The sequence below is a fragment of the Solea solea genome, chromosome 1 (assembly GCF_958295425.1).
Source record: "Solea solea chromosome 1, fSolSol10.1, whole genome shotgun sequence".
Classification (NCBI taxonomy): Eukaryota; Metazoa; Chordata; class Actinopteri; order Pleuronectiformes; family Soleidae; genus Solea; species Solea solea.
Genome location: NC_081134.1, coordinates 27,711,313 through 28,196,000, shown reverse-complemented (window position 1 = coordinate 28,196,000; position 484,688 = coordinate 27,711,313). Strand labels below are relative to the sequence as shown.

Sequence of the window (484,688 nt, the reverse complement as noted above, 5' to 3'; positions counted from 1 at the left end):
ATGTTTTTAATCTTAAGGTTTATAAAGTAATAATATTATGAAAATAAAGTTATTATTAATATTATTATTATTAGTAGTAGTATTATTAGTAGTATTATTCAAACAACATCTCAGACGATCAGCTGCTCCAAACTGCGTCAAGGCGAGGAACGCGGAGCATTTGTGAAGTTACATTTTGATTCACAAATAAAGAAATACTTTTTTTTTGTCACATCAGCTCCACATTATTTTTAACTTTAATTATCTTTAACACCAGGACTTTGAAAAGATTGTTTGGAAAAATGGCTGGTAGTGGTTCAAATAATTAAATAAATAAAAAATGAATAATGAAATAATGAAAATAATAATAATAATATTACGACTTTATTCTTATAATAATATTAAGACTTTATTCTCATGATTTTACGACATTATTCCCATAATTTTATGACTTTATTCTCAAAAGATTAATAATTTTTTCTCTTCAGTTTGAACCTAAATACTCTGTGTATTTAGGGTCAAACTGAAGACTATTTATTTCTATTTATTTCTCAAACTGAAGACTATTTAAACTATTTATTTCTCCCCACACTCCTTCATCTTCCGATGTAAATGGAACCATCTGTATTGCAACGGGCATCACAGAAATGGCTCGACAGCGCCCCCTAAAGTCAGGAACCAGTTATAAATCCAGCATTTGGATTTCTTTGGGGTAAATTTTGTTGTGTTTTATACACAACAAAATGTTTTATATTATAATTTGAGATGATTCATTGTCATAAAGATGACGCCTCTTCTCTTGCAGTACTGCTAATCTCCAGCAGGAGGCGCTGTCACTCCACAGAAACACCGGCCTCTCAGTTAAGTAACCTCCGTTCTTCTCCTGTCGTCATCATCCCTTTATTCTGTGTTATACAGTACAAACCCCCTTTTCCTTCACTCCTGTCTCCTATTCCCTTGTTTCATCTGTCCTCTGATTATTCCTTATTCCTTCATTTTTTTCTCCCTCCTTTTATTTGATTATAATGGTTTTTTTCTTTGATGTTGTGATCAATAAATGACAGCGATGATGAAGAGGAGGCAGATTAATAAAAACAACCAGTTCATCACATAATGTGTGAATGTTATCAGTGTGTGTGTGTGTGTGTGTGTGTGTGTGTGTGTTATCAGCGAGCGTCAGGCGGCCTCTCTGCTTTGTTTTTAGGTCACTTTTACATCGACTCTCCTTAAATCAGTCTGAAAGCAGCTCGGCTCTAAAATAGAAACAATTAGTGTGGGCTTGACATTCAACTCTTCCTCTCTCTTTCATTCCTTCCTCTCTTTCTCTTACTTTCTTTCTTTCTTTTTTAGTGTTTTGTCTCTTTCGGCGAAGTAGGACGTGTGTGCGCGTGAGCAGAGCGACGCCTCATCAGCACTTTAGCTCCATTCAAGGACGTCAACACAGAGCTTTTTTACGATGAGATTATCCTTCGTTAGTCCCACAGAGGGGAAAACTGCACGTGTTACAGGGAAAGTTAGAGATTAAATATATGTAACTTGGTTCTTTGTGTGGAAAGAAGTCCCTCTACGATATCTTAACAACACGTTGTCTTATGACATGTGTCTTTCTGAAATGACACTTTTGTCATTTGTATTATTTTGTCATTTCCGCATTTAAAATCCTTCATTCAGATTAACTTCAGTGACACAAAGTGACCACACGAGGCAGCAGTAGACCAGGAGCTCCTGTGATGTTCTGTATGGGGTTTGGTGTGGGAGAGTGAGTGGTTTACAAACTTCAGTTTCCTGTTGGAAAAGTCTGTCTCACAGTGAGATAAAGACGTGAACGTGTTCTTAAAATGTCGTAGACTTAATCTGACGTAGATTTTATTAGGTTTTCCAACAGGAAACTGAAATTTGTAAAACCACTCTCTCCCACATCAAACCCCATAGAGAAAATCAGTGATTTTAGCTCACAGGGACACTGCTGCCTCGTGTGGTCAGTTTGTGTCAGTTTCCTGTTTTATCTCACTGTCTCAGACACACACACGCAGGCACGCACACACACACACAGCTCCTCAGGGAGTGTAACACCCATAATCCCACAGGAGAGACTGACCCTGTTTAAGGTGAAGGAACTGTGTGTGTGTGTGTGTGTGTTCTCTGTCATAAACACTGACCTTGTCAGGACCAGTTGTCCTCATGGACACCAAAACCTGGTCCTAATGAGGCAAAATGAAGGAATGAGATTTTAATTTATGGTTAGGTTAGGGTAAGTAATTAACTGGTTATGGTTAAGATTAATGATAACACTTTGTTAAGTCTGTATCAGGTGTGTGTGTGCGTGTCCCTCGTCTAAATTGCCATAAATATTGATCAGTTAATCTGGTTTGACCAATGAATAAAAACCACATCATCAATTCTGCAGGTGAGTGTTAACGTCATAAAAGACAGAACTATTAGTCAAGTCATCAATACGTCCAATGACAGGAAGTTATTCATTCATGGAAAAAAACAGTTATACTTTAAAGCCATGGGGGCCTTAGGGGGGCGCCAGAGATCACATGGGGGGGCGCAGAGCTTTGACTGCTCTGAGTTTGTGAGGTTAATGTATTTATATTTGTGCATCCCAAACAGACACTCTACTGGATAATTAGAAGTCAGTATCACCCAAATAAAAACTAATTTTCTTTGGTCCACCTTTCAATTTATTAAGCTATTTATCACCAACAGTTGATCATGTTCCTGTTGTGTGAGAAACGTCAAAGTACCAAAGACTCACCGGGATAAAAGAAACGAAAACAAGGCAATACCTTAGTTTTCATTTAATGGAAGCACAGGACAGTTTATACATACTGTGAGAATAGGAAGAAAAACCTACAACTGCTGTTTATTTTTGCATGTGAACTTTTTACTTTATTCTTTTTTGTGTGCGTGCCCTGGACAAGGGTTCGGGTCGGGGGGGCCTGGTTTGTCCTGGACACAAGTAAGGGGGGCTTCAAGGAAAAAAGGTTGGGAACCACTCGTTTAAAGGATCCAGTGAGTAGGATTTGGTGACACCTTGTGGAAAAGTTGTATATCACATCCAGCTGAGTGTTCTTCGCATTCATGAGAAACTACAAATGTGTCCTTTCTGGGCTACTGTACAAACTACGTGGAAAAGACCGATATGGTACGTTCCAGTAGTAGTCGGAAATCGGATTTTCCGAGTTCTACCTCTTACAGTTGCACTTATATCGTATTTTGTTTCGTAAACATAATTTTAAACAAAAAAAAAAATAAATAAATAAATTTTACATCCGCGAATCAACTTTTCAAAAAGTAACGTCACTCTTTTTTAACGACTTTTCCGATGTACAAAGATTCCATCACAAAATCCGATCTTTACCAGACACACAATTAGTTTCTGCAAATTTTGACACTTAACATTTTCAAGGATTTTAAATATATTAAGTTTTTTTTTAAATTATTTACTCTTTTGAAATAAAATAATAAAACTGACAATAACTTACACATCACCACTTCCTTTCACCGTGGCCTTCAAAATAAAAGCCACTTACTTCAGTTATAACTACTTGTTTAAGAAGTTTAACAAGTTTAACAATTGAAGTACTGACTGTGCTGTGAGTGCCCCCTACTGCCGAGTGCAGCCGTCCGCCATCACAGAGCAGGGCGGGGCTTATGAGCACCAGCACTTACCGGCCACCAGAGGGCGATCCAGACACTTCAAAATAAAAGCAACACAACAGACTCGGTGATAGTTTTTTTTTCTCGTTTATTACAGGAGGCTTTTTTTCTTTTATATACAGAGACAAATATTTGCAAAATACTAAAAAGTATTTGAACTCAAAGTACTAAAAAGTATATATATATTTATATATATATGTTCATATTTTTCATAATTGTAATAATAATAATTACTGTCTCTAAAACACGAGGGGGGGGGGGGGGGGGGGGTCACTGAGGCACGGCGTTCACCTCCTTTACACCGAGGTGTCACCGCAGACTGTTTACGCCAACGGTCGTAGCTGCGAGCAGAAAAACTTTGTAACTTTACGCGTGTCATTTACAGACAGGGATGTATTTTACGTCAGTGAAAAGCGAAGTTTTGACAAAGTTGACACAGAGCCAAATCACGAGCGTCAAATGTTTTGTCGCGTTGGAGACATCACTCTCTGACACTTCAGAACTTTCAGCCGTGTTTGGCGACTTCCTATTTGGTAATCAGGACTTTTTATTACGAGTTCCACTTAAACGCAGCAAGTAACAGGGCCGCGTGGTTTTGTCAGGGAATAGTTCTGCGCGGCGCCTGAAGGTGTCTCTCTCTAGACTCACTTTGTTAAGAATTAAGAATAAGAATAATTTTTAACTCCTAGTCTGTAGGAGTTAGTGTTCTGTTTGAGTCCAGAATGTCCGACGTGTACGACTTCCTACCTCGTTCCACTTAAATGAAGTAAGTAAGTCGGGGTGTAGCTCTATGCGTCACCTGACGCATAGAACCAAACTCTTAACGTCCACCAAACACTTAACGTCCTAGTCTTGTAACGTTTTTTTGACACTCAATTTCGCATTTTGCACCTTTAGAATAGTTTCTTAAAAATCGTTGTCATCGTAAAGTTCTCCAACTCGGATCGACCTGTTTGTCGTCCCGCAAAAGTGCGATAGAGTTGCTCGTACTGTGAAATCTCGTACCTCCAACGCAGGTGAGTTTTATCGTCCTCCACCTCATAGCGTCTGCGATAAACTCTCCTGAGAGCAACTCTCTCAACTTTGACAGAAACGTACGAGAGTGGAAGTCAAACGTACGACCCATTCTTTCTGCCAGAGGCGACTTTTCGGGAGGTTTCTTCATAAACAATTGTCGCAAAAACCGTCCCGACAACCGTTGGCGAAAGTAGTGTCGGTGTAAATGGAGCAATCGGTGGTTTGAGCGATGAGAGGATGCCAGTGGGAAAAAACAATATCTGTGACTGTGGGGGAAATCGTTGTTATTATTATTTGCCTCATACTGTAAATAAGATACAGCGCCACCCGCTGTCTGGTTTGCGTAACTGTTGTATTGCATTTTCACACAGTTTATAATAACAATAGTAACGATAATGAAGAATGAAACCACTCGCTGTCTGTGCATCTCCTCTGTGTCAGTTGCGTCCATGTTTGTGGTGAAGGTGACGATGCAGCTTTTGGTTTTGATTCGGGGGGAAAACGGCGCAGAGTTTGTGTCAAACCCCGTCCCCTTCCCCCCGCCGCCGACTTTGACTTGGACTCTTCCAAACTCCTCGGTCGCCTCGTGGTTTAACTCCAAAATTAGAGTTTCATTAAAAGTCAAAAGGCGACGTCGATTTTTATTCTCCATCACAAAGTTTCTCTTTTTCCGCTGAGTCATGTTGGAGCTTCATCCTGATGTTTCCAGGTTCAGATCCTCGATGTCGACGTCTGTTTTTGTTTGTTTGTGCTCAGTAAAAAAAAAGAAAGAAAAGGGGCCAGTGTGTGAGATCCAGTGACATCTAGTGGTGAGCATACGATGTGAATCGTATCATAAAAATAACAAAAAGACGACAATTCTTCATTTTCAGGTGAGAAATAAAAATAACCAATGACAGATTTAATATTTCCGTAGACAAGGGCTGGACGATAAAAACAAATTTTCTTCGCAGTTTATTTTCCTACAGTTGCGATAATTTCATCCGTCTTTCTTTGATGTTTTTCATCAGACTTTTGCCCCAGAACAAATTTAGTTAAAAATAAACTTATTGTGAGAAATTCTTATTCAGAGAATTTTTATCCATATCGTTCAGCCCTCGTCCGAACACGAGCACAGATTTAATCTGGATTTTTTTAAAACAGGAAAAGTTATGAAAAACAAAAAAACATAATAATTATAAAATTTCAGTTTTTGTTGTTAAACTTGTGTTCTCTGGCTTCCGCATTTTCATTTTAAAAGTAAAAATTATTAAAAAAAAGTCCCTTTTTGTGTGCAGTGGGTCACAGGGGATTTTATTTGCGTCCCCCAAACAAATTAGCAGAATTTTTTGTTCAAATTTATGTTAATGACGTGCATAAAATCAAGAATGTTTTTAGCTGGAAATATTACTTTATCAGGATTTGGGTTCCCAAACACTGGGTTGGGGCCCACATATGGGGATTTGTTTGGGTCACCAAAACAAACGTTAGTCAATTTATTTTTTTTTGAATCAGAATAGTTGGCCATCTTTATAAAATGGGTCTCCAAACACTGGCTCGGGACCCACTGATGGGTCACAGGGCATTCGTTTGGGTCCTCCAAAACAAATGTTTGCAAAACAAAATCAAAATTTTTTGATCAAGATTTGGATCACAACAGTTTGCCATCTTCATAAAAAGCCCACAAACACAAACGCTGTCTTTAATGAACCTGAACCTTTCTGTCACCATGATCGCATCATCAGACGATCAGCTGATCAGCTCTCTGCGCCGCTTGTTCGTCAGCTGACGAGGAAGAAGAGTCACCGTGGTGACGGGGGCGGGGTTTATTAGACACTGTGAAGCTTGTTCGTTATCAAAAAGCAAAGAGCAATCAATTCATCCAATCAATCAACCAACCAATCAATCAAACAATGGAAAAAGCATGGCTTGGAGTGTCGGGGTTGGTCTGTAGCAGGCACACTCTGGGTCTATTGCTACTGAAATCAGCCCTTCAGCACAACGGCAACCTGAAAAACTCGCAGCAGAGTCCGCAGTGTCTTAAGTTAGTATCCTAGTTTACGTGTTTTTTCTATTCTCAATAGAATCTAGTAGAAATAGAGTCCAGACGGTGCCAGTAAAATCTCTTTTTATTTCTTTCTGTCTTTTTTTTCTCGTCTCTTTTTAAATTAATCTAGTAAAGCGTTTTTTTTTAGTAAAGATCTCTCTGGTTACCATGACAACGGAGAGAGAGAGAGAGAGAGAGAGAGAGGTTTGAAAAATCCGTATCCAAACAAACGCTGTACACAAACTTTGACACTTCTTCGTAATAAAAACAGGTGGCGCCACCGTCGCCGCCGCCTTGTGGCAGCTTCATGCTATAGTATATTTAACTCGCGTATCAGTGAACGCACCACAGCACTGTCAGTGAATGCACCACAGCACTGTGTTAGTGATTCAAACAGTGAAGAAGAATCCGTCCATGTCCCACAACATTTTCTTTCTTTTTTTACGTAAAAGGTCTCGTCAAACCGTTTATTGCTAGACGCGGTTTGTTTTTTGAGTTTTTTTTATTTTATTGTTTCTCTGTGCAAAATAGATAAAGAGCCGCCCGCCCTCGCTCGGCCTCCGTTTCTCCTGAACGACGCAGATAAAACGTGCAAATTTTTAAAAAAAAGAAAATCGTATGTAAAGTAATACAATCAAACAAAAATAAAACAGATGAATAAATAAATAAATAAACAATTAATAAATAAAGCTGTGATTTGATTTGGAGAGTTTCCATTTTTTCTGCTCTTGTGCTGAAAATTACACAATGTCATCCATCCATCATGAAGACTTGTGTCATAAAATCTACATCAGTTTAAGTCTACGATATCTTAACAAGATGTTGACATCTTTATCTCACTGTGAGACAGACTTTACCAACAACCACTCACTCTCCCACACCAAACCCCATCGAGAAAATCAGTGATTTTAGTTTACTGGGTCACAGGAGTTACTGATCCACTGCTGCCTCCATCACGAAGTTCAAATGTCTTATTTTGAAATTTGGCATTGACAATCTTTTCGTTTAAGTGACACAAAGTGACCAAACAAGGCAGCAGTAGACCAGCAACTCCTGAGTCCCAGCGAGCTACAATCACCAATTTTCTCTATGGGGTTTGGTGTGGGAGAGTGAGTGGTTTACAGACTTCAGTTTCCTGTTGGAAAAGTCTGTCTTACAGTGAGATAAAAACGTGAACGTGTTCTTAAAGATATCCTAGACTTTAGATTTTATAACACCAGTATTTTTGTTAATTTTGTTTTCACTGTATAAAAACCCTGAACTTTCCCAGAAAAGTAACTTCGGTGAAATTGTTTAAAACTTCAGATTAATCAATAAGAAATCAATCAATATTTATAATTTAATCCATTAGTCACTTATCTTCACGTATTTAAAAACAACAAAAACTCTTCAAATCACTTTTTTGTGGAAACAAGAAGCAACAAAAGCTTTTAGCATTTTTTTTACATCAGTGTCCTGGAAAAAACGCAGAGTCAGTGTTTCACTATTGTTGTCATGAGCCACAATTTCACACTGTAAATATGACTCAGAAGCTGCAGTCGCACCAAACGTGAAGCAAATGTAACTTTAATTTTAAAGTTTCATTCATATTCTTTATTTTCCTGATTGACCATAAAGGCTTTGTCTCCTAAAGTCTTTATTTGGCGACCTTTTAAAGGTTTTAAATGACGATAAATATGAACAATAACCAATTAGTCGAAGAAATCGTCGGTGGTCTGATGAACTGTTCGCAGGTTTTTTCCCAGGACACCGACGTTAACTCAAACGCTAAATCGCGACACATCACCATTAATTCTTTTAAATAAAACTAAACATCCCGACGTTTTTGTTCTGAGTCGATTGTCGCACCTATCGTCTAACGACACAAAAGTCCTTTTTTTTTGCCCGTTTAGCTTTGAGAATTTTGGGGTTTTTCACGATCCAGTGAGAAGTCGGGAAACAAACAAATGCGAACCAGACAGAGCGTCGACACTAGGTGATTCATCAGAAAAGTTGTCCATGTTTGGTTTATTTAGTATCGTTTATACAGCCACGTTAGCCTCCTGGTGGAGAAAAAGAGAATTACATGAAGGGAAAAGTTAGCGATGCCTAAAGAGAATATTAATAATCCACTTGTGTTTCCATCTCATTGAAATTTCTCTTTGAATATTGATGTCAAATTTTGTATTTGTGATATAAATTTCTAACGCTTGGATGTTGGGATGAACGTGAAGAAGCCTTTGCAGTTTGCTAATAACTGTGTGGTTTTAAAATCGCGGATTTTATCTGAAAACAAGGAAACTGAAGTTTGTAAACCGCTCACTCTCCCACACCAAACCCCATAGAGAAAATCAGTGATTTAAGCTTGCGGGGGCACAGGAGCTGCTGGTCTACTGCTGCCTCCTGTGGTCACTTTGTGTCACTGAGATGAATCTGAACAAAGGATTTTAAATGCTGAACTGACAAAATAAAGACATTGTAACTTAGTGATGGAGGCAGCAGTGGATCAACAACTCCTGTGTGCTGTGATGTTAAAATCACTGATTTTCTCTATGGGGTTTGGTGCAGGAGAGTGAGTGGTTTACAAACTTCAGTTTCCCGTTGGAAAAGTCTGTCTCACATAAAGACATGAACACATTTTTAAGATATTGTAGACTTAAATTGACACAGATTTTAAACAAATCTTTTTGTTAAGTGGCCAAAATCTGTTTCCTAGAAAAGTAACTTTGGTCAAATTGTTCACGGAATCAATCAATATGTCTAATTTAATCCATTAATCACTTTTCTTCAACTGAGGTTTTACGCATGTAAAGCTACGTGTTCAGGATGTGTTTGACGATATTGTGAGTTCTGCTTTAAGGCAACGGTAACCACGGTAACTACAGATATTTGTTGACCCCCAAAGCTTCGTAGTTGAGTCATGGTTGCGAAATTGTCCATTTACTAAAGAAAATTTGTACTTTGAAGGAAAACTCTTCCGGTGACCTTTATAGCTACCTGGCATTATCTATCTATGCTCAAGTGCGACCATTAGTGGCACTCAAGTGTTGCATATTGGTCCTTTTTTAAAGTCTGTTCACAAAGCAGACAAAGTTTGAATTTTCCTGACAAATCACCCAGAAGTCAAAGAACTGACGGACGCGAGGATTTTTCACCACCAGGACAAGAACGTGCAGGAAGTCAGGGATCGTGTAGAAAATCTTGTTGTGCACATGATTTTTGTTTTTGGTGTTTTTGAGGAAAACAAACAAACTGAAAAATAAGAAAAATATCCACACCTTCGTTAGCATAACTCTGCCCCCGGTGGTGAAGTGAGTGAATGCACGAGTAAACTAAAAAAGTGCAACAAAAAAAAAACAATAAAGTTGCTCTTTCAGGTATTTAATTTTTTTTGGACTGCACTCTCTCCTCTTGTCTATTTTTCGTAGACCGCTTATTTTTTTTTCTTCAACTTACTCTAAAAATATAAAAAATTGTAATAATCGTACCGCTATTAAAAGACTGGTAACATCAACAAAGTTATACTTTTTTTACTACGAAAACTTTTTTTTCCCCCTTAAATCCGTGTTCATCATGGTTTCCCCTCCTGTCCCGGTCAGTAACACGTCAACCGCTAACACCGCGAGAAACATTGTGACTCTGACAACCAGGCATAATCTGAGCGGATTGATCGTCTGTGGGAAGGCACAAACTCCCTCGGGTCCAATAATCGATGGATACATCTGTGATAAACTTGTTTTTCCGGAGGTCAAAGGTCCAAACACGACCGCGGTGGTCAAACGGATCCCGAGGCGCGTCCTCTTCTACACTCTTGTCTTTAAACCAGAATAAAAGGCAGATTTGACCGGACAGACGGGCGTCCCCGGTCTGTCCAGCTTCCCTTTTTAAGAAACTCGCTGTTGAGTTGAGTCCAGGAATCTCCAGCGGAAACAGGAAATAAACGTTAAAGGTGCTAAATATTCCTCTCTGCTTGCCCTTTCACTCGCTCATAGCTTCCGCGCGGCTCCAGCATTAGTACATTCAGTAAACAAAAGAACAAATAGGCTTAAACCAAAACGAGAAAATCCTCGTTTGTTAATTTTTTTTTTTTTGCTTCTTCGGCGGTTCCCGTTACGGTACCGCCTCCTGCCGTCCGTCAGGTTTGAGCACCGACGGTGATTGTTCGCTGCCCGCCGCGTCAACGTTGACCGTTTCTGTGTTGCCGGTGAGCGATTGAAATATGTCAGACGTGGCTCGCGTCACGCTGTCATACGAAGGTGGCGATGAGGTGGACGAAATTGTCTCAGTGTTTCCAATCGTTAAAAAATTGGTGCCGTAGTTTTCCCTCATCATGGTGGCAATCAGCCCTTCTTTCTCGGGGGGTTCCTCCCCGAATAATCCCTCACCACCTTCCTCACCCTCTTCTCCCGTGTGCCGAGGTGTCGCGATCTGGCGATACATGTAGGAGGCGGCCTTCAGCTGCCGCCTGATCAAGTGTCTGCGGTAACACCTCTGGATCACCATGGCTGACACGTCTTCCTGTTTGCGCCGCAGAGTCGTCGTGATCGGCTCATAGGAGATCTTGGACGGGTTGGCCATCATGAACTTCTCCTCCATCTGCTGCTTGAGGGCGTCCATCTCACCCGATTCGCCCAGAACCCGCTTGGTGAAGGCAAAGAGGATGTCCAGGCAGTGGATCTTGTCCCCGCTGACCATGGGAAGGTCCATGGTGATCAGCTTGATCTTGTTCGGCTTGGCAATGCGTAGCGGCTCCGACAGCGTGTCGGCAAAGTCGGACAGTTTGGAGTACTCGATGAACTGCGTCGCCTCGGGATCAAATTTCTCCCAAACCTCGTAGAACATCTCAAAGTCGTCCTCGGTCAGTGGCTCCGTGCTCTCCTCCGTGGCCACACTGAAGTTCTCCAGGATAATGGCGATGTACATGTTGACCACGATGAGGAAGGAGATGATAATGTAAGTGACGAAGAAAGTGATGCCCACCGACGGGTTCCCGCAGTTCCCTTTGACAGTGGTGCCGGTGTGGGGCATGTTGGCGTCGCACTCCTCAGGAGAATTGTTGAGGATGGGGCTTAGCAGGCTGTCCCATCCGGCGGACGTGGTGATCTGGAACAAACAGATCATACTGTTCCCGAACGTCTCAAAGTTAAACATGTCATCGATCCCCGCCTGCCGCTTCACGTAGGCGAAGTTGGCCATGCCGAAGATGGCGTAGATGAACATGACGAGGAACAGGAGCAGCCCGATGTTGAATAGAGCGGGGAGCGACATCATGAGGGCAAACAGCAAGGTCCGGATGCCTTTGGCACCTCTGATGAGACGAAGGACACGTCCGATACGGGCCAGTCGGATCACACGGAACAGAGTTGGTGACACAAAGTACTTCTCAATGATGTCAGCGAGGACGATACCTGAAAAACAGACAAACAGAAAGAGATTGTTTTTTTTATAGATTGTGGACGTACGCTGGGTTCCATCTACATCGGAACTCGTGGTCTGAACCGGGTTCACCAGGTTCCAGTTGAGAAGTCGGAAACGCAAACATATTTCGAGCTAGCTACTGTTAGCAGTACTAGTTGATAACAACTCGGGGTGTTCCAGGAATGCTCGGTGACCTTGGAAATTCTGGGTTCTGACTACAAATTTTAACGCTGCAGTCGTGTCAGTCACTCAAAAGCATCTGCTCATTCAACGTTGACACCTACTGGTGGCATTTGTTTTATCAGGCGCTTCATAAGATGGGTTTTCTGTGGGCGAGGAGGACTTTGATCTTATCGTGTGGTGGACCCAACGCGTGACTCTTTTGAAACTAAATGGAATGGAACCATCGTTCATGTCACTGGTGACGCCTGGGAGCTTGTTTACATTCAAAAATGCAGTTAGAAAAGACGAAGTTTTGCATCAGCGAGACAAACGTCAGAGCCAGCAACGCCTCAGACGTGACATGCATCAACTGAAATGGATTTTTGATTGTATCTGCGGACGTATTTTCAGTCTCCGTGTTGTAGGTTTGCATCCGCGGCGACTTATGAGTGAGTGTTTGTGAAGGACTGGACCATTTCCCCCCGCCTCTGTTACACTGAGACAAACACCATTTTCCTTGTTAGTGGAGAATGATAAACAGAACGAGGAGATGGCCACTCGTCACCACCCTTCCTCTCCGCTGCCCCCCCATGCCTCGCCTCGGCTCCGCCCCTACCCCCCATCTGTCTTCCTGGGGTGAGTTATGGGTGATTGAAGGGATGTACAGGGGGGAGTCGAGAAGGAGTCACTAACACGTCATACATCAACTCCACCAGCACCACCCGCTCACTCACACACACACACACACACACACACGCTATAACACACACTCAGCAACTCCGCCGTCAACATCGCTAACATCAGCTAAACTTTAAAAACGAGGCACCACAGAGCAGCGGCGTCCTGTCACTGGAAATCTGAAATTTTCCATGTCGCCATGGGGAGACGTGAACACACACACACACACACACACGCACACAGACACACACACACACACCAGCTGATGTAACAGGTCAATCATGTTTGATTTGTCTCGAGGGACCGCCCTCTGGCAGCTCTGATTGCTGCTGTTACCTTCACCTCCCCCAGGAAGGCTTGTTTGAGTGTGCACACGCACACGCACACACATACACACACACACTTAATCACACACACATGCTCCTGTCAAGCTAAAAGCAGCAGCAGCAGCTCACAAAATATGAGCACTGATCGCTAAATTACCTGCTTATGTTGCTGCCTTTGCAGTGTGTGTGTGTATGTGTGTGTGTGCTTGTGTGTTGTCACTGGACCTTGGTGCAGTATAAACATCAAGGCCACACTGATGGTCACTTTGTTGACAGATAACCGTCACGTCAGACATGACAGCGTATGTGGTGTCCTCACACACACACACACACACACACACCCCCTCGGACAGTGTTTACATTCACTCATCACATATTTATATCATCTATATCAACGATGTAGAATTGTGATTATTTTTGATAATATTTTGATATTATAAACATATTTAAAATCGTCCCTCAGATCCATTTATTTAACAGTAAAAGTTACAAACAAATTTTCTCATTTTCATTCCAAATTATCATTTTTAAAATGCCAATGCAAGCAAATCTAAGTCACACAGTAGTGAAAAATTTAAAATATCACAAATTTTACACTTGGACAGCCCTGATCGGCCCTCGTGTCCCTGGGCAGCAGTTATGACGTGAGAATTTCACGTTGTTCTGTTTCAGTTAAAGCTTTCAAAAAGTGGTATTATAAAGTAGTTTTCTTGCCATTTTAACGTCAAATTTTTCAGAGCACTGAGGCCACACCTTTTTTACGCAGAGAAAATCCTCTGACAACTTTTAATCATTAACTTGTCTAGAACACATGGACCGAGTTTGATGCGGCTAGCTCAAACGTGCTAGGAAGAGTTCGCTCATGTGTAGACTAGCCATTTTGTTTTTCCAAAATGGCCGACCTCTGGGTGGGCGGAGCTCATGGAAGTACATTAGACATTTGTTTGGAATCATGAGAGCAATGAGTTTACCAAGTTTGGTTAAAATCGGAACAACTATGTACGAACTCTATGCAATTATCACATTTTCGCCTGACAGGAGTTTTTATGCATGTTAACCCCTTCAAAAATGACCGGAAAGCCACGGATAATAATCTGGAGGATAACAATAGGTTCCTCGCAGGTTCCTTGTGCCAGGATCTGTTGCTCAGGCCTGATGAGTCACCGTGACATAAAACCAATGATCCCAGACTAAACTAGACGAGTCTGAAAAAAGCCTTAAATAGAATCACCCAAGCTGTCAAAACTCTAATCTTCACTCTCGCTCACCGACGATGGAGAGGATGACGACCACGAAGTCGAAGATGTTCCAGCCGACAGTGAAGAAGTAGCAGCGCAGCGCCACGATCTTCAGGAGGCACTCGCAGGTGAAGACGATGATGAAGACCAGGTTGACATTGTTGAGGATGTACTCCATCTGCCGCGGCTGCTCGTCCGTCTCCACCATCATGGTGATCATGTTGAGGAGGATCAGGACCATGATGATGATGTCGAACGCCTGCTTCCCCACCAGGTCGAAGAAGAAGCCCTGCACCGCGTTCTACATGGAAACAAAGAAGGTTCCATTGTTATCGTCTTCAGCGCCGTTTGACGTCATTAACAACAAACACGGCGTCTCGTTTCCATACCAGAGGTCGAGGAATTGGCTTCTGAGGTTTCTTGGAGCCCAGTTTCTTCATGGCGTTGTAATATTTCTTCTGTTCCTCAGTCATGAAGATGTCCTGTCCTCCTAAGTAAACACACAAACACCGTTCTGTTATTTTCATTGGTTTGCCAGCTCTGCTATCAGTCACGTCCTTTTCCATGACTTCATATTCCTCAATCCACATGGGCACAGTCGTCATAGCAACAGCTGCATGAACTGCCGGAATTTGGAATTTTCGATTTTGGAAATGTTTTACTTTTAAGTACATTTTGGAATTTTAAGTACATTTTGGAACATTTGGAATTTGAAGTGGATTTAAGAATTTGAAGTGGATTTTAGAATTTTAAGTAGATTTTGGAATTATAGGTGGATTTTAAAATTATAAGTAGATTTTGGAATTATACATGAGGATTTTAGAATATTAAGTAGATTTTGGAATTATAAGAGGATTTCAGAATTTTAAATACATTTTTAGTAAATGTGGAATTATAAGTAGAATTTGGAACTCTAAATAGGACTTTTAAGTGTTTTTAACTGATCTACAGTTGGACATCGTTGGCTTTGATTCTTGTGTCGGACGTCGCACTCATGACTCTTCAGTGACGACACTCTGACCAATCAGTGACCTTCAGTCTGTTGACGTCAGTTTGGGCTCAGCTGAAGCTCGTCAGAGCAGGAACTAAAACAAGCAGCAGGTTCTATCACTGATGGAGAAGAGAAAACAAAATAGTCGAGTGGAAAAATGCCATTCATTCCCAACGCGCTCAAGTGTCACTTATCTTTCGTTTCTGCTGGTTGAAGTTGTCGATGATGACGCCGATGAAGAGGTTGAGTGTAAAGAAGGAGCCGAAGATTATGAAGATGACAAAGTACAAGTACATGTACAGGTTGATCTCCTTAATCGGCTGCTCCTCCACCTGCGACCAAACCAAACAAGATCATTAATTACCACCACAACTTCATCATTCCATTTTTAGCTTTGTGAGTTTTGTGATTCTAAAGTCAATTCATGCTCAACTTTCCAAAAACCAACAGTCAAACAAGAGCAGCTTTGATTTAAAAACAAACTTACAGCTCTGGAGTCCACGGCCGCGTACATGATCTCCATCCATCCTTTGAACGTTGCCTTAAAAAGAGACAGAAGATTGATGTGTGAAGGTCACAGAATGAAATTAGCTTAATATCTCACTGTGAGACAGACTTTTGCAACAGTAAACTGAAGTTTGTAAACCGCTCACTCTCCCACACCAAACCTCAGAGAGAAAATCAGTGATTTTAACATCACAGCACACAGGAGTTGTTGATCCACTGCTGCCTCCATCACTAAGTTCAAATATCTTATTTTGTCACTTCGGCATTTAAACATCCTTCATTCAGATTTAAATCAGTGACACAAAGTGACCACGCGAGGCAGCAGTAGACCAGCAGCTGCTGTGTTCCGGCGAGCTAAAATCACTGATTTTCTCTATGGGGTTTGGTGTGGGAGAGGGAGTGGTTTACAACTTCCTGTTGGAAAAGTCTGTCTCACAGTGAGATAAAGACGTGAACGTGTTCTTAAGACATCGTAGACTTAAACTGACGTAGATTATGAAGCTGATAAATAACTGTACTGTTTGTGTGTGTGCGTGTTTGTGTAGTTATCAATAATCCCTCAGCTTCATCTCTGTTCACTTCCTGTTTCCTGTTTGTATGAGTCCAGTGTTTCCCCGAGTTTTCACCCTCGTCACTGAGAACTAAAAAAAGACCCTGAAGCTGCATGAGCAGAGAGTCACGACGCCATGGAAACGCCACCACTGTGGATTTCCTCAATTAAAGTTTAATGCGTCCTTTTATGGACTTCCTGTCTGTGACCCCCCCCCCCCCACACACACACACACACACACTCAGAGAGAGTGGGTGACTGGTGTCCATCAATCAGACCTGAAATCAGCTCATCGCCACGGGTTACCACCTGTTGTTGTTATTATGGTCTGTAAAAGATGTGAGTGTTTGAGAGTCATTGTGTGTGTGTGTGCGTGTGTGAAAACTTTATTTACAAAAACACTTTGAAAGTGTTTTTCAGCTGAGTGACATAAAGAAAGAAACATTCAGCTTTATAATATGACAAAATATAATATGTCAATGTTTTGTCGCATTTATGTCACAAATACTAGAACCAGTAAATAAAAATGTTGTTTACATGTTTAATTTGAACACTTCTCGTCATATTCACAACCTTTTTTACTCTCTTGTCTGCTAACACCAATAACAAGTGCTAACACTGACAAACACCTGCTAGTAGATGCTAATAGTTAGTGGCTCGTTAACACCTGCTAAAGTCTAAGATGATTAAAAACAGAATTCAGTTTTATTGTTATTCTCAAATAAAAATCTAAAAAAATAAATAAATGATAAATGATAAGATATTTATTTATTATTTCAGGGAAATAATAATCAAAAGTTTAAGTCAAACATTGATGTATAAAAATATAAACATGTTCAGTCTGTTGTTGTTGTTGACACTTTTGTAGAAGCTTTTCTGTGAGTGAACGCGTTAAATACGATGAATGAATGGATCTTTCCATGTTGAGCCACAAACAAACAAACAGGAAGTGTGCAGCTCCACAAACTCCGCTTCACTTTTTGCAGCATGCAGTTATTTCCAGATGCTAATGGAAGGGGTTGCCCCTGTCAACCATCGCCACGCCGACCAGCCAAACACAGAGAGGCGCTGAGTGACTTGTTGCCACGGCAACGCCACTCAGCCAACTCTTGAGTTGGAGAACTTCTTTATCTCGTGTTGTTTTTCTCTCTGTATTACTGGAAAAGTGAGGTGTTCTCCTCCTCCTCTTTTTATCTTTCTTTCATCCCTCTTTCCCTTCACCTTCATTCTCTTTCTCCACTTGTTGTCCTCCCTCCCTCCCTCCCTCCCTCCATCCGTCCGTCTCTCTACATCTTTCCATTTCCCTCCCACTTTGCTGGAGTCGCTCTAAAAATAAAAGCCTCTCAGACGCTGATTGATTGGAGGCTCTCAGGACTCCTGCGGTGGGCGACAGAGAGCGAGGAAGAAAAGAGGGAGCGAATTTGAGACGGAGAGAGAAAAGAAAAGAGAGAAAAGAGGGAGGGAGTGGAAACGAAGGCTTGTAACGGAAGAAAGCGGCGAGGTGATGGAGACAGAGGAGGGGAGGAAAAGTTGCAGCGGCTGTAATTGGTTTTCTTCATGTTGTGTTTAATAACGGACGTCAGAGAGAGAGAGAGAGAGAGGGAGGAAAATTAAACCACAGAACAAACAAAAAACAAATGGAAAGAAAGGAAACATCGTCATGTCTCAGAATCACCAGTTTTTTTTTTAAAGAATCCACCGATTTCAATTTTTTTGAATTTACTAATAAAACTGTGTGAAAGTGTGTCTTACCGTCTGCGGTCATAACCGTGTGGTCCAGCAGAGGGCGCTGTGAGCACAGCGTGGTCTTAAATCCACTCTGTGATGTTTTCTTTGTTTTATTAACATAGCTTTATCCAAAATTATTTTGATTTGTTTCTGTCTTTTTACTCTTTAGGTACAAAATTTTAAGTTTCTCCTTCAGTTAGCAACTTCCTGTCTGCAGTTTTTTTTTTGACAGATCAATCTGATTTTTTTGTGATGGGTAGCTGATCACTCAAGTATGTCACCATTTAATTTAGGTAAGAATCCGCCAACTGATGATGTCACATAACATGATCAAATGTTCAAGAAATCCCCATTTGTTATAAATGGGTAAAACTGTAACATAAATAGTCATGTCTCTGTGAAAACACATTGGATTTTAACTAAATTTAATATGTGTATGCAGGACCTGACACTCTACTACCAGACTAAATTTAATCCAGATCGGATCCAAATTACGGATTACATAATTACATAGGTAGATTACAGATTAGGTGGCAATTTAAATGGAACAGGTAACAAAGAGTTTTAATCTTGTATTTCATGTCCTTTATCTATTATACACATATTACTTCTATAAAGAGTGAGACATTTAAAATAAGACATTTGAGTATTTTCTTTCAATACAGAAAAAGAAAAGCATATTCCTGTTTTATTTTGCACTAATTATGTGAAACAGTTTGACAAAAGCAGCACTTTTCTTTTAAATAGATCCACACTTTGTATGAAACAGTTTCATAAGAACATTAGTGTGTAATTGTCGGTGGAGGCGGACGACAACTTGAGAGCAGAGGACAGACACGGAGAGACATTAAAGAGCAGACGAGTGGAAAAAGTCAAAAGTAAGAGCGACGTGGTGGAAGAACAGGTGTGGGAGGAAAATTAAAGTGAAGACGGTAAATGGACAAGACGAGGGAGGGAAAAGTGAGCCCTCCCACGGTTTGTGGAGGTTTTTTAATTTGACTTTAGTCACCCGGTGCTCTTTGATTCTGACTGTGACCACGTTTCCCTGGAAACTGTTTAGACTGTTTGTCCCAACAGGACAAAGACAATAAGAAAGTTTACTTCAAGTGAGAGTTTACACTGTAAATATTAAGCCCAGTCTGTAGATGTTTCTGCTTATTTTCACTTATTTTATCTACGGACGTACAATATACAAGATAATGACTTTTTAGATTATAAAAAAATAAATATACATAAAGTAACCAGAACATTTACAGATTGGGCTTAAAGGGGACATATTATGCAAAATCAACTTTTTAACCATTTCAATACTCATATTTGGGACTCTGGAGGCCCTACCAGTCGCCAAAGTGTGGAAAAAGGATACTCAGTCCTTTTTTCGTGGTCCCCCTTAGTGTAAGTATAGGCGATAAAACACGCAATGTTGAATTCCCTGCGCATTATGACGGCAGCATGCGCATTTCACTGTGAATGTTACCGCCCCACCAGTAAGTTTACTTCGAGAGCTCCACCTTAGCTCCACCTTGTCCCTATAAAATGCGAGAGTGCAGGCGAGGGAGGAAGAGCGGTATTATGTCAACGCAGAGGGACAAGTGTGCTGTTGGTGGCTGCACAGTGGAGCACAGTGTTTTACACAAACTTCCAGCCTCAGAGGATTTTATATATGAAGCTAATGTGCCGGATAAAGTCAGCAAACGTGTGTTTGTGTGTTCGCACCACTTCACATCAGACTGCGGCCAGCGGTCGCCGTATTTAGTCAGCGACCATATTTCACCGACGTACAAACACACACATTTTTAAGAAATGGTCAAATAGAGCTTATAACTGGCCATTCTGACACGTCCTAATTAAAAATATTTGTTCAGTACGTCCTCCATGACCGGAGCACAGACTCAGTCTGATACAGTCACATACAGCGGCAGTTTATGCAGCTCGCCGCTGGCGATCAGCGGTGCTGTCCGTAAGTGTTTTTAACTGATTTACAGTTCGGCACTGTTCGGCTTGCAAGAACAGTGGCACTCTCGCTGTTTTCCGCGCACGCTGCCATGTTGATATTGTCAGAGAACTAGTGGAGGGAGGGGGAGAGGAATGGAGCGGAGAGAACAGGAGCTGAGCGAGTGAACGCAGTAAAAAGGACAAATCAGAAACCCCCTGGAAGAAGTGGGTGTGTGTTTGCCTGTGTCTTATTTGAATTTAAAGGGACCAGGCACAAAACCGAGCGTTCTGAAAGGGGCGGGTTTAGCAGGGTTATTGAACTGCTATGGTGCTTCATCCTTATGGTATTTTGACCAAAGCATGTCACAGACATGTTCATTAGGACACCAGGGAACTTGGAGAATTGGGGTATAATATGTCTCTTTTAATATTTACAGTGTAAACCTCCTGAAATATCATTTATCGCGTTGTAAACAATGATAAATTCATCCAGTGTGGGACTTATCAAGGATTATTTTTATTCTATCTTAAACCAGTACAGTCTGGTTCTGTGCGACACTAAAAAATTCAGTGATGGTTCAAAGAATCCGAAATAGTCAGAAAACAACATTATGTCACCTGAAAAAGACTTTCTAACTCACAGTGATTCAAAAAATCATTGTGAATTAAAGGTAATTTATAATTCATGTAAAAGGTAAACAAAGAGCTACAACCTAATTTTATTCTTAAAAAACATATTAAATTGGTATTCACAGACTCATGTCTCAAGAGAGGTCCAACGCTGAGAAATTAAAATAAACAAAAAAACAAAAACAAATTTTTATCAGCCAATGAAATGTACACTAGCTTAAGTCTACGACAGCGTAAGTATATGTTTACATTAAAAGATTAATCACTAATCCAACAAAACAGAGCTTCATATGTTGCCATCGCTTTAGCAATATTATCTTAATTCACTTTGACAAAATTGCTAATAGCGAAAACGCAGCGTCTTATGTCTCATGTAAAAAGGGGAGTATTTGCAAGTAAACTTGATGAACACCAAGTTCAGCATGTTTCTTTGGCAAAGGTAACATTTCTGCTGCTGCTGCTAACGGCATTAGCGTCCTTCGTGCCGCTTCTGCTGTCTCTGACGCTGCTAAATAGCCAGTTGGCTAGCTACTGTATGTAGCCGAAGTAGTTTAATCTACAAAATAAGACTTTCAGGACTCTAATAGAAACAGAAGTCGTCAATCCAAAGGTGCAAACATGACTCAGCAAAAAAGAGATGCACACATTTCAGTAAAGATCTGCTACGTCCTGACTGGCTGTTTGATCACTATTTATATTTATTTATTTTAAAGAAAATAGAGACTCTTTACTCAGAGAAACAGAAGAACAAACGTGGTGACACTCACCACCTGCAGCAGAGCCAGGTATCCGGCGCCCACGTTGTCAAAGTTGACCTTGACCTTGGTCCAGTAGAAGCGTGACGCGTTGTTGAACGCCTCGCACTCACTCTTGTTGTTGATGAAGGACGACTCGAGCATGTGACCCGTGCGGTTCACGCAGCGGCCGAACTTCCCTGCGAACAGGTTCACGCCCATGATGCTGAAGATGAGCCAGAAGATGAGGCAGACGAGCAGCACGTTCATGATGGACGGGATCGCTCCGATCAGAGCGTTCACCACCACCTGCAACGGACGCAGAGACATAGACACAAGGTGACGCACACACCTGTCCAATGAGGACATGGTGACTAATGAGGACACAGTGTCTTTTTAGACCCAGGTCACGTTTAGACAAACTAGAACCTTGTAGCTTTTTTATATTTAACTTACGGGGATAGTGAAGTGTGTTTTTTAAAAGATACTTATACATAATCAGTGTTACATAGCAGTGCGTGTGCTCTGTGGCCCCCCCGTGCTGAGAAGAGACACTACTACTACAAAGAATGTATCTACGTCGGTTTAAGTCTATGATGTTTTAAGAACACGTTCACATCTTTATCTCACTGTTAGACTTACGTTTCTGACAGGAAACTGAAGTTTGTAAACCACTCACTCTCCCACACCAAACCCCATAGAGAAAATCAGTGATTTTAGCTCGCAGGGACACAGGAGCTGCTGGTCTACTGCTGCCTCACTTTGTGTCACTGAGGTAAATCTGAACAAAGGAATTTTGTGATTTTTTAAATGCCAAAATCACTCAATGAGACATTTGAACTTAGTGATGGAGGCAGCAGTGGATCAACAACTCTTGTGTGCTGTGATGTTAAAATGACTGATTTTCTATATGGGGTTTGGTGTGGGAGAGTGAGTGGTTTACAGTTTCCTGTTGGAAAAGTCCGTCTAACAGTGAGATAAAGACGTGAACATGTTCTCAAAGATATCGTAGACTTAAACTGACACATGTCTTTTATTACATGTCTAAAATCAGAACACAGAGCGTATGCAACGCATTAAAAAAAACATTTACGTTAAGTGATATTATGTACGTTTATTTTTTGTGTGTGATGAGGATTCATTTACTTTTAATGTCACTGTAAACATCTGTTAACGACTCTCCTCGCAGTCGGACGTTAATTCTCTGCGAGCTCACATTTAAATTCATGTTCCATAAATGTTGAGTTAAATTAAATTTATGGTATTTTGGGTGATTCAGCTGATGTGAGTGTGAGCAATACAGTCAGTGAACGCAGCATGGCTCACACACACACACACACACACACACACACACAGAGCGAGGGCTGAGTCAGCTCGTTCCCCACTGTACCCACAGTGCACTTCTTCTACCCAGAATCCCCTGCTGGGCGAGCAGCGTGGTGCAGAGTGTAGAACATTTGTAAAGTGACACTAAAGTTAATCTTATTATTCAGGATATTCAGGGGAAAAAGAAAAAGCTCAGGTGTTTGTGTTTGTCCTGAACTCTCCGTGACCCCGAGCTCCGTTTTTACAGAATTAGCTGTTGTTTGTTTTATCGAGTAAACATTAACATTTAAATACTAACAGGAAACAATAATAATTCTATTTAATTTGAGAAAATATTTTCCTATGTAAAGTTAATGTCTGTGTATACAAACACAGACATTAACTTTATAAGTGGTTTACACTGAGGGTTAAATGAATAAAAATAAAACAAATGATACAAAAATAACTCTGTATCACTGTTTTCAGTCCGGTTTAAACCCTTGGATTATGATGGTTAGGTGTTTTATCACCCAGTGAATACAGAATAAATGATAAAATAAAAAGAGAGAGAAGAGACAATCTCAAATTAACTAATTATAAATAACATTAAATAAAGTAAAATCTCAAATTAATTGTATATTAAATTAAAAAGAATATTTCAGTATTTTCATTTTACACCGTTTTAAACCAAAATATTTATTTAATATTTGCCTCCTACAGGTTGAAATTATCTCATAATCAAAATAATTCTCTGTGAACTGTGGAACAAAATATTCTGCTCGCAACATTCACAGGATAGAATTTTGCATTTTTACTCCATGTATCTAAATATTAATACTTTATTGGCTCAACACATCATCATTATTATTTTTAATTTATTATTACTTTAATGACATATACGATGATAAATCAACTGAGTTTCTGGATGAGTTTTAACCTGAAAAACAGGATAAAAATTTGAGATAAAAGTTTGTGCTTTTTGAAGTGAGAAAGCAGAAGAATGAGAGTTAGAGTTCAGAGTGAAAATGTTAACACTGATGATGACAAAAATCAAAGAGATCTGAGGAGGCGGAGCCAAGCCTGGAAGAAAAACCCAAAAAACACTGAGAGGAACCAATGAGAGAGCCTGAAATTTAAGATGCACTGTAAAAAAAGAAATATACTGTATATAAGAAAAAAAGTGATTTTAAAACAAACCTGGGCACAAAAATGTTTGAAATTTGATTTAGAGATAAAATATTTAATATTATCTTAACATTAATATAGCATTTAACATTTTTCTGCATTAAATTATTATTATGATGAGGCTGATGTTACACATTTTTTATAAGTTAAAGAATAAATACGTTTTTAAAAAATGTGTTGTTTTATTTTCTCTTTAATGTAATTTAAAATGAATTTTATTTGAGATTTTATTTTTAACTAAATATAAAATTTAATTAATGTGAGATTTTCTCTTTAATCAGATTAAATTTTAAATATATTTAATTATCGACTCTTGGTGAATTTTGGATAAAAACAAACACTTGTGTTATAAAACTTAAACCATAAATACTGTGGCTAATTGACTGGGTGACATTAGTATTATATGTTATATACGATGTCTTTATTGTGTTGTATTTACTGGGTGATAATAAAAGACCTCATCTCTGAAAACATTGTTATTGTGCAACAAGAGGTTTTAAATAAATAATATGATGCAATAAATGACCTTAAATAGAGAATTAAATCAGTTTCCTTATCAAATAGGAATATTTTTATACATTTTTCGGGTTTCAATCGTGTTATTGATGGTATAAAAAAAGTCCCAGGTGTGTTTGTGAGTTTTGTGTGTGTTATTTTTGTCGTTTTTGTTTAATAATACTGACTCTTACCCTCATGCCTTCAAATCTGGAGAGGGCTCTGAGGGGCCGCAGCGCTCGCAGCGTCCGCAGGGATTTGATGGCTGCAAAGTCGGAATAACCGAGCGTGTTAGCGACCAGACTGACCAGGGACACCTGGACAAGGACAGAGACAGAGGGACAGAGACAGAGAGACAGACAGACAGAGGACGGAAAAGACAAACAGAGACAGAAGGAGGAGAAGAGAAGAAAGAAGCAGGAGAGTTAACTTCTAACCCTGAAAAAAACTGCAACACCACGGAAAAAGAACAGAAAATGAAAGAGGAAAAGGGGGAGGAGCCTGGTCCTGGAGTGTCCAATCAGAGCTGAGGACAGAGAGTGAGTTTAATAATGATCAGCTGATTCCTGAAAGGAAATAAAACAACTTGTTAGTGAGAGAAAAGGAGAAAAAAAATATTCATCACTGTGGAGGAAATCAGGTGACAAGAGGTAATACTGTTAATCAGATTATTTAAGCCTTTCATAATTTTAGCCTTCCTAATCTTTAATCTCATTAAGGACGTGATAGGGTTTTTATCAAAGTGTGATTTGAGTGCCCCCTGCTGCTGAGAACCAGCCTGACAGATGTCTTTATCTCACTGTGACACAGACTCTGTGAACCACTCACTCTCCCACACCAAACCCCACAGAGAAAATAAGTGATTTTACATCACAGCACACAGGAGTTGTTGATCCACTGCTGCCTCCATCACTAAGTTCAAATGTCTCATTTTAACACTTCGGCATTTAAAATTCTTCGTCCAGATTTACCTCAGTGACACAAAGTGACCACACGGGGCAGCAGTAGACCAGCAGCTCTTGGGCTCAAATCACTGATTTTCTCTATGGGGTTTGGTGTGGGAGAGTGAGTGGTTTTTAAAGACATTGTAGATGTAAACTGATGTCACGTTTCATGCAACCACACCAAAAAACCATAAACTATCTCTTTAATACATTTTAAAATGATGTACGTATTGGTTGTTCTATGTTATATATATACACATATATATATATACACACACAGTTGAAACCAGAAGTTTACATATACTATATAAAAAGACACATATGCTTTTTTTCTCACTGTCTGACATGAAATCAGACAATCACTTTTCCTGTTTTAGGTCCGTTAGGATTACCCAAATTATTTCTATTTGCTAAATGCCAGAATAATGAGAGAAGGATTTTTTTAGACAATTTTTTATTACTTTAAAGTCAGAAGTTTACATCCACTAATATTATTATGCCTTTAAACAATTTGGGAAAGCCCAAATGAAGCTGTCATGTCTTCGGAAGCGGCTGATAGGTTTATTGACAACATTTGAGTTAATTAGAGACACACCTGTGGATGTATTTTAAGGCACACCTGAAACACACTGCTTCTTTGTGTAACATCATGGGAAAGTCAAAAGAAATCAGCCAAGATATCAGGAAGAGAAGTGTGGACTTGCACAAGTCTGGTTCATCCTTGGCTGCAATTTCCAGATTGATTCAGAAGCAGTATGCTTCTCTTATTCTGGCATTTAGCAAATAGAAATAATTTTGGTAATCTTTACGGACCTAAAACAGGAAAATTGATTGTCTGATTTCATGTCAAACAGTGAGAAAAATGTGGTTCTTTTTATATAGTGTATGTAAACTTCAGATTTCAACTGTATGTATACATATGTATATATATATATATATATACACACATATATACATATATATGTATATATATATATATATATACATATATATATATATAATTTTATAATTTACTCAAATAAAAAATAAATAAATAAATATTAACACAGTCACACAGCTGAGCTCTGTGTGGGCAGAGTCTGGTTTCCCTGCTCATTGGGGAGAATCTGCTCGAAGGCCCAGTCCAGGTTGAGTCCAGTCAGGGTCTTACCCTGATACCGGCGAGGCGGGACACGGCCCGGAGCGGCCGCAGCGCCCGGAACGTCCTCAGCACTCGCATGGTGGAGATCTGGTCCACGGAGATGAGGTGAGCGAGCTGAGCCAACACTGAGATCTACAGGAGATCCACATACATGGATACATGACCCCAACATGACCCCAACATGACCCCAAACATGACCTCAACATGACCACAACATGACCACAACATGACCCCAAACATGACCTCAACATGACCCCAACATGACCGCAAACATGACCTCAACCTGACCCCAAACATGACCCCAACATGTCCCCATACACAAACAAGTGTGTTTCACTTCAAAATAAAAGCCTGTCAGGGAGATGGAGCCACATGAAAAAAACTTTTTCATTTTTAAAAACATTGTTTCAGGAAAAATGTGAAACTGTTTTCACCCACACAAAACAGCAGCTAACAGCTCCTAATTTTCACTTCATTCGCTAAATTAAAAGTAAAAGACAGAGGAAAAAAGGAGGCGGGGCCATTTATCGCGTCGTATTAATCAAAAAAAAATTGGAGAAATGACAGGAAAGTTCATTATGTAAATTATGGTAAAATGGGTTATTAATGCAAAGTTATGTAAAACTGAGTTAACCACAAAAAAGTGAATTATATAAAATCAAATTAAGAAAATAAACTTTAACGGCAAATTTTATACAGAAACAGTTAAATAATAATTTGTAATTGAATTTTTAATCTAAAAAATGTAAATGCCTTCACAGTCCAAGAAACCTTAAAAAAACTCGACTACGTTTAAAAGTCTAATTTTAATGTCGACAAAATCTTCAAATTAAAGGTGAATTCACATAAAATGCAAAGCTAATTTTCCTTGCCATTCGCAAAATGTTTCGCGGTAAAAACTTGAAAAAAACCAAACGTTATTTTTGTGGAATAAATAAATAAAAGAATCCCTTTAAATCCGAACAATCAACAAATCATGGAAATAAATCGGGAAATCTGCGACTCACGTCTACGATGAGGAAGTCCAGCCAGCACCAGTAGTTCGTAAAGTATTTCTTGAATCCGTACGCGAGCCACTTGAGAATCATCTCCAGAATGAAGATGTACGTGAAGATCTTGTCTGCGAATTCCAGCACGATTTTGACCACGCGACGCTGCTCGATGTAGATGTCCTCAAAGGCCTGCGGGGGCGACAGAGAGGTCTGAGATTTTATAAGAGTTTACGCTGATTTTTATTCTTTAATATCATAGAAAAAAAGCCGGGTTCGTAAAAATCGTTGAAATGCAAATGTAGAATAAGTCGAGCCTTAAATTTTATTTAAATTTAAACTGAATAAAACAACAATAAATGAGGGATAATGAAGTAAACTTTATAAAAACAAATAAAATGTCGTAAATTAAAGTTGAATAGACGACAGTAATACATGAAAATAATGTATTTAAGTCGGTTAAAGTGAGTTATCCTCCAAGTTAACGACATTTTTATTCAGTTAAGTTACAAACATTATTAAATAAATGACTAAAAAGTTCATTTAAACATCAACAAATTAAGAGAGAACAACAGCAAAATGTGGTGAAATTATGGATAAAACAAAAAACTACAGAACTGTGAATTCACTTAAGTATTAAGTATTAATTTAATTACAATTAAATTAACTACAGAAGAATAGAGTTCATTAATTACAGCAAAATTCCCTACATTTAGTAAAGAAATTTCAGTCAATTATGGTCAAATACGTTTTAATGTAAAACTATTATTTAAAAGGGGAATTAAATAAGATTAAATTAAGAAGATAAACGTTAACGTAAATCACGAAATTCATTCGATCAAATGGTTGAGTTAATCATAAAAACTACAACAAAATAAAAACTAAATGAAAAGTTAAAGTAAAATAATTTTGCAAATTCTTTAAAAGTTGACAGAAAATAATTTTTAAGTAAATATATACACATACATACTTACATATGTAGTATGTTTGTGTATAATGTTTGTTTACCAGAGCTCCAGAGCTGAGGAGAATCATGAAGATGATGAAAGATTCAAACCAGCTGTGTTCAACGATCTGATAACACGTTTTTCTCAATCGCCACCAAATCTGACCGAGTCCTGACGTCGTATCGATGTTGCAACAACGAAACCTGGATGTGCAAACTGTGGGCGAGAGACACACACACACACACACACAGATTAAATCCTGTGACATGATCACGTCTCTAACACTTTCATTTGAACCTCACGCAGCAGCAAAGCATGATGGGAGCTCTTCAGGAAGTGAAGAAAAATTTGACAAACTGCAGCAGATAAACCCCACCAACTATTTGGTCCTCTGGTCAAAGCTCCGCCCCCAAAAACACAGCAGTTGTGTTGTTTTTGTAACATTACAACAAACAAAGCAACAAAGCTGTTGGTTAGGTTTTTGCTAACATCCGTGAAGTTGTTTTTTTGTAAAATTTCCCAAGATTTTTCTCTAACTTTCTAATCATTTTTTCTGGACATTAATATTTTGTAACATCAAGATATTTCTTAAGATTATTTTGTAACATAAGTCCTTTTTGGGGGTAATATTTAATTTTTTGGCTAAAGTTGCCCAATTTTTTATTTTTTTTTTACATATTTTTTTTGCAAATTTAAGCTATGTTTTTATACAACATGACATTTTCTTTACTAATCTACGTAATGTGTGGGCGGGTCAGTTAGTGAGTGACATGTGGGCGGGTCAGTTAATTAATAACAGGTGTGTGGGTCAGTCAATCAGTGTCAGGTGGGCGGGTCAGTTAGTGAGTGACAGGTGAGCAGGTCAATCAGTGAGTGACAGGTGGGCGGGTCAGTCAGTGAGTGACAGCTGTTGCTCAGTCTCTGTGTTTTTCTCAGTGGTCTCCGCTCGTCTCGTCTGTGCTGATTACAGCCTCCGCCCACTTGTGTAATTAAAGCTCTGATTACCTCCACTCTCCGTTACCTTGGAGACTAATAGGCCATTCTCCGATACACTGGTTGTGTAATCCAATGAAAAGCCGGTGGTAATCCGACACTCAATCAGCCTACATGGCAGAGTTATTATCAGTGTGTATGTTTGTGTGTGTGTGTGTCACTGTGTGTGTGTGTGTGGTCTTCATAAACACTTCAGCTGTGTCAAACTGTTAAACTTCATTGAGCGCGGCTCTAAACGCATCATTACATCACCTGTCGACGGCGACATTGATCCGATTATTGAACGTTACCGAGAAAACGCTGCTGATTGTTCTGCTGTCTCACACACACACACACACACACAGTCTCAGTGAGGACACTCAGACATAATTCATTCTCTGGTCTCTAACCTCTAACCTTAAATGTCTAATCCTAGTCTTTAAAGTTGTTTACATGAAGTTTCTGGTCCTCACAAAAACATACAAAGACTTTTTATTTTTGGACCTAAAATGAGCTCAATCTCTCGTCCGTTTAAGATGAAAAAATATCCTTGACATTTCTCATGTTTATTTTCCAGTGAACTTACTTCACCTGTCGTCATGGTGATGTGAGCAGCAAAGGTTTTTTTTTGTTTTTTTACCCGTTTTCGGAGAAGCAGAACGTGAAGGTCTCAACTGATCAGAACACAGACACACAAAGACACACACAGACACACACACCCACACAGAGACACAATCACACACACACACAGTGACACACACACAGTAAAATACTGGTGCAGCATCACAACATTAACCAATGAGTTGACATTTAGACGACTAATGAGGCAACAACTAATCTAATGACTGTCAGCACATCACTGTGTGTGTGTGTGTGTGTGTGTGTGTGTGTGTGTGTGTGTGTGTGTGTGTGAGAGATTTGGACTGAAAAGTGACACATCTGCTCACACTGTCAGCTCTGCTGTCAGTTCAGGTACACACACACACACACCCATCTAGATACAGTTCATCATTAACTGACAAACATTAGAAAAATCCAATTATTTAAGCTCACACTTAAAAATACTAACCAGAGAAACACACACACACAGCTGGCCGTCCTGTAATGTGATTATCAGTATATAACTCCAACTACATATATATAACTACAACATCTGTGGATTATCTCGTTAATCTCGGGTCAATTCAGTATGAAAAGACAAAATGTAACTGATCCCATAAAAGCTCCGCCCACAAAACACAGGAAGTCATGTTGTTGTTTTTGTTGTTTCCGTGGTAACAGGATCAAATACGATGTGTGCGTGGGTTCTCTCCGGGTTCTCCGGCTTCCTCCCACAGTCCAAACATGCAATGTGGGGATTAGGTAAATTGGACACTCTAAATTGACCATAGGAGTGAGTGTGAGAGTGAATGGTTGTTTGTCTCTATGTGTGTGTGGCCCTGCGATGGACTGGTGAACTGTACCCCGCCTAGCATCACTGATAGCGGCTGATTGTAACATGACTCGTAATTTCACGCTCGTTTGTACAGAATCATGACTCATCACAGGAACGTTTCCTGGAGTTTTTGACAAGTCATTGGTGAGTTTTTGACGAGTCATTGGTGAGTCTTTGATGAGTCTCCAGGTTTCCTCTGAACCGTAAATGCAGCAGGAAAATAATGCAATTCTGAGAAACTCTAAACAAACGAATCACATGTCTGCGGCTTTAACTTTGATAAACAACAACAACAACAACAACAACAACAACAACGTGATCCTGGGGTTTGTCCTCAGTGTCCAGATGGCATCTTTGTCTCAGCACAAACTCCATCTGCCGACGCTGAACATTGTCACACAGCTGCTGTGAGGAATCTTTGTGGCCTGAATCTGCAGCAGCTGAGTCGCAGGAAAACCCTGACACACAAAAACACACACACACACACAGCTGTGTCAGCGTACTGCTGGTCCTGGTCCTGGTCCAGTGTGCTGGGACTGTGAAAGCGGGTCAGGAGGGAGTTCAGAATCCTGCAGCTGAAAATGTGTTGATTTGAACCTAAAATGTGTTTGTTTCAGCAAAGTCATGACTCTTTCCTCTGTTTATTCTTTTACTCCAACATTTTATTTAATCTGTCAAAGTCTCTCTTTAATCTGTCTCTTCACACACTGATGTCCTCACTGGTGTCCTCACAAAGTCTCCTGATGAGTGTCAAGTCTGTCACGTCAACATAAATAGATAATTAAGTTATTTTACTAAAAAAATCAAACATTTTGTACTAACGTCTTCTGGTATTATCATATAAAAATGTCACAGTGTCAAAATGTCAAACCTTATATCACGCCAGCATCATAACAAAAAAAATCTCAACGTCTTTTTAAGCTGGTAAAAATGCCATAACATGGCAGATGAAGAAGAAAGAAAGAAGATTCTATTATGAAAAGTTATATTTTTAAATATAAAGCTATTAAAAATGTCACAGTAAGTTATTTTATAAAATGTCAGGAAGTTTTTTCTGTAAAATGTAAGAAAGACAAAAATATAATGATGTCATGTTTCTTCTTCTTTTTCCTGCAGTCGTCATTTGTCTTCTCTGTTTTTACTTTGTTTTCTTTGTCGTTAGTGAAAAATGTTGATGTTTCTTCTTTTTCATGTCGTTTTTATGAAATAAATCATTTTCTGTGTTTAAGCAGAAGCAGAAACATCAGAAACATCTGCAGCCGGAGACAAACATCCTCTGCTGAGACAAACTCTGCTGAATCAGCCACAAGAAGAAGGTCGTGATATAACCACAAAAACTATATATATACACACGCAATACTACGAATAAAAAGGCTTAAGATTATGAGGATCGCAAGTCGCAATACTGAGTAAAAAGTCACAAAATTATGAGAAAAGAAGTTGTGATGTTACGAGAATAAAGTTGTACTATGTGTACGACTACGTAAGTGTTTTTCTCGTAATATCGTAACTTTATCCTCGTAGTTTTACTTTTTTTGTACTTTGGACAACAAACTGTTGTGTTTTGCTTGACTGTGCCCACTAGTGGCAGTCAAGTATTACATACTAGAGCAAAATCACATGATTTTACATCATTACTGTACGTATTTATTAATAAATTACCTGGGTTACATGTTTCGTACATGTGTGATTATTTAAGTACATTTCATTCTAACTTTGTTATGGGATTTTTTTTTTATTCAAATGTATTTAAGCACATAAATACATCTGCTGTGATTGATCCACTCAGAGTCGTTTCCATGACGCACCATCACTTATATTAACTTCCTGTTTCCTGTGTTTCGTCTCCAGGAGGACAGAAGGAAACGAGCGCTTTCTTCAGCGCACGATCATAAATCTGGCTGTGAAAGTACTGGGGCAGGAAGGTGTTGGACAAATGGTTTGTGGAAACATCACATGACTGCAGTGCCCTCCGAAGGATTTGACGCTGGCGGAAAATTACAAATGAACCTTCATTTAATGAAAGAGTAAAGTCCAGATCAACAGAACCAGAGACATTGTCTTTTTGTCCGTAAGGGACATCATCTCATGTGACTGAAATTTACAAAAATTCACAGAGAGAGAGAAAAATATGGAAACAGCATGAAACACTGAAACTCCAGGAAACAGCATAAAACAGCAGGGAACACCCGGGGAACACCTGGGAACATAGGAGACACCCCTAAAGACCAAAACACATGGAAACACCAAAAGAGAACGCAAAACCAGGCCCCCTCTGAAAATACCAAGGAACACCACAAAACACCAGGAAAGACCTGGGAACAGCAGGAAAGATCAGGGAACTTGAGGAGACACCACTACAGGCCACTCGGAAACACTTGGAAACACCAAAGGAAAATACCAAGGAAGGCCTAGGTGTCTGGGAAACACCAGTAGCCCCCTGAAAATACCAGGGAGGTCTAGGAAACACCACAGGCACCCTGAACATACCAGGGAAATCTAGGGAATACCAAGAAATACCAGGGGCTACCAGGAAACACCACTAAAGACCAGGAAACACCAGGATACACCAGGAAACCAAATAAATGAACATATTGTACCAAGGATCACCACAAAACACCAGGCCAGACCTGGAAACAGCAGACAGCTCCTAAAAAAAAAGGAAAATACCAAAACATGTACTAAGGAACACAACAAGACCAGGGAACACCACTGAAGACCAGTAGCCCCCAGAAAATATCATGGAAGCAGCCTGGAAATACCAGGAAACACCACTAAAGATCTGGAAACACCAGGACACACCACCAAATAAATGTACCAAGGAACACCACAAATCACCAGGGAACACAAGGCCAGACCTGGAAACAGCATACAACTCCTGGAAACATCGGGTTATCCCAAAATATATACCAAGGAACACGAGAAACCAGCTGGAAAAATCAGGGAAATTCTTTAAACACCAGGGAACTCTAGGGAATAACAGGAGCACCCTGAAAACACCAGGGAACACCACCACCCCCAAATAAACACCACAGAAGTGCAGGCCAGACCTGGAAACACTAGACAACTCCTGAAAACATCAGGAAATACCAAAACATGTACTAAGCAACACAAGGAAAGACCAGGGAAGACCAGGGAAGACCATTTCTATAAACAGCAGGATAGACCTGGATACAGCAGAAAATAATTCTTAACAGATGTTTCCCGTCTATTTTAAAAAATAATGTACGTCCACACAATTTATCTCCATTCACACGAGAAAACAAGAACTACTACGAACACCAGAGTAAACATCGCAGGCCACCAGGTGGAAAGAAAGTCTACATCAGATACCAGAGGAGATCTGAGCTCAATCATCCATCAAGTATCCACAAAGCATGACACATGATCTTTGTCCTCAGAAGTTCTCGTGGCATCAACAGACCATAATATGTCATAATACGCCCCCCCCCGGTCTGTGTGCTGTGAACATGCTAGCGGAGACAAATCTGAGCCCCAGGAGGAAACGGGAGCTGAGTCAGGAGGGAAACAAGGTGTTTGCTGTTCACCTGAGTTTGTCGCAGCACCGCCATAAATCTCCCGATGAGAGTTCTGGGTCAGGTGAGGCGGGTGGTGGTGGTGGAGGGAGTGTTCACAGTGAAGAGGGGACCGACTTCACGGGGTCAGCAAAACAACGCGACAATGATCGAACCTCTGGCATCTTCACTTTCTGCAAAAACTGCGATAATCACGGACGACGGAACGTTTGCACTTTCAGTCGGAAGCAAAGTTTGAATATCAAGGACAAAGAGGACGGAGGATAAAATGAAACATGTCTCTGCACGTCTTCATCAAACAAAACAACATGTATTTATATTTAAAAGTGTTTCAATATAAGCACTTTGTTGGCTTAATACTATTTTCTTTACAAGATTTTTCTTTTTTAAAAATAACCTAAAAACTGGTTTGTCTTTGTTGTGAAACATAAACATTAGTTTAACATGAAATAAATCAAGTCAGACCGGGGGACACCCCCTCAAAAAATATCAAAGAATGCCATCAAACTCTTATAAAACCCCTGAAAATACCAGGAAACACCACTAAATCTAGGAAAAGACCAGGAGCACCCTTTAAATATCAGGAAAGTCTGGGAGAAACCACTAAAGACCTGGAAAAAGCAGGAAGTTGCAGAAAATACCAGGAAAATCTTGGAAAACCCCTGAAACTACAAGAAAACCCCACCTATGACACCCGGAAACTTTTTAAAACATTAGGAAAAGCCAAAAAAACCAGGATCGGCCCTTTAAATACCAGGGAACTACGAGACACCACTAAAGACCTGGAAACAGCAGTAAAAACACCTGAAAACACCCAAAAAAGCAGGAATAGCTAGCCATTGTTCGCAATACCATGTTATTAGCCTTATCTGTCCTTAACAAATCTGAAAAATTCATCTTAGCAAGCCCCGCCCACCCCGAAGATCCATGCAGTTTAGGTAATATTTGAGTTCTTACAGTCGGGGAAACAGTTATCCGGGTCCATGGCCTCTTCTGCCATCTCAGAGTACTCGTCCTCTTCTTCTCCCGGTTTCCTGAGGTCCACCGTACTGCCCTCCGATAGGCTGATGTCGTCTTTCTGCTGAGAACAACGATAACCAATCAAACTCCGGAAAACAACTGATCAAACACGCGAAACTCTGCCTCACGTACGAATCGCACACACAAAAAAAAATCATTTTTCTGTGAATCCTGAGAGATGTGCGTTAATGTCGCAATCACACGAGAAGTCGCACGACATCGTGAATTTTTATTACACGTTTGAGAAAGAATGTTTTCTCAGACATTCCACACAAACACTTCAATAAAATACTGAGTCAGACTGTCTGATGTACGACAGTGGTGGCGTCCCCTAGTGGTGATTGGGTGCATAGGTTTTTTTTTTTTTTGCGACTTATCTTTTTTCTACTGCGATTTATCGTATTTAGTAGCATTTACGAGTTGTCGCAGTGAAAACACTGACGTACGGTGACTTTAACTGTCACTGATCTGCAGGAAACACCCCCCTCCCCCACCCCCGAAGCTGACTTCAAAGGTTCCTGTTTGCTAAGCATCATGGGAGTTTAACCTCACAAAGGGATGAGTGACGCAGAGAGAGAGAGAGAGAGAGAGAGAGAGAGAGGAGATTTTCTGTTCAACGCTGACGAGGAAAAATATGGCAACGTTTGCTAAACGCCTGGACAATGACACAGCAGGAGTGTGTGTGTGGGGACAGGTGAGCTAACGACTTGAGTCAACACTGCTAACTCATGAATACATTCAGACTGGGAGCAGAGAGCGAACGCTGTGACAAATGCCAACATTGGACTCACACACTCACACACACACACACACGAAGCCCAATGGACATGAATACTCACCTAATCTCTGACACACATTTAAGCCTCTAAAGAAATCCACACAAAAAGTGGACAAAGTACCACACACACACACACACACACACAGCTGACATCTATAATGAGTGGTTTATATGTATTTCCATTCTTCTATTGTGCTGCAGAGAAAAGCTGAAAGCAGTGAAACACACACACACACACACACACACACGTGTAATCTGATTACATGAAATTTTAATCAATTAATCATCTGTTTTACTCAATCTAAATCTATGTCACATTATCTTTAAGAGCGTGTTCATGTCTTTATCTCACTGTTAGACAGACTTTTTCAACAGGAAACTGAAGTCTGTAAACCACTCACTCTCCCACACCAAAGCCCATAAAGAAAATCAGGGATTTTAACAACACAGCACACAGGAGTTGTTGATCCACTGCTGCCTCCATCACTAAGTTCAAATGTGTAATTTTGTCAATTCGGCAATTGAAATCCTTTGTTCAGATTTACCTCAGTGACACAAAGTGGCCACACAAGGCAGCAGTAGACCAGCAGCTCCTGTGTCCCCACGAGCTAAAATCACTGATTTTCTCTATGGGGTTTGGTGTGGGAGAGTGAGTGGTTTACAAAGTTTGGATTTTATTAAAACACTGTCTGTGTGGACTTTGTTGTTGATTTGTGATGTAACTGTAAATGTGGATGTTTTTTATGTTTTTAAATCAAAGAAGAGTCACTGCACCTACACACAACACCTGTACATGTGTCAGCACAGTCACACACACACACACAGACCATCCTATCATAATCTGATTGCAAATCAGATTTTTTCCAGTTAATCCACAGATGAGCTCATTACTATTAGTATATTAAAGCTCAGCTCCGTAACTGTGGGACAACTGCTCTGTGACTGGTCAAATTCTCAAAAGGAGGAGCAGAAATCTAGTTTGTAAACCACTCACTCTCCCACACCAAACCCCATACAGAAAATCAGTGATTTTAACATCACACACACACACACACACACACAGGAGTTGTTGATCCACTGCTGCCTCCATCACTAAGTTCAAATGTCTTATTTTGTCACTTCGGCTTTTAAAATCCTTCGTTCAGATTTTACGTCAGTGACACAAAGTGACCACACGAGGCTTTTTCTCTATGGAGTTTGGTGTGGGAGAGTGAGTGAGATGGGGTTTCGTGAAAGGCGCTTTATAAATCTAAGTTATTATTATTATTATCATGGACTTAAACTTACATAGATTTGTATTAAAATGTGTTTTTCTCTGTTCGTAACTCTGAACTGTTCCTTTAATGCAAGGAGGCACATTCATCCAGACTTTGACTAGACACACACACACACACACACACACACACACACAGATAATCAACTTGTACCTGAACAAATGTGCTGACTCAGCATATTCAGGAATCAGCAGCAGTGTCGTGTCAGTACATTATTTAAGTGTCTATGTAGGTCACACACTGGCTCACACACACACACACACACACACACACGGACACACGCAGGCTCACACACACACATGCTGGCTCGCTCTCTCTCACACACACACAGTTTGTTGCTGAGTCTGCGAGGACAAGAAGAAGGAACACGTGAATAACGACCACGTCAGATTATAACGTATGTACAAAAACAACAAATCCACGTCGATTATTCATGAACACACACACACACACACACTGTACTGTATATACTGTATACTGTGTGTGTGTGTGTCACAGCTCTAACAAACAAACATAAAAATAACAGTTTGTAATTTATAATTTTTTTACAGAGTAAAAAAAACATAATCTTAATATTGTCTAATCTAATCTAGTCTAATCTAATATAATGTTGTCTAATCTAATTGTGCCTAATCTAATATAATGTTGAGTAATCGAATCTAATTTTGTCTAATCTAATATAATGTTGTCTAATATAATATAACCTTGTCTAATATAATCTAATCCAACATAATATAATATTGTCTAATCTAATCTAATATTGTCTCATCTAATATAATCTTGTCTAATCTAATATAATATTGTCTAATCTAATATAATCGTGTCTAATCTAATATAATGTTGTTTAATCTAATGTTGTCTAATTTAATGTTGTTTAATCTAATCTAATGTTGTCTAATCTAATATAATATAATCGTGTTTCATCTAATATAATCTAATATAATATAATCTGATTTAATAATACAATATAAAATTTATTTTGTATACATTGTATTAATAATAATTATCATAGGAAATGTTTTAAATGTAAATCATGACTCAGCCTTTTTTCTTCTTCTGTTTGTTCATCACTAAGATTTATTTTCCATTTGTGTGTGTGAGAGAGAGAGAGAGAGAGAGAGAGAGCGAGCACAGGTGCACAACATGATTAAAGAGACATGATGATTATGAAGTGAGTCACACACACACACACTCTCTCTCTCTCTCTCTCTCTCGCTCACACACACACACAGTGACATTAATCTGTCATATTTGACACAGAGAAGAAGAGACGTTTACATTTATTCTTATTATATTATAATTTAATGAGAGTGACACACACACACAGGATAAATGATGGCCTCAACAACAGCTGACACACACACCTGTTAGTTTATGTCACACAGGTGTGTGTGTGTGTGTGTGTGTGATCTACCTCCTCCCTCTCCTCCTCTTCCTCCTCCCCCCCGCTCTGCTCCTCTTCTTCTTCTTCCTCCTCCTCCTCCCCCTCCTCTTCCTCCTCTTCCTCTTCTTCCTCTGGAAACTCCACGTCTGACTCTCCAGGAGCGATGGGGACACTGATGGTGAGGTTAGGGTTCGTCATGTAGCTGTCGTCCTCTGGGACCACGTACTTCTCAACATGACGTCCTGACAGACACACACACAGACAGTCAGACAGACAGACAGACAGAGAGAGAGACACACACACACAGACAGTGAGACAGACAGAGTGAGACAGAGAGACACAGTAAAATGATGCGTTCACTGACAATGATACGATGCATTCACTGACAGTAAAATGATGCGTTCACTGACAGTGATACGATGAGTTCACTGACAGTAAAATGATTTGTTCACTGACAATGATACAATGTGTTCACTGACAGTGATACAATGTGTTCACTGACAGTAAAATGATGCGTTCACTGACAGTAAAATGATGTGTTCACTGACAGTGATACGATGCGTTCACTGACAGTAAAATGATGCGTTCACTGACAGTGATACGATATGTTCACTGACAGTAAAATGATGCGTTCACTGACAGTCAGGAGAGTTTAGTGTTCACCTATCACAGCTCCGTTAACCTCCGTGTGGATTGAACTCAGACGTTTCAGCTTCATCATGGCTTTGGCCTCTTTCCTCTTCTGACGCCGACGCTTCAGGTTCCCGTTGAAGAAATCCACCACCTACATCACAGGTGGAAACACAAGCTGTGAGACGACCTTTGACCCCGTCAAACAGACGGACAGACGGAGGGAGGGACGTGTACCTGTTGCCGGCACCAGCCCAGGCCTCTGGTGATCCTGTGGATTGCGATATGAAGGTTGTTCATCTCGCCATCGTCGTCTGGAGCGGAAAGATTGTCGGAGCTGAAGCTGCTGAGGAGCAGAGCGAGGAAGAGGTTCAACAGCTGCAGAGAGATAGATAGAGAGAGAACCGTGACCGTCACATCTGCACCTGAAGGCCACACCACCTCATGATGCATTCAAGTACCATCATCAGAAGTGGAAAAAACAGGAAACCAGTTATTTCTATTTATGATGAAGTCACTTTACAACAGAATTTATGTTTAAAAAACATCAAATATTGTCTATGTTACCATAAATGCAAAATGTAGCAATACAAAAATACGTGACCAGAAATAAAGCCAAATATATCTTTTTATAAAAATGACTGACTTCCATTTCCAAAAAAACGCATTTAAGTCAAAAATACAAAAATGACTGATGTTACCAAAAATATTATCAAATTTTGTTATGCTTTTAAAAAATGACATAACCATAAAAAATGTAACGTTATAAACAAATTTGTGATTTGGTTATTAAGTTACACAATGTATTGTTACAAAAACATAACTCGTTGATTGTTTGTTCTGTTACAAAAAACAGTGTTTACCTTTTCACAAAGTGTAATATTTACAAAAAGCGGTTATATTTTTAACTTTACAATATTTTGTAAAATGTTGTGATTTGTTTGAAAAAAATGCAAAAAACAAAACAAAAGTATTTTTAAAAATGTTGCAACGTTTACAAAAGAACATGACTTCAAACATCAAAAATGTTATAAAATGTAACATTAGGATATTTTACTGCCGTTCCTAAAGTGTTTTGGGGTGGGGCTAGGGCTGATAGGCAGGGCTGTTGGTGTAGCCTGCTAATGCTAGCGTCATCACAAACTTACTGACCCGAGCTTTAATAAATAACAGTATTTTATTTATTTGTTTATTTAATGGTGTTGGGTCTGTTTCTTCTGAACCGACCCCAGTGGACAGTGAAGGTACTGCAGGACATTTCATTATCACATCAACACACACACACACACACACTAGGTTTCCAGGAGAGGTCGATTGCTCGGTGAGCGTTGAATAATGCCTGAGATTTTGTGGTAACTGATCGTCTGCTCTTAGTCAGATTAGTTTAACACAGCACTGTGTGTGTGTGTGTGTGTGTGTGTGTGTGTGTGTGAACAGGAAGTAGGGCAGGTGGATCAGGTAGCAGCTTTCTGTGTCTGATGACAGTCTGTTGTGGGGTCTTTTGCTCAAAGGCACATCAGGAGGTCTCTTATTAACGTGGCAGTAGGTGACACATGTTTGTGATTATTGACCAATCACAGGAGAGTTTAGAGACAGAGGGCGCCTCCTACTGGCTGCTCTGAGCAGCTGCAAGTTTCTGTTCAAACATTAATAACAACCGACTTCTCTGCAGAGAAAACACGCTGATGTGGGCGGAGCCTTTAAGAGATGAGGTCGACTCCAGTCATCTGATGCTTTGTCCGACTTTTTTTTTCTCTTGTTAATGTACACACACGCGCGCGCACACACACAGCGGTTGGTTATGTAAAGAGTTTCCAGTTTCTTGTGTAAAAGAAAAAACAGGCCAGTGGGTCAAAAACTGGAACCACAAAATGACCTCTGATCTCTCTGTGTGTGTGTGTGTGTGTGTGTGAATGTACATGTAAAGTAATGTTTGGACATCTGGACTAAACTTTATGTTTTATATTATTTTAACATGTTGATTTGCGTCAGTAAATTCAAAATAATCCAGTGTCCCACAGAACGACGGAAAATCTTTATTTACTACAAAGTAAAAAATTGATAGTTTCTATATATTTACAATTTATCTCCATTTAATTGACACATTAAATAATTGAAGACATCTCACATGGACCTTAACAAACTTATTAATTTTCCCAAGACAAATTTTAAAAACTTCCAAATGTATTTGATCTGAAGAATTTAAATTTGAGAATTTAGAACTTCAATAGCGTTTGTCACGAGAAAAATGCAGCAAAAAACGGGCGATAAAAATCTGCACAGTGACCAAATTATATACAAAAACATGTCTGTTCGACGTGAGAGAAGCCGCGCCATGTCAAACACGCACGTGAAATTTTCCAAACAACTTACAGATACCATCATTTTCCAGATGATCGCACATCTAAATGTTTCAGAAATGTAAACAAAATTCCAGCTGTGTTACTCAAACTCGTGTCTTGTTTTTTGTTGCTCGTGTGAACACAAACCTCTGGGATCACTCTATATGCCGACGATGTGACGGTTTATATCAGTGACCCCAAAATCTCAACAATCACTCAAGTTAGACAAAAAAAACATTGAATTCAATAAATTATTCAATAAATTTCAATAGATTATTGTGACTTTTTCCAAAAATATATTTTTTATGTACAATTTACAATTATACACAATAAAAAAAAGAAACTATGCTAGTTTGTTTCATTGTTTTATTAACGTGACACTGTTGACTGAGATATACATTAACTGAAGGGTAATCAATACACACGTTACACGTGTGTGTGTGTGTTTCCTGGTCATCTGATTGGCTGAGCTCACGACTCAAACACCAATAAATCAATGCCATTGATTGAGTTGACATGGCAACGAGCCCCCGACCGCTCGACCAATGACCTTGCAGCGTTTTCCGCCTGCCGATAACGAAACCGCAACAGAAGTGACAACGGGGAACGATATTCATGTGTTCACTCGCTGAAGTTGTATGAACAACAAACCGGTTTGATAATCTGGCCACAAGGGGGCGATAGAAGCAAACTGTATGCACAGGTTCAGTGTGTGTTTGTGTCGTTACGTTTGTCTATTCATTTTTTAAATAATTCATTCTTTTTGTTTTATGTATAAATATAAAATTAGAAAAATCACGGAGGTAAAATTATATTATATTGTATCATATTACATAATTTATATGTAACTTTTCATTCATAACCTGCTTCATTGCAGTGTGCATGTGTGTGTGTGTGTGTGTGTGGAGCAGTGAACCACCTGATCCTCTCTCTTCACCTCGTTTAACTCGTTAACTGAATCGTACCAATTAAACGGGAAGCGGCCACACACACACACACAAACTGTGAAACACGAAGACCAAAACACAGCTGAGCCTCTGGCTTCTATTTTACTTTCCTTTTCCATTTTCTATAGATGTTTTCTACCTCCAATTTTTCATGTAATCATCATTTATCAACTTTGTTTTCATTCTTATAAACATAACACAAACCAACAAGTATTTAAATAATATAACAAAACATGTAACTGACCAGAAAATGTCCACAAATATGCTTTTTGTTTCATCCCATCTGTTTTGTCTGACAATTAAGTGCCTACTAAAACCCACACCAAACCCCATTGAGAAAATCAGTGATTTTAGCTGGCAGGGACACAGGAGCTGCTGGTCTACTGCTGCCTCGTGTGGTCACTTTGTGTCATTGAGGTAAATCTGAACCAAGGATTTCAAATGCCGAAAATTATATAATAACACACTTGAAGTTAGTGATGGAGGCAGCAGTGGATCAACAACTCTTGTGTGCTGTGACATTGAAATTTCTGATTTTCTCTAGGGGGTTGGGTGTGGGAGAATGAATGGTTTACAAACTTCAGTTTCCTGTTGGAAAAGTCTGTCTAACAGTGAGATAAGCATAATCCTGCCTGTCTCATGTTGGTTCTCAGCAGCAGGGGGCGCTCACAGCTCTGATTATGAGTCAGTACCTCACACAAAAACCTAAACTAACCCTGTAAGCTTCGTTTTTTTTCTTTGGGAAAGCTTCAGTGAAAGAATCAGGCTAAGGTTCAGCTCAGGCACACGAGGAAACACCTGGAAGGAGCTTCATCATCACAACACACACACACACACACAAGACTACAGCAGACACAGCAGCTGCTGATGAATGAGCAGTAACACAACCCATGTTTGGAGCCACTTCTCGTCACAGCAAACCCCGTGAGCAAAGCCCCCTGGGTGAAAAAAAAGGACTCGCAACGTGAGACGGAGGGGACGAGGACAGGAAACCACAGAGGGGGGAGGGGGGAGGAGGAGAGGAGGAGGGGGAGGGGGGGGGAGAGGGGTAGAGGGGTGAGACAAGGATACAGGTGAAAAGATGAGAAGCACAAAAAATATCAGTTTAGTCACTCATGTGTTTAAAATCCTCTTTTTGATCTTTAAAGATGGAACTAAAACACAGGAATACAAATCTAGATCAGAAGTATATGAACACAGCGATTTCACACAATGCAGTGAATTTAAGGTAGAAGATGAAATTATATCTATATCATTTTTTTGTATGCATATTTGTTTTAAACATCAACAAGATTTAAAGCTTTTGCCGTGAACAGGATCGTTTTAAGAACACTTACACATCTTTACAGGAAACTGAAGTTTGTAAGCCACTCACTTTACCACACCAAACCCCATACAGAAAAACAGTGATTTTTAAATCACAGCACACAGGAGTTTTTGATCCACTGATGCCTCCATCAATAAATTCAAATGTCTTATTTTGTCACTTCGGGATTTGGGTTTGGTGTGGGGTTTAGTGAGTGTTTTACAAACTTGTTGGAAACAGGAAACTGTGAGTATCTCACTGTGAGATATCTCACAGTGAGATAAAGACGTGAACATGTTCTTAAGATGTTGTAGACTTAAACTGACGTAGATTTTATTACATGAGTCAATAATCTGTGAGATTATGTGTTATTGCCTCAGTCAAAGTCACTTAAATACACCTAAACAAGATTACTGGTACAGATAACATCATCTGCTCCCGAAGTGGAATTTAATTCTTGATCCAGATGTTTCTCCTCATTAAGAACAGTCCCACTGCTCACACACACACACACACAGTGGATTCATCCAATAAATCACGTCTGGCCATTGAATCTGCTGAGTCGTGAGTTTTGTGATCAGCTAATAAAACATCATGGTGATTAAATTTAGTGAGTGTGTTTGAAGAGAAGGATGAGAGGAAAGGTAGAAGAGGAGGAGGAGGAGGAGATGGAGGAGGGGGAGGAGTCTCATGGCAGGTGTGCTGCAGCTGAAGTGCTGGCTCAGGGAAACACAGTCAGCCGCTCGTTTGTCACGACGAGAATCGGCAAAACTAAACATCTGCTGCTGCCACACACACACACACACACACACATATATACACACACACACACACACACCTGTCGACACAGGAAACACTGCTAAAATAAAAGCCAACATGACGTTTTTTCTCTCACTCACACAAAAGCAGTCAGAGCCACCTGCAGTTAAAGCTGCAGTAGGCGACATTTTATTGATCAATAATGTAACCTTTCAAAAAAAATGTATTTGTTATCTTAGTAGTTATTGCTACAAAATAAAATACAGGGTTTTATGTTACCTTTCATTTTGGTAGTTATTCCTACAAAATAAAATACATGTTTTATGTTATCTTTTATTTTAGTAGTTATTCCTACAAAATAAAATATACGTTTTTATGATATATTTTATTTTAGTAGTTGTTCTTTCAAAATAAAATAGACCTTTTTATGTTATCTTTCATTTTAGTAGTTATTCTTTCAAAATAATATCCACATTTTTATGTTATCTTTCATTTTTAGTAGTTATTCATACAAAATAAAATACATGTTTTTATGTAATCTTTCATTTTAGTAGTTATTCTTTCAAAATAAAATACACAACCATCTGTACTGTGAGTTTTAGAGAAGTCGGCAGTGACTGTCTTCTGTCTCACACACACACACACACACACAAGTGCGCACGCGCACACAGACACACACAGATAAATGGATGTCTTGATTGATGTGTTTAGAGGTGCAGACATGATGTGTTCCCACTGTGGGAGAACATTTTATAGTGAAGCGGGTAAGATGAGCTTTTGTTTGTGTGAGTGTGAGTGTGTGTGTGTGTGTGTCAGTGTAACATGAGATGATGGATACTTATCAGAAGAAAGGAAACATTTCCTCTCCTCCTTTACCTGGCAAGACGAGCTCTCTGCTTTGGTGTGTGTGTGTGTTTGTGTGTAGGTGATTATTATACTTGTTCTACATAAAGGAAACACAACAAGGCTTCCAGTTATCAGAGCCACAGTGAGCCTCAAAAACAAAATGGTTGAAAATATGAAGGGAACACAAGGAAAAACTGATTTTAGCGTCTTTAATAAAAGACTTGTGTCATAAAGTCTACGTCAGTTTATGTCTGACAGTTTAAGAATATGTTCACGTCTTTATCTCACTGTGAAACAGACTTCTCCAACAGGAAATGGACGTTTGTAAACCCCTCACTCTCCCACATCAAACCCCATAGAGAAAATCAGTGATTTTAGCAGGGGGCGCTCACAGCACAGTCAACTGTGAGAATACCTCATACAACCCACACAGCTGAAAGGGTCAAAGGTGACTCACCACCAGGTTCCCAATGACCATGACGAGCATGAAGACGAGGATGCAGAGCGGCTGACCGGCCACCTCCATGCAGTCCCACATGGTCTCGATCCACTCACCGCACAGAACCCTGAAGACGATGAGGAACGAGTGGAAGAAGTCCTTCATGTGCCAGCGAGGCATCGTGCAGTCCTTGGAGATCTTACACACGCAGTCCTGAGGGGGTGGGGCAAGTAGGCAGGGAGGGAGGGGGTGGGGTTAATGTCACACCCCTTGCATTTTAAGTCACATGATTATGCTGCTTTCCATCCAGTTAAGAGGTCAGAAACTATTAATGGTAAAATTAGCCAAATTTCCTGAGTTGGAAGTTCCCAGTTCCGACTACAAATGGAATGCACCATTAAGTCTGAAATTGGAATACGCAATTACCTGGTAGTTTTTCCCGAACAGCTGCATCCCGACCACGGCGAAGATGAAGACAATGATGGCGAGGACGAGCGTCAGGTTTCCCAGAGCGCCCATGGAGTTCCCGATGATCTTGATGAGGGTGTTGAGGGTCGGCCATGAGCGAGCTAGCTTAAAAACACGCAGCTACAGGAAACACAGAGAGAGGCCGTTTCTCAATATCCGTACTTATGCGTACTTGCGTACTCCCTTACTTGTGAAAACGTCATCAGCCTCAGACCATGTTCTGTTCCAATTCTCAAGTAAGCGAACAGCGAGGACTGTTCTCAAACCCGGAAGTGTTCTTGCTCCACCCATTTTTACCAAGTAGGCATCGGAGGTGACTTAAGTGTACTTCGGATGGCCATGTTTCCCAGAATACATTTCGGCAGAACATAGCAGCAGATAACAGAAATATAAATCTGAAATAAATATTTTTCTGTGTCCCGGAACAAAGTTTTAACATCATTTGAGGCGAGAAATGAGTCATTTAGAATTCAAACATGTGGTTTGTGTATTAAGATATGACGTATTTATAGTTTGGCAGCGACGTTTGTCGGAGGTGATCAGCTCCGCCTCTGTGGACACTCGGCGCTCACTGTGCCCGGCACAGAGCAGCGTTACCTCGGCCTGTCCTGATGAAATGATCCGCTGGCTCAGGCGTCGCTGTCATTTTTGTGTACTCCTGTACTTGGCTAGTATATACTCCCAGCATATTTTGTCAAGTATATACTTCCCAAGTAAGCAAGTACGTACTTGTTAGATGGTGTTGAAAAACACGCTTTTCATGTGTGGGGGGCAGCATTGCATGTCTCAGTGTACAGCCTATTGAAATTACTCAGTGGTGTCTGAACGTGTCTGAATTCAATTACTTTTTCAGAATGTTATGATTATATTTCCAGAAAGAATATGGTTATTTTTTGTGAAGCTGAGCTGGATTTTCCATAATGTCATTAAACGCATCATAGCTCTGTGGACCTGCTCTAGTAGTATTGCTGGCCTTTCGTTGAAGCTGCCATTTCCTATTTGGTTATAACTTTGACTGACGTGTGTCGTCAGCCAATCAAAATGTGACGCATAGTGACAGAATGCCCCAGGCCCAGCGATGTGTCTGGCGCTAGCCCCCGCTGTTGTCATCAACGACGTTTGAACCTTTGGCAGGTTTTGAAGTAAGCTATGGCCACTGCATAAACACCACCGATCTATCATGTTTTGATCTCCTTCATGTGCATTTTTCACGGCGATCGTTTGGAGAAAATAAGGAAATTATTTCAAGTGTGCACTATGGTTGTTGCAGATCAACTGTCTCGTGAATATAGTGCATAATAGTGTGTTTTGTATGTGGTTGTGTGTGTTTTTTTTTTTTTACTCTACTGAAATTACTAGTAGCAAAATATTTCAAGAGTATTACAATTGTCCCGTCCTCTTCTTCTTCTTCTCCTTCAGTTTAAGTTGAGAAGAAGCTGCAACATTTTCAAATTTCCCGAAATGGCATCATGCAAATGACAACTCAAAGGACAAGAAGTTTACGACCTAAATCGCTTCGTCGCGTTTCCCCAAGTCTTTGCGTTGACTCGCTCGTGACGTGAAAAAGTTGCGTTAACGTTCATAGGGAACGCATCGCAATGCTGCCTTCAATTGGGAATTGCAAACTTGTATATTTACGACGTGGTATTATATTCAAATTGTAAAATTGTGAGAACATTGCTGCTGGGCAACGGCCATTCATGGAATAAAGTTTAGCATTGAATGTTTAGCAAATCCTTTATGAGGACATCAAATAAAACGTCCAAGAGCTCCACCATTTTACGAATTTTGTGAATTCACGTCTTTCAGAAACTTCCGCTGGGGACATGGGGAGGACGTTGACATTAGCGTATCTCGTAAACAACACAACGCAAAATTACCAAACGTGGTTCCTGTATCTTTTTTTTTGTGTTTTTCAGAACATGTGACTCACCAGTCTGAAGGAGCGCAGCACACTGAGACCCTCCACGTCAGACAGTCCGAGCTCCATGAGACTGAGGCAGACGATGATGCTGTCAAAGATGTTCCATCCCGTTTGGAAGTAATAGTACGGATCCAGAGCAATGACCTTCAGCACCATCTCTGCTGTGAAGATCCCTGAGAAGACCTGGAGGACAGAGACGGAGACAGACATGAGACACGTCCACATGTCCTCAAACATATTTTACATACAGAGTCACCTTTTTAAGAAGTTGCCACCTGCTGGTCACTTGGTTTTTGTGGTAATGATGCTAAACTGTTCTTATAAAGGTCTAGATTGGCTTTGTAATTAGCAAACCTAGCTAAAACGCTCACATTAAATGTTATGTCTTTATTAAAGTGACTAGATTAGTGAGAACAGTCGCCACTTTTTTACAGTATTTTATTTTTACATGAAATACCATGTTTTGTTTTCATCAAATCGACCATATTAGCTCGCTAGTTCTTGAACATAATTAAAATTACAATAACCAAATGTTAGTGTTTTTCTTTATGAAATACTATGATTTGTTTTATTCAATGAGATTAAATTAGCTCACGAGTTTGCAAATTTACATAAACGTCAACTTTAAGCACGTTAGTTTTATCTTTATCGCAATGAAATACAATTTTGTGTTCATTAAATGGTCTAGATTATCTTAACGTGTTAGCAAACCTACCTATGTTAGTAGTAGTTTTTCCTATGTTTTTCTGTATGGAATAAAGTTATCAAATTGACTAGATTAGCTAAATTGCTAACAGTAGCAATGTTATTACAGTACCTTTTTAATGATTTCATCAAATGCAATCATCAATTCACTCGTTAGCTGATCTAGCTAACACTGTAACAATAACCACATGCTACAAGTGGTTTTCTTTGTTTTGTTTTCATCAAATGGACTGGATTAGCTGTTTAGTTTGCAAACTTAGCTATACAGTAAATATATACATATAATCTGTAGATGTTGTTTAGCGGACACAGACACACACATACACTGTAAACACACAGAGGTAAAAAAGCTAAGTGAAGGGCAGTGTTAGCCTTGAGGTAAGACATTTCAGACTGGGTTAATTACACACACAAACACGCACACACACACACACACACACACACAAAAAGATCATGTCACTTCCAATCAGTGCGACCGACAAACACGTCGGAGCCAAAATGAAAGTTCAGCTGTTTAAAAACAAAAGAAATTCTCCACGACTATATGACTTCACGCTAACGTTAGCACAATCTGTTAGCATGAAAACAAAGACATACTGGGGAGACACTGTTTGGCACAAATCTCGGTACAGCTATTCAACTGCTGTTTAACGCAAACATCTAATCATGTGACACGATGAAGACGAGCGGTTTAAGTTCAAACCCAGGATCATAAACGGGACGAAGAGTGATTTAAGTGACACCATATAAAACCACAGACACAAGGTTAAACCGCGGATCAAACTGTTTGAGTCATAGAAATTAATATTTCAGATTAAAAGGAGGTATATTATGGGCTGTGGGCCAGTTTAGGTAATAATTCCTCAATTATTGATGAGGAAATTATTGATCCGTGCAGCAATAGAAGTGAAGTGAAAACATTAGCATATAAATAATTACAATAAATAATATATGAATATGCATCGGCACACCACTATCCCTGACGACGCTTTAAATTGTGATGAAATTAATCGAATATCTGTTTGTTGTTGGACAGATTCCAGAAATCTAGAAAACAAAATGGCTAAAAATAAGACGGGGAAATGAGGAAAAACAGATTTTAGACACTGAACAAAAGACGTGACTAATAAAAACCTGTGTCAGTTTAAGTTTAAAACATCTTAAGAATATGTTCACGTCTTTATCTCACTGTGAGACAGATTTTCCAACAGGAAACTGACGTTTGTAAACCACTCACTCTCCCACACCATAGAGTCCATAGAGAAAATCCGTGATTTTAGCTCACAGGGACACAGGAGCTGCTGGTCTACTGCTGCCTCGTGTGGTCACTTTGTGTCACTCAGGTAAACCTGTACGCGGGACTTTTAATGCTGAAGTATTAAAATAAGACATTTGAACTTAGTGATGGAGGCAGCAGTGGATCAACAACTCCTGTGTGCTGTGATGTTAAAATCACTGATTTTCTCTATGGGGTTTGGTGTGGGAGAGTGAGTGGTTTACAAACTTTTCATATGTATTTGATTGGTATTGTTTTTCTCTTGATGTCACTGGAACCAAAGCTTCTGTGTCGATACAGCACTTCCCTCACTCGTCATTGATTAGCTCACTCACTCACTGGTTGATCGATTGATTGATTGGCAAAACAAAACAACTCTGCCTCATAAACATGAGTCAGCTGATGTGACCAGTGTGAGTCGATGACAGTTTTTGTTGTCATCAGTGACAGTAAACACACACTCAGGTCAGGAGACAGAGAGAGAGCAGCACTTAGAGCACACAGCGTCTGTATGTTTGCATAAAAGCCTCCACTAAATGGTATGCAGCCTTTAGATCTTTACAGCCATGGAAATATTGATAAGTGAAACCTAAAGAGCAAATAAAGCAGAGAGCAAACAACAACAAACAGTGGAAGCATTAGCTGACATTGATTCAGTCAGTGCAGTAATGACCTGACATGACACCCACACACACAACCACAAAGCCTAACTTAATACTAAATGCTATGTAAACATCTGCGAGGATTAGAGGTTTTATTGTATAGATACACACACACACACACACACACACACACGCTGCAGTCTGATCCTGTGACTTGACTCAGCATTTTTTTTTGTCCTAATCGTCTCTAAACTTAAATGAAGACATTTGGACTTGGTTTGTGTTGAGTTAAAGGGACATTACACAGTTTAACTGCTCTGACTGTGTGTGTAGGTGTAGATGTTGTTTATATACAGTCATGAACATATAGAATCAAATCATGATCAAAATCAATCCTCTGTTAGTCACACTAATGTTTACGTGGTTATATATGTAGTTATAAACATTATGTATATGCTGTTATACATGTATCTTTATACATATATATAGTATATGCAGTATATATGTTACATGTCCATATGTAGATCTGTACATGTGATCGTGATGTCAAATGTCAAACATGAGGCTCCTGTTTCTACTTTTAAACTTTATTAACATTCTCTACTGTGTGTGTGCGTGCGTGCGTGCGCACAGGTGTGCCTGTGTCCTCAGGTGAACTCATTAACATACAGCATCGGCCTCTCAGCTGCTGTCACCTGCAGTTCATGTGTTCACCTGCAGGTGAAAATTCACTCTGGTTTACATTAATCTGACCTGTTTGTGTCAAATCTGATCTTGAAACACAGACTCACTCTCCCACACCAAACCCCATAGAGAAAACCAGTGATGTTAACATCACAGCACACAGGAGTTGCTCATCCATTGCTGCCTCCATCACTAAGTTCAAATGTATTATTATTATTTTGTGAACTCGGCTTTCGAAATCCTTCTTTTAGATTTACCTCAGTGACACAAAGTGACCACACGAGGCAGCAGTAGACCAGCAGCTCCTGTGTCCCCGAGAGCTAAAATCACTGATTTTCTCTATGGGCTTTGGTGTGAGAGAGTGAGTGACGTAAAAGACGATCTGCTTTTCTACTGTTACACAAACATCATCCATCCAACTAAACATCATCCATCAATTCATATATCTATCATCCACTCACTCATTCACTCACTCACCGAGTCACTCACTCACTCACTCAGTCACTGACTCAGTCGCTGACTCAGTCACTGACTCAGTCACTCACTCACTCAGTCACTGATTTAGTCACTCACTCAGTCATTCACTCAGACTCACTCACAGATTCAGTCACTGACTCACTCACTCACTCAGTCATTCACTCACAGACTCACTCACTGATTCAGTCACTGACTCACTCACTCAATCATTCATTCACTCACTGACTCAGTCACTGATTTAGTCACTCACTCACTCACTCAATCATTCAATCACAGACTCACTCACAGATTCAGTCACTGACTCACTCACTTATTCAGTCACTGACTCACTCACTGACTCAGTCACTCACTCACTGACTCAGTCACTCACTCAGTCATTGACTCAGTCACTCACTCACTCAGTCACTCAGTCACTCACTCACTCACTGATTCAGTCACTGACTCACTCACTGATTCAGTCACTGACTCACTCACTGATTCAGTCACTGACTCACTCACTTATTCAGTCACTGACTCACTCACTGACTCAGTCACTCACTCACTGACTCAGTCACTTACTCAGTCATTGACTCAGTCACTCACTCACTCACTCACTCATTCACTCACTGACTCACTCACTGATTCAGTCACTGACTCACTCACTGATTCAGTCACTGACTCACTCACTGATTCAGTCACTGACTCACTCACTGATTCAGTCACTGACTCACTCACTGATTCAGTCACTGACTCACTCACTTATTCAGTCACTGACTCACTCACTGACTCAGTCACTCACTCACTGACTCAGTCACTTACTCAGTCATTGACTCAGTCACTCACTCACTCACTCACTCATTCACTCACTGACTCACTCACTGATTCAGTCACTGACTCACTCACTGATTCAGTCACTGACTCACTCACTGATTCAGTCACTGACTCATTCACTGACCAGGTTGCCGATGCCCAGCATGCTGTTGAACTCCTCGGTCATAGGATAGTGTTCCATGGCCATGAAGAGCGTGTTGAGGACGATGCAGATGGTGATGGCCAGGTCCAGGAACGGGTCCATCACCATGATGTTCACCAGCTGTTTCAGCCTCAGCCACCGGGGGCAGCACTCCCACACCAGGTAACGCTGGGCGAAGGCGTACCAGCACGGGTGGCACCGCTTATGAGCCTCCTCCAGCTCTGCAAAGCAACAAAGCAGAGAAGGGTTAGGGTTCTGCCTCATCAGGACCAGGTTTTGGTCTCCATGAGGACTACTGGTCCTGACAAGGTCAGTGTTTATGACAAGAAAAAAGGTCCTCGAGAGGTAACAAATACAAGCACACACACAAACTAACCCCTTACCTTAACCATCACAACTTACTGTCTAACCCTTACCCTTAACTTAGTCCTGGCCTGAAACTCTTAACCATGGAAAGTCCTTTAAAGTGCCGAGGACCAGAGAACATGTCCACACAGGTCAAAATGTCCTCACTTCCTATGGTTTTTTATAGTGTCTCTCTCTCACGCAGACACACACACACCTTCCATAGCGTCAGTGAGGTAGCTGGCGGCGCTGAGCGCTCTCCCTCTGCGCTCCGAGCCCTGAGTGGACAAAGGCCGTGGTAACAACATGGTGCTGAGCTCTGTGGTCGACGTGGGAACCTGAGACACAGAGAGAGGACACAGAGAGGACACACAGAGGAGACACAGGACACACAGAAGAGACACACAGGACACATAGAGGACACACCAGTTCATTTTATTTAGTTTGACAGAAAGAGACATCTCTATAACACACACATTCACACACAAACTAATTTTTCAGGTTCATTCATAAGTGTGAGCTGTTGCCATGACAACAACATCACACTCACACACAGATTCATGTCAGGTCAAATGGGTCAAACATGATGCAGTGATTTTCTTTGTCTGTGCGTTTCCTGTCACCAGGGCAACAGATAAGCATGTGATGACTGGTGTCCAATGAAGCAGAGGGATCAGTGTGTGTGTGTGTGTGCGCGCGTGTGTCATCTTAAATTAAAGCCCTAAAGGGAAAGTTCAGGGAGTTTGAAGAACCAGCCTGAGACACAAGGAAAAACAAAGACTTTAGCCTCACTCTCCCACACCAAACCCCATAGAGAAAATCTGTGATTTTAGCACGTGGGGACACAGGAGCTGCTGGTCTACTGCTGCCTTGTGTGGTCACTTTGTATCACTGAGATAAATCTGAACAAAGAATTTTCAATGCTGAATTAACAAAATATGACATTTGAACTAAGTGATTGGGGCAGCAGTGGATCAACAACTCCTGTGTGCTGTGATGTTAAAATCACTGATTTTCTCTGTGGGGTTTGGTGTGGGAGAGTGAGTGGTTTACAAACTTAAGTTTCCTGTTGGGAAAGTCCGTCTCACAGTGAGATAAAGACGTGAACATGTTGTTAAGATGTCGAAAACTTGAACTGACGTAGATTTTATTACACAAGTCACAACCACTCTTATAAATAAACCCTGAAATAACCCTTTAAACTCCACTGTGATGATGATGATGTCACACGTGTCCCTCAGTGACGTCGTATCTGGTCTCACGAACCCCCCACAGGGATTATTTGGATATATTTTCCCATCATGCCTAGCAGGTTTCTCAGGTTCCCCCCCGCTGGGAGCTTGTGCATGTGTGATGTTTTAAATAAAGTTGTGCAGGTTTGAACAGAGCTGGGCTCTGGTCTCAGGAGAGTTCACACACACGCACACACGCACGACTCTGATTACATAACACTTCCTGTTCCTCCAATGAGACATGACATGTGGGCCTGAAGGTCGCCGCCCGCGATGACGCCCACATCCTGTCTGTGTGCCAGGCAGGGAAGCACCAGGGAAACACACACACAGAGCCGTGCTCTAATTCAGCTCCAGTGAGCTGCTGTCGGTTGCCATGGTAACCCCCATTATCCATCCCCATGTCTCCATCAGACATGAGGACGGAGCCGTCAGTCAGGTGAGTGACCTCCCACACGCCCCCTACAGGTCACACACAGCTGTACAACGCTGTGCTGTGATTTTGTTTTTCATTAAATTTTTATTTTGTTATAAAAAAAACATAATAAATGTTTATAAAATTCAACGATCAAAGCTACAGCTTGACAAAAGAGCTAAGCTCCGCCCCTAAAGACAAGGAAATCCTCGCAAAAAATGTTTAATTATTCGTGTGAGATTTCGTGCTTTTATAAAAAATGTGTCCTTATTATTAAACAATTTTTGTTTTTGATGTTAATGTAAAACAATTTTTGTAAATATGTTTTATTGTTTTTTTTACAATTATTATCCCACAGAGATGAAAAATACAGAACATATGCATATCACTTCAATTTACACATTCATCTCCAAAATGTAGAAGTGCATTCAGCAGATACGTTGACACAGTGACTTCTGCCTTCCCAACCCCTCCTACCCGCCCACCCACCCATCCATAGGTTTATAGGATATAAAGCACAATTGGGGAGTAAGAAAACAAAAATAGAGAGAAAAGAGAATAACAAAACAGAAGCAAGCACAACAACAACAAAAACAAAAGCAAAAACAGCCTTACTAATAAAGATATATTTATTAGGGCTGGACGATATGGCCTAAAAATAAAATCCCCGATTTTTTTTTTTTAAATCCAATTTTCGATTTTAATCAATTTTCTTTTTTTCAAACAAACTACTTAAGACAAAAATAACTATTTCAAATGTTTTTATTTAAATGGCAGAACAAACTAAATGAATTTCCCTACAAGGAATAAAGTAAATATAAATAAATAAATAAATAAAGGGTTGCTCTATTCTCTTAAACAAAGAGAAATTAATAAAGTACAAATTAAATTAGCTTCATACGGGGTATTGTGTGCAAATGAAGCGGCTAACACTACCTGCCTCTGTGTTGTTTGGGGGCTATCGTTATGCTTCTTAGCAGATTGCAGGGCAACACACTGCTCCCACTCGGCTGCATGCTTATTTTTAAGGTGCTGGAACAGGTTAGTTCTGGCGCTGCCTTTTGTTGCCACTGTCTTAAAACAGACTTTACAGTGCACACTCATCGTGTATGAGTTCCACCCTATTCATTGTCAAGGGGTTCCTGCAAGGAGTCATAGAAGTCGAGAAAGGGCCTCCATATTTTGAAAAAAGATTGAGAGGATCCTTTGAGTGTGTATTTGATTTTTTCTAGCTTTAAAAAATACATAACATCATTGACCCAATGAGAAAAGGATGGAGGAGCTTGTTGTTTCCATCTGAAAAGGATCAAACGTCTTGCAAGGAGCGTGGTAAAGGCTATAACTACATAGGCTTAAGCTGGTAAAACAGCCCGAGATTCCTCTGGTGTTAGACCAAAGAGGGCACAGATCGGGTCAGGACCTAACTGGGTTCCAAACATCTCAGTAAAAGCTTTAAAAAGACTTAACCAAAAGGTGGAGAGGTTTGGACACAGCCAGAACATGTGCATTAGGTCTGCTGGCTGACCTCTACATCGGGGGGCATAATGGATTAGCATTCGGATAGATCTTTGCCAGCCTGGCGTTAGTAAAGTGAGCGCTATGTACCACCCTCAGTCGGATTAAACCGTGCTTAGCAGACGTAGATTACATTAAATTACATGTCATTTAGCAGACGCTTTTATCCAAAGCGACTTACGCATTTAACGTAGATGATGTGTGTATCAGATTTAAGATGGAATCCCATTGATCGTCTCTAAAAACTACTCCCAGGCCTTTCTTAAGTTTTCAGTGGAGTGTGGGTTAATGCTCTGGATGAGATCGTAGATCTGGGCTAATGAATTAAATGTCTTTTGTACGAAGCTCCTAACCTGTAAGTAACGGTTCTTAGGTAAGTCGTAAATTTGGGATAATTGAGAAAAAGACATAATTATGTAGTCTATATATAAGTTACACATTGACTTGATCCATTTGTTAAACCACAGACTGAATGCAGGATCAGTACAAGAGGGAATGAACATGTAATTTGACTGAACAGGTCAGAGGATAGAGGGCCTCTGTAGCCCAAAATGTTTTCTAAATTGAGCTCAAATTCTTACGGATTGATTAACTATTGTATTTGAGCTCATGTTTTTGCTAATAAACTCCAGTTGCACGCAGTCTGCTTTATCTGCGATTGGATTATCTTCAATCCAGTGAATTCATTTCTGGATGTTGCATGCCCAATAATAAAAAAGTCCTCCAGAGCGCTTCGATCCCTGGAGGCGAGTCTTGCTGATACGACTAGGTTTGTTCACCCATATGAAAGAGACAATAGTTTTATCAAGTGCTTTAAAGAAAGATTTTTTAATTAAAATTGGGATGTTTTTGGAAAAGATATAAACATTTTGGCAATACTATCATTTTAATAAGGTTAACACGCCCTAATACTGACAATGGCATCGGTTCATATCCTGCTTACATTTATTAAGGACAGCCATGAAATCTTTCTTAAAGGTAGCAGGGAAAGAGCGAGTGACCTCAATTCCCAGATATTTAAGGCCATTTTGGACCTTTTTAAAGGGGAAAAGATAAGAGGGAATTTCATCTGCTTAGAGTTTAGGGGGAGAAGTTCGCCCTTTTGCAAATTCAACTTATATCCAGAGATCTTTCCAAACTGATTCAGAATATCTAGAATGCAGGGGAGTGATGAAGTTGGGTTGGAAACATATAAAAGCAGATAAAGAGACGTTTTAAAGCCCACATAGACCGGAAGCTCCAATTAACGCTGCGTTTGTGTGTGTGTGTATCTGCGTCATTACCTCGTTTATGAAACCCTAAAGTTTCAGAACAAACAGTTCAGCCACTGCTGAGAAAATAGTGTTGTATTGTTTTCCTGGGCTCTGCGAAGCGGATCGGCACTTCCGTAGTTTGATGTCGTCATCAGAAATCCTCACCACTCCTCTCACCACCGTAGCGCCTCCCGGTGCGGGCACTAGTCCGGGCACATCCGGTTGCGTACATTCAACCGCAGAAGAAGAAGAACTACTCTCGTTGTAGCTGCTGAGATGCAGAGCATCCACCGTGCCAGAGGGGGAGCTGTGTATCTGAGAGCTGGCCTATCTATTACGTCACTTCCAGGAACCTGGCCAATTACAGGACAGTGGGAAAGCTCTCTTTGGCTGGCCAATCACAACACAGTCCACATTCTGGGGGTGTGGTTTTGGTCTGAAACAGCGCGACGAGAGCGTCAGTGAGGAGATATTTTGATCGGCTCGTTTGCAGCGATTAGGAGGATTTTAACCATGAAAACAAGTTAATATATGTAAGTAGACCTCCATAACTAACATATATGTGTGATACAAGCATTCTGTCGCCTTTAAACTCTAGGCCCTCCCGCTGTATACTCTTAAAGTCCTTACAGAGTCACAGTGCAATTGCTAAGGGCTCAATGGCCAATGCAAACAAGAGAGGGGACAGAGGACACCCCTGTCTTGTCCCCCGTCTGAGAGGGAAGTAATCAGACTAAGTACTATTAGAGACCACAGATGCCAGGGGGGAAGAGTAAAGCAACTTGATCCAGGCTATGAACCCCTCTTTAAAGGCAAACTTTTGAAGAGTGAAAAATAAATGTTCCCACTCGACCCGGTCAAAGGCCTTTTCAGTGTCGAGTGAATTACTACCTGGGGGCATGTTGACCGGGCTGAGTGGACAACATTGAATAGCTTTCTCAAATTTGAGTAAGAGTGTCGGCCCTGAATAAATCCTGTTTGATCAGGTGAAATAATATCGGGGATCACACTCTCTAGGCGCTGAGCCAACACTTTGGATAATATCCACATTTAACAGAGAAACGGGACGATGTGATGTACAAAAGAGTGGATCTTTATCTTTCTTCGCCAATAGAGATTGAGGCCTGTCTCAGTGTCATAGGAAGAATACCTCATTAAAGTTAACGTTACTTTTAACATTCAAACCTTCAGTTTTAAGATTTTGTAATTCTGAAAAAAATGCAGAAATTTCAACCTGAAAAAAAATCTCGTAAATTCTGTAAAATTGTCTGAAATTTCGACCTGAAAACATTTTTTTTTTAATTCAGACCCGACAAAAAATAAACAAACATAAAACAGACATAAATAATGTCTGTTTTAGTTTTCACCTCTTTGTAAAATTACAATATTTGGTGTAAATGATGTTTTTTATTGAGCAACATATTTGTGGTGTTAAAAGCGATGTTTTTGTTGCGTGAACAGACGTCTTGTCTAATTGTGTTTTGTGTTAGTCTGTCTGAGTATAAACAGATGTCTCATGTTTGTCCTCAGCTCACATCACAACTGGACTGTGGCTAAAGCGCTGAGTCATGTTAACCTGCAGCCACTCAGATAAGTGTGTTTGTGTCTGGCGTTAAAACCACGTTAACAATCGCAGTGAACAGACAAAAGCATCATCGTAAACATGAATAATCACAGAAAACCACTTATACAGCCGGCTGTCAATCAAAGACTCCGCCCCCTAGTGTTCAACACATGTCAATCATTTTGTCTAACAGGGATTTTTCTGATACTCTGATTAAATTGGCGGTTAAAACTTTCTGTGACGTCCAGTCAGATTTAATCTTACTTTTTTGCTCATCTATTTATTCATGATGAAAATAAAGAAAAACAGATTTTAGCCACTGAACAAAAGACGTGTGGACTAAAATCTACGTCAGATTAAGTCTACGACGTCTTTGAGAATGTTCGCGTCTTTATCTCACTGTGAGACAGATTTAAACTGAAGTTTGTAAACCACTCACTCTCCCACACCAAAGCCCATAGAGAAAATCAGGGATTTTAACATCACAGCACACAGGAGTTGTTGATCCACTGCTGCCTCCATCACTAAGTTATTTTGTTAATTCGGCATTTAAAATCCTTCATTCATATTTAAATCAGTGACACAAAGTGACCACACGAGGCAGCAGTAGACCAGCAGCTCCTGTGTCCCCACGAGCTAAAATCACTGATTTTCTCTATGGGGTTTGGTGAGTGAGTGGTTTACAAACTTCAGTTTCAGTCACATTAACAAGTTCTACAACTGTCTGTCAATCACAGACTCCGCCCCCGAGTGTTCGAGGTCTCTGATTCCATCTTAGTGTTTATTTCTTCATACATGTATTTATGTATTGATGAATCTGAACATGCCTGATTAAAATAATCAGGTTAGAAAGGTGGAGCCACTGAAAATAGATGTGAGTGTTAATGTGGAGATGTGTGTGTTTCTTTTTATAACCTATGTGTTTGCATGCATGCATGAGTGTAGATGGGGGAATACCACAGCCTCGTTATCTGAGCTGGTAGATATCAGTGTGTGTGTGTGTGTGTGTGTGTGTGTGTGTGTGTGTGTGGTGATATCAGAGTGGAGTTATGCGAGGAGCAGATTCATAATTCACATGTCTGAGTGTTGGATGGCTGCAGCTTTCACCATTGTTTCCACTGTCACACACACACACACACACACACAGTACTCACACTTTCCTCCTTGACCTTCTCCATGGTGCAGGCAGGCAGCTGCCCCTGCAGTGGTGGGGAAGAGACCCCGTTCTGGTCCATGGTGACAAACAGTTTCCCGTTGATGTTCAGAGTCGGATAAAACACCTGAAAACACGCGCACGCATGCGCACACACACACGTGTCATTAAGTGTAATCACAACAGGAAACTGAAGTTTGTAAACCACTCACTCTCCCACACCAAAAAGACACCATAAAGACGTGAACATTCTCAAAGACGTTGTAGACTTAATCTGACGTAGATTTTAGTCCACACGTCTTTTGTTCGGTGGCTAAAATCAGCTTTTCTTTATTTTCATCATGAATAAATAGATGAACCAATGAATAAGATTAAAGATAAAGACGTGAACATGTTCTATAGATATCGTAGACTTAAACTGACATAGATTTCATGAGTTGAGTCTTTTATTAAGTGGCTAAAATGTGTTTTCAGCAGCAGGGCCGCTCACAGTCAGTGTCAGTTAAGTCTCGTATGTCTTGACCTTTCAGAAACAAATGAAGTTGCTTTAAATTGCAGTGCCTCATACAACCACACGTCTAGAACACCTGAACTATGGCTTCAGTGTGGCTGCGTCTCACCTGTGAGCCCCTGCTCGCCGTGCTGTAGGAGCTCGACCTGCGTTTGGGCCATGGATACGGCAGGATGCCGCTGAACGTGCCGCCGCTGTAGGTCCGTCCTCCTCCGCCCTCCAACACATCGCCCGGGATGCTGTACTCATCGTCAGCCATCTCTCCATCTGAACCCCGGCTCCTGAGGCGGAAGTTAAAGATGGAGGACACCTGACTGCTGCGCCGCGTCCTGGTGGAGAAGGAGCGGGCGAGGAGGGGGTGGAGGGACTGGAGGAGGGGGAGGAGTTATTCACTGCAGACATTAAAAGACACTTGTTTGACTTGTCCTCCGCTCACCTTTCCTCCATCCATCATGTCCACCTGCAGCAGCTTCTCCTCAGATAGGTTCACTTCCACGTCGGCCACGCCCACCAAAGCTTGACTCCGCCTCCGCTCCTCCGAGCTGTCCAATGGCGGGCCGAAGGGCGAGAGGTCTGGTGACATCAACGAGTCTGAGTCCAGGGTTTTGTTTGCGGCAACCTGTCCAATAAGAAACCAACAGAAAGGTTAATTTACAATTGTCCTTGAATGCAGCATGTGTCACATTCACTTCCTTCAAGAAAAGTAGTTCTAAGCTTAAAGGGGTAGTTGAGTTTTATTGATGATTTGATGAAGAGTAGTTCTCTACCCCGTCTGAGTGAAAACAAAATGGCTGCCACTAAACTAATAAAATCTACGTCTGTTCAAGTCTACAAAATCTTAAAAACTTGTTCACGTCTTTATCTCACTGTGAGACAGACTTTTCCAACAGGAAAACCACTCACTCTCCCACACCAAACCCCATAAAGAAAATCAGTGATTTTAACATCACAGCACACAGGAGTTGTTGATCCACTGCTGCCTCATGTGGTCACTTTGTGTCACTGAAATAAATGTGAATGAAAGATTATTAATGCCAAATTAACAAAATGAGACATTTGAACTCAGTGATGGAGGCAGCAGTGGATCAACAACTCCTGTGTGCTGTGATGTTAAAATCCCTGATTTTCTCTATGGGGTTTGGTGTGGGAGAGTGAGTGGTTTACAAACTTCAGTTTCCTGTTGGAAAAGTCTGTCTAACAGTGACTATTAGACAAGATGGCACAGATTTTATTAGCTGGGTCTTTTTGTTAAGTGACTAAACTCAGTTTTCAGCAGCAGGGGGCGCTCACAGCCTTAACTATCAGAGTAAATGTGTCATTTGTGTGGTGTTTATGGACCTGCTGCTCTTTCTTCAGAAGCTCCATGGCCTGCTGGAACTCGCGCTCCTTCTGACACGCCTCCGCGATGGTGGCCTGGTTCTGCTCCTCGTACGCCATGGCGACCACGGCCAGGATCAGGTTGACCAGGTAGAAGGAGCCCAGGAAGATCACAACCACGAAGAAGACCATGTAGGTTTTACCGGCAGAACGCAGCGTCTGCAGGGGCAGCAACACACACACAGTCAGAGAGACGTGGTGAAGAAGGAGAGGACACACTGAGTCTGTCTGTCTGTCTGTCTGTCTGTCCTGCTATAGACAAATCACACTTCAGTCTTGACCTCATTAAAATAATGTAGGAGACGTTTCTCTGTCTCCATGAGGGCTGAGTGGGAGCTTCCTGTTTCCACAGCCAGAGGCAGAGACACACGCACGCATGCACGCATGCACACACACGCACACACACACACACACACGTAAATGTTCAGGTGAAATATTCTCGTTGTTCGTGTGAAAACAGGGAACAAAAACTTAAGTCTTTAGATTCTAATTTTACATATTGTCCCTTTACATAATTTTCTGACGTCCTGATTATTCAAATTGGCCAATTTGCATATTTCATAATTAAGACGAAAAATAAATAAAGTACAAACATCTTCCTTAATCATAATCTATTATAAACCAGTGGTCAGAAACTGGCGGGCCATGGACCAAAACTGGCCCGCCAGAATCCGTATGTGGCTGAGGAGATGATTTCAAACATGTGACAATTTCATACACAAGAGCTTTTATTCTAAATATATATGATTCAAAGAGATTCTGTATCAAAATGTAAATAAATGGACAGTAAAATGTTTGGAGAGTAAAAAGCCCATAAATGAAGAACGTGTTTTTATTTTGTTGCACACTTTCCCCGATGCGTTTATCCAGAGTTTGGAGCGTTATCTTAGAGAAGTCTTGTGCACCCCCCAGTGGCTGAATATATGAGGTGAATTAAGGGTCAAGTGAAAACTTTATTATGCATTAATATACATAATAATTAGAAGTGGTGTTCCTCAAGGCTCTGTACTCGGTCCTCTACACTTTATCATGGTTTTCACTCAGATTCAGTGTCTTGGTGTGTTGAGTGTGAGTGAGCACCACCTGGTGGTAAAGGTTCTCCCAGTAGTCTTGCGTCATCAGGCGGAACAGGGACAGGAAGGCCCAGCCGAACGTGTCGAAGCTAGTGTAGCCGTAGTTAGGGTTCCTTCCTGCTTTTAGACACTCAAAGCCGTCTGGACACTTCCTGCAACAACAACAACAAAACATTCAAACTCGCGCTGTACACAGGAAGTTATATGTTGTTTGTCAGGGACAGACGAGGCGACAGCGACACCGAGCTGGTGAAGGAAAGATGACAACGAGTCCACGCAAACCTTCAGGAAGTGACAACAACAACAGTCACGTACTGCAGCTTTAAACACAAAACTATCATCATTTCATGAAGTCACTTTGTAAATATTAATAATTCCAACACTAAAAAACATCTCAAGACAACACATTTTAAATTGTTCTTAAGAAAAAAAAAAAAAATAAACTCACCTGGAGAATAATTCATGAAATATTGATCAAATCAATCAAACAGCTGTTTTATTTAGTTTCAGTTCAAAGGTTAATAAAGTTTTTCAGTCCGTCTTTAAATATCCTGCTGACACACACACACACACACACACACACACACAGACTGTCTCTAATTATGACACTCAGGTAAACTCGAGTCCAGGAGGAAGAGAGTACTTAGCATCGCTATAGCAACAGTATTCCAGAGCTGGTTGCCGGGGGAGACTGTTTTGTGCTGCCTCTGCTAGGAAACTGATGGACTGTATGTGTGCGTGCGTGGGTGTGCTTCACCTCTGTCTCTGTGTTTCTCCACATTTTCCTTCACGTCACTGAAACTCGAGACAAACATCTAATCTCTTGTGTTATAATCTCATTTAATCTAATCCAGTCCAGTTCATGACAGCCATGTCTAATCTCGCTTTATCCAATTTCACAGAATTTTTCCTAAAAAATTATTTTTGTGACATAAAATTTTAATTTTGCCAATTAATTTTTTCTGTCCCAGAGATTGTCTGACTGACTATTGTCTGGATTATGATAGTCTAATCTAATCTAATCTGAACTATTCAAATCTAAAACAAACCAATCTAATTCAAACCAAATTATTCTAACTGAACCAAATCTAATGCAATCCAAACTAATCTAATTTAATTGAATTGAATCAAAATTTCAGCCTGGTCTAATCTCATCTCGGCCAAAGTAATTTAATTCAGCAGTTAATTCAGTTTTTCCTAATCTGATTTTTATCCAAATAATCCAGATTAAAAGTAATAATACATATTCTAATTTAGTGCTAATCTAAATTTACCAAACCTAATTAATCCCACCTTCTTCGTTTATATGAAAATCTAACTCCAGTCTCATCAGAATTAATCCAATTCCCCCCATCTCATTTAATCTAATGTAGATTATGGTCTCATGATCCAATCACCGAAAATGGGATTATTTTTAGTGACTTGAATTCTGTGAAGTCATTACATTTCTAAAATTCACATTTAATAATCCCACAATACGGACATTTACAAAGTTTCAACAGCACATTAAGTTAAATTAAGTTAAGTTAGTTTGATGTTTAGAGAGAAAATTCCTCCAGTTTTGATTCTGTTCAAACGTCTCATCATGTCACACACACACACACCCCTGAAATAGCCACTGAAGTGTGTGTGTTTGTGTCACTTTGATCACCACATTCAGTCACATTAATAACAGTCGTCCTCTGATGTGTTATCATTAGAGCATCTCAACCATCCTGATTACCATGCTCTTATAAGGACACACACACACACACACACACACGTGTCCACAGTGACCACAGTATTCATCAACATTCCTGTTGATGGTCGACGTGTTCAGAGTGAGAAAGAGTTTCCACTTCTACTTTAAAGGGAAAGTGTCTTTGTACGACAACGGACGGACACACGAGGCAGCAGTAGACCAGCAGCTCCTGTGTCCCCATGAGCTAAAATCACTGATTTTCTCTATGGACTTTGGTGTGGGAGAGTAAAAGGTTCCAAAATGCATAAAAAACCTTTGTTAAATGTCTGAAATTGCATTACAGAATTCAATAATGTTTAAAAAACGTCTTAAAACATGAAATAAGGAAGCAAACAGCTGCACTCACTGAGTGACTGGTAAATGAAAGAGCTGAATTTCTCTCCCTCGGTGAGGAAGCAGTAGCTCTCAGACGACGGGACATTAGAGCTGCTTCACAACAACTAAAGCTCCATATGGAATTCTCTGAAGAGGCATTTAGACTGCAGACAAACACTGATGAGAGTCCTGGAGCCCAGGAAACTGCCCCAGTGTCTGATGCATGACTTTAAAACTCACCCACAGCTCATTCTACAAAAGGTTAAGTGGCTTTTGTTCCTTTTAGAAATGTTAAGACAAAAAGTGAAACGGACGCTGACACTTTTTAAAAAAATACTCCAGACTAAAGAGACTCTTTAAAAAAATCTAATTAAAATAAACATTTCTGAAACTTCATAAATTTTGAACTTTAGTCTGCTATTGGTCATTAAAGCGTAAAATAAGCTGTAACATCTTAAGACAAAATCTTTTTTACAACTGGCAAACTACAAGTTTAAATCTAATTCGCTAAAAACATCTTAAAACGAATCCTTTCCTTCACAAAGGTGAACTTAAAACAGTACATTTGTCTTCAAATTAAATTTAAGCTGAAGTACATTTTATAAACTTAAATTCATTCATTCATTCATTCAAATATTGCAGTATTTAGGTAGTAAATGTAATATTATTATTACAATGAATCATTTTCAAATCAAAAACGGTGTAAATATTGAACTAGACTTCAAATCGTTGAGTCAAATCGGACGCGTGCAACGCTGTCTCCTGATGATGTCATTGCAGCGTCGGCTCTGAAGGACATATTTCACTGACACTGATCCAGATGCACTTTTCTATTCTTAGCTCGGCCACACGAGCTCATGTGCTGTTGACTATTGTGTGAATGTTGACTATGAAGCTGCAGGGTCGATGTTTGGCCCCGGCCCAGCACTGGAGCTGCTGACTGAGCTGTGAGAACAGCGCCCCCTGCTTTGAGATCCCCGCCAAAACAAAGAGTTTTTAACAAAAGACTCAGCCAATATAATCTGCTTTAGTCATACAAGCACTGAACTATCCCTTTAATAAGTGGTGTAACCAGTGTTGTCTTACATATAGATTAAAAAATGCAAAAAGTCCCTAATTTAAGACAAATGTACTGGTTTTAAGTTCACTTTTTCGAAGAAAGGGACTTCTTTTAAGATGTTTTAATAAATTAGACTTAAGTGCAAGTGGACTAAAAACTGCTGGTTCTAAGACGTACACTGCAAAAATCTGTTAAAACAATAACATTTCCCTCATTTAAGAATCTTCATGTTATTCCTCGTACTAAAACAGATTTTCAAGAAAGTAAAATAATCTTTGTTTCTGGGAATGTGCTTTATATTTATATTATAAGTAAAATTTCTAACTTTGTCTTAAGATAAGAATTACCAATAACAGGCTCAAATTCTGATATCACTGGTATAAAACATCACATCATCTGCATACAGATTGATCCCAAAAGCGAACGACAAGCCACAGGATCATTTTGACAATTTTTATACAATAATCCGTAAGCGACAGTAAAAAATTATTCTTCTAGTGTCTAATTTAAGACAAATTTGTTGATTTTAATTTCAACTTTTTGAAGAAAAGGATTTATTTTAAGCTGTTTTCAGTGAATTAGTCTTAAATTTGTAGTTGGCAAGTGGACTAAAAACTGCTGGTTCAATTCCTCTAAAATCACATTTATCATGAGTGAGTGACGCAGTTATTATCATGGTCTTCATTTCAGCTGAACATTTTCAGATCAATCTATCACCATGAGTTTATTGTGTCCTTGTTGTCTAATGCAGATGAGGGACATCATGTGTTTTTGCATTTGTTCTGTTTCCGTGTGAACGCACATTAAACTGGACAAATACACAAAAAATGTGTTTGCTCACCAACATCCCTCGACTACTGCGTCATTACCAAACATCGAGACCAAACATTAATGAACTCATAAAAAACAACGATTAAAAGTCGAATTTTAAGTTATTCAAATGTGATTTGTAAAAGTAAAATGACAATAAAACACAACTCAAACTAAACATCATCATCACCATCACGACATCAGACAACTCAACGAGCAAAAATCAACAACAATCATGAGTAGAAGAATATTAAGATTATTCCTTGTACGGCTGTTGTTGTTTTTTTAACAGTGTTGGTCTTGATACTGGACTCCAGGTCATAGGTGAACTAAGTGGCTGCATGGAGCTCCTTGATCACCAGGGGGCGCCCCAATAGTTAAAGTATGGGGATTTTTTTTCTCCACATATTAAAGAAATCTAGATATTTATCTCAAGTTATTTGGATTTTTTTTGTAGTGAAATTTTTTGCACATTTAGCACACATGTGCTCCTAGTTTTCAAAATAAAAGCTTGTTTTACAGCTAAATACAATGTTGGCTGTTGCTTTTCGTTCATTTTCAAAATATGAAAAGTGCAAAATCCAATTCTGCTTCAGGCCCCATGAAGGCTTGTTCCGGCCCTAGTGGCACACTTGAATCAGTAATAGTCAAGCACAGGTGACTGCACGGTGGTGGTGGGAGGTGAGCTTCTTTGGGCCCCACAAGGCTTGTTGCGGCCCTGGTCCAGGACTCATTATGGTGTGTCTGAGCTGCTTTAGGACGGTGAACTGGTTGTTGGCTTGGATTCAGACACTTGTCTACGAACAGTGCAAAGTGCTAACTCATGTTCTTTTCACCAGCTGCGTCCAAATGATTTATAGCGGGGGAGGATAATGTGGTGCTACAGAAATAGAGCCGGGGGGGGCGGGGGGGACAACGGCGTCGTGGACGGTGTCTCAGTGGGACGATGAGCTGGCTGTGGACTAAGGACGACTTCTTCTTCTTCTGTCTTAAAAATCTCACATTTGTTTTTCTCTCCTCATCTGATTCATCTTTATTTTCACTCCCCATTTATTTACATTATTAAACAAAAACATCGCAGTGGAAGCGGCCGTCGCTAAGCAACCGTGTTTACACTGGTAATAAAAGTGATTATGCCCTGGGGAGGTGAAAAATTATGTAAATAGAAGTGAAATGTGTAAAAGACAATATGATAAAAACACACGACTGAACACAGCAACTGTGACATTATTTATCTACGTTTGAATTATTGTTGTTTTCAATGGGGAAAACAACTGATTTTAGCAAATTAAAGGTCCAGTGTGTGAAATTTCGGTGATATTATTTTCATTTGGACGAAATTACAGATAATATAACTTATACTTAATTTAGATCTGGTGATGTTCAGCTCTGCTGGAACTTTTCTGGTCCCTTTTTTTGGAGTAGCACACATCGTTTGTGTTTTGATGCTAACTGAAGCTACATAAGTTCAATAATGTAATAAAACCTAAGTCAGTTTAAGTCTACGGCATCTTAGGAACATGTTCACGTCTTTATCTCACTGTGAGACAGACTTTTCCGACAGGAAACTGAAGTTTGTAAACCACTCACTCTCCCACACCAAACCCCTACAGAGAAAATCAGTGATTTTAGCACGCAGGGATACAGGAGCTGCTGGTCTACTACTGCCTCGTGTGGTCACCTTGTGTCACTGAGGTATATCTGAATGAAGGATTTTAAACGCTGAATTGAGAAAATAAGACATTTGAACTTAGTGATGGAGGCAGCAGTGGATCAACAACTCCTGTGTGCTGTGATATTAAAATCACTGATTTTCTCTATGGGGTTTGGTGTGGGAGGGCGAGTGGTTCACAAATTTCAGTTTCCTGAAGATGTTTCACTTTTGTGTAGCTGTCTACCAACAAGATAACTATTCCTAACTATTCCTGTCCCGACTATTCAGTAACTGTCCTCCTAATTGTCCAATTTCGTGTCTTTTTCTCAGACAGAATCCAGGTTTGATGACACCAGGTTTTAGGTTTCTGTGTCTGAATAATAATGTGATTTCTTGGTCGTGACAACGCAGAGCTGCTCTCTCCGTCTTTTTCTAGATTTGTCCTGCAGTTGCTGATGATTCACTGTGTGTGTGTGTGTGTGTGTGTGAGATCAAGACGCAGGACATTATCCTGTCCAGCAGATTTGGACGTAGGCAGGAAGACAAAGGTCAGAGTGTCGTCTCGCGCCCACGTTTGTTTGTGCACAGTTCAGGTGTCAACGTTTGGAGCAAAAGTCTCTGGCTGTTGTTTTTCTCTTCTTCTCTGCTTTTAATTGACGTTTCCTCGACACCCTGACGGCCTCTCCTTGTTTTTCAGCCTCTTTACTTCCCACTGCTGCTGCTGTGACCTGATTACACCACCAGGGATCAATAAAGCTCATTTCATCCTTCAAGTGCAGGTTCCGTCTCATGAAGCTTCATCAGCGAGGGGCCGACTTTTAATCTGACGCCGTTTATTCACGTGTCTGTCAACAGATGACTGTGGAAACGCTTCAGTGGGAAGACACTGAATCACAGATTTACAAGGACATGAGAAGGTGTGCCTAATAAAAAGACCAGAATAATAAGTGACTGAAACCATGACAAATTATTTAATATAATGTTTTATACAGTTGTCAGAAGTCAGAATTTCCAACTATTTCCAACTTTACTTCAATGGGAAACCAACTTTACTTCAACGGGAAACCAACTCAGCTTCAATGAGAAACCAACTTTACTTCAACGGGAAACCAACTTTACTTCAATGAGAAACCAACTTTACTTCAATGGGAAACCAACTTTACTTCAATGGGAAACCAACTTCCAATGAGAAACCAACTTTACTTCAATGGGAAACCAACTTTACTTCAACGAGAAACCAACTTTACTTCAATGAGAAACCAACTTTACTTCAACGAGAAACCAACTTTACTTCAACGGGAAACCAACTTTACTTCAATGGGAAACCAATTTTATTTCAATGAGAAACCAACTTTAGTTCAATGAGAAACCCACTTTACTTCAATGGGAAACACACATTTTACTTTCATAACCACAGTTTTAAATCTGAGTGCTAAATTTTACCAGTTCCTCAGAAGTGAGGTTCTGGCTCACTAGGACCAGATTTTGGTCTCCATGAGTACAATATATATATATATATATATATATATATATATATAAACATATAAATATATATATTTATATACATATATACGAAACTGTTTTTTTTCCAGTTGTCGGAAGAGTTGGAGCAACATCACCAAACCCAAAATTGTCATTACAATAATAATAATAATAATAATAATAATAAATAATCTTTTGCATTTTAAATAGGGTTCTACGCACTGCTCGAACCCTAATAATAGTCTATCTGCCTTTAAAACCAAATACAGATAGCGCCCACGCCCTGGTAAATTGCCTCCAGGAAGTAAAGCAGTGGTTGGCTCTAAACTTTTTAAAGTTTAACAAATCTAAAACAGAGGTTGTAACGTTTGGAAATCCTTTTGATTTTTCTATTTTAGGCCCTCACCAAGCAGTCAGAAATCTGGGTGGGATTATTGACAGGTCCTTCAAGTTGTCGTTATACTACGGATTAGACCAAGCCTCCATCCATCGCCTGCAGCTGGTCCAAAATGCTGCAGCACACTTGCTCACTGGCTCATGGAAATATGAGCATATAACTCTTGTTATGGCCTCCTTGCACTGGCTCCCAGTGAGCTACAGGATTCATTTTAAGGTCCTACTGATGGTTTTTTAATGTCTAAATGGGATGGCTCCATCTTAAATGTCAGAGCTTCTGTCTGTTCATGTCCCAAAGAGGACAACAAGGTCAGCAAATGAAATGTTGTTAGTTGTACCAAGATCACGGATGAAAACGAGGGGTGACCGTGCTTTTGCTGTTGCGGCGCCCACAGTCTTCCCTTGAGCGTTCAGTCTTTGCTCAGCTCAGTCTTTGAATGTTTTTAAATCTCTTATGAAGACCCATTTGTTTACAAGGGCCTTCAGCACAAGCTGAGCAGGATTTTCTTTGGTGGGTATTGTTATTGCTATTGTTTGTAATTTAACTATTTATTTTAACTTTGTTGAAATTTTGTATTGCCAGTGTACAGCACTTTTGGCAGCGATGGTTGTTGTAAATGTGCTTTATAAATCAATTTGACCTTGACCTTGACCTTGATAGATGACTATTATTATGCTATATGATGTAATAATGATCATCATTTCTATTTAACACAGCTCAAACTGTGGAGAAACAGAGTGGATTTTACTTTAGTCTTTCAGTACTGAGGAAAAACAAAAGCACCAGAGAAGCTTTAGACCTGCCAGTTATCACACACACACACACACACACACACACACACTTATCTCCCCGTGGACCAGTGTTGAGGTGGTGGAAGCCGCTTTTGTGTCTTTGGCTGAACCTTAGACAGACGTCACATTCACAGGCTCCCAGAGAGCTCATCACACACACACACACACTTGTTTTTATATCTTAGTGAGGGCCCTCAAAGACCTTCCTACCTTAACCATCACAGTTAAGTGCCTTACCATAAAACCAGGTCCCTTAACCCTGAAAAAGCCCTTAAACATTGGAACAAGACAAAGTGTACCCACAAAGACATAAAAACCTGCACACACACACACGCACTTAGACAAAATAAAAAGTCCCATTTTGAAAAATGTTTTCGATACAGTTGTCGAGTTATTGATCAGTGCAGCTTTTAACATAATGTTTTAACCATTCATAAAGAGGAGGAGGGGGTGCTGAGAGGTTTATGGCACACACACACACACACACACACAGTCACAGACACTAATAGACCTAATGCTTAACCTAACATTAACCTTAACCTCATTCTAACCTTAAAACCAAGACAGGTGACAGAAATATCCTCACTTTCTCTGAATGTCCTCAGTCATTTCCCTGCAGCACAGACAGAGTTGGAAATGTAGCAGAAAAGCAGCTAAACTAATTAAATGGAAAACACACACACACACACACACACGCACAGAGTAGTGCATCAACATAGCTACCACCAGTGGAGCATGCTAGGCTAATGGAATGATGAATATCAGCGACATGACGCATCTGCCCCCACAGCAGCAGCAGTGACAGTAACAGCAGCAGCAGTAACAGCAGCAGTAACAGTAACAGCAGCAGCAGTAACAAAAACTGCAGCAGTAACAGAAACAGCAGAAGTAACAGCAGCAGTAACAGCAGCAGCAGTAACAGAAACTGCAGCAGTAACAGCAGCAGTAACAGAAACAGCAGCAGTAACAGCAGCAGTAACAGTAACAGCAGCAGCAGTAACAGAAACAGCAGCAGTAACAGTAACAGCAGCAGTAATATAGACTTCAATTTGATCGACCACCATTTTGCTTGAGCTACATTAGCTTGTAAAGCTAATATTAACTCACTAATGTTATTAAACATTGCTCATGATTAGCAGCTCTGATTTAGCCTCCTTAGCGAACGTATCTTGTAAAACTAACATAGTGTTTATTTAACAGCTGATTGACAGAGTTTTCAGTTGAAAACAAAGTAGGTCACGTTTTTAAAGGTCCTCTGTGTCGGGTTTGTAAACGTCAGTGAGTCACCTGACAGCAGGTTTGAAGCTTCTGTGTTTCCTGAACTTTGGGCGACGACCAAACACAAAGACGTTTCCTGTCCAGGACGGCGATGGGTGTCTTCCCTGTGGAGAAGCTTCTCTACAGGCTTTTTAAATCCCATCTGGCCTGAGGACGACCTGGAACACCAGGAGGAAGACCAAGGACACGGAGAAGGACATTTGGACTACTTCACTTTGCTGCTTCACAAAAAGTCTGGAATCATAATAAAAGATTTGAGTCCGACTGTGGTTTCTGTTTTATTCACATTTAAACTAAACTTCCCTGAAACTCTGTGTAAATCCAGTGTCCAGTTAAATCCATTTATATTTGATCTGTTTTTATGAAGTGTCCCTCGACGTCCTCGTCAGTTTTGGCTCACAGATGACAGAGTGAATGTCCCCTTGACTGCAGACAGCAGAGAATATTCATGTTTGAGGATTTTTGGACGAAGCTTCAAGCTTCATTTTGCCTTTTTCTACACAAAAAAACTGAGTTCTGTGAGTGAAACAGTCATGATAACAGGTGTGGACCAGGACGATGATGCTAACATTAAATCACACTCTCGCAAATTACTAGCCCTGACTGAGGTAGTAATTTGTGATCAATATATGCTTATGATAGAAAAACATTGGTCATGATAAACATTCTTCATTTTAGCTGAACAAGCTGCTAAAGGTGATAATATGTCACTAATATTGAGTTAAAAGTTGATCTTGCATTTTGACCTTGTTACATTAGCTTAAACGGCTAATAATGTGCCAACAAATGTAGTCCTGGTGACCGTTATGACTTGGCTACTCTAACAAACCTAGTTTGTAAAGCTAATAATAATGTGGATAAACATTGATCCTGGGAACCATTTTGACTCAGTTATTTTAGCTAACCTAGCTTCTAAAAGTTATAATACGTCACTCATGTTGATACTTAAAGTTGATTCTGCATTTTAGCTGAATTACATTAGCTATTGAGGCTAATAATGTGTCGGAAACATGAGATAAACATTGGTTACTTGGTTATTAGCCAAGCTTGTAAAGCTAACAATAACATTAGATATACACTGGTCTTGTTAAACATTCTGACTCGATTATCTTAGCTAACCCAGCTTCTATACAAGATAATATGTTGCTAACGTTGAGTTAAAAGTTGATCCTGATTATTTTGACTCAGCTAACGTGGCTAATTAGCTTATGAAGGCTCCTTCAGCATGTGACCTGTGAGATCAGAAGCTGCAGGAGCCTTCATTAATAACAGACACTGATTAGCATCACTAACGAGGCTGCCTGTCGGCGCTGATGTGTGATTAGCGTGTGCTTGCCGTGTTGCAGGCATGTCCCGGGTCATATGGTTCACCCTCATGCTGATATTTTAAATAGGTCACATGTTTTCTTCTCTTCATTCCTCTCAATAACAGGATTATTATTGTTGCCGTGTTTCTGTCGTTCGGGCTGATTGAGGGCGTTGCATCTGGACGCCGTCGGCTCCGCCCACTGACAAATGACCAAAGTCCATCCAATCAGTGAGTTCTCCTGAATCCATCACTCTGTTCATTCCAGGTCTCAGCAGAGAGAGATTTATCTTCATGTTTCTGAAGGTGAAAACTGAAGCGACACTTCCAGTAAATCCACTAAAACACAGCTTTCATTTAACCTTCTGAGATTACATTTGAAATAATCCGGGAACGTTTGAAATAATCCACAAATATAACAAAATAATTCAATAAAAAATGTGACAAAACATATAAACAGAGGGAGGTGTAAGAAAATTGTCACCCTTTTATTTTTTGTTTCTGTCCTGATTCAGATTTTCTTTGAAGGTGACATAGACCGGAAGCTCCAATTAACGCTGCGTTTGTGTGTGTGTATCTGCGTCATTACCTCGTTTATGAAACCCTTAAGCTTCAGAACAAACAGTTCAGCCACTGCTGAGAAAATAGTGTTGTATTGTTTTCCGGGGCTCTGCGAAGCGGATCGGCACTTCCTTAGTTTGATGTCGTCATCAGAAATCCTCACCACTCCTCTCACCACCATAGCGCCTCCCGGTGCAGGCACTAGTCCGGGCACATCCGGTTGCGTACATTCAACCGCAGAAGAAGAAGAACTACTCTCATTGTAGCTGCTGAGAGGCAGAGCATCCACTGTGCCAGAGGGGGAGCTGTGTATCTGAGAGCTGGCCTATCTATTACGTCACTTCCAGGTACCTGGCCAATCACAGGACAGTGGGAAAGCTCTCGTTGGCTGGCCAATCACAACACAGTCCACGTTCTGGGGGTGTGGTTTTGGTCTGAAACAGCGCGGCTGACGAGAGTGTCAGTGAGGAGATATTTTGATCGGCTTGTTTGCAGCGATTAGGAGGTTTTTAACCATGAAAACAAGTTAATATATGCAAGAAGACCTCCATAACTAACATATATGTGTGATACAAGCATTCTATGTCGCCTTTAAAAAATGAAAGAACCACTGATTTAAAGCTGTAGTACGTAACTGTTTAGTGTCTGTTTGATTCAAACTAAATTAGTTCACACACACGTTAACTGTCTATTGCAGTTTGCCTGCTCTGCTGCTGTATACACACAAACGCTCTATCAGTCAAAGTCTGCTTTTTACACACACACACACACACACACACACACACACACACACTGTTTATAACAGAAAAAGTCCTAAAAAGGTAACAAATACAAGAACACACTCTCTCTCTCTACTTCAATGGGAAACCAGCTTTACTTCACACTTTACCATAACAACAGTTTTAAACCTTAGTTCTAAATTGAACCATTTCCTCAGAAATGAGGTTCTGGTTCTCATTAGGACCAGGTCTTGGTCTCCATGAGAACCATGTGGACTCACCCTGCGTCGCTGCTGTTGCCGCAGATTAAAGCGTCCTTGGCTCCCTCCACTTTGAAGAAGTTTTCTACAAAACAAAAAAAATGAATGAATGAATAAAAGTTGTTTTTATTGTTTCTGTCTCAGTTAACACTTGTTAACGTTAATGTGTTCATTTTAATTCATAAAACTGTTTTTTACATCGATGAATAACGACACACTTTTGTTCTTTATAAAAATGGGGTTTTACAGCTGCACTCCACTCTATTCATTTTTGTGTGTTTTTATTCCTGTGTTTACATTAAAAACTAAACAGTAATATTCATGTGGATTATTGATCGTGGTCTAGTCCTGGTCTGTGTCCTGGGTGTGAAACCTCAAAACGTCACCGCACAATCGATGTGGAAGTGTGTTTGTAAAAAACCACAAGTGCATTAATCACACTGATATCACAACATGAGCGAATGATTCATGTTGTCACTCTGAGGAGCAGATGCAGCTCTTCAGAACAAAACTCATGCTGCTTCATTTTCACTTAAAGATTTTTGTGCTTTTTTAAAAAAATATGATATGAAGTGGTGGGCTACATGTGGGCCGCGGGCCATGAGTTTAACGCCTCTACTTTAGACTGAGTGTTTTAAAAATCTCACTGTTTCATCATCAGCTTTAAAATGGACAGTTCAGGATTTATGAAGTTTGTAAACCACTCACTCTCTCACACCAAACCCCATAGAGAAAATCAGTGATTTTAACATCATGAGGGTTTGGTGTGAGAGAGTGAGTGGTTTACAAACTTCAGTTTCCTGTTGGAAAAGTGAGATAAAGATAATAACGTGTTCTTAAGACGTCGTAGACTTAAAGTGACGCAGATTTTATCAGCTCACTCTTTATTAAATGGTTAAAATCCGTTTTTTCCTGCGTCAACCATGTTGGGGTTGTTGGTTCAAATCTTTGACAGATACTGTGGTGTTTGTTGGTTATCCACTGCTCGTCAAACACGTGACGCTCATTTCTCGTTGCCTCTGATAAAAAAGTGTTGACGATCACAGCGGCGACGACGGTGACGCCTCAGAGCAGACGGAACAAACACGGCATGATGGGAAATGTTTAGCGTGGAAGAACATCCACCATTGATCTCCTCACTGAAGGCAGCGGCTCGAACTCTCAGGTTTCACAGCAGCTTTTAGGGGTCGATACGGAAGCCTACAGGGGACATTTGTTTGATGTGATGGATGGCAAAGCAAACTGGAAATGAATAAATAGATGTACATTAGCAACGAGCAGCAAACTGCATTACTGTAAACTCCACACTGACGCTTTCTGCCTTTAGAAGGAGGAGGAGGAGGCGGAGTCTGCACTGGTACAATGTTTCTGATTCTGTAAAATTACAGTATTTTATTAAAAGATTCAACAACATAAGCAATATTTTGTAATATTCACATTTGAAAAAAAATATTTTTTTGTGTAAAATTTTTGGAACAGTTGTAATTTTTTGAATATATACAAGATATTTTGGAACGTGACGTCACCCTCACGTGGAGGATAAAGCCGTAGAAAATGGACGGATGGATTTATGCAATACTACAGATGTGTAAAATTTTTAGAAATAAGTCATAAACATAAGATTTTTTTTAACCTTTTTACTGTCATACATAATCTGTTATAAATGTTACATTAGAGTTCATAACTTTCAGTATGCAATTTCTTTAATGCAGTTTTGGTCACATTTTTTAAATTTTTTTGGTAATGAAAGTTATGTTTTTGTTAAATGCAAATATCACAATAAAAATAAAGGATAACAGTCGCAGTGAAGCGCTGACTAAGCGTTCAAACAAAGAAATAGTAAGATTATGGTCTGGTTTTATGGAGAGAAAAAATGAAGAGCAGCTCAGCTTTTATTTATTAAGTGTTTCCTTAACCCTGACCTCCACCTGTGTGTGTGTGTGTGTGTGTGTGTGTGTGTGTGTGTGTGTGTGTGTGTCCTGGTCAACATGCCTGACATGTCAAATAATGTATACCAGGTGACCTCACATGACCTCAGTGTGTGTGTGTATTGACGTCAATTGTAACCAAAGTGCCAACATGACATTGTCGTCCATTTAGGAAACACCAGTCATCACTGAGCATGACACACACACGCACACAAGCACACACACAAGCACGCACACATTTCCCTAACCTCTTACCTTAACCTTAACCATCATAACTAAGTGTCTCACCCTAACCCTATGACCAGGTCTTAACCCTGAAAAGTGACCTTTACAGTTGTGAGGACCACTGAGGACATTACATTCATTTCCTTGAGACATCGTCTAACCTTAACCATAACTAGTCCTGGCGTAGCGCTAACCTTAACCTTCACCTCGTCGTAACCGTATGTCACGTCTTCACCATCAAATTACGTGGACTTTGATTTCCACCTGCTGCGACATCGTTATAAAAATGTTATGTTCATTTTTATATCATATTGGTATCGGCCAAAGCATTCTGATAAATTGGCAATTATTGTACTTTTGTTTGTTAATGGGTCATTTTTTAACAATTTGGGTCAAATTTAGTCAATTTTGAACAGTAAAAAAAAGTCATGTTTTGGTGATGTGTCCCATTTTTTTTGATCATGCAAGAAAAAGTACAACATCTTTGGGAGAAATGATAGTGATGTTTTTTTTTTTTGTTAATGGGTCATTATTCTAACAGTAACAAATGTTTTGGTAATGTATCTTACTACAAATATTCTCAGAAAAAAAAATCCTTCATCATCATACAGACATTTCTGGTCCTCACCCTCATCGTTGACAAAGTCCTTCATGGACGCCCACGTCTTGTTGTTGCAGTAGAAGGAGACGTTCGCCGGCAGACTGTCGTTGACACAGTGCGACGTGCTGCGCACACACTTCTGCCGCAGGTTTCCCATGAAGAGCTGGAGGCCGATGAGGGCGAAGACGCTGAGACAGAAGACGGTGAGGATCATCACGTCTGCCAACTTCTTCACGGACTGGATCAGAGCGCCCACGATGGTCTTCAGGCCTGAGCGTCCACCGAGGACGAGGACACGAAAACACGGAGACAGAATTAACATTTTTAACTCAACACCAGCTCCTGACAGTGAAAGATAGTTTTAGCCAAGAGTTAATTTAATCGACAGTTGCAGATTTATAGCGTTCCAGTTGTTTTGGTAAGCGGAGAAACTTAAAGTAAGTTGTCCAGTGGAAAATGCTAGCAATTTACAGTTGCTACATTCTTAGATGAACATACATTAATAACATGTGACTAGTGTTAGCAATACCGCTAAGGTTGCTGACCAGCTAGCTTATCTAGTACATTTGAAAAACAATGACATTGTTTTTTTGTTTCTTATGTTAAAACTGTTACAGTGGTAACATAATTAATGTTAGCATCAAGGCTAAAGTCACTGATGAGAAAGTACACTGTTAACATGTGATTCATATTAGCATTAAAACTAAGGTCATTATTTAGCAAGTTAATCTAGTACCTTTGAAAGACAATAACATTGCTTTTAAGTGTTAACTAACACTTCCTGTAATGTAATTAATGTTAGCATAACAGCTAAAATCACTGATAAGAAAGTACATTAGATAAACACCGTCTAATACAATATATCATAGTAAAATGTCCACAGACACCTGTAGGACAGTATAACACGAGTATAACTTTTAAATTCAACCCCTAAAAAACAATAAAGTTCCTCACTTCCTGTTGAGTTACGACATCAGGAGGCATCGGCTGCGATTTAATTTAAAATTCCAAGAACAACTGGATCGCATGGAGTGAATCAATAGATGTCAATGTGACATAATCTCCTGGGTTGACTTATTTGAGGAAGATCATTTAAAATATTTGAGTTCAAACCCAAACATTTTCTCAATTTAATTAAAGAGAATTTGGATAATTTAAAGCTGGAATTAAAATTAAAATTAAATATTAAAGTAAACGTTAATTCCGTTAAAATACATAAAGACAGACGACAACAAGCAGCCCCTCCCCGTCAACATTCACAGAACAACAACAAACACGTAGTAAAAACAGCAGGAGGAACACAGAGGCTGCAGACACTTTGACTGTCGTCGCTCACAGTTTGAACCAAAACAAAGATTATTTGATTATTATTATTTGTAGTTGATTCATTAGAAACAGATAAAACTTGCCAAATGTTACTGTTTCCTCTGAACTCTCTCTGTAAACTAATGAATCACATGCTAATGGCGACAGGTCGCTAACATTAACACTGTGTGTGTGTTAGTGACGCGCCGTTAGCTCTGCATGCTAACTGCTAACATGCAAAGTGATGACATACAGAGGACAGCTAACAGCTAACAGCAGATTCTTAACACTCATTTATTTAAGAATCTACAACGTAAAAGTGTTTGTTTACATTTTGAACCACGGCTCCTAACATTTAAGCTAACCTTAGTGTCTCATGTTTTCGTCCACATTGTCTCAACAGATCACTCACTTCCTGTTGCTGCTACTTAGCCACAATGCTAGGCGAGCTCTTAGGTTAGCATTGCCTCAAATTTAGCTGTAATCTGTGTGTTTTCATTCGTTCAAGCTCATTTTAGCCGCACTTTCACAGTAAATACAAAGTTCTGATGGTGGTTATCGACTTACGTTGATTAAATGTGAGTAAAAACATTGTGTTTGACTTTAAAGACATTCTGTTAAAGCTAATGCATCATAGCAACAAAAGTGATTTTAGAGAACGTAAAATAAGACTAAATTCTGGGAATTTGTTATTTTTTTGCGTTAAAAATAATCATGGCAGGCAAGTTTTGAAATGTTACAGCTTAGTTTAACGCTTTAATTCACAGTAACGAGCTAAAACAGCTGTTCACTCCCGGTGAACGTACTAAATACAGAAGTAAAATTCACTATCATGTTCACATATGAGAAGATTCTTAAATTCAGCTTCATAAAGTAAAGGAAGAGTCATTTTAAGTAAAGACAAATGTTCATTTTGGTCTGTTTCTCCTCGTTTTAAGGAACATTACGTAGATGCTCTATATTATCTATCAATCGATTATCAGATATCGGCAAACACCGAGATCTGCAGATGTGACTCATGTAGGGCTACTTGATTAATTGATTACTAAATTAATAGTCAACTGTCTTGATAATTGATTATTTGGTTGGATCGTTTTCTAAAGAATTAAAACCAGTTTCTGTGATTGTTTCAGCGTCTTAAATGCGAATATTTTCTTTGTTTCTTTGCTCCATAAAACAAAGACATTTGAGAGCATTGACACTGATGGATATTTTTCAGCATTTTCTCGATGACTCGATTAATCAAGAAAATAATCAGATTATTAATTAATTAATTAATTAATGGTTAGTTGCAGCCCTAGACTCATGACTACAAAAGTACACTAAATAGGCTTTTTTTTACGTCTATTTATTTTGTCTTATTTATTCTTATTCTGAAATATCTCTGTATTTATCGGATATCGGCAAAAGTCTGATATCGTGCATCCCTGAGAAACATTTATGAATATTTTGCTTCTTATCTTGAATCCTTATAATCCTAACTCAGAATTAGTAAGGTAGCGCTGAGTTCCCCGTGTTGATGAAATCCTTTAAGCTGCTGTTAGTTCACCCTCTGATGTCTCACAACAGTCACCAGTGCTCCATTCGTCCTCTGCATACTCTCTAAATGATCATGTTATAAAAAGCGCAGTATTGAGTGAAGTATGCAGGGTGAGATTCCAAACACTGCAGGCCGAGGGCAGACGGGTGCGCTTGATGTCCGCTCCCCCGCACTCGCTTCCTCACCTGGGATGACAGAGATGGTTTTGAGCGCTCGCAGCACCCTGAACGTCCTTAAGGCTGACACATTACCCAGGTCCACAAACTCAGTCACATATCTGCAACAAGCCGGGAGACAAGCACAAAAAGAAACAGACACACACAGAAGGGCATGACCACACTGAACGACAAAGAGCCGACACAGAGGGACAGAGAGACAGAAGGACAGACAGACAGAGAGATACAGTCCAGGACAGGCCAAGAGTGGGTGTTCAAAAACCGACAGAGACTGTGGCTGTACGTGACGCGGAGAAGTCAGCTTTTCAAAGCCAGTCACAGAAACTGGAGATAAACTCAGCTTAGTCACCAGAGAATCGACAGAAAACTTCATCGTCTGTGCGAAAGTTTACTTTACTTACAGCGAAGCTCAGAGGTTAGTGGACTCACAAAGAGGGCGACTGCCACTGGGGACACAAGGAAAACCTGATTTTAGCCACTTAAGGAAAGACTGAGCTCATGAAATACGCATCTACGATGTCTTAAGATCATGTTTGTGTCTTTATCTCCTGGTTAGACATACTTTACCAACTGGAATCCGACGTTTTACTCTCCCACACTAAAGTAAGAAAATCAGTGATGTGAACTGCTGTGTCCCCGTGAGCTAAAATCACTGATTTTCTCTTTGGACTTTGGTGTGGGAGAGTGAGTGGTTTACAAATGTCTGTGTCCTGTTGGAAAAGTCTGTCTGTCAGACACATGTTTGTGTCTTTATCTCACTGTTACACAGACTTTTCCAACAGGAAACTGAAGTTTGTAAACCACTCACTCTCCCACACCAAACCCCATAGAGAAAATCAGGGATTTTAACATCACACACAAAGGAGTTGTTGATCCACTGCTGCCTCCATCACTAAGTGATGGTCTAAGTGATAAGTCTTATTTTGTAAATTTCGGCTTTCAAAATTCTTCAAACAGATTTATCTCAGTGACACAAAGTGACCACATGAGGCAGCAGTAGACCAGCAGCTCCTGTGTCCCCGCGAGCTAAAATTGATTTTCTCTAAGGGGTTTGGTGTGGGAGAGTGAGTGGTTTACAAACTTCAGTTTCCTGTTGGAAAAGTCTGTGTAACAGTGAGATACAGACGTCACATGTTCTTAAAGATATCGTAGACTTAAGCTGACGTAGATTTTATCAGCCGAGTCTTTTGTTCAGTGGCTAAAATCACTTTTTCAGTGTCAGAACCTCACACATGAATCATCACACTGATAAATCTAATTTTCATGTTATTCCAGTTTGGAGTCAAGTGTTTGACTTTGACAAATCTGACTTGACCGTCTCGTTGTTCGTGTCAGGTAATTACACCTGTGACTGGGCAGAGAGTGGAAGGTGGGCGGGGTTTAATGCTGCAAGACACGGCAGACGAACAGGAGAGAACAATCACCACAATGACGTTACGATGACACCATTTCTTTTTTTTTCTGTGCCGTGTCGCCCCCTAGTGGTGGTGGTTAGGCCTTACCTGGGATGACTGAGATAGTTTTCAGGGCTCTCAGCACTCTAAAGGTTCTCAGCGCCTGCAGGTTCCCTACTTTGATAAACTCTGTTAACAACCTGTAGGGGGCAGTGTGGTGGTCGTCAACACACAACAACAACAACGACAAAAGGAGACAAATATAAAAGAGTCTGAAAATACTGTCATGGTTTAAAAATTACACTCCTCTGATTCTTTGCAGCATCAACAAAATTACAAAATATATGTCGTGAGCAGAGATCGAGGAAATGTCGAAATTTTCAAGATTTTTGCTGCTGTAAGAAAATCACGGAGTGTAACTTTACTAAACTGGAGAAAAGATTCAGAGGATAATTTTATCACGATTACAACAGATAAGCCCCGCCCCCTCATGTTAGCTAAACTATGAATTAAAATGCAAGTCATGCTAACAAAACATCGAAAAACGTGATTCATATTTGTCAGTTTGTGTCGACGTTTTTCTTTCAGACACTACATCATAGTTAGCATAGTCTTTGTTGTTAGCATGAGGCTACAAGGGTGTTTTTACAACATGCTATGCTAACTGTGTTTCCGTGAAAACAATTTTTATATTAGCGAAGCTTCATGTGCTAACTCAGTATAGCACAACCACAGTTTATCCAGGTGATCCAGGTGTGTTACGATATTTTAAACAGAAATTAGCAGACTTTAGTTAGCTCGCTAGCTAGCTTTTTAGCTTCATGAAACAAAGTTCCAGGATTCTCCAGACCAGCTGTACGTGTAAACGCAAACGTCTGCAGAAGTCACTCCAGAGATTTTGTATAGGTGACATTAGCGGATGAAAGCTAGCATTAGCTAACTAGCTTCTTTTTTTTAGCTTTATGAAACATAGTTCCAGGACGTTTCTGTAAACACAAACATCTGCAGGGAATCACGCCAACAATTCTGTATCAATAACATGAGTAGACCTTGGCTTGCATTAGCTTGCTAGCATTTTAGCTATACAAAAAAGTTCCAGGATGTCTCAGAGTGTCTGTCTGTGTTAACACAAACATCTGCAGAGGACGCTTCAGAGATTTTGCTTAGATAACATTAGCAGACTTTAGCAAGCTAATAGCCCACCTGTCCTCCAGGGCGGGGCTTAGTCACAGGTAAAACCCTGTTTCTATAAGCAGACGTGTTACAGATGTGAGGACTGGGATCAGCTCACACTCAGATCCAATAAGGACGCAGCATTAGAGCCGGGAAGGCGCCACGGCGACGGTGGCCATTTTGGGTCTCCGTTTAGATTGCGTAATCTGATCCTGAGCGACTAACGGCTGCCATTACGGCTCATATTTCACTGGCGTTGAGCGGCAGGCTGATTGAATTACAATGGAGGCGTTGGGGCCGAGCGGAGAGGACGAGCAGCAGAGACACAGAGACCTGAGGACCAGTTCATCTCTGCTACTAATGTCATTACACTTAAATATCAAGTAATGACTGCATTTCACCATTTACACTGCAGTTTGTCCACCAGTTAGTCTTTTAATTCAATTTCTGACCGTTTGTTTTAAGTGTGAGAGTGAAATTTTAGCATCATTAAAGGGACAGTTTTGAAATGGCTGAAAAAAAAACAAAGAAACCTCTTCACAAAAGTCTCACCAAATAAAATCCATGTCAGTTTAAGTCTAGAAATGTCTTAAGAACATGTTCATGTCTTTATTTCACTGTGAGACAGACTTTTCCAACAGGAAACTGAAGTTTGTAAACCACTCACTCTCCCACACCAAACCCCACAGAGAAAATCAGTGATTTTAGCTCGCAGGGACACAGGAGCTGCTGGTCTACTGCTGCCTCGTGTGGTCACTTTGTGTCATTGAAGTCAATCTAAATGAAGAATCTTAAAAGCCAAAGTGACGACATAAGACATTTCATGGTGATGGAGGCAGCAGTGGATCAACAGCTCATGTGTGCTGTGATGTTAAAATCACTGATTTTCTCTATGGGGTTTGGTGTGAGAGAGTGAGTGGTTTATAAACCTTCCTGCTGATATTTTTGGTCTTGTTAAAATATATGAAATGCCCCTTTAATATGTGAACAGTGATGGCAGCCATTAACATGCCATTACTGCTGTGATATCAGTAGCACAGGGGCGGACCATGTGTGTGTGTATGTTTGGGGAATGAGGGGAGGGGCAATGGACTCTGTTACCGTGGAAATGTTGACTGGATGGGAGGGGAGAGGAGCATCAATCAGACATTTAACGTGTGTTTGGGTGTGTGTGTGTGTATGTGTGTTCTGTCATGAACACTGACCTGCTCAGGACCATTAGTCCTAATGGAGACCAAAACCTGATCCTCATGAGGCAGAACCTCATTTCAGAGGAACTGGTTAGGTTTAGCAGTGTGGTTATGGTTAAAGGTTAGTGATAAGACTTTGTCTAGTCTGTTTAAATGAATGGAAGTCAATGCAGAGTCCTGAGAGGAATAGCTGGACAAACCTGTGTGTGTGTGTGTGTGTGTGTGTGTGTGTGTGTGTGTGTGTGTGTGTGTGTGTGTGTGTGTGTGTGTGTGTGAAGACGTGACTTATGTGTCCCTGTCCTGCTAAAGATCCATCTGACCGCAGGACGGCCTTTGGTTCAAGGACACACACCTACTGACACTGTGTGTTTGTGTGTGTGTGTGTGTGTGTGTGTGCGCGTGCGTGTGTGTGTGTGTGTGTCTGAAAGCACAGCAGATGGATGCGAGACTGAGCTTGAAGATAATCTAAAGTATTTTAAACTCGACATGTTCGTCGATAACTTTTTTTAACTGCCAAAAGGTCACACTCCATTTCCCAGAATGCCTTGCACATTCATCAGACGACGGCGATTCTTTTAGTGCGGATGTCATAAAAGTTATGGAGCCAGGACGTTGAGTCTGCGTCATTTTTTTATAAATCAGATTCAGAGCTGTGACTTTTGCTGTGAAGCTGTGAAGTTTAATTGCTCTCCCCACACCAAACCCCATAGAGAAAATCAGTGATTTTAGATCACAGGGATATATATAATTTATATTCAGAATTATGTGTTTTCTTTATGGATAAAACACGATTCCATTGTTGGAAATGTGCAGTTGAATCAAAGTGGACAGACTGAACGTGTTAATGTCCAGTTCGTCCTTCACGTGTCGTCATCTCTCTCTCAGTGAGAGGTCACAGAGGTCACGGTGTGTGAGTCTGCAGACGCGCCGTCGCTCCATCTCAGGACACCTTCATCACCACGCTTCAATTTAGCACGCGGCGCCGGCGGAGGTGACAGCGCTTCATTACAGCGCGCGCTCACCTCAGAGCCGAGCCTCAGGGTCAAGTATTGATCCGATCGGTTCATTGCGATCGTTTGTCTTAACAGCGGCGTCCCTCACCGCTCGCCCCGCAGCTCCTCGGCCCCGCTGATGGATCGCCGCCTGATTGCTAACCAAACCAAACGGCAGTGATTTCCCATCAGTCAGTCAATTAACGGAGTGGACGGGTCATGCTCGCTGAGTGGGCGTGGCCTTCAGAGGAGAGAGGACACGCACGGAGGTCACAGAGCGCTGAGATATTTTTATAATCTGATTAAAATCATCGCCGCATCAGTCCAACCTGAAGACTTTCGTTTTTAAGCATTTTTGATTATTTTAGACGTTTAAAACTTCATTTTCCTGTCGGAAAACTTAATAAAATCTACGTCAGTTTACATAGTTCCACAACATATGATAACATGTTCATGTCTTAATCTCACTGTGAGACAGACGTTTCCAACAGGAAACCGAAGTCCGTAAACCACTCACTCTCCCACACCAAACCCCACAGAGAAAATCAGTGATTTTAACATCACAGCACACAGGAGTTGTTGATCCACTGCTGCCTCCATCACTAAGTTACAATGTCTTATTTTGACAATTTGGCATTAAAAATCCTTTGTTCAGATTTACTTCAATAACACAAAGTGACCACACGAGGCAGCAGTAGACCAGCAGCTCCTGTGTCCCCGTGAGCTAAAATCACTGATTTTTTGGTTTGGTGTGGGAGAGTGAGTGGTTTACAGACTTCAGTTTCCTGTTGGAAAAGTCTGTCTCACAGTGAGATAAAGACGTAAACGTGTTCGTAAGACATCCTTGAGTTAAACTGACGTAGATTTAATGAGTGGAGTCTTTTGTTAAGTGGCTAAAATCTGTTTTTTCCCGATGGGATGTTTTCATACAAAGAACCTGAACATGACCCCACGTGTGTGTGTATGTGTGTGTGTGTGCGTGTGTGCGTGTGTGCGTGTCACACTCACCCATGACGATGACACTGAAGTCCAGCCAGTTCCACGGGTCCCTCAGGAAAGTGAAGGGTCCTACACAGAAACCTCTCGCCAGGATCTTAATGAGCGACTCAAACGTGTAGATGCCTGTGAAGGTGTACCTGAGGGGGGCAGGGCATGAAAGGGGAGGGGCGGGGTTAAGATGAGGCAAGTGGGCAATGGAAGAGAAAAGAGAAGGGTTTCTGAGTGTCCACGCTAAACACAACCTCAGCTTTCAAAGTAAAAGTCTCAGCTTCTGTTTGTCCACTCTAAAATGTGACCTTGCAGCCTTCAAAATAAAAGTCCTAGCTTCTGTTTGTCCTTACTAAAATGTGACCTTTCAGCTTTCAAAATAAAAGCCTCTTGTTTCTGTTCTTCCACACTAAAATGTGACCTTGTAGCTTTCAAAACAAAAGTCTCAGTTACTGTTTGTCCACATTAAAATGTGATCTTGCAGCTTTCAAAATAAAAGTCCTAGATTCTGTTTGTCCTTACTAAAATGTGACCTTGCAGCTTTCAAAGGAAAGGTCCCACTTTCTGTTGATATGAAAGCATAAACCTGTAGTTTTCAAAATAACACTCAGTTTATGTTCTTCCTCACTAAACCATAACCTCAGTTTTCAAAATAAAAGTCTCAGCTCCTATTTACCAACAGTAAAACGAAAACCCCACAGATTTCAAAATAAAAGCAGATGAGCAGTGTTTTTGAAACCTTTAAACTGTAAAAGTGAAACGTCGTGGTGTGTTTGACACTTACTCCAGGTATTTGGCCCAGTACGCCGGCTCGGACATGGCCATGAAGCAGCAGTTGGTCAGGATTGTGCACATGATGAACAAACTGAATAACGTGAGCACGTTAAGGACAAATATTCACATTTATCTCATGTCATGTTAAAAAAGAATCTTTGGTTTTCTGTTATTTTCAGCTCTGAGTGACTCAGAAGGAGGCGACTGAGCAAACGCAGCTTTTCTCACTGAAGCGTGAATGTAAAATTATATATATATATATATATATATATATATATAAAAAGACAGTTAGCATGTGTGTGTGTGTGCGTTCTAGCGGTTCACCTAAGCTAATTAATATTCCATTAACAGCAGTGGTGAAGAGAGAGCCCACTCCTGTCTAATCATCACATAACAAGGAGCAGTAACTTTTTCCCCGACTGTCACACGGCGGCTAAATATCACCTTCACCTGCCGCGTGGAGCACGCGATGAGGTGGGAGGGGGAAGCCGCGCTCTGCTGTCAATCACAGCTATAAATGAATCATAATTATTGTAATTTGACAGAAGGGAACATCCCCCCCCCCCCCCCCCCCCAGCGTGTCAGCGACGACCAACTCTGGCTCAAAGTTGTTTGAGCGGCGGCATAATTGTTGATTGAGTGCCGGCTCTAATTATGTTGCCGGAGCGCGGCAGTAGGCGGCGAGGTAACGCGGTTACCGATCGACAAACAACGCAAAAAATGTTCTCCCGCCGCCGCCACAGAGCCACGAGCTAATTATACCGTAATGATAGCTCTGCTGTTTTGGACCTCCCAGGCCACCACACCAGTAATGTCATTACACCTCCCACATGCACTGCGGGGGCCAGCGTTGCTCCTCCTCTCCATTCTCTCGTTCTTATCTCTCACTCCATCACTGAGTTCATGAGTTAAAGGGATATTTCAGGGTTTTTTATATATAGTAAGAGCTGACTGTGCTGAAAAATAAACCAAAAAACTGATTTTTATCATTAAACCTACGTCAGTTTAAGTCTACGATGTCTTAAGAACACGTTCGTGTCTTTATCTCACTGTGAACCACTCACTCTCCCACACCAAACCCCATAGAGAAAATCAGTGATTTTAGCTCGCTGGGACACAGGAGCTGCTGGTCTACTGCTGCCTCGTGTGGTCACTTTGTGTCACTGAGGTTGATCCAAGGACGGATTTTCAATGCCGAATTGAGAAAATAAGACATGTGGACTTAGTGATGGAGGCAGCAGTGGATCAACAACTCCTGTGTGCTGTGATGTTAAAATCACGGATTTTCTCTATGGGGTTTGGTGTGGGAGAGTGAGTGGTTTACAGTTTCAGTTTCCTGTTGGAAAAGTCTGTCTCACACTGAGATAAAGTTGTGAACATGGTCTTAAGACTTCGTAGACTTAAACTGACTTAGATTTTATTTGCTGAGTCTTTGGTTAAAGTGGCTTGAATCTTGTTTTCAGTGCCGAGCAGATAATGTGTCAGATTATGTCTCATACGACGACACTTGACTCAGGTGTGATGTCATTCCTTGCTCCAACTGAAACTACGCAATACACAAAACTTGCACTGTATATGCTAATAGCAGAGCAGTGTGTGTGTGTGTGTGCGTCCACCTCACATCACAGCTTGTCACTGTGGCGCCAGTGTGGTCGGGCAGAAATCCAGAACACACTCGATCACACACAAACACTTATAAAAGACTCGCACACAAACGCACACACCGTACTAAAAACCCACTTCACCACCGCGTCTCCTCTTAAAGCATCTAACACACACTTGTTTTCATTTTTGTTTCTTCTATCTCACACACACACACACACACACACACACACACACACACACACACATACATACTGGGCCCATCAGCAGCACCACACCTCTGTTGCCGACCTCTTCACCCACTCATCTCCTGACAACAGCGGCGTGTCCACCGGCTCGACGTCGCTCAACACCAGCAGCCGCCGCCAGAGGCAAAAATAGATAAGTGTGACGTGACGGGGGGATTGGTGTGCGTGTGTGTGTGTGTGTGTGTGTGTTGGGAAAAAGCTGTTGAGTTTTGGGTGTGAAGTAATATCTGTCATGTTGACGTCTGGAGCCGGCGGCGGACGCCGGCGTGGAGTGGACTGGAGGCAGCGAGGCCTTTTAAAGCACATGCAGATGTAATGTCACTCTGACACCTCACTGCATCACCATATTCACACTAAACATCCTGTTTGACTTGGAGACGAAGGAAAGAAGAGTCAATTACAGCATGTGCTCGAGCTCGGAACATTACAATTAGAGATTGTAAAAAGGAAAAAGTGATTTTAACCACTTAACTTAAGACTGAGCTCATTAAATCTACGTCAGTCTATCTTCAGAACATGTTTGTGTCTTTATCTCACTGTGAGGCAGACTTTTATAAACCACTCACTCTCCCACACCAAACCCCAGAGAGAAAGTCAGTGATTTTAGCTCGCAAGGACACAGGAGCTGCTGGTCTTCTGCTGCCCCTTGTGGTGACTTTGTGTCACTGAGGTAAATCTGAATTGACAAAATAAGACATTGGAACTTGACATTGGAAGTGATGGGGGCAGCAGTGAATCAACAACTCCTGTGTGCTGTGATGTTAAAATCACTGGTTTTCTCTATGGGGTTTGGTGTGGGAGAGTGAGTGGTTTATAAAAGTCTGTCATGAACATGTTCTTAAAGACGTCGTAGACTCAAACTGATGTAGATTTTATCAGCAGAGTCTTTTATGAAGTGTCTAAAATCAGAGATAATTTTACTGCAGTTCTAACCCTAACCTTAAAACCAGGTCTTAACCTTGAAAAAGCCCTTTAAAGAAGCGAGGACTTCACACACACACACAGAGTGGAGGATATGAGTGGACCAGGATCTTGATGGCGATTCTGCGGACAGGATGGAAGGGACTGAAGAAGTAAAGAGCAGACGTGGCACTGAAACGGAAGATGGCCTTCCCTTTGTTCAGGACTATGAAGGTCTGGAAGAACGAGAGACAGAGAGAGAGAGAGAGATGTTACACACACACACGCTCTGGTTTTCCATGAATCAAAAAAAAAACAAAGATTTGATTAATCTTCCAGGGATTCTCCACCAGAACACAGACATACACACGCACGCACGCACGCACGCACACGCACACGCACACACACACACACACACACACACACACACACACACTCACGTACCCTGTGGTCTTTGAAGTAGTACGGGTCGATGTCTTCCAGAGGAACGCCCACCAGGTGAGATGGGATGTCGGCAAAGATGCGTGGCAGCTGTTTTCCTGCCTCCAGGTCGGGCCGAGGCCGAAGGATCTGCACGTCACCCAGGTCCTACAACACACACACACACACTGAGCATCACGGCCTCTGAAGCTGCTCCACATTTTCTTTGAGTCACTTTTTTTTTTTAATTCTGTTTCGACTCCTGACAACAATCACGTCTCCTGGTGTTTGAGTGTATTCGTGTGTGTGTGTACGTGTGTGTGTGCGCGCGTGCGTGTGTGTGCGTACCTCCTGGTAGTGTTTGCTGCGTCTCGTCTTCTCCTGGACGATTCGCTGCTCGATGGCCTCCAGGGAGTCCGGCGTGAAGCGCTGAAAGCTCTCTGGTCCCATTGGAAACACAAAGCCAGCCATCTTCTCATCCTGATCCTGCTGCTGACTGGACCGGTACACCAGCTGAGAGTAAACAACAGGTAAACAACAAGTAAAACAACAAGTAAACAACAAGTACACAACAGGTAAACAACAGGTAAACAACAAGTACACAACAGGTAAATAACAGGTAAACAACAAGTAAAACAACAGGTAAACAACAGGTAAAATAACAAGTAAATCAACAAGTAAAACAACAGGTAAACAACATCTCATCCTGATCCTGCTGTGGTACACCAGCTGAGAGTAAACAACAGGTAAACAACAGGTAAACAACAAGTAAAACAACAAGTTAATAACAAGTAAACAACAGGTAAACAACATCTCATCCTGATCCTACTGTGGTACATCAGCTGAGAGTAAACAACAGGTAAACAACAAGTAAAACAACAAGTAAACAACAGGTAAACAAGTAAACAACAAGTAAATCAACAAGTAAAACATCTCATCCTGATCCTGGAGTACTCATTGGACCAGTACACCAGCTGACAGAGTAAACAACAGGTAAACAAACTCTCTCTTGATCCTGATTCTCCTGCAGTAGATAAAAAATATCTTTTCATGTCTTTTATCTCGTCTCATCTTTTAACTCATCTCTTATGTCTCATCTCTAAACTAATCTAATCTCTTGTCATTTCATTCGTCCTCTCCTGTCAATTTCTGCTCTTCAAATGTACGCGTTATTTGAGACGCAAAACTAATCCTCACTTTGTTTTATCATCTCTAATCTCATCCTGTCGTCTCTAATCTCATCCTCTCATCTCTAATCTCGTCCTCTCATCTCTAATCTCATCCTGTCGTCTCTAATCTCATCCTCTCGTCTCTTAACTCGTCCTCTCGTCTCTAATCTTGTCCTGTCGTCTCTAATCTAATCCTCTCATCTCTAATCTCATCCTGTCGTCTCTAATCTCATCCTCTCGTCTCTTAACTCGTCCTCTCGTCTCTAATCTTGTCCTGTCGTCTCTAATCTAATCCTCTCATCTCTAATCTCATCCTTTTGTCTCTAATCTCATCCTCCCTTCTCTAATCTTATCCTCTCGTCTCTTTCTTTTCCTTTGTCTCTAATCTCATCTCTAATCTCATCCTGTCGTCTCTGATCTCGTCCTCATCTCTAATCTCATCCTGTCGTCTCTTATCTCGTCCTCTCATCTCTAATCTCGTCCTGTCGCCTCTAATCTCATCCTGTCGTCTCTAATCTCGTCCTCTCGTCTCTTAACTCGTCCTCTAGTCTCTAATCTTGTCCTGTCGTCTCTAATCTCGTCCTCTCATCTCTAATCTCGTCCTGTCCTCTCTAATCTCATCCTGTCGTCTCTAATCTCGTCCTCTCGTCTCTTAACTCGTCCTCTCGTCTCTAATCTTGTCCTGTCATCTCTAATCTAATCCTCTCATCTCTAATCTCATCCTTTTGTCTCTAATCTCATCCTCTCTTCTCTAATCTCATCCTGTCGTCTCTTATCTCGTCCTCTCATCTCTAATCTCGTCCTGTCGTCTCTAATCTCATCCTGTCATCTCTAATCTCATCCTCTCGTCTCTTAACTCGTCATCTCGTCTCTAATCTCGTCCTCTCGTCTCTAATCTCATCCTCTCGTCTCTTAACTCGTCCTCTCGTCTCTAATCTCGTCCTCTCGTCTCTAATCTAATCCTCTCATCTCTAATCTCATCCTTTTGTCTCTAATCTCGTCCTCTCATCTCTTTCTTTTCCTTTTTAATGACAAACAAACAAGTGAGTATGTGACAAAGTGTCGGAAACCAGAGCAGATCATCAGGATTTACTGTACTGTACACACATCAGTGTGTGTGTGCGTGTGTGTGCGTGTGTGTGTGTGTGTGTATGCGCGTGTGTCCACATCAAAGGGAAATCTAGCTCTGTTTTCCGTTCTTATCAAAAGCCGTCATCCACTCACACACACACACACGCACACAGACAGACAGACAGACACTTCAGAAATCCGATTTGGGAGCTGTGAAGAATAACTGCATGAAAGGCTGAAAAACGAGGCCTGTCCAATCTTTCAATTAGGACACAAGGCAGATGGTCTGGAGACACACACACACACACACAGACACACACACACACACACAGAGACATACACGCAGACACACGCAGATACTCGCAGATACACACACACACACACACACAGACATACATGCAGATACACACACACGCAGATACACTCACACACACACACACACACAGACATACACGCAGATACACACGTAGATACATACATGCACACACACACAGACATACACGCAGATACACACACACACACACACAGAGACACACAAGCAGAGACACACACAGACACACATATATATAGGTATATACACACACACACGCAGACACACACACACACACACACAGATACACACAGGGACACACACACACACACACACAAGCAGACACACACATATAGAGTATGATGACTTCCTGTAAATTAACCTCTCTCACTATGTGATCAAATATGTTAGTTGGTTAGTTAGTTCTGACGCCACTAAAGGCTCAAGTGAAAGCTGTAGTACGTAACCTTTAAATAAAAACATGGTCACATGAGTTCACACAGTTTCGCCCAGTTGTTAACGCGCTGCACACAGGAAGTGGTTTGTTTTAGAGTAACGCACAAAAAAAGTCCACAAAAAAGTGAAGTGAATTCTACTGCAAAAAAACTGCACCAAGCTCCCTCAGTCTGTTTTCAGATGAAGCTGCGCCCCTTAAACCTCTGCACATATAGAAGGCTTATTTTCCAAAGTACAGGCTGCCTCCTGCTGCCTTGCTCAAGGGTAAAATGGAACTCTGCAAGCCTGACAACAGGCTGACGGATGAAGAGAAGATGTTACGAAACAGAAGAAGAAGATGAGTCTGAGGTTTCTGGGTCAAAGCACCAACACAAACGAAGCAGAGGCTGAACCAGCAACGCCCTCAGGAAACACACACACACACACACACACACACAGATACAGAGAGAAAACACCAGACACACTGATGCACCATGTTTACATCAACCTACAGTCATGTGACACCTCAGTCAGTTCATGTTCACGTCTTGTGAGACAGACTTTTCCAACAGGAAACTGAAGTTTGTAAACCGCTCACTCTCCCACACCAAACCCCGTAGAAAAAAATCTGTGATTTTAATATCACACACACACACACACACACACACACAGGAGTTGTTGATCCACTGCTGCCTCCATCATTAAGTTCAAATGTCTTATTTTGTCAATTCAGCATTTAAAGTATTTTGTTTAGGTTTACCTCAGTGACACAAAGTTACCACACGAGGCAGCAGTAGACCAGCAGCTCGTGTCCCTGTGAGCTTAAATCACTGATTTTCTCTATGGGGTTTGGTGTGGGAGAGTGAGTGGTTTACAAAGTCTGTCTAACAGTGAGGATAAAGATGTGAACATGATTTTAAGATATCATAGAATTAAACTGATGTTGATTTTATTAGGTTTTTCCACTCACTCTCCCACACCAAACCCCAGAGAGAAAATCAGTGATTTAAGCTCACGTGGATACAGCAGCTGCTGGTCTTCTGCTGCCTCGTGTGGTCACTTTGTGTCACTGAGGTAAATCTGAATTAAGAATTTTAAATGCCGAATTCTCAAAATAAGACATTTTAACTTAGTGATGGAGGCAGCAGTGGATCAACAGCTCCTGTGTGCTGTGATGTTAAAATCACAGATTTTCTCTATGGGGTTTGGTGTGGGAGAGTGGTTGACAAAGCAACACAAATGTGTAAATGTGTTGGTAATGTGGAGCCGTGGTGATGATGTCACCTATATATATAGTATACTGTACACATACTGTATGTGTGTATATACACACACATACAGTATAATAGTCCTTTCTTCACATACATTTTCAGCCATTCATTAGATACAGTATGTGCCTCACTGTTCCTCCTGCTGTGTGTGTGTGAAAGAGAGAGCTCCAACAGAATGAGCATACGCTTCATTTGCTCTTTTCTTCTCTCTCCCTCTCTATCTCCCTCCCTCCCTCTCCCTCGTGTTTCAAACTGAACCTTTAAAAAGGTCCAAATATTCGACATCCAGCTTCTCAAGATGTCATTATTAACATTAATAATAATATTAACTACCTTAATATACATTATATTACTGATTAGTTTTAATACTTCTGTTAGAAAGCAGACAATTGGCTCCGGGAACGAAGGGGAGGGGCCTGTGTCATCCTCTCTGTTCTGTTTCTGTTCAAACTGATTCCTCAGTTCCTCCACCTTCATGTCACTGTGTGAGAGGATGAGGGTGATACAGGGTGGAGGGTGGACACACGTGTGACATCAGTCAGAAAAACACAGATCTAAAACCCCTGTGCTGTTACTGAGCAGAGACTTTTCTCCTCTGAGAAAATCTGCTGCTGCTTTAAGATCAACACCATCAAAACCAACTACACCAACTACATCAGCTACATCAGCTACACCATCAACACCAACTACATCAACTACACCATCAACACCAACACCATCAACATCAGCTACACCATCAACAACAACTACATCAACTACACCATCAACACCAACTACATCAGCTACACCATCAACACCAACTACATCATCAACACCAACACCATCAACACCAACTACATCAGCTACACCATCAACACCAACTACATCAACTACACCATCAACACCAACTACATCAACTACATCATCAACACCAATTACACCAGCAACACCAACTACACCAACTACATCAGCTACACCATCAACACCAACTACATCAGCTACACCATCAAGACCAACTACATCAACTACACCATCAACACCAACTACATCAACTACATCATCAACACCAACTACACCATCAACACCAACTACACCAACTACATCAGCTACACCATCAACACCAACTACATCAACTACACCATCAACACCAACACCATCAACATCAGCTACACCATCAACAACAACTACATCAACTACACCATCAACACCAACTACATCAGCTACACCATCAACACCAACTACATCAACTACACCATCAACACCAACAACATCAACACCAACTACATCAGCTACACCATCAACACCAACTACATCAACTACACCATCAACACCAACTACATCAACTACATCATCAACACCAATTACACCAGCAACACCAACTACATCAGCTACATCATCAACACCAACTACATCAGCTACATCAGCTACACCATCAACACCAACTACACCATCAACACCAACAACATCAACACCAACTACATCAGCTACACCATCAACACCAACTACACCAACACCATCAACACCAACTACACCATCAACACCAACTACATCAACTACACCATCAACTAAATCAACTACTACACTATCTACACCATCAACACCAACTACACCTGCAACACTAACTACACCATCAACACCAACTACAGTACATCAACTACACCAACTACACCATCAACACTGTTGTTGTTTCAGACCAACACAGGAAATGATTCACAGATTTTGGGCAAAGAGGCAGACGACAGAGCTGGCAGACAAACATGAGAGAGAAAGTGTGTGTGTGTGTGTGTGTGTGTGTGTGTGTGCGTCATCTCAAAGCGTTGTGTTGATGACAAACTCCTCACACTCTCACAAACACGTACAATCACACTTTTACTAAACTGGAGATGTTTTTATGATTTGCTTTTTTTATGCTGAATTGAAAACAGAAGAACACACACACCAGAGAATATAATAAACCTGTTACATTTTTAAGCTATCGTGAAAACAGATTTTTTTATTTTCTTTTTGTTCAAATATTAAGTTTTATTTCTAAGAAATAAAAAAATGTTTTTTTTTTCCTTTTGTGATTATTAGTCGACTCTGACGACGTCTGTAAAACACGTGATCGTCAACACAACCTTCACCAGAATATGAACTGACAGCAGCTCCGGTCTCTGTGTGTGTGTGTCTGTGTGTGACACAGATTAGATGGAAATTATGATACAGAACTATTTGTGTTTCTGAGTGAAAAAAAAAAGATTAATCTCGTTATTCTGTTCACTACATGTTCACCACTTGTCCTCACTTGACAAAATGTCCACACTTAAACAAGATGTCCACACTTTGAACAAATGTCCTCTCCTTAGCCGTGTTTTCCACCGAGTGAAACAATTTTTGTAATTCAAAATAATCTGCTGTGAAAATAACAGATTAAAGATTAAAATGAGGACAGACACAGTCAGCAGCAGCTCATGAGCAGCAGCATGTGGACATGATGTTAACATGGACAGACGTTCAGGTAAAGTCAGTGGACGTTCTGCAACATCATCATCATCATCATCATCATCATCAACAACAGCATGAAGAACAAACCAGAGACGATCAGTCAGAGACGATCAGTCAGAGACGATCAGTCAACAGAAACAGAAAAAGCACCTTCAGCAGTAAAATGATTCAACTCTCTGTGACGGGTCACCACGCAGGACGCCCAGTTAGGAAACAAGCAAAGGAAACAAGGGAGGAGGGTGACAGAAACCCCGAGCTGTTTTAGCCTTCACATTTATGTAACTGTCACTGTGAAAGAAGAAACCAGAAAATATTCACATTTAAGAAGCTGAAAAATCAAGAAAAAAAACACTTAAACCTATTAATCCATGTTCAAAATAGCTGCCAATCAACTTAGTTATGGATTCACTGGTGCAGTTACTGGATGATTTGTTTACCTGCGACAACTTTGTCCAAAAATAACACAAAAATGTTTATTATTTCATGTACAAGTTCTTTGAAGACATTCACATAAGCCCCTCCCCTCGGGTCATGTCAGCTCAATCGCTCTTAGCATGCGCTAACAGCTAAGCTAACAGGCGAGTCAGCAGATTTAAAGTGTAAAAACCTGAAAAAGTGTGCACATGTCACTTTTCAGACACTGACCGTTTAGTTTGTGTCTTTCATTTTAACAAAATGTCCTCACTTTGACAAAATGTCCCCACCTCTGAGTTAATCTGCAGTTAGTCATTGTTAGCTAATGTTAGCAATGCCAGTGGACAACAGCAGTGATATTTCGCTCATATATAACATTATATATTATATCTTCATTATTATTATTGTTATAAAAACAACTACGAAGAACGTAACATAAGATTATTTTATTTAAATTCCATGAACCTGCTGTAACTTGTTTTGACAGGAAGTAAAGACAAACTATTTCTACTACAACTAGCCTAACACTAACACACAGAGAACGAGAGCTTCATATTATATACTATATTTTTTTAAACGTAAAGTTTTGTTTTCGTGCTCTGTAAGGATGATTATGCACACACACACAGATGCTCACGCACGCACGCACACACACACACACACAAGGACACATAGCTTTCTATTCCTGTGTCTATCTCTTATTTCACCCTGTTGTTGTCTTTGTTTATCACTTCACGACCACTGAATTCAAACCTTTATTTACAAGCCTGGCGTGGAACAGAGTCAGGAAACGTTCACTCGCTGACTCGTCACTTCACCACTACAGCGTGTGAGACTAAACGACCAGTAAATGTCCTCGTCTGGACAGCTGGCTGCAGCGGATACTGACGCACGTTTTCCTTTAATTTCACTTTAATGCGACTAACGACTCAAAAAAAATACCGATAATGAACACAGCGTCAAAATGTGATGGCGCTCAGTTTATACACAAGACATGAGGCTAATGAGTCATGTGATTCAATGAAGATGAGCAGCGGATGATGGAGGAGAAGGAAATAAAGAAGGAATGAGAGCAAGAGAAGGAGGAGAAAAATGAAAGAATTAAAATAATAAAAGGAAGCAAGGACAGAGGGAAGGAAACAAAGTGTGCTGATATGACTCACACTTACTCTCAGAGAAAACAAAATGGCCGCCAGCAGGAAAATAAGGAAAAACACCATTTTAGCCACTTAACAAAAGACTCAGCGGATAAAATCAACGTCAGTTAAAGTCGACGACATCTGAAGAACACGTCCACGTCTTTATCTCACTGTGAGACAGACTTTTCCAACAGGAAACTAAAGTTTGTAAACCACTCACTCTCCCACACCAAACCCCATAGAGAAAATCAGTGATTTTAACATCACAACACACAGGAGTTGTTGATCCACTGCTGCCTCTATCACTAAGTTCAAAAAATTTCGGCATTTAAAATCCTTGGTTCAGATTAACCACACGAGGCAGCAGTAGAGCAGCAGCTCCTGTGTCCCTGTGAGCTAAAATCACTGATTTTCTCTATGGGCTTTGGTGTGGGAGAGTGAGTGGTTTACAAACTTCAGTTTCCTGTTGGAAAAGTCCATCTCACAGTGAGATAAAGATGTGGACGTGTTCTTCAGATGTCGTCAACTTTAACTGACGTAGATTTTATTACACAAGTCTTGTTCTCAGCAGTAGGGGGCGCTCACAGTTAAATCGTACAACCACACACCAGAACAAGCAGAGACAAAGAACCTGCAGACGTTTCCTCAGTGCTGACATTCATTAATGACCTGACCACATTTGGAACAGCGATTCTGAAACTAAATAACAGTAAACAAAATGTTTGTGTCATGTAAACAAGAAAAAAAGAGAGAGGAGGAACTGAGTCAGGCTTTAATTAAACACACACACACACGCTCTCAGGGGAAATCAGACATGGACGGCGAGGACTCACACACCTGTGGCTCTGTGCTCTCAGCCAATCAGAACTCAGACAGAAGGTTCAGGAAACATCAGGACGAGTGTCGGGATGAATGGACGGATGAATGTTTCAGAGAGAAGACGAGAGAGAGGGAGGAGGAGAGGAGAAGAAGGAAGGAGGGAACACACACACACAGATGACACTCGTGTGTGTGTGTGTGTGTGTGTGTGTGAAAAGAAATGACCCTGACATAGAAAAAGGGGATAAACAGAAGCCTGGCAACCCAACATGCTGCAGCTGTTTGTTCACAAACTGATACTGTCAGTGTGTGTGTGTGTGTGTGTGTTCTGTCAAACACTGACCTCGTCAGGACCACTAGTCCTCATGGAGACCAAAACCTGGTCCTAATGAGGCAGAACCTCATTTCTGAGGAACTGGTTAAAGTTTAGGACTAAGATTGGAACTGTTAAGGTTAGTGAAGGTTTAGTCCTGAGGGTTTTTGTTTTTTCAAGCCAATAACGTGCATAAAATTAGATCATTGATTTTATTTAAAATACATACATAAAACTAGTGGCTAGTTCAGTATGAGGTTCAGCTGACTGTGATCCCTAAACATGGCAACTAAGGGGATTTAAGCCAATTAACAAAACACTCAACTGATAAAATTCTACATCACTTTAAGTCTACAATGTACTTAAGAACATGTTCATGTCTTTATCTCACTGTGAGACAGACTTTTTCAACAGGAAACTGAAGTTTGTAAACCACTCACTCTCCCACACCAAACCCCATAGAGAAAATCAGTGATTTTAGCTGGCGAGGACACAGGAGCTGCTGGTCTACTATTGCCTCGTGTGGTCACTTTGTGTCACTGAAGTCAATCTGAATAAAGGACTTTTAATGCAGAAATTTCAAAATAACACATTTGAACTTAGTGATGGAGGCAGCAGTGGATCAACAACTCCTGTGTGCTGTGATGTTAAAATCACTGATTTTCTCTATGGGGTTTGGTGTGGGAGAGTGAGTGGTTTACAGACTTCGCTTTCCTGTTGGAAAAGTCTGTCTCACAGTGAGATAAAGTCTGACTGTGGACTTAAACTGAACTGTAGTGTACTGTGTAGTTTAGGTCGAGGTCAGAGGTCAGGTCGGTGTCAGTTTCAGGTTTCAGCTGTGGTTACACTGACATCACGCTGCTGTCGATGGAGGTCGTGGAAGATGAAGCTGATCTTTGGTGTAGACGCTACAGTGTTTACACACACACACACACAGTGAGTGACACACATTCACACATTCATTATTCACACGCTCACTCGCATGTTCACTTTTTCCCTGTGAACTCAGTGATCTGTTTGTCCTTCAAACGATCACTGATGTTTTCATCCCTTCAGACACAAATAAACAAACATCATGGGTCAGGAGGTCAAAGGTCAGGTTCATGTCCATCAAAGTAAAGACAAACACCTTTTTTCCGTCTATTCTCGTTTATTCTGTTCCTTTTTGCTCCACTTTTTCCTTTCCTCAGGACTCAAGTCCTCTCATCTCTCGTTTCTTCTCCGCCTCCATCTCTTCTCTCCCTCTTTTTCCCTGCTTCTCCTCCTCTTCATCCATCACTTGCTCTCCTTTCCTCCTCCTCTCCTACAACTGTTTCTCTCCCTCTCCCACTTCTCTTGATCCCTCCCTCCCTCCTCCTCCCTGGCATATCTGTCGTTCCACCTCTCCTGTGTCACTGCTCCGTTGCTCAGCTGTCACTTTCAAACTGGGACACGCACACACACGCACGCACGCACACACCTCTGACCGTCATGTTGTTTCAGCCACTGTCACACCACACTGACCAGGACACACACACACACACACACACACTGTGAACTAATCTATGAGATATTATTAGAGCACTGTTTAGAACTGAACACACACACACACACACACACACACACCTAAGTGACATGTGACTGTTCAAAGCAACTGCAGTGAGAGAAAACAGAAGGAAAAGGAAAGAGAAAAGAAACAGAAAAAAGACGAGAAAAAGTCAAAAGAAAAGTACGTACAGTCAGAGTTTGAACGAGACATTACGGTGGTCACTTTATTAGGTACACGGTCACCGTAGAAACAGCAGGTGTACCTAATAAAGTGGCCTGTGAGTGTGTGAGTGTCAGACCTGATCAATCAAACCACTCGACCATCTGTGAGGTCACACACATGTAAGATCAGGATCAGGATCAGGGAACAAAAAAAAGGAATGAGTGGAACATGACTCAGCGAATGAACATCTGTGTGTGTGTGTGTTCTTCCTCCAGACTCATATTGAGGTAATCTCCCAGAGTGTCTGCTTTTTAAGCCTCATCATCTCTGTGTGACACACACACACACACACACACACCCACACACACCTTCCTTCATTAGGCATCAATATTCAGGTTCATTTTAATTTAGCACTAAAGGAGGTCAGATGAGCGAGCTCATCACCCTCTTATAGCTTTGTCACGCGTGCTCACACACGCGCACACGCACGTGCGCACGCACACACACACACACGCTCCACTTCTGCGATACAACATGTAAACTTTTTCCGTCCCTCGATGAAATGTTTATTTTTTTGATTCTTCAAAAGCCAGTGAAATATGATCCGAGAACAAACGACCACCTGTGGTCACATCACTTAAATTCACTGTGTCATAGAGAAATAACAAAGTGAACACCTGTGGAAGACGGAGACGTGTGTGAAAACATAAAACATTTTCTGGTGTGTGTGTGTGTGTGTGTTCTCTTGACACAGAGCTGACATGATACTGATCAATTTAATAGGCTTTCTATTGATTCTGCCTTTCTCTCTCATTCACACACACACACTCTGTGACCCAGTTAGATTTATCCTACTTGAGTCTCTCCTCCCCACCTTGTCTCCTCAATTCTGTTATTCTTTGCATGTGTGTGTGTGTGTGTGTGTGTGTGTGTGTGTGTGTGTGTGTGTGTGTGTGTGTGTGTGTGTTCCCTCATGGCTGATTAAATCAGTTTCTGTTTGGACTTCCTCTCTCTGTCTGTGATTTTTGCATCTTCACCACTCACTCTCTCAAACCAAGCCCCATAGAGAAAATCAGTGATTTTAACATCACAGCACACAGGAGTTGTTGATCCACTGCTGCCTCCATCACTTAGATCAAATGTCTTATTGTTGTCATTTCAGCACAAAAAATAATTTGTTCAGATTTAACTCAGTGACACAAAGTGACCACACGAGGCAGAAGTAGACCAGCAGCTCCTGTGTCCTTGTAAGCTAAAATCACTGATTTTCTCTATGGGGTTTGGTGTGGGAGAGTGTTTTACAAACTTCAGTTTCCTGTTGGGAAACCTAATAAAACCTACGTCAGTTCAAGACTATGATGTCTTAAGAACACGTTCACGTCTTTATCTCACTGTGAGACAGACTTTTCCAACAGGAAACTGAAGTTTGTAAAACGCTAAAGCTCCCAAACCAAACCCCATAGAGAAAATCAGTGATTTTAGCTTACAAGGACACAGGAGCTGCTGGTCTACTGCTGCCTCGTGTGGTCACTTTGTGTCACTGAGGTAAATTCGACAGAAGGATTTTAAATGCCAAAGTGATGAAATAAGACATTTAAACTTAGTGATGGAGGCAGCAGTGGATCAACAACTCCAGTGTGTGTGATGTTAAAATCACTGATTTTCTCTATGGGGTTTGGTGTGGGAGAGTGAGTGGTTTACAAAGTGAAATCTGATTAAATATAACAACGAAAACGGGGGAAAAAAACCAGGAGAGACTCTGTCCAGTCTATTTCCTGTGTACACACTCACACACACACACATACACACAAGGTCGTGTTGTCAGTGTGTGAGCTGATGGATTATCAGACGGACGGTTTCCTGTCTGTTCAATGAGTGAACAGATGAAGCAGCACATGAGCAGCAAGGACACACACACACACACACAGAAGTGGCCTTGTCATCCTCATGCTGATGAACATGGCTGCCTGTCATCAGGCTCCGCCTCTCTCTCTCTCCACATTGTCTGCCTTCTTAAACACTGAGATTCAGTCCAACATGAGAGTGGCTTCGCATCCTCATGACCTCTGACCTCACTACCTTCACATCCTCAAACTGATGAAAAAAACATTGAGTTCGTAACATGATTCCGCTGCAAAAAAGGGGGCGGAGTTTGACTGAAAATGCAAACAAGCGTTTGCAAGCGTCCAGTTTCAGGAGTGAATTTGACAACAGTTCGTCTCCGCCCGCCCCTGCTCTGCTGCTGCATACACACAAACGCTCCCTCGTTTCTGTTCACAGGGAACAAACAAAAGTTACGTACTGCAGCTTTAAGCAGCAGCAACAAGAGAAAAACCTAGAAACGCACAATTTTCTTATTTTTCTTATTAACCTGCAGCAGATTATTCTGGTGGACGAGTTTAACCCCGACGACACCCGCAGTGACCGTGACCCCACACACACACACACACACACACACACAGAGCAGCTGAAGCTTGTTCATCACTGCCAACGAGAGCAAAGAAAGACGAGCTACAACGAGCCGGAAACATTTAACACGTTTATATTTAGACTTTCAGATTCTTTTCGGATGTTATTTTAATCTTTTGTCATTATTACATCACTGAAGCTCTAACTGATTTTCTTTAAAGCTCAACAGTCGACTCTGAATGTCGGGAGGTAATTGATTTATGACGTTTAAGTGTTGCAGAAAGTCTTAGGATATCGTTATGAAATGTGCATTATTAACACAACAAGTTAGAGTTAGCCACTAAACAAAAGGCTCTGCAAATAAAATCTGCGTCAGTTTAAGTCTACAATTTTACGTCACATGTTCACTGTTTGACAGACTTTGTAAACCTTTAAATGCAGAAAAAACAAAAAAAACATTTGAACTTCATGATAGAGGCAGCAGCAGACCAGCAGCTCCTGTGTCCCTGTGAGCCGTGAACATGTTTTTAAGATATCGTAGACTTAAACTGGTGTTGATTTTATTAGGTTTTTCCACTCACTCTCCCACACCAAACCCCATGGAGAAAATCAGTGATTTTAGTTGGCGGGGACACAGGAGCTGCTGGTCTACTGCTGCCTCGTGTGGTCACTTTGTGTCACTGAGGCAAATTTAAACAAAGGACTGCAAAAGCTGAAGTGACAAAATAAGACATTTGAAGCTAGTGATGGAGGCAGCAGTGGATCAACCACTCCTGTGTGCTGTGATGTTAAAATCACTGGTTTTCTCTATGGGCTTTGGTGTGGGAGAGTGAGTGTTTTTTTCTGTAGCGATTTTGAAAACAGAAACACTCAGTCTGGGTGTTTCCCTGTCACACTCCCAGTGCATGCTGGGATTCCGTCCAGCCGCGTCTCAACCCTGAGCTGGAACATTTGTCTGCCAGAACAAAGACAGCCGTCGGCGGCTCTGAACGCTTCCGTCACGGCTGCCACTTAAATCACCTGCAAGTCACCGTTTCACACAAAGACACAACAAAACAAAAAAAGAGCAGCTGATTTAAACCTGGACCAGCTTTTTTGGTCCAGTCCTGGTCTGAAACAGATCCAGCAGAGACACTGACTGTCCTCGAGAGACACAGAGACAAAGAGCTGCAGCACAGAGATACCTGAAAATAAAACCCATCTGAGACACACAGGGAAATCGTTTGATGACTTTTAATGACCACTTTTCTCTCCAACTGTTACGGTTACTACTCCTCACTTCCTGTTCATCCTCACAGATGAATTGTAAACACTGACCATTACAACGTCATTACTGTTATTAATCAAGTTCTTATCGGCTATTTTTATTTTCTGACAACAGAAATCAATGGAGAATCAAAACAAATTATATATATATTAAATGTATACTTAAAAAAATATTTTTTGTTGTTTTTTCCCTGTGTTGTGTGAGGTAATGATATGGCGTAGTTAGTGCTAACCGCACTGTGAGCGCCCCCTGCACTGAGAACCATGAGGTTCAGCTGACTGTGATCCCTAAACATGGCAACAAAGGGGATTTTAGCCAATTAACAAAACACTCAACTGATAAAATCTACATCACTTTAAGTCTACGATGTCTTTAAGAACGTGTTCACGTCTTTATCTCACTGTGAGACAGACTTTTCAAACATTAAACTGAAGTTTGTGAAACGCTAAAGCTCCCACACCAAACCCCATAGAGAAAATCAGTGATTTTAGCTCACAGGGACACAGGAGCTGCTGGTCTACTGCTGCCTCGTGTGGTCACTTTGTGTCACTGAGGCAAATTTAAACAAAGGACTGCAAAAGCTGAAGTGACAAAATAAGACATTTGAAGCTAGTGATGGAGGCAGCAGTGGATCAACAACTCCTGTGTGCTGTGATGTTAAAATGACTGATTTTCTCTATGGGGTTTGGTGTGGGAGAGTGAGTGGTTAACAAACCTCAGTTTCCTGTTGGAACAGTCTGTGTAATATGAGTCAACTCAAGTCTATGATATGTTAAGAAAAAATTAAGAATTAAAATAATAAAAGGAAGCAAGGACAGAGGAAAGGACACAAAAAAGAGAAAGAGAGACTTGAAGTGTGGTGACATGAGTCACGCACGGAGAAAACAAAATGGCCACCAGTGGGTAAAAGATTTTAGACACTTCACAAACAGTTAGCTGATAAAATCAATGTCAGTTTAATTCTACGTCTTAAGAACATGTTCACGTCTTTATCTCACTGCAAGACAGACTTTTCCAACAGGAAACTGAAGTTTGTAAACCACTCATTCTCCCACACCAAACCCCATAGAGAACATCAGTGATTTTTACATCACACACACACACACACACACACACACACACACACACAGGAGTTGTTGATCCACTGCTGCCTCCATCACTAAGTTCACATATGTTATTTTGTCAATTTAGAATTTATAATGCTTTGTTCAGATTGACCTCAATGACACAAAGTGACCACACGAGGCAGCAGTAGACCAGCAGCTCCTGTGTCCCCGTGAGCTAAAACCACTGATATTCTCTATGGGGTTCTTCATGCATTCTTAAATCCACAGACACACGTACGCATGTACGGTGAGAGTTAATGACCAAATCAGTGACGTCCTGAAATTCAAACCACACGTTTCACTCGTTCACTTTCACTCGTTCAATGTTTGAGTTCATGCATTCATTCATTTCATGTCCTTTCATTCCTCATAAGTGAACATGAACACAGATTTCTCTGAGGAAACAAGAAAGATGAGACGAGTGAGAGACCACAGGACAGACAGACAGAGACGGACGTGTTTGACACAGTTGTCGTCAAAAACAACAAATCATTAGCTGTGACACCACCTGCAGCTGATTTAATCATGGGCTCATCTGAGTCACGTTTAACCAAGACACAGACACGCTAACACACGCTACAGAAACAAAGATTTAAACATCACACACACAGTGACACACACTGAAGGAAACAAAGTTGTGTGTAAAGAGAAAAATCAAAACACGTCAAAACTCGGATCTTAAATGATCATAAAGAGTCTCAGACAGGAAGTGACACACACACACACACACACTCCACTGGGCCTGCTGTTAGTGGCGACACTGGTCGCTACGGTTCTGCTGTTGCTATGGTTACAGGTGTGGATTCTGGTCCCAAAGCGCAGGGTGGTGATCCTGATGAACAGGTGAAATCACAGTGAGTGTGTGTGTGTTCTACATTTTGAATGATTCTGTGATGATTGAGAAGCGAACACATCCACAGGGTGTGATTGATAACTGTGACCTGCACCTCTGAAGCTATAAACCACACACACACACACACACAGTGACTGACACACACACAGACTGACACACAAGGACCGTTAATGAAAAGATGGAGGAATATTCTGTCACCAGCTTCTCCTTCACACACACACACACACACACACACACACACACAGACACGTCAGCCAATCGTCTCGCGGCAGCACGCAGACGTGGAGGCATGCGAGCGGCCCGAGGTGCGTTTGATTTACGCTCAGAGACAGCGGCAGAGCCGTGGACGTGTCACTGAGCGGGTGGAGATAAATCACAGACTGATTTTAGGCCACGGAGAAAAAGACATCCACAATCCACCTGATCACAGCGCAGCCTCTGACCTCTGACCTCCACACTCTTCAGACTGATGAAGGAGATGAAGGTTTTGTGTTTCATCATCATCATCATCATCATACCAAAAAAAAGTGTGTGTGCATTTGTTAAACCTTAGGTAACAAAATTACAACTTTTTTTATGATCGCCATGTGTGAAGTTCGTAAACCACTCACTCTCCCACACCAAACCCCACAGAGAAAATCAGTGATTTCAACATCACAGCACACAGGAGTTGTTGATCCACTGCTGCCTCCATCACTAAGTTCTAATGTCTTATTATGTCACTTCAGCATTTAAAGTCCTTTGTTCAGATTGACCTCAGTGACACAAAGTGACCACACGAGGCAGCAGTAGACCAGCAGCTCCTGTGTCCCTGTGAGCTAAAATCACTGATTCTCTCTATGGGGTTTGGTGTGGGAGAGTGAAACGTCAGTTTCCTGCTGGAAAAGTCTGTCTTAACAGTAGGAACTATCCCTTCAACCGCCGCTGACAGTGACCCTGCAGCTTAGGCCGTGACCTCTGACCTCCTCCTCTAAAGTTTGCAGTAACAGCTGTTTGACAGCAGGTGTAAACTGTGGTTTATAGATGCTGATGTCACAGGCTTTTTAATGTTCAACTGTTTTTCAAGCAGAGACCTGTGTGTGTGTGTGTGTGTCAGGAAGTTAATGACCATGACGACACACAACAGACACAACAGACGCACAAACACGGCCGTTCATGTAAAGCAAACTGTGTTTGGTGAAAGGTTTTTAAAGCTGCGCTCAGGTTTCATACAGCAGCGACACAAAGGCTGAAGATAACAAACAGGAAGCTGCTTCAGACTGCGGGAGTGATGTCAGCGCCGCCGCCAGAGCCGCCAGAGCCGTCCCCGTCCCCATCCTCGTCCCCATTACCATCCTCGCCTCGTCCCCGTCCGTCAAACAGCAGCAGCTCGTGTTGTCTCAGCACAGGAAAGGTCAGGTGTGCTGAGCAAACACACACATTATCACACACACACACACACACACACACACACACACACACACAGGTTCAGACATATCCCTGACTCTGTGTGTCTCTCACACACACACACACACACACGCTCTCTCTCACACACACAAACACACACGCTCTTTCTCTCTCACACGAACACAGACACTTGCTCTCACACACACAAACACACAAACACAGGCACGCAGGTTCAGACACATCCCTGACTCTGTCTCACACACAGACACACACACACACACACACACACACACACACTTTCTCTCTCTCTCTCTCTCTCTCTCGCTCTCTCTCTCACACACACACACACACACACACACACACACACGTTCTCTCTCTTACACACACACACACACGCGGTCTCGCTCTCACACACACACGCTCTCTCTCACACACACAAACACACACACACGCACGCAGGTTCAGACATATCCCTGACTCTGTCTCTCACACACACACACACACACACACACACACACACATTCTCTCTCTTACACACAAACACGCACACACACACACACACACACAGACGCTCTCCCCCCACACGCTGCGATGTAACGCTATGACACTTGTTACTGAGCATAGACAAAGTGTTTGTAACAAAGTTTGACGGATCATCACCTGCTTCATCGTGTACCTTGCACATGTGGCCACGCCCACCTGTGACATTAGCACACAGCTGCATACAGAAACCACTTCTGTGCAGCGCAGACTGAAAACATTGTGGTCACAAGTTGATGTTAGCCGTTAACTAGCGTCCCTAACTAGCAAGTTAATGTAGCTTATTTGACTTAATTTATTAGCCTTATAGCTAACTCTCCTACCTAGCATGCTAATCTTGTTTGTCTGATAAACACATTACATTAGCATTTCTTAAATCAAAACAATGTTTGTCACATTGCTACAGCTAACAATGCTAACTAGCAAGCTAATTTAGCTAATTTGACAAATGTAGCAACATGTTAGCATTATTGTACATCCTCCTACCTAGCATCCTAATTTAGTACATTAACATTAACAACATGTGTTTTATGCTAATGTTACAGCTATCATTGCTAATTAACAAGCTAATCTAGTCCAATTGATTTGTGTAATTAATAAAAGTCACGTAGCATCTTTGTGGGTGTTAGCTTTATGTAGGTTAGCTAACCAACTCATCTTGTCTGTTGGATTATAATTCATCTACATGTGATTAATGTTAGCTTTACAACTAGCTTTGCTTATATAAATATTTATTCATACTGTTAGCATAAAGCTAAGTTGGACACCTAGCAAGATTGCAAGCTAATGTAGTCCAGCTGATAAACATTTCATTAAGAAAATGTACAAAATATCTTTGTGGGTGCTTGATAACTAGCTTAGCTAAAACCTGTGACATCAGTGTTTACAAGCCACAGTTTACAGGAAGTGACCGGAACGCAGCGTCGCACACCTGCTGTGAAACAGCTGTTACTGCAACTTTAGAGGAGGAGGTCAAAGGTCACAGCCTAAGCTGCAGGGTCACTCTCTGTGATTTTAGCTGGCGGGGACACAGGAGCTGCTGGTCTACTGCTGCCTCGTGTGGTCAATTTGTCTCACTGAAGTAAATCTAAATGAAGGATTTTTAATGCCTGTGTGTGTGATGTTAAAATCACTGATTTTCTCTATGGGGTTTGGTGTGGGAGAGTGAGTGGTTTACAAACTTCAGTTTCCTGTTAAAGAATGTCAAAATAAAGTGTCAGACACATTTTTAAGATATGACACAGCGGGCGTGTCACTTTAGCTCTTGATGGTGGGCGTGTCTAATGCCTCGTCAGTGTACAACCTCTCACACACACACACACACACGAGCACACACACACTGTTTGTGCTGGAGTCATACCAGAGCTGGTAGGTCAAAGGTCAGAGGGCAACTCTGATGAACTGACAGACAAACACAGCGCACGCACACACACACGCGCGCACACACACACACTCTCTGACCTTGTCAACGTCTAATTCAGTTGATTTAAGCGACAAAATGTGTAGAAAAAACAAAACTACAAACATTTATTGACTGTAAAACAACATTATTATTATATTATTATTATTTTGTTCAGCTAGTTTGAAATATTTAAATTCTGTTTTTGCGTCAGCTGCTTAAATGTTTATCGTTTAAATTCTGTCCTTTTATTCTTTTTTTTTGCCTCTGACATCGAGCACAAAGACTTTCAAGGAGGTCATAAATGTTCTGTGGTTATTTAGTAAATTATATATATTATTAAAGACGAGAAAACCTGAATCAACAACAACGTCAACAAAACTGCTGCACTTTAATATTAAAGATGTTTATGTGAGATTAAAACCTGTTTCTTTGTTGATTTTTTTCATTTTTAATCGTCTCGTCCTCACATTAAAAACATTTTCTCATGGTTATTTAACAATAGTGATGAATTTTATATTTCCTGTATTTCACGCCTCACACACCGAAGAGAAAATGGATTTTTTATTCACATTTACACGTTTGTTTTTTTCCTCGTCTAATGTTGAAAACTGGTCACTTATATTTATATCATGTAAATAAGAAAAAACACATGATGATGATAAAGAGGCTGACATAGACGATGAATGCACTTATTTGACTCAAAAAAAAATTCACAGTGTTTTTCTACACTGTGAAAAAGATTCTGATCAAATGTAACTCTTTTAGGAATTTCAGTGTAAAATTCCCATTAAAACTGTTCAATTTCAACATTATTGCAGTGTTTTTGAAATGAAGAGCAGCAGAAATGAAGCTTCTCACACAAACACAGGATTCATAGATGGAAAGAGACTCAGCTGAGCTCTGCGTGAGAGGCAGACAGAGAGACAGACCGAGAGAGAGAGACAGACAGAGAGACTCTGGAGGAAAAGAAAGAATTAAGTAAAAACAGGAGGTGAAGAAGAGTCAACTTAATAAATGAATAAATAAAGAGATAAAAGTCAATTAAAATCATCATCTGTCACGTGATGAAGTATATCTACAAAGAAAAGTCTGTGTGTGTGTGTGTGTATGTGGAGGTTCAGCTGGTTTTCTTTGTCAGGATCAAGTAAAAGGTCAAAGTTCAACCGCTGCTGTGTTTTCTGACCTTTAAACAACAACAACAACAGAAGAAAAAAAAACATTTGTTTACTCACATATGAAACTCTCTCTCTCTTCTCTCTCTTCTCTCTGTCCGTCTTCACACCATCCTCGCGCCGTCGCTGCTGCCGCGTGTCCGCGCGCTCTCTCTGCCGCTAAATTCCATCCGGAGAAGAAGCGCGCAGCGGCGGATCCATGAGCGGAGAAACTCCCGGTAAACTGACGGAAAATCCCCCACAGAGACCACGAGAGGAGGAAGAGGAGGAAGAAGATGAAGTCAGTTTTTAATCCAAACACTGAAGATGAAGATGATGAAGAAGCAGCGGAGTGGCAGCCGGACAGAGAGCGCGCGCAGCGGCGTCTTCACTGCGCTTCCTCGCGCATCTGCTCCAAACTTCAGCCGTTGCTCAGAGCGTGACACGCGGCGTCCGCGCCACTCACGAGCCGCTGTTAATCCCGGGAAACACGGAGCTCGCGCTGCTCCACCTCCTCCTCCTTCAGTTCACTGAGCTTCACTGAGCTTCAGTCTTCATCATCATCATCATCATCACCACCACCACCACCACCGTGTTCAGGTGTGAACACAGACACGCGCGCGCCTCCACAAATTAAACTAATTAAATCAGATTTTTAAATCAATAGTCCTCGCGGCTGCGGCTGCTTTGATATTGTTGTTGTTTACTTTTCTTTGTTTGTTTTGTTTCGGTTAAAAAACGGAAAAACGCGGAGGCGAAAAAAAAGTGTGAAGTTTGTTGTTTTCTGCTGCTGCAACTGAAGATCTGAAGAAGAGCCGACAAACCCGCGACAGCCCCTGCGCGCACACACATACACACGGGAGAGAGCGAGGGAGAGAGGGGAGGGTATCGCGAGGTTACGCCCCAAGTCCCATTTGTTTTGGACACGCGCTCACACGCATGAGGAAAAAAAACACAGGTGCTGATGATCAAGCACCTGCTCTCTCTCACACACACACACTTTATTTTAAAATAATAAATAAATGTAAATTTCTCAGGTTACACAAAGTCTAACTGACCTCATTTTGGACGACCCTCGACCCCGAAGGTCACATGATCCCAGCAGAGGTGAAATCAGACAGACAACCACGTTCCTGCCTCCGTGGTCTGCTCCGACCTCGACCTCTGACCCCAGAAAATCATGCAATGTCCCTTTAAAAACCTGAGGCCACATTCAAACTCAACATGAATCGACATGTGATAAAGTGTAAAAAAAACTCACAGTAGAAATGAACGACATGTGATAAAGTGTTAGAAACTGACAGTAGAAATAAACATGTGATAAAGTGTAAAAAACTCACAGTAGAAATAAACGACATGTGATAAAGTGTAAAAAATTCACAGTAGAAATAAACAACATGTCATAAAGTGTTAGAAACTGACAGTAGGAATAAACATGTGATAAAGTGTAAAAAAACTCACAGTAGAAATAAACAACATGGGGTAAAGTGTAAAAAACTCACAGTAAAATAAACGACATGTGATAAAGTGTAAAAAACTCACAGTAGAAATAAACGACATGTGATAAAGTGTAAAAAAACTCACAGTAGAAATAAACATGTGATAAAGTGTAAAAAAACTCACAGTAGAAATAAACGACATGTGATAAAGTGTAAAAAATTCACAGTAGAAATAAACATGTGATAAAGTGTTAGAAACTGACAGTAGAAATAAACATGTGATAAAGTGTAAAAAAGTCACAGTAGAAATAAATGACGCGATAAAATGTAAAAAAACTCACAGTAGAAATAAACGACATGTGATCAAGTGTAAAAAACTCACAGTAGAAGTAAACGACATGTGATAAAGTGTAAAAAAAAAAGTCATAGTAGAAAAAAATGAGATGTGATAAATTGTAAATAAAAAAGTCATAGTAGAAAAAAACGACATGTGATAAAGTGTTAAAAGATGTAATAACGTGATAAAGTCACAATCCAAATAAATTATATGTAAAAGTTTAAAAAAGTCACAGGAGAAATCAATCATGTGATAAAGTCATAAAGACAATGATCGTCACTTTCATGTTTTGTTCTCTGTCTCCCTCTGCTGGTTAAAACTGTGTTTTAGTTTCCTCATCTGTTCCTAATAAAGTGAGCAGTGAATGAATTCACTGTGAGAAACAGCGCTGTTCTCCATGTTTAACATTTACTGAGGTTAGTCTGACCTCTAGCGGACAGAAGAGAAACCTACCACATGATGACAGAGGCATTAGTTAGTATGTGGAAGCAAAGGAAGTTCTAACAAAATAAAAATCTTAATTTTATTCAATTTTAATTTACACAAAAAATGTTTTTATAACATTAATGTTCTGAACTTTTTTGACTATCAAGTCTAAAAGTATGGACAGACGCCCTCAAGTGGCTCATGTCTGTACTCGAGGTGGGTGGTATCAGAAATTAATTACATTTTAATTCAAATATATATATATATTAAAATATCAAAATAAAAATAATTTGAAAGTTTAAAACTATATTTAACAGAATTTTGACTTTAAGGCTCAAATAAATGTAAAATATTTAAGATCAATTTTAAAGATTTTACATTTTACAGTGTAGATAAACCTTTTAAACATTTATGAAATAAACACAATTTCATTATTTATTCATATTACGGAAACTATATCATTAATAACTTCTTTATATGACTGTATAATCTATACATGTATATGTACATTCAAACATATATAAAAGCAGTGCTTTGTTCTTGTTGTGATTGAGCGCCCTCTAGTGTTAAATAACAAATGAACAAACGAAGAAAAAGCCGACACTGTGTTGATAAATGTGTTTTTATTGGTTTCCACATTGAAATTATCTTCATCATCATCTTCATCATGTCAATAAAAACATATTAAAGTGAGATTGAGTGAAATTTATAAGTAAAATAAACTGTGACGACAGAAATGACTTTAACTTTACATTTGTGACATTTTAAAAGCAAAAACTATGTTGTTTTTTTAAACCGCAAAAATGAATCCTCGTTAATCTGCCAAATTATAATCTACTCAATCTAAAAATTATAAAAATCAATACGATTTTATTCGCCCACACACACACACACTGTGTTCTATTTACGTTGGTACTCGGATGTCGCAATCGGAGTTCATCGCGTTCCAGTTGAGAAGTCAGGGGGTTAGTGTAGCGTAGTGTAGCAACAATTGTACAAAGCAAAATTAAATCATACGGTGTCTGAATTATTTACGACAAAAGTGATATGGACAGAAAATGTAGCCAATTCTAACTCCGGTAACGTGAGGTTGCTACTAGTTTCCAAGCGGGAAGTTTGGGGGGGTGCCCCTTTAAGCCGCACCCCCCGATGTTGGAAATTCCATGTTCTGACGACAAATGGAACGCGCAAACAAACGTACAACATGAAAGAGGAAAGTGGAACTTTCTAAAAAAACATAAAAACAAATCCTGCAAGTTAGGGGTGGGGGGAAAACATCAATAGTGAAATATTGCGATATTTTATAAAATCAGTTGACATTTGTCCACTTAAAGGCGGCAACTGCGAAAACTTTTATCTATTGACAAAAACGTTTATATCGTGAAAACTAACCGACACAAAAACTCAGAATAAATAAAAGACAAAAAAAGAATATTAAATTTGCCCGAGAAAAATCACGTAATTTGTTCTTTAACAATTTTTAATCCCAACGGTGAATCGGACGATAAATTAGCCTCTAGCCTTCTTTTCACTTGTGTGATTAAAAAAAGTGACAGACTTTTCGTGTTTGTCGTAAAAATTAATCTTTCGCACCTTTTTCATGCGTCCGTCTTTTTCTTGAGAGCTAAGTCAGCGACAGCATGCTAAGCAGTTTGCCGTGTTTTTCCAGCAGCAACTTTTAGCCCACATTGCATTTCACTTGCACTCAAAAGTCGGAAGTTTGGACTGCGGCGACCCCCCTTGGTCGTTACTCAGTATTTGTTAGCGATTCTTTGTCAGTGTCAAAGTTGGCATTCTGTGTTGCTACAATGTTGTAGAAATAGCATGTAATATGTTCCTCAAATAGACTAGAATAGCATGCTAGGTAACTAAACTAGCAATAATGCTAACATTTGTCACACCAAATTGACTAGTTAACTAGGTAAATACTGCAACATGAATCCCCCATGTTGGTCTGGTGATTCTATGTACAAAATTGTTTCTAGCTTTCTACTTAATAAAGCTAGCTGTAAAAGCTGACATGAATCAGTGTTAATTGTGTATGCTAATATGTATTTAGCCTGCTGGTTAGCAAAGCTCGTAGTAACAGTGAGCAAATATAGCTATGAAGCTTTCCAAATATACCAGCTTAGTTTGCTAATTCAGCCATTACATTTAGCAAATGTGGCTAAAATGCTAACATGAATGAAATGTTATGATGCTGGTTTTTATGTGTGAAATATCATGTGACGAGTTTAACATATGGACTAGCTTAGCATGCTATTTAGCTAACTTAACTTAACTTAAACGCCATGTGACGTGGTTCCTGGTTCCGACTTCCGAGCTAAATGAAACACTCTGTGAAGCTCCTATCGGGATTACCTACATTTCTCAAGAATACTCTAGAGAACACATTTGGGACGTCGTCTTACGTTGAAATTCAAAGATCGTTAACGTCTAACTTTATTTTTTTTTTTCTTTTCTCTTTTTTTTTCTCCTTTAGTTGCAACATTCCACGTAGTTAGCAGGCAACATTCCCGACTTCCCGGTTCTCTGCACGGTGCCGTACATCCAGCCCTCGTCGATGGGCTGAGCGTTGATGATGACATCGCCGTCCCTGAAGGAAACCTCGTCGAGGTCCTGAGCCGCATAATCGTACAGTGCCCGATAAACGCGCTGCAAAAAAAACACACGACACACAAGTTAGCGTAATTTTTTTCTCTATGGACATTACATTACATGTCATTTAGCAGACGCTTTTATCCAAGGCGACTTACAAGGGAATTGAGTACAACCTGCCAGGGGTGGAGTTAAACTTGCGACCATGAAGTCTTTGTACACAGGGACAAATTTCGCTATTAAATTAACAAATGTAGCTAAAATGCTAACACAAATCAAATATTACAATGCTGGTTTTTAGTTAGCAAACCTAGCAACAAAGCTAACATGAAAGACATGTTGCTGCAGTGTTTATGTATGAATCATGACGAAATGTGAAGATCAAATAGAGCATACTAGTTAGCAAGCTTTTCAAGCACCAGCCAATCAAATCGCATGTTCCGAGTAAATGTAAATTCTGCCCGTTATTTTTTTCCGTGTTTTTGTTGGATAGTTAGCAACTCTTGCTACAGAGTTAGCTTTAGCAGAAAATGTACATGCAAGTGTGCGATTCCTACTGATTTGGGGGGCGGAGCTTCTGTGAAAGTACCGACAGGACAGTTTTGGACATATATGTAGCATTTTTTTTTTAAAGTGTAGTTTGCTATTGTTAGCATTTTTTCAACACTTCAGGACCCAGCTTTTTAAAAAAGTACTCCACCTTTATTTGGTGTCTAAAGTTTGGGGGAGGAGCTTTGACCAAAGGGCTGACAGGAAGGGGGTGGGATTAATCAGTTGAGATCGGTGTAAATGTGAGACGCTACTGCTAACCAATCTGCACTTACTGAGCCTAGCTTTAACATGTGGTGTAAATGTGTGAAAGTGAAAATCCCCAGAATGCACCAGGTCATGTGTGTGGGCGGAGCATACCATTGTGGCCGAGTGTGGCGGGGAGGTGACGGATCTGACCGATGACATGCTGGTCTGGTGCATGTAGCCGTGATGATACTGCTGCTGCTGCTGCTGCTGCTGCATCTGAACGCCCTGATGGTACGCTCCAGGAAGGACTGGAGCTGAGAGAGAGAGGTATAGAGAGAGGGAGAGAGAGAGGGAGGGAGGGAGAGAGAGAGAGGAAGGGAGAGAAAGAGAGAGGGAGGGAGAAATAGAGAAAGAAAGAGGGAGAGAGTCAGTCAAACTTCAGGAAACACCACTCACTCTCCCACACCAAAGCCCATAGAGAAAATCAGTGATTTTAATCACAAACACACGAGTTGTTGATCCACTGCTGCCTCCATCACTAATTTCAAATGTCTTATTTTGACACTTTGGCATTAAAATCCTTTTTTCAGATGAACCTCAGTGACACAAAGTGACCACACGAGGCAGCAGTAGACCAGCAGCTCCTGTGTCCCTGTGAGCTAAAATCACTGATTTTGTCTATGGGGTCTGGTTTTGGGAGAGTGAGTGATTTACAAACTTATGTTTCCTGTTGGAAAAGTCTGTCTCACAGTGAGATAAAGATGTGAACATGTTCTTAAAGATATCGTGGACATCCATGACGTAGATTTTTTATGACACAAGTTTTGTTGAGCGGCTAAAACATGAGTCACACACGTGTTGGTAGAAAAATAAAGGTTCAGAAACACACTGAACTTTCTCTTTAATTTAAATAAATACACACACACGCACGCACACACACACACACACACACACACACACGGAGTGTCAGTGGCTCATCCTTATCACTGCTGCTGTTACCAGGAGTGTCAGCGCTGCTACGATCCCACAGGTCAGAGGTCAGGGAGCTGACGGACTGAGTCTGGCTGTGGGTGAGAGACTGCTGCGAGTGAGGCCTGCTCAGCCTGCGCTCAACCCGCTCTGATACACAGCAGCAGCAGCAGCAGCAGCAGCCACCAGGGGGCAGCAAAGGACAGATAATAACAACAGGGACACAGGAACAGGAGGAAAAGATGGAGAGACAGAAATTATAAGACAATTTTAAATAAAAAAAAGAAACTGGAGGATGAAAGTGGTGTTTTCATTTATTAATCCACATTATATGAGCAGTCTTTCGAGGGAGGAAGTGTGTTCAGTGAATGTGTTAACAGGAGAAAACTCACACACACACACACACAAAGAAGCAACAACAAAAGACTAGAAGAATATTTCCATGTGTAAATATCACAGTGAGAGCTTTAATCATAACATTAATCACATGATGTCATGCATTTTTCAAAATTAACTAAATTAGCTTGCTAGCTAGCATCCTTAGCTATAGTGTTAACAGTATCATATTATTGCTATGGTGTATTTCAAATATGAAATTAGATTATGAGTTAGCGATCTTATCTATGGTGCTAACAATATTCACATGTTGCCATGGTGTTTTTTTTTGATATTCCACGTAATCTGTGGATCTAAATCTAAATCAATTTACTAGATTAGATTAGTTTAAGAGTTAGCAAAACAATAGCTATGATTTGTTATTTAGTGAACTTGTCTGTAATGCTAATATCAAAAGTAATGTGTATCAAACACTCAACACTAGCATTAACCAGTGAGCGACAACTTTGGAAACAACTGGAACAAAGAGCTTTTGTGAAAACGGTGAGTGGACCCTCAGGGATTAATGAGATCAAAGGGAGATAGTGGATTAAAAGTGAGTTCCACACGTATTTGTTATTATTTTTCCAGGGGAAGTACCGGACATCCTGCGGAGACTCTTGGACTGGACTTCGTCCTCCAGAGGGTCAAAGTCAAATATGGAGCCTGGGTCTGTTCTCCACACCTTCAGGTCTTCACAGAGGGAGGAGGAAGACGTTATGACCGCGTGTGTGCATGTGTGTGGACGCGCTGCAGTAATCCAGCACATTTACTGTCCTCATGTCAACAAAGTGACTGGATTTTTGATCTGTCAAAAGTCCAGTCCAGTGTAGATTTTTGTCAAAGGCTTTTATTTTGAAGGAAACGACTGTGAACCGGGAGTGCACCTGTTGTGTTTAGTAGAAAAGTTAATTCTAATAAAATCATGAATGAATGAATGAATGTAGTAAATGATGTTTTACTGACAAAAACATGTTTTTTTGTCAAGACCTGCAGGAAGTGATGGGTTCATATGTGGTGAGGAATTAAACACGTTTCATTTTAAGAACACAACATGAACTCAGATTCCCGACTCAGAAACTCGAAGCAACGTCACTGACCTCGACGTGAGACTCCAAGATGGCTGCCACTCACGCCAACACTGAGACTTTTACGGCTAATGGCACGTTTGTCACATTTGTTTCTCAGTTAATCGTAGTCATACACGCGGTACTTTTTATCTTAAATTTTTATTCGTAGATGTGTTGCTACGCCAAAGACACCGCAATACAATATTATCATGATATTTGAAGTCAAGAACCGGTATTATCGTGATATTTAAGTCATAATACGATATTATCACTGACCTACGATGATGCCTCCCGGTCGTCTGTCCATCTCCATCGCCTGCGGGTGGATCCCTTTGCTATAGGCCGCCTCCCCCATCATCTGATTGGCCCGCTGGTAGCGCTCCATGCTAGGATCGTCCAATCCCGGTGTGTAGCCGCGGCCGCGCGCTCGCTCAAAGTCCTCATGATACTTGGCCTGTGAGGGGGAGGGGAAACACACTGTGTCAATATCACACACACACGAGGAGACACACACATGCACACACAAACACGAGTAGACAAACACGAGTAGACAAACACTCACATTAGGGTGCATTTGGTCAGTGAGCAAGTAAAAACACACACGCAAGTGTTTTAAAATATTTTATTATTATCTCACACACACACACACACACACAGGGTCAGGTGTGTGTTAGTCTTCAAACCAGCATGCCACGTCACTCCTGTTAGCTCCTCCCATGGCAACAGCAGGCGTGAGCCACGGCAACCCGGGCGGCTACCATGGAAACCGTGTCCTGTGACTTCCTGACACGCCTGTACTCGGGCGTGTCCAGCTCAGTGCAGCTCCGCCCCCTCACTTCCTGCAGCCCGCGCTGATACTTGACCTGTTTATACACACACACACACACACACAAATACAGAAAATAAGTATAACACACTGTGTGTGTATATACTGTGTGTGTGTGTGTGTGTGTGTCTTGCCGAGCTGATGTTGTCCTGGTTCTGTCGGACTCGCTCCAGCTCCGGCGTCACTCCGACACTCGTGGCCTTCACCGCGCTCTGCTTGTACTTCACCTGGTGGACGATGGACAGAAGACGTCATGTGACACACGTGATCAGTACCTGTCAATCATTTCAACTTAAAGTTGGATCTTATTGGCTGCAAAAAAAAAAAACTCCCGACTCCTTCATAGTGCTTTATAGAATCCTTCACAATGACATCATTTCCTGCCATAAATTAGTGTGTTCCAGTTGTAATGAGAAGTCGGAAATTCCCGAGTTCAGAAGTTTCAATATGAGTGGCCCCCTCAGGTCGGATTTTTGTGTGTGTGCGTGCGAGTGTGCATGTGCCCTCACAGAGCTGATGTTTTCCTGGTTGCGTCTCACTCGCTCCATCTCGGGCGTCTCCATGACAGCGGTCCCGTGTCCCACCTCCTCTCTGTACTGCACCTGCAGCAGATTAAAGGATCAGTACGCATGTCGTATCTTCTGTTCTTGTACGCATAATAAACTCACGTCACTGATCTTCTTGGTGTTCTCTCTGGCAAGGACGATCTCCGGCGTCTCTGTGACGGACAACTTTAACCCTCTCATGAGCTTGGAGTCCCAGCTGTAGCGCAGCTAGAGGGCAACAGAGAGCTGCATTAACCTAACACACAGAGGAGGCGGAGACATAAGTCGGCACACACAGTCGGAGATAAGTGTGTTTTGTGTGTCCTCACAGAGCTGATGTGTCTCTGGTTCTCTCTGACTCGCTCCATCTCTGGAGTTTCAGACACGAGACTGTAACGACCCTTCAGACGCTCCGCCTCATCTTTATACTTCTTCTGCACGAACAGAGAGACACAGACAGTCTTTAAGAACATGTTCACGTCTTTATCTCACTGTGAGACAGACGTTTCCAACAGGAAACTGAAGTTTGTAAACCACTCACTCTCCCACACCAAACCCCATAGAGAAAATCAGTGATTTTAGCTGGCGGGGACATAGAAGCTGCTGGTCTACTGCTGCCTCATGGGGTCACTTTGTGTCACTGAGATAAATCTGAATGAAGGACTTTTAATGCCGAATTAACAAAATAAGATATTTGAACTGGGTGAGAGAGGCAGCAGTGGATCAACACCAACAACACAATAACTGTGTGCTGTGATGTTAAAATCACTGATGTTTGGTGTGGGAGAGTGAGTGGTTTACAAACTTCAGTTTCCTGTTGGAAAAGTCTGTCTCACAGTGAGATAAAGACGTGAACGTGTTCTTAAGGAGATCATAGACTTAAACTGACGTAGATTTCACTGGCTGCAGGGGGCGCTCACACCTCCCCCACACTGACCTGACTGTAGACGTCTTTGAGGTAGGAGGCGTGCAACAGCTGTGGAGTGTCTGTGAGCGTTCCGTATGAGTTCTCTCTGAGCTGCTCCGTCTGTTTGTAAAATCTCTGCGACACAAACCACGTCACAAACCTTCAGCTGAGCAAAGCGACTCTGATGACAAGTTTGACAGGTGTCTGATTTAACGTCACCTGGCTCTGGATCTGTGACGCTCTCTTGGCTCGTTGTATCTCCAGGACGTCGGCGCTCAGCTCCATGCCTTTACCCACAATCTCCTGCTCCAGATCGCGGCGGTATTCTCTCTGACAGGAATGCACACACACACACTGTTAACTTGACTCTCAGGATGGGTCTCAAAGAACTACACTTTATCACAGACTGGTGAACAGAGTTCACCAGCAGCAGCAAACTGACTACCTGTCACCTGATCAGTCATTGTCACTGATTTGGAGCACCTGTGAAGACACTGAGGGACTCAACGGCCGTTTCTCAATATCCATACTTGTGCGTACTTGTGCGTACTTGCGTACTCCCGTACTTGTGAAAACGTCATCAGCCTCAGTCCAAGTTGTGTTCCAATTCTCAAGTAAGCGAACAGCGAGGACGGTTCTCAAATCCCGGAAGTGTTCTCGCTCCGCCCATTTTTACCAAGTATGCATCGGAGGTGACTTAAGCGTACTTGCGATGGCCATGTATCCCAGAATACATTTCTGGGGAGCATAGCAGCAGATAATAGAAATATAAATCTGAAATAAATATTTTTCTGTGTCCCGAAACAAAGTTTTAACATCATTTGAGGCGAGAAATGAGTCATTTAGAATTCAAACATGTGGTTTGTGTATGAAGATATGACTTATTTATAGTTTGACAGCGACGTTTGTCGGAGGTGATCAGCTCCGCCTCTGCGGACGCTCGGCGCTCACTGTGCCCGGCACATAGAGCAGCGTTACCTCGGCCTGTCCTGATGAAATGATCCGCTGGCTCAGACATCGCTGTCATTAGATGCTCGGTGTGATCCATAGATCACATATTTTACATACATATTTTGTTTTTAATGGAAACGTTTTGACCTGACAGTTTGAAGGTTTGTATTTTATTAATGTTTCATTTATTTTAACTTTGAATGTTAGATTTATATTAAAGTCGCACGGTCATTGTATCTGTATTTAAATATAATATGTAAATATTAGATATGTATAGTATAGTATGTAGAGTAGTATATATTTGTACACGTCATACATTTATATATGTATATATATCTACAATGCTGTAACATATCTATTTTCCACATTGTAATATTTGTATTGTATATTTTAATAGAAATAAATTAATAAATGAAGTTAAATATTTAAAATGTAAAAATAATAACAACATATATATGCATTTATTAAAAGTATTTCATATGTTCATTTATCAACACCGTAGGTGGCAGTAATGAGGCTGCAGCACTTGGCGCCAGCCACCATTCAAACAGCAGAACAATACATACATACTTGCATACTTGAGTATTGAGAAACAACCACATACTTGTGTACTCCCGTACTTCTCAAGTATATACTTCCCAAGTAAGCAAGTACATACTTGCTTACTTGAGTATTGAGAAACGGCCAGTCATTCAGTCAAACAAACTTCAGAGAGAAGACCTCCAAGTTCACTCATGTTTAACTACTGTGTAGATTGCCTGAAGAACACATTGCAGCATTGACTGCATTGATTTATGTTAAATGGGTTTGTGCTGAAACAATATTTCATTTTGAGTTAGGAAAATTAAAGGTATAAAGATACAAAGGGATAGTAAAAACTTAAATGTTAAAACTTTACTAAAAAATTTGTAACTTTTGTAATTTACTGACCAGACCAATCAACTGACAAAGCCAAAAGGAAAATAAAAAATGATTGAGTCGGAAATTGGAGTTGTCCTTTTGTCCTTTGGATGTTAAACAAGAGGAGGACTTGACACACACACACACACACACACACACACACACACACACAACAACATGAGAGTTAAACTCACAATTTATGAGCGTTTTTATGATAGTTTAAACAGGGGTGATAGTTTTACCTGGCTCAGGATCTGACTGGCGTTTTTAATCCTCAGCAGCTCAGGTGTTTCCTCCAGACCCACGCCTGACAAGCCCCGCCCCTTCACTTCCTGTTCCAGGTCTTTCCTGTACTCCTTCTACAGAGAGAGAGAGAGAGAGAGTGAGAGAGAGAGCTGTGAATGTGAGGACGAGTTAATGCTGTGCATGTGTGTGTGTGTGTGTGTGTGACCTCGCTCAGCAGAGAGGTGGCGTGACGCGCCGTCAGGTAACCAGGCGTCTGATCCACGTCCACCAACGCTCTTCCCTTCACCTGCTCCTCATAATCTCTGTGATATTCTCTCTGAGAGAGAGAGAGAGAGGGGGGGGGGGGGGGAGAGAAGTCAATGTTCGAGGGGTTTAATCTGAAATTAAAAAAGGAAAATCCATGTTATCAGGCCTGATCATGGTTTAATCCCTGATTTCCAGGGTTTAATACTGAAGTAAAAAAAAAAATTCCAGGGTTAATCTGTATTTAAAAAATCAAAATTCCCAGGTTTAGTCCCACAGGTATATTAAAAAAAAATCTGCATTCCTGGGTTTATTCCTAAAATTTATAAATTCAGGTTCCCGGGTTTTAATCCTTGAGCTGTTCAGGTTTAGTCCAGATTTAGAAAAAAACATGTTCCCAGATTGAATCTTGAGTTAATAATCCATGTTCTCAGGTTTAATCTGGGATTCAAACATCCACATTCCCAGGTTCAATCCTGGCACTAAAAATCCATGTTCCCAGATTAAATCAAATTTTTACCTCACTCTGCATCTTCTGAGATTCTTTGGACACTTTGTACGTCTGAGTGTCAGAAAACTCCATCTGACATCGACCTTTGTTCTTCTCATACTCCTCTCTGTACTTCACCTGAAACACACACACACACACACATGCACGCACAGCAATGTGGTTGTTGTTGTTGTGGTTGTTGTTGTGGTGGTGGTGGTGATTGTTGTTGTCGTGGTGGTTGTTGTTGTTGTTGTGGTGGTGATTGTTGTTGTTGTGGTGGTTGTTGTTGCTGTTGCTGTGGTTGCTGTTGTGGTGGTTGTTGTTGCTGTTGTGGTGGTTGTTGTATATGTTGTTATTATTGCTGTGGTTGTTGTTGTTGCTGTGGTTGTTGTTGTGGTTGTTGTTGTGGTGGTGGTTGTTGATGTTGTTGTTGATGATGTTGTGTCACCTGACTGTGCAGTGCTGCGTTCTCTCTGTGGTGAAGCTGTTCAGCAGTATCCACGGGGACGTGGTAGTGCGCCTTCGATTGCTCGTACTTCTTTTTATACTCCACCTGATCTCACACACAAACACACACACACACACACAGATTATCTGATGGATTATGTTGTGTTAAATGAAGGAGGCGGAGCTCCATACGTTGCTCTGCAGTTTGCTGGCGTGCAGCACGTGCTCCAGCTGCAGCAGGTTCGGCAGGTCTGCAGATCCTTCAGGTTTCTGGTTCTGGTTGTTCTTGTACTTCACCTGAAAAACACAAGACCACAAGATGTCAGATTAAGTCCACGATGTCTTCAAGAACATGTTCACATCTTTATCTCACTGTGAGACAGACTTTAACAACAGGAAACTGAAGTTTGTAAACCACTCACTCCCCCACACCAAACCCCATAGAGAAAATCAGTGATTTTAGCTCACAGGGACACAGGAGTTGTTGATCTACTGCTGCCTCGTGTGGTCACTTTGTGTCACTGAGGTAAATCTTAAGAAAGATTTTCAAATGCCGCACTCACAAAATAAGACATTTGAACTTAGTGATTGAGGCAGCAGTGGATCAACAACTCCTGTGTGCTGTGATGTTAAAATCACTGATTTTCTCTCTGGGGTTTGGTGTGGGAGAGTGAGTGGTTTGGAAAAGTCAGTGAGTTAAAGATGTAAACGTGTTCTTAAAGACACAGTTTTACACATTTTCATGAATTCCTTGGGAATGGATGCAGTTTTATTGATTCACACTTGATGTTGTTACAGCGTTAAGATCTGTGTGTGAGTACAGTTTGGCTCAGATCCAGATTTTAATCCAGTTCAGTGTTTGTTCGTTTCAAATGTCTTATATTTCTGGATTCTGACATGTTAACAACGTTCTTTTGAAAGTTCCCGTCTCGGGTGTCGGAGCCCAGACTGGGTCCGGGCGTTAAAGAGGTCTCACTCCTCTTGTTTAAAGAGACGCAGCAGTGAGTGAGCGAGCGCCAAACACCAACAACACAGCTAACAGCAAGGAGCTGTTATGTAACGAGGAGAGGAGACGCTCTTTTTCTGGCAATGAGTGGGCGGACACACACACACACACCACATTTACAGTGTGTGTGTGTGTGTGTGTGTGTGTGTGTGTGTGTGTGTGTGTGTGTGTGAAACCTCTTCAAGTTCTCCTGCTTTCATCCCACAAACTCCATTTGCTTTTGAGAGGTTGCCATGGTTACCCCCACAACTGACTGAACAGCATACGAGTCAAAGGGACACACACACGGACACACTTCATCTCAGCAAAAATCTAAATGTCTGAATCTCTTATTTCGGCCGTTTAATAAAACTCTCTTCACATGCTGATGAACATTAATAACATTATCTGATTTAAAGAAAAAGTGGAAATAATCCTTTAATTTGTCTCAACAAGGACAACTGAAGTATTAATGAGATAGAACAAGCCAGCGTTTCCTAAACGTGGTTTAATCCATGTTCTCAGACCCTGTGGTCATGTGACAGTGTGTGACTGGGGTCATGTGACTCACTCACCTGACTGGCCAGAGCAGCAGCAGCTTGTGTGTGTTTGAAGGAAACACAGTCGAGTGGGTTGTAACAAGGTTTCTGGCCCTTTAAATGTCTGTCAAACTTCTCCTTGTACTTCACCTGCAGGGGGCGACAACACACGTCTGTGTGTGTGCATGTGTGCGTGTGTGTGTGTGTGTGTGTGTGTTACCTGGCTGGTCAGTTTAGAAACCTCTTTAGCGTGTTGGATGTCAGTTCTGGATAAAACTGAGCCGTCACTGTAGACTGGCTTTGTGTTGTTCTTATAGGCAACCTGTGACACACACACACACACATACACAACTTAAACACAACAGTATTTCATGTATATAAACACTATAATAAACTGGGATATTTATGTTAATATATCCATGAAAAAAGAAAACTACACAGTTGTTTGGTGAGAGGACAGAGGAGACAGAGTCACACGCTGCCCACTAGTGGTCGGAGGGTGAACTACAACACAGAACCACAGCTGTTCAGAATGTTTCCATGACAACACAGTGCTGTATCCACTCGGTCTCACGGCAGGAAATGACACAGTCTGAGGAAGACGAGTCTGAGTGAGTCTTTATCTTTGTCGTCATCTTCTTCTCTGTCTCTCTCGTGTTTCTGTCTCTCATGTCTGTCTCGTCTCTCTCTCTCTCATGTATCTGTCATGCCTGTCTCTCTGGTGTCCCTCTGTCATGTCTCTCTCTTGTGTCTGTCTGTCAGTCATGTCTCTCCGTCATGTCTCTCTCTCGTGTCTGTCTGTCAGTCATGTCTGTCTGTCATGTCTCATGTTCAGAACAGTAGAACAGCTTCTATAATTGATCGTCCTCAGCTCACACTGAACAGCTGCTGAAGACGACTGTTGTCATGGAAATTCATGTTGTGGTTTTGTCACACACACGCGCACACACATGCACACACACGCACACGCACTCACGTCACTGGCCAGTTTAGCAGCGTTGCTGGCGTTGATGATGTCAGGTCTGTTAGGAAGTGCGTTGTAATGATGAAGCTCCTCTTTATCTTTAGTGTAGCCGACCTGAGACCAGCAGGGGGAGCTCTTGTCAACATCCCACACACACACAGAGTAACATATATGTGTGTGTGTGTGTGTGTGTGTGTGTTTACATGGCTCTGGTTCTTGTTGACCTCCATGGCGTGCTCCACCTCAGGCAGTGTCTTCATGTTGGTGTAGTTGGACAGTCCTTTCTCACGGTTAAACTTGTCCTTATAAAACTTCTACACAGACAGAAAAATAATAATATAAAGATAAATAAACTGAGGTGAACGACAATGAAGAGGGCAAATGATGAAGGAAAACACACAAACACACACACAGAGGAAACTGTACGTTTTATTCTATTAAAGCTAAAATATCTTTATATTTGGGATGGGAATCACCAGAGACATCACGACATGATATTATCACGATATTTAAGTCACGATATTATCACGATATTTAAGTCACAATATTATCACGATATTTAAGTCACAATATTATCACAATATTCAAGTCACGATATTATCACGATATTCAAGTCACGATATTTAAGTCACAATATTATCACGATATTTAAGTCACGATATTTAAGTCACAATATTATCACGATATTTAAGACACAATATTATCACGATATTTAAGTCACGATATTATCACGATATTTGAGTCACGATATTTATCTATCATGTTAAGTGTCAGATCAGTTGTGTTAAGCAGCTGTGTGTGTGTGTGTGTGTGTCATTCGCTCCAGTTAGCATCACATTGCTCGGTCACACAGACGCGTCGAGTTTCAGTTCACTTTCAGATTTTCATCATCATCTGACTCCCTGAGGCTGCTGCTGCTGCTGCTGGGGTGTGTGTGTGTGTGCGTGCGTGTGTGTGCGGGTGTGGACAGTAGGTCAATGTCTCTGTCCTCAGGCTGTAGAGAAAAACACATCTGTTCTGTGTGTTCACACCTCAACAAACAAATACACAAACACAATCCTACTTTATGTGTGTGTGCGTGTGTACAGCTTTATCTCCTTACTCACGTCGTACTTCATTTTGTCCCTGCACGTCTTCTGACTGAAGACTAAACTGATCAGTGTCCACCGTTCCCACACCTTCATATTTTAGTATACATAACCAGATTATTTCAGTGGTTTTAATCAGATTATTTCAGTGGTTTTAATCAGATTATTTCAGTGTATCTAACTCAGCTACTTTAGTATATATAATCAGATTATTTGAGCATAGCTAATTCAGCTACTTTAGTATATATAATTAGATAATTTGAGCATATCTAACTCAGCTACTTTAGTATATATAATCAGATTATTTTAGCATATCTAACTCAGCTACTTTAGTATATATAATCAGATTATTTGAGCATATCTAACTCAGATACTTTCATATACATATTAATAATCATTATTTCAGCGTGTGCAATCGGATTATTCTGGGGAGTGCATTCAGATTATTTCAGTGGGTGTCACTGAAGTGTTTTTTGGTGGGGGCAACCATAAATGTGGTCAAAAGATAGCGCTAACAGGAAGTAGCCATGTTTTCAGTACAAATGACGAGTAGAAAACAGAAAGTCTTGACTCTGTGCTGCCCCCCGGTGGACGTGTACATAAACCAGACTCACGTCGCTCTGCGTCTTGGTCAGCTCTTTGGCGAACACGGTCTCAATGGTCTGAGGCATGTGTGCGTACAGACTGCAGCTCGCCTCCTTCTTACTCTCCTCTCTGTACGCTTTCTGCAACACAAACACAACAGCTCACCCTACAGGAGGACACAGGAACTGCTCTGGTTTCCTGTCTTTTTCTTTGTTTGTTTACCTCGCTGTGCAGCCGAGTTTGCTCCTTGGCGTGTTGAGTTTCTTTGGTTTGCGGCAGCAGAGAATACAAACTGTTTACCAGCTCCTTCTTACCGGACTCTTTATATTTACTCTGGGAGAAGAAAACAAACAAACAAACAATTAATGTCATGGAGCTACTGATTACTGACAAACAGAGATTTTAACTGAGATTATAATCCTGTTTGTTGATGACACACAACTGTACCTCTGACATATATCAGTTATTATTTTGTAATTCATTTAAACGATGATGTAAACAGGCCGGTATTGTTTTTTTTAAACCTGTAAAATAACCTCTGCTGAACTTGTTTTTCGGCTCATTTACAGACATATTTTTAAAAGATTAAGACATATTTGTAAGATTAATAAAAACTTCTTGTTTGGGGACCCAAAAAACATCTCCTCTGAGCCATCTGAGAGCCCCAGACCCAGTCTTTGGGAACCGTAGGACACATATCGTGATATGACTGTTTGACAGGATGAGATATTTATCATGTATTGTGTTGAGATTATCACTGTTTAATCTTATTCTATAATTTCATACTATAATTAATAAGTAGAAAGAGATTAGTAGAGATTAGAGATTGTTTTCTTCTCCTCTCACCTCGCTGTGCGTCTCAGCCATGTCTTTGATAAACTGCGTGTGCAGAGTCTCCGGCAGCAGCGAGTACAGACTGACAGACAGATCGTCTTTGTCCTTCCTGTATGAGGCCTGAGAGACAAAAACAAAACATCGCATTAACATTTCAGTAATCTGATCATTCATGGATTGTTATGGTTCAGAAAATGTTGCAGAATGTTGATCAATCAGACATTATCAGATTATTTCAGTGGTTTTAATCAGACGTATCTTATTCTACATACCTAATTCAGTGGTATAAATACTCACATTATTTCACTGGCTGCAATCAGATTATTCTGGGGAATGTAATCAGATTACTTAAAGCGGTGTAATCAGATTATTTTGTTGATTACCTTGCAGGATGAAATCAGATAACTTCTGTGATCAGAATATTTTTGTATTCAGATTATTTAAAGAGGACATAGCCCGGAAGTGCCAATTAATGCTACATTTTTGTGTTTATCTGCGTCATTACCTCGTTTATGAAGCCCTAAAAGTCCATAACAATCAGTTCAGCCACTGCTGAGAGCGCAGGGTTTGATTGTTTTCCTGAGCTCTACGAAGAGGAACGGCAATTCTGTTGACTAGTTACGTCACTGGCGAATTTCACCACTCCTCTAAACAGCAGCGCCTCCTAGTCCGTGCACTAGAGTCCGGGCACATCCGGTGACGTGATTTCAACCGTAGAAGAAGAACTACTCTCGTTGTAGCTGCTGAGCTCCGTACAACCAATACGCTTAGCATTAGCGATAGCCGGCTACAGGCTAAGCTACACGCTACGCTCGTGTTTCATTTGCATGGGTGTTTATCATCTCGGTAACCACAACGTTATCCAAGCTACAGGCGTCCTGCAGCGTCTTCTGACTCTGGGTCAGACTCCAGATCAAATGCGTAAGGGATTATGGCATTACTCAATGTTTTGATAATTGCTAGCGGTGAATCTGCCTTTCCAGAGGGGGAGCTGGTGGTCTGAGAGCTGACGTACCAATGACGTCACTTCCAGGTAACTGGCCAATCACAAGACAGTCCGTGTTCTGTGGGTGTGGTTTTGGTCTGAAACAGCGCAGCTGACGAGAGCATCAGTGATGAGACATTTACATCGGCTCGTTTGTAGCGACTAGGACGTTTTTTTTTACCATAAAAACGATTTCATGTTTGTAAGTACACCTCCATTTCTCACATATAAGTGAGCCATGCTATGGCCTCTTTAAGTGGTTTTAATCACATTATTTGAGCGTATCTAATTCAGCTATTTTATCATACCTAACCAGATTATTTCAGTGGGCACGATCAGATTTATCTGGGGAATGTATTCAGATTATTTCAGATGATATAAACAGCAAGACTGCTTTTGCAAACACAACAGATTCATTTAGTGGTTTTAAACAGATTATTTTAGTATACATAATCAGATTACTTCAGTGGGCACAATCAGACTATTCTGGGGAATGTGTTCAGATTACTGAAGCAGTAAATATCAGATTACTTCAGACAAATTTTGTCAACATAAATCAGATTATTCTGGGGAACATATTCATTTTACTTCAATTGGTGTAATCAGATTATTTTGGTGATTACCTTGCAGGATTAAAAACAGATTACTGATGTAGTGGAAATCTGATTACTTCTCCAATTAGACATTTTTTGCATTCAGATTATTTAAATTTTAATCAGATTATCCCAGCATATCTAATTCAGCTATTTTAGTATACATAAGCGTATTACTTCAGTGGGCACGATCAGATTAATCTGGGGAATGTGTTCAGATTACTGAGGCAGTTAAAATCAGATTACTTCAGACACACACACACACACCTGACTCTGAAGTTCCGACATCTGTTTAGCGAACTCCGTCTCGTTGGTTTGTGACATGTGGCGAAAAACGCTGCTGCTGATCTCGTCTCTGCCTTTCTGTTTGTATTTACTCTGAGGAAACACACACATCAGATGTATATAACATATATACACAGTGTGTATATAAAGAGTGGGCGTGGCGTCTGACCTGACTCTGCAGCTCCATGGCAGCTTTAGCTGCCTTCATGTCCTCAGTATGCGGCAGCAGAGAGTAGAGACTGGAGCTCAGCTCCTTCTTACCTTCTCTGTACTTCACCTGCACATCAAACACACACACACATTACACACTCTTACACACTCACAAACTTTATTAACAACCTTTATTGTCTTCACACACGACGACGATGATAGTGGACCTGACTGTGCAGCTCTGCCGTCTCTCTCGCGTGCTGAGTCTCCAGAGTCTCAGGGAGTCGATGATACAAACAGCTGCTCGCCTCCTTCTTACTCGCCTCCCTGTACTTCACCTGCAGGACACATGGAGTCATGAAGCCTGATCTCACACACACAGAAACACAAAGGTGCACAGGTGGGTCCTCTCACCTCGCTCTGAAGCTCAGACACAGTCCTGGCGAGCTGCGTCTCTGTGGTTTGTGGCAGCTGAGAGTAAAGACTGTGAGAGAGGCTCCTGATCCCGTCTTCTCTGTATTTACTCTGGACACACAAACACGGCGTCACATCACACACACATCAGTAATACCTCAGATGTGTGCATGTGTGTGTGTGTGTGTGTTTACGTCACTGTGCAGGTCGGACATCTTGGCAGCGAGCTGCGTCTCGGCCGTCTGCGGCAGCTGAGCGAACAAACTGCACGACATCAGCTTCCTCCCGCTCTCCTTGTACTTGTTCTGGATTAAATGTCACACTTTTATTACTACAGTCTACAGAAGTATATATATGTATGTATGTGTATATGTATGTGTATACATATATAAATATATATATATATATATATATATATACATATACATATATACATATATATATATACACATATATATATATATACACATATGTATATGTATATATATATATATACATATCTGCCTGGCCAAAAAAAAAGTCGCCACCTGGATTTAACTAAGCAAATAGGTAAGGGGTTGCTGCATCTGCAGTTGGTCAGGTCTAGGTTCAACATTAACAGCAACATTATGTGCCCAACGAATGAGGTCAGCTGACTACCTGAATATAATGAATGACCAGCATTTTTTTCTTCCCTGATGACATGGGCATATTCCAAGATGACAATGCCAGGATTCATCATGCTCAGATTGTGAAAGAGTGGTTCAGGGAGCATGAGACATCATTTTCACACATGGATTGGTCACCACAGAGTCCAGACCTTAACCCCATTGAGAATCTTTTGGATGTGCTGGAGAAGGCTTTGCTCAGTGGCCCGACTCTCACATCATCAATACAAGATCTTGGTGAAAAATCAATGCAACACTGGACGGAAATAAATCTTGTGACATTGCAGTAGCTTATGTAAACAATGCCAAAGGCGTTCCAATGATGTGACCCTTTTTTTTAGGTGGCGACTTTTTTTTTGACCAGGCAGTGTATATATATGTGTGTGTAAGTATATGTAAAAAAAAAAAAAAAGAAAAGAGAATAACGTTTACAAGAGATTAGCTGTAAAAAGAAATAGCAACAAACTAATAAATATGAATGTAAGATAGAGTAAACTACACAATAAAACAGCATAACTTCATATTTACTTCGTTTGAGGTTAAACCCTTTAACACCTCAACCTCAGTTTTTGCTTATTTTAACCATAAAAAGCACAAGAAAATGTCCCGTAACTAAGTGTTTTTGACCACTTTTCAAGTTCTTTACAATGTACTACATGTTAAAATGGTGCATTGACGTTTTAATGTTTTATTGAGGAAAAAAAACACGAACACCAGATATTGTGTGTTATATTTGAATTGTGAACAGTATAAAACACATTTAAAATAACATTTGTTGGGACAAAAAATGGAAAGACGTTGATTCTCCGTCGTCCTGCGACAGTGTGAGTGAAACTTTAATAACCATGGGTCGACTTTGACGTGCAACTTCTCAACTTTCAGAAACCGTGACACTGTATTAACTCCACTGTATTTCTCTTTCTGCCTCTGGAATCTGTTTCTAAATCACCTCGTCTTCCTTTAGTATTTGCTCTTATTTCGGTTCACGACCTCTTATTTCTAATATCTAATCTTAGCTGTTGCTGTGTGTGTGTGTGTGTGTACCTCACTCTGCAGCTCAGTGACCTCTCTGACTCGCTGCGTCTCCAGAGTCTCGGGCAGCTGATGGTACAGAGAAGTGCTCACCTCTTTCTTTCCCGCCTCCTTGTACTTGACCTGCAGGAGAAAAAAGAAATCAACCAAATCCAAGAGAAACAAAGTGCAAAACAAGAGAGAATAAAAAGAGACAGAGAGTGCAGTTTGTAAACCGCTCACTCTCCCACACCAAAGCCCATAGAGAAAATCATTGATTTTAGCTCGCAGGGACACAGGAGCTACTGGTCTACTGCTGTCTTGTGTTATTTATGTCACTGAGGTCAATTGGAACAAAGGATTTTAAATGCAGAAGTGACAAAATAATACATTTGAACTGAGTGATGGAGGCAGCAGTGGATCAACAACTCCTGTGTGCTGTGATGTTAAAATCACTGATTTTCTCTATGGGGTTTGGTGTGTGAGAGTGAGTGGTTTACTAACTTCAGTTTCCTGTTGGAAAAGTCTGTGTAACAGTGAGATAAAGAAGTGAACATGTTGTTAAGACGTCGTAGACTTAAAATTATGCAGATTTTATGAAGTTCACCTCTTTTTAATTGGATCAAATCTGTCTAGTTTCTCCTGTCACCTGTCCAGAGCACATTCACGGGTTTAAACACCTCATACATGCTTAAAAATACTTAAACTACCCCTTTAAGGAGATGGAGGAGAGTGAAGGAATTATCAGCAGCTCTGAGTGTGTTTCTGATAACAAGACAAGAATAGTCCATGTGACGTTTCTGCTCGTCCACACAAACATGGCGTGGTTTCAGGACATGTAGTACACATGCCAGGCCTGTATGTGGTGCAGGAGAATCGAGCTGTAGTTGTTCTTACCAAATAACTACATTTTCTATGATATCTTTCATACTGTGAATGAACTCTATATAAAACTATAAAATAAAACACACACATTAACATAATACAGGAAGTAGTCCTGTGTCCTCTCACCTCGCTGTGCGTCTCAGCCATGTCTTTGACAAACTGCGTCTGCAGAGTCTCCGGCAGCAGCGAGTACAGACTGACGGACAGATCGTCTTTGTCCTTCCTGTACAAGGCCTGGAGAAGAAAATCAAGTCACATTTGAACTTTATTATCATTTAAATCAATTATGGCGCTGAATGCTGGGTTAAAGCGTTAAAAATGAAGGGAAAATAAATATTAAGAGTGTAAATTAAATCAGATGTTTGACAGATCCTGTGTGTGTGTGTGTGTTCCTCACCTCACTCTGTATCTCTGACACGTGCTTGGCAAACTGCGTCTCAGCTGTTTCAGGCAGAAGTGAGTACAGGTTGTTAGCCACGCCTTTCTTCGCCTCCTCTTTGTACTTCAACTGAAAACAGAAAACAATATGGCAGACGTTCACCACGCTGCACGTCGCCTGCGACACTTGGCTGCCGCGATATGCGTCGCGACCACTCGCATTCCTCACCTCACTGTAGACGTCTCTGAGCTCCTTGGCCAGCTGCGTCTCCTTGGTTTCAGGCAGATGATGATACAGAGAGTCACTCGCCTCAGTCTTACTGTCCTGTTTGTACTTTGCCTTCACGGAGAGAGACAAGAAAAGACAAGAACTTCAACAAATGTCCAACAGTGTGACAAAAATGAGAAATTAAAACAGATTTGAGCCACTAAACAAAGACTTGCGTAATAAAATCGACTACATTTTAAGTCTAAGATGTCTTAACAACATGTTTGCGTCTTTATTTCAATGTTAGACAGACTCTTCCAACAGGAACCTGAAGTTTTTAGCTCGCAGTGACACAGGAGCTGCTGGTCCTCTGCTGCCTCGTGTGGTCATTTTGTGTCACTGAGGTAAATCTGAACAAAGGATTTTATAGGCCGAAGTCATTAAAAAAAGACATTTGAACTGAGTGATGGAGGTAGCAGTGGATCAACAACTCCTATGTCTCCATGAGCTAAAAACACAGATTTTCAAAGTCTGTCTAACAGTGAGATAAAGCTGTGGAACATGTTTATTTCCTTCATATTCAAAGTGTGAGAGTTTGTGAGGGTGAACATGTGGGTTGACGGTTCAATACCTGACTCTGCAGCTGTGAAGCCACTTTGGCGTGAGCCGTGTCCAGAGTCTCCGGCAGCTTTGAGTACAGAGAGCTGGACAAGTTCTTCTTCACTGCTTCTTTATATTTGTTCTAAAACAAACAAGTAAACATATTTACATTTAAGAAGCAGAAAAATCACAGATAATCATTTATAAGCGACCGTACCTCACTCTGAAGTTCAGAAACAGCTTTGACAAACTGAGTTTCGTTGGTTTCTGGCAGCAGCGAGTAAACGCTGACACTCTGACTCTTCCTCCCACTTTCTTTATATTTGTTCTAAAGACCAAAATAAAACAAAATCCACAGGAAAAAAACACAGCTTGACTTCAGGTGTTTTACATTCTGTACACTTACAAATTAAACTTATACACTTTTACACTATTATTAAAAGTTATTGTTAATGAATAAACCTGACTCTGCAGCTCCGTCAGCTCACGAGCAAACTGTGTCTCTGCCGTTTCAGAGAGCTGAGAGTAAAGAGACGACGACGTCTCCTTCATCCCTCCATCTTTGTACTTGTTCTGTCAGAGACACGGGGACAGAGGATGAGGAAGAGAGGACAGGGGACGAGGAAGAGAGGACAGGGGAAGAGGAAGACGAGGAAGTGAGGATGGGGGACGAGGAAGAGTGGACGGGGGACGAGGAAGAGAGGACAGGGGACGAGGAAGAACGGAATATGAGAGAGAGAGAGGACGAAGGAGAAACGACAGATGGTGGATTAGGAGAAAAATGGAGGATTAAGGAGGAAAAATACAAAATAGAGGATTAAAAAATGACGGAGGATGTAGAAGAAAAGTTGGAGGAGAAAGAATTAAGAAAAATAAAAAAATATATACATAACAGGTGGAAAGATGGAGGACAAAAAACTGAAAGAGAGGATGAAATATGAAAGATTGATAAAAATCTAAGACAGAGGATAAAAGTTAAAAAAAGATAGAATAAAATATAAGAGGATGGAGAATGAAAGGAGGATGAAGAAGGTGGAGAAAGACTGACTTGGCTCTGCAGCTCCGTCACTTCTTTGACACGTTTAGTTTCCAGAGTCTCAGGAAGTTTAGAGTAAAGAGACGACGACGTCTGCTGTTTCCCCTCCTGTTTGTACTTCACCTGACAACAGACAGAGAGACATACAGACAGAGAGACAGAGACAGAGCATGAAACAAACTACAAAAGTTCCTCCTCTCTCACTGACCACTGCTATCACTCAGTCTTTATCAGCTGTTTAACCAATGAGAATCCAGTTTCAGGTCCACACTGTGGTGGACACATTTAGATTCATGATAGCATGAAGACTTCCTCCACAAAGCTCCTCCCACTGTCACTTATCGCTCCCACACCAAAGTCCACAGAGAAAACCAGTGATTTTAACATGGAGGCAGCAGTGGGTTGTCCTCACCTCACTGTGAGTCTCAGCCATGTCTTTAACAAACTGTGTGTTCAGAGTCTCAGGCAGCAGAGCGTACAGCGTGTCACACAGGTCCTCTTTGTCCTTCCTGTACTTCACCTGAAGACAAACAAAGAAAAACAACAACGTAAACACAGGAAAGAGACGAGGGAAATAAAGAGAAGAGTTCTCAGTGAGTGAGGAGAGGAACACACACCTCGCTCTGAATCTCTGACATGTGTTTGGCAAAATGCATCTCTGTCGTGTCGGGGAGGAGACGATAGAGAGACGAGGACATGTCCTTCTTACTGTCTTCTTTATATTTCACCTGCAGCACGACAACAAACAAACAAACAGAATCAGTGCATGTGTACAGATGGAAACAAACACTTTCTAACATTCACGTTATAACCTGTCTAAGTAGTAGCATCGAGCAGAGGGCGCACATGAGGTTTTTCTACATAATAAAGTTAGTATCCTGTTAGAGCTTGCTAACTTAACTAACAAGTAAGAGTTAGCATTCTAACTATCCCAAGTGAAGTTAACTTCCTGTTAAAGCATGCTAACCTCACTAACAAGCAAAAGTTAGCATTCTAACTATCCCAAAGGAAGTTAGCATCCTGTTAGAGCTTGCTAACTTAACTAACAAGTAAGAGTTAGCATTCTAACTATCCCAAGTGAAGTTAACCTCCTGTTAAAGCATGCTAACCTCACTAACAAGCAAAAGTTAGCATTCTAACTATCCCAAAGGAAGTTAGCATCCTGTTAGAGCTTGCTAACTTAACTAACAAGTTAGAGTTAGCATTCTAACTATCCCAAGTGAAGTTAACCTCCTGTTAAAGCATGCTAACCTCACTAACAAGCAAAAGTTAGCATTCTAACTATCCCAAAGGAAGTTAGCATCCTGTTAGAGCTTGCTAACTTCACTCACGAGTAAAGGTTAGCATCCTAACTATTTTGAATGAAGTTAGCGTCCTGGAATGCACTTTTATATCAGAGAAAATCAGGGATTTTAACATCACAGCACACATCACTGCTGCCTCCATCACAAAGTTCAAATGTCTTTTTGTTAAGCGGCTAAAATGTTTAACAATAATATTATAATAAATAGGAAAATGACGTCACCTGACTCTGAAGCTCCGTCACTTCCTTGGCTAACTCAGTCTGGATGGTTTGAGGCAGAGTAGAAAACAGAGCGGACGACAAATCCTTCTGTACGTCCTCTTTATATTTGACCTGAGGACAGAAAAGCCCAGAGGTTTTAAAACGATAGTTTAAAACATGGAAATTTGAGTTTATTAAAAAATGTAGGTCGACTCTGTTTCATAAATAAGACAAACGACGAGTCATGCTTTAAACGGACGGACAGACAGACGGTGAGGTCGGCATGGCTGTGGTCACCTGACTCTGGATCTGTGAGGCCTGTCTGGCGTGTTGAGTGTCCAGAGTCTCAGACATGGTGGAGTATAAACAGCTCGCCGCCTCCTGACGTCCACACTTCCTGTACTTTGTCTGAAAAACAACAGGAAACAGTGTTTATTAAAGGTTTATTCATTTTTACGAGGAAATAAATATACACTTAGGACAGAGATTAAGGATGTTCATAAAAATAACCTTTAAATTTCAATTATATAAATGTAAAACATATTGAAACATCAGTAAATGAATAAAGGTAGGGATAAATAGATAATAAGAAATAAAAGTACAAAGTAAAAAAATCTGACCTCACTCTGTAGTTCAGAAACACTTTTATTAAACGTTGTGTCGTTGGTCTCGGTCATGTGACTGTAGAGACTCTGACTCTTCATCACATCCTCTTTGTACTTTTTCTACAAACAAACAAACAATCAGGTTTAAATTCAAACATATTTACGTTCACTGGACTGTAAACATTCCATTTCTTCCATGCGATGGCGCTGTTTCTTCCCTTCCTTTCACGTAACGTTGTAAGTTGACGCTCGTCTTTGTTTTTTAAAGATCTTTCTCAACATTTTAATGGCCATTTTTTCCAAGTTAAATATGTCAATCCGTTAAAAAAACGTACTTGACTCTGCATGTTTGCGACTTCTCGAGCGAACTGCGTCTCCAGCGTGTCAGGCAGCTGGTGATAAACCGGACACGACATTGTCTTCTTCACTGCGTCTTTGTACAAAATCTACAGGAAACGAGACACAGAAACAACACTGAGTGTGTGTCTGCGTGTATGTACGTGTGTGTTGGTGTGTGTGTGTGTACCTGGCTCTGCAGCTGCGACGCCTCTTTAGCGTGCTGCGTCTCCATGGTTTCAGGCAGTCGATGGTACAGAGACGTGGACGCCTGTTTCTTACTGGCTTCTTTGTATTTAGCCTGAATACACACAATATTATTAATTTAAACCAAATCTGTAATCTGGATTAGATCTGATCCTGCACACTCACACCAAATTTGATTCAAATCCGATGACTTCTGAAAGATATTTCACATCATTTTTTACAGTTTTGCCCATTTATTACAAGTGGGGATTGATTGAAAATGTGATCATTTTTGTGATGTCATCAGTGGGCGGATTCATACCAAAATTGAATGGGAACATACTTGAGTGATCACCTACACATCACGAAGAAAAGATCCTGATCTGTTCAGATGTGGCAGAGATATACACTGGTCAATTTGTTAAATGGGACTAAACTATGTTATGTTTAAATTGCGTCCAAATTAGTAATCTGGATTAGTTTCAGATGAAATTTAGTCTGGTGGTAGGGTGTCAGATCCTGCACACACATATTACATTTTGAAAAAAAGTCAGATGAGTTTTGAGAGAGATATTTGGATATTTTATATTTTATTTTTCTGCCCATTTATAAGAGATGGGGATTTTAGAACATTTGATAGTGTTTTGTGACGTCATCAGTGGGCATTTCTTACCAAAATTCAATGGGAACATACATGAGTGATCAGCTACCCATCACCAAAGATTCAGACTGATCTGTTAAAAACACTTTCAAGGTTATGTTTCCATGCTTTTTTAGTATTTTTTATTCCTCCACCTAAAGAGCAAACTTAAGCTTTTTGTTTTTGAAAGAAATCCAGTCAAAAAGCACTTTTCAAACCCTGGAAACACAACATTAAAATTCAAGCATTTTTTAAGGATGTCAAGCACCTTCTATACACATACTGTATGTTACGTGTATATAAAAAGGGATGTTTTAAATAATCGTGTACAGTTATATATATATATATGTGATCACCTGACTGTGCAGCTCTGTCAGCTCTTTAACTCTCTGTGTGTCGACAGCGTCGGGCAGAGCAGAACCAAACAGGTTGACGCTCATCTCTTTCTTTCCGTCCTCTTTGTATTTGACCTTGTGACCGAAAAACAAACAACAACAATATTAAGAACATACTATAGGGAGGAGGATTAATGAATGAATGAATGAATGTTTGGTTCATTTATTCATCCAGACATGAAGTTTTTTTCATACCTCGCTGATCATGTCCGTCTTCTCTCTGACAAACTGTGTCTCCATTGTTTCAGGCATCATGTGATAAAGACTCGACGACGACGTGTCCTTTACATTCTGTCTGTACGTCAGCTGCACACACGCACGCACACACACAAACGCAAAAGTGGGGACATTTTTTGAAAACATCTACGCAAATTTTCAAAAAGTGAAAAAGTCTATAGCTGTAGTTCGGGGCTTTGAGTTTTGTCCATGTGTTGCCTAAATCAGCAGTCGCCGTGGTTACTTTTAGACGGCAGCAGGTTCAAGTTAGGGAGGAGCTAACTGGTTGTGCTACAACCACAACACCGTGTTTTTGTCCTCTGGGGGCGTGGTCAAATCCTTGATTCCATCTTTATTTATGAAGGTTGAGATTGTGACTTGGTTTTGATAAATGTTAGATTTGTTATCGAGATCATGACACCCCGAGTATACATACAGGTTTTACATTTTTGGGATGTTCATCTCATGTTTGTGCCGAATCATGGTCTCATGTTTGTGCCGAATCATGGTCTCATGTTTGTGCTGAGTCATGGTCTCGTCACGGTCTCGTGTTTGTGCTGAGTTACAGTCTCGTGTTTGTGCTGAGTCACGGTCTCGTGTTTGTGCTGAGTCACCTGACTGTGCAGCAGTGAAGCGTCTTTAGCGTGCTGTGTGTCCAGAGTCTCAGGTAAAGTGGAGTACAGAGAGTTTGTGGCGTCTTTCTTTGCGGCTTCTTTGTATCTCAACTGAAACAAAAACAAACAAAAACATTTATGACTTCTATAATCTAAAAAAAGACAAGGACATGTATTAAATGTCCACATTAAATTTGACACTGTCGTTTGCTGTGCTTTTTTAAAGCTGTGGCATTTTCTGACCAAATATTTTGTGGACTAAAGACACCAAATATCATTATATAATGATAACAATAATAATAATAATAACAACAATATAATAATAATAACAATAATAAATGATGAATAAAGGTATGTCCTCACCTCGCTCTGCAGCTCAGAGACACCTTTAGCGAACTGAATCTCTGCTGTCTCTGTGAGCTGAGAGTAAAAACTCTGAGAGAGGCTTCTCTTCCCGGCCTCTTTGTACTTGTTCTAAAAGACAAACATCAGCACTCACACATGAATGACTTTAATCACACAGCATTATATATATATATATATATATGTATATATGATTATAACGCTGTTTGATTACAACAGTTCTTTAGCTCATGTTCCTCACACTATGACTTCATTTGCTCAAGTTTGTGTCACTTTATAAAACCACTCACTCTCCCACACCAAAGCCCATAGAGAAAATCAGTGATTTTAACATCACAGCACACAGGAGTTGTTGATCCACTGCTGCCTCCATCACTAAGTTACAATGTGTTATTTTGTCACTTCAAAGTTTGAAATCCTTTGTTTAGATTGACCTCAGTGACACAAAGTGACCACACGAGGCAGCAGAGGACCAGCAGCTCCTGTGTCCCCGCCAACTAAAATCACTGATTTTCACTGGTTTGGTGTGGGAAAGTGAGTGTTTTACAAACTTCAGTTTCCTGTTGGAAAAGTCTGTCTCACAGTGAAATAAAGACGTGAACATGTTCTTAAGATGTCGCAGACTTAAACTGACATAGATTTCCTCAGCTGAGTCTTTCCGTTACCACTAGTCGTCATGTTTTTAGTGTCTCAGTCCTCAAGTTTACTACAAGTAACATTTTTTTCTGACCTCACTCAGCATGTCCGTCATCTCTCGGGCAAAGCTGGTTTCCGATGTGTCGGGCAGCGAGGAGTACAGCGAGCTGCACATGTCCTTCTTCCCACTCTCCTTGTATTTGACCTGTGAAGCAGAAGCAGCAGCAGCAGCAGCAGCAGCAGCAGCAGCAGCAGAGCATCAGCGTCACAGAGCTGACGACTGTGGATGGAAGAAATGAAGAAAGTGGAGTGTTTACCTGACTGAGCAGCTCTGCGGCTTCTTTGGCGTGCTGCGTCTCCATGGTGTGAGGCAGCAGTGAGTACAGGTTGGTGGTCGCCTCCTCCTTACCCGACTCCTTGTACTTGATCTGCCGTTTGGAACCAACAAGAAAACTTCATGTAACTTTTCCATGTGGATTTAAGGGTGAAGTTCAGTTTTGATGCGGGGTGGTCTAAGGAACTGGTTCATACTTCAGAGCTGATTGTGTCTTTATCTCACTGTGAGATAGACTTTTCCAACAGGAAACTGAAGTTTGTAAACCACTCACTCTCCCACACCAAGAGTGCTCCTGTGTCTCTGTGGTGTAAAATCACTGATTTTCTCTATGGGCTTTAGTGTGGGAGAGTGAGCGATATAAAAATGTCATAAGGATGAGTCTGGCAGCCATGTTTTCACTGAACATGGCTCTCAGCAGCAGCAGGAGGATGGATGACAGTCACGTACCTCGCTCTGCAGCTCTGACAGCTGTTTAGCCAGCTGAGTCTCTGTGGTCTCTGGAAGTCGATGGTACAAACTGCTCTCTGTCTTCTGCTTCAAGCCTTCTTTATACTTCACCTGCAGGAAAATGACAGTTTAAGCTCTGGACTTTATTTCAGTGGAATCGAAGAGACAAAGGTGAGTTAGATGACCTGACTGTGCAGCTGCGACGCCTCTCTGGCGTGTTGTGTGTCGATGGTGTCGGGCAGCAGAGAGTAAAGGTTCATGCTCATCTCCTTCTTACCGTCCTCTTTGTACTTCAGCTGCGTTTAAACAAAAAACAAAAAACAAACAGACAGAGTAGAAACGCTGACGTGGAGCAGGTTTTCTCCCGGGGAGTTTTTTCTGTTGCTGCGTCGTCGTGACGTTACCTCGCTCTGAAGTTCGGAGACTTGTTTGGCATGGAGCGTGTCTGTGGTCTCAGGCAGCAGGTGGAACAGACTGGAGGACAGGTCTTTCTTCAGAGCCTCCCTGTACTTCAGCTGAACAGTGAAAACAACAGATGTTTATTATTAATAACAATAATAATAAGGATCACCGCGCAGCTTCAAAGATGATGATGCTGGTGGAGGTCACCTCGCTCTGAAGGTCAGAAGCTTCTCTGGCGTGAAGCGTCTCCAGGGTCTCGGGCAGAGTTGAATATAGTGAGCTGGACACGTCTTTGTTCCCCTGTTTGTATTTCAGCTACAGACACGAAATAAAATAAAAATAATAAATGAAATAATAACTCCTAAAACAAAAGATAACATAAAAACGTCTCCATACCAAACCCCATAAAGAAAATCAGTGATTTTAACATCACAGCACACAGGAGTTGTTGATCCACCACTGCCTCCATCACTAAGTTCAAATGTCTTATTTTGTCCCTTCGGCTTTTAAAATCCTTCATTCTGATTTAACTCAGTGACAAAGTGACCACACGAGGCAGCAGTAGACCAGCAGTTCCTGTGTCCCTGTGAGCTAAAATCACTGATTCTCTCTATGGGGTTTGGTGTGGGAGAGTGAGTGGTTTACAAACTTCAGTTTCCTGTTGGAAAAGTCTGTCTAACAGAGAGATAAAGACCCAAACATGTACTTAAAGATGTCGTAGACTTAAACCGACATTATTTTGTTAAGTGGCTTGAAATCCTCACCTCGCTCTGCAGCTCAGAGACACTTCTGACAAACTGCGTCTCCTGCGTCTGTGGCAGCTGACTGTACAGACTCTGAGTCAGACTCTTCACGCCAGCCTCTCTGTATTTACTCTGTTAGAAGACAGAAACTAAATTATTACTTACTACTAAATAATTACTGTGAAACATGACACGGCTTCATTTATATTTTAATGAAAATACCATAAAAAAAAAAAGAGAGAGAATGTGTTGGGTTACACCGCAGTATGAGAGCGTTCACCCAGTACTTCTGACATCATATCACAAGTCACTGGAGGTAATAACAGGTCACTACAGGTTTATTTGTTCTAACAGTTTTCAGCAGCAGATCTCAGAGAAAAGCTCAATCGGTCCCTGGTGTGAATTTACTGAACTATTTCTCTAAGTTCTGTTGTTGTGGGTTTTTCCTGCTCAATAATAATCATATATGCCATAATTATCTCTCCTGTTTTCCTCGTTCTGATGGCAGATTTCCTAAATACAAAATTAAAGTCAATATATGGGCCAGTTATTGACCTGATTTTGCTTCCTACTTCTGTCCAAAAATGGAATTATAGCAGAAAATTCCCACAAAAACTTCTTCTCCATTACAAGAATCTTACATTGTTTTGTGCACAAATTAAAATGGTTTCATATTCACTGGTGTGTATTTTTAACAGCGTCCCTGCTTAATAAACACACACACACACACACAGTGAACTATAACTGCAACCCCCTCTGATCCTGGTTTGATGATAATCCTACGTGTGGTGAGCGGTTCATCAGAGAACAATGAGCCGCTAAAACCCAGACCACATGATTCCCACGTGATACGACGTGAAAGGTCCACGTCACCTCGCTCAGCATGTCCGTCATCTCTCTGGCCAAGCTGGTCTGAGGCGTGTTGGGCAGCGTGGAGTACAGCGAGCTGCTCATCTGCTTCCTGCTGCTCTCCTGGTATTTAACCTGAGGAGGAGAACAGCTGATCAGCATTAGTTCAATCAACTCTGAGTATGTTCACTCTGAGTTAAGCGTGTGCGTTGGGAATGAAAAAAGCCGTCATCAATGGAGCTCTGATACTATGATTCACCATGGCAACGGGTAAACAAAGAGCACAGCCTCCATTTTAACCCAGTTGAGCAGAAATATTAACACATGTCAATGACCATGACATTTATGTGAAGAGAGGAGTCAATAAATGAACACTATCACATTTTATACAGTGTAATCCACTCATTCATCATTTAACAGACTTTAATTTCATTAATGGATGCTGAAATGCTGCAGTCCTAACATTATGTTACATTTGATTTGATATTTATTCAGCTGTAACCTGACGAGACACAAACTGAAGATGAGAATATGGATCAAACTGATAAAACATAGTTTACTAAAGGACCTATAAATATAAAGTCCAACTGAAGAGTCAATGTTCAAACTGACTCACTTTTTTGACTCTATTTTACATTAAAACATTTTGCTCAACGCTATTTCATGACTATATTTCCACGTGTAAATATAACACAGTGTAACACAGTCACTGAAATGCTGTCAAACATTAAGATTTCGCGCTTTATAAATCCAAGTCATTAGTATTATTATTATTTATTAATGTGCACAGTGTTGGTGTGAACTACGGGCGAGCCAGGGGGGTCTCAGCCCCCCTTAATGAGACATGAGCTCCCCTGGGAACATGATTTGTGAGATTTTGGGGGCGTCTCTAAAATATCGGCAAAATATTGTTTTTTGATTGATTTGATTAAGATTTGATGCGTGTGTGGAGGTTGGATTTGATATGTGGTGATATGAGCTGACTTAAGGTAAGTAGACGTACAGGCTTGTAATAATGGATGTGTTGAGTTGAGTATGTACCTAAACCATGTTGAGTTGTGCCATCCCAAGGTGAGTAGAGCCGGTGGAAATACCACCACAAGTCCTTGCTCTGAGGCACGGGCAAGTGTCCGTCCTGCAACCCCCCCCCCTCGAAACCCGGGGTATCTGATTGGGATTTTGATGTTTTGAAAGACATAAATGTCATTAATTTGGCAGGTGAATGCGCTCTGATACTTGTTTTGATATCGACTGTATGAATGAGGAAATGAGACGGAGTGTCAGACAGCTGCTTCAGGCTCAGCAGCAGGAGGAGGAGACACAGAGAAACTCAGGGTTGGTTGAAGAAAACCTGCCAGCGAGCAGGTTAGGTTCACGGAGTATGTTGCCAGGGTAACTGACTCGGCGTTAAGCTGAACTGGCTTTGTGAAACCGAAAAACCAGAGTTTCCCTCATCTCAAGGTTAACTAACTCAGAGTTTTCACTGAACCTGCTTTCTGAAACGAGCCCGTCGTCTTCACTTGGAAACAAAGACGTTGTAAACACAGAAACCAAAAAGAGTCGGGAGAGTAATCGGTCAAACTAGTTTGTGACTGAGGACATGAACATGCACCTCACTGAGCAGCTCTGTCGTCTCTTTGGCGTGCAGCGTTTCCATGGTTTCCGGCAGCAGAGAGTAGAGAGAGGAACTCGCTTCCTTCTTCCCAGCGTCTTTGTACTTTGTCTGCACAAACAACACAGGACATTTCTACAATTACATCATACTTTAAACTAAGTTTCTGTGATTTTTCAGCTTCTTAAATGTGAATATTTACTAGTTTCTGTCATTTTCCAGCTCCTTAAATGTGAATATTTTCTACTTTCTGTCATTTTCAGCTTCTTAAATGTAAAAATGTACTAGTTTCTGTCATTTTCCAGCTTCTTAAATGTGAATATTTTCTAGTTTCTGTCATTTTTCAGCTTCTTAAATGTGAATATTTACTAGTTTCTGTCATTTTCCAGCTTCTTAAATGTGAATATTTTCTACTTTCTGTCATTTTCAGCTTCTTAAATGTAAAAATTTACTAGTTTCTGTCATTTTCCAGCTTCTTAAATGTGAATATTTTCTACTTTCTGTCATTTTCAGCTTCTTAAATGTAAAAATGTACTAGTTTCTGTCATTTTCCAGCTTCTTAAATGTGAATATTTTCTAGTTTCTGTCATTTTCCAGCTTCTTAAATGTGAATATTTTCTACTTTCTGTCATTTTCAGCTTCTTAAATGTAAAAATGTACTAGTTTCTGTCATTTTCCAGCTTCTTAAATGTGAATATTTTCTAGTTTCTGTCATTTTTCAGCTTCTTAAATGTGAATATTTACTAGTTTCTGTCATTTTCCAGCTTCTTAAATGTGAATATTTTCTACTTTCTGTCATTTTCAGCTTCTTAAATGTAAAAATTTACTAGTTTCTGTCATTTTCCAGCTTCTTAAATGTGAATATTTTCTACTTTCTGTCATTTTCAGCTTCTTAAATGTAAAAATGTACTAGTTTCTGTCATTTTCCAGCTTCTTAAATGTGAATATTTTCTAGTTTCTGTCATTTTCCAGCTTCTTAAATGTGAATATTTTCTACTTTCTGTCATTTTCCAGCTTCTTAAATGTGAATATTTTCTAGTTTCTGTCATTTTCCAGCTTCTTAAATGTGAATATTTTCTACTTTCTGTCATTTTTCAGCTTCTTAAATGTGAATATTTTCTACTTTCTGTCATTTTCCAGCTTCTTAAATGTGAATACTTTCTACTTTCTGTGATTTACCTCACTCTGCAGCTCTGACAGCTGTTTGGCAAGCTGTGTCTCCGTCGTCTCTGGAAGACAATGATACAAACTGCTCTGACTCTTCTCTTTATATTTCACCTGTGAGAGCAGAACACACCAGAGTTTACACAAAAACAAACACCAGGTTCTATCAGTGATGGAGAAGAAAGTCATCCTGTGATCACCTGACTCTGCAGCTGTGACGCCTCTCTGGCGTGTCGTGTGTCGATGGTGTCGGGCAGCAGAGAGTAAAGGCTGACGTTCATCTCCTTCTTACCGTCCTCTTTATACTTTAGCTGCAGAAATGAGGTGATAAATAAATAATAAACGTTTCCCTTTTACGATCATAAAACTCGTTTAAGTGTTAGGTCACGACACTGAGGTAAGTACGCGGTGAGAGAATTGTAATAACGCGGGCGTCTGTACCTCACTGACGAGCTCCGACACTTCTTTGGCGCGCGCCGTCTCCAGCGTCTCAGGGAGAAAGGAGTACAGACACGAGTTTGTGACTTTCTTTCCTGCTTCTTTGTAGCGCATCTGCACAGAGAAGCACAACAACGTCTTTTAATCATGAACAGGAGATGATATCATCATCATCATCATCATCATCATCACGTCTGACCTTGCTCTGCAGCTCAGCCACAGATTTGGCAAACTGAGTCTCGGTCGTCTCTGGAAGCTGCGAGTAGAAACTCTGCGAGAGGCTCCGCCTCCCGACTTCTTTATATTTACTCTGAGAAGAAGAACAACAACAACCACAACAATGATGAGTTCTCTGTTGGATTCAATGACAAACAAAAACAGAAGAAGAAGGAGATTTGTGTCATACCTCGCTGTGCATCTCCGTCATCTCTCTGGCGAACTGGATCTCCGAAGTGTCGGGGAGTTGGGAGTAAAGAGAGGGCGGAGCTCCTTTGAAAAGCTTCTTCGGACGATAATTCACCTGAGATGTGAAACAGTACAGAATAATAAATAATAACTCACCCACCACGAATGCAAGCAAACCTTTCATCGCAATAATATAACATTTAAAGTCGATGGGGAAAGGAGAGCTCACATAGATTTTATTGCAAATCATGTCGTTAGCGGTGAAAAACATTTATCACAAATGTATTGAACAAATATTCACATGGTCCTGTTTTGATGTCGGTTGTCAGGATATTTCAGTGGTTCGATACGATGTGCTAAACTGCACTGGTAGCTTCTGTAACGTTGACTGTCACGGTCAAGTCTCGCATGATTTTGTTAGTCTCGCGAGATTTGCCCACAGGAAACAGCAAATGAGATTGGTTTAGGGATTTTTTTAGTGCAATAACAACATATAAAGTCAATGGAGAATCAGATTTTCTCACGAATTGCGTCGTTAAAAATATGTGCGAAATATTTAATTCAAGCTCAAATTTCAGTTTGTAAATTAAGTTAATCCAGATTCAATTTTGTTTTCTATTTTGATACAGATTATCGAGATATTTTGGTTTTTGAAGCAATTTTGCTTGGTTAAGAAAAAGATTTCATCAAACTAATTGTGCGATTTCGTACTCCGTCATGTGACTGTCTTACCTCGCTCTGCAGCTGCGACACCTCCAGTGCGTGCTGAATCTCTGGCGTGTCAGGGAGATGGGAGTAGAGGGAGATGGACGCCTTTCTCTTCCCATCTTCTTTGTACTTTTTCTAACAGTTAAAAAACAACAGCAACAACAATCAGATTAAATGAAAAGAGCCGGTCTAACGGTTCCCGTTGTGGCGTCTTTGTGGCGTCGTACCTCGCTCTGGAACTCGTGGACGCTCTTCGCCAGCTGCATCTCGGCTGTTTCAGGAAGCTGAGAGTACAAACTGCTGCTCCTCTCCTTCTTTCCTTCTTCTTTGTATTTGTTCTGAGGAGCAGAGTTCACGTCTTTGTTTGTGGGGTTTCTACGACAATTTTTAGAAGCATTTCACTGCTTAATAGTGCATTAGCTCGTTAGCTGAACTAGCTGTGAAGCTCTCATTAATCACATGTTTGCAACTGTGTTTTCTTTGAATGAAATACAATGTAAGGATCAATTGGATTATTATGTTAGCTTACTAGTTAGCAAATCTGGCTGTATGCTAGTTAGCAAACTAATGGAATCCATTTGCAAAAAAAAACACAGGTGAAACTGTATGCTAGTTACGCTACCTAGCAGTTATGCAAACACCATGTAACATGTGTATTCAGCTTGCTAGTTAGCAAACCTAGCTGTATGCTAACATTGATCACATGTCATTATGGTGTGTATGTAAATTCATCAAATAGACTCCATTAGCTTGCTGGTTAGCGGGAATAGCATTCATGCTAACACTCATCACATGTTGCTATACGGTATTTCTTTCATTAATAAAATACTGTATAATATGATTATCAAATGCACTCATTTAACATGCTACTTAGCAAAGATAACTGTATTACTAACATCAATGATGTTGCTATGGTGGTTTTGTGTATAAAATATGATGTCACGCGTTTGTCAAAAGGTTTGGTGGGGAGTGGAGTGGCTCAGTGGTTTAGACCAGTATCCCTGTGTGCAGAGACATCATGGTCACCGGTTCAACCCCACCCCTGGCAGGTTGTTACTCAATTCCCTTGTAAGTCACTTTGGATAAAAGCGTCTGCTAAATGACATGTAATGTAATGTTTACATTAGCCTGGTAGTTAGCAATACAAAATGTGATGCTAAAGTTAGCAAAGCTGTTAGCTAACAATGCTAGAATTTACGACTGAATAACCCGAGTTGTGAAGTTTTGTGTAAAACTGATGAAAATAGAACTCGCTGTAAAGTTTAAATTGAATTAAATTTGCTCTTCATGTCACTGTGAGAAGATGAACATGTGAGTCATTCATTCATTCATTGGTTCGTGCACTCTGACCTCACTCATCATCTCCGTCAGCTCTCTGACAAACTGAGTCTCTGTGGTTTCAGGCAGCAGAGAATAAAGAGAGGAGGAAATCTCTGTCTTCAAGTTCCCTTTGTATTTAATCTGACAAACAAATAAAAACAAACTTAAAGTCACCACTTTCAACAATAATGTGAGTGTTAAAGTTAAATAATCAGATTCTAACCTCACTCTGCAGCTCTGAAGCTTCTCTGGCGTGTTGCGTCTGTGGCGTCTCCGGCAGAACAGAGAACAGAGACAGAGACGACTCCTTCTTACTGTCCTCTTTATACTTGGACTGAAACACAATGACCAGATTAAAGCATTGAGATTATCCCTGGAATATGTGGCCACGCATTAATAACTTCCAAAGTAGGGAAGAGAACCTCAATTTCATCTAAACCAGCCTTCCTGTAGACATTACACTGTATTACAGAGATTATTTGAGCAAATATTCTAAATAGAAAAAGTATGTTTATCTTTCTAAAAGATGTGGTAGAACAATCTACAGCAGAGGTGTATTATAGTGATAATACTAGTTAATATTATAAATATAAAATGTTGTTATAGCATGTTGTTTACATATAGGTGTTGTAGTGTAATCTAGAGGAGACTAATAACGGGTCCAGCCATTTTTGGGACACTAACTGAAGTTTGTAAACCACTCACTCTCCCACACCAAACCCCAAAGAGAAAATCAGTGATTTTAAAATCACAGCACACAGGAGTTGTTGATCCACTGCTGCCTCCATCACTAAGATCAAATGTCTTATTTTTACTGTTCGGCATTAAAATACTTTGTTCTGATTTACCTCAGTGACACAAAGTGACCACACGAGGCAGCAGTAGACCAACTGTGTCCTCGCGAGCTATAATCACTGATTTTCTCTATGGGGTTTGGTGTGGGAGAGTGAGTGGTTCCTGTTGGAAAAGTCTGTCTAAAAGTGAGATAAAGATGTGAACGTGTTCTTAAAGATATCGTAGACTTAAACTGACGTAGATTTTATCAGCTGAGTCTTTTGTTAAGTGGCTAAAATCTGTTTTTCCTTGTGTCTCTACTGGCAGCCATTTTGTTTTCACTGGGAGTGAGGTTGAGCATTTCAGACTGCAAAGTAGGTGATTTAAATGCTAACATGGCATTTGAAAATAATGCAGAATGATAGTAAAGGTTATTCGGCATGGATACTAACATTAGCAGCTAGCACCAGAGGTGACACAGCAGCTCCTGTGTCCACGCGAACTAAAATCACTGATTGCGGGGTTTGGAGTGGGAGAGTGAGTGGTTCTTAGGACATCGTAGAGTTCAGCTGATTTTATTAAGCAAGTCTTTTGTTTAAGTCACTAAAATAAGTTTTAAAAGGTCTGTCAGTACCTATAGAACCACACATTGACTGTAAAACATGGGTTAAGTTCAGGTTCATCTCTCTGTTACCTCAGATATCACAGCGCTGATGTTCTTGGAGTGGATGAGTTCGGCTCCAGGAACAAACATACTCTGACCTTTCATCTTCTCAAAGTCTTCCTTATACTTCACCTGCATGGTGAAAGGTGAAAGTTTTCAAATGAACACAGTAAGCCAGTAAAAGGTTCTCAAAGACTGGGTCAGGGGAACCAAAGATGGGTCGTGGGAGATATTTTCAGGTCCCTAACTAAACAAATTCTGTTTTAAATAACATGCATAAAAGGGAGTTTTAATGAATTTACCAAACATCTCTTAGAAATGATTTGTTTACAAATTCAAAAATGATTGATGACGTAAATTAGTCGCTACATTACGCACAAAATTCCTCTCGTCATGATTCATGTTGTGATTTAGCGTATTTCTAAATCAGTCATCACACATTTTATTAATAATAATAGAGTTTTTCTGTAATTAAAACCAGTTTGTGTGATTTTTCAGCTTTCAGATTTGAGAACATCATCATTTCAAAATTTTCTGACATTTTCTGGACCAAACAATTCATCGATAAATGGAGAAATTAGTCGACGGAAAATTATGAAGACAAAAGTCAGCTAATGAAACGATGAGGATATCTTTTAGGGCGTACTGTTTCTAAGCTTTTATTAAAGAAAATCAACATGTTATTTATTATTTCCTTATTAAAACCAGTTTGTGTGATTTTTCAGCTTCTTCAATGTGAATATTGTTTTGGTTTCTTTGCATCATAAAACAAAGAAATCATTAAAACGGAATTATTTTGTGTTTGTGGACAAAAACAAGACCTTTGAGAACATCATCATTTCCACGTTTGATCAACATTTTCTTCCAAGAAACAAACTGAAGCTCCTCCTCCTTCTTTTCTGCATCCTTCAGTATGAACTGGAGGTAGCGTTGCCGTTGGTAACCATCTCTGCCCAACATCCAGAGACGGGCCTTTATTGGACTCGGAGGAAAAGTGCATTTAGACTGATGGAGCAGCGGCGGCGGCTGTGAGTGAGAATCAGGCGGTTAAAACGCTGAATGAGGGTGAAAGCGCTGTGGGCGGGTGAGACATCGACTCCCTGGTGTGAGTCAAATCTGGTAGCTCAGCTGTGACTCATCAGCCCCAGTAGAAGGGAGTAAAAAAAACCAAAAAAAAACACCTTCTTCACGTCACTCCTCTGTTAACCTTCACGCCATCAAACATCACGTACGGGACAACGAGGAAGATTTTCTGCTTCTGATGAAACACAACTGTTTGAGTTTGGTCCAGAAAACGTCTTGTTTTTGTCCAGAAACACAACGTGATTCAGTTTTAACGATTTCTTTGTTTATATGGAGCAAAGAAACCAGAAAATATTCACATTTAAGAAGCTCAAAAATGCCAGAAACTAATTGATAATCAAAATAATCAGTTTGTCGTTTGTAGTTTGCAGCTCATGAGTACAAGGAGTAAACTTCATTAGTGAATGAACTCACATCACTGGCGAGTAAACTGCACCTCCTGTTGAACGCTGGGTCAGGCAGAGGAGGCTTCACATCAGCAGTAGCCTGAAAATACACATGTTCAAACCATGTTAACATCACTATTCAGGAAGACCCGTTTATTCACACAGTTTCTAACTAAAACACAAGTAGTTTGACACAAAATACTGATGGAAAAATGCATCAGATCGCTCACTTTCCCACACCAAAGTCCATAGAGAAAATCAGTGATTTTAGCTGCTGGTCTACTGCTGCCTCGTGTGGTCACTTTGTGGCACTGAGGTAAATCGAAACAAAGGATTTTAAAAGCCGAAGTGACAAAATCAAACATTGTAACTTAGTGATGGAGGCAGCAGTGGATCAACAACTCCTGTGTGCTGTGATGTTAAAATCACTGATTTTCTCTATGGGGTTTGGTGTGGGAGAGTGAGTGGTTTACAAACTTCAGTTTCCTGTTGGAAAAGTCTGTCTAACAGTGAGATAAAGACGTGATCATGTTCTTAAGACATCGTAGACTTAAACTTAGACTTGGAGTATTTTGTGAAATATTCATTCCAGTTTTTTACCTCTGATTCCCAACGTCCCAGAATCGTTTTCCCTTCGCTCTCCTCTTTTTCTTCTCCTTCCTCCTTTTCCTCCTCAACATCTTCCCCCTGTGATACTTTCTCAGTTTCACACTCCTCTTCCTCCTCCACTTCATCCGTCCTTTCCATCGTCGTGACGACAGTCGTGGACAGTATCATCTCCTCTGCCTGAGCCTCCTCTTTCTCCTCTACTCGGTCCGTCGCGGTCGTGGTCGCGGTGACGACAGACGTGGACGATGTCACGACCGTCGTTTCCACCGACGCTTTTCTCTCTCCCTTCACGTCTTCAGTAAATCCATCCGTCAGCGGAGCAGCAGACGCTGCCTCTTCCTCCATGTCGCGCTCTTCTGAGGACAAAGACAACAACATATTTAAGTTAAAACGTTTATAAAAACATTAGATGAGATGAGATTTTTAACATAAAGGATGAAGAGAGAAGAAAAATACAATCAAAACCTTCACTATGACTGGACACGTCATAAAATCGCACCTTCCTACGATAAGTCGCTACAGTTTTTAAGACAAAAAGACAATTCACCTCTGCCCGACCCAAATTTAATTTCACAACTTTTAGCGTTGCAGGTTCCCAAACTCAAACTACAATAGACAATAATCAAGCTAGCCGATCAAGCTTTAATATTTGATATAATATTTAATACACCGGTCCAAAACGAGATCGCAGAAAAAGAACATTCACGCTAATGCCTGCGTTTTTGTCGGCCACAGTTCGTCCGACGATGGCAGACATTGTGTCGCAGTGACTTCGGCAACAATAGCTAAATAGCTCCCTCTACAGGCAACTTTAAAAAGACGTAATCTCATCTGAATGCTGCATGATACACTGACTTTTTTCGGCTTCCTTAAAGTCTTCGTCAACGTGGGATCGTCTACAGGTCAAGGTCACGGTAACATTCCGACATTTCCTTCCAGATTCTTCAAGGTCATGGACGCACCTTCGTTAGCCGTCAACGGTGAATGTCGCAGACTCTAACAAACTTTGTACGTCACATTCTCAAATGTCACAGACTCTACCAAACTTTGTACGTCACATTCTCAAAGTCTCCCGCACTCACCTTATTCTATCTAAGTTTTATCCTGACGTCTTTGTCTCTTTTCCAGCTTGTCAAATGTCGCAGTCTTCGTTCTTCTAATCTTCTTCAACTTCCTGTTTTAGCTTTAATTTAAAAACAAAAAAACAGTAACTCTACGAGCAACTAAGCGACTCAATCTCGTCCTTGAGTGTCTGCTGCAATGGTCGACTGTCTTCTCGACGTCAGATCACCGGGAACGTCTTATCACAATTTCCGTCCACATTTAGCTTCTACTCAAGACCTTATCATAACCACTGTGTGTGTGTGTGGCGTGGGTGAAGGTGACTACAGTGGAAGGAATGTAATGTACACACACACACACACACACACACACAGGTTTGTGCAGCTATTCTTCTCAGGACTTCATTTAAACAGACTAAACAAAAGTCTTATCACTAACTCAGAATGAGGACATTTTTGAAAAGTGGAGACATTTTAGAATCATCAAGACGTTTTAGAAAAGTCCAAACATTCTAGACTAGTCGAGACATTCTAGAAAAGACAAGAGATTTTAGAAAAGTCGAGACTTTTGAGAATATTTGAGACTTTTGAGAATAGTCGAGACTTTTGAGAATAGTCGAGACTTTTGAGAATAGTCGAGACTTCTGAGAATAGTCGAGACCTCTGAAAATATTTGAGACTTTTGAGAATAGTTGAGACTTTTGAGAATATTTGAGACTTTTGAGAATAGTCGAGACATTCTACAAAAGTCGAGACGTTTTAGAAACGTGGGGACAGCTGATGGTGGATAATTGATAGATCTGATAAAATTAAACTGTTCTGTACAACACTTTCAATAAAAATCATTTTACATTTAAAAATGATTTATTCCACGTTTCAGTGCCGAGATAAAAAGACTGACAAGGTGAATTGTTGACACTTTTCCTTCTTTATAAACCTTTATCTTTTTTAAATCCAGTGATGACTGCACTATATTTAGTCCACAGTGAGCGGTCACTTCAGTGTCCACTCACCCGCAGGTCGTCTGGCAGTGAAATCACAGCGTCAGATGGTCCATGAAGTAAACAAGAGCCCAGGCAAATGTTAACGCGCCGCGACATCACACACACACACACACACACACACACAAACACGACTCAAAGGTCGTCAACAACAACAACATGAAGTGGCTTCCTGTTTTAAATTAAAAACATTTCAACTTTGTCATTTTGATTCAGTCCGGGTCAAATATTAGTCACACTCGTGCCGTTAAGTTTAAAAAATGCCAAAAATTTTAAATTGAATTATTTTCAACATACTACATGCAAAGTACATTTATTCATAATGAATTATCACCGCTTGAGGACATGTCAATGATTATGACAGTGCCGTCTAGTGGAAATAGCATTATAGTATAGTATTTTAGATAAAAAAAAATGTAGAATTGAATATTGTAAATGATGAAAAGGTCATCAATTACTAAAAATAATAAACGTTTGGATTAAATAATAAACTCTTATAACTGCAGTGCAATTCTGTACAGTATTTAAATCCAAACTATGTAGAATCAAATTTTAAATACATGGAAAAGGTCATCAAATACTAAAAAAAATTAAACTTTTGGACACATTTTTTACATTACATTTATCAAGTTATGTGAGAACAAAAATGCCAGTTTCTTGTTAGAAATCAGAACAACTGATAGTCGACTGTTGTTTTTGTCCATATAATTCAGTTTCCTTGTCCTTTTCTCTCTCGTTAACCTAGTTTTTGTCATTTTTCTCCCGAGAGAAAAGTCTGTGTGTTAGCTGCAGTACCAGCGGCGGCCACGCGGCCACACTGTGCCCCCCCCCCAACCCCAGCCCCGGACAGTGTTTAATTAGCAGATGAGCCATGAAAAGAGCACAGTAATAAAAGAACGGCGTGGGCTTTTGAATGTCACACCATTACTGTGGAAGTGGAAGAGAGAGAGAGAGTGAGTGTGAGTGTGTGTTAATTAAAGCGAGCAAATGAGGAGGAGAGAGGTAGAGTGTGTGTGTGTGTGGCGTTTAAACGCAGCGGAATAATGAGATCACTCGCTCAGAAAAACACAAGAGCGAGGAAGAGGAGGAAAAGGCAGATCCACTGTTTTTAGTTCAACTAGTTTTGATGTTAAATTCCTGACATGAGTGTAAACATGAGCTGCTGTTTGTTTTTATCTAGATTAAAGTAAGCAAACAAATGCAATAACTAATATCAAAACAATAGACGATAGAAGCAAAAGAAATGTCTGAAAAAATATACAACAGAGGAAACAGACTGTACAAATATTCCAGAATGTGGAATAAGAACACGTTCACGTCTTTCTCTCAATGTTAGACAGATTTTTCCAACAGGAAACTGAGGTTTGTAAACCACTCACTCTCCCACACCAAACCTCACCAAGAAAATTTGTGATTTACAAACAAACAAAAATTTTTTGTGTGTGTGTGTGTGGGGGGGGTGAGGGGATGGAGAGGGGAAAACGCGACACGTTACCTCTGACATCATCTGCTGAAGGTCACACAGGTGCGGGTCGTCAGGACACACGTGGGTGGAGCATCCGAGTGCGTGTGCACGCACACACACACACACACACACACACACACACAAAATCAACTCTTCAGACAAGATGATTTTAAACTATAATATTTTTATTTTAACATAAACGTAGAGTCACTTACACTGAAGCTGGAGATGAAGCCTTCTTCAGTGTCCACAACGCTGGAGGTGTGTGTGTGTGTGTGTGTGTGTGTGTGTGTGTGTGTTCGCATGTGTGTGTGAATGTGTGTGTGAGCTCACTGACCAAAGTGCACCCTCCTTCAAACATTTCATACAAATGCTTCACATCACACACACACACACACACACACACACACAGAAAGAAAGACACACAAGGACAAACAGGAGCGTGTGTGTGTGTGTGTGTGTCCATACGTTACTAATCTGCTCCTGCGTCCTCCTCAGCCTCTGCATCTCCGGAGTGTCGGACACGATGCTGAACCCTCGTCCTTTACTCTCCTCAAAGTCTTTCTTATATTTCACCTGCAAAGACACACAGGTATTTGTTAAAGGCACAGTCCCTTTAAATTTGTCACACGACCTCAATGTGACCTCTCGGCAATCTGGACACTGCTGTTTAATCAATATATACCAATATAAAAGCAGGAAAAGTCATCATACTCACACAGAGTGTGATCATAGAATCACTGTTAGAGGCTTTTAAATCACGTCGCGGTGACATTTCACTGCAAACACTGTGATTATTGGTTATTGATCGTCATGAATGTGACGTCAGAGGCGCGTTCTCCATTAAAGGAGAACCCGAGTTCTCCTTTTCATCAGATATTCACACGTTTGATTGTGTTTTACTTGTTTGAAATAGATTTGATACTAAAATTCTCATTCACAAACTTAATTTACCCTATTTATCTGCTCCACTCCACAAAGTTGGACCTTCAAAATCCTCAAGGACCAAAAAAATGTTCAATAAATGAACAAATTAACACAGGGATGGAGAGAGGAGATGAAGGAGGGACTCTCTGGTGTGTGAACTGGTTATAACTGGATTTTTATGAGCGCACACACACACACACACACACACACACACACACACACTCACACACACAAACAGCACGTTACATACTGCAGACTGCTGAGTGGACATCTGTTTGGACACACACGCGGGGGGACATATGGCAGAGATGTGTGTGTGTGAGTTGAAAACCTTATAAACTCAGAGCATCCAAATACAGTCAGACACTAAAATCAATCAATGAAATCACAGAATCAATGAGTGCATATTATTGATCCACATTGCCAGAAATGATTTTATTAAAGCAGCCGAATATAAACAAAAAAATAATAAATAAAAATACAACAAAAAAACGGGCCACACGGTGGTCTAGTGGTTAGCACTCTCGCCTTGCAGCGAGAAGACCCGGGTTCGAGCCCCGGTTGGAACAAGGGCCTTTCTGCATGGAGTTTGCATGTTCTCCCCGTGTGTGCGTGGGTTCTCTCCGGGTTCTCCGGCTTCCTCCCACAGTCCAAAAACATGCAATGTGGGGATAGGTAAATTGGACACTCTAAATTGACCATAGGAGTGAGTGTGAGAGTGAATGGTTGTTTGTCTCTATCTGTGTGTGGCCCTGCGATGGACTGGCGAACTGTCCAGGGTGTACCCCGCCTATCGCCCGATGTAGCTGAGATTGGCACAGCACCCCCCGCGACCCTCTGGCAGAGGATAAAGCGGTAGATGATGACTGACTGACTGACAACAAAAAAACACTAAATATACAAAAAAAAAATTGTGAATGATAATTAAAAGGGGAGGAGATCAGGTCAGCTGACTTATTCAGACTCTTTTATTTAGTTTTATTTTGTTTATCCTGATTATATAAACATGAAACACAGGTACAGTATGTCATTTATTTTTGTAGAAGTATTTTTTGTAGAGTATTTTTATCACTTGAGGTAGAAATGTAACAGATACATAGAGATATATCTGAAGCAGTACCTGACTCTGCAGCTCGCTCTGTTGCCTCAGTCTCAGGTTCTCTGGTGTGTCTGCCACAATGGTGAATGACGTCTTGGGGTAATGTCTGAAAAAAAAAAACACATTCAAATATTTTTCTACATTCACAGCAGGACGTTTGTGTCGCTTTGTAAACCACTCACTCTCCCGCACCGAAGCCCATTGAGAAAATCAGTGATTTTAGCTCACAGGGACACAGAAGCTGCTGGTCCTCTGCTGCCTTGTGTGGACACTTTTATTTTGAACATAGCACAGTTATGTGTATAACATTCCTTTGATATTTATCCTGTATTTAACAGAAAATGTGTTTCGTCATGATTCGTATCCTCACTCGGATAAAGATAAAAGACATGTGATATTTTACGGCACGGCCAAAGCTTCACAGGAAGTCGTTATTCAAAATAAAAGTTCAGTCCTTTGACAATAAAAGCTGACTGTAATGACGTCAGCAGAAACAATGACCCATTCAGGACAAAAAAAACACCCTGCCCTGAACTCCATTATGCCATTTGACCTTCTGTTGTCGGGAAAATGACCTTAAAATATACTCTGTGTATATGTTTCTCTGTGTGTGTGTGTGTGTGTGTGAGGACAATAGATGCTGTTACTGCTGCTGCTGCTGTGAGATGTGGGTGGATGAGAGATGGAGGTGGAAGAGTCTTTACAGGCATTTTTATTCAGACCAGGAATAAAAATAAGACCAGGATTTGTTTTTAAGGAAGTATGTGAGAGTCTACGACTTATAGACACACACGCACATGCACACACACGGGCAGCTGACAGAGAAGAGAGCAGTGTCTAAATCAGGGGTGGATCAAAACATCAAGATTTGGTGACATATCGTCGTCCTTCCTCGTGTGATCGATATAATCGATATGCCGGGGCAAATATCCATATTATAATTAACAAATTAAGTTGCTCTACAGTAAAAAGTCTCTGCCCGTTTCACTCGACACGGCGTCACTACTTCATGACTCCACACGGCGGCGTTGCTCAAATGAATAAGGGGAACTTGACTTTGGACTTGAACTTGAACCATTTGACCTGGCTGAAGAAGAGGGAGTTTACAGCGGAATAATGCAGAAAACTATATTAACACATGCTCCATCTTCATGACCATTGACCTTTGTTCTCTATGTTGTGGAAATCCTGCACTTTTGACTTTTTACGTTAATATAATCGTATCACGATATTATCGGTATCATGGAGCATGTATCGTATCGTGATATTATTGGTATCATAGACCATCTATCATATCCAAAAACATGCACATTAGGTTCATTGAACACTCTAAACCAGAGGCGGCAAACCTGCGGCCTGCGGGCCACATGTGGCGAAACAAACAATCTTTTTATTGTTCCCTGTAAACACGGCATACCAATACCAACGATACGATACATGGTCCATGATACCAATAATATCAGGATATGATACATGGTCTATGATACCAATAATATCACAATATGATACATGGTCCACGATAACAATAATATCACGATACGATACATGGTCCATGATACCAATAATATCACGATACGATACATGGTCCATGATACCAATAATATCACAATACGATACATGGTCCATGATACCAAAATATCACAATACGATACATGGTCCATGATACCAATAATGTCACAATACGATACATGGTCCATGATACCGATAATATCAGGATATGATACATGGTCCATGATACCGATAATATCAGGATATGATACATGGTCTATGATACCAATAATATCACAATATGATACATGGTCCACGATAACAATAATATCACGATACGATACATGGTCCATGATACCAATAATATCACGATACGATACATGGTCTATGATACCGATAATATCAGGGCACGATACATGGTCCATGATACCGATAATATCAGGGTACGATACATGGTCCATGATACCGATAATATCAGGATATGATACATGGTCCATGATACCAATAATGTCACAATACGATACATGGTCCATGATACCGATAATATCAGGATATGATACATGGTCCATGATACCGATAATATCAGGATATGATACATAGTCCATGATACCAATAATATTACGATACGATACATGGTCTATGATACCGATAATATCAGGGTACGATACATGGTCCATGATACCAATAATATCACAATTCGATACATGGTCCATGATACCAATAATATTACGATACGATACATGGTCTATGATACTGATAACATCACAATACATCTGGTTTAGAGTGTTCAATGAACCTAATGTGCATGTTTTTGGACGATGGAAGGAAAACATAGATTCACCTGCCATTGTCCACACAAACACATTTCAGAGAAGTGTGAAAATGCAGAGGCTGCAGTTTACTCTGTGTGTGTGTGAATCATCAATCCCAGCAGCACAGTTTGACCACTCTGCTCAACTATCCTTCACTCTCCTCCTCCTCTTCCTCCCACTCATTCCCTCTCTTTTTCTCTCCCACAACAGTGTGTGTTCACTCACTCTAGAACAATAACCTTGGTTATTTCCACTTTAGTGTTGTTGAATTAATAAAGCATTTATTTATCTGTCTGTTTGCTCCATAACATGGTGAAAAATGTGGATCAAACCTGGAAATGATGATGTTTTTGTCCACAAACACAAAATTCATCAGTTTTAATGATTTCTTTGTTTTTATGAAGCAAAGAAAACAGAAAATATTAACAATTAAGAAGCTGAAAAATCACACAAACTGGTTTTGATTATCTCAAAGAAATGCAGCAGTGCTGTCTCTAAATATACCACACTCCTCATTTTACACATTTGCTTTGCTACATGTTGCAGATTAACACTTAACGCTTAATGTTTTCAGGGATTTTTAAGTGTTTTTAACTTTGATCTACAGTTGGACATTGTTGCCTTTGATTCTTGTGTTGGACGTCGCTCTCGTGATTCTAGATTTTGGAATTTTAAGTAGACTTTTGAACTTTAAGTATATTTTGGAACTATAAATATATTTTGGAATTTTAAGTAAATTTTTGAATTTTAAGAATATTTTGGGATTATAAGTAGATTTTGAAATTTTAAGTAGAATTTGAAATTATAAGTAGATTTTGGAACTATAAGTAGTATTTTTTAAGTGTTTTTAACTTTAATCTACAGTTGAACATTGTTGGCTTTGATTCTTGTGTCAAAAGTCGCGCTCATGACTCTTCAGTGACGAAACTCTCTGACCAATCAGGGACCTTCAGTCTGTTGACATCACATTTTAGTCTCGGCTCCACTGAAGCTCGTCAGGAACCAGGTTCTATCTCTGATGGAGAAGAAAACAAAAACAGTAAAGACGAGCCGAGCCAAGCTGAGTCTGCTACAATCTTAAAATGGGCAAACATGGTTGGAGCCACCGTATGGTCCGTCTGAATCTCGAATCATTTTACAAAAACACAGTGAAGGTCAGGACAGAGCGAGACTGACTTTAGTGTTTGTTTAAAAGTTAAAAATACACTTGTCTATAAACTGCTACAGTGTTGCTGTTGTTGTTTTTCTCGTGTCATAATGACAGTAATCATGGAGTCATAAAGAGTCTGCGGTGGTGCGTTCATGTCAAGTGATGATTAGCCTCTTCATCATCATCATCACTTGTCCGTTTGCCTTTAACCACGAGGAGTTTGTTCAAGTTAGAAAAGCCACAAAAACAAAACTCTCTTCAGTCTGTGACTGTGTTTTTACTTCAAAATAAAGTCTTACTGTGTTTTTATTTCAAAATAAACAGTTACTGTGTGTTTTTATTTCAAAGTAAAGTGTGACTGTGTTTTTACTTCCAAAAATAAAGTGTTACTGTGTTTTTATTTCAAAATAAAGTGTTACTGTGTTTTTACTTCAAAAAATAAAGTGTTACTGTGTTTTTATTTCAAAATAAACAGTTACTGTGTGTTTTTATTTCAAAATAAAGTGTGACTGTGTGTTTTTACTTCAAAATAAAGTGTGACTGTGTGTTTTTACTTCAAAATAAAGTGTTACTGTGAGATTTTACTTCAAAATAAAGTGCTTCTGTGTGTTTTTACTGTCTCTTCAGTAAAGAGCAGGATTAGAGCCACATGTATATTCTTGTTAGGAAACAAAGTCAGAATTTTGAGGGGAAAAAATATGAGAATCTGAGGAAAACAAGTCAAAATTCTGATTACAGAAAGAATCAGAACTATGAGACTGCAGTGAGTGTTTGTAAGAAGTCTGAAGACAGACACTGTGGAGACATGGTGTTCACAGGAACAGGACAGACAGTCTCCTCCACTTCTTACTTTCTCTTTCATTTCACTTTTCTTTTCTTTTTTGAGTCCATTCAGTCTTTTCCTGAGAACACAGGGACACTGACTTCCTGTCGAGGTTTGGACGGCCTGTCTCAGACCACACACACACACACAGGGTTGTGCAGCTTTGCTTCTGAGTCCTGACCTGACGTAATTTGCCAAATACAAAGTTACTTGACGTGTGGTTTTGGGGGGGCGGGGCTTTGATCAGAGGGGACAGGATTCTTCTTATCTCCAGGTTTTTGGTCTCCATGAGGACGACTGGTCCTGACAAGGTCAGTGTTTACGACAGACTAAAAGGTCCTGAAGAGGCTACACATACAAGAACACACACACACACACACACACACACACACACACAGTGCATAAACTATTTTGGTCTTAAGTTTCACTTCACCTGCTCCCGTTGCTACTGGCAACCATGGATGCTTTGTTCGTTTGGTGTAACCCAATCCTTTGAGACAAAGACGGGCTCTGTCTGATGTTTCTCACGCACACACACACGCGTGCACGCACACACAGCGAGCCAAGGTAACCCTGTGTTGGCTCGACAAACAGCTCAGGACAATAACTCAGTCTGTGAGGAGGTCTCTCTCTCTCTCTCTCTCTCTGTCTCACACACACACACACACACACACACCTGCCTCAATAATCACATGGGTTAATGAACACACACACACACACACACACACACACACACACAGTGGGGTATTGTAAACACAGAAAGGCAGGATGTGTTAAATTGTATTATTGGAAACAGTTAAAAGGACAGTGTGTGTGTGTGTGTGTGTGTGTGTGTGTGTTTGCATTTGCCTAAAAAACAGGCTGTGTGTGTTCCTGTATTTGTTGCCTCTTTAGGATTTTTTTTTTTCTGTCATAAACACCGACCTCGTCAGGACCAATCGTCCTCATGAAAACCAAAACCCGGCCCTAATGAGGCAGAACCTCATGTCTGAGGAACTGGTTTTAGTGTCATTTTTTATTCTCAGGATTGGTTGAAGTTTAAAGGGTCAGTATGTGTGGAAAAGACGCGACCACATACATCCCCGCCCCTCTCTGGCCAAAGCCCCGTCCCCAAAACACACGTCAGGTCACAATGTTGACAGCCATTAAAAGATGTTTTTTTTATGCAATGTCGTAAACATTTTTTTTGCGCGATTTACATAAAAATCTTTAAATGCTGTAAGTTAATTCAAAAAATTCTTTTTACTTCTCTTCCTATAAGTTCGTAATATTTTCTGCCCTCACATTTAGCATTTTTCCAGTTTTTTGGCAAGTCATTTATCTGTAATTGATAAATTGATGAATTGATGAAGTCAATGTAAGTGATGTAAGTATTTTAAAGTTTCCATTTAAATTATTGTATGTGTTATGTATGTGTATTGTATTTTTTTTTAACTTATTATATTTTGTAGTGATGTAAGTTAAAAAAAAATTTTAATTGGGTCATTTTCGTTTTTTATAACTTTTTTTTAAAACTGTTAAACTGTTTTTCGTTACCTTACAAACATTAGTTTCCTCTCAGACTATATGAACACATATAGTGGTGACAGTAGTGTACTGCAGGTTTGTAAGTGTGTGTGTGTGTGTGTGTGTGTGTGTAAGCTGCAAAAACGTAAACAGGTTGTTCGGAGCCAAGTGTTTTGTGAGCACACGCTGAGATTTTCATCAGCAGAGAAACAGGAGGATGGAACGAGGCCAGACTGACCAACACACACATTCAGTTGTCACTCTTCCTCCTCCTCCTCCTCTTTTCCTCCATCTCTCTCTCAGTGATTCACCACAACAGCCTCCTTGTTTCTTTCTGTCACGACAGTTGGTGATCAAACGTCGTCACCTCCTCCTATAAATATAGTGATAATATCTTATATTGACTTAAATATTGCATCATGACTTAAATATCTTGATAATTTATAATGACTTAAATATTGCATCATGACTTAAATATCGTGATAATTTATAATGACTTAAAGGCGGCATAGACCGGAAGCCCCAATTAACGCTGCGTTTGTGTGTGTATCTGCGTCATTACCTCGTTTATGAAACCCGGTTATGAAAGTTTCAGAACAAACAGTTCAGCCACTGCTGAGAAAAAAGGTTTTTATTGTTTTACTGGGGTCTGCAACGTGGAAAGGCACTTCCGTTTGCTGATGATGTCATCAGTATACCTCACCACTCCTCTCACCACCGTCACTCCTCCTGGTGAAGGCACTAGTCCGGGCACATCCGGTTGCGTACATTCAACCGCAGAAGAAGAAGAACTACTCTCGTTGTAGCTGCTGAGATGCAGAGCATCCACCGTGCCAGAGGGGGAGCTGTGTATCTGAGAGCAGCTCTCGTTGGCTGGCCAATCACAACACAATCTGCGTTCTGGGGGTGTGATTTTGGTCTGAAACAGCGCGGCTGACGAGAGTGTCAGTGAGGAGATATTTCGGTTCATTTGCAGCGACTAGGAGGTGTTTGACCATAAAAAACAAGTTAATATATGCAAGTAGACCTCCATAACTAACATATATGTATGTGCGATACGAGCATTCCATGTCACCTTTAAATATCGCAATAAAACCTTATCATGACTTGAAAATATCGTATCATGACTTAAATCTTATCATGGCTTAAATATCATGATAATATTGTAAAGTGACTTAAATATTGCGATAAAACCATATCCTGACTTAAATATCATGGTAATAGCGTATACCGACTTAAATATTGTGCTAAAATTGTATCATGATTTAAATGTAGCAATAAAATCTTATCATGATTTAAATATCGTGATAATTAGGGCTGTAGCCAGAGCTGATGGCTCTGAAAGCGTTTTGCATCTCGTGCATCTGCGCAATATCATAGCACATGATTTCCAAAATATACTATGTTGATATCAGCAGCTGACCAGCTGTTGATATCAGCACGATATCAACTGTTGAGGAATATTTAGATGATTTGTCTCATGTCCTCGCACATAGGAGCTCAGCTTCGCGGCTGAGACACAGGCTGCTGCCGTTGTTGCGGGCGAGTGTGCCTGCAGTTATAAAATGAACCAATGATTATTAGACTAAAACATTGAAATATGCCAATTCTGATATGTTCATGTACTCAAAACAGACGGAGCAACATAATGAAGACAAGCTAGCTTAGGGTTTTTATATGATATGTTTGTAGTCGAGCTGTGATATGCAAACTGTTGCTGGCAAACTTTGCATTTGACTTTTTTGTAAAATGCTGCCACACTGCGACGTCTGTGACATGGATGTTAGAGGACGACTGACTGTAGCTCAAAATTAAATAAAACTACTGGACGTTTTGTAGTCTTTCTGTCTCATGTGGGTTGGGCTAATCCAAAATACTGAAAACAAGGGGGGTGTTCTCTGAAGACACGCTGTGATCTGTGGAACAGGGGTGATCTGAAAACACCCTTATTAGCACTTGGTACATTACTCCAGATGAAATCAAATTAACCACAGACTGTATGAAATTAACACGGCAAAAAGTCAATTTATCAGAATTTGAGTTGAACCAGAACGTAGCGACTGATTAATCGACCAGTCGACCAGCTGACCACTTTACAGCCCTAGTGATAATATCGTATCATGACTTAAATATTGTGTTAATATTGTATCATGACTTAAATATTGTGTTAATATTGTATCATGACTTAAATATTGTGATAATATTGTATCATGACTTAAATATCATGGTAATATATCGTGACTTAGATATTGTGATAATATCGTATCGTGATTTAGACATTGTGATAATATCAAATTGTGACTTAAATATTGTGATAACATCATATTGAGACAAAATATTGTGTTAAATTCTCTGGAGATTCCGACACAACATTCATTAATTGTATCCTTCAGTTGACCTAGGGTCAGAGGCGGTTACATCACATGACCCATGTGATTCTGGATCGCGACACTTGGTCCAGTTTTCCTCAAATCAGGAAGTGGATCGTTAACGATGTGAGGAGAGTCGTAAACCAGAGCAGGTTTGCAACAAACGTCGAGTTAAGAAAATCTTCAGAGCGTAAAAGAATAAAAGAAAATTTTGAAAAGCGTCGTCTCTGCAGTTTCACTGCTTCACTGAGAGTCAGCAGAGTGTTTGATGAAGGGGTGAACACATGAGGACGTCTTCATTAACACAGAGGACAACGTCCTCAACTCATCTTCATCTCAGTGACAGAGGAGGGGAGGAGAGGAGAGGAGAGGAGAGAGGGGAGGAAATAGGAAAGATGATGAGAGATGAAAGGCAAGAGAAGACAATCAGAAAGGGGAAGAAAAGGAAAGGACAGACGGGAAAGGAAACGAGAAATGAAAATTAGGAAGGGAAGAAAAGGAAAGGAAATATGAGAGGAGGGAAATGAAGGGAAAGGAAAAAAGAAAATAGGAAAGGCAAGAAAAGAAAAGGAAAGGAACAGAAGAGAAATGACATGAGAGGAAAGGAGAAAAGAAAATAGGAAAGGCAATATGAGAGAAGGGATGAAAAGAACGGAGAGGGAAAACCAAAGATAAAAGATGTGTGAAGTGTTGTTAAAGTGTGGTGAAACAGTCACACACTTCAGATTATGTCACCTGACACAGGAATCTATACGTTTGAGTCAAAGTTACATGAAATCTACGTCAGTTTAAGACTACGATGTCTTCAGAACATGTTTATGTCTTTATCTCACTGTGAGACAGACTTTTCTCCTGTCTGTGATTTTAACATCACACACAGGAGTTGTTGACCCACTGCTGCCTCCATCACTAAGTTCAAATATCTTATTTTGTCACTTCGGCATTTAAAATTCTTCATTTGGTTTTACCTCAGTGACACAAAGTGACCACACGAGGCAGCAGTAGACCAGCAGCTCCTGTGTCCCTGTGAGCTAAAATCACTGATTTTCTCTATGGGCTTTGGTGTGGGAGAGTGAGTGGTTTACAGACTTCAGTTTCCTGTTGGAAAGGTCTGTCTCACAGTGAGATAAAGACGTGAACCTGTTCTGAAGAAATCGTAGACTTAAACTGACGTAGATTTCATGAGCAGCTTCTTAAAAGAAAAGGCCGTTGCTGAAGAGCTTCAGGAAACATTAGGTCAGGATTTCAGGTTTCCAGTTTTTTGCCGTGTCAAGTGGAATAAATAACCCCGGCAGAGTTTTAATGCTCTGCTGTGACATTCTTCAGCAGAGGGCAAACTCTCGAAAGCCATTAGCTGCAGAGTGTGAGACAGTCAGGACCGCTGACCTGAATTAACCCACAGATCTGTGGACACAGGGGGACAAACTCAAATGTCACACAGTGTGTGTGTGTGTGTATGTGTGTGTGTGTGTGTGTGCTGCTTCCTAATTTTCAAATCTATAAACACAAAAGTGACAATTTCAGTTGCAGACAGAGCTGCTTATATAATGATCCACAGATTATTGTCTTGATAAACTGACGAGATGTTTGGTCCATAAAATAAAACGTTCATCAAACCTGGAAATGACGACATTTAAGAAGCTGAAGAAAGTTTTAATTATTAAAATAAATGTAGTCATTGATATATTTTGGAGCAGAGACATGAGACGGACCTTCACTGATCAGGAAACTGTCTCTACAGCTTCAAAATATCTAAAATCCTCTTAAAAACACGAAAAGAAAACTTCATTTTCCACCTAAAAACCTTCATCATTATTTCATTATCTAACATTTCTCTTCTTTCTCCGTGAATCCATGACTTGTTTGGTTCATTAAATGTCAAAAATATTGTAAAAATCGAGATCAAACCTGGAAACGGTGATTTTTATATTAAATATTCACATTTGAGAAGCTGAACTGTATGTTATTTGTTGTTATTGTGCGGCTGTTACTGGTTTTACGTCCTTTTGCTTGTTTTATATGAATTGTATTGCCTCATGCAAGCTTTTATTTCCATGTGGATATAAAAAATAAACCTTCAGGGAGTGACCAAGACCCATTCACCGCATCCATGCCGTTTGTTTACATAGAGAGGGGGCGGAGTCTGAGTGAAAACAAAGGCGGTGTGTTTCTGTGAGCAGCGAGGAAATGCCTTTTTTATTTATTTTTTTACCTCATCGAGGGCAAAGGTCACTGCTGTGAGTTCACGTGTGACACGCGGGTGAAAAGGGTGGGACTCTCCCTGACATCCCTGAACGCCTCACCGCACTGACCAAACCAAACAACCGGCCGCTCACATGAAAACAAAGCCAGTGTGTGAACGTATGAAGAAACGCAGTCAACGCATGTGTGTGTGTGTGTGTGTGTGTGTGCAGTGGAGCAGGGCTGGGCTCACGCCCGAAAACCACCTGAAAGCGACCAGAAACCAGAACCGCGTCTATAAAAACCTTTTCACACCAGATGAACGATGAATGAACACATGCAGGAAATTAAACATGAACTATGAATAAGTGAAAAACACATGTGTTCACAAACACACTGACTACAGACTGTATTTACAACAGAAACATGAAAACCCTCTTATTTCTTCTTAAATTCCATTTTCTTACCAGCAAAATAAAGTCTTTTCAAAGACAATCAACGACGACACACCAACACTTTCTCAAGTCCGATACCGAGACAACAAAGGGGAGTATCTGTCGTTTTAGAAACTACAAAGCTGTTAACGGCACGTCATTTCGTGTTGTTCTTAAGCTATTTCAAAGAAGGGGTGGAGGAAATAGTGAAATATTGCGATATTTTGAGAAGTATCAGTTTATTTTAAGCTTAAAAATTGTCCTCACTCTCGCTCGAGCTGTTGTGTGAGTACATCGCAATATCGTGATATCGTATTGTGACTTAAATATCGTGATATCGTATTGTAACTTACATATCGTGATATCGTATTGTGACTTAAATACCGTGATTTAAAGATCGTGATATCGTATCGTGACTTAAATATCGTGATATAGTATTGTGACTTAAATATTTTGACTTAAATATCATGATATCGTATTGTGACTTAAATATCATGATATCGTATTGTGACTTCAATATCATGATATCGTAACGTGACTTAAATATCGTGGTATCGTATCATGATATCGTATTGTGACTTAAATATCATGATATCGTATTGTGACTTAAAGATTGTGATATCGTATCGTGACTTAAATATCGTGATATAGTATTGTGACTTAAATATTCTGACTTAAATATCATGATATCGTATTGTGACTTAAATATCATGATATCGTATCGAGATATCGTATTGTGACTTAAATATCATGATATCGTATCGTGAATTAAATATCATGATACAGTATATTGTGATAATATCGTTACATAAATAAATATGTTGATAACATCGTAGCGGGACATAAATATCATGGTAAAGTATCGTATCTTGATAAAATATCATATTGCAGATGAAAACTCATGGTCACTGAGATATATAGATAGATAGATGTAGATATATATAGATATATAGAAGTAGATAGAGTAGTGTACTCACGCGTTGCAGTACGGTTTCTTGTCGTAGCCTTTGTAGTTCTTCATGTTCAGCGTCATCTTGCAAACCTCACAGTGGAAACATCCTTTGTGCCAGTTCTGGAGACGACAACACACATACACAAACACACATTATAGGATATGTTAGACTTCAAATGCACCATCCACTCTTGTTTGTATGTAAACAGTAGCTTATATTTATTTTACTGTGTATTTACAGCGTGTCATCACTCTCAAAGAAACAACCTGTGTGCAGCACATCAGCTCTATATCAGGATACAGACTCAACATATATACAGATTATTTATAAGACATACCATGCAGCCTTATGGAAATGTTGGTTTGATTTATACCATGCTTTTTTTCAGCCCTAAAAGAAACAACCAACTCTCTAAAGTGTCTTGTGAGTCACAGCAGGGACAGTTTCTGCTTCTCTCTATGTCTCTGTCGCTCGCCTTCTCACTTTCTCCACATACGTCTTTGTTTCTGTGCCAGACGACGACAACGACGCCTCCCACGCTCTTTAACGCGCACTTCAAACACATGAATACATGAAACCACACAAATTAAAAATCTTGTCTTCTTTCCTTCTTTTCTCTCTGCGTGCAGTTGTTATCATATTCAGGTCAGGAACCGTGATATTTTTGACCTTTTTCATGATGAAGCTGCTGTTATTGTTGTTATTGTGTCATCCGATGCCTCACAGGACAGACGGCGACTGCAACACTGCTCAGGATTTATCCATAATTTATCACCGTTATGCAACACACACACACACACACAATACGCCAAAACTCTTTCATCAAGACAGTCCTGAAATGATATGACTCATCATTGGAGCTGCTGTCGGAATATTTCTGTCTCTGTGATCGTGTTTGTGCGTTTCATGAATCTCTTTTGTCCTGCGTACGTCTCGTTACCGTAAACTCCTAAAAACGACGGACTGGCGATCTGTCCAAGGTGTGACTCCACCCCCACAGCCACCCTCACGTGACCCTCATGTGGAGGATACAGCGGTAGAAGATGGACAGATACCAGAAAGCAGAGAAATAGAACTTTAATTGCACCCATATACTTGTCATTACGGTAGAACCGCAGGACTACACGTCACACGTTTGTGACATCAGCTTCTCAGTACTGTGATTCCTAAATGCTTAAATAAATAACTGCCAGTTATGGGAAAGTGAAAGTTATCTGGAAATATATAAAGATATTTGACATTTCTACAGCCATAAAATCTGAATAAATCCAGAGCAGACGGATGATCATGATGCTCATGAGATAGTTAAAGCGCAATTTTGTAAGTGTTTACATCGTTATCCTCACGTGTCGTAAAAACTCACCACAAATGCTAAAACCACGGATATTGCTGAAAATAAAAATGTTACAAAATGTCACGTTACAAACGCATCACTGTGTAACAAAAAGTAACTGATGTTGCCAAAAAAAAGGTCAAATATTGTTACGTTACAAAACATGTCACTAATGTTACAAAAACTAACTGATATTACTTAAAAAAGTAACAAAATATTGTTACACAATTAAAAAATGTTAAGTTCCAAAAAACTCTTTGTATTCACAAAATTTTTACCCAAACAACAATAAAATTGTTACAAAATGTTGTGTCACTGATGAAACAAAAAGTAACCGATATTGCTGGGAAATAAAGTTACAACAATTTCAAAATGTTAAGTTACAAATAAGTCTCTGTATTCCCAAAAATGCATCATTATAAGAATTTTCTATCGTTGAGAATACGGTCCTGGGACGCGTGGAAAGATTCAGGCTCCCCCTTGTGGCCGTTCAAAGTAAATCACTAGAGCTGTTTGTCGGACATGTGAGACCGCAACACTGAAATTAAATATTCATCATTTTCTACACTCACTGTTAACGATGCCAGTAATTTACAGTAAGCATCGTGAGAGCTTTTTATACCATACCATACGATACCATAAATTGCTTAATGACTTAAGTGAGTTGTGTTTGTTTAAATGTTAATTTTAGAATTGTTGTTTACTTTCACAGTGCGCGTGTGTGTGTGCGAGTGAAGGTAAAAGTGCTCACCTTGTCCAGGCAGCTGACTTTCTCCGTCGGGTACACGATCTTCCCGCAGCGGGCGCACTGAGGGTTCATCCTCCGCAGCGGTCACTTCAGCAGCGCAGCCCCGGGTGTCGAGCACAAAGTCCCCGCGGGTTTGAGCAGTGAGTTCGCGGAGGCTCCTGCTTGTTCCGTGTGCAGCCGCGCGCCGTCCACTCTGAGGCTGGATGCTGCTGCACCGGGACCGAGCGCTCCACCGGCGACAAGCTGGCTGCAGCGACACCGGAAATCACGGTGCAATCCCTTCAAAGTAAAAGCAAAAAAATAACTGGTACAAACAACGTAACGTCCGCGTCCGACAATCACGTTTTTAAGTTTATTTTACTCTCATGTGATTCACGGACACCTGTGAGTTTATTCAATAGTAAAAAGAAAATAAAAATAAACATTAATGATGATTATTTCGGCGTGTTTATTTTAAAAACAAATAAATAAAATAGGCACATTATATTGGGTAACGATATTGAGGCTCAAACCTCAGTTGCTCTGTACTGGGACAGGGAATGAAACGTTTCAGAACTCGCCTGAAATTACTCTGGTTTTACAATTTCTTTCGCTGTCAGAGAAAACTACTAGCAACTCTACATCCATTCAATATATCAAAGCTAAAACTGAGTGACAACGGCTTATTCGGCGTGTTTAATTTACAAAAATAAGACCTTTATATTGGGTTACAGTGAGGCTAAAAGCACAAATTAAACGTTCACTTTCTTTCACTATCAGAGTAAAACACTGACAACTGTAAGTTCATTCAATAGTTAAAAACTAAAACTGACAATGGATGACAAATGGATGATTCAGCGTGAATAATTTCTGATAATAAAAAAATAATTGCAGACTCAATCGCAGTTTTTGTACTGGGACAGAGGAACTCGCTGAAGCGTACTCTACTTTAAGTTTCTTTCTTTCTCAAAGTAATTCGCGCACATGTGCAGATTTATTCGATAAAGATAGCAAACTAGGACACATAATGTTAATTCGGCGTGTTTAATTTACAAAATTAAACACATTGCACTGGGTTACAATGAGGCTCAAACCGCAAATAAGTTGTACTAGGACAGGAAACGTTCACTTTCTTTCACTATCAGAGTAAATCACTGATAACTCTACGTTAATTAAATAAAAAGAAGCTAAAACGGAGTGACAATGGATAATTCGGCGTGTTTATTTTACAAGAATAACCACATTATATTGGGTTACACCGAGGCTCAAACCGAAGTTACATTGCACTGGGACAGTTGATAAAACGTATCAGAAATCGCCTCAGAATAAGCACGTTTTTAAGTTTATTTCAATATAAAAGTAATTTACTGTCAGCTGTGAGTTTATTCAATTGAAAGCTGCAAAAATTAACCAGTGACTAATTAGTGACTAATTCGGTGTGTTTAATTCACAAAAATGATCATCTAACAGGTGGAGGAAACAAATCTCAAGTTGCAGTTTGTACCGCACCTGCCAGGAAAATTGAGCATCCCACAATTCGCCCAACAGTTCGCTGATTTTTTTACGTTTAAGTCCGTTTTAAAGAAATGTTGGCAACACAATAAAGGACGAATAACTAAAGACGAATAAAATTGTTAATTCGGCGTAACTTATTTTCAAAAATAAGACACTATAGCAGTGAATCAGTGAAACTCAAACCTTTTTTTTTACTTTTTTTCTGTATTAAAATGAATATCTGACACCTGCCCGTTCATTTAACAAAACACGGACTGGTAATTGAGCCGGGAACTTACCGGGACATTGTATTTCCTGGTTAATTGAGGGGGGGAGAGGGGGGGGAAGTTGAACGTTTTTCAAACAATGCTCTGATATGATCGCGTATAAAGTTCGGGTGAACGTACGAGCAAAAATGTATATAAATATACATTATTTTTTAAACGTCGTTACGTTCGTACGCTCCATTTTGTGTCGCCATGTTGCTACGGGAGCCCAGGAGAGACAAAGGAAATATACAACCTCACCGCTAGATGCCGCTAAAGCGCAACGCTGGGCCTTTTATATTAAAGCAAATATTGTGGAGATCCATTTTTGATCAAATTCCACAACACAAAAAAAGTGTCTGAATAACATGTGATCATATAAATATATAAATATATTAATTACAAAATACATTTATTTATTTGTTTATTTATTTCAAACAGGCTGTAGAAAAAAAAATTGACACCTCCTAAGAGCGATGTTTTCCCCCTTTTTTCCACAGTAATAAAAGAACTGAGTACAAATACAATGAAATAAACAGCACTGAAATATAGAATTCACATTAAAAAAATAAAAATAAACAAGTAAAAAACACCAGTTAATTACTAATTAAGATAAAAAACACACATACATTTGTCAAATGGAGATTAGGAAGGCATGCTGACATTTGTGGCAGAATAAATTAATGTTTTATCATTAACAAGTAAATGGCTCCCCCTGCTGGCGAGACAAGGCACACATTTAACGTCTGAGCTCCAAGAAGGTGAGATATTTCAATAAAAGAATATCAGAATATGAATCTTATTTATGATGATAGTATATATATTCATAAGAAAGGAAAAACAATCATATTTTTTGTCAATTAAATTTACCCAAAAAATTCATCTGTATTAAAAGTGCTAAATAAATAAAGATAACATGGGAAAGGTGGTGTGTGTGAACATTGTTACTTTTTAGAACACGTTCCATTCACTCAGTCATGGTCCAGTCTTTTATCCTCCACATGAGGGTTTGGAGGCTGGAGCCAAACCCTGGTGGACAAAGGGAGGAAAGGCGGGGTCACGTCCTACAGGCACATGGACAAATAAAACAATCACAGTTTGAGTTAGGATTCTGGATTTAAAAGTGGAAACGAGAGTGTGTGTGATTGAGGTGGTCCCAGAGAACAAATACACTTGAAAAAACTGATTTTCCCTTTAATGATGTAAGTTATGGACAAAATAACCTCTTATCAACTGTGTCCTCAAAGTGAAATGACATAGGGGCGACAGATTATCTAAACCGGTCAGTCAAGAGGAAAAATAAGCAACTATTCAGGAGATGCAGGCAATACGAGATTAAAATGATATCACGATTATTCCATCATAACGTCACTGATGATAGCCATGTCTCAGAATTTCATAATAAAAGTGTAATAATAAATAATAAAATAAAAAAAATAAAAATTCATAATAAAAAACCCTAACCCTAACCCGTCTGTGTTGGTATATTTCATAATAAAAAATGATTTATGACACTAAATTACTAAAAAAAAATAATACAGAAACTTGAAATGGCGAGTCACATGAAATTAATGAGGGCCTCATGTGGCCCATGCGCCATGAGTTTGAGACCTCTAAACGTATTTTGTTTTCTTTTCTGTTTTTTGGACTGTGAACGCAGCATTTATAATACTTTTATTGGACCATGAAGGCAGCATGATTCACGATGAGCATGATTTTTTAGACGTGAATGCAGCGTTTTATTTATTTATACATTTTTGGGACAATGAACGCAGCATTTGTTGTTTTTAGGCCCATGAACGCACCATTTGTTCTTTTTTTTGGACCGTGCACGCAGCATTTCTTCTTTTTTTGGGGCCATGAACGCAGCATTTCTACTACTTCTTATACATTTAGTTTTTGGACCGTGAAAAGGCTGTTGTTTAGTTTAAAATGTAATGAATTTGTAATGTTTAGTTTATTTTTTAACGATATTTTTTTGGGACCATAAACGCAGCAGAAAAACCTCTCAACCAATGACTGCGTAGTGGGGCAGGGTTTAACAAACTCTCCGACCCTGGCCACAGCAGAACCTCATTCATGTAAACAGAACACACTTGGTTTGCGTATTTTACGCACTAATACTGACATTTTCCGCACACTGTACGTTAAAAAATACGGAGCCTGGAGAGAAACGTTATCCAATACCGTTAACCACTTCACTTCTGTGTATTTTTTATCTCGCCGACACGAACGTGACAACTGACATGTGTCATCTGCGCGAGAGGAAAATCACATTTTAAGAAGGAATATCAAAATGGCGCTGTCAAAAACCACGCAGGTTCTGTTTATATCTAAGTTCTGTTTACACGAGAGAACAAAGAGAACTAGTCCACATGTCCCTGTTGCTGGGCCCCCGTCGCTGCTCCGCCTCTGATTGGCCACCGCGGCCAAACAAGCGGACCAATCGTATTGCGCGACACTGAGGAAACGCAGCACCGGTGCCTGTGATTGGCCTAAACGTTTGGCGCCTCTCGGATCCGCTGCGGCCGCGGTGGGCGGTGAGCGAGGGCCGGCGAGCGAGCAGGAGTTTGAACAGAAGCAGCGCTGCCTAGGCGGAAACTGTGGACTTATTTAAAACAAAAAAACAAAACAAAAATCAGTGAGACGACGAGTTTATATATGTTTATGTCGATTCTCTTCTACAATCCCCGCACACTGTGACTGCTAAAGCCGCCCGGTGTGGAGTGGACGGGACGCCGCCTCTGGGGACCCTGAAGCCGGCATCGCTCGAAGTGAGTCGCTGCCTTTCCCGAGCTAACATGCTAACTAGCCCGCGGAGCTAACGCTACAGCTAGTAACGAATGAAACACAAAGGCCGACTCCGCCTGGGTTTGACTCCCTGCTCCGGGATTAGCTCCCCAGAGCCTCCCGGGCAGGTAGAAGCCACTGTCAGTGTGTTCTTAAAGATTATTTATGGTCTTTAATGGCTCAGGTGTTTGTTCCCGGTGCTTAGCGGAGGCTTCAATCTTTGTTCACGAACCAACTGTTAGCTAGCTCACCGGGGTGTCGGTGTCCCCGTTACTTTTATAACAACGTAACGAGCAGCGCGTAAATGTATAATAACAGTGTTTATGACGTAAATATGAATGTTTTTGTTGTGGTTTGGTTGTTACTCGCTGCTCACATGCACAACAGTGTCTAATGAGTGTTGTTGAACGTGTAATTGAACATCTACTGACTTTTATGAGCTACTTTCTACACAGGCTCTTTGTCACTAATACAAAATACAATCCAAGTTTTTTTATCAATAATATTAGTATTTTTTATAGTGTATACTGTATTAAGGAATTGATTTTAAGAGGGGTGGGATAGCTCAGTGGTTAACATGGGTACCCTGTGTGCAAAAGACTTCATGGTCGCAAGTTCAACTCCACCCCTGGCAGGTTGTACTCAATTCCCTTGTAAGTCGCTTTGGATAAAAGCGTCCGCTAAATGACATGTAATGTAATGGTTTGAGGGACCGTCAACGGAGTCAAGTGATCTGAGGTAGGGGAAGAAAAACACCTGTGCACCTCCTCGGATGATAACTCTCACATCCACGACAAACCTATCGCAACACATTACGATATCTGTCCCAACTGAAGACAACAAAACGTACAGCATGATATTAAAATACACCTTTCATTCCAGATAAAACCCTGTTGTATTTCTTTAAATTAAATATATTGACGTGTGTTACAAACCCCTGGTGTTTGGCTGCAGGTCGATGATGGTGCTCACTGGGAAGCGTTCGGAGAAAGGTCCCGCCTGCTGGAAGAGGAGGGTCAAGTCCGCGTACATGAGGTTGCGGCAGCTCAAAAGATTCAGACGGGCGGACGAGGTCAAGGTTCGTCCACTCACACACTCTTGCAGTGTTTCTATAATGGTACGGTTTGGAATGGTAAAGCCCTCGTGTCAGGCTTGTGTTTTGACTAACAACAGCACCGCAATGCCAATTTATTAAAAAAACATTGGCTCGATTATTCGATGAACTTCTTCTTGAGGCAGATTGTTAAAATGTTTGGCCTAAATTGAGGTTTCATTTAAACATTTTCAGAGCATGTTCAGCACCAATCGTCAGAAAATCCTGAAGCGAACCGACATTCTGAACCAGGAGTGGAAGACACGGCGGATCCAGCCCATCCACATAATGACGTCTGTGAGCTCTTTGAGAGGAACCAGAGAGGTCAGTGGATCTAACATGTAGAGAACAGAATGTCTCTGCATCTGTCACAACTGTGTCCTCATCGTGTCTTCACTGTGTCCTGTGTGCAGTGCACGGTGGACAGCGGCTTCTCCGAGTTCCCCCGGCAGGTCATCCCACTGAAGACTCTCAACGCTGTGGCCTCAGTCCCAGTCATGTACTCGTGGTCACCGCTGCAGCAGAACTTCATGGTGAGGGTTTTTAAACAATTGTCACCGTCTGTGCTGGAGAAATACAGGTTTTTACTTAATCTACACAAACTTGAGGCTGTAATGTCTTTCACTCACTCTCCCACACCAAAGTCCATTGAGAAAATCCGGTCTACTCGTGTGGTCACTTTGTGTCACTGAGCAAAATCTGAGCAAGGGACTTTAAAAATAACAACACATCTGAACTTAGTGATGGAGGCAGCAGTGGATCAACAACTCCTGTGTGCTGTGATGTTAAAATCACTGATTTTCTCTATCGGGTTTGGTGTGGGAGAGTGAGTGGTTTACAAACTTGAACAGTGAGATAAAGACATGAACTTTGTGTCTAATGTTTGTTTCTGTGGGTGTGTGGAACAGGTGGAGGACGAGACGGTGCTTCATAACATCCCCTACATGGGAGACGAGATCCTGGACCAGGACGGGACTTTCATAGAAGAGCTCATCAAGAACTATGACGGCAAAGTCCACGGAGACAGAGGTGAGGTTTCCTCTGTTCTCGTCCTCTTGTAAAAGACGAGGAACCAGACGATTAATGCGGCTGTTATGTTGTTGTTGTCGTTGAGCAGAGTGCGGCTTCATCAACGACGAGATCTTCGTGGAGCTCGTCAATGCTCTGTCGCAGTCCAGCGACAACGAGGACGATGACGAGGACGAAGAGACAGACTTTAAGGTCGAAAAGATGGAACTGTGCGACAGCAAGGAGCGTCCGGACGATCTGAACAGCGAGAGTAAGCAACATCGACGCTTTCCCACTTTTATTTGGTCTTTTCCTCACCGTGAAAGTTTAAATCATCAGCACTCATCGCAAACGTGTTGTTCCAGGTCGAACAAGCAGCGATAGCAGCAGCAAGAAGTTTCCCTCTGACAAGATTTTTGAAGCCATCTCATCCATGTTCCCCGACAAGGGATCCACCGAGGAGCTCAAGGAGAAGTGAGTGTTCACCTGGAGATAATCCTAATTCATCTGTTTTATCATTTAAAAGAAAAACGGTGCTTGTTGAAGGTTTGGTCATGTGCTAACTGACAATTAAGGCAATAAAAAGACGTGACTCACAGGTATTTCTTTAAATAAACGTTGTTTCTCCTCATGACTTTACACATGCAGACAGATGGTCACGGTTGTTTCTGTGTTTCAGGTTCAAGGAGCTGACGGAGCAACAGCTTCCTGGTGCGCTGCCTCCTGAGTGCACGCCCAACATCGACGGCCCCAACGCTCGCTCCGTGCAGCGCGAGCAGAGTCTGCACTCGTTCCACACGCTGTTCTGCAGACGCTGCTTCAAATATGACTGCTTCCTCCACCGTCAGTACACACACACACACATACACACACACACACACACACAGAGCTGAGAGGAGTAACTGCTGCTCATGAATAAAGCTTTTCTGGTTTCTTTGCTCCGCCAGCTTTTCATGCGACTCCAAACACCTACAAACGCAAGAACCTGGAGAACCTGGTGGAGAGTAAACCCTGCGGCATCGACTGCTACATGTACCTGGTGCAGGTGAGTCACACTCTGAAGCGTCCATGGCGAGCATTTCTTTCATTTCCTCCACGTTAACCTCTTCGCTCTGTGTCGTCTCAGGACGGGATGGTGAGAGAGTACCCGGCAGACACGATCGCAGAACGACCCAAAACCCCGTCCAAGCGCCCGGTGGGACGCCGGCGCGGTCGGCTGCCCAACAGCAACAGCCGCCCCAGCACGCCCACCGTTTCCTCGGAAACCAAAGACACGGACAGCGACCAGGAGGGCAGCAAGGAGGACGAGCGGGACAACGACAAAGACGACGAAGACAAGAAGGACGACAACACCAGCAGCTCAGGTACGAGTGCCTTTCCGCAGGTGATTTAAGAACGCTTAAAAGTTCACAAATGACTGTTTTTTGTCACACGTTCAGAGGGAAACTCGCGATGTCAGACTCCGGTGAAGATGAAACTGAGCAGCAGCGCTGAGGCGGTGGACTGGAGCGGAGCGGAGGCTTCTCTCTTTAGGGTTCTCATCGGGACGTACTACGACAACTACTGCGCCATCGCTCGTCTCATTAGCACCAAGACCTGCAGACAGGTGAGCAACGCGGTCATCGCAATAACGTCATGTTCTGTGACTAAAGCTGGAGACACAAGGTTTTACAAGGTTCTCCACAGATGTAGGAAAGTTCGTAGATGTAGGAACATTTTTTTGCAGTTGTAGAAAGTAGAAATGGTGCAATGGCTCAGTGGTTAAGACCGGTACCCTGTGTGCGAAAGACATCATGGTCGCAAGTTCGACTCCACCCCTGGCCGATTGTACTCAATTCCATTGCAAGTCGCTTTGGATAAAAGCGTCTGCTAAATGACATGTAATGTAATGTAAAAAGTTTGTAGGAGTGATAATAATCTTTAGTTTTTTCCTCACATTCTCGCGTCCTTGTCTTCACGTGTCCTTGTCCTGCAGGTCTACGAGTTCAGGGTCAAAGAGTCTAGCATCATCGCTCGGGCACCCGCTGAAGACGAGGACACGCCTCCGAGAAAGAAAAAGAGGAAACACCGACTGTGGGCCACTCACTGCAGGAAGATCCAGCTGAAGAAAGGTCAGAGCTCAAGCTGCACTCTCCTGCTTCACTTCACCTCATTATTGACTGTTTAAAAACATTAAAAAAACTGTCCTGTTTCAGACGGCTCGTCCAATCACGTGTATAACTACCAGCCATGTGACCACCCGCGTCAGCCATGTGACTCGTCCTGTCCCTGTGTCACCGCTCAGAACTTCTGTGAGAAGTTCTGCCAGTGCAGCTCTGAGTGTGAGTGTCCTCACAAACGCCGCCAAAGGTCCAAGAGACATAAATGCTTATTTACATTCTGTGAATCCTGCTCTCAGGTCAGAACCGGTTCCCGGGTTGTCGGTGCAAAGCCCAGTGTAACACCAAGCAGTGTCCGTGCTACCTGGCAGTGAGGGAATGTGACCCCGACCTCTGCTTGACCTGCGGCGCCGCCGACCACTGGGACAGCAAGAACGTGTCCTGCAAGAACTGCTCCATCCAGAGAGGAGCCAAGAAGGTGAGGACGCTTTTAAAATAAATGTACCTCAACCTTTCAGACGTCAACATAATGCTAACGTGTTTGATTTGGCCGTGGCAGCACCTGCTGCTCGCTCCATCAGATGTGGCGGGCTGGGGAATCTTCATCAAGGAGCCGGTTCAGAAGAACGAGTTCATCTCAGAGTACTGTGGAGAGGTGCGACACACAGCTGCAAACGACACAAACATAACTACAGCTGCAAACAACTACACAAACTACAGCTGCAAAAACTACACAAACATAACTGCAGCTGCAAAAAACTACACAAACATAACTACAGCTGCAAAAACTCTTAGTCTTTAAGTTATTTAAGTCAAATTTAACAAACACTTCTTTGTTGCAGATTATTTCTCAGGACGAAGCGGATCGTCGAGGAAAAGTCTACGACAAATACATGTGCAGTTTCCTCTTCAACCTCAACAACGGTAACACACACACACGCATTGATTCACACGTTCACTCACTCATTCAAACACTCACACGTTCACCGCGTCTCCTCAGACTTTGTCGTCGATGCCACGAGGAAAGGAAACAAGATCCGCTTTGCGAACCACTCGGTCAACCCCAACTGCTACGCTAAAGGTAAGAGCGACGTTGGCACAAATAACCATGAGTCTTCAAATCAGCACCTGTAGGGGGCGCTGTTTTGGGGGGGGGGGGCGAATTTGTGTTGATGTCTGTTTGTTTTGAAATGCGACAGTGATGATGGTGAACGGCGATCACAGAATCGGGATTTTTGCAAAGCGAGCGATTCAGACGGGGGAGGAGCTTTTCTTCGACTACAGGTGAGGAGCTTTTTTTCTGTTTCTTTCCTCGGACACAGAATTCCGAGCTCAGCGTTTTTTTGTCTCTGTGTTTCAGGTACAGTCAGGCCGACGCCCTCAAGTACGTGGGAATTGAGCGGGAGTTGGAGATCGCCTGATCCTCACGTCTACCTCCACTGAGGCCTTTTACACACACACACACACACACACACAGCTGCAGGAAATTCCCCATGACTCGTCAAAAAGCTCAAACGCTTCAGGAACTGTGGGAATTTTCCTTTTTTTCACTGCTCTCACCAAATCTTCCTCGTGTCGTCAAGATGCAAAGTTTCAGATTTAGATCATCTGCAAACTACGTTAAAAAAAACAAAACATTGGACAAACCCTCAACTGTGTTTTTATAAAAAAAAACTTCAGGGACCAAAATCCTGCACCAGCTGCTTTTTGTTTGTTTTTCATCAACATGCAGCCACAAAATACCAGTTTTTACCTTTTTTTTCTTTGCTTTATGTGGTGATGAAACGTCGTACTTAAAGGTCCAGTCTGCAAGAATTGAGCGCCATTCTAAGTTTCAGACCAAAAACAAAAAGCTAATGTTGCTACGCTAGTGTCAAATCCTCAAAAATGTAGATTTGCGAGTTTTCACATTCACATGGTTAAACCTGTCACATTTGAACGCAGCATCATATTCACGTACTGGAGTCCAGGGTTTTACAACAGTCCTTGAATGCGTTGGACAGACACGCGACTCATAGGATATATAAATTGTGCGGGAAATCAAAAATAAAAAATTACGTTGGTTTCTGTGAACATGAAACACGATGTGTTTGTGGCACTCGCAGAGAAAACCCTGTAAATTCCTGTTTGAAACACCAGGGGGCGACACTTTTTTTTTTTACGTTGAAGGGCTGCAATCAATTTATACAATTAGCTATGTGCCGGTTGCTGACGAGGTTTATCTCAAACTTTAAAATCATGATTACATTTTTTTTTTTAAATCCCAATAATGAAAAGTAATCAGCTGATCGATTAGTTAATTGTGTTGTATAAATATTTATCGGACAGTCAGAACACCTCTGCTGCTGTGATGCCCAGCCCTTTTGTCAGGATGCCCCGCCCTCTGCTGTGCCTTCAGTCCTGAACGCGTAACCCACCCCCGCCCACTTTTTAATTTTCTCACACTGTGCATGAAAACATGTCACTGTGCTGCCCCCTGTGGTGACAGTGAAACATAACACTCAAACAACCGCCAGCTGATTTTGTTTCTTTTCATGATGAGAAAACTTGAGATTCACAAACCTGGTGCTTCACACAGACATTAAAGGGACAGTCCAGGTTTGTTTTTTTCTATTTGTTTTTTTTTTAAGTTTGTAAACCACTCACTCTCCCACACCAAACCACACAGAGAAAATCAGTGATTTTAACATCACACCACACAGGAGTAGTTGGTCCACTGCTGCCTCCATCACTTCATTCAGGTTGACCTCAGTGACACAAAGTGACCACACGAGGCAGCAGTAGACCAGCAGCTCCTGTGTCCCCATGGACTAAAATCACTGATTTCTTCTATGGGGTTTGGTGTGGGAGAAACTGAACTATCCCTTTAATGAGCATGTAAACATAGTCGAACAAATTTTTTTTCCATGTTTAAATTGGATTCTGGACGTCAGGGAAAAGTTGCACATGCTCCGCCCTCAATCAATCACGAGCTTATGAGTGATTGGCTCCCCCATGTGGCACTTGAAAAATGCTGTACGTTTTTGTTAATGTAGAATAAATCATGCATCAACATCTGTGCGACCACTTCCTGAAATCAAATGTAAATTTATCGTCCAGGTTCTTTTTTTTTTTTTAACTTCCTGCTCGTTTGTGATTGGATTGCCAAGTCACATGACCATAAATACACCTGCAGATCCATTTGTTTCCTTCGATGTTACCGGTGCTGATTTTGTACGTTTACAGGGATTTGTTGTTGTTCACTGATTAAAAATTTAAATATTATAAACAACTTTGTTTCTTTGTGGGTTTACGTTCATTTGTTTTTTTTACTCACGGCAAACTTTTCCAGGTCATGTGATGCCGAGGACGCAGTGATTGATTGATCCGCCGATTCATGACTGCAAAAAACAAAACAAAAAACACATGCAGTAACGTCTCGTTTTAAGTAATTTAAAAATGTTTGAAGTTAAACTTTTTACTTTTCTTGTTAGTGAGTAATGTACCACTTTTTTGACGTTAAACAACCTTTTATTTTCTTCACTTGTTTAAAAATATTATGTTTTCCCTCTCGTTGAGGAAACACCTGTGGTCACGTGGTCGTCATGGTAACTGATGAAGAGTCTGGAGCGTTTACAGAAAATCTTTCCTGGTTTTTATTCATCACACATTTAGAAAATGAACCACACTATACAAATGTCCACCGTCAGCTGATGAACGCGGCGACGTCCAACTCCTGCAACCTTTCACCAAACACTGACACGACCTTTTCGGTGGATAAAGAAGCGTCATGGCAGCTCCGAGCTCGCCACCTCCAATTCCTCCTCGCCCGGTGATGTCATGTCGTGCGGCGGCTGCCCAGAGACTCGACTTTTATTTAGACTTTTTAAACGTCACCATGGCGCCGGTGGGTGCGCAGTAGCATGCAGAAACCTTTTTTGGGGGGGGGGGGGGGGGGTTGGGGTGTGTGTGGCTCTCCTCTGATTGGCTAAGTCGTTACATTTGCGTTATGTAAATAAGATTTGAGGGTGTGTTCTTTTTTCTTCTTCCTCTTAGAGTCTGTGGTTATTTACAATAATGACGACATGGAAGAGTGTTCCAGTCCTGTGGCGCACTTCCCCCTCTCAGCAGCGGGGGGGCGCTTGTTTTCCTCCGAGGCAGATCAGAAAGTTAACGCCCACGTCGGTAGACGGTGGTCGTCGGGTCGCGTGTTTGATTGGCGGCGACACACACTCACAAAATGTCCGCCGCTCAGAGGATCCACACTTTATTTACTCAGACATTAAAAAACAAAAAAAACAAAAAGAAACAGAAGAACAAATAAAAATAAAACTGAGGAGCCGGGCGGGGCCACAGGGAGGAAGAGGAGGAGGAGGAGGAAGGGGGCGGAGTCTAGGCCAGGTAGCTGTACGTGTCCTTCTCGCCGTCCACTCGCTCCAGATACTCCTTCTCTATCAGGATGTCAATGCATTTCTGTCCACAAGAGGGAGACAACACACACACATCAACAACACTTTCTTTCACATGATTGTGTGTGTATTACTGTGTGTTACCTTGATGACCGGGACTCGAGATTTGTGTGTGTGTGTGTGTGTGTGTGTGTGTGTGTGCGTGTGTGTGTGTGTGTGTTACCTTGATGACGGGGACTCGAGGTTTAAATCTTGATGACAGTTGGTTCAGAACCTCGGCCAGAAGCTGCTGATGTTTCAGGACTTTCCTCATCTTCATGATCCTGACGATGGCAGCCTGTAAACACACACACAGAGCATTAAACACACACACACACACACACACGTTGGTAACCATGAAGACGGTGTGTAAACACACGTCACCTGAATGAGCAGTTTGCGATCCTCCTCGATGTTCTTGTGAGTCGTCTCCTGCTCCTGTTTCTGCTCCGTCTTCATGGGGACATTGATGTTCACCCTCAGCTTCTTACTGCACACACACACACAAACAAACAAACAAACATCAGCTGGTAAACAACAAAAACAACAGAACACACATCTCTACTCACTTCTTGTATCCGAGGAAGAGTTTGATGACGGTGTCGGGTTTGAAGTCCACCTCGTCCACGTTGGCGTTCTCGTCCTCCAACACCTGACAGACAGACGTCAGAGAGACTAGTCACGTGACCGGTGACATCACTGTCACACAATATTATACTGAACAAACAAACTCTCTGTTCTGTTTCTGACACGTGTAAACATGAACACGACCTCTGACGCCACAGCCACAGCTGAGTGGTGGGGGGCGTTTGATTTACTCACCAGCAGCTTTGACTTTAATAAAATCTGCAGAAGCTGAACCAGAAAATCCTGAAAAACAAACAAAACAAAACATTCGTGAACAAATGAGGCAGCGGGTGAACGTATGAACGTATGAAGGAGTGAACACTCACGGTTTTCATCTGAGTGCTGTCTGTGAGCTGCTGCACAGTGTAACTGTCCTCTGTGTTGTACTGCAGCAGGATGGCCATCTGGAAGGTGGAGGCCTGCAGCGTGTACCTGTAAACAACAACAACAACAACAGGGTGAGTCACAGACAAGCACATTTATTATCAACAAACTATTCAAATTATTATTCATTCTTTAGTTTCTGTCTATGGAACAGGAAATTGAAGTTTGTAAACTACTCACTCTCTCACACCAAACCCCATAGAGAAAATCAGTGATTTTAACATCACAGCACACAGGAGTTGATGATCCACTGCTGCCTCCATCACTAGCTACAAATGTGTTGTTTTGTCAATTCAGCATTTAAAATCCTTTGTTCAGATTTACCTCAGTGACATAAAGTGACCAAATGAGGCAGCAGTAGACCAGCAGCTCCTGTGCCCCCGCAAGCAAAAATCACTGATTTTCTCTATGGACTGGTGTGGGAGAGTGAGTGGTTCACAAATTCAGTTTCCTGTTATTCTTTTGTTGAGTGGCTCTGCGTCTCAGGCTGGTTCGAAAACCTTTTTAAATTTGTCATTTCCTAAATTAAGTTTTTCCACTAAGCGTCCACAGCGCCCCCTGCTGCCATCGGCACCTGTTCTTGAAGCAGTTGGTGACCAGTTCTCCTTTGGACAGGGTGTAGAGCCAGGTCAGCTTCCTGCCACTGTGTCTGCTGGCATAGAACGCCGTGAAGCGCTGGTAGCTCCGCTCCAACTGCACAGACACACACACACAGATCAGGAAGGTTCGGATGTTTTTAAGTCTTCACAGAGAAGAGATAAATGTCCTGTCTCACCTCTGAAGGCAGAGCAAAGGTGTAGGACTGCTGGAAAGGCCAAGACCCAGAGCTCAGGACCTGGATACTGAAATCCACTGTACACACACAAGAACCTTTAAGTATTTTAAACAAGTCACACTGAGCGCAGACAAACAAAAAAACATATTTTTAACTTTTACTAATTTTCCTCGTCCGAACAAAAACCTTTTAGTTTTCAACATATTAACAATGTATGACAAGTAAACTGCACAACTGTGGGCCGGTTTTGTCGTACTGTGGGGAGATTTTGTGGTACTTTGAAGAGGTTTTGTCGTACTGTGACATGGTTTTGTCATACTGTGGTGAGGTTTTGTTGTACTGTGACGAGGTTTTGTGGTACTGCGATGAGGTTTTGTCGTACCAGGGTGAGGTTTTGTCGTACTGTGGCGAGGTTTTGTCATACTGTGACAAGGTTTTGTCGTACTGTGTGTTGACTCACAGTCCAGAGGCTCAGAGTTGGTCAGGTGCTTCTTAAACTGCTCGTTCAGGTCTTTACTGACTCCGATGTCCTGGAACATCCTCTGCAGTTTGGACGTGTACTCAAAGCCACAGGCTTGCTGCGGGGGGAGGGAGACAGGCAGACACAGGGACAGGTTCAGAGTGAGACACTTTGCCGTCACCATGGAAACAAGCGTAGCTACAGGCACGAGGTGAGGGCAGACCTTGAGTTTGGAAATCATGCTGGCCTCAGCGTCGTCACTGGCGCTGTTCTGATGGACCAGGCGCTTGGCTAACATCTTAGCGTAAAACTTCTGGAAAACGTCCTTGTCCTCGATGTATTTGAACACAACCATCTGATAATGAAACACACGTGTATTTATATCTTTGTGAGGACACTTTGTCATCAGGTTTAGGGTTATGCACTTAAGGTTAAGGTTAGGGTAAGTTTGTGTGTATTAAGTTTACCACTTGGTTGAGTGTGTCCTCCAGTTCTGCCTCCTCTGGGTTTTTGGAGCTAAAAAGAGAGAAAACCACAATCAGGGCCAAATTTAAATTTAAAAATCCCAAAAGAAAACACTGGAACTAATCCATTATCATCATAAAGTAATCGTCCAGGGCATAAAATGTTGATCAAACTCTGGAAATAATGTTTCTCAAAGGTCTTGATTTTGTCCACAAACTAAAATGATTCAGTTTGAATGATTTCTTTTCTTTTATGAAGCAAAGAAACCAGAAAATATTCACATTTAAGAAGCTGAATAATGTGGTCACACGTGTCACGTGACTCTCACCTCTTCTTGAGTAAGGAGTCGCAGTATCTGGCGAGCAGCTCGGGGGATTTGCTGGACGACTGAGCCATCCTGGTGACAGCGTTGTTGTTGATGAATCGACCGCACGCCTGCAGCAACAACAACAAAAGGACATTTAATTTTCATTGAGTATTTTGAAGTATCAGCTGTTGTGATTCAGCTTCTCTGGCGATCACGGACCTTGTCGAGCGCCGCCACAAAGCCGGCGTCGTTGTTGAAGGCGGACATGACCAGGGCGTTGTACTTCTTGTGGACGTCCAGCGTGGTCTGCACGTAAACTTTAGGGTCCTGCGGGGAGAGGAAGACGAGGAATAACATCTATAACTCTACATTCGTGGCCAAAAGTTTTGAGAATGACACAAATTTCATGATCAGCTCAACTGCAAATAATTGCAAAGTCCCTCTTTGCCTTGAAAATGAACTTTATCCCCAAAAAAACATTTCCACTGCATTGTTGCCAAACAGGCTCCAGGACGCACAAGAAAGTCCAGCAAGTGCCAGGACTGTCTCCTAAAGTTGTTTCAGTTGCAGGATCGGGCCACCACCAGTGCAGAGCTTGCTCAGGAATGGCAGCAGGCAGGTGTGAGTGCATCTGCACGCACAGTGAGGCGAAGACTTTTGGAGGAAGGCCTGGTGTCAAGAAGGGCAGCAAAGAAGCCACTTCTCTCCAGAAAAACAAATCAGGGACAGACTGATATTCTGCAAAAGGTACAGGGAATTGACTGCTGAGGACTGGGGTAAAGTCATTTTCTCTGATGAATCCCCTTTCAGATTGTTTGGGGCATCTGGAAAAAAGCTTGTTCAGTGAAGACGAGGTGAGCGCTACCATCAGTCCTGTCTCATGCCAACAGTAAAGCATCCTGAGACCATTCATGTGTGGGGTTGCTTCTCAGTCATGGGTGTGGGCTCTCTTACAATCTTGCCTAAAAACACAGCTATGAATAAAGAATGGTACCAGAACGTCCTCCGAGAGCAACTTCTCCCAACCATCCGAGAGCAGTTTGGTGATGAACAATGCCTTTTCCAGCATGATGGAGCACCTTGCCATAAAGCAAAACTAAATGGCTCGGGGAACAAAACATAAAGGTTTTGGCCAGGAAACTTCCCATTGACAACTTGTGGTCAATCCTCAAGAGGCGGGTGGACAAACAAAAACCCACAAATTCTGACAAACTCCAAGTATTGATTATGCAAGAATGGACTGCCATCAGTCAGGATTTGGTCCAGAAGTTGAGTGACAGCATGCCAGGGAGAATTGCAGAGGTCTTGAAAAAGAAGGGCCAACACTGCAAATATTGACTTGTTGCATGAACTCAGTGTAATTGTCAATAAAAGCTTTTGATACTTATGAAATGCTTGTAATTATATTTCAGTATACCATAGAAACATCTGACAAGAACACCTAAAAACCCTGAAGCAGCAGACCCTGTGAAAATGTAATATTTGTGTCATTCTCAGAACTTTTGGCCACAAATGTACTGTGTGTGTTTAAAGCAGTCAGACGTGGAGTCAGGACAGAGTCAGTGGTCCGTACGTTGAGTGCAGCCTCTCCACACTTCTCGATGGCAGCCAGGCCCTGGTTGTGGATGTGAGTCTCCAGAAGCTTCTTCAGTTCGCCAAGACCGTCTGTGATCCGCGACACCAGGTTGTACATGCGGCCCAGATCTAAGATGAGATGGAGGAGAAGTTAAGATCTGACGTTTATACTTATCTTCTCAGGGTCCACGTGGTGGAGTAGTGGCTAACACGGTTGCCTCACATCATGAATATCTGGGTCCAAAAAACATGCAGAGGGTGAACCGGACTCATGACCCTCACATGGAGGATAAAGCTGTGAAAAATGAAAGAATCAAACTGCAGCTTTACCTTCATTCTTGTCGGCGTCCAGAAGGTTCTGGAACTCAGTGTGGAAGATCTCCAGGTGTTTCTCTATGAGAACCTGCTCACACTTGCGGGCCAGCTCGTCCTGAGTGGACTCGTGGAGATAAACCTGAACACGCCTCTGCTCCTCCAGCAGCCGAGCCTCCGCCTGTGGAGGAAAACATAACAAAACACACTTCAGACTTTTCCCCGCTCCATTTATACGTTCATTCTTCCCATCAGAGACGAGTGCCCGCCCACCTTCTTCATGTACTCAGTGACTGGGTTCTGCTGCAGAAACTCTGTGCTCTCACGCGTGTAGAAACGTTCCGTGTCGGTGAGGAACTGACACTCAAAGTACTCTTTGTAGACAGACAGCGTGGGACCTTTGGCGAAGGCGTCCTCCTCGTTCAGACCCAGCTCCACTGCAGCGGGACAAACAAACACGTTTAAAGATAAACGAGCCAGAAAATGACCATCATGGTTCTTTCAAGTTAAACCAGGGACCATCCAAGTTCTCTAATCTTCAGCGTTGTCGTCTGTTTTTTCTGTCTTAGGACTTTGTTTGGACTTTTTCCTCTTCATGATAACTTTGATTTTATTTAAAATACACTGTAAATACTAGAGTTGCACGATACCCACGATACCCTGTGGTGCCAAATCATAACATTTCCTACTATACTAGAAATTCTACACAACGGTACTACCGTGGATTACTATACTACCGGTGCCAGTTTCCGCTACATAGCCTCCCGGCTTTTCACTGCATGCTACTCCCTTGTAAACAAACCCACAATGCAACTACTGCAACCTAACATAACGTAACAGCTGCTGAATGATTGGCTGTTTGCCTGTTACTGGTGACGTTCGGGGATATGATAGGCTGTTTCCGCACACTGGGTCCGCCCGTCTGTTAGCTAAAGTTCTGTCTCACCCAGACGCGCGCACAGCTTACAGTCACAAACACAAGACAACACACTCACCATGGCAGAAGCACCGGGCCCAAGCAGCGAGTCTGCCGCGGCGCCAGCATCAGTGGCACCGCTAACTTTGCTGTTGCTGTTGTCAACACGTTTGTCAAAGACATAAACAATCTTCTCCCTTAAACCGTCCACAATATGACTCAGCTAAAATGCTGCTGCCTGTTTTTTATTGACATTTTTATGTCTGAAATTCGCTCCGATACTGATACGGTCCATATTTATTTATAATATTCAGTTTTAGGAAAAGTCAACATGACACGATATCCAAAGTGTTGTGTCATGAATACACATAATATCCACATATTAAGTTGGGTGTTAATATAACGTGACTTACCGTACGACTGGACGACGCCGCTGATCAGTCTGGTGTTGATGGTCTCACCGTTCCTTTCCCTCTCGATCAGTTTCAGCACCGCGTTTGTTACCTAAACACAGGAGGAGGAGGAAGTGTTGTTGTTGTTGTGACACAGACTTAATTTTGTTCCAGAAAGCCTCACACACACCTGTTTGTTGAGGGGTCGGAATAAACACTCCCTCCAGGTAACCAGAGCCAGCTGAACAGGAAACAGCAGCAGAAGAAGAAAGGATTTAATAAGAAAAACAAACACTTTTACACTGCATTTCTGTGATTAACCTCATCTCCTTCTGATCAATAGCAGCAATGGCAACAATGCTGTACAAATATATTTTTGTCCGTGTTTATTTATCCATAACAACTGAAAAATGTGTTTTTAATTTAACAATATTCTAAAAAAGATTTGTGAGAACTCTTAAAATGGCAGTAAAAACACACAGAAATTAACCTTTCAAGGTTTCAGATTTTTTTTGTTCAAAACAAGCAAATAAAGCATAACAAATACTTTCGTTAAACTTGAACTCATATATAAAGTTAAAGGAATACTTCACTGATTTGCATGTGGCTTGGCATTGCTTGGCATTGAGTAGTAGTATTTTTTTCCCTCCCTAAGTTGTAAAAAATCTTTCTAAATCCCTTTCTTATGTTGCCCTACGCCAGTCAAATAACGTGAATCGGTTCAAGGTTTGAAACTACAGCGACCATTTCTGCACTTTTTAGACCCACCAATAGGGGGACGAGACCGCATTCCGGGAACGTAAACACAGTGTCCGCCATCTTTGATAAAAATACGCTGACCGGCTCTTGCAGAGTAAGTGGTAAAAACAACGGCAGAAGGGAGTTTTCAAAACGATACTGCAGAAGAGGAATTTGAAGATCTGGTGGTGGAGTCCGATACTCGCGGCTACCCGCATGAGCCTCAATACAGCGAGGAGCAGTGGAGGACGGTAGAGGAGCAGGAGGCTGAGGGCGAGGAGCCCGGGCTGACTGCAGCTGGCGTGGACCAGTGGTGTCAGTGCTCACACCGTCTGCAGCCTCACAGACAGGACATTTCTTTTTCTTGTTATTGAAATATGAATAATTTACTCTGTAAATTCACCCAGAGTTTTCTCAGTCCTGGTCCTGAGTTAGGGCTGGGCGATATCTCGACATTTTAATATATATCAATATATTTCGAAACGAGATATAACACGGGACAATATCGTTTGTATCGATATAGTTCATTTTGCGTTAAAATGACAATACATGAGCCGCAAGTTCGCACCTATTTCTCCTCTCCCCACGTCCCCCCCCACACACACACACCCGGGGTGTGGCACTCGTGGGGGAGTTGGGTGTTTTAACACCCACGCTTTTCGCAGTGAGAGGGTTTTTTTCTGCAGTTTTTCCTCAGTTTTGCACACACGCCTCACTACAGTCGCTCCGTTCCTGCGCTCGCTGCGGCTGCCTCCTCTCCCTCTCCTCTCTACCTCCCTCTCCTGTTGTTGCCTCAAACATGACACCGTCTTTGAGTGTGACCGGCTGATGATTGGCTGTTACGCCTTAAGTCCCGCCTCTCTTGGTGTGTTAGATTTATCGTTCAGCTCGTGCTGAGGAGGCGGGAGCTAGCTAGTTCATAGTTCACACATGATATTGTTTTGACTTATATTCCGTTACTGTCAGTCACCTTTGGACATATGGAAGCCTGAAGTTGTAAATATTGATAATAAAATATAAGACATTATTTAATTATCATATCAACAAGCTGTGTGAAATATCTATGTGAAATAATTGAGAAAATTGTTCAAACCCAATTAAGCATTCATTTTCACAGATACAATTTTTATTTTATTAGTCAGGTTTGTTCCTATTTTATTAAGTACATTTTTATTTCTGTTAAAATTGTAATTGTATTAGTGGTGCAACGTATCATCATTGATCCGTGATCCGTTCGGATCAATATCTTCGGTTCGGCACACACGTAATCCCCGGATTGATTTATGAAAAAAAAAAGTTGTGCACCCACACAGCGTGGTCATGGCGAGCGGAGGAACGGAGGAGCTTGAACGCCCCGCGTCATTTAAATCCCCTTTATGGGAGCAGGAAAGGAAAGAGGTTAGTGGATAAAAACCGTGGTGTGTAGGCACTGTGGCACAAGAAAGCCATATGACAGTGAAAACACATCAAGCATGGCCACGCATTTGAAGCAACATCAACCCGGTGTTTCACCGACAGGAGTGAAAACGAAGGCTGCTCAACAACCGCTTATCACCACGGCATTTAAGCAGCCCCTTGTTGCAAAATCAGACATCACAAACGCTATTGGTGTGTTTATAGGTGCAGACATGAGGCCATATTCGGTTGTGCAAAACGAGGGCTTTAAACACATGCTGAAAGTGCTTGAGCCACGTTACGACGGTGCGCCGTCGCACACCCACAAGATTGGGGCAGACTTTTTTTGCAGTGACCTCTGACATTTGGCATGTGACTGTTTGTATATTTTTTTTAAAGGGTTTGCCTCTGGAAAACATTTGATCTAATATGCTATAATGCTTTGGGGGAAACCCAAATAACATCACAGGAAAAAATATCCAGATATATATGGAGTATCGCCATTCAGCTAAAAAATATCGAGATAAGAATTTTAGTCCATATCCCCCAGCCCTATCCTGAGTGATCCACTGCGCCTCATGTTTTACATGCTCATTTATGTGTTGGAGCAGGGGTAACATATGGGTTGGGACCCAGAGATGGGTCGCAGGAGATTTTTTTTAGGGTCCCCAAACAAAATTGCAGAATTTTGCCAACTTTTTAGTAGAGATTTTTGTGTGTATACGTTTGAAATAACAAACACCTTTCACTTACAGATTAGTCCCAACATTACACCTCAAATCTAAAAGTGTGACTCACAGAGTAAATCTCGTAAATGCCCTTGCGTCCCTCGTCGCACTCTCGTCTGACCCAGTGGCGGTTGAGGTAGGCGCAGATCCCGTTGAGGACCTTACTGGAGAAACGGTAATCCTCCCACTGCTGGGTGTAAAACTTGAGGACGCACTCGTCCATTAAATCCTCACCATCCTGAGAACAAACAAACGAGAAGAGTGTCAGCCGTGGGTTGGATGTGTAAAAAAGTGTAAGGCCGTGCAGGTGGAGGCACCACCTTCAGCAGGCTGGTCAGATAGTTCTTCAGGAACTCTTTGAGGCGTTTGTAGAGCTCCAGGCCGACAAACTGAGCCCCTCCTGGAGTGGTGGACTTTTTGGAGGGTTTGGCTGGCGGCACCGAGCCGCGGCCCTGGCTGGACTGATGGACACTGGTACAATAATTATATACATGTCTGAGGGGGGGAAAAGGTTAAGGAAGTAAACAACAACAACAGCAGCAGCAAAGATTGAAGCTCCCATCTGTAATAATGCAAGTTATGTTTTGGTGTCGGGACAAGATTTCATAACTTTTTTGACAATGGCAAGAGTGGAAAAGTGAGCAAAAACAGGCTAATCCCGAATCCTCCTGTCCATGCTCCGCCCCCCAAAACACAGGAAATCCTCGCTGTTTGTGCATCTGTAAATCCTGGTTGCACTTAAATTTTTAAGTTTGTCGTTTTAAATGCCATTAGTGAAGAATCCAGTCACATGACACATGATGGGCGGTGCACTGAGAAACAGACAGCAAATCATTTTACATTTTCGTATTAGTGTAGCGACACACTCTGGCTTTCTTTTTTTAAATGAGGACTAAATTTGATAGATTAAGAGTGTTTCATAAACAAACCACAAACCTGAACATGAACATGAACTTTAATTGAACAATATTTTGTGGTCGACTGCTTCCAAAAGTTGAAAATCATTCCTCAGACTATGTTGTTTAAAAATATGATAAAATTAATCTATGTATTAACACAGGGTTAATTTTTGTCTTTATCTTTAAAAACAAATCCTGTGGAAACACCAATTAATTTCACGTATTTACGTGTGAAAGTAAAAGGTATGGTGGCAGCAGCAAGTGTGATTGTAGAAGAGATGACATTTTTATGAGGTCTCTTGGACACATCTTGAAGTCTCTCTTCTGAGCTCAACTCGCTGGAGATCACGCCTGATTTTTCAGCTTCTTAAATGTGAATATTTTCTAGTTTCTTTGATATTTTTTTGAAATAAAAAGGTGATTTTAAAATAAAAGACTGGTCTGAGTTCATTTAAATTGAGCCTTGATGTGAGATAATGACATTTTAGGATAAATAAGCTAAATGACTAATAATATGACATATTTATATGCCTGTGTATTTAATTAAAGGCCAAATCCCAAAATAAATTCACTTCAACAGCTTCGAAAAAGTTATTTTTATGATTTATCAAGATGGCTGCCAATGATTTTATTGTAAAAATGAAGAGACACACGTGTGAAGCCTCCACACCAGTCCACACCAGACCACATCAGCACACGGTGATGTCACACGGTGTTGTCACAGGATACGTGTAGAGTTCCATGTAGCGTGACTTAGCCATGCTCTGCCGTGTGTACACCTGCTGGATTCCAGCCCGCAGGTCATCCCATATCTGGTCCAGGCCAATCTGTTTCAGTCCGTGTGGGTTCTGGGTCCGGTTTGACGACATTGTGGAGCCCCTCTCTGCGTCCTCTCCTCTCCCTCAGTGCCCTCCCGGTCCTGCTCCTGCGAGCGTTCTCCCCCCCTGGCTCCTCTCCTCAGATGGTGTTGGTCCGTCACTCGCTCTGCCCTTACAGTCTGACGTCCATCTGGCAGGCGGTGGCTCGTCTGGAAGCTGCTTTGTTTGGGATGTGAGACGAGATGCAGTCCCACTCTGCACACCAGGGTGGCGCTGTCTGCCACTCCTCCACCTAAAAGCTTTGGCAGTCCTCACCAGATGACCTGAGAGGAGAAGAGAAACACAGACTGTGATTAAAAACCCTCAGAGTTGACTTCAAACCCACAGGAACGATCATGGGTTTGTGTGTGGACACCTGGCTCTGACCCTGTAACCCCACAGACACTCTGCTGCTGCTGCTGCTGACCACACTCTGACGTGAACTCAGTTAATGACAGATTAGTCCAGTTCAGAGCCTCAATGACTTCCTTCAACACAGAGCCGTTTTCTCTGACTGCCAAGTTTCTCATCAGACCATTTTTAGACATTTGACTCAAATGTAAATTAGGACACAAATGACTTCGTAGCTGCAACAAACGATTATTTTCATAATTGATTAATCTGTTGATTATTTTCCTGATTAATCTGTTGTTTATTTTCCTGATTAATCGAGTAACTGTTTGGTCCATAAAAAATGTTGATCCGGGTTTGTCATACCTGGAAACGATGTCTTCGTTTTTGTCCGATAACCAATGACTCACTTTTTAATTAAATTAAATTAAATTAAATTAAATTAAATTAAACAAATGATTTATTTGCTTAATGGAGCTGCATAAACTGCCGCTGTATGTGACTGCATCAGATTGAGTCTGTGCTCCGGTCATGGAGGACATACTGAACAAATATTTTTAATTAGGACGTGTCAGAATGGTCAGTTATGACCATTTTTTTCAACACTTTGGCGACTGGTAGGGCCTCCAGAGTCCCAAATATAAGTATAGAAATGGTCAAAAAGTTGATTTTGCATAATATGTCCCCTTTAAGATGATGTAATACAGATCATTAACAGATTATATTTTATTTGAGTGTATTTACAGTGTATTGAATCAAATCAGTAATGTTTCTTGTAACAATTCTAACAACAAATAATTGGCATCTCAAAGTTGTCAAAGATGAGCACAAATGCAAACAAACATTTATTTATCTGTATTAGTAAAATAGAAACCAAACAGAAACAGAGAACTGACTGACGGATAGAGGTCAGGTCATGAATGTGATTCTATCACAGACACTAATGATGACTCAGGAGGCCAAAATGACAAGTGCTGCTGTAACCTGATCATAAGCCGTCTGTGCACGAGGAGAAGGTCCATAAACACAGCACCAGCACGGCGCCACAGGAGGAGACGGGAAAAACACACACACACGTGCAGTGGATTAAACCTAAATCTTATACTTTATTAACCCCCTTAGGGAAATTATTTCTCTGCATTTGACCCATCCTAGAATTAGGAGCAGTGGGCAGCCACACTGAGTAGCGACCAGGGAGCAATGGGGGTTGGGTACCTTGCTCAGGGGTACCCCAGCCCTTTTGACCTGGTGGAGACTTGAACCAGCGACCCTCCAATTACAAGCCAAGAAATGCAGAAAAGACATTTTGTGTTGGTTTCATGTGACACTGACATTATGAGAAGCTGCATTCAGACACTGATCATTCAAAACCCGGACATGAAACAGTGAGTCAACTGACACAAACATTCTGTGCTGCATTGTCCCCTTTTTCCTTGACTAAACAGAAGCATGATGTGTTGATGACTGAGCTATTTTTATTTACACCAAATCCAACAAAACGACTGAAAAATGAACTACAAAATTCTCCATAATCCAGAGTTTCTCAATCCTGGTCCTCAGGGATTCACCACGCTTCATGGAACATGTAAAACAGAGGTTCCCAAACACTGGGTTGAGAGACAGAGGGGTCGCAGATTTTTTTTGGGTCCCCAAACTTGTTTGCAGGATTTTCCCCAGCTTTTTAGTCAAGAGTCGACGAAACAGAAGCAGGCTGTGTTGATGACTCAGCGATATTTTTTTTTTAAACCAAATCCATCAAAACAACCAAGTAAGAACTGGTTATTCAAAGTAAAATTAGAATTCGGCATCGACGATGAATGCAGCAATAATCTTTTAAGGCTTCAACTAATGATTCTCTCATTCTCATACTTAATCTGTCACCTGGAAATGATGACGTCCACAAACCAAAATTGTACAGTTTTAATGTTTTCATTGTTATATATTCAAAATTATTCATATTTAAAAAGCTCAGAAATCAAAATTATAAAACACTCAAACCAAAGTCTTTTTTTCTTTCATAAACACGGCAACGTTTCACGAAACAACTAAACGCCGTAGTACATGCGTCAGTCCTGTATGAGGCGTCAAATAAATCTTTATGTATACATCACAATGTGGCACTATGACTTCAGCGTTTTCACAAAGTAGTGTACAAGAAAACACCAGGGTTGCATTTTGAGAGTTCCTCTCTCTGGGAACTGTTTCCAATAAAACAGCGCCCGCAAGAATTCTAATTTGCCACCGATGCAGATCATTAGAGCAATGATCAAAAATAACTACATGTATTTTTGTCCTCTGGTTAAAAGCAGCAGCAGAGAGACAGAAGACAGGAGGTGTTTGGGTAGAAAGTGCTGCGTACATGTAGGCAGCGCAGCTATATTTAGAAGGAGCAGGCAGCCAGCGCTCGTCCCTCTCTGGACGTCGTTCACTGCTATTAGGACCAAAGATGTGGGACATGGGACGCGTGTGTTGGTCACCGCCGCTGCCACAGAGACGCCATGTATGAACACAGATAACACAGAAGTGAAATGAGGTCACTGAACAACGGAGCAAATCTGCAGGCTTGTAAAAACGCGATACAATGTTTAGATATCCGTGCGGGACGTGTGAATTTTCTTATGAACGCAGTTCGATTATTAGCCGGTCAGTTTCTGTGAGACGACACATTCCTAAGAACAAATCTTCCTACACCTAGTTTGTGCCACAGGGTGGCAGCAGCAGCTGTGTTTGTAAATAGGATGACATTTTTACTAGCTCTTGAACGCATCTTGAAGCCTCTCCTCTCAGTTCAACTCGCTGTAGACCCCGCATATTTTTCAGCTTCTTAAATGTGAATATTTTCTGGTTTCTTTGCTCCACATAAAGAAATCATTAAAACTCAATCATTTTTAGTATGTGGACAAAAACAAGACATTTAAGAACATCATCATTTCCAGGTTTGGGAAACAACAATCAACACTTAAATTTTCTCACACTTTCTCACTTTTACAGCTACTTGATTTATTGCGAAAGTGATCTACTGATTAAGAATCATTAGTTGCAGTTGATTCAAATTACAAAAATCACCCAAAATGAAAATGAAGCGTAAAAATAGAACAAATATGAGCAGTGACACGTTTCATACAAGTAGGTGCTTAGAAGAGAGGCCAAACAACTGCAAAAATTATTATTTTTGCAGTAAACAAAACATATACATATCATGTACCTTTCACCACATATAAAGCAGTAAATGGCCACATTTCTATTGCTTAAATTGGATTTAAGGTGGCCAACTGCCACAAACAGAAAAAGGTTTTTAAAAAAACAATGAAAAACATTAGCATGACCAAAATATTCACTTTACAATCATATAAAAAGAAGCAGCTTTTGTTGTTTTGATTGTTTTGCTTGATAAATAACTTCAGGCTTTGCTGAAGTTCCTAAAAAAAAAAGTGGCGACAATATTCTCCTGGTGCCTCAAATGTAAAAGACATAAATAAATGAGTGGGAAACTTGTTTTTCAGAGAACATTTCCTCTGTTCCCAGAGAAAAACGGGCGAGATGGAGGAGAAGCCACGACACGGCAGTAAAGTGCAGGCAACACAAGGGTCACACCTTCATCACTCACTAAAAACCTGTCTTCCTCTCCACCATCAATCCCTCCCATCTTCTTCCCACCACTGCTGCTGCTGTCCCCCAGACTGACCACAGCACTGCAGCCTCCTGCCACCATCACTGCTTCACCTCTGAATGTTCAACACGTCACACAGTCCTAGGGATGTAACGATTACCGGTATGACGATAAACCACGGTAAAATTCCCGACGGTTAGTACTACCGTTTCAAATTTTAATTATCGTTAAAACCGTGATTGATTACCGCAACTGATTACCGAAAAACTCACAGTGATACTGCTCATTTCCCGGAGAAGCAGCAGCACCTGAACGGCACTCGCTCAGAAGCGGGCGCTCATGCGCAGTTTGCACCGTCTGTCCAGCGACAACACGGCTGAAGCCACCTGCGCTCCAGAGAGGTGGCTTCAGCCTCCTCTCCAGCACAAACAACACATCCCTGCTCCACTCCAGAAAGGCAGCGTCTACCTCCACCTGAGGTGCTCCAACAGTTGCCATGGCAACTGGGGCAGACAATACCACCACCAAGCTAGCAACTCGACTACACAGAAGCAAGAGTGTGTGTCTGTTTCCACTACCAGGGAAGAAAAGGTGCCCTTCACAGCAGCAGCATGGGATCAGTGTGTGTGATGACATGCGACATAGGCTGATGGAATGTTTATTGGGAAACAGGAATCTGTTGTGAAACAGGAATCCGGTGTTGACCCCGTCATCAACAAAGGTGGCAGCAAAGTTCAAAGGTTCAAATCATTTCAGGGAACCACTAAGATACAGTATATACACACACACGTGTACACAGACTATAACAACCAGGCCGTCAACTCTGAGTCATTCTGCAAAACCAATGTAATCTTTATTTAAGACGAAAAGGTTAAAACATTTCAACTGATTTTAAGTGAAGCAAAGAATCTAAATATAAACTAATAAAAACTTCTTTTTATGCATGTTATTGAAATCACTTGCACAAAAAAATCGTACATTTCTGCAAACTTCTTTGGGGACCCCAAAAACATTTCCTGCGGCCCATCTGTGGGTCCCCAACCCAGTGTTTCGGAAGCACTGAATTACACAACCAAAGCACTTAAATAGAAGAACCTACACTGTCAGAAACAAATCCCAAAATAAAATTCATAATGGGAAGTAAAAGGCTAATAAACTAATGAATCAATTATGAAAAGGGTCGTAGATAAACTTGGTAGTTGCAACCCGAGGTTGTGTGATTGCTTTTTTTAAGTTCTCACTTCTCCACTAAGTTAATTATACGTATAGATTTGGTCCAGATAATCGTGATAAGGACATTTTTTATGTAAGTTACTACAACAACTCATGACCAAGAGATGAGTGTTTGTTTGTGAGAGAGAGAGAGAGAGAGGGAGAGAGAGAGGGGAAGAGGCAAGAGGAGGAAGAACGACGGAGAGCAACATATGTTGCCCAGTAAATCAGATTATCCTGGTCACTGTGTGTCCTCCTGGCCAGACTGAACAACCTCATAACCTAATTTTGAACAACACAAAGAATGCAAACCACAACAAAACAAACACAAACAAAGAGAGAGAGAGTGAAAGATAGAGTGGGGGAACCTGCTCTTTCCTCAGAGGCAAAAACATAAATGACTGGGATTTCCTTCCTTAAATCCCTCTAAAGTTTTGTTGATGTAAACGCAAACATCAAACTCCAAGACTGAGATGAAGATTATCTTGCGTGCAGGTGAGCTCTGCGTGTGTGTGTGTGAGATGCAGGGAGGGAGGACGTTTCATTAGCGTTAGCAGCTTCTGATTCTCTGTTGCTCTGCTCAGCATTCACAAAAGCAGCCAAGCAGCACAGACCCATCACAATCTCCTCTGCCTCGACTTCACCATCACTGCCCGCCCTCCCTCCCTCCCTGCCTCTTCCATCACTACAAAACACCTTGTACATGTCAAACAGTCGGACCTGGACGGGTCAGATGGGGTCGCTCTGACCAGGCGCCTGTGGCTCAAACTACTTCAAATCTATCACAAAAATAATGCTGCACCAAATGGTTTGCACTAAATTTCACTGCTTGTGTGTTTACCTGTAACCAAACATAAACACTACAAAGAAAATGAATTAAACCCACAGATGAGAGATTTAAACCAAATAACTTACAGGTAAATTACTCATTGTTTCAGCTCCTGCAGCATCAAATGATTAAGTTCATCATGTCTATGGATCGATTCATCGATTGGACCAAAACATTCACAAATCTGCTCAGCCGATTTTTGCCATTTAACAACAATCTGCATTTAATCATCAGCTGAATGAGTTTACACATTTTTTATACTTCTACACTCACTTGTGGAGATAAAACTCAGTTTATGTAAGTAAGTAATCTTATTTGTTTTATATGTTATTTGATCAGATGGAGGAGGGGAAAAACAGAAAATCTGTAACATGTAGATGGCAGAAAAAGTAAAATATAGCATTAAATTATTGGACATAAAAAACACACCTCTAGTGTACAAACAACCTAAAACATTCTGTTTTCCTTTTATAACAAAAGAGACCAGATAATATATTTAGAGAAATGGCAATTAGATTTATAATCAACAAGTACCAGCCTAAACTACTGCGCATGACCAAGAAATAAACTGAAATATAAAAAGTTAGAGACTAAAATCATTAAATTACAAAAATTATTAAAAACTAATCATACAGAGGCTGAATCATTTCCATCCAAGTGTTCTTTCTGACAAACTTGTCAGTTTCATGAACAATGATGAGGATTAAGGTTCTCTCTGTCTCGGTTATGATCAGATCAGTTTCTGCACTTGTATTTACCTTCTGCTGGCCTGCAGAGCTGCAGTCATGTCTCTCACACACACACACACACACACATACACAAAGCCTGTTACACTGAAATGCCATGCATCGTGTTGTGATGTTGAGCACAGAACGCAAACTCTGCATCAGTGCGAGCTGTCGCACGTGTGCCAAGATGTGTACACATCACAAGAGAAGTGGTCACAGACGCTGGCAGCCAGAGGGAGCACCAGAAACATTTAACCACCTAACAAACACCTCATCTAATAAAACTCAAACCAACTTAATCCTGCAATATCTCACTGTGAGACAGACTTTTCCAACAGTAAACTGAAGTTTGAGTTGTTGATCCACTGCTGCCTCCATCACTAAGTTCTATTGTGTTATTTACAAATTCTGTGCTTGAAATACACAAGCTAAAATCACTGACTTTCTCTATGAACTTTGGTGTGAGAGGGTGAGTGGTTTACAAAATTCAGTTTCCCCTTGGAAAAGTCTGTCTAACCGTGAGACAGTGTTTTCACAGTGAACCAGCGTCTGTCTCTCAGGCTGGTTCTGGAGAAGCAAACTTTAAAAAACCTAAACTATCGTCTTAGCGTTATGTAGCAGAAGATAAAGTCACATCCTGTTGCTGTATTGTAGGGTCCTCAATGAACAATTAAATGTATATTTTTTTCCTACATGAATCATAACATGGAAACCCTGAGATTCTTTGATCCCGAAATTCTTATTTCCTTCAAACCCAAGCAATCACAGGAAACTAAAACGTGACAAAACTCACCAACAAACTACAACAGATAATAAATGACAACAGAAGTGTCTTTAAGTAGCAATATGTATTCAGTTTAAGTTCAGAAGACAGAACACTGTGAACTGTCAACTGGACATCTATAATGAACATCAAAAATGTCAACAATGATTTCCCCAGAAAAAAATCAATCAGAGCCAGTCAGTCATCACCAATATTCAGCTGTAATGAATCAAAGGAAACAGAAATCAAATCTTAACAAGAAAACAAAGCCACATGAACATCTCCAGGCCTTAAGAATGGTTCACAACGATTTTCGCCCCTGGTCTTCTCTCCATGTCCCGGGAGAGAGAGTGTTTGAGCCCCGTGTCAGGTCCAAATCACCATCCTTCACTCCAGCCAGGGCCGACCAGTCCGCTGTAAACCCGAGCCGAGCTGACGCCCCCTCGGTTGACAGCTTTAACAAACCGCGTCACATACATAAACATGTGTATTAACGTCATTTATGGAGGTTTCGTGACGCTGCGCAGTGAATGTGAACCACAGCCTGCTACGCAACACTGTTAGCTAGTGTTAGCATTACCTTCTGGGCTAAATTAGCCTGTTAGCTCGTCAGGAGGCGCTGAGGAGTCTGGCTCCGGATCAAACTCACGCTCCGTGTGTGTGGACCGTGTTTAATAATCCTTTTGACAAGAAACAGTTGCGTGAACTATATTTAACACTGAGACATAATCCGCCGGGGTAACGGTTGAGGACAGCGGGGACTTGAGAGTCCGTGTCGCGGGTGTAAAATGGCAGCCTTAGCTGCTCAATAATGAGTCAGGAAAACAGTCCGCTAGCCCGTTAGCATTAGCCAGTTAGCTGATGAGCGCCGCCAGCCTTCGCTCGGGGCTCCGTAAAAACCCCGTCACCGCCGAGTCTTACCATTGTCAGGGCCGTCGCTGTCGCTGTGTCCTCGGCGTGTGGGCGGTGTTTTCCGGCTTGAAACGCGGTCTCCTCCGCCGCACTGGACGTGGTTCCCTGTGCGTGTTTGCTCGCCTTGTTGCTAACTGCGACCGCTGCGCTTCGCTCGCACAAAGATCAACTGAGCAGCCACCGAATCATGACGCGTTCAAGGACCGTCAGAAAAGTACTTTGAAAAACAAAGGCTGCACACGCGCATGCAAGTACAGCGGGAAAAAAAGAATCCTTTGAAAACACTTTACAACTTTGTTTATAATTTCAGCAATTAAGTTATATTCAAGCCATCAAAATATATGTATATGAATACATTTTTATATATGTACAGATTACACAAACTAAAAATGTTATGTTACACGAGACAAATAATAAAATAATGAACCAGTAATAACCAATAAAAATCAGCATCAAATTCAGATAAGAATTTCTTGATGACGACTCATAAAATCCACATGTAACTGCAGTTCAATAAGGAGACTCTGTGGAGAAAACTCGGAGCTCACCGAGTTCCCATGAACGCAGCATGAGCGTCACAGAATGGCGTCTCCGGGAGAACTACAATCATGGCGGAACAAAACAATTACAGCGCACGCGCACTGACGTGTCTCAGTCACCTAATATGACATCTTTCAATATGCATGAGAGAGAGAGAGAGAGAGAGAGCTGGGGTGCTTATCTGTGTTGTGTTTGTATGTAATGATTTAAGTGCATTTTTGTCGTATTTTTTCCATTTAAAAAAAAATCATCAGCCTCATCATCATCATTGTGCGGCAGCTTCCCTGCCTCTGAAAAAAGGACCTCTGCTGGTGGGACAAAGAATTACCTCACGTTGTTTGTTCATAAAATTACTCTTTGTATTGTTTGGTTTTTGCATTCATCTCATTCATTTGATCTGTACGGAAGGGGATTAGGATCACATGTGGTTTTTCGGGGGGGGGGGGGGGGGAATTAAAAAAACATTGAAAAGGTCAGAATTCAGAGGAAAAATGTTAGATTTCTGAGGAAAAAATCTCAATTCTGAGAAAATAAAGTTTGAATAAGGAGGGAAAAAGACAGATTTCTGACTTTTTTCTGAATTTTCTCTCTCAAAATGTCTAAACGCTAACATTTGTTCTTGCTTATCAATTTTTTTTAAAATTTAGTTTCCAAAAAAATATTCACATGTGGCCCTAATCCTCTTAGAACCAGCTTTTTAAAAAAACCTTTTATCATCAATACATGTTTATTATTATTATCATTATTATTATTATTGTTATTATTATTACAATATATTTTATACAAAACTCAGAATTTGGCCTTTTCGTATAAATATGATCTGATCTTTTTTTGAGGGGGGTTCTACTTTTGTGGTCATATATTTTTTATGTATATCGTGTTGGCTCCTTTCTCATTTTTTTATGGTATTTTTTCTGCATACAAACTAATCTAGATAAGATTCTAAAAAGACAACAAAATGTACATTTAATTTTATTTCACACTGATGGTGTAGAACAGTTCCACTGACACACCTTCAGTCCTCTCTGTAACACACGCCTTATGTAACAGGAAAGAATGGCGTGATGCATTCAGGAGCCACGCCCCGGGGTAAAAAAAAAAGTACAAGCTGTCCATTCACTCTCTAACAGGCTCGTGTCCTGTGTTTGATCTTGATTTCACGACAGCTGTTGCACAAACAAAATACACAAAATAAAAAATACCCACGTTCCTGAACGTGTGGTCACTTTGTGTCATTGAAGTAAATCTGAATGAAGGATTTTAAATGCCGAAGTGACAAAACATAACACATGAACTTAGTGATGACGCAGAAGTGGATCAACTCCTGTGTGCTGTGATGTCAAAATCACGGATTTTCTCTATGGGCTTTGGTGTGCGAGAGTGAGTGGTTTACAAACTTCAGTTTCCTGTTGGAGAAGAAGTTTGCTTCTATGTCCAGAACCAGCCTGAGAGACAGACGCTGGTTCACTGTGAAAACACTGTGTCTCACTGTTAGACAAGCTTTTCCAAGAGGAAACTGAAGTTTGTGAACCACTTACTCTCCCACACCAAACCCCATAGATAAAATCAGTGACTTTAGCTGGCAGGGACACAGGAGCTGTTGTCTACTGCTGCCTCGTGTGGTCACTTTGTGTCACTGAGGTAAATCTAAACGAAGGATTTTAAATGCCAAAGTTACAAAATAACACATTTGAATTTAGTGATGGAGGCAGCAGTGGATCACCAACTCCTGTGTGCTGTGATGTTAAAATGACTGATTTTCTTTATGGGCTTTGGTGTGGGAGAGTGAGTGGTTTACAAACTTCAGTTTCAGTTAAATGTTGGGGAATAAATGGTTCACGAAACAGGAGTACTTTTGGTTACAGATGTAAATTATGAGACACGAGACAATGACAGTCTTTTGGAGACGTGTATAATATCACGCAAATGCCATCAGACCGGTTTGTGTTTCCTCTTTGCTCGCATCATTTCCTGCTGCTGCTCCAGACGCACTTCCTCCAGAGTCATGCAGCCACCTGTGGACACACACACACAGTGCTCTGATTTTAACCAGATAATGACAGTAATCTGATTAAGACACTGCCATGTAAACAGCACGCTGTGATTGCCTGTTATCAGAATAATCAATAATAATCACATGAAGTATTCTGAATGTGCATATAATCAGATTATGACATCATGACATGAGTCATCATCAGATTATGCTTTTGTAATATGAAAAAAGGAATATTCAAGCTCAGTAACTAATTTTAGCATCATAATCTTGTCACATGGACGGCAATATTCTGATTTTAATCAGACTATGATAGTAGTGTCATCATGTCAAGAACGTGTTCTGATTACAGTCATTCCAGTAACATCAGACTCTGAACAAGGAATCATCAGATTAAGACATGTTTGCATAATCAGATTAAGACATGTGCTATATGTGTGTGTGTGTGTGTCTCACCAACACAGCTGGGCGTCACAGAAACATAACTCATGGCAGTCTCAGCTCCTCCAGAGCAGCAAGCTCCGTCTCCGCCTCTGCTCGACCAATCACACAACAACAAAACAGTCTTTTTAGGGTTGAAAACTTTATTTTCCACAATATAGAAAAATAACGCCATATATAATAAATATAAACAAACATTTAAAAGTCAAAACTTTTTTATATAGAGAAGAACCAACTTCTCTGTATTTCTTTCCTCTTGTTCTGGTTCGGTGGGATGATGGTGAAAGCTCCATGACTGAAACAGGACAAAATCATAGAATATACATAAAACACACATTTATATGGTTTACCAAAAGGAAAACCACTCACTATCCCACACCAAACCCCATAGAGAAAATCCGTGATTTTGTTGATCCACTGCTGCCTCAATCACTAAGTTCAACTGTCTAATTTTGAGAATTCAGCTTTTGAAATCTTTCATTCACATTTACTTAAGTGACACAAAGTGACCACACGATGCAGCAGTAGACCAGCAGCTCCCCTGTGTCCCTGCGAGCTAAAATCACTGATTTTCTCTATGGGGTTTGGTGTGGGAGAGTGAGTGGTTTACAAACTTCAGTTTCCTGTTGGAAAAGTCTGTCTAACAGTGAGATAAAGATGTGAATGTGTTCATATAATAACAGAAATATACATTTTTGATAATTTTGGTACATTGCACATAAAAAAGTTAGAACACTTAATATGATTCAAGACAGAGGTTTTAACATGTTTTATTTTGAAGGCGGAGCTTCTGACGCACCTGCAGATTAATGCAGTGACGTGTTGGTTGGGAGGAAGAGTTCAGGCTACAGGTGTCCAATGACACACACACAGCAGATCACTGAGGCAACACTGCTGCTAGTCACATGACCACACGCTGTCACAGCAAAATGGAAACAAAAGACACACACACACACACAGGAAAATGATTCGCACTGAAAATATAATATAAACTTGAGTTTGATCAAATTTATTTGACACTAAGAAGACATTTAATGTTTAATTTCAAGCGTTTATCAAAGAATGTTGAGCCCTGCTGTTGAGGAAACTGAAGTGTGTAAACCACTCACTCTCCCACACCAAACCCCGCAGAGAAAATCAGTGATTTTAACATCAAAGCACACAGTTGTTGATCCACTGCTGCCTCCATCACTAAGTTCAAATGTCTTATATTGTCAAATTCGGCATTTAAAATCCTTCGTTCAGATTGACCTCAGTGACACAAAGTGACCACACGAGGCAGCAGTAGACCAGCAGCTCCTGTGTCCCTGTGAGCTAAAATCACTGATTTTCTCTGTGGGGTTTGGTGTGGGAGAGTGAGTGGTTTACAAACTTCAGATTTTATGATTTTATGATGTTAAGTAGTTTTGTTTAGTGGTTTAAATGCCTTATGTCTTATGTGACAGACTGTGTGTCATATATATCTAACACTTCAGAAAAAACCCTGCACTGTCCCTTTAACTCATTAGTTTTTCATTACACACATGAAAAAAAACATATCATATAAAAACACACTCAATCACTGACATATGGATACTTTACATATTTTAAAACAATGTTTTGGTTATTTTGTAAAAGTGTAGTGTGTGTGTGTGTGCGGGCGTGTGTGTGTACATCTCTCTCTCTCTCTCTCTCTCAGTCCTCCTGAGCTCTGTGTGGTGCTGTCTCTCCTTCTCTCTCTGAAACCTCTCATTTTCTTCCACTGCGTTCCTCCAGCAGCAGCGGACTCATCAGGCCCTGGCAGCCGCTTCACGGTGGCACTGAGCCGGCCTCATTCCAAGCGCAGACCCGGCAGGTGCGGCAGCGGCGGCGGCGGATCGGTGGTCCTCATACCCGACTCATGGATGCTGGAATCCCAGGCTGCTGTTCGGGGGCAGAGCCGGGGCTGCGGATGAAATCCTAAACAAAGTGCGACACACATTCACACACACACATTTACACACACACACACACACACACACACATGCAGATCATAAACGGGCCTGTGTCGCTGTGCAACTTTGTGTCCGTGCGCAAAGAGAAGCAGAGGTGAGGCAGCTGTTGTTGTCTGAGGGGGGAGAGACACAGAGAGGGAGGGAGGGTGACGCGCTGTCAGACGAGGAAGTGAGTCTCTCTACACACACACACACACACACACAAACACACACACGCCCATCTGAGCCTGAAGAAGCCGCTCATCTGATCACACTCTCCGGTGCAGACATGGACAGACGCGGCCCGGAGTGAAACCTGCAGGACGGAGCCGACCACAGAGGTAGGAGGCCGGGGGGAGAGGGGGGAGGAGATGGGGGGGAGACATGGAGCTTTAACGTGGACGTGACCAGAAAAAAACACAAACTGTTTATATTTGGTGAGGTTCGCGCTCACAGAAATGAGAATACCAAGGTCTCCATCTTTGTTTTCTTTTATAGTCACGTGTGTGTTTGTGTGTGTTTGATCTGTGGCCTAACTACGCGTCACCGCAGTACACGAGGACAGGCTGCGGGGACAGATGGGGACACATCTGGCCCGCTGCGCGCGTGGACTCTCAGTGGCACCTGCTGCTGCTCGCGCGGCGATGGCACGTGAACGTGCAACACTGTTGTCATTCACTGTGTCATTCATCATTCACCTGCCAACACACACACACACACACACGCACACACACGGGTCACATGACCTAAGGAAAGTTATCTTTATAACACTGCTATTCATCTTTAACTAAATTATAACTAGTACTTCAGGTTCGCTCGTGACTGAAACAAAGTTAAAGGGATAGTTCAGTGTTTGTAAGTGTGGTTGTATGAGGTTCTGACACATGAGTCAGTACTGACTGTGACTGTGAGCGCCCCCTGCTGCTGAGAACCAGCCTGAGACATGGATACTCATGGGAACAAGGAAAATCAGATTATTATTATTATTATTATTATTATTATGGCGACTCAACAAAAAAGTCACGTCTGTATCTCACTGTGAGACTAAAGTTTGTAAACCACTCACGCTCACACACCAAAGCCCATAGAGAAAACCAGTGATTTTAGCTGGCAGGGACACAGGAGCTGCTGTTCTACTGTTGCCTTGTGTGGTCACTTTGTGTCACTGAGGTAAATCTGAATGAAGGATTTTAAATGCAGAAGTGACAAAATAAGACATTTGAACTGATGAGGCAGCAGTGGATCAACAACACTTTGGTGTGGGAGAGTGAGTGGTTTAGATAACTTCTATTTCCTGTTGGCAAAGTCTCACAGTGAGATAAAGACGTGAACATGTTCTTATAATAACAGAAATAGAGTGAGTGGTTTACACAGCGACATAAACTTGTCAATATGTTGGTAACATGTCGCTGTCTCTCTCTCTGTCTGTGTCTGTCTGTCTCTCTCTCTCTCTGTCTCTCTGTCTGTCTGTCTCTCTCTTTCTCTGTCTGTCTCTCTCTCTCTCTCTCTCTCTCTCTCTCTCTCTGCAGTGTTGAAGGATGGATCAGGAACCTCTTTGTCTGAACCCGTCAGAAGGCGGTGAGTCCACCGGTGACACCAGCCCTCAGGCGTCGTCCACCACCACATCGGACTCTACCACTCCCACCACCCCCACACCTCCTCGCCTCACCCCCAACCCCATGCTCCTGGACTCCTCGACAGCCGTGTCGACGCCCACCACGTCCTCCCCTCCTCCCCCTCTCACCCCTGCTCCCTCCATCTCCACCACTCATGGCACGAAGGCAACAGCAGCAGCAGCGGTGGCGTCTCCGCACATCCTCGTCCCAGCACCGCCTAAACTTACCTCCACGGTGACCCCTGCCCTCAGAACGTACTCTCGCCCAATCCTCCCCTCGCCCGGCGCCTCCAAACCACCTCCCACCACACAAACCTCTCCTCTTCTCCCTCCGCCCGCCACTTCCTCCACTTCCTCCCCCCACGCTATTGCCAGCATGGCCTCCCCCGTCGTCTCCCCCCCACACACACACAGCTGCTGCACCACCATGTCATCGAAGACCTCCACCAGCCTGACCAACGGGAACACCAGGCCTGTGTCCACGGCGACTTCCACGCCCATCACGCCCTTTCACACGCCAGCCAGTCCACCTGGTAGACAGGTAACTAACACACGCGCGCACACACACACACACACACCACGTATCACTGTAAAGGAGTAGTTGTTGATTGTAAGAGCAGTTTTTAGACATTAAATTCTGGAAAATATCCCAAAATTGCTTTGTAATAGAACATATTTTAGAAAAAAAAAATATTTTAGCCACTTTCCTCAAGACTCAGTTCATAAAATGTATGTCAGCTTAAGTCTACGACGTCTTAAGAACACATTCACGTCTTTATCTCACTGTGAGACAGACTTTTCCAACAGAACCACTCACTCTCCCACACCACACCAAAAACCTACTTAATGTACGAAATGGGAGCAGCAGTAGACCAGCAGCTCCTGTGTCCCCACGAGCTAAAATCACTAATTTTCTCAATGGGGTTTGGTGTGAGAGAGTGAGTGGTTTATAAACTTCAGTTTCCTGTTGGAAAAGTCTGTGTAACCGTGAGATAAAGACATGAAATATGTTCTTCAGACATCGTAGACTTAAACTGACGACGTAGATTCGTCTTTCGTTTAGTGGCTAAAATCACAGAGTGAGCCTCTGTGTCTCCACACACTGATCTTTAATACGACGATACTATAATACCTCTCACACACACACAAAAACACATGGACACAACTTATTTAGAAAAAAAAAATAAAAATGGCAGTGTGTGTGTGTGTGAAGGTGAGAAACTGAACCTCTGAGAGCAGTGGAACTCTGCAGCATCTCCTCAGTGCAGTGTCGGTCAGTGTTTGAGGTTTCCTCTGCTTTCATCTGAGGGTTTCACATCCTCTCTCTCACACACACACACACACACACACACACACACACACACACACACACACACACACACACACACACACACACAGAGCTATCGTACACTGCACTGCCTTCCATTCATTTGGACAGCATAAAAAAGCATTATCTGTAACCTAAAGTTCCAATCTTAGTCCTAAACTTTAACCAGTTCCTCAGAAATGAGGTTCTGCCTCATGAGGACCAGGTTTTGGTCTCCATGATGACGACTGGTCCTGACAAGGTCAGTGTTTATGACAGAAAAAAAATGTCCTAAAGAGGTGACAAATATGAGAACATGCACACACTGTCATGCTTTTCAAGGAAATAGAACAAGACGTCCTTACTGTGGACGTCTTCTTTATCTCCTCCTCCTCCAGGTATCACAGTCTCACCCTGCAGGCTCACCTAGTCTTGTGCGGACCAATCAGAGCCCGTCACCTGTCAGGCAGAGAGTATCCCAGCAGACTTTGCTCCTAGGAAAAGGTCTCAAAGGGTCTGGCCAAGACCAGGTGCTGCTAAGGGCTCAGATGGTAAACACACACACACACACACACACACACACACACACACATTGACTGGACACTCCTCTGTTTGTGTCTCTACCTTCTCCTCTTTTTTTTCTTCCTGCAGCTGATTCTCACATCTGCTATGCGACCTGCCTCCTCCCCCTCTTCCTCTTCTTCCTCCTCCTCCTCCTCCTCCCTGTCCTCTAACCCTGCTTCTGCTCAGGTGAGCCTCCGAGCCTTGACACGTCAGTGTTGACACGTCCTGTGTTACATTGTTACTCTAATGTCATGAATGATTTTTTAAAGTTGTGTTTATTAACTTAGTTTTGCTTTGTAAACCGCTCACTCTCCCACACCAAACCTCTAGAGAAAACCAGTGATTTTAACATCAAACACACAGGAGTTGTTGATCCACTGCTGCCTCCATCACTAACTTCAAATGTCTTATTTTGTCACTTCAGCTTTTAAAATCCTCTGTTCGTGTTTTTTTCAGTGACACAAAGTGACCACACGAGGCAGCAGTAGACCAGCAGCTCCTGCGTCCCAGCAAGCTTAAATCACGGATTTTCTCTATGGGCTTTGGTGTGAGAGAGTGAAGGAAAACCGATAACAGATTTTAGCCACTTGACAAAAGTCAGTTTAAGTCTACGACGTCTTTAGAACATGTTCATGTCTTTATCTCACTGTTACACAGACTTTTCCAACAGGAAACTGAAGTTTATAAACCACTCACTCTCCCACACCAAACCCCATAGAGAAAATCAGTGATTTTAGCTCGCAGGGACACAGGAGCTGCTGGTCTACTGCTGCCTCGTGTGGTCACTTTGTGACATTTGAACTTAGTGATGGAGGCAGCAGTGTGTGCTGTGATGAATGTTGTTGTGGAAAAAGACACCAACCTCACACATTACACCTGCCCCGCCTAGTAACAGCTGCTAAGCTATGATTGGACCATCACTGTTGGTGGGAGCAGTTAAACTCACACCTTGAATTAAAGCAGATTTCAGATGTGGCTGAATCTCTCTCTCTCTCTCTCTCTCTCTCTCTCTCTCTCTCTCTCTCTCTCTCTCTCTCTCTCTCTCTCTTCCAGCTCCACAGTCTCACCCTGAGACCTCCCCTCCCCCCTGGGACCCTCACCCTACCCCCAACCCTCCGCCTAAAGCCCCCCACCTCGCTCCCACCCCCCCTCACTCGCCCAAACGCCCCGCTCTTCCCTCCTCTCAGGCCACGACCGCAACCCAGTGCCACGGTAACGGAGAGCCTGACCGCGCCCAACCGCCACCTTTCAGTCCCGCCCCCAAGTAAGTCCCAGTGGGTGTGGTCACAGTGGACATGTATGTATAACAACAATAATGCTGAGTCAGCATTCACACTATTGTTTTCCAGTCTTTATCGTTAGGCCACACCTTCTTCATTCGCTAACTCCTCCCACAGTCTGTTTGAAATGTTGTGTATTCTCCACGTTCACACGACCCTTTCTGACAGATTTATTTGTTTTTTACGTTCATTTAACGATCATCCACCCCTCACATTCTTCAGTTTTCAACTTTTTCCCACTGAAAATGAATGAAAATGAAGGAAACCCTCCTCGATCTTTGTCAGAAATATGTGGATCAATTGCGGCCGCATGCAGATTAAAATTCGCACATTTTCTAGTCATGACTTTTCCCAATAGATCTGTACTTTTTTGGAACACCTGCCTTTTCTGCGATTTTTTCCAGCTCCTTTTTACCACTAAAGTTCCAAAACTTTGTCATAAACAAACATCTCTGCTAAAACAAAGCTTTTTACCCCATTGGTAAAAAATGGTGGTGTGTGTTGCAGCGTCGCATATTCTCCACGTTCACACTAGCTTCTCTGACAGATTAATTTGTTTTTTCTCGTTTTACGTTCAATGACTCCTCCCACATTCTAAAACTGTGAGTGCGATCTTTGGTAGATTGCAAATGGATCAGTTGCAGTTGCGTGAAGATGAAATTCGCTCATTTTCTAGTCAAGACTTTTCACAATACGCCCATACGTTTTTGGAACACCGGCTTCTCCGGCGTTCTTCAGTTACTTTTTTACCATTCAAGTTCCAAAACTTCGTCATGAACAACTCCGCTAACACAAAGCTTTTTGGCAATTTTTACCCCCATTACCCCCCAAAAAGTAGCGGCGTGTGTTGCAGTGTTGTATATTCTTTGCGTCCACACGAGATTCTCTGACAGATTTATTCGGTTTTCCTGTTCAACTTCCAGAACACTGAGTTCACAAAGGTCGCCTGTGTCCATGCACAGCTTTTTGAAATTCTGAAAAGTTTCTGAAATATTGGTTTGTTTGTGTGATTTCCCACCTGAGAATGAACGGTCCTCATGTCTCAGTCGTTGTCTCCCGTCCTCCTGCAGCTCTCTACTCTCCGGTGCGAGCCGTCCCTCTGAGGCCACGCCTCCACTCGCCAAACGGTCACAGAGCGGCGTCGCCACGGCAAACTTCCGCCCTCCAACCGATCGCTGCCGCCCTCTCCGGTCAGGCCACACCCATCGGCCGCCCCCTGGCCGGACTCAAGAACTGTCCGTTATCTCAGACTGTGCACGGTGCCGGCCAATCGCAGCACAGCGCGCTGACAGTGACCACGCCTTCCTCGCACTTTGACCGGCCGCCATCTGCCGCGAGGCAGCTGCAGATCATCGCTCTCTCCTCGGGTCAACGTCAGACTCAACCCGGAGCGTATGCCCACGCCACGGTGCAGTCTCCGCCTCCGATTCCAACACTACCGCCATCGCCGGTCGCCACAGAATCTTCAGACATTTCCAGACAAACAAAGCGGACGCTGAGCGTTGACGACGTTCTTCCTCTTCCTCTAAATGCCTCACTGCCAAAAAAGACGTCACCTCTGCACTCGCCGCTGCCGCTCCTGAGTCTAGCCACACCCCCAGAACATCAGAACATACCGCGGTCACAGAGAGGAGGAGACGCGAGGGAAAGCGAGGAGCAGAGAGGACGAGCGGCGAGACAAGGAGCCAGAGAGGACGGGAGCGTTGCAAAAGACCTGAGGCTGGAGAGAGACGACCCGAGACTGCAGAGAGACGACCCGAGGCTGGAGAGAGACGACCCGAGACTGCAGAGAGACGACCCGAGGCTGGAGAGAGACAACCCGAGACTGCAGAGAGACGACCCGAGGCTGGAGAGAGACGACCCGAGACTGCAGAGAGACGACCCGAGGCTGGAGAGAGACGACCCGAGACTGCAGAGAGACGACCCGAGGCTGGAGAGAGACGACCCGAGACTGCAGAGAGACGACCCGAGGCTGAAGAGAGACGACCCGAGGCTGCAGAGAGACGACCCGAGGCAGGAGAGAGACGACCCAAGGCTGCAGAGAGACGACCCGAGGCTGCAGAGAGACAACCCGAGGCAGGAGAGAGACGACCCAAGGCTGCAGAGAGACGACCCGAGGCTGCAGAGAGACGACCCGAGGCTGGAGAGAGACGACCCGAGGCTGCAGAGAGACGACCCGAAGCTGCAGAGAGACGACCCGAGGCTGGAGAGAGACGACCCGAGGCTGGAGAGAGATGACATGAGGCTGCAGAGAGACGACCCGAGGCTGCAGAGAGACGACCCGAGGCTGCAGAGAGACGACCCGAGGCTGCAGAGAGATGACCAAAGAGACAAAGTCAAGGACGAGAGACAGTGGCGGGCGGAGGAGGAGGAGCAAATGGAGGTGACGGAGGCCAGTCAGGCTCAGAGCGAGACAGGAGGAGGTGGAGAGGAGAAGATAAAGGAAGAGGAAGCAGAGAGCGTCATGGACCAGTCTGAGACGACCACCACGGTTCAGGATCTCCACCAGCACCACAACATGGATCCGGTTCCAACCGTTAAAGACTGCAACACAGAACACAAACCCATCCAGTCCTCAGTTCCTGTCCCAGCACCAGTACAACCCTCTGTCCCCATCCAAATCTCTGCCCCAGTCCAGACTTCTGTTCCGGTCCAAAATTCCATCATTGTCCAAACCTCTGTCCCAATCCAGACTTCTGTCCCCAGCGTCACTGTCCAGAGTCCGAGGCTGCTGGAGTGTCATCGCGAGCTGCCCCCTGTTGGTCAGGAGGATTTCTGTGAAAACATGTCGATCCAGTCTGACAACCAATCAGGTACCTTCAAACACACGACTCCAGAACTCAACAAACAAACAAACATACAAACAAATAAACACAAGAAGTCACCTCTTGAGGAAATTCTATCAAAGCTCATCATCTTCTAAAGTTTCAAAATATCATTTTATTTTATTTTTATTTAACCAGATAAAAGACAAGTGCAAAATGTCATTGGAACGTAAGGCATAATGGCTTCCGGTTCGCTGAAGAAAAGTACTTAAATAGGGAACCAAGCCGAGAAGAGCCTTATAGACCAGAGTCATCCAGTGTGTGTAGCATCTTACAGACAGAGAAGACATGGAAGCTTTGGCATACAGTTCACAGTGGTGGGTGAGGCGGCTACAGCCAGTGATGAACCTCAGAGCACAATGATAGACTGGAGTCAAAGACTGTAGGCAACTGTTAGAGACACACATGTACACAACATCGCCATAGTCAAGTGTTGGTAAGAATGTCGCTGATATCAGGACCTTCCTAGCTCTGAGGGAGAAACAAGACTTGTTTCTATAAAAGAAACCGAGCTTCACCCTTAATTTAGAAACCAAATTTCTAACATGCACTTTGAAAGATAGCTCCCCATCAATAATAAATCCCAGGTACTTATAACTGGTAACCAGCTCAAGAGCTCTGCCATGGGAAGTTCTAATTGAGGGGATTTGTTCCATGGGAACAGATGAGTTTGAAAAAAGCATTATTTTGGATTTTTCAGCATTTAAAACCAGTTTCAATTCCTCCAGATTAGTCTGCACTGTATCAAAGGCGGATTGCAAAAATATGAATGCTTGTGCAATTGAATGTGAAGAGCAATAAATGACTGTATCATCAGCATAAAAATGTGTGAGGCATAGGACAAGTTTGCACACAGATCGTTAATATAAATTGTAAACAAAAGTGGTCCTAGGACTGAGCCTTGAGGTACACCTTTTGTGACCTCAAGAAAAGTGGAACTAACTCCAGCCATCTGAACACATTGTGTCCTATTTGCCAAATAGTCTTTGAACCAAGTAGTAGCTTGTGTGGAGATGCCTTTTTTGATGAGAATATCTCACAAAATATTGTGATCCACAGTGTCAAAAGCCAGGTCAATGAACAGGGCAACACAAAACATTTTTGAGTCCAATGCCTCAAACACATCATTTAAAAACAAACTTTTAAAACCTGATTGAAGAGAGTTTAGAATGTTGTTGGATTCCAAAAAGTCCTTCAATTGATCGCAAACCAATTTTTCAAATACTTTCGCCAAAGCTTAATAATACATAATGTCTTCATGTCTTTATCTCACTGTTAGACAGACTTTTCCAACAGGAAACTGAAGTTTGTAAACCACTCACTCTCCCACACCAAACCCCATAGAGAAAATCAGTGATTTTAACATCACAGCACACAGGAGTTGTTGAGCCACTGCTGCCTCCATCACTAACTGTTTTCACGTCTCTGCTCTTCAGCGCTGTCCAGTCTCTCCTCTCAGTCTCCGCCCTCTTCGCCCGTCATCACGCCGTCGGTAGAACACACTCCTCCCCTCTGTCCCGCTCAGCCCGCCCACCTGACCAACCACGGCCAATCGCAGCACGAGCCTGAGGAAGTGGACACCGTGGTGGAGGAGGAGGAGTCGCGGCGTCTGACTGAGCCCGAGCTCCTCAGCCAATCAGAGGACGAGTCTGAGAGCTTTGGCCAACTGCTGAGCAGCAACTGGGAGCCGAAGGCGTGGCCTGAGGGACGGGAAGTTCTGACTCACCTGGTGGAAGGTTTCGTCATACAGGAAGGACTGCAGCCATTTCCTGTGTGTACACACACACACACACACAATGTTAGAGGGCATTTTATATAATGTAATTTAATATAATAAAAAGTTGTTTTTCAGTGTGTGTGTGTTTGTAAGACGTCCCTTTGTCTTCGTGTCCCTCAGGTGAACCGCTCGTCTCTGCTGGTTCCTGAACAGGTGACCTCGCCACAGGAAGTGAACGGGACCAATGGCAGGGCGGAGCTACCTGTGACGGACGCCATCAAACCAGCGGAGCCTTCGAGTGACTCGGACGAGGAGGATGGAGGAGACACGGATGACCCCAGCACGAGTAAGACTCTGCACCTGTGACACGTCTTTTTTCCACTGCTGCGGTGCGTTCAGGGACAGTTGGACAAGAGCTGAAAAATTAAAATAATGAAGGAAAGTTCAAATGAACAAGAGTTTTTATATTTAAATAAATATAAAAGTGAAATAAAGAAGACAATTTTACTGTTATCATGAATGCTAATGTTAACTGCTTAATTATTATCAGATAATTAGCCTTCTGTTAAAATTATAATTAAGGTAACAGCTAGCAGCTAAGCTATTAGCATATAGCCACATTAGCTATCTGTTAAATTATCATTAGCGTAGCTACTGGAATCTATTTCTATGATAACATAAACGATTAACATTCATGTATGAATTAGGCTACAAACATGTTCAGCATGTCTGCGACTGTTAGCAATTAGCATATAGCCACATTAGCCATCTGGTAAATCATTTAAATAGCTCAATGCTAAAGCTAATAACAAAATGATAACATTTATCGTGGGGAGCTAGGCTACAAACCTCATCAGTCCCACCTGTCTGCAACTGTTAGCAATTAGCATATAGCCACATTAAAGTAAAGTTAGCTGTGAGTGGCTATGGCTAATAATAAAAGGCTAACATTGATGTAGTAAATCTGTGACGTTAATTGAACAGAAATATGTAAATTTGAGTCTGAAGGAATTTTGTTTTGTTAATAAAGTTCAAGACTGAAGCGGAGAAAAGTCGCTTAGCTTAGCAGCTTCATGTAATTAGCAATGAAAACAGAAGCAGAGAAAATAAAGGAATTTAGTGAATTATTAATGTTATGGTTTGTATCATTCAAACCTTTAGTTTAGACTCCTCTTATTGTTAAATATCCAACAGACATAAATGTATATTTATTCTGTATATAATGTGTTTATGGGATGTATTTTTCCCCCCTCACTCACACACTCACAGGGTCGGGTCACAGGGACCGAACGGTTCTGCACTGCCAGTTCTGTGGCAAGAGAGGCCACGCCCACAACTTCATGCGGTCTAAACGCTTCTGCTCCACTTCCTGTGCACGCGGGTGAGTTCATTGATGAGGAGGAGGAGCAGGAGAAGGTGGGAGGAGCAGGGTAACACAAGTGTCATGTGACTCGCTGTCACAGCAGCAGCAGGATGTGGTGCAGAGAGACGTGAGCGTGAATCAAAGCAGCACCCTTTGTCTGTCTGTCTCTGTCTGTCAGGTTCAACGTCCGTCTGACGAAGCGTCTGCGAGCTCTGAGCGCCGGCAGCCGCTCCGAGCGTCCGCGGCCGACCCTGAACAGAGCAGAGTCGGTGCCTGGGAAACCTCTGTTACTGCGGCTGGTAGGAACTCTGAACTCACATAAAAGACTCGGTTTAAGTCTTCCATATCTACGTCACATGTTCACGTCTTTATCTCACTGTTAGACAGACTTTTCCAACAGGAAACTGACGTTTGTAAACCACTCACTCTCCCAAACCAAACCCCATAGAGAAAACCAGTGATTTTAACATCACACACACAGGAGTTGTTGATCCACTGCTGCCTCCATCACTAAGTTCTAATGTCTTATTTTGACAATTCGGCATTAAAAATCCTGCATTTGGATTTACTTCAGTGACACAAAGTGACCACACGAGGCAGCAGTAGAGCAGCAGCTCCTGTGTCCCTGTGAGTTAAAATCACTGATTTTATCTATGGGGTTTGGTGTGGGAGAGTGAGTGGTTTACAAACTTCAGTTTCCTGTTGGAAAAGTCTGTCTCACAGTGAGCGAAAGACGTGAACGTGTTCTTAAAGACATATGGGCCCAAGGACTGTGTTTGGCAGAATGGCTCCACAGCGCCCCCTAGAATATTTAAAATAAACAGCCCCAGCAATTGGTTTCACAGACACACGTGAAAATTGACAAGCATGTTCATCAAGATGAGATCTAGAAAAAAGTCTCTTCAGTCTATCACCTAAACCCAACAGGGAGGCTTTTTGACGATTTTTTTGTGTGGCATTTGAACAAACTCCTCCTGGAGCTTTGATGTGATCAACTTGAAATGTCATGAGGTCAATCTGGACGATGTGAGGATTGAAAAGTTGTCGAAAGAGTTCACTTAAAGGGGACATATTATGCAAAATCTACTTTTTAATCATTTTAATACTTATATTTGGGACTCTGGAGGCCCTACCAGTCGCCAAAGTGTGGAAAAAGAATACTCAGTCCTTTTTTCGTGGTCCCCCTTAGTGTAAGTATAGGCGATAAAACACGCAATGTTGAATTCCCTGCGCATTATGACGGCAGCATGCGCATTTCACTGTGAATGTTACCGCCCCACCAGTAAGTTTACTTCGAGAGCTCCACCTTAGCTCCACCTTGTCCCTATAAAATGCGAGAGTGCAGGCGAGGGAGGAAGAGCGGTATTATGTCAACGCAGAGGGACAAGTGTGCTGTTGGTGGCTGCACAGTGGAGCACAGTGTTTTACACAAACTTCCAGCCTCAGAGGATTTTATATATGAAGCTAATGTGCCGGATAAAGTCAGCAAACGTGTGTTCTTGTGTTCGCACCACTTCACATCAGACTGCGGCCAGCGGTCGCCGTATTTAGTAAGCGACCGTTTTTCACCGACGTACAAACACACACATTTTTAAGAAAAGGTCAAATAGAGCTCATAACTGACCATTCTGACACGTCCTAATTAAAAATATTTGTTCATTAAGTCCTAAGTGTTTTTAACTGATTTACAGTTCGGCAGTGTTCGGCTTGATCCTTGTGTCGGACGTCTCTTCCTGTGACGGCACTCTCACTGTTTTCCGTGCACGCTGCCATTTTGATATTGTCAGAGAACTAGTTGAGGGAGGGGGAGAGGAATGGAGCAGAGGGAACAGGAGCTGAGCGAGTGAGCGCTGTAAAAAGGACAAACCCCCTGGAAGAAGTGGGTGTGTGTTTGCCTGTGTCTCATTTGCATGAAGCATCATTTGCTATGGTGCTTCATCCTTATGGTATTTTGACCAAACCATGTCACAGACATGTTCATTAGGACACCAGGGAACTATTTTAACTTGGAGAATTGGGGTATAATATGTCTCCTTTAATGTCACATGGTTTCGGCACTAGGGGGCGCCAAAGTTACGGCAAATTCTGATGGCCTGCCATGAAAAATGGAACTGTTATAACTGTGATAGAAACTCCTGACATGTTTTTCTCCTCCAGCCTCGGGATCTGTGGAGCGCCGGTCGGCGTGAGAAGGAGGGAAAGGAGAAAGTGGCAATGCCAGAAGAGGAGGAGGACGAGGACATGGAAGGAGGAGGGGAGGAGGAAGACGACGACGACAGAGGAGGAGGAGACGAGGACCTGTCTCTGGCCGTGGCGGCGAGGATGGAGCGACGCCCTCCTCACAGAGCAAGGAGGGCTTCTGCGCCCGCCATGACCACCTCCACCACATTTAAGCCCGCCCCCTCTCAGTGGAGCGTGGAGGACGTCACCGCCTTCATACACACACTGCCAGGTGGGCGGAGTCGTCGCTGTGATTTACGATGTCTGTCGAGCGTCTTAATCGTCCCCAGACGACAACGCTGCTCTGTCTCCCCGCGTCCAATTAAGGGTGTCACAAACAAAACGCAGAGATTAACCACGCGATGAGGTAACGCACATAGTTTTCCAGCAGCAGCTGTCAATCAGAGAAACATCTGGAAGAAAAAAACTCTACTGTCTCCCTCTTCATAAACACATTTTCAAACTCACGCGTTTTGTCTCATATTTGTCTTTGTCTTCCACCAAAGACGATCGACCTTTCGTCCTGATACCACTTACCAAAAAGACTTGTGAAAATCCACGTCAGTTTAAGTCTAAGATGTCTTAAGAACATGTTCACGTCTTTATCTCACTGTTAGAAAGACTTTTCCAACAGGAAAGTGAAGTTTGTAAACCACTCACTCTCCCACACCAAACCCCATAGAGAAAATCAATGATTTTAACATCACAGCACACAGGAGCTGTTGATCCACTGCTGCCTCCATCACTAAGTTCAAAAGTCTTATTTTGTCAATTCGGCATTCAAAATCCTTTGTTCAGATTTACTTCAGTGACACAAAGTGACCACACGAGGCAGCAGTAGAGCAGCAGCTCCTGTGTCTCCGCGAGCTAAAATCCCTGATTCTCTCTATGGGGTTTGGTGTGGGAGAGTGAGTGGTTTACAAACTTCACTTTCCTGTTGGAAAGTCTGTCTCATCCTTTAAGAGAAACAGTTTCCTTTCAAAAGTCACAGGTTAAATCGTGTTTTTGCACTAAAATGTAAAATAATCTGAGTTCCGACTACAAACGGAAAGCACCGTTAGTTTCAGTGCTGAACTTGACCTCTGACCTTTGTGTCCAGGCTGCAGCGATGTGGCCGAGGCGTTTAGGCTGCAGGAGATCGACGGCCAGGCTCTGCTGCTGCTGACCGAGGACCACCTGATGACCAGCATGAACATCAAACTGGGCCCAGCGCTGAAGATCTGTGCTCACATCAACGCCCTGAAGAACCAGTGAGGGACAGACCAAGAAGACGGGAGACAAGGTTTTTACGAAGGAGAGGCAATAAAGACACGTGATGGACGTGAACAGAGTCACCGAAGGAGATTTTATGAGATTATAAACGGAGGTGTGGCCTTAGCAGACGATGAAACCCGAGTCCAGAGGACGTCTCTGACCTCAGACTGTAGCAGGAGACCACCAGGGGGCAGTGTGGGAGTGGGTTTGTATCTTTGTGTATATTTTCCATGCGACAGGAGAGTGTACATTTGAAGCTATTTCATGAAGGATTTTCAACATTTAATATATAAAAACAAAAAAATGGTCTATTTAGTTTTTTTAGAGCGTGACGTCACTGACAGATCTATCAAAGTAGCTACAACATAACCGGTGTGTGCGTGTGTGTGTACAAGAGAAAAGAATCATGACATTAACGATAAATAAAATGTAGAGTTTGTGCGTGATTAATGAAAGTTTCATGTTTTTTATCCATTCATTCTGGACAGAAACTAAAAAAAACAAAAACAAAGTCACGATCAGGGTTGAGGCTGTCGTCTTTAATCGTCACATTTTTATGCTGTTCTGCTCGCAAATTATTTAATAAATGAATAATTAATCAAACATGTTGGTGTTTGGAATTTTATTCACATTTAATTTTTTTTTGATAGTGTGAGCGCCCCCTGCTGCCTAGAACTGCCAGGAAACACAAACATGCTCAGTGGAAACAGAAGGGACACAAAAATAAAAACTGATTTTGAACAGGTTTGTAAACCACTCCCTCTCCCACACCAAAGCCCATAGAGAAAACCAGTGATTTTAGCTCATGGGGACACAGGAGCTGCTGGTCTACTGCTGCCTCGTGTGGTCACTTTGTGTCACTGAGGTTAACTTGTACACAGGATTTCAAATGAAGTGTTAAAATAAGACATTGTAACTTAGTGATGGAGTGGATCAACAACTCCTGTGTGTGTGATGTTAAAATCACTGATTTTCTCTATGGGGTTTGGTGTGGGAGAGTGAGTGGTTTACAAACTTCAGTTTCCTGTTGGAAAAGTCTGTCTAACAGTGAGATAAAGATGTGGACGTGTTCTTACCACAGTGTAGGCTTTTGTTAAGTGGCTAAAATCTTGGCCTGCAGACCAGCAGGGGGCCTCAGTGAGGCAGGTAAGGAGAAAGCTGTCTTTAATAAAAGTGAACTTATTTAAATTCTCAGTCTTTAATTTCCTTCCTGGCTGTTTTTTATTCAGACGCAGATTATGGACTCATCTGACGCTGCTGTTCATCCTTTCATATCTGGTTTAGGTTAAACTTTCTCCTGCGCTCTGATTGGCTCAGACTATATCCTCCACCACACCCTACACATAAATGTGATTGTGAGCTTGAGCGCACGCATCAGCCCGGGGCGCACTGACAGACGCAGCGGGATTTACTCTTTCATTCTCACAGAATTAACGAGAATTTATTTTAAATAATAAACAGAAAATTGAGTTATTGTATATTCAAAGTTTGAGTCTGCGTTTACCTGACGCAGATTATCAAATCATTTGGCGCGATAGAACTATTTTTCTTTACTTTCTCGAGCTGTAAATTAGATATTTTCATATTTTTATATTTTTCCAGACAGAAAACGAACCCAGAAACGTTTTTTTAAACTAACCGGAAAGTTTGCGTTTCTTTTTTCTGATCTTTTTTTTTTTTTGACGTGCGTAAAAGCGCACGGCGGCGGCTCCACATGGCGCTGGTGTGCAGGCAGCTCACCGGGTGCGCAGCGAGCTGCGCGGGCTGGGTCGGCGTCATCGTCGCCACGGTCACCAACGACTGGGTGCGCACCTGCGACTACACGGTGACCACATGCGTGCGGATGGACGAGCTGGGCTCGCGCGGTCTGTGGGCAGAGTGCGTCATCTCCCCGTCACTGTCGCACTGTGTGGCGCTAAACCAGATCCTCAGTCTGCCCGGTGAGAGAGAGAGAGAGAGAGAATGTGTGAGACAGATAATTAAAGCTTTAAAGGGATAATTCAGTTTTTTAAGTGTGTTTGTATGATTTAGAGACGCAAAATCAACCTAAAACTGAACAAATATGTATCAGTTAATCAGTGTTATCAGTCTTAAGAAAATGTTCACGTCTTTATTTCACTGTTAGACAGACTTTTCCAACCGGAAACTGAAGTTTGTAAACCACTCAGTCTCCCACACCAAACCTCAGAAAGTGAGTGGTTTACAAACTTCAGTTTCCTGTTGGAAAAGTCTGTCTCAGTGAGATAAAGACCTGAACACGTTGGTGATATTGAGTGAACCTCTGTGTCTCAGCAGCAGGGGGCGCTCACAACACCTCAAACAGCCTGAACTCTGCCTTTAAATGAAACAGATGCCACAGTTATTAACCCTCGTCCTCTCCTGTCTCCTCTGTCTTTTCCTCTGTATCCTCTGTCCTCTCTTGTGTCTCAGCGTACGTGCAGACGGCTCGCGCTCTGATGATCTGCGCGTGTCTCCTCGGTCTTCCCGCCATGATGCTCGTCATCATGTCCATGTCCTGCATCAGACTGCAGAACGACCCCTCAGCTAATAAAGTGAGGCGGGCGCGAGTGGGCGGAGCCCTGTTCATCCTGATGGGTGAGGAGAGAGGGAGAGAGACAGACAGACAGACAGACAGACAGAATTCTGATCTTTACATTTTTTTTGTCAGACCTTGAAAATCAGAAGAGTTTAATAAAATGCACTCCTTTTAGAGGACTGTAGTTTGCTTTCAGAGGACATTCGGGGACAGTAGTTTGGATTAGAGGACAGTAGTTTAAGGACAGCAGTTTGGATTAGGGGACAGTAGTTTAAGGACAGCAGTTTGGATTAGGGGACAGTAGTTTAAGGACAGCAGTTGGAGGAAAGTAGTTTAAGGACAACAGTTTAGATTCGAGGACAATAATTTGGCTTTAGAGGACAGTCTTCATTTTGGAAACATGGACAATGGATGTCCACGTCTTTCACAGCTGTTGCAGTGGGAGGACAGACGGTTGTCAGGTTCAGGTTCTTTAGACAATTGAACTTCCTGTCCACAGCCTGAGGGACAGACACATGTGTGCAGACTTAAACCTTGTCTCTTGTGTCTCTTGTGTCCCTCACAGCCGTGTGCGCCATTGTCTCTACCGTCTGGTTCCCTATCGGTTCTTACCAGAACGAGGGTCTCATGTCCTTCGGATTCTCGCTCTACGCTGGCTGGATCGGCACTGGTCTCTGTCTCGTGGGAGGCTTCATGATCCTGTGTTGCCACGGCAACGACGTCCAGCCCCCGAGCAGAGAAAACAGCTTCTACTACTCCAGACAGCGTGGGGCGGCCACGCCCATTGACCCACCCGCCAACCACGCCAAGAGCGCCATGGTGTGAGACGCGTCCACGTGTTTAGAAAAGAGATTTGCGACATTCAGTGATAATTAAATTAATTGATTTATGGCTAAGCCCCGCCTCAAACAGATTATTTCGGAAAACTTTCACTAATGTTTTCAAAAATCGTAGAGAACGTAAATTAATACTAAATGTTGTTGTTAAGAATTCTTTGACTTGTCTTCGTAAAGGTTCTCAGTTTCTTCCAATAAATAAACCAGCATGCTAACATTTGAACGCCAAGCACGCCGCTGAAAACCTCTCAAATCGTAAATCTCAAATCACGGCCACTAGACTTTCGTACAAAAAAAAGAACATTGATTACGACTTGCGTTTGCTCCGCCTACTCATGAACTGCTCGTCTCGACTGGTTCTGACACATTTTCTGCGTTTAAAAAAAACAAAACATTAAAAACCAAAATTGTTTCATCATCAGATGAACATGAAGTTCGCAGTTTGCGATCTTGCGTTCAGAATGATGAGAAAACGCATATTTTTGCTGTAAATACAGAATCAGGAAGAAATGCTAAATTGCAACATGTTTTGTCTTCAATTTTTTTAATGTATGCATTTTATGTATCTTTGAAGGTCCAAAGGTTAAAGGTCCAGCGTGTACGAATTAGTGACCCCACCGTCGTCGTGGCCTTCACAGACCAGAAAGGATAAGGGTTTGCATAGCAAACGTCGCGAATGTTAAAAGTAACTGTGTTTCTACAGTTGCACAAAATGGCCGCCCCTGTAACGCAAGGCCCTCGCCTTAAGTACGCGTTACAGTCAAAATCTAATGCTAAGAAAACCATACAACTTTTATTCTAACGCAAATATACATGTACACAAACGTACTCATGGGAAGTATTTTCATTTCCTGCCAATAAACTCTCCCAAATGTTACAGACTGGACCTTTAATCATTTACCTGCTCACATTTTATCGAAATGTTTTTCTTTGTTCTTTTAAACGTTGTATATTATCCACGATGTAATCAAACTGTATTAACTGTGTCGTTGTGTTTGTAAGATTTGTTTTTTTTCATAATAAATCATTTTTCAATCATGAAGACATTTATTGACAAACAAGGTCGGCAGTCAACGTCACATTTTGTTGTGACAGAGCAAACACTCAAACACCATCGTAAATATCATTCACTCCAAAAAAGACAAAACAAAAACAAACAAAAACAACTCAAGAAGAAAAAATAACGTCATTATTCCTTTAAAAAAACAGGCTGCGGATCAATAATGTCCCAAAAAATAACGAAAATCCTACTGTACCTTTAAATCAGAAGACGGCTCTTTGCACAGCAGCCATTTTGTCACAGGTCACGGCGGCCATTTTGATACTGGTCACAGGATCAAGCAGGCGGATCACAGGAGTAACGTCGCGTTCCATTAACATCGGAAGTCAGAGCTGGGATTTACATCGTTGTCGCGGGGATGCTTAGGTGTTTCTGGCTAGCTATTGTGTATTGTTTACTAAAACCATGAACTCCCGCGAGACGTAGAAGCTAATATTCAAGAGTCGCCCCCTGGTGGCTAGCTGAGACACTTTTTCTTCACAACTGAAATTTTAAAAAACATCTATGATTTGGACTTAACGTCACTTTTACCACATTCCCAATGCCCTAGCTATCATTTATTCCATTAATTGGATCATTAAATCCATAAGGTGTCAAACTCGCGGTTCATGGGCTACTTTCCCGCACCCCACTTTATTCTTTTTAATTTATAGATTTATATCATAAATTTGTTTTTATCATAAACTATATATCGATCTATATTTAATCTAACTTTTATTTTGAAACTGATATAATTTCAAGTGTTTTATTTCCACATGATCTGCCCCCTACTGGCCAGACTGGACACTCCAGGTCATTTAAATGGCTGCTGCTCAAAGAGCCTCTTTAGCGTCTCGTGTGAAATCTGAAATAAGTCTTTGACGTGTTGGGAGGAGACACTTCAGTCGTCCTCGTCTCCCGCGTCAAAGCCGTGATTGGTCCTTCCTGTGGACCGGTCACCTCTGCTCGTAGACCGGCCTCCGGATCCGGACTGGTAGCCGTGCTGGTCGCCCCCGCTCTCCTCCGGCTCCTCATACTGGTCCCTCTGCTGGTGCTGGTAGTGGTAGCCCCTCTCCTCCGGGGCGGACCAGCCCTGGTACGGCGCCTCGTCCTGTTCCTGGGGGTAAAGGTCGTCGTCGGGGGAGAAGGTGTCGTCCAGGTGGTCGTCGTAGCGCTGGTAGGAGCTGGCCTGCGCCTGCTGCTCGCGGGCGCTCAGCTCCAGCGCGCTGTGCCACACCCCATAACAACCGTAGATCAACAAACCTGAGAGGTTAAAGGGACACTTCACTTTGTTTTATGTGTTTATGACATCTAAAAATATATATTTCACAGTTTGTCAACCTTTTCCTGATGGAAAATCAAATTTGTAATCTGCTCACTCTCCCACAACAAAGCCCATGGAGAAAATCAGTGATTTTAGCTTGCAGGGACACAGGAGCTGCTGGTCTACTGCTGCCTCGTGTGGTCACTTTGTGTCACTGAGGTAAATCTGAACATAAATGAAGGACTGTAAATGCTGAAAAGACAAACTAAGACATTTCAACTTAGTGATGGAGGCAGCAGTGGATCAACAACTCCTGTGTGTGTGTGTGTGTGTGTGAGACGTTAAATCACTGATTTTCTCTATGGGGTTTGGTGTGAGTGGTGAACATGTTCCTGAGATATCGCAGACTCCTGTCAGAGCTGGTGTCTAACTACCAGGCACATCAATGAATACGGTGGCAGCATCTCATTCAAAGTGTTTGAACGTCGGGCAGGTGCAGACGTCACGCAGAGAAAGTGTCCACGTGGAGACACGTTATCAGCCGTCATCTGTTCACCAGGCTTCATGTGGTTTTACTTCACATGCAGGTGATCGTGATGTGGTTTCTGGTGCAGTAAAGACGGTGAAAACACTCTGCTGCTACTGTTTAGTGCTTACACTGAGGCACTATGATAGAGTTTGTTGACGATAACGCAGTCACCTTTATGTGAAGGATCCTGAAGAATAATCAACACAAACTAAAACCTTTTAAAGAGAGAGAAGAATCTCTGTAAACTGTTAAATATAAAAATTAAAGGGGTGATTAAAGTTAAGGTCAACTCAAGTCGGTCTCAAAGTTATCTTTAAGAACATGTTCATGTCTTTATCTCACTGTTAGTACAGGAAAAGGAAGTTTGTAAACCAGTCTCCCACACCTGTTCTTAAGACATCGTAGACTTAAGAAGACGTTGAGTTTTTGACTAAAATCAGTTTTTGATGATGTCCCAGTCAGGATAACCTGATCTATGTACAGGAAAAAAAAAGCATAGTAAAGTTTTTTTTTTCAAGTCAGTGACCTTGACCTTTGACCACTTAAATCTAACCACTTCATCCTTGTTTCCAAACACACATTTGTATTTGTGCCTCCAGACGTTCTTACACTACACAGACTGAGGGTATTTTACTCACCGATCAGGCACCAGATGGTGAATCTGGCCCAGGTGAGAGGAGATAGTTTGAGCATGAGGTAGCTGTTGACCAATATGGCCGCGGCGGGGACAAAGGGCACACACGGCGCCATGTAGGGAAGCTTCTGTGAGCTCTCCGGCTGCTGTATGATCACGATCAACAGCTTCACCATGGAACCTGCCATCGCCATGGCCAGCAGTCCTGAGAACCCCGCCTCCACCCAGGTGCCCTGCTCCACGCCGAATATCACGGTGGACCACAGGAGGAAGGACATGAAGAAGAGGAGGAGGGTGCAGTGGGTCACCGTACGACCGGTGGCCGGCGTGGGCCGCGCCGACGCGTCTGGCATCCCCAGCCGCAACCTCAGCGTGTAGTAGTGACCTCCCAGAAGTCTTTTCAGCAGCGAGGTGTGGCCCGTGTGGAAGTCAGAGTCGTCTCCTTCTCCATCAGTCCCGCCCCTGTGATAGGACGATGAGCCGTCCTCGTCAATCAGCATCTGGTCGTCTTTGGTGGCGACTCCGTCGTCCCGGGGCGCTGTGACGCCGTCCACCTCCACAGAGTTGACCTGGTGGGCGTCGGCGTGCTCGTCGGGCTGGTAGCGCAGTAAGAGGACACACACGCTGACCAGGGTGTAGGCCAGCAGCGTGCCGATGGACATCATCTCGATCAGGTCACGCAGGCTCACCAGCAGAGCGAGGACGCCGGCGAAGCTGCCCGAGACCACACACGCCACCGCAGGGGTGTGTGTGAGCGCCGACACGTGGGACAGGAACCTGCAGACGACAGGGGTCAAAGAGGGAGTTCAATCCATGAAAACATAGAAAAAATGGATTTTGAATACTTCTACTAAGGCTACGATATGTTTAAGAACACGTTCACGTCTTTATCTCACTGAAGTTCATAAACCACTCACTCTCACACACCAAACCCCAGAGAGAAAATCAATGATTTTAACATCACACACACAGGAGTTGTTCAAAGGCTTTTAAAATCCTTTGTTCAGATTTACTCCAGTGACACAGAGTGATGGGAGAGTGAGTGATGTCTCCCGTGTCTCCTCCCACCTGAACAGCAGACCATCTCGTGACATGGCGTAGATGACCCTTGGCATTGGGAACAGAGATCCCAGCAGAGACACGGTGAGTCCGGCGATGGCGCCGACAGCCACCGTGTACTTCCCCCACAGGAAGCCGTGGTCGGCGAACATCTCCATGAGAGGAGCTGAGCCGTCGATGAGGTTGTAGGGAACCATGAGCGTCAGGATCACGCTCACCTGTTCACACATGAAACGTGTCCTGAATGTTCCGCGTGACTGTAACCGATCAAACCACAGAGTCTAGAAAACGTCGCTCGCTCACCGACACGTAGGCGGTGAGACAAGTGACCAGCGAGGCGGTGATGGCGTACGGGATGGACGTGTTCGGGTCTTTCGCTTCCTCTCCCGTCGTCGCGATGATGTCGAAGCCGATGAAGGCGTAGAAACAGGTGGCGGCGCCTTTCATCACCTGCACACAGAACAACTCATCAACCACCTGCTCAAATTAAACCTCAATAACACCCGGAGCCACGGGGGGGCAGTGTCTCACCCCCGACCAGCCGTACGGCAGGAAGTCGCCGCCCTCCCAGTTGCTGATGGAGACGAAGAAAAGTCCGGCGATGACGGTGAACACCCACACGACCAGGTTGACCACGTTCAGGACGTTGTTGAAGCCGACCGAGTTTCGCACGCCGAGCGCGATGATGGCGGTCACCAGCAGAGCGATGAAGAGCGCCAGGACGTCCGGGTACGTGTCCTCACCTTTACCTGAGACGCCACAGCAGCAGGTGTGAGGGACAGAGGAGGACACAATCAAAGAGAGTGCTGTTAAAAAGTCAGAGAGTCAAGGCGACAGAGGAGGAAACAAACCAAGTCATGTTTGAGATGATGAATCAGCATTTTAAAACTTGGTACTGACCGAGTCCTCGGAGCGTGCCCAGGTGTGTGATCATGTAGCTGCTGATGCTGTGATTGGCCAGGGAGTCGAACATGCTGCTGAGGGCTGAGGCGCCCGCCGCCGTGCCGATCAGGTACTCCAGGATCAAGTTCCAGCCGATGAAGAACGCCACAAACTCCCCCACCGTCACGTAACTGTAGGTGTAGGCGGAGCCGGTGGTTTTGGGCACGCGGACGCCAAACTCTGCGTAGCACACGCCTTAAAGACAGCGTTCACACACGGAGATGAACGTGTGAATATGTGGAATTTCAAATTACAAACAGCTGACTATTATACTTTTTAATAAATAAGTCACAATTTCCTATATAAGTTAGCTTAGGGTGAGTTTAGCGATTTAACAAAAGGCTCATCTACTAAAATCTATGTCACCTTAAGTCGAAAATATCTCAAGAACATCTTTATCTCACTGTTAGAGAGACTTTCCAACTGGAAACAGAAGTTTGTAAACCACTCACTCTCCCACACCAAAGCCCATAGAGAAAATCAGTGATTTTAGCTCAAGGGGACACAGGCGCTGCTGGTCTACTACTGCCTCGTGTGGTCACTTCGTGTCACTGAAGTAAATCCAAATGCAGCATTTTTAAAGCTGAATTGACAAAATAAGACATTTGAACTTAGTGATGACAGACATCCCTAAGACAATTCCTGTGTGTGTGATGTTAAAATCACTGATTTTCTCTATGGGGTTTGGTGTGGGAGAGTGAGTGGTTTACAAACTTCAGTTTCCTGTCGGAAAAGTCTCTCTAACAGTGAGATAGAGACGTAAACGTGTCCTTAAAGATATCGTAGACTTACACTAACATAGATTTCAATAGGTTAGGCAAAAATCTTGACTTTTAAACTTTTATTTTCAAATGTACCACTTCATCTCACCTGACAGTATGGATGCCACGGCTGCGATGATAAACGACAAGATGACCCCGGGCCCAGCCATGGCCTTGGCGACCAGCCCGGCGACCACGTACATCCCCGTGCCGACGCAGCTGCCCACGCCGAGCGACACCAGGTCCACGGTGGTTAGGACCTTGGCCAGGCCGACCGGCGAGCCCTCGCCGAGCTCGGTGAGGTCGTCCGATTGGTGAGCCATGGAGCCCACGGGCTTGGTCCTCAGCAGGCGGCTGCACATGTTGAACCATGCGTCGCCCAGAGAGACACGGCCCAGCCACGCCGCCATCGCTACCACGGTTTTATCTCAGCAGGCTGTGTTTGGTGCGAGTGTCACTCCCTCCATCATCCGGTCATCCTCACCAGGAGCTTCTCTCTCTGCCGGAGTGTTCTGACCTGCAGCAGGAGTGTGACAGAGGAAGAGAGATGAAGAAACACCATCAGCTGTTCTCCTCACTCACTCGAGCGAGACTCTCTCTCTGAAACATTGATGAAGTCTGAGGATCCAGTTTCACAACGGAAACTAGAACTGAACCAGAGACTTTGAAGCGGCTTAGTATCTGTAAAGGAATCGTTCAGGTGGTTTTTATGGTGTGGTTTTATGAGGAGGGGACTGCGGTGCCCCCTGCTGCTGAGAACCAACATAAAACACGGAGGCTCCATGGTTGCGTTCCCAATTGGGAACTTGAAGCAACTCCACGAAACAAATGATTTCTCCATTCGACAGACGTTTTTGTGGCGGAAAATAAACTACTCACTCTACCACACCAAAGCCCATAGAGAAAATCAGTGATTTTAGCTCTTGGGGACACAGGAGCTGCTGCTCTACTGCTTCCTCATGTGGTCACTTTGTGCCACTGAAATAAATCTTAACTAATTATTTCAAACACCGAATTCATTAAAAGAAGACATTTGAAGTTAGTGATGGAGGCAGCAGTGGATCAACAACTCCTGTGTGTGTGATGTTAAAATCACTGATTTTCTCTATGGGCTTTGGTGTGGGAGAGTTAGTGGTTTACACACTTTAGTTGCCTAAAATAATTTTTTTTCTTTGCAAACTAAAGTGAACTGTCCCTTTAAAAGTGAAACATGCAGGAGGTTTAAAGATATTTGAAAGTTAACTCTGATTAAAAACTCTCTCTCCTGTTGAGCCTTAGTGTTGATCGCCGTCCTCAGTTAACGACGATGATGATGAAGATGACCATTCAGACCTGACATCACGTGACCTCATGTGATCAAATATTCAACACCTGAGACGCAACAGAGACAGGTGTGTGTTTGTGCGAGTGAGTAAGTGTCAGTGTGAGTGCGTGTGTGTTTTTACCTCTTTAGTGTGAACCTGCTTTAAAGCTGTAGTACGTAACTCTCAGCCTGTTTGTTCTCCATGAACAGAAACAAAGTGACATCATCTGTTTTTCTGTGTCCTTCATCTGCAAAACAGACAAAACTATCAGACCTGACTGAGGGAGTGTTTGTGTGTATACAGCAGCAGAGCAGGGAGACAATTAGCATTTTTCCCATCAGTAGATTTTAAATTTTTATGTGTGTTTTCACTTTACTGGCTCAGTGTTGCTGTTGTCTGTTTGTCTCACTTCCTGTGTGCGGCGTAGGAACCCTGTTTTACTGGGAAACCTTTGATCTTTAAGTTTTCTATTAAAAAAACTATTGAGTTTTCACTGAGAAGTTACAAAATCTCCCAAAATGTCTCCAAACACTGTTCATGTTCTAACGCATATAAATGTGTAAAGAGGTGCATTTCCACTGAAATGACCCATGAAAAAACCCTTGACCCCAAACGTTCACTTAAAGAACTGACTCACGACTTTTCTCTAGAGGGGCGGGGCTATGTGCTGAAGAACTCAGATTGGTTGAACACATTTTGTAGCTGCAACAATGAAAGAAGACGAAGAAAGATTAACTTTTCAAAGAGATGGAGCAAAAGAAAAGAACATAGGACAAGTGGACAGAGGACAAGGTCTAGGCTGAGGAGGTAGATCAGGAACGCGTTACATTCTGTTTTATGGACAAATGTAGGCCAAGAAAAAACCCTTGTGACCCTCCATCAAACACCGTATTTCTGTTTTTATATTATTAAATCATGTTTTTCCTTCACTGATGCTGAAACTAAAACATCTCCACACTGAAGGAAGTCGCTCTGTTTTACAGTGTGTGTTTATTACCAAGTGTAACTCGACACCTGAGCTCAGTTTACACACACACACACACACACACCTCACAGTTTCCCAGAGGCGTTTTTAAGAGTCAAACCTTCAAAATAAAAGCCCAAGTTCAGTAAAATCAGCTAAATATTTTGAATAAGATTTGAATATTAAAATGACAAAAAACAATACTTGTTTTCCTGCTTCAACCTGGGGTGAAAATGGTTTACTTATATTATATATTATACTTATATTATTTATTAATTTAGTTCCTTGTGAGCCTTATTGTACAGTATAAAATATGTATCCCTTAACCAGGACTTAAAAATTTACAAAACAAGCAATACTTCACTTTAATCAAGCATTTCTTAACCCTTATTAATGTTCCTTGTAGTGGGAAACAAATGTGTAGTATTTAATAAAGATTAATAAGGGTTAAGAAATGCTTGATTATAGATGATTAATCCGTATTTACAGTTATTGATAGAACAAAACTTTAAAATCTAATAAATCCAGGTTTAAAAGAACATCTGTTGTCCAAACCATCACCAGGACTGTGTGGACTTTAAAAAGCAGAATGGAGACACTGACTTTTGTGGCGTTTTGTCGTCGCAGAAGATTGAGTTTAAATCGTCGTCTGACAGAAAGAAAATCCAGTCACGTCAGCTGAGAATTCCTCAGACTGTGAGTTTTATACACAACAGATGAGCAAGTGGGACATCGTCCAACACACACAGTCCTGTACAGCTGTCTCAGTGAGGACACCCCTTAACTTAACCTTGACTATCACAACTCAGTGTCTAACCCTGAGCCTTTACCTCCGTCTCAGCAGAAAACCAGGTTTTAAACCTGGACACAAGTCCTTTAAAGTTGAGGACAAGATGTCCACATACACACAAAGAACAGCGATAGAGTAAAAAATCCTTTTCTGTTTAAGAGTATAAAGGTTTTTTTTTGTCTCCAGCCTGAAGACATTTAAACAGAAGAAAAATCATAAAAACTACTGGAGACAGTGTCATGTCCTCAGTGGGAAGAGGTCAAAACATCTTTTACAGCTATACATATATACACACAGTATTTATATACACACACACACACACACACACACAGTATATGGTCAAATGGTCCGTTTACAATAAAAACAATCCATTGAATCAGAAATGAATTGAAAAAACTCCCTCCACTATAAAATGATGTTGTGCACCACCTAGTGGTTACCATAAGGTTAACAGTGAGGAGGGCTCAGTGTATAATCAAGAATATTAAATCTTCATTTTTTCCCTCCAATTCATATCCGATCTGATGGCGTGTTTGTTTTTCATTTAATGGCGAGTTTAAAGTGACAGTCGGCCATTTTGTCTGTACAGATGTCCAGTGTGGACGATTCCACAAGGTCAGAAGAGTGAGATATATTCAGATTAGTCCAGTCTCATACTAAGACTTACATTTTAGGACTGTTCTTTCCTCCTGCAGTAAAACATTGACAGAAATCACTGATTATAAAAAATTTGATTAAGTGATTGTCAGCTATTTCAATCAACTAATCAGTCTATTTATACGCCTTCTTAAATGTAAATATTTTCTTTATTTCTTTGCTCCATAAAACAAAGAAATCATTAAAACTCAATCAGTGTGTGTGTGTGTGTGTGTGAACAAAACATCACCATATTCATTTCCAGGTTTGACAAACACTCAACATTTTCTGGACCAAACAACTAATAAATAAAGTTGTGGTTCATGAACACACGGGTAAATTTCACCCACACATTTAAAAGCAAAAACCAACACCAGTGAGTGAGTGATGTTTGTGTGACGTACCTGTCGCTCCTTTTTTCTAAATCATGGACCAAAATAAAAACCAGGACAGAAAAACTTCGTTTTTTCCACTTTTATTCTCTCGTCTCTCCGCACACACACAGAAACAGCCACCGGGTGTCGCTGTTTTCACTCGTCTGCCTCCGACTCCTCGTCGTCCTGACTGATCTGGAAGTAGCGCAGCTCGTATGTCTCCTTGTCCGACGCCACCACTCTCAGCCAGTCACGCAGGTTGTTCTTCTTCAGGTACTTTTTAGTCAAGTACTTCAGGTACCTGAGCAGAGAAGGAGGGGGAAAGAGCTACATCAATAGTGTTGCGTAAATTAAATTAACTTTAAATGAAATCACAGAGCTCTCAGACCTTTTTGAGAACTGCTTCTCCGACGTGACGTTGATCTTGTTCTTCATGCGGCCGACCTGGACGATGTTTCCCAGGTTCCCTGTCTTCCCGTTCACCTTAATCCTCTCCTTGAGGAAGATTTCCTATTGAACAGAGCAGAGTGACGCACTAGGGAAGAGAACCCTAGTAAATACGGAGCTAGGGAAGGAAGCCCTAGTCCAGACACACGGTTAGCTGCTTCACCAAAGAGCTCTGCAGTAACAGGGATAGTGTATGATTCTGTATTGGGTGGATGAGCGCCCCCTGATGTTGAGAATCCTCAAAACAAACATATCTGCCACAATCAGAGCATAACTTAACATGTTCATGTCTTTATCTCACTGTGAGACAGATTCTTCCAACAGGAAACTGAAGTTTATAAACCACTCACTCTCTCACACCAAACCCCAAAACCCCAACAACCCCTGTGATGTTAAAATCTCTCCATGGGGTTTGGTGTGGGATTTGTGAACATGTTCTTGAGATACCGGAGGCTTAAAATGACCGATTTTATTACAGGAGTCTTTTGTTGAGTGGTTGAAATCGGTTTTTCAAAACAGCAACGGTCACGTTTTCACTAATCAAGCACAACTACACTTTAAAAGAACACAAAATAGCCCCATTTCCTACTGCAACAGGTAACCTTTTCCCCACAGTAAACAACCTTGTTTACATCAATCCACAGCCACAGTAGACTTACAAAGTTGGCAGAGTCCAGGATCCCATCCTCGACAGGATGAGTCAGGTCTAAGGTGAACTTCCATGATGCTCCCTTTCTGGACTTCTTTCCTACAGTCGGCCTCTTCTGTTTGATGTGTTTAATCTGTGAAAGGAACACCAGACCCACCATTACTTTACACATGAACATAAATTATAAAATACAATAGAAACCGTAACATGTCAACAAATTTAAACATCAGTGAATACAAAATTCTATATAATCCATATTAGGCACACACACTGCACTAGTTTTTAATTCTTATTTAAAAACACGATTACATTAAAATGACACCATAACAAATGTAAAACATAAACGAATAAGAGTTAGAAAATGTAGTAACATACAGTCGTAGACGCTGCATTCTATTCAATAAAGGGCTGCTTTTAAATAAAGATTTCCTAAAGTTATCAAACCGTTAGCTTATAAAACGTGAAAATTATGCCGAACTGACTAATTACCACTATGGTTCACTTCGGCTAACATGCGAATAACATATTTACAGACGTCAGAGCAAAAACTAATGTTTATTTTAAAATATTATTTTTTCCTATGGAGTCGCGTCTCAGGTCAAACATATGAATGGAGCACGTGTAAGTGTAACGTGGCGTAAAACTCACGAGCTAACACTCATCAAAAGTCATTAAGGTTCACAAACACACTTGTACATTTGATTGTTTGATTATTAAATTGGTTAATCGTTGCGTAATTGACCAAAGCAACTACGCAAACGTTAAAAAACGAGTATTTTCGAGGGGAGCTCGATGGACTCACCGGCGCCATGTTGAGCGATCGGGAGGGAAAGGAGGAAGCGGATGTGACGCAAGCGTGACGTCAAACGTAGTGTACGTCTTTCCCATATTTGGTGGCACCGCCAGTGTGACGACGGCAGGAGGTAAAACACACACAAAAAGAGTAATTCCACACTTTTAAGTGGGAAATGACTCGATTTGACTAGTGAAAGTGTTTGTTGAAACGCAAGCAAAGATGTTTTAACCCAGAAAATCAGCGGATATGTTGATATCACACTTTAAAAACAAAGACATAAACAAACAAAACCTGAGAAATGATGATGATGCATGAATGTGTATCAGTTCAGTGTGTGTATGTGTTTGAGTCCAAAGGTCAGCCATAAGTGGGACACACACCTGCTGAGTCTGTTTAATCATTCACACACACACCCACTCTTTTGTCACCACAGCACAGAAGATAAAAACGATGAGCCATATAAAAGCAGACAGAGGCTGAATGAAAACATGAAACTTTGTTGTGTGTGTCACTGCTACACAGTGTCCATTTGATTCCAGTTTCCAGTGTTTATTCCTACTAAAAATGATTAAGTCATTTTTGATAATCACGTTTTAAACATAAAAAAAACTAATTGTGATTACAACAGAAAATACTGTATATAATTTGGTTCTATTTTTCCAACAAAATAATCTCAGTTTAGAGACGTTTTTTTTTTTTTTTTTTTCTAAGGTAAGATCATTCCTTTTCAGTTTTCCTGGATTTGGAGGGTGATTTTTCCTGGTTTTAATTTTCCTAAAGTTTTCCTTCTTCTAACCCAAACTTTTGTTCTTTAAAGATTTGTCTTTCCACTCATGAACCAAGTTGCCCCAACATAATCCTGTAGTGAGACAATATAATTAATAATCTTTTCATCAGTAACGTTTGTCCCGTTCAATAGCAACTTCCTGTCAACAGTTTCGACATGTCGGTGATCTCCCAATGTATAATCGTCCAATTGTGGTGACTGATGACGTCACAGAAGCATACCACATTTCAAGAAATCCTGTTAATTTTAATGTATATCAAAAGTGGAAAAAATTACCCATCATATCTCAGTCAAAAAGAGTTGGATTTGAAGTGTATTTGGTCCACATGTGCAAGATCAGACACCCCAATATATCCATTATCAGTTTTAGGTTCCACATAGATTGAACGGTTCAAGTAAAAATGCAAAGGTCTGTTTCACAGACCAAAGAAGCCATTAAACATGAGTGTTAGGATTTTTGTTCTGTTTTCACGCGTTCTCTGTAAATTTATTTAACTTTAGAAACAAAAGCAGACAGACGTGAATTTGCAGGGTTTTTTTTCTCCATTTTGTTTAATCATTTTTATTTTGTCATCTCCAGTCAGGTGACAAAGGCCACGAGTAAACAAAAACAGAAAACCAAAGAAAGAAAAATACTTTGCAACTCTTTGTTTTATAACCACCCTCTCCCTGAACCCGATAGAGTCCCTCAACAAGCCCTCACTGCACACCGCCCACGTCACCTCACACTCATGACTCACTACTAAATACAACTTTCTTTAAGTAGTTGGGGGAGGTGAGGAGGAGGTCAAAGGTTGGGGCCAAACCTCAAACTTTCTACAGAGCAAAGACTGAAGGGGAGGGACAAAGAAAATGAAGCTTGTTCCTGTTCAGACTGGGGTGTGTGGTGGGACATGATCGGGGTTTGAACCTCAAGTGCTTGTAAACTCTCGCCATCGCCAAAGAACTAGAGCGAAGGCTGGGGAAGCAAAATGGCTGCCAGTGGGACGATCTAAAACCAGGCTTAACTATCTACAGGGTCGACGCCCGCCCGCCCCCCCCCCCCCCAAAGCCCCTCCCTCTAAAAGGTTTTTAGACCTGCTATTTTCAATCTAAAGAATATAAAAAAATAATCATACAAAAGCCATCGACTCCCGTTGTTATTCCAACATTCAGGAATGTGACACTTTGAAGGCAAAAGGACGTGAATGAGCAGGAATGAGCGACTGATGAGAAACTTTTTGTTCCAAGTTTTTTTTATATAAAGTCGACTGTTGTCAACAGAAACTTGAGTGATGAGGCAGAAGGACAGCGCAGTCCTAACTGCAGCGGGAAGAAGAAACAAAAAAACAACTTCAATGATCATTATTATTATTATTGTTGTTAGAGAGAGAGAGAAAGAGAAATTACAACACAATGATTGACGTTGGCCAACGCTTTGGTGACAGGAACCAATGAGAATGCAAGAGACTGGGTTGTGGGTGGGGTGTGTTGCCCGGGGCAGCAACGTCTGTCGACTTTATTTGGGCAGAACCTTGGTGGCGACAGCGCACTCCTCGCCCATGGCAGAGAGCACGGTGACCTGCAGAGAGTCAGACGTCAAACATCAAGCATTGTGGGTTTAATTAAGATCTAAGCTTCTTAAAATAATAAAATCTGTCAGTTAAGTCTATGATATCTTTAACATGTTTGTTTTTATCTCACTGTTGGAAAGACTTTTCCAAGTTTGTAAAACCACTCCCTCTCCCACACCAAACCCCATAGTGATTTTAGCTTGTGGGGGACACAGGAGCTGCTGGTCTACTGCTGCCTCGTGTGGTCACTTTGTGTCACTGAGGTAAATGTGAGTGAGATACATTCAAGGCCGAAGTGACAAAAGTGACATTTGAACTAGTGATGGAGGCAGCAGTGGATCAACAACTCCTGTGTCCTGTGACGTTAAAATCACTTATTTTCTCTATGGGGTTTGGTCTGGGAGAGTGAGTGGTTTTACTAAATTTACAGTCGACCACAATTCCAGACACCAACCACACACCTGTTCAAATGTCAAGAACGTCACAACACTTACCGTGAACTCCTCACCGGCACCGAACTTGGCTTCGATTTCTTTACCAATGTCGTTTTCAGGGACACGCAGGTCCTCTCTGACATCGCCGTTGTCCGCCAACAAAGACATGTAGCTGTTATCGATGTTGATCAGCTGAGGAAACAAGACGCAATAAGTAATCATTGAAACCCTTTGTATTTTTAAGAAAAATCCTACATTTATTTTTGAATGGGAGCCAGACTAAAGAGTGAACGGTCACTTTATTCACAGCAGATAAAGCTTCATAAACGGACTAAGTCACTTGCTGGTTTTTCCAAAAAAAAAAAACACTTCCAGTAATGTGTCGGTGACAGACACAGCTGAAGTGAAGTGCAGACTTTGTACACAGCACCACAGTGACTTTAATTTCCTGCAGGTCTAAATTACTCCAAATACTGACGACAACATCAATGTTTTCCATCAATATTGGAGGTTTTCCCAAATCACTATGGTTTTCTTAAAAAGTCCAAGTTTCCCCTGAACGAAAAGTGAAGCTAGTTTATAGATTTTAACCAAAGTTGTAAGGGACGCTCAGTCGATGCAGTCAGTCATAGCCCTGCTGTGGATCAGCAGTAAGAACTATGATTAAATCAAACGTATCGAGCTCAGACTTCATGTGATTCAGCCTGTGGCGCTGGGATGTAAAGACCGGAGGGTGATGACAAAGGTCTGCCGAGACTTGACAACTTGATTCAACTCCTCAAATCAAACCACAGCACACAGTGAGTGAAGCCGAGCGCTCAGCAGTCAATCTCTGTAACTGTAGGGTTGACTCAACACTGCCCCCACAATTTCTGGTGGTATTGCTGTGTTGTTCCCCCCCCCATCATCTTAAGATACACCTGCTACGTACACAGCGTCAAAAGGCTTCGCCCGTCTCCACCTCTTGTGTACAGTATACGTGTTAAGTGTTACTTCGACTGTAAAACAGTGGTTAATTTACAGAGAGTTAACCGTGTTAAAGCCATTGCTGGCGTTTGTTCCCGTTGAGGCCCTTGAATAATCCGACATTAATGACGGGGCGCTTCAGATTTGAATCAACTTATTCAGTTTATGACCATCTACAGGTTATATCATCTGATATTGATAATTGTTTTAAGTACTTTGACACTGAACTTTTATGATACACTACATTTAATTTCTGCTGTTCCCTAAATGTCAGTGGCAGCAGCTGGACTGAGGTCACATGTCCTATCTAATTACTCACAGTGTGACACGTGTGTGAGAGACGTTTTCAGGACGACCTGCAGCATACCTGGTAGTCTAATCTTTTGATGGCTGGAACATCCATGTTGTGGGTGGAGGGGCACATGTCTTCATATTTCTTGTTGGTGAAGATATCGATACCAACCATGTTAACCTGCAGGACAAAGGTGGCTTTGCGTTAAAGTGCTGAAGAAAACCTGGAGAAGGGAGGAGAACAGTGTGTGTGGCAACAGGGTGCTCTGTAAAAATCACTACATAACAATTCATTTGAAATGTACAGATTTTTTTTTATAGACGTTTGACAGACTCTTTTATTCTTCCTGAGATCAAGCCACACAGGAGGTCAAAGTCCATGTGGGAGCACTCAGAGTGTTAGAAGATAAAGACTCCTGAGCAGTTGTACTGCAAACACATTAAACCAAGTGGCTCAGGCTACTCTGAAAGATCTTTGGAGCAGAAGCTGAGCTTCACTTGTAGCCAAGTACAATAACACAATATACTCACTGCATGACGGTGTTTTCCAACAGGAAACTGAAGTTTGTAAACCACTCACTCTCCCACACCAAAACCCATAGAGAAAATCAGTGATTTTAACATCACAGCACAGTTGTTGATCCAATGCTGCCTCCATCACTACGTTACAATGTCTTATTTTGTCACTTCAGCAGTGAAAATCCTTTGTTCACATTTATCTCAGTGACAAAGTGACCACACGAGGCAGCAGAGGACAAGCAGCTCCTGTGTCCCCATGAGCTAAAATCACTGATTTTCCTCTATGGACTTGGGTTTGTAAAACTCACTTTCCCACACCAAAGTTTCCTCTTGGAAAAGTCTGTCTAACAGTGACATAGAGACATAAACATCTAATGAAGACATTGTAGACTTAAGTTGCCGTACATTTCATCATTGTTACCTTAGCATGTCCATGCTTGCCGGTCTTGGAGGTTGACATCTCCACGATTTTGCAAGGGCGTCCCTTCAGCACCACGTGTCCGTTCTTGCGCAGAGCAGAGCACTGCATGGGGTAAGTGGAGGAGGCGCCAGACTCCACGGTCTGGAAGTCGATGTCATCATCTGCCATGGTGTGCTGCGTCAGGGGTGCTGCAGAGGACACACATGTTAAAATACACAAATAATCCTGTAAATAAACAAGGAATATATACAAAAAAAAAAAACTTGGTGCCCCATTTCAGTAAGCATAAACGGGTGATTTGTGTCACGGACGAGGTAAATACGAAGTGGATTCAAGATGGCTATCCTTTTTGTTTTATTCTGTTTCTTATAAAATACATAATATAATGGGTAAAATTACATATCGCATTTTACATTTAATACACTGGTATAGAGATTACGTCCTCACACACACCTGACAAATTATTTACCATTTTCACATATTGGAAGTGTACATTTATCTAAAATTTGTTTTATTGAAGTTTCATGTAGTTTTCTAAAACAAACATTTCTTTTAACTATTGGTTTAATTATTTCATATTGCACAATGATGATTAATTTTTAAATAACTTAATTACATTATCAACCAATTTCAGCTTTACAGATTCAAATATACATTTCACTTAATAACTATGACTAAAATTTAATAATCCTGCTTCATATTGTAAGAAAACATCAGTTTCGCAAACACGCATTTTTCTGTGGGGGTTATAATGAACATAAGTATCATTTCAATGTAAATACTTTTGGTTACATTTGAGCCGATAATTAATTTTCACTCAGAGCGGAGCATCTGCAGCCCTTACAGGGCCCCCACTCTGCGCTGCCTCCGTTGTGATATCGCAAGATTTCGACTGAATTAGTTGTCATTTTTACTATTTTGTCCCGCTGGATAACTTTTAGCCTAGTAAATTATACGTTTAAAACACCGAAAACTACTTGTATGTATGCTTACACGGACACTTAACCCGGTTTAGTACGAGGCGGCACGGTTACGAGTCTGTCAAACAAACCGGTTTAATTAATTAACGGACACAAGTACATTTAATTATTTATTTGTAACATTTAATTGTTTTTGTATTTTGTAGACGAAAATGGTCGCTTTTAACGGCGTTAGCAGTAATAAGTTAGCCGGCCTGTAGTTTTGTTAAGTGCAACAGCGCCAGATAACGGTACATGGTGCTAATTATGGTCTCGATAAGTTGACTTTAGGGTGGATTTTGTGATTTAAAACTGCTCAAGTTAAAGTAAGACAGCACTAAACCTATGTTGAACGGGACATAAAAAAGCCGCTAACGGCGAGCTGCCGCTTTATGAGCTGCGAACACGAGACCGTTATCTTAGCAAGCTAACCGTGCTAGCGGCGTCCATTCAGCTCCGTCCAAAATTATATCTAAAGATAGCCGCTGCGGGGCCTCGGCACCGTCTCCAAGTACCGTTATTTACCCGTTAGTTTGTACGGTGTATTAAATTGGAGCACCGGGAGGGAATTTAAGAGGCGCGGGGGGAAGTTAGTTAGTTCCCACTGACAAAAAAAAAAACAATGTCTGCTAGCGCGGAGAATGACAAGCGACTTCCACAGACCGCGCCGCAGACTCAGCCTAGTACCCACACCCTGCCCGTGCCCCGCCGCCGACTACATCCACCCGGCAAACACACCACCCCTACCCCGCGGGCTCCACCCAACAGCTCCCCCGGTCACCCAAGCACCTCCGAACCCACCGTGAGTTCGCCTAAAAGCCCGCTAATTCATCCGTTTGTCCCCGAAAGGGAAGCACCACGCGCCATGCCACACTTACCTTCCAAGAAAAAGAGGAGCGAGAATGCGCACGCGCGGTGAACTTCACTGCCGCAGCATCCGTCGGAAAAAAAAGACACGGGGGGAGGGAGGGGGCGGGGGGCGGAGTTCCGTTATGGCAGCCGAACAGAAAGGGATGCCATGCCTGAGGCGAACCTGGCAACTCTGCAGCGTCACATTTCCGCAACGTGGAGAAATAAAAGGAGTAAAGGAACAGGTGTAGCTCCCCATTCATATATACACTTTGTATTTATTAAAAAAATATAAATACACATAAAAGGAACATTTTTATTGTTATTTCCATGGGCACAACAGACTTAGCCAATAAAATATGCGTTATTTTAAGTCTACAACATCTTAAGAACACGTTCACGTCTTTATCTTACTGTTAAGACAGACTTTTCCAACAGGAAACTGAAGTTTGTAAACCGTTCACTCTCCCACACCAAACCCCATAGAAAAAATTGGTGATTTTCTCTATGCTGTCCTGATCAACAACTCCTGTAAAAATCAGTGATTTTAACATCATAGCACACAGGAGTTGTTGATCCTCTGCTGCCATCACTAAGTTCTAATGTCTTATTTTGTCAATTCTGTGTTTGAAATCCTTTTTTATCCAGATTTACCTCAGTGACACAAACTGACCACACGAGGCAGCAGTAAACCAAGGCAGCAGTGTGCCTGCAAGCTAAAAACACTGATTTTCTCTATAGGGTTTGGTGTGGGAGAGGGAGTGGTTTATAAACTTCAGTTTCCTGTTAAAAAAAAGTCTGTGTAACAGTGAGAAAAAGACAGGAACGCTTCACTTTCGCTTTGTGTTTCCATGTTTCAGTGATTAAATTGTCCATTTAAATATGAATATCTTCTCTCTCTGCTCATAAATATGTGGTGGACGACGAAAAGCAAAATAAAATTATGTTGACAAACTGATGGAGGTGAAGAAAAGAGTGGAGGCCGTGCTGCTGCTGTACAAGGAGAGGACATTTATTGTACAATTTCCAACATCACAGATGTGTGTCACCAGACTTGAGGTCGTCTTCTGACTGATTCAGGTGATTCAGACGAGGTGAAAACATACACACACATGCATGCCACACACACACCTGCTCGCCTACACACTCACGCACACACACACTCACGCATACACGTTCACAGTCTTTATACGTACAAAAATTGAAATACAAATACAAATAATACCACAATAAAAACATTGTATTCTTTTTTTTTAAGAAATTCTTATAGCTATGTTCTCTATTCTGTAGAAAGACAACTAAGCTTTATTAATAATAATAATAATAATAATAATAATAATAATAATAATAAGTGAACATAATTTTTTTCCCCGTCTGCCTCTAAATGGTCGGTAAGATATCATCAGAAAGAAAATTCTTACAGTATCTCTCTCTCTTTACATATATTTATATCTTAATTTGTCGTCTATGACCTCTCAAATTGACCCCGCCCCCTCCTCACCTTTATTCACAGGGTGTCAAATAACATCCCGCACATGTAAAAGGCTTCAGCCGCACTAGACGCCACCGCGTCGCTTACACTTGTTCAAAAAGAAATGAGCAAACGGAGAAGGACAATATAGAAAAGTGGAATGGAAAAATGTGACGTGATCCAGTGTACCAGATTAAAGTCCAGATGTGAAGAGAAGTTCCAAAAAGTTTATCTCTCACCATCCCAGGACCTGCCAGTGTTCACTTCAACAGAACGTGATGAACTACAGAGAACGTCTTCATTCGTACAAAAACCTTCCTTCTCATGTTCTGAGACTTTTTGTCCTTACGTTAACATTTACGTGAGTATTTACACGAGTGCGGTGAACAGTAAAAATGTGCAGAAAACAAACAGGAGGCAGTGAAGCTAAAAACATAGACTGTATGTAAGAAATGGACGTTGTCTTCTGGTCGCAAAACAAAACCCCCAAAAATTCACAGACGTCACCTGGAACCGGGCTCCTATTGGACAACACCAGCTGTCAATCACGTAAAACGTCAGAAATATGATATTACAAAGACAAAAAAAAGTGTATTTCCTAACATGTATTGCATCTATTTCGACAAGGTGGCAGCAGTAGGTGTTTTCTTATTCAGGTGTTCAGGAGTGATGTCAACCTCATGTTCAAGACAAGAAGTCACAGAAGTATGTCGGGCTAGCTGTTACCGATAATACCAGCCGACAAAAAACGCTCAATGTGGTATTTTTTTGCGCAGATTTGCAAATTTGTGACTGATTCACTGAGAAACAAAAACCACAAAGGTGCTACTTGCGGTAAAAGTAGCAGTGTTTCTACGGTGGTGAAGTTTTGGTAAAGTTGCTCCAAGTTTCCAAGTTGGAAATTCCGAGTTCCGACTACAAATAGAATTCATCAAAAAAGTGTTGGTGACCGGCCGCTCAGGTCAAGCCTCCAGATTTAGTGATTTAACCAGCATCAATGTCGACAATGAGACGTCACTCTGCAATCAGGTTGCTATCGGACAATACAAGGTGTCGCCCCCTGGTGGCCAGTCAAAGTAAATAGTTCCTTCCACACTACAGAAACCAGAAGACTACGTCCACATTTTTTTTCAAATCGACCGTCTACTCCTGGTGTGCGATTTGATGTGATGTGTGATTTTGTGATTGTGTGTCTCTCGCAGCGATAATAACAATATCTACAATCTGAAAAACACGCCAGGAAACCGCTGTTTTTCGGGTAACGGAAAACACATTAACCACAGATTTCTGACGCCTCGGATGTCACTTTATTTATTTATTTATGTACTTGTCTTTCTATTTTTTTTGCTACAAAAGTCATAGCGTGTTCCAGTTGCCCTTGGAAGTCGCAACCGGGAGCGGCATCACAGCTGTTTGATGTCACAGGTTTCTCTACGTTCACACTAAATTCTGCTCCGGAGACAAAAAAATACCCAGAAATATAAAATGCTGCTGGCTCTGGTTGTGTTTGAAAACTTAAAGGTAACAATAACACAATTATCACATCACATCGTTTCTCAACGACTACGATGTGACGACAAAACACAAAACTTTCAGTTTCCCTTCTGAAGAACGTACACAATTACTTTCATTGTTGATTATTTTCTTCATTCATCGTTTGCTCCCTTAAAAAAGTCGGAAAATATTGATCAGTGTTTGTCAAACCTGGAAATGATGACACTTCCAATGTCACAAACGTTTGAATGATTTCTTTGTTTAAATGAAGCAAAGAAATCAGAAAGTATTCACATGTAAGAAGCTGAAAAATCTGAAAACGTAACTTTAATTATACTGAAAACACTCATCGTTGGAACTCACTATCATTAGTGTGGATGTAGCCTGTTTTAAATAAAGGTTCAAATTTAAAGATTCTGGGATGTTACGACCTCCCTGCACCACTGGAACACACAATAACGAAAAAAAACGGCTTCGGACGATTGTGAACTTGGCTCGCTGTCGCGTCTCGTTGCGGTGGAAAAGATGAAGCTAGTGTGTCCACACACACAAGGCCAGACAGGAAAACACCTCAGCGTGGACATTGTGTGGACTTCACGTCCGCCGCGTTGCGTTGATGTCGACGTCACTTATGCTACGTTAACAGATACCAAAGTTCGTACTCACTAAGACGACACCGTGTGGCAGAGGACGTCGGGAAACCCTGTGAGAAAATCACTCATGTGCTACACAAAAGAACTCCTCCATTCAATCCAATGGGAAAGTCAAAGGCGACACGGGCGCGGCGTCCATGTCCTTTAACGTCCTCAGGGACAAACGTCACCGTGGTCCAACAGTCCGCAGAGAGAGAGAGAGAGAGTGAGGCTGTGGCGCCCCCTACAGGTGTGGGGTCCAGCAGCTCGTCGTATATCCTCAACACACACATAGTCTCACACACACACACACACAAACACACACACAATTCCCTCTCTCCTGATGGTGGGCGATGTTCTCAGCAAAGACGAGGAGGTCAAAGGTTACCAGTTCATCATAGAGCTTCTGTTCAGGGTCATGAAGAAGACTTGGCTGCTGCCGCCGGAGCGAACTGAGGCGAAGAAGACCTGCAGAGAACAACAGGTGTGTGTGTGTGTTAGACTTCGTACGTTTACGAAAACAGGGGAAGAAAAAAGATGTAATCATTCCCCACGTCAGCTGATATTTAGATGTTATTTTCAGCAGAAACAAACAAGTGGAGTAGCTTTTATTTTGGCTAACTTTTAAGAACATGAAACATTCACAACTTCCCGGTCAGCAGTTAAGGGGGAAACTTAATGATAAGGGTAAGTTTCCCTTAGTGAATCTGGACACTAACTTGAGCTTCAAAGCTAATGAACTTAAATATCTTATTATTTTACGTGCTTTTACTGCGATGTCTTGGCGTTCTCTGGGGTAGAACGAGGGGGAAAGTTTATCGTAAAGTTGAGGGATGGAATCATAAAGAAAGACTTTGTAGAGCATTCAGTTACTGACGTCACGCCACTAAGGTGACGCCATTTTGGCAGGAAACCACACTGTTTACGTCCAGAGACGTGCTTTTATTGTGATGTGTCAGCGTTTATCGTAAAGTTGAAGATATGTCGTAATGCCGCAGGTCTGGAATAATGTCCATCCTCGTGAAAAGCACCAGTCTGTTGGGTTTTTTACTCGACCTCTGCGGATTTCAAGTGACCGTGAACTTTTAGATCTTTTCCTGCCAACATGGTGGAGTAAACAAACAGAGTCATGTGACGTCCAGAGCTCTATACTCAGCCTCAAGCCTCGGAAAATTGACGGATAAAGTTGAAAAGAAAGACTCTAAAGAGCGTTTAGTTACTGACGTCACACAACTAAGGTGACGCCATTTTGGCAGGAAACCACACTGTTTACATCCAGAGATTTGCGTTTACTATGATGTGTCAGCATTCTCTGGAGAGAAATGAGGGAAAGTTTACTGGAACGTTGAAGACATGTCGTAATGCAGCAGGTCTGGAATAATGTCCATACTCATGAAAAGCACCAGGGGGCAGTAGAAGCATCAGATATATTCAGTCTGGATTTTAAGTGGACTTTGATCGTTTCCTGCCAACATGGCGGAGTAAACCAACTCTCCGACCAGTTGAAAAATCGCTGAGTCACCTTGTCGTTCCTCTCTGACAGGAACTTCAATCGCTGAGCTCGCTTGTGCATGAAAACTCCGTCGAGGTGTCCCGTCTCCACGGAGCGGATCTCAATGGCCTTCTCTCCCCAGCCCATGATCTGGTTGGAGTGGATGTAGGCTGCACACACACACACACACACACACACACACAGAAAAGAAGGTGTATTTTACAGGAGAAAGACTCAGGACTTGTCTCACACCCAAGCCACTCACACCACCACCACCACCACCACCACCACCAGCTCCTCCTCCTCCTCCTCCTCCTTCTCCTCCTCCTCCTCCTTCACCTCAGGGAGGAAATTATTGCAGCAGTTTCTGAGTAAATCAAATAATCTTTTTACGTGAAGAGGACGCTTGGATTTTTGAAAAGATGTGGTCGCAGGCACACGGAGAGCGGTACGAGTCTGCTTCCCCGTTCCTCTGTTGTAAGAAATGAAAACTTTGTCGCTATAATAACTCTAAAATACTTCCTGTTTCCTGTTCGAAAACCGAGTAAGATCCACGTCAGTTTAAGTCTATGACGTCTTAAGAACACAATCATGTCTTTATCTCACTGAGAGACAGACTTTTCACACAGCAAACTGAAATTTGTAAACCACTCACTCTCCCACACCAAACCCCATAGAGAAAATCAGTGATTTTAGCTTGTGGGGACACAGGAGCTGCTAGTCTACTGCTGCCTCGTGTGGTCACTTTGTGTCACTGAGGTTAATCTGAACAAAGGACTTCAAATGCTGAAGTGTTAAAATAAGACATTTGAACTTAGTGATGGAGGCAGAAGTGGATCAACACCAACAACAGAATACCTGTGTGCTGTGATGTTAAAATCACTGATTTTCTCTATGGGGTTTGGTGTGGGAGAGTGAGTGGTTTGCAAACTTCAGTTTCCTGTTGGAAAAGTCTGTCTCACAGTGAGATAAAGACATGAACATGTTCTTAAGACATCGTAGACTTAGACTGACGTAGATTTTACGAGGTGAGTCTTCAGCAAAGTAGCTAGGGGGCGCTCATTACCCAATCGACTCTAACTGTGTGTCCTGACCCCTATACAATCACACTTTAAAAAAACGGAACTATCCCTTTACAAGCATGTCTGAGCAGGAGAGAACTTCCAGATCTTAAAGCTGTTTTCAGCAGGGGCCTCCAGGTGGCGCTGACCTGCTGACGCGTGTGTTTCTGCTTCTCTTCTTGTGTTTTTTTGTGTGTGATGAAAATAAAAGGCTGACGAGCGTGAGGATCAACGATCGGCTCAGTGTCCGCAAAATAAAAAACGCCACCGTGCAGTTTTTTTGTTTTTGTCTGGAGGGTCAGGGGGCGTCAGAGTGAGGGGGTGAGGGGGAGGGGCAGAGGGCCCGGGGCGGGCTTGGCTGTGAGAAAACTCTTGACAATAAAAACACAAACAGACGTGATGTTGTCCACAGAGTCTCAGGACCAGCACGGACACACACACACACACACACACACACACGTCGTGTGAGTGATTCATACATTATAGAGAGATTCCGACGCAGTCAAGCAGCTTTCATCTTTCTCTCCTCACTCCAGCTCAACAGCAGTTTGTTGTTGTTATTTTCTGTTCCTGAGCTCGAGCCGGCGAAGATGAAAGAACACCACACACACACACACACACACGGAACACAAGAGCATTTCCGCCAACACACACACACTATATACTGTGGAGTGTGTGGAGATAATGCTCTATTGTCGACTCGTGCAGAACATGAATATTTGAACACTCGGCATTAAAGGGATACACAGAGTTTTTGGGTTGTTCTGTCGACTTAAATGGAAAAGTTCAGTTGTTGTGTGAGGTGTAGACACACAAGTCAGAGCTGATTGTGTTGAGAGCGCCCCCTGCTGCTGAGAACCAGCCAGCCAGTGACCACACGGCTGCCGGCAGAGAAAGAGACACAAGGAAAAACAACACTCACTCTCCCACACCAAAGCCCATAGAAAAAATCAGTGATTTTAACATCACACACACAGGAGTTGTTGATCCACTGCTGCCTCCATCACTGAGTTCAAATGTCTTATTTTGTCAATTTGGCATTTGAAATCCTTTGTTCAGATTTACCTCAGTGACACAAAGTGACCACACGAGGCAGCAGCACACCAGCAGCTCCTGTGTCCCCGCCAGCTAAAATCACTGATTTTTTCTCGGGACTTTGGTGTGGCAGAGTGAGAGAGTTTTCCTGCTGGCAGCCATGTTTCCACTGATGTAGTACCTCAGTGTATGCACAGGGGGGCGCTCACGCAATCACTATCTCTTCAACTTCCAGTAAAACTTGATGTATCCCTTTAAAGAGTCATGAGAACAGGTGTGAAAGTGAAAAAAAAGAGAGGAAAGTGCTGATTTGAATGCAGAAGGGGTGTGACCGTCTACAGAGGTCAGAGGTCAGGGAAGGAAGCGAGCTGATTGGTTGACGTACCGACGGAGGTGGGCATCTCGCCCCACTGCAGCACCACGTCTTTGGTGATGCGTCCGTAGGTGTTGACGTAGACGCCCTCGTCCTCGTAGCACAGCAGCATCTCCATGCCGTCCGTCTTGGGCAGAACCACGATGGCGTGCGGGGTCACCTGACCCTGAATCTGCCGGGGGTGACACACGGGAAGGAGGGATGGGGGGCGGGGGTGGGTGGAGGCAGGGGGCGTGGTTAGGAGCTGTCGTGAGCCGAAATGGACGCCCCCCCATAAACCCCGCCTCCCCCTCCCAACCCCCGAAAGAGAAGAAACTGCTGCAACAATCAAGAGTCTCCCACTCTTCAAAGCACATGGAAACAGACATGTGACTCGTGTCTGCTTGGGTTGCTATGGTTACCGTCTCCTTCACATACACACCCCCCCCCCCCCCCCCACATCTGTGTCTAACTGGAACCAGAACAGGAGACGGTCACGCCCCTGTAGACGGTCACACCCCTCGCCCACACATTCACTCAGGAAACAGGAAACTGAAGTTTGTGAACCACTCACTCTCCCACACCAAACCCCATAGAGAAAATCAGTGATTTTAACATCACAGCACACAGGAGTTGTTGATCCACTGCTGCCTCCATCACTCAGTTCAAATGTCTTATTTTGTCACTTCGGCTTTTAAAATCCTTCATTCAGATTGACCTCAGTGACACAAAGTGACCACACGAGGCAGCAGAGGACCAGCAGCTCCTGTGTCCCTGCCAGCTTAAATCACTGATTTTCTCTATGGGGTTTGGTGTGAGAGAGTGAGTGGTTTTTAAAGTATGTCTAACACCCATTCACTCACCTTCATCTTCACGCTCTCATTCATCAAACCAGTGGTTCCCAAACACTGGGTCGGGGGCCCACAGATGGGTCACAGGAGCTTTGTGTGTGGTCCCCGAACAAATGCATTAAAAACTCTATATACTGTGTATATATTTGAATAACATGCATAAAATAATTATGTTTTAATGAATGAATTGACTAAGCATATTTTGGGTGTTATTTGTTTACCAGATTATATTCAGATTAGAAGTAAATTACTGACTAGATTATTAAAAAAAACAAAAAAAAACAAACAAGAAAAATGGGCAAAAACCGTACATGTGAGGGTATGTAGATGTCGTAGGGGTTTCCAGAGTCCACATCGATGACGTGGAAGCCCACACTGGAGCCGTAGATGACCTTTAACCTCTGTCCTTCCTCCACGGTCAGGTCGACCAGCAGGGGCCGGTGCTGCAGCTCTGTGAACGACTGACAGACACAAACAGAACAGAGAATTAACATTAAACATAGTGGACCCACAGACTGTTTATTTAGTTTCATTTTATTTCATTTCTAACTCAATTAATCATTTTAAAGAACTTATAAACTTTGTTTTTTCCCCATAATGACATAATTATTTTACCTTGAAGGCCATGAACTTGTGGTAAGGTTTGGGTGCCCAGGCATAGATCTCCACCGAGTTCTTCAAAGCGATCACCAGGAACTTGATCCTCTCGTACTTCACTACAGAACAGAGCAAAGACAGATGACTTTCCTGACTCTGTGCCCCCTGGACTTCTTATAAAAAACAGATAATTCAGATGAAAATAGATTTTTTTTTCACGTTGTCATATTCATGAGAATTCTTACCGACTTTGTAGTGAACACAGCCCTCCAGTTCTCCCACTGTGATCCAGCCCTGTTTCTTCTCCACCTCGGGGTCGTTGTGTAAGATCCTGTTCCTGAGCCACGACAGGTAATAAACACGCAGCTTGTTCTTCTTCCCTGGTTCAGGTGAAAAAAAACCACACAAATTAACACAAACACGACAACTGCAATGTCTTTGCTCATGTATTTGCATTCATGGTTGAACGTTTACTGCTTTATCTCACTGTTGGACAAAGTTTGTAAACCACTCACTCTCCCACACCAAACTCGATGATTTTAGCTGGTGGAAACACAGGATCTGCTGGTCCTCTGCTGCCTTGTGTGGTCACTTTGTGTCACTGAGGTCAATCTGAGCGTAGGATTTTTAATGCCGAATAATACAAAATAAGAAATGTGAACTTAGTGATGGAGGCAGCAGTGGATCAACAACTCCTGTGTGCTGTGATGTTAAAATCACTGATTTTCTCAATGGGGTTTGGTGTGGGAGAGTGAGTGGTTTACAAACTTCAGTTTCCTGTTGGAAAAGTCTAACACTGAGATAAAGACCTGACGTTCTTAAGACGTCTTAGATTGAACAATGTTTTTGTAAAAACTATCATTTTGTACAGGAAGAGGCAAGGTGTGAATTAGCTTTAGCTTCAGCCGACACTCCTTAGGTCCAACAATGAGAATTCAGAAGTTCTTTCATGTTGAGTTTCTCTGACAGCAGCCGTGAGCAGACGCACTGACCTGAGATGGTGACCAGGACGTTGAGTCCCTCCAGGACGTCCATCTGTTGGAAGCGCCGTCGGTTGATCAGGTTGTAAACTTTTCCCTGACCACTTCGATCGAGCAGCATCAGACCGTTCTCTGTCCCCACCAGCAGGTTCACGCCTGCACACACGCACACACACACACACGCGTGTTTCCACGTCCTCTGTGTACACACACGTCTGGTCTCATGAATGTGGACAGCGTGTCTCACCCCATAGTGCTGCACACAGGATCTCAGAGTTGAAGCGCTTCTTGTATTTGCGGATCTCGGGCGTGTCGCTGTGCGGCCTGATGTTGGTCGGGTTGACGTTGACCACGGAGATCTTTCTGGCCTCGTTGAGTCGCGCCTGCTCCAGCTCCTGCTCCTGCTTCTGCAGCTCGTCGGCGAACAGCGCTGCATTTTTTATTTAAAAGAGCAACAAAGAGAAGATGGTCGATCATTTCATCTTTGTTTACAAGGAAAACACAAATACTTTGCAACTTAGAAGTTCAACTATTGTTGAATTTACCTTTGTGAAGTAACGTCGTGGTTCTGTTTGACTAGTTTTACTAACTTTTTTTTATTACTAAAGTTAGGGTTCATGTTTTAAAATAGTGGCTGACTGGGTTCTTAACAAACACCTCTTTGTCAGCTTAAGTCTATGATATCTTAAGAACATGTCCACGTCTTTATCTCACTGTTAGAACAGGAAACTGAAGTTTGTGAACCACTCACTCCCAGACACCAAACCCCATAGAAAAAAATAGTGATTTTAGCTTGCAGGGACACAGGAGCTGATGGTCTACTGCTGCCTCCTGTGGTCACTTTGTGTCACTGAGGTAAATTGAAGGTTTTCAAAAACAGAATTGACAAAATAAGACATTGTAACTTAGTGATGGAGGCAGCAGTGGATCAACAACTCTTGTGTGTGATGTTAAAATCACGGATTTTCTCTATGGGGTTTGGTGTGGGAGAGTGAGTGGTTTACAAACTTCAGTTTCCTGTTGGAAAAGTCTGTCTAACAGTGAGATAAAGACGTGAACATGTTCTTAAAGCTTCATATACAACATGACAAACACCATCTCACTGTTACATACACGTGGGTGGGGTGGCTCAGTGGTTAAGATCCTGTGTGCAAAAGACAACATGGTCGCAAGTTCAACTCCACCCCTGGCTGGTTATACTCAATTCCCTTGTAAGTCACTTTGGATAAAAGCATCTGCTAAATGTAATGTAACATAACATAGACTTTTATAACAGGAGAATAAAGTTTGTTAACCATTCACTCTCCCACACCATCATCGTTTTTAGATTGCGAGGAACCAGGAGTTGTTGATGCACCGCTTCCTCCATCTTTAAGGTCAAAATTGTTATTTTTTCAGTTCTGTGTTTGAAATCCTTTCTTCAGATTTAACTCAGTGACACAAACTGACCACAGGAGGCAGCAGTAGACCAGCAGCTCCTGTGTCCCCCTGAGCTAAAATCAGTGATTTTCTCTATGGGGTTTGGTGTGGGAGAGCTGACATAGGCCGTTTTTCAATATCCATACTTGTGCGTACTTGCGTACTCCCGTAGTGAGGACGGTTCTCAAACCCGGAAGTGTTCTTGATCCGCCCATTTTTACCAAGTATGCATTGGAGGTGACTTAAGCGTACTTGGGATGGCCATGTTTCCCAGAATACATTTCAGCGGAATAAAGCAGCAGATAATAGAAATATAAATCTGAAATAAATATTTTTCTGTGTCCCAGAACAAAGTTTTAACATCATTAGAGGCGAGAAATGAGTCATTTAGAATTCAAACATGTGGTTTGTGTATGAAGATCTGATGTATTTATAGTTTGGCAGCGACGTGTGTCGGAGGTGATAAGCTCCGCCTCTGCGGACACTCGGCGCTCACTGTGCCCGGCACAGAGCAGCGTTACCTCGGCCTGTCCTGATGAAATGATCCGCTGGCTCAGACGTCGCTGTCATTAGATGCTTAGTGTGATCCATAGAATTGTTTTTTGACGTGTTATTTTGTTTTCAATGGAAACGTTTTGACCTGACAGTTTGAAAGTTTAGATATTGTTGTTTTATTTATTTTTGAATTTTATATTTATATTAAAGTCGCACGGCCATTGTTTCTGTATTTAAATATAATATGTAAATATTAGATATGTAGAGTAGTATATATTTGTACACTATATATATATATATATATATATATATATATATATATATATATATATATATATATATATATATATACTCAATGTTGGGAGTAACGGCGTTTAAGTATAACGGCGTTACTAACGGCGTTATTTTTTCAGTAACGGAGTAATCTAATTAATTACTTTTCCTATCGTTGCAACGCTGTTACCGTTACTGACAATGTAAAGTGGCGCGTTACTTGTGTTACAATTCGGTTGAATGAAGCGCAGCGGTGTCGGGCTATCTGACAGCCACACATCAGCTGACGGGAGAGAGCAGGGGTGGAGATGATTGCTGACGACACCGTTGCAAATGCGATGATGATAGGCTGGGTGGACGGGTGCCCTGCTCACGCTGTCTCACTGTACGCTTTTAAGTGGAAATATCGACACTACTTCTCCCTTACCGAGGTAAAAGGAAAGAATGTATATGCAACGTGTCTTGTGACTTGTTATGTCGTCAAAAAATTCAGATACACGCAGTTTCCTTGGGAGCTTCTGCTAGCCACTAGTGATGGGAAGTCTTTTTACTGACTCAGATCTTTTACTCTCGGACAGTAAATTGAACTAATCTTTTTTTGAGTCATTTCGTTCATTTTTATAGCGGGTGGCGCTGTAGCCCTCTTGTGGGCATTGTAAAAAAGACCACGGTTCTCAAACACTTAACACTGAAGACAACATCGTTTGCTTCAGCTGACAAAGTATAATAGACAAAATGCCACAAGCTATTCAACCCATATGAAACCCTAGGAAAGCAAATACACACCACAATAAAGTGACAAGTGACTTGTGTCCTGTTTCCTCCCTGCCATTGTTGTTTAACAGCACGACGATGACTAGGTAGCTGTCATGTGACCTGAGGATGGACGCTCAGTTGAGTAAATCCTGAACTAATCATTTCTGTTTCCTTTCCTGCTGAGCTTATGCAGCTGCCTGCCATCGTGTGGCGAAGGAAGGTACTGCATGAAAATGAATGAACGAACCACTCGGTTGAGTGAATCCTGAACTAATCATTTCTGTTTCCTGTCCTGCTGACTGAACTTATGCAGCTGCCTGCCATGTGGCGAAGGAAGGTACTGCATGAAAATGAACGAATCACTCACTGAGACAACTCATTACTCCCGAGTCATACGAAAGATTAGTTCATTTTGAACAAATCGTTCACGAACGACACATCACTACTAGCCACACTTTATTGTTTGTTTACATCCTAGCATGTCATGACGTACTTCCTATTTCCAGTGTATCAAAATAAAAGTCAGTAGCATTAAACATTACAACGTGCACACTATGTCCGGGGAAAAGGAGTTTGTCCACGTCAACCTCGAGCAACTCTAACTTAATGAAGCATTTGTGTGTATTGGTTTAGTATTTGAATGCAAAGTGTGTGAATATTGTTTATTTTCAATATTTCATTTTGTTACTTTACTGAATATTTTAGAGATGGATAGTGCCCTGTTCATTGTGCAATGGTATACAGATACAGAGGTTTGCACTACTGAAAGGCCACATTTTTCCTTTGTTTCTCTTTACCCAAGTTAAGATTTGTGTGTCAATTGTGCCCTTCAATTCAAAGTTCAAATAAATACCAAATGCTCTAAAATACTGTACATAGGGTTTTTATTCTTCATTCAGGTATTATAAACATCTTTGACATATAGGATGTTAAAGAATGTAATAGCGTTATAGAACATAAAAATGAATGTCAGTTACTTTGCTGAGTAACTAATTACTTTTACAATGTGGTAACTGAGTTACCAACTCAATTACTTTTTGGGAGAAGTAATTTGTAACTATAACTAATTACTTTTTTTAAAGTAAGAGGCCCAACACTGTATATACTACTCTACAATGCTGTAATATATCTATTTTCCACATTGTATTATTTGTATTGTATATTTTAATAGAAATGAATTAATAAATGAAGTTAAATATTTAAAATGTGAAAATAATAACAATATATATGCATTTATTAAAAGTATTTCATATGTTCATTTATCAACACCGTAGGTGGCGGTAATGAGGCTGCAGCACTTGGCGCCAGCCACCGTTCAAACAGCAGAACAATACATACATACTTGCTTACTTATGTATTGAGAAACGGCCACAGACTTAGACACAGGAAGTGTCTTCTCTCTGTCATTTCAGGTCTAAGCGTGAACGTACCTGAGGCGGAGTCTTTGTCGTCATCGGTCGGTGACGTCCCGTAGACCCGTGGGTCAACGAACGGCGTGAAGGACGCCTTGGAGCCGCCGCCACTTCCCATCCCGTACTGTCGACGACACACACACACAAGCTACAGTCAGTCACATGGTTCAGGCCCGGTTAGATGAGGGAAACAACAGGACACATCCGCAATAAAGGAAACACTTTTATTTTCAAATTTGAAGTCAAAATTTCATTTTTTGTTTCCTTTATTTCTTTGTTGTTTGATAATAAAAAGTGATCCAGGTTCAGTTGGAGTGTTTCCTTTATCAGGTCAGTGGTCTGTTTTCATGTGCTGAGGAACAGAGGCTGGAAAAGTGAGAGAAGTGAGGGATAAACTGAGGAGGAGGAGGAGGAGGAGGAGACGGGATCCGGGTTGTTCCTTCAGCAGAGCTGAAGAGGGAGCAGATCTGTGTATGTGGAGTCCAACAGGGCGGGAAATTAAAAGAGCCACAACAAAGTGATTTCTTTAGGTTTAAAACTCATTTTAGATTTTACCTTTCAAATCTTGCCTGAAGCAGTCTTTATTATAAGATGTGGTTTTGTATTTTAATCTTAAAACCCATTGTTCCAACAGGAAACTGAAGTTTGTAAAGCACTCACTCTCCCACACCAAAGCCCATAGAGAAAATCAGTGATTTTAGCTCACGGTTACAGTTAGTACAGAGTACAGAGCTGATGGTCTACTGCTGCCTCGTGTGGTTACTTTGTGTCAATCTGAATGAAGGATTTTTAATGCCAAATTGTCAAAATAAGACATTGTAAATTAGTGATGGAGGCAGCAGTGGACCAACAACTCCTGTGTCTCTGTGGTGTAAAAGCACTGGTTTTCTCTATGGGCTTTGGTGTGGGAGAGTGAGTGCTCAGTGCTCATTTCCTGCCCTGAAAAAAAAAACACGACTGAATCACCAGGTGGTAACAGGTTTGTGGTCAGGTGACAGGTGGGTGGGGTCACAGGGTGTGAGTGGGTTTCAGGGGGAGGGGCATTATTTGGGTGCCGCTCCACCTACTTGGAGCCCAGAGGCATGACCTGGGGAGACGAGGGGGGAGGGGCTTTGCTGCACCAAATCTGGCAGATTGGTGTTGGCAGAGAAGAGACCGGCGAGGCCGAAGAAGGCGGCGCTGGCGACAGAGCTCCGCCTCCGTCTCTGGAGGGGGAGAGAGAGAAGTGGGAGGGGCTACTGCGCAGCCAGGGCTGTGATTGACAGGTGGAGGCTGTGTGAGAGGGTGCGTTTGTTTCCTTGTGTGAGGCTGAATGTTAGAGGAGGCGGGTGGGCACAGAGACAGGTGGCCCTTCATACAGGTTGCTATGACGACAGATCACACAGTGAGGAAATCTCCTGAAACTCAATGTTTTCTGTTGATCATTTAGTTGTTATTTTTTTGTGTTTTCTGGCACAAAAAAGTCTGTATTATAAACTTCATATTTAAATCTTTAAAATTCAATATTTTTCCTTCCTTCTTTGTCTTATCTTCTTCATCTTTCCTTTAATTTCACTTCCTACCTACCCTTCCTACCATCCTTCCTCTTTTCCCTCTGTTCCTGCCTTCCTCCTATCGCTTTCTCCAATCCTTCCTCCCTTTTTTCTTTCCTTCCTTCTTTCAATCCGCCCTTCATACCTTGCCACTTTTCTTTCTTTTTTTCCTTCCTTCCCTTCCTTCTATCATCTTAATTGACCTATTGATAAACACACACACACACACACACACACACAATGTTCCCGGTGCTCCAGGTCAAAGGTCATGAGCTCACCTCACGCATCATCAGCGTTCCGTCCTGTGAGCTGTTTCCATACGCGTCGCTGTGGCTGCCGTCGCCGTGGCCACCGCCCACTGCGCTCAGCGACTCGCTCGTGCTTTGACTCGCTGCCGGCCTTTAAAAACAACAACAACAACAACAACAACAGGTCAGAGGTCAGAGGTCAAACCAGCAGAGGGCGCTGTTGCTGCAGCTCCCGCACGCTCACATGATGCGCGGTATGTCGCTGACGGCCACCGTGCCATCGTTGGCTCCACCCTCTCCCTCCTCGTCCTCACTGCTGTGAGAATCCTCACTGGACGACGAGTAGTCGGTGACTTTGGCGGGCGGCCGGCTTGACTCCTCCCCCTGACGCAACTCCCGCAGCTCTTTGGCCAAAGCCGTGAGATCCTGAGGAAACACGCAGGAAAAACATCGTAAAAACATCGTAAAAAAATCGTAAAAACATCGTAATAACACCAAGTTTCATCCTCATACTCATGGATGAAAGAAAAATGTATTGATAACAGTTTAATTCACGTCCTGCTTAAATAAAGGAAATTTTCAATAGTAAATTCAGTCTTAATAATGATCTTTTAACGCTGATTTTATTGTTTGTATTTCACTTTTTACTCCTATTTTTGGGGGCCACACGGTGGTGTAGTGGTTAGCACTCTCGCCTTGCAGCGAGAAGACCCGGGTTCGAGCCCCCGGTTGGAACAAGGGCCTTTCTGCATGGAGTTTGCATGTTCTCCCCGTGTGTGTGTGGGTTCTCTCCGGGTTCTCCGGCTTCCTCCCACAGTCCAAAAACATGCAATGTGGGGATAGGTAAATTGGACACTCTAAATTGACCATAGGAGTGAGTGTGAGAGTGAATGGTTGTTTGTCTCTATCTGTGTGTGCCCCTGCGATGGACTGGCGAACTGTCCAGGGTGTACCCCGCCTATTGCCAGATGTAGCTGAGATTGGCACAGCACCCCCTGCGACCCTCTGGCAGAGGATAAAGCGGTAGATGATGACTGACTGACTGACTGACTCCTATTTTTGGGGATATGTGTTTTATTTGACACTTTTATTAATTTAAATTTGATCTGAAACCCATTTTTATGAATTTACTGTACCACTTTGTTTATTTATGGTGTTTTTTTATCTTTATTTAATTTATGTACAGCACTTTGTTGCAGCTGTTTTTATTTAACAGTGCTTTATAAATTAATACATGAATACATTCATAAATATATTGATAAACATTTGTTACAAGAAAGAAAAATGTAATCATTTCAAATTGTTTTACTTTTATTTAATTTAACAGTTTTATTAAGTTGTTTTATTAATATATAAATAATTAATTTAGTATAAGATAAACGTTTAATAATACTATGAGGAAATAAAAACGTAACCTTATTTTTCTTGTTTTAAGTCATTTAAGTAATTTTAATTATTTTATTGTTATTTCTATTTTGATTCATACTCATTTATTAATTTATGACATTTTATTTCTTCACCTTTCTTATCAAAACTTGGTGTATAATATTATACACATGAATGGAGAAAACAACAATAAAAATTCAAAAATAATGTTGTTTTATGTCTAAAAACGGTTTAAATCGTGTTGGTTAGGGTTACTCGTGTTTTACCAGCAAATATTTAACCTTTTACATAAAATCACTAAAAATAACTCATGAAATATCAGAATAATTTGGTTGCAAAACAAAATGTTTGAGGTGATAAATTTACATTTTCAGGACCTTGAATTTATATAATCCAGATTTTTATAAACTCAAATATATATATATATATATATATATATATACATAAACAATATAATTCATATTTTTCCTCTGTTTATGAAGCAAAAAGGGTTAAAAATGGTTAATTAAAATGGATATAAAAAAGACGTGCAGTTTCTAACTGTAACCACCGGAGGGCAGTAACGTGCACAGTGAAAAGAAAAAAAGTGGGGTTTTGTTCTTGGTTTAAATTACATTTATTTATGCTGATTGGGGGGGAAGTGGGAGGAGTCAGGATGATGCAGGCAGAGGAGGAGGAGTGGCCTCAATGCAGGAGGGTCAAGGGAGAGAGACAGAGAGACAGAGAGTAGACTAATATCTATAATAATTTCATGGACATTAAAAAAGCTGCTGCAGAAACGACTGCAAGTTCAAATGTGTTATTTTGTAACTTCGTTTAGATTGACCTCAGTGACACAAAGTGACCACATGAGGCAGCAGAGGACAAGCAGCTCCTGTGTCCCTGTGAGCTAAAATCACTGATTTTCTCTCTGGACTTTGGTGCGGGAGAGTGAGTGAACAGTGAGATAAAGATGTGAACGTGTTGTTAAAGATATTTCACAGACTCATAACTCATGCAACTACACTGCAAAAAAAAATGAACTGGGAGAGAGAGAGAGAGAGAGAGCAGGGGGGAGAGAGCATGGATGAGGAGAAGAATCTTCACTGACCTCATCTACAGCTTTCTTATAGCTCTGAAGAACGATGGACAGACAGATGGACGAGAGGAAGAGAGTGACAGTGAACAGCAACACAGTTAGTTTAGAGAGTGTGTGAGTGTGTGTGTGAGTGAGAGAGAGAGAGAGAGAGAATGTGTGCGTGTGAGAGAGCGAGAGAATGTGTGCGTGTGTGTACTCACTGCAGGTCGACTCGGTCGTGTCACCTCTCTGCCATCGTCTTTGGTGTCATGTGATGAAAGTGTGGAGCCTTCAGTCTGATTGGCTGAATGACCTGAACACACATACACGCACACACGCACAGACTTCAGTGTGACAGTGGGAAACTTTCTGGACAGTTTTTTGGACATTTTCAGACGCGAGGACAGACATGACGACAGAGGTGAGGACAGAGGACAGAGGTGAGGACAGACATGACGACAGAGGTGAGGAGCTCACCGCGCTCGTTGGATCCTCCCTGGGAGCTGGGCGTGCTGGAGCTGGACGAGCTGCCACTGCTCGTCCTCTTTAGGGGCGTATCCATGGAAACGTCGATCCTCCGCAGGTCGGGGTTGCTATGGCAACACACACACAGTGCCGCTTCATTCAGTCATTCATGCAGGAAATCTGTACCGAGGTGTGAATGTGTGTGTGTGTGTGTTCTTTGAACTTAGAACATAAATAGAAGTGAACACAAGGAAGTTCTCCATGTAAATTAAAAAGTTTACTCTTGAAAATGTAGTTTTTCTTTAACTGATGGACGTACCTGGCTCGTATGAGGTGAGCTCCGGCCCGAGGACCGAGGCCAGGTCCATTTCCCGGGGAGTTCTTCCTCACTAACGCAGGAGAGATGGAGGTCGTTCTCTGAGGAACCTGAAAAAAACATGTGGACATTTAAATAAGATCATTTTTAATAAAAAAAAAAAAACACTTAAGATATGGATAAAATCCCTCTCATCTCACTGTCAGACAGACTTTTCCAACAGGAAACTTAAGTTTGTAAAGCACTCACTCTCCCACACCAAACCCCATAGAGAAAATCAGTGACTTAAGCTCATGGGACACAGGAGTTGTTGATCCACTGCTGCCTCAATCACTAAGTTCAAATGTTTTAATTTGTCAATTTGGCATTAAAAATCCTGCATTTGGATTCTTCAGTGACAAAAAGTGACCACATGAGGCAGCAGAGGACCAGCAGCTACTGTGTCCCTGTGAGCTAAAATCAACGCTTTTCTCTATGGGGTTTGGTGTGAGAGAGTGGTTTATTAAGTCTGTTGTTCTTAAAGACATCCTAGACTTAAACTGACGTAGGTTTTATTCGAGTCTATTGTTGATGCCTTGAAATCTTTCCTTTTAAGATTATAAATAAAACACAGAAAATAAAGAGTTAATATTAAAACATGCAAACAGACACGAAAACAGAATTTAGAAAAAAAGCAAAGTTTTTTCCAACACACACACACACACACACGGGTGGCGCAGCATGCAGAGACCTTGGGGGGCATGTCATCGTCCTGCCGCAGCCATGAACTGCGGTCCAGCTTGTCGAGGGGGGGCGCCAGGCGGGAGAGGGGCAGGGCAGGTGGGGTGTCAGAGGTGGGGTCTGAGTTCTGCCGGGGCATGGGAGGCCGGGAGGGGGAGGGCGACGCCGAGGTGGAGGAGGAGGAAGAGGAGGACACACCGTGAGGGTCATACAGGGACTGAGAGCCCGAGAGGCCATGACCCTTGACCTGCAGCAGGTGTGCCATCTGCACACACCCACACACACGAGCAGAAACCAGGCAGGGAACAGGAGGAAGAGCCGGGTCAGTGCAAGATGACACCAGGATGCAAGTTAGTAGGAGGAGGTGATGCAGGAGAGGAAGGAGGTGATGAAGGAGGCGAGGATAGGAGGACTCACACATGTCAGGGTGTGTTCAATACAACAGACACCGTCAGAAAATCACACTTTTCCATGTAAACATAAACAGGTTTAACATACACAAACATAATAAGCACTTAGAATAGGATATGTGTCTCCACAGACGGTGGCTAATCAGGTTAGCTGTTAAATAATGTTAACGTTATAGCTAAGTAAGTTAACTACCAGGCTAGTCCAGTCCATCTGACAAACTCACATAATGTGCTATTACATAGCTAACAACAGTAGCAATATGTCACTGAAGTTAGCATTGTAGCTACATAAATTTAGATAGTATTTATCGTTTCATATTTTTCACTTTTCTATCCAAAAAAAGACAAACGAGCTGGACAAACAGAAAACAACCAGCTATAGAGTACGTTGTTGTGGCTAACTAGCTAGCATCTTCTCTTTGTATCCAAACAATAACAAGCTAGTTAACTAGCCAGCTAATCTAGTCAATTTCAGAACATATCCTGTCATTACATGTCTTAACTTCTTCACTTTTCTATCCAAACAAAGACTAGCTGGACAAAAAGCTAATAACCAGTTAGAAAGTACATTATTGTGGTTAGCTAGCTAGCATCGTCTCTTTGTATCCAAACAATAACAAACTAGCTGGTCAAAAAGCTAGCATTTTATTTTAGCGTGGACCACATTGTCTCAAACATCTCCACTAATGTCACAACACAAGCTACACATGTTCCAGTTTCTACACAGGGTCGCTAATGTTAGCTCTGTAGCTTGGTTAGTTAACTAGCAAGCTAATCCAGTCAAATCCAGAAACACAAGGACAGACTAGATGGACAAAACATGGATAACCTGTCAGAAACTAAGTTATTGGGACTAGCTAGCTAGAAACTTAACTTTCAATCCAAACAAGAAGAAGCTAGCTGGTGAAAATACTAATATTCAATTATAGATAGATAGATAGATAGATAGATAGATAGATAGATAGATAGATAGATAGATAGATACTTTATTCATCTCACAGAGAAATTCACAGTTCAGCAGCTCCAGAATATGTTACAAGATAGAAACATAAGAGGCATGCAAGTCTATGTACAGTCTAAATATAAACTGAAAAAAACTTAAAAACTTATAGTGTGTTACCTTGCTAGTGTTAACTCACAACTGGTGATGATGTCACAACCGAGTTAAGTGCGTTTCAGTTTCGTCAGAGCGTGGATAGTGTTAGCTTAATGGCTAAGTTAGTTGACTGGCAAGCTAATTTCAAAACATATCCTGTCATTTTCTTCACTTTTTATCCAAACAAGAACAAGCTAGCTGGACAAAAAGCTAATATTTGCTTTCCAGTTTCCACAGAGAGTGGCTAATGTCAGCTTTATAACTCATATATGTAAGATAAACTATTTGTTTACCTGTTTAACTTTCTGTCAAACACATAAAACAAACATTATCTTAAATATGAAAGTAATGTGGCTTAAATCAACCAGGTGTTCAAACACATCTGTCCAACCAAAGTCAACAAACCCACAGAGAGACACACACACACACACACACAGAGGTAGAGCGCACACCTGTGGTTCGACGGAGCGGTGCATGGGCGGAGTCCTGGCCTGCTGGATGCCTCCGCTGCTGAAGGACTCGGAACGTGGCGGCAGCGTCGGGTCCGAGATCCGGTTGGACACTTTGTGCTGCAACGCAGGAGAAGTCTGTCTGTTCATCTTATAAAACTCCTCCACCTGACACACACACACACACAGCAGTCACTCAGCATGCAGTGAAGCATGTTTTCACTCCAAACTGCTGCAAAGATAAAAAATGGCTGACACTGCTCAAGTGTATAATAAACTGTAAAAGGGGGAATTCAGTTTTTAAGTGTAGTTGTAGAAAGTTATTTCATAAAAATGTACCCCTGCTTGAGTCCATAATGTCTAAAAAAATGTGTTTATCTCACTGTTAAATAGCCCTTTCTAACTGGAAAGTCAGGTTTGTGTCACTGCACCAAACCCCATAGAGAAATTCTGTGCAGCACACAGGAGTTGTTGATCCACTGCTGCCTCCATCACTAAGTTCAAATGTCTTATTTTGTCATTTCAGTATTAAAAATCCTTCATTCAGATTTACTTCAATGGCATAAAGTGACCACATGAGGCAGCAGAGGACCAGCAGCTCCTGTGTCCCTGCAAGCTAAAATTGCCAATTTTCTCTCTGGGGTTTGGTGAGTGGTTTACAAACAACCCTTTCTTGTCTATTGTTGAGAATTAGAGGCAAAAATGTATTCTTAAGACAGCGGACACTGATTCAGATGTTATTATGAGACCTGACTCTGTCTCATACAACCACACTCACAAAATTGCTGAACTATCCCTTTAACAACCTGGAATTCAAGAGGAAACATATGTATTAAGCCTGAAAGAGAGTGATGTTAGTTTGAGTTAGTACCCGTTCAAACCACAACATGCAATATCATATAATATATAAAATAATGAGGTTAACACAGTGTCAGTCACCTGTGAAATGGAAAGTGAAAGAAGAAAGATTAAAATTTAAATTAAAAACACCTCCTCAACTGAGAGGAATTGACCTTTTTCAGTTGCTAAATTCAAATTAAATCCATCAGATACGTTTAAATACATGAAATATCATCACATCTGTAAAATTAATTCAAATTGTACATTTTAGTGCATAAGACTTTTGGCTCCAGAAGCCAAATGAATCCCTGGTCTTTACTCTGGCGCCACCAGGAGGTTAAATATCATATTTTAATGAGTGAAAGAAGAATGGACTGGAACTTTCTCGTCTTTATCCAAAAGTTTTTGTCGTTTAAAAACAAAAGATAGGAGTTAAAGATAGGGATTTCTCCTGGTTCGAGAAATTCCAGAGGTGAAAGAGGTTAGACGTGTCCACCGGGGGGGGGTTAGTGAGTCAACCGGGACAGACATCAGGACGAGAAAGAAGTAAAGGGACAGAGCGGCGAGGAGCGAGACATCTGTTTATCTTCCGACTGACCCGGCGGCCGGGGCTCCGCCCCCTGGAGTCCGGGCTCCGCCCCCTGTACTCAGGGCTATGGCGGCGCATCAGTGGCCGAGGGTAGTCGGGGGTGAGGCTGCGCTCGGGGACGCATGTGACGCGGATTCGAGGCACATTGGGGTGGTCCCTGGACGGGCTGACGTGGGCGGGGTATGAGGGCGGGCGGGGGCGTGGCTTGTAGCCCGGTAGTCGCAGGAGGTTGTCAAGGTTGACGTGCCGGGCCTCCCTGAACGAGTGGTATTTCTTGGGTGGGATGCGCGGCGAGTTGCTCTGAGCTCGACGCATCACCTAGAGGACAAGGTGAGTATTTACAGGAGAGGTTACGTTTTTTACGGAACACGGCGACGGCGACTTCCTGTCGTCACGTCCAACTTTAGGAAAGAAAACAATAATACGAGTTTAGCAGCAGATATGACGTTGTCGTCGTCGTCCACCTGGAATAAAAACAAACCTGCGGGATAGAGAAAGTTCCGAAGTTACTTTAAACAAATGTATGCGTTAAATTCAACGCTAACTTTTCCATTGCGTACAAAGACGCGGAGCCGGCCCTGGGCATAGGCAGTATAGGCAAATGCTAGGGGCGCCGTCATCCACAGGGGGCGCCGAAAACGGAGGAAAAGTCATAGCAAAGACTATTAAATAATGCAGAAGCCTTTTTTCTTGGTGCAACGAGCCGTTGCTCTGTACCTGCCCTCTGTGAGGGGGGCGGGGTCAAGAGGCCAGCTGCCTGAATCTGACCGGACAGTGACCCAGAGACGAAGAAAAAGATTAATGACACTGTATTGGAATTATGTCCAAAAAACTAAAAAGATAGAGGTACAGTAATGTCAATGTGAGGAAGTTCATGAAATTAATAGTTTAATGCATCATAGTTACCGTTGTTGGAGCAGAGTGTTAGCTTGCTAGATTACTTTGGACGATAGCAACATTGTTTAATAATCAATAAATAGCTGAGTCGACGTGTGTTAATGTTACTCCACCTTAAATTCATCAGGGACGTTTGGAAACTTAATGTTAGGCCTGTTCAGGTGTTAATTTACAGGTGTCTTTCCTGCTCGTATGTCAGTTAAAATGCTTTTAGTTGTCCATCCCCTTTGTAGTAGGGTGGTTGTAAGCCTTTGGTTTTATGTGTCACAGTTTATGTTTGTTAAAGTTGCGATGCAAGGGGGCGCTAGCTAAAATCTTGCCTAGGGCACCAAATTACTCAGGGCCGGCACTGCAAAGACGTGAGTAGAATTTCACGTCATTAGTGAGGGTTAATGCTAATTTGTGATGTTAGCTTCAGTGACTTTAGTTAAAAATGTGACACACATTTGTGATGTCGTTAGCGTGGCTAGCGTAGCTTACCTCTTTGGCCCAGGCGGGTTTGTCGTTGCTGCTCGGCGCCTGGTCCTTGTAGTGGTACAGCTGCTTCTTGTCCTGCGGGGGGCGCTGTGCTGGCGTCTCCTGCTGCTGCTGCAGAGACACCAGGTACGCGCGCTCCTGCTGCAGCTGCCTCTGCAGACGCTCAGCCTGACGCTGCTCCTCGATCTGCTTCCTCTTGTACTCCTGAGAGGAGACGTGGGCGGAGTCACAGACTGCTGTTTTTTTAATGTTCATTATTTTGACCTCATGTGTTTTAAGCATGATGTAATAATGTCTTCCTCTTAGGAAGTAGACGACAGTTAATAAATTCATCAATAAACAATCAAATACTGAATCTACAATGATTTACACAATGGATTCATCAGTTTGACTTTTTTTTAAATAATTAAAGCAACTTTTTTTTATATTTTTCAGCTTCTTAAATATGAATATTTTATACTTTCTGTCATTTTTCAGCTTCTTAAATGTGAATATTTTATACTTTCTGTCATTTTTCAGCTTCTTAAATGTGAATATTTTATACTTTCTCTCATTTTTCAGCTTCTTAAATGTGAATATCTTATACTTTCTGTCATTTTTCAGCTTCTTAAATGTGAATATTTTCTACTTCCTGTCATTTTTCAGCTTCTTTAATGTGAATATTTTCCACTTCCTGTCAGTTTTCAGCTTCTTAAATGTGAATATTTTCTACTTTCTGTCATTTTTCAGCTTCTTAAATGTGAATATCTTATACTTTCTGTCATTTTTCAGCTTCTTAAATGTGAATATTTTCTACTTCCTGTCATTTCTCAGCTTCTTTAATGTGAATATTTTCTACTTCCTGTCATTTTTCAGCTTCTTAAATGTGAATATTTTCCACTTCCTCTCATTTTTCAGCCTCTTAAATGTGAATATTTTCCAGGATAATCTTGAGTTGCAGAACTCTTCATGTAAACAGAGTGAAAACTGTTCCTCACACCTTCTCGTCATTTACCTGAGCTGTGTGTGAAAGCAGAGTGGGGGGGCTGTGTCCTGTCAGAAGTCAGGCTGGTATTTAAACCTGATAACTTCACATTTTTATGGTAGTTAAATTTGAATACACATTATTGGATTAAATGTGAGTAAATGATTATTATTATTATTGCAGGATTATTTATGCCTGGATTACATTACAGTTCTGTTTCCTGAGTGTGTGTGTGTATGTGTATACTGGTAGCATATCTCTGTGAGGACCAAACAACAACAACAACAACAACAACAATAACAACATATAAATCACAGGTAGTGAGCATTTTGGGGATTAAGACCTGGTTTTAGGGTTAGAATCAGGTTTAAGTTAAGGGGTTTGTGTGTGTGTGTTTCAGGTATTTCTCATGTTGTGGGGACAACAATCAATCAGGTGAAGAAATGTTGTGTGGTCAGTTTAAGGTAAAGTTAGTTGATGGTTAAGGTGAAAGTTAGGCCCGTAGTCGTCGTTACAGGTCTTCAAGACATGAATGTCCTCTGTAGTCCTGGAAACCAGGCTGCGTGTGTGTGTGTTACCAGCAGTAAGGCCTGCTCCTGCAGGAGCTGCTGCTGCAGGATCTCCAGCTGCCTCTGCTCCTCCTCCAACTGTCTACGGATATACTCCTAACCGGCGTCAGCGCCGACCACCAATCACAGAGCAGCGAGGCAGGCGGGGACAGCCAATCAGAGCCCGGGAAAAAACGGTGACATCAGCAGAGCAGGAAACAGAAAGAAAGTGAAGGAAGAAGAAGGAAGAAGAAAGAAGAAGAGGAGAAGGAGGAGGCAAACGATCAGCTTTGTTGAAGAAGAAGTGAGTAAAACTGGGCTTTAGTTAGAATTAAATAGAGGAGGGGAGGAGCAAAGGGAGAACCAGCAGGGAGCAGTAGTGAGTGATAAATGCTTGTTAGTATTAAACAACAGCAGCTGCGCAGGAGGAGGAGAATTCTGTCTGAAAAGAAACTTAAAGAAGTGCATGAAGAAGATCGCAGGTGGTCACATGACCTGTGGTGTCACCTGTGATGTCGTGACGTCCGGTGGTTGGGTCAGGTGTCCTCTCACCTGTTCTCTCTCAGCGTGCCTCCTCTCCTCCTCCCGGCGGAGCTGCTCCATCTCCTCATACCTCCGCCGCTGCTCGCGCTCCTGCTGCTTCCTCAGCTCGCGCTCGCGGCGCTGTTGCTATACGAGAGGATTTAACGACAACGGCGTTTCAGATCTGTGTGTGTGTGTCTGTGTGTGTGTGGATAAAATCTACGTCAGTTTAAGTCTACGATGTCTTCAGACCACGTTCACATCTTTATCTCACTGTGAGACAGATTTTCCAACAGGAAACTGAAGTTTATAAACCCCTCACTCTCCCAGACCAAACCCCATAGAGAAAATCAGTGATTTTAGCTCGCTGGGACACAGGAGCTGCTGGTCTGCTGCTGCCTCGTGTGGTCACTTTGTGTTACTGAGGTAAATCTGAACAAAGGATTTTTAAAGCCGAAGTGACAAAATAACACATTGTAACTTAGTGATGGAGGCAGCAGTGGATCAACAACTCCTGTGTGTGATGTTAAAATCACTGATTTTCTCTGTGGGCTTTGGTGTGGGAGAGTGAGCGGTTTACAAACTTCAGTTTCCTGTTGGAAAGGCTAAAATCTGTTTTTTTCAGGAGTCTCCGCTGGCAAACATGATTACAGTAAGTGCCTGCCTGTCTTGTGCTGGTTCTCAGCAGCAGGGGGTGCTCATTTTACAGTCTTACATAACCACACTTCAATAAAACACAAACTATCCCTTTAACATTTGAAGAACGATGATGTTTTCTGCAATAACATTTTAAATGTAGAGTGTGAAGTGTGTGACAGCAGATACATCACAGGTCTCACCTCCTCCAGTCGTCGCCTCTGCTCTTTCTGCTCCTCGATGCGTTTCTGCCTCTCGGCCAGCAGTTGGCGCTTGTGTTCCTCATTCTGCTGCTGCTCCAGCTGCTGCCGCCGGATCAGCTCCGACCGCTCCTTATTGGCCAACTGGAGACGCAGGAAGTCCCGCCTCAGTGTCGACTCGCCGGGGATGTTGATGATGGAGCTGCAGGAGAGGGAGGAGCAGAGTTACATCTGTCCATCTGTCGTTATTTACTATATTTGATTTAATTCATTAAAGAGATAGTTCAGGGTTTTTAAGGTGTGTTGAGAAGCAGCAGAGACACCAGGAAAAACTGAAACACAAAATAAAACATGTTCACGTCTTTATCTCACTGTTAGACAGACCTTTTCAACAGGAAACTGACGTTTGTAAACCACTCACTCTCCCACACCAAACCCCATAGAGAAAAGCAGTGATTTTAACATCATAGCACATAGGAGTTGTTGATCCACTGCTGCCTCCATCACTAAGTTTAAATGTCTTATTCTATGAGTTCGGCTTTTGCAATTCTTTGTTCGGATTTACCTCAGTGACACAAAATGACCACACGAGGCAGCAGTAGACCAGCAGCTCCTGTGTCCCTGTGAGCTAAAATCACTGATTTTCTCTATGGGGTTTGGTGTGGGAGAGTGAGTGGTTTACAAACTTCAGTTTCCTGTTGTCTAACGGTGAGATAAAGATGTGAAACATGTTCTTAAGACTTCGTAGACTTAAACTGAGTGTCCTGTCTTTCCTCATGTCTCGTCCCTTTTGTCTTTATAAGAATAAATGGACGATCACAGCGAACGATAACAGTATTTTTCAGTCTCACTAACTGTGGTAAATAGTTTTGACAGAAAGTCACACGACTGTACCTCGGTTCTCCAATGTCTCTCTCCTCGTCCTCTTCCTCGCTGCCGCTGTATTCATACTCTGTCTCATCTGCAACACACACACACACACACACACTGGACGTTAGCGTGGACCCCCTCCTCTGTGGCATTGATGGTGTTGCCGTGGACGCCTGGCATGCTCACCCCTCTCCCCCCTCCTCTTCTTGGTGCGGTCGATGTGGTCTTTGAGCTGGATGCGGACCTGCCGCTCGTTGGGCAGATCTCTGATGAACGGGTGTTTGAGCAGCTGATCGGTGCTCGGCCTCTGACTGTGACTCTTCACCAGGCAGCTGTCGATGAACGACTGGAACTTCTTTGACCTGCACACACACACACACACACACACACACACTGACTGCAGCGCCACCAGCAGGTCACCTGTATGTGTGTGTGTGTGTGTGTGTGAGAGACTTACCACTTTTTAGACTTGAGTCTGGGGGCGGGGTTTCTGGGGATGAGGAAGAGCGCTCGCATCGGGTGCATGTCACACAGAGCTGAGGAGAGAGGAGAGGAGGAAAGCCAGGGAGGAAAAGAAGGAAACCAAACACGGAAAGATTTAAGGAAAGGGAAGAAAGTGTAACACATGAGATAAGGACGGAAGGAAGGAAGGAAGGAAGGAAGGAAGAAAGGAAGGAAGGAAGGAAGGAAGGAAGGGAAGCGTAAGATATAAAATAAGGGAGGTAGAGAAGGCAGGAAACCAAACACAAAAGAGAGATTTCAAGATTTAATTTGGAAACACAGTGAGTGAGTGAGTGAGTGAGTCTGAGCTTTCTCACTTACGTGGAGCTCCCTCTGCCATTTCTATGGCTGTGATGCCGAGAGACCACAGATCACTCTGAGAGAGAGAGACAGAGAGGCAGAGAGAGACAGACAGAGAGACAGACAGAGCGACAGAGAGAGAGAGAGAGAGAGAGAGAGAGAGAGAGGATGTGTTACAGACTCAGCACATCATGTTTCTGTGTCACTGTTCTTGTTAAAAGACAAAAATACAGACAGAAATTACCCATCAGCCCCTGCTGCTGCACATCCCCACATTTCATCATTATCTGCTCAAGTTAATGTTACACCCTGAAATAAACATGCTGTGGTGACATTTAAAGGGATATTTCAGGACTTTTTAACCACTCACTCTCCCACACCAAACCCCATAGAGAAAATCAGTGATTTTAGCTCACAGGGACACAGGAGCTGCTGGTCTACTGCTGCCTTGTGTGGTCACTTTGTGTCACTGAGGTAAATGTGAACAAAGGATTTTAAATGCCGAATTTGACTAAATAAGACATTTGAACTTAGTGATGGAGGCAGCAGTGGATCCACAACTCCTGTGTGTGTGATGTTAAAATCACTGATTTTCTCTATGGGGTTTGGTGTGGGAGAGTGAGTGGTTAAAAAGTCCTGAAATAAAAACTTAAAAACTTAAAAACTTCAGTTTCTTGTTGGAAAAGTCTGTCTCAAAGTGAGATAAAGACGTGGACATGTTCTTAAGATGTCGTAGAAATCCCAAACTAGCCCTTTAACATCTCTCATGATGTCAGTAATGACAGTAAATGAAGGTTTTACCTTGAAGTCGTACGTGGCGTCAGGATTCTCATCACAGGCGATGACCTCCGGAGCCATCCAATATGGTGTCCCGATAAATGTGTTCCGCCGGCCGACCGTACGATCGAGCTGAGCACTCACACCGAAGTCAACTGCACACACACACACACACACACACATTTATCATACTAACACTAACACACAGATATTTATTGAGTGGAATGAGTTTAGCATGTGCGTCTCACCCAGTTTAACTTCAGCGTTCTCAGTCAGCAGCACGTTCTGACCTTTGATGTCCCTGTGGATGACCTTGTGCTGGTGGAGATGAGTCAGACCCTGATGACAGAGAAGAAGAAGGAGCGTGGTCAGAGTCAGATCCTGCATCACATGACTGATTTTAGCCACTTCACTTAACAGTTACTTCAGTACTTAAATCAGTGATTTTAACATCACACACACACACACAGGAGCTGTTGATCCACTGCTGCCTCCATCACTAAGTCTTATTTTGTCACTTCAGAGTTTGAAATCCTTTGTTCAGATTTACTTCAGTGACACAAAGTGACCACAAGAGACAGCAGTAGACCAGCAGCTCCTGTGTTTTTCTCTATGGGCTTTGGTGTGGGAGAGTGAGTGAACAAACAAACTTTCTTATGGGACGTGTTTGTGTTGTTGTTTGTTTACGTCAGAGTGAACGCTCACCCTCAGGATCTCTCTGCAGATGTAGGCGATCCACTCCTCCTTCAGTGAGTTCCCTTTGGTGTTTTTGATCAGATCTGTGACGGAGCCGGCACCGCAGAACTCCATCACCAGCTGCCAACACACACACACACACACTTGTCTGTTTATTTATTAAAGATGCACAAAGGACGGCCGTCACAGTGAGACCTCCTGAGAATTGTACTTTTAGAATACCATAAATTCATTTTTTTTTTCCAAAATATCCAACTTCTGGGTGGGCAGAGCTAATGGAAGTACATTGGAAATTTGTCTGGATTCCTGAGAGCAATGAGTTCACCAAGTTTGGTTAAACTCATAACTATGTGCGACTAGAAAAAAATTAGCATTTATTAATGTAATTTTGGCCACTTTCTCTTGTGTCAAAAATTTGCAAAATTTTGTCCAGATCCGACGACTTTTGTCTGACCATGAACCGACTTCTGGGGGCGCTACAGAGCCCTGGGGCTATCAACAGGTTGGTGCTCTATGCAACTGTCGCATCTTTCGCCAACTCCACCTCTGTGTCAACGTCAGAGAAAAATAATAATAATATTCTACACTGCCACCTAGTGTTTCGCCCTGCCTCTGTCTCAATCAGACAAACCCAATCACAATGTTCTCATTTGATTTGACTGTGACATTTGTGAAGAAAAGTGCTATAAGAATGAATGAATGAATGAATGAATGAGTCATGTGATGTGTGTGTGTGTGTGTGTATACCCAGAGCTGGTCGTCCATCCCTGGAGGATTCTTCTTCACGAAGGCTCCGTAGTAGGTGGCGATGTTTCTGTGGTGACTGTACTTCTTCAACATGTTGATCTCTGCTTTAATCTCCTCCTCCTCATCCTGTCACACACACAATAATAATAATGAATACATGTATGTATGTGTGTGTGTGTGTATTTATGTCTTTGTGGGGACATTTTGTCTGGTCCTCACAACTTTAAAAGGCTTTTTCCAGGGTTAGGGAATCCATGATGTGTCCTCACTGAGACATAAACACAGAACATGCGTGTGTGTGTGTGTGTGTGTGTGTGTGTGTGCATGCATGTGTGTGCGCGTGTGTGTGTGTGTGTGTGACTCACTCCAGTGACGTCCATGACCTTGATGGCAGCCAGTTGTCCTGTCTTGACATGGCGACCCTGAAAAAACAAGAGATGTGTCAGCAGAAAAATTTCAAAATAAAATTCTGGGAAAACAATGACATTATTGTCATCATCACCAACTCATCTGTGTGTGTGTGTGTGTGTGTGTGTGTGTCACAGCACATGTAAACAGAAAAATAAAAGTAAGTAAGTAAGTAAGTAAGTAAATTATTATATTTTATTATTTTTCCCGACGTCTCAGGATTTTCTTGTTGTTGATGTCTGACTCTAAATCTCCTCCTCCTCCTCCTCCAAACTCTGGAGTCACATCACAGCTGTTACAGCGAGAAAGTGGAAATTCATCCACCTCAAACACACACACACACACACACACACACACACACATTTCCTCACGGTAACCTAGCAACAAGCCTGGTAGGTTGTTTAGTGAGGGTAACAAATGGGGGGTTGGAAGAGGCAGATCACAGTGTGTATGTGTGTGTGTGTGTTGAAGTCATGATATTTCACACTCTGGGTCACTTGAACACACACACATGCTTGCGCGCAAACACACACAGTTACTCAGTGTTGCATCAGACAGTGAACATTTCAGAGGCTGAAATCTTTATTTCTTTGTTTAATTTCTTTAATTTCTGACTCAGTCACAGACTCAGTCACTGACTCAGTCACAGACACTGACTCAGTCACAGACTCAGTCACAGACTCAGTCACAAACACTGACTCAGTCACAAACACTGACTCAGTCACTGACTCAGTCACAGACACTGACTCAGTCACAGACTCAGTCACTGACTCAGTCACAGACTCAGTCACAGACTCAGTCACAAACACTGACTCAGTCACAAACACTGACTCAGTCACACTCAGTCACAGACACTGACTCAGTCACTGACTCACACACACATTGTGCTGTGTGTGTGTGACTGAAGGTGAGAGGAGGCTGTATTAAAACACACACACACACACTAACAGTGAGAGACAAAGAGGGAGGAGTATGTTAAAAAGGAGGAGGAAGATAAGGGGGAGGAGTTAGATGAAGATGGAGATGAGGAGTTAGATGAAGATGATGATGAGTTAAATGAAAATGAGGAGGAGGAGTTAGATGAGACGGAGTTAGATGAAGATAATGAGGAGGAGTTAGATGAAAATGAGGAGGAGGAGTTAGAAAAGAGCAGCAGATTCTTCAGAAGGAGTGAAAACAAACATCATGTTGAGACACGTCTGACATTCTTCACCTGAACACAAGCCTGCACTCATGAAGACACATGCAGCGTCTGTGCTCTGCTGTAATCTGGAGCTCAATCCCAGAATGTACATGTGAATATTCCCACACATTTATCAGCAGATTTGAAAATAAAACCTTCTGAACATAATAATTCATCTCCTGTTCTGCACCTGCTCTTATATTTTAACACAAAACGGTGTCATGTGTTCATAAATAATAATCTGTACATGTATTTCACTGTTTATTAACTGGATTTTTCAGTTTTTAATCCTGATTCTATGACTTGTTTCTGTCTAATAACAATAACAATAACAATTTACTGCACATGTAAAACAAATCTACTAAAACCAGGCATCACAACCTAAAAATGACTAAAAACGAACATGGAGACTTTGTAAAAGTAGGCGTAAGAAAGCTGCAGCATTATTTAAAGCCGTTAATAAGAAGAAATAAAAATTAAAATCCACTCATACTTGGCCAATAAAGCCGATTTTTGTTTCATCCTGAGACACATTTTTACTTCACGTGTGAGTGTTTCTGCTTTAAAATGGAAAATAATCCCAGGAATTAGACCTTTTTTCTTCAGAACACTAGCAGTAACCTGGGATTATTAGAATGTCACTTTTATTCTACTATTACATCATTTTTACTTTGTATAACTGATTATGTCTATCAATATGTCTCCTTATGTGAATATAAAGACAACACTTTTGAGGTGTTTTTCAGAATTAAAGCTCATGTTTGAAATGAAGTGGAATGAGAGGGAAACTGTGATGTGTTCACTCCTGCTGCTGCAGACAGGCAGACACACGCTCAGCAGGTCTACACACACACACACACACACACACACACACACACTTAAGCCACTTAAGTGTGACAAAAGACAAAAGACTCAGACAATAAAATCTACGTCAGTTCAAATCCACGATGTCTTATCTCACCGTTAGACAGACTTTTAAACCGCTCACTCTCCCACACCAAACCTCATAGAGAAAAAAGTTCACATGTGTTATTTTTCAAATTCGGCATTAAAGATCATTTGTTCAGATTGACCTCAGTGACACAAAGTGACCACACGAGACAGAAGTAGACCAGCAGCTCCTGTGTCCCCACGAGCTAAAATCACTGATTTTCTCGATGGGCTTTGGGGTGGCAGCGTATGAATGGGAGTGAATGGGAGTGAATGGTATAAAAGCTCTTTATAAACACAGACTTTCTTCACGAGTCACACAGTTTGACTTTTTTCACCTGCTGAGTGAAAGTTGTGTACTGGATGTTAATCCTCGTGTGGAAACACTGTCTCCACAGCAAATTTAAGAGATTAATGCAGAGTGAAAAACAAATACCGGCAGAATGTGGAAAATGTTTCCTCCTCACACTCCACATGAAAAATAAAACAAGTTGTAAAGCAAGTTACACAAGTTTCTCCTAAATTCACATGGAGCTCCATGACCTCGGAAAGAACGCACCATTACACTTTCAACTGTGGCTTTGGCTCCTCCCACCACAGCACTAAAAACAAACAGATCCTGTCATAATCCCGTCTATGAGCTTCATATCCTCCTCTTCCAGTTTGTCCGTCAGTCACAAATCATTTGAAAAAATCAGCAAAAAACACGATGGAGTAATGTGATTGGCTTCTGTGAGGAAGGGGGCAGGGCATGTGTCCTACTCTGTGTGGGAATCGCCAGAGACACCACGATACGATATTATCATGATACCCAAGTCACGATACGATATTATCACGATATTTAAGTCATGATACAATATTATCACAATATTTTAGTCACAATACGATATTATCACGATATTTAAGTCACAATACAATATTATCACGATATTTAAGTCACAACACAATATTATCACGATATTTAAGTCACAATACAATATTATCACGATATTTAAGTCAAGTCACAATACAATATTATCACGATATTTAAGTCACAATATGATACTATCAGGATATTTAAATCACGATACGACACTATCAGGATATTTAAAACACAATACAGTATTATCGCGATACTGCAAGAGTATTTTGCTAACTCACTCAGTAAATGAGATTATATTTGATTGATATATTTGTATACATGTATATGTGTATGTGTACGTATATGTATGTATATGTGTATGTGTATGTGAATGTGAATGTGTATGTATATGTACTGTATATGTATATGTATATGTGTTTATGTATGTATATGTATATGTATATGTATATGTTTATGTATGTACATGTATATGTGTATGTATATACACAGTTGTAGCAGGTGTCAGTATCAGGTTTGTTTGTTTTTTGGTCAGCTGACTCTGTGTTCAGTCGCTGAAGCAAAGATGAATTAGAGTGAATTAATCTGACGCGGCGCCATCTTCTCTATAATTAGAGCTAAATTACATAATTTTTTCCTGCAAACGTCACGAGAAATCATTGATTTTTTTATTAGTGTGAGCTAAAAATACTCACTCACTTTCCAGAACTGTGACATTTTCTCGACCCGTGACAGAATATTTTCTCATTTCTCATCTCTCCTCCTTACTTCCTGCCTGCAGCAGCTCTGTAAATGGTTTCTCTGGGATTAGATAATCTCTCACAGTCACAGAGAGCGATGCAGGGAGACGTGTCCATCACACGGCGTTAATAACAAACACGTTTGCTTTTCACGTCGCCTTTTCTTTCTCTTCACTTCATTCTGTGAAGAAGCTCAAACCTGCGGCCCGTGACCCACATATGGCCCGCCACTTAATATCAAGTTTTAATTTCTGTGTTTTTTATTTCTATTAACAGATTAATTTTTCATCATAAATACGTCTATACTGTGAACTATATATACTATAATACAATATCATCACGATATTTAAGTCACAATACGATATTATCACAATAATTATGTCACAATACGATATTTAAGTCACAGTATGATATTATCACGATATTCGAAACATATCGCACAAGCGCGTTAATCGTAGTGTCGTAAAAACCACGTCAATTTGTACTTGACACATTGTAGATGAAAAGTTATCAAAAGGTCTCACAGATTCAAAAAGGGGCATGGCAACCATCAAAATTTTGGCGAATTACGACCATTTGCCCACGAAACAGGAAGTGCTCCCATAACTTCGCCATACATTGACCGATCGCCTCAAAACTTCACACGTGAGATGAGAGACCCAGCCAGGAAACATGAAAGCTGAGTCAAGGGAATAGTGCCACCTGATGGCCATCTGTGAGGGAGGGCCTGCACATGTGTGTTTTTGTTTTGTTTTTTACTTCACGGTTATAATTTACTGCAGCCTGCGCAACCATCGCCCACAGTTTGTTTTAATGTTGTTCAATCAATCATCTCAGCAAAGGAGGCTTCATCTCGCACAAACAACTGATCAATACTCAACATCCTGCAGAGTGTGTGTGTATTAAATTAACACAGCACACACAGCCTCTCTGCTGTGTTGCCTCGGTTAGCCTCTGTTAGCGTATCTTAGCCTCTGTTGGCCCGACAAAAAAAAAGAGACTCAGTGATACCTTTGGGTTTGGCCAGATAAAATAACGTTGGAGGGAGGGAGAGGATGATTTGCTGACTCTACAGTGAGTCAGCAAATTGAGTTTAAAAAAAAAGACCAACCTCGCGCTGTGCTAACCCCCACAGGGCAACGTTTTCATTGAGCAGGGACAAATACATTGTACATTGTTTCATATAAAATATAAAATAGATGCCATGCATACATGTTTCTAGTCGAGACTAATTTGCAACCCCTGTTCCTGGTTAGCCATAAGTATTAGTGTTAGCTTCACTGAAGATGCTATCACCACATAGAACACAACAGTTCTGGTAGCAGCAACAGAAACATTAGCTTTGCTCAAGCAAACCCGCTGCACGGCCTCACGTTTACGCAACTGTTGTAGCTTTTACTCATTAACGGTTTGACAAATGTGGCTAAATGAGATGCGAACCATGTCTAGTAAAGATTGTTAGCTTCATCTGAGTTTATACCAGCACTGCAAATGCCATAAAAATTAGATTCTGTTAGCAGCAACAGAAACATTAGTGGGGGGTTTTTTAATGTTAGATTTGCTAAAGCACTGCACTCACATTTATAGACTGTTGTTGTTTTTAAGTGAATCATGACATTGCTAGTTTTGCTTATTACTCACAACTACCTGTTTACAATTTGACAAATGTAGCTAACAGCGTATATTAAGCCATAAGTAGTGTTAGCTTCAGCTCTGAGAACACTGCAGTTATATTAGCAGCAACAGAAACATTAGCTTTGCACTGCCTAACGTTTACACGACTGTTATAGCTTTTACCTGTCTACAATTTGACAAATGTGGCTGAAGGAGATGCTAACGGTGTCTCTTTAGCTTCACTCGAGTTTCCACCGGCACTGCGAATGCGACAGTTCTGAAACATTAGCTTTGATAAACGTTAGCTTTACTCACAGCTACCTCCTCATGTGTCACAATAGCGGAGTTACATTTTCACGACATTTAGCAATGTGAGCACCAAACCTTTGCAAAAACAGACTAGCATTTCTCCACCACTGCTATTTTATTGTGGAAAATGTCATAGCTATAGTTATATAAGTTAGTTTGGTGCAGAGTACCAGTTCAGTAACGATTCTAGATAAGATTATCTCTAGTTTTGACGTGATATAAAGTTCTTCACTCCCTGAATGTTGTGTAAATAAAGAGATTAATCTGCCAGATGCTAAAATGTAAATAAGAACAGGCCTGTTTGTGGTGAAGTGAAAAGTTTAAAAAGAAAAACATTCATCTTTTTGTTTTTTCCATGACTATGTTTAAACCTAAGTCTAACCTTTAGACAACCTCACATAAACACACCTGAGCAAGAAGTATTCAAAATGCTTAAAATCAGATTGAATTTGTGAAATGTGGAAACATGTCACAGTTCAAAGTTCACTCGGCTTGTTTTTTATCAACAAAAAGAGAAGAAAAACTTAAGTCTATTTTGTGAAGTCCAGGATGTCCATATAAGGAGTTGTGTGTTATTTCCATGCCAAAGACACAAACACACACACACACACACACACACACATACATAGAGAGAGCATTACAGGGAGATTAAAACACGGTAAACCCTCACCTTGTAGACCTGTCCGTAGGTTCCATTACCAACCAGTTCAACCAGCTCAAAGATACCAGCTGGATCCTGCAAGAGAGAGAGAGAGATGAATGTGTGGGAGGGAGAGAGAGAGAGAGGAAATATTCACATAAACAGCGTACGACTGCAGTGATTAGTGATTAAAATAATTATTAAAATGAACCACAAACTATTTTGAATGTATTTTAAATAATTAACACAGGTTTGAATATTTCCTGCTTTCTTTGCTCCATAAAAACAACAGAAATTATTAAAAACAGAATTATTTTGTGTTTGTTGACAAGAACAAACACACATTTGAGGACGTCATCATTTCCACGTTTGATCGACATGAACCAAAACAGCTCATCAACGATTCATCGAATCACCAGATTAATCATTAACTATTTTCAGAATCAATTCATTGTTTTTTAATTAGTTAAGTCATCCGTAATTAAGACTAGTTAAAGCTAAATGTCATTTAATGTTGTTTAGGTATTACATTATTCAGGTAATTCAAGGGTTTACATTGAAGCTACTGTTAACTGTGACTGAATAACGTCTATTCATGTGTCTCACTTTACAATAACAATCACAAGGAACATTAATAAAGACTAATAATGGTTAATAAATGCTTAATTATAGTTAAATGAATACTTATTCTGTAGTTAAGGTATGTATGCGTTACACTTTACAGTGAAGGTCATACATATATAGGGTCAAGTATGCTTAAGTCATGCTTACTGGGAGTTAAATAATGATGATTCAGTGTCTATTATATACTATTTATATACTATATATATATATATATATATATATATATGTATATATATATATATATATGTATATATATATATATTCACACATGTATATATTGATATATTATATATTAATAGCTAATATATTATATATTATAGATTCTACCTACATGAAGTGACAAAAACATTAATATTTAAAATGTGAAGCTTTATAAACCCTGGACTAAGACATGAATTAATAACTTAATTAACCTGAATAACTTCAATAAATGAATTACATACATACATGAATTCATTGGTAGTAAATGCTATATAAGAAAGTGTTGATCATGTGAATGCAGACAGACAACACGCACGCACACACACACACACACACACAAACACACGAAAGGTAATCTAATCTCATTTTCAGGCTGATTAAAAGTCAATAAACCTTCAAAAACACAAATAAGGATCTTTATGCATACCTGTGTGTGTGTGTGTGTGTGTGTGTGTGTCTATTATGGTCCTGCAGGGCCACAGGAGACATGGTGGACAATTACACTGGAATCTCCTGACAGGGATTAGCTTAAAAAGCAACGTTCTTTTTCACTCAAGGTCAAACAGAAGAACGTGTAATCCTGGAGGAGCCAGCCTCACCTGCGCACATACACACACACATGCACGCGCACGCGCACACACACACACACACACACACACCTGTACACGCCTGTCCCAGCTGTTACTGAGCAAATACGTCACATTCACCAGAAAAATACCAGCGTAAAAATAAAGAAAGGAGACTTGTCCGTGTTATCAGCTGTTTCACAGTGTTTGACTTCAGAGGAAATTGGTCAAAAATTTTGTTTTTAACAGAGAAGTGGCTCAGTAGTGACTGTGTGGTCGTATGAAGAACTGACACATAGTTAGAGTCTGACATAGAGCAGAGACAGGCAGGTACACACACGCTCAGTGGAAACACTACGGATTTTAGAGAGACCAGCAGCTCCTGTGTCCCTGTGATGTTAAAATCACTGATTTTCTCTCTGGAGTTTGGTGTGGGAGAGTGAGTGGTTTACAAACTTCAGTTTCCTGTTGGAAAACCTCATACAAATCTGTGTCAGTTTAAGTCTACGACGTCTTAAGAACATGTTCACGTCAAAAAAAAAATGGTCTCTCCCACACCAAACCCCATAGAGAAAATCAGTGATTTTAGCTCACAGGGACACAGGACCTGCTGGTCCTCTGCTACCTCGTGTGGTCACTTTGTGTCACTGAGGTAAATCAAAGGATTTAAAGGATTTTAAATGCTGAATTTTACTAACTAAGACATTAGAACTTAGTGATGGAGGCAGCAGTGGATCAACAACTCGTGTGCTGTGATGTTAAATCACTGATTTTCTCTATGAGGTTTGGTGTGGGAGAGTGAGTGGTTTACAAACTTCAGTTTCCTGTTCTAACAGTGAGATAAAGACATGATTGTTCTCCATTTTCAGAAATAAAGAAAGACGTAGGCTCAGAACAACCAGGCCATGACCTCTGTGACCTCAGCACTGACAGGACTCTATTAATAAGAACTATTAACAGCGTCTGTCGCTCTAATGAGACGAAGACGACAGGTTAAAGAGATGGTTCCCAAAGACTGGGTTGGGGAGAGGCAGGATGGGACAACTCATACAGTGGTTTATACAGATACATAAATAAATATTATCAGGTTCACAATAGTATTTCAATTCAGGGGGGGCGTGAAAACATTTCTGTCCTCTGGGGGGGGCATGACAAAAAATAATTGAGAACCACTGGGTTAGGGTAAAGTCTGTGGGTGTAAGGTACAAGAGTGTGACACACACACACACACACACACACACACACACACACATATATAGGTGTCTCATGTGACATCTACAGTTCATTTTGAAGTGAGCACATGTTAAATGTATCATCAGTCTGTGAGTGTGTGTGTGTGTGTAAGTGTCTCTACGTGCAAACACACATCCACTGTTACTGTTACTGCTGCTGATACTGTTACTGCTGCTGTTACTGCTGCTGATACTGTTACTGCTGCTGATACTGTTACTGCTGCTGATACTGTTTCTGCTGCTGTTACTACTGCTGATACTGTTACTACTGCTGATACCGTTACTGCTGCTGATACTGTTACTGCTGCTGATACTACTGCTGATACTGTTGCTGATACTGTTACTGCTGCTGTTACTGTTACTGCTGCTGTTACTGTTTCTGCTGCTGATACTGTTACTGCTGCTGATACTGTTACTACTGCTGATACTGTTACTGCTGCTGATACTGCTGATGATACTGTTACTGCTGCTGATACTGTTACTGCTGCTGTTACTGTTGCTGTTACTGCTGCTGATACTGCTGCTGTTACTTCTACTGCTGTTGATACTGCTGCTGATACTGTTACTACTGCTGATACTGTTACTGCTGCTGTTACTACTGCTGATACTACTGCTGATACTGCTGCTGATACTGCTACTTCTGCTGTTACTGTTACTGCTGCTGATACTGCTGCTGATACTGATACTGCTGCTGATACTGTTACTGCTGCTGATATTGTTACTGCTGCTGATACTGTTGCTGATACTGTTGCTGCTGCTGATATTGTTACTGCTGCTGATACTGTTACTGCTGCTGATACTACTGCTGATACTTTTACTGCTGCTGATACTGTTACTGCTGCTGTTACTGCTGTTGTTACTGCTGCTGTTACTGCTACTGCTGCTAATACTGCTGCTGATATTGTTACTGCTGCTGTTACTGCTGCTGATACTGTAACTGCTGTTGATACTGCTGCTGATACTGTTACTGCTGCTGATACTGCTGCTGATATTGTTACTGATGCTGTTACTGTTCCTGATACTGCTGCTGTTACTGCTGCTGATACTGTTACTGGTGCTGTTACTGCTGCTGATACTGTTACTGCTACTGATACTGCTGTTACTACTGCTGATACTGCTGCTGATAATGCTACTGTTACTGCTGCTGCTGCTACTGCTGCTGCTACTGTTACTGCTGCTGCTGCTACTGCTGCTGTTACTGCTGTTGTTAGGTTACTGCTGCTGTTACTGTTACTGCTGTAACTGCTGCTGCTGTTGTTACTGCTTTTACTGTTGCTGCTATTGTTACTGTTACTGCTGCTGCTGATGTTACGGTTACTGCTGCTGCTGCTGCTGTTACTGCTGTCGACACAATATCACGAAATGGCGGAACTTCTTCCTCATCGTGCGCGTGCGGGCGCGCGTGCACACGCGTCTGGAACCACTGCATATAAATGTACATGTGTGTGCGGCAAACATCTGCCCCCCCCACACACACAGTCAAAGTGGGCCTCGTTCTATTAAGCCGTCTGGGGCACACGCGCCCCAGTCGCGTGCACGCGCACAACAGCAGCAGCAGCCCAGGGCTTCATTACATCACGGCCCAATTGTTTGGAAAAAACAAACAACAAACCACAAACCGGAGTCACATGACCACATACTCCGACCTGATTCTTTCAATCACACAACACACATATATACAGGAGGAGGGACGTGCACGCGCACAGCAGAGAGAGCGCGCGGCAAAGGAAGAGCAGGTAGACGCAGCCTCGCTTTGAGGAGATGAGAGGATGAAGGACAGGTGCTCAACAGCTTTCACACGCACGCGCACACAGAGACACAGACAGACTGTGGCGGCGCGCGCGCGCACACACACACATATATCCATACATACCCGTAGTGCAGACAGGTCTATCTCATCCAGACTCCGCGCCGGGGAGTCGCTCGCCATGATTCAGTCTGAAGAGACGAGGCTCGTTCAACGAGCATGGACACACACACACACACACACACACTGAGTCCTTGAAATAAATTAATCCTCTCACACACTCTCTCTCTCTCTCTCTCTCTCGCTCTCTCTCTCTGTCTCTCTCACACACACACACACACACACACACAAACCCGAAAATTATAATCCCCGGAAATGCCTGTGCGGGCGATGCGTTCAGGAGAAAAGGATGAAGGAGGAGGAGGAGGAGCGCGTGAGGGAGGCGACGTGCGCGCAGCAGCACCTGGAGCTGCTGCTACATACTGCTGCTGCTCTGCATGCCTCCACCTCCACCTCCTGTCTGCACACACACACACACACACACATACACGAGCAGAGAGCGAAAGAGAGATCCGTGTGTGCGCGTGCGCGGCGGAACAGCAGCAGCAGCGCGCTTCCCGGGAGTGGCCTATGAAGAGACAGAGACGCCCACAATACACACACACACACCTTGGTGTGTGTATCTATTCTTGTCAGAACTCTACACACACACGTCAGCGGATACAAATAAAACAGTACTTCCTCCTCCACCTTCTCCACATTTTACTCCACCTCCTCCAACTCCTTCATCTCCTTCTCTATCTCCTCAAACTTGACCACTTCTTTCTCTACCTTCACTTCCTCCTCCTCCTACACCTCCTCCTCCACCTGGTCCTCCTCCCTCATTTCCTTTTGCCTCCACCACCTTTAAATCCACTTCCTCCACCTTCTCCAACTCCTCCTCCTCCACGTCCTCCTCCGCCTCCTCTCCACTTCCTCCACCTCCTTCTCTATGTCTTCCACCTTTACCTCCTCTTCCTCCTCCTCATATCCTGAGCACCATCATGACCTTTAAAGTCCATGGAGAAACATTTTCACACCTCATTTGTGTCTTCATGTCACATCAGAGGGACAGTGAGACAGAGACAGTGAGACAGTGACAACCAGCATGACACAGACAGGTGTGCTCTGCAACAGGAAACCACTCACTCTCCCACACCAAACCTCATAGAGAAAATCAGTGATTTTAGCTGGCGGGGACACAGGAGCTGCTGGTCTACTGCTGCCTCATGTGGTCACTTTTTGTCACTGACATAAATCTGAATTAAGGATTTTTAATGCCAAAGTGTCAAAATAAGACATTTTAACTTAGTGATGGAGGCAGCAGTGGATCATCAACTCCTGTGTGCTGTGATGTTAAAATCACAGATTTTCTCTATGGGGTTTGGTGTGGGAGAGTGAGTGGTTTACAGACTTCAGTTTCCTGTTGGAAAAGTCTGTGTAACGGTGAGATAAAGACGTGAACATGTGACGTTGATATCATGTAGATGTGGCTTTTAATTATTGAACTTGTTATTATAACAATAATAATAATAATACTAATAATAATAATATCCTGCATTACAGCAGAAATTTAATACACAAGAGAACTAATCAAGGTCAAAATAAATGTGGACACCCGAGCAGAAAAGCAGATCCACATTGTGTTCCTGTGGCGCCATCCAGTGGCAGAGGAACACCAGTGCAGCAGGGAGGATTCGGGGACATCGGAGGTATTTCAAGGACAAAGTTGTTTTCACCTCCAGCAGTGACGTGTTTTTCATTTCACTGACAGCGTTGATGGAACAGTGAGATCAGACTGACACTGGTGTTTCATTTTATTACCTGGAATATTCCTCAAATGACTTATGTTATTTATTCTTTTAAGAAATTTTACAGACAATTATTGAAAAAAACAAATCAAGAAGAAAAAAAAGTTGACTAGTGTGATTGTATGAGGTCGGAAAATATTATTTTAGCATCTTAAAGCCCACATAGACCGGAAGCTCCAATTAACGCTGCGTTTGTGTGTGTATCTGCGTCATTACCTCGTTTATGAAACCCTAAAGCTTCAGAACAAACAGTTCAGCCACTGCTGAGAAAATAGTGTTGTATTGTTTTCCTGGGCTCTGCGAAGCGGATCGGCACTTCCGTAGTTTGATGTCGTCATCAAAAATCCTCACCACTCCTCTCACCACCGTAGCGCCTCCCGGTGCGGGCACTAGTCCGGGCACATCCAGTTGCGTACATTCAACCGCAGAAGAAGAAGAACTACTCTCGTTGTAGCTGCTGAGAGGCAGAGCATCCACCGTGCCAGAGGGGGAGCTGTGTATCCGAGAGCTGGCCTATCAATTACGTCACTTCCAGGTATCTGGCCAATCACAGTCCAGTAGGAAAGCTCTCGTTGGCTGGCCAATCACAACACAGTCCTGGTTCTGGGGGTGTGGTTTTGGTCTGAAAAAGCACGGCTGACAAGAGCGTCAGTGAGGAGATATTTTGATCGGTTGTTTGCAGCGATTAGGAGGATTTTAACCATGAAAACAAGTTAATATATGTAAGTAGACCTCCATAACAAACATATATGTGTGATACAAGCATTCTATGTCGCCTTTAACAAAAGACTCAACTAATGTCAGTTTAAGTCTACAATGTCTTAAGAACATGTTCACGTCTTTATCTCACTGTGAGACAGACTTTTCCAACAGGAAAATGAAGTTTATAAACCACTCACTCTCCCACACCAAACCTCATAGAGAAAATCAGTGATTTTAGCTCGCGGGGACACAGGAGCTGCTCGTCTACTGCTGCCTCGTGTGGTCACTTTGTGTCACTGAGGTCAATCTGAACAAAGGATTTTAAAAGCCGAATTAACAAAATAAGACATTAGAACTTAGTGATGGAGGCAGCAGTGGATCAACAGCTCCTGTGTGCTGTGATGTTAAAATCACTGATTTTCTCTATGACGTTTGGTGTGGGAGAGTGAGTGGTTTACAAACTGTGAGATAAAGACGTAAATGTGTCCCTAAGACATGGTAGACTTTGCCATGTCTTCCCACTTGTATCTTTATAAAGTTTCAGACAAGCGATGAACGTAAGCCATTCAATTCACAAAAAGCATACCATTTTTAAAACCTCATTTATTCATCGACTTAATTCCTTATCATTTCACAATAAAAGCGACACATGACGCGGTAACTGCATAATATCGTTGTGAAGGGACAACGCCGCGAGACGAGACAACAGTCTGTGCAAAATAGTGCATTTCCATGGAGACACAGTGTTTAAAGGAAGACAGAGAGACGGCGGGAGGACAGGGTCCAGCAGACCTTTCATCCGGGGACAAGGTTTCATTCTGGGGCCGTAGATGCACATGTTCACTGTAGGAGTTTAAAAACAAATTGGGCTGATGAGCAGGAGGTAGAAACCCAGGGAGGTAGAGAGGAAGGATTTTAAACATCAGAGGAGCTTCAGGTTCATCACAGATCAGAAACAGGCACAAAAAAAACCCACGGCTTTCAGAGGAACCGTTCATGCGTTCATCTGTCAGGTTTCATGGCATCGCACCGTGGTTCATGCTCTCAGCTCCAGCTAATGACGTCTGCGGTGCTTCTTCTTTTGGTAAAAAAATATCATCATTCCACTGAACAGCATCATGCAGATCACACACACACACAGGAAGACACGGAGGAGAATTGGCATAACATATTCATTCCAGAACATCGAGAAAAATCCAGAACAGATGGTTTGAGTGTGAGATTCGATCGCACACTCGTGTTTGACGTCTTCTTATTGAGAAACGTGAATTTGAGCAACTTTAAAAAGGACAGTTCCGCTTGTTAAAAGTGTGATTTTATGAGGTTCTGACACCAAATCAGCACCTACCATATCTTTAAGAACATGATGACGTCTTTTTTCACTGTTAGACAGACTTTTGTAAACCACTCACTCTCCCACACCAAAGCCTATAGAGAAAATCAGTGATTTTAACAACACACACAGGAGTTGTTGATCCACTGCTGCCTCCATCACTAAGTTGAAATTACTTAATTCGACACTTTGGCATTAAAAATCCTTCATTTAGATTTACATCAGTGACACAAAGTGACCACACGAGGCAGCAGTAGACCAGCAGCTAGCTGTGCCAGCTAAAATCACTGATTTTTTCCATGGGGTTTGGTGTGGGAGAGTGAGTGGTTTACAAACTTCAGTCTTTACATACTGTAGCTGATAAAAACAGCAGGGGGCGCTCACAGCACACAGACCTCATAGAACCACACTTATTTAAAAAACAAACAAAAACATGAACTATGACTTTAATCTGTATTAACTGGTTCACTGACATCATCACCTTTCAAAGATCGACAAACTCCACATTAAAAAATATAAATATTGATTTAAAGTGACACTACGTAACTTGTAACAAAGGAAACGTCATCTTTACAAGGTGATATGTGCTGCCACCAAGAGGAAAAACCAGGTAATGCAGCTTAAAAATGACAAGCTGAAGATAAAAACACATATAAAAAAAATAATGAATCAATGAATTAATTTTAAATGTAGATAAAAAATAAAGAAGGCGTGGCTTAAGGCTGACTGTGTCAAGGAATGTGAGAGCGCTAACGTGAGAGCGCTAAATATCTTCTTTGGCAATCGTGATTTTTCTGCTCCACGTTAAAAAGTGGCAGCGGCTTGGAGCGGAGACACAACTCCTCATCCTCAGCTCTTCATCCTCAGCTCCTCATCATCAGCTCTTCATCCTCAGCTCCGCTCTACTTGTCTCTGTTTTAGTGTCTTCTTCTTCAAACCGAGCACAGAAGAGCCCGTGCTGCGTTCACTGACCCTCCGCACATTTGCATAGTGTTGTCAAAGGAGGCAGAGTTAGAGTCAGAGGAGGATGCGGAGTCACAGTCCATCAATCACTTCAGTGTCTTTAGTCATTCATTTATTTTTATGTTCGTGTAAACATGAAGCTGTTGTCTTCAGACACTGTGGAGCTCCCCGCTCCCTCTGCTGGTCGACATGTTGCACCATGTATGTGTGTGTGTGAGTGAGGTGTCATGTTATGTGTGTCCACTGGGTGGCAGTAGTGGTGCAGAGGCTTCCTCACAGTGGATGCCATTTTGGAGGTTCTTTTTGCCGCTACACGGCAGCAAGAGTTCTACTTCCTGTTTAGCCCGCGCCTACCTGCACCTGTGTTCATGCACCTGTGTCACTGGAGTATTCCACTAGGAGGCGACACCACTGAACTCAGACCTAATAGAATGACTGGATTAGTACGTTGTAAACATTGGAGGACGTACATTTGATGTACGATTAGATTAAATACATAGTTTGGACGTTCTGTTGTTAATTGCGAATATCGCAAAAAACCTGAAAAATATGCAAGTTTTCAAATATAAAAACAAAGTGTTTCGAGGAATGTTTTTAACGTTTAAAAATCTGGTTTGAGACGAAAGATAAATTTATTACTCACATGAACACCAGGGAGAGTGTGAGTACTCACGATGTTTGTTGTCGTTAAAATCTGTCATCGACGGGAACAAGTGACACTGTATTCGTACGTTGTCGCGTTGCTGTTGACTTAAAGTAACTGTAAGTACTTGTTAATACTTGCACTCCCCCTGGTGTCCATACGAGTATTGCAGTGTCACGATAATTTCCGAGGACAAACACAATGGACGCAGGAAAATGCGAACTTTTCTGATTAAATACAAAATCAATGCAAAGAATGCGAAAATCACAAAAGACCTGAAAATGTGCGAGTTTTCAAGTGAAAAATCCTTGCGTGACAAAATCTAGCAAAAACTAAATATGTCGCAGAGTGAGCTTGTGACTGTGGGCGAGTTAGCTTAGCATTAGCAACAGGAGAGTTCACCTTAAGTCAACAACATTGCGACAACGAACGAGTTCGAACAGTATCACATATTCCCGTACATGTCGGAAATTAACGACAACAAACACTAGAAGTTCTCAAACTCCCCCTGGTGTTCATGTGAGTATATTTTTATATAGGATAACCGACGCAGGAAAATGCGAACTTTGCTGATTTTTGGAGTTAAGCGAGAGTAAAAAGAGTAAAAATTCTGCGACTTTCTAAAAGGGAATTTTTTCTAACGTTCTTAGTCAAGAATAATCTCATCACGCAGTTTTCTTATGTTTTATCCGCTAAACATGAATAGATTTGATGTCTTTTTTCTCACACTCAGTCGTTGTAAATGCGATGAATTCAGATTACGACAATGAGACGATGACGATGTAAACAACAGTTGTTTTTCAGTAAATTCTGGGTTTAATGGCCGATCAGAGTCGGATTAAACCTCCAAAATGGCTCCAGGTTCCAACTGAAGAACCTTCCATGTGATGAACGTTGGCAGCAGAGGTCCAGACTCAGGTCCAGACTCAGGTCAAGACTCAGGTCCAGACTCAGGTCCAGAGCTCCATGGGTGCCATGGCCTCCTTGGAGCCGATGGGAGGAAGCAGGTTCTGCTCGCACAGGAACTGAAGAGGAAACTGGACCAGGAAACCACGGATCTTCTTCAGCTCTTCGCGGGCTCGGACCGGGTCCTCCTTGTCCAGACCTGCCTTGGCCAGGAAGCCTTCCAGCTCCAGGATGTTACGGACGTCGCTGGACGGCAGACAACGGAAAACCTGAGCGTAACGGAGAAGATCCAGAGATTAGAAATGTTGTTTCATGTTGTTTGTCCATAAATAACATAAAGAAGTAAATAATGGGCGGTGTCGGTGTTATCGGCTCCACCTTCTGGAAAATGGTGGCATTGCGAGCACACGTGGCCATCCACACTTCCTTATAGAACTGATCGCTGACAGGGTCAGAGACGTCGATGGACGAGTCCGTGTGACCGCCGAGGATTGTCCTGAGAGGAAACACGGAAAAACAAGAGTCAAGAAATACGGAAAAACAAAAGTCAGGAAACACGGAAAAACAAGAGTCAAGAAATACGGAAAAAGCAAGAGAGAAAACCCGGAAAAAGCAAGAGTCAGGAAGCACGGAAAAAGCAAGAGGAAACACGGAAAAAGCAAGAGTCAGGAAACATGGAAAAAACAAGAGTCAGGAAACACGGAAAAAACAAGAGTCAGGAAACACGGAAAAAACAAGAGTCAGGAAACACGGGAAAAAAGAGTCCGGAAACACAAAAAAGCAAGAGTCAGGAAACACGGAAAAACAAGAGTCAAGAAATACGGAAAAACAACAGTCAGGAAACACGGAAAAAACAAGAGTCAGGAAACACAGGAAAACAAGAGTCAGGAAACATGGAAAAAAGAGTCAGGAAACACAAAAAAGCAAGAGTCAGGAAACACGGAAAAAGCAAGAGAGGAAACACGGAAAAAGCAAGAGTCAGGAAACACGGAAAAAGCAAGAGAGGAAACACGGAAAAAGCAAGAGTCAGGAAACATGGAAAAAAGAGTCAGGAAGCACAGAAAAACAAGAGTCAGGAAACACGGAAAAAAGCAAGAGAGGAAACATGGAAAAAGCAAGAGTCAGGAAACACGGAAAAAAGCAAGAGTCAGGAAACAACACAAGAAGACGTATAAAAAAACAAGAATTTCAATCAGTTCATTATTAACTGGAAATGAGTCATTCAATCCAACTACTTTTTTCCTGCTTTCATTAATATTGATTGGGAATGCCGATTTCTGTTTTCTTTATTGTCAGTTGAAATTACTGAGTCAGCATTTCCCAACTTTATATTTTCCTGTTATCTGTATTGGTTGGGAATGCTGAGTCAGCCATTCGATTTTTATACTTTTTGAACTATTTTTAAATATATGCATTATTTAAATATTATTATTATTAATATCAAATGTGACTAATTGCACATGTGTGTGTGCGCTGTGTGTGCGCTGTGTGTACACTGTGTGTGTGTGTGTGTATGTGTGTATGTGTGTATACCTGAAACACTCGAGGCGGAGCTGCAGAGCGTAGCGTCCGGCCTGGTATGGCTGACCGTCCATCACTGCGGCGACCGTCTCCGAGTCCTCCACGATCACGGCCACCTCGCTGTCCCTCTTTCCCAGCATGCTCCTGTCGTTGATGTTGGCAGAGCCTGCGAGGAACAACAGGAGCGCTACATGACAGTGTCCACCAGGGGGAGCTCTAACACCACAGCAGAGTCTGATCCCCTCAGAGTCACAAGGTCCAGATCCGGATTTTAAACAAACCAAAAAGTAACATGGAGCTACAGTGAATGAGACTTATCTAAAAATACTGAAAACGTCCTTAAATAACATGGTTAATAACTGTTTTATTGCATTTCCTGAATACAAATGTAATCATTTCAATATAAATCCTCCAAATTCACTCCTTCATTTTCAATTATTCAGCTCACAAATGCAGCCAAAAACATTTAGAAATACACATATTCCCATAAATTCCATGAAACAAACAACACCTCAAATACGAAATATCATTTTAAAGTCTGTGATGAGGGAGATAATCTAGAATCTTTAATCCAGTCATTTACAGAGACATAAAAATGATTATGTGTTAATATTCCACATATTTCAGTGAAAACATGAACTGCAGTTTATGGGTTTATTTTTAGCTCAGGTGGCAGCGGTGGAAACTGAATAATCCTGAGCAGATTAACGCCTGAGGTTTAGACCATTTTTAGATGTTTCATTAAAGGGACACTGTGTAACAATTATTAAATGGACAGTGCTTTATATTCATTAAAGGGCCAGTGTGTAACGTTCATTAAAGGGACAGTGTGTAATATTCGTTAATGGGCCAAAGTCCCTACTCTCAGTCCCAGACTCTTGCCTTTCCTCTTTTCTCTCTGTTTCTGAACCCGCCTTCCTTCTCTCCTCCTTCGACTTCGACCCACAGTAGCCCAATTTCCACTGTTACCCTGTAGCTTATCGGCACCAATGGCGGTTGTTGTTAACCTGGGCCTCGACCGATCCGTAACGGAAGTCATAGGTTCGATTCGCATATTTGGTTTTGGCGCAGGTTTTACGCCGGATGAACTTTCTGACGCAACCCTCTGCATTTATCCGAGCTTGGGACCGGCTCAAAAAGACACTGGCTTGTGACCTCCTAAGGCTGCATTATTAAAGGGCCAGTTTGTAATATTCATTAAAGGGCCAGTGTGTAATATTCATTAAAGGGACAGTGTGTAATATTCATTAAAGGGACAGTGTGTAATATTCATTAAAGGGACCGTGTGTAACTGTATAGTGGGAGTGGTTTATGAGCAGAAACTGAATTAACTCCAAATTAAGAGTAGAATCACTAATATATCACAATTATTTAGAATAAACATTTATTAGGGGGCTGCTCGCTGGAATCGGTGGAGGAGGTGGGACAGAGGAGGACGTTATCCAGACTGTCCTCCATCATGGAGAACACACTCCACCTACTGCACCTGACTGTGGAGGGGCTTGGCAGCTCCTTCAGCGGCAGGCTCCGGCACCCTCAGTGTAGGACAGAGCGCTACCGAAAGTCCTTCATCCCCACTGCTGTTCGGATATTTAACTCCTCGTAAATGTCCACTCACTTTCCCTGATAATACTCTATATTAGAGTGTAATTTTATCTTCTTAACTTTTTATCTTTTGGTAATTGTCTTACTATTGTATTGTATTTTTATTTTATCTTATTTTTATTCTATATTTTTATTCTTATTTTTACTTTTATTCTATTCTCACCTTTCTTAACTGTTGTGAATGTGTGTTTCCCCCCTGGGGGAGGAATAAAGTCATTCAATTCAAAAATTCAATATTATTTACTTTAGAGGGACCGCCATGTTTCTAGAAATACTGAGTCAGCTATTTCTCAACTATCAATTTCCTGTTTGACATTATTATTAGTCAGCAATTACAAACAATTCATTTTCTGTTGTCTCTCTTGTTAGCTGGGAATGCTGAGTCAGTGATTTATTAGTATATAAGTATTATTTTCCTGGTTTTATAATGAGTTGTCTTTATGATTAGCTTGTTATTACGACGCTTTGATTATTGCTGTGTGGGGGATTCCCAACCAGTTTTCACTGTTGTCCTCATTGGTTGGGAATGAGTCAGTGATTCCACATTAATGTTGTTGGGAATGCCAAGTCTCCTCTGAATTGTATACATTTTGAAATGTTTACATTTTTATTTACAATGTTTCACCCACAGGAAATTAATGACGTATAAAAAAGGTTCGAAAAGTTTGTTTTGAATGTAAAGTGACGCTTTGTTTACCGATGATGACGGTGTTGTCGTCGGCGATGAGCATCTTGCTGTGGACGTAGATGAGCTCAGTGACCAGTTTGCCCTCCAGCTCCGCGTATGTTCGCAGACCAGTGATGGAGATGTAGTTAATCCACTGATCTCCCACTGGGAACACACACGCACACACACACATACACATTAAAATAAGTTTGACAGACTTTTCCAACAGGAAACTTAAGTTTGTAAACCACTCACTCTCCCACACCAAACCCCATAGTCTAACAGTGAGATAAAGACGTGAACATCGTAGACTTAAACTGACTTAAAATCTGTCTTTCCTGTATTTCCTCATTAAAAAACAACTTGTTTTTCAGGTTGATGTGAATTTGATGTGTTCTCAGACTTACTCTCTCTGCGCAGCTGTGAGATGATGGAGTGATCTCCTCTGTTCATGGTCCTGCAGATACAGACAGATGGAGGTGGATCAGCGGCAGAGCCACATTCCTGTCAGTACAAGGGTTTATGTGTGTGTGAGGGAGTGTGTTTGCATGGGGAGGGTTCAGTGTTTACTCGAGAATTCAGGCTACACAATAAATGTCCACCTCAAAAGGAATGTACACACACACACACACACACACACACAGTGTGTGGAAGGTGAAGGTGTGGTGGACTCTTTCTGTGTTATCATCCTCGTCAAACAGCGGGTTGACAACATCATGAAAGGCTCCATTCTATTTTTTTTGGTCCGATACCACACATGGGCAAAGATACATCAAAATAAAATACATGTAACTGTTAATGTGTCACAATAAACTTCAAAATACCGATAGTTGAAGTGCATGACAGCCTGGATGGCGGTGCCTCCTCCTGTGTTGATGTCTCCTTCAAAACCCGGCAGCAGTGGCGTCACCACGTACACCCGGTACCTTTTTCCCTCGCTGAAACAACAACAGCAAAACAACACATAATAAAAATATATAAAAAAATAAAGAGAAAGACTGTGTATTCATCTGTTCTAGAGAACTCATCTCAAGGAGGACGTTTGGATTGCAGCGCCCCCTGTTCCATTTCATCAACTACTTCAAAACACAATTCAAGATGGCAGCTCTGAGCGTCATTTAATGTGTGGAGCTGTGATTTAATCTATGACATAATTTAACCCTCAGTTAAGCATCGGTTTAATTAACTACCCTCTTAAGTCATTAAGGACAAAAATGTCCACTTACAAAAACTGTAATAAAACATTTCGGATCAATATTTCTTTCTGCTTTTTCTGGGAAAAATCTCTTAAACAACTTCAGTCCTGTTCAAGACTAAAACCAAGCAATTCAATCACTTTGAGGATTTTAACCCTTTAAATGCCACTGTGATTACTTCTTTGTGTTATTTTAAAACTTTACAACTTCCTAAGGAGCAAGGGGGATGGCACTACCTAAGTTTAAGGATTATTTTTATGCAGCTCAGATTAAACCCCTGATTAATTTGTGTAGCCCATCCTTTCGAGCCAGATGGAAAGATATCAAACTCTCCACTCTGATTGACCTCCCCAATACAAATAGTACTACCGCACAAACATCTGGGAAGATTTGTGGACAAGGTACAGAACCCATGATTAAAGCACAGCTAAAAATCTGGAATGTGATCAAAGACGAGTATAAATTAAGTAATAAATTACAGACAATCCAATGGTGTGCCTATGAATTTCGGCCTAACATGTTAGATAAGGGATTGAAAGGAATAACGACATACTACACTCTTACAGAAAAGGGACAATTTAAAAACTTTGAAAAGTTGAAAGAAGACTGTAACCTTGAAAGAACAGATTTTTTTAGATTCCTCCAGGTACGTAACCGCTTTGAACATATCAGAAAGGACACCGATCCCGGTATCGATCATTTTTATTGATGCTTACCAAAGTAAATCGAATAAGGGTGTCATCTCTAGAATTTATAAGGGTCTACTGTCTAAAAAAACACACAGTACAGGATACAGGATATACAAATGGGAGAGAGAGGGTAATCTAACAATATCTGAGGAGGATTGGCTCGGCGTTTGCCAATCCCAGTGGAAATATACCAGCTCGCATGTATGGCGGGAGTTTGGCTGGAAGTGTTTGATCCACTTTTTCATTACACCAAAACAAAAGGCACATTTTGCTGGAGGTGAAGCTGCATGCTGGAGACTATGCGGACACGGGAAGCCAATCTGGCATATCTTTTGGGAATGCCCAGTGGTTAAATCCTTCTGGACAGAGCTTCACAAAGTATTAGGCAGCATGTTTAATACTAATCTACCTATGCAGTTTTCTACATTATTTTTAGGAAATTCGGATTCACAGGTCAGACAAACTGATGAGTATTTATTTTTCGTATTTTGATAACCGCTGGTAAAAAAGCACTGACAAGGCGTTGGCTTCTCCCTGATCCGCCCACAATACAGGAGTGGATAAGTATAGTAAGCGACATCTACCTCATGGAACAGATTACCTTCTCCATTCGCCTACAGAAAAACATATTTATCGAATTGTGGGCCAAATGGCTAAGATATGTTAGTTTTGAACAGACAGAAGTATTGAATGGATGATCCTGTACTGCTATTTTTATGCTTTATTTTTGAATGTTTTATTTGGCCTAACGACTAGTGTGTATTGTTTTATTTTATTTATTTTTTTTAAAAAAACCTCCCTGGTAGACATTTGTTTCGAAGTTATCAAGTATACTTTCATTTGACTTTCTGTATTTTGTTTCTTGTTTTGTATACAAAGATTTCAACTGTGAGTGGCGGAAAAATACCATTGTATGTTATTTGAGTGAAAGTAATTACTGTATTGTAATGCTCTCACAAAACAAAAATGAAAAATTAAAATGTACAGCCCTCTTAATTTTGGATTAAGGACAAAAAACTGCTATAAAAATAGTACAGACTAATATTTATTTTCTGCCTTTTTGGGTTTAATCTTTTGATCTACTTCAGCCCTAATCAAAACAATCAGATATTGAAAAATTATCAGGATTTAAAACCTTTCAATGCCAGTTTGACGACATGATGTGAATATTTTTTTATGAAACAACACACGCACACACACATAAAAAGCTATTTTACACACAACAAATGTTGAGGCTCTGGACGATTTTTTTCTTTTAATCAGTGTTGAATATGTCGAAGGTTTGCCAAAATATTGACTTTGATGCATTATTAGCATTTCTGTAGCATTGGATTGAACAGCAGCTGTTTAAATGAAGTTCAGTGCAAACTGTTTGTTGCGTGTGACAGAAAAACCTGTTTTCTGTCACACGCAACAAACAGTGTTTTCTTCTTAATTAGCTGCTGTTTTGTTCAAAGTTCATTTCAACACATTTCGATGTTTTTATTTCACACCCAAACTGTGAGGAAACAAAGTGGCGGAACATGTTTAACAGCTGCTGCCTTGAATTAAGCATGTGTGTGTTTTCCTATATTATGTGCAGAATGTGTGTGTCCACCAATAAGAGAGAGAGAGAGAGACTACAGGTCAAACAGGAAAGTGTTTAAACACTGATGAATATCCTTCCTCACTGAGACCACGTTCAACACGTCTTATGATATTAAATCAGTACACAATGTGTGTGTCTGTTTCTGGGAAGTCATTTTGCACCAAAGCAAGGCATTAGTGTGTGTAAAAGGTGCATGACTATTACATTTTTCCTTATAATTTAATTTAAATAATTTAAAGGCAAAAAATAAAAACACATTTTTTTGAAAATCTAATTGGCACAAAAAACTTTAATGTTACAATATAAGGTAAAGTTGAGTAAAGGATGTCTTTTATGATTAGGACTGACTAAAGTAAAGACATATTGTGTGTGTGTTACCTGTGCGCTCTGATGATGCGTTCAGCAATAGCGTCCCCTATCTTGTTGAAAACATGTCTGTTGTCTGCGCAACTGATGAAGAATTGATTCTGTAAAAAAAAAAAAACTTTTATATCCAAAGAAACAAAAACTAATTCACAGTATCTTTATTTACTTGATTTCATCTGAGTTGTGGCCATAGTTACCAACAGTTCAGTCAACGTCTTTTATTAATGTATACATTCAGGATCGCTCAAATACCTCGATGTAGATGAAGTGCTGGCTGTTCTTGATGACCTCCACGTACGCGTTGTGAATGGACTCCTCGTGGTGTTTGATGCCGGCGGACCAGTCTGCAGCCGAGCGAAGGATCTGAGGGAACCGAGCGAGACATGATCACTTTTAATTTAACCCTCAGTAAAGCATCAGTTTAATTTACTACCCTCTTAAGGCATTAAGGACAAAAATGTCCACTTACAAACAACTGTAATAAAACATATCGGATCAATATTTCTTTCTGCTTTTTCTGGCAAAAATCTCTTAAACATCTTCACTCCTGTTCAAGACTAACAAAGAATTCAATCACTTTGAGGATTTTAACCCTTTAAATGCCAGTTTGATTACTTGTTGTCACTGTTGTTACTTTCCATAACAAACGTTGGGTGGCTGGGGGATTTATTGGTTTATAATCAGTCTTAAATATGTCAAAGATTTGCCGCTCTTATTAGTTTTTGTGTAGCATCAGATTTCAAATTTACAACCCTTTTAAGGCATTAAGGACAAAAATGTCCACCTCCAAAAACTGCTATAAAAAACTGCCTACTCTGTGTTTATTTCACGCTCCTTTATTTTGCAAATGTACAATTTCTACTGAGCTATTAACTTCGGTTTAACATATGTTTGCTTCGAAATGACTTCACAACACGGCAAGTCGGGGAAAAAAGACGACCAAGCCTTGACCATGGAGGCTATTTCTGAGCTACTCGAGCAGCACAGGCAGTCGCTAGCTGACGACTTTAAAACGTCTTTTAACCAGCTGGAAAACAAATTTGACGAGGTTCGCTACACAGTTGACGACCATGGGCAGCGCCCATGCTCACACTTTCCAGCTTGTCCCTGATTGTCAATTTGAACATAGAGCCCAACTCTTTGGTCGATCTTTTCGGAACTGCGGGTGAGGTCGATGTGCGCCTGACCCCAGCTAAACGGCGAGCTCTGTCTTTCGCCTCTCTCCTGGCCAGGCGTGCAATATTGCTGCGATGGAAAGATGCTGTCCCGCCCACCCACACTCAGTGGTTGAGAGATGTTATGTCTTGTCTAAATCTTGAAAAAATACATTACTCAATCCGTTACTCAAAAGAAAAGTTTCGGAAAGTGTGGGGACCCTTCCTGGAATACTTTCATAATTTTAAAACTACATAGGGACTGGATCCCTCACATTTTGCTTTTTGTTTCTATGCCACCAATACCAAGTGTACAAATTGGCCTGATGCCTGCTTTTGACCCATCTGTGGGTTCATAATTTATATATTTATATATATACAGTATATGTTCTCTTTTCTATCTTGTTTTACTTTATTTTACTTTCTCAGAGTAAAACCCGACTTCCAGCTGTTACCTGTACCACTCCAGGAATTATTTATCCTGTTTATTCATTTGTGAATGTGTCTGGCTAGGTAATGATGTTTTGAGGGGTGGGGTTGGGTTAGATAAGGTTTCTTGTTTTGTGATTTTGTAATGTGTAAAAATTCAATAAAAATATCTTTGAGAAAAAAAAGGTCACCAGCATTGGCAAGTAGTTGGTTCAGTACTTAAGTTGGTAGGTTTTATATAAGTATAAACTTGTAGTGTACAGTATATAAGTAGTAGCTAACTAGCTGGGGAGGTAGGTAAAAGGTTAGTAGTTATTATATACAGTACTGTAGGTAGGTGCTAAAATTAAAGTTTTTCAATCCATCTTCAGTCATTTCGTAATATAAACTAAACTGGAACCAATGGTAAACATTCAAACACATAAACCGATGAAGCAGCACTGACCTGAACTTTGGTGGGGACAGAGTTGGGGACCTGGTAGCGCTGTTCTCCAGCTGTGGTGTGAGATTTGGGCAACAGATACGGGAATGACTGAGAGCGATACTTTGGCTTCATCAGCTTCAAAAAGAAGGAGAAGAAAAAGAAGAAGTTAAACACAACAACTTAAGAGTCCTCCCTCAGTGACAACATGACCTCTGACCTTGGTGAAATTCCACCGCTGGATGAAGTGTCTGGCCACATCGCGAGCAGCACTGCCATGAACCACTGAGGAGATGTCATGCCAAGGCATTCTGGGAGTCATGTGTCTGTCGATGAAGTCTGATACGGCACAAATGAGAAACGTGTGACAAACCGGCGGGGAAAAAAAAGCTGAAAAGCTGTGAGAGACTTTTACCATCGAAAGGTTTGTCCAGCTGAATCCAGTCCTTGTGCACAAAGTTGCAGTAATCCTTTCCGTGCCAGAACCGCGTGTTTCCGTACAGCTCTCCCACACCGGTACGTAGACTGTGCATCGTGCCAGTTTCTGAAAACACACATGGTCACATTATTTAACACACACACACACACACACACACACACACTGAGTGTGTTGTGGTTGTAAAAATACAGACTAGAGAAAGGCAAGAGGAGAAAGTGAAGGAACACAGACTGTATGTTTCAGTTCTGTTGTTTAATAAAGAAGCTAATGAACTCGGAGGGTTTTCTATTCACATGTGAGGCATTGAATATAAAACCAAAGTCCATTGAGAAAAACAGTGATTTTAGCTCGTGGGGACACACGCACTGCTGGTCTACTGCTGCCTCGTGTGGTCACTTTGTGTCACTAAGGTCAATCTAAATGAAGTATTTTTAATGCCGAAAACAAACATTTGAACTTAGTGATGGGGGCAGCAGTGGATCAACAACTCCTGTGGGCTGTGATGTTCAAATCACTGATTTCCTCTATGGGGTTTGGTGTGGGAGAAGTGGGAGGTTTCCACTCAGAAAAGGCCGTGAACATATTCTTAGGGTATTGAAGACATAAGACGGTATAGATTTTATTCAGTAGACTTTTTGTGAATTGGCTAAAATCTGTGTTTTCATCTGTAGGTTTGTCCTCCCGTTAGTAACTTCCTGTCTACAATTTTTTTGACGGATCAGTCTGAATTTTTTGTGATGGGTAGGTGATTACCAAAGAATGTTCCCAATAAATTTTGGGAAGAATCTGCCCAATGATGACGTCACAAAAACGATCAGATGTTCAAGAAACCTCCATTTTTCATAAATGGGCAAAACTGTAGAATATCACATCATATCTCTGTCAAAACTCATCGGATTTGGACGGAATTTGGTGTGTGTCTAATCCAGATTACAGAGTTGGTTGCAATTTAAATGTAACACGGATCAGTCCCATTGAACAAGATAAGATGTGTATATCTCAGCGACGTCTTAACAGATCAGGATGAACTTTATCGTGTCGGTGTTGGACAACACAAACCAGGTGAAACTCACTCTCTTCGGTCTCTAGGTCGCTGTCGCTGTCACTGGTCGCCAAGCCGTGCTTCTGCAGGTGTCTCCTGATGCTGAACCTCGTCCTCTTCATCCTTCCCTGACCCTTCAGCTTGGGCTGGTCTGCCGAGTCCATCACAGTGAAAATGTTCTTCCCGTTGCTCTGGGGAGCGGCGCTGCTGCTTCTGCCGTTGGGCGGAGCAGCCTGAGTGGAGGAGGCGGAGCTCGCCTAAGGCACGTGATGTGAGAAATGATTCATCGTCAGAGGAATGAAACATTCATTCATTCATTAATGACATTAAAACAGACCAACAACCATTCACTCTCACATTCAAATTAGCAAAAATGCTGTCAGTCAAACCAGGATTCTATCCCATGACCTTCTTGCTGTGAGGCAATGATACTAGCCACTACACTGTGTTGGCCCTTTAAGAAAATATGTTAAATTATTATAAAATATGTTAAATTCAAATAATTTCACTTTTTTCACGATCTAAATTTTCATTCGTTGGTTGCAAACTCTTGTTTTTTGATCTGTTGCTCCGCCCACCACCACCGAACCAATCAGAGTTGTGGGGGGTGTTCCAGTTAAAGGATGTGTGTGTGTGTGTGTGTGTGTGTGTGTGTTACCTGCTCCAGGTGAGAGAGCGTCACACTTCCGACATCCGTCAGCCGATGCTCGCAGTCGTCCCAGCGACCATACGCCAGGTCGATGCCGCCCACGAACGCCACCGACTGATCGATGACGACGAGCTTCTCGTGATGAGCCCACAGGTAAACGGCGGAGGAGACGTGGTCGGGGTGACGCATCACCTGATGTCAACAAACAAATAAACATGTAACAGATGGACGGAAGGACGCATGGACGGACGGACGTGTGATGGAAGAGTGAGGCCTCTCACCTTGATGTTGGGGTGTAGATGTAACAGAGTTCTCTTGCTGTAACCAGAGTTGATGCCCAGAGCTAACTCCACCTCCTTATACAACATCACAAAGACACGAACTCCTTGTTGCTATGGAAACGACAATAAATACAAGTTTGTTTAAGATTTCTCCAGAGTTTAATGATTTAATCAAAGTTAATATAAACTCAGGTTTGGTTTGGCTGCACTTGGTTTATGTTAGTTTAGATTAAGTTAGGTTGGTTAGCTTGGGTTAGGCTAGGCTAACTTAAATTGGGTTACCTTAGATTAAGTTTGGTTAGGTTGGAATACTTAAATTAGGTAAAGCTAGGTTAGGCTGGGTTAAGTTAAGGTTAAGTTAGGTGAGGCTAGGTTAAGTTAGGTGAGGCTGGGTTAAGTTAGGTAAGGCTAGGTTAGGTTGGGTTAATTTAGGTTAAGGCTAAGTGAGGTAAGGCTACATTAGGTTGGGTTAAGGTTAAGTTAGGTTAGGCTGGGTTAGGTTAAGGTTAAGGTTAAGTTAGGTGAGGCTAGGTTAAGTTAGGTTAGGCTGGGTTAAGTTAGGTAAGGCTAGGTTAGGTTGGGTTAATTTAGGTTAAGGCTAAGTGAGGTAAGGCTACATTAGGTTGGGTTAAGGTTAAGTTAGGTTAGGCTGGGTTAGGTTAAGGTTAAGGTTAAGTTAGGTGAGGCTAGGTTAAGTTAGGTTAGGCTGGGTTAAGTTAGGTGAGGCTAGGTTAGGTTGGGTTAAGTTAGGTTAAGGCTAAGTGAGGTAAGGCTACATTAGGTTGGGTTAAGGTTAAGTTAGGTTAGGTTGGGTTGGGTTAGGTTAAGGCTAAATGAGGTAAGGCTACATTAGGTTGGGTTAAGGTTAAGTTAGGTTAGGCTGGGTAAGGTTGGGTTAAGTTAGGTTAAGGCTAAGTGAGGTTAGGCTACATTAGGTTGGGTTAAGGCTTAATGAGGTAAGGCTACATTAGGTTGGGTTAAGGTTAATATAGGTTAGGCTGGGTTAAGTTAGGTGAGGCTAGGTTAGGTTGGGTTAAGTTAGGTTAAGGCTAAGTGAGGTAAGGCTACATTAGGTTGGGTTAAGGTTAAGTTAGGTTAGGATGGGTTAGGTTAAGGCTAAATGAGGTAAGGCTACATTAGGTTGGGTTAAGGTTAAGTTAGGTTAGGCTGGGTAAGGTTGGGTTAAGTTAGGTTAAGGCTAAGTGAGATTAGGCTACATTAGGTTGGGTTAAGGCTAAATGAGGTAAGGCTACATTAGGTTGGGTTAAGGTTAAGTTAGGTTAGGCTGGGTTAGGTTAAGGTTAAGGTTAAGGTTAAGTTAGGTGAGGCTAGGTTAAGTTAGGTGAGGCTAGGTTAGGTTGGGTTAAGTTAGGTTAAGACTAAGTGAGGTAAGGCTACATTAGGTTGGGTTAAGGTTAAGTTAGGTTAGGTTGGGTTAGGTTAAGGCTAAATGAGGTAAGGCTACATTAGGTTGGGTTAAGGTTAAGTTAGGTTAGGCTGGGTAAGGTTGGGTTAAGTTAGGTTAAGGCTAAGTGAGGTTAGGCTACATTAGGTTGGGTTAAGGTTAAGTTAAAGTTAAGTTAGGTGATAGTACATAAAATTGGGTTTGGTTAGATTAGGTTCAATTAGGGAGGCTAGTTTAGATTGGGTTAAGGTTAAGGCAAGTTAGGTGAGGCTACATTAGGTTAGATTATGTTAAGTTAGGTTAAGGTTAGATAAGGTTAAGTTGGTTGGGTTTGGCTGGGTTAAAGTAGTTAAACTCTTAAACTCTAAAGTGTTGTGGGGTGTTCACTGTCCTCCGCTCACCGCTTTACGTTTCAGGATGCAGTCGAGACGCCAGCGGTTGCCCTCGACGACCGGCCTCTTCAGAAAGATCTCTGGACTCAACCTGTGAGGGAAGACACAGGAAGAGCTCAGGTGTGTCCTCAGAGGACGTGGAAACGTCTCCTTTCCTCGTCAGTCTTTCCTGATTTCTTCCTTCTCTTCTTTTTCAAACACCACAGTCGTTAGAATCTCTGAAGAAACCTCAGTCTTCTCTATCTGCCTCAGTTTGATTTACATTCAAATGGAAAATGTAATGTTATGATGGAATTATTGATCACAGCTAATATGAGCTCATTAATGTCCTGGAATTTCACATCGTCTGTTGTGTGTGTGTGTGTGTGCGTGTGTACTTGCATAACAGGAGCCTGAGTCTGAGCCTCAGATCGTAACTGATCTGTTCCAACTGGCGGTCACCTCCTGGAGAGGTGACCGCCATGTGCACTCACTGCACTCTGACACGCCCACACTCCCGCACACACGCACGCACGCACGCACGCACGCACGCACGCACGCCCACACGCACGTACGCACAAACGCACACTCACATGCACAAACACACTCACCACCAGTCGGTGATAAAAATCTCTTCTTTGGCTTCTTCAAGAGCATCAGCCACGTCCTCCATGTATGTTTTCCCATTCACATACCTGCAAAACACACACACGTTATATATTTATATTAATCATATTTAAAAAAACAAATATTACAAACATGTTGTCAGTGTGTTTTTGTAATTATGTGAGCATTAGTTCATATGTATACAGATATTTACTGAAAAATACGATAACATGTGCAGTTACAGGAGCGTTAAAAACACCGTAAAGTAAATGATTATTCAAATTATTAAATATTGGATGGCAGCAGCAGCAGCGAATATTTAGTTAATGGACTTTATGTGTGTTTTCAGAAGAATTTATCATGGTCCTTGAATGCATCTCGTTAGCTCAACACGCTGTGAATCCTGCGTTACTTCACCCCATAATAACACTTTCAATATTCAAACGACAACGTATATGATTTTACTTAGATACAAACACAATAAACATTCTGGTCAGATTAATCCCTCAGTCTGTCTTCTTCTTCTTCTTCTGAGGTATCATGCTGAAATGAATGTTGTTAATGGACGACGCGCACACACACAGTCTCACAGACAGTATAGTGTTGCCCAGCAGGAGGACAGGTGACAAGCAATAAAGGCTCACTTTCCCTCTCTTTGAGTCAAATTACTCCAGCAACACACACACACACAGACACACACACACACACACAGTGTCCGTCGCTAATTCGTGTCAATTAAACACAAAGAAAGGGAGAAGCTGCGCAGTGTAATTTGTCTCTTATTGAAGAGTCAAGCGGCGTGAAAGCCGTCGGCGTCACTCGGTTGCCATGGTTACCATTTGGCCGGGATGTTCTCCTCCTGTCTAGCGAAGGAGTGGAAGCGGTGCTCGGTGAGGAAGGCGGCGCCGTGCTTGTGGACGAAGCCCTCGATGGCCTGACCCCACCAGCGGGCGTGTCTGTAGCTGCTGCACTTGAGCACCAGAGACCTGACGAGAGACAAACAAGCCTTCAAATCTGATGTCTATGACGTGTTAAGAACATTTTCACACTGTTACACAGACTTTTCCAACAGGAAACTGGAGTTTCTAAACCGCTCTTTCCCACACCAAAGCCCAGAGAGAAAAACAGTGATTCTAACATCACAGCACACAGGAGTTGTTGATCCACTGCTGCCTCCATCACTAAGTTCAAATGTCTTATTTTGTAATTTTCGGCATTAAAAATCCTTCACTCAGATTTACCGCAGTGACACAAAGAGACCACACAAGGCAGCAGTGAACCAGCAGCTCCTGTGTCACCGCAAGCTAAAATCACTGATTTTCTCTATGGGGTTTGGTGTGGGAGAGTGAGTGGTTTACAGACCTAATGGCAAAAATCTTGTCTTGCTTTACTTTTTCATTAAATTAGAAATAAATAAATAAAAAAAGAAAAGAAAGAGAGAGAGAGTGAAGGTGGAAACAGAACAAACACTGCATCACAGACCTGGACAGGCTGTCGATGCGGACGCCATGTGTGGTCTCGGTTTCTTTGGAGTCCATCTTAATGTTGAACTCTGTGTCCACCAGCATCACGAACGAGATGACACCAGAGTCCGGCTTCATGTACAGCAGGAAGGAGTCCTTCACCACCAGCCAGCTGACCACAGGTTTTTGAAGTGTGGTTAATACTCAGTCTCAGTTAAACACATTACTGTAATCTGTTGTTCATGTATCCTCTCAAGCCACTATAATCTTATTTAGATGACACAAAGTGATCAAATCTAAGTCAGCTGAAGTATAACAATATCTTAAGAATGTGTTTGTGTCTTTTTCTCACTGTGAGACAGACTTTTCCAACAAGAAACTGAAGTTTGTAAACCACTCACTCTCCCACACCAAACCCCATAGATAAAATCAGTGATTTTAACATCACAGCACACAGGAGTTGTTGATCCACTGCTGCCTCCATCACTAAGTTCAAATGTCTTATTTTATCATTTTGGCATTAAAAATCCTTAGTTCCTTAGTTCAGATCTACCTCAGTGACACAAAGTGGCCACACGAGGCAGCAGTAGACCAGCAGCTCCTGTGTGCTGTGATGTTAAAATCACTGATTTTCTCTATGGGCTTTGGTATGGGAGAGTGAGTGTTTTACAAACTTCAGTTTTCAGCAGAAAAAGTCTGTCAAACTCATTTTAATGTCAAACGCTGGAAATGAAAGCTCCACTTTAACTACTGAGAGACACTCACAGCATCTCTGATATAGTTACACTGAGTTATTCAACAGAAGAATAGAACGTGCTTTAACTGACCGCTTGGACCAGCGGTAGCACATTTTGCTGTGACCGCAGCAGTTCAGCCCGGGAATCCTGTGACCGCCGGAGCGTTTCTGCACCATTCCTTCTCTGAAACACACAGAAAACTAACATTCTACAAACACACGGACAATAAGCGGGCGTGCGAAAAACAAACACGTCGTAAAATAAGAGAACCATTTCTAATTTAATAAATACATTTTACTACTTTTCTTTATAGAAAGAAAGTCAGAGATTAAAGAGTCAGATGTCTGGATGAAGTCCAGATGGAGAGTTGGGTTCTTACAGGCCTTTAGGTCCAAGGTCATGGATGAAGGACAGCTGACTCACGTCGATGAACTCCATCTAATGAAAGGAAAGCAGTGACGTTAAACTTCCCCTAGACTTTTCAAAAATGTGTGGAAAACATACAGGAGCATTTTTTATATCAACACACGATCGTCCACTGTCGTCCTCACCAGGGCGTGGTAGTTCCTGTACATGGGCATCTTCAGCAGCTTATTCAAATAATCTTCAAGTGATTTCTGGAACAAAATCAACAACGCGATGCGGTTACACTGAGTCCGAGCAGGAACGAGAGCATGAGGAGAGCGGGGAGATGATTTACCTTGCGACTGGACACTTGCTCCTCTCTGACCAGCTCCTCTCCTCCTCCTCTGGGAAGGTTCGGCATGTGCCGCGCGTCATCTCTTGTCGCCGGGTTTCTCTTTATCGTGAGACTGCACAGAGACAGTGGCTCATATTTAGCTCCTAACAAAAGATTCTCCTCATCAAATCTTAGTCTACAACATGTTTGCCACTTATTCTCACTGTTACAATGACTTTTACCAATAGAACATTAAAGATTTTCATCATTTCGTAAACCACTCACTCTCCCACACCAAACCCCATAGAGAAAATCAGTGATTTTAATATCACAGCACACGGGAGTTATTGATCCACTGCTGCCTCCATCACTAAGTTCAAATGTCTTATTTTGTGACTTCGGCATTGAAAAACTTTCATTCAGATTTACTTCAATGACATAAACTGACCACACGAGGCAACAGCACACCAGCAGCTCCTGTGTCCCTGTGAGCTAAAATCACTGATTTTCTCTATGGGGTTTGGTGTGGGAGAGTGAGTGGTTTGTCTAACAGTGAGACGTGTACCTGCGTGTGGGCAGCGGCAGCCGCATGAAGGTCTTGTACGTCCTCAGTTCCCTGTGAAGGTCATGGAAGTGTTTCTCCTTCCTCTTCACCAGCCACGTGAACTCGCCGTGTTTCATCTCGATCTTAAACACTGCCGGCATCGACTGCGTCACAGAGCACAGCAGCAGCGGCATTTAAATGAATGTTTACTTTTGAAAAGCATTTATTTATTTAAAAAAAGGAGAATAAAAGAGGCACGGGCACCTTGCTGACGCTCCTCTGCGTGGTGATGTTGAAGCGGTCCTGAGCTGAGGTGAAGCGCTCCACCTCCAGGATCTTGGCGGTGATCGGAGCGAGCAGGAAGACTTTGGCCTCTGGCTCCTTGAAACCCACAGTGTGGAAGATGGAGGAGAAAGGCAAGTGCTCTGCACGCATGCACACACACACACACACACACACACACACACACACACACACACACACACGAAGGAGACTCAGAAACTGTGAGAATGTGCGGTGACCGGTGAAGAACACCACATACCTGTGGCGCCGACGTCCGTCGTGTCGTACTCTCCGTCTTCGAGGTCCAGCTCGCGGGTGTCCAGCTTATCCATGATACCGGTCATGTCATTGGCGACCAGCTGCAGGGTGCTGGAGGTGGGGTCAGATGGTTGCAGCATGGTTAACACTCGGTCCGGAGCCTGGGGCTCACCTGGAGAGACGGGGAGAGAGAGCGAGAGAGAAGCAACGTCATCAAGGTGTTCGTGTCCAGGTCCAGCTCGATGACAACATGGCCACCGCCGACCACCAATAGAACATTAAAGATTTTCATCATTTCGTAAACCACTCACTCTCCCACACCAAACCCCATAGAGAAAATCAGTGATTTTAACATCACAGCAAACAGGAGTTGTTGATCCACTGCTGCCTCCATCACTAAGTTCAAATGTCTTATTTTGTGACTTCGGCATTAAAAATCCTTTGTTCAGATTGACCTCAGTGACAAAAGTGACTACACGAGGCAGCAGAGGACCAGCTGCTCCTGTGTCCCCGCCAGCTAAAATCACTGATTTTCTCTATGAGGTTTGGTGTGGGAGAGTGAGTGGTTTAGTCTGTCTGAGAAATAAAGATGTGAACATGTTCTTAAGATATCATAGACTTAAACTGACACAAACTTCCTGAATTATCCCTTTAACTTCTTCTCTCCAGCACTAAAACTAAAACGAGAGGTCGTCCAGCTCTGATCTACTTCCTGTTTTCATGACCTTTACCCCTGACACGTGACGGGGGTGAGTCACGAGAGAAGAGTCCAGAAACAAAAGTGTATCAAAGATCAAAGAGAGGAGGAAAAGAGTGAATGAGTAACTGATCTTCTGAAGGTTTTCACACGTTCATTAACTACAACACTGTGACATATGTACATCATGACACACACACACACTTCATCATCATGATGTTCCTCATGATGATGAAGCTGAGGTTCATGTTCCTCATGATGATGAAGCTCAGGTTCATGTTCCTAATGATGAAGCTGAGGTTGGTTCAGCTTCAGGGATGGTTCCTTCCCTGAGTTAATTTTCATGTGTTTAAAGAACAAAGACAGTTTGAAGGCTTGTTGAGAAGATGTCCCTCAGGGCATCAGACAGTCAACAACCTCCAGGTCTCTGTGTGTGTTTGCACTCATTAGCTGTTTTCTGTGTTTGTCTTAAACATTCTGTTTCAGTCATGTTGTCTTTCTTTAGTTGACAGTTGTTACATTGTCAAACATCATGTTTGGGATCTATGGTCAGTGTCTCTGTGGTCAGTTTGTGTGTCTCTGTGTTCAGGTTGTGTGTCTGTGGTCAGGTTGTGTCTCTGTGGTCAGGTTGTGTCTCTGTGGTCAGGTTGTGTGTCTCTGTGGTCAGGTTGTGTGTCTCTGTAGTCAGGTTGTGTCTCTGTGGTCAGGTTGTGTCTCTGTGGTCAGTTTGTGTGTCTGTGTGGTCAGGTTGTGTGTCTCTGTGGTCAGTTTGTGTGTCTCTGTGGTCAGGTTGTGTGTCTGTGTGGTCCGGTTGTGTGTCTGTGTGGTCAGGTTGTGTATCTCTGTGGTTAGGTTGTTTGTCTCTGTGGTAAGGTTGTGTGTCTGTGGTCAAGTTGTGTCTCTGTGGTCAGGTTGTGTGTCTCTGTGGTCAGTTTGTGTGTCTCTGTGGTCAGGTTGTGTGTCTGTGTGGTCCGGTTGTGTGTCTGTGTGGTCAGGTTGTGTATCTCTGTGGTTAGGTTGTTTGTCTCTGTGGTCAGGTTGTGTGTCTGTGGTCAAGTTGTGTCTCTGTGGTCAGGTTGTGTCTCTGTGGTCAGGTTGTGTGTCGTTTGTGCTCACTATCGCAGAACAAAGTGAAAGTGACAGAAACCTTTGATGTGTTTCCTCTCTCAAAATGTTTTTTCCTACATTTCCTCAGAACAGAAGCACAGATGGTTTGTCTGCTTTCACTTCCTCCAGCTCACGACGCCATCACCAACCACAACACACACAGGTCTGAACCACACACAGGTCTGAGCCACACACAGGTCTGAGCCACACACAGGTCTTAACCACACACAGGTCTGAACCACACACAGGTGACAGGCCAGATGAGTGATTCAAACAAGATTCAAATAAATGAGATGTAAACACAGGAACATGAACTGTCCTGTGCTTAAAGTAACTCCTGTGTGTTGTGATGTTAAAATCACTGATTTTCTCTATGGGGTTTGGTGTGGGAGAGTGAGTGGTTTACAGACTTCAGTTTCCTGTTGGATAGACGGCCTTGTTAGACATGGAACATGTTCTTCAGATATTGTAAAAACTTAAACTGACGTAGATTTTATTCTCTCTGTTGACTATCCCTTTAAGTCTCTATTTACTGAGCGAGAGTCAAATGTATGTGAAAGTGCACCTGACAGTGTCTCTGCAGGAGAATGAACAAAACCTGCTGCTAGAACTAGTCGTGCAGGGAATTAGAATATAAAAGAGAAGAAGAAGAAGAAAGACAGAGAATATACAGATGAAGATAAAAGCAGCTGCAGGTGGTAACAGACCTCACTGCACTCATATTCCGGGCTTATATTTCACTGTAGCACAGCTTTGGTTACAGATACACTCACACACTCCTGTGTCTTCTCTCTGCAATATCAGCTCCTAAAATCCCTTGTGTTATTAATGCTACGAAAAAACATGAATTATGCCACAACAAATGTTGTAATATTACAAAAAAACACACGTTACTCCTAGAACATTACTTGTCAGAACAAAAAACATCTACAACTTCACTAAAAAATGTCACAAAATGTAGTAATATTACAAAAAACACGAGTCATGTTCGTAAAATTTCTCAAAATGCAGAAATGTTATTTAAAAAAATCACCTGTGTAATTAAAAATGTCACAAAAGTTGAAAACATACATTATTAAAAATGTTAAAAATGTTGTAAAGTTACAAAAAACAATATATGCTGAACTAAAACTGTTTGAAAATGTAGTAATGTTATAAAAACATTACTCGTGTTACTAATAAATGTGAGAATGTAAAAAACCTTAGATTACTGAAGTAAAAAGGTTGTAAAGTGACAAAATAACTTATGTTACTGCAATAAAATTGTTTCCAAATGTATTAATGTTACAACAAACACAACTTATGTTAGTAGAAATGTTACAAAATGTTGAAATATAACAAAAAACACACATTACTTCACTGAAAATGTTTAAAAAAAGATTGCAAAGTGACAAAATAACAATAGTTATTGAACTAAAATTATTTTAAAAAGTACTAACGTTACAAAAACATAACTTATGTCACTATAAATGTGAATAAAAATGTTGAAATGTTATTTAAAAAATAACCTTTTAGTTACTAAAACGCAACACTGTATCATGTTGTAACATTACCAAAACAGTAGCTGGCAGTGGCTAACTGACTAGCATGAGAGTTTATGAAACCAGGAGCTCCTATTGGACGAGAGCAGCTGTCAATCGCAGTGTTGTCCACTGTTTTTTTCCCTCTAAATGTGAGGGAGGTGTTTGCTGACTTACCCACTGGCTAACGGTAGCTACTTCAGTCCAACTTCCTCTGCTTGACTTTTCAAATTAAAAGACCAAAGATTAATTTCTATAATTAACACTTTGTGACTCGTCCAAGAAAATTCAATCAGAACAAGTTTGTCATTAACCTTGAAAACAGAAGAAAGAAAAGTGTGTTTGTCAAGAAGATTGATGCTGTGTGTGTGTGTGTGTACAGCGCGTGTGTGTGTGTGTGTGTGTGGAGCACTCACACTGATTGGCTAAACTGCATCACTCTGCAGACTCTGAGTCTCTCACTCTTTAGATGAGTTTCTCAAATATCTCATGAATTTTATCAGACAAAAAAATTATGAGTTAATGCAACAACATTTACACACAAACATGCTTATACAATACAGATGTTTATATGACGATATATTTGAATTTCATCATAATTTCTGACTCAAAAAACTTTTTTTTTTAATTTAAATCAACATAAACCGAACAGAGATAATCTGAGTGTCACGTCTGTACTGCAGTGCAGTGGATTTACGTATACAGTATATATGTATATATACACAATATCCATGTTTTTTATGTCAATATGTTTGAATTTCTTTACAATTTCTACTTTAATAAGAGTTTAATGAGAACAAACAGCTCATTTTAACTTAAATCAACATAAACTGAATGATCTGCATGCTGCGTCTGCACTGATACAGTTTAAAATAAAAACAATACATTTACAAATAAAAATAATAATAATAATAATAATAATAATGAGATGCATGAAAAAAACTCAAATAAACTTCTCAAGATTTTCAAAATAAGTCTTAATAATGACTTACGAGGAAAATAAGTTAAAAAAAAATTATAGTAATAATAATAAGCAGATTTAGGAAAATTAAAAACCAGCCATAACACACACACACACACACTCAGTGTGTGTGGAAACTGAGAACCACTGTGTGGAGGACACTGTATTATACAATAGCCAAGAGACATGAATATCCCTGTCTCACACACACACACACACACACACTGACCTGAGCCTGCACAGGCCGAGGAAAGCCCGTCTTCATCATCATCCTCATCATCCTCACTCTTCTCTGTCAGAAAACAAACTGACTCATTTCAGAAAAAGCTACTGCTTCTCTGTCTCTCTGTCTGTCTGTATGTCTGTCTCTCCCTCACACACACACACACACACACACAGATACACACACACACTCAGTTGACAGCAGACTGCAGCAGGGCCTCAGACAGTGGAGGGGCAGACTCAGTGGGGGGCGGGACACAGCAAAAGAGGGAGGAGACACTATTGGCCCAGAGGGGAATTCAGGAGCTCACAAGACAGCCAATGAGAGCAGAGCACGGGGGCGGGGCCTCTGTGGCTTTTGAGGCACCTGGCCATGTGAAAGCACGTGGACACTTTAAAAACATGCTCGATTTAGAGCAGAACAACTGCTGCGACTATGAGGTCAACAAATGGTTACGAAAAAATGTCAAAAATATTACACAATTTAGTAATGTACAAAAAAATATAATTTCTATTTTTTTCTTTTTTTTAAAAAATCAGAAATATTGTTACGTTCCAAAAACATTTTTCTATAAAAATTCAAAAATGTAGTAATGTTACAAAAAAGTGTTCTAAAAAAAACCAAACATGTAGTAATGTTACAATAAACAACACGTGTTTTCCTATAATTTTCAAACGAGTCACATGTTGCTAATGTGTTGTTGTGAATTAATGAAAATATTGCATCACATGTTTAACACATTAATGACATTAGCTTATTAGCTAACCTACTGGTGAATTAAATGTTGCTATCATGTTTTTGTTTTTAGAAAAAATACTGCGTCTTGTGTTTAACACATTGACGAGATTAGCTTGCTTGCTAACCTCACTACAACACAAACATTAATGATAAAGCATTAAAGCACACAGTGTTTGTGTGATCTGGACTAAATCAGATTGTTTTCTTTAGCACATCTACACGCAGTATGTACTGAATATACAAACTGAGAAACTGCAGCGTCTTTTAGCTCGTACAGGTTTGTGTTTTTCTTTCCATACACAACATTTTCTATGTTTTAATTTTACTGTACGTGTGGTTTTCCTGTTTTCCATAAAACCGCCTGGGTTCATGACACACACACCTGAACGATGTTAATTATTTTCTGTCACCATTGTTTTAAAGAAACAGGCTGAACCGGTACGACTTTACTGTGCGAGAAAATGCCAGAAAACCTGGAAGCCTGAGCAGCACGGAGCGGCACCGCTCTGCCCCGAGACAAGCGACCCGACGTGACTCACTGTTGACATTCCAGAGACCAACGAAAGCATTCAGACTCCCACCCAAATGTGACACACACACACACACAAAGAATGATGAAGAAGCAGAACTCCTGTGTAAACTTACATTTGTCAGTGGGAGTCTGGTACAGCTGGAGTCTCTTCGAAAACAATCAATAAATCTGAATTTTTCCTTCACTTCAGAATTTCACTCCTGTGTTCATTTGCCTCTTCTCTCTGTTGGGTCAACACCCAACCACTCTGAAGTTCTCTACAATCTCGTATTATTATCATGAATGACCTTGATTTGGCCTTCGCCATGAACACCATAACCACACACTTGGCAGTGCTGACTCTATTTCACGCCGCAGTGTCAGAAATCAGGTCTCTCAGTGAAGCACATTCTCCAGCACTGACCCGTTAAACAAACCTGTCTGTGCCTGCGGTAAATGATAATGAAGAAAAGAGGAAGAAGATGCAGAAGTGACCACACAAGGTAAATTGGTTGGTGTGGAAGAGTGAGTGGTTTGGAAAATCTAACAGTAAGATGGTGTCTATTATGTAGCTATATTAAGTCTACGATGTCACATGTTCACGTCTTTATCTCACTGTGAGACAGACTTTTCCAACAGGAAACTGAAGTTTGTAAACCACTCACTCTCCCACACCAAACCCCATAGAGAAAATCAGGGATTTTAACATCACAGCACACAGGAGTTGTTGATCCACTGCTGCCTCCATCACTAAGTTACAATGTGTTATATTTAGAATTCAGCATTGAAAAACTTTCATTCAGATTTACTTCAATGACATAAACTGACCACACGAGGCAGCTGTAGACCAGCAGCTCCTGTGTCCCTGCGAGCTAAAATTACTGATTTTCTCTATGGGGTTTGGTGTGTGAGAGTGAGTGGTTTACAAACTTCAGTTTCCTGTTGTAAAAGTCTGTGTAACAGTGAGATAAAGATGTGAACGTGTTTTTAAAGTTATCGTAGACTTAAATTGAATATTTTTTTAAAATGTAAATCACCAGAACTCTCTGGTTTTATTTTGACTTATTAAGCAATTTGACATCCTATAAATAAGGTTTTTTAATCACTTGAAAGATGTGTCATCTTTCCACACACACACACACACCAAATAAATTAAAAAGCTAATGTTCAACTTCTTCCAGTTTAAATCATCCTGTAAAATCAATCCCACAGATTCTTCATGAGCTGCAGCACAAGGACAAAAAAAATTAAATCCACAGGAACATGAGAAATATTTCACCGGGTGAGAAAATATTCCACAGATGATAAAAGTGAAGATGATGAATGAGTGAATGAAGCTGACAGAGACTTCCTGCTGCTGATCAATACTCATCTTAACTCACGTCTTAATCTGTCTGGATTATGTTACCATGAAGAGAAGCTGCACTTTACTTTAAGTGTACAATTCAGAGAAAATTAGGTAATGAATATTCATGATTTAATCTCCATCATTTTTGCTTGTATGAATAGTTTTAAAAAAGGACTAAAAAAATGTCTTACACTGTGAGGACATTTTGAATGAATTTAATGGCTTTTTTACGGTTAAAACTTGATTTTTGGATAGGGTTGGAAGTTAAGGTGAATTTAAAGAGCTTTTTTAAGAGTGAAGACTTGATTTTAGGGTTAGGGTTGGACAGTGGTTTGATCAAGGTTAAGGTAAGGGTTGGGATAGTGAAGGTTAAGGCTTTACCTTAGCTAGGCATTAATGTGTGAGTATCCTCACTAAAGGGCTTTTTGAGTTTAGACTAGAATCTAGGGTTAGAATTTAGTTGAGGTTAAGGTAAGGGTTAACATTAAGTTTTGATCGTGAAGGTTAAGATAAGTGGCTAGGAAAAGCATTAATCTATGACATACAGGTGTACCAGAATATATGTGTGTAGCTTTGTGAGCTCCATGAAATGAAAGCAAGGACACATTTAAGAGTTTTTGAGGGTTAAGACTTGATTTTAGGGTAAGGTAAGGGTTAACATTTAGTTGAGACATTTAAGGTTAAAGTAAGAGGCTAGGAAAAGCAATAATTTAGAAAAGCAGTCCCCAGTATGGGAGCCGTACCAGAATGTGTGTGTGTGTGTGCTTGTATGTGTGGCTTTGTGGGGTCTGTGACGTTTTGGCTGGTTTAAAGGTCTTTTTGAGAGTTTAGACTTAAGACTTGGTTTTAGAGTTTGGGATACAATTTGGTTTAAGTTAGATGTAGGTTAAGGGTTAAGGTTAGGTATTTAGTTTTGATGGTTAAGGTAAGGGGCTAAGAAATGCATTATGTCTACAAGTGTCCTCACTAAGGCTGCTGTACAAACATGTGTGTGTGTGTCACTACAGCAGAACACAGTCACTGTGACTCAGCTCTGAAATCACTCACCACACCTTCCTTCACTGTGTGTGTGCGTGTGTGTGTCATTTAAATAAGTACACAGTCTGTGTTGATGGAGCTGATGACGACACAGCAGCACTGCCACCTGCAGGTCAGCTCCACTCACTGCATGTGCAATGTGTGTGAGTGAGTGAGTGAGTGAATGATCAGGATGAGCAACATTGTCCTCATCACTGAGGGAAACTCCGTCTCTTCACAGCCAAGATCAGAAAAAACACGATAAAAATAGCAAGATGACGTGTGTAGATATATATTTTAGATAATATTTATAATATATATAAGATAATATAACAATGACACTTTTATTTGAAAAGACTTATTTTTGTGTGAGTATTTGAGAGTGCATTTGGGAACTGTTCTTAAAGTAATTTAAAGAAATATTATATATAAATGCAGTATACTGTGTGTGTAAATATGTATATATATAGAAGAATATGAAATGTATTTTACAGTATATACAACATAGGTCTAAAAATAAGCTTTCAAAATAAACAATGTAAGTATTATTGCATTACAGATATGCATTTTTAATTCAAAACAATTGTTTCAGTTCATTTTTTCTTTTATTTTTACTATTAAAAGCTGTAGTTCTTGAGAGTGGTCATTTTATTTGTATTTCAGTAAAATTTCAAGTGAGTAGAAAATTGTTTTACTTCCACCTCCTTTTTTTTAGTATATTTGTGTTGTTTGACCATCACATTCTGTGATTTTGAGGTGGAAAAGTACAAATATTTTCTTATTGTTAATTTAGATGTTTTTCTTTTGTAATACGACATTGGCTGTAACAGTGGAATTTAAAGGGAAAATACTACTACAACTACTAATAACAATAATAATAATAATAATAATGATTATAATAATAATAATATTACCCACCATAACTACACAGTTATGCAGGTGAATTCTTTCACCTGCACTGGGAGTGTTTAAAACAAGAGTTAAAACTTCCACTCACTCATGGAAAACCTCACTCTTCCAGTTTCAGGGAAAGTGACGTTTGTAGGTGAAAGGGAAAAGAAAGAAAGGAAAGAGGCGGCTTTATGTTTTTCTTCCAACTGTTTCAACATCGTCAGAGAAACATGAATCTGTTTAGCGTCGACACGGTCAGATTTCCTGCTCGTGTCAGTTTCATAAAGTGTGTGTGTGTGTACGTGTGTGTGAATGTGTGTGTACGTGTGTGTGTGTGTGTGTGTGTGATGTCAGGGGAAAAAGAAACCTGATCTTCACACACACTAATCACATTATGATGATGATTAAAGCATAGAATTCATAGCAGTAATTAGTGGATTAGAGACTCATCACTAAATTATTTCAATATCTATTTTGATCCATTATTTTAGCTTCTTAAACAAAACGAGACGTTTAAAATCGTCCTTTTTTTATTTATTAATTCATTATTATTTAATCACATGATGGTTGTTGTTTTTGTCTACAAACCTACAATTAATCAGTTTTAACAATTTCACCGTCAGGTGGAGCAAAAAAAACAGAAACGCTGAATAACACAATAAAATAAACACAAATAATCTCACTCAAACCTTATTATCAAAATGGCTGACTTTAGTATTTCATTAATAATCAACTAATAGTTTCAGCTCTGTAGCGATCGTCATTTTCTTACATTTTATGGACCAAACTATTGTGGCCCGAGCCATGAATAGTAGGGGCCGAAACGAGGAGCCTATCGTAATCCTTCAGATTATTATTGTACCTGTGTCTTTGCGGTAATTTTTGACGCCGTTAAGGAGCATAAAAACTCTTGAAACTCTGCATGGAGCTCAGGTCTGGCGAAAATGCGATATTGGCATAGTTCCTGGACCCGTGTGTTCATTGCTCTATAGCGCACCCTAAGGTGAAAACGGAGGCAAAATTTAGTTCCACCGAATTTCCCGAAACTTGGTGGGAAGATGTTATCGACCAAGACGAAGAAAAACATCCCCCGTAACCAAGACATCAACTCAGCAGGAAGTCGGCCATTTGGAATGTTGCCGTCCATTTTGGTGATTTGCATGTGACGACACAGCACACAAAATCCCCCAAAAACACACGTCATGACCTCATGACCTCAAGACTCAAATGTGACCGTGTCATAACTGAGGAGTTAGAATCAAAATTCATCAGCTCAGGTTTAAAAAAACAAGAAAAAAGTGCTCAAACTTCTCAAAAAGAAGTTTGAGCATTGTTGCCGCGGTAACAGCCCAGCTCACACTGAGCATTTTGTTCCACGAACAATGAGCGTCTCCCTGAGAATTAATTAATCCGTTCACATGATGTCATGTCAACATTCTTCCTGTTTCGTACTCAGACGAGAGGACAGAGTTAAGACTTCCAGAAAAACAGGAATAATAACAGAAACATGAAAATAGAAGCTCATTTAGACCACTTTCCTATACATACACACACACACACACACACGTGTGTGTATATATACACACATATATATACATATACACATATATATATATATATACACATATATATGTGTATATGTATATATGTGTGTATATATATATATATATGTATACCTAACCTATTATTGTTTTTTTTTATTAATATATATTTGAGATGTACAGTATATATTTCATTATTTTTTCATACTCATATTATAAATCTCCGTATTTAATGATTTTTTAATGTTATACATTTAATTTAACTTACACAATTATATTTGTTAATATTTATTATGCTTTTATACTTTTTCATAAAAATTGCCATACTTTACAGAATACCTATTTTCTTCTGATTTTTACTTCTAGTTTTATGTCATTTTATTTTGCTCATACACTTTTCATTACATATTTTTATACTTTAATTTTATGATTATTATCATGCTTTAATAATTTTTTATGTTTTTTTAAATTATACTTAACTACTTATAGTTTAAATGTTAAGTATAATCTTAACATTTTGTGTTATATTTTTTATACTATTTAATTATACTTTATTATTATACTTTTGTAATTTTCATTATACTTTTGTTTTATACTTGTATACATTAATTTTAGGCACTTTGTTATAGTTACATTATTTTTCCAATGTTCCACAAGATCAATTTGATCAAATTCGTCATTTTTCGAGCTTCATTCTGAGAAAATATTTTCCATATTTAACCAACAAAATATTAAAAAAAGTCTGTTAAAGTCCTGTTTCACTCCAGTTTGAGCTTCTTTCTTTGTTACACCGGTGAGAGAATGAACCATCAATTATGTTCATTCTTTTTAACTTTTGCAACGAGAGCAGACGGAAACAACGAGAAAACAAAGAGGAGAAATATGCAAAAAGGTTCAAAATGTTTGTCGGTTCAAAAAAGAATGGTTTACGCATATATTTCAGCTGAATCATCATAATTGCTCTTTCTATGCAGATGATAAACAGTCATTCTACAATCGTTCCTTTTTTTTTTTACACATAATGCAATAATGTGTGTGCACATAATGCACACACGCACACACAGTCAGCTTATTAACCTTTGCAGATTGACAGCAAACCTTAAATCCAGCTGCTAAAATGGAGTGGAAGCGACAGCTGATCTTATTCATCCTTCTGCCTTCAGGTCGTTCAAATGTCTTAGCGATAAACCTTAATTGTATAAATCGGAGTTTAAGGGCACGAACATATACTTATAGTAGTGTGCACTGACGGATTGATTTTGTTTCAGGTACTTTTTTTAGTTTTTCTTTGATGCCTCCAGCAACAATAAACCAATAAACCAGTTCCTTCAGTGAAAAAACCTCAGCAGATAAATTAGCGTCTCCGCAGCTTCAGGCACATGCCTTTTTTTTTTTTTTACCCTGTCCTGCCCAGTACCTAGGACATGTAATATGGTTGACTGCATGCCTTGTGGTGTCGGACAGATTTGCTGTGTGCAGGGCGAGTCTGTGATACTCGGTACTGTGGTATTTTTATTTATTTGTTTTATGATTATGTGGTGTGGGCAGCCGGACCGGACAGGGGGACAGGGAGTGGACAGACAAGGGGAGGGAGAGGGAGAGATGCTTGACTTTTAAAAAAGAAGAAGCTTCCTCAGCAGATTCACTTAAAGCTCAATTTGTAGCCGTTAACAAATAAAGTTGCATAAAAATAAACAAAATGGTGTCTTTGGTGCTTGTAATACAGTCACAAACATGACTGAATTATTTAATTTAAAATAAAAAAAGAAACATTATACATACAGTATATATATATATATATATATATATATATCAGTAAACATAAGTTACTTATGTTAAAAAAAACATAAATTTCAAGTATTCAAAAAATATTATTTACATAAACCAACAAGATTACAAAATATGGGATTTCAACAAAACATTACTTATGCTACAAATTTTTTTACGAAAAGTTGTAACTTACATAAAATAAAATATATATTGCATTACCAACAAGGTCTGCATTTCATTAGCATGAGCATTTAAAATATGTAAATATATGTATATATATATATATATATATATAATGTTAAATATGTTAAATTTTGTTATGAAAAAGTTTGACTTTACATATATACATATATTATAAAAACATACTTTTTTGAATAAATTGTAAGATAAAAAAAATACTTACAAATTGTATTGTCATCAAAATCATTACTCATGTTTTTAATTTTCATTAGCATTTGTTTATGCTAATGCACACCTTGCTAATGTTTTTATTTACATTAACCAATAAAATTACAATAAAGTAGGATTTCAATAAATGTTACCTTTTTAAAGAAATATATGAAAAGTTGTCACTTCACAAAAACATTACTTACCAATTTTTAAAATATTAATTGAGACCTAAAACACATTTACATCACCAAAAAATTTAAGAAAAAAACCTGATTACTTATAATACATAAATAATGCAAAATGTTGCACACAATTATGCTACAAAAAATTACAAAATGTCGAAGGATTTTAATGAAAATTACGTGAACAAAAAGTTTTAAATGTTGTAACGTTACACAAAGAAACTTTTCTTACCACAAGTGTTTTTTCTTGCTTCACAACGCACAGCAACAAAACAGATCTCTCCCTTAATGTCAGACTACCCACACTGGTATTTGTCGAAGATTAGATCAGATCCGGCTCCACTAACCCGTCTGACGCTGCCAAAGCATTGCATTCGAAAAATAAATCAAACTTAGTGGTTTAAAGTGGTTTAGATCTAGTTTACAAAAAACATAAATCATGTGTTTTTCTTTTCACCATAAATAAATGTTAGGTTTATGACAAAGACTTGACAAAGAACACAAGGCCTGAAAAAACTACATAAAGATTCAAAATGGCTAAAAATGACTCGCAGAAACTCGATAGGACTCAAGAAGACTACACAAAGACTCGATAGGACTCAAGAAGACCACACTAGGACTCGATAGGACTCAAGAAGACCACACAAGGACTGGCGAGAAAACACTTATTTTTCTTCTGTCCTAATATCAACATTTTGAAGTATCTCTACTGTGTTCCTCAGTGATGGTCAGCTGCTGTGTCATGTTCCTGTGAGTCATGACATGTTTCTGCTGATGATATTTATTAAAGGATGAACCTCTCCCACCACGCCCACTGCCGCCCCGTGAGCTCTCCCTCTCTCTCTCACTCTGTGATATTGCTTATTTATGAAATGGCTTTTCCAGCAAACATTTGGCAGCATGGGAGTGCTTAATTGACTTTGAGGGTGTGTGTGCGCCTTAGTACCACATACACACACACACACACACACGCACACATGCACACATGCACACAAACACACACACACAATGTCCTACCTGTGCACTGGTAGAGCCAAACCCATTAGCTAGTCTCACAGTGGTGAACAAGTGAGTCAACCAATGAAACATTTACACAGACTCATACTGGAAAAGCAGGTATTTCTAAAACACACACACACACACACACACACACACACACACACACACACACACACACACACACACACACTTCCTCACTGTTGTATTACAACAACCTGTTGAGCCTGTGTTTCTCCACACTTCTTGCAGCATTACAACAGTGGAAAGACTGAAACTCAACTGAAGTGACTTCTCATGAAGAGAAGGAATCAGAAGACAATCCAGGACAATTAAAATGTTTGTTGCTCCATGTGAACCTTAGTGTGACAGAAGTTCTACAGAGAACAAACGTGTAATAAAAGTTAAAAACACTTAAGTCTTAAAGAGCAGCAGCAGCTTCTCAACAATGATGGATCCAAATGAAGGAGGAGAAAAATCAATATTCATAAAGAGCATTAGAGAGAACATCTGCCAAAATACGTTTCACAACAACAGTTTGAAATTTTTATAAAAAACAACATTTCACACACACTGAGAACAAAATGAAGAAAGAAAGGTTTCAAAATAAAGTTTCCTCCCTTTCAAACACTAATGTTTATTAATTTGATTATGTTTGCATGTATTTATACACAAGTATAAATGTATATGTTATTATATAAAAAAGAACAAGACAAATCCTTTTCTTTTTCTTAATTATTTTTTTTTTTTTTAAATTGTGTGCTAGCAAGCTAACTAGCTACTAGCAAGACAAAGTCAGTATAAAAGCCCCTTCGAGACAAAACCTGGCACCTTTAAAGTGGACGTTATAAAATATATCATCTGCCGGGCCACATATTAATGCTGGTGGTCCACACGGGCCGTGTCTTGCTCACATCAAACATTTGTTTATATTAAAAAGTTAAAAACTGTGTCCAAGTCAAAGTTCAAACAACATAAAATTCAGAAAGAAAGAAAGCTAATTTGATTAAATAAAGGCAATAAATCAGAGATTAAAGCCGATAACAAACAAGTGAACGCAATCAATGCTTTTTGTCCTCAGTGAGGCTAAACGTGTTTTAAAAGTTAGATATTACACATATATACACAAAAAGAAGAGAAAAGTAGAGGAGTGCTAAATACATTTCAACATTCCAGTTGTTTATTTCTATCACGGACAACATTAACTCGATGTGTAGTAAAACCACAACAAAATGGGCCGAAAACAAGTGTACGGCGGGTTGCGTGTGGGCCGCAAGCCTCAGGTTTGACACTAGACCTTTAAGTTGTGTGATGAGGTGATGTTTGAATGGAGAGAAGAAGAAGCTGACTGAGGTGGAAGTGGAGGTTTGTTTGGTTTTAACAGGAACCGGACTTCGACACAGAAATAGGAAGAAGCAGCAGCAGCAGCAGCAGCAGTGTGTGTGTGTGTGTGTGTGTGTGTGTGTGTGTGTGTGTGAGCTTCAGGAATAAAACATGTGAGCTTTTCCTTCAGCCACCTCCACAGAGTCTCAGCTCAGATTCCTCCACGTCCTCCATCTCAGCAGCATCTCCAACCAAAGCAGCTACAATTACGCGTTTTACGCAGCTGCGCTAAAAACAACGCACCGCAACAACCAACGCCACTGAAACACACGCACACACACACACACATGAATGAAGGTGGCACACACTGACACTGACACACACACACACACACACACACACACAGAAGAAGAGGGTGAAGACGAATAAGTGATTTTTTTTTTACCTCCTGATGTTTGGATGAAGCAGCTGCTGCTGAAGTGACTGAGTGAATGAGCGCAGACACGTTGACACACACACACACTAACACACACACACACACCTCCTGCAGTGCGTAAAGCTACTGTGACGCAACACACCACTTCCGCTGGAGACACCTTCACAATTAAAGAGCCGACTGTTGTTATTCGTTTTGAAACGTGTCTTCCTCGCTCCGGCTGTGACGTCAATGTACAAAGTATGTACAATTAAAGACACGCCCACGTGGGATACCACGCCCACTCGATGCTAATTGGGTCACAGAAGAGACCAAACTTTACTATGTTTACGATTTACTGTGAAATAATTACGACGGATTTGTGAGGATGCTCCGACTTGGAAATTCCGACTTCCAACTACAACTGGAATGCGTCATTAGGGGCAAGGTTAAAGTAAGTGGGCGTGGTTTCCTGCATGGTAGCGACTGCACATAAACCACTCCTCCAAAAAAATAAAGGATCAGAAAAAGGTTATGTTAAAAAGTTAAGTTATAGCGCCACCTACTGGCAACAGGAAATCATGTAGTTGAATGTGTTACCGTGGCGATGTGGCAAATTTTGATGTGTTCATCAACTCAGGTGTAAACAGTCAATATTGTGAAATAGTTACGACTCCTTCTTCCTATAATCCTGCACATTTACTGATGTACTGATTTCATGTTTTCCTATAAAAAAAATAAATGAAACAAAATAGTTCATCAGTTATCTCTTCATTCTGATTCTCTAAATGAACTAACAATATCAATGTGTCATATTCGTTTAAAATAAAGTGAAATAAAATCTTTGTTTTTGACGAATAAAAATAAACTTTTATTTTGAAGGGCTGCTTCTCTCACTTCCGGAGAGGAAACTTAACAAGGCTGATCACAACAACCGCTGGTTTCCTCTGCTAAGCCACGCCAACTAAATACATAAACCGCCATAAACCCTTGACAGTAACCACACTGTAACATGAGAGAGGGTTAGTTTCAACTTAACCATAACCAGATGATAACTAACCCTTAACCTTAACCTTAACCACAGTTCTTAGTCTTATTCCTAAACTTTAACCAGGTCCTCAGAAATTATTGGTTCTGCCTCATTAGGACCAGGTTTTGGTCTCCATGAGGACTACTACTACACACACACACACACACACACACACACACACACACAAACCTGCAGTTAAACTAACAATGTTCTCTGTGGTTCAGCTGATGCCTGCAATCAGCTGAACCACATAATCAATGTGTCAGTGTGTGTGTGTGTGTGTGTGCGTGCGTGTTTGTGCGTGTGTGTGTTCATGTGGGGGAGGAGGGGGGATGGGTTGATGTGGGTGGAAGATGATGCTTGGTTTCAGACTTGATGTGGGATTTTTTTTGTCTTCTTTATTTATTCATTTTTCACAAAGTATTGTTTCCATACATTATAATTATATCATTATATATAATTATGTATCATAAACTTTCATTTCCCATATAAGGCCAAACTCCAGGTTCATAATTCATCCTAAAAAAATGAAGATTATGTCATAATAAATAATAAATATTGTGGATTTTCTTTCCAAACTGTTTTTATTGAAATGCTTCACTGTCATATCCAACATCATTCATACCATAACAAATAAAGCGATTGCACTTCATTATCGTTGTACAAAGACATGAAAAAGGTGTAAATGAAGTATTTTAGCAGCGTTTGTTTTGCTATGTAATGAAATAATAATATTAATAATAATACTAATAATAGTAATAATATATAATAATAATAATAGTAAATGTTGATAGTGGACGTGCATGTCATTAATATTTAAACCAAAGCTGATACAAGCTGCTGTTACTGCTGTTACTGCTGCTGCTCCTTTATGATCCCGTTCACTATGTTACACTCTGTTACATGACATAACCACCTACACACACTCACACACACACACGCACACACTGATACACACACTGACCTGCAGTATCTGACGCCTGGAGGCATTTGTTTATACGAGATCATGCAGCGTGACCTCCACCTCACACACACACGCAAAACTGCAGCAACAGCAACAACAGTAGAAACAGCAGCAGTAGAAACAGCAGCAACAGTAGAAACCTTGTTGATAGTACAGCGGCCTCACTGCGTACTACATTAGATTGCGCTGCCCCTCTGAAAAAGAAAGTGGTGAATCAGATGAGACGAGCACCATGGTTTAACTCCAATACTCGCGCTCTTACAGGCGTTACATAGATTAGAAAGAAAATGGCGTTCCAGTAACGGAGAGGAATTTTATATTGCCTGGAAAGATGGTTTTGTAGCTTACAAAAAAGCCCTACACAGAGCTAGAGTTGCCTATTATTCTTCTTTAATTGAAGAAAATAAGAATAATCATAGGTTTCTTTTCAGCACTGTAGCCAGGCTGACACAGAGCCACAGCTCCACTGAACCATCTATTCCTTTAACACTGAGCAGTGATGACTTTATGAACTTTTTTGTGAATAAAATAACATCAATTAGAGAAAAAATGGATCATCTCCTCCCTCATATTGGGACTGACTCATCTTTTAGCACAATAGCTTTAGAAGCACCAGGTGCATAGTTAGACAGTTTCTCCCCTATAGATCTCCCTGAGTTAACATCATTAGTTTCATCATCCAAACCTTCAACCTGTCAGTTAGATCCTATCCCCACCAAACTGTTTAAAGATGTGTTTCCTTTAATTAACAGCTTTATTAACTCAAATTAATCTATCCTTATTAACTGGATATGTGCCCCAAACGTTTAAAATAGCAGTTATTAAACCCCTTCTCAAAAAAGCGACCCTTAACCAAGATATTTTAGCTAATTACCGACCTATATCTAATCCTCCCTTTGTTTCTAAAAACTTAGAAAAGGCAGTTGCTAATCAATTATGTGAATATTTGCACATTAATGGCCTGTTTGAAGATTTTCAGTCAGGTTTGAGATGAAACCATAGCACAGAAACAGCACTAGTTAAAGTTAGTAACTCAGATAATGGTCTAGTCTCTACTTGTCCTTTTAGATCTTAGTGCTGCATTTGACACCATTGATCATAATATTCTACTGCTGAGATTGGAGCAGACCCTTGGTATCACAGGTGCTGCCCTCTGCTGGTTTAAATCATACTCACTGATAGATTCCAGTTTGTTCATGTTAATGATAAAGCCTCACTACAAACAAAAGTTAATTGTGGAGTTCCACAAGGCTCAGTGCTTGGGCCTATACTTTTTACCTTATATATGCTTCCTCTAGGGAACATTATTAGAAAGCACAACATACACTTTTATTGTTATGCAGATGACACACAGCTATATTTATCAATGAGGCCAGATGAAATAAATCAGGTTGTTCAACATCTCCTGGATGACCTGTAACTTCCTACTTTTAAACTCAGAAAAAACTGAGGTCATTACACTCGGCCCTAAACACCTCTGATCACATTGTCACTTTAGATGACATCACCATGGCTTCCAGTTCCACTGTGAGGAACCTTGGAGTTACTTTTGACCAGGAAATGTCATTTGATTCACACATACACACAACTCATTTCCAAAACAGCCTACTTCTACCTGTGGAACATTATGAAAATGAGAAACATTCTGTCCTTACAGGACGCTGAAAAAGTAGTTCATGCTTTTGTTACATCTAGATTAGATTACTGTAACTCCTTATTATCAGGATGTTTCAACAAGTCTGTTAGAACCCTTCAGTTAATTCAAAATGCTGCAGCACGAGTTCTGACAGGAACTAGAAAGAGAGACCATATAACTCCAGTGTTAGCTTCTCTACACTGGCTCCCTGTACAGTTTAGAATTCAATTTAAAATCCTCCTCCTCACGTACAAAGCACTTAATGGTCAGGCCCCTTCATACCTGAAAGACCTAGTCTTACCGTATCACCCTAGCAGACCACTTAGGTCACAAAATACAGGTTTACTTGTGGTTCCCATGAGTCTGTAAGAGCAGAATGGGAGGCAGAGCCTTCAGTTACCAGGCTCTTCTCCTGTGGAACAAGCTTCCAATGACAGTTCAGGAGGCGGAGCCTCTCTCTGTATTCTGTAGTTAAACTTTAAACTTTCCTTTTTGATAAAGCTTATAGTTAGAGCTGGTTCAGGGAAACCAGTTTTCGAGGCTATCCATATCATACATAACATCACCATTATTATTGTGCTATAATTAAAAGTCGATATTAATATAATTTTATCAACACTCTGCTGCTGCTTTATAGATTACATTGTATTGCAATAAACATGTAATCATTGACTGTATAAACGAGTAACTTGATACAGTTATCTGCTCCTGGTCTCTCTCTCTCTTCTGTCTCTACCTCATCTCGCTCTTGTCCTTTCTCTCCCCCCTTTCTGTCCCCCACCTCTCCTCTGTCCCCCATTTTCCTTTCACCCCAACCGGTCGAGGCAGATGGCCGCACATCTCTGAGTCTGGTTCTGTCAGAGATTTCTTCCTGTTAAGAGGGAGTTTTTTCTCTCCACTGATGCCTAGTGCTTGCTCGTCGTGTGCACTGTTGGGGTTCTCTGCTCTCCTTGATGTTGTCTATGTACAGTGCCTTGAGATAATGTATGTTATGATTTGGCTCTATACAAATAGCATTTAATTGAATTGAATGGAAACAGCAGCAGCAGTAGAAACAGCAGCAGCAGTAGAAGCAGCAGCAGCAGTCGAAATGGCAGCAGCAGTAGAAACACTTTGGTTTATTCCATCATCATCAATTTCTCTCTTCCTGTGAATAAAACTCAGTGAAAATTCAACAACATGAATGAAAATGTCTGACTGGCATTTTTTATGAGATATTTAATATTTATTAATAATTTGTAAACCATCATAAACTTATTAATAGTTTTGTGTGAATATGTCAATTTTCGATGGTCAAACCAAAAATAAAAGTTGTCAGTGATGATTACAGGAGGAACAACACATCATAGAAAAACGGTCTAAATGTGAGGTTACTGTTAAAAATATCGGAGTTTTTATTAAAATTAAATTTTTTTCCTCTGTTCATATTTGAGGATTGGCAGAAGAACGGGGCGGTGTTCATCTTAACCTCACACACACTCTTTGTCCGCGCGCGAAGTCTCGCGAGAACAGCCGACGTCACTGGATAATGGCTGGAGATCGAGGATATTAGAAGGTAGTTTTTCTCCCCTGCGTTTATTTACTTTTATTTGGATCAAATTGGTGCGTTTACGTGGACATTTTTATCGCAGCGTTTGTCGCGTTTCCGCGACTCGCGGCGGAAATGAGCGTTTCCAACATTTTGTGGCAACTTAACGTGCACGGCACCGCCGGCGCGAGCCGCGGAACCTTCGAAATAAGAGCACGGTGTTTTCCGCGCTTTTTTACCCACTGCGGAAACGGTTAGCGTTAGCCTCGCTAACAACGCGCCGAGGCTGCACACTGGCGCAATATAACCGCGCGGGAGGCGACGTCTGTGGGCTGAAAAGTGTCCGCGAATGTCCCGGGTGAGACAAAGAGGCCGCGCGAGTGATTTTGATCCGTGTACGACCTTGCTCTTAGCATTAGCCGTTAGCCGCGGGCCTGCTCAGGAAGCGGGCGCGAGCTTTTATTTTCCAAATCTGCTGCTGCGTGTGTTTACACTGCTCATCCACAGACACACTGTTCATATATGTTCACTTTATAATTATTTACATGATAAACTAAGGTGTTTTACGTCTCACATTGTAATTTTCTCACTTTCCTGAACAGATAAATAAACATAGACACTCTGACAGAGGAAGTGAATCTGTGGCCCTTACAGAAACGCTACTCAAAGTAAGTTTGTTTTTATTTTTTTACTACTGATGCTTTATTTCTCTTCTGTACATGGAGGCTAATTTTTAATATGACTTTACCTCTGTTGAAATATTCTGAAGCTGTTCATTCAGCGTCTTTTACATGAAGGAACACACTTAAATAATGTCAAATTAACAGTGTTGTCATGTAATGTAAGTACTAATACTACATACAATCACTGTCTGTACTTTACTTTGTTATTTATATTTCTGGCCAATTTTACTTTTACTAATTTTTAATCAATTGTACTACTGCATTTCCCAAATAAACAAATAAATAGTGTACTTTTACTCCCTAACCCTGTCATTTTATGAACCAAACAAACAAATGTCAGATGATGAAATGATGACAAGTTTTTAGGTACAAAATAAAGTTTTTCTCAAGAGAATTTATATATCTTGAAGCTTTGAAAGCAGTTTTTTGTTAAAGAAAATCAACGTGTTCTTATTTCCTGATCAATAAAGGTTGGTTTTCACGTCTCAACTCTAAAATGTATTGATTATTAATCAATCGTTAAATTTGAATAATTAAAATAAGTTTCTGTGATTTTTCAGCTTCTTAAATGTAACTATTTTCAGGTTTCTTTGCTCCGTATAACAAATAAATCAATCATTCCGTGTTTGTGGACAAAAACAAGACATTTGATAACATGATGAAAATAATGTTTTTACCCAGCAGCAGCAGCAGCAGCAGCAGGAATGACGAATGTCTCCAACCACGGGAAGCTGCTCCTGCAGCGCTTGCACCAGCAGAGGGAGATGGACTTCCTGTGCGACATCACCATCGTAGTTAGAGACGTGGAGTTCAGAGCTCACCGTAACATCCTGGCTGCATTCAGCAAGTACTTCACCTCCCAGGCGGAGAAAGAGCAGGAGGTCACCACGCTGGACCCTGACAAGGTCAGCCGCTACGCTCTGGAGAAGCTGCTGGAGTTCATGTACACTGGACAGATGAACGTCAGCAGGTAAAAAACACTGTTATCAAAAAGGGACAGTTAATTTTTTTTAGTTTTTTTTTAAGTGTGGTTGTACAACGTGAGGACACAAGGGAAAACTCATTTCTGCCACTCATAGACTCTATGTCAGTTTAAGTCTTTGATATCTTAAGAACATGTCCATGTCTTTATCTCACAGTTAGACAGACTTTTCTAACAGGAAACAGAAGTTTGTAAACCGCTCACTCTCCCACACCAAACCCCATAGAGAAAACCAGTGATTTTAGCTGGGTACACAGGAGCTGCTGAGGTGAGTCTTTTGTTAAGTGGCTAAAAATGTGTTTTTCCTTGTGTCCTCACTGGCAGCCATTTTCTCAATCGCAGGCACACTTAAAAAAATAAGTAATTCAAGTAGAGCTGAAACAATTAATCGATTAATGGATCGGTTACTAAATTAATCGACAACTATTTTGATAATCGATTAATCGGTTTGAAGCTTTTTTCATGTTTAAGCTCCTTAAATGTGAATATTTTCTTAATTTCTTTGCTCTCGATAACAAACAAATCATTAAAAGTGAATCATTTTTGGTTTGTGGACAAAACAAGACATTTGAGAACATCATCATTTCCAGGTTTGACGAACACTGATCAACATTTTTCAAGGTTTTCTGATATTTTATGGACCAAATTATTAATTGAGAAAATAATCGACAGATTAATCGATTATGAAAATAATCGTTAGTTGCAGCTCTAAATTCAAGACTTTTTCAGCTAATTTATTCACTGTAATATTTCCATGGTTTCAGCACCAGACAAGCAGCTGTTCGTCAGGCAGCAGTTTTCCTGGGAATGTCCGAGGCCACAAAGTATCTGGAGGAAATCCCTCACTCGTCCGAGATCAGCAAAACATCTCAGTCGGAGTCAGCGTCTCCGAGCAGCCCAAGCTCCCCTGTGCCTCTGTCCATCGACTCCATCGCAGAGGAGTGGACCGAGGAGGGGAACGAGGCTCAAGAGCGGGAAGAGGACGCCAATGATTTAGTAGGAGGTGGCAGAAGTGATGAAGAGTACGTGCCCTCGAGCGCCGGGCGCGGGCGAGGCCGGAAAAGAGGGCGGCCTCGGAGCGTCGGTGTGGAGCAGGCGGAGGCCAGCAGCTCAGCTGATGGCACGCCCAAAACCCAGAGCTACAGGGGGAGAGGCAGAGGAAGAGGGCGGGGCAGGGGGCGAGGGAGAGGGAGAGGTAGAGGCGTTGTGAAGAGGGAAGATCTGTCTTTAGAAGATTCTGACACCAGCGTGAAGGACTTTGGCGACACCTCTGCAGACTGGAGCCCCTCACAGGACGAAGACTCCCCGACCAAAAAGGCTCGACTCAGCAGCGGAGAGGGTCGCAGAGGTCGAGGGAGGGGGAGGGGGAGGGGCAGAGGGAGAGGAAGGGGCAGAGGCAGGAGGAAGAGCGAGGAGGAGGCGGAGGAGGAAGTTGAGGAGGAGGAGGAGGAAGAGGACGACGAGGATGAGAGCGGCTCGTTTGGAGCGGAGGGTGATGGCGAGGAGGGGGAAGATCTGGGGGATGGCGGCGAGTCGGGGGAGCAGGATCCGTCTGAGATGGACGAGCTGTCGCTGCTCTGCACCGAGTGCAACAAACTGTTCAAGGACGCCAGCAGCCTGCGGCGCCACGAGAAGATCCACAAGGGACTGAAGCCGTTTGTCTGCATCTTCTGCTCCAAGACGTTCCGACAAGCAACGCAGCTGAAAACACACCTGCGCATACACACAGGTGAGTCGAGTCCTCTGCTCGAGACCACGTCAGGCCACTGTCTCATGGGTCAGAATTACTGGATCAGATTTCAGAAAAAGAAAAGAATGAAACCTAAAAACAATCAAAATATATCATAAATACTTCACTAAACACAGACTGCCCAAATGAAGAGGTCGTTTAGGAAAAGTCTACGATATCTTTAAGAACATGTTCACATCTTTATCTCACTGTTAGACAGAGTTTGTAAAACACTCACTCTCCCTCACCCCATCACAATCAGATGAACAGCTCGTTATCAGGCTTTTGCAGAGCTTGATGATGAGCTGACCATCAGGTGTATTGGAGCAGGGCAGTGTTCCCTGGGAAACACTGCTCTTTGGTGTGGGAGAGTGAGTGGTTTACAAACTTCAGTTACCTATTGGAAAAGTCTGTCTCGCAGTGAGATAAAGACGTGAACAAGTGACGTATTAGTCTTTTTGTTAAGTCATTTTTTTCCCTTGTGTTGTCACTGAGAGTGAGTCGGGCACAGAAACGTATAAAAACTGCTGGTTTATCGCTTGCTAAGGCTGCAGAGGGACGCAATACACAGTGTTTAAGTGTGGGCGGAGCCAGCCAGACTTTATATCCGGGTTTGTTCTGTTGTGTTTGAACTTGCCTCGTCTCTTCTTCGCCGGTGTTCGCTGCAGGCGAGAAGCCGTTCAGTTGCTCCGAGTGCGACAAGTGCTTCGCTCAGAAGTGTCAGCTGGTCGCTCATCGCCGGATGCACCATGGCGAGGAGAAGCCGTACACCTGCGAGCGCTGCGGGTTCAAGTTCGCCACCTCGTCCAACTACAAAATACACATCAGGTACCAACGAGACGACGTTTTTAACTGTGATGTGTGACACAGAATCTTTCTCTTTAAGTCCTCGTTTGACTTTATTGTTTTCTTTCAGACTCCACAGTGGGGAGAAACCGTACGTGTGCGACATCTGCGGTCAGGCGTTCGCTCAGTCCAGCACGCTCACGTATCACAAGCGACGACACACCGGAGAGAAGCCGTACCAGTGCGATCTGTGTGGCATGTCCTTCTCTGTGTCCTCCTCTCTCATCGCACACGCCAGGAAACACACGGGTAAGTCGTGAAGCACGAGGACTTCAACTGTCCAGTTTTCATTTGTATTTGACACAGACAGAATCCGCAGTTTGTCTCACACACACTTGTTTTGTGTTTGTGTGTCAGGCGAGACTCCGTACAAATGTCCCACGCCGAAATGCGACGCCCGTTTTGTGACGTCGTCCGAGCTGAAGAAACACGTTCGACGGCTTCACCCGGGTGAGTTTCCACAACCTCTGGTTTCAGAACGTCACATGTGAAGGTTAGCGTGAGCGCTTGTGATGATAATGATGATGATGATGGTATTCAATCTTCCTCTCTCCGTCTCCGTGTGTTCAGAGGGAAACAGCGGCGTCCAGTGTTTGCTGTGTGGAAACAGATTTGCCAGCGTGAAGAACATGATCAAACACCAGGAGAAAGCTCATGCTGATGAAGTTCGACAACACAAGGAGAGAGCCAGAGCTGGTGAGACACACACACACCTGTCGCACCTTCAGTCGATCCCAATCCCCACACCTACAGTCGTAACTGACACACAGTCTCGACCCCTACACACCTGCAGTCACACCTGACGCTTTGAAGGTCGATGGCGAGCTCTGTCACCTGCTTGTGGTTTGTAACCTGCAGGGAACCAGGTGTTGAGAAGGGACATTTCATATATTGTTGTTATAAAATATTACAGTTCCTCAGTGTATCAGAGGTCTGTTACACCAGCGACCATGTGACCAACACACAGCCCTGATCCTCTGTCTGTGTGTGTCTGTGTGTGTGTGTGTGTGTGTGTGTGCGCAGTGGTCCTCCTGGCGTCCAGTCATCCTGTGGCGTTCGTCCAGAGCAAACTCTCTCAGGACAAAGGTTTAGTTTCCATCTCTGAAGGCGAGCCACCAAACCCTGAGCCTGCCACGCCCAACCCCAAAGCCACACCCATGTCCTCGGACTCCGCCCCTGCCACCGAGTCCACCAACACAGACATAATCCAGAGCTTCAAGCCGGAGCCCACCCACCACGCCGTCACCCCCGACGACCAGGAGATGACCTTTGAACCTGACCAGGAGCAGACCATCAACTCGGACACGCTGCATGCTCTGGTGGAGCAGCTGAGGCCGCCGCCCTCTCCCGCCCAGAGCCTGGAGCAGATCGTCATCATCAGGACGGTGGACACGGCCGAGAACAGCGCGGGTCAGCAGTGAGGGTGGAGCCTCACAGGGGGTCAGAGGTCGCCGTGGAGGAACATTTCACTTTTTTATCAAAAAAGTTACAGTCGAATGAGTCCGAGTTTGATGTTTGGTAGGACGTTAAAAAAAAAAGAGAGAGAATCTGATCCAATCTTTAAAGGAGTAGCCTCGCAGCTAGACACGCGCAGTGCTTTCACGCCAGCACGATTCCTTCTGGACACACCGACGCGTTCACACTGGAAATAAATGAGTAAGGACCCTTCAGCGAGCTGTCACGTCGTCATCAGCTGATCTGTTACGCATTGAGCTACGCCCTCTGTTGGCGATGTGAGGTGGTGGAACTTAGGCTCTGCTTTAAATGACGTGAACGCAGACTTGTTTTTCTGAGATCATCGAGATTCTGAGCAGAAACTGCGTTGATTTTTGTTGGTGTGAAATAGCTGACCTCAGTGAGAAAATGAGAATTTTAGCTACCATTTAAAAAGAAAAAAGACTCACCTGCTTTAAAATCTACGTCGGTTTAAGTCTACGACATCTACATCACATGTTCATGTCTTTATCTCACTGTGAAACAGACTTTTCCAACAGGAAACTGAAGTCTGTAAACCACTCACTCTCCCATACCTAAGCCCATAGAGAAAATCAGTGATTTTAACATCACAGCACACAGGAGTTGTTGATCCACTGCTGCCTCCATCACTACGTTCAAATGTCTTATTTTGTCAATTAGGCATTGAAAATTCTGCATTCAGGTTTACGTCAGTGACACAAAGTGACCACCCGAGGCAGCAGTAGACCAGCATCTCCTGTGTCCCCTCAGCTAAAATCACTGATTTTCTCTATGGGCTTTGGTGTGGGAGAGAAACATTTGTTTCTTGTTGTAAAAGTCCATCTAAAAGTGAGATGAAGACTTCTTTAAGAAGTCTTTATCTCTTTACACGTCTTTATCTCACTGTGAGACAGACTTTTCCCAACAGGAAACTGAAGTTTGTAAACCACTCAGACATTTCTTCATATCGTAACAAATGTCGATGTCTTTTGCTCCTTTTAATGTGATTAAAATATCAAAATCAAGATGTTTTTTAAAAAAATCTGTGATAAATTCTCATTTGGAGCCGAATCAAACATTGATTAACTTAAATTTCACAACTTTAACTTTGAATAATTCTCCACAAATTCTCAATAACCTGAAAATAAAACTGTCAAACAACTTCTCACATTTATGTTTTGAATAGATTTATGTAGAATAGACATTTTATTTATCGTTAAAAAAGTGTTTGACATGTGACGGTGACTTGGTTTCACGTGAACACAAGCTTTTAGTTTCACTGTTGTAGTTCAGTGTTTTTATATTAAAAATAACAAATGGCTGTTTTTGTTTGTTTGCTACTTTTTTCTTATTGTTTTAAAATGTCTGCATCACTTCTTGTATAGAAACACAGTCACAAAGTTACAGTCACAAAAAATCACTACTGTGTCCAAACAAACTGTATGACAACAGGAAAATAAAACTGAGAAAGAAAAAATGTGTTTTTGTCAATTTAGTATTTTTCATTTTGCTTCGAATATATCGCATAAATAACTAAATCTAATAGAAATGTCTTAAATAACTGAAAATATTATGAAATATTAGCACTTTATTTACGTTACATGTCATTTAGCAGACGCTTTTATCCAAAGTGACTTACAATGGAATTGAGTACTATCAGCCAGGGGTGGAGTCGATCTTCCGACCTTTGCGACCATGATGTCTTTCGCACACAGGGTACCGGTCTTTAGTACCACTGAGCCACTCCACCCCCATTGATTTATTAATCAATATTCATAAAAAGCTTCAGATCCAGATTTTCTGCAGCTTTAAAAAATAGTTTTTTTTTTAATGATAAAAGAATAAAAACATAGACATTTCTTAAATAAGTGAAATGAATAAAATATTGTTTTAAATGTTCACATTCGATATTTAAGTTCAACGTTTGTGAATATAAACAAAATTTTCCGCCAAAACATCGCCCACCCCCCCCCCAAAGTTGTATTTCTATAATTGAATATTAATATTTTGAGACTCTTTCCGCCGTCCTCGTCTGTAACCATAGCAACTCAAACTACAACTGTCATGGCCGCTCCTCCGAGAAACTTGGCAGAGATTTACGAAGCCGTTTGCGCCGAAAACGGAGTGAAAATAAACCCCGACGTTCTGGGCGTTTTACGCGAGACGAACGAGACGCGGTGAGATTTGATTTCACATTTAAAAAAAAAGAAAAGATTTAAAGTCAGACTTCATCATATTTGTGTCAAACCCCGCTAAATTGTACAATTCCGCCATCTGCTGTCTTTGACTGGTTACTGCACGGGCAGAAAATAAAAATAGTAGCAGCAGCAAAAGATTATGGGTAATTCTCGAAAGTTCCGTGGAAAAACTCGTGCCAACAAAACTTTAAAACCGCGTGAAAATAATTCTGACTCCATTTTGTTGTGAAATACTACTTGAAGTTCACTTCCGGTGTGTTGTCGTTAAGTTATAATCCATTTTCCAAGTGTTTTGTCGTAGGTTACGGCCATGGATATAAGAACTGGATAGAGCACCGCCCCTCTGGTTCCGTTCATTCCTAGGGAGTTGCTCACCTAGCGCATACCAAGTAGCATGCGCAGTAGTGTTACCCCCCGTGATGCCTTTTGGCTATGTGAACGCACCGTCCGCGTTCTCGACTTGCTCGGCGCGTTAATTGCCGAAGTGTTCACATCGTACGCTTCCCTGACAGTAGCCGTTCCATGACCGCGCTTTGCTGTACCCGTACTCAGCTGTGACGTCGCTCTGAGAAATTCGATTTTTCTTGGCATTTAGGAAGGTTTTTCAAATATGAAACTCCATGAATTAAAAACATAGAATATAAAGATCTATACATGCCTATGTCCATGTCTGGGGGTGTCATGTGAATAGTTTTATAGGCGTCTCTTTTACTATTGTGGTCAATGGGAAATTTGCTTTCTGGCCCTGTGAGTATTTTTTGTTGCAGTTCACGGAAGTGGCCACCATGACAAAATTGTCTACAAGACGGAGGGGGCGGTGCTCTATCCAGTTCTTATAATACATCCATGGTTACGGCGGCTAATGTTAGCATCGTCTCTTTATACAGCGCATGCGTGGTTTGTCCGGGCGCTTTGAGGATTACCCATAATCCTTTGTAACAACAATTCAATAACAGCATACATAGTTTTGTGTAGAGATAAAGTGATATTATTTAGTTTTCTTTAGAGTTATTATTATTCGACGAATTCTGGTTGAAAAAGATTAAACTTACCGAGTCAAACTTTCACTGCTGATCTGAAGTCAAACACGCAACACAACACAAGCTGCTCTCATTATACTGTGATCAGACTGCGGGCGCCCTCTAGTGGTCAAGGTTTATAAATAAAAATCTAAGTTTTTTCTGTACATTTTTTCTGTAAATTGTGTGTCTGTGTGTGTGTGTGTGTGTGAAACCACAGACTGACTTTTGGTCAGAGACTGACCGATGACGATGTTCTCGTTGTGTCCGAGTGTCTGCGACGTTCACCCTCTGTGACAGGTGAACATTTACTATTGTTACAAGATATTATTTAATATTCTTCTTCTTATTATTATTATTACCTTAAAAAAACTAGTTTTTTATTGTCAGGTCTTGATTTAAAGTTCAGCAGCGTCACAGATGAAGGCGTCAAACACATCGCTCATCTCTTACAGGTGCTTTTATTTCACGCACTCACACTTTAATTTAAGGTGAATAACTAATGAGAAGAAGAGTTTTTGGACATAATTCCTGTTTATTTTATCCAGCTGACGTTTAAGTGTGTTTTGGTTTTTTTTCGGAGCAGCAGGAGAATTCATGTCTGCGATCTTTGGACCTGACGTTTAACGACATCCTGTCAGAGGGAGCTGAGATCCTCAGCACGAGCCTGAAGGTTTGTTTAGACATCATCAGCTTTTATTCTGAAGGTCGGTTTAGAGGTCATCAGCTATTATTCTGAAAGTCTGTTTAAAGATCATCAGCTTTTATTCTGAAGGTCTGTCTGAAGATCATCAGCTTTTATTTTGAAGGTCTGTCTAAAGATCATCCGCTTTTATTCTGAAGGTCTGTTTAAAGATCATCTTCTCCCTCTCTCTCTCCCTCTCTCTCTCAGTGTAACCATAGCTTGCTCTCCCTCAGACTCTCAGGTAATAAAGTAGGGAACAGAGGAGCGATGCACGTGGCCACTATGCTGCAGGTGAACCACACACTTCAGGAGGTGGAGCTGTCTGACTGTGACCTGGTGAACACACACACACACACACTGACCCCGCCTCTGTCTCTTTAGGACACTCAGAGCGTGATCGCAGTTGCCATCGCTGTGAAAAACAACAACACTCTTCATCACGTCGACCTCAGTCGACCTCTGCTCTTCAGCCTCCAGGTACGTCATCACACTCATTCACACATTCATTCACTCCCGTTGTAACCCCTCCCCCTGTCAGGAGGAGTGGGCGGAGCACTGCAGCCTCATGCTGGCGGTGAACAACAGTCTGCTGGAGCTTCACCTGGGGAAGATGATGATGACGGACACAGGGATGGAGAGACTGACCGAAGGCCTCAGACTCAACCACAGCCTGCGCTACCTCGACCTGCACTGGTAATCTACCATAATCTATCATCATCTACTATCATCTACCATCATCTACCATCATAACCTACCATAATCTACTATCATCGACCATCATAACCTACTATAATCTACTATCATCTACCATTATAACCTACCATAATCAACTATCATCTACCATTATAACCTACTATAATCTACTATCATCTACCATCATAACCTACCATAATCTATCATCATAACCAACCATAATCTGCTATTATCTACTGTTGTCACAGTGACTTTGATTTTTGACCTTCGACCTCCAAGAAAAGAATCGGGTCATCCTCATATTTCTCTCATGACAACAAAATGGTGGACAAACTAACTCCCTCCTTTCATCTCTATAGCAACCGCGTGACCCGTGACGGCGCCCGCCGTCTCGCCGAGGTGTTGAAGCAGAACCCGACACTGGAGGTCATCGACTTGTCATCCAATCGGAATGAAGATGAAGGCGCGGCATACCTGAGCGACGCCCTCATGCGGCCGGGCTGCGGCCTCAGAGAGTGAGTCACAATTTAAAGGGACATTTCAGCCTTTTTCACTGTGTTAACACTGTGTGTGTCTGTGTGTGTGTGTCTGTCTGTCAGGCTGTCGGTCAACAACAACAACATCAGGACGGATGGTCTGTTAGCTTTGACTCACGCCATGAAAGCCAACGCCACACTAACACACATCTACATTTGGGGGAACCACCTGGAGGAGGAGCCTGTATGTAAGGTAACACAAAAGCTAACAAACTACAAGCATAGAGCCATTTTATGTGGACAGTTGTTAGCATAAAGCTATATTTTATGCTTGGTTAGCAAAAATGTAGGTTTTTGCTAATAACTACTAGCATAGAGCCACTTTTTGTGGGTAGTTGTTAGCATTCAGCCATGTTTAATGCATAGTTTAGCATAAAACGTATCTTTTCGCTAACAAGTATTAGCATAGAGCCATTGTATGTGGGTGGTTGTTAGTATAAATGCATGTTTTATGCATAGCTTAGCATAACACTGGGTTTTTTATCAGGAATGTTAAGGTATTTTCCCTAAAACACGCAAGAAAGGAAGTGGTCACGCACTCACACTGTGCCACACCTTGTTCTTTGCTCTGCCGCCTCAGGCGTTCAGAGAGCTGATATCCAGCGGTCGTCTGCTGCCGCAGCAGACAGATGTCAGCGTGTGCGAAGTTGACTGTCGGGTTTTTCTCGCCAAGGCCTTCAATAATCTGAGGAGACGTTATGATGAGGAGACACTGTGGGAACCTGCAGCGCCTCCTACTGACGGGGACGCCAGCGGACTCACTGTGCATCAGAGGAACAGAAATAAAAGATGGAAATGATCATAAAAAAATAACACAATAAACTGAGATTATTTTAATAAAAAGAGATTATCTACATGTTTACATTTACGTGTTGCAGTGAGATGTGGAATTATTGTTTTTCAAGTGCAGCAATAAATCGATATCAATGCTGTGAGCGTCTCCAACCAGTCTGAGACAAGCAGTGACAACAAAATATAAATCAGCTTTTCCAACAGAAAACTGGAGTTTGTTAACTGCTCACTCTCCTACACCAAAGTCCATCAGTCATTTTAGCTCACAGAGACACAGGAGCTGCTGGTCTACTGCTGCCTCGTGTGGTCATTTTGTGGCACTGGGGTCAATCTGAATGAAGAATTTGAACCTAGCAGTGGATCAACCACTCCTGTGTGTTTGATGTTAAAATCACTGATTTTCTCTATGGGCTTTGGTGTGGGAGAGTGAGTGGTTTATAAACTTCAGTAAACTTCAGTTTACTGTGTTGTTTCATGATCTGCTGAGTCACTGTATGAGGAGTCGGTCACATGAGCAGGTCACTCCTCTGCTCTCTGCTGATTGGTCCTCTTACACGATGACGTCACGTCTTTTATTTCTGGATCAAACTCCAGCAGCAGCTTCCTCTTCCTCACACGCTGACTCAGCTGCTGTCGTTCCTGAGAGCCCATCGTCCAGCGCTGAGCAGACAGCCGGGTCAAAACCGTCAGCGTGGGCAGAGCTTGCAGCAGCGCCGGCAGCCAGGCCGAGCAGGAGGCCGAGGTTAAAGGTCGCAGGCTCAGGTCCAGGTCCTCCAGCGAGCCTAGACCTCCAGCTTCAAAGAGAGTGGACCAACCCTCATCACCCACTGAGGAGTTGTAGGAGAGGTCCAAGATCTTCAGAGACGACAGACAACCACGTCTGCAGACGGACGCTGGACAACAACAACACAGACACTTTAACTTATGGCGTATTTCCACCGGCTCTACTTGCCTTGGCACGGCACGTCACAGCACGATTAGGTTGCATCTCCACTACAAAAAAGTACCTACTTAACGTGGGCGGAGTCATCACTGCACGGCTGAGTGAAACTGCGGTGACTTTGTTTTATATGCGACACAGTGACTTCACACCAGACTTCAGTAGTTGTTGGAGATTAACCTACGTTTTTTGGATTGTTAAATAGTTTTAACTTATCTACAATTGGGCACTGTTGGGCTTGATTTCTGTCATCACATATTACATATTACATATTACATGTCATTTAGCAGACGCTTTTATCCAAAGCGACTTACAATAAGTGCATTTAAACATCATCACGTCTCTAGAGTACAGCCTCCTACTCCACAGACTACAGCGGCAGCGGTCTGTGATGCCACTCGCGATCGCCGGCGCTGTCCCTAAATACACCACTCCACTTTAAAAGACTCCTGTTAAATATAGAGGTTTCCCTGGTAGTTGATGGAACTAAAAATAGTACCTGGTACATGGTACTATGCTAATGGAAACGCTACTTAAACCGTGCCATGGCATGGCGAGGCGAGGCAAGTAGAACCGGTGGAAATGCTCCATTAGTTTACTTTAAATTTCACTTTACTCAACATACACTTAAATGTATCTTTTAACAAATTAACTTTATCTTTAAATTTATTTTTTAGTTTCCTTTAAATGTACTTTTACATAACTTCAACTTTGACTTAAAATGTTATCTTTAACATACCTTAATTTCAATTAAACTAAACTTTTAACTCTGTCTCTAACTTAAAGGGGACATATTATGCAAAATCAACTTTTTAACCATTTCAATACTTATATTTGGGACTCTGGAGGCCCTACCAGTCGCCAAAGTGTGGAAAAAGAATACTCAGTCCTTTTTTCGTGGTCCCCCTTAGTGTAAGTAAAGGCGATAAAACATGCGATGTTGAATTCCCTGCGCTTATGACAGAATGCAGGCGAGGGAGGATGAGCGGTATTATGTCAACGCGGAGGGACATGTGTGCTGTTGGTGGCTGCACAGTGGAGCACAGTGTTTACACAAACTTCCAGCCTCAGAGGATTTTATATATGAAGCTAATGTGCCGGATAAAGTCAGCAAACGTGTGTTCGTGTGTTCGCACCACTTCACATCAGACTGCGGCCAGTGGTCGCCGTATTTAGTCAGCGACCGTATTTCACCGACGTACAAACATACACATTTTTAAGAAAAGGTCACATAGAGCTCATAACTGACCATTCTGACACGTCCTAATTAAAAATATTTGTTCAGTACGTCCTCCATGACCGGAGCACAGACTCAGTCTGATACAGTCACATACAGCGGCAGTTTATGCAGCTCGCCGCTCACCGCTGGCGATCAGCGGTGGCAATCAGCGTTGCTGTCCCTAAGTGTTTTTAACTGATTTACAGTTCGGCAGTGTTCGGCTTGATCCTTGTGTTGGACGTCTCTTCCTGTGACGGCACTCTCGCTGTTTTCCGCACACGCTGCGTTGTTGATATTGTCAGAGAACTAGTGGAGGGAGGGGGAGAGGAATGGAGCCGAGGGAACAGGAGCTGAGCGAGTGAGTGATGTAAAAAATGACAAATCAGAAACCCCCTGGAAGAAGTGGGTGTGTGTTTGCCTGTGTCTCATTTGCATATAAAGGGACCATGCACAAAACCGAGCGTTCTGAAAGGGGCAGTTTTGGCAGGGTTATTACTGCTATGGTGCTTCATCCTTATGGTATTTTGACCAAAGCATGTCACAGACATGTTCATTAGGACACCAGGGAACTATTTTAACTTGGGGAAATAGGGTGTAATATGTCTCCTTTAACTCTAACCTTAAGAAAAATGTATTTAAATTTAATTTAAATTGATCTTAAACTTAATCTTTAACAAATCCTACTTAAGTTGACAAATCTCACCCTCAACTTAACTTACAATTATCTTTACTTACATGACTTTGACTTATCATCTCAACTTCACTTACATTACCTGACCTATCTTACCCTTAACTTAATTTAACTAAGCTAACCTTTATCTTAACTAGAGTTAACCAAAATGATCTTACCTTTATCTTGACTTATCCTACCCTTATCTTAACTTAATTTAACTAAGCTAACCTTTATCTTAACTAGAGTTAACCAAAATGATCTTAACTTTATCTTGACTTATCCTACCCTTATCTTAACTTAATTTAACTTATCCTACCCTTATGTTAACTTAATTTATTTCTTTGTCTTTATTCAAAACAACTTTAACTCACCTCAACTCCATAAACTCAACTTTTTTCTGTGTTTCTTAACTTAAATTCTCTTACCTTAACCTTAACTTATACTGTTACCTAGGTGAAGCAGGTCATCAGTGGTGAGGTCACAGCTGCTGAGGCGGAGCTCCGCGATGACTGACGGCTGAAGGGTGTCGAGGATCAGAGACGAGCGACCACCTACCGCTTTACACCAGGACACGTCCACGCCGAGGAGGGACGGCACAATCTGAGCTTAACGAACACACAATTTACTCCTTCTTTCTCACTTTTATGTTATTTCTCTTATATTTATGTGTATGAAATTTATAAATAATAATAAATATCAGTATAACAGTATGTAATGTATGTACCCAGAGCAGTGAGCGACTCCTGGTTGAGGCTGCAGCTGTTCAGCGGGAGACGCTTCATCTGTGTCAGCGGGAGGGCGGAGACTAACGGGTGGACCACGCCCCCTGCCTCCTTATTGGATGATACATCAAGCTCTGTGAGTGCTGTCAGAGCCGGGAGCACCTGGACTGAAAACAAGGAGTCACATGACTGCTGCACACACAATACATTATTTTTACCTGCAATACAAATGTACAGACACTAGGCGGAGCGAGGAAAAACTTTCAAGCATTTACTGACACTCGTGTGGAGAACTTTACTTTTACAGATGATTCACTGGGATCAAAGAAGCTCATCCTGGCGTTTTTTGTTGTGTGGACCAAGCAAAATGTCCACACAAGGGACAATGTCCCCGCAAGGAAGGTGTTTAGTCAAGTCCACACAAGCACAGACAGAGCACACACATGCAGAGATACTCACTCAGGGCCTCCAGGTCTGCGTGTGTGAGGCAGCACAGGTGGACGTCGAGGATCTCCAGTTGTGTGAGGTGAGCCAGGTGAAAGGTGAGGAGGTTCAGTCCTCCCGACACGGCCCTGTTACAGGACACGTCCAACTCCCGCACTGAAGGGAGGTAACGGAGCGAACCACCTGCAGGACAAAGAAGTAGGATGGGATGTCGTGTTTATTATTGTCTCAGTGTTTTCACAGTCGTTACGTCTCATACCCAGAGCATCGAGGCAGTCTGGCGTCAGGCCGCACGCCTGCAGTCGAAGCGTCGTCAGGGAGGTGGCGTGAGAGAGGGAGGCGGCCAGTTCCCTGAAGTCGCCTCCCTCCACTTCCTGCGTGAGCTGAGGGTTACAGGAAACGTCCAACACACAGAGTCTGGGCAGAGAAGACAACTTTCCTCCTGAGAAGACAAACACAGACAGAGAGGACGAATGGAACGTTTACATGAGCTCTGCTCCTGTGGCATGATGGGAAATGTAGGAAATAGCTCCCTGGAACAAAAGAAAACAAGGCAGGCTGTCAGATAACTTTTTACTTACTACTTTTTAATTAATTCAATAAATAAATATGTGAAAAGAATAGTGTGGGAGTCACCACCATTCTCCCACACCAAACCCCATAAAGAAAATCAGTGATTTTAGCCACGGGGACACAGGAGCTGCTGGTCCTCTGCTGCCTCATGTGGTCACTTTGTGCCACTGAGGTAAATCTGGACAAAGGATTTTAAATGAAATGACAAAATAAGACATTTGAACTTAGTGATGGAGAACTGTGATTTTATTACCCAGTGCAGCAGCATCAGCTGCAGTGAGCTGACAGGCCACCAGGTGTATCTCCCTCAGTGGTGGTAGAAGTTTACCCAGCAGGGCTTGTAATCCTCTGCTGCCGATGCCACTGTTCCAAGACAAATCCAGGACCTCCAAAAATGGGACGCAGCTGAGAGCTTCGCCTAAAAAAACAACAACAACAACAAAACACAGAGAGAAAGAGTTTCAGTTATCGTAAAATGTATAGTTACAGGAAAAAAACAAAACGTTTGGTTCCCCACCCAGCCCAGTGATGTCATCAACGCTCAGCCTGCAGCTGCACAGCCTCAGCGACCTGACCCCGCCCACATGATGGAGGTGAGAGGTCAGTGTGGTGAGACAGCCACCAATCAGCTCGTTCCACGAGACGTCCACGTCCTCCAGCTGAGGCAGGAACTGCAGCAGCGTCGCTGAGGAGACATAATGGCTGCCATCACGTGTGCGTGTTCCAGGTGGTGTTGGTTAAAAATTGAATATATTACATATTACATGTATAAAGTGATGTTACAATATTATTCGCTGTGAGACGAATACTGAAAACAACTGCTTTACAAGTCACTAGTTTGTGTTTGTGTCGCATATAGAAACCACGTCACGACAATTTCACGTGACGACTCCGCCCACACAGGAGCTATGAAGTCATAGAAAATTACATGACTGGTGACTGATACCAAACAGTCGAGTCGAGCTACAACTGTATAATGGAAAAACACCATTACTTGTGATGGTTAACGTTAAGTTGCATTATGTCTCTGATGTGTCCTCACTGAGCTATAAAAACAAGTGTGTGTGTCTGTGTGTATGTGTGTGTACCCAGCTCCAGCAGGTCAGTAGCGGTCAGGTCACAGTGAGACACACTGAGAACACTGCTGTCCGCTTTCTTCCCGAGCCTTTGCAGGAAAACACGAACTCGACCCCAGCCACTGTCGCGCTCTTCCTCTGCTGCTTTGATCACACCTGAAACACACCCACACGCACCCACAAACACACACAACAAGGCGAGGATGTGGGTGTCCCAAGTGCGTTCGTAAACAACGATGTCCTTCACAGTCTAGAGAGGACACAGTTTGTCTGTGTTTGTCCTTTATAGCAGCTTCTGTAAAACTAGCTAAACTAGCCTGTCTGATAAACACATTACACCTGTTATTTTATACAAAAAAAACAGTTTAAGTATCACATACTTACTGTTAGTGTTATGAAAATGTTTGCTAACTGGCTAAACTAGCCCATCTGATAAACATACAAACACTATTTCATATGTAAATACACCACAGTAGCATGTGGCTAACATTTGCTTTACAACAATGTTTGCTAATTAGCTAACTTCCCACATCTATGCCAATGTTTGCTAAACTAGCTAAACTAGCCCATTTGATAAAGACATTAATACACTGCAGTAGCATGTGGCTAATGTGTTAAACCTATGTTTGCTAAGTGGCTAAGAAAACAGACGTGTCCACAGACAACAATCAGACGGACTGAGTCAAACTTAATTATTATGAATTATGAAAAAAGACAGAAGTGTTTAAAAAAAAAAGGCATTCATATTTGTTGGGGCACAGGGTTAGAACAAGTTGATGATTTGGAGGAACCCTTTCAGGGGGCGCTACAACCAAAACATACTCTTTTAATTCAGAAATTACGACCTCTGAGTATAACTGAAAAACTATTAATGACCATTAATGCTAATAAAAACAAACAAACAAACAAACAAAAACAAACAAAAAACCTGAGCTCTGTCCTCTCTGTCCTCTGTCCTCTCTGGCCTCAGACTCTCCATCCTCAGGGATCCTCGTCCGCTCTGAGGACCAGGATAGGAAGCGTCCCAGTGGCTTCCTGTCAGAGGCTGTACGTTTGCGGCGAATCTGACTCATGATGACGTCGAGGGGGGAGCGTCTCTGAGCACCGCCGCTGTCCCGCGGCACCCCACGCTGACCACCTGACCAACGAGACATGACAAAAAGAAATCACAACTGAACATTAACATTGTCCTTGTCTCTGAATTTTCTTGCCAAGATGGCTGCCAGGAAAAAGGCCCATAAAGACATGTATCTTCTTCTCCTGTTTTTAAGTTGGTTAACATTTAAAACCAGGTAAGCCAGATAAACTAGGTAAGCCAGGTAAGCCAGGTAAGCTAGGTAAGCCAGGTAAGATAGATAGCTGTGCAATAAAGTACTGAGAAAAGTTCGCTAACATTTATTTAATAAAAAATAACAAAAAAGCACTTTTATCTTTTGATAATGCCACTTTTTTGAATATGACATTGTGAATGTAAAAATTAAAAAAATTATTAAACTAACAACATGCATAGAATTATTGTTATTAAACAATTTAATTATAAAAACATACTTCAGGGCTGCAATCAACGTTTATTATACTTTTTTACAATTATAAAGTTGAATATTTTGGTATTTTTTGCTCCATAGAAAAATTTAAATTCTTCATTTTTTAGATGACGGACATTTTCTGCCTCTTTGTTTTGGAATATAATCAATAATTAATCGTTTAATTTATTATGAAAAAAACTGTTAGTTGCAGCCCTAAAATGTTCTTTTATAAATAATTATATTAACAATAATAAAGCTCTCTAGGGGCCCCTTTCAGTACTGGCCCCAGGAGTCATTGTAACCCCTGACTGCGCCCCTGCATAAATCAATCGCTCAGTGAAAGATGACATAAATTCATACTTTCATTTTTAAACAGGAAACTAACACGTGCAAGTATGGCTGCAACTCACGATTATTGTCAGAAACTGTTGAAAAACATACAATGATTCAGTTTTTAATGATTTCTTTGTTACATGGAGCAAAGAAAACGGGAAATATTCAAAAACAAATAGTTTTAATGATTTAAAATAACACTCAAACTAATTTAGTAATCGCTACAGAAAAGTCAAATGTGCATTTATTAAATTTTTAAGCATAGACTTTTAATTTAAAACATTTCATGTAAAGAAAAAGTGAAACTTACATAACAGAAATCGCGTGTGGTTTAATCAGATTCATTTAAACTGATTTAAAAAAAGAAGAAATCAGCTGTTTTTTTACCTGCAGCTTCCATGAGAGACGTTCACGAACCTCTGCTGCGCAAACACAAACTAAATTATGCGTTCACGTTCACGCGAAATCAATCAATAGATCGGTTTTTAAAATAATTAATTAAATAAATAAACTCGTCTTTCTCCTTCTCTCTCTGATCCCGTGTCGAAGTCACACCTGGTGACGTCACGTCCCGTGCTCGTCAGCTGGTGGAGAAGGGTCTAGCTGCAGACCCGCAGACCACTCAACGAAACGCCCCTTTACTCAACGAAACGCCCCTTTACTCAACGAAACGCCCCTTCACACTACACGACACTCTGATTGGCTCTCAAGAGACTGCGTCTGAAACGTGATGAAGTTTACGTTGACCTAGTATGAAGAGAGAACCCGAAAAAGTAACACGGGAAAAACACGGGAAAATTACGGAGGAAAAGGTAAGAATGGATAAAAAACACATTTTGATATTGAACACTGGATGAATATTCATTATTTGTATCCATTAAATCAATTAAGAGCAGTTTATTAACCAGTAATGTCTGCATGCTGTAACGATAGCGATTGTAACAGCAAGCAAGACGCAGCGATTTTCTCCCTTTTTTTTCTTTTTTTCCTTTTTTTCTTTTATTTATATGTACAGGCTATAACATTGACAATATAACATTGTCTCATTTTCAACCAAGAAACGTATAAGATAAACTATATGATCTCTATATATTAGTATTTATCTGTTTTTTAATCTTTAAATGACTCTGACAAGTTGCACACAGCTTTGCTCATTTGAAAACGTGTGACCTCAGTTCTACAATTGTTAAGATAAAAGAGTTGATGATGAATAATATTTTTCATGTTTAGAAATGAGAAGTTCTGTTAAATCACAGTCAACAGTGTCATTTGATTTGATTTATTTCAGTTAGCCTGCATATATTTTAGGACAGGGAAAGTCTTACAGGCAAATGCAGTCCAGTTCATTACTTCTTGATTCTGGATTAAAAATGTTTCCATGTTAAAAATACAAAATACAATTTTAATTTACATTTTCTCTTATAGAGCAACACTACGTTCAGTGAAGGAGCAGACCCTGAGCTGAGGAGATGCGACTCGGACACTGATCTGCACAAAAAAGGGGAGCTATGCAAAGCTTGTGGCTCATCTGCAGGGACACCAAAGGTCAATGGTGGAGTACGGTGGTAAGTCCTAAATTATCAAATATTTTTTCATTTCAACGCTGAAAGGCTTTAATTTCCCCATGAGCCTTATGTATTATGAAATGTGATGTTATTTCTGTTTGTCCTGACCATGGATAACTGTGACCATCAAACTATTCAACTCATCCATTTGAGTATCAGAAACTCAAAATAAGTAAAGTAAAGTAAACTAATGCTGGAGCCATTTCATCTATGTGTACTGTACTTCATGTGTGTAGAATCTTAAGTCAATGTGTATTTTATTTTCACTCTTGTTGAGAATTTAGATATTGAGAAAAAGTTTCAAGATTCCTGCATTTTTATAGATGCCCCTGATAATAATGATTGTTCTCAGAAGTAATGTAACAATTTGCCTCTCAGTCAGGCTTATCTGTATATTCATTTAGGGCAGTGATGTTACTGTGGCCAAACAAGTTGCCAGCCAGGATGACACCTCTTATCAGAGGAAGTGCAAATAATCAGGGAAAGAAAATGTCTTATTCAAAGTTCTTAATCACATGTAATCAGTGCTGCATATTATGTGTAATTTAATTTTAGGAAAGGGCCCAACAAGCCCAACAGAAGCGACGCGAGGCATGTTGTCGGTTAACCAGTGTAATCACAGAGGATCAGGGCATGCTGCAACACCTTAAAGTGAGTGACAATGGCATTTAGTGTGGTGTTTGTGTATTTGTATATGAATACCCAAACTAAAATCCTATACAATTTTTATAGAACATCATCACAGGCAACACGGTGTCTCCTTGGGCCAAGAAACAGGACAGGGTCATCCTTCTTTTTGAAGATGATAAACAAGTGGACAAAGTCATGCACTTCTTGTCTGAAGTACTCGAACGTACTGAGACAGACAAGAAGTCTGCAGACCCAGTGGCATTCGTAATGGATGTACTTTTGCCAGAGGTGAGATCTCAGACACTGACACTGATTTGTAGACTACATGTTTTATATGACTGCATATGTCTGTCTCCTTTTAACACATGGTCACTGTCTAACACAATCTTAAATCTTAATCTTCATGCCACAGGCAACAGTATACGCCCTCGGAGCTGTTCACTCCATCTCCCTGGACAAAGCCAAGGAGATGTACATGCGTGGCACAGAGTTTGACTCAAGGTAAGCCGGATAGTTTAGGAAACTGTTAATCCAATTTTCAGTTTATATCTTATTATGTATTTGAGTGTCTTTAACGACTTCATTATTTTGCTATATCGTTTTGTCTTGTCAGCGAGATAACCCAGCTTGGGGAACAGCTTCAGAGCCACATTTCCTCAAAAGCGAGGCAGAACCTGGATATCTTCCTGAGCAATTACAAGAAAGCCTTGGAGTGTGAGGAATTCCTCAGACGCCTGTAATCCCTGGGTAGTGAATGTGTCTGCTGGATAGTCTGTTGTGTATAAAATAAAGAAAATATATCATTCATCACTTGTATTAATTACATGGATTTGAAAATTAAACAACTTTCTGTGCAGAATCAAGGGTTTCAGTGCATTTGTTTTACATTCATCAAAAGACCTACTGATGTCCAACTGGCTGGGTTTGATTCAGATACCAATGTTTAACATATCTTCCTGGAAATAGGTCACATCTCCTTAATGACATACTCAGCAGATCTCGTCTACTTAACATCTGTCTACCATCACCTGGACCACACCAGCACAGAATTTAAGGAGGGTTTCTTTCAGGTTAAAAACCTGATCAAGTAGACTTTTATTAGTTCTAATCGTTGTTCTGTCCAGTTGAACAACATGTCAAACTACAGACTAATAAGACATTCAATAAATGTAGGCCTATATTAAACACACCTTTTTGTAACATACAGGTTGCCATGATGTTGGAAGTTTGCAAAAACAAATGAAATTATTCAAAGTGTGTGTTCAAAGTGGAATTTGTGATATTATATTGTATAAACGTGATATTATATTGTATAAACGTGATATTATATTGTATAAACATTGTATAAACGTGATAATATATTGTATAAACGTGATAATTATATTGTATAAACGTGATATTATATTGTATAAACGTGATAATTATATTGTATAAACGTGATAATTATATCACATAAACGTGATATTATATTGTATAAACGTGATAATTATATCACATCAACGTGATACTATATTGTATAAACGTGATAATTATATCACAAAAACGTGATACTATATTGTGTAAACGTGATGTTCAAAGAACTTTTCCAATCAGCATTTATATATTTTAGCAGTTTGGCTATAACATTTCATACTTTACAAAGTGACATTAATTATTCACAAATTTCACAGAAAGTACATTTCTGTGTTCATAAAAGTCAACACGAGTATTTATTCTTCTCTATTCCTGTCGCACACCGGGATAAAAGTCTCTTGTCAACAAGTGTCTGTGAAATACGCGTGTGTAAATAAAGTTTCAATAAAAGAAGACGTTATCACGTTAGTAAACGTCATCACGTTTCAGACGCAGTCTCTTGAGAGCCAATCAGAGTGTCGTGTAGTTTGAAGGGGCGTTTCGTTGAGTAAAGGGGCGTTTCGTTGAGTGAAGGGGCGTTTCGTTGAGTAAAGGGGCGTTTCGTTGAGTGGTCTGCGGGTCTGCAGCTGGACCTACTTGGAGAGTCACCATCCCGGAAGTGCGACACCAACACCTTCAGTCAACACACGATGGTTTCACGGCGTCAGCAAATACCGCGGCAAATATCGTCGAACTTCACATTTTAATATCTTTGGTCGACATTTTTATATCACGATCGTTGTATGTGCAGATTTTATTCATAGAATAATTTAATAAACGTGTAAAACTTTATTTTTGTTGTTAAGAGTAAAATCATTTCAAAATAAAGTGAAGGGAGAAAATGTAAGGGTTTGTGTGCAAACTGAAATTAAAGATTGAAATCAAATGATCACTTCACAGGAAAATGTAACAAATCAAAGCCCTTTTTCTGAATTTTTTTGCCATTTCTGTAAAATTTTAACAGAACAGAATTTGTTTTTGTTATTTTAACTGTTTTTCTGCACATTTTTATTTCATTATAATCGTTGTGCTCATCTTTTACAGAACATAATAATATTATAACAATATATAACAATAATTATATTATTAGTAATAATAATGATAAAAGAAAACTTGTCAAATCTGTTTTGTATATAAATTAAGGGTTTGTGTGGGAAAACTGAAATTAGAGATTAAAAACAAATGATCCATGTTGAAGTTTTTCATCAGAAATGAAAAAGGAAAAACTGACCTAGATTTCATTTGCTGCTGTGTAAATATTTACATGATCAAATTTATATTTTACTTTCAGTATATTTCTCCAACTTTATTTTAAATAATTATTTTTTTCAAAAAAGTTCTTTTTGTGTTTTCTGTTACAGAGAAGCAAAAAAACAGATATAAAGACATGTATAACTTTTTATACATGTGTTACATGCTTACAACTTTGAAATTTTATTTCAAATTTTAATGAAACAAGGGATTTATCTTTGTTTCTCTCCTAAAATTCATGAATAAATGTGAACATTGCAGTGTTTTGGCTCCATCACGTTAACAGAAGAAATAAAAAAGAAAAACAGACATTTCTTCCAAATGTGTTTATTATCTGTGAGTGAAATCTGTGTGAACATTACAGGAGAACAAACCTGTGCTTCACAGATGAAGCCCAGCTAAGCCCCGCCTCCTCTTCCTCGTCAGGCAAGGAAGAGGAGGAGGCGTCTTCAAACCACTGACATGTCCAGCTCTGTCCTCGTCGTCTTCCTCGTGAGGGAAAACAAAAACCAAAAGAAATAAAAAATAAAAAGCAGCAACGTAGAGTGTTGATGGTCGTCGATGGCAACTTCACGGCCGCGTCCCACTTCGTTCTGCTCAGTCGTCGTCCACTGTGGGTGTGATGGTCACGCCCCTCCTGATCTGTCCCCAGCCAATCAGACTGACAGAGGAAAGACAGACAGATGTCGGGTTAAAAAAACAAAAACATCGTACGACACTGAAGGTGAAAATAAAAGTCTGGAAATTCACAACAAATAAAGTAATAACAATGAAGACTTTTCTTCACCGTCAGGAACTAATGATAACGGTTTTTAATCGCAATTTCTGTTTTTTTTTTCTCTGGTCAATTTTTTACAACTTTTTTCTCAGGTCATTTAGCAGACGCTTTTATCCAAAGCGACTTACAAGGGAATTGAGTACAACCTGCCGGGGTGGAGTTGAACTTGTGACCATGATGTCTCTGGACACAGGGGTACTGGTCTTAACCACTGAGCTACCCCACCCCACCTCAATTTTTAGGGATTTTTTTCTCGGGTCCATTTTTAGGGATTTTTTTCGGGTTTGTTTGCAAGACATTTCTTTCAGGTCTGTTTTTAAGGAAAAGAATTCCGGGTCTGTGTTATTACAGGTTTTTTTTCTCTGGTCAATTTTTTACAAATTATTTCTCGGGTCCATTTTTATGGTTTTTTTTCCCCTCAGTTCCATTTTTATGGATTTTTTCCTCGGGTCCATTTTTATGGATATTTTTCTCGGGTCCATTTTTATGGATTTTTTTGGGGTTTGTTTGTAAGAAAAAGAACTCCGGGTCTGTTTTTAAGACTTTTTTTTTCCCGGGATGGAATTAAATGAACAATGAGAAAAGTTTTGTCTTTCAAATCTTGTCAATTGATTTATGGATGATAATAGTTGATTGATCGCTGTGTTTCTGATGTGGTTTACCGCCAATGTTTCTCCACTCGTCGACTCAGTGCAATCTTCTCTCCCACTTCCGTGCACACAGGGTTTGTGAGGACGATCTTGGCCAGATCGGCCTTCACGGCGCTAACTCGACCTCCTGTCGACAGTGAGCCGATGTTCACCATCAGAACCTCGTTCTTGGACAGTTTCTGCACCTGCAGGGGTTCAAATCAAGACGGTGTCATCTAACAAGGACAAACAAAAGTTCCACATCATTCATTCAGACAAAGACCTGTCCCAGAATGCACTGCTCACCTTGGCAGCCTTCTTGTCTCCTTCCGTGCGGACGCCCAGCAGCCTCCTGAGCAGGAAGTAGGAGATTTCCAGCTCGGTGAAGATTTCCGGCAGTGCTCCGACGGCGCCGAGCACCTGGCCAACCATACGATCTGCGCGGCACAGCGTCGGGTCGATCTTGGTGCCGACACCTGTGCAAAAAAACATGCTTTAACCATCAGTGGATGTTAAAGAGATAGTTCAGGTTGTCTGAGGAACTGACAGAGCGGAAGGAAAACAGCGTTTCCCAAACTGCAAATGACGATCTCAAAAAACTAAAAAAAAAATTCACATTTAAGAAGCTGGAAAAAAAAATAAAAAAATCACAGAAAACTGGTTTTAATATAATAAAACTGATAAATCCACAATCACAATAGTTTACCTTAATTATCTCTAGTCAATATATGGATATCATATCTATTTATGACAAGAGACAAGGTATATAGGTATATAGACAAGATATGGTTAGATTTTGGGTATCATCACATCTGTCATCACTATCATATTTATTATATTATACAGTGTGTTGTCTCAGAGAAACAACCTGTGTTCAGCTTTATATCCACAGTTCACAGCACTTCAGCCTTACTCCAAAACAGATTAAATTCATTTTTTTCCTCAAGATTTTGCACACAACACCGCATAATGACAACGTGAACATTTTTGCAAATTTATTGAAACATTTATTAAAAATAAAAAACCTGAGAAATCACATGTACATAAGCCTTTGCCATGAAGCTCAAAATTGAGCTCAGGTGCATTCTGTTTCAACTTCATCCTTGAGATGTTTCTGCAGCTTCATTGGAGGCCACCTGTGGTAAATTCAGTTGATTGGACATGATTTGGAAAGGCACATACCTGTCTATATAAGGTCCCACAGTTGACAGTGCATGTCAGAGCACTGAAGTCAAGAGTCATTCATCTTTCAGCAGGACACACAGCCAAGATATCAAAGGAGTGGCTTCAGGACAACTCTGTGAATGTCCTTGAGTGGCCCAGCCACAGCCCAGACTTAAATCTGATTGAACATCTCTGGAGAGATCTGAAAATGGCTGTGCACCAACACTTCCCATCCAACCTGATGGAGGTTGACAGATGCTGCAAAGAGGAATGGGCGAAACTGCCCAAAGATAGGTGTGCCAAGCTTGTGGCATCATATTCAAAAAGACTTGAGGCTGTAATTGTTGCCAAAGGTGCATCAACAAAGTATTGAGCAAAGGCTGTGAATACTTATGTACATGTGATTTCTCAGTTTTATTTTTAATAATTTGCAAGAATTAAAAAAATGTTGTTGTTGTCATTATGGGGTGTTGTGTGTAGAATGTTGAGGAAAAAAATGAATTGAATCCATTTTGGAATAAGGCTGTAACATAACAAAATATGGAAAAATAGCGCTGTGAATACTTTCCGGATGCACTGTATATCTCCTATATCAGGATATAAACAACATAAACACAGATTATTTATAAGACATGTCACCCAGCCTTAATTTATTTAGTGAAAAGAATTTTGTGTATGAATGCAACCACATCCATTTCCTTTTTTACTTTTAATTTTCCTCCAAAAGGATTTCAGTTTGTGTTGAATCAGGTTACGTCACATGAGACAAATATGTGAAAAGAATAGTGTGGGATTCACTCACTCTCCCACACCAAGGTTTATAGAGAAAATCAGTGATTTTAGCTTGCGGGGACACTCTTGTCACTGAGGTAAATCTGAACAAAGGATTTTAAATGCCGGAGTGACAAAATAAGACATTGGAACTTAGTGAGGAGGCAGAAGTGGATCAACAACACCTGTGTGCTGTGGTGTTAAAATCACTGATTTTGTCTATGGGGTTTGGTATGGGAGGGGGCGTGGCTTATTTCCCTGGAGAAATCCCCTCTGACTGCTGCATCTGAGCCATGTTTGTGATATTAACAGTATATTTTTTACTCTCTTAGATGAGAAGCTAATATGCGAGTGTGGACGTACCAATGAGACCACCGGGGGCAGCGTACTGGAGATCGTTGTGTTCGGCAAACAGAGACACGATCTTGGAGAAAATGGGTTTGCACATCAACTTTCCTTCGTGGTCTTTTGAGACGATACCGGGCCGCACCTCAATCTCCTGCCCCACCTACAGGTCACACAGAGCAACAGGCAATGACATAAAACTAATACGACGGAAGGAAAAATACAAAAACATCGGATGTTGACGCTCACCTTCAGCACGCCCTTTAGGATACTTCCTCCTGCCACGCCCCCTTTCAGGTCGTCCACCTCACAGCCGGGTTTGTTCACGTCAAAAGATCTGATGACTGAAACACGAGGAGGGAAAATATTAAACCTCGTACAACCTCATTTTACTTTTTCTTACATTTTTCCTGTTCCACTGACACACAGTTTAAAACAAACAGTTACGTTCCTCACCTTAATTACATAAAATGTACAAACTGAAACCCATTATAAATTTCATTACATTTTACACATATACTGAGGTTTTCACCAATATATACATATATACACACACACACACACACATACACACATATATATATATATATATATATACACATATATATATATATATATATATATATATATATATATATGTGTGTATATATACACACATACATACACATATATATACACATATATACATACATATATATATATACACACATACATACACATATATACATACATACATAAACACACACACAATTACAAATACTGTATAAAAATTTTTTAACACCTACAAAAAAAAATACATATTGAAACATTTTCCTGTTTAGAAAACGTCATTTTCCTGGTAATCTACCAAGTGGCAACATTTTGTTACAAATGGGCAAAGGACATCTATAAAGAAATGAATTGATATTGATTAATCTGTTGAATATTTTCTTGATTAAACGAGTATTTGTTTGGTCCAAAAATGTCAAAACTGGGAAATGATGATGTCCTCAAATGTCTTGATTTTGTCCACAAAGCAAAATTATTCAGTTTTACTGCTTTCTGGAGCAAAGAAACCAGAAAATATTCACCTTTAAAGAAAGAAAAATCAGAAAACTTGTATGAATTATTATGAAAACACTCAAAACGATTCATCGATTATGAAAATAACTGAGGATTGATTTAGTGTCACCTTTTTTAACAATTGGGATGAATGTTGGTTATAGAAAACTAATTAATTGAAAGTGAAAAACTGATATTTTTTTTAATGGTAGTTAATCAAATTAGATATTTTGCACTCATTAAGTAGTACATGGAAAATAATGGACATTTTGTGGGGATTCTTATGTTAAAAAGCTGTGGTATTGTCATTTGAGAACATCATCATTTCCAGGTTTGATCAACATTTTTCAACATTTCCTGACATTTTATGGACCAAAGGATGAATCAGTTTATTTGTAGCTCTACTGCATTTAAAAGGGTTAGTGATTCAAGATTAGATTTTGTGTTGCTTCCAAAATATCAATCTGTTGAAAGTGAAAAAAAAACAGTGTTTAATAGCAGTTTAGAAGGGGGACATTTTTGGACTTAAGGTGATGAATGTTATTTTTTTTTTAAAGTTAAATCAAACAAAAATAAAACACAGTGAACACCATGGACAGGGAAAAAGAAACTATCTTCTTACCAATGAGTCTGGGCTCGGAAATGAAGTCTCTGACGGGCACTGGGATCTTTTTGACGATATACTCGCAAACCACCTCGATGTTGTACTTCAGCTGGGCTGAGATGGGAATGATGGGAGCTCCCTCTGCTACTGTGCCTGCAGGACAAACGTTACACAGTCAAACGACCGATCAACCAAAAGAAAACCAGAGAGAGAGGGTGTGTGGGTTAGTCGTGACTGACCCTGTACAAAGGCCAGGATCTGCTCGTACTGCTCCTTCGCCTGGCTCTCCTTCACCAGGTCGATCTTGTTCTGCAGGATGAGGATGTGCTTCAGCTTCATGATCTCGATGGCTGCCAGGTGCTCTGACGTCTGCGGCTGGGGACACGACTCGTTCCCCGCTGACAAGAGAAAGAAAGACGAAAATTTCCAAAAAAAATACAGGAGTTAATAATGCATCTTCGCTATCAAGAGTGGTTGTCTTGTTGGAGGCTGCGACAGGAAATGGAGAATTACCAATCAGCAGCAGTGCAGCGTCCATAACAGCGGCTCCATTCAACATAGTTGCCATCAAAATGTCGTGACCAGGACAGTCCACAAATGACACGTGTCTGAAAGAAGATGACAAAAGATAATATGAAAACCTCTGATTTTCTCTATGGGGTTTGGTGTGGGAGAGTGAGTGGTTTACAAACTGTCTCACAGTGAGTTCAAGATGTGAACATGTTCTTAAGACATCGTAGACTTAAACTGACTAAGATTTTGTGATGTTTTCCCTGGCGTCCCTGGTTGGCAGCCAAGTTTTCACTTTAAATGATTGTCACGCTCACATCACCGTCACCATGTGTCAGTACCTAATACAACCAAAAACCTCAAGTACGTCCTCATATTGTGGTTCTTGGACATGGCTTACCTGACCAGTTTGAAGTTGCCCTTGGTGCCGGATATGTCTGTGGGAAACTCATCTGGAGTGCTGCTGCCACACGACCTGTAGCACTCTGGCCTGGGACAGCTGGGGTCATCGAGTTGATAGATCTAAGACGTGACCAGAGGGAAGTGGTCAATCATCAGCTTTCCCAGAAAAAAGGCTGAAATCTCTGGCAACGGCTGGCACTCAACTGATTCCTCGCTTACCTTAGCATTAGCATATCCTAGTTTGATGGTGATGTTCCTCTCCAGCTCGTTCTTGAACCTGACAGTGTGAACACCAGAAATGGCCTTCACCACTGTGGACTTTCCATGGGCCACATGACCGATTGTACCTGGGGGAGAAAAAGGTTTTAATGTTTCACACCAAGCATGGGCAATGGAAGCAAAATCAGAGAGTTATTACAGCCAGTAACTGATCTTCATACCAATATTGATGGTGGCCTGTCTGCTGATGATCTCTCTGGACAGAGGTGTCAGGGAGGAGACATCCTGGACAGACAATGAAACGTTAGAGAGGCACACAGTAAAAAACATAATATTTTAACACTTAAGTTCAGAGTTTTTATGTGGTTGTATAAGTTACTGACACATACTCAACTCCATTCATCTTTTTCAGTATTTTTTTACATAACCAAAGGAAGTTTTCAGCTTCTTAAAAGTGAATATGTTCTGGTTTCTTTGCTTCATATAACACACTGATTTTATGGACCAAATAATTAATAAAAACAATATATAATATTTTAGAGGACACAAATGAGAGGACACCAGTGTGACTGACAGCTGGTATCGTCCAAAAGGAGCCTGGTTGAATGTATTTTTGGCATTTCGGAAATCAAATTGCATTCACTGTACATAGTATTATATGACGATTCCATTACGAGTGATGTTCATTGTTGAACATATCAATATCGGGAATATCAATACAATACAATATCGGTAAATAAAATCTGGAATACTGATATTCATCTCTTGATGTCAACGCCAAGAATACAGGAATTCGGATACTTTTGGAGGAAACTGTCCATGTTTTAACAGCGGTTATACAATGTTGCTGTAATTACATTATTAGGTAAGTGAGTATTGACAGGTACTACAATTTCAGAAATAGTACTTAGTAAAAAGTGGCACCGCTGAATCCCTAAATTGGATAGACAGACGTTAACTACGGTGGTCTTCACAGACCATAAAGGGTGTCGGTATTTGTTTTATACTACTCAGCTTAAACCAGAGTCATAACACTCAAACACACGTTTTTTTCCAAATAAATGGTGGTACGTTTTTGAAATATATTGCTTCTTTGGTGAATGTGCTGCGCTTCCGTATTTCATTGTTTTATAAAACTAGGACAATAAAGATTAACATCTATTTCGACTATCGTTGTACTTATACACTAGTTAACGGCATGCAGAGGCAGCTAAAACGGTCGATAACGTGACGACAACTCAGGACGTGGTAGACTTCCATCACCATTGCGACGTCCATTGAGATTTTTTACTTCAACTCAGCAAATGATGCAGTTTGGCTTGAGTGTCTGTAATTAATACAGGAAACTGATACAAATGACAAATTAAAGTTATCGGCGTATGTGTGTTTGTTAATACTGGATGTATTCTCTGATTGTGGTTGAATTTCGCTCTTCGTCTCGCCGGCTCGGGCCTGGCTGCCGTCATGTGCCGGTGCACCGCTGGCGGCATTCGGCGCAAAGAACCGTCACCTTTTAAGATATACGTCTAACAAAACCGCGGTCAGACTGTCACCGACACACATGTACAAGCGCGTAGATCCAACAAAAAGGACACTTACTAAAGAACTGAGGTCTTGTTTGGCCAGGTGAGGCTGACCAAGCGTTGTACCAGACTCATCGCCCGCCATCTTGAATGAAAAGGGAATGACGTAGGCGGCTGCTGTGAACGCCTGATCAAGATAAAAGATAAGTCGTTTTTTCTTCTCCCACTGTCGATTATGGAACTAAATATTGAACACTTTATTATGTGAATTAGGAAATGCATTGGTTTAGTATCATACAATCCAATATACGTGTGGTTTAGTTTTACAACTCGCTTGGTTCCTCCAAGTCCATGTAACGGGGTCCTTTCACAGAGGCTGATGCAATTTATTTCTCCTGTAAAATGTGTTTCATGTAAAAACCACAAACCGCTGCTGTTCGCACCCCAATTACAACGGTGTACAATTCAAGTAAACATCCGGTTTGTCTAACTTTTTCCCAACTTAAGAGAGTAAATGAATATATTCACATGTTTGCGTTCATGCCGTCGCTATTTTGTGACGTCACATTCGAACTCTTTTGTAGTCCTGTTATACGGTTTGTAGTTCTCTGAGGATCTCTGCGCTCCGTCTTCCTACTTTACTTTGATGTGAAATTATGGGAATTATCCACTTCGTAGCTACTGCTTTATCTGTAATTACTTTAAAGTACAATAATATAAAAATGTATTAATTTACAGAGGTTGCACAGAAAATGTAATATTATTGAATAATGTGATTTATTTCTTTGATTGTCCCACCTCACATTAGAACTCTTTTGTAGTCCTCTTATGTGGTTGGTTTGTGGTTCTATGAGGATCTCTGAGCTCCCTCTTCCTACTTTACTTTGATGTGGAATTATGGAAATTATCCAAGGGCAAAATCCATGTATTTAGAATGCTTAAAGAACACACAGTGGCAGTTATGGGCCGTAAAAGTGCCCCAATAAGCTAACAAACTAAGCTAACTTCCAGAAAAGTTGATAGGAAAACTGAAGGACAAGCTAATGGACAGCATACACAGTCAATATGGTGAGAAACAGAGAATGGAAATGACATCCACTTCATTACATGGATGGATCGATGTAGAGCTGCAACTAATGATTATTTTCATAATCAATTAATCTGGTGATTATTTTCATGATTAATCGAGTTTGGTCCATAAAATGTCAGAACATGCTGAAGAATGTTGATCAGAGTTTGTCAAACCTTGAAATGGTGATGTTCTCAAATGTCTTGTTTTTGTCCCCAAATTAAAATGATTCAGTTTTTAAGGATTTCTTTGTCATATGGAGCAAAGAAACCAGATAATATTTACATTTAAGAAGCTGAAACAATCAGAAATCTTGTTGTAATCATGAAAAAAGCTTCAAACTGATTAATCAATTATCAAAATAGTTGATGATTAATTTAGTAATGGATGAATCGAGCAATTGTTTCCGCTCTAGATGGATGTACTTTATTGATCCCAGTGAAATTGTTACGTTACAGCAGTTATAGACACCAGACCACATCAGAATAAAAATAATACTATCAAACACAAAATATATTCAATATTCTAACTATATAAACACAAGTGTTTGTTGAGAGTCCAAACTACTGTTTCTTCTATAGCTATTTTTACCGAGTAATATGAAAAGTACATTCATAAAAAATATTAATTTACTGACATTGCACACAAATATATACACATATTTATTAATTACGAATAATGCGATTGGATTTCTTTGATTTATTGTCCCTTCACCCCCAAAAGAGCTGTTCGCGGAGTAGCAAACGGAACAGAGTGAGGCATGTGTTGAAGAGACGATCTTTTCTCCACACTGCACAACGCCCTTCAGTTCCGCTCAGAGGGGAAGTGACGCCGGCGCAGAAAATGGCGTCCGCGGAGCCTGTATGCTACTGCCGCTGCTGCTGTGGCTGGTTAGCGGTGTGATCCGGAGCCCGAATGCGGGGCGGTCTCTCCGTCTGGCAGGTGGATGACAGTGGTATGGCAGTGCACCGCTGTTGCACGCTTTCCTGATTCCGGTATCGAACCCGAAACTTCATGTCCGAAGGCGCCAGAGCTGCCTGGTCGAAGAGGGGTTGTGGGGATTCGCACCGCCGAGGTGAGACGGCTGGACGCGGCTGCTAGGCTAACGCTGCTCCTCGGGTGTAGCAGTGTCTGGTCTCCCGCTGCTCCCGTGAACCACAGCCGGGATTCGTGATGTCAGTTGACGCGAGCGGTTCAGCAGCTTTACCGCAGAAAACACGCTTTCACTCGCATATTTGCCCCGAACGCGACAAACGTTCGCTAACGGCTAATCTTCGGCTCAGTGAAGGTTGTCATGAGTAGCATTAGCCTTTGTTTTGGGACATAAATCTTAGCATGTTAGCCGCTAGATAAGATAATACTTTACTCCTCCTACATTTTGGGACATGTATAGTGTTTTTATCTTAAATGCGTAATAAACCCCAAGAATACAAAGCAATACAGGTAAACAGAAAATCAACATTACCTTTTACTGATAGATACTTTTGATGGTAACTGATTTGTTATGACAGTAAGTCATTTTGAAACTTAAAAAAAAAAATTGATGTTAATCGTCTGTTAATAAGCCGACTGCTATAAAACAGCAATTATTCATTTCTGCTCTCAGGAACTGGAAAAATGCTGCTAAAGCTGGTGCTCACTGCACAACCTCCAGTTGTTACTGATTTTGAAAAGACACAGAAGCTGGAGACACAACTTTCAGTCGTGCTATATACACACAACATGGGTATAGTATGTACAGTATAAACCAGTGGTTCCCAAACCCTGGGTCAGGACCCATAAATAGATCACATATTTCTGTTTATGTATATGTTTTTAAAGAAAACATGTGTGAAATCAAGTTTACTGATTCAAAATACATATATGGCTGTGAATGAGTCATTACATGATGCACACATTTTCTCTCATGTCATGATTGTTGTGATTTACACTACAGTGGATTAACACGTGTTTGACTACTGATCAGTTTATTTACTCGTGTTGATGTCGCTAAGCGATGCTCTTTATGCCGTTGCTGTTTTTAGCATCATCTGCCCGGGCTTTACGACTAACCACTGCAACCTAATGGCACAGAAATTCACACAGACCATAAATCTCGGGTTTACAAGGCACTTAGCTCAAGCTATTGGCCTTTAGTGAGTAATAGTGATTCTGTAAATGAATTGAGCCGCAGGCGTTAGCCTCTGGACGCACGTGTTGTCGATCCGTTTCTCTTTTTTTCTCACAATCTCCAGAAACGAAGCTCAAATCAAAACTACTGGAGGAATGACTAAAAGAGTTGTTTCACGTTGAGTTCTATTTGATCAGAAATCTGAAATTGTTTTTTTTCACCTCAAGATTAATTTGTCTCATTGCTGACACAATTAGAGGCGCGTGTGATGTTGTAGGCTGTTTATGAAGGAAGCGATAAAGCACAAATATCACTGTGTTTTATCAATTCTTTTGCATTATGTGGCTGTTGATATACATGACATTGGTCACAAGTTACAAGAGAGGCAGAAAACAACACGAGAAACATAACATAAGTGCAAAGCGGAGAGGACTCAACGTCATGGTCCATCAGTCATGAATTTGGGCAAAGTTGAATAATAATAATTGATTTTAATTGGTGTTAAACTGCTCTAAGTTGTCATCTAATGAAACTACTGTGTACATTAATCCACATGTCTTTTCCCCCCGCCTTCTCTCCTCAGAACCAGGGAAACATAAACACAGGAAATGCGAGCGGCCTCTTAGCACTCAGCCGTCAAAGCCTGTGATTGTTGGCCCGGGCTCCAAAAGGTACGAACCCCACTCTTGATTGATTTCAGATCGGATTAGAACTTCTTCAGCGTTGCCTCCTCTTCCTTCTCACTCCCTCATCCATTCACTGGTTTAGATAAATTGTTAAAACAAGGGGTTAAATGTTAAGCGGGCAGAAGACCTCACTCATTGAATGTTTTTTTGACAATTCTACAGCCATAAAATCAGAGTAAATCCAGACGGCCTGAATATCTTATGCTCATAAGAGGGTTAACAGTTCACTATTCCGCCCCCGATGTCTCTGAATTTAAACAGAAAAGTTTAGATGTTTAACTTCCTTCTGTCCTTCGTTTCTGTTTGGTAAATGAATTAAAACGTCATCTTTATGCACGTTGTTTAAAATGCAAAAAAAACTTAACTAAAAGGGTGTGAAAACTTGTGTTTGGGAACCGCTGATCTAATCGATTTGATAATTTTCTTTATAAATAAAGCTGATTGTGAGTCTGTGTGTGTGTGTGTGTGTGTGTGTGTGTGGAATATTGGTGATAAATAATCATTGAACTTGAAAACTCAAAACTACTCGATGAGTCAAGAAAAATAATCTACAAATGAATCGATGGAGAAGGGAGTCGTTAGCTGCAGTGCGTTCATTATGAGGAGATTTGCAACAATTCTTCACTTAATCAAATACAAGTCCAAATTCTTACATTTGTTATGTTTTGTTATGTTTTTGGTCATAAATGACTCAAAATGACGCCCAAAGAAATTACCTGCTGTCATTAATTGTTGCGTTTGGATCTATTTTTAAACAGAATTGTGACAAACTAACACGGTGGACACGAACAATGTTTGTGTGTGTGTTTGAATATTTTGCGCTTTAATGTGGCGCTTGTGTATTGACTCTGTCGTCCAGGTGATTGACACTCAGAAAAGGGACTTTGTTAGCTTCTGCTGGACACAAGGGGCACTGTCCTCTGATTGGCTCGGACAACCCCCTCTGACATGCCCGTGGCCAATCAGAGGTGAGTGTGCTGCATGAGTGTGTGTTTGTGTTATTGTGATCATTGATGGCTGGTGTTGAGGTGACATCGTTTGCTTGTGTTCCGTTTCTTTTTCTGTATAAATACAAATCATTGTGAGTGTTTGAGTGTGTACAAGGTTTTTTTTTTGAGGATTTTTCTCAAGTGTGGCTTCTGAGGTTCTGAACTTTTGTCAAGAGCCAGCTTGGACACAAGGAAAATCTGATCCATCTATGATGTCTATAGAATATGTTCACCACGTTGTCTACGTTGATTCTGACTGAGAAATTTTTGCTCTCCCACACCAAACCCCATAGAGAAAATCAGTGATTTTGGCTTGTGGGGACTCTGGAGCTGCTGGTCTACTGCTGCCTCGTGTGGTCACTTTGTGTCACTGAGGTAAATCTGAACAATGGATTTTAAATGCCAAAGTCACAAAATAAGACATTCAAACTCAGTGATGGAGGCAGCAGTGGATCAACAACTCATGTGTGCTGTGATGTTAAAATCACTGGTTTTCTCTATGGACTTTGGTGTGGGAGAGTGAGTGGTTCACAGTCTGTCTCACAGTGAGATAAAGACGTGAACATGGGACATAGATGTCGTAGACTTAAACTGACGTAGATTAAAGCTGTGGATTGCGTTTCTGGCAGCCATGTTTTCACTGAAAACTCCTCCGCCTCCGTGCCTTCAGGTGTGTTATGTCGGGGGCGGATGTGGAGGTGTACCTATCCCAGGTGCATGATGGGAGCGTGTCGTCGGGCTTCCGGGCGCTGTACGAGGAGCGTCTGCTGCTGGACGTCACGCTGTTGATAGAGGAGCACCACTTCCAGGTACACAGACACTCACACAGACGTGTAGCTTCTGTGCACCAGGTCTTTTTGATCATGTTCATATACTGTTTATTTAGCTCTTAAAAAAAATGTAGTGAACCTGCCCACAGGGAGGCGCTGTAGAGCTGCTTTAGCCACCAAAGACAGCTATGAAAAGTGATTTTATAGCAAATGCAGTGGCCGTCCACACTGACACTGTCTTCACGGTGTCTGTTTTTATTGTGACACATTTATTTTTGCCGTTGTTGTTCATATTGTTCATCTTCTTCTTAGTCTACTTGTTTTTCTTCTTGTCCTCCTCTGTCTTCTTGGTCTTGTTCTTCTCCTGTTATTGTCCATGTCTTTGTTCATCTTCTCCTCCTCATTCTTTCTTTGTCTTCTTATTGTCCTTGTTTATATTTACCGTCTCGTTCTTCTACTTCTTCTTTTGTCCCCCTTGTTTTTATCATTCTTGTCCTTACTTGTCTTGTCCTTGTCCGTCTACTTCGTCTTGTCCTCCTCCTCGTTCTTATTCTGCGTTACAAAGAACTGAAGTTGTGAGAAACCTCTTTTATCTTAACATGTCCGTGTGACCTGTGCGTCCACCTGCAGGCCCACAAGGCGCTCCTGGCGACCCAGAGCGACTACTTCCGGGTCATGTTCACCGCAGACATGAGGGAGAGGGACCAGGACAAGATCCACATGAAGGGGCTGACGGCCGCTGGGTTCGGCCACATCCTCCGCTTCATGTACTACGGTTCTCTGGAGCTCAGCATGCCCACGGTCCAAGAAATCCTGCAGGTAGGACACGCAGGACGCTGACACTGACTGCGATTGTGCGTCTTGACTGTCGCAGCTCACAGACCGAGCGTCCTGCTCTGCTCTCTCTCTGTGTTCTGGCAGGCGGCCATGTATGTGCAGCTGACGGAGGTGGTGGAGTTCTGCTGCTCCTTCCTGCTGGCAAAGATCTGCCTGGAGAACTGTGCCGAGGTCATGCGCCTTCTGGAGGACTTCAGCGTGGGCGTGGAGGGCGTCCAGGAGCAGCTCGACAACTTCCTACTCGACAACTTTGTCCCGCTCATGAGCCGCCCCGACTTCCTGTCCTACCTCAGCCTCGAGAGACTGCAGGTCCGCAAACGCACAACTCAGCACAACAAACTATAAATACACTTCTCACCGTCTCATGTTTGACTCGACAGGTGACGTAAGTTAGTGCACCCAATGCTGACGACGATGTTGTTTGGGTAAGAAATGCTACAAACACGTCTGTAGTTGCCGTGGTTACGTCTTTGTCTTTACGATGAGAGAACAGAGTTCACATGCCGTGGTTTTCTTCTGCCAACGCAACATGTTTCCACACCGGTGATTTCAGAGAAGCGCTTCAAGTTCGGTCGATGTGATTCGCCCAAATAAGCAGTCACCGTGGTTATTAGGGAGGAGCTAATGTTCAGTTAACTTAAATCCTCGGTTCCACCTCTGCTTTCAAAGGTCGAGATCGGGACGACGTAATGCTGCTCTCTCTCCCTCTCTCACTCTCACTCTCTTCCTCCCTCTCTCTCTGACTCAGGCGTACCTGAACAGCGATGCCCTGAGTCGTTTCCCGGAGATCGAGTTGTATGAGTCTGTTCAGTCGTGGCTGCGTCACGACCGGCGGCGCTGGAGGCACACGGACACCATCGTGCAGTCCATCCGCTTCTGTCTCATGACGCCCGCCAACATCTTTGAGAAGGTCAGTGAGTGCCGGGTCGTCCCTCCCTCTGTCTCTGCGAGCTGCAATCTGTCATCCCGTCTCCTCTCGTCCTCAGGTGAAGACGTCGGAGTTTTACCGTTACTCTCGACAGCTGAGGCAGGAGGTGGACCAGGCGCTCGGCTACTTCCACGACGTCAACCAGCAACCTCTGGTGGAGACGCACTCCAACCGCATCCGCTCCGTGCGCCCGCAGACCGCCGTCTTCAGGGGAATGATCGGCCACAGTATGGTCAACAGCAAGATCCTGCTGCTGCAGCGACCAAAGGTCTGTGTGTGTGTGTCTCTGTGTGTCTCTGTGTGTGTGTGTGTCTCTGTGTGTGTGTCTCTGTGTGTGTGTGTGTCTCTCTGTTATCCACACGTCAGCTGTGGCTCAGTTCCCAGTGTCACCGTCCCTCAGGTATGGTGGGAGCTGGAGGGGCCTCAGGTGCCGCTGCGGCCCGACTGTCTGGCCATCGTCAACAACTTTGCCTTCCTGTTGGGCGGAGAAGAGCTGGGGCCTGACGGCGAGTTTCATGCGTCCTCCAAAGTCTACCGCTACGACCCGCGGCAGAACTCATGGCTGCGCATGGCCGACATGTTGGTGCCCAGGTCAGAAACAAATTTACTGTGGCTCAGAGGGAGAGCCAGTTGTCTTACAAAAGGAAGGGTGTGGGTTTAATTCCTGGCTCTGCTCGTCTGTGTGTGTTCTTGAGCAAAGACACTTAAGCCCATGTTGCAGCGTGTGAGCGGGTGAAAACTGTCGTGTAAAGCAGCTCATCAAGACAAGAAAAGCTCTATATCGATACAGACCATAATACCAACTCTCCTTCTTCTGACTTTATTTGGCAGTAACGAGTCACAAAGACAGTTAGAGGAAATGTGGCGGAGTAAAAGTACAAGATGCAAAAATATAAATATCAAAGTAAAGTACAGATACGTGAGTGTTGTACTTCAGTAGAGTAGCAAAGTATTTGTTTACGACAAACACTGACGACAAACACTTTTCTCTCACATTTTAAAGTGGCAGTATAAATCCATCAGGCTCAAGTCGACGATGTCTTTAAGAACACGTTCACGTCTTTATCTCACTGTGAGACAGACTTTTCCAACAGGAAACTGAAGTTCATAAACCACTCACTCTCCCACACCAAACCACATAGAGAAAATCAGTGATTTAACATCACATACCGGAGTTGTTTATCCACTGCTGCCTCCATCACTAAGTTCAAATGTCTTATTTTGTCACTTCAGAGTTTGAAATCCTTCATTCAGATTTACCTCAGTGACACAAAGTGACCACAGGAGGCCGCAGTGGACCAGCAGCTCCTGTGTCCCCGTCAGCTAAAATCACTGATTTTCTCTATGGGGTTTGGTGTGGGAGCGTGAGTGGTTTACAAACTTCAGTTTCGTGTTCTTACAGAGAGATAGAGACGTGACATCGTAGACTTTAACTGACGTAGGTTTTATGAAGTCAGTCTTTTGTTGAGTGGCTAAAGTTGGTCAGTGACGTCACGAATGTTTGATTTTTTTGACACGCGTTCATGTCACTTGTCGTCTGCAGGTCTGAGTTTGCCGTCGGCGTCATTGGTAAGTTCATTTACGCCGTGGCGGGACGCACGCGGGACGAGACCTTCTGCTCCACGGAGCGCTACGACATCACAGAGGACCGCTGGGAGTTTGTGGACCCGTACCCCGTCAACAAGTACGGACACGAGGGGACGGTGCTCAACGGTAAACTGTACATCACTGGTGGCATCACGTCCTCCTCCACGTCCAAACAGGTGTGTGTGTTCGATCCCGGGCGGGAGGCAGGAGGTGGGGGAGGAGGAGGGGGGAGCGCGGGAGGCTCGGACGCTCACAGGACCCGCGCTGGCCGCGGCCCACTGCTGCCCGGCACTCACGCCAGCTGCTGGGAGAACAAATCCAAAATGAACTACGCGCGCTGCTTCCACAAGATGATCTCCCACAACGGGAAGCTGTACGTGTTCGGGGGAGTGTGCGTGATCCTGCGCGCGTCCTTTGAGTCGCAGGGCTGCCCGTCCACCGAGGTCTACGACCCCGACACGGACGAGTGGACCATCCTCGCCTCCATGCCCATCGGCCGCAGCGGCCACGGCGTGGCAGTGTTGGACCGGCAGATCATGGTGCTGGGCGGCCTTTGTTACAACGGCCACTACAGTGACTCCATCCTCACCTTCGACCCCGACGAAAACAAGTGGAAGGAGGACGAGTATCCCAGAATGCCTTGCAAACTGGACGGCCTGCAGGTGTGCAGCCTGCACTTCCCAGAGTACGTGCTGGAGCATGTGAGACGCTGCAGCTGAGGTCCGCTCAACAACACGCTTCCCTTTTTATAAGAACATGAGACACTGACGCCACCTGCTGGGAGGCTGGGGTTTTACAGGTCACAGACTTTGAAAAGAAAAAAGAAAGCAGAGACGGGCACTTACGAGCAGTGTCAGCTCGTAGCACCGCTAACCTCGTGTTAGCGGTGGAAGCACGTCAGCGTTTTCACAATTAGCTTTTTCTCAGAAAATAACATATAAAAAAAGCAGGTGGGTAGAATAAAGGTTTACGTTGGGACTGTGGTCAGTTTCCTGTTCTACTGCTCACCTGCTGTATCTAAGCTCCAGTCAGAGTCACTGCAGAAACGCACTGGAAGCGTCAGATTCATTCATTCATTCATTCATAGAGGAAATCCTGCGCACGTATGTCTCGCTCTTTACATCTGACGTTCACAGTAGCCGCGAAAGTGACCTCAGTTTTCTGAGCCGCCTCCTTTTAATCTGTAATCTGTACAATACATGCGTTCAAACGTGAAGAGATCACATTCTCACACACATTATTTAACTCATAATCGATGAAGACGTTTTCTGATTTTCCAGCTTCTTCAATGTGAATATTTATGGTTTTCTTTGCTCCACAGAACAAAAAAATCATACCAGGTTTATTTAGACTTTATGGACCAAACAACTCCGCCATTCATGGAGACAATAACAAACCGGCGAATCAGATTTCTGAGCGTGTGCAGCCCTGAAACTGACAGCAAGCACACGTTTGGTTCTCTGATTTAATACAGGGATGAAAATAGGATAAATGTCACTTCATTGAACACGATCTTAAAAACATCAACACAACACAGTACTGTTACTTATTTGTCAGTGAACCAAACTCGTCGGAATGTACTCGCAGATTTTGACGAGTTGAAATCTAATCAAAGCTGTTATTTTAAAGTTTGAGGTGTTTATTAGCCTGGGTCTACGATGTCTACAGAACATGTTTATGTCTTTATCTCACTGTTGCACAGGAAAAACCACTCGCTCTCCCACACCAAACCCCAGAGAGAAAATCAGTTATTTTAGCTAGCGGGGACACAGGAGCTGCTGGTCTACTGCTGCCTCGTGTGGTCACTTTGTGTCACTGAAGTGAATCTGAACAAAAAAATTCAAACATAATTTTCCAAAATAACATATTTGAACTGAGTGATCGAGGCAGCAGTGGATCAACAGCTCCTGTGTGCTGTGATGTTAAAATCACTGATTTTCTCTGTGGGGTTTGATGTGGGAGAGTGAGTGGTTTATAAAGTGACACAAACTTTGTGTGTACAACTCCGAGTGTTGACACATGAGACGCAAGTGACTTTGTGCCAGTGTGATGACACTAAACTGACGCCTGAAGACATTAAAAACATTATCAATTTAAAACATTTAAAACATTTTAGCAGCTTTTATGTGTACACAGAGCAGATTCTCTCTGTACGAGTCATACAACCACACTTCAAAACCCCCCAAATATCCCTTTAACGACACATTTTTATTAATTTTTTTCAATAAATTTTACTTTATTGAAAATTTTATTTATTTTTTCTGCAAGGAAGACCTTTCCACTGCATATATTGTATGTACAATATATATACATATGTATGTATATACATGCCTTTTAAATGAAAGTTTACTCCAAAAAGTCAAATATGGTACAAACTAGACTAACTCCAGTGAAAACATGTTGAGGATTAGCTCCACACGACACAGTTTTAATCTCCAGGACTTTAATGTCGACGTATTAATGTAACTTCCTGTACATCTTTTGATCGCAGCAGTCAGTTGATGAGTGGCAGCGCTGAGTGCGACACTTTCAGACAAAAACAAATACCGTAAAAATAATAATATACACGAGCGGCTCACAGCACAGTGTGAGGTGCAGTGAAACAATAGAACACTATGTACTGTAGTGTAGTTTAGAGCCTGTCTCCAAATACACACACATATATATGTGTATATATATATATATATGTATGTACAGTATATAAACTCGCAGAGCAGAGTGTAGACTAATGTAACTTCAATCTGATGCCGTCTGAAAAAAAACGCAGCAAAGAGATCATTCAGGTTCCGCTTCCAGTGCGTTCCAGCTTCTTTTTTTCCTCTAAACTTTGCTCATGGTCACATGACGTATCTCTGTGCCCCCCCCCCCCCCCCCATCATCTTCTTCCACTTCCCAACGTCGTATGATTACAAACCTTAAAAGTTATCACGACGACAGAGATAACGGGAGTTCAGGTTTTTTAAGTGTGTGGTTGTATTGAGGTTCTGACATATACTCGGTGTGAGCGCCCCCTGCTGCTGGGACGAGCCTAAAAGGGGCGAGACACTTGTAAGACAGACTTTTCGCAGAGGAAACTGAAGTTTGTAAACCACTCGCCCTCCCACACCAAACCCCATAGAGAAAATCACAGGAGCTGCTGGTCCTCTGCTGCCTCATGTGGTCACTTTGTGTCACTGAGGTCAATCTGAATGAAGGATTTTAAATGCCCATGTGACAAAATAAGACATTTGAACTTAGTGATGTTGTTGATCCACTGCTGCCTCCATCACTAAGTTCCAATGTCTTATTTTGTCACTTAAGCAGTGAAAATCTGTTGTTCAAATTTACCTCAGTGACACAAAGTGACCACACGAGGCAGCAGAAGACCAGCAGCTCCTGTGTCCCTGTGATCTTAAATCACTGATTTCTCTATGGGGTTTGGTGTGGGAAAGTGAGTGGTTTACAAACTTCAGTTTCCTGTTGGAAAAGTCTGTCTCCCAGTGAGATAAAGACGTGAACGTGTTCTTATGCAATTCCTGATACAACCACACTTTGGGGGAAAAAAACCTATAAAAATAAAAACTGGGAAATGAAAAAGTCACTGGAACGTCGATGACTGTGTCGCCTGATTCTGAATCTTAAAAAACGACCTCTGTGTTGTCTTTGTGGACGAAAACGTGGAAACATCAACGGTGAATTTCCAGCCAAATTTCTCTTCAAAGCCTCAAAGATCAAATGTTTTTCCTGTGTTTGTTTTCCTGTGAACACATTTCATGTCACGTTCCACAAATAACAACCACCACCACCAGAGGTCAGTATGATGAAGGAAAATTGACCAGCAGGTGTTTCCACATCCAGTTTTTACGTTTTCTCTGTGTTTCCAACTCTTTTTCTTTTCTTTATTTAAATATATTTTATTAAAACATGAGCCAACTGTGAAAAGGGCTAGTGCACACACACACACACACTGCTGTTACGTTATTTATTTACGACGTGTTGCTTCTAAATTAGCTCACGTACGTTTTATTTATTTACGACCACAAAGTTTTCATTGCGACTCTTTGTTTTGTTTTTCGCAGTATGCAAATGATTTTTCACAGTGGTTCCCAAACACTGGGTTGGGACCCACAGATGGGTCATGGGAGTATTTTTTTGGGCCCACTAAACAAAGACAGAAATTTCCCGATTTCAATGTTTTGTCCAGATTTATTTGTTTTTAAAATAAAATTCTTTGGGTCACGATATTTTTTTATTATTTTTGCAGCTTTAAAATGTTTGGAGAATTGTTTGGATTTATTTGTCGGCTGGTTTTCCGAGACCCAAAGTTGTCAGTGGGTGGCGCATTTTTATCGTCCTGGTATGAAAACGTGCGCCCAAACTCCTCCACAATGTCTCGTCACTGTTGACGAGGTTTGTGGGGGGGAGTTCGGGGGAAGGACGCCTCGTTTCCTACATCCAAAAATGTACAGACTCCACCCCCTAGCGTTGAACACACGGAACAACAGTTGAAATGAACGGCATGATTTAAACTGCACCGATGAAGTGTGTGAGAAGTAGTGACCTCTAATGGTGAGACTGCAGATTGTCACAAACTCATGACTCCTCCCACCCTTTGCTGAGCATTTAAGTGAACTACGGTGGCCCCACGGTCCAGAAAGGATGTTGACTTTGACTGATATAAACTTTGGCAACAAAATGAACGATAACAAAAATAGGACTCATAAAAGTGTTCCCATTTTATGAGCTGAATCAGCTGCTGCTCATTGAACTGCACCATCAACGTTACCGTGGAAACCTGGTCAATGGCACCAAAATTGGAAATTAAGATAAAAAAAATGTTTTCAATGCATTTTCCTCCCAATTTTCACATCTTTTTGAAGAAATTGTTTTTGATTTAACTCCATGAGCTTTTAGGAATTGCACTGGTTTGGTAAAAAAAAAACTTCATCTCCACATTCCCATTTTCCCGTGAGCTCCCGTCACTGTTGAAGAAGAAGAAACGTAACCACTCTTCCGTCTGTCCGTTAGGAAAGTAGAGGAGAGGATTTAAGAAAAGAAAAAAGGGAAAGATGGCGTACCTTTGCTCCAACGACGGAAGTGAAATCAGATTAACATAATCTTCTATAATCTGATTAGAAAGTCTTTGGAAATGATTTGTAACTTTCCAGAAATAAATGTTCATATTGGTCAACTTTCACCAGATTTACTCAACTCTTTGTGTCAGAGTTTACTTTTGTTTTTTTCCCAGATGACTTATACGGTTAATTATGGTAATTTATTCAATATCTGCCTCTAAATAATGATTTTATTGAAACTATTGTTTCCCCTTCATTGTTATTATGTGATCTCCTAAGGAGGAGTTCTATTTTCAAAACTCTTCTCTAAATTGGTCTACAGTTTTGTTTTTTTGACGGATCAATTGAGTTTTTTTGTGAGGAGCAGGCGATCACCCAATTATGTTCCTATTAAATTTTGGTAAGAATCCAACCACTGATGATGTCACAAAAAGGATCAAACCCTTCAAGAACTCCCTGTTTCTTACAAAGGGGCAAAACTGTAAAGGAAAACCTGAAAATATCTTTGTGAAAACTCATCGGATTTGACCGAAATTTGGTATGTCAATGCAGGATCAGACTAAATAGAATTGGATCTAATCCAGATTACAGATTTAGTAGCAATTTAAATGAAACATGGTTCAGTCCCATTGAACAAGTTCAGATGTGATTTTCCGCGACATCTGCTCTGACCAGGATGAATATTTTGTGACGGGTAAGTGATCACCCAACTATGTGTCCATTTTATTTTGGTAAGAATCCGCCCACTGATGACGTCATAAAAAGGATCAAATTTTCAAGAAATCCCTGTTTCTTATAAATGGGAAAACTGGAAGATCTCGAAAACAACTCTGTCAAAACTCATCGGATTCGAACGGATTTTGGTGTGTGTGTGCAGGAGCAGACTACCATCAGACTAAATTTCATCTGGATATAATCCAGATTACAGATTGGGAGTGTGTGGAGCACAGTGTGAAGGAACCTGTTGAAACTGTAAAAGTTAATGCGTGACAGTTTGTGCTGTGGGTAATTTCACAGTGTCTTTGTCAACAGAGAAGACAGAGCTGGAAAAACACCTGCACTTAAGTTTAGTTTCCATTTTTTTGTCCTGTTTGTGCACAAAAAACCCTAACCAAAAAAATGTGTTTACAGTGTTTCAAAATTTCAAATTTAATATGCAACATCTGGTGTTTGTGTGCGTTTTGTTTTTCTTCATTCTTAAATTTTTTCTGCATCAAAATTATTACATTAACATGATACAATTCTTTAAAAAATCAAATCAGCTGGTGTTTTTGGAAGGGAAATCAATATGTTTTAAAGAATCTGATATTTTATGTGAACAAATGAAGAAAATATTTAAAAAAAAGTTTTTTTCTGTATTTGGAGAATTTTTCTTGGAAAACAATTTTTTTCTGAATTAACATTGTATTAACTTGATAATATTCTTTAAAATTAAATCAGCTGTTTTTTGAAGTCACAAAATAATTTTCTTTTCAAAAACCGGATGTTTTTTGTGAATAAATGAATGAACACATTGAACAACAATGATAATAATAATACTTTTACACTTTTATAGCTCTTAGAAAACAAAAATCAAGTGTCAACAAACAGAAAATTCACTGAAAAAAATCACACAATAAAAGCAACAAAACCTGAGATAAAAGGAAGATGTGAGGTTTATTCTGTAAAATTTCTTTTAAAGACGAGTGATTTTAAAAAAAAAACAACCAGAGTTTTGTCCTAAGGTGCAAACCGCTGTCTTACCACAGGAGGAGCTGCGTTGGACACGAGACAAAAATCCATCCCCGAGAATAAACAAAGAAAAAAACCCAGATTCAACCCGTAAACCTACGCTCTTAGGACAGAGACGATTCTTCAGAGACGAGTGCAAAGAAAAGTCGTTAACTTACAACAAGAATACAAACTTCAATACGAATCAGAATCACAGTCGTCGTAAAGCAAACTCCAGAAATCAAGAAAAACAGGCCTTGTCATTGTTATTATTGTTTCTTTCAGGTGAGTCCACTTCAGCCCTTCTACACTGTGGCCACGTTCTTAAAGCTCCACGTCTGTCCCGTACACGTCTGCAGGATCAGTCGGTGTCCGAAGTCCACTTTCTCCTCCTTCACCTCCAAACATCGTCCTGAAGCTTTGTTTATGATGGCTTTGTTCTGTAGGAGACAACATGGAGACAACACGGAGACAACATGGAGACAACAACGAGACAACATGGAGACAACACGGAGACAACAGAGAGACAAAATGGAGACAACAAGGAGACAACATGGAGACAACAAGGAGACAACAACGACAACAACATGGAGACGACGGTGAGGATAAAGCCGTCCACACAAGCAGGAGCTCTGTCCAGTTCCGGACAACAACATACATTTCACTTTATAACGCAACAGTTTACTGTAAAACAATTACAAGAACAATATACGTATGATATTGTAAGTGCAGAGTGAACGGATGTTAGATTTCTCTTCTTCTTACCTGAGAGAAATACCAAGTCTTTTGGTTGACATTGGTGACTTTAGTGCAGTCAACAAGCTGAGGGAAGTCGCTGACCTCGTTGTCCATTAGGCAGCGGGTGTCTTCTCCTATGCTGCCCATCCGGCCCACGTACAGCTGACCATTTTTGGTGTAACGTCCCATCTGAGTGTAAACACAGAGACACAACACACGTCCACAGCAGTCAGAGGAAATCACAAACATTGTTCAGCTCTTGTGAGACTTTGGCTTCAGCCATACCAAAATAATCAGCCCTAACCGCTCACACACATCTGTATAAACTTGACTGTATAAACTTGTGACTTGATACAGTTGTTTTGTATCTACTCCTGGTCTCTCTCTCTCTTCTGTCTCTACCTCATCTCCATCTTGTCCTTTCTCTCCCCCCTTTCTGTCCCCCACCTCTCCGCTGTCCCCCATTTTCCTTTCACCCCCACCGGTCGAGGCAGATGGCCGCACATCTCTGAGCCTGGTTCTGTCAGAGATTTCTTCCTGTTAAGAGGGAGTTTTTTCTCTCCACTGATGCCTAGTGTTTGCTCATTGTGTGAACTGTTGGGGTTCTCTGCTCTCCTTGATGTTGTCTATGTACAGTGCCTTGAGATAATGTTATGATTTGGCGCTATACAAATAAAATTGAATTGAATTGAATTGAATTGAAATCTTGACGTCTTTTGGTTTGGTAAGACCTCAAGCCACGAGTGACCGGGATGGACAGGATGTTTGAGGGACAGCTCAGGTTGAACGATTTGGAGATAAAGTAAGAGAGTCAATGATGAGATGGTTTGGGCAAGGATGTTGAAGATGGAGTTGCCGGGCAGGAAGAAAAGAGAAAAGACTGCAGAGAAGGTTTGTACATGTTGTGAAGGAGAACATGAGGACAGTTGGTGTTACAGAAGAGGACACATGGCAGAGGACAAGCTGGAGACCGATATTCCGCTGTGGCGAGATCAGATGACACAATATCTGTGTCTTTCACGATGGTCTTCATGTCAGATCATCAATCACAGTGGCACAGATTCTGGCTGTGGCACAGCCAGAATTAAGAAGAATTAATTTCTTATAAAAAATGTAGTCAAACTCAAATCAGGGCACCACTCCTCTCAAACAGAAGAGAACAATTGGTTCTGAATTAACCATTAATTCATAACCTCCAAAAACAGTCTCATAAATTAAGCCGACTACCAGTTTGGATTATGATTAATAATTAACTTAATAATTGATAAATCACAATACTACATCAATGGTTAGGTGAATTGAATGATTTGAGTTCTCCAGGGAAGAGGTTTTATCTCTCGCCTGTGGTGGGACAACTGATTCCCAAGCCATCTGAGATATCTTCTTTATCTCAAGCATGGAATGTTTACCTTGGCTTGTCTGAAACTGAACGTGAGTGCGTATGTATGGGTGAAGGTTGCGCACGAACAGGGACTTAAAATTTGGGTTTTCTTCCAAGCCAGGGCCATTTCTTCCCTGAAAATACACATTTCTCAAACATTGGAAATAATCACGTGGATGTTCACGACAGGTATGTTTAACTTGAAGGGCTGCAGCCATGGAAGTAATCTCGTCCACACTTGAGGAGAATTCTTCTATGAGAGCTTGACGAAGCTCTGTGTAGTTATTTCTGAGGGGAAGTTCCTGTATAAACTTGCGGACTGCTTTAGAGCTGCTTTTCTCTACAAGTTTAATCTTCTCCCTCTCGGTTGCATAGGGAAGGTCAATAAGGGCTTGGTCTATCTCACTAAAATAATTGTCAATGTTGTGATCACAGTTGTCTGGATCAAAATGATCAATGTCTTTTGCAAGAGATTCCAGTACCTTAAAACGGAAACATTCTGAGGTCTGAGCATGTCTTTCATGTGCTCCTGCTGTTTCGGGGGCCACCCAAAGGGCCCCCAGGGCCCTGGAGTCCAAAGCTCTGGCCATGCGGCCCCATGTCACAGAACTATGCCCTTTTTGAAGAAGCCGTGCCAGTTTCACACTCACTGCCCGAGTAAAAAACTTGTTTTGCGTTTAACCACGCACCCTTCCGGAACAGAACTAAAAGTTTTAAATGATGTGTTTGAGGCATTGGACTCAAAACAGTTTTGTGTTGCCCTGTTCATTGACCTGGCATTTGACACTGTGGATCACAATATTTTGCGAGATATTCTCATCAAAAAAGGTATCTCCACACAAGCTACTACTTGGGTAAAAGATTATTTGGCAAATAGGACACAATGTGTTCAGATGGCTGGAGTTAGTTCCACTTTTCTTGAGGTCACAAAAGGTGTACCTCAAGGCTCAGTCCTAGGACCACTTTTGTTTACAATTTATATTAACGATCTGTGTGCAAACTTGTCCAATGCCTCGCACCATTTTTATGCTGATGATACTGTCATTTATTGCTCTTCACATTCAATTGCACAAGCATTCATATTTTTGCAATCCGCCTTTGATAGAGTGCAGACTAATCTGGAGAAATTGAATCTGGTTTTAAATGCTGAAAAATCCAAAATAATGCTTTTTTCAAACTCATCTGTTCCCATGGAACAAATCCCCTCAATTAGAACTTCCCATGGCAGAGCTCTTGAGCTGGTTACCAGTTATAAGTACCTGGGATTTATTATTGATGGGGAGCTATCTTTCAAAGTGCATGTTAGAAATTTGGTTTCTAAATTAAGGGTGAAGCTCGGTTTCTTTTATAGAAACAAGTCTTGTTTCTCCCTCAGAGCTAGGAAGGTCCTGATATCAGCGACATTCTTACCAATACTTGACTATGGCGATGTTGTGTACATGTGTGTCTCTAACAGTTGCCTACAGTCTTTGACTCCAGTCTATCATTGTGCTCTGAGGTTCATCACTGGCTGTAGACGCCTCACCCACCACTGTGAACTGTATGCCAAAGCTTCCATGTCTTCTCTGTCTGAAAGATGCTACACACACTGGATGACTCTGGTCTATAAGGCTCTTCTCGGCTTGGTTCCCTACCTATTTAAGTACTTTTCTTCAGCGAACCAGAAGCCATTATGCTTTACGTTCAAATGACATTTTGCACTTGTCTGCCTCACGCGTTCGGACCGAAATGGGAAAAAAAGCTTTCAGTTTCTCTGCCCCCTCTGCTTGGAATACCCTCCAAACTGAACTTAAATTGCATGCTCTTATTTCACTGGGAGCTTTCTGCTCCATCTTAAAAGATAGACAACAAGAAACCATTGAACAGTGCCTGTGTTCTTAATTTGTTACTGTGACCACAACTCTTGCACTTTATGTTTGTCTAGTTGTACTAGACTAGTTGGACTTGTATTTCTATGTTTGTATTGTAGTTGTTGTCTTCCTGTTTTTATTTAACTATGATGTGTGCTGCTGCCTTTCTTGGCCAGGTCACCCTTGTGAAAGAGATCTTGATCTCAATGGGTCTTTTATCTGGTTAAATAAAGGAGAAATAATAAAAAAGGTGGAAACTCTGCAGCCGCCAGCTTCCATCCTCCTCCCCGCAATATCCGCACCTGGGCCGACATCTCTCTCCGAACCTGACGCCCAAACTGCCGTCCTCCACCGACGCAGAGAATCATCAGCTGTCCGCTGTGACCCACACCACGGCCCGTCCACGCTCCGCGACTCCAATGAACTGGACCGGACCCGACGGACCGCACAACTTGTTATCAGCTCACAGTAAGAGGCAAAAGTGTTCTGGGCAGAGAACACTTTGCCTCTCGATTCTCGTTATACATTAATGTTCCCTTTCAGTGAATATGATTGTTCAATTAATTTCGTTGTTTGATTTAATAAATTATTACTTTTATTAACCTGAAGGAATGCTCTGTGTCTTTTGTACACGAATAGTGTGACAAACGGGGGTTGAGAGGGTCTATGCTCAGATTTATACCTTCAATACTGTTAAATTGGAATATCTTTGCTATCATAGTCAATTACAGTGATTATTTAAGACTGATTTTAAAGGCATAGATTGATTGTCTTTTCCCTGTTTTCAGGATGGTGCCCCGTTCTAGAATTAATTAACATCTAATTCATTTTTCAAAATATTTAATTAAAATATTTTATTATTTTATTTTTTATACTTTTATTTTTTATCAATCAAATTATTGCCACTATAGTTGTTCCCCAACAACTACAAGTTAGACCCTGACCAATCCTGGTTCACAAGTCCTTGGGGAGGCAGGTCAAGGAGTTGCCAATCATGGCCACCAAGGTATTGTTGGTTATTCTTCCCTCTTCAGCTCATTATGCCGTGTCAGAGCACTCTGTTGGTCAACGTCCAGGAGCATGTCATAGGAAATGTCAGAAAAAACATGCTCGTCATCTCGTAGGTGTCTTCTCCCAGATGCCAAATCTCTGTTCTTTCATTTACACTACACGTTTATCATTCCCGACTTTCGCTTGAAAATCGGACTGAATGTGTGTCGTCTGATCCTGGTATAAAGGAAGAAACCAAGAGAAGAAGTAAGAAAAAAGAGGGCGCTAGGGGAGCCTGAGGAGAAGGTTTGATCACACCAGGATCTGCCCTTTTTTGCTGTGAGGTAACAATGCTAGCTTCTGCGCCATCCTTTGACCCCATACACACTCTTGGCAACTGAAATTCAACAAATTTCTTTGGAATGTTTGCGGCTCAAAACATCAGGAAATTGTGGCTGGCAGGTGTTTCCTCAACCTCAACAAAGACTCAAAGAAAAATTAGAAGAACTGGATTTCTGTTGAGTGTGTGGTTGCTGTATTGTACCTGAGGACTCCATCCATGACATGGATGCAGGATGGGCATATTCTTCTCCTGGTCGCCCTGATCCAGACACAGATGTGTCGCCTTCGCGTTACGAACCTGAAATTGAAAAGTTGTCTTTGAAAATCACTCTTAATGAGTGGGGAAAAAGAAAAGAAAAGAAAAGGTTTCTCTTTTTGGTTTTCTACGTCTTCATGCCAGTTTTTGAGTGTGGACTCACCTCGCCATAGTACAGTGTGCCGTTGTACCTGATCAGGTCTGGGTAAATGTTGTCGAGGTACCACTTAAAACTCTTGCACTGCAGACGCTTCCTCAGAGCGAGCCTGTCGGAAATGTCTCCGATATCGACACCGTGGTTCTGCACAAGCAGAAGAATTCATGAAGGGAGGTCTTTACCGTCAAGAGCAGGGGTGTCAAACTCATTTTTGATCAGGGGCCACATACAGCACAATTTGATCTCAAGTGGGCCGGACCAGTAAAAATAGTAAAATAATAGCATAATAACCTATGAACAACAAGAACTCCTTGCTTTTTTTCTCCTTTGTTTTACATTTAATGAAGGATATTTTTTACAAAACATGAAATTTCTTGAGAAATATAAGTGCAATTTCAACAATATCGTGCCTAAATGTTCTATTTACACATTACACTGGATCTAAAAAGGCACAGACATTTAGTCACAGGTATCTGGAAGAGAAAAATATGGTATTTGACATTACGTTTAGATTGTAATCATAGTGTGAAATTTTAACAAATTCATCCTGTGGGCCGGATTCGACCCTCTGGCGGGCCGGTTCTGGCCCCCGGGCCGTATGTTTGACACCCCTGGTCAAGAGTCATGGTTTTCCCAATGGTTGTCTCTTTGCTCACCTCCATGGGAAGGTTCCAGGCCATGTAGACACTGGACTTGAACTCATCCATCCAAACTTCTGCCACACGCAGAGCGTTCCGGCGCGTGTGGGGACCGAGGTCGTTGCTGTAGGGTTTCTTCACCCGTGCAATGTGAGCCACCCTGGAGCAAGGCATCACCTCCATACTGCCTCCACACATCCACACCTGGAAGACAGATGGTACGGATACAGATGGTACAGGTACATATGATACAGGTACAGATAAGACACACAGTTAGACCTGACAGAGGTAAACGAGGAGCAGGAACAGGAGACACAAACCTTGATGCCGAGTTCAATGTTCTCTCCGCCCCACACGTTCATGCCTGGATCGTGCAGACCGATCTCGCCAAAGTAAAGACGGTTCACCACAAAGGAGCAGCCGATCATGGCAGGAGTCCTGCAGTGATATAAACCCAACAGTATGAGTGTTGGAGTCATTTTGTGTGTAAATGTACAGTACAGGGAGGAGCATAGGGTGACCTAGAGGAGCAGAGGAAGAAACTATGCAGAAGATGCAATCTGAAGGAGCTAGCTGACTGCAAGGTGATGCCGGGGGAGAATGTGTCAAGACAGCATCGGATGGTAGTCTGTAGGAAGATTTTGGAAGAGAGTGAAGGCGGAAGCTGGAAAAAGAAGAAGATTGTGCAGAGTTCGGGGAGTAGTTGTGACAGACTCTGGTAGATGGTGAGGAGTTCCCAGATGACTGGGAAAGTACAGCTAACGTGAGAAGGTGTTTGGTGTATGAAAGAAGATGAGAACATAAAAAAGAAAGTATCCAAATGACACAAAGGGAGATGAAGAAGGTAAGTTTTGTTGTTATCTTACTTGATGGGAAGAGAGTCGTCCTTAGCCTCATACCACTCTTTCGGTGCGCCCATGTACATGCACCAAAGCTCCCAGTTGTAGCCGTGGGCCGAGTTCCCATAGTATTCTGCCTCGAAGGTATCGTGCATGATGTTGTCGATGGAGGGTAAAAGGATCCTCCTGTGGTTCTCTTTAATTCTGGCTAGAATCGGCTCGGCCCTAATGGAAGAATAAACACAAACAGTACAACAACAATTCATTCATATTTTGTCTACTGCTTTTCCTCTACGTGAGGGTTGTAGAAGCTGCTGGGGCCAAACCCAGCTGACACAGGGTTAAAGGCAGGAGACTGGAAATGCCCAAATGTCCTATTGGAGCTGATTAATCGGCTAAAACTATTCATCTGTGGCTTCCAGACTTGACTCACCAGTTAGTTGTGAACTCCATGTGTGCATCAAAAATTCCTGTCACCTCTCCGGTGGCCACTTTCCAGCCCTCAATTCTGGCCCTGATCAGTCCCTCTCTCCTCTGGTTCCTGACGATCTTCACCAGTCCGGGGAAGCGTCTGTTCACGTAAGTTTCCAGTGGACCTTTGAGCTCCTCTGCAGGCACAAAAATAACAACAAAACAACAGGTTGAGAGACGGTTAGAGTCCTTGAACAATGTAAACAAAGGTGACCTGTGCTGACTGACTGTCATCGCTGTTGTCATCCACAAGGATTATTTCTTTGAGCAGGTGAGCAGGCGTGTGATTGACGACTGTGTGGATCGAGCGCAGGATCACGGACATTGCTTCGTTGACAAAGACGAAGATGATGGAGATTGTTGGGAGGTCTTTTGGGAAGGTGGCGTTTTTGCATCTGCAGAAAGACACACAGGAAAATGAAACTAGTCCATGTCCATGCAGCCAAGTGAAACTTTGTCTGTCAAGACGTCCCCTTCAAGGCCACCCCCCCACTCACCAAACTCCCAGTGCTGAGAATCCGCCTGAAAACACAGAGGCTCACTCTCACTGAGAACCCTAAATTGAAAATGTCTCTCTTGTGAACATGTACTTACTTTGCTGGCCTGAAGTCTGGTAAAGTTCGATCCAAGGAGATTCTGTCACTGAGGTAGGCATTGTAGCCATACCTTTCCTTAACCTCCTTAGCCTTGGCAACTTCACCTGGAGCCACCGAGGCAGGATTGCCAACGAAACCCGGACCCTTGTCGCCCTCAACCAGGCCCAGAGATAACGACAGACCTGGATGTAGCAAACAAGGGACAATGACTTGATTATTGAGTCTAGAATCTTCGTCTTTATTGGTAACTCTGGTCTTCAACTGTGTAGTAGACCCATAAATGTCCACACTTTTACCGCCCAACAGGGGGCATCGAGATGAGGGTCTTCCCGATTTATGGTCACACGTAGCCTCTAAATCACGGGCCTTGGGCAATTTGTTCAGAGACAAAAACCCACATTAAGCAATAGTCGCCCGGTGAGGACAAAGACGGTCATATAATAATGCTCTTAACAAATAATATTTTCCTCTTGTGCGGCTGTTAAAAATAACCTGCATCATCACGGCTTCTACTGAAGTTTTGAGGCGATCGATCAAATTCCCGTTTGTGGGCGAATGCTCGAAATTCCCCAAAATTATGATGGTTGCCTTGGCTACACCCTTTTGAAACCGCGAAACCTTTTGGATAATGTTATGCCTTAGATGTGTCCAGAACAAATGGACATGTTCTTTTATGTTGGTATGATCAACACCAAGATAATGGATGGCAAATTCAAAATGGAACAGAATTGAGGCGTTGAGTTGAGGGTCCCGGTGGACTGTTTTCACTAAGTTTTGTGGATTTTGGTGCAACTTTGTTTTGGCTTTGTCCTGCTGGGTTTCATCTTTGGGGGGGCGCTACTGAGCCATTTTGCACCAACGTTTTGTGCCTCAGAACGGAGATTGTTTGATTAACAATACCAGGAATACCAACTAGTCCTGGCAACTGTTGTGTGAGCGTTCCAGCCTCAATCAAACACACACACAATAAAGTGTCAGTCATGATCAAGGAACAAGACATGACCAAGGTTACACCCTTGGAAAAATGCAGTAGCACAAGAAACCGGTTCCAGGCAAACAAATAAAGCTGGTTCAGGCACTGGCACACTGCCCTGAACCCAGTGCAAATATTTTATATCACAATTGATGTCAAGTGTCTGAATTGTCAATATTTGTGTAATATATTGTACATATTTTATGAAACGACACAGTGCTGGATCATCACACGTTTGTTTACTGATGCTGATTTTAAGTTATTCTGAAACTGATTTATTTAATTATGTTTAACCACTCAGGGAATTCTAAACAATAATCAATTACGCAATGGGTAAAGAAAAAAAGCTGCTTTGTAAATGGATAACGTCCGTGCACCAGAGCAGAACGGTGGCTCCTGTGTCCCCGGCATTTTCTACATGGGCTCTTCTCTTTGGTCCTCGTGGAAAAATAGTGTCGTAAGAGACAGCAAAAAGGACGTGGGACGGAGGAAATGTTTTCTTATTTTTAACTTCCCGTTGACCAGGTTCTCCAGGGGGCGGAGCCTCTTGTCCAATCAGATCATTCCACGACATGAATGGGGTTTGACTGATCATTGTTAACTATTAATAGATTTGTTCTTTAGTAATTAAAACAAGTTTCAACATCTTAAATGTGAATATTAAGACATATTTTATATTTATTATTTCCATATCTCAAGATTTACAACAAATATTTGACTAAAAATAAGGAATAAATTGTCTCGTTTTCTTACTTTAAATAAGAAACAAACCTCACAGATTCATCCTGTTCTTATCCATAGCTCATCACTTCTTACTTCCCACACATTTTTTTTCTGCTGTGTCATTTTAAATCCCCCCCCCCCCCCCCCATGCAGGATGAATAAAAGTACACCTTTATTATTATTATTATTATTATTGTTGTTATTATTATTCTCATCTTTACCGTGTAAATCCTTGTAGACCAGATTCTCCAGGTCTCGGAGCCTCCTCATCAGGGCGTCCTGTCCACTGAAAGGCTCTCTCACCACCACCCGCTCCACCTGCTGCTGCAGCTGCCTCTCCACACCGACACCAGCGTCCACCTCTGCCACCTGCTCGCTACCCGCTGTGTTGGTTCTCGTCCAAAAAGTTATGAAGCCGATGAATCCGAGCACGTTCAGGATCACGAGGGTCTTCCATCGTCTGGACTTTATAGCCATTGAGACACTTGTGGAGGCTAAAGAAGAAGAAGAAGTGACTCGGCTGTCTCACACCTGTTTTGACTGTGCTCGACTCACCTTTATCATCCTTTGTCTGTGTGTGTGTGTGTGTGTGTGTGTGTGTGTGTGTGTGTTTGTGTATGTCACTTTGTGACCTGCATTACCACCACACCCTCTGCACCAACTCCACAACTGGAATTCAAGGAGGTAATGAAAGTGGAAAGACATTTCAAGAACGAAAATTCTTATTAGTTGGACACATGCACACAGTGTACCGGTAGCTGCACACTGAAAACTACGGGCTGCACTTTGACTTCCCCAGGCTCAAGATTGAACTGACAGTCGTGTACAAACATGGAGCCCATCAGACCTGCTGCACTTTCTGACACTTAATGAGCTGACTGAGAGCATGCCGCAGCTGTATCCCCTCACCTGCCTGGTGCTGACCTTCCCCGTGTCCACCTCCCCTGTGGAGCAGTCTTACTCGGCTCTGAAGTGAATCAAGACACATGCCAGAACCAGTACTGGACAGGATCGCCTGGGAGCTTTGGTACTGATGTCCATAGAGAAAGGACTTCTTTTGGAGCTCAAGTCAAAGGACAAACTTTACGACGCTGCCATCGCTAACTTCACAAGGAAAAACCAACAAATGGATTTCGTTTTCATGTAAGGTAGGCCTATGTTGTAAGCCACATCAAGGGCATCAGTTTGTTTATAAAAGTACCAAGGACAATAACCATAGTTTAAGTGTGGTTTGAAAAGTGCTGGGTACTTCATCCGTTTGACGTTTCATTACAATATGGACTGCATTACAGTGTATTGAGTGGCTCAATACATTGTAATGCAGTGAATATTGTAATGAAAGGTAGAGGAGGAGCCGAACCTCCTCCTCTTCCTCTTTCTTCTGCTCCTCCACCTGAGGCCACCAGACCGACGTGGACCAGGGGCCTGTTTCAGAAAGCAGGTTCAACAAATTTTAACTCTAGGTTGGCCAACTTGGCCAAGGTTGGAGTTTTCGGTTTCAGAACAGCTGATCAGCATTAGTTCAATCAACTCTGAGTATGTTCACTCTGAGTTAAGCGTGTGCATTGGAAATGAATAAAGCTATCATTAATGGAGCTCTGATACTATGATTCACCATGGCAACAGGTAAACAAAGAGCACAGCCTCCATTTTTATCCAGTTGAGCAGAAATATTAACACATGCCAATGACCATGACATTTATGTGAAGAGAGGAGTCAATAAATGAACACTATTACATTTTATACAGTGTAATCCACTCATTCATCATTTAACAGACTTTAATTTCATTAATGGATGCTGAAATGCTGCAGTCCTAACATTATGTGACATTTGATTTGATATTTATTCAGCTGTAACCTGACGAGACACAAACTGAAGATGAGAATATGGATCAAACTGATAGTTTACTTAAGGACCTATAATTATATAGTCCAACTGAAGTGTTCATGTTCAAACCGACTCTATTTTACATTAAAACATCTTGCTCAACGCTATTTCATGACTATATTTCCACGTGTAAATATAACACAGTGTAACACAGTCACTGAAATGCTGTCAAACATTTAGATTTTGTCTACAGTTAGATTCAAAAAGTCACTTTTAAACTACAGTGAAGTTCAAGTGTTTCCAGCTGCATCAGAAATATTCACATCAGCTATAATCTCCATCATGATGTGATCTATGACAGAAACATTTCACAACATGATGTCTACAGTACCAGAGAGTGTCTACAGTGATGATGAGCCTACAGTAATACAGGGTAAAACAATCTGACAGAGTCTTAATGTGCACACAGTCAAAGTGTTGGTGTGAACTACGGGCTTAATGAGACATGAGCTCCCCTGGAAACATGATTTGTGAGATTTTGGGGGCGTAATATTGTTTTTTGATTGATTTGATTCAGATTTGATGTGTGTGTGGAGGTTGGATTTGATATGTGCTGATTTAAGACAAGTAGACGTACAGGCTTGTAATAATGGATGTATTGAGTTTGTACTTTTTAATTTACTGTAGTGGAGATGCAACCTAAACCGTGTCGTGCCGTGCCGAGGCGAGTAGAGCCGGTGGAAATACGCCACAAGTCCTCGCTCTGAGGCATGAGCAAAGCACTGAAAACACTTTAAAAAGCACTTGAAAGCACTTTGAAAACATCAGAGATAATTTAAACAACATAAAAACCTAATGACCTAAGAACAAACAATAAAACATGCTGTAGACAACACAGAAGAACAAGTCGTACGATAAAACTATAAAAGAATAAAAGCCAACATCTCATACTGGGTCCAAAGAGTAAAAGTCGGTTTGAAGATGAGTTTTAAAAGTGGACAGTAAAGGAGTGTGTATAACATGCTGTGGAAGATTGTTCCACAATCTTGGTTCAATTCAATTTTATTACATCGGGGCGTGGGCCAGACTAATAAAATAATAGCAACAATTACTGCTTTCTTTTTCTCCTTTGTTTTACATTTAGTGGAAAGGAGAGGAAAGCATCTTTATTGTCATTATACAACTGGTCAGATGGAGGGTTGATCAGAGTTGCTGCGACTGAGTGCGCCGCCACAAGGGACCAACCTGACCGAATGTAACTAACAGGAAAGTGGAGAGCCTGGGGAAAACCCACACAGACATGAGGAGAACATGCAAACTTCACACAGAAAGGTCCCAGACCAGGAATTGAACCCAGAACCTTCTTGCTGTGAGGCAACAGTGCTAACCACTACTAAACACTATGCCACCATGCCGCCATGAAGGATATTTTTACAATACCATGCCTAAATGTACCATTTACACATCATGCTGGATCTATAAAGGCACAAACATGTAGTCACAGGTATTTGGAAGTGAAAAATATTGTATTTGACATTATGTTTAGATTGTAATTGCAATGAGAAATTTGAACAAATTCCTGTGGGCTGGATTGGACCCTCTGGCGGGCCGGTTCTGGGTCCCGGGCCGTACGTTTGACACCCCTGACATACATGATCTCATGTCTGTGTACATACACAACATCATGGAGAGCAGAGAAAGCCAACAATTCACACAATGAACAAACACTAGGGTTGGAGAGGAAAAACTCACCGGTTTGCTTTTATTGGGTTTTTTATTTTTTAATCTATACTGTACTTGGTGGGCAGGCGTTTTTCTGATGTATTGTTTATCTGTTGGATTTAAAATCACAACTAAAGTGTTTTAGCTTTTCCATGTCCTAAACCTAAAAGTAAACCTAATAGACAAAGACTCACTAAGAGGCAGGGAGCGTCTGTCAGCAGTCAGGAGTGCTGGTGATGCACACAGATCTGCTTTGTTTGCCCTTGTCACACCTTTGTGCGTAACATGGTTCCGTGTCAATGACCGGTGCAGGCAGTCAAACAAGACCTGAAGATCTGTGGCAACACTGGAAGATAAGCTGACTCACATGTGCGTGATGTGAGGCCATGTTAATACACTGATACACAAATCCAGAGTGAACTCAATACAGAGGTTAAAAAACATGAATGAGTGATAAGATTCAAAAGCAAAAGCAAAACAAAGAAAAACGGTAAAAGAAGTAAATGATTAAAAACATTACACGAAAAACAAAATGTTCTCCAGCCACATTCATGTCTGCATCTCACCCATGGATTTATTATAAGAATACATTTGTAAAACCTTCCGAAAGGCCATAAAAAGCCCAGAAAAATCTTATGTCCCAGAGTGACGTCACAACTGTGTACGAACATTATGAGAAATGTGAATAAATGAAGGCAATGATGGGTTTTCGTTTACATTTTTTTTAAATATTACAACAAAGCAGGTTTTAGTTGTTTATTCGTCGCTCATTAGGATTTATTTTCAAACTTATTATCGATGTATTAACGAGCTGCTGTGTGGATTCATACTGACATCGTGAGCACGGGGCAGATGACGGTGTGATGCACTGAGACCTGCGCTCACTTCACCACTGATGTCTTATCGTCACGATCGGTTCAGAAAGTTACTGATAAATGTGATGAACACATGAATTAGAGTGAAGAATCTGGAGTTATAAAACTACTTTTAACACGTTGTTATTGTTATTAATAATATTAATAATTTTTATTATTGCCGTTTTTCTGGCCTGACTTTATTTTAATATTTTATGATTATTATATTTACCATACATTGTAATTATAAGGATAAATTAGCTTTATGTGTAAACCACCTACAAAACAGTTAGAAATGTAAACTTCGAAATTTAAACCAAAATACAAAGCATAGCAATGAGACCAAAATCATATTCATGGTTAATATTCAATGGAATTTTTTTACTTTCAAAAGTACTTAATGTTGTCATTATTTTCTTGGACAATAATATATAAAATCACTGAGTTCTGTGACAGCAACATTCTTCTGATGATTAGCATACAGTATATCAGTGAATAGAAGAAAACAACATCATTCCTGTAACAACACATATAAACTACGGTCAATTAAATGAACCATCAAATTGATAATTTTAACCTGTAATGACGTCATTATACTTTTCACTTTACTGTATTCACTATCGTTGGTTTTGACATTCATTTTACGAATCCATGGTTTAAAGCCCGACGCTAACGTGACATTGGTATTCATGAAATATGATTGCGCACGTCAGTAGTTTACTCCCGTCATGCCTTTCACTGTTCATGGACGCGCCGAGCAAGTCGAGAACGCAGGCGGCTCCAGATCATCTATCTTCACTTAAGCTTTTGGGATATTCTGTGAGACTTTCTTATAGACCTCATCAGAGCAAGTTGTGCTATATTTAACATTAAAGTCATTCAGTTCAAGAATGTTTCCATTTCCATCCATTATATGTAAAACAGACCAAATTTGTTTTGTCATCCAGTCTTCCATAAACATAGCTCCCCCTCGACTCAATATCACCCTATTGTTCCACAATGGGACATTATGGGGGCTGAAATTATGTTTGAACATCATTTTCCAATTTAACAGGACCTGTTGGTGAAATTTGGAATGTTTTATGGGCAATTTGGATATTTCAAAATCACATACTAATAGAAACTCAATACCTCCAACTTTGTTGAAAACCAGAGAAGGTAACGAGAACCATATCTCATCATCATTCCTGCTCAATCCAGTTCTTATAATACAGTAGATCCATGATCTCACCTCCTCGCTCGTGTTTCAGGGTTAACTGCTTATGTTGCTGCTGTTTCCAGCCATTTATCAAAGGAGAAACCACCTCGGGCATTAAATGAGGTGTATGTTTGAACACTGAGTGTAGCCAAGGCGGACACACTTTAACCGTAAAGGACAGTAGACACTTCTCCCACCCTTGGCCAACATCAGGACGCATCGCTCGTTCACACTTTATTTGATAAACTGATTTCTACCTGGCTTTTATGTCGGGAAGAGGAACAGTAGAACAAGTGTAGTCGCTCGACTTAAACGTGACTGAAAAAAGTACAGAGAGTTCCCGCCCTCGAGTGAATATCTGAAAACAAACAACAAAAGAAAGTATCATGAAGACAAAGGCGACTTATTTTATGCTCTGTCCTCTTAAATGATTGTATATTTATATTGTATAGCCAAATCAGCTATATATATATATATATATATATATATACTACTAGAACAAGTTATATATACATTATATATATATATGGGGAACACGTTTGTTTTTGTAAAATGTACAACACTTGTATAATTCTTTGTAAAATTACTGCAAATTATGAAACTGTTTTTGATGATGTGGTTCATGTTTTTGTCAAATATACAACACTTTGTAGTATTTTTTGGTCAAATAATTTATTTATTTTATTGAAAAAAATGGGGGTGGGGGGTAAAATTACAACATTTTGCAAAATATTTTGGTAACATGGTGGATGTTTTTTGTAAATGTACACTTTGTAATATGTTTTTATTACCAGTTTTAAATGCATTCTATATAACTTTTTTTTAAATATATATTTTCACAATTGTTTTTTTTAAGCCTAGTGTTTTTAACATGACATTTTGTTTAAAACAAATAAATTGATAGCATGGCTAATTTTTTTGTTAAATGACAACATTTTGTATATATATTTTGTATTGTTTTTTTTTGGTGGGGGGAGGTATTTTTTTGTAAAAATTACAACATGGCGTTTTTTTCATAAATTAGCATAAGAACACGGAGGAGAATAAGAAAATTGTAGCAGGAGAAATAACACATGGTACACTCCAATCCACTAGATGGCAGTCACGAGCCTTCAAGCTTGTTTGCGACTACTACTATTAAACGCAGAAGAAGAAGCAGCAGCATTAGAAGAAGAACAATTTGAGGCAATGTCGTATGTGAAATTGGTAACGAACACCTTTATTGGTTTTGTTGTCGCGTCTCTGTTTATCGCGTTTGTTTATTGACGTCACATTAACGGTGTTACACAGCTAAATGTGTGAGAAACGCGGCTAGCACGGCTACTGCTAACTGCTATCGTTGCTGTTGTTAGTTTTCTGCTCCGTGAATAGCGCGTTTTCTTTTTACCTGATGTAATACAGTGTGTGTACCGCTGTGTTGTATTTTATTTCATTTTACTTAATTTTATTTCATTTTATTTTGCCGTTGTGCTTTAACTTTTGTCAACTGTTGTTGTTGTCCTGCTCCGCCGCAAGGTGTCACTGTGCGCCGCAGCTCCGGGTCTGACGGCCCTGCTGAGCGGCTCAGTGCAGGCCGCTGCTGCTGAGGGAAAGAAGAAGAACACAGAGCCGCTGCTGAACCTCCATGAGGTAACAATATATACATATATATATATATATATATATATATATGTATACATATATATGTATATATATATATATGTATATATTTATATATGTATATATGTATGTATATATATATATATATATATATATATATATATATATATATATATGCGTATATATTTTTTGTAGTAGTTGTTTTAGTAGTAGTACTTTTTGTAGTAGTAGTTCTAGTAGTAGTAATAGTTTTAGTTGTTTAAGTAGTAGTTCTAGTAATTGTTTTAGTAGTTTTGTTTCAGTAGTAGTACTTTTATTCGTAGTTTAAGTATTATTTGTTTCAGTGGCGCAGTGCAGAGCAGTGGGCGGCGCAGATGCTGGACATCTGCCTCAGTCCTTTGTGGATGTCATTTGTCGTTGTGTGTCAGTTGCTCAGTGATATATAGACCATTTTCATTTGTACACGTACCCTGTCAATAAAAAACAAAATAAAACACGTTTTCTTTTTCTGATATAACGTGGGAAACTGAATCTGAGTAAGAGTCAACTGAACTTTTCAGTCATAGCTAATAGTTTGTCTCCCTCTAGTGTTCAGTTGGTAGAGTACAAGCTCATGTATGACCTGTGTCAGACTTTTTCAGCGCAGCAGAAGCAAACCTCAGCCTCATCTTGTTGTTGTTGTTGTTTGTTTCAGCTGCCGTCTTTATACACCAGACCTGAACCAGAGCCTGGTCGTGTGGAGTCAGAGGCCGGACCACTGGAGCAGAGCGTGGCGTCACTGAGGAAATGGGCAGAGCCGTACACTGACCAGTGTCAGGTACATCACTATTTTCACTGTTAACTCTCACACGCCATGGAAACATTTCGCAGCCTGACGGCTGGAATTTAGGTCACATCGTTCACTCAAACACGCTTCATGTCAGTCCAGATTCTCTAGCTTCTGCTGTTTTCCAGCTGTAGTCAGAAGTAAACTAAACTAAAAATGATTTATTTGTTCCATGGAGCAAAGAAACCAGAAAATATTCACATTTAAGAAGCTGAAAAATGACAGAAACTAGAAAATATTCACATTTAAGAAACTGAAACATGACAGGAACTAGAAAATATTCACATTTAAGAAGCTGGAAACTTGTTTTAATTATTGAAAAAATGTACTCCTTTGCTGATCAGGAAATAATCAATTGTGTGTTGTTGTTGTTGTTGTTTTAATAAAACTGGCTAAAATTACTTTGATGAGTTTCCTCATCATTTCATCAGCTGACATTTGTCTTTACATATTTCTGTTTTAATGAATTCTTTGTCATGTGGAACAAAGAAACCAGAAAATATTCACATTTAAAAAATCAGAGAGTCCTGTTATGGCATAGAGTTGTTTTTCTTTACTTAACGTACCACTCACAGTGATTTATGATCTTGTTTTGCTGCAGCAAACCAGTCAGACTGTGATGGAGACAGCTGAGGTAAGTGAATTGAGATCAAAGCCTCCACAGTTCTCCACAGACGTGATGAAATGTAAGGTTTCTTGAGTGCAACTGAAGCTCCATCTCTTACTGTCCCTGTCCCCTGTCCACAGCGAATTTACAAGACCATGGAGCCGACCATCGACACGTCACTTAATAAAGTCACAGGTGAGAATAAACATTCTGTTCTGCACTGTGCTCACGGTCACTTCTCCAAACCTGTGCCTGCTGCAGCGTTTTGCAGCTAATAGTCTGGATATTCATTCAAATCTTAGGCCTACTCAGTAGCAAATGATGATTTAAAAAGTAACTAAGCAGATGACAATGTGATGTAAAATGACAAACTCACAAAAGTATGAGTACTCCACAGTGAATGACACTAATGTGAGTAGTTGTTGATTAACTCAGCTACCTGATGTTTACATTGTGGTCATTAGTTTGCCCGAGTTGGAGCAACTTGCGTCATATTTCACAGTAACACCAAACTGAGTTCATTTACTGTGTGTGACCACGGCAGCCTTGATAGAGGCGTCTAACGTGAGCTAGCAAAGTGGAGTTAGCTTAGCTGACGTTACTTTTTCACTGTGTTAACCTCGGCAGTCGCTTCCTGTTCATTGTGAGATTGGCGAGTGTTAACCAAAAGTTATCGTGCTGCTGCTCTGTTAATATATTTGATACACTTCTGGCGAACATCGTGGTCCTCTGCACGACCAGGGAATCCGTTTAGACCGTACGTCCGCAGACGGGCACTCTTCATGAGGTAAAGCTTTGTGTAGTTTGCATTCAGTTTTTATCCAAAGTTGAAGTTTCCACGACTGTTGGAGCAGCCGAGAATCACGCAGCTTCTTCCAGACTTCCTAAACATCGTTGTCAAAATGAATGCTGCATAAAAAGTGCAGGTAAAAGTAGAAATGTACACTTCTATAGACAGCTCCCATTCAGTGGCGTGTACACTGAAGGTTTACTTCTGGTACGTCGCCGGATTCGTCTTTACATTCACTGAGTCATCGCAGCAGCTGAGTTCACTGATATCACTTCCTCTTTGTAGTGAACCAAGGTTACGTTGATAACCACTGCTGTGATGCCGTCACACTGAAGGAAACTTAAAAACATCACTTTTCTCTATGAGGTTCTGAATGAAGCCCACTTGTGTTTTCATCAGAAATAATTTAATCATCACTCTTCTCTCTCTAACTCCCTGACTTTTGTCTTTTAGGTGTCTACCAGGTACTCAGTGACCCGCCCGCTGACCTTTACCCCAGTGTGGCTGTGGTAGGATTCTCTGGCTTCCTGGGTCTTTATGTGGCCAAAGGTAACAGAGTCACACACACACACACACACACAGAGAAAACAGGAATGAGGTCAGAGGTGATAGACGGACTCATTATGAGTGAGCATGTGACAACACACCATAAACATGTCATTTAAATCATTATAACTGCTTTTGACCGTGCTTTATAATTAAAGATGGTTGTTCTAATGATTAAACAAAAAAAACAGAACCTCATTGAGAATCTCGCTGTTTCTACATTTTCTTCACCGTCAAACTGAAACGGTGACACTCGTCTGCACGGACGCGACGTCACTGTCAACAGGAACTTAAAAAGGATGATTCAGCATATTTTTAAATATTGAAATGTATTAGAATAAAGGCCTAAAACAGTTTGACTGCAGCCAAGTGTTTATATACGCCTGACTGTGTGTCTTTTCCAGGCTCCAGACTGAAGCAGCTGGTATTTCCAGTTGGACTCGTGGCTCTGACTGCCTCCATGTTCTACCCTCAGCAGGCCGCGGCCATTTTAAAGGTGTGTTTTTAGGGGTTTATAATTCTGTTTCCTGACATATTCACATTCTTGTCAGACTCAACAAAATCTAACCTCCCCCACACATTCTAACAAACAGAAAAGCCAGCGAGGAAACAGCAGCAGGAACAGGACCTACCTGCTCACCATGACTCACTTCACTCTGATGTTTAGACAACTCTGTGCGTGCGGACGTGCGTAATGTTGTGGGGACCGAAACCTGTTGACACAGTCACATTATGGGGTCCCCTTACCTATTTGCTTAGTTAAATCCAGGTGGCGACTTTTTTTTTGGCCAGGCAGTGTATGTTTTAAGGTTAGGTGGAGGTTAGGAAGTATCCAGGAAATGAATGTAAGTCAATGCAATGTCCCCACGTTGAGTAGGTACTCAATGTGGGCGGAGTCACTTTTTTGTAGTGCCGGGCTGTGGCGAGGCCGGTGGAAATATGCCAACAGAGACCCAGAGGTAGAGTTTGTTTACCATCATCAGGAGGACATTTGATGATCTGAGTTTTTAAAAGAGTAAAGGTCATGACCTCTGTCACAGTCTCAGAGTGAAGGGTTAATATCACATGTTCACCACCAGGCTGATTGTGAGTAACTAAATCCAAACATAATCTGGATTATCACTGTAATCCCGCCCCCACCAGATGAGTGGAGACTCTGCGTACAGCTGGGCCCAGCGTGGCCGCGTCGCCGTGGAGGCGCTGTGGAAAGATCCACCGTTTACCATAAACAAGGTGAATTCTTTTCCTCCAGATATTTAAAGCTGCAGTATGTCACTGTGATTTGTGTTTGCTGTGTCTTTCAACTGAAATCAGACCTGACCAAGGGAGCGTCTGTGTGTATACAGCAGCAGAGCCGAGGCCTTTTATCCCGTCTTTAACAGTACAATTCCCTGGTGAATCTTTGCGTGGCTGCTTCTTTGTATGTTGAGGCAACCTGTGGTTCAGTGGGAGAGGAATTTGCCTTGCACAACCAGAAGGTTGAGGGCATGATTCCCACCAATGGTAGAATTGTAACGTAAATCAGCTTTGAATTCGGGGGGGTGGTTTGAAGTGTTCGTCCATATCTAAACACTTGTACACTGAGAAACAGATTTTATTGATAGGCATTTGTTTATGTACAGTGCCTTGAAAAAGTATTCATACCCCTTGAACTTTCTCACATTTTTCCACCTTACAACCACAAACTTAACTGTTTTTTATTGAGATTTTATGTGATCGATCAACACAAAGTAGCACATAATTGTGAAGTGAAACGTAAATGATATTCAGCCCCCCCTGCATCAAACCACCTTTTGCTGCAATTACAGCTGCAAGTATTTTGGGGTATGTCTCTACCAGCTTTGCACACCTAGACAATGAAATTTTTGCCAATTCTTATTTGCAAAATTGCTTAAGCTGAGCCAGATTGGATGGAGAGCGTTTGTGAACAGCAATTTTCAAGTCCTACCACAGATGCTCAATGGGATTTAGGTCTGGACTTCGACTGGGCCATTCTAACACATGAATATTCTTTGCTCTAAACCATTCCATTGTAGCTCTGGCTTTATGTTTAGGGTCATTGTCTTGCTGGAAGATGAATCTCCTTCCGTCTCAAGTCTTTTGCAGCCTCCAACAGGTTTTCTTCCAGGATTGCCCTGTATTTAGCACCATCCATTTTCCCATCAACTCTGACCAGCTTCCCTGTCCCTGCTGAAGAAAAGCATCCCCACAGCATGATGGTGTGTTTAGGGTGTTCGTTTTCCGCCACACATAGCGATTAGCATTTTGGCCAAAAAGTTCAATTTTGGTCTTATCTGACCAAAGCACCTTCTTCCACATGTTTGCAGTGTCCCCTACATGGCTTGTGGCAAACTGCAAACAGGACTTCTTATGCCTTTCTTTCAACAATGGCTTTCTTCTTGCCACTCTTCCATAAAGGCCAGATTTGTGGAGTGCACGACTTATAGTTGTCCTGTGGACAGATTCTCCCACCTGAGTTGTAGATTTCTGCCTCTCCTCCAGTGCTCTCCACGCTCGCTCTGTCAGTTTAGGTGGACGGCCATGTCTTGGTAGGTTTGCAGTTGTGCCATACTTTTTTCCATTTTTGGATGATTTGGATCATTCTTGAGATGTTCAAAACTTGGGATATTTTTTTATAACCTAATCCTGCTTTAAACTTCTCCACAACTTTATCCCTTCACAGGACAGGTGTATTTATACTATGAGTAAATTACACACAGGTGGAGTCAGTTTACTAATTAGGTGACTTTGGAAGGTAATTGATTGGACTGGATTGTATTTAGGGGTATCAGAGTACAAGGGGCTGAAAACAAATGCACACCAGACTTTTCAGATTTATATTTGTTTAACATTTTGAAAACCATATATCATTTACGTTCCACTTCACAATTATGTGCTACTTTTTGTTGGTTTATTATATAAAATCTCAATTAAATACATTCAAGTTTGTGCTTGTAAGGTCACAAAATGTGAAAAAGTTAAATGGGTATGAATACTTTTACAAGGCACTGTATAAGCGCTACATACTACAGCTCTAATCTGTGTGGTTTATCTTTGTGGCTTCTCTCACTTCTCTTCTGTCGTCTGTCCTCTTTTTATTTGTACAAAAGTCTGAGAAGAAAGAAACGGAGAGCGACGATGACTCGAGAAGCTGAGACGACACGAGCAACACACACACACACACTCTCTTTACATGTTTCGATTGACAGTCACCTGGATTCCTTTCCACGTCATGTTTTCACCACATTCTGTCTTTCTTTATACTTGTCTCTTGCTTCAGTAAAGAGGCCAAATAATGAACTTTAACACACACACTCCATATGGGTTTGACTTATGGTTTGTTGTCCATGTATAATAACAATAATAATAACATGCTGTATATGAGGATTTATCTGTGTAATTAAAAAAGCAAGTGTCTCACTTATTATCGCCTCCTGCTGTAAATTTGTGTCACTTTATAAAACCACTCACTCTCCCAAACCAAACCCCATCGAGAAAATCAATGATTTTAGCTCACTTCAGTCTCCTGTTGGAAAAGTCTGTCTAACGGTGAGATAAAGACGTGAACATGTTATTAAGACATCGTAGACTTAATCTGATGTATGATCTATTAGTTAGGTTTTTCAACTAGAAAATTCAAGTTTCAGTGAGAAAGATGTGAACATGTTAGACATTGTAGACTTAAACTGACACATTTTATTGGCTGTTTTCTTCTTCAAAACTGTGAACTCTGATGTTTTTTTTAAGGATTCATCAGTGTCATGTTCTTCTCCTTGTTCCTCTTTCACTTCTCTGTGAAACACGCTGTGGTCGTTTTTAGACACGACAAACACGTTAGTATGTCAAAAACATTTTTGCCAAAAGGAAAGTTTCACCTAAATGTTTACACATTCAACCTTACAGGTAAAGTATGTGACTATATATATATATACACACACACACACACACACACACACACACACACACACACACACACACACACACACTTACTTACTTCAGTTTCTCAATCTATTGTTTATTTTCAATTTCTTGTGTTCAAAATGCACTGCACTGTAAAACAAAAATGCCAAAAATAAAGTAATAAAATGTAAGATTATAGAGAATTTAACTAAACTGATAGAACGTTTTTGTCAACTGTTGAAAGTCATTTTGTTTGGCAAAATTTTTATTTTATCGTCTGCTGAGCTGAAAAATCAAAAATAGTTACAAATAATTAATTGTTGAAGTGGGAGACAGTGATCAGTTACTTTTTTATTGTAAATATAAGTCATGGTACGTTTCAACTGCACATTAATAAACACGTCAACACTAATAAAGAAAATAGTCATCAAAACGTTAAAATAAACAGTAAAAATACCAGAACAGAATCATACAGTGATACTGAGTTTCCCTTTTTTTTTTTAAGAGAAAGAAAAGCAGAACTTCTTCTTTGTGTATGCACTCGAGCTCCGTCCCCCCACCTGGCCTCCGTCACTCCTCGGTGGGCGTGGCCATCTTGACGAGGCTGTCCTTGTCAAAGCGGAACAGCCTCCACCCCTCCTCCTGAGAGAGATCCTCGGCGCCACGCCGCTTGTAGAACTGCATCGATGGCTCGTTGTTCTCTGCCACCACGAACATCATGCCGGTGCAGCGCGTCTTCATCGCCAGCTGAGAGGGGGAAGAGCAATGCCATGTTAATTAAAAAAAAAAAAAAAGTCTGCCAAATTACTCACGCTCCCACACCAAAGCCCATAGAGAAAATCATTGATTTTAGCTCGCGGGGACACAGGAGCTGCTGGTCTAATATTTCGAAACTAATTATTTCAAACACCAAATTCATTAAATAAGACATTTGAACTAAGTGATGGAGGCAGCAGTGGATCAACAACTCCTGTGTGCTGTGATGTTAAAATCACTGATTTTCTCTATGGGCTTTGGTGTGGGAGAGTGAGTGGTTTACAAACTTTAGTTTCCTGTTGGAAAAGTCTGTCTCACTGAGATAATAGTCCATAGAGAAAATCAGTGATTTTAGCTCATGGGGACACAAATGTTCAAACAAATTACGGGTTGTTATATATTCTTTCGAACTAGATGTTTGGGAAAAAGTGACCGTGGATCAACAGGAAGAGGAAAGTAGGTGAGTGTGTGTGTGTAAACACTCACGTCACTGAGATGTCTCAGGATGTCTGATCCAATGCCAAGTCCTGCAGCGAGGGACAGAACAGTGTGTTAATGAAGCAACCACAGATCAGACTAGTTATTTGTTTATATGTTTGTTTACCCCTGCACGTGTCCATCACGTAGAACTCCTCCAGGTACAGCTGTTTGCCGACCCACGGGTCATACGTGAAGTAATACATTGCAAAACCCACCACCTTTGGATCTGATGGAGAACAGAAATTTAAACTATGTAGACATGTATACATTTAATTACCTACTACACACTTGAACAACGGGCCACATGGTGCTATAGTGGTTAGCACTCTCGCCTCACAGCGACAAGATTGGAACAAGGGCCTTTCTGCATGGAGTTTGCATGTTCTCCCTGTGTGTGCGTGGGTTCTCTCCGGGTTCTCCGGCTTCCTCCCACAGTCCAAAAACATGCAATGTGGGGATTAGGTAAATTAGACACTCTAAATTGACCATAGGAGTGAGTGTGAGAGTGAATGGTTGTTTGTCTCTATCTGTGTGTGGCCCTGCGATGGACTGGCGAACTGTCCGGGGTGTACCCCGCCTATCGCCCGATGTAGCGATTGGCACAGCACCCCCTCGACCCTCTGGTGGAGTATAAAGCAGTAGATGATGACTGACACTTGAACAACGTCCGGGGAACTAGGCCAATATCGCATTTTCGCCACACCTGACCTCCACGCAGAGATTTTACGCTCGTTAATCCCCTCAAAACATTCTGTAAATCCAGATTGAGTTTTCTCACCGTCTCCTTGGAGTTCGGCGATGACACAGTGGTAAAACGGGGTGTCACCGAATCCATCCTCCAGGAGATCTGACGGAAAATAAAACACATGTGTTTGATTGAGAACAACAACAACAGTGTGTGTGTGTGTGTGTGTGTGTGTGTGTGTGCTCTGTCAATATGAAGCTCACCTTTCTCAGTCAGTGCCACCTGGTCCTCCATCTCTTCATATTTGGCCAGTTCCTGTGCCAAGAAAAACACACATTTAAAACTTCTAAATATATCACACTTTGAGCAACAATTCATGTTTATAAGAAAATACCTTAGATTTGTCACTTATGTCACTAAAGGGTTATTCAATGTTTATAATCTGTGATTTTATCAGAGATTTAGGATGTCATCAGTCAGTCAATAATGTGTTTTACACAGTATGTGAAGTAAAGGTGATTAATAAATACTAAAAATGTCAAAACATGACAAGTTGTTGACAGTCATCTTATTTTTGACATTTTCAGGCAGACAAAAAGTGTTTCATGTGTAGATGTTATATTTATGGTTCTTCTTGTTGCAAGAAGAGAAAACACCAGCACATATTCACATTTTACAGCTAAAATATACATTTCTGGTGAATAAACTCAAACAACTTACTTTAACTCATGTACTTGTTTTTTTTAGAAAATGTCTGTTTTAATTTGAATTATCAGAAAACCTGTTCCACAACATCAATACCTGGTTATTGTATATAATTAAGTCAACTGACAAGAATAAAAAGTCTACCTCTTTTTTGGTTTTATTTTGAAATCGTTTAACAATTCCACATCTTCTTTCCTTCCTGCACAGCTGTTTTGATCTTTTGTGTGATTTTATTTATTTTGGAGTGGTTACTGTATATAATTAAGCAATAACTGACCAATAATAATAATAAAAACAAATACGTAGCAGATAAGATTCAGGTTATATTAATTATATAACGCAGACTAAAAAAAAACCAAGTGGACCGGAAGTCCGTGACCATATTTGGGACGCCTGGTAATGGGAGCGGACGTGAGTCGTCTGCCCGTAAACAAAGGCCGAGACCTCGGACATCCTCCGAGAGTGACGTCATTTTCAAAAAATACATAAATAAATCACCTGACACTTCGGCGATTTCCGCCGTTTCGAGGCCTAGTTTTAACGTCGCAGTTAGCGAGAAGCTAAACGTCGGTTTCACGCGATAACATCGTTCAAAGAGCTCTTCCGTCGAGTCGTAGCAGCATCGTTAGCTCGGATGCAGTCGCAGTCGGGCCTACCTTCACCAGTCGTAAGATATCAGAGACGTCCCGTGGTTCCGCTTTCCGTAATTTATACTCCATTTTCTCCTCTTGCTCTTCTTCCCTCTGTTGACCAGTCCTCGGTATGTGAAGTGGAAGATGAGATGTTTCTTCATTCGCTTCGCAGTGGCGTTGCCCCCACAGTCGTCAGCCTCAGGTCCGGACGTGTTCGTCGAGTCAAGAACATCCAGTAGAGTCGCCCTCGGCTGGGTCGCTGCCGTGTCCAAACTGCCCAAGCCTTTGTTTACATCGGCCTAGTTATACCCCGGCCTCGCGCTCGAAGGCGGTTGGTCGCTTCGTGGCAGGTGTCGGGTTTCGGGGCCCGCCCCCCGGAGACGTCTCAGCCAATGAAAGGCAGAAGGCTGATGACGCGTGGGTCTGTTTGGAATCTGTTAGAAGATCTTTTGTTTTTGTTGTCACAAAAAGACAAAAAGTGGTGTAAAAAAACTAATAATAAAGCTGCTACATTTGCAAGTTTCTTCATATTCATCACATTTGATCAGTTAATGTTCAATAATCTCAGTTAGTCTGTTAAAGGGACAGCGCATGTTTTTATTTTTGATTTGGAAGAGAGGTTATCTGAGGACCTCATGGCACTTTTCCATAACACAGTTCCAGCTCTGCTCTGTACACGTTTATGGAATTAGATTTGAGTTAAGATTTTCAAACATCAAACAACGCTTTTGAAGAAGCAAATAAAATATCGATTTAATCATTCAAAGATATTGTATTTATTGTTTGAAAATACATTTGTTCTTTGCACTCACTTGTTCTTTGCACTCACTCATTTGTTCTTTGTGCTCCCTCATTTGTTCTTTGCGCTCCCTCATTTGTTCTTTGTGCCCCCTCTTTTGTTCTTTGCACTCACTCATTTGTTCTTTGTGCTCCCTCATTTGTTCTTTGCGCTCCCTCATTTGTTCTTTGCGCGCCCTCTTTTGTTCTTTGCACTCACTCATTTGTTCTTTGTGCTCCCTCATTTGTTCGTTGCACTCCCTCATTTGTTCTTTGTGCTCCCTCACTTGTTCTTTGCACTCCCTCATTTGTTCTTTGTGCTCACTCACTTGTTCTTTGCGCTCCCTCATTTGTTCTTTGCGCTCACTCACTTGTTCTGTGTGCTCCTTCACTTGTTCTTTGCAGTCCCTCACTCACATGTTCTTTGCACTCCCTCATTTGTTCTTTGCGCTCCCTCATTTGTTCTTTGCTTGCCCTCTTTTGTTCTTTGCACTCACTCATTTGTTCTTTGTGCTCCCTCATTTGTTCTATGCACTCCCTCATTTGTTCTTTGTGCTCCCTCACTTGTTCTTTGCACTCCCTCATTTGTTCTTTGCACTACCTCATTTGTTCTTTGTGCTCCCTCATTTGTTCTTTGTGCTCCTTCACTTGTTTTTTACGGTCCCTCACTCACTTGTTCTTTGTGCTCCCTCATTTGTTCTTTGTCGGATGTCAACGGGGAACATTTGGGGTGCGTTCCAGACGGACAGCGAGCCGTGGTCAGAATAGCACACAAAGCCATGGAGATACAGACTTAAACAGCTTGTTTTCTCTCTCCAAAAATGCACAAATGTCTCAAATGTGTAGTTTGAGCAGAGTTCACGTCACCAGTGCAGACCAGACCTGTTTTTGCTCACTTGTCTGTGCTGTAGCAAACATTCCCTGATTTGAGAAGGAGTGCAAGTGGAATTTTCCACCTCCGCAGGCAAAAAAGTGAGGTGAGGTTTAACTGAGTCAGTGTTCCAGCACCATTGTGTGGTGGTGGAGGAGGGAGTGTTTCTGATCCTATACGACTTTACACACTCATAAAAGCACAACTGCTAAAAAAACAACAACATTAAGGTTAAAGTTGAAGACCAGAATCTGAGCTTTAGTCTTGACTGATTACGTTTATTGGGATCAAGGAGTGTGTGGTTCAAGTTCAGGTAACTGTGTGTCCTGCAGTAGCTCTGCAGTATAGAAATGTGTGAATTAAAGCTACAGTACACAGGATCGCTCTGACAGGATCTCTATTGTTCTAACAATAAAGTAGGTTGTTATCTCGTGGTAACGGCATAAATTAACATGTTATCGTGAGATAAATCCATTTGTTATCTCAAAATAAGAAGTCTTGTTTTCTCATGATAAGGAGATAAGACTAATTTTCTCTTAATAAGGAGATAAAAAAATAATAAATGAATGCGTTATTTCAAGATAATGAGGCCCATTTTGTCATGATAACGAGATAATGCAATATCTCAAGATGAAAAGGCAAATTCTCTTGCGATAACAAAATAAATGTATGCATTATCGCAGAATGAGAAGGCTAATTTTGTCATGAGCAACGTGACAACACGTAACAAAACTTATTTTCTTGTGAAAACGAGATAATGCATGATCTCGAGATAACGAGGCACATTTTCTCGTGATAACAAGATAAGGCAAATTTTCTCATAATAAGGAGATAAAAAATAAATAAAGTAGACGAATATTCTGAAAGGATGACAAGAGGACAAGAGGACAAGACTGACGAGATATGACAAAGAACATGACGGACTGGCTAGTGAAGTAGTTTTCAGGTTCCAGAAGATGGCAGCGTGCATGCACGAAGTAGAAGAAGAAGAATCGACTTTTATTTATTTACTCATTACATTACATTACATGTCATTTAGCAGACGCTTTTATCCAAAGCGACTTACAATAAGTGCATTTAAACATTTGGGTACAAATAAGAGCTAGAAGTAAGTAAGAGCTTCAAGTAAATCCATCTATGAAGTGCTAGTCATAAGTGCGATTTTTTTTTTTTTTTTTTTTTTTTTCCCGTCGTCGTTATCGTCTTAGTCGAGGTAGAGTCGGAAGAAATGTGTTTTTAGTCGGCGGCGGAAGATGTGGAGGCTTTCCGCTGTCCGGATTTACTCATTTATCTTACTGAGCCCCCGGCTTTGTTTTGTTAAAAAAAAAAGAAGCGTAAGAAGAAGAAAAGTCACAGTAGTCCACGTTCAATGAATGAATGTGTTATCTCAGAACAACATAACAATATCTCGAGATTTTCTGGTGATAGGGAGATACATCAGTGCATTATCTCGCGATAATGAGGCACAGTAGTGTGTTTTTATCTGTATCTGCTTTGATGTTGGTCACGGCAGCGCGTCGCAGACGGAACTCAGAGCTTTGTAGTGTAGTTTCCGCTATGGGAGAATGTGGTATTTTGCTTTTATAGAACTCAAAATAGAGAGAATGTGTACTTTGTTATAAACTTATTGATTCTGTTGGCAAAATTCCATATCCATAAATGTAAATTCAGTGGTAAAAAACCTAATTTTGTCCCTTTTACCCATGAAGTTGTACATTATATTTCTTTGATTTCTGGCTCTAACAACAAAAAAGCAATTAAGACTGTCGATGTTTGGTCCTCCTTTTCTTTCTCTTTTTAATAACTCATCAGCTACCCTGGCAAAGTTTTATTTCTCCTGTTTTTTCTCTGTTTGTTCACTAATGTAATATGTTTCTTTCTTCACTTTTGTAATGTAACCGTATTTCAATAAAGTTGTAAAAAAAAGAAAAAAGTGTAGTTTCCGCTACACGACAGTGCGTCATCGGGAAAGTGGGCGGGGTCTGAGCGTAAACCCGGAACTTCCCGGTCCAGTGACAGCGGTGTGTTATTGACTTCGCTGTGAGGAGGGAATCAAACTCCACATCTTCTCCTCCAGGGTTTGATCCACTCACCGGGGTTTCTGTCGCTCACCTGAACCTTCACCCGCTTAATCACCATGTTCTCCTCCAGGTCAGTGACAGCAGAGAAAACCAGCGCTAAAGCCTGGAGCTAGCTGTTAGCATGCTAACGATAATGCTCATGCTACATTCTTTTTTTTTAATTCCCCGTTACTCTCAGTAATAACCTTCATTTATGTTATATGTAATTTCATACTGTATATGTGTTGAGAAAAGTTATTATTTCGACATGTTATCATATATTATATTAAAGTTATTATATGGACTACATTTCATGAGGTTCTTGTGTATTTCTTTTGTCATTTGAGGTTTTGAAACTTTGAACTTTAAAGTTAAACAGTTCATGTTGAGAAAAGAGACTTAGTGGAGGTTCTTGTTCTTGAACATTACTATTAACACAGGATATTTATCATAAACTTAACATTATATAAGTTTATATAATGTATTCTATTGAAGTCGAGTAATGGGAGTATTCTTCAATCATAATCTTTATTTTCTATTTAATTGCAGACAGTTTTATGTTATGAAACATTTACTATGTCACCTACATCCATGAGGTTCCTGTATTTTCTTTGAAATAACCTTTTTTTACTTGATGTTTTCGTAATTAACAAATGTAGACGTGATTTCACCTGGTTCTTATGTAATCTGTGTTTATGTTACTGTCTTTCTGCTCCATCACTTTACTCCTGTGTTGTTATTAATGGAACAAGTTGAAGCAGATTCAGTGACTGAAGAGTCGGATTACATGGTCGCACACACACACACACACACACACACACACGCATACACACACACACACTGCAGGGACGACCTGTCTGTCTGCTCAGCTGTTCACTGTTCACCACATGCCTTTAATTTGTTATAATTAGATGAGATGATGATGCATGTGTGGCTGTATCTCAGTCCATAATAATAATAATCATAATAAAATATTGTAAACCACTCACTCTTTCACACCAAAGCCCATAGAGAAAATCAGTGATTTTAGCTTGCAGGGACACAGGAGCTGCTGGTCTAGTGCTGCCTCGTGTGGTCACTTTGTGTCACTGATTTATATCTGAATTAAGGATTTTTAATGCTGAAGTCATAAAATAAGACATTTGAACTTAGTGATGGAGGCAGCAGTGGATCAATAAGTCCTGTGTGCTGTGATGTTAAAATCACTGATTTTCTCTATGGGGTTTGGTGTGGGAGAGTGAGTGGTTTCCAGACTTTGGACAAATGGATGTTACAGTAGATAATCTTTAATTTAAACTCAGTATTTGTTTGTGTGGTTGTTTTTCCTCACAGGCTCCTGCTGCTGCGCTCGACCGCGTCGTTGCCGTCCAGGTCTCTGTGTACGGACGGTGTGGCGGGGCGAGGCCGAGCGCCGGACATGATCGAGGGTACAGACACAAAACAACTGTTAAAACAACCAACAGAAAATACTGTAGGAACGAGGACAAAAGCATTTTGTCGAGCCGATTGTTGTTGTGTCACAAGTGTGTGTTTGTGTGTGTTTGTCCCCACACGTCCACTGACGTCTCCCTGACGTCATTAATCCTGTTTGTTTCTCTGCAGGAAATCCACTTTTACACGTGTCCAATGGTGTGTAAGCCCAGACAAATCTGAGTAATCTCCTCTGTCCGTCCCCCGTCTGTCCTCCGTCTGTCCATCCGTCTGTCTGTCCTCTGTCTGTCTGCCCTACCATCCTTTTCAACAACCACTCATCCCATCGTCTTCACTCGTGAAGCGTTGTGGACGAGTGGCGACACGACCCAAACTGTACCTGAAACCTGATTTTTTTTTTTTTCTACTTCCTGTTGAAACTCTCACCGTTTTGACTCCTGATTCTGAGGACTCCAGGTTTTCTCCGCTAACAGACAGTAGGGGGCAGTGGAGACGAGCCCCCTGTCTCCCCACAACAACGAGACGTTGAACCGTCACAGTGCCTCTGAAGCTGTTAGATTGGGTCAAAAATCCTGCGATGGTCTGCTTTACTCCCCATCAGCTGTAGAAGTAGAAGAAATCTGGTTTCTGGTACGGCTCAGGTTGCGGTTTCTTGAGATGTTATGCATCTTTCTGACGGTCCCTTCTCCACCTTTTGTACCTGAAAGGCAGCTTGTTTGACGTAGAGTGGCTGTGACTGTGCACTCGTCTGTCTTCCTGCTCCACAGCAGATCTAATCCCACGCTGCTGGTGTCGTTCTCTCTTACAGCTGCTTCTCACATGACATGTACTCTCTTCAGCTGAGCGCTTCTTCTCTCCTCTTTCTGATTTTATATTGTCTCTCACTTGGGGGAAAAAGAGTACATTTAAGCACATAATCCACCAGATTACACTGACAGAGACAGTATAAAACATGTAACATAGCCTGGATTATGAACAGTGACATCACAGAAAACATAAGCTCTGATTGGTCTTTGTATTTTTCAGTGAGGAACAGGCTCAGAGACATCGTTGGCGCGTCCACTAACTGGAGGTAAAAACCATCTTTTTGTTCCCATAAAATATGTGTAAATTGTAGCCTGGTTCTCTCTGAAGGGGGCGGTCAAGACTGTAATAATCACTGTGTGTGAGTGTGTATTTTATATGTAGTGATGTCACTGATCGTCCGCAGTGACCACAAGCAGGCCATGGCACAGCGCGTGTCCCTGTCGTCCATGTTGGCCAAGTCTCAGCAGGAGCTTCCTGCGAGGTCCATGAAGGACAGTTACCTGGAGGTGCACCTGCCGCTGGGCTCTGAGCCGCAGCTAAGAGAGAAATACCTGACCTTCCACAACACCGTCAGGTGAGACACGACAACATGTCTGACTGTAGCTCTGACATCAGACTGTAGCTCAGACTGTTGCTCTGAGATCTGAACGTAGTTCTGACGTCCGACTGTAGCTTTGACGTCCGATTGTAGCTCTGTCGTCCGACTGTAGCTCAGACTGTTGCTCTGAGATCTGAACGTAGTTCTGACGTCCGACTGTAGCTTTGACGTCCGACTGTAGCTTTGATGTCCGATTGTAGCTCGTACGTCCGACTGTAGCTCTGACGTCTGACTGTAGTTCTGACGCCTGACTGTAGTTCTGACGTCTGACTGTAGCTCTGATGTCTGACGTCTGACTGTAGTTCTGACGTCTGACTGTAGCTCTTACGTCTGACTGTAGCTCTGATATCTGACTGTAGCTCTGAGATCTGACCGTAGTTCTGACGCCTGACTGTAGTTCTGACATCAGACTGTAGCTCAGACTGTAGCCCTGAGATCTGACTGTAGTTCTGATGTCTGACTGTAGTTCTAACGTCCGGCTGTAGCTCTGACGTCTGACTGTAGCTCTGACGTCTGACTGTAGTTCTGACGCCTGACTGTAGTTCTGACACCTAAATGTAGCTCTGACGTTTGACTGTAGCTCTGATGTCTGACTGTAGCTCTGACTGTAGTTCTGAAGTAGCTTTGACGTCTCACTGTAGCTCTTACGTCTGACTGTAGCTTTGACGTCTAACTGTAGCTCTTACATCTGACTGTAGCTCTGATGTCCGACTGTAGCTCTGACATCTGACTGTAGCTCTGATGTCTGACATCTGACTGTAGCTCTGACATCTGACTGTAGCTCTGATGTCTGACTGTAGCTATGATGTCTGACTGTAGTTCTGATGTCTGACTGTAGCTTTGCCGTCTGACTGTAGCTCTTACGTCTGGCTGTAGCTTTGACGTCTGACTGTAGCTCTTACGTCTGACTGTAGTTCTGACATTTGACTGTAGTTATTTCGCTGACTGTGGCTCTGACATCTGACTGTAGCTCTGACGTATGACTGTAGCTCAGACTTATGACTGTAGCTCAGACGTATGACTAGTTCTGACGCCTCACTGTAGTTCTGACATCTGACTGTAGCACTGACGTCTGACTGTAGCTCTGACGTCTGACTGTAGCTCTGATGTCTGACATCTGACTGTAGCTCTGACATCTGACTGTAGCTCTGACGTCTGACTGTAGCTATGATGTCTGACTGTAGTTCTGATGTCTGACTGTAGCTTTGACATCTGACTGTAGCTCTTACGTCCGACTGTAGCTTTGACGTCTGACTGTAGCTCTGACGCCTGACTGTAGCTCTGACGTCTGACTGTAGCTATGGCATCTGACTGTAGTTCTGACGTCTGACTGTAGTTCTGACATCTGACTGTAGTTCTTTCGCTGACTGTAGCTCTGACATCTGACTGTAGCTCTGACGCTTGACTGTAGCTCTGATGTCTGACATCTGACTGTAGATCTGACGTCTGTCTGTAGTTCTGCCGTCTGAATGTAGCTCTAAAGTCTGACTGTAGCTCTGACGTCTGACTGTAGCTCTGACGCCTGACTGTAGTTCTTTCGCTGACTGTAGTTCTGACGTCTGACTGTAGTTGTGACGCCTGACTGTAGTTCTGACGTCTGACTAGTTCTGACGCCTAACTGTAGTTCTGACATCTGACTGTAGCTCTGACGTCTGACTGCAGTTTACGCCTGACTGTAGCTCTGACGTCTGACTGTAGCTCTGATGTCTGACATCTGACTGTAGATCTGACGTCTGACTGTACCTCTGGCGTCTGACTGTAGTTCTGAAGTCTGACTGTAGCCCTAACATCTGATGTCTGACTGTAGCTCTGATGTCTGACTGTAGCTCCAGTGAATCTACAGAAGTCTAACTGGTCGTGTGTCTCTGTCCAGGTTTGGCAGAATCCTGGAGGACCTGGACAGTTTAGGAGGTACTGTGGTGTTGTTTTTAAAATCATTCATTCAGCATAAATCATTTAGTGACACGACGCACATTGTTTCTCCACAGTTCTCATATCATACTCTCACACCTACAACCCGGTTCTGAAGAGGTCTCCTCTGTCCATCGTCACCGCCCTGGTGGACAAAATCGGTAAGTGTCTCCCACCAAAGCTTTTACTCGTCAGAAGAAAGTGAAAGTGTTTTTTTTATAATCAAATGTGAATATTACCTGCTTTCTTTACTTGATTGTGAATTTAATGTTTTTAGTGACGTGTTAACATCAGAACTCTTTATTTTCTCTTCTTCTTCTTCTTCTTCATTTTCACACATGAATGTGTTTTGTTTGTGCAGACATGAGGCAACACGTCGTTTACCCTGACTGCGACATCAAGTTCACCGGTCATGTGACCTGGGTGGGACGGACGTCTATAGAAGCCACGATGCACATGTTACAGGTACACAATATAATATGTGATGTACGGAGGAGTATTAGTGCCACTTTTTTAATGAAAAAGCAATAATCTGAGAAAATAAAGTCAGAACATGTGGCACTAATTCTCCTTCGCAGTGAGGTGTCAGAAAACGTTTTTATTAATGTAGAACTTTTCATGAAGACAAATGCAAGAACATTATTAAATAAATAAACTCTAAAAAATAATAACAATACAACAAGAAGATATAATGATCTAAAAATATGAATATGAGTAATATTGTCCCTGTCTCTGTCCCTGTCTCTGTCTTCAGTATCGTGATGGAGTTTATGCTCCGGTCCTTGATGCCACGTTTGTGATGGTGGCTCGAGATCCAGAGAACAAGAGGTAAGAACTGACCCCCAGAAGAAAAAGAAATTCCAGACCTGAGTTAGTCTGAGTCTGACTGAGTCTGACTGAGTCTGACTGAGTCTGCCTGAGTCTGCCTGAGTCTGAGTGAGTCTGGGTGAGCCTGAGTCTGAGTGAGTCTGACTGAGTCTGAGTCTGACTGAGTCTGAGTCTGAGTGAGTCCTCTTTGTTTCAGGGCAGCATTTGTGAATCCACTCAAACCTGATGGAGCAGAGGAGGAGACCATTTACCAGCAAGGAGAAGGTGTGGCTTCATTTCATCATAAAGTATAAACTCTGACCAAATCTTCCCTGTCTTTAAATTGTCTCTTTTTGTCTTTTGTCCAGCCAATAAATCCCGGCGTGTTGAGCTGAGCACGGCGTCTCTGCTGAAGGTGGCTCCTGCTCACGAGGAGAGGGAGATCGTCCACAGTCTGTTTCTCAACACACTTGACACTAAGTAACACACACGCATGCACACACACACACACACACAATCAGATTGTATGAGTGTATTTCATTCACTTATTTTAGTGAACATAATCAGATGGAGGATCTTTGTGTGTCTCCTCAGAACCGTCAGCTTCAGGAGCCGAGTTCTGCCTCCAAATTCCGTGTGGATGGAAGATGCCAAACTGAAGGGCCTGGAGATCTGCCACCCACAGGTGAGAGGGAGGAACTGCAGGTACTCACAGGTGAGCTTCATGTGTTCTCATGACAACGTTGATCTTCTCTGTCCCTGTGAAACGAACAGGAGAGGAACATCTTCAACAGGATCTTTGGAGGCTTCCTCATGAGGAAAGCTTACGAGCTGGGCTGGGCCAACGCCTGCTCCTTTGGGTGAGAGAAAGACTGTGTGTGTGTGTGTGTGTGTGTGTGTGTGTGTGCGTGTGCGTGTGCGCGTGTGTCATCACTGATAATCCACGTCTGTCCTCACTGTGCTGCAGAGGCTGTCGACCTAATCTGGTGGCTGTGGATGATATTCTGTTCCAGAGACCTGTGGAGATCGGCTCCCTGCTGCTGCTCTCATCACAGGTCTGTGTCTGTGTGCCTATGTCTGTGTGTGTGTGTGTGTCTATGTCTATGTCTATTCATTTGCTTTTTATGTGATAAGTATGTGATAAAAAAAAGACATGGATACAAAATGAAACATAGAAAATATAAACGATTAAATAAGAAGAACGTGTGTGTGTGTTTTCAGGTGTGTTACACACAAGAGAACTACATCCAGGTCAGAGTTCACAGCGAGGTGTTTGACCCTCTGACCCGACAACACAACACCACCAACGTCTTCCACTTCACCTTCAAGTCGGACAGAGATGTCCCCAACATCACCCCGAGGACATATGGAGGTAGACACACATGCATAAACACACGCACACACACACACACACACACACACACACATACACGCATGCACACACAAAAAGCAAATGAAGGATGAGGAGGAGCAAAGAGGAAAGGGTGGAATGTCTAAAAATGCAAAGTAAATTGAACAAGGAGAAAAGGAGTCAGATGTTTTGATTTCACACAGGTCTGTGAATGAATGAATGGTCTGCTGTTTAATAAGTGACTAATAAAAGATGAAAAAGGGGAAGGAGATGAAAGGAAAGGATGAAAACAAAACTAAAAAAAGAGTGTGTTTGTTGTTTGTTTCTCTGACAGAGTCCATGTTGTACCTGGATGGAAAAAGACATTTTAACCAAACAGTGGAGAAGTGAGGAAGAAAAAGCTTCATCATCTTCATCACGTCGTTCTTTTATCTTTCATGAGTTACATTGTTTCAGTCAAACTAAAGTTTTTTATTTACTTTATTATTATTTTGAACTCTTTGTTTCACAGTTTTTTTTTTACATCAGCGTTTACAGAAAACATGAAGCAAAGTTTCAGCTTCTTTGCCTTATTGTAACCTAGTATATCTCACTTAACATCACTACATTACATTTTTACATATTACAAAAGAGCATAAAAGCATATTTACTCCTTTTTTATATATTTTTTGAACGTCTGAAAGTGTCAAACAATGACGGTGTCATGATTATGTTACTGAAATGCACCAAATAAATACTTTATTATTTATGTTGGTTTTTCAGCCGTTTCTGTGTTTTCATTACATTCAAACACGTAAAGACACGTAAAGACACGTAAAGACATAATTAAATACAATCATTTCACATATTTACAGGTTTATGCGAAGTTGTGAAAAATGAATAAATGTAAAAATAATTCAAATTCTAATGGAAATTGTTGTGGAAAATAAGTACTGAAATAATAATTTGCAATATACATAAAGTCATAGATGTGGGAAACAACACAATAGATATAAAAATAGAGTTATTTTATATTTACATCTGGTTCTTATATTTATATTTTGTTCTCATAAAAAACCCATCTTCTGTCTCTTGGGAACAAATAAAGTTCCTTGAATTTGAATAGGGTTGTGAAATAAACTATTAATATAACAGTTGTACTGTGTATTATGTATTATGTATATATATATGTATGTATATATGTATGTATATATATATGTACATATATACACATATATACATGTATATGTATATACATATATATATATATATATACACACATATGTATATATATATATATATATATATATATATATATATACACATATTGTATATATACAATATACACACAACAAGCATTTTTTTTTTAAGGCAGGGACAAAAACCTTGCGGAACTTTCCGCTCGTACTCCCCGGACTCATCTCCGTGACGGACACTAACTAAAGTATTTAGCAGCTCTTCACCATCCGTGCTATTCACTCGTAAGCAAGACTATTTGTCAACATTTAATCAAATTCATCTGATTCGTTATTATTTTGAATCCAAAAAAATAAGATTTGTGACAAAACAAAACAAAAAGCGAACGCGGCGGCGGCGATAAAAGCTTTGCGGAAACCGTTCCCGTCGGTCCACTTTTCGTGACGGACACGAACAGCTAGTCGCTAAGCCGGTCGCAGCGCACCACCGGCGGAGGAAATGTTTCTGCTTCTGTATGAACGGGGCTTCTGCTGTTCATTCATTCCTTTTCTCCTTCTTCTTTTAGATAGTATTAGTTTCTGCCAGAAACTATCAAAGAAAGATAGTTTCTGCCAGAAACTATAAAAGAGGGGGGGGGGGGGGAGCTAGCTCAAGTAAAAAGTAGCCTAAACTTAAACTAAATGCGGCGGTGGTTGGCTGGACAGATGTCTGGGGGCGAGAAGAGGAAGGAAGCAGGGGATGAGATTACTGCGGTCAAGTGAGCCGTCATTCGTTTTTAAATGCGCCCATGTAGTCGAATTTACGGTCGACTGAGAATGTCCGCGCTAGTTTGATACCGAGCGAGATCACTTCCGGTTTTCAAAATTAATACAAGTGCAATCAATCATGCTGATTTTAACACATTGAGTCGCATTGTCCAGAAGCTATTGAACTAAATATTTTCCCTAATTTATTTAGAATTGTACTGTATAATAACAACACATTGGCCCATAAGTTCTGACAATGGTTGACAATTGATCCCAGGAGCATGCTGATTAATCCCTCACTCATTATCAAACAATTTTACTGTATCATTTTTGAGAAATTAAGCATCAAAGTTGTCTCTTTATATTCTCAGAATAAGGCCGAAAACTACATTTTTACTGTACAATATCATCACTTTGGCCCATAAGTTCTGACAATGGTTGCTACGGTTGACCTCAGGAGCATGCTGACTACTCCCTTAGTCATTAACAAACAGTTTTACTGTATACATTTTGAGTAATTAATCCGCAAAGTTGTCTTTTTTTTACTCAGAAAAAAGTAGAAAACTTAATTTTTACTGTACAATAAAATCACTTTGGCCCATAAGTTCTGACAATGGTCTGAGTAAAAAAAGGACACAGGAAGAAGGGCTTGAAGATAGGAGAGACATAGACAAATGAATACCAGGCAAAATATGCGGTAGAGCTCTGAAATGATCAAAATGGAAAATAAAGGATTTTTTTTACTTGTATGCTTGTACTTTATGTGTATGTGTATGTATTGTACTTGGATTGTGTTAATAAAATCCAAAGTGTAAAAATAATTCTTTCAGCGGCACTCATCTCTCTTATCTAATGTCTCTTATTTTCACTGAAAACAATTTGGCTAGTGGAAATTCTGATTGACTGGTGATCAAAACAGTTCATTTAGAACCCTGATTATGATGTTTTTAATCAAATGTATTTAACGTATCATTTATATTGTTTCCAAATACATTTGATTTTTTAGTTAAAACAAAACGAACTAAAAGCGAAGATTTCTAGGCAGCGATAAAAAAAAGAAGGCTTCGCGGAACCTTCTCCGCCCGTGCTCCCCCGGACTTATTTCCGTGACGGACACTAACTACAGTATTTAGCCATAGGTATTTAGCAGCTGCCGCAAATCAAGCCTTTTCCCTCCGGACGTGGCTCGTGGCTAACAAATGCTTTTTTGTTAGCATGAAAAGCATGTTAACTGCCATCTCTAATGCACTCTGTCGCGTCACTGGCCGGAAAGTGGTGAGTGTTTTCTAAATGTGGAGACGCCGTTTATGAGCCGAGCTGCTTAGTGCTAACTGACCTTGTTAGCTGCTAACATTAGCCACAGCGTGTGCTTTACTAATGAACTTTTATATTGTGCTCACATTTAACGGTAAAAAACAAAGTCAGCCATGACGATTTTGAAATGCACAAATTTGATCTTAAGAGAAAGTGTATGTATGTATGTAAAGTAATGCCACCATCTTAATTAAGCTAAATGTGTAAAAGAAATTACAATTTAAGAGCATTTATGACATTTTACTCTCCACATCTCGCAGACATTTGTGTCTGAAAAGAATATTCTCACCAAGTTGTTGATTAAAGACGACGTTAGCACGGTCACTGTGACCGTGTCATTAGGCAAATGTAGGTGTTTGTCTCTGACTGAGGACGCTTTAATGATGCATACTGTTATCTAAACAATACATTTGTTTTTTGTGTGCGGGACGTTTTGTCTTGAAACTCGGAAGTGTCTGTTGTTTTCCGGCTCAGTGTTGAGCGTTAGTAGTCGCTGCTGCTTATTCTCTCGGTTTACTCGCACACAGTAAGCGTAGATTTTTACAACCACAATCCCTGCTGATCTCTCCCCCTCTACTTCCCCCTCTACTTCCCCCCCTCTCCCCCCTCTACTTCCATCGTCCTCTCGTCTGAACTGTAGGCGGCACAAACGGTGTCAGAGGTAAGGAACTCCGGCTCTTATATCTGAAGTGTTTTCTGGTGCACACCATTAATGTCCATGGGTTTTTCATTTTCTTTGGTTTAGCCACTGCTCATGCTTTCTTCACGTACACCATGTCCGCGCACGTGTAGCAGGCGTGTCTCTGTCCATCGGTGTCCTCCAAGCAGCCGTCCACACTATAAAAGTCACCAGATGTTCACATGGAAACGTCTCGAAGCATAATCGTAAACGTTTTTGAGACATTATTTCCCTTTCTTCCTCCGGCTCTGTCTCTATTCTTATATCTGTAAATTGTTCTGCCATATGTGTAAAACGTTGTCTTTGTTTTTTGATGCAGCGTTACAGCGCCACTTGCAGTCCTGGCATATATATACTACAGCGTTTGAGTCTGGTTCCCTGTTTACGGAAACTTTTTTGAAAACGACAAAGAAAAAATATCGTTTCCGTTTCCTTGTGGGTGTGGCCTAACTGAATCTCAATTCAAAGACTAGGGCCGTTTCTCAATATCCATACTTGTGCGTACTTGAGCGTACTTGCGTACTCCCGTACTTGTGAAAACGTCATCAGCCTCAGTCCAAGTGCTGTTCCAATTCTCAAGTAAGCGAACAGCGAGGACGGTTCTCAAACCCGGAAATGTTCTCGCTCCGCCCATTTTTACCAAGTATGCATCGGAGGTGACTTAAGCGTACTTGCGATGGCCATATATCCCAGAATACATTTCGGCGGAGCATAGCAGCAGATAATAGAAATATAAATCTGAAATAAATATTTTTCTGTGTCCCGGAACAAAGTTTTAACATCATTTGAGGCGAGAAATCAGTCATTTAGAATTCAAACATGTGGTTTGTGTATGAAGATATGACGTATTTATAGTTTGGCAGCGACGTTTGTCGGAGGTGATCAGCTCCGCCTCTGCGGACGTTCGGCGCTCACTGTGCCCGGCACAGAGCAGCGTTACCTCGGCCTGTCCTGAAGAAATGATCCGCTGGCTCAGACGTCGCTGTCATTAGATGCTCGGTGTGATCCATAGATTTGTTGTTGACGTGTTATTTTGTTTTTAATGGAAACGTTTTGACCTGACAGTTAGAAAGTTTGTATATTGTTAATGTTTTATTTATTTTAACTTTGAATTTTAGATTTATATTAAAGTCGAGATTTATATTTAAATATAATATGTAAATATTAGATATGTATAGTATAGTATGTAGAGTAGTATATATTTGTACACGTACATATATGTCATACATACATATACTGTGTATATATATATACTACTCTACAATGCTGTAATATATCTATTTTCCACATTGTATTATTTGTAATGTGTATTTTAATAGAAATAAATTAATAAATGAAGTTAAATATTTAAAATGTAAAAATAATAACAACATATATATGTATTTATTAAAAGTATTTCATATGTTCATTTATCAACACCGTAGGTGGCGGTAATGAGGCTGCAGCACTTGGCGCCAGCCACCATTCAAACAGCAGAACAATACTTGCATACTTGAGTATTGAGAAACAACCACATACTTGTGTACTCCCGTACTTGGCAAGTATATACTCCCAGCGTACTTCTCAAGTATATACTTCCCAAGTAAGCAAGTACATACTTGCTTACTTGAGTATTGAGAAACGGCCTAGATCCTAGAGGATCCACGCTCTGAAATGTGTGTTTCTTGTCTGGAACTCTTTATCATTTAAACCAGGTTAAATCTGAAGAATCCACTTTTCTCTATGAAGAATGTGCAAGAAGAACAAAGCTCATTATATTTATTTTAATCAAGTAATTGGAATAAAAAACACAAACATCCTGACCGTAAGTTGAGATGCATCCTCCGTCTGTTTGTCTGGCTGTTTTTTCTGTTGCTCGTCACTGATTGGTCGGCTCCCTGTTTCCCTCAGCTGCTGATTGACCTGTCAGAATATGTCAGTCTCGTGTCACCGGCGACGACTGATGCGACAAAGACCCGGTGGCAGCCGCCTAAACCACCACCAGATGTCAGTAGTAGACCACCTGACACTGACTTAGTTAGTCCCCAGATCCAGACTGAGACCGACCCACAGCTAGAAACACCAGTAAGAACCAGAATGTTTGCCTGATCACTAATGGGGCTGGAAAAGGGTTCACACAAATGTCTTTATTTTAATCACTAATGAAGGTTTTCATTCACTTCTAACACTTATTTCCACCAATAACAAACTTATTTTAATGTTCTTTTCTCTCCCTCCCTGTGACTGACCTTCACTCTTCTGTTGTGATTCAGATTTAAAACCTGGTCTCAAGACGAGGACTGCACTGCTTAAAAAACTGTGCTAGCGTCATGTTTTTTTTAAATGAGAGTTTCGTGTGTTTTATTTGTTGACTCCAGGCTGGCACAGTCGTCGCCTCGCGCTCCTACGCTGACTTCACCCCTCGGGTGACCTTTGACATCAAGGTGTGTAACTTTAATGTTCATTTTGAACAGAATTGTGGGTAATAACACTACAAAAGTAGACTTGAAAACATACTTTTTTTTTGTGCGTTAGAAATGTGATCTGCACGGTCTGGAGGCGGGGCCTCCACTGAAGGCGGAGCTCACACGGGAGCAGGGTCTGGAGTATTACCGCACTATGCAGACGGTGCGACGCATGGAGCTGAAAGCCGATCAGCTGTACAAGCAGAAGATCGTCAGAGGCTTCTGTCACCTGTACGACGGACAGGTACCACGTCGCTAACACAAAAAAACTACACATATCGTGATAAATTCATGTCTTTATAACCCAGCTGTACGACGGACAGGTACCACGTCGCTAACACAAAAAAAAAAACTACACGTATCGCGATAAATTCATGTCTTTATAACCACACAGACAGAACTTTCTCTTGTGTCCCAGGAAAAATGACGCTGTGGTGCATGTGCAAGGCCTGTAGGTGGCACTGTAGCACTCGCTGTGTACAAACTCCAAACACAACAAAAAGAGAGGAAGAGCTGTGACATCTATCGCATCCCCAGTTTGTATTTCTTTACGTGAAAATGCGATGAGTTAGTTCTTCTGGGACACGTTTTTCAAAAACTGTTGGTTCCGTGTGGATAAATCTCATTTTAAGTGACACTTTTATCTTGTCGTTTAATTTAGTTGTACTTTAAAAACTTTCAATTCAAAAACGTCGACACGTCTGTAAAATGTATTTTGTGGCTTCTGTGTTCCTGGTTCTTGTGTGCACGGACTGTCATAACCTGTGAATCTTACAAGGCACCACTTCCTTTTTAACCTAGCTTTCAAAATAAGGGCCTTTGGCTGTTTGTTTAACTTGTCGTATAAAACGTTATGAACGGTGTCTTTCAAAATAAAATACTTTTTTTATGATGTTCTACGAGTTAACTCTATAAACTAACAGGAAGTAGTCGTACACGCACAGAATAAATCGCGACGATAAATGTAGCTTATGTTTGTTATAAAAAAATGTTCCACATTTTTATTATTATAGTATCTTTTGTAATAGTTTGTTCATAAAAAAAATCCACATTTTAATGTCATTGCGGTGACGGGAAGTCTGATACTTTCTGCTGCTGCTGCCACCTCGTGGTGATAGATGCAACACAAATGGGGTCAATCACTGGATTACAAAGATTTGTAGTAAGATCATATTTTATCATATTGCACAATGATGACAGTCATTTCCGTGTAATTAAACTGATCAATGAGCTTCAAACTGAGCGACGCACTCGTCTATACGTTGACATATTTGTTGAACGACTTGTCTCTGTCTCTGGACCTTCTTTGACTAAATAACTCCAATAATGTCCTGTGAATGTGTCAGTTTTTACATTTCTGAAGTGAATCCTCTCCACAGGAAGCCTGCGCTGCCGGCATTGAGGCGGCCATCAACCTCTCCGATCACCTGATCACAGCGTACCGCGCCCACGGATACACGTTCACCAGGGGCGTGTCCGTCAGAGAGATCATGGCCGAGCTCACAGGTGAAGGGAGGGGGAGGAGTTTATATCATATGCATTTAACCAGGTTAAATAAACTATAACGTGTCATTAACCGTTTCTTTGTTAAAGGCCGCAAAGGAGGCGTGGCCAAAGGCAAAGGCGGGTCAATGCACATGTACGCGCCACATTTCTATGGAGGCAACGGCATCGTCGGAGCACAGGTGACCATAACCAGTTAATGATTAACCTTAACTTAACCACAATTCAGATCTTAGTCCTAAACTTACGCAGTTCCTTTAAAATGAGGTCGAGCCTCGTTGGGACCAGGTTTTGGACGACTGGTCCTGACAAGTTCACTGCACTATATACATGGACAAGTGTGTATATATCAGTAACGTTCAGAATTGTGTCCTTATTTATTTTTTTAAATTTTTTTTTTATATATATATAAATAACTGGGTTTTGTGTGACTCTGCAGGTTCCTCTGGGAGCAGGAGTTGCTCTGGCCTGTCGTTACCAAGGTAACGGTCAGATCTGTGTCTCGCTCTACGGAGACGGAGCAGCCAATCAGGTGAGACGACCATAAATACTGTTTTCAGTTAGATGGACTTTTCCAACCGGAAACTGAGGTCTGTAAACCACTCACTCTCCCACACCAAAGCCCATAGAGAAAATCAGTGATTTAAGCTTGTGTGGTCACTTTGTGTCACTGAGGTCAATCTGAACTATGGATTTTAAATGCCTAATTCACTAAGTAACATATTTGAACTTAGTGATGGAGGCAGCAGTGGATCAACAGCTCCTGTGTGCTGTGATATTAAAATCACTGATTTTCTCTATGAGGTTTGGTGTGGAAGAGTGAGTGAAGTTTCCAGCAGGAAATTTTAAACTTGTGTCACTTATCAAACAATGGCGTTTACTGAAACTGATCTCTTCACTCTTGATCTCATCTCTTCTTTTCTCCGTGGGGTCAACCAGGGTCAGATCTTTGAGACGTTCAACATGGCCGCCCTGTGGAAGCTGCCGTGCATTTTCGTCTGTGAGAACAACAAGTACGGCATGGGGACGTCGGTGGAGCGAGCGTCGGCCAGCACTGACTACTATAAGAGAGGAGACTTCATACCAGGAATCAGAGTGAGACACAAAGATGTGTTTGGTTGTTGTTGTTGTTGTTGTTGTTTTGGTTTAAATGTGTTGGTCTTGGACTGAAGCTGCAGTGTGCGTCTGTGGACGCTGTGTACGCTGCAGCTGGTCCTGATGAACCTAGACTATAACAGGAGGAGGCAGCTCCGTCCTGGCAGTTGCAGGTGTGAGCATTCACTCAGCTGCCTGATGCTCATGTATGATACTGCACACAGACACTTCATTTATTTGAGATTTCTTTAGTAAGAATGATTTGCTTTTGTGTCATGTGACGTGTCTTTTCTCGTCTCAGGTGGATGGCATGGACATCCTCTGTGTCCGAGAGGCCACAAAGTTCGCTGCAGATCACTGCCGCTCTGGGAAGGTCAGTGTTTTATTATAATGATGATGATGATGATGATGATGATAATAATAATAATAATAATAATAATAATAATAATAATAATAATAATAATCTGTTTCACGGATTAAAAAATGCATGGAATTGACAAAAAAGTCACTTTTTACATCTTTAATTTAATCCAAATTATTTGTTTTATAGCTGAATTTGACCATACTTATAGTTGGTATCATTGTTTATAAACCTAGTGAAACTCAAGTAATCTGATTTCATACGGCCATGTAATCTGAATATATCCACTGAAACCGGACTATGTAAACATTTTGAATGGCTTCAGTAATCTGTACTCATCCAGCATGGTAATCTAATACAAACACCACGATGCAAATTGAACTATTCCCAGAATAATTTGATTATGTCCGCTCAAATAATCAGATTAAAAAGACTAAATTAAATCTGTTTACATTCACCAATGCGATAATCCCATTTAAGTGACGTCATTAATCTGTTTTCACCCAGCAAGGAAATCTGAATACGAACACCAAAATAATCAGATTACACCAGTGAAGTGATTGTGGTCTGAAATTAGGGTATTTTTTATAAATGGGTTATATTTTAGTTTACAGTGTATCTTCAGCATATACACAGATTATTGATACCACGTCACCCAGACTTGGAGGAATATTGATTTATATCGTGACATAAATGGATGTTTGTTAAACTGTGTTTCTAGATTAACGCAGGACAAATGTTCTCTTGTGTTTTTTCCAGGGTCCCATTCTGATGGAGCTGCAGACGTATCGTTACCATGGCCACAGCATGAGTGACCCCGGGGTCAGGTGAGGGTTTGTGTTTTTGAACGAACTGAAGTGAATCCACCTGTCAGTGACTGAGCTGATCAAGTAATTATCTGACAAAACAAACACAATCTGAGACACTTTTGTATGACACGCCTGTCAATCAAACGTGATTCAAATATATATCAATCAAATATGTATAATTGTGTCTGAGAACATGTTTGAGACATTATTTAAAAGGTCAGAAATGCTTTAGAAACACTGAACTGTGACAGTAGCAGACTTTGGTCCCCACTGAAGCATATAAACAGTGACGGAACTGACTAGCGTACACACTTTAGTTTGGACCAAAGCAGGTGAATGTTGTTTTTTTTTTACATGTTTGAACAGGAAGTTTATTAACTGTTAACATTCTGTATGAACACTTTATAGACACACTTGTGTGCGTGTGCGGTCTCCGAGCAGAGACGTTTGCTGAATTTCTTTGTGCAGGAAAAAAACTAAAATTTTTAGTCGATATTTATGTCCTTAAAGACTTAAGAGGGTATTAAATGAATCTGAAACCAGATAGTTAAACAATTACCAAATTTTTTATTTGTTTTGACCCTTGTCTGTGGAGACAGTCTGACTAGACATTTTTATCACATTAAATTCATAAAGGTTTTTTGTTTTAAAGTTGATAAACTTTGTGCAGCTACCGCACTCGTGAGGAGATCCAGGAAGTTCGCAGTAGGAGCGACCCCATCTTCATGCTGAAGGAACGAATGCTCAGCAACAACATGGCGTCTGTGGACGAGTTCAAGGTGAGTCTTCTTCACACCTGTTGCAGAGCTGCTGTGTTCTCTAGAATGTCCATGAGAGGGTGGCTCCACAGGCCTGCGCACTTTTTATGCTTTGTCTTTTTGTTAATTCTGGCTGTGTTCATATGGCATTAATTTTTTGTCCAGATCGTGTACTAAAGATCAAATAAAAAATATACTGCATACAAACAAGTGTTACACTCTGACCATTAAGTGACAAAAATGTCCCATTGAATCACATTCAAAATGTGATCTTTTTTTCCTAAAAAACATTAAATCAGTTGTATGTAAGCCCAATATATTGAATTAATACATCATTAAATGTACTGTTTTAAAAAAATTAAGTTTTTATCAATTTACCAAACATTTTGGAAATTATTTGATTACCATTTTCAAAATAATGCTACATATTCAAAGTTTCTTTTATTGTAATTTGTATCGTGTAGTTTGTCAAGTTGACGATAATAAAATGTGTTAAGTGTAACAAAAAAAAAAAGGTACCGTAATATCTATTTGGACAAATCCGGGGGATTTTTAAAAATAAACGAATTGTAATATTTTAACTTAACTAATTATCTTTTAAAGCAGTATAATTACTCTGGAGCTTTAAAGTTATGGAATAAATTACATTTTTAATCAGAATTTGCTTTTGTCATGATTTTTACTGTAATTTTTATTGCCTCAGTTTGTCAATTTAAGTTAAAAAGGTACAATAATAAAACACTCAAATGTGACAAAGTAAAACTGTAAAAATAATGTCTACTTGGACACTAAAGTGAAATGTTTGATAGATTTAATTTGAAAGGTCCCATCATTCCGTAGCGTAACTTAATATAAACGTGTGTCTTCTTCCTCTGTGTGGACAAACTGGGGACATGAAAAATAAGACTGTATTATTTTGTCTCGTCAGGAAATGGACACTGCGATCAGACAGGAAGTGGAGGAAGCCGCTCAGTTCGCCATGTCAGACCTGGAGCCGCCACTAGAAGAGCTGTGCAACCACATCTTCGCCAACAACCCACCGCTGGACGTCCGTGGGACAAACCAGTGGTCAACACTCAAGTCCATCAGCTAGAAAAAAACCTAACAAACATTGACCTTTGACCTCCAGCTTTCCACACTTTCCTGGGCCTCAGCTCTGACCTGAAAACCCTCAGTGTTCATTTATTAATTTAAGCTTTTAAAGAGAAATATTTGATGTTTACGTTGATTCTGCCGGATCCTCAACAGCAACGTCGTCGACTATAACAGGTTTAAGAGGAGAAAAAAAAAATGCTGAGTCACTTTATTTTACGCACAAACTTTTACATTTTAACCTCATCTGTGATGTTTAGAGACTTTTGAATGTTCAGAAAGTGACTTGGAGTAGTTTATTTATGATATTCAGTGATTATGGGACGTTTAATAATTAAGCAGTGCTGGATTTACTGCCTTTGCGTTCATATATTTATGCAGATTTAGTGTAAAAAAAAGAAGCAGGAATTTGTTAATTTTAATTTTCATCTGTTTTAATAGCTATAGAGTGTACATGTAAGATATGAGGAAAATATAGTTGCACTATAATATTTATTATTTAACTTATTTTTGCACGTTTTAAAGGTCATAAATTAAATGAGTGTATCTGGTTTGTAGACTATTTTCTCTGTTGGGAAACATGAGGAAGTGGCATAAAGAATAACTTCCTCTTTGTTTTTCCCAATAAAGTTGGCGGCTTGTGTGTGTGGACACAAGACTTTGAAAATAAACATGCAGAAAATGGAGAAGTGAAAATGTGTAGTCTCTATTTGTGATAAACAAATACAGTTTAAGTTGTAAAGAAAACACCAACCATGTGTTTAAAGTCATTAATTTTAAAATATAAATGACCAAAAAAAAGAGTGATCTGTTCCTCTCTCTGCCACTAGGTGTCACTATCACACTAGTTTAAATGTAAGATTAATTCGTCCAATCGATAAAAAGTCAATGTTTTTGTCTTTTGGGGATTACTTTGATCCTCTAATCATAATCTGTGGTTTATGTCTTTGAGGTAGTTTTTCACCTGTTTGTGCTCATTTTTGGTCTCTGGGTATTTTGTATGTCAATCTGAGGTTGTTTTGCATCAATTTGTGCAAATTAAAATCAATTTATGCCTCTGAGTTAGTTATGTCCGTTAGTGTGAATTGTTGATTCTTTGAGGTTATGTCTCGATTGATTTGAATAAGTTTTGCATCATTTTGTGTCCTATGATGTAATTTCTGTCTGCTTATGGTCATTTTATCACGCTGTGAGGTAACGTCTTTCCACATAGTGATTATTTTATGAGTTTTTGAGTCAATTTTTTCACCTGTTTATGGTCATTTTCTGTATTATTATGCCTCTCAGTTACTTCTCTTTTCTCTCTTTTGGGGTTATTTTTATGTTTTGGGGTCAGTTTTTGACGTTTCCGTCCAAAATAAGCCTCTTACTCTTCCCTTTTATTTTATTTTTTACTTTTTTTGTTACATTTTTCACGATAAATGAATGAATTCGTGTACATTTGGTTGAATTAGATTGAAAAAAGGAAGAAAAAAAGGAAAAGTTGACTTCTTCCCCCCATTACCCGAAGACTCCGCCTCCTGGCGTGACGTCAGCGTGACGCTACAGTCTGGGGGACAGGTAAGCCGACACCGGCCGCCATATTGGGAGACAGCGGAAGTGAGTGAGAGACATAGAGCAAAATAGAGGGAGAGAGAGTTGTGGGCTGAGAGTTGAGTCAATATTAATCAGTTTCCTCCTCCTCCTCCTCTTCTTCTTCCTCATCTTCGTCGCCGCTGCTTCTCATGGTCGTCTCTCCGGAGGAAAGGGGCGGGCTAAGCGCCACTGCGGATCCGGAATCAGAGCGCGGCGGCTCGGCTGAGTTGGGCTCCGTCGCTTGGTTGTGACAGCGCTGCGGGTTCACGGACACACAATCACACCGGATCTTTACAAACCCCCGTTTCCTGTTTGGAGGAAGAAATAAAGCAAGAGTTTTAGGAGTGGAAAGTGTTTGATAAACACGAGCAGGAATAAAGAAGAAAGAAAGGAGGGAAAGTAGAAAAGAAGAAGGAGAGAAAGATGCCTCTGGCTCAGCTGGCAGATCCGTGGCAGAAGATGACTGTGGGGGGAAACACGGAGGTGAGTGTCGCCCTCACAGTTCACTTTAATTAAAGAATAAAATAAAATAAAGTGACATTAATTAACAGGGCAGAGGGAAAAAAATCACCATTAAATCACATTCGAGGTCATCAGTGTGAGTCACAGCCGCTCATTAAACTCTAATATGTCATTAAATTGAACTTTAAGTTAAAATCACCGTTAGTAAAAAATCACACTGTGTGTACAAGTACTCGAGTACCGCACACACGTATAAGTACCTGTTTTACCTGGGCGATTTAAAAAATATCTATTGGATTCAGACGCGACCACTAATTATCGCGATATTTACATTTTTGAGCTTCACTCATAATTCAAAGTTACACATGCACTGACGACAGTAATACTGAAATAAAGCTCTTAAATGTCATAAAAACACAAGTAAAAAGTGTCACCTGTGTGTAGAACTACATCTGTACTTCACACAAATGCACAGTCTTAAAAACTATCACTGACGTGACCAATAATTATCGCTATATTTTCTAATGTCATTTAAATTTTGCAATACCTTTAATGTAAAGGTACACATCTGGTGAGGACATTGATGTTGTGTTAAATGTGATTAAATGCCATAGCGTGACGACTCAGTGGTGGAGTGAATCTAAAAATGGTAATAACTGCAAAAATGTGACATTGAAATGAGTGGAAATTTGATTAAATCATTATTTAAATAACACAAACAGCAGCAGTGGCTCTGAAACTGTTTTCTGTCGGGACAGGAAATGTGGTTTAATCCAACGTAAAAGTGTCTTAAACTTTACTGTGAGTTTATAATATCACCACTAAACCCACACACGTATGTATGTGTGTGTATGAAGTACTGCAGTGTATGTATGTAAACCGTCAGACGTGTTAAAATGTGGAGTTAAATATGTATGAAAGTAGAAAACACGTGAGTTTAAAGTGACTGTTATCATGGAGAACTGCACCTTTACATTTCCTAGAAAGAGAGAGAGTAGAGAAGTTCGATAAGATGACTCACAGTACACAGACACGCTGTGAAACTACATGTTGAAGTATTAATACTGTGCTTTAAGTATGATAACACACTGTGAATAGAAACTAACACATTATCCTCTATACATGTTTGTAAGATGTGTTTAAGTGCAAATGTGTGATTTAGAAACAAAAATAGATCAGTGTGATTAATTCATTCATCAACAAATATTACAAACATTGCATTTTTGTTCTCAGAAACTGGAGAAATGTTGCTGAAAGTTACTAAAACTATATTTCATCTCACATATATTGGCTGCCATGATTTCTAAAATTCAGAATTTGCCACAGAAAAATCCACCACTTTGGTCCTTTTCTAGAATTATTATTATTATTGTTATTATAGTTATTGTTGTTAATAATAATAATAATAATAAGAATAAGAATAAGAATAATATTATTATTATTATTATTAGCAGTTACCGTTTCACACGTTTATTTATTAGGTATTTTTTGTTCTGTCGTGGTTTTGATTTGCTTTGATTGTCTTTTTTCGCTGTTGAATGAAAACAAAATCATGCAAAAACAAACAAAAGAACTTCCTTTGTGTGTGTGTGTGGGGGGGGGGGGGGGGTGGAGCCAGAGCAAACAAATGCTTCAGTCCAGGAAGAGCTGTGTGTGTCCATTTCCTCTATGAGTTGTCATAAATGCTGCATGTGTGTGTGTGTGTGTGTGTGTGTGTGTGCGCGTGCATGCTTGCATGTGTAGTTGTCTGTGAGGACAAATTTATTGACAATAAACTATCTTTATAGGACATTTGTCCTTGTGAGGACATTCTGTCTCAGGTCCTCACTTAGACTGCTGTACTCAAGAGTGTGTGTGTTTTTTGTCATAAACACTGACCTGACCAGCTTGAACCTGGTCCTAATAAGGCAATTGTGGTTAGGTTGAGGTTAAGGTTAGTGGTAAGGCTTTGTTTAGTCTGTTTAAATGAAGTGTGTGTGTGCGTGTGTGTGTGAGTCACGTCCGTGTTGTTGGCAGAAACATTGAAGCACTGTTGGCCTCTTAACAAGCTCGTACCTGGTCTCCGCGTTTCCACTCTGCCCGCTTTTCAATTCACTATCAACGCGACATGAACGCAGCACTGCTCAGTGAAAGTGACCTTTGACCTGTGTGTGTGTGTGTGTGTGTGTGTGTGTGTGTGTGTGTGTGAGTGAGAGACACCTCTGAGTGTAGGCTGGAGTACAGACACAGAAACACAGGCCGTTTCTCAATATCCATACTTGTGCGTACTTGCGTACTCCCGTACTTGTACGTAAAACGTCATCAGCCTCAGTCCAAGTGCTGTTCCAATTCTCAAGTAAGTGAACAGCGAGGACGGTTCTCAAACCCGGAAGTGTTCTCGCTCCGCCCATTTTTACCAAGTATGCATCGGAGGTGACTTAAGCGTACTTGGGATGGCCATGTATCGCAGAATACATTTCGGCAGAGCATAGCGGCAGATAATAGAAATATAAATCTGAAATAAATATTTTTCTTTGTCCCGGAACAAAGTTTTAACATCATTTGAGGTGAGAAATGAGTCATTTAGAATTCAAACATGTGGTTTGTGTTTGAAGATATGACGTATTTATAGTTTGGCAGCGACGTTTGTCGGAGGTGATCAGCTCCGCCTCTGCGGACGCTCGGCGCTCACTGTGCCCGGCACAGAGCAGCGTTACCTCGGCCTGTCCTGATGAAATGATCCGCTGGCTCAGACGTCGCTGTCATTAGATGCTTAGTGTGATCCATAGATTTGTTGTTGACGGTTTATGACGGTTTTGACCTGACAGTTTGAAAGTTTGTATATTATTAATGTTTTTCTTATTTTAACTTTGAATGTTAGATTTATATTAAAGTCACACGGTCATTGTATCTGTATTTAAATATAATATGTAAATATTAGATATGTAGAGTAGTATATATTTGTACAAGTTATTTATAGTAGTATATATATATATATATATATATATATATATATATATATATATATATATATATACACACACTACTCTACAATGCTGTAATATATCTATTGTATTATTTATTTTAATTTTATTAATCCCCTTAGGGCAAGTATTCCTCTGCATTTTGACCCATCCTAGAATTAGGAGCAGTGGGTGGCACACTGAGTAGCGCCCGGGGAGCATTGGGAGTTGGGTACCTTGCTCAGGGGTACCCCAGCCCTTTTTGGCCGGGTGGGGATTTGAACCGGCGACCTTCCGGTTGCAAGTCAAGTTCCCTTTCCACTTGGCCGCGGGCCAGAAATAAATAGAAATAAATTAATAAATAATAACAATATATATATGCATTTATTCAAAGTATTTCATATGTTCATTTATCAACACTGTAGGTGGTGGTAATGAGGCTGCAGCACTTGGCGCCAGCCACCATTCAAACAGCAGAACAATACATACATACTTGCATACTTGAGTATTGAGAAACAACCACATACTTGTGTACTCCCGTACTTGGCAAGTATATACTCCCAGCGTACTTCTCAAGTGTATACTTCCCAAGTAAGCAAGTACATACTTGCTTACTTGAGTATTGAGAAACGGCCACTCACTCAGAGAAGAGAGGACGATGATGATGATGATGATGAATAAGAAGACAAACTAGTTCACACGGACACTTTCTCACCAACAGTGTTTGAGAAAACTCACTCAAACAGCAACTTCTGAGTGAATTAATTCCAATAAAATACTCAATAAATCATCATAATAAATTCCCAGAACACAAAGTGATGCAAACACAATAATTAAACCTAACTTTATTATCATATTTACTGAACACAATAAACACAGTAAGCAGTAAACACAGTTCAAGGAAGGTCCTGTCGCATGATAAGACATAATAACCAAATAAATAACTCTACTTTTGTGTATAAAATAACACAAAATACTAAAAATCCCTGAATAAAATGTAAATAAATGTATTTTTATACATGATATAATCATAAAAACAACACATTTAAATGTGAAACATTATTATATTGACTAGATATGGAATTTAGGGCTGAAGCAATTACTCGGTTCATCGATAACTAAATTAATCAACTCTTTTGATCATCAGTTTTAGATTGAGTGTTTTTTGTTTATGTGATTTGTCAGCTTCTTAAATGTGAATATTTTCTGCTTTCTTTGCTCCATAAAAACAAATAAATCATTCAAATTGATGAATTTTGTATTTTGGACAAAAAAAAGACATTTGAGAACATCATCATTTCCAGGTTTGATTTTAAAAAAGTTTTAAAATAATCAATATACTGTATAATAAGTTCAAAATATCTGCACACGATTTAAATAAATTATAAGCAAATTTATCTTTTTTAAATTTAATTTAAATGCAAAAAAGCAGCAGAAAACACTTTCACACAGCAGCTGAAAATTCACTTTCATGTTGGAATGGGGCCTTAGCGTGAGTGTGGCCTGGTCCTTTTTTTTTGTTTTAATCTGGTCTGATTCCCACAGCAGAGACTGAAAGTGAGATCAGTCTCTGCTGTGATTCTTCCTCCTGTCTGTACTCGTCCTCAAAGAGACACCGCTCCAGCAGCGGGGTAGAAAATCCACATTCCTGCTCCCGAGGAAGAATTTCTCAGCTCCACCCTGAGAAACTGCCTCACTCAGCACTGCCGGCTTTTCTTCACGTTCATAACGTCCGTAACGTACGGTTTTGCCTCTTTGTGTCGTTTTTTTAATGTATGTGTTTACCTCTTTGTGCCTGGTTTTTGTCATACGTTTTTGCCTCTTTGTGTCGTTTTTTTTAACGTACGTTTTTACCTCTTTGTGTCTGGTTTTTAATGTACGTCTTCACCTCTTTGTGTTGGGTTTTTAAAGTATGTCTTTACCTCAAGTTTTCAACGCAAAGAAATGTAACTTCTGCGATTAAGGAGATCATTCAGGAGAAGATTAGGGTTGGAGTTTTTCATTTAACAGAGAACAGATCCCAGCATGTCTTGCTAACTTACATGTCAACACTAGGGGGAACCAAAGAGAAGGGGGTGGGACTGGAAGTGGGCTGGGATATACACAGGGGCGGGGCTTTATGTGTAGTCCCGCCACTGTGTTCCACCCTGTTCTGACTGCTCGCCTGTGGCTCTGTCCTCTGTGACCTTCTGTCTCTCCTTCCTTCTCATTATAATCCATCACTTTCTCCCTCCACCATTCATCCATTCATCCCTCTCCCCCTCTCTCTCTCCCTCCCTCTCTCTCTCTGCTGTGTTGATCCTCTCGACTCCGCTCTGAGCAGCAAAGTAAATAATCCCCATAATCTCTTGTATTGATGTTGTGGTTTTTTGGCATCAGAGCTGTTTCTCTTCCTGTAACGCTAATTCTTATCTTTTTTGTTTTGTGTTTTGTGTTTTTGTTGCGTCTGTCCGAGCAGACCAGGTAAACGAGGTCTGAGGTCTGTTGCTCCCATTTTATTTTGAAATTCCACTGTCACGGTGCAGGAGGGAGACGATAATGTGACGAGTGAGCAGCATCTGAATGTTTGCTAAAAAGAAAACAAACATTTGTGGTGTTGTGTGTATGTGCATGCACTGCAAAAACAGCCCCACTAAAAATAAGCCAGTTTTAATCAATATTCTTAATTGATTAAAACTTTCCTTGTTTTAAGAAAAAGAAAATCAGCCAATGCTTTCATTAAATTTAGCTTAGCTTGAATTATTACAACTAGTGCATTAATGAGAAAAACAAGCAAAAACTTAACAAAACTGGCTCAAATTGAAGAAAGTTATTCTTATCACAAGGGAGAAATTCTTTACTTGATTAGGCTGAATTCAAGAATATTGACCACAGGAGTTCTTCTGTTACGGTGAATTAAACTGTGATATCTTATTAAGACAAAGTTAGATATTTTTTCTTAAAATTTGATTATTTTTCTAGTGCAAAACATGCTTGACACGATTATATTTCTTTTTAGGCATAAAATAAGTACAAATATAGCTGCAAGCATCGATATTGGGTCCTCACATCCACGCCCTTGCACCGTCTCATCACCGCTGTCTTTGTGCAGGACTGTTGTCGATCGTAGCAAGTTTGGTTGGGATCAGACAGTGTATAGTGTAGTTATAGGAGCCGAATGTTTGTGATTGTGAGGTTTGGTGTAATTCACTCAATGTGTGTGTGTGGGGTCGCTGTGCTCTCAGAGGGGGAGCTCAGGTGTATATAGGTGGCATTATCACTGTCCTTGTCAGGTTTTTGACCCGGAAGGGCAAACGGTTTTCGACCGCTGTGGCGTGGAGGCGCTCCGCATGAAACTGTTTTTGATTGTTTGATGGAATTTCCAATAAATCCAATATATTGCAACTCAACGAACAGCGTGGACATTCAGTCAAATGCAGAAAAAGAGCGATCACCAAGGCGAAACGCATCAACCAGGTTATCCAGAGTTAGAAACCTCAGTAGCGGAAGTTTTAGACTGAGCTCCTTTAATAGTAGTTATGTGTTATGTTTTTGTCATCAAAATTGGCCGCAACTTTGACACCCCCTAGCACCTACACCGTGTGACGCAAAGGGAAGCTTTGAGTAACTTTTCATCCTCATCTTGTCCACTGTGATGTGACCGAATTTGAACTTGATTGCGACAAAGTTTGTCCAAATACTGCCATATGCAAATTCGCCAAAATCACCCCAATATGCCTGTTCAATCCTAAAATGGCCTCCTTCCTGTTGGGTTGAGGTAATGGGTCCAGTATCCTTTTTTCTTTGTGGTGACCTGATACACGTGGCCACGTCCACTCAACAAACCACTTTACCACGTTATTATTCACCATGACTGACATGATTTAGCGAGTTTTCATGCACATTGAGCTCGTCAAATTTTTTTTGTCAAACTGAAAAATAATAGTAACTCCTTCAATAGTCTTTAGTCTTGTTCGTCACACTGTGTGTTTAAGTGAGTTTTTGCAGTGTATGTTTGTGCCGTGTTTTCAGGGACTTGGACATGTTTCAACCTGCATCAGTGACACTGTGTGTGTGTGTGTGTATTAATACCTAACGTTTCTCTCTCTTCTCTCTCTGTGTGATTTACAGGACGGTCATCATGAGCCCGAGGACTCGGTGGGTGAGGAAGACTCCATGCCTGTAAGTTCACCCCTATCTCCGGGTTTTAACGAGACTCTCATGGTCTCAATTATACACGAAAAACAGAACTTTCCCTGTATGATCTTTTTTTTTTTTTTCACTGTTTAAACAAGACTCTCAAACTGAAACGACCTGCGGGGCCAATGCGCAGAATTATAACATGCTATGCCATCACTACACTGCAATAACAATATTCATGACGGTATTTCACATTACATAACATTACATTACATTACATGTCATTTAGCAGACACTTTTATCCAAAGCGACTTACAATAAGTGCATTTAAACATTTGGGTACAAATAAGAGCTAGAAGTAAGCCAAACTATGAAGTGCGAGTCATAAGTGCGATGTATAAGTGCATATAAGTTTTCTTTTTTTTTTCTTTTTCCGTCGTCGTCTTAGTCAAGGTAGAGTCGGAAGAAATGTGTTTTTAGTCGGCGGCGGAAGATGTGGAGGCTTTCCGCTGTCCGGATGTCGATGGGGAGCTCGTTCCACCATTTGGGAGCTAGGACAGTGAACAGTCTCGAGTTCTGCGAATGACTCTGCGATCCTCTCAGTGAGGTGGCATGTTTGTTTTCATCCAGAATGATGTGTACTTCACAGTAAAACAATATAAAACATATATATGATGATAAATTAATCTATAAAGTACAAAAAAACACACAAATTAGTACAAATTGGCTTGGTTTTTTTTTCGCAAATCGCCAAAATGGACCACAAAATTCAAAGTGGCCGTCTCCTGTTGAGTTGATGCCTTGGTTACGCGGGACTTTTTTGTTCGTCTTGGTCTATAACATCTTCCCACCAAGTTTCGGGAAATTCAGTGGAACTCAACGCATGCCGAAGTCATAGGGCACTTCTGGTTTTGTGGCGAATGGTTGAAATTTACCAAAACAACAAGGGTTGCCGTGGCCGCGCCATTTTGAATCCGCAAAACCTTTTGACAACATTTCACCTTTGATGTGTTGAGTACAAATTGCTGTGTTTTTTATGTTGGTACGACAAATGCGCTCGGACGAGTTTGCTCATTTACGTAGGGTGCAAATTGCGGCCAAAATTCTAAATGGCCGACTTCCTGTTGAATTGAGGCCATGGTTACGGTGGACTTTTTTGTTCATCTTGGTCTGTAACATCTTCACACCAAGTTTCCGGAAATTCAATGGAACTCAATTTTGCCTCTGTTTTCACCTTAGGGGGCGCTATAGAGCCCTTGAGCAACGCAAGGGTCAGGAACTATGTCAATATCACATATTTTGTGTGTGTGTGCAGGATAATTGCTGGTATGAAAGCTCTCTCTGTTAAAAAACATGAGTCATCTTCAAGGCGAAAACAATCCTCTGTTTCTGCCTCTGCTCCGATGCATCTCATCATGAATTTGTCATGAATTTATTTTTGGGTTAGATGTTGCTGCTGCTGCTGCTGTTGTTGTTTACTCTGAAGGTGAGCGCACGCTGGCGTCTGGGACATTTTGTAACAGAGCTGTGGTTTTTAAGGCTGCAACTTTTTGCTTCTTCCTTGACTTTTCTGTTTGTGAAATGTAACCCCTTTTTAAACATGCTTCATCCCTTAAATTTACAAAATTTGATAATAAAGCAAAATATGATTTACACTTTACATGACCTGTATAATAATTCAGGTTATTATTTAAGTTATTTGGGTTAAGTTTGCCAATTTATCTCAGTAAAAATTGTAATATACGTATTGTTGGCACTGCTCCTTCCTTTAGGTGAAGTTTGGTGCTGTGTCCTGCTTTATATTGCTACTTTCAACTGTAGAAGAAGAAGAAGAACTACTCTCGTTGTAGCTGCTGAGCGTATCGGTTGTACGGAGCTCAGCAGCTACAACAAGAGTAGTTCTTCTTCTACGGTTGAAAGTTCGTCAACGGATGTGCTCGGACTCTAGTGCCCTCTCTAGTTTAATCTTACTTGTTTGCTAAGTGGCCAAAATCCAGCACATGTGGTCAGAAAAACTGTATTTTCAACAACTTGGAGGTTAAATAAAGATGCTGAAGATTGTGATATCTGCGTCAGACATGGAAATGTGCCGCCAAGTGTTCAGAAGAACACGCACTGATGAAAAACCAAGGCTGTCTGACCGTTAATCTGATCTGCAGATCCACGTCCTTCTGTTCTTTCACTGAGGAGCGAGCAGTTTCATGTGTTCATGCTGCCACCGCTGCTGCTCTCTGACTAATGAATGAATATTCATGGCAACATTTGCGTCAAAGTGACACAGAAACTGTGAGGCAGTGAACGGATGTCACTGATGTGTGACATCAGCCGTACGTTAATGTGGAGGTAAAGGTGGGAAACACGAGCACGAGAGGTTTTTAGGTTCTATTGACGAGATGTGTGTGTTTGTGTGTGCATGCGTGTGTGTTTGCGTCGGCAGCAGCAGGCCGGGCTGCAGCTGCACACATTGATTTTTAAATGCAAAGGAAAGATGGCTTATGGATCATCTGTCTGAGAAGAGCTGAGCACTCATTACCTCACTCTCCAGAGTCTGCAGTGACACACACACACACAGACTCACACAGACTCACACAGACTCACACACCTCCGTGTCGAAGGAACAAGATGTGAAAAGTGCACATGGGAGTGAGGATGAATATGTTGTAAAGCTGTTAATGAGTGAGTTTCACTGACTTAACTGAGTGTGAAACTTCTGTGTGTGCGTGTTCTGTCATAAACACTGACCTTGTCAGGACCAGTAGTCCTCATGGAGACAAAAACCTGGTCCTAATGAGGCAGAAGCTGATGTTAGGGTTTAGGATAATTCAAGTTTTTTGACATAATTCACTCAGTAAACGACGGTAAATCTGCTCCAATCATTACAGTAACAACCATTGTACTCTTTTATTTGGATTATAGTGATGATAATGGTTGTTTTTTAGTGTAAATATGTGTTCTTTCTCTACCACACTTAAAAACAACTTCAGTGCTGTACAGACAAACATGTACAACAAGATCATTCATAATAAAAATGCAATAAAACATGAAAACTGAAAATCTTATTTTTTTCGTTTTGAAACAATGCAACAAAAATCATGAAGACTGAACTGAAACTCGTCTTTGACATAATAACATAATATAAAAACATAAAATAATATAATAATAACATAATAATAATTTTGATATTAACCGACAGAAGCGTCAGAAAAATCACTTTATTATGAGATATTTCTTCAAGTTGTTTGGCCTGAATTGGCTTCAGATAAAATAAGATGATTCCATTCATATTATATACTCGTATTGTTCAATGTAAAATCAAATTGAATCTTCATTTCTCTCAATTTGACAGTTTGAAAGACTCACAGACACACACACACACACACACACACACACACACACACACACACGAGTGATGTGACACATTGACTTCACACACACTGACTGTAGTGCTCATTGTTGAGTCAGTAACACACACACACACACACACACACGAGTGATGCTCCCTCTGAGGCAGTAAATGTTTTCCACACAGTGTTTAGAACATCACTGATCTCTGAGGAACCAACTAACATCTGCTGCCATCTGCTCTGTGTGTGTGTGTGTGTGTCTCTGTGTGTGCGTGTGTGGCCCCTGGATGAGGTCATTCACAGAGGAAACCCCAGACAAATGTGGGGTTTCAGGTCGGGGGTTGGTGATATGGGCAAAAAAAAAGATTATATCTTGATATTTTTGGGTATTTTACAGTTTTTCAGGAAAACAACTGTTTTCTAAAGTACACGGAAACAGCTTCATGTGTTCATAAATGGTCTAAAAACCAAAACACAGTTTCTGTGTGGACAAAACACTGACGGACAAAACCTGGTCTCAGACCTGAGGGGTATTCCAGAAAGCGGGTTATGTGAGAACTCTGAGTTTGTTAACCCTAAGATGAGGGAAACTCTGAGTTATCCGTTCCAGAAAGAGAGGTAACTTAAACTCTGGGTCTCTTACTGCGGTAACTTACTCTGTGAACATAACCTGCTCGCTGGCAGGTTTACTATAAGAAACCCAGAGTTTCTACCTGTCTTCTCCCACACGAAGAAAGCAGTTAGACATGGATTGCCCATTCATTAGAAATCCAATCGACATCGAAGCCGTATTGATCAGAAATGCATTACGTCGTGAGAGAATCTTCCGACCCAGATTAGACGTTTTGATTAAAAATAAAAGACAAATTCACATGTGATTTGGTTCTTCTTTATTCTCTAAAAGTACAAAAGCAACAGTCAGGATTTGTAATATAGTTCCAACTATTAACATATTTCACATATTCACCTGTTTCACCATGACAATGCACCCACCTCAACTGGCGTTCAAGTAATAGAATTTACAAGTCTGTTTTTCTGATTTGCCGGTCCAGGTACACCATTTCTTTCTTGGTTTTTTGAATGGTTTTCATTAGGTGCACCATGTACAACTCTTTTACCGGCAACTCGGAAACATATGGACGTTTAATTTAATTCCTGCAGTTCTACATACAGATTTAACATGGTATTGACCGAAAATCTCACTGTGTCAAGCTGTGCTCTCGAAGTTGATGGACCCTCCTCATGGTGATGCCCAGCCATGTTCTGTTGAAGGACAAGAATGTGCTAGTTTGTCCATTATCTATGCTCATCACTTCAGTGTACATGTCAAACTCCAAATTCCACTCAAGAATGTAAATGAATATGAATGGGTAGAGCAGTGCCAGTAGCTATACATAATATTAAGACACACTTCAGTAGGCCCCTCCGGATCGCTCCCTGTGGCAGCAGACAGCGTCTCCTCCTCCTCTATATAATTCAGATTGCATATATATATATATATATATATATATATATATATATATATATATATATATAAAAGTTTTATTTAAAAAAAAGACATAAGTGTATACTTGCATCTGATGTAGGCACTTGTGTCCTGGGGGGTGACAGGCTCAGATGAGCCTCCCCCGGGGATGCCTTCAGCCACAGGGCGACCGCTGTATTGGCTGAGAGCCAGCTCCTCAGCCCCTGACAGAGGTGGTGGAGGTGGCCCTCCACCCCTTTTTCGGGCCTCTGCCTTCTTTCTGTTGGCTGAGCAGAACTCAATGTTTGCAATCTGAATTAATATTTACGTTACGTTTAATAGCCTTAGTCAATTAAAAATAAAAAAATAAATCAAAGTGAGGTGCAATCATAGCCTAGCAAAATATGCCTTACCTTTTTGAATGATGTTTTTATGTTTCATTTTGAGCTGCTTCCAAGTCCTCCTTTCTCCTGTTGGATTGCACCTAAATGAAAAACTCAGATTTCATTCCTACTTATATTCATAACTATAGGCTATGCTACGATCTTACGGGTAAATGTTACGTCAATGGAATAGTACATTCAAACTTACGCGTTGACTCGGGCAGCAATTTTCTCCCATGCGGTCTCTCTATCCTTCGCTGCTGCAGCTGTGTTGCATTCGCGGCGAAATATGTGCTCATATTCTCCGTAGGCCAGCAAAAGGATCTCCAACTCCTTCGCACTGAAATATGTTGATCTTTTTTTTTCTCGGTTGTCATGGTGACTCGTGGTATCGGGGCTCCATTGATGATGGCTTTTTTCAGTGGTTGTGCACGCGCGTACCTCGAGGTTAACATACTCAGAGTTGATTGAACTAACTCAGATCAGCTGTTCTGGAACCGGATACTCAGAGTTTCCCGACCTAGAGTAAGTCAACTCAGAGTTCAGGGATAGACTCAGAGTGTGTTGAACCTGCTTTCTGGAATACCCCTCTGGTCTTAGAACTGGTTTCATAGACTTGGTCTCAGACCTGGTCTGGTCTCTGACAGAGTTTAGATGAAAACGCAGCTGCAGCAGCAGCGTTTGTTTCCATAACATCACAGACACTGGATTCATGCTGGTCATGGTTTCACTTTATGCTCTGACCAATCGTGTTTGTTCAGGCTTTATTTAAAACACACACACACACACACAGGCGCACACAGGCACACAGGAACACACACACACTGAAACAACAGTCATCATCTGTGTTCACATAGAAATAGAAATATACGAACTAGCTGTCGGCTAATCCGTCACTAATTTGTTACAATGTCACAATTATTCATGATTTGTTCAAAATAAACATTATTAACACTCACAACTTGTTTTAATATCTTAGTGAGGACATGTAACACATTCCCTAACCCCCTTACCTTAACCTTTTAACATCTTAATACTGACCGATACCGATTCCCTTCCCCGGTGACCATGTCAACCAAATCTTTTGGATCAAATCTTCATTTCCTTGGCAGCTACGTCTTCTGTTGTCGAAATGGTTCTTCTGCTTGGTGAGTGTGACTTATACTCCGCCTACTGGTGGGGGGTGGAAGTTCAGTTTGTGCAGTCATTGTCCACGCACCATGGCTGTGTGTGGGAAGTTGAACCAGGGCCTTTAGTTTCACACCTGCCCTACTGAAGTACTGAAGTAGCGCCCCCCTGTGGCAAGAAACAACACTGTCGACCTCTATAGACATACAGTATATACAGTACTACACTTGTCCCCAGCGTCCTCTCAGCAGGTGACACAGCAGTCTCTCCCTAGAACATCTGTAGGAAGCAGTGTTCCAAGTTTTCCGCCTCATCCTGAAAAGTCCGAAAAAAGATTTAACTTCCTGTTTCCTCGGGACGAGTGTGTGTGTGTGTGTGTGTGTGTGTGTGTGTGTGCGCGTGCGTGTGCGTGTGTGTCAGTGATTGTCTCTGGACGTGCAGAGCTGTGTCTCTCATGTGTCCTGAGGTGACGACCTCTGACCTCTGTGTTCATTATGGTCTGTTTGGTTTAATCACTTCCACTTTTCTTCACTTTTCTACGAATATTACGGTAGTTTGACCCCACGGTGATGACCTCACACGCTCTGACGCGCTTCTATGCTGTGCTTTTTTTACTCAAACTGAATTTTGACCTTTGACCTTTTAGAGTTTCACCAGAATTGTGATGTTCAGAGTCAAAAGTTGAGAGTTTGTCCAAACTGATGACAAACTGTCACCTCAGCTGAGACTTAGAACGACTTCAACTGCTGACCCTTATCTTCAACACACACACACACACACACATACACGCACACACACGTCTGAAGAAAAACTGAATTATTCAGTGGTCTCTGAGGAGAATGAGCTTCATCACTAATCGTAATGAATTTTCTTATTATAGAATTGTCATTTTTCAGATTTCATGAATCATCACAGAACCTCCCGTGTGTGTGTGTGTCATGTTGTGTGTGTGTGTGTGCGTTTGTGTGTGCGTGTGTGTGTGCGTGTGTTGCTGGCAGATGGTGTTTAATCTTTTCCAACCATCTGCCCTGACTTTCTCTGGCATCTTTTTAACGCCCACACACACACTGTTACTCAACATGCTCAGGTGTGTGTGCGTGCGGGTGTGCGCGTGTGTGTGGTCAAAACAAAAGTTTGTTTTTCGCTCTTATTTTGTCAAAGGAAATAGTTCATGGAAGATATTTGTCTGGTCATCCTTCAGTGTGTGTGTGTGTGTGTGTGTGTGAGAGAGAGTGTGTGTGCTCAGGCCTGGGCACCTAAAATGGAAACCTCGGCCCCGCCCACACTGGTGTAAGTGGATATTGATGGATACAGAGAGAAAGAGAGAGGAAATATTGATTGACGGGAAGAGGCCTAAAGTGTGTGTCTGTGTGTGTGTGTGTGTGTGTGTGTGTGTGTGTGTGTGTATTGAGAGGAAGAGGTAGAAAGCTGTGTGTGTGTGTTTGTCTCTGTTTAGTTTCTTTCATGATCACATTCTTTTGTGATATAATGGGCAGAATCTGTGTGTGCGTGCGTGTGTGTGTGTGTGTGCTGTGAACAAGGCATTGTGGGTATTGCCATTGTGAGGTCATCGGGTGTTGATGTAATCTGTGAAACTCGGCGCCGGTTTTCCTGAACGCAGCAGCTCACGCACGCACACACACACACACACAGTACATTCAAATCAGTAAATTCCATTGAAATCAGTGTGTGATCAGTGATGATCAAAGGGTTGATTCAGCTGTCGGATCAGCTGTCAGATCAGCAGGTTTAAAACCACAGATTACAGGGATTATATATTAAAAACTAATCCTTTGTTGTTTATAAAAAAACAGTGATGACCTGATTTGTGCCACGAGGTGGCAGCGAATTCACTGAGCTGAGGACTTTTACGAGATTCCTTGAATGCATCAAGGTAGCTCAGTGCACTGAGAACAAACACTGTTTTACTTTGATTTACTGTCATAATCTGAATTTATGTTCTCATCATCACAACCAGAGATGCCTGTTATTCCTCCTCATCCTCTCCCTTCTCCTCCTCTTCCTTCTCCTCATCTTCTTCCTCCTCCTCTCCCTCCTCCTACTCTCCCTCCTCTTCCTCTTCTTCCTCTTCCTCCATCTCTCCCTCCTCCTCCACCTCTCCCTCCTCCTCCTCATCTCCCTTTCCCTCTACCTCCTCATGTCATTCTCAGATGTCAGAGTGACCTGAGGTGAAACCTGACACAAACTTTCATTCTCATCCTCCTCATGTTTCCCTCTCTTCCTCATCACTGTCACATGATCACAGATTTTCTCCATTAATAATAAAACAGATTTTTGTTTCCTTTCCTTCCTCGTGAAATCACACTTCTGCTCCTCATGACTTTAATGCAACACAAACTTTTTCATGATGACCTGTGTGTGTGTGTGTGTGTGTGTGTGTGTGTGTGTGTGTGTGTGTGTGTGTGTGTACGTGTACGTGTGTGTACGTGTGCATGCGAGGACAGATGTGTGTGCCTTCCTGTGCAGATGTTGTTGCCTGGGAAACAATGGCAGGACATGCTTTAATCGCCACGGCGAACAGCTGTAGGAACTTCCTGTGTGTGTGTGTGTGTGTGTGTTGTGGGTCTGTCAATAGATCAGTGTGAGCAGCACAGTGACAGCAGAGCAACATGAAGACGCTTCTATTTCACGTTAGGAACAGACAACTACAGGTACACACACACACACCAGTATAAAATAATCTTGTTTAAAGTCCACTGATGTGTGTGTGTGTGTGTGTGTGTGTGTGTGTGCGTCATTAGTTTGTGACTTTGTGCTGCTGTAAGTATTCACTGACATTTTTAATGGAAACTGATTGAATTTTTCTATAAAAAGTTTATAAAGACATTTATTTAGACTCAGGTCGTAGTTTTCTTTAGAATTTCAAACGTTTTCCCCCAGAATTCTGACTTTAATCTTATAATTCTGTCTTTAATCTTATAATTCTGACTTTAATCTTATAATTCTGACTTTAATCTTAGAATTCTGACTTTAATCTTAGAATTCTAACTTTTTCAGTTTTGTTTCAAAAACCTTTTTGTGTCCTAATCCTAATCCTCGTCCGTGAAGATGGAATGTTTTCTGGTTTCCTGTAAAACAGAATCTTTTGTTTTGTTAAAACACTGATTTTGACATTTACTGTTTTAAAAACCTTGTTGATTAACAGAGAAACTAACAGATTAGACTGCAGTAGATTATATAGATTATATTATTTATAAATATTGTAGTTGTTCACAGTCATACACTTCTGCACTCATGACTCATGTTTCATTTTAATTTCCCTTTCACATTTTGATCTTAAATTAGCATTGTTGACCTTTTAACACACGCCCACTGCATGAACACATGAACTCTACACAATGTGCTGGGATTATTTTTAGTTTTCACTGTGTTTTCACTCCTCACTCAAGGTCGTTTTTTTTATCAGGATTAAAAAAGAAAAGAGAGAGAGAGTAGACACACAGACAAAGGTGGGTAAAATTATGGTGACAGTGACTTTACTGTCACAGATGTACAACAGATCTGTGTGTGTGTTATGGACAGATCACCACGGTAACCAGGTTGGCATGGTGACAGAAGATTTTTTTTATTTTAAATCAGTAATTCTCTCTCTCAGTGTTGATTGATGTCTCTCACCCTCTAACTCTCTTAGCAGGTAAAAGAACACGTGTGAATGAATGAACCCACACATCCTGCTGTGTGTGTGTGTGTGTGTGTGTGTGATAGTCTGCTCCTCTTATTCATGTGAACATGGATGAAAACATGATGATAATGTGATGACATGAACCGTTTAAAAATGTTAAATGTGAGTTCAGTCAATGTCTGACTTTTATTTTATTTTGAAAAGTCACAAAGTTTGTGTGTGTGTACACAGAGTGTTTGAAGATGGCGTCTCTCTCTCTCTCTCATGAATAAATGATGGCGTCCTCTCTCTCTGTCTCTGTCTGTCTCTCATCTATACTTGATGTCCTCTGACGTCGTCTCTGCTGTAACTCACTTCCTGTCATCACTGACCCTCGACCCTTATCTTCTTCATCTTCTTTATCTGACTTCTGCACATTTTTCTCCACAAAATGTCTTTATACGTATATGAAAAGTCGTTTTTTTTGGTAATTTGTTATATACACATATATGTATGTGTGTATATATATATATGTGTGTGTGTGTGTGTGTGTGTATATATACATATATTATTATTACAAGATAAAAGTTGAGCTGTCAATCAAACAGACTTCTCTGTGTCACGTGGATTTATCTGTCAACACACGTTCAGTGTCTGTAGGTGGAGCTGTTTCTTCCTGCTGCTGTGGTTTGTGTGTGTGTGTGTGTGTGGGTGTGCGGGTATTACTAATGTTGTGGGGACCTAAAACTGTTTACACAGCCAAATTATGGGGACTTGTCTTCCTTGTGGGGACAAAAATCAAGTCCCCACAACATAAATGACTACATTTTAAGGTGAAGATATGTTTTAAAGTTAGGTTGAGGTTAGGGTTAGGGTAAGGGTATGGTTAGGGTCAGTGTTAGGATTAGGCCAGTAGTAATTGTGGTTAAGGTTAGAGTAAGTCTCCAGGAAATGAATGTAAGTCAATGCAATGTCCCCTTAAGTCATGAATGTCCAATATGTGTGTGTGTGTGTGTGTGGGTGTGTGGGTGTGCGTGCGTGTGTGCGCGTGTTAATTAGATTGTGTAACAGGCTCAGTGCTGCACAGATTGTCAGGAATGGAATCTCCCTCTCACTCGATCCATAATAGCTGCTGCCATGGAGATGCTTTTACACACACACACACACCACAGTAGCAGCAGAAGGAAACAGCACCACCTATATGCCGACACCAGTATCTTAAACACAACAGAATGATTATTAATGATCATTGAGGTAGGTATTTGCTTTTCCTTTTTAAAATCATCGTCATTGGCCCTTTATTATGAAATAATTCACTTAATACAACATTTTTAAAAAAATCTGTAAAACATGTTTTTGTAACATTAAACTTTTTTGATGCTTAAGTTAAATTTTGTAACAAATTTTTGGTAAGATCATTTTTTTAAATGCTACAACATTTTTTTGGTATTTTTCTCCATGACATTTGTATTTTTTTGTGTTTGTTTTTTTAATCACAACATTTTGTAACCTTTTTTAAACAAAAGTAATTTTTTTGTAGCGGGATCCTTGGTGACACCCTCCTGAATGATATGGCTTAGTCGAGTTGTTGCATTCAAAAGTTTATTCTCACCGTGCCCCAAAGGACCAATGACTAAAACAAAAATATTTACAAAGTAACAAAGAAAAAAATAGATGAAAACAAAAACAAACAAACAAAAAAAATTAAAATAAAATGCGAGAGTGCAGGCGAGGGAGGAAGAGCGGTATTATGTCAACGCGGAGGGACAAGTGTGCTGTTCGTGGCTGCACAGTGGAGCACAGTGTTTTGACGTTTTACATAAACTTCGAGCCTCAGAGGATTTTATATATGAAGCTAATGTGCCGGATAAAGTCAGCAAACGTTGTGTTTGTGTGTTCACACCACTTCGCATCAGACTGCGGCCAGCGGTCGCCGTATTTAGTCAGCGACCGTTTTTTCACCGACGTACAAACACACACATTGTTAAGAAAAGGTCACATAGAGCTCATAACTGACCATTCTGACACGTCCTAATTAAAAATATTTGTTCAGTACGTCCTCCATGGCCAGAGCACAGACTCAGTTTGATACAGTCACATACAGCGGCAGTTTATGCAGCTCGCCGCTTAAGTGTTTTTAACTGATTTACAGTTCGGCAGTGTTCAGCTTCATCCTTGTGTCGACGTCTCTTTCTGTGACGCACTCTCACTGTTTTTCGCGCACGCTGCCATGTTGATATTGTCAGAGAACTAGTGGAGGGAGGGGGAGAGGAATGGAGCGGAGAGAACAGGAGCTGAGCGAGTGAGCGCAGTAAAAAGGACAAATCAGAAACCCCCTGGAAGAAGTGGGTGTGTGTTTGCCTGTGTCTCATTTGCATATAAAGGGATCAGGCACAAAACCGAGCTTTCTGAAAGGGGCGGTTTTGGCAGGGTTATTGAACTGCTATGGTGCTTCATCCTTATGGTATTTTGACCAAAGCATGTCACAGACATGTTAATTAGGACACCAAGGAACTATTTTAACTTGGAGAATATGTATAATATGTCTCCTTTAACTCCTGCACTGTCTCTGTTTGGCATGTTGCGTATGTGGGTGGCGTGTATGTGTGTGGCATGTGTATGTGCGCACAAACTGCCCTCACTCAGTGACGGGGCCGCTCCATCACATTCATGTAACATTAAAACATGTCATAACATTTTTGTTCGTACATAATTGATCATTTTCGTGTCGTCCTGGTCATTCTTTTTTTGTAAAAACGTTTTTGGTCACAAATCTTTTTTTTTTTTAAAAAGTCAATATTTTGTAAAACTTTTTGGTGACAAAGGTGAAACACATTGTTTGAATAGTTAAGATTTTTTGGTTGGTTTTTCATTTGTTTTGGGAAAATTTTTGGTCACATGACGAAAGTTTTTAGTTACAATTCAACATTTTGTAGAGATTTTTTTGGTAAAGTTGTCTTCTTGTACCATTTTTGTGTGTGTGTGTGTGTGTGTGTGTGTGTGTGTGTGTGTGTGTGTGCGTGTGCGTGAGTGCACAACAGGTGGGACTTAATCCAAGAAATGTCACACATACTGCCACAGCATTGTGTACATTGTGTTTGTGTAGTGGTGGTCTGTGTGACAGGTGGACTGTTTCAGGTGTGTGTGTGTGCGTCACCGTTTGTTGTTTGTGCGTCACCCTGGATTTTGTCGGATTTATGTACATATTAACCAATCGTGTGTGTGCTCCTGGTGAGAGCACGGTCAGAACTCTAAAAGCATGAATGGATGAATACAGCATTTTTTTCACATTGATGTTATTTATTTAGGAATAACAAACATTAAAAACCATCAAAATAAGATGAAATATTCAGTGTATAATTTGTGTTTATGTGGAGGTCGGTCACTGGTCAGTGACTTATGCTAGTCATGTGTGAGTGTGGAGTGAACGGGGATCTCCACTTTGACACCTGATGGAAACACTGAGTGGAAGGTTACAGCTGAGGAGGGGGAGGGGGGATCCCACTCTCCCTCCTCCTCTGGGTCCCCCCCCCCCCACACACACACACACACTCTGACTCACTGACACTTGTTTGTTTGTCCTCAGTTTCATTCACTCATTCACTCACTCACTTCAACATGACACACTGTGCGACTGAGGCTAGACTGGTGTGCTTGCGTGCCTCCATGTCCGGCATCGTCCGAGTGCTGCAGAGTCGCGTCAAATCGCTGCAGCGCCTCCTGCTGCTCAAGAGCCACCGACAGCCGACCTCAACTTTTGACGTCAGCTGCTGGAACGAACCAGATCTGCCAAACGAGAAAAACAGGGTCACAGTTTTCGGTGTCTGCTGTGGATCCGATTGCACCAGTTTGACCGTGAGTAGCTGTAGCTTTAGCTTTAGCTTGAGCTTTGGTTCTTCTGTTTGTAGAGGTGTTGACATTTTGTGAGGTTTTTTGAATGCACCTCGTTAGCTGCTCCTCTGGACTGAACACCAAATATAAGAATAGCACTTTTACGAAGAAATCAATCAAATGGCGATAACTCGACTCCGTACCTGATTTCGGTATCGGTCCGATATCGGCCTAAATAACTGGGTGGGATATCTGAAAAGAAGTAAAATGCGATATAAAAACCTATAATATAACGTAAAATACTTCGCTAAACTGAGGCTAATGCGCTCAAACGAATGTCTGCCATAAATGGAGCGTCGTATTACCAGCTACGTTTCAAATTTGGTACGACCGATAATGTGTCATTTTTCACATACAAAAAACCCTTAAAGAGTGAGATTATTATTATTATTTTACAGTATTTTTGTCTCTTTCTTTTTGGATATTCCTCTTGCTGTGTGTGTGATATCATGTTTCCTCCTCCCTCGTAGTCTCTAACACTGACGTGTCCTAACGTCAGCTTCACATATGAACCAGTATTTGTCAATAATTTTAATATTTTTCACACTAATTTTGGTTTAAAAAAAGAATGCTTATTTTCTCTATTTAATGTTGTTGTAAATTTAATGTCCTTTAACATTGAGGGAAAAGGGTTTTAAACATTTGTTTTCTGCAGCTATTATTTTTTTCATAATTGCTGTTGATTAAGATAAGAAGTGAATGATTGTAATCATACATGTATAATAGCAGCGTCTGGTTTTAATGTGTGAGCGCAGGTTAAGAAGCGTGTGCAGAGTTTATGTTAATGTGATAACGACATCATGGTGACTCACTTGTGAGACTCTTTAATTTGATCTGAACGATGAAGGGAACATGTTGAACATCTGCTACAATCATCCCCAGCTGTTTGACTGAACCATGAGAAACCTGCTGCTGCTGTTTATCAGCCGCTGTTTTATTCTCTTTACTCACTGAAGATCACAACAAACCATATTTACACCGTTTTTATAAGATTTAAAGCTGCGGTCAGTAATCTGTTAGCCATCATAGCAGGACATAAACAACATACATTTGTCTGAATAAAAATGTGAAAAGAAATAAGCCTGAAAAATGTCAACTGCTAAAGTAGAAAAGTTAGCCAGAAGATATTTAGATGTTATCCAGAAGATAACCAGAAGATAGCCAGGAGATATCAAGAAGACATCCAGAAGATATTCAGATGTTGGCCAGAAGATAGCCAAATGTTAGCCAGAAGATCTCCAGATGTTAGCCAGGGGGTAGCCAGAAGATATTCAGATGTTAGCCAGGAGGTAGCCAGAAGATATCCAGATGTTAGCCAGAAGCTATCCAGATGTTAGACAGGAGATATTCAGATGTTAGCCAAAGGCTATCCAGATGTTAGACAGGAGGTATCCAGACGATATTCAGGTGTTAGCCCGGAGGTTTCCAGAAGATATTCAGATGTTAGCCAGAAGATATTCAAATGTTAGCCAGTAGGTTTCCAGAAGATATTCAGATGTTAGCCAGAAGATATTCAGATGTTAGCCAGGAGATATCCAGAAGATATTTTGATGTTAGCCAGAAGATATTCAGATGTTAGCCAGGAGATATCCAGAAGATAGCCAGAAGATATTCAGATGTGAGCCAGAAGACATTTAGATGTTAGCCAGATGATATCCAGGAGATATCCAGAAGATATTTAGATGTTAGCCAGAAAATATCCAGAAGATTTCCAGAAGATATTTTGATGTTAGCCAGAAGATATTCTGATGTGAGCCAGAAGATATTTAGATGTTAGCCAGATGATATCCAGAAGATAGCAAAAATAGATATGTTAGCCAGGAGATAGCCAGAAGATAGCAAAAAGATATTTATACGTTAGCCAGAAGATATCCAGAAGATCGTGTGTGAGACAGTGAGTGATGCAGGTGCAGGGTTTGCAGTTTTGATCCTGTGATTAAGAGGTGCTACATGAGCATCCTGTCGCCTCAGCTCTGATCCTCCATCTGTGTTCTGACTCACACACACACACACACACTGAAGAGACAGAAATAATTTCTTCACTTCTTAAACATTTCCATCTTCTCCCTCAGACCTTACTTCACCACAGTCTGAGCTTCACTTGCTTCTGCTGCAACTAAAGATACATGTGTATATATATCTTTGTTTGTATGTATATATGTATGTATATATATGTATGTGTATGTATATATATATATATATATATATATATATATATATATATATGTGTATACATATATGTATGTATGTATATATGTATATAATATATACATATACATATACATATATCATCATTTATTATTCTGTGGATTATTTTCTTGATTAATCAAGGACTTGTTTGGTCCATCAAACGTGGAAATGATGTTCTCAAACGTCTTGTTTTGTCCACAAACTCTCCTGGTTTTAAAATCATTGATAATCATTCTATTTATGATGTTAAATACACCAAATCGTATATATATTGATTATAAAAAAACTAAAACTATATTAAAAAAGTCACTTCTTTCATTTTAAGCCGAATATTTATGTTACAGCAGAATTTGATCATATTTATAGTAACTGTCATTGTTTGTAAACACAATGAAACTGTGAAGTAATCTGATTTCATACGGCAATATAATCTGAATACATCCACTGAAATAATCTGCTTGTGTCTGACACTAAAATACCTGGATTACATGAATTGACATAATCTGATTAAGACCTCCTGAATTAAAACAAAAACAGTATGATGGCACTCGCTGAAGTAATCTGTTTATCATCCAGCGAGGTAATCTGAATATATACGGCAAAATAATCTGATTACACCAATTGAAGTAATCTGAATACACTCCCCAGAATAATCTGATTGTGCCCACTGAAATAATCTCATTATGTTTAGTAAATTAACTGAATTAGATGCACTCAAATAATCTGATTAAAATCACTGAATTAATCTCAATACGTTCAAAAAGAAGATCTGATTGCACTCACTGAAGTCGTCTGGTAATCTGTTTTCATCCAGCAAGGACATCTGAATAAATGCACCAAAATAATCTGATTACACCAATTGAAGTAATCTGATTACACCAATTGAAGTAATCTGATTACACAAATTGACGTAATCTGATTACACAAATTGACGTAATCTGAATACAAACACCAGATAATCTGATTACACCAATTGAAGTAATCTGAATACACACACCAGATAATCTGATTACACCTATTGAAGTAATCTGAATACACACACCACATTATAAGAGTTGATTTTCTATATTGAATGATATTTATAAAAGTATTTTGTAATGAGGTTTTTTTTCTTTTACTGTAGTTGTTGTAGTACTTACACACACACACACACACACACACATATATGTATAAGTATATATGTGAGTACTTCTGCAGTACAACTGTTTCTCCTGAGGGAGAGAGAGAGAGAGAGAAAGAGGTGAGAAAAGTTCAAATAAAGATAGAAAAAGTGAGAAACTAGAGAGAGGGAGGGATGGAGAGAGAGACACATATTTTAACAGGAGAGAGAGAGACACAGATTTTAACAGGAGAGAGAGAGAGACACTCACAGAGAGAGAGGGACAGAGAGGTAGAGAGAGAATGTAGTGTCAGGATGGAGCAGCAGCGTCAGCTTCACTTGTGTCTCTCCTCCGTTGATGTTCAGACACGAGCATGTTAACGCCACACAAACTCAGCCGCAGCAGAGACTACAGGTCCCACAATGCACTGGGGCAGACAGCAGCCAACACCTGGGAATTGCAGGTACGACTGCAGGTAGGAAGAGGAGGAGGAGAGAGAGAGAGAGCAAGAAGACAGAGAGATGATGGGTAGATGTTTTAGCTCTGGTTTCATTTGATTTTTGTTACCCTTCATTCAGAGTTAGCTTCACTGGAGCTAACGGCTCGCAGTCACAAGATACTATCAAGGTCAAGTCTGATTTGATTTTGATAGTCTTGTGAGATTTGCACAGATACAGGAAATCGTTGATTCAAGTGTTTTACGAATTGATTTGTTTTGTTTAGGTTATTTAGTCATGTGTGTCTTTAATCCAGAGAAACTCACGTGTGATGAACCAATAATGTATCAATGTGGTTTGTTCACTCATTCATCTGTTTACCTGTTCACCTGTTCATCTGTTTACCAGTTAATTTGTTCATCTACTTATCTGTTCACCTGTTTGGTTTATGACATCATTTCTGAGAGAATCAACAACAAACTTTAGAACGAGTTAATGTTAGGAGGGACACACACACTCACACATGCACACACACACTCGCACATGCAAACACACATATACACACACACAGTTGTCATGGAGCCTCCCCCAGTACCTGCTTCCTGCTGAAGACCAGTGATTAATGATACCATACTGTGTGTGCGTGTGCGTGTGTGTGTGCGTGTGCATGTGTGTGTCTCCTGCTGTGTAGATGAAGAACATGAGGAAACTCTTTTATTCACTTGGATGTTCTCCCCCTTTAGGAGGACATCCAAAAATCTCTGACAGATGATGATGATGATGATGGTGATGATGATGTCGTTGTTATTGTTTACTTTTGGATTCAGCTGCTGCTTTGTTGACTACATTTCCCAGAATTCCCTTCCAAAGAAAAACCTGTGAACATGAAACATCACGGTTTGTTCTCCTGCTTAACAGAGAGTCTGACTCTGGTCATGTGACCCACACAAACACACACACACACACACACACACACACACACACACACATCCCTCTCTCTTCAGGTTTGTTTACTTTGTTGAAAAAGCTTCTGTTGTTCCTTTAAACTCAGCGATGATTCACATGTTTTTAAAATCACCCATATGACACTGTGTGTGTGTGTGTGTGACAGGACGACATGCTCTTTAAAGAGATCAGTATCACTCATCATGTGAAGGAAGGATCAGAAAAGGCCGACCCTCGACAGTTTGAGCTCAGGAAAGTCCTCGGACAAGGCTCCTTTGGCAAGGTACCATTCTTTACTGTGTCTGTGTGTGTGAGGCTGTTACCATGGAGACGGCATAGTTGTCTTTATGAATGAACTGTTAGCTTTTACAATAATCTACCACAGTAAACACATCTGTCTGTCTGTCTGTCTGTCTGTCTGTGTGTGTCTGTCTGCAGGTGTTTCTGGTGAGAAAGGTCACAGGACCTGATGCTGGTCAACTTTACGCCATGAAGGTCCTGAAGAAAGCAACACTTAAAGGTACATACAAGTACTACTGTTACTGTTAGTACTTTACTACTACTGTTTCTGTTAGTACTTCTACTACTGCTACTAATTTTACTACTACTGTTACTACAACTACCACTCTTACTACTGGGAGTGCTGCTGCTATTGTTTCTACTACCGTTAATGTTAGTCATACTTCTACTACTACTACTACTGTTACTATTTGTGTTTAAAATACTACTGCTACTGTTTCTACTAATACTGCTATAAATACTGCTGCTGCTGCTGCTGCTGCTACTAGTACTAGTACTACTAACAAAATAACACTCACAGATATAATGGTGCGTTCCATTTGCAGTCAGAAAGTTGAATGTTCCTCACAAACCCTGATGTAAGATTACAAAATGGCTGCCACTCATGTCAACAGTACAAACACTGTTCATAGGAAGAATGAAGAAAGATAAATCCTCACATTTAGTGTTTAAACAGATGTTTGTGACTCTGTGTGTCGTCGTGAGTTCATTAAACACGTCGACTTTGACGGTGTTTGTCAGTGACAGACCCAAAATAACAATTTCACACCACACACAAAGATGGTGTTAGACTTCACTCACGCGCCATCTACTGGTGGAGAAAACACACACTTTTCTTCTTTTTCTCCTTCAGTTTGTTTTTCTGCTTCTGTTTGTGTGACTCAGATTTTCATCTGTGAACTAAACCAGAGACAGAAGGAGGAGGAGGTTTAGTTTCAGCTTTATCTGCTGATTTATGTGTTTTCTACTGTGTGTGTGTGTGTGTCTCCAGTGCGTGACCGGGTCAGGACAAAGATGGAGAGAGACATCCTGGTGGAGGTCAACCATCCCTTCATCGTCAAACTGCACTACGGTGAGTCAGCCAATCACAGAGCTGCGTGATGACTCACCGGTGCCACAGCAGCCAATCACAGAACAGTGTGATGACTCATCGGTGCCACAGCAGCCAATCACAGCGCTCAGTCACTCCTTGATGACACCTGCAAACATCTGAATCCTTCTGTCTTCCTTCATTTCCTCAGCCTTTCAGACCGAGGGGAAGCTCTACTTAATCTTGGATTTCCTGCGAGGAGGAGATCTCTTCACTCGTCTGTCTAAAGAGGTAACGTGAAACCACTCCCTGTATCTGTGTCATGTGATACGGCCCCGCCCCCTTTAGGAGAACGAGCTGCAGGTCCTGAAGGAGATTGCTGTGCAGCGTTGTAGTCGAGAAACCATGGACACAAACGTCTCTATGACCTTTAACCTTTGTAAAAACCCAACGCAATCTAAAAATCTTTATTTACCACAGGCTTCACTACTACAACATTTCTGCTGAGTCATGTTTATTTCTTCTTTATGTGACGACAACAGCTTCATACTTTAAAAAGTCTAAAGTGACTGTATCCCACTGATATCGGTATCAGCAGATACTGGAGTTTGTGACATCGGTATCGGTAGATATCGGTATCAGCAGATACTTCAATTTGTGACATCAGTATCAGTAGATATCGGTATCAGCAGATACTTCAGTTTGTGACATTGTACTTGGTAGATATCGGTATCGGCAGATCCTTGAGTTTGTGACATCGGTATCGGTGGATATCAGTATTGGTAGATATCGTATTGGCAGATACTTGAGTTTGTGACATCGGTATCGGTAGATATCGGTATTGGCACATACATGAGTTTGTGACATTGGTATCGGTAGATATCGGTATTGGCAGATACTTGAGTTTGTGACATTGGTATCGGTAGATATCGACATTGGTAGATATCAGTATCGGTAGATATCTGTATCGGCAAAAACTTGAGTTTGTGACCACAGTATCGGTAGATATCGGTATTGGTAGATATCGTATTGGCAGATATCGGTATGGGCAGATACTTCAGTTTCTGACATCGGTATCGGTAGATATCGGTATCGGCAGATACTTGAGTTTGTGACCTTGGTATCGGTAGATATCGGTATTGGCAGATACTTGAGTTTGTGACATCGGTATCGGTAGAGATCGGTATTGGTAGATATCGTATTGGCAGATCCTTCAGTTTGTGATATCGGTATCGGTAGATATCGATATTTGTAGATATCAGTATCGGTAGATAACGGTATCAGCAGATCCTTGAGTGTGTGACATTGGTATTAAACATGAGATCATAACCCGGTTAAAAGAGAATAAGACAATGAAATGTGTGGTGAATCAAAGTTATGTAAAATGTCATGTGAGGCTTAAACACATTATGATTTAAAAGTCAAAAAAATTAAATAAAAAGGTGTGTGTGTGTGTGTGTGTGTGTGTTGCAGGTGATGTTCACAGAGGAGGATGTGAAGTTTTACTTGGCTGAACTGGCTCTGGCTCTGGATCACCTGCACGGCCTCGGAATCATTTACCGAGACCTCAAGCCTGAGAAGTACGTGAACACACACACGCATACAGATTATACACATGTTAATTTATGATTTCTGTGTTGTTTCAGTATCCTCCTTGATGAAGAAGGACACATTAAATTGACTGACTTTGGCCTCAGTAAGGAGTCCATAGACCACGAGAACAAAGCCTACTCCTTCTGTGGGACGGTGGAGTACATGGCTCCTGAGGTGGTGAACAGACGAGGACACACGCACAGCGCCGACTGGTGGTCGTACGGTGTACTGATGGTGAGAATATGCCGTTCATAGACTCAGGAAGAACAAATAAAAGTCTTAATCCCAGTCTTAGGCGTTTTCATTCTGCAATAGGACTGACACGATCCATTATCTGATTATCAATTATCAAAATAATTATCTTACACACCCAGCTCTAGTGGTTGTATGAGGTATTGACACGGCTGACGACATGTTCACTTCTTTATCTCACTGTAAACAGAAGTTTGTAAACCACTCACTCTCCCACACCAAACCCCGTCTTATTTTGTCAATTTGGCATTTGAAATCCTTCATTCACTTTAACTTGAGTGACACAAAGTGACCACATGAGGTAGACCAGCAGCTCCCATGTCCCTGTGAAATCACTGATTTTCTCTATGAGGTTTGGTGTGGGAGAGTGAGTGAGAAGTTTGCCTCAATCCCTGATTCTGATTATTCTTTGTAAACTTTGAATTGATTGATGTTAAAACATCAACAAGAATTTGAAACAGACCAGGGGAAATATTTGAGTCTGATTCAATAAAATCATACATATATATATATATATGTATATATATGTGGGTGTATATATATATGTATATACACACATATACAGTATATATGCATATATGTATATATGTGCAGCATGTGTATATATATATATTTATATACATACTGTACATATGTATGTATATATGTATGTATGTATATATATATATATATATACATGTGTGTATATATATATATATATACATGTATATATATTTATATATATATGGTTGTAGATTCAGATTGCAAACAAAAGTCAAAAATATGAATGAATATTTAAGGCAGAGCCTTTAATTCATAACTTTAAATGGACGTGAACACAAAAAATGTAGGTTTTTATGAAACGTAAATCTCCTGATGCCCTTAAATCTTAAATTGTCTTTATTGTCATGATATTTCAGCTTTTTAATGAGCTGCAGTTTAAATCTGTGCCGGTGTAATTTCTTCTCTCTCCTCTCTGTTCCAGTTTGAGATGCTGACGGGAACGCTGCCGTTTCAGGGCAAAGACCGGAAGGAGACGATGACCATGATCCTTAAGTAAGACACTTTATACTCTTTGTAAAAAAACTCTGATCCAATCTCCGACTGCGGCTTTTATTTCAGCAGCAGCAGAACATCCGAGAGGAGGCAGAGAGACTCACACCTCCCTCCTCCTCCTTTCTTTCTTCCTCCCATCCTTCCTTCCCCCTGGGAGGAGGAGGAGGAGTGAATGATTTATAATGGAGGAGATAAAGTGCAGCACTCAAGAGGAAGAGGAGAGATTTATAACAGACGGAGGATTCTTTTAATAATTCATTAAACTTTTGGTCCATAAAATTATTTCTTTGTTTTATGTCACAGAGCGAAACTGGGAATGCCTCAGTTTCTGAGTTCTGAAGCTCAGAGTCTCCTCAGGAACCTTTTCAAAAGAAACCCTGCAAACAGATTAGGTAAAAAAAAACTCAAACACTCACACACCCACTCACTCATTCACCCACTCACACACTCACTCATTCACTCACTCACTCACTCACTCATTCACCCACTCACTCTCTCACCCACTCACTCACACATTCAACCACTCACTCGCTCACTCACTCATTCACCCACCCACTCACTCACTCACTCATTCACCCACTCACTCTCTCACCCACTCACTCACACATTCACCTACTCACACACTCACTCACTCATTCACCCCCTCACTCACACATTCACGCACTCACACACTCACTCATTCATCCACTCACTCACACATTCACCCACTCACTCATTCACACACTCACTCACTCACACATTCACCCACTAACTCACACGCTCTCACTCACTGAGATAGTGGAGGCGTTGGTGTTCTTCTGAGGTTTCTCTGAAAATAACCACTTTACAAAAACACTCAGGGTGAGTGAATGAGTGAGTGAACGGAGAGATCTCTGGATCTTTAAAGAATGATTTAAATGGACGTTTACAGAGATGTGAATGTGTTAATCTAAATCAGATAACTTGTAAATAAATGAATAAATGAATGTTTGTGACACAGTGAGGTTGTGTGATGTGTGTGACTCTGCCCCCTGCTGGTGTCATGCACATGTGTTTTGTGTGTGTGTGTGTGTTCAGGAGCAGGTCCAGACGGAGTGGAGGAGATAAAGAGACATCACTTCTTCAGCACCATCGACTGGAATGTCAGTGACACACGCACACACACACGCATACATGCATACATGCACACACATACGCACGCACGTGCACACACACGCGCACACACACACACACACAGTGATTTCTCTCTCACTCATCATTTCTGTGTCTCTGAGTTGTTCTAACATTCTCCTCCTCCTGGTGTAGAAACTGTTCCGCAGAGAGATTCCTCCTCCTTTCAAACCAGCTGCAGGACGACCTGACGACACTTTCTATTTTGATCCAGAGTTCACCGCCAAAACTCCCAGAGGTAACAAACTCTGCTGCTGCTGCTGCTGCTGCTGCTGCTGCTGCTTATGTTACTGCTGCTGCTTATGTTCCTGTTAAAAGTTCTCTGAACACAGAGGATTAACTGTGACTGTGTGTGTGTCAGACTCTCCTGGTGTGCCTCCCAGTGCTAACGCTCATCAGCTGTTCAGAGGATTCAGTTTTGTGGCCATAACAGAGGAGGAGACACAACCACTGCCTAATGCTATAGTACAGGTATACACACACACCCACAGTGAAATCGTAAAAGAAGAAAACTTTACCAAAAAACTCTACAAAATGTTGAATTGTTACTAAAAACATGAACAAGCTTGTGCCACAAAAATAAATTCCAAAAAGGTGTTTCAAAAACATTTTAAAAAATATTGACATTTACAAAAACATTACATATACAAATAACCTAATTAATTTGTTATCAAAAAGGTTACAAAGAGAGCCCAACTTTAAATCTATGGATGAACATTACAATGGACATTTATAAAATGGAGAGATAACTGCATTTGTTAACCATAAGTTGGAGTTGCTTCATACTGGGAGAACTGGGTCAAATATGTCACACCCCATAGGCCTGATTTTATTTTCACAAACCAATGACTGCTGTACGAAAAGGATCACTCCCTACCTGTACATAGTTGTATTGTTTTTCTTTTCTTTATTTAGTCATAAACCAAGAGTGTTATTTGGACATTTAGAGCAGACAACAGATGTAAGATGTATGCATATATGTTATACCGGATGTGAATATATGATTCTGAATGTCGATAATTACAAAAAAAAAAAAGATATTGTGATTTTAAAAAAAAACACAAAAAAACGCACCCTATCCTGCCAAAAAAATTACAAAATGTAATTTAACTAATAAGTAATAAATATTACATGTTCCCAAAATTGTTTTGGTAATATTAGAAATAATAAACAAACTGTAATCATTAAAAAAACACACACCTATGTTAACAAAATTGTATTTTTATTTTGATGTAATGTTACAAAAATTTTATTTGCCAAAAAAACTACAAAAAAATTGTTATCTTACAAGAATGGAAATTTACAAACTGAAATAAATAAAAACATTACAAAGATTTTATAAAGTTTAACAACATTTTTACCAAAGTTTTAGAAAAACATTTGTTTCTGAAAAAAAGTTGTGATGTTTAAAAATATTTTGTATGAAATTTAGTAAAAAAACTTGACTTATGTTACACAAAAATGATCATCAGATCATTATGCACCGCCTCCCTGTGTGTTTTTGTGGGCGGAGCTTTGATCATTTGATTGATGTGAGATGTTAGCGTGCTGTTGTTACTGATGTGAGCTTTAATCTCTAGATCAGTAATAATGTGAAACTTTTTGGTCAGATTGTTGTTTTTTCTGAATCTCCATGAATATCAGAAAACTAACGTGACGTACGAGTTAACACATAAAGTTTATTACAATAATAATAATAATAATAATAATAATAATAATGTGATGTTTGTTTGCAGAATCTTCACCGCAGCACGTCGTTGTTCTCCGACGTCTACGAGATCAAAGAGGACATCGGCGTGGGCTCGTACTCCATCTGTAAACGCTGCGTGAACAAAGGCAGTGGCATGGAGTACGCCGTCAAGGTTCATCTCAACAAACAAACAAACACACAAACACAACAAACAAACAACTGTTGCGTCTGCGTCATGTGACATAAACACGTGGTGTTTGTGTTTCAGATCATAAACAAAGCAAAGAGAGACCCGACAGAAGAGGTGGAGATTCTGCTGAGATACGGTCAACATCCCAACATAATCACGCTCAAAGACGTGAGTTTAACACACTTTATGTTTCACTGGTTTAATTCTCTTTAACATCCAGAATAACAATACATTGATTATTTCATTGATTCATCTGATTTTTCTTTCAGTCTTAAAAGATTATATTTTTTTTAAATATTCAACATTCAAATGAAACTGGAACCAAACATTTTTTATTTACACAGATTTATATCAAATTTTCTGTCCTTTTTTTATAATAGATTAAAATATGTTTAAATAAAGATCAGAAATGTTAGTTTTTACTCTTTTTTGGACTCTTGTAAAATGTTGTTTTGTATTTTCTGATGTTGTTTGTTTGTCTCTAAGGTCTATGACGACGGTCGCTCCGTCTTCCTGGTCACAGAGTTGATGAAAGGAGGAGAACTGCTCGACAAAATCTTGAGGCAGAAGTTTTTCTCTGAGCGTGAGGCGAGCGCCGTCCTCTACACCATCACCAAGACGCTGGAGTATCTGCACGTGCAGGGAGTACGTTCTTCACAGTTCTTCATACTTCATCAACACTTCAGTGCTGTCAGTTAAAGGCGTTACTAACGGCATTAGCACAAACCCATTTTAACGGCGTCAATTTATTTAATTAACGTTCTTTTTGACCCAGCAAACTTTGTAGGTTTTTTTTCCACATTCTGTTGCAACAACTAGTAATGTTAGAAAAACTACAATACCACACCGGATCTAGCTCGACCAGAAACAACACAACAGACACGCTGTGAGCCGGCCACAGAGTAGCAGGCTAATGTTCCGTTGTGAGTGGATTCTCCGTCTCCAACGCAGCCTGGATCATTTCTCCACGCACTCCCCACAATGATGTATGTCATGATGTATGCAGTGTTACCAACCACGCTGGCAGACCCCCGAACCATAGTACGGAGACCACCAAGACTAGCTAGCTCCTTTAGCTCCTATTCACTCGTTACGACAACAACACATTAAACGGTAAACGCACAATAAGATGAATGAATCCGCAGGGTGTTGATGAGCTTTAAAATGAGAAAAAATAATTGGACAAAAAGAAATCAAGGGACATTTAGATTAGATAAAAATGTTGAAAATATTTGAATCGTTTGACAGCACTAATTAAAACACAGAATTCACCTTTATTTACACAGTGACAGGCAGGAAATCTAACAGGAAACGTTCTGTGCCTGTGTGTGTGTGTGTGTGTGTGCGTGTGCGTGTGCGTGACAGGTGGTCCACAGAGACCTGAAGCCCAGTAACATTCTGTACGTGGATGAGAGCGGGAACGCCGAGTCCATCAGAATCTGTGACTTTGGTTTCGCCAAACAGCTGCGAGCAGAGAACGGTCTGCTCATGACGCCGTGTTACACCGCCAACTTTGTCGCTCCTGAGGTTGGTATGACCACGCCCCCTCATCCTCTCATCCTTGTCCTTTGTAGATAGACAGGTCGTAGGTCGGTAAACAGACTGCAAAAACTGATTTTCAGGAAAGTAAAATAAACTTGTTTATGAGACACTTTCCTTATTTTTGGCCCAAAAAGAAAAACAACAAAAATCTAAATCATCAGAAATGACAGTTTTACTTGAATGTAACGAAAGCTTTAGTGAAATCACTGCTGTTTATGAAGTTGTTTTTCCAAAATGGCCGACTTCTGGGTGGGCGGAGCACATGGATGTACATTAGAAATTAGTTTGGAATCATGAGAGCAACGAGTTTACCAAGTTTGCTCAAAATCGGAACGACTATGTGCGACAAATTTAGCATTTAACGCAATTTTGGCGACTTTATCTCTCGCATCAAATATTCCCCAAAAAATTCCTCAACAAACTTTGGAGTAACACGACTTTTGTCTGACCGTGACCTTGTGGGGGCGCTATACAGCCCTGAAGCTCCGTACGGGTTCATGCTCTCACCCGCTAACCCTGACATTCGTGGCTTGTTGTTTGTGTGGTCAGGTGTTGAAGAAACAGGGATATGATGCAGCCTGTGACATCTGGAGTCTGGGAGTTCTGCTCTACACCATGCTAACAGGGTCAGACACACACGCACTGTTAGTGTATGTTTTTAAATCAATGAATCACATGACGTTAGAAACGACTTTACGTCTCTGGTTATTCTGCAGCTTCACTCCGTTTGCCAACGGTCCTGAAGACACTCCGGAGGAGATCCTGGCTCGCATCGGCAGCGGGAAGTTCTCTCTCAGCGGAGGATACTGGACGTCTGTGTCCACTGAGGCTAAGGTGAGGACGCAGACGCTGAGTGTCCTCATCATCAAGACGACAGACACACACGTATCTGACAAAGAAAGAAGCTGAAAAATGACAGAAAGTAGAAAATATTCACATTTAAGCAGCTGTAAATGTTTAATGTTTGTTCTGACTCTGTAAACCTGTGACCCGTCAGGACCTGGTGTCGCGGATGCTGCACGTGGACCCTCACCAGCGGCTGACGGCGGGTCAGGTTCTGCGACACCCGTGGGTGACGCACAGAGACCAGCTGCCCAAATACACACTCAACAGGCAGGACGCGCCGCACCTCGTCAAGGTGACGCACACTCCATCTGTACACACACACACACACACACTGCTGCTGTTTGTTGTCATGGACACGACCCACATATCCACTGAGGCGTGAGCATGTTCGTGTCTTTATCTCACTGTGAGACAGTGGTTTGTAAACCTCTCACTCTCCCACACCAAAGTCCACAGAGAACATCAGTGATTTTAGCTGCAGGGACACAGTAGCTGCTGGTCCTCTGCTGCCTCGTGTGGTCACTTTGTGTCACTGAGGTCAATCTGAATGAAGATTTTCAAATGCTGAATTCACAAAATAAGACATTTGAACTTAGTGATGATGCAGCAGTGGATCAACAACTCCTGTGTGCTGTGATGTTAAAGTCACTGATTTTCTCTCTGGGCTTTGGTGTGGGAGAGTGAGTAGTTTACAGACTTCTGTCTCACAGTGAGATAAAGACACGAACATGTTCTTAAGCCATCATAGACAAGATTTTGTCAGGTTTATGCCAGAATTGTTCCTTTAAATTCATCCAAGACGTAAATAACACGTCACTGTGTCATCTCTTTGTCTCCGCCTCCTCAGGGAGCGATGGCCGCCACCTACTCCGCCCTGAACAGGAACGTCCCCCCGGTCCTGGAACCGGTGGGTCGTTCCACTCTGGCACAGCGGAGGGGGGTTAAGAAGATCACATCCACCGCTCTGTGACCTTTAAGCCCCGCCCCCTCACCTCCACCCACCAACTCTGACCTCGATCTGATCTCTGCCGGCTCCTCCCTCCCTCCTGTCCACTGCGGGGCGGTCCGGCAGGACAGACTACTGATGGACATGCTAACGCCAAATATGAGCACAGAGATGGCCGCTGACGCCTGGCCCCGCCCCCATGGCCCCCCCCCCTTCTTTCTCCGCTGTCCTGCACCTTAACGGACACGATTGGCTCTTGTCCACTGTCTCGCTGTAGTCCGTCACCTGGGCGGAGTCTTTGCTTCGGACAATCAGAGCTGCCTCGAAAACGCGGAGCAAAAAAAGAACGTACTGTATTTATAGACTTCAAAGATAAGGGGCGGTATCTGGCGAACGTATGGAAATCTTAACGTGTGCATTTATAGGAGCCACGGTTTTAACCTCAATGAGCCTCCGAGAAGACGGCGTCCACGATAAATAACGACGGTGGGCGTAAATGACGGCGAGAGGCAGAATATCGTAGCCTCTGCTCTGATATGTCGCTGTTTTGACTTTAAAATGAATCGCAAATTTAAAAAAGACACAGGAAATTAGAGTCGTCTGATTGTAAATAAGCGATTCAATTCTGAGTGTTTAGGGAGTCCAGGATTTTACTTTTATGATCAAACCACAAACAAAACTCGGTTAAACATTTCTCTGATTGTCGACAAACATCGCAAAATCTCGTGAATTAGATTGGGAGTACGTAAAGAACCACGTACACATTTCCGATTAAATTCAGTAAAACAAAGGAAAAATATTTGAGCTCGTGAAACAAAAACAAGCCGATCAAAGCATGTTAGCATTGTTGTTCGCCACAAAAAATATGCAAATTGGTGCGAGGAAACCGTTAAAAGAAAAACAAATAAACTGTTTCTTACGCAAAGTTCGCACAACCCAATTTTTTGTTTGAAAAATTCGCGCCACAAATATTTTCCGATCAAACTAGCAGATTCAAAGCACGTTAATGTTGGGTTTTCGCCCCCCTAGTGGTCACGTTTTTAAATACACTTCACAAAAATTATGCAAAGTGTTTCGAGGAAACCGTTCAATCGCTCAGTTCACACAGCGATTTTGTGTGTGTGTGTGTGTGTGTGAAAATTAGCAATTAAAAGCTTTTCAGCACGAGCTGCAAATGTTAATGATCTATGCCACCTGGTGGACACAGACGGGAAACAACTCAGGTTTCTAAGAAATCAATTTTCTTTTTTTTAATCTGTGAGACGTGAAACAAAGAAAGCACAAACATCTTAAATTTAATCGGATTAAATAATCTGGATTCAAACTTAATCCAGGAGTTCTGTTGTGAGGATGATGTTGATGATGTTGACGACTCTGCAAAATCCTTTAAAACCTGGTCACATGATCTTCAGCCTTCACATTCACTGACAACTTTTTTTCTCTTTAAAGCTGCAGTAGGTGAGTTTTTTGTTATCATTATTGGTCAATAATTTAAATAATAATCTTATGTCATGATGTAAATCACGTGACCCACAGTGACAGGAGACTTTGACCAATCACAGAACAGTTCAGAGAGAGGGAGAGACGACGCCTCCTGTTGGTTGGCTTTAGTAACAACTTTATTTCTGCAAAGAAACAAGCGAGAAAAAAGAAGCTCAAATAAAGAGTTTGTTGGAGGGCCTAAACTGGAGCCTTGTGGAACACCACTAGTTTAACTTTCGCCGTTACAGGAAAAATCCAACAAAAATGATTTTGAATTAATACCAAAAAAAATCAAAACACTTGCTGACTTCAGAATTTACCTAAATAAAATCCCGTAATAGAAAATATCAAAAAAATGTGTTCACATTATCACAAATTTAATGCCAGACGTTCAGATTTTACAGCTTGAAACCCTAAAAAGATTTGTCACTGTGGGCGGACCCTTTGTGTCTGTGATTATCTGGGAGGAGCTACAGACAGAGAGACTCCACCCCCAAAAATCCTGCGTATGAAACTCGATGATTAATAATTGCTTTTCTTGCGATCCTGCCTACTGTAGCTTTAAAGTTCAGCCTGGCATCCTGGGAAATAATTCATTGAATATATGTCTGACGATTCTGACCGTTAATATTCCTTTATTTCACTTAAAATAAAAATTAAATATACGATATATATATATATATATATTTTATATATATATATATATATATATATATGATGAAATATGAAAATATCTGGAATTTTAATGACTATAAAAATAAAAATTATAAATCAGTGAAACTAAAAACAACAATAATTAAAGAATAATAATCATTAAAGGTTAAAGGTGTGATTTAGTTGCTCCTGAAAACGTTTGACCACTAGATGGCACTAACTTCTCCACACAGGTCCTTTAAGTCACATGAACCCACAACAGTATCGCAAAAAAAAAAAACACAGTGTGTGGACGTGTGGACTGAGAAGACAAACGTCGTCTTCATCGTCCTGCGTCTCTTCTTCAGTGATTGTTTTTTTGTTTTTTATCGCATTTAAAACATAAAAATATAAATATATATAAATGTTGATTATTTTTCATGTACAGCTCTGGGATAAAGGAATGTAAACGGAATAATTTTGTTTAGTTTTTTTTCTGTAATGATAAATAGGTGAACAGCTTTTTTCTCTCTCTCTCTCTCCTCCTCTTCCTCTTCCTCTTCCTCTTCATTCTCTTCCTCTCTCTCTATGTCACAGTCAGTTCCTGCTGCTATTCCAGCTCCATGTTTTTGTACTCACTCTGAGAGCTGGACTTTCTATTAAAAACAATAAAAAGAAAAGAAGACAAATCACACAAACAGATTATTGGACTTGATTATTGGACTTCCAGGAAAGACAAATTCACTTAACCAGGATTTAAATGATGTTTAAATTTGAGCACAAAAAAATAACTCATAAAAAGTTTCAAACTTTAAAAAGACGACGTCCACAAACCAAAGAGAAATAAATTAAACATAATCTCAACAGAGAAGCGGAAATCACAGATTATTTTCACTTTTTCAAGAAAATTCACTGAAACTCTGAAGGTTTGTTTTGCTCCATAAAAACAAAGAAATCATTAAAAAACTGATTCATTTTGTGTTTGTGGACAAAAATATGTTTGAGAAACATCATAATTTCCACGTTTGATCGACATTTTATGAACAAAACAATAGAATAGAATAGAATAGAAATACTTTATTCATCCCCAAGGGGAAATTGTATCAACATAGCAGCAATACAAACAAATATTATAAACATAAAATGTAATGTAAACATAAAATGTAAAATGTGCAACAGTGGGGAAAAAATTGTGCAATAATAAAGGAATGGCATAAAGGAGTGCAATGGAAAGAAAACTTGATTCATCGATTATGATAATAGTAGTTGTAACAGTCATTAGTTATCACTTTACGGAAGCAAAAAGGTCAGAGGTCGACAGGTAAGTGAATAAAGAAATATTTTATAAACATTAAAATATGAAAACTAGAATATGTAATATATACGAGAAGATTAAAAAATGTTTGTTTCTTCTGAACGTGACACTTTCAAAAAGATGAGGAATGAACGGCACATTTGACTTTAACTTGATATTTAACCTTTCTATTAACCTTTTTTTTTATATAAATATAAAAACTGAGACGAGACAGGCACGAGAAGCAATAACAGATTAAATCTACAAGGAGGCGATAAAGTGACGTTTACGAGTTATAATTACATTACATGTCATTTTGTCATGTCATATAATGAAAGTAAAACACCACAAAAATTACGACTTATTTAACCCTGAAATGTATTTTTATTTGTTTTATTCAATATCATCACATCTATCTATGTATCTATCGATGGTGATTAACAGTAGCTTACTGCCACCCTGTGGTCGTAGAAAACACTTACACTCCGCATTCATCCTTCCGTCCTTGGTATTTTGTGTCTGAAACCGTTTCCTTTTTCAATAAAGCACTCGGTGTTTTGAACGTGTGAGTGGTTGGCGCATGCGCAGAGCAGCATAGCACAGTCTGAGCCTTTAGCGTTAGCTCATATCCTCCTCATCATCATCTTTGTGAACATTTGTTGTTGAACAGCGCGTGGTTTGTATCGAGCGGGATTTTCGCGAATCTTTGTGACAGAACATGCCCAAGAATAAAGGTGAGTCGCGCCGCGTGGACGTGTTTTAGCGCGTGTCAAAGTGTGTGTAGTTGTGAGTTCGCGCCGCGCAGACACACGCAGTGAAAACGTGACACTCAGCGGCTAACGCTAGTTAGCATCACGATTAGCGATTTTACCGCCACAGTTTCTACGTTTTTACTCAAACACAACAGAAAATAAGTCTGGTTTAACCCGGGTTAGTGAATACCGGGTCAGTATGTCCAACTGTCCCGTGTTCACTGTCAGAATAATGACACTGTTAGCAGTTAGCTCCGAGTTAAACCCCACCCGGTCTGGCCTGGGTCATTTTTTTTCTAACTTATCCTCAACTAACCCAAGATAACGCCAGTTAACTCTTTACCTGGTTATTTGACTAATAGAACTCAACTATGTCAGCGTATTTACAATTTAATAGATAATCTGGACTCAAGATACAGGAACACGTAGTTGGATTCTTGTGAATCAGAAATGCTAATTTACGATATTTTAACGTAAACTCTTATCAGCGCAACTGGCGTAAATCTTTCCGTCTGTGTGTGTGACGTATGTCATCGCAAATGTGTTTAAGTGTTTATTGTCGAATTATTTCTAAAATGACGCTGAATTCTAATTCAGGATAAGTGTATCTTCTTTTCACCCCAATGAAAGCTGTACATTCTTTGAATAAATTCAGTTTTAATTAGTTTTAATTAATTAGTTAGAGCGACGTAAGAGATGATCTCTAACTGGAATTCTCAATCATCTGTCGGTTATTTTTTCGGTTAATCGGGTCAAACCTGGAAACGATGATCTTGTGTTTTTGTCCACAAACACAAAATGATTCAGATTTAATGATTTCTTTGCTTTTATGCAACAAAGAAACTAAAACAAAGAAAAAATATTCCCATTTAAGAAGCAGAAAAATCACAGTAACTTGTAACAGTTGTTGGAAAAACACTCAATTATCTAAATAGTTGAGGATTCATTAAGTAATCGATGAATTGTGTCAAATGTGAGTGATTTTATGAAAACTACAGATTTCTGTTGCCAAGATACGGTTAATAACGTTAAAATGAATTACTGCTTAAAATATCTCAAATTAAATCTAAATAACCGTTAATTTCTCATTTGAGATACAGAGATGCATCTTTACGATGATTTACATCATGGATTAATTTGTCAATTTCTGATTTCTTTGTTATCTGGAGCAAAGAAAGCTGAAGATTCAGAGAGAGAGCGTTTTATTATTTTAAAAATAGAGTTTAATCTGTAACTAAAGGGTGACTCTTCATAATTCCAGTCTGAGATTCTGTGTCTACAGTTTCATTCTGAAGAGTCATAATTCCAGGCAAATGAAAGATGTTGAGATGGAAGTGTGAAGAACTTACTTCTGTATCACAGGGTCTCTCACAATGCGATACATGGTCCACAATACCAATAACATTGTGATACAACAACTCTGTGATCATCGATATCCCAAGACAATTATACTTCGATTAGGGATGAAACAAATATTCCATTACTCGGTTTTTGTTTTCTGGGATTTTTCAGTTTCTTAAATGTGAATATTTTCTAGTTTCTTTGCTCCAACTAATTTACTGTGACATGAAGTTGAAAGTCGAAAATACAAGTTCAGGAACGCCCCCGAAGTAGGAGCTCTAACGTGAATGAATGTAAACTGACGACATCTCGTCTGTGTTTACAGGTAAAGGAGGAAAGAATCGGCGACGTGGAAAGAACGAGAATGAGTCTGAGAAGAGAGAGCTGGTGTTCAAAGAAGACGGACAAGGTGAGTTCTGGTTCTGGATCCAGACTGTACTAGTGTTTCCTCAAGGATTAACAGGGTTTTTCACCTGAAAGTCAAATCATTAATCCTGGCATGACTACTTCAGAGATTATTAGTATGACCGTATTTCAACATGGAGTCATGGAGTCGTTTATGTAACAATTCCTATTCCCAGGACCAAGAATGTTTCCAATAATCTCACCTAATCCCAACCTCACTCATGCTTTTACCTAAAGAAATATTGTCGTACACATTGAAACCATCACTGGGATTAGACAAATGTTTATCTGTGATGTTAATTTAGACACTGAATCTTCATATCTCTTTAATATGGTTCTATCTAAATGTTCTTTATTTAATGGTGTTATTATTTAACGACTCTCTCTGACCAATCAGTGACCTGCAGTCTGTTGACGTCACATTGTAGCATCGGCTCAATGTGGTTTTTGTCTCTGTAGCATCGGCTCAGCTCACCTGGAACCTCATCAGAGCAAGAACTAGGGCTGTATGATAAATGGTTAAAAAAATCGCGATCTCGATTTACAATGACAATTGATCTCATTTCTAAATGACAACGATTCTTCTGCGTTTTATTTCATTTGCTATTTCCCTCTGGGAGTTTCCTCGTCGCTGGCTTCTCTCTCACCACTTGTAGTCTTTACATCACGTGATTCAGTGGAGGTGAAGTCATCTGCAGCTTAGTTAACGAGCAGCGGCGCTGAGCGAGTGCAGCACAGAACACGGGAGAAAGTGTGAGCTGAGGAGAAATAAATACAAAACAGAATCTGATGAAAACCCTGGAGGTCGTGACGAGAATCACACGACCACCTGACTCACCAAATCCACCAGACTCCTGTGAATTTGCTTTGCTAAATGTTGGAGATGAAGCCACATTTTTAACTCATCTACAGTTCAGTGTTGTTCAGCTTTGATTCTTGTGTCTCTTTCTGTAAAGTTATAATATAACTTTACTTGAATGCCTAACTGAATGTTTCTAATCTTTTGTTCATGGGTGTATTAAACATTTCCATTTGTGAAAAAATCATGATCTCAATTCTGAGCAAAGATAATTGTGACATATTTCCCAGAATGGTTTTATCAAGAAGTAAAACAGATCGCAGGGACTGGGTTCTGTCACTGAGGGAAAAACAACACAAAATGATTAGAGTGGAGTTACACCGAGCTGAGTCAAGCTAGACGTTGGTATGGGAACGACACGGCATTTTGAGTCGATTGTCGAGGTCCATGTGTCGAATTTTTGTTGAAAGTGTTTTTTCTCTTTTACAGCAGCAATGCAGAGGGTGGAAAATATTCTACACTGTACTTCATTTTAGGCTCAAACATGGCTGTAATGTCCAATATTGATCTTGGTAATAATATTGGTCCTGTCCCTAGTTAGAACTGTACGTTTGAAAACACCGTTAGACTCTGATGACTCGATATGTGATAACTGACACCGACGCACATTTTACATCTTTATTTCCATCTTTTTCAAAATTATAATTGTCCAATTGTGTCACAGATATTTCTCCCATAAAGAAGAATTCTTCCAGTCTGTGTAATGAAGGATTTGTGTGACATGTGATCCAGTATCAGCCCATCTCTTAAACGTGGTGTTTCCAGAATACGCTCAGGTGATTAAAATGTTGGGGAACGGCCGTTTGGAGGCCATGTGTTTCGACGGCACCAAGCGACTCTGCCACATCAGAGGAAAACTCCGGAAAAAGGTGGGAACGTCCTCGCTGACCTTTAACCTTTTCTCACACACGGTCCACACTGCTGAGTCAGCACAGACTCTGTGTGTGTGAGTCACGTGGTGTAATCTCTGCTTTGTGTTTTTTCTTTGCTCCAGGTTTGGATTAACACGTCAGACATCATCCTGGTGGGATTGAGAGATTACCAGGTGAGTTACACCTCATTGTCACTGGTTTAATCATGGTTTAAACCAGTTTAAATGTGTTTAATATGGATTCACCTCTGCAGTGCACTCAGGTTTGTTGTTGTCTTTATCTGTGTTGTGTTGTCTTTCTCTCTGTTGTGTTGTCTTTGTCTCTGTTGTGTTGATTTTGTCTCTGTTGTGTTGTCTTTGGCTGGGTGGGGTTGTTTTTGTCTCCGTTGTGTTGTCTGTGTTGTTGTTTTTGTCTCTGTGGTGTTGTTTTTGTCTCTGTTGTGTTGTTTTCTTGGTCTCTGTTGTGTGGTTGTTTTGTCTCATGAATCCTGATTTGTGTTCCAGGACAACAAAGCTGACGTCATCCTCAAGTACAACCCAGACGAGGCTCGCAGTTTGAAAGTGTACGGAGAGCTGCCCGAACATGGTGAGTTTTTTTTCTTTAATAATTACTTTATTTACTTTAATAACTGTCTCTTAAAGTGAAGACATTTCTGTTTCTGCTGCTCACATTTTTGAAAACCATCATCAATCGTCCTCCTCATCGCCTTCTTCTGTGGTGGTTTTATTTTGTTGACTTCCTCCTGTTTTAACACCTCCTCTTCTTTTTCTGTGGTGCTTTTATTTTGGTGACTTCCTGTTTTAACGTCTTGTCTTCGTCCTCGCAGCCAAACTGGACTTGGACACTCTGGGCAACGTCGATGACGACGTGCAGTTTGACGACGATTGTGACGTCGATGACGACGACGACATTGAGGAGGTGAGCGATTTTATTTGAACCTGTAATCTGCTCTAAAAAGTTTAAGATTTAAAAAATTATAAAAGATTTGAAAGACTACCGAAGAGGATTAGGACCAACTGGGAAAAAAATGAAAACCTCAATTCTGACTTTCTCGTAGTTCAAACGTTTTCTCGTAGTTGGGACCTTTTCTCTCAATTCCAACATTCTAGTAATTCTGACTTTTTCTTGTAGTTCAGACGTTTTCACATAGTTAGGACTTTTTCACGTAATGCTGACCCTTTCTCCAAATTTTCCAAATTTTGATTTTTTAAATTCTGACCTTTTTTTTTCTTATCGGGGAGAATAATAATCCAGTAGTGTAAAAAACGTGGTAGAATTTTCTGAATCGGACGAACATCGTGATGAATGAATCGTTGAATTTGGCTGGAAAATGATAGCACTGATAACACTGAGAGCACTGACTATAGAATAATGAACTCTAATGAATGAATGAATAATAATGAACTCGAATGAGTGATTAATAATGTGCGTTTTGTTTTGTGTGCAGATCTAAAACAGCTGCTTCTGGAGGACGAGGACATTTTTACTGGAGATGCTCCCACTGAGATATTCTGAACCGAAACATCGCAACAACAATTAATAATCGCGACTTTTTTTATTCTGATCAGCCGACGCTAATCCGACAGATTAACACACTTGACTGATTATTACTACGTTTAATTTAATTTGTCTCCGGCCTGGTTCTCAGCAGGAGACCAAGTTCACTGTCAGGGTAAAATCAAAGCTGCTGCAGCACCCCCAGCTGTACACAGCGGTACTGCAGCTGCACTGTGGAATAAGAGCAGGCTGATAATCCAGATTAACATCTGGAGCATTTCTAGATTTGTACGTGTTGCCGTCTCCTTCACGTCAAAGTAGTTTCTCTCTTTTTCGCCGCAGAGTCTGAACTCTCTAGTTTTTCTTTTCTTTTTTTTTTTTCTTTTTTTTTTCATCTTCAGCAGCAAACGCGACTTCTTTTTAAAAACAAATGTATTTATATTAATTTCACGTTTGTGTGGAATTGAAACAGAAATCTCTGCATTCGCCAAAAAATAAAAAGAGGGGAAAAACTTTGTGTTTTTCTTTCTTCTGGCGGCCGTGGTTTTCTTTGTAGCTTAAAACAAACAACAAATAAATCCGATAAAACCACATGATGGAGCGTGTTTATCCAGGTTTTTCTTTTCACTGGTTTTTATTTTGAAAGAAAGAAAATTATGGTTCATCCATTTTTTTTCCCCCTGAAATCAAATCTTTGTCTTTTATTTCTGTCGTTTTCTTCATGTTTCTCTTTGTTTATTTGTTTCTTTTCCGTTTCTCGTTTTTCGCGACGTCAACAACTTGCGCTTTAAAGTTTGGCCGTAAAAAAAAAAAAAGAGCAGCGGTTCCTGAACTCGATAAACGCCGATAAAACCTCACGTCTGAAAAACTAAACCATAAAACTATTATTACATACAGAATAATTATTAGCTGTATTTTCCCGTGGGGGAGCAGAGCACAGCGCCCCCTGCAGCTCAGTTTGGGAACCACTGCTCTGCACATGCGTGTGTGGGGGACGTGGCCTGTCGCTGTTGTTGCTGTAATTCTAAAAATAAACTTGTACAATGATGTTTAAAGGCTTGGTTTCCAATAAAGATCTTAATCCACTGCTGACAAAGTGGTTTTTAGGTTTCCATGCTCGACACTGGGACCAGGTCCTGATCTTGGTCTTGATCCAGAGCCAGGTTCTCCAGGTGTTGAAAGTCAGACTCAATGATTTTGTTTGCCTAACAAATATAAAAATATGAAAGATTATTTACCATGTGACATAACTACAGATGAGGATTATGATTAAGACAACATTCTGAGATTAAATTCAGAATTATTTCATATATATTATGTTTATGTACATCCTGTTAATCTAATCTAATCCTCTTCACTACTATTTATCGTATTTTTTTATAGTTATTGCAATAATGTTGAAAATCCCTTTATTTTAATACGGATTATCATGTTGAGAAATGTACTCTTAATCTCTGTTTAATCAGAATTATGACTCAGCAAAAGTGTGTGTTTGTGTGTTCCTCGTCGAACTGTTTTCAAACACATTTAAATTTGTTTATGTAAAGCAGAGGATTAGATTAGTTTAACAAAAACTATTCCTATAGTAAATAAGCAAGAATTGTGAGATTAAATTCTTATTTTTTTTTTTGTCTCTTTTTGTTTATTATATAAATACATTTTCTTAATCTAATCCTCTGTTGTACATAAACAAACTTTACTAATCTGTTTGAAAATCTTTTAAAATCCCTGTTATCACAATAATATTGTAAATCACATTTATGAGTCAGCAAGGTGTGTGTGTGCACTGTCGTAAACGGTGACCTTGTCAGGACCAGTCGTCATAGAGACCAAAACCTGGTCTTAATGAGGCAGAAACTCTTTTTTTCTGAGGATCTGGTTAAGGTTTGGGACTAGGATTTGTCCTCAGAAGAATAGCTGCACAAACGTTTGTGTGTGTGTGCGCGCGCGCATGCACGGTAAACTGCAATGACCCGTATTCTTTCGCGTCATCGTCGTGTGACGTCATCAAACAAAGAGCCGCTGGGTCTCGGCACGTGTTTCCTGGCAGCTGAGACTCGTCCACGTGACAAGAGGTGAGAGAGAGTGGGAGGAGCTATGATAAACAATAAACTTCATTATTATTTTAATTTCTCATCTGTCATTAAAATGTCAACACACAAATCCCCTGTTGCTAAGCAGCACATGGCAGCGTGATGTTCATGTGATTCATATGTAAATGAATGAGTGAGGCGTGAGTTTGTCACACATTCATGTTTTTATTTAATTACTGTAAATGAGAAATCGTTGATTTTTAAATAAAATGTTTTATTTATAACATTTATAATATTTTATAACATTGTTTTTAGGCATGAAAAGAAAACTACACCTTTATTTGAACCTCTCTCTCGCTCTCCCTCTGTCTCTCTCCTGAGTCACTGCGCTCACACTGAAGTTAGCTTCACATTCTGAGCTCTAGTTAAGGGAAAACTTAAGGGGAAATTGACTTTTCTTCCAGTGATCCACTCACAGCATTTTTTCTGTTGAATAATTGATGATTTGTTTTTCTCTCAGAGGAAAAAAAACCCAATGAACATTCACTCACTCACAAACCTGATGTGAATACATGAATAAATGAAGGATTAATGTAAGGATACTTTATATAAATGAATCTTAACTTTAACTCACTGTCTGTGTTTGAGGCTTTAAAAAAAGTAGTGAAATGTTAATTTTTCTTTGTATTTTTACAAATCAGAGAAAAATG

At 41.2% G+C, this 484,688-nt stretch overlaps 25 protein-coding genes and 1 long non-coding RNA gene across 75 annotated transcripts; 12 read left to right on the top strand and 14 right to left on the bottom strand.

Annotated features, from left to right (window-relative positions):
* Positions 1-10,032: 10,032 nt before the first annotated feature.
* On the bottom strand, positions 10,033-113,765 carry LOC131445859 (sodium channel protein type 4 subunit alpha-like). 3 transcript variants are annotated; one of them, XM_058616780.1, is made up of 32 exons: positions 112,883-113,765; positions 91,942-92,106; positions 91,618-91,761; positions 91,292-91,409; positions 88,434-88,524; positions 87,667-87,798; positions 81,923-82,014; positions 78,920-79,162; positions 76,160-76,223; positions 63,775-63,916; positions 62,653-62,850; positions 61,751-61,933; positions 61,424-61,681; positions 60,805-60,930; positions 53,889-54,009; positions 53,309-53,547; positions 48,640-48,813; positions 46,665-46,826; positions 46,257-46,451; positions 39,837-39,977; positions 39,633-39,753; positions 39,000-39,211; positions 35,471-35,594; positions 28,632-28,786; positions 27,642-27,815; positions 24,744-24,866; positions 21,598-21,873; positions 15,968-16,021; positions 15,671-15,812; positions 14,879-14,979; positions 14,520-14,790; positions 10,033-12,075 (listed from the first exon to the last, which is right to left on the bottom strand). In XM_058616780.1, exons 2-32 carry the CDS (start codon positions 92,062-92,064, stop codon positions 10,778-10,780), a joined length of 5,997 nt encoding a protein of 1,998 aa, XP_058472763.1. In that variant the 5' UTR covers positions 92,065-92,106; positions 112,883-113,765; the 3' UTR covers positions 10,033-10,777. The 3 variants fall into 3 exon arrangements, with proteins under 3 accessions (XP_058472763.1, XP_058472589.1, XP_058472673.1); XM_058616606.1 differs by lacking the exons at positions 87,667-87,798; positions 88,434-88,524; positions 91,292-91,409; ... (1 more) ...; positions 91,942-92,106; positions 112,883-113,765 and adding an exon at positions 26,644-26,766 and having other exon boundaries at positions 35,471-35,591; positions 81,923-82,589; XM_058616690.1 differs by lacking the exons at positions 24,744-24,866; positions 87,667-87,798; positions 88,434-88,524; ... (2 more) ...; positions 91,942-92,106; positions 112,883-113,765 and adding an exon at positions 26,644-26,766 and having other exon boundaries at positions 81,923-82,589.
* A 3,210-nt stretch (positions 113,766-116,975) lies between these two features.
* Positions 116,976-159,622, bottom strand: LOC131458806 (nebulin-like). Of its 8 annotated transcripts, none has more exons than XM_058628084.1 (70): positions 159,489-159,621; positions 155,923-156,287; positions 155,351-155,422; positions 153,884-153,985; positions 152,639-152,749; positions 152,446-152,556; positions 151,323-151,433; positions 151,120-151,230; positions 150,389-150,502; positions 150,182-150,292; positions 149,986-150,096; positions 149,745-149,855; positions 149,560-149,658; positions 148,381-148,491; positions 146,793-146,903; positions 145,941-146,051; positions 145,384-145,491; positions 145,179-145,289; positions 144,960-145,070; positions 144,775-144,885; positions 144,308-144,418; positions 144,085-144,195; positions 143,355-143,465; positions 142,992-143,102; positions 142,357-142,467; positions 142,123-142,236; positions 141,131-141,241; positions 140,940-141,050; positions 140,620-140,724; positions 140,297-140,407; positions 140,021-140,131; positions 139,113-139,223; positions 138,908-139,015; positions 138,508-138,618; positions 137,922-138,032; positions 137,677-137,787; positions 137,491-137,601; positions 136,881-136,991; positions 136,671-136,781; positions 136,400-136,507; positions 135,422-135,532; positions 133,925-134,035; positions 133,731-133,841; positions 133,544-133,654; positions 133,336-133,443; positions 133,149-133,259; positions 131,316-131,423; positions 130,692-130,802; positions 130,499-130,609; positions 129,000-129,110; positions 128,809-128,910; positions 128,053-128,154; positions 127,869-127,982; positions 126,501-126,605; positions 126,310-126,414; positions 125,892-125,999; positions 125,334-125,444; positions 125,125-125,241; positions 123,251-123,361; positions 123,062-123,166; positions 122,454-122,558; positions 122,248-122,352; positions 122,089-122,181; positions 121,714-121,806; positions 121,512-121,616; positions 121,030-121,207; positions 120,284-120,376; positions 119,339-119,458; positions 118,511-118,653; positions 116,976-117,658 (listed from the first exon to the last, which is right to left on the bottom strand). In XM_058628084.1, the coding sequence occupies exons 2-70, from the start codon at positions 156,274-156,276 to the stop codon at positions 117,482-117,484; spliced, it is 7,899 nt and encodes a 2,632-aa protein (XP_058484067.1). In that variant the 5' UTR covers positions 156,277-156,287; positions 159,489-159,621; the 3' UTR covers positions 116,976-117,481. The 8 variants fall into 8 exon arrangements, with proteins under 8 accessions (XP_058484067.1, XP_058484085.1, XP_058484077.1 ...); XM_058628102.1 differs by having other exon boundaries at positions 155,923-156,284; positions 159,489-159,572; XM_058628094.1 differs by lacking the exon at positions 159,489-159,621 and adding an exon at positions 157,014-157,212.
* Positions 159,623-159,695: 73 nt separating this feature from the next.
* On the bottom strand, positions 159,696-175,548 carry LOC131458900 (LIM zinc-binding domain-containing Nebulette-like). Its single transcript, XM_058628232.1, has 4 exons — positions 175,285-175,548; positions 173,225-173,319; positions 161,506-161,590; positions 159,696-160,034 (listed from the first exon to the last, which is right to left on the bottom strand). The coding sequence occupies exons 1-4, from the start codon at positions 175,351-175,353 to the stop codon at positions 159,834-159,836; spliced, it is 450 nt and encodes a 149-aa protein (XP_058484215.1). The 5' UTR covers positions 175,354-175,548; the 3' UTR covers positions 159,696-159,833.
* Positions 175,549-179,325: 3,777 nt separating this feature from the next.
* ezh2 (enhancer of zeste 2 polycomb repressive complex 2 subunit) lies at positions 179,326-187,281 on the top strand. The gene is made up of 19 exons (XM_058628219.1): positions 179,326-179,794; positions 180,765-180,888; positions 181,099-181,227; positions 181,317-181,436; positions 181,812-181,932; positions 182,021-182,182; positions 182,277-182,385; positions 182,591-182,754; positions 182,859-182,956; positions 183,038-183,275; positions 183,351-183,517; positions 183,887-184,022; positions 184,107-184,232; positions 184,310-184,488; positions 184,570-184,665; positions 184,853-184,934; positions 185,011-185,091; positions 185,210-185,294; positions 185,371-187,281. The coding sequence occupies exons 2-19, from the start codon at positions 180,769-180,771 to the stop codon at positions 185,429-185,431; spliced, it is 2,274 nt and encodes a 757-aa protein (XP_058484202.1). The 5' UTR covers positions 179,326-179,794; positions 180,765-180,768; the 3' UTR covers positions 185,432-187,281.
* Positions 187,282-187,621: 340 nt separating this feature from the next.
* Positions 187,622-207,852, bottom strand: LOC131458874 (cullin-1). 3 transcript variants are annotated; one of them, XM_058628195.1, is made up of 22 exons: positions 207,682-207,852; positions 199,140-199,551; positions 197,832-198,006; positions 197,582-197,749; positions 194,841-194,891; positions 194,672-194,762; positions 193,616-193,779; positions 193,361-193,523; positions 193,029-193,159; positions 191,675-191,782; positions 191,477-191,583; positions 191,151-191,199; positions 190,907-191,038; positions 190,606-190,801; positions 190,224-190,300; positions 190,023-190,141; positions 189,391-189,496; positions 189,260-189,307; positions 189,007-189,089; positions 188,822-188,927; positions 188,622-188,735; positions 187,622-188,462 (listed from the first exon to the last, which is right to left on the bottom strand). In XM_058628195.1, the coding sequence occupies exons 2-22, from the start codon at positions 199,277-199,279 to the stop codon at positions 188,382-188,384; spliced, it is 2,409 nt and encodes an 802-aa protein (XP_058484178.1). In that variant the 5' UTR covers positions 199,280-199,551; positions 207,682-207,852; the 3' UTR covers positions 187,622-188,381. The 3 variants fall into 3 exon arrangements, with proteins under 3 accessions (XP_058484178.1, XP_058484191.1, XP_058484184.1); XM_058628208.1 differs by having other exon boundaries at positions 190,684-190,801; XM_058628201.1 differs by lacking the exon at positions 207,682-207,852 and adding an exon at positions 207,341-207,584.
* A 2,247-nt stretch (positions 207,853-210,099) lies between these two features.
* LOC131458906 (uncharacterized) lies at positions 210,100-211,918 on the bottom strand. Its single transcript, XR_009240152.1, has 4 exons — positions 211,446-211,918; positions 210,883-210,941; positions 210,662-210,738; positions 210,100-210,227 (listed from the first exon to the last, which is right to left on the bottom strand). It is a non-coding gene; the product is annotated as an uncharacterized LOC131458906 (long non-coding RNA).
* A 139-nt stretch (positions 211,919-212,057) lies between these two features.
* On the top strand, positions 212,058-227,345 carry si:ch211-230g15.5 (TRIO and F-actin-binding protein). 5 transcript variants are annotated; one of them, XM_058628159.1, is made up of 13 exons: positions 212,059-212,593; positions 212,886-212,939; positions 214,128-214,754; positions 215,918-216,070; positions 216,171-216,269; positions 217,137-217,347; positions 218,434-220,176; positions 221,625-221,986; positions 222,086-222,251; positions 223,175-223,286; positions 223,447-223,567; positions 225,426-225,720; positions 226,588-227,345. In XM_058628159.1, the coding sequence occupies exons 3-13, from the start codon at positions 214,137-214,139 to the stop codon at positions 226,740-226,742; spliced, it is 4,035 nt and encodes a 1,344-aa protein (XP_058484142.1). In that variant the 5' UTR covers positions 212,059-212,593; positions 212,886-212,939; positions 214,128-214,136; the 3' UTR covers positions 226,743-227,345. The 5 variants fall into 5 exon arrangements, with proteins under 5 accessions (XP_058484150.1, XP_058484142.1, XP_058484134.1 ...); XM_058628167.1 differs by lacking the exon at positions 212,886-212,939 and having other exon boundaries at positions 212,058-212,593; XM_058628151.1 differs by having other exon boundaries at positions 212,059-212,939.
* Positions 227,346-228,105: 760 nt separating this feature from the next.
* Positions 228,106-231,113, top strand: LOC131468516 (claudin-11-like). Its single transcript, XM_058642875.1, has 3 exons — positions 228,106-228,682; positions 229,173-229,337; positions 229,844-231,113. The coding sequence occupies exons 1-3, from the start codon at positions 228,457-228,459 to the stop codon at positions 230,101-230,103; spliced, it is 651 nt and encodes a 216-aa protein (XP_058498858.1). The 5' UTR covers positions 228,106-228,456; the 3' UTR covers positions 230,104-231,113.
* A 33-nt stretch (positions 231,114-231,146) lies between these two features.
* On the bottom strand, positions 231,147-240,545 carry slc7a14b (solute carrier family 7 member 14b). 2 transcript variants are annotated; one of them, XM_058642862.1, is made up of 10 exons: positions 240,441-240,545; positions 238,284-238,348; positions 237,788-237,893; positions 236,452-236,859; positions 235,540-235,776; positions 235,171-235,388; positions 234,943-235,089; positions 234,649-234,857; positions 233,585-234,357; positions 231,147-232,416 (listed from the first exon to the last, which is right to left on the bottom strand). In XM_058642862.1, the coding sequence occupies exons 4-10, from the start codon at positions 236,750-236,752 to the stop codon at positions 232,055-232,057; spliced, it is 2,247 nt and encodes a 748-aa protein (XP_058498845.1). In that variant the 5' UTR covers positions 236,753-236,859; positions 237,788-237,893; positions 238,284-238,348; positions 240,441-240,545; the 3' UTR covers positions 231,147-232,054. The 2 variants fall into 2 exon arrangements, with proteins under 2 accessions (XP_058498845.1, XP_058498836.1); XM_058642853.1 differs by lacking the exon at positions 240,441-240,545 and having other exon boundaries at positions 238,284-240,413.
* On the bottom strand, positions 240,496-242,402 carry rpl22l1 (ribosomal protein L22-like 1). The gene is made up of 4 exons (XM_058642888.1): positions 242,309-242,402; positions 241,517-241,639; positions 240,799-240,920; positions 240,496-240,711 (listed from the first exon to the last, which is right to left on the bottom strand). The coding sequence occupies exons 1-4, from the start codon at positions 242,315-242,317 to the stop codon at positions 240,567-240,569; spliced, it is 399 nt and encodes a 132-aa protein (XP_058498871.1). The 5' UTR covers positions 242,318-242,402; the 3' UTR covers positions 240,496-240,566.
* Positions 242,403-243,613: 1,211 nt separating this feature from the next.
* Positions 243,614-249,203, bottom strand: LOC131469776 (eukaryotic translation initiation factor 5A-1-like). Its single transcript, XM_058645100.1, has 5 exons — positions 249,111-249,203; positions 247,274-247,461; positions 246,410-246,514; positions 245,137-245,268; positions 243,614-244,650 (listed from the first exon to the last, which is right to left on the bottom strand). Exons 2-5 carry the CDS (start codon positions 247,439-247,441, stop codon positions 244,588-244,590), a joined length of 468 nt encoding a protein of 155 aa, XP_058501083.1. The 5' UTR covers positions 247,442-247,461; positions 249,111-249,203; the 3' UTR covers positions 243,614-244,587.
* An 869-nt stretch (positions 249,204-250,072) lies between these two features.
* On the bottom strand, positions 250,073-292,266 carry tnikb (TRAF2 and NCK interacting kinase b). Of its 13 annotated transcripts, none has more exons than XM_058623014.1 (33): positions 291,824-292,266; positions 287,358-287,423; positions 281,010-281,066; positions 280,645-280,770; positions 279,907-280,017; positions 279,450-279,540; positions 279,226-279,356; positions 278,446-278,500; positions 278,081-278,159; positions 277,810-277,985; positions 277,648-277,714; positions 276,757-276,955; positions 275,903-276,064; positions 275,426-275,512; positions 273,887-274,087; positions 272,519-272,827; positions 271,084-271,248; positions 269,136-269,390; positions 268,409-268,515; positions 268,102-268,217; positions 267,846-267,937; positions 267,658-267,681; positions 265,426-265,607; positions 265,212-265,332; positions 263,420-263,525; positions 259,294-259,476; positions 259,059-259,202; positions 258,312-258,446; positions 258,085-258,185; positions 257,781-257,930; positions 256,652-256,811; positions 254,201-254,340; positions 250,073-253,146 (listed from the first exon to the last, which is right to left on the bottom strand). In XM_058623014.1, the coding sequence occupies exons 1-33, from the start codon at positions 291,878-291,880 to the stop codon at positions 253,063-253,065; spliced, it is 4,239 nt and encodes a 1,412-aa protein (XP_058478997.1). In that variant the 5' UTR covers positions 291,881-292,266; the 3' UTR covers positions 250,073-253,062. The 13 variants fall into 13 exon arrangements, with proteins under 13 accessions (XP_058478997.1, XP_058479021.1, XP_058479013.1 ...); XM_058623038.1 differs by having other exon boundaries at positions 271,084-271,200; XM_058623030.1 differs by having other exon boundaries at positions 275,948-276,064.
* A 2,566-nt stretch (positions 292,267-294,832) lies between these two features.
* On the bottom strand, positions 294,833-332,251 carry pld1b (phospholipase D1b). Of its 3 annotated transcripts, none has more exons than XM_058633230.1 (26): positions 332,147-332,251; positions 316,488-316,658; positions 316,211-316,371; positions 315,968-316,110; positions 315,424-315,535; positions 315,275-315,340; positions 315,103-315,161; positions 314,814-314,906; positions 314,006-314,158; positions 313,360-313,509; positions 312,529-312,612; positions 311,948-312,029; positions 310,142-310,252; positions 309,870-310,052; positions 309,243-309,468; positions 308,146-308,274; positions 307,951-308,069; positions 307,755-307,868; positions 305,979-306,089; positions 305,739-305,827; positions 302,712-302,825; positions 302,295-302,344; positions 301,918-302,052; positions 299,628-299,781; positions 298,473-298,590; positions 294,833-298,363 (listed from the first exon to the last, which is right to left on the bottom strand). In XM_058633230.1, exons 2-26 carry the CDS (start codon positions 316,624-316,626, stop codon positions 298,139-298,141), a joined length of 3,120 nt encoding a protein of 1,039 aa, XP_058489213.1. In that variant the 5' UTR covers positions 316,627-316,658; positions 332,147-332,251; the 3' UTR covers positions 294,833-298,138. The 3 variants fall into 3 exon arrangements, with proteins under 3 accessions (XP_058489213.1, XP_058489222.1, XP_058489231.1); XM_058633239.1 differs by lacking the exon at positions 332,147-332,251 and adding an exon at positions 321,001-321,155; XM_058633248.1 differs by lacking the exon at positions 332,147-332,251 and adding an exon at positions 317,116-317,190.
* A 4,975-nt stretch (positions 332,252-337,226) lies between these two features.
* Positions 337,227-344,290, top strand: mynn (myoneurin). 7 transcript variants are annotated; one of them, XM_058642579.1, is made up of 9 exons: positions 337,227-337,301; positions 337,877-337,942; positions 338,648-338,927; positions 339,704-340,668; positions 341,337-341,496; positions 341,585-341,763; positions 341,872-341,964; positions 342,085-342,210; positions 342,538-344,290. In XM_058642579.1, the coding sequence occupies exons 3-9, from the start codon at positions 338,662-338,664 to the stop codon at positions 342,933-342,935; spliced, it is 2,187 nt and encodes a 728-aa protein (XP_058498562.1). In that variant the 5' UTR covers positions 337,227-337,301; positions 337,877-337,942; positions 338,648-338,661; the 3' UTR covers positions 342,936-344,290. The 7 variants fall into 7 exon arrangements, with proteins under 7 accessions (XP_058498562.1, XP_058498554.1, XP_058498590.1 ...); XM_058642571.1 differs by having other exon boundaries at positions 338,645-338,927; XM_058642607.1 differs by having other exon boundaries at positions 338,642-338,927.
* A 743-nt stretch (positions 344,291-345,033) lies between these two features.
* Positions 345,034-348,909, top strand: lrrc34 (leucine rich repeat containing 34). The gene is made up of 10 exons (XM_058625545.1): positions 345,034-345,146; positions 346,407-346,486; positions 346,577-346,641; positions 346,773-346,859; positions 347,079-347,162; positions 347,253-347,348; positions 347,410-347,564; positions 347,924-348,079; positions 348,164-348,293; positions 348,681-348,909. The coding sequence occupies exons 1-10, from the start codon at positions 345,034-345,036 to the stop codon at positions 348,897-348,899; spliced, it is 1,185 nt and encodes a 394-aa protein (XP_058481528.1). The 3' UTR covers positions 348,900-348,909.
* Positions 348,910-348,918: 9 nt separating this feature from the next.
* On the bottom strand, positions 348,919-356,973 carry lrrc31 (leucine rich repeat containing 31). Its single transcript, XM_058650274.1, has 10 exons — positions 356,786-356,973; positions 355,468-355,677; positions 354,552-354,695; positions 353,981-354,148; positions 353,717-353,881; positions 353,150-353,332; positions 352,906-353,073; positions 352,449-352,613; positions 352,174-352,329; positions 348,919-349,785 (listed from the first exon to the last, which is right to left on the bottom strand). The coding sequence occupies exons 1-10, from the start codon at positions 356,796-356,798 to the stop codon at positions 349,412-349,414; spliced, it is 1,746 nt and encodes a 581-aa protein (XP_058506257.1). The 5' UTR covers positions 356,799-356,973; the 3' UTR covers positions 348,919-349,411.
* Positions 356,974-357,055: 82 nt separating this feature from the next.
* LOC131466957 (PWWP domain-containing DNA repair factor 3A-like) lies at positions 357,056-359,398 on the top strand. The gene is made up of 6 exons (XM_058640598.1): positions 357,056-357,210; positions 357,824-357,963; positions 358,519-358,614; positions 358,696-358,881; positions 359,006-359,094; positions 359,207-359,398. Exons 2-6 carry the CDS (start codon positions 357,907-357,909, stop codon positions 359,331-359,333), a joined length of 555 nt encoding a protein of 184 aa, XP_058496581.1. The 5' UTR covers positions 357,056-357,210; positions 357,824-357,906; the 3' UTR covers positions 359,334-359,398.
* Positions 359,399-361,547: 2,149 nt separating this feature from the next.
* Positions 361,548-369,417, bottom strand: eif2s3 (eukaryotic translation initiation factor 2, subunit 3 gamma). Its single transcript, XM_058652607.1, has 12 exons — positions 369,299-369,417; positions 367,921-367,984; positions 367,700-367,827; positions 367,479-367,600; positions 367,082-367,176; positions 366,808-366,966; positions 366,587-366,721; positions 365,173-365,267; positions 364,942-365,086; positions 362,950-363,119; positions 362,677-362,849; positions 361,548-361,897 (listed from the first exon to the last, which is right to left on the bottom strand). The coding sequence occupies exons 1-12, from the start codon at positions 369,365-369,367 to the stop codon at positions 361,834-361,836; spliced, it is 1,419 nt and encodes a 472-aa protein (XP_058508590.1). The 5' UTR covers positions 369,368-369,417; the 3' UTR covers positions 361,548-361,833.
* Positions 369,418-369,456: 39 nt separating this feature from the next.
* Positions 369,457-383,372, top strand: klhl15 (kelch-like family member 15). 5 transcript variants are annotated; one of them, XM_058652454.1, is made up of 10 exons: positions 369,514-371,466; positions 372,985-373,072; positions 373,947-374,055; positions 374,747-374,885; positions 375,477-375,665; positions 375,768-375,992; positions 376,432-376,593; positions 376,670-376,879; positions 377,012-377,202; positions 378,155-383,372. In XM_058652454.1, exons 3-10 carry the CDS (start codon positions 374,036-374,038, stop codon positions 378,915-378,917), a joined length of 1,899 nt encoding a protein of 632 aa, XP_058508437.1. In that variant the 5' UTR covers positions 369,514-371,466; positions 372,985-373,072; positions 373,947-374,035; the 3' UTR covers positions 378,918-383,372. The 5 variants fall into 5 exon arrangements, with proteins under 5 accessions (XP_058508410.1, XP_058508437.1, XP_058508324.1 ...); XM_058652463.1 differs by having other exon boundaries at positions 371,335-371,366; XM_058652427.1 differs by lacking the exon at positions 373,947-374,055 and having other exon boundaries at positions 369,457-370,290.
* Positions 383,373-384,889: 1,517 nt separating this feature from the next.
* Positions 384,890-396,048, bottom strand: LOC131470621 (polypeptide N-acetylgalactosaminyltransferase 17-like). The gene is made up of 12 exons (XM_058646563.1): positions 395,826-396,048; positions 395,138-395,410; positions 393,219-393,402; positions 392,853-393,019; positions 392,587-392,761; positions 392,181-392,378; positions 391,635-391,752; positions 391,333-391,518; positions 390,683-390,820; positions 390,466-390,561; positions 385,728-385,889; positions 384,890-385,402 (listed from the first exon to the last, which is right to left on the bottom strand). The coding sequence occupies exons 1-12, from the start codon at positions 395,902-395,904 to the stop codon at positions 385,268-385,270; spliced, it is 1,911 nt and encodes a 636-aa protein (XP_058502546.1). The 5' UTR covers positions 395,905-396,048; the 3' UTR covers positions 384,890-385,267.
* A 5,584-nt stretch (positions 396,049-401,632) lies between these two features.
* On the top strand, positions 401,633-408,310 carry apoob (apolipoprotein O, b). Of its 3 annotated transcripts, XM_058633405.1 has the most exons (10): positions 401,633-401,724; positions 402,034-402,147; positions 402,812-402,934; positions 403,545-403,577; positions 403,691-403,745; positions 404,794-404,889; positions 405,291-405,382; positions 405,480-405,573; positions 406,030-406,119; positions 407,997-408,310. In XM_058633405.1, exons 1-10 carry the CDS (start codon positions 401,707-401,709, stop codon positions 407,999-408,001), a joined length of 720 nt encoding a protein of 239 aa, XP_058489388.1. In that variant the 5' UTR covers positions 401,633-401,706; the 3' UTR covers positions 408,002-408,310. The 3 variants fall into 3 exon arrangements, with proteins under 3 accessions (XP_058489388.1, XP_058489397.1, XP_058489406.1); XM_058633414.1 differs by lacking the exon at positions 405,480-405,573; XM_058633423.1 differs by lacking the exons at positions 405,480-405,573; positions 406,030-406,119.
* An 814-nt stretch (positions 408,311-409,124) lies between these two features.
* Positions 409,125-412,362, bottom strand: LOC131462332 (diamine acetyltransferase 1-like). Its single transcript, XM_058633436.1, has 6 exons — positions 412,069-412,362; positions 410,971-411,022; positions 410,801-410,869; positions 410,147-410,248; positions 410,029-410,069; positions 409,125-409,533 (listed from the first exon to the last, which is right to left on the bottom strand). The coding sequence occupies exons 1-6, from the start codon at positions 412,129-412,131 to the stop codon at positions 409,357-409,359; spliced, it is 504 nt and encodes a 167-aa protein (XP_058489419.1). The 5' UTR covers positions 412,132-412,362; the 3' UTR covers positions 409,125-409,356.
* Positions 412,363-415,675: 3,313 nt separating this feature from the next.
* On the top strand, positions 415,676-423,405 carry acot9.1 (acyl-CoA thioesterase 9, tandem duplicate 1). Of its 2 annotated transcripts, XM_058649308.1 has the most exons (16): positions 415,676-415,843; positions 417,085-417,179; positions 417,355-417,381; positions 418,210-418,255; positions 418,394-418,564; positions 420,462-420,499; positions 420,577-420,660; positions 420,861-420,964; positions 421,254-421,327; positions 421,524-421,591; positions 421,675-421,786; positions 421,901-421,991; positions 422,081-422,166; positions 422,274-422,361; positions 422,528-422,678; positions 422,992-423,405. In XM_058649308.1, the coding sequence occupies exons 1-16, from the start codon at positions 415,830-415,832 to the stop codon at positions 423,045-423,047; spliced, it is 1,305 nt and encodes a 434-aa protein (XP_058505291.1). In that variant the 5' UTR covers positions 415,676-415,829; the 3' UTR covers positions 423,048-423,405. The 2 variants fall into 2 exon arrangements, with proteins under 2 accessions (XP_058505291.1, XP_058505300.1); XM_058649317.1 differs by lacking the exon at positions 417,355-417,381.
* Positions 423,406-425,677: 2,272 nt separating this feature from the next.
* LOC131472730 (pyruvate dehydrogenase E1 component subunit alpha, mitochondrial-like) lies at positions 425,678-435,695 on the top strand. Of its 6 annotated transcripts, none has more exons than XM_058650160.1 (13): positions 425,681-425,854; positions 426,534-426,554; positions 428,463-428,636; positions 428,930-428,995; positions 429,087-429,260; positions 430,396-430,522; positions 430,610-430,701; positions 430,959-431,051; positions 431,459-431,614; positions 431,916-431,987; positions 432,735-432,802; positions 433,455-433,563; positions 434,471-435,695. In XM_058650160.1, the coding sequence occupies exons 1-13, from the start codon at positions 425,795-425,797 to the stop codon at positions 434,633-434,635; spliced, it is 1,377 nt and encodes a 458-aa protein (XP_058506143.1). In that variant the 5' UTR covers positions 425,681-425,794; the 3' UTR covers positions 434,636-435,695. The 6 variants fall into 6 exon arrangements, with proteins under 6 accessions (XP_058506182.1, XP_058506143.1, XP_058506159.1 ...); XM_058650168.1 differs by lacking the exon at positions 425,681-425,854 and adding an exon at positions 428,267-428,376 and having other exon boundaries at positions 426,533-426,554; XM_058650199.1 differs by lacking the exon at positions 434,471-435,695 and having other exon boundaries at positions 425,678-425,854; positions 433,437-433,531.
* Positions 435,696-436,225: 530 nt separating this feature from the next.
* Positions 436,226-475,627, top strand: rps6ka3b (ribosomal protein S6 kinase, polypeptide 3b). 2 transcript variants are annotated; one of them, XM_058650151.1, is made up of 21 exons: positions 436,226-436,692; positions 443,724-443,774; positions 462,404-462,520; positions 462,676-462,757; positions 463,529-463,609; positions 463,779-463,858; positions 465,041-465,147; positions 465,214-465,394; positions 466,377-466,447; positions 466,751-466,839; positions 467,504-467,568; positions 467,732-467,834; positions 467,958-468,067; positions 469,333-469,458; positions 469,555-469,644; positions 469,963-470,121; positions 470,842-471,003; positions 471,568-471,644; positions 471,735-471,852; positions 472,016-472,156; positions 472,712-475,627. In XM_058650151.1, the coding sequence occupies exons 1-21, from the start codon at positions 436,633-436,635 to the stop codon at positions 472,832-472,834; spliced, it is 2,193 nt and encodes a 730-aa protein (XP_058506134.1). In that variant the 5' UTR covers positions 436,226-436,632; the 3' UTR covers positions 472,835-475,627. The 2 variants fall into 2 exon arrangements, with proteins under 2 accessions (XP_058506134.1, XP_058506126.1); XM_058650143.1 differs by lacking the exons at positions 436,226-436,692; positions 443,724-443,774 and adding an exon at positions 457,337-457,529.
* Positions 475,628-476,787: 1,160 nt separating this feature from the next.
* On the top strand, positions 476,788-482,541 carry eif1axb (eukaryotic translation initiation factor 1A X-linked b). The gene is made up of 7 exons (XM_058645830.1): positions 476,788-476,953; positions 478,638-478,721; positions 480,342-480,445; positions 480,571-480,621; positions 480,952-481,033; positions 481,275-481,366; positions 481,896-482,541. The coding sequence occupies exons 1-7, from the start codon at positions 476,938-476,940 to the stop codon at positions 481,899-481,901; spliced, it is 435 nt and encodes a 144-aa protein (XP_058501813.1). The 5' UTR covers positions 476,788-476,937; the 3' UTR covers positions 481,902-482,541.
* The last annotated feature ends 2,147 nt before the right edge of the window (positions 482,542-484,688 follow it).

Excerpts from the sequence above, each read along its gene's own strand:
- LOC131445859 (XM_058616780.1), bottom strand. The coding sequence starts at position 92,064 with ATGGCTGGCTTTGTGTTTCCAATGGGACCAGAGAGCTTTCAGCGCTTC. Across the intron at positions 63,917-76,159 it reads GGCAACAGCAGCGACGCAGG|GAAGTGTCCAGACGGCTTTG; the intron begins GTGAGTCCACAT and ends TTGTTGTTGCAG. Across the intron at positions 39,212-39,632 it reads GGTTAACGGAGCTGTGATAG|GACGTCATGTTGAGAAGTAC; the intron begins GTGAACACTAAA and ends TGTGTCTGTCAG.
- LOC131458806 (XM_058628084.1), bottom strand. The coding sequence starts at position 156,276 with ATGGAGGAAGAGGCAGCGTCTGCTGCTCCGCTGACGGATGGATTTACT. Across the intron at positions 144,886-144,959 it reads CGTCGCAGCTGCACAGTCAG|GTGAAGTATAAAGAAGGCTT; the intron begins GTCATCTAACTC and ends ATTTTCCTGCAG. Across the intron at positions 133,260-133,335 it reads CCATGGAGCTGCAGAGTCAG|AGTAAATACAAACAGAAAGG; the intron begins GTCAGACGCCAC and ends GTGTTTCCTCAG.
- LOC131458900 (XM_058628232.1), bottom strand. The coding sequence starts at position 175,353 with ATGAACCCTCAGTGCGCCCGCTGCGGGAAGATCGTGTACCCGACGGAG. Across the intron at positions 161,591-173,224 it reads AAGAAACCGTACTGCAACGC|ACATTACCCCAAGACGTCAT; the intron begins GTGAGTACACTA and ends TTTTTTTTTCAG. Across the intron at positions 160,035-161,505 it reads AGAGCGAGCTGCAGAGTCAG|GTGAAATATAAGAAAGACTT; the intron begins GTACTGCTTCAG and ends GTGTCTTTGCAG.
- ezh2 (XM_058628219.1), top strand. The coding sequence starts at position 180,769 with ATGATGGTGCTCACTGGGAAGCGTTCGGAGAAAGGTCCCGCCTGCTGG. Across the intron at positions 180,889-181,098 it reads GACGGGCGGACGAGGTCAAG|AGCATGTTCAGCACCAATCG; the intron begins GTTCGTCCACTC and ends AAACATTTTCAG. Across the intron at positions 185,295-185,370 it reads GAGCTTTTCTTCGACTACAG|GTACAGTCAGGCCGACGCCC; the intron begins GTGAGGAGCTTT and ends TCTGTGTTTCAG.
- LOC131458874 (XM_058628195.1), bottom strand. The coding sequence starts at position 199,279 with ATGTCGTCAAACCGGACCCAGAACCCACACGGACTGAAACAGATTGGC. Across the intron at positions 198,007-199,139 it reads CGCTACATGGAACTCTACAC|ACATGTATATAATTATTGTA; the intron begins GTATCCTGTGAC and ends TCCCCCCCTCAG. Across the intron at positions 189,497-190,022 it reads ACCAACTGCTTCAAGAACAG|GTACACGCTGCAGGCCTCCA; the intron begins GTGCCGATGGCA and ends TGTTGTTTACAG.
- si:ch211-230g15.5 (XM_058628167.1), top strand. The coding sequence starts at position 214,137 with ATGGATCAGGAACCTCTTTGTCTGAACCCGTCAGAAGGCGGTGAGTCC. Across the intron at positions 214,755-215,917 it reads CCAGTCCACCTGGTAGACAG|GTATCACAGTCTCACCCTGC; the intron begins GTAACTAACACA and ends CTCCTCCTCCAG. Across the intron at positions 220,177-221,624 it reads CCAGTCTGACAACCAATCAG|CGCTGTCCAGTCTCTCCTCT; the intron begins GTACCTTCAAAC and ends TCTGCTCTTCAG.
- LOC131468516 (XM_058642875.1), top strand. The coding sequence starts at position 228,457 with ATGGCGCTGGTGTGCAGGCAGCTCACCGGGTGCGCAGCGAGCTGCGCG. Across the intron at positions 228,683-229,172 it reads CCAGATCCTCAGTCTGCCCG|CGTACGTGCAGACGGCTCGC; the intron begins GTGAGAGAGAGA and ends CTTGTGTCTCAG. Across the intron at positions 229,338-229,843 it reads AGCCCTGTTCATCCTGATGG|CCGTGTGCGCCATTGTCTCT; the intron begins GTGAGGAGAGAG and ends TGTCCCTCACAG.
- slc7a14b (XM_058642862.1), bottom strand. The coding sequence starts at position 236,752 with ATGGCGGCGTGGCTGGGCCGTGTCTCTCTGGGCGACGCATGGTTCAAC. Across the intron at positions 234,358-234,648 it reads CGAGATGGTCTGCTGTTCAG|GTTCCTGTCCCACGTGTCGG; the intron begins GTGGGAGGAGAC and ends TGTCGTCTGCAG. Across the intron at positions 232,417-233,584 it reads CACCATCTGGTGCCTGATCG|GTTTGTTGATCTACGGTTGT; the intron begins GTGAGTAAAATA and ends TTAACCTCTCAG.
- rpl22l1 (XM_058642888.1), bottom strand. Across the intron at positions 240,921-241,516 it reads TCCTGGACTCTGCCAACTTT|GAAATCTTCCTCAAGGAGAG; the intron begins GTAAGTCTACTG and ends TCTGTTCAATAG. Across the intron at positions 240,712-240,798 it reads GAGAAGCAGTTCTCAAAAAG|GTACCTGAAGTACTTGACTA; the intron begins GTCTGAGAGCTC and ends TTCTCTGCTCAG.
- LOC131469776 (XM_058645100.1), bottom strand. The coding sequence starts at position 247,441 with ATGGCAGATGATGACATCGACTTCCAGACCGTGGAGTCTGGCGCCTCC. Across the intron at positions 245,269-246,409 it reads TCAAAAGATTAGACTACCAG|CTGATCAACATCGATAACAG; the intron begins GTATGCTGCAGG and ends TTGTTTCCTCAG. Across the intron at positions 244,651-245,136 it reads GTGCCGGTGAGGAGTTCACG|GTCACCGTGCTCTCTGCCAT; the intron begins GTAAGTGTTGTG and ends GACTCTCTGCAG.
- tnikb (XM_058623014.1), bottom strand. The coding sequence starts at position 291,880 with ATGGCGAGCGACTCCCCGGCGCGGAGTCTGGATGAGATAGACCTGTCT. Across the intron at positions 278,160-278,445 it reads AATGGCAGAGGGAGCTCCAC|CTCTGTGTGACATGCACCCG; the intron begins GTAAGTGAGAAA and ends CTCTCTCCTCAG. Across the intron at positions 258,447-259,058 it reads CGTCCTGGTCACCATCTCAG|GGAAGAAGAACAAGCTGCGT; the intron begins GTCAGTGCGTCT and ends CACCTGAACCAG.
- pld1b (XM_058633230.1), bottom strand. The coding sequence starts at position 316,626 with ATGCTGCAACCATCTGACCCCACCTCCAGCACCCTGCAGCTGGTCGCC. Across the intron at positions 316,111-316,210 it reads CGCAGAGGAGCGTCAGCAAG|TCGATGCCGGCAGTGTTTAA; the intron begins GTGCCCGTGCCT and ends TCTGTGACGCAG. Across the intron at positions 313,510-314,005 it reads CGCATCGACAGCCTGTCCAG|GTCTCTGGTGCTCAAGTGCA; the intron begins GTCTGTGATGCA and ends GTCTCTCGTCAG.
- mynn (XM_058642579.1), top strand. The coding sequence starts at position 338,662 with ATGACGAATGTCTCCAACCACGGGAAGCTGCTCCTGCAGCGCTTGCAC. Across the intron at positions 338,928-339,703 it reads GGACAGATGAACGTCAGCAG|CACCAGACAAGCAGCTGTTC; the intron begins GTAAAAAACACT and ends CCATGGTTTCAG. Across the intron at positions 341,764-341,871 it reads ACACGCCAGGAAACACACGG|GCGAGACTCCGTACAAATGT; the intron begins GTAAGTCGTGAA and ends TTTGTGTGTCAG.
- lrrc34 (XM_058625545.1), top strand. The coding sequence starts at position 345,034 with ATGGCCGCTCCTCCGAGAAACTTGGCAGAGATTTACGAAGCCGTTTGC. Across the intron at positions 346,487-346,576 it reads ACGTTCACCCTCTGTGACAG|GTCTTGATTTAAAGTTCAGC; the intron begins GTGAACATTTAC and ends TTTTATTGTCAG. Across the intron at positions 347,163-347,252 it reads ACGTGGCCACTATGCTGCAG|GACACTCAGAGCGTGATCGC; the intron begins GTGAACCACACA and ends CTGTCTCTTTAG.
- lrrc31 (XM_058650274.1), bottom strand. Across the intron at positions 353,882-353,980 it reads TGATGACATCACTGGGCTGG|GCGAAGCTCTCAGCTGCGTC; the intron begins GTGGGGAACCAA and ends TTGTTTTTTTAG. Across the intron at positions 349,786-352,173 it reads TGATGACCTGCTTCACCTAG|CGTCCGTCTGCAGACGTGGT; the intron begins GTAACAGTATAA and ends GTTGTTGTCCAG.
- LOC131466957 (XM_058640598.1), top strand. The coding sequence starts at position 357,907 with ATGCAAAGCTTGTGGCTCATCTGCAGGGACACCAAAGGTCAATGGTGG. Across the intron at positions 357,964-358,518 it reads GTCAATGGTGGAGTACGGTG|GAAAGGGCCCAACAAGCCCA; the intron begins GTAAGTCCTAAA and ends ATTTAATTTTAG. Across the intron at positions 358,882-359,005 it reads TGGATGTACTTTTGCCAGAG|GCAACAGTATACGCCCTCGG; the intron begins GTGAGATCTCAG and ends TTCATGCCACAG.
- eif2s3 (XM_058652607.1), bottom strand. The coding sequence starts at position 369,367 with ATGGCGGGCGATGAGTCTGGTACAACGCTTGGTCAGCCTCACCTGGCC. Across the intron at positions 367,601-367,699 it reads TAGGATATGCTAATGCTAAG|ATCTATCAACTCGATGACCC; the intron begins GTAAGCGAGGAA and ends GTCACGTCTTAG. Across the intron at positions 365,087-365,172 it reads TCCTAAAGGGCGTGCTGAAG|GTGGGGCAGGAGATTGAGGT; the intron begins GTGAGCGTCAAC and ends TGTGACCTGTAG.
- klhl15 (XM_058652341.1), top strand. The coding sequence starts at position 371,306 with ATGTCCGAAGGCGCCAGAGCTGCCTGGTCGAAGAGGGGTTGTGGGGAT. Across the intron at positions 374,886-375,476 it reads TAGAGGAGCACCACTTCCAG|GCCCACAAGGCGCTCCTGGC; the intron begins GTACACAGACAC and ends GTCCACCTGCAG. Across the intron at positions 376,880-377,011 it reads TGCTGCTGCAGCGACCAAAG|GTATGGTGGGAGCTGGAGGG; the intron begins GTCTGTGTGTGT and ends ACCGTCCCTCAG.
- LOC131470621 (XM_058646563.1), bottom strand. The coding sequence starts at position 395,904 with ATGTGTCTTGATTCACTTCAGAGCCGAGTAAGACTGCTCCACAGGGGA. Across the intron at positions 392,762-392,852 it reads GGATGACAACAGCGATGACA|AGGAGCTCAAAGGTCCACTG; the intron begins GTCAGTCAGCAC and ends TTGTGCCTGCAG. Across the intron at positions 391,753-392,180 it reads GACGACTCTCTTCCCATCAA|GACTCCTGCCATGATCGGCT; the intron begins GTAAGATAACAA and ends ATATCACTGCAG.
- apoob (XM_058633405.1), top strand. Across the intron at positions 402,148-402,811 it reads CGCTGCTGAACCTCCATGAG|CTGCCGTCTTTATACACCAG; the intron begins GTAACAATATAT and ends TGTTTGTTTCAG. Across the intron at positions 403,578-403,690 it reads CTGTGATGGAGACAGCTGAG|CGAATTTACAAGACCATGGA; the intron begins GTAAGTGAATTG and ends CCCTGTCCACAG.
- LOC131462332 (XM_058633436.1), bottom strand. The coding sequence starts at position 412,131 with ATGGAGTATAAATTACGGAAAGCGGAACCACGGGACGTCTCTGATATC. Across the intron at positions 411,023-412,068 it reads ATATCTTACGACTGGTGAAG|GAACTGGCCAAATATGAAGA; the intron begins GTAGGCCCGACT and ends TTCTTGGCACAG. Across the intron at positions 410,070-410,146 it reads CGTGATGGACACGTGCAGGG|GACTTGGCATTGGATCAGAC; the intron begins GTAAACAAACAT and ends CCCTCGCTGCAG.
- acot9.1 (XM_058649308.1), top strand. Across the intron at positions 420,500-420,576 it reads GGACCTGGACAGTTTAGGAG|TTCTCATATCATACTCTCAC; the intron begins GTACTGTGGTGT and ends GTTTCTCCACAG. Across the intron at positions 420,965-421,253 it reads CCACGATGCACATGTTACAG|TATCGTGATGGAGTTTATGC; the intron begins GTACACAATATA and ends CTCTGTCTTCAG.
- LOC131472730 (XM_058650160.1), top strand. The coding sequence starts at position 425,795 with ATGAAAAGCATGTTAACTGCCATCTCTAATGCACTCTGTCGCGTCACT. Across the intron at positions 428,996-429,086 it reads GGGTGACCTTTGACATCAAG|AAATGTGATCTGCACGGTCT; the intron begins GTGTGTAACTTT and ends TTTGTGCGTTAG. Across the intron at positions 431,615-431,915 it reads ACTTCATACCAGGAATCAGA|GTGGATGGCATGGACATCCT; the intron begins GTGAGACACAAA and ends TTCTCGTCTCAG.
- rps6ka3b (XM_058650143.1), top strand. The coding sequence starts at position 457,341 with ATGTCCGGCATCGTCCGAGTGCTGCAGAGTCGCGTCAAATCGCTGCAG. Across the intron at positions 463,610-463,778 it reads CATCGTCAAACTGCACTACG|CCTTTCAGACCGAGGGGAAG; the intron begins GTGAGTCAGCCA and ends TCATTTCCTCAG. Across the intron at positions 463,859-465,040 it reads TCACTCGTCTGTCTAAAGAG|GTGATGTTCACAGAGGAGGA; the intron begins GTAACGTGAAAC and ends TGTGTGTTGCAG.
- eif1axb (XM_058645830.1), top strand. Across the intron at positions 478,722-480,341 it reads GTTCAAAGAAGACGGACAAG|AATACGCTCAGGTGATTAAA; the intron begins GTGAGTTCTGGT and ends TGGTGTTTCCAG. Across the intron at positions 480,622-480,951 it reads TGGGATTGAGAGATTACCAG|GACAACAAAGCTGACGTCAT; the intron begins GTGAGTTACACC and ends TTTGTGTTCCAG.